Source organism: Mastigoproctus giganteus, chromosome 3 (assembly GCF_048544385.1).
Source record: "Mastigoproctus giganteus isolate SK-2022 chromosome 3, ASM4854438v1, whole genome shotgun sequence".
In the NCBI taxonomy this organism is placed as follows: Eukaryota; Metazoa; Arthropoda; class Arachnida; order Uropygi; family Thelyphonidae; genus Mastigoproctus; species Mastigoproctus giganteus.
In genome coordinates, this window is record NC_143577.1 from 2,663,687 (window position 1) to 3,111,034 (window position 447,348).

Genomic DNA, 447,348 nt, shown 5'->3' on the forward strand with positions numbered 1-447,348 from the left:
CGTCCAGCAAAGCAAGAAAATCAACTAGAAAACACATGCAGTTTACAGGCACAATACACATGGGTAGTTGAATTAACATACCGAGTGACACTAATATAATAGTTTAGAAACGCATAAGGTATGGAAAAAAACCTATATGTCGGTATTCATTGAAGGACTTAGATAAGCTATCTCAGATCCTGAAAAAAAAAAATTTTTTTTTTAGTTTTATTTTCATTAAATAAAATCAGAACTCTCCTCTTGCCTACTGAAGAACAAGAGATGAAAGGAGACTCATACAATTTAATTATATTTTTATCAATATAATTTAATTATATTTAATTGCTTCTCCTGATTATGCTTTTTTACCTTGCTCCCCCAGTTTCTTTAGGTACCATTCAACAATTAGAGGATATTATAGATGCAGCGATCTTTTTGAAACCTCCGAAAGTAATACTAATTATTGGGGGTGACTTTAATGTCCCAACTGCTTTTGACTCCAATCGTCACCAAATTCACTGGATAAGCAATTTTGCAGCATTTGGCTTAGAAATGCCCTAACTCAAATATGTAACTTTCCCATCCTGAACTCCTCTTACCTTGATTTAGTTTTTAACCATGAATCAATTCTCTTCTCAATTTCCAAGGGTGATAATTTCGTCAGATCACATCACTTCGTTATTGTCGTAGATTTCCTTTCTTTTATTTCTGAACCTTCCTTGGACAGATACTTTTTTAGCTTTAGGCACACAGACTGGACTTCGTTAAATCTATTTCTAATCCATAATTTTGAATCGATGGAGCATTACGTTGATTATCTATATTTAATCCTCCATTCTGCAATTTCTGAGTTCGTTGCCATCAAATTCTCTTCTGCTAATCGTAGTAACTTCCCTCACTGGATGTTGAACAAGCTTCTGTATTTAATTGGACGCAAAAATTATATCCACAAAAGGTATTTAAAACTCAAAACTAACTTTACCTACTTTTCCTTTCTTCACTTAGATGAATATCCCCATTATCTTCACTCAGTTGAACCCGAACTTACTCGGAATTTCAATTCGAAACCTATCTTGTGGTCCTATTATTATTATTAGCTATATTGTGCAAGGAAGCCTGAGGCTTATGCTGCACCAACAAAAAAAAAAAAAAAAAATTCCCGAGTTATTCAAAGAGAGAGAGAGAAAGACAAAAGTAGAAGGGAATCACCAAGAAAGAGAAAAATTATGATATCCAGCTCAGGACCCTGGGTGTGCCAAGCCCATACTCGCCAGATGTGAGCCGCTGGGGGTTAACTCAAACGACTATCCAGATCCTATAGAATTCCTATGCTAATTAATGATTCACATATCCATATCAACTGTCCTCTTGGCATTGCTAACATTATTGCCACGCACTTTTCGAAACTGTTCTTCCGAACAGCGACATTGTATTCCCTGTTATCCGTTTGAATAACATAGTAATGAACAAGACCGCTGCAAGTAGGTAGGCGAGGAAAGCGTCGGTTACGGGCAGCTGTTCAGGAGGGCGCCAAAATTTTTTTTTGGCGCATTCAAGTCGTACCTCTCTTTTTATCGAACTTCTTAAAAGTGAAATTTTCTATTTAGCGATATTTTTTAAATTTCCCCTTAGTAATTATATTTAATAAATATTGACTCTAATATATCATTATCAAGTGAGGTAATTGGCCAGAAAACCTGACAATCAAACAACGCATTAAAAATAGAGAATATCCGTCCGATTAAAGTAAAAAAAAAAATTCAGATGTTTATTATATGAAAATTCTGAAAAAATTGAGAAAAAGGTCGAAGGCTACTTTATTCTTTACGAGAATCCTTGGCAAAAGATGCTAAGAAAAACAGCAAGGATTTCTTTAATTATATAGACTCTAAAAGAAAGGGAATGAATCTGATTGGTCCACTTGATATCGATTGTTCAACTGTTGATGATCCTGCTCAGAGAGCAAACAAACTGAATGAGTAGTTTGCATCTACATTCACATATCAGGAGTTATTAAGGTTTTAAAATGGCAGAAGGTTATCAAATTGTAGCAGGATACTTAATGATTTTGGAATAACTGAAAGCAAAGTGGAAGAGAAATTGTTGAAGTTAAACATAAGAAAAGCATATGGGGTGGATGGGATCTATCCAGTTATACTAAAGAGGCGGCAAAGCAACTAAGCGAACCCTTAGCCATAATTATGAGAGCATCCTTGGACTCAGGGGAGGTTCCCACGGACTGGAGATGTGCAAATGTATCCCCAATTCACAAAGGGGGATCGAAGAGTGACACGAGTAATTACAGACCAGTTAGTTTAACTTCTGTTCCGGGTAAAATAATGGAGTCGCTTGTTAAAGATGCATTACAGGGTCATCTAGACAAGACTGCAGCAATAATTCAGACACAGCATGGGTTTGTTAAGGGAAAGTCTTGTCTGACAAATTTGATAGGATATTATGATGTGGTTACAAAGGAACTGGATGCAAAAAATAATTTTGATACCATATATTTGGATTTCACGAAAGCTTTTGACACTGTTGCGCATGGAAGACTATTGTACAAATTGGAGCAGAATGGTATTAAGGGTAAGTTGCTACAATGGATAAAAGGATGGTTAAGTGGGAGAAGACAGAGGGTGGTAATCAATGGGTGCTGCTCTTCTTGGACTAATGTTATTGGTGGAGTCCCACAGGGTTCGGTGTTGGGCCCATTGTTGTTTTGTATATTTATCAATGATATTGATGAAGGTATATCAGGCTTAGTATCGAAGTTTGCAGATGATACAAAGGTTGGCAGGGTTGTTAATGACAGTAATGGCAGTGTGCTACTGCAACAGGATCTAGATAATTTGGGCAGATGGGCTAAGAAGTGGCAACTGAAGTTTAACCTTGACAAATGCAAAGTACTGCATATGGGTAGTACCCAGAGAAACGTACCAACTGTGTGGTACTACACTTAAGGTGGTAGAAAATGAAAAAGACCTGGGAGTAATTGTGCAGGCAGATATGAAGTTTTCTGAGCAATGCAGACAGGCTGCCAGGGCAGGTCATGGAGTTTTGTCAATATGTATAGGAATTTTGCTAGCAGGGAAAAGGAGGTGATTATCCCTCTGTATAAGGCAATGGTCAGGCCACGCCCTGTGTACTGCGTACAGGTCTGGAGGCCTCATTTTAGGAAGGATGTAGATTTACTTGAGCGTGTACAGAGAAGGGCAACAAGATTGGTGAGGGGAATGAAGGGATCCTCTTATCAAGAGAGGCTTAAGTTCTGCAAATTGCAGTGGATGGAGACTAGGCACCAGCGCTGTGATCTGATTGAGGTCTATAAGGCCCTGAATGGGTTCAGCACGCTGAATTCTGGTGGGATCCTTGCACTTGTTCAGATTACGAACCTAAGGGGGCATAAATTCAAATTAAGAAAAGACAGATGTCGATTAGATGTGCGGAAATCTGCCTTTAGCCAGCGGGTGGTTATTTGCTGGAACAAACTTCGATCTGTCGTTGTGGAAGTTGAAAGGGTGAATAAATTTAAGGAGGAACTGGACAGGCATTTGGAGGGAATGGTGTGATTTTTTTTTTTTTTTTTTTGGCTGATGCTGCATAAGCTCATACATTTGCTTTCTTCCATCACATGCCACTACTACTACTACTACTACTATTACCATTCTCTGTCTTCTGCCACTCAACCATCCCTTTTTCCATAGCAGCAATTTGCCTCCAATGCCACACTGCTCGAATTTGTACAGCAGTCTTCCATGCGCAACAGTATCAAAAGCCTTTCTAAGATCCAAATATATAATATCAAAGTTATTCCCTGCATCCAGTTCTTTTGTGACTACATCATAGTATCCAATCAAATTGGTCAGACAAGACCTGCCCTTAACAAAACTATGCTGTGTCTGAGCTATAACTGAATTCTTGTCCAGATGATCCTGCAGTGCTTCATTAACCAGGCCTCCATTAATTTTCCTGAAACAGAAGTTAAACTAAAAGGTCTATAATTACTTGTGTCAGCCTTTGATCCTCCTTTGTGAATTGGGGTTACATTTGCACATCTCCAGTCTATGGGTACCTCCCCTGAGTCCAAAGAAGCTCTCATAATTATGGCTAGGGGTTTGGTTACTTCCTTTGCTGCCTCCTTTAATATAACTGTATAGATCCCATCCACCCCGGGTGCTTTTTTATGTTTATCCTCAACAATTTCTCCTCCACTTTCCTCTCAGTTATTAGACAATCATGTAGCTCACTGCCAATGTTTACTTCACCTACGACATTCCCCTTCCTGAATAACTCCTCATGTGTGAATGTAGATGCAAAATACTCGTTTAGATTGTTAGCCGCCTGGGCAGGATCATCAACTGTTGATCCATCAACATCCATTGGACCAATCTGATTCATCCCTTTCCTTCTTGAGTTTAAATAGGTACAGAACTCTTTTCTGTTTTTCTTTGCATCCTTTGCCAAGGATTTCTCGTAATGTGCCTTTGCCTGCCTAATCTCCTTTGTGACTTGGTTACAGACCAACTTATATCTATCATAGGCTTCCATGTCACCCATTAATTTGTATGTATCCCATGCATTTTTCTTCTCTGCCATATGTCTCATTAGTTTATCTGACAACCATTTAGGCCTGAACCTTGAACAATATTTCTTGGTTGGTATGTAACGCCTGGTAGCTTCCAAGATTAGTTCCTTGAATGCTTCCCATTTTGAATTTGCTGATGGTAACATCAACAGTTGGTGCCAATGTATAGAATTTAAATACTGTCTCAGCCCATCATAGTCGCCTTTACGAAAGCAAAAACCCTTCCCTTTACCTCTGATGGTAGTTACCTCCTTGAGTAAATCCCACTTCAGCACACTGTGATCACTGCCACCTATTGGTTCCTTTATCTGCAGATTCTTAATGCATGAAGAATCACTACTGATAATCAGATCAAGAGTATTACTCCCTCTAGTTGCCTCCCGAACATGCTGGTGTAGAAAACAATCATCCAATAAATCCACAAAAGCCTTACCAGTGTGTGAGTGAGCAACCCAGGAATTCCAGTCAATATCTGGGAAATTAAAAAATCCCCCATTATAAGACTCTGTGATTTACTGGCCCACTCTATTTCTCTGTACAGTTTCTTATTATACTCATTAGAGTACAACTTGTGTTTACTTCTACCGCAGTGACTCCCAGCAGTCTCTGAAATATCCTGAATCTTGTTTTTCAGGCTTCTGCTCATTCCAATAGAAGCAGTGCAAGAATCACTTTCACCTCTGCCAGTGGCTACTGTCAATCTGTTTGTCTTTGTCTCCCCCCAAGCTAGCAGTTTTCCGACCCACCTAACACTGCATCAGGATGCAGTGTTAGGTGGCATCAGGAAATTAGCATTAGCATTAGCATTAGCAGAGGCATATGATGCAAGAAAGCAAGCTTATTCAGCATCAGCCAAAAAAAACAAAAAAAAAAAAAAAAAACCCACTCCCATTTCACCCCTCCGTTCGTTCGAAATACCTGTCCAGTTGAGCTTTAAATTTGTTTAGGCTATCAACTTCAACAACCAGTGATGGAAGTCGGTTCCACCAACCAACCACCCGCTGGCCAAAGGCAAATTTCCGCACATTTGGCCAGCGGGTGGTTGGTTGGTGGAACCGACTTCCATCACTGGTTGTTGAAATATTCTTACTCCCTTTCTATTTAAGTGTATCCCATCCCTGTAGAAGCAATCTCTCCTGTTAAAAGGCTTCAGCTTAAAACCTCCAGAGATATTGGCAATAGGCTTTATTCAGAGATATTCATGCAGCAGAGATATTCCGTAGGCTTATGTCCAGGTAAACTAGGCTCATCCTTAATGATGAACGTTCTCCTAGCCATTCGCTTCCAGGAGACGCCGGTTTCTTGTAATTAACAAAAATACACTCTGCTTACACACTAGACAAGCGCATTAAAGAAATTGTTCGAAGTACTGTAACACGCGGGAATGTTGTATTGACAAATAACAAAGACGCTATTTGGTTGCGAATAATCGTACGAATGATGTTCCGTGCGCCACGGGTATGAAAATTTCTACCAATGCATCTTTCCAGCAATATGGGAAAGCCATCACACTGGTTCTTGCAAATATCAACGGTCTTTAAAAATAAAAGATGAAATGGAAGGTAAATCGGTTCCTGAGAACATCGTATGTCGATGTCATTGAAGGTCGAGTCCCCACTGTAATTTAACACTTAAATCTTTGTCTGACACCCGATGGAAAAGTAGAATAGGGGTCAAAACCGTAACTAGAAGAAATTTACGGTGCTTTACTTGAATTAACTGAAGACGAAAATAGATATAGATACAAGGAATCATGCTAAATCAATAGCCTTAAAAATAACATCTTATGTTTCTTTATTCAATTAAAATTTGGTATGATATTTTAAGTGAAATTAATCCGGGTAGTAAAATGCTCCAAAAATGGAATTTTGATATACATGAAGCTTTTTAATGTCCACAAAATATTACGGAGTATTTTAAAGAAAATAGAACAGCCGAAGCATTCCGCTGTTATATTTTCTTTATACAGTTGCATTAAGAATTTTTCTAACTTTGCCAGTTTCAATTGTCTCAGGTGAAAGGAGTTTTTAAAAATTAAAATTAATCAAAACTTATTTCGAATTTGGGGAGTACAATGTGTAGGGAAAGGATAGGAAGGATGGAGGTATTCTGCTGTTAATTAAGAAAAACAAAAAATCAAAAGAAGTGCACCCAGTTGTTATAGATGAACAGTGCACTGTTGAGTCAGTTTGGTGTGACTTATGCACTGCGAAAGCAAAGATAACACTAGGAATGTGTTATAGGCCTAATGACTCGAATGAGACGATGAACAATTCTACAGAGAAATAGAGAGGGCTAGTAAATCAAAATGTCTTATAATGGGAGATTTTAACTTCCAAGATATTGACTGGAACTTGCGGATTTGGTCACTCACACACTAGTAAGATTTTGTGGATTTATTGGATGATTGTTTTCTGCAGCAGCATGTTCGAGAGGAAACCAGAGAGGATAATACTCTTGATCTGGTTATCAGTAGTGATTCTTCGTGCATTAAGAATTTGCAGATAAAGGAACCACTAGGTGGCAGTGATCACAGTGTACCGATGTTTGATTTACTTAAAAGATATAATTACCATCAGGCGTAAAGGAGAGGATTTTTGCTCTCAGACAGTTCTTAAATTCTGTACAGTGAGATCACCTGATGATGTTACCAACAGCAAATTCTAAGTGGGAAGCATTCAAGGAATTAATCGTGGAAGCTACTAAAAGTTCCATACCTATTAAGAAATATTGTTCAAAGTTTAGGCTTAATGGTTATCAAATGAACTAATGAGACTCGCGACAGAGAAGAAAAATGCATGGGATGCATATAAATTATCAGACCACACAGAAGCCTATGGCAGATATAAGCTAGTCTGTAATCAGGTCACGAAGGCGCTTAGGTAGGCGAAGGCAGATTACGAGAAATCTTTGTCAAACGATGCTAAGAAAAACAGCAAGGATTTCTTTACTTATATAAACTCTAAAAGGAAGAGGATGAATCTGATTGGTCCACTTGATATCGATGGTTCGACTGTTGATGATCCTGATCAGAGAGCAAACAAACTGAATGAGTATTATGCATTTACATTCACACATGAGGAGTTAATAAGATTTGAAAGTGCCAGAAGGTTCTCAAATTGTAGCAGGGTGCTTGATGATTTTGTAATAACTAAGAGCAAAGTGGAGGAGAAATTGTTGAAGTTAAACATAAGAAAGGCACCTGGGGTGGTGGATCCATCCAGTTATATTAAAGGAGACGGCAAAGGAAGTAACCAAACCCTTAGCCCTAATTATGAGAGCATCATTGGACTCAAAGGAGGTCCCCACGGACTGGAGATGTGCAAATGTATCCCCAATTCACAAGAAGGATTGAAGGGCGACACGAGTAATTACAGACCAGTTAGTTTAACTTCTCTTCAGGGACTTCTTTAACTGCTCTTCGTGGACTAATGTTATTAATGGAGTCCCACAGGGTTCGGTGTTGAGTCCACTGTTGTTTTGTATATTTATCAATGATATTGATGAAGGTGTATCAGGCTTAGTGTCGAAGTTTGCAGATGATACAAAGGTTGGCAGGGTTGTTAATGACAGTAATGGCAGTGTGCTACTGCAACAGGATCTAGATAATTTGGGCAGATGGGCTAAGAAGTGGCAACTGAAGTTTAACCTTGATAAATGCAAAGTACTGCATATGGGTAGAAGTAACCCCAGAGAAACGTACGAAATGTGTGGGACTACACTTAAAGTGGTAGAAAATGAAAAAGACCTGGGAGTAATTGTTCAGTCAGATATGAAGTTTTCTGAGCATTGCAGACAGGTTTACAGGGCAGGTCATGGGGTTTTGTTAACGATATACAGGGTGTCTCAAAAATACACGGCATAACTTCAGGAATGAGTTCCTCATATCTACATAATAAAAATATTTTATATCAACATAGTTCCGGAAATGCTCCTTTCCGAGTTTTGAAGGTCTGTCTATGACACCTATCTGTTCACACCACCTTATAGTAATAGTTAAAAATGTCCATCTTCTCCCTGAATACAGGCCTCACATCGACGTCTCATGGACTAACGAAGACGATGCCAAATTCCTGGCAGGATTCGTATTGTCTCACAACCTGCCACAATTCGATTGCGGAGAATTTCCACATCAGCTACCGGAGTCGAATAAACCAATGACTTTAAATAGCTCCTCAAGAAGAAATCTAGTTGGTTAACATCAGTGAGCGTGGAGGCCAGGTTGTTGGTCCACTTCTACCTATCAACCGACCAGAAAACCTTCGATTCGGGTAATTGCAAGCTAGGTGGCTGAAATGTGCTGCAGCGCCATCGTGCATGAAGTGCCCTTTTTGACGAATGATCAGTGGCGTATTGTCCAAGAAATCAGGCACGTTGTTTTCCAGTAAGTTTCTGTACGCCTGCCCTGTGAGTTTGTTTGGAAGTACACTGGGTCCAAATAACTTATCACCAAAAACACCCTCCCAGATGTTGAGGCTGAACCCGTGTTGGTGATGTGATGGAAGAATTGTATGTGGGTTTTCCTCAGTCCATACATTCTGATTGTTAAAGTTTTGGATTCCGTCTTGTGTGAACTGTGCTTCTTCTGTGAATATCACTAAGGCAGGAAAGTGAGGAGTTGTACCACACTGCTGCAAGAACCACTGGCAGAACATTACTCGCGCATGGTAAGCTGCTGGTGACAAGACCTGTACCCGTTGCTGATGGTAAGGATACAGTTGGTGTTCTCGCAACACTCTCCAAATATTCGAACGTTGAACAGCCAGTTGCATTGCTACGCTACTTGTGCTGATTCCAGGAGTGGCATGCACAATCCAAAATCTCCTCCGCTACTTCAAGAGTCGTAGATCTTTGTCGTCCTCTGTCGGCAGCACGAGATAATAAGGTCCCATATTCACTAAAGCGGCGATGGATACCTTCAAACGTTTTCCTGTTTGGATATCTTCGTTCTGGGAACGTTTCATGGTACAAATGCTGAGCCACCAGAGCATTGCCATCCGCCAAACCGTACATAAAGTGCATATCCGGTTGCTCCTGATTTGAGTACATGGTTGGAATCATCTGCGGGAGATAAGACATTCCGGTTAATAACTCGGGAACCAAACATTTCCGGAACTATGTCGATATAAATTTTTTTTATTGTGTACACATGAGGAACTCATTCCTGAAGCTATGCCATTTATTTTTGAGACACCCTGTATAGGAATTTTGCTAGCAGGGAAAAGGAGGTGATTGTCCCTCTGTATAATGCCACGGTCAGGCCACGCCTCGAGTACTGCGTACAGGTCTAGAGGCCTTATTTTAGGAAGGATGTAAATTTGCTTGAGCGTATACAGAAAAGGGCATCAAGATTGGTGACGGGATGAAGGGATCCCACTTACCAAGAGATGCTTAAGTTCTGCAAATTGCAGCGGCTGGACACTAGGCACCTGTGCGATGATCTGATTGAGGTGTATAAGGCCTTGAATACACGCTGAATTCTGAAGGGATTCTTCCACTTCTTCAGATTACGAACCCCAGGTTGCATAAATTCAAATTAAGGAAAGACAGATGTAGAATAGATGTGCGGAAATTTGCCTTTAGGCAGCGGGTGGTTAATTGCTGGAACAAACTTCCATCTGTCGTTGTGGAAATTGATAAGTTAAATAAATTTAAGGAAGAAATGGATATCATTCTTCTCTTTCTTCGTCTGCGTAGGTAGCACAGTGGTATCGTCACCATCCTCCCCACACCGGGTGGAAAAGGCATGGGTTCGAATCCCGTCGATGACGCGAGGAACTTTAATGGGCTTTTTTCACTCCGTGGCTGAGTTAATTGGTCTCAGGCGTAGATAGCAAGATTTTTCTCCCCAGTAACTGGGGTTTTTTCGTCCAGCAAAACAGGCAAATCAACCATAGAACATACGCAATTTACAGACACAAAATACGGGTTAATGTATTTAATTACGGGCAACCCTAAAATAATAATTAATAATTTTTCTTCTCTTTCTTCCTGGAAAATTAAACTCCACCATTATAAGGCATTTCGATCGATCAACTGGACCAGTCCACCAGCCTGTGTAGTTTTTCGTTATACTCAACAGTCACTTGGCACACGGCACGCTGCTATTCTCATTTTAGTTTTCCCACAGCTTATGTCACAATAAACTGACCCACCATTGCTCTAGACACCCACATCTCTGGTACACTGCCTTAGATGCTAGGTGCTTCTTAACCGAGGTCAAAACCTTGATTACTCTCACACAGTTCCCCTTCAGCAATTCCTGTACAAATTGTACTCACCGTATTCAAGGTCTGCATTTGGTGTAGACGTCAAATTACCACTTGAAATTTCATTATCATGGTTCCGCATTCTTGATGCATCAGAGATAATAAAAGTCACATATCATGAAAAAGAGAAAAGAGGCATTACCAGCCAAGAACTTGAAGGCTGATAAACCGAAGAAACAACATGTATTACATGGGGGCTCACATCTGGTGAGTATGGGCTGGGCACACCCAGGGTGCTAGGCTGGATATCATCATTCTTCTTTTTCTCGGTGATTCCCTTCTCTCTCTCTCTCTCTCTCTCTCTCTCTCTCTCTCTCTCTCTCTCTCTCTCTCTCTCTCTCTCTCTCTCTCGGGGAAATTCAGGAGAATTTTTTTTGGCTGGTGAAGCCTAAGCCTCAGGCTTCCTCGTACCATACGGATAATAATAATAATAATAATAATAATAATTTTATCCTATAATATTTGAAATACTCTTACCACTGAGGAGAGTAGGATCTCCAGAGAAAGACAGTAAGAAAGATAAGTGTTGGCTGAGGCTCTCTCTCTTAAAATTCAGTCTGTATACTGATGCTGATGTAAAACTAATCCACATGTTGAACAAGTTACCACAGGGGCTCGTATCTGGTGAGTATGGGCTTGGCACACCCAGGGTCCTGAGCTGGATATCATCATTCTTCTCTTTCTTGGCGATTCCCTTCTATTTCTGACTTTTCTTCTCCTCTCTCTCTCTCTCTCTCTCTCTCTCTCTCTCTCTCTCTCTCTCTCTCTCTCTCTCTCAGAGTAATTCAGATTTTTTTTTTTTTTTTTTTTTTTTGGGCTGGTGTAGCATAAGCCTCAGGCTTCCTTGCACCATATGGCTAATAATAATAATAATAATAATAAAATAAATAAAAAAAAGTTTTGCAGCTTCCTCGAACGCTAAGTTTTAAATTATATTTGCCGGTTTATTGACTTAATTGTTAGATTAAATTATTTTCTATAAGTAATTTATAGACCTAGTCAAGCTCCGTGGTTTATTTGAATTTAGATAGCGCGATTTTGAAAATGATTAATACCTCGTGTCCGTAGATTTACCGTTCGTAACTTGCCACCATTGTTATATGATACAACTTTAAAAATGACTAAGTGGACAAGACATAATACATTAAAAGTAAGAGTTTAATATCTATATAATAAAAGCCGTGAATTAGGGTTGAATTTGAAAGTGTCTGCAATTCTGTCCAGACACGATAGGAGGGAGTATATGATGAAGGCCCTGTCGATCAATTCGGCCCTGGAAAGATTGTGCAAGGCTCAATGTGTAGAATTTTTTTTCAGCCTGGTCTGTACTTGTTAACAGGAGAGACTGCTTCTACAAGGATGGGATACACTTAAATAGAAAGGGTGCAAGAATGGTTGCTGATGCTATCGAGGCAGTGTTAGGTGGGTCTGAAAACTGCTAGATTGGGGGGGGGATACAAGGACTAATAGATTAGCAGTAGCCACTGGCAGAGGTGAAAGTGATTCTTGCACTGCTTCTATTGGAATGAGCCGCAGCCTGGAAAATAAGATGCAGGATATTTCAGAGACTGCTGGGAATCATTGGGGTACAAGTAAACACATGGGTTGTGTTAGGGCAGCTAAGAAAAAGAACAGGTGCATGTATACTTGCATGTACACCAATGCTAGGAGTTTAGTAAATAAATTTGATGAATTTGAGGTATTGCTCAAAACATTAAAGGCAGATATTGTGGGGATTTCAGATACGAGGTGTCACACAGATATAAGGAATGCAGAACTGGAATTTGGGGAGTACAATTTCTACAGAAGGGATAGACAGGATAGGAAATGAGGAGGGGTTATGCTATTAGTTAAAAAATACATAAAATCCAAGGAAGTGAAGCCAATCAACATTGTTGGACAGTGCAGTGTCGAGTCAGTTTGGTGTGACATAAGCATTGGGAGATCAAAATTGAGAGTACGAGTGTGCTATAGGCCTAATGACTCTGATGAGTATAATAAGAAACTGCACGGTGAAATATAGTGAGTCAGTAAATCAGAGTCTTATAATGGGGGATTTTCATTTGGCAGATATTGACTGGAATTTGGGGGCTGGTCATTCACACACTAGCAAGGCTTTTGTGGATTTATTGGATGATTGTTTCTACGTCAGAATGTTTGGGTGGAACTAGAGGGAGTAATACTCTTGATTTGATTATCAGTAGTGATTCTTCATGCATTAAGAATCTGCAGGTAAATGAACCACTAGGTGGCAGTGATCACAGTGTGCTGAAGTGGGATTTACTCAAAGAGGTAACTACCATTAGGGGTAAAGGGAAGGGTTATTGCTTTTGTAAAGGCGACTACGATGGACTGAGACAGTATTTAACTTCTATACATTGGGACCAACTGATGATGTTACCAACATCATCAGTTACCAACAGCAAATTCAAAATGGGAAGCATTCAAAGAACTTATCTTAGAAGCTACTAGGCTTTACATACCAACTTATAAATATTGTTCAAGGTTTAGGCCCAAGTGGATGTCAGATGAACTAATGAGACATATGGCACAGAAGAAAAATGCATGCCATACATACAAATTAACACGTGACACAGAAGCCTATGATGGATACAAGTTGATCTATAACCAAGTTACAAAGGAGGTTAGGCAGGCGAAGGCAGATTGCAAGAAATCTTTGGCAAGGGATGCGAAGAAAAACAGCAAAGAGTTCTTTACTTATGTAAACTCTAGAAGGAAGGGGATGAATCAGATTGGTCCACTTGATATCGATGGGTCAACTGTTGATGATCCTGCTCAGGAAGGAAGCAAACCCTTAGCCATAATTATGAGAGCTTCCTTGGACTCAGGGGAAGGACCCATGGACTGGAGATGTGCAAATGAGACCCCAATTCACAAAGGAGGATCAAAGGGCGACACAAGTAATTATAGAACTGTTAGTTTAACTTCTGTTGCCGGAAAATTAATGGAGGCACTGGTTAAAGAAGCACTGCAGGATCAGCTAGACAAGACTTCAGTTATAGCTCAGACACAGCATGGTTTTGTTAAGGGGAAATCTGGCCTGACCAATTTGATTGGATACTATGATGCAGTCACAAAAGAACTGGATGCAGGGAACAACTTTGATATTATATACTTGGATATTAGAAAGGCTTTTGATACTGTTGCACGTGGAAGACTGCTGCACAAATTGGAGCAGTGTGGCATTGGAGGCAAATTGCTGCTATGGATAAAGAGGTGGTTGAGAGGGAGAAGACAGAGAGTGGTAATCAATGGACACTGCTCATCGTGACTAATGTTATTAGTGGAGTCCCGCAGGGTTCAATATTGGGTTCATTATTGTTTTCTGTGTTTATAAATGATATTCATGATGGTATATCAAGCTTCATGAGCAAGTTTGCAGATGATACGAAGGTTGGCAGGGTTGTTAAGGATACTACTGACACTACGCTACTGCAACGGATCTAGAAAGGTTGAGCAGATGGGCTGAGAGGTGGCAAATGAAGTTTAACATTGACAAATGTAAAGTACTACATATGGGAAACAGCAACCCCAGAGCAACGTATCAACTCTGTGGTACTACTCTGGCAGTTGTAGAGAATGAAAGCGACTTGGGAGTGGTTGTGCAGGCAGATACGAAGTTTTCTGAGCAGTGCAGACGGGCTTCAAGTGTAGCTCATGGTGTATTGTCGATGATATATAGGACTTTTTCTAGCAGGAATAAGGAGGTGATTATTCCCTTGTATAAGGCAATGGTCAGGCCACACCTAGAGTACTGTATAGAGGTCTGGAGGCCTCATTTCAAGAAGGATGTAGAGATGCTGGAACCAGTACAGAGAAGGGCAACAAGATTAGTGAATGGAACAAAGGGGTACTCTTACGAAGAAAAGCTTAAGTTTTGCAAATTACAGTGTCTGGTGACTGGGCACCAGCGAGGTGATCTGATAGAGGTGTATAAGGCTTTGAATGGTTTGAGCATGCTCAATGCTGATGGGATTCTTCCTCTTGCTCAGAATAATCACCTGGGAGGGTATAAATTGAAATTGAGGAAAGATAGATGTAGGATAGACGTGAGGAAATTTCCCTTTAGCCAGCGGGTAGTTGGTTGGTGGAACAGACTTCCATTCTTTGTCGTGGAAGTTGATAGCCTAAATAAGTTTAAGGCTCAGCTGGACAGGTATTTCGAACGAACAGAGGGGTGAAGTGGAAGTGGTTATTTTTTATTTATATATTTATTTATTATTATTTTTTTTTTTGGCAGATGCTGCATAAGCTTGCTTTCTTGCATCAAATGCCTGTACTAATGCTAATGCTAATATCAGTGTAGATAAACCATAGAGAACTCTTAAGAAACTACGATGGTAGTGTGGGAAGCATCATTTGTTCTGTATCTCATATTGTGCTCTTCCTCCACCATGAGTTGCCAAGGTATTGCACTACCTCGAATAGGTAACGCTTCCTAATAGAGAAGGCTATTGTTACTTATTCTCAGTGACTACCACCACCCAGGCGGCACCGTTTCAAAGCTATTGGCCTATCATCGGTAGTTGGGCGGGCAGGTATTTTGGTATTACAGACCTGACAACCAAGTTGTGAAGATAATCACCTAATATGAGAGAGATGCCAAAAGGTTTATGTGATAATATTAAAAATATTTAATGCCTTGTGCATTTAGTTATGATAATAAATGATATTTAAATGCCTTTTGCATTTAGTTATGATAATAAATGATATTTAAATGTTTTGTGCATTTAGTTATGATAATAAATGATATTTAAATGCCTTGTGCATTTAGTTATTTTTAAATATTATCACATAAACCTTTTGGCATCTCTCATATTGTGTGATTATATTCACAACTGGGTTGTCACATCTGAAATACCAGGGTATCTGCCCACCCACTGATGATAGGCCAATAGCCTTGAAACATGTCTGGGGAGCCTGATATTCACGGAGTTTCCGAGAATGGGTAACAACAGTCTTCTCTACTGGGGAAGCGTTACCTATTCGAGGAGTTTATGAGTTTTTGAGTGGTGTGAGTTGAAGGAGTTAGTCCCTTTCATTCTTCTACATGTTTCTTTTTCCTCTTCCACTCCTACCATTACTCTCCCTCTACCTTTTTTGCTTTCTAAGTCTAATAGGGACAAGTGGATAGTAGAGCTATTATCCCACACATATACAAATAGCATTAAAATGGAGCCGTCTGGGTGGTGGTACTCACTGAGAATAAGTACCAACTATCTTCTCTATTAGCGAAGCGATACTTATTTCAGGTAGTGCAATATCATGGCAACTCATTGTGAAGGAAGAGCACAATATGAGATACAGGGCAAATGATGCTTCCCACACTACAATCGCAGTTTCTTAAGTCATCTATGATGTATCTACACCGATATTATATATATATGATACAACGTATACCCCGAACTAGATAGTGTAAGGTTTAACAGAAAACTAGATAGGGAGTATAGTAGAAGTTAATGAGTAAAATTTACTAATCTTTATAAATTTCATTGTCAATTCAATTGCACTTTTTTAAACTAAATATATATAACGACCTAGTTTTCACAAACGTAACATTTTAAATTAATACATATAACGGACAGAAGATCAAAAAGTCATATAACGAAACTCGGAGATAATATTCGATACTGAAATACATATACATGGCATAAATTCAGGAATGAGTTCCTCATATGTAGACAATAAAAATATTTTATATCAATACAGTTCCGGAAATGCTTAGTTTCCGAGTTTTGGAGGTCTGTATTTAAAAACATTACTGTATTTAGTTTAAAAAAGTACAATTTAATTTACAATGAAATTTATTAAGATTAGTAAATTTTACTGATTAACTGATATACTATACTCCCTATGACACTTAACTGTTCACATCACCTTATAGTAATTGTTCAAAATGTTCATCTTCTGCCTGAATACACTCCTCATATCGACGTCTCATGGACTCGCGAAGACGATGCCAAATTGGTGACAAGGCCTGTACCCATTGCAGATGGTAAGGATACAGTTGGTGTTCTCGCAACACTCTCCAAACAGTCAAACTTTGTACAGCCAGTTGCATTGCTGTCCTGCATGTGCTGATTCCAGGAGTGGCGTGCACAACAACCAAAATCTCTTCCTCTACTTCAGAAGTCGTAGATCTCGGTCGTCCTCTGTCGACAGCACGAGGTGTAAAGGTCCCATGTTCACAAAGGCGGCGACGGGTATCTTCAACCGTTTTCCTGTCAACGACGAGTTTCCAGATCATTGCCGTCCGCCAAACCGTACATAAAGTGCATATCCGGTTGCTCCTGATTTGAGTACATGGTTGGAATGGAAAACCACCAGATTCTGTCATTACCTTGTGATGAAGTAAATCACCTGCGGGAGATAAGGCATTCCGATTAATAATTCAGGAACTTTAATATAAAATATTAAACGTTAATATAAAATATTTTTATTGTCTACATATAAGGAACTCATTCCTGAAATTATGCCGTGTATTTTTGAGACCTCTGTATGTAGCGTTATAACTGCATTTGGATATAAGTTTAGGGTTATATTTTTTATTGGAATTTTATTTCAAATAAACTAATGGGAGTGCTGTGGCTCAGGGAGAGCTGTGGCTCTGTTTGTTTGTTGTTTTGGAGCAATCAGGAAAGGGACATGATATTGCCAAGCGGAATGTCTTTGTGCGCGCGCGATGTAAGGAGTGTGAGGAAATCAGCCGCCAACTCATCGCTGTTATGGGCCTGTATCAGAGCATGAAGGACACAGTGCATGTCCTCAAAAGGATTTAAAGCGAGGGGCCCATCAAGCTCTCAGCTGCCCACATCTATGCCAGAGCTTGCACTTGAACATCACACAACACAGCGGCAACCCCCAAGACACAATGCGCTGGTCTCAAACGAACTACAGTACTTATTGTTGGTGACTCTTTTGTCAGGAAGACGGAGAATATACTTTGTAAGAAGAATGTGGAACAGAACCACGGTATGTCTTCCAAGGGCAAAGGTTGATGAATTTGTAGACCATTTACCATATTTTAAGGGCACAAAGGGTGTGTTGTACACATTTGCACTAATGATATTAAGATTAGGCGACCGGCAGAATTATTTAACAAGTACAAGACAATGCTGAAAAAAAGCCGTGAGTTAGGTTTGAATTTGAAAGTGTCTGCAATTCTGCCCAGACAAGATAGGCGGGAGTATATGATGACAGTCTTGGGGATCAATTCGCCCCAGGAGAGATTTTTGCAAGGCTCAAGTGGTAGAATTTTTTTTCAGCCTGGTCTGTGTTTGTTAATAGGAGAGACCAGAAAACTGCTAGCTTGGGGGGGGGGATACACGGACTAATAGATTAACATTAGCCGCAAAGGTTGATGAATTTGTAGACCATTTACCATATTTTAAGGGCAAAAAGAGGGTGATATTGTTGTACACATTTGCACTAATGATATTAAGATTAGGCGACCGGCAGAATTATTTAACAAGTACAAGACAATGCTGAAAAAAAGCCGTGAGTTAGGTTTGAATTTGAAAGTGTCTGCAATTCTGCCCAGACAGGATAGGAGGGAATACATGATGACAGACTTGGGGATCAATTCGCCCCAGGAGAGATTTTGCAAGGCTCAAGTGGTAGAATTTTTTCTCAGCCTGCTCTGTGTTTGTTAATAGAAGAGACCAGAAAACTACTAGCTTGGGGAAGGGGGGGGGGGGAATACACGGACTAATAGATTAACAGTAGCCGCTGGCAGAGGTGAAATTGATTCTTGCACTGCTTCTATTGAAATTCAATTGAGCAGGGCCTGGAAAGCAAGGCAATGGGGATTTCCAGGACTGCTGGGAGTCATAGTGGAACAAGTAAATACATGGGTTTTGAAAGGTTAACTGATTAGAAACAGGTGCATTTAAACTTGCATGTACACAAATGCTAGAGTGTAGTTAATAAATTTTAGCATTAGCATTAGCATTAGTAGAGGCATTTGATGCAAGAAAGCAAGCTTATGCAGCATCAGCCAAAAAAATAAAAAATAAATAAATAAATAAAAATAAAAAATAAATAAATAAAAAAAAAAAGAAACCACTTCCACTTCACCCCTCTGTTCGTTCAAATTATTTGTCCAACTGAGACTTAAACTTATTTAGGCTATCAACTTCCACGACAAGGGGTGGAAGTCGGTTCCACCAACAAACCACCCGCTGGCTAAAGGCAAATTTCCGCACGTCTATCCTACATCTGTCTTTCCTCAATTTGAATTTATGCCCTCTCAGGTGATTATTCTGAACGAGAGGAAGAATCCCATCAGCATTGAGCATGCTCAAACCATTCAAGGCTTTATACACCTCTATCAGATCACCTCGCTGGTGCCTAGTCTCCAGATACTGTAATTTGCAAAACTTAAGCCATTATTCGTAAGAGCACCCCTTTGTTCCATTCACTAATCTTGTTCTCCTTCGTACTCGTTCCAGCATCTCTACATCCTTCTTGAAATGAGGCCTCCAGACCTGTATACAGTACTCTAGGTGTGGCCTGACCTTTGCCTTATACAGGGGAATAATCACCTCCTTATCGCTGCTAGAAAAATTCCTATATATCATTGACAATACACCATGAGCTACTCTTGCAGCCCGTCTGCACTGCTCAGAAAACTTCATATCTGCCTGCACGACCACCCCCAGGTCCCTTTCATTCTCTACCACTGTCAGTGTAGTACCACAGAGTTGATACGTTGCTCTGAGGTTGCTGTTTCCCATGTGTAGTATTTTACATTTGTCAATATTAAACTTCATTTGGCACCTCTCAGCCCATGTGCTCAACCTTTCCAGATCCTGTTGCAGTAGCATAGTGTCAGTAGTGTCCTTGACAACCCTGCCTATCTTTGTATCGTCTGCAAATTTTGACATTAAGCTTGATATACCATCATCAATATCATTTATGAATACAGAAAACAATAATGGACCCAACATTGAGTCCTGAGGGACTCCACCAATAACATTAGTCCACGACGAGCAGTGTCCATTGATTACCACTCTCTGTCTTCTGCCCCTCAGCCACCCCTTTATTCACAGCAGCAATTTGCCTCCAATGCCACACTGCTCCAATTTGTGCAGCAGTCTTCCCTGTGCAATAGTATCAAAAGCCTTTCTAAGATCCAAGTATATAATATCAAAGTTATTCCCTGCATCCAGTTCCTTTGTGACTGCATCATAGTATCCAATCAAATTGGTCAGGCAAGACTTCCCCTTAACAAAACCATGCTGTGTCCGAGCTATAACTGAAGTCTTGTCTAAACGATCCTGCAGTGCTTCTTTAACTAGTGCCTCCATTAATTTTCCTGGAACAGAAGTTAAGCTCACACTTCTATAATTACTTGTGTCATCCTTTGTGAATTGGGATCACACATGCACATCTCCAGTCTGTGGGTACCTCCCCTGAGTCCAAGGAAGCTCTCATAATAATGGCTAAGGGTTTGCTTGCTTCCTCTGCTGCCTCCTTTAATATAACTGGATAGATCCCATCCACCCCGGGTGCCTTTCTTGTGTTTATCTTCAACAATTTCTCCTCCACTTTATTCTCAGTTATTACAAGTTTCTCTAGCTTACTGCCAGAGTTGAATACACCTCTGGCATTCCCCTCGCTGAATAACTCCTCATGTGTGAATGTCGATGCAAAATATTCATTTAGTTTGTTAGCTACCTGAGCAGGATCATCAACAGTTGACCCATCGATATCAAGTGGTCCAATCTGATTCATGCCCTTCCTTCTAGAGTTTACATAAGTAAAGAACTCTTTGCTGTTTTTCTTTGCATCCCTTGCCAAAGATTTCTCGTAATCTGCCTTCGCCTGCCTAACCTCCTTTGTAACTTGGTTACAGATCAATTTGTATCTATCATAGGCTTCTGTGTCATGTGTTAATTTGTATGTATCCCATGCATGTTTCTTCTCTGCCATATGCCTCATCAGTTCATCTGACATCCATTTAGGCCTAAACCTTGAACAATATTTCTTGGTTGGTATGTAAAGCCTAGACGAACCTAAATTTGACGAAATTGAAGTGCTGGTCAAGACATCAAGGCAGATACAGTTCGGATATCAGAGACGTGGCGTCACACAGACATAAGGAGTGCAGAATTGGAATTTGGGGAGTACAATGTGTACAGAAAAGCCTTTCTGTATAGACAGGACAGGAAGGGATGAGGGGTTATGCTGTTATTTAAGAAACACATAAAATCTAACGAAGTGCATTCAATCGATGTTGGGGGACAATGCAATGTTGAATCCGTTTGGTGTGACATAAGCACTGGGAAAGGAAAAATGAGAATAGGTGTGTGCTATAGGCCTAATGAATCTGATGAGTGTAATGAGTTGTGCAGAGAAATAGAGTGGGCAAGTAAATCAGAGTGTCTTATATTGGGGGATTTTAATTTCCCAGAGATTGACTTGAATTTGTCGGTTGGTCACTCACACACACACTAGCAAGGCTTTTGTGGATTTATTGAATGATTGTTTTCTACAGCAGCAGGTTTGTGAGACAACTAGAGGGAGTAATACTCTTGATCTGATTATCAGTAGTGATTCTTCATGCACTAAGAATCTGCAGATAACTGTAACAGGGGTAAAGGGAAGGGTTATTGCTTTCGTGAAGGCGACTACGATGGTCTGAGACAGTATTTAAATTCTATACAGTGGGACCAACTGATGATGTTACCAACAGCAAATTCAAAATGGGAAGCATTCAAAGTATTAATTTTGAAGGCTACTAGGCTTTTCATACCAAGAAATATTTTTCAAGATTTAGGCCTAAATGGAAGTCAGTTGAACTAATTAGACATGTGGCACAGTTAAAAAATGCATAGGATATATATAAATTAAAAGGTGACTTGGAAGTGCCACCTGTTAATTTATATCTATCATGGGTGTCAGAAGGTGACACCTATGATAAATATAAGCTGGTCTGTAACCAAGTCACAAATGAGGTTAAGCAGATTACGAGAAATCTTTGGTAAAGGATGCAAAGAAAAACAGCAAAACGTTTTTTGCTTATATAAACTGTAGAAGGAAGGGGTTGGATCACATTGGTCCCCTTGATATCGATGGTTCAACCGTTGATGATCCTGCTCAGGTAGGATCAGTTATTCTAGGATGGGAATGCCAGAGGTGTATGAAACTCTGGCAGTAATCTAGATAATCTTGTAATAACTGAAAGTAAAGTGGAGGAGAAATTGTTGAAGATATACATAAGAAAGCCACCTGGGGCAGATGGAATCTATACAGATATAATTAATGAGGTATCAAGGGAAGAAAGCAAACCCTTAGCCATAATTATGAGAGCATCCTTAGTGAGGGGATGTCCCCACGGATTGGAGGTGTGCAAATGTATCGCAAATTCACAAAGGGGATTCAAAGGGTGACACAAATAATTATAGACCTGTTAGTTTAACGTGTTCCGAGGAAAATAATGGAGTCGCTGGTTAAAGAGGTGATTCAGGATCACCTAGACAAGACAGCAGTAAAAGTTCAGACACAGTACAACTTTGTAAATGATAAGTCTTGTCCGACAAATTTGATTACATACTAAGATGTGGTCACAAAGGAACTGGATGCAAAAAATAATTTTGATATATATAGTACTTGCATTTCAGGAAAGCTTTTGATACTGTTGCAGATGGAAGACTGCTGCACAAATTAGAGCAGTGTGGCATTGGAGGCAAATTGTTGCTATGGATAAAGGGATGGTTTAGTGGGAGAAGACAGAGTGGTAATCAATGGACACTGCTCTTCGTGGACGAGCATTAGTGGAGTCCCCCAGGGTTCAGTGTAGGTCCCAGTTTTCTGTATTCATCAATGATTTTGATGATGGTCATCTTCATCATCAGCCATTTACAATCCAATGCAGGATGAAGGTCTCTCCAGCAGCTTTCCAGTTCCTTCTGTTTTGTGCAATGGCCATCGATTTACTACCCACAAACTCATGAATTTCATTTGTTCATCTCCACTGTTGTCTTCCAGGTTTTCTTCTCGCTCCTCTTGGATACCATTCTGTTATTCTCTTAGTTTTATCTGTCGTCATGTCTTCGAGCTGTGTCCTGCCCAAGACCATTTTAGTTCTTTAATTTTGATAAGAATGTCCTTACTTAAGTTTGCTCCCAAGTCCAAGTTTCTCTTCTTATCTAACAGTCTGATTCCCAATATTTGTTCCATTCTTCACTGTGTAGTTCTCAGCTTCTCTTGCATTCGTTTGGTGAGTCCCCAAGTTTCATTTCCGTTAAGTCAAGGTACATTGGTTCATTATTTTACATTTCAGAGAAATTGGGATATTGTTCCTCAGTGTATCATTGTATTGATGATGGTATATCAGGCTTAATGTCCAAGTTTGCAGACGATACGAAGGTCGGGAAGGTTATTCTTAGCAAGAGGAAGAATTCTATCAGCATTGAGCATGTTCAAACCATTCAAGACTTTATACACCTCAATCAGATTACCTCGCAGGTGCCTAGTCTCCAGACACTGTAATTTGCAAAATTTAAGCCTTTCTTCATAAGAGCAACCCTTTGTTCCATTCACTAATCTTGTTGCCCTTCTCTGTACTCGTTCCAGCTCTACATCTTTCTTGAAATGAGGTCTCCAGACCTGTATAGAGTACTCAAAGTGTGGCCTGACCATTGCCTTATAGAAGGGGATAATCACCTTATCCCTGCTAGAAAAATTCCTGTATATCATTGACAAGGCACTATGAGCTACTCTTGCAGACTGTCTGCACTGCTCAGACTTCATATCTGCCTGCACAATTACCCCCAGGTCCCTTTCATTCTCTACCACTGTCAGTGTAGTACCACAGAGTTGATACGTTGCTCTGCACTTGCTGTTTCCCATATGTATTACTTTACATTTGTCAATGTTAAACTTCAGTTTTCACCTCTCAGCCCATCTGCTCAACTTTTCTAGATCCTGTTGCAGCAGCGTACTGTCATTATGCCCTTAACAACCCTGCCAACCTCATATCGTCTGCAAACTTGGACATTAAGCTTGATATACCATCACCAATATCATTTATAAATACAAAAAACAACAATGGACCCAATACTGAACATCAGTCCACTAATATCATTAGTTCCCGATGAGCAGTGTCCATTGATTTCCACTCTGTCTTCTCCCACTCAACCATCCCTTTATCCATAGCAGCAATTTGCCTCCAATGTCACATTGCTCCAATTTGTGCAGCAGTTTTCCATGCGCAACAGTATCAAAAGCCTTTCTAAGATCCAAATATATGATATCAAAGTTATTCCCTGCATCCAGTTCCTTTGTGACTACATCATAGTATCCATCAAATTGGTCAGGCAAGACTTTCCCTTAACAAAACCATGCTGTGTTCTATGTTGAGAGTTTTGGTTTCAATATGTTATAACTGCTCGAGTGAAGTACAATTGCTAAAGAGAATTTTTGTAATGTTTTTACAGAAAGAAATGACCCCTTACAAAATTACCTTTATCCCTCCCCTTCACAAAAATTTATAAAAGCTGATATTTTTGTGCAAAAAAAAAAGTTGAATTTCACATGTAAATATTGATAAATAATTCAAACAAAACACCTATAATATAAAATAGATGCTGTGATAAAAATCAGGAATTTTTTTTTATTTACATTTTTATTTCTTCTATTTAAGCACAATACTGTACGTAACATAAAACATCTCCTGAAACTTTATCAGAACAAGGTCCTTAGTTTTCGTTATTCATCCTCCTCATTCATTCCAAACTGCTCATGAACACTTTTTACTGTTACATTTTCTAATACAGCTGAAAAAGTAAGAGAATATAAAAATTTTATTATGTAGAAAAGAAATCAGTAATTTGGAAAATAAAGTGCTTTTTATTACTTTTTTTAAAGATAAACAGCAGACTGAATTGAAATTTAAGTATTAGTTGACAATTTTCATGACAATGATAACTACTGATATATTTAAACTATTCAAATGACATCTACTCCTGGGTGTAAAAAAATATTTTTGTATCTGGATATTAACTGCTATCTGCTCAGAGGAGTTTACATATAAAATATAATTCAAGAAACTTTTCTACATTACAAAATCTGAAATTTTTTCTGTGGAAATTTCCGGATGGCCAGACATCTTAATTTCAAGGCTTTCTACTGTGGCTAATATTATGATTAAAGTATGTGTTGTACTTCAAGATGACAATCAAAACAAAGAACATGCAGTAACATGTTATTGAGCTCCATTTAGTTGTTTTTCCTCATGTAATTTACAGAGAAATGTAAATTCCAGTTCTGATTGAATATATTTACCAAAATACATGATGTACACGAATTGCCTTCTCTGAACTTGTTTCTACCACTTTGATGAATTAGCACACGGAATGGTAACTTTTTCCACCATATGAACTACAGGCACTCCCTGTCTTAAGTAAGAGTTGCGTTCCGCAGAACTCTGCGTAAGTCGAATTTTACATAAATCAATTCCTTCCCTAAAGGCTTATGCAGCACTCGTAACTATGCTTGCTGAATTTGATTGAAGCAAAAAGAGAAATGTTTGATGAACATGTAAATTGAATAGTTTATTCGATTTTTTTTTATCTCATGTGTAGGAAAAATTACAAAAATTTCAAAATTATAAAATTACAAAAAAGGGAGGGGGGCAGGCATAGCACCAGCAAGTTTAACCTTTTGAGCATCGTTGCTAGAATCAACGGCTCCAGCTGATAATTACATTGCTGCAGAGGCTGAGGGCTGTGGAAATTTAGAAGGGGTTTTTTCAAACACATCACAAAATTTCTCTGCTGCTGCAGAAACAGCAATGGTGACTTCACTGCATACCTTAACATTAACATCATGCTGGTTTCTGCAATGTTAACACTGCAGAAACCAGCGAGTTGAACCAGCGAGATGCTTGAACCTATTAAACCACCCATTGCCACGAACCTGCCTTGGGGTTCGTCGTACTTATCCTTAATATCTTCATAAATACTTGTTGGTTTTGCTTGAAAGGCCAGACTCAGGAGCACTCATGTCTGAATCTGATTTTCCATCCATATTATTAATAGCTTTCCCATCTTCTATATAGCACCTGAATGTTGTTTTGTGATCACTGTTGATCCTTTAACATGTTCTTTTATACGCACACTGTCCTTTGAAATAGCATTTACTGTTGAAGCAGCGAGACTTAATTCCCATGCAATAGATGACAAACTTTGTCCTGCTTCTTACATCTTAATCATTTTCATCTTCATTTCTAAATCAATTTTGTTTGGTTTTCTAGCACTGCCACCACTTGCACTTTCTGCTGGTCACTTTCTCTTCATCATTGTAATAAGTAAATAAGTAAGTAGGAATGAAGAGAAGATTCTGAAAAGTTATTTATGTTTCTTATATGATTGAAGATTTTAGTGAAGAGGAATACATTTCACCATAATAAAAGTAAAAACCCACACAATTCCAGTTATCGGGATTATCGCAAATGCAATAAGATCGAGTTTACTACCTGTTTATAACTGATCCCACTAACAGAAAAGCCCAATAAACCAGAAAGTGCAAATTGTTTTTATTGTTTTATGGTCGTGACCTCCAGAAATGTTCTTTAAAAAAATATTAACAAACCCGTTCAAAATTGAGTCTTGTAACAGAACATATGATAATAATGATGACAGGGTTGCAATCCATTATAAAAATGACCTTTTAGAGAGATAAATAGCTTAATTATATAGCAAAAATTTAAACTTTGAAGGTCTTGGAATGAATTATCAAAAACACAATGTGTTACTGGGTTCACATTGCGATGTTTTCACAATGCCTCTATTTATTCCTTCGAGATACAAAATATGTTTCCACGATTTTTTTTAAAGTTTACACTGGCTGGCAAAAACTTACGTAAAGTCAAATTTACAGAAGTTGAGTTTTACAAAAGTCGGGAAGTGCCTGTACTTTGAAAACAAACAAGAATCGAGACTGATTTTTGATGGAATCTTTCGGTTAGGTTTGATGGAACCTTTGGGTTGGTTTTTAATTGTAAATATATTTTTATTTCTATGCACTTGAACAGACAAATTATGCTTTGCGATTGACCATTTTCCAGCCCCAGAATTAGAGCATAGAGATTCTTTTCTATTCTTTGGTATTCATGTTATTCTTTGTTCACATTTAATAATATGGACTACATCACTAATCACCACTGAATTTTTAATACTACTTTTGGTAATTACTTAGCAAGCCGCCATTAATAAGAAAGTCAAAACAATACATCAATCCTATACAACAGTTGAAACAGTATCTTCTAAAGTCAGGATGAAAAAATTGGACCAGCTGTTTTCTTTATAAATATACACATTTTGCTATTTTATAGTTGTAAAAAATCCATCTTCACTTAAGAACATTTTATGGAAAATGATATAATTTTTCAGAACTTTGATTATACAACATATTTTTCCACAGAAAGTAGTCACTAATTAGCAGTATGGGAGGAACTGATTTACATCCAAATTTTGTAAATTTATTAATGGGCAGAGGGCAGTTTATTTTCAAGATGAAGGGCAGACTGCATGCACGTTTTACAAACTAAGTGTACCTGCAATCCATAATTAAATGTTAATTTTAATGACATTGATTAACACTGCCCAACTAATTAAGTGTGACTTATAGAAGTCACACTGAATTTTGTGCTAGTAATTTATCATTGTAACAATGACTTTTTTATTAATACTTCATGGTGGCTTTCTGTGAGATGAAATTAAAATTACCAGTAATAGAAATTTTGGATTCTAATTTTCTGAAAAAAAAAAAAAAAAAAAAAAAAATGCTTTTAACAAACCTTCACTCACTATAGCACTATGTAAATATGCACAAAAGCTAACTCTGCATCCCAACACATCTGATCATTTTATTTATACTGAATGCAAAACTTTTAATATTCTTTTGTAATAATAAATAATAAGCATCAAAATGTTACTTAAATTGCCACTGCTACTTATAACTGTCCTCAGTGGATGGAGAACTTAAACACTAAACACAATCTCATTTTACCTCTCCCATAGGCCATGACAGTGATTTTGGTTTGTGTCGCAAAGTACAGTATCAGTGTGTCAAGGTGAAAATTAACATGGTATGACAAAATAATTTATTTATTAAGTATCAAATTCCATAATCAAGACTTTAAAAGAATCATTTTCCACAGTTTATTTCAATTTGGAGTTAACTACTATTGAAAACACTTAGTACACCATAATGGTTATTAGGGATATTAAGTCATCAACGGCAGTTAACTCTAAATAACAGTGAAAAATTATTAAAAAATAACAAAAAATATTATTTAAAGAAAACTGTTTTACAGAACTAAATTTAGATTATTACACTGGGAAAGAATATTCAATTGATGCATTTCATAACTGTGTGAGGTTAATTACTTTTAATAAAAAAATAACACAATCAGTCATACTGACCTATTCTGCCCATGACAGTTTGAGCAGCATCTTTCACTTCATTATACTCATGCAACTTATCTATATGCCACTTCAGTTCCTTTTCTTGATATCCCCTATAATTGATCCAAAGTTATACATGTGAATTTTACTAATATGTAAATAAAAGTCAATATCTGGTAGAACTGGCATGAGATAATGAAATTTATATACTAAAGATTATTTTTAATACAAGTAACCCCCATCTAACACGCTTTGAGAATTATGGCAATCCTCATTGTTGTACTTCTACAACAAGGTTTCTCTCTAACATAGTTTGAGAATTGCTGGAAATCTTGAATTTTTTTACCTTTTGTGCTGGTAAAACCCTGCTATTATGTTAGATGTAATTTTCAACATTTCCATTCCTTTTTGTGAATCTTTGCTGTTGACTCCCTAGTGGTTATCGCCTTCGTGATATTTTTCTAAGGCACATTTCTGGAGGTCACTACCATCATCATCATCAGCCATTTTCAATCCACTGCAGGATGAAGGCCTCTCCAGCAACTTTCCAGTTCCTTCTGTTTTGAGCACTGGCCATCCATTTACTACCCAAAAACTCATGAATTTCATCTATCCATCTCTGCCTCTGTCTTCCAGGTTTTCTTCTAGCTCCTCTTGGGTACCATTCTGTTATTTTCTTAGTCCATCTGTCATCATGTCTTCGAGCTATGTGTCCTGCCCAAGACCATTTTAGTTCTTTAGTTTTGATAGCAATGTTCTTTACTTGAGTTTGCTGCCTAATCCATGTGTTTCTCTTATTATCTAACAGTTTGATTCCCAATATAATTCATTCCATTTTCGCTGTGTGGTTCTCAGCTTCTCTTCCATTCTTTTGGTGAGTGCCCAAGTTTCACTTCCATAAGTCATGGTGGGGAGTATACATTGGTCCATTATTTTAAGTTTCAGACAAACTGGGATAGTGCTCTTCAGTATGTGACTATATTTCCTGAATGCTATCCATCCAAAATTTATTCTTCTCTTGGCTTCCAGCCATTTATCATTATTACAGCTAATAACTTGTCCCAGATAAGTATATGACTCCACCTTTTCAATTACTGCTCCTTCAATCATTATTTCCCTTTCCGTGGCATACTTGTTCATCATTACTTTTGTTTTAGCCATATTCATCTTTAGTCCAAAATCCTTACTAACTGTACATAACTGATTAAGATTTTCCTCTAATTCTTTGGGATCGTGGCTTATAACCACAAATCGTAAATGGTTTAGGTACTCTCCGTTCACATTGACTCCTTTCTGCGACCAGTCTAATCTTCTGAAAGCTTCCTCAAGGGCAGCAGTAAACAGCTTCGGAGATATTGTGTCTCCTTGTCGAACTCCTTTCTCAATTTTAAATTTGCTACTGTCTTTATCTAGTCTAATAAAGGAGGTAGCACTCTCATATATTTTCTTAAAAATCATAATATATGGGGTATCTATGCCTTGTCTTTCCAGTGCCCGAAACATTGCCTTATGCTGTATGGAGTCAAATGCCTTTTCATAATCCACAAATGCCAGGCATAATGGTGTTTTATATTCATTTGCTTTCTCCATTAGCTGTGATATTACGTGAAGGTGATCCATAGTTGAGAATCCTGTCCTAAAGCCAGCTTGCTCGTTTGGTTGATTCTCATCAAGTATTCTTTATAATCTGTTAGTAATGACCCTTGTGAACAACTTGTAGATGTGGGATAACAAGCTAATTGGTCTATAATTTCCAATTTCTGATTTATCTCCTTTCTTATGCAGCAAAACTATGATTGCATTATTCCACTGCTTAGACGTCACACCTTTTCTAATGCACTTTGTGAAGAGCCTTGCCAGTTTTTGTGTTATGTCTCTTCCTCCCAATTTTAACAACTCTACAGTAACTTCATCTTCCCCCGGGCTTTCCGATTCTTCATTTTCTTCAATGCATGTTCTACCTCATCAGGAAGAATATCGGGTATGTTGTATGTGTTGCTACTTTGCAATCCATCTTCCCCACTGCTGGTATCATTCCCTCGCTCCTTGTATAATTCTCTATAGTAGTCTTCTGCTATTTAAATTATGCCTTCTCTGCTGTTTATAGGTACACCATCGCTATTCTTAGTTTCAGTATCATTTGTCTTTCTGTATTACTGCTCATTTAAATCCTTTGTTTTCCCTTAATGCTTGTTCTACTTTTCGTGTATTAAATCTTCTTATGTCCTCTCTGAGTCTCTTTCTAATGGCTTTGCATAACTTAGTATACTCAATTTTCTCCCTGTCAGTGTTTTTCTTGCTCTTCATTTGTCATCTTCGGTTCATCATGACAAGTGTTTCTTGACTAATTTTTTCTTGTTTGGATTTCTGTTTTCCTATAGGTTTCTTAGGCTTTATCACTTTTAGAAAGTTGTAATATTCCTCGTCGATATCTTGGTCCTGAACAGTCTGCAGAAGCTCAAACTTGTTCTTAAGTTTCAGAACATACTGCTTTTTCTCCTCCTCTGTTATCTCAAAGACCTTTGTATTATTTACTCGAGTCAGTTTTTTCCTTTTTTTTCCTACATCTATATCAAGTGTACATCTTACCGTGATCACTTCCAACATTTACCTTATTCAGGACGGTAACATCATTCACAATATATCTTCTGTTAGTGAGGATGAAGTCGATTTCATTAGTTGTTAATCCATTTGGACTCTTCCATGTCCACTTTCTGTTCACCCTTTTCTTGAAAAAAGTGTTCATTACTGACAGTCCTTGAGATTCTGCAAATTCCACAAGTCTTTCACCTCTTTTATTTCTATCACCAATTCCAAAATTTCCTATAGTTCCTCTTTCTGCACTGTTTTGCCTTTTTCCAAGTTTAGCATTGAAGTCCACCATAATAATAGTGTAGTGGGTTTTCTGGTCATCTAGAAGACTCAATTTCGGTGTACATTTCTTCAACCTCTTCATCATCATGGCTTGATGTTGGTGCATAAATCATTATAATCTTTAGCTTGTACTTCTTAGAAATCTTGAGTATTAGTCTTGACACCCTTGGTGATGTACTTCTGAATTCCAAAATGTTGTTTTTCTACCATAAAACAATGTCACTACCATAAAACAATAAAAACAATTTGCAGTACCGGTTTATTGGACTTTTCAATTATAAATGGGTAGTAAACTTGATCTTTTTGCATTTGCTACAGTACCGATAGCTGAAATTCTGTGGGTTTTCATGTTATTGTGGTGAAATGTGTTTCCCCTTCCATGAAATATTCAATTATATAAAAACATAAATAAATTTTCAGAAACTCATTTCTCCGTATCTGACTTGTGCGTATCGTGTTTGTTGCAACTTGTGCGTGCTGTGTTCTTTGTTATTAATTGCCCATCATTTTTACTGTTTTAAATTTTACAATTAAAAAAAAAAAAAAAGTCAGTGAACAGAACTATCAAATAGTATGTACATATTACAGTGTATATTAATTAAGCTAAATATGTAAGCCTAAATTTATTTTTATTTTGCTAACTGGACAATATTCTTCCGATTTTCACAAATCATTTCAAGTGGGAGTCCACTGTATTTTGTTGGGAGATCCCTGGGTTAGGGATCCTCCAACTTGTGCTTGTTTGAGACCATAAAAAATTGTGACTTTGAAGTATGCAGTTCGTAACTTTTAGAGAGCAGAAGGTACACGAAATCAAGAGATGCTGCAGAATTTTGTGCTAGTAAATGAACGTACATTACCTGACATATAAGTATTGCAGTTTGTAAGGTAAGACGTTCGTTCAGTTATTACTATTTAAGTTACTATTATTATAAAAATAAAGTTAAAATATTAAGTTATTACTACTTTAAAATTACGTTTCCGATAGCTATATAAAAAAAAAAAATGGTGCACTTTTGTTAGCTTTCGGAATGTAACCCCCCTTTTTGTATTGGTACTTAGTCCTGTATAACGCGGTTTCGCATTACATGAGATTGTGTAGGAAGCAAACGACTGTATAAGTTATGAACTGCTAAAAAAAAAAAAAAAAAAAATTAATGAAGTAGCTCCACAAATACACCAGTCATTTTCTGAAATTATTTCATGGGGATATCATTGAAAAGGGGAACATGTATGAAGTTAAATCTGCTTTTAAAAATTTATTAAAAAAAAAAAAAAAAATAGGTGCCTATGATAGCAAGTGGGCAAGGATTACATTCACAAATATAACAAAGCAAAACAGAAATAAATGACTCTTACTCCTCAAATAATTTAATAGTATTGGAGCTGGCAAAACTGAAAGGGTGGGGGAAAAACTGAGAGATACATAATGCTCATGCTTGTTAATCCATTCCTCTAGGTTTAACAAAGGTACAGGTTCTTCTAATCTTTTAAAAATCTCACACAAAAGATCAATTTAGACATACAGTGATAGAAACTTTGAGTTAATGGAGGATAGCAAAGAGACTTTTAAAAAAATAAAAGCTTTTTATGTTAAAAAATTTAGCCAGGTGACTTTAAACAGACACAAGAGGCACAAAACAGACACAAAAAACTGGAATTATGGAATGGGCTTTTCAACAATAAAATCAAGTTGAAGCACTGTGGGGAACGAGAGGCTATGAGAATGCAAGGCTGGATTGGAGATGACTTTTACAACATATCAGTAAATTGAGAAAAGCTAATTTGTAATCCTTGTTCTAACTCATTATGCATGTAAGTCCAGTCAAATCTCCACTCCATGTGATGTCTCAATGGATTGGAGACGTGCAAATGTATCCCCAATTCACAAAGGGGTTCAAAGGGTGACACAAATAATTGTAGATCTGTTAGTTTAACTTCTGTTCCATGGAAAATAATAGAGTCACTGGTTAAAGAAGTGATGCAGGATCATCTAGACAAGACCGCAGTAATAGTTCAGACACAGCATGGGTTTGTTAAGGGGAAGTCTTGTCTGACCAATTTCATTGGATACTACGATGTGGCCACCAAGGAACTGGACGCAAAAAATAACTTTTATATCATATATTTGGATTTCAGTAAAACTTTTGATATTATTGCACATGGAAGACGGCTGTACAAATTGGAGCGATATGGCATTAAGGGCAAGTTGGTGCAATGGATAAAGGGATGGTTGAGTGGGAGACAGCAGAGAGTGGTAATAGATGGACACTGTTCTACGGGACTAATGATATTAGTGAAGTCCCCAGAGTTTGGTGCTGGTCCCATTGTTGTTTTCTGTATTTATTAATGATATCGATGAAGTTATATCAGGCTTAATGTCCAAGTTTGCAGATGATACAAAGGTTGGCAGGGTTATTAATGATAGCAAAGACAGTATGATGCTGCAACAGGATCTAGAAAAGTTAGACAGATGGGCTGAGAAGTGGAAATTGAAGTTTAACATTGACAAATGTAAAGTACTGCATATGGGTAGCAGTAACCCAAGAGAAAGTACCAACTGTGTGGTACTACACTCGGGGAGGGGAGAATGAAAAAGACCTGGGGTTAATTGTGCAGTCGGATATGAAGTTCTCTGAACAGTGTAGACGGGCTGCTAGAGCAGGTCATTGGAGTTTTGTCAATATATAGCAATTTTGCTAGCAGAGAGAGGAGGTGATTATACCTTTGTATAAGGCAACGGTCAGGCCACACCTTGAGTACTGTGAACAGTTCCGGAGGCCTCATTTCAGGAAGGATGTCGAGTTGCTACAATGAATGGAGAGAACAGCAATAAGATTGGTGAGAGGGACAAAGAGGTTCTCTTATCAAGAGAGGCTTAAATACTGCAAGTTGTAGCCTCTGGAGGCTAGGCACCTGTGAGGTGATCTGATTGAGGTGTACAAAGCCTTGAATGGTTTGAGCAGGCTCAATGCTGATGGTATACTTCTGCTTGCTCAGATTAAGAGCCTGAGGGGGCATAGATTCAAATTGAGGAAAGACAGTTGTAGAATAGGTATGTGGAAGTTTTCCTATAGCCAGCAGGTAGTCGATTGCTGGTACTGACTTCCATTCCATCTGTTGTTGTGGAAGTTGACAGCTTAAATAAATTTAAGGTTGAATTAGACAAACATTTGAATTGACCGGATGGGTGAAATTGGAAGGTTTTTTTTTTTTTTTTTTGGCTGATGCTCTATAAGCTAGCTTTCTTGCATCATATGTCTCAACTAATGCTAATGTGTACAAGGACTGGAAAAAGATTTGTAACATGATGCGTATTTATTATAATTATTTATTGTGGTATATAGCCAGGCCTCGCATAATGCGAGTTCGATTAACACAATTTTCAGTTAATGCTATTTGAAAAATTATACCACTTTTCACTTTACACGATGCAAATTTCCAGTTAATGCGATTTTTTTTTTTTATGTGATAGTTGAAAAAGATTTGAATTGTGCATTAAGTTTACCGTGAGTCATACGGTCAATAAACAAACGTTTGCCTGCTTTCCCCCCTCGGTGTGTTCCATCAACCATCGGAAGAAGACATGTTACTTGTTTGTCTCCTGCTAATAAAGTCAATGCACACTTGCATAAAAATTCAAATTTTTAAATGAGCCAGATGAAAATGTTACCACGAAGGAGATAACGGTAAAAGAATTAGATGAAATCTTTCATATCGCAGAGAACCTCAAACAAAAGGTTTGAGGTTTTCTGTGATATTTATTTTGCCAGGGCCCAGAGAAGATTGTTGTCAGCTATAGGAAATTGATTGATGAAAAGAGAAAGGCAACACTGTTCAAATATTTCCGCAACAGTCATTTCTTCATTGTGTATTTTATGCCAGAGGTTCCCAAACTTTCTCGGTTCACGGCGCCCTTAGTGTCTCAGTAATTTTTTCAAGGGGCACCAAGACCAAAAGAAATACCTAACAGTTCCGTTTAGTAGTTAGGTCCAAACACCTTAATAAGAAATGCTCAAACTGTGAACTACCTCAAGCTAGTAGTTCGTGGGGTGTCTGACAGATGTCACGTATCGCTGTGTTTCCCTCGAAAATTTAAAATATTCTGCGGCGCAGTTTGGGAACCGCTGTTTTATGCAATAAACATTTAATTCCATAATTATTTTCATTATCTTTTACATTGTATACAGTTAAGAAGTTATTTAAAAGGTATTTTTTAAATTTTTTATGGTCATTCCAGAAGGTCAAGGACCAATTATAATTCTGCCTATTGATTATTATATTCGATTAACGTGTTTCCGTTTTATGCAATGCGTTTGCGGGACAAATTAATCGAGGCCAGCCTGTATACAGCATTTAAATACTTTATTTCTTAATGGATAACACCCATTAAGAAAATGTCTCATTTAAAGACATGATTAAAGCCAAGGCATAACAATCTCCCAGAATATCTCATTAATGTTTTGAGTAGATTGATGAAGAAACAAATCTACACAAGTGTAACTTGGGTAGATTCTCTTTAAAAACAAATTTTCTGGATGGTGCTGCCCCTCTTTCCAAACGTTCAGGAACCCTCAAGAAGTATAAAACCAGTGCTCCTTGTTTCTATGATAAAAGGTTATAGAAATAAGGAGCCCTGGTACTACCATAGCCAAATTATAAATTAAGATTTAATACCTATTTAGAACAAAACACAAAAAATCCTGCTAATCGTATTCCACATCTCTTTCATTCATCTATACTATAAGATCAAAAGTCATGGGACACTAACCACAGATGGAAGTTTGTTCCAGCAATCAACTACCCGCTGGCTAAAGGAAAGTTTCCACACATCTATTCGACAACTGTCTTTCCTCAATTTCAATTTATGCCACATCAGATTTGCAATCTAAGGAAGAATCAAGAGGAAGAATCCCATCAGTATTGAGCCTGCTCAATCCATTCAAGGCCTTATACACCTCAATCAGATCGCCTCACAGGTGCCTAGTCTTCAGACGCTGCAATTTGGAGAACTTAATGCTTTCTTCGTAAGAGTACCCCTTTGTTCCCCCTCACCAGTCGTTGCCCTTCTTTGTACTCATTCTAGCAACTCTACATCCTTCCTAAAATGAGGCTTCCAGACCTGTACACAGTACTCAAGGTGTGGCCTCACCATTGCCTTATACAAAGGGATAATCACCTCCTGATCCCTGCTCACAAAATTCCTGTATATCACTGACAAGACCCCATGGCACCTGTCTGGACTGCTCAGAAAACTTCATATCTGACTGCACAATTACCCCTAGGTCTCTTTCATTCTCCACTGCCCTGAGTGTAACACCACCCAGTTGGTACATTTCTCTGGGGTTACTGCTACCCACATGGAGTACTTTGCATTTCTGGATGTTCAACTTCAGTTGCCAGTTCTCAGCCATCTGCCCAACTTTTCCAGATCTTGTTGGATATGGAAAAGTTACACCTCATCCTCAACAATGCGCATGCTCACAAGTCTGTCATTGCCATGGCTACACTGCATTTGTGCAGCTTTGAAATCTTGGACCTTCCGATATTCACAGATGTAGCACGATTGCATTTTTTTCTATTTCCTAATTTGAAAAAGATATCTGGCTGGCATTTATTCACTTTGGTATGAAAATAGCAAATTTGCAAAAGAAATGAAAAGAAACTGAAATGAAAGTAGTCTGCTATAGTCAAATGACTATGACGAGAATAATGAACAACTACACAGACAAGCTTGGGCATCCATTTTCCCACCGATGGTGACATCACTGCTGCAGTGGATGCATTTCCGATTGCTCGAAAGAAAACTTTCTTCACAGCTGGAATTAATGCATTGCAGCACTGTGTCACTCCTATACAGCATGTATAGGAGTGACACAGGATAGGTGGGGGAGGAGTTATGCTCTTGTTTAAGAAGCAAATAGAATCTAAGGCAGTGTGCCTAGATGACATGGATAGCAAGTGCAATGTTGAGTCACTTTGGTATGAAATTAGCATTGGGAAAAACTGAAATGAAAGTAGGAGTCTGCTATAAGCCAAATGACTGTGATGAGAATAATGAACAACTACACAGACTGGTGTGAACCAGTAGATCAGAATGTCTTATAAATGGCAAAATTTTAAATTTACACATACTGATTGGAACTCGTGGGTTGGTACATCTTTAAAGCTATAGTCACAGAAACCATTAATGCATATATTATCTTTAAGAAAATATAGAATGAGGAGGAAGATGCGAAGGTGGATGAATTATGAACTAGCCATTTAACAGAGAAAAAAAAAAAAAGATAGCATTGAAAAATTACAGATTGATGAAAAGTACTGAAGCCTATAACAGCTATAACTTTATCTGTAATAGTACCACAGAAAAGGTTAGGCTGACAAAGGAAGATTTTTGCTGCCTGAAAGAGCAAAGAACAGAGAGACTGAGTTGGTTTTTTTTTTTATTAATTAGAATACAAAGAAGTACAGAATGAATTAGTTCAGATATTTGTGTGATGGGTGCAGAAAAGTCTCAGATAATCTAGCTGATATTGTGATTGAATTGAACAGATGAAAAAAAAATCAATGGTGAGGAGAAACTGTGAGAGTGAAGCTGGAAAGGATAAGATTACAGATACTGAAATTTCAAATTATTCATTAGAACAACTTTTGAGCCTAAAGGCTAGTAGGGATGCTGGAGTTGATGGCACATATCCACTAATTCTGACGGAGACAGCAAGAGAGACAAGAGACAACAAACCATTAAGTTTAATTATGAAGGAATCTCTGGATTTAGGAGAAATATCCTTGGATTGGAGAACAGAAAATTAGCATTAGCATTATTAGAGGCATACGATGCAAAAAAGTAAGCTTATGCAGCACAGCCAAAAAAAAAAAAAAAAAACCCCTCCCTCTTCATCCCTCCATTCGTTCCAAATGCCTGTCTAGCTCAGCCTTAAATTTATTTAGGCAATCAACTTCCACAAAAAAAAGATGGAAGTTTGTTCCACCAATCAACTACCTGCTGGCTAAAGGCAAATTTCTGCACATCTATTCTACAACTGTCTTTCCTCAATTTGAAACTGTGCCCCCTCATGTTCTTAATCTGAGAAAGAGGAAGAATCCCATTAGCATTCAGCTTGCTCAACCCATTCAAGGCCTTATACACCTCAATCAGATCACCTCACAGGTGCCTACCCTCCAGGTGTTGCAATTTGCAGAACTTAAGCCTTTCTTGGTAAGAGCACCCTGTTTGTTCCCCTCACCAATCTTGTTGCCCTTCTTTGTACTCGTTCTAGCAACTCTACATCCTACCTAAAATGAGGCCTCCAGACCTGTACACAGTACTCTAGGTGGGGCCTGACCATTGCCTTGTATAACGAGATAATCACATCCCTGTCAGCAAAATTCCTATATATCATTGACAAGACTCCATGACCTGCCCTGTCAGCCCATCTGCACTGATCAGCAAACTTCATATTTGACTGCACAATTACCCCCAGGCCTTTTTCATTTTCCACTTCCCTGAGTGTAGTACTACACAGTTGGTATGTTTCTCTTTGGTTATTGCTACCCATATGCAGTACTTTGCATTTGTCAATGTTAAACTTCATTTGCCACTTCTCAGTCCATTTGCCCAACTTATCTAGATCCAGTTGGAGTAGCATACTGTCTTTACTGTCATTAACAACCCTGCCAACCTTTGTATCATCTGCAAACTTAGATATTAAATCTGATATACCTTCATCAATATCATTGATAAATATACAAAACAATGGGCCCAACACTGAACCCTGGGAAACTCCACTAATAATGTTTGTCCATGAAGAGCAGTGACCATTGATTACCACTCTCTGTCATCTCCCACTCAACCATCCCTTTATCCATTGTAGCAACTTACATGTTAATGCCATACCTCTCCAATTTAATGTGCAACAGTATCAAAAGCTTTCCTGAAATTCAAGTACACGATATCAAAATTATTTTTGGCATTCAGTTCCTTATTTGTTATTTGGTTTTTTTTTTAGGAGCATTAGCAACTAAGGCCATATTGCTCTGGGATATGCGGTGGTCATTCCCTGACCTTTCTGCATCCTCCGTATTTGGTGACGGGCTCGAACCCTGATGTAATCAAGAAGCGCATGCTACACACTGCTGCTCCTTCCCACCTGGCTATGGAAGCGCCTGCATTCAGTTCCTTTGTCACCACATCATAGTATCCAATCAAATTGGTCAGACAAGACCTCCCTTTAACAAATCCATGCTGTGTTTTAACTATTACTGCAGTCTTGTCTAGATGATCCTGCAATGCTTCTTTAACCAGTGATTCCATTATTTTCCCTGGAACACAAGTCAAACTAACAGGTCTATAGTTACTTGTGTCACCTTTTGAACCCCCTTTGTGAATTGGTGATACATTTGCACACTTCCAGTCCTTTGCTTATGTAAACTCTAGAAGGAAAGGGATGAATCAGATTGGACCACTTAATATAGATGGGTTGACTATTGATGATCATGCTCAGGTAGCTGATAAACTGAATGAGTATTTTGCATCTACATTCAAACACGAGGAGTTATTCAATGAGGGGAGTGCCAAATGTATCTACAATACATAAAGGCAGTTCTAAGAGTGAAGTAGGTAACTACTGTTGTTATTATTTGGTTTTTAGAAGCATTAGCAACTAAGGCCATACTGCTCCGGGGATATGCGGTGGACATTTCCTGACCTTTTTGCATCCTCCGTATTTGGTGGTCACAGGTTTGAACCCCGAGATAACTACTGACTGACCAGTCTGACTTCAGTGGTAGGGAAAATAATGGATTCAATGATCAAGAGTGCAGCACAGAAATGAAATTTTGAAGGAAACAGAGCATGGTTTTGTTAAGAGAAAATCACATTTAACCAACCTGGTAACCTATTCTGATAGAGTCACTTGTGAGTTGGATGTTGAAAATCATTTTGACAGTTTTGACTTGGAATTCAGCAAAGCATTACATTCAGTCCCATATAAGAGGTTACTGTATAAGGTGTTATATGCTAGAATCACAGGGAAAATCCTTACATGGATTGCAGGGCGGTCGCAGACCAGGTGGCAGAGGATTGTAATCGATAGCCACTCATCAAAAGGGGTTTACAGAAGAAGTGAGGTTCCCCAAGTACTACTGTTGTTTTTAATTAAAAGATATCAATGAAAGGATAGAGGGCATGATGTCAAGATAGGTAGAGTAGTTAATAATCAGTGTCAAGCAATGTTTCTTTAGTATGACAGGTAGAATTCAGAGATGGTCAGAAAAGTTTTGCTGAATTAAATCAAAGGTAATGATCCTAAATTTCTAGATTTGAGAAATCAGGATTGTCAATTTTTTTTTTTTTTCGAGAAACAGCTTCACACTCTGACCACCAAGGGTGATCAGCTGGTTTAATTTCATGTTTCTGATGTATTTTGTAAGCATAAAGTTTAAGTCATTTTTGTCACACTTAGATAACAGATTTCATACTCCAAATGACTCTCCAGTTACATACGAGTTTCTATGGCTCCATACACATAATTGCCTGATTTGCTCAATCACTTTCTCTGACACGTGCACACTGCATAATGATTTTCTCTTCATAGTGGTGTCAGTTTCTCGAAATTGATTACACCAATGAGAAATGGCTTTGTGGTTAGGAGAATCTTTTTGGGTTCCACACACCATAATATGCACCGAACTTTTTCTCTTCTGAGAATGCTATCTCTGGCACTAGTGCTATACTGGCATAAACAAAGAAACTTCAGGAGTTTATTGATAATTTGTAAACAATAATTACCACTTACCTTAATTATTAATAAACTACGGTTCACTAAATTATTAGTAAACTATGGTCACATTGATCCACTAAATATCAATGGTTTTATCATTCATCATCTTGCTCAGGTTTCTGACAAACTGAATATGTATTTGCATTTATATTCGCACATAAGGAATTCTTTAGGAAAGAGGATGCCAGAAGTTTATCAAACTCTGACAGGGAGCTAAATAATTTTATGATAACTGAAATGAAAGTAGAGAAAAATTGTTGAAGTTAAACGTAAGAAAGGCACCTGGGATGGATTGGATTTTTCCAGTTATATTATGGGAGGCAGCAAAGGAAGTAGGCAAACTCTCAGCCATAATTCTGAGAGCATCCTTGGATACATTTGCACATCTCCAGTCCCCTACAGACTGGAGAAGTGTAAGAGTAACTCCAATTCACAAAGGGGGATCAAAGAGTGACATAAGTAATTAGCATTAGTAGAAGCATACGTTGCAAGAAAGCAAGCTTATGCAGCATCAGAAAAAAAAAAAAAAAAACCCTCCCATGACCTGTCAACTTAACTTCTGTTCTAGGCAAAATAAAGGCATCACTAGTTAAAGAAGTAATGCAAGACCATTTAGACAGGAGTGTGTGGTTATACTGCATTTACAGCATGGATTTGTTAAGGGGCAATCGTTTCTACAATTTGATTGGATAGTATGATGCAGTAAATTTTGATTTGAATGCAGTAAACAAAGGAACTGGATGCAAAAAAATTTTGACATATACTTAGATTTTAGGAAAGCTTTCAATACTGTTATACATAAAAGACTGCTCTACAAATTGGAGTAGTGTGGAATTAATGGCAAATTAATGCTCCAGACAAAGGGATGGTTGAGTGAAAGAAGACAGAGTGGTTATCAATGGGTACTGCTCTTCATGAATTAATGTTATTAGTGGAGTTCTCCAGGTTCAGTGCTGGGCCCATTATTGTTTTCTATATTTATTAATGTTACTGATGAAGGTATATCATGCTTAATGTCTAAATTTTCAAGGTTGGCAGGATGATTAATGACAAAAATCAAAGTATGCTACTGCAATAAAATCTAGAAAAATTAGACAGACGGGCTAAGATGTGGCAATTGAAGTTCAACATTGAAAATTGAAAGGTACTACATATAGGTAGAATATTCACAAAGAAACATACCAACTGTATTCTAATGTACCAACTAGTAACGGAAAATGAAAAAGACCTTGGGGGGGGGTAATCATGCAGTCAGATATGAAGTTCTCTGAGTAGTGCAGAGAAGCTACCAGGACAGCTCATGAGGTTTTTGTCAATAATACACAGATATTTTGCTAGGAGGGTAAGGAGGTGATTATCTCATTGTATAAGGCAATGGTTAGGATGCACCTTGAGTACCACGAGGTCTGGAGGCCTCATTTTAGGAAGGATGTAGAGCTCCTGGAATGGGTGCAGAGAAGGGCAACAAGATTAGTGATGGGTACAAAAGGGTGGTCTTGCCAAGAAAGGCTTCAGTTCTGTAAAACTGCAACATCTGAAGACTAAGCACCTGCAAGATGATCTGACAAAAGTTTTTAATACTAATGAATTAAGCAAGCTCAATTAGCTCAATTAAGCAGAGGAGCACATTTGCAGTTCCCAGTTTATTGGGCTTTTCTGTTAGTGCTGCACGGGTAGCACAGTAGTAATGTCATTGTCCTCCCCACATCGGATGGAAAAGGGCCGGGTTCGAATTTAGTTGGTCTCGGCTCAATGCTGACGACATTATCTCTCTTGCTTAGACTATACACAAGGAGGCATAAATTCAAATTGAGGATGGATGGTTGCAGACAGATGTGTGGAAGTTTCAGCCAGAGGGTAGTTGATCATTGGAACAGACTTCAATTTGTCTTTGTGGAAGTGGACAATTTGAATAAATTCAAGGAAAAACTAGACAAACTACTGGAGGGGATGGATGGGTGATATGGAGGTTTATTTTTGGCTGATGCTGTATAAGCTTGCTTTCATGCATCATTTGCCACTATTAATACTAACACTAACTACAGTGCAAAAAAATATGGATAGACAGTTCTGCTATCACATGCATTTTTGCAACATGAATTTGCTCCAAAGCAACTGAAATATTAGGGAACAATGCGATTTTTGCATTGGCTCATGCGCAATTTTGTCTGCGAGTAACACCAGGTGAATGCAAAACCCAACACCAAGACGAATGTAGCGACCTGTGCAACAATACATACAAGTTTACAAATCTTAAAAAATGTGAAACGCCAAATGTGTGAGAGCTATATTTCTCATCGGTCATATCCACACTGTTGTTATTTGCTGTATTCACAAGATAACAGTGCTGCATGTGTAGCACGTGACATTGTATGCTGACTCATGTTTTCAGGAGCTCACATGTTTCTGTTCAAACAGAAATTTCGTGAGGCGTGATGGTGTGAGCAGAGGAGCACATTTGCAGTTCCCAGTTTATTGGGCTTTTCTGTTACCTTCCCACATCGCATGGAAAAGGGCTGGGTTCGAATTTAGTTGGTCTCAGGCATAGATAGCAAGGTTCTCTCCCCCCCCCCGGAACTCTGGGTTTTTCATCCAGCAAAAACACAATTTACAGACAAAATTCATATGGGTAGTTGAATTAACATTTTAGGTGACCCTAATAAATGGTTTTTTTTTTTTTTTTTTTCCTGTTAGTGCAATCTAATAATAAATGGGCAGTAAACTCGATCTTACTGCATTTGCAATAATACCGATAACTGGAATTGTGTGGGTTTTTACTTTTATTATGGTGAAATGTGTTCCCCTTCACTAAAATCTTCAATTATATAAGAAACATAAATAACTTTTCAGAATCTTCTCTTCACAAACTTGTCTCATTTGTGCAAAAAATCGATCATCGTTATTGATCGATTTTTTTTTTTTTTTTTAATTGTAAAAGTTAAAACATAAAAAAAAAGATAAAGTTAGTTAACAGAAATATCAATACTCAAAAAAAAAGTTCAGTGTGGTAAGTAAAACACTAAAAAAATTATATCTTCATATCTTGTCAAGGTAAAGTGTTATATTTACTGTAATATTTATTTATTTATTAGAAATTTAATGTTTAAACTTTAGTTAAAACATCTGTGTTAGCAATTTTATTGGGTTTCTAATTTTTTTAATGTGTTTTACTTACCACACTGAACTTTTTTTTTTTTTGAGTGCTCTGCCTCTATCCCTATTTTTCCCATAAGCCCTGTTGTTTCTAATGCATGAAATACCATAGTGGAGATTTTTAGGAACATATGTACCACGTTATAGCAGAACTGGCCGTAACCTTTTATCTTTTATGATACTATAATATAAGATTAGCAAGAGCTCAAGTTTTTCAATAGTGTGAAGAAAAGAGAAATACTTGACAAATGCTACAATGAATGGCAATATGTATGTATAAACATATAAAGCAGATAATTCCAGAGAAGGAGTGCATTTCTGATTCAGTGATATATCAAATGCTGTGACAACTGAAAACTTTCTGTTGAAGCTCCCAATTACATTCAGGATTGTCATATGCATATCTCAAAGATTAAGCCGAGCAAGTCTAAGTATATGCCTACATAAAGTGACAACTTTACTTTGTGATTGCTACTTTACACGTAGCAATCACAAAGTAAAGTGCTTGTGCTTTACTACTTTACAAGTAGCAAGCAAAAAGTTATAGAAATATATGCATTTGAGTGACCATGATTCAATTCCATGTGATTACTAAATATGTTGATGTTCTCATGTTCCATCTTGTGAACCCTTCTGACCTTATATGTTCATAAAAGAATATAAACAGAAAGTTTATTTGTTTATTTAAATAGCAATAAATAGGAGGGCTTTCTGACTACACCTGTATACATGAAGCTAAAGTTTCAACAAAAATGTTTGAAAGATTCACTCACTCATTTTTCAATTCAGAAATTTCTTCAACTAGTTTCTTTTCTTTTTCTATAAGAGCTTTGATTTTTACTTTCAATACATCTGGAGTTGCATCAAGAGTTTTGGTGTTGCATACACCGGAGAGGGGTTTTAGCTGAAAGAATATGTAAAAATTCATATTTTACAAGATAATAACAAAGGTTTGAATGCAAATAACTCAACAGTTATTAAAATACACAAGCCAGTTTTGGCCAGGAGCACTTGGTCATCAGCATATAGTAAAATATCAAGGTGATCACCATTTTCTAAAGTAATACTTCCATGAAATGTTTGTCTCCAGTGTCAATGGCATTTATGCATATGTTGAAAACTAGTGGACATAGGGAGCAACCTTGTTGGATGCTATGATTTATTGGTTTTCATTTGATATTAGTTCCCAACTTAATTGCGATTGAATTCTCTCTATATATATTATCGATTACAGCTATTATTTGGTTGGGAGTTTCATCATCAGCTAGTATTTCTGAAAGTTTATTTCTTTCCACATGGTCAAAGGCTTTCTTATAATCAATGAATGCTATGTTTGTTTGTTTGTTTATTAAACTCCTTGTGTTTTTCAATTAATAATTTCAGAATAAAAATCCATCTGCACAAGATCTTCCTTTCCTAAATTCATTTTATTCTTCTCCAATTTTATTACTATAGTACCTCTCTAGTTTGATTTTTGTCATTTTTATAAATATTTTATGGCCACTATTAAGGATATGACTTATTCCTTTATAATTTTCACAGTCTTTGCGATTGCCTTTTTTATATATTGGAATGACTGTGGCTTTCAGCCAGTATCCCGGTGCAGCTTCACCATGCCATATTTGGTTCAGGAGGTTTGTAAGTCTTAATTTTAAAGTATTGTCAGCATATTTGAACAACTTTATGTTGATACCATCTTCTCCTGATGATCTTTTGTTCTTAAAAATTCTTCATACTTCATTTAATTCTTACATAGAAATTTCTTCTTGTAGGTTATTTTTTGATTTTTTCGTTTCTAACTATTTCATGCTGTGTTCAAAGGTTCTGGAAGTATTGCAGCAATATAGATTTATCAATCACATTAATTCTTATGTTTACTGGTCTCCTGATTTAAGTTATTTAAGATTTTATAAGTAACTGGGTTTAGTTTTGTTAGGTCTCTCTCTCTCTCTCTAAGTATGAGACAAAGTTATTCCAGCTGTCTATACTCCTTATCTTGACTTCTCTTTTGGCTATGGCTTTTTTCCTGTTATATTCACTTTTATCATTAGCTGATTTTGTTGGCAAGTATTTCTTAAAGGTGTTTCCTTTATCTTATATAATATTTGAAATTTCTTCATCCCACTGTCATAGACCTCTTCTGCAGTGACATTTTTCTTATTGCCTAAATTTTCAGATGCTGCCTGTTTTAATATTTTACAAATGTGTGTCCATACTTTTTCTTAGACTGATTTGTTAGCTTTATATTGTGCCAATTTTTTAACTCTCTATTGGGAAAGCCATCTAATACTAAGTAATACAAGTGGTGGCTCACTTTGAAACTTAACTTTTTGCTTCTGTTCACATTTTTTTTTTTTTTCAACCATTGTGGTGGGAATCTGATTAGTGGAACTGGTAGAAAGTAGTCAGTTTACAGATCAAAGCTTCTGAATACTCTTGTATCCAAAACAAATTTTGTTACTTTGTTGTTAATCTGTTATCGACCTGTTGCCTTGTGTCGATCAAGTGTATTTGTGGCAGTCCTTCCATGGTAAGAAAGTATACATAATCTAGCATTCATAATATATCCTTCAAGGAGTGAATCGTGGAAAGTACTTAATTATGAAAAGCCAATTAAAAGCCTTAATTGGCTTTTCATACCAATTAAGAAATATTGTTCAAGGTTTAGGCCTAAATGGATGCCAGATGAACAAATGAGACTCGTGGTAGAGACAAAAAATGCATAGGATGCATATAAATTATCAGGCAACAGAGAAGTCAATGGCAGATATAAGCTAGATTGTAATCAAGTCACAAAGGAGATTAGGCAAGCAAAGGCATATTATGAAAAATCTTTGGCAAAGGATGCTAAGAAAAACAGCAAGGATTTCTTCACTTATATAAACTCTAGAAGGAAGGGGATGAATCAGATTGGTCCACTTGATATTGATGGTTCGGCTGTTGCTGATCCTGCTCAGACAGCTGATAATCGGAATGAATATTTTGCATCTACATTCACACACAAGGACTTCCTTCTGACTCCAAGGATGCTTGGAGTCAGAAGGATGTCCCCACAGACTGGAGATGTGCAAATGTATCTCCAATTCACAAAGGAGGATCAAAGGGTAACACGAGTAAAGACATGTTAGTTTGACTTCTGTTCCAGAGAAAATAATCGAGTCACTGGTTAAAGAAGCATTGCAGGATCATTTAAACAAGACAGCAGTAATAATTCAGACAGCGTGGGTTTGTTAAGGCAAAGTCTTGTCTGACATATTTTATTGGATACTATGATGTGGTTACAAAGGAACTGGATGTAAAAAATAATTTTGATATCATATATTTGAATTTCAGGAAAGGTTTTGATACTGTTGCACATGGAAGGCTACTAAAATGAAACTAAATGCTACTAGACCTAATATTTTAAGAGTTTAAGATTATCTATATAATATCGGTGTAGATACACCAAAGATAACTCTTAAAGAAAAAACTATGATAGTAGTGTAAAGGAGTTTTGGCCTTCCATTGGTGGGTGCCGATGAAAGCCCAACAAGCCTTGAAACGGTAGCATCTGGGTGATGCCCCCCCAAGAATAAGTAACAATACATGGTAACTCATTGTGGATGAGAACAATATGAGATACAGATGAAATGATGCCCTTTACACTACTATCAGTTTTTTCTTTAAGAGTTGTCTATGGTGTATCTAACAATTTCATATGGAAGACTACTGTACAAATTGGAGCAGTATGGAATTAAGGGCAAGTTGCTACAATGGATAAAAGGGTGGTTGAGTGGGGGATGACAGAGTGGTAATCAATGGACACTGCTCTTCATGGACTAATGTTATTAGTGGAGTCCCCCAGGGTTCGGTGTTGGGCCTGCTGTAATTTTGTATATTTATCAATTATACCTAAGGCCTGATATACCTATTGATCTTTATCAATTTATATCAATCTTTATATATATCAGGCTTAATATCCAAGTATGCAAATGATACAAAGGTCGGCAGGGTTGTTAATGACAGTAATTGGCAGTATGCTACTGCAACAGGATCAAGAAAAGTTAGGCAGATGGGCTGAGAAATGTCAACTGAAGTTTAATATTGACAAATGCAAAGTACTGCATAAGGATAGAAGTAACCCCAGAGAAACATACCAACTGTGTGGTACTACACTTAGGGTGGTAGAAAATGAAAAAGACCAGGAAGTAATTATGCAGTCAGATATGAAGTTTTATGAGCAATGCAGACAGGCTGCAAGAATAGGTCATGGGATATTGTCAATGATATACTGGAATTTTGCTAGTAGGAAAAAGGAGATGATTATCCCTTCGTATAAGACAATGGTCAGGCCACACCTTGAGTACTGCAGACAGGTCTTGAGGCCTCATTTTAGGATGGATATAGAGTTTCTTGAAGGAGTAGAGAAGGGCAACATTGACAAATGCAAAGTACTTCATATGGGTGGAAGTAACCCCAGAAATGGTGAGGGGGGGGAGAACAAAGCAGTGCTCTTTGAAGAAAGGCTTAAGTGCTGCAGCATTTGGAGACTTGGCACCTGCAAGGTGATCTGATCAAGGTGTATAAGGCCTTGAATGGGTTCAGCATGCTCAATTCTGATGGGATTCTTCCTCTTGCTGAGAATAATTGCCTAGAGGATATAAATTCAAATTGAGGAAAGACAGTTGTAGAATAGATTGTGTGCAAGTTTGCCTTTAGCTAGCGGGTAGTTGATTGCTGGAACAAACTTCCATCTGCAGTTTCGGAAGTTGATAGCTTAAATAAATTCAAGTAGGAACTGCACAAACTTTTAGAGGGAATGGTGTGTGAAATTTTTTTTTTTTTTTATGGCTGATGCTACATAAGCTTGCTTTCTTGCATCACATGCTTCTACTATCTGTAGATTGTTATAGGTTGCAAAATCAATGAAGTTATTAGGAGAGTAATAAATCACAGTTATTGTGATCATCATCACCATCTTTAAATGTTGCTTCATCATCAGTCCACAAAACATTTTCAATATTTGGGTTTGTAATACTCAGCCAAAAACCAATCAGCAAATTTCAAAATTCTATCTGATCTTTCTTATTCAAACTTTATAGCAACATGGGTTTTAGGCCTTGTGTTTAAGTTCCTTAAACAAAGTTCCTGAAGAGCAGCGTCCATTTAAGCTTGTTTTAAATGGACTATTAAGTATTTTAAATTTTGAACTTTGATTTTTTGAGATTTTATTATTTTATTTTTTTGTACTTCTGTCAGCATCTTCTCTTACGGGGAAGTTTATGTCCAAAAAACTTCTTGAACTGGCATGCAATTTCTGCAGCATATTCATAATTTGGAGGCCACTTTAAAATTTCAATCCTATCCTTCATGTGAGGCTCATGAAACTTTTCCTATATTAAATTATTCTGAAACAAAAGAAAAACAAAAAAAACAACACAAACTATTTTTCAAATAACTTATACATATTAACATCAGCAGTTATTCAAAACAGTTTCTTACTTATGGACCAGTCAGTATTTTGAATAGTTTACGAGTATTCAAACATATTTATAATGTAATAAATGATAAAATACTCACCGGACTTTTAAAAGAACCTCTTTTAACACTTCTGGAACTGTAAAAATTAATAGCAGTAAATAGTTGTAATATGATTAGTAGATACTGTAGTTGAATATCTCAGTTACATTAAAAACTGATTTAATATGACATATTTTTTATATTTTCTCTTTATTCTAAGAAAGTATTAAAATAAACAAATCTTAAACATTTTAAAAATAAATTAATAAAACAATTATAGGAAAAGGGAAAAAAGGTACAATGCATCACAAATAAAAACTGATTTTCAAACTTACAGCTACCTATCTAAATAAGATTCCCATAAATAAATAAAGAAACCAAATAAAAAATTTTTCCTTGAAAGGTATTATGAGTACAGCTTTATGAATAGTGGTTTTAAAGCACAATAGAACTTTAAAAAAAAAAAAAATGTGAAGGTTAAAATGAACACCACACAGGTGGTGAATTAAGAAATAAATTTCACTTTTCATTTTTTAAACTGTCTTTGATTTTAAAAAAACTCATAAGCATGTGTTAGTCATTTTAACCTGTTCGGTGGAGAGTTTACAAATTTTGTGATGAGTAACTCACAAGATACTGTTACTAGTAAGTGGGCAGTAACAGTATCTTTTTATTGCCAGTGAGTTTGTAAGTTCACAGCTAAAAAAAAAAAAAATTATGATCAGAATAATCCTCAAACACCTGTTTGAGTTCAAAAGTAATTAGTATTGGTAAATAATGCAAAGAATCAAATTTGATTGCATTTGATAATATATTTCTATCCTTATATATTTTTGCATTTTTTTGAAATTTGTTCAACTACGAAGTATTTCCAGGATATTCTATCTTGATGAAGTACAATATTTTTGAGTTAGATTAGTGTACTTTTTAAATTGATAAAAGGAAAAGTTAATGATAAATGAATATTAAATAAACTCTTCCTTTCAGTGTAGCTTATTGAGAATTACTCAGACAAAAATTATGATCTAAATTTAACAAAAGCTAGAATAAAAATTTTCAGTTTCTCAAAAATTCAACTGTTTTTTTTTTTTTTTTTTTTTTACAGTATTAACAGTCTGCCTTGAGATTTTATTTGGTGTTGTTATGTGTGGGTACTATACAGGGTGTTTCAAAAACAGCTTTAAAACTTTGAAAGAGTATATAAATCTATTTAGAGGACATACATAATATTTTCAATTGTAATAATGTAGCAATACACTTCAAGTGTAATGCATGTCGACTGTAGTACCCAATACTACCATCGCGAGCACGCCCGGGCAGTTACGATCAAGATGGCTACTTTCACAGGTGAGAGCGAGCTCATTGTGTGTTTTGTTTCAAAGGAATGAAGTCTGCTGCACAAGTTCAAAGGAAGTTTCTCACGCAGTATCGCAAGGAACCTCCCAGTAGGACTAAAATGTACATGCTGCACAAGAATTTTGATGAGACCAGATGTTCTGTGCACCATGCCAAGTCACCCGGCCGGCCACGTGTTCCTGAAAATGTTGTGGAAAGGTTTAGGGATAGCTTTGTTCAGAGTCCACAAAAGTAAACATGATGCACATCTCGGGAAAGTGGTATTTAGCATTAGTTGAGGCATATGATGCAAGAAAGCAAGCTTATATAGCATCAGCCAAAAAAAATATAAAAAAAAAAAAAACCTTCCCATTTCACCCATCCACTCACTCCAAATGTTTGTCTAGTTCAGCCTTAAATTTATTTAAGTTATCAACTTCCACAACAACAGATGGAAGTCAGTTCCAGCAATCAACTACCCGCTGGATATAAAAGCAAACTTCCACACATCTATTCTACAACTGTCTTTCCTCAATTTGAATTTATGCCCCCTCAGGTTCTTAATCAGAGCAAGGGGAAGTATCCCGTCAGCACTGAGCCTGCTCAAACCATTCAAGGCTTTATACACCTCGATCAGATCACCTCGCAGGTGCCTAGTATCCAGATGCTGCAACTTGCAGAACTTAAGCCTTTCTTCGTAAGTACATCCCTTTATCCTTTTCAATCTTTTTGCTCTTCTCTGTACTCGTTCTACCAAATCTATATCCGTCCTAAAATGAGGCCTCCAGACATGTATACTACTCAATGTGAGGCCTGACCATTGCCTTATACGAGGGGATAATCACTTCCTTGTCTCTGCTAGCAAAATTCCTATATATCATTGACAAAAATCCATTACCTGCTCTGGTAGCCCGTCTGCACTGTTCAGAGAACTTCATATTTGACTGCACAATTATCCCCCAGGTCTTTTTCATTCTCCACCTCCCTCAGTGTAGCACCACACAGTTGGTACATTTCTCTTGGGTTACTGCTACCCATATGGAGTACTTTGCATTTGTGAACGTTGCCACTTCTCAGCCCATCTGCCTAACTTTTCTAGATCCTGTTGCAGTAGCACACTGTCTTTAGTGTCATTAACAAACCTGCCAGCCTTTGTATCATCTGCAAACTTGGGCATTAAGCCCGATATACAATCATCAATATCACTAATATATACAGAAAACAACAATGGACCCAACAATGAATCCTGGGGGACTCCACTAATAACATTAGTCCATGAAGAGCAGAGTCCATTGATTACCACTCTCTGTCTTCTCCCACTCAACCATCCCTTTATCCATAGCAGCAATTTGCCTCCAATGACAGACAGCTCCAATTTGTACAGCAGTCTTCCATCTGCAACAGTATCAAAAGCTTTCCTGAAATGCAAGTATATGATATCAAAATTATTTTTTGTCCAGTTCCTTTGTGAGCACATCTTAGTATGTAATCGAATTGGTCAGACAAGACTTCTCCTTTATAAACACATGCTGTGTCTGAACTATTACTGCTGTCTTGTCTAGGTGATCCCGAATCACCTCTTTAACCAGCGACTCCATTATTTTCCCCGGAACAGAAGTTAAACTAACAGGACTATAATTATTTCTGTCACCCTTTGAATCCTCTTTGTGAATTCACGATACAATTGCACACCTCCAGTCCATGGGGACCTCCTCTCACTCTAAGGATGCTCTCATAATTATGGCTAAGGGTTTGCTTACTTCCCTTGCTGCCTCATTCATTATATCTGGATAGATTCCATCTGTCCCAGGTGCCTTTTTTAGGTTTAACTTCAACAATTTCTCCTCCACTTGGCTCTCAGTTATTACAAAATTACTTATCTTCCTGATAGAGTTTGATAAACTGCTGGCATTCCCATTCTTGAATAACTCCTCACGTGAATGTAGATGCAAAATACTCATTCAGTTTATCAGCTACTTGAGAAGGATCATCAATAGTCGAACCATCTATGTTATGTGGATCAATCTGATTCATCCCTTTCCTTCCAGAGTTTACATAAGTAAAGAATTCTTTGCTGTTTTTCTTTGCATCCTTTGACAAAGATTTCTCTTAATTTGGTCCTTGGGGTTGTCACAGACATTCTCTCAGATATGCCAGATAAGCTGTACTTGCTAACTGGCAGTCTAAAACACTGATGGAACTGATATTTGGGTGGCACTCAAGTCAAGTGGATCCAATTTCGGTGAAGTCCGGCCGGTCTGTGACAGCAAAATTCACTGCTTGCACCTTCATGATGGTGGGACTGTTAGTAATCCTGGGTATAACCTCCATGCACAAGCACACTGTGGGTGACCACTCATGTGTGAACCAACATAAACAGGGGTCGAGGTATGGCACCCACACCACATGGAGGAATGCCGCCCCTCTGTGTTACTAGGTGGTTGATGACTCTCATCAACTGCTGCAATACAATTACCTTTGCTTATTGGAGGCATGAAGTGGTGGAACCCATGTTTAGTCTCCAGAACTAAGTCCCCATATACACACTACTCGGACTGCCTCCAGATAGTGACTGGAGGCAGTCCGAGTAGTGTGTATATGGGGGGGGGGACATTATGGAGGCCACATTATGACAAGGATCTAGCTATATTCTTACCAGGTGTACGCTGTATCGAAAAATTATATTAGTTCATACAGCATTTCCCCCCCTCGCCACACTTTCTCTTACTATTGAATACACCATGAATTGTCAAACTAACAGAGTAAGCTTATCTGCAAAAAGATCTAAACCTCCCAAACACTTCCTAGTTCATTTCACAAATATACGTGGTCTCAGGTCTAATCTCAATGATGTCCATTTCCAATTACAGTCTGCCAAACCCCATGTACTTTTTCTGACAGAATCTGAGTTATCAATTGATTCAACCACTGCTCATCTCAGTTGCCCAAATTATTCACTGTATGATTCCTTTCGCCTCAAAGGTGGTACTTGTGCATATGAATATTCCAATATTCCCGATCTGAGACTAGGTAATTTGGAATCTCCTCTTTTCGATCTTCTCTGGCTTAAAATCTCTCTACCTCATTCTGTTAAATTCATCTGTTGTCTCCCAACTCCACTACCCATTTGGAGCTCTTTGACTTCCTCTCTTTTCAATTTGACTTTCTCCAGTCTAACTTTCCTAACAAGTGAGGTTTTTTTTTTTTTTTTTTTTTTATGTGAACCCCAAACACGAGAGGTATTAGAACCTATAGTACTTAGTACCGTGCTTGGGTTGGAGACTGAGAAGACAAAAGAAGATATTTGTTGACATTGGACTTGAACTTCTGTAGATTGTAAACTAATTTTCAGGAAATACGTAGTTGTTCTTGAAAACGGCAGTTGAATGAATAAATGAGGAAGATGAAAAGTTGGTTTTGTGGGTTTGAAGTTGGACAGTAAATGGATGTTGGCTGGTGGCGGCACATGTTCGGACTGTTTTGAAAGAGAGAGCGGGAATTATAGAAGCTAATTCAGAAGAACAGTGCCCATGGAAGTATCTGTAGAAGAGGCATGCAGCAGAAACAGTGCGTCTATGAGACAGCGAGTGGAGAGACTGTGTTAGAGATGAATCATTAATTAACCTAACTGCCCTCTTCTGAATGGAATCAAGAAGCCTGAGAGAGGTTTTGGGGGCACCACCCCAGATGTGGGAACAATATTCCATGGCAGGGCGGATTTGCGATTTATACAGAGTGAGCAGCTATTTGGAAGAAAAGTAACGCCAAGAGCGAAAGAGAAAACCAAGTTTTTCAGATGCAGAGGAAGCAATATTTGTAATGTGCTTGTACCAAGAGAGATTAGAAGTCAGGGTAATCCCCAAAAGAGATATATCATTTTGCCTAGAAATCGGAGTGTCACTAAAGATAAGCATAGGAGCAGAAGAATCCTTTTTTGCGAGATATAAGACAACACTGAGTTTTAGAAGGGTTGAAAGCAACTAAGTTGTCTTTGCCCCACTGGAGAATTACCTGAAGATCGGCATTTAAGGAATTGGTAGCAGATTTTCGAGAAGTTGAAGCTGATTGAGCAGGACAAGTTTTCTCAAAATGGAAAGTTGAATGCAATGTGCTATCATCGGCAAAACTATGGATAGGATTTCCAGTCAATGGAAGAAGGTCATTGATATACAAGAGGAAAAGAGTGGGGGAAAGAACTGAACCTTGGGGGACCCCGGCATTAGTGGAGAAGTTAGAAGACAGAGAGCCATCAACCATCACCCTCAGTGAGCGATCAGAGAAAAAACTGGATAACCAATTACTAAAAACAGTTGGCAAACCATAAGATGGAAGCTTGTTTAGAAGACCTTTATGCCAAACATGACCAAAAGCCTTTGAGATGTCAAGAGCAACTACTTGTGTTTCACCGAACCATTCCATTGAATTAGTCCATAAATGGGTAACATAAGCCAGAATATCACCAGTGGATCGACACTGACGGAATCCATACTGGCGATCGCTGATCAGACGGAAGGTTTCTAGGTAGTTTAAGAGTTGGCAGTTAATTGATTTCTCCATTACTTTAGAAAGAGTAGAAGTAATTGCAATGGGACGATAATTGGATGGGAGGGATTTGTCACCCTTTTTAGGAACTGGCTGGATATGAGCAAATTTCCAAGCAGAAGGAAAAACACCTTTAGAATAAGAAAGTGAAAAAAGGCGGCAAAGAATAGGAGTAAGTTCAGGAGCACAGGTTTTGAGAACAAGTGGAGAAATACCATCAGGACCTGGAGCTTTCTTAGCATCGAGATTCATCAAAATCCTTCTGATATCCTTTTGACGGAAGACCACAGGAGGCATTGAATGGAGTGTGTTGGAGATGGTGGGAGGTGTTTTACCAAGATCATTAATACATGAGCTCGAAGAAAAATGGGATGCTAGCAGGTCAGCTTTATCCTTGGCTGAAGTGACAACAGAACCATCTGGTTTGGACAGAGGTGGGAGCAGAGATGGGCAAAAGTTGCGGCCAATAGCTTTGGCAAGAGACTAGAATGCTCCGCTACCATTAGGGCAAGAAGCATGGTTTCTACTCTTAGCCTGTTCAAACTCTAGTTTGGACTGATTAATAACTGCTTTACAATTGTTGCGAGCTTTGGTGTAGGCAGAAAATGAAACTGAAGAATTAGAAACAAGCCAATTACGATATGTAACATTCTTCTCTTGGACAGCCTTAGCACATTTATTGGAAAACCAAGGTTTAGATAAAGGACGAGATTTTAAAGTGGAGTGTGGGATAAAGGATTCCATTCCTGCAAGAATAATTTCACTGACAGGATCTGAGCAAATGTTGACATCAGAACTTCTGAAACAGTAATCCGACCAAGGAAAAGAAGAAAAGAAGTCTCGCAGGTCATCCCATTTTGCATTCTTGTAATGCCAAACAACACGAGGTTGGGAATAGCCATGAGATAAAGGTTCCATTGGAGAATAGACAATCACCAAGTTGTGATCTGAAGTGCCTAAAGGAGCTCTCACTTCGACCGTGTACTTAGAAGGGTTGTTTGTGAGAAAAAGATCATGCGTATTGGCTGTATGATTAGGATTGTCCGGTATTCTTGTAGGTAAATGAACAATCTGTGCTAGGTCATTAATAATTGCAAAAGCCTCAGCATCTCGACCTGCTGGGTCGGTGTGACTAGAAAACGGAAGCCAGGCTGGGGTTGTGAACATTAAAATCACCAAGGAAAATTACCTCACTGTTAGGAGAGTTGGACTGGAGAAAGTCAAGTTGCAATGAGAGGAAGTCAAAGAGCTCCAAGTGATTAGTCGAGTTGGGAGAACGGTAGAGACAACAGATGAATTTGACACAATGAGGTAGAGAGATTTTAAGCCAAAGAAGATCAAAGAAAGGAGATTCCAAATTGCCAAGTCTCTGACAGGGAATATCAGAACGGACATATGCACAAGTACCACCTTTGAGGCGACAGGAATCATACAGCAAATAATTTGGGCAACTGAGATGAGCAGTAGTTGAATCAACCGATAACTGAGATTCTGTCAGAAAAAGTACATGGGGTTTGGCAGACTGCAAGTGGAAATGTACATCGTTGAGATTACAATTGAGACCACGTATATTTGTGAAATGAATTAGGAAGTGCTTGGGAGGTTTAGATCTTTTCGCAGATAAGCTTGCTCTATTAGTTTGACAATTTATTGAATACACCATGAATTGTCAAACTAATGCACCATGAATTGTCTATTAGTTTGACAATTCATGGTGTATTCAATAGCCGCACCTAAAGAAAGACATCGAGCTTCTTGAAAGGGTGCAACGAAGGGTAACTCGCCTGGTGAGATCGGCAAAAGGGCGTCCTTATGAAGAAAGACTTCGAATATGTGGGTTGCAGAGTTTGGAAACTATACACCTTAGAGGAGATTTGATTGAGGTGTTTAAGGCTCTGAGAGGCATCAGTAAAATGAATGAGGACGAAATTTTCAAGATTATAAATGATGCTAGAACTAGGGGACATAAATTCAAGTTACGGGGGGAAATGTTTAGATTGGACTGCAGGAAGTTTTATTTTAGCCAGCGAGTTATAAATTATTGGAATAAGTTGCCTTCATGGGTGGTAGAGGGCGACAGTTTGGGGAAATTCAAAGGTCATCTGGATAGTACTTTCGGGTAGGGAAGCGCATAGGATGATAGGATTCATTTCCTTTTTATTTATTTTTTATTTTATTATTATTTTTTTTATTTATTAATTATTATTATTTAGTTATTTATTTATTTTTTGTTTTTATCATTGTTTTGTTCGGATTTTTTTTTTTTTTTTTTTTTGGCTGGTGCAGCATAAGCCATAGGCTTTCTTGCACCATACGGCCGTTACTAATACTAATACTAATAGTAAGAAAAAGTGGGTGGGACATGCTGTATGAAGTAATGAAATTTTTGGATATGGCGTACACGTGGTAAGAATATACCCAGATCCTTGACATAACGTGGCCTCGACAATGCTCCCCGCATACACACTACTCGGACTCCCTCCAGTCACTATCTGGCAGAGTAGAGGTAGCAAGATTATACACTAGCTGATCCGGAAGCCTCCTAGAGAGTTACCAATAGGTCCGGTTTGGTGTACTAACTAGCGGCCGGCCTGCGAAAACCGTTTTAGAGCTGTACCCTCGAAATGTAAGGAATATTGGATCTCACCACGACGTTCATCATAACCTCAAAAGTCATCAATCATACTGCATGATGGAAGAGATAGGGAAGGGTTGACCGGAACTTAGCTCTAGAGACTAAACATGGGTTCCACCACTTCAAGCCTCCAATAAGCAAAGTGGTGGTATTTCACCTGTTGATGAGAGTCATCTTCCACCTAGTACTGCCTGGTAACATAGAGGGGTGGCGTTCCTCCATGTGGTGTGGGCGCCAAACCTCGACCCCTGCTTACGTTGGTTCACCCACCATGTGCATGGGGGTTATGCCCAGGATTACTATTGTGAAGGTGCAAGCAGAGGATTTGGCTGTCACAGACCGTCCGGACTTCGCCGAAACTGGGTCGACTTGAGTGTCACCCGAATATCAGTTCCATCAGCGTTTTAGACTCCCAGGTAGCAAGTACAGCTTGTCTGGCATATCTGAGAGAATGTCTGTGACAACCTCAAGGACCAAGGAGGTAATTTCCCTTTGTGATTTTAATGTTCACAACTCCAGCGGGATTCCGTTTTCTAGTCACACCGACCCAGATGGTCGAGATGTTGAGGCTTTTGCAATTACTAATGACCTTGCACAGATTGTTCATTTACCTAAAATCATACCGGACATTCCTAACCATACAGTCAACATGCTTGATCTTTTTCTCACAAACAACCCTTCTAAGTACATGGTCGAAGTGAGTGGTCCTTTAGGCACCTCGGATCACAACTTGTTGATTGTCTCTTCTCCAATGGAGCCTTTATTCATGGCTATTCCCAACCTCGTATTATTTGGCATTACAAGAATGCAAAATGGGATGACCTGTGAGATTTCTTTTCCTTGATCGGATTACTGTTTCAAAGCTTCTGATGTTAGCATTTGCTCAGATCATGTCAGTGAAATTATTCTTGGAATGGAATCCTTTATTCCACACTCCACTTTAAAATCTCGTCCTTCATCTAGACCTTGGTTTTTCAATAAATTTGTTAAGGCTGTTCAAGAGAAGAACATTGCATATCGTAATTGGCTTGTTTCCAATTCTTCAGTTTGATTTTTCTGCCTACACCAGTGCTCACAATAATTGTAAATCAGTTATTAATCAGTCTAAACTAGATTTTAAACAGGTTAAGATAGAAAACTTGTTTCTTGCCCTAATGGTAGCCGAGCATTCTGGTCTCTTGCCAAAGCTATTGGCCGCAACTTTTGGAAATCTCTGCTCCCACCTCTGTGAAAACCAGATGGTTCTGTTGTCACTTCAGCCAAGGATAAAGCTGACCTGCTAGCATTCCATTTTTCTTCCACCTGTATTAATGAGTTGGAAGAAAAATGGGATGACACCTCCCACCATTCTCCATTCGATGCCCCCTGTGGTCTTCTGTCAAAAGGATGTCAAAAATATTTGACAAATCTTGATGCTAAGAAAGCTCCATGTCCTGATGGTATTTCTCTGCTTGTTCTCAAAACCTGCACTCCTGTTCTCTGCCACCTTTTTTCACTTTCTTATTCCAAAAGTGTTTTTCCTTCTGCTTGGAAATTTGCTTATATCCAGCCAGTTCCTAAAAAGAGTGACAAATCTCTCCCATCCAATTATCGGTCCATTGCAATTACTTCTACTCTTTCTAAAGTAATGGATAAATCAATTAACCGCCAACTCTTAAACTACCTAGAAACCTTCTGTCTGATCAATGATCGCTAGTATGGATTCCGTCAGTGTTAATCCACTGGTGATACTCTGGCTTATGTTACTCATTTATTTACAAATTCAATAGAAAAGTTCGGTGAAACACACTAAACTTTTAACTATTACTATGATTTGGGGCACCGAAAATCCACGTACTTCTCTGGAACATGTTCATTACAGCCCAAAGGTGAACGTGTTTGGTGCCCTCAGCAAAGAAAAGTGAACTGCCTCTTCTTTTTTGTGGAGACAACCATTACCAATATCACATATCTAGACATGCTCCATCAGTTCCTCATTCCACAAATTGATGAAGATGACCAAGAAGGATGCATTCACTTCCAGCAAGACAGCGCATCCTACCCCTCATTACCTTGAAGAAGAGCATGAGCACCTCAACACCCATTTCCCAGGTCGGTGGATTGGTCTAGGGGCACCGATAGCATGCCACCTCGTTCCCCGGATCTTACACTTATAGATTTTTTCTTATGGGGATTTCTTAAAGATCTGATGTATGTACCACCCTTATCTGCAAATGTCACTGAGCTCTGAACTCGAATTACAGCCACAGTTGCAGAAGATGCCAGAGAGGCTACACTGCATGTGGCAAGAAATTGACTACAGGTCTGACGTCTGCTGCATTACAAATGGAAGTCATATTGAACCATAACTGTCCAAGATAAAACTTGAAGTGTTTTGCTACATTCTGACATGACATTTCAAAATATTTTGTATGTCCTTTAAATAAATTTATATACACTTTCAAAGTTGTAAAGCTGTTTTCGAAACACCCTGTACAATTCTCACTCTTATTTCAATCCTGACATAAACATGTGGCTGATGAAGCTCTCATTTATAAGCTGCCAAAGTACCACTGTTTGACTACATGTAATGTTAAAGATGACTGAATTAAAAATCCATACCTTTATGTTATTGCATAAAGGGCAATAGGAATGAACTAAATACATACATCTTTCAAAAAAAAAGAAAGAAAGAAAAAATATTATTGACAACACAGATTATTTTTGAGAAACAATGCATATAATGTATGTATATTATAGATTTCTTGTTTATGAGAACTTTTTTTTTTTTTTTTTTTTTTATGATTTGCTACCATATTGGTGCAGACATACAAGTACACAGCTAGGGTTCCCAAAATTGAGCTCTCCCCACAAAAATTTAGGATCTCAAAACCAGATTTTTACACTAATGCAGTATGGAAGGAAGGAGCACTGAGGATCTATTTCCATAGAGCTAGCACTGTTAGCACAATGCAAATGTACTGAAACCTAAACTCTTAAACATTCAACTTTGATCAATGATAGTCAATCAGTGTTGATCCACTTTATTTTCAATAATTCTTATATTGTTTAAATCTTTTATTTAAAGTAACAAATATTATTAGGTAATAAAGTGGCATAAAGACATATAATGACACAGGTGACAAGTGATCACTTGTAAAAGAGAACTGTGAACTATTTGTTGGCAAATCATAGTGGTTCTCATAATGATTTGTGAACAATGCTACCAATCAAGCAATTGCAGTGTCATTAAAAGTACACCAGAGATGAGACTGTTTTACCAGAATAAGTATAACATACTAGAGCTTTAACCTACTGGCAGTTAAATAGAATGTCAGCAAAATACAAGTACACAGCATTTTGTGCTTGTCAGCAAAATTCTTACAAGCACAAAAGTAGATGACATTGTACAGCATATATCATCTTTTAAGAGCACAAAAAGTGATATTCCTGTATATGGTGGCACTGACATTAAGAGTAGCAAGATCTGGCGATTTACTTAACAAGTATAGGACAATGTTGAGGAAAAGTCACAAGCTAGGGCTGAATTTGAAAGAGTCTACAATTCTACCTAGACAAGATAGGAGGGAGTATATGATGAGAGCCTTGTCAATCAATTCGGCCCTGGATAGACTGTGCAAGGCTCATCGGGTAGACTTTTTCTCGTGGTCTATGCTTGTTAACAGGAGAGATTGCTTTTACAGTTCTCGTATACACTTAAATAGAAAGGGTGCAAAATATTTGCTGATGCTATTGAGGCAACATTAGATGCGTCAGACAATTGCCAGATTGGAGGGATACATGGGCTAATAGAGTGACAACAGGTGCAGTCAGAGGTGAAAGTGATCCTTGCATTGTTTCTGTTGGAAGGTGTGGTAGCCTGGGAAGTAAGGTACTGGAGATTTCAAGGCATGCTGTGAGTCATAACGGAACAAGTAAATACATGGGCTGTGTCAGGGTAATTACTAAGAGAAAGAAGGTAGATATAAGCTAGTCCATAATCAAGTCACAAAGGAGGTTAGGCAAATGAAGGCAGATTACATGAAACCTTTGGCAAAGGATGGAAATAAAAATAGCAAAGACTACTTACGTACCCCTAGAAGGAAGGGAATGAATCAAATTGGTCCACTTGATATGGATGGTTCGACTGTTGATGATCCTGCTCAGGTTGCTGACAAACTGAAGAGTATTCTGCATTTACATTCACACATGAGGAATTCTGTTGGGAAGTGGAGGTCAGAAATTTATCAAATTCTAAGAGGGAGCTAAATGATTTTGTAATAAGTGAGGAGAAATTGAAGAAAAATTGTTGAAGTTAAACATAAAAAGGGCATCTGGGGTGAATAGGATCTATCCAGTTATACAGGTAAACCTTTATACATGTGGTTAAGTCATGCAACGAGTGTACCATATATCTCGAAACTGCATATATCGAAGTTAAAAACCAATGGGAAAAATTCTAATTCATCCACGAGTTTTGGAACATTTGTCAGAAGACTTAATTTAAGGCAATAAATAAGTTTTAACTGTGTACATAGATAGAAATATAAAGAATAATGAAAAGCAAGTAAGCTAAAAAACATTTATTAAAGACATGAGCTACAAAATGAGTAAAAAACGGATACACTACTTTCTAGAAAAATATTTTTCAAGCGTTGTTTGAATAGTTGTAGCCTTCTTTTTCCTCTTCATAAAATTTATGATAGCAGCTAATTCCATTTTCTAGGGTTTGGCAAACTAGCACGCTTCTTTCCACATTTGGATCTAAATCCGTAATTTGTTGTTTAACAGTTTCCAAATTTCGAAAAATCTGCTCGAGTTCCTTTAATTAAATTTCCTTAGAGACCACGCTCCTCTCCTTCAGCCGAAATTTCTTCTTTCTCATCGTTGGCACGCAGTTCTCCAATTCTATAAGATCCATGTCAGTGAATGGCTGTAAATGTGAATCCAGGCACTCTCTAACATTACGGGAATCATATTCAAAGGCAAGATCCTTTCTGATGATGCTAATTTCTTCAATAACAGCATCAACTTTTCAGGCATCTTTTTTTTGCATTGTTAAAAATTTTTTGTTTCATAATCAGCTGCACTATTTGAAATTTTAGAGGGCAAATATAGAGGAATGATATTAATGTTTTTGACCATATTAAACGAAACTCACATTGATTGAAAACGCATTTATTGAGGTTTAACTGTATTAAGGAAGGCAGCAAAGGAAGTAAGAAAACTCTTAGCCATAATTATGAGAGCATCGTTGGACTCAGGGGAGGTCCTCATGGAGCTTTGTGAATTGGGGTCCCAATTCACAAAGGGAATCAAGGAGTGACGTGAGTAATTTTATTATTATTATTAGCCACATGGTGCAAGGAAGCCTGAGGCTTATGCTGCACCAGCCAAAAAAAAAAAAAAAAAAAAAAAAATCCCGCATGACAGAGAGAGTTTTGTTATTTGGTTTTTAGAAGCATTAGCAACTAAGGCCATATTGCTCCAGGATATGCAGTGGTCATTCCCTGACCTTTCTGCATCCTCTGTATTTGGTGGTGATGGGCTCGATCCCCGGTCTAATACAGAGAGAGAGAGAGAGAGAGAGAGAGAGAGAGAGAGTCAGAAGTACAGCATCCCATTTTTCTTCCAACTCATGTATTAATGATCTTGATAAAACACCTCCCACCGTTCCCAACGTGCTCCATTCAATACCTCCTGTGGTCATCCATCAAAAGTCAGAAGGATTTTAACGAATCTTGATGCCAAGAAAGCTCCAGGTCCATGATGGTATTTCTCCACTTGTTCTCAAAACCTGTGTTCCTGAACTTATTCCTGTTCTTTGCCACCTTTTTTCACTTTCTTATTCCAAAGGTGTTTTTCATTCTGCTTGGAAATTGACTCATATCCAGCCAATTCCTAAAGGGGGTGACAAATCCCTCCCATCCAATTATCGTCCCATTGCAATTACTTCTACTGTTTCTAAAGTAATGGAGAAATCAATTAACTGCCAACTCTTAAACTATCTTGAAACCTTCCGTCTGATCAACGATCGCCAGTATGGATTCCGCTAGTGTTGATCCACTGGTGATATTCTGGCTTGTGTTACCCATTTATGGACTAATTCAATGGAAAAGTTTGGTGAAACACAAGCAGTTGCTTTTGACATCTCAAAGGCTTTCGATCCTGTTTGGCCTAAAGGTCTTCTAAACAAGCTTCCATCTTATGGTTTACCAATTGTTTTTTGTAATTGGTTATCCAGTTTTCTTTCTGATCGCTCACTGAGGATGATGGTAGATGGCTCTCTGTCTTCTAAATTCTCCACTAATGCTGGGGTCCCCCAAGGTTCAGTTCTTTCCCCCACTCTTTTCCTCTTGTATATTAATGACCTTCTTCCATTAACTGGAAATCCTATCTACAGTTTTGCCGATGATATCACATTGCATTCCACTTTCCATTTTGAGAAAACTTGCCCTGCTCAATCAGCTTCAACGTCTCGAATATCCACTACCAATTCCTTAAATGCCTATCTCCAGGATATTCTCCAGTGGGGCAAAGCCAACTTAGTTGATTTTATTCCTTCTAAAACTCAGTCTTGTCTTATATCTCGATTAAGACAAGATGCTTATCTTTGGTGACACTCTGATTTCTAGGCAAAATGATATATCTCTTTTGGGGATTACCCTGACTTCTAATCTCTCTTGGCACAAGCACATTACAAATACTGCTTCTTCTGCATCTAAAAAACTTGGTTTTCTCTTTTGCTCTCGACGTTACTTTTCTTCCCAACAGCTGTTCACTCTGTACAAATCGCAAATCCGCCCTACTATGGAATATTGTTCCCACATCTGAGGCGGTGCCCCCAAAACCTCTCTTAGACTTCTAGATTCCATTCAGAAGAGGACAGTTAGGTTAATTAATTACTCCTCTCTAACAGCATCTCTCCACTTGCTGTCTCATAGACGTATTGTTTCTGCTGCATGCCTTTTCTACAGATACTTCTATGGGCACTGTTCTTTTGTATTGGCTTCTATAACGCTGCTCTCTCTTTCAAAACAGTCCGAACACATGCGGCCACCACCAGCCAACATCCATTTACTGTCCAACTTCAAACTCACACAACCAACTTTTCATCATCCTCCTTTATTCATTCAACTGCCGTTTTCTGGAACAACCTTCCCTCATATGTATTTCCTGAAAATTACAGTCTACAGAAGTTCAAGTCTAATGTCAACCAATGTCTTCTTTCGTCTTCTCAACCTCCAACTCATGTATTAAAACTTATAGTACTAGAGTTATTAGAACCTGTAGTACTTACTAAGTGCTATAGGTTCTAATACCTCTTGTGTTTGGGGTTTTCATAAAAAAAAAAAACAAGGGATTCACCAAGAATACAAGAAAGAGAAGAATGATGATATCTAGCTCAGGACCCTGGGTTTGCCATGCCCGTACTCACCAGATGTGAGCACCTGGGGTAATTATCTGTTAGGTCTGTTCCACGGCAAATATTGGAGTCACTGGTTAAGGAAGTGATGCAGGATCATCTAGACAAGACTGCAGTTATAATTCAGAAACAGCATGGGTTCGTTAAAGGGAAATCTTGTCTGTCTAATTTGATTGGATACTACGACTTATTCACAAATTAACTGGATGCAAAAAATAATTTTGATATCACATACTTGTTTTTCAGAAAAGCTTTTGATAATGCTGTTCACAAAAGACTATCTGTAGAAATTGGAGCAGTGTGCATTAAGGGCAAGTTTCTGCCCTTAATGCACATGGATAGCTGAGTGGGAGAAGACAGGAGTGGTAATCAATGGATACTGAAAGACCTCTGATTGAGGTCTTTTTGGACTAATGTTATTAGTGGAGTCCCTCAGGGCTCAGCATTGGGTCCATTGTTGTTTTCAACATTCATCAATGATATTGATGAAGATATATCCAGCTTAATGTTCAAGTTTGAAGACAATACGAAGGTTGGTAGGGTGGTTAATTATAGTATGCTACTGCAATAGTCTCGAGAAAAATTAGGCAGATGGGTTGAGAAACAGCAACTGAAGTTTAACATTGACAAATGCAAAGTACTTTTCAGCCAACAATGCATATGGGTAGCAGTAACCTCGGAGTAACATACCAAGATTTAGTACTATACTCAGGGCAGTGGAAAATGAAAAAGATCTGAGGGAAATTGTGCAGTCAAATATGAAGTTCTCTGAGCATTGCAGACAGGCTCTCAGGCCAGTTCATGGGGTTTTGTCAATGATATACAAGAATTTTGCTAGCAGGGATAAAGAGCTGATGATGCCATTGTATAATGGAATCATCACCTCCAGAGTATTGCATACAGGTCTGGAGGCCTCATTTAAGTAAGGATGATGATGATGCGATTTTTGGTTTTTATGGTGCAAAAAACGTTGAAAGTTATAATGCGACAGGAAGACATTTAAGTAAGGATGTAGAGCTGCTATATTGGGTATAAATAAAGGCTACAAGATTGGTGAGGGAGACAAAGGAGTGCTTTTACTAAGAAAGGCTTCAGTTTTGCAAATTGCAGCATCTAGAGACTAGGCACCTGCGAGGCAATCTGATTGAGGTATTTAAGGCTTTGAACAGATTGAACAAGCTCAATGCTGATAAGATCCTTCCTCTTGACCAGATTACACACACACACACACACACACACACACACACACACACACACACACACACACACACACACACACACACACACACACAGTGAGGTATAAATTCAAATTGACGAAAGATGGTAGCAGAATAGGTGTGTGGAAGTTTGTCTTTAGCCAACAGCTGGTTGATTTTTGGGACAAACTTAAGTCTGATTTTGTGGAAATGGATAGCTTGAATAAATTCAAGGAAGAACTAGACAAACTGTTGGAGGGGATGGATAAGTGAAATGGAAAGATTTTTTTCTCCTTGGCTGATGCTGTATAAGCTTGTTTTCTTGCTTCATTTGCTGCTACTAATAATAATACAAATTCAATAGAGAATTCTTGAATTTTTCATAAACCAAGGAAACTTAATGCAAAAGAAACCATGCACAGTTTTATGACCAAAAAATCATTGATTCAGAATCAATGATTTTTATCATATCCTTTTTGGTAACTTTTACTTCAGATTCTTAATCCCCCCCCACCATTTAATAACATCTAGAAATCTATAAGAGATCTTAATTTCAAGTACTTGTTATAATGTAAAAGTTTTTCTTTTCATAACAAAGTTGAAGATACAAATTTTTCCTCAATGAATAAGAAAAGACCTCGATAGGTTCTTTTCTTATCCATTGCTCAAACTTATTCAGCAGCTCAATATTGATGCAATCCAATCATCTAATTTGTAGGACAATGCACATGTATGGATTTTTTTTTTATTATTATTATTATATTTAATTCATGATGTAAAAATAACATTCACTTATTATTATTCATGCTTCTTTATGATTTCATGTAAACTCTTCTGGTTTTGGCTGTACCAACTATTGTCTCGTCAATTATGTATTTACCTGGCACAACAAATTAGCATTAGCAGAGGCATATGATTCAAGAAAGCAAGCTTATACATCATCAGCCAAAAAAAGAAAAAAAAAATTAATTCCCATTTCACCCATGGAAATGGGGAAATCCCTAATGCTGTTTGGCACTAAACACTGCCCATTTCACCCATCCATTCGCTTCTTCCTTATCCACTTTTTCCTTGAATTTATTTAAGCTATCAACTTCCATAAGACAGTTGGAAATTTGTTCCAGCAATCAACTACCAACTGACTAAAGGCAAATTTCTGCACATCTATTCTACAACTGTCTTTTCTCAATTTGAATTTATGTCCCCCTCAGGAATCTGAGCAAGAGGAAGTATCCCATCAGCATTGAGCCTGCTCAATCCATTCAACATTGTTATATACCTCAATCAGATCACCTTGCAGGTGCCTAGCCTCCAGATGCTGCATTTTGCAGAACTTAAGCCTTTCTTGGTAAAAGGACCCCTTCGTTCCTCTCACCAATCTTGTAGCCCTTCTCTGTACTCGCTCAAGCAACTCTACATTCTTGTTAAAATGAGGCCTCCAGCCCTGTACATAGTACTCGATGCGTGGCCTGACCATTGCCTTATACAAAGGGATAATCACCTCCTTTTCCCTACTACTAGCAAAATTCCTGTATATCATTGACAACATCCCATGGCCTGCTCTGTAAGCCTGTCTGCACTGTTCAAAAAACTTCAATTCTGACTGGACAGTTACCCCAGATCTTTTTCATTCTCCACTACCCTGAGTGTAGTACCACACAGTTGGAGGATTTTTTAAATGGTTTTCAGTTGATCCCACTGAAAACCATTTAAAAACTGTCTAAGACCATTTGTTTCCATTCCATTATAAGATATTGTCACTTTCTGTTGAAGAATAGGGTTATGTTTGTTAATCTAGGAGAGAGCACTTTTTTTTTTTCTTTTTTTTTTTTTTGGAGGCTGTCTTCTGTGGACTAGAAGGAGCTCTGGATGAAGATATTAAGAGTAGGAGACCGGCGGAATTACTTCACAAGTACAGGTCACTGTTTAAAAAAAGCCGTGAATTAGGGTTGAATTTGAGAGTGTCTGCAATTCTGCCCAGACACGAGAGGAGGGAGTATGTGATGAGAGCCCTGTCGATCAATTCGGCCCGGGAAAGACTGTGCAAGGCTCAAGGGGTAGAATTTTTTTCAGCCTGGTCTGTACTTGTTAACAGGGGAGACTGTTTCTACAGGATGGGATACGCTTAAATAGAAAGGGTGCAAGAATGTTTGCTGATGCTATCGAGGCAGTGTTAGGTGGGTCAGAAAACTGCTAGATTGGGGGATACAAGGACTAATAGATTAACAGTAGCCACTGGCAGAGGTGAAAGTGATTCTTGCACTGCTTCTATTGGAATGAGCCACAGCCTGGAAAATAAGATGCAGGATATTTCAGAGACTGTTGGGAATCACTGGGGTACAAGTAAACACATGGGTTGTGTTAGGGTAGCTAAGAAAAAGAACAGGTGCACGTATACTTGCGTGTACACCAATGCTAGGAGATTAGTAAATAAATTTGATGAATTTGAGGTATTGCTCAAAATATCAAAGGCAGATATTGTGGGGATTTCAGAGACGTGGTGTCACACAGATATAAGGAATGCAGAACTGGAATTTGGGGAGTACAATGTCTACAGAAAGGATAGGAAAGGAGGAGGGGTTATGCTATTAGTTAAGAAATACATAAAATCCAAGTGAATCCAGTCGACATCGCAGGACAGTGCAGTGTTGAGTCAGTTTGATGGATATAAGCATTGGGAGTAGGAGTGTGCTATAGGCCTAATGACTCTGATGAGTATAATAAGAAACTGCACAGGGAAATGGAGTGGGCCAGTAAATCAGAGAATCTTATAATGGGGGATTTTAATTTCCCAGATATTGACTGGAATTTGGGGGCTGGTCACTCACACACTAGCAAGCCTTTTGTGGATTTATTGGATGATTTTTTTCTACATCAGCATGTTCGGGAGGCAACTAGAGGGAGTAATACTCTTGATTTGATTATCAGTAGTGATTCTTCATGCATTAAGAATCTGCAGGTAAATGAACCACTAGGTGGCAGTGATCACAGTGTGCTGAAGTGGGATTTACTCACAAGAGGTAACTACCATTAGGGGTAAAGGGAAGGGTTATTGCTTTCGTAAAGGCGACTACGATGGACTGAGTCAGTATTTAAATTCTATACAGTGGGACCAACTCATGATCTTACCAACCGCAAATTCAAAATGGGAAGCATTCAAAGAACTTATCTTGGAAGCTACTAGGCTTTACATACCAACTAAGAAATATTGTTCAAGGTTTAGGCCAAAATGGATGTCAGATGAACTAATGAGGCATATGGCAGAGAAGAAAAATGCATGGGACACATACAAATTAACACATGACACAGAAGCCTATGACAGATACAAGTTTATCTGTAACCAAGTTACAAAGGAGGTTAGGCAGGTGAAGGCAGATTACAAGAAATCTTTGGCAAGGGATGCAAAGAAAAACAGCAAAGAGTTCTTTACTTATGTAAACTCTAGAAGGAAGGGGATGAATCAGATTGGTCGACTTGATATCGATGGGTCAACTATTGATGATCCTGCTCAGGTAGCTAACAAACTAAATAAATATTTTGCATCAACATTCACACATGAGGAGTTATTCAGCGAGGGGAATGCCAGAGGTGTATTCAACTCTGGTAGTAAGCTAGAGAATCTTGTAATAACTGAGAGTAAAGTGGAGGAGAAATTGTTGAAGATAAACACAAGAAAGGCACCTGGGGTGGATGGGATCTATCCGGTTGAGCTTCCTTGGACTTAGGGGAAGTATCCATGGGCTGGAGATGTACAAAAAAAAAAAAAAAAAAAAAAAAGTGACCCCAATTCACAAAGGAGGATCAAAGGGCGACACAAGTAATTATAGACCTGTTAGTTTAACTTCTGTTCCCGGAAAATTAATGGAGGCACCGGTTAAAGAAGCACTGCAGGATCATCTAGACAAGACTTCAGTTATAGCTCGGACACAGCATGGTTTTGTTAAGGGGAAGTCTTGCCTGACCAATTTGATTGGATACTATGATGCAGTCACAAAAGAACTGGATGCAGGGAATAACTTTGATATTATATACTTGGATCTTAGAAAGGCTTTTGATACTGTTGCACATGGAAGACTGCTGCACAAATTGAAGCAGTATGGCATTGGAGGCAAATTGCTGCTATGGATAAAGGGGTGGTTGAGGGGGAGAAGACAGAGAATGGCAATCAATGGACACTGCTCATCGTGAACTAATGTTATTAGTGGAGTCCCTCAGGGTTCAGTGTTGGGTCCATTATTGTTTTCTGTATTTATAAATGATATTTATGACGGTATATCAAGCTTAATATCCAAGTTTGCAGACTATACGAAGGTTGGCAGGGTTGTCAAGGACAGTACTGACGCTATGCTACTGCAACAGGATCTGGAAAGGTTGAGCAGATGGGCTGAGAGGTGGCAAATGAAGTTTAACATTGACAAATGTAAAGTACTACATATGGGAAACAGCAACCGCAGAGCAAAGTATCAACTCTGTGCTACTACACTGACAGTGGTAGATAATGAAAGGAACCTGGGGGTGGCTGTGTGCCATTCCCGTGTATAAGGCAATGGTCAGGCCACACCTAGAGTACTAGGTGTGTATACTAGAGTATACAGGTCTGGAGGCCTCATTTCAAGAAGGATGTAGAGCTGCTGGAACGAGTACAGAGAAGGGCAACAAGATTAGTGAATGGAACAAAGGGGTGCTCTTACGAAGAAAGGCTTAAGTTTTGCGAATTACAGTGTCTGGAGGACTAGGCTCCAGCGAGGTAATCTGATAGAGGTGTATAAAGCCTTGAATGGTTTGAGCATGCTCAATGCTGATGTGATTCTTCCTCTTGCTCAGAATAATCACCTGAGAGGGCATAAATTCAAATTGAGGAAAGACAGATGTAGGATAGACTCACGTCTATCCTATATCTGTCGGACTACAACCAGCAGATGTTTGGTTGGTGGAATAGACTTCTATCCCTTGTCGTGGAAGTTGATAGCCGAAATAAGTTTAAGGCTCAGCTGGACAGGTATTTCGAACAAACAGAGGGGTGAAGTGGAAGTGGTTATTTTTTATTTATTTATTTTTTTTTGGCTGATTCTGCATAAGCTTGCTTTCTTGCATCAAATGCCTCTATTAATGTTAATGCTAACTTCTATTAATGCTAATATGTCCTAATTATCTGTTTTACCATGAAATTTTTAATTGTTTGCCCTGCAATACTTTCAATGACATGTCATCATGAGCCTGGGCCCATGATGATATCCCACTGAGTTGTAGGAAGAGAGTTACATTTACATTTTTAGATGTAACTCTCTCCTTACAACTCTTTTCCTTTTGCATCTTTCTAAGCTCAGTGCCCTGGCAGAGGCCAGCCCTTATAATTCTCTACCCTCTTGTTATAAATATCACTCTATGTATCATAGACTTTTAGTTGCTGAATGTCTATGATACACATGCCATTTCTATTAATACTTCCATGGGCAGTGTTCTGAATTGGCATCTGTGATTCTCCCACCTTTCTTCCAAACCAGTCTGAACACATGCCATAAGCAGTCAGAATCCATTCATTGTCCAATTACAATACAAATTCACAGAATCAACTTTTCCTCTTCCTCATTCATCCCTTCCACTTCTGTTTTCTGGAACAATATTCCATTACAGTCTGTTAAATACTACAATCTAAGAGAATTCAGATCTCATTTCAAGAAGTATTTTGTTTTCTTTGCTTTATGCATGGTACTAAGAATTCTTCCCCATCTGGGATATTATTATTAGCCATATGATGCAAGGACGCTTGAGGCTTATGCTGCACCAGACAAAAAAAATTCCCATGTTACCCTGAGAGAGAGAGAGAGAGAGAGAGAAATCAACAAGAGGATGCTCAGGACCCTGGATTATATACTTTTGGTTCTTAGCATTAGCATTAGTAGAGGCATATGATGCAAGAAAGCAAGCTTATGCAGCATCAACCAAAAAAAAAAAAAAAAAAAAAAAACCACTCCCGTTGTACCCCTCCGTTCGTTCGAAATACCTGTCCAGCTGACCCTTAAATTTATTTAGGCTATCAACTTGCACAACAAGCGATGCAAGTCTGTTCCACCAACCAACTACCCGCTGGCTAGAGGCAAATTTCTGCACATCTATCCTACATCTGTCTTTCCTCAATTTGAATTTATGCCCTCTCAGGTGATTATTCTTAGCAAGAGGAAGAATCCCATCGGCATTGAGCATACTCAAACCATTCAAGGCTTTATACACCTTGCCAGTGCCTAGTCTCCAGACACTGTAATTTGCAAAACTTAAGCCTTTCTTCATAAGAGTAACCCTTTAAGGCACATCCGTAGCCAGGTGGGAAGGAACAGCAGTGCTTAGCACACGCTTCTTGATTAGACCGAGGTTCGAGCCCGTCACCACCAAATACGGAGGATGCGGAAGGTCAGTGAATGACCACCGTATATCCCTGAGCAATATGGCCTTAGTTGCTAATGCTCCTAAACAACCAAATAACAAACAACAAACAAACAGCAACCCTTTGTTCCATTCACTAATCTTGTTGCCCTTCTCTGTACTCGTTCTAGCAGCTCTACATCCTTCTTGAAATGAGGCCTCCAGACCTGTATACAATACTCAAGGTGTGGCCTGACCATTGCCTTATACAAGGGAATAATCATCTCCTTAACCCTGCGAGAAAAATTCCTGTATATCATTGACAAGACACCATGAGCTACTCTTGCAGACTGTCTGCACTGCTTAGAAAACTTCATATCTGCCTGCACTGCTTAGAAAACTTCATATCTGCCTGCACAATTATCCCCAGGTCCTTTTCATTCTCTACCACTGTCAGTGTAGTACCACCGAGTTGATACGTTGCTCTGGGGTTACTGTTTAGCCCATATGTAGTACTTTACATTTGTCAATGTTAGACTTCATTTGTCACCTCTCATCCCATCTGCTCAACCTTTCCAGATCCTGTTGCAGCAGCATAGCGTAAGTAGTGTCCTTAACAACCCTGCCAACCATTATATCGTCTGAAAACTTTGACATTAAGCTTGATATACCATCATCAATATCATTTAGAAAACAACAATGGACCCAACACTGAACCCTGAGAGACTCCACTAATAACATTAGTCCACGATGAGCAGTGTCCATTGATTACCACTCTCTCTTCCTCCTCAACCATCCCTTTATTCATAGCAGCAATTTGCCTGCAATGCCACACTTCTCCAATTTGTGCAGCAGTCTTCCATGTTCAACAGTATCAAAAGCTTTTCTAAGATCCAAATATATAATATCAAAGTATTCCCTACATCCAGTTCTTTTGTGACTGCATCATAGTATCCAATCTGGCTACTGTTAATCTATTAGTCCTTGTATCCCCCCAAGCTAGCAGTTTTCCAATCCACCTAACATTGCCTCGATAGCATCAGCAAATATTCTTGCACCCTTTCTATTTAAGTGTATCCCATCCCTATGTATTGCACCATCATGTCTCTGACATGATGGTGCAATACTTTCAATGACATGTCATCATGAGCCTGGGTCCATGATGATATCCCATTGAGTTTTTTTTTTTTTTTTTTTGGCTGATGCTGCATAAGCTCATACACTTACTTTCTTGCATCACATGCCACTACTACTACATTATCCATTTAAACTTCTCAGGAGCTACACAATAGAAGCTTCATTTTATATTATAAATTACGTGCAAAACTATCAGACATCTATATGCTGTTATTTAAATTTTAGTTTATAGACATTTTATGGCTAGAATGAAAATGTATAGCATGTGATCAACGAATGTTTCGTCCTTATTTCGTACATCAAATAACTTAAAAAAATATATATACTTCCAGATTTTTCGCTTGACAATTCAAAAATTCACAAAACTAATGAGTAAAATCAGCATGTCTTCGTGCTGCTAATTTTATTTCTATTTCTAATTAATTACGATGTTACCTCATTTGCTGCTTGGCTGAAACTAGAAACCTTGAAAAAAGTGAAGTGCAAATATTTAGATCATTTATCTTGTATGCATGATATGTCGTCTTTTCAATATATTCATTTTTCTGTTGCCTGTTTTTGTTCACCCACAAAAACCTTTTACAACCAGCAAAAATCAAACGATACACAGCCTTTTAAATTTGTATCGCGCGCCCAATAAAAATACATGTAGCTCAATGGTTGGAGCACAGAGTATCTTACTTCTCTGTGGGTTGGAGGTGAATACTTCTGGAAAGATGGGTCCAAATGAGCAGATCCGCTTGGGCAATTAGTTCTACTCCTCAAGGCTAGTTGCTCTATTCGAAACTAGGATCTTTAACATTCAAAATTCGATTTAAACTAAATTCTAACTTCCAGAAAATAACTACAGTCACAGAGTACTCTGTGGTTACAATTCTGGGTTGGCTACTGAATACGGCCACGTTGCCGCGTCACCGTATTCCGTAGCCTTCCTCCAAGCGCTTCTTCTGAAATTTCTGATAAAAACGAAGTCTAACTCTGAATTCTTGTGATATTCTTGCTTCACTGTTACTAAACTTAAAACTTCATTTTATATTATTAAGTGTATCAAAACTATCAGAGTTATAGCCGATGCTATTTATTTAATTGCTATTATGTATACTTGCATTCACTGTACACCAATGCTAGGAGCACAGAGTAGTATCGTATACATGTAGTATCTTACTACCCTGGCTAGGAGTATAGTAAATAAATCTGATGAATTTGAAGTGTTGGCCAAGACATCAAAGGCGGATATTTTTGGGATATCAGAGACGTGCTGCCACATGGATATAAGGAATGCAGAATGTGAATTTGGGGAGTACAATGTGAGCACAAAGGACAGACAAGATAGGGAGGGAGGAGGGGGTTATGCTGTTAGTTAGGAAACAAAATCTAAGGCAGTGATCCAGCTGACAATTGGCTCAAAACGGCCAGTGCAGTTTGAGTCAGTTTGATGTGACATAAGCACTGGGCAAGCAAAAATGAGAGTAGGAGTGTGTTATAATCCTAATGACTGATGAGTATAACAAACAACTGTACAGAGTAATAGAGTGGGCCAGTAAATCAGACTGTCTTATAATGAGGGATTTTAACTTTCCAGATATTGACTGGAATTTGTGGATTGGTCACTGGAACACTAGCAAGACTGTTGTGGATTTACCAGATGACTTTTCTATAGAAGCATGTGTGAGAAGCAATCAGAGGGAGTAATATTCTTCATCTCATTATTAGCAGTGATTATTCATTCTTTAAGAATCTGCCGATAAAGGAACCACAGGTGGCAGTGATCACAGTATCTTGATGTGGGATTTACTCAAAGTTGTAACTACCATCAGGGGTAAAGGGAAAAGCATTTGCTTTTGTAAAGTTGACTATGATGGTCTCAGGCAGTTTTTAAATTCTATACAGTGAGTCCAACTGATGATGTTACCCACATCAAATTCTAAATGAGAATCGTTCAAGGAATTAATCTTGGAAGCTACTAGGCTTTTCATACCAACTAAGAAATACTGTTCGAGGTGTAAGCCTAAATGGATGTCACATGAACTAATGAGACTTGTTGCAGAGAAGAAAATTGCACCAGATGCATACACAGTGTGCCAATTAAATAATGAGAATGATGCTACTACAAAAAAAAAGAATAACACTAACGGCAAAGTAAGGTTATATATTTTCAAAGTAATCGCCTCCAATGTGTACACACTTTACATCTTTTATACAAGTTTTGAAAATACTTCTGGAACTCTTCTTTTGGTACCGCTTAACTTCTGCTCTGGGGAAAGTAATGGAGTCACTGGTTGAAGAAGCAATGCAGGATCATTTAGACCAGACTGCAGTTATAGTTCAGACACAGCATGGGTTTATTAAGGAGAAATTTTGCCTGACCAATTTGATTGGATACTATGATGTGGTCACAAAGAAACTGGATGCAAAAAATAATTTCAGGAGAGATTTTGACACTGCTGCACATAAAAGGCTGATGTATAAACTGGAGCAGTATGGCATTAAGGGCACTGATCATTAAAATCATCATATTATCTGCAAATTTTGACAGCACACCTGTTTCCTCATCGATTGTGATAGGCACAATTTGGCCTTAGTTGCTCTTGAGCAATCAACTCCCATTAAAACCAACCCTCATCAATGTCTTTTATGAAAATCAGAAACAACAATGGTTCAAGAACCCAATCCTTTGGAAACCCCACCTGGAATGTTAACCAATCAGAAAAATATCCAATAACAACAACTCTCTGCATCCTGCTCTGCAGTGACCCTGTGATCCATCTTAGAGTCTTGTCCATGATCTGAACATGTTCCAGCTTATACAGTAACCACTTGTGAGGAATTGAGTCAAATGCCTGGCTGAAATCTGAATAGCATTAGCATTAGCAGAGGCATATGATGCAAGAAAGCAAGCTTATTCAGCATCAGCCAAAAAAAACAAAAAAAAAAAAAAAAAAAAAACCCACTCCCATTTCACCCCTCCGTTCGTTCGAAATACTTGTCCAGTTGAGCTTTAAATTTGTTTAGGCTATCAACTTCAACAACCAGTGATGGAAGTCGGTTCCACCAACCAACCACCCGCTGGCCAAAGGCAAATTTCTGCACATCTATCCGACATCCGTCCTTCCTCAATTTGAATTTATGCCCTCTGAGGTGATTATTCTGAGAAAGATGAAGAATCCCATTGGCATTGAGCATGCTCAAACCATTCAAAGCCTTATACACCTCTATCAGATCACCTCGCCGGTGCCTAGTCTCCAGACTCTGTAATTTGCAAAACTTAAGCCTTTCTTCGTAAGAGCAACCCTTTGTTCCATTTACTAATCTTGTTGCCCTTCTCTGTACCCGTTCCAGCAGCTCTACATCCTTCTTGAAATGAGGCCTCCAGACCTGTATACAGTACTCAAGATGTGGCCTTACCATTGCCTTATACAATGGAATAATCACCTCCTTATCCCTGCTAGAAAAATTCCTGTATATCATTGACAAGACACCATGAGCTACTCTTGCAGCTCGTCTGCACTGCTCAGAGAACTTCATATCTGCCTGCACAATTACCCCCAGGTCCTTTTCATTCTCCACCACTGTCAGTGTAGTACCGCAGAGTTGATACGTTGCTCTGGGGTTACTGTTTCCCATATGCAGCACTTTACATTTGTCGATGTTAAACCTCATTTGCCACCTCTCAGCCCATCTGTTCAACCTGTCCAGATCCTGTTGCAGCAGCATAGCGTCAGTATTGTCCTTAACGACCCTGCCAACCTTTGTATCATCTGCAAACTTGGACATTAAACTTGATATCCCATCATCAATATCATTCATAAACACCGAAAACAACAACGGACCCAACACTGAACCTTGAGGAACTCCACTAATAACATTAGTCCACGTTGAGCAGTGTCCATTGATTACCACTCTCTGTCTTCTGCCACTCAACCATCCCCTTATCCATAGCAGCAATTTGCCTCCAATGCCACACTGCTCCAATTTGTGCAGCAGTCTTCCATGTGCAACAGTATCAAAAGCCTTTCTAAGATCCAAATATATAATATCAAAGTTATTCCCTGCATCCAGTTCTTTTGTGACTACATCATAGTATCCAATCAAATTGGTCAGGCAAGACCTGCCCTTAACAAAACCATGCTGCGTCTGAGCTATAACTGAATTCTTGTCTAGATGATCCTGCAGTGCTTCTTTAACCAGTGCCTCCATTAATTTACCTGGAACAGAAGTTAAACTAACAGGTCTATAATTACTTGTGTCAGCCTTTGAACCTCCTTTGTGAATTGGGGTCACATTTGCACATCTCCAGTCCATAGGCACCTCCCCTGAGTCCAAGGAAGCTCTCATAATTATGGCTAAGGGTTTGCTTACTTCCTTTGCTGCCTCCTTTAATATAACTGGATAGATCCCATCCACCCCAGGTGCCTTTTTTATGTTTATCCCCAACAATCTCTCCTCACTTTCCTCTCAGTTATTACAAAATCATCCAGCTCACTGCCAATGTTTACTTTACCTACATCATTCTCCTTCCTGAATAACTCCTCATGCGTGAATGTAGATGCAAAATACTCGTTTAGATTGTTAGCCACCTGAGCAGGATCCTCAACTGTTGAACCATCAATATCCAGTGGACCAATCTGATTCATCCCTTTCCTTTTCGAGTTCAAGTATGTAAAGAACTCTTTTCTGTTTTTCTTTGCATCCTTTGCCAAGGATTTTTCATAGTCTGCCTTTGCCTGCCTAATCTCCTTTGTGACTTGGTTACAGACCAACTTATATCTATCATAGGCTTCCATGTCACCCATTAATTTGTATGTATCCCATGCATTTTTCTTCTCTGCCACATGTCTCATTAGTTCATCTGACAACCATTTAGGCCTAAACCTTGAACAATATTTCTTAGTTGGTATGTAAAGCCTGGTAGCCTCCAAGATTAGTTCCTTGAATGCTTCCCATTTTGAGTTTGCTGTTGGTAACATCATCAGTTGGTCCCACTGTATAGAATTTAAATACTGTCTCAGACCATCATAGTCGCCTTTACGAAAACAAAAACCCTTCCCTTTACCTCTGATGGTAGTTACCTCCTTGAGTAAATCCCACTTCAACACACTGTGATCACTGCCACCTAGTGGTTCATTTATCTGCAGGTTCTTAATGCATGAGGAATCACTACTGATAATCAGATCAAGAGTATTGCTCCCTCTCGTTGCCTCACGAACATGCTGATGTAGAAAACAATCATCCAATAAATCCACAAAAGCCTTGCTAGTGTGCGAGTGACCAACCCACAAATTCCAGTCAATATCTGGGAAATTAAAGTCCCCCATTATAAGACTCTCTGATTTACTGGCCCACTCTATTTTCCTGTACAATATCTTATTATACTCATCAGAGTCATTAGGCCTATAGCACACTCCTACTCTCAATTTTGATTTCCCTATGCTTATGTCACACCAAACTGACTCGACGCTGCCCTGTCCATCGATGTCGACTGGCTTCACTTCCTTGGACTTTATGTGTTTCTTAATTAATAGCATAACCCCTCCTCCCCTCCTGTCCTGTCTATCCTTTCTATACACATTGTATTCCCCAAATTCCAGTTCCGCATTACTTATATCTGTGTGACACCACGTCTCTGATATCCCAACAATATCTGCCTTTGATGTTTTGAGCAATACCTCAAATTCATCAAATTTATTTACCAAACTCCTAGCATTGGTGTACACGCAGGTATACATGCACCTGTTTCTATTCTTAGCTACCCTAACACAACCCATGTGTTTACTTGTACTGCAATGACTCCCAGCAGTCTCTGAAATATCCTGCATCCTGTTTTTCAGATTTCTGCTCATTTCAATAGAAGCAGTGCAAGAATCACTTCCACCTCTGCCACTGGCTACTGTTAATCTATTAGTCCTTGTATCCCCCCCCAACTAGCAGTTTTCCGACCCACCTAACACTGCCTCGACAGCATCAGCAAAAATTCTTGCACCCTTTCTATTTAAGTGTATCCCATCCCTGTAGAAGCAATCTCTCCTGTTAACAAGTACAGTCCAGGCTGAAAAAAATTCTACCCCTTGAGCCTTGCACAATCCCTCCAGGGCCGAATTGATCGACAAGGCTCTCATCATATACTCCCTCCTATCGTGTCTGGGCAGAATTGGAGACACTTTCAAGTTCAACCCTAATTCACGGCTTTTTTTCAACAGTGACCTGTACTTGCTAAGTAATTCCGCCGGTCTCCTACTCTTAATATCATTAGTGCCAACGTGTACAACTATATCACCTTTTGTGCCCTTAAAAGATGATATCCGTTCTACAACGTCATCAACCTTTGCCCCTGGCAGACATACCCTGGTCCTATTCCACCTATACACCGCCAAAATTATTCCCTATATCCAGCCCACGAGTAACTATCTCATAAGCTGCAGTAATATCATGAGTAGGTATATTAATTCAGAAGGAAGCCCAACGTAAATTCAGAACAGCTTTTAACCAATTTGCAGACACTCAGGAAAGTGTATGAGCAAAGGGATGAGGGAAGATTCACTTTTACTCCATTCAATATATTTATTTTTTGAGTCATTAGGGTTAAAAATGTGGGGAAATTATTTCTTATCAAGTCCATTGAAATATTTCTAAATCTACAAAAAAAAATTGTGGGAGATCATAACGAATTCCTTGACATTTTTTATTTTCCCTGTAGTTTTGTTTCTCCTACTCTTTTATTTTTATCTTTAATTTTTATTTCGGTTGATGATGGAATAAGGCTTGCCTTATCCCTTTCCTCATTCTAAGCGTAAATTAGCGTTAGCATTAGTAGAGGCATATGATGCAAGAAAGCAAGCTTATGCAGCATCAGCCAGAAAAAAAAAAAAAAAACTTCCACTTCACCCCTTCGTTCGTTTGAAATACCTGTCCAGCTGAGCCTTAAATTTATTTATGCTATCAACTTTCACAACAAGGGATGGAAGTCTGTTCCACCAACCAACTACCCGCTGGCTAAAGGCAAATTTCCGCACGTCTATCCTACATCTGTCTTTCCTCAATTTGAATTTATGCCCTCTCAGGTGATTATTCTGAGCAAGAGGCAGAATCCCATCAGTATTGAGCATGCTCAAATCATTCAAGGCTTTATACACCTCTATCAGATCACCTCGCCGGCGCCTAGTCTCCAGACTCTGTAATTTGCAAAACTTAAGCCTTTGTTCGTAAGAGCAACCCTTTGTTCCATTCACTAATCTTGTTGCCCTTCTCATTACTCGTTCCAGCACCTCCACATCCTTCTTGAAATGAGGCATCCAGACCTGTAGACAGTACTCAAGGTGTGGCCTGACCATTGCCTTATACAAGGGAATAATCACCTTCTTATCCCTGCTAGAAAAATTCCTGTATATCATTGACAATACACCATGAGCTACTCTTGCAGCCCGTCTTCACTGTCAGAAAACTTCATATCTGCCTGCACAACCACCCCCAGGTCCCTTTCATTCTCTACCACTGCCAGTGTAGTACCACAGAGTTGATACTTTGCTCTGGGGTTGCTGTTTCCCATATGTAGTACTTTACATTTGTCAATGTTAAACTTCATTTGCCACCTCTCAGCCCATCTGCTCAACCTTTCTAGATCCTGTTGCAGTAGCATAGTAGTAGTAGTAGTAGTAGTGGCATGTGATGCAAGAAAGCAAATGTATGAGCTTATGCAGCATCAGCCAACGAAAAAAAAAAAAAAAAAAAATCACACCATTCTCTCCAAATGCCTGTCCAGTTCCTCATTAAATTTATTCAACCTATCAACTTCCACAATGAGAGATGGAAGTTTGTTCCAGCAATTAACCACCCGCTGGCTAAAGGCAAATTTCCGCAGATTACGAACCTATGCCCCCTTAGGTTCGTAATCTGAAGAAGTGGAAGGATCCCATCAGAATTCAGCGTGCTCAACCCATTCAAGGCCTTATATACCTGAATCAGATCGCCGTGCAGGTGCCTAGTCTCCAGCCACTGCAATTTGCAGAACTTAAGCCTCTCTTGGTAAGAGGATCCCTTCATTGCCCTCATCAATCTTGTTGCCCTTCTCTGTACACACTCAAGTAAATCTACATCCTTCCTAAAATGAGTCCTCCAGACCTGTACGCAGTACTCAAGGCGTGGCCTGACCATTGCCTTATACAGAGGGATAATCACCTCCTTTTCCTTGCTAGCAAAATTCCTATATGTCATTGACAAAACCCCATGACCTGCCCTGGCAGCCTGTCTGCATTGCTCAGCAAACTTCATATCTGCCTGCATAATTACTCGCAGGTCTTTTTTCATTTTCTACCACCTTACGTGTAGTACCACATAGTTGGTATGTTTCTCTGGGGTTACTTCTACCCATATGCAGTACTTTGCATTTCTCAAGGTTAAACTTCAGTTGCCACTTCTTAGCCCATCTGCCCAAATTATCTAGTGTCAGTAGTGTCCTTGACAACCCTGCCAACCTTCGTATCATCTGCAGACTTGGACACTAAGCTTGATATACCATCATCAATATCATTTATAAATACAGAAAACAATAATGTACCCAATACTGAACCCTGAGGGACTCCACTAATAACATTAGTCCATGATGAGCAGTGTCCATTGATTACCCCTCTCTGTCTTCTCCCTCTCAACCACCCCTTTATCCATAGCAGCAATTTGCGTCCAATGCCACACTGCTCCAATTTGCGCAGCAGTCTTCCATGTGCAACAGTATCAAAAGCCTTTCTAAGATCCAAGTATATAATATCAAAGTTATTCCCTGCATCCAGTTCTTTTGTGACTGCATCATAGTATCCAATCAAATTTGTCAGGCAAGACTTCCCCTTAACAAAACCGTGCTGTGTCAGAGCTATAACTGAAGTCTTGTCTAGATGATCCCGCAGTGCTTCTTTTAATTTTCCTGGAACAGAAGTTAAACTCACAGGTCTGTAATTACTTATATCAGCCTTTGATCCTCCTTTGTGAATTGGGGTCACATTTGCACATCTCCAGTCTATGGATACCTCCTCTGAGTCCAAGGAAGCTCTCATAATTATGGCTAAGGGTTGGCTTACTTCCTTTGCTGCCTCCTTTAATATAACTGGATAGATCCCATCCACCCCAGGTGCCTTTCTTGTATTTATCTTCAACAATTTCTCCTCCACTTTACTCTCAGTTATTACAAGATTCTCTAGCTTACTGCCAGATTTGAATACACCTCTGGCATTCCCCTCGCTGAATAACTCCTCATGTGTGAATGTCGATGCAAAATATTTATTTAGTTTGTTGGCTACCTGAGCAGGATCATCAAAAGTTGACCCATCGATATCAAGTGGACTAATCTGATTCATCCCCTTCCTTCTAGAGTTTACATAAGTAAAGAACTCTTTGCTGTTTTTCTTTCCATCCCTTGCCAAAGATTTCTCGTAATCTGCCTTCGCCTGCCTAACCTCCTTTGTATCTTGGTTGCAGATCAACTTGTATCTATCATAGGCTTCTGTGTCACGTGTTAATTTGTATGTATCCCATGCATTTTTCTTCTCTGCCATATGTCTCATTAGTTCATCTGACATCCATTTAGGCCTAAACCTTGAACAATATTTCTTAGTTGGTATGTAAAGCCTAGTAGCTTCCAAGATAAGTTCTTTGAATGCTTCCCATTTTGAATTTTCTGTTGGTAACATCATCAGTTGGTCCCACTGTATAGAATTTAAATACTGTCTCAGTCCATTGTAGTCGCCTTTACGAAAGCAATAACCGTTCCCTTTACCCTTAATGGTAGTTACCTCTTTGAGTAAATCCCACTTCAGCACGCTGTGATCACTGCCACCTAGTGGTTCATTTATCTGCAGATTCTTAATGCATGAAGAATCACTACTGATAATCAAATCAAGAGTATTACTCCCTCTAGTTGCCTCCCGAACATGCTGATGTAGAAAACAATCATCCAATAAATCCACAAAAGCCTTGCTAGTGTGTGAGTGACCACCCCCTAAATTCCAGTCAATATCTGGTAAATTAAAATCTCCCATTATAAGACTCTCTGATTTACTGGCCCACTCTGTTTCTCTGTACAGTTTCTTATTATACTCATCAGGGTCATTAGGCCTATAGCACACTCCTACTCTCAATTTTGATCTCCCAATGCTTATGTCACACTAAACTGACTCGACATTGCACTGTCAAGCGATGTCGACTGGCTTCACTTCCTTGGATTTTATGTATTTCTTAACTAATAGCATAATCCCTCCTCCCTTCCTATCCTTTCTGTAGAAAGGATAGGAAGGAGGAGGGGTTACTGCATTCCTTATATCTGTGTGACACCACGTCTCTGAAATCCCCACAATATCTGCCTTTGATGTTTTGAGCAATACCTCAAATTCATCAAATTTATTTACCAAACTCCTAGCATTGGTGTACACGCAAGTATACATGCACCTGTTCTTTTTCTTAGCTACCCTAACACAACCCATGTGTTTACTTGTACCCCAATGATTCCCAGCAGTCTCTGGAATATCCTGCATCTTATTTTCCAGCCTGCGGCTCATTCCAATAGAAGCAGTGCAAGAATCTCTTTCACCTCCGCCAGTGGCTACTGTTAATCTATTAGTCCTTGTATCCCTCCAATCTAGCAGTTTTCTCACCCACCTAACACTGCCTAGATAGCATCAGCAAACATTCTTGCACCCTTTCTATTTAAGTGTATCCCATCCTGTAGAAGCAGTCTCTCCTGTTAACAAGTACAGACCAAGTTGAAAAAAATTCTACCCCTTGAGTCTTGCACAATCTTTCCAGGGCCGAATTGATCGACAGGGCTCTCATCATATACTCCCTCCTATCATGTCTGGGCAGAATTGCAGACACTTTCAAATTGAACCCTAATTCAAGGCTTTCTTTCAACAGTGACCTGTACTTGTTAAGTAATTCCGCCAGTCTCCTACTCTTAATATCATTAGTCCCAACGTGTACAACTATATCACCTTTTGTGCCCTTAAAAGATGATATCCGCTCTACAACGTCATCAACCTTTGCCCCTGGCAGACATACCCTGTTCCAATTCCACTGACATGATCTGAGCAGACATTGGGATCTGAAGATTTAAAACAGCAATCCAACCAAGGAAAAGAGGAAGAGAAGTCATGTAGATTGTTCTTAGCCTCACGTCTTTATCATTTTTCTAATGATAAAGACGTGAGGCTAAGAATGGTCACAAGAGAGAGGTTGTTGGTAAGGAATAGATCAAGAGTGTTGGGTGTGTGGTTAGGAATATCTAGTATTCTGTTAGGTAAACAAACAAGTTGTGTATTGTCATTAGTAATTGCAGAAGCCTCAGCACCTCAACCGGATGGTAAATGTAACTAGAAAAATGAAGTCAACTGGAATTGTGAATGCTAATATCACTAAAAAATTACTTCACTGTTAGAAAAGTTGGACTGGAGAAAGTCAAGTTTCAAAGAAAGGAAGTCAAAAAGTGCTGAATGATTGGTAGAGTTGTAAGAACAATGAATGACAGAATGTGGCAGCAAGGTTTTAAGCCTGAGGAGATCAAAAAGAGGAGAATCCAAATTAAGAAGTCTCCAACAAGGAATACCAAGGTGGACATGCAATAACGAATGTTAAGGCGGGCATATGGAAAAGTACCATCTTTAAACGAAAGGAATCAGTGTGAATAATTTGGGCTGGGGTGGTGACAAATGATTATTGATTACAACTTGAATGATTAGTGGCAGGAGAAACCAATAATTAAGACTCTTTCAGAAAAAGTAAGTGAGGCTTAGCAGATTGTAAGTGTAAATGGCCATCACTGAGATTGTAACTAAGAATACATATATTTGTGAAAGAATGGGGAAGTTTTTGGGAGAGGTTTAGGTCTTTTCACACATAAGTTTGTTGTATTAGTTTGACTATTCGTGATGCATTGAGCAGATAAGGTAAAAATAGGGGATTTTTCCATCCTTGCGATGGCACATTTCTAGTGTTTAATGTAGACTTAAGAGTGTTTGCTTTTTGTTCCCACTCCGATTCTTCTGTAAAATATTTGTCCCCACCCCAGCTCCTATCCTTCTTTTTTTATATAATTTTCCAAGGCAGGTTTAAATTCATTTCTGTTTTCTTTGACCTCTGATATCCAAGAGCAATTAAGTTGAGCAAATGACTGGTAGATTAGTGAACCTAAAACACTTTTATCAATTCTACATAATATGCTTTACAGTTTTCCTAAAAATTTAAGCAGTTTCTGAGGAAGTTTCACACTATAATTTAATGTATTCTAGGTAATAAATAATTAAAAATAATCTTTAATATAAATTTCATTATATCTTGCCAATTCTGTGTTTTATTTACATATTGATAAAATGTACATATATAACTTTGGATCAATTAGAGGGGATACCAGGAAAAGTTATAAGGCAGCATATACATAAGTTTGGTATAATAAGATTGAGTATAATGAAGTGAAGGATGCTGCTCAAACTGTCATCTACATTTAGGTCAGAATATGACTGGTTCTGTTGTTTTTTTGTTAAAATCTAATTAACTTTGCATAATTATGAAATGCTTCAGTTGCACATTCTTTCCCAATGTCTGAATTTAGTTTTGTAAAACAATTTGTTTAAAACTTTTTTTTGGAAAAAAATATTTTCTTATTATTTTTAATAATTTTATACTTTTATCTGGAGAGTACTATTGAAGACAATACATGCAATTGCTATTTTGGTGTACTAAGTGTCTTCAATAGTATAAATGCAAAGAAAATGACTCATTTAAAGTCATGATTAGGTAATTACATACTTATTAAATGAAGCCTTTTATTATACTACATTCACCTTGACAAATTATACTATATTTTGTGACAGTAACTAGATGTCGCTGTCACAGTCCATGGGAGAGGTAAAATAAGGTTGTACCAGTACTCTTCTTAATACAGCTCATATAAATTCTGCATGAACCAAGGCAATTCACATAACATTTTGATAATGAGATTATTATTTATATGAACAAAACAATATTAAAAGTTTTGCATTAATATGAATAAAATTATCAGATATGTTGGGACACAATAACCTTTTGCACATACTAATATATTGACAAGAGTGAGTGGAAGTTAATTCAAACATTTGGTTAAGGCAATAAGCTATCATGGCAAATAAAACAGGTAATTATTACTGGGTATTTCAAACTTAAAGGTGAAAATGCTAGAGTAATATGACTTCAAGCAATGCAAGTGAATTGATCAAAGTTCCTAAATTGCAATTTCCATAATTTTAATTTCATCCCACTAAAAGTCACATTATCACACACATATTGGTAAACAGTCAGTGAAAGTACATAACAAGATCCATTATGATTGTCTTTAATTGTGAACCTAAAAGTGTTTTAGGTTCACTAAAATACCAGTCATTTGCTCAGCTTATTGCTCTTGAATATCAGATGTCAAAGAGAACAGATAACAGAATAATTGTTCAGAATAATCGCCTGAGAGGGCATAAATTCAAATTGAGGAAAGACACTTGTAGGATAGATGTGCAGAGGTTTGCCTTTTGCTAGCAGGTGGTTGATTACTGGAACAAACTTCCATCTGTCATTGTAGAAGTTGATAGCTTAAATAGATTAGCATTAGCATTAGTAGAGGCATTTGATGCAAGAAAGCAAGCTTATGCAGCATCAGCCAAAAAAAATAAAAAAAATAACCACTTCCACTTCACCCCTCTGTTTGTTCGAAATACCTGTCCAGATGAGCCATAAACTTATTTAGGCTATCAACTTCCACGACAAGGAATAGAAGTCTGTTCCACCAACAAACCACCCGCTGGCTAAAGGCAAATTTCCGCACGTCTATCCTACATCTGTCTTTCCTCAATTTGAATTTATGCCCTCTCAGGTGATTATTCTGAGCAAGAGGAAGAATCCCATCAGCATTGAGCATGCTCAAACCATTCAAGGCTTTATACACCTCTATCAGATCACCTCGCTGGTGCCTAGTCTCCAGACACTGTAATTTGCAAAATTTAAGCCTTTCTTTGTAAGAGCACAACTTTGTTCCATTCACTAATCTTGTTGCCCTTCTCTGTATTCGTTCCAGCAGCTCTACATCCTTCTTGAAATGAGGCCTCCAGGCCTGTATACAGTACTCTAGGTTTGGCCTGACCATTGCCTTATACAAGGGAATAATCACCTCCTTATCCCTGCTAGAAAAATTCCTATATATCATTGACAATACACCATGAGCTACTCTTGCAGCCCATCTGCACTGCTCAGAGAACTTCATATCTGCCTGCACGACCATCCCCCCCCAGGTCCCTTTCATTCTCTACCACTGTCAGTGTAGTACCACAGAGTTGATACATTGCTCTGGGTTGCTGTTTCCCATATATAGTACTTTACATTTGTCAATGTAAAACTTCATTTGGCACCTCTCAGCCCATCTGCTCAACCTTTCCAGATCCTGTTGCAGCAGCATAGTGTCAGTAGTGTCCTTGACAACCCTGCCAACTTTCATATCGTCTGCAAACTTGGACATTAAGCTTGATATACCATCATCAATAACATTTATAAATACAGAAAACAATAATGGACCCAATACTGAACCCTGAGGGACTCCACTAATAACATTAGTCCACGATGAGCAGTGTCCATTGATTACCACTCTCTGTCTTCTCCCCCTGAACCACCCCTTTATCCATAGCAGCAATTTGCCTCCAATGCCACACTGCTCCAATTTGTGCAGCAGTCTTCCATGTGCAACAGTATCAAAAGCCTTTCTAAGATCCAAGTATATAATATCAAAGTTATTCCCTACATCCAGTTCTTTTGTGACAGCATCATAGTATCCAATCAAATTGGTCAGGCAAGACTTCCCCTTAACAAAACCATGCTGTGTCCGAGCTATAACTGAAGTCTTGTCTAGATGATCCTGCAGTGCTTCTTTAACCAGTGCCTCCATTAATTTTCCAGGAACAGAAGTTAAACTCACAGGTCTATAATTACTTGTGTCAGCCTTTGATCCTCCTTTGTGAATTGGGGTGACATTTGCACATCTCCAGTCCATGCGTACCTCCCCTGAGTCCAAGGAAGCTCTCATAATTATGGCTAAGCGTTTGCTTACTTCCTTTGCTGCCTCCTTTAATATAACTGGATAGATCCCGTCCACCCCAGGTGCTTTTTTTTGTGTTTATCTTCAACAATTTCTCCTCCACTTTACTCTCAGTTATTACAAGATTCTCTAGCTTACTGCCAGAGTTGGATACACCTCTGGCAGATTCAAGGAAGAACTAGACAAACATTTGGAGTGAGTGGATGGGTGAAATGAGAAGAGTGTGTTTTTTTTTTTTTTGGCTTATGCTATATAAGCTTCCTTTCTTGCATCATGTGTCTTTGCTAATGCTAATTCAATCAGATAGACAGTATTAATTCAATAAGTCAGCCTTTGATCCTAGGATCAAAGGCTGACACAAGTAATTATAGACCTGTGAGCTTAACTTCTGTTCCAGGAAAATTAATGGAGGCACTGGTTAAAGAAGCACTGCAGGATCATTTAGACAGGACATCAAGAGCTCAGACACAGCATGGTTTTGTTAAGGGGAAGTCTTGCCTGATCAACTTGATTGGATACTATGATGCAGTCACAAAAGAACTGGATGCAGGGAATAACTTTGATATTATATACTTGGATCTTAGAAAGGCTTTTGATACTGTTGCACATGGAAGACTGCTACACAAATTGGAGCAGTGTGACATTGGAGGCAAATTGCTGCTATGGATAAAGGGGTGGTTGAGGGGGAGAGACAGAGAGTGGTAATCAATGGACACTGCTCATCGTGGACTGATGTTATTAGTGGAGTCCCTCAGGGCTCAGTGTTGGGTCCATTATTGTTTTCTGTATTTATAAATGATATTGATGATGGTATATCGGGCTTAATGTCCAAGTTTGCAGACGATACAAAGGTTGGCAGGGTTGTCAAGGACACTACTGACACTATGCTGCTGCAACAGGATCTGGAAAGGTTGAGCAGATGGGCTGAGAGGTGGCAAATGAAGTTTAACATTGATAAATGTAAAGTACTACACATGGGAAACAGCAACCCCAGAGCAACGTATCAACTCTGTGGTACTACACTGACAGTGGTAGAGAATGAAAGGGACTTGGGGGTGGTTGTGCAGGCAGATATGAAGTTCTCTGAGCAGTGCAGACAGGCTGCAAGAGTAGCTCATGGAGTATTGTCAATGATATACAGGAATTTTTCCAGCAGGGATAAGGAGGTGATTATTCCATTGTATAAGGCGATGGTCAGGCCACACCTAGAGTACTGTATACAGGTCTGGAGACCTCATTTCAAGAAGGATGTAGAGCTGCTGGAACGAGTACAGAGAAGGGCAACAAGATTAGTGAATGGAACAAAGGGGTGCTCTTACGAAGAAAGGCTTAAGTTTTGCAAATTACAGTGTCTGGAGACTAGGCACCAGCGAGGTGATATGATAGAGGTGTATAAAGCCTTGAATGGTTTAAGCATGCTCAATGCGCATTTAGGGCTGGAGCCTCAAGCTGCGAACAAATTTAGACTATGTATATAAAGTGCTTAGCATCATAATACACAACCATTTCTGAATAAACAGAAAATTTTTAAGGTGGCATCGTTTTAGGTTATATCTCATATTGTGAATACCTTCACAACGAGTTGCCATGATATTGCACTACTTCGAATAAGTAACGCTTCACCTAAGGAGAAGACTAGTGTTACTTATTCTCAGATAGGTACCACCACCCAGACAGCACTGTTTCAGGGCTATTTGGCCCTTCGTCAGTGAGTGGGTAGGTACCCAAGTGATGCAATGATGGCAAAAACAGTTATGAAGTATAACTCCACAATATGAGAGATGCCTGATGGTGTATGATGTATTTAGACTAATGCGCGTTTAGGGCTAGAGCCTCAAGCTGCGAACAAATTTAGACTATGTATATAAAGTGCTTAGCATCATAATACACAGCCATTTCTGAATAAACAGAAAATTTTTAAGGTGGCATCGTTTTAGGTTATATCTCATATTGTGAATACCTTCACAACGAGTTGCCATGATATTGCACTACTTCGAATAAGTAACGCTTCACCTAAGGAGAAGACTAGTGTTACTTATTCTCAGATAGGTACCACCACCCAGACAGCACTGTTTCAGGGCTATTTGGCCCTTCGTCAGTGAGTGGGTAGGTACCCAAGTGATGCAATGATGGCAAAAACAGTTATGAAGTATAACTCCACAATATGAGAGATGCCTGATGGTGTATGATGTATTTAGACTAATGCGCATTTAGGGCTAGAGCCTCAAGCTGCGAACAAATTTAGACTATTTATATAAAGTGCTTAGCATCATAATACACAGCCATTTCTGAATAAACAGAAAATTTTTAAGGTGGCATCGTTTTAGGTTATATCTCATATTGTGAATACCTTCACAACGAGTTGCCATGATATTGCACTACTTCGAATAAGTAACGCTTCACCTAAGGAGAAGACTAGTGTTACTTATTCTCAGATATGAGATTATTCTCAGGTATTCACAATATGAGATATAACCTAAAACGATGCCACCTTAAAAATTTTCTGTTTATTCAGAAATGGCTGTGTATTATGATGCTAAGCACTTTATATACATAGTCTAAATTTGTTCGCAGCTTGAGGCTCTAGCCCTAAATGCGCATTAGTCTAAATACATCATACACCATCAGGAATCTCTCATATTGTGGAGTTATACTTCATAACTGTTTTTGCCATCATTGCATCACTTGGGTACCTACCCACTCACTGACGAAGGGCCAAATAGCCCTGAAACAGTGCTGTCTGGGTGGTGGTACCTATCTGAGAATAAGTAACACTAGTCTTCTCCTTAGGTGAAGCGTTACTTATTCGAAGTAGTGCAATATCATGGCAACTCGTTGTGAAGGTATTCACAATATGAGATATAACCTAAAACGATGCCACCTTAAAAATTTTCTGTTTATTCAGAAATGGCTGTGTATTATGATGCTAAGCACTTTATATACATAGTCTAAATTTGTTCGCAGCTTGAGGCTCTAGCCCTAAATGCGCATTAGTCTAAATACATCATACACCATCAGGCATCTCTCATATTGTGGAGTTATACTTCATAACTGTTTTTGCCATCATTGCATCACTTGGGTACCTACCCACTCACTGACAAAGGGCCAAATAGCCCTGAAACAGTGCTGTCTGGGTGGTGGTACCTATCTGAGAATAAGTAACACTAGTCTTCTCCTTAGGTGAAGCGTTACTTATTCGAAGTAGTGCAATATCATGGCAACTCGTTGTGAAGGTATTCACAATATGAGATATAACCTAAAACGATGCCACCTTAAAAATTTTCTGTTTATTCAGAAATGGCTGTGTATTATGATGCTAAGCACTTTATATACATAGTCTAAATTTGTTCGCAGCTTGAGGCTCTAGCCCTAAATGCGCATTAGTCTAAATACATCATACACCATCAGGCATCTCTCATATTGTGGAGTTATACTTCATAACTGTTTTTGCCATCATTGCATCACTTGGGTACCTACCCACTCACTGACGAAGGGCCAAATAGCCCTGAAACAGTGCTGTCTGGGTGGTGGTACCTATCTGAGAATAAGTAACACTAGTCTTCTCCTTAGGTGAAGCGTTACTTATTCGAAGTAGTGCAATATCATGGCAACTCGTTGTGAAGGTATTCACAATATGAGATATAACCTAAAACGATGCCACCTTAAAAATTTTCTGTTTATTCAGAAATGGCTGTGTATTATGATGCTAAGCACTTTATATACATAGCATGCTCAATGCTGATGGGATTCTTCCTCTAGCTCAGAAAAATCACCTGAGAGGGCATAAATTCAAATTGAGGAAAGACAGATGTAGGATAGACGTGCGGAAATTTGCCTTTAGCCAGCGGGTGGTTGGTTGGTGGAACAGACTTCCATCCCTTGTGGTGGAGGTTGATAGCCTAAATAAGTTTAAGGCTCAGCTGGACAGGTATTTTGAACGAACAGAGGGGTGAAGTGGAAGTGGGGTTTTTTTTTTTCTTTTTTTTTTGGCTGATGCTGCATAAGCTTGCTTTCTTGCATCAAATGCCTCTACTAATGCTAATGCTAAGTCATTAAAAAATAATTACACTATTCTGCATTTTGAAAAAATTCATTGATGTTTTCTCAAAAAAGGGTGTTTCTGAATTATTTTCTAATGCTGACTTCTGTTTGTTTCCATCACATCAGCTCCAAAAATCATGAAAGAAAATTTGATTTTTCACAATTTTTTATTAATTTTGGCAGAATTTGTACACTGAAATTATAAAAGAAACAGACATATTTAAGTACATGTTGAAAACACTATTAAAAAGGGCAATGTGAAAACCGATCTATGATGGGTCAAATTTTTGTTTCTTTGATTTTCTTGCTGATTCTTCTATTTACTGTCCCTCTTCAGCATCCAGCAATAGTCAGCCATCGTGTTGACATTCCACCACCCCCGGTTTTTTGTCTCCATGCCTTTAATGTCCTGGTGAAACCTCTCACCGTGTTCTTCACTAACACTTCCTAGACTTTCTGGGAAGTAGTCGATGTGGGAGTGTAAAAAATGTACCTTGACACTTATGTTGCAGCCCAGCTTCATGAAGTTTATATCTGCAAAAAGGCCTCTAAAGTTGGGGTTATACATACCACAAGTTTAGACAAATACACCAACCATATAAATAAACCGATTTAATGATAAAATAATATGGGATAGTATACTGAAATGATACAATAAAAACTGTAAAATAATAATTTACAAAAATTGCTTCTATTGAAATGAGCAGCAGCCTGGAAAACAAGATGCAGGATATTTCCAAGACTGCTGGGAGTCATCGCGGAACAAGTAAACACATGGGTTGTGTTAGGGCAGCTAAGAATAAGAACGTGCATGTATACTTGCATGTACACCAATTAGTTGTTTGGTAAATAAATTTGATGAATTTGGGGTATTGCTCAAAACATCAAAGGCAGATACTGTTGGGATATCAGAGACGTGGTGTCACACAGATATAAGGAATGCAGAACTGGAATTTGGGGAATACAATGTGTATAGAAAGGATAGACAGGACAGGACAGGAGGGGAGGAGGGACTATGCTATTAGTTAAGAAACTTAAAATCCAAGGAAGTCAAGCCAGTCAACATCGATGGACAGGGCAGTGTCAAGTCTGTTTGGTGTGACATAAGCACAGGAAAATCAAAACTGAGAGTAGGAGTGTGCTATAGGCCTAATCACTCTGAGGAGTGTAATAAGATACTTTACAGGGAAATAGATAAGGGGGGATTTTAATTTCCCAGATATTGACTGGAATTTGTGGGTTGGTCACTCACACACTAGCAATGCTTTTGTGGATTTATTGGATGATTGTTTTCTACATCAGCACGTTCGGCAGGCAACTAGAGGGAGCAATACTCTTGATCTGATTATCAGTAGTGATTCTTCATGCATTAAGAATCTGCAGATAAAGGGACCACTAGGTGGCAGTGATCACAGTGTGCTGAAGTGTGATTTACTCAAGGAGGTAACTACCATCAGAGGTAAAGGGAAGGGTTTTTGCTTTCATAAAGGTGACTATGATGGCCTGAGACAGTATATAAATTCTATACAGTGGGACCAAGTGATGATGTTACCAACAGCAAATTCAAAATGGGAAGCATTCAAAGAATTAATCTTGGAAGCTACCAGGCTTTACATACCAACTAAGAAATATTGTTCAAGATTCAGGCCTAAATGGATGTCAGATGAACTAATGAGACATGTGGCAGAGAAGAAAAATGCATGGGATACATACAAATTAATGGGTGACATGGAAGCCTATGATAGATATAAGTTGGTCTGTAACCAAGTCACAAAGGAGATTAGGCAGGCAAAGGCACATTATAAGAAATCCTTGGCAAAGAATGCAAAGAAAAACAGAAAAGAGTTCTTTACCTATTTAAACTCAAGAAGGAAAGGGATGAATCAGATTGGTCCACTGGATATTGATGGTTCAACAGTTGAGGATCCTGCTCAGGTGGCTAACAATCTAAATGAGTATTTTGCATCTACATTCACACATGAGGAGTTATTCAGGAAGGGGAATGTCGTAGGTGAAGTAAACATTGGCAGTGAGCTAGATGATTTTTTAATAGCTGAGAGGAAATTGGAGGAGAAACATAAAAAAGGCACCCGGGGCGGATGGTATCTATCCAGTTATATTAAAGGAGGCAGCAATGGAAGTAAGCAAACCCCTAGCCATAATTATGAGAGCTTCTTTGGACTCAGGGGAGGTACCCACAGACTAGAGATGTGCAAATGTAACCCCAATTCACAAAGGAGGATCAAAGGCTGACACCAGTAATTATAGACCTGTTAGTTTAACTTCTGTTCCAGGAAAATTAATGGAGGCACTGGTTAAAGAAGCACTGCAGGATCGTCTAGACAAGAATTCAGTTATAGTTCGGACACAGCCTGGTTTTGTTAAGGGAAAGTCTTGAACGACCAGTTTGATTGAATACTATTATGCAGTCACAAAAGAACTGGAAGCGGGGAATAAGTTTGATATTATATATTTGGATCTTAGAAAGGCTTTCGATACTATTGCACATGGAAGACTGCTGCACAAATTGGAGCAGTGTGGCATTGGAGGCAAATTGCTGCTATGGATAAAGGGATGGTTGAGTGGCAGAAGACAGAGAGTGGTAATCAATGGACACTGCTCAGCGTGGACTAATGTTATTAGTGGAGTTCCTCAGGGTTCAGTGTTCGGTCCGTTGTTGTTTTCTGTATTTATAAATGATATTGATGATGGTATATCAAGCTTAATGTCCAAGTTTGCAGACGATACAAAGGTTGGCAGGGTTGTTAGAGACACTACTGATGCTATGCTTCTGCAACAGGATTTGGAAAGGTTGAGCAGATGGGCTGAGAGGTGGCAAATGAAGTTTAACATTGACAAATATAAAGTAGTACATATGGGAAACAGTAACCCCAGAGCAACGTATCAACTCTGCGGTACTACACTGACAGTGGTAGAGAATGAAAAGGACCTGGGGGTAATTGTGCAGGCAGATATGAAGTTCTCTGAGCAGTGCAGACGAGCTGCAAGAGGAGCTCATGGTGTCTTGTCAATGATATACAGGTATTTTTCTAGAAGGGATAGGGAGGTGATTATTCCCTTGTATAAGGCAATGGTTAGGCCACACCTTGAGTACTGTATACAATTCTGGAGGCCTCATTTCAAGAAGGATGTAGAGCTGTTGGAACGAGTACAGAGAAGGGCAAAAAGATTAGTGAATAGAACAAAGGGTTGCTCTTACGAAGAAAGGCTTAAGTTTTGGAAATTACAGAGCCTAGAGACTAGGCACCGGCGAGGTTATCTGATAGAGGTGTATAAGGCCTTGAATAGTTTGAGCATGCTCAATGCTAATGGGATACTTCGTCTTGCTCAGAATAATTACCTCAGAGGGCATAAATTCAAATTGAGGAAAGATAGATGTTCAGAAATTTGCCTTTAGCCAGCGGGTGGTTGGTAGGTGGAACAGACTTCCACCACTTGTTGTTGAAGTTGATAGCCTAAACAAATTTAAGGCTCAGCTGGACAGGTATTTCGAACGAACGGAGGGGTGAAATGGGAGTGGTGTTTTTTTTTTTTTTTTTTTTTGGGTGATGCTGAATAAGCTTGCTTCCTTGCATCATATGCCTCTACTAATGCTAATGCTAAAAACTGATTTACTTTACAACAAATAAATAAAATTGAATTGATGAATTTAAAATGCATTAAAAATATAAATCTAAAAGAGATAAAACACCATTGAAGCTTTCAGGGCCTTCCGCCTCCTTTCTCAACAATAATGAAGTTCAAGCAAGACAACCTTAAATATCAGGCTCACGGCACACATGTCTGACCAGGCACATGTTCAACACTCCCGTGACATGTGCTGGAACCAGAAATGGTCTGGGAGCGTGGCAAATTAAAACGTTTGTCTCTGGCAAGGACCACAGCCTCCAAAAGGGGTGGAGCCAAACTCCCCTATCTCTATTCATACTATTATTAGCAGATAACCCAATCCACAAATTCTCCAGCCGCTTGCGGTCCCAGAATCTATGTGCCTGGTCAGAATCTATGTCCCCGAAAGCTTCAATGGTGTTTTATCGCTTTTAGATTTATATTTTTAATGCATTTTAAATTCATCAATCAAATTTTATTTATTTGTTGTAAAGTAAATCAGTTTTTGTAAATTATTATTTTACACTTTTTATTGTATCATTTCAGTATACTATCCAGTATTCTTCTTCTTCTTCTTGGTCCTTAGCTGGCAGCTGGGGGGGGCAGTTGGCCATGCAACCAGTATGCTGCTGTAGGTGCCGCAAGGTTTCGGACTTGCTCTGTGATGTTCTTCCATACTTTACGATCCATGGCGTCAGTCCTGGCCTGGTTAAGGTCGAGACGTCGGCTCTTCAAGTCATTTCCCACTTGCTTGGCCCACGTTTTCCTAGGCGCGGTCCGTTGGATGCTCCATTGGGTGGGTCGTGGTCTCCAAAGGAGTGTGGATGGTATTCTGTTCGTGCCCATTCTACATACGTGGCCAAACTATCTAAGCCTTCGCTTCTGGATTTGGTCGGCAATGGTTGGTTGCTGTTGGCATCTGGTGCGGATGGTATCATTAGTGATGCGGTCACGAAATGAGATGCCCAAAATCTGCCGCAGGCATCGCATTTGGAATACCTCAAGTTTGTTTAAATCTAGCTTGAGACAAATCCATGTTTCTGATCCGTAAAGGAGAATGGGCAGGATCAAAGTGCGGAAGAGTCGGATTTTAGTCTTTGAGGAAATGTTGGTCCTCTTCCACAGACACCATTTGAGCGAGGCGAACGCAGTGGCCGCCTGTCCAATTCTGCTGTGGATTTCCATGGTGGATGCAACTTTCTTCTGGACCAGTGACCCAAGGTATTTAAAGTCCTGCACTTGCTCGATCTGGACGCCTTCGAGATAGATGGTGGCTTGCGACCCATCTGTTGTCATGGCCTTTGTCTTATCAGCATTGATCTTCAAACCATATAGCCGGGCAATGCGGGCAATGTCGTAGAGGATGTCTGTGGCTTCAGAGTCGTTGCCAGCAAAGATAGCACTATCATCGGCAAACATCAGGTCAGTCACATAGTGATCCTTGTCATATTGTATGCCCCGTCTGTTTCTGAATGCTTGCCTCATAATGGCGTCGACCACGATGTTGAAAAGCAACGGGGAGGCTACATCCCCTTGGCGGACTCCAGTTTGGATGGTAAATTCCTCAGATAAATCGTTCTGGATGCACACCTGGCTGGTTAAACCATTGTATGCAGTTTGGAGGAGTGTGATGACTTTTCGAGGTACATGTTCGACCTCTAGTAGTTTCCATAAGGCAGGCCCATGTACACAGTCGAAAGCAAATTTAAAGTCAATGAAAACAATCGCGGTTCGCTGTCCACACTGGATCCTCTCCTCCATCAGCTGACAGATGGCAAATATTTGATCACAGCATCCTCGTCCAGGTCTAAATCCCGCCTGTTCTTCTCGACTGGTTTGCTCGCGATGTTTTTGCAGCCTTGACTGGATGATCTTCATAAAGACCTTTCCGATGATGGAAAGGAGGCTGATGCCACGGTAGTTCTTGCAATCCCGGTTATCACCTTTCTTGTGGATCGGTACGATAATGGCTTTCCTCCATGTTAGCGGAATTTGTTCAGTGCGAAGCAGTACATCTCCCCCGGCTTTGATCGCTTCTGTGGTGACTTGGTCCACTCCTGGTGCCCTGCCATTCTTTAGGGATTGTACGACTGCTTTCACTTCTTCTACTGTAGGCTCAACATCGACCATGGAGACTTCAGGGGGATCGATCAATAGTGCGGCTTCTGGCGGTCCCTGAGGTGGGTCGTGATTATACAATGCTTTGAAGAATTCACTCCACCGTTGCAGGCGTTCGGACGGTGATCGCACGAAGGTTCCATCAGCATTCTTGATGTCACTAGTCAATTTGGTCTTTCCACTCAGACATCTGAGGGTGCGGTAGAGAGTGCAGTACTCGTTCTTGGATGCCGCCACTTCAAGATCGTCTGCCACTTGGTTCCAGTATGCTTCTCTTTCTGCTGTCATCCTCTGTCGGACTTCTCGGTTTAGCTGCCGGTACCGTTCAAAGTCAACCAACTTTGCCTGTTTCCGTTTGTCCAGAAGGTCGAGGCACTCATCTGATATCCATGGTTGCATTCGACGTCGGGCAGGTGGACATAGGGGCTTGGCACATTCCAGGATGGCATCAGAGATCTGCTTTTCTTCTTCATTTATATCCTCGGGCATGGCTAGCATCTCGAAGCGGTTGGATAGGGCGATCTGATATGCCCCTTTGTTGGCAGCATTCATTAGTTGCCTCCAGTCCAGCTTGGCTGACTGAGATGACCTATTTACATGCCATAATTTGAGCTGCACCTTAGCCCGGATGAGGTAGTGATCAGATCCGCAATCAGGTCCCCTCATGGCACGAATGTCCATGAGTGATGAGCGAAATCGGGTGTTGATCAGAATGTAGTCCAGGATTGCTGAGTCCTTAAACATCAACTTACATGTCAAAAACATCAACTTACATGGTGAAATCCATGTATGGATTTCACCATGTAAGTTGATGTTTTTGAGGGGGCTGGAAATGGCTGTTTCCGATGATCAGGTTGTTAGATGCGGCAAAGGACAACAAACATAGTCCGTTATTTTATCATTAAATCAGTTTATTTAAATGGTTGGTGTATTTGTCTAAACTTGTGGTTCTTGAAGTTTGCCAACATATTTTCAATTATATTCTTGTTTGTTTGTTTGTTATTTGGTTTTTAGGAGCATTAGCAACTAAGGCCATATTGCTCCTTTCCACATCCTCCGTATTTGGTGGTGACGGGTCTAATCAAGAAGCGTGTGCTACGCACTGCTGCTCCTTCCTACCTGGCTACAGAGTTATATTCTTGTAGTCTAGATCCTTGTTGTTCTTAAGAAGTTCTCAACAGTAGATCAAGCAGATCTATGCCTATTTTACTCTTTCATTCAGAGCTACCTCAAAATCTCAGTCCCTCATCAGAATTTGAAGTCCAACAAAAATATCTTGCTTTAGCTTCTCTTGGGTAATTAATGGGAATTTAGTACAAAGGTATCTGAAGCAGGAACCTTCCTCAGGTAAAACTTTCACAAACTGTTTTATCAAACCCAATTTGATGTGCAAGGGAGGGTGGAAGGAGGACAGTTTTGGGGTCTACCAGTATGTTTATGTTCTTTGATCCAGACAAAAAACTGCTTATCTTTGGCCAGATTTCTGCCTATTTTTTACATCCCAGTGCTTACTCCTTGCCCGACTATCCCACTTAAACAAAAAGCAAGCCATTTTTTGTGTTGCCAGATTGGCTTCTTTTTGCCATTTTTTCCCACAATCTCAATGCTTCAACACAGGTTCGGCAAACTTTATATGGAGCCCATAGTATATCTTGGTCACCGAGTTTCACTCCAAAATAAGCACAATACACATTTTTTACAAACTCTGTAATACTGTCTTTGCTTGAGGACTACATAACTTTCACAAATATAACAAAATAAGTCCTGATTGTTCAAATACTTGTGTGAAGACATTTTACTCACTTTTCAGCACAGGTTTTACACAATCACCTCAAAAATAAACTGAGCTCACACTGACACACTGATAAACACTGCTGCATGGTACTCAAGATTAAGAAACAAATGACTGAAGGCCATGTTGGCAACACGTGAAGATTTAGTTCACAAGTTCCCAGCATTAACTCCTTACTTAATTACGTTCAGTAATACCACTCATGACATCACCTTAAACAATTTGTGAAAAAATGGCATGTGATATAAAAAAAAAAAAAAAAAACATTTTTGAAATTAGTGTAAAAACCTGAGCTATTAGTTTATAAACATCGAAAACCATGCAGAGTGTTGTTATTCATTGCAGGAATACTTAGTCTATAAAACTTGAATATTATTTGCTCTTCATCCTGAAAATAGATTGTCCTCTGCACATTGATACTTTTACAAACTGTAAATTGGTTTCTCTGATACCACTAATAGTGACTCTACTTGCTTTCCCAAAGTATAGATTTATAATCAGTAATATTACAGAGATGGGTACATTTTTTCTAAAACATTAAGTGGAGGTGGATATTTCTATAACTATCAAATGGCAAAATATGTATATATATTTATAAAGAAAACAGTTTGTCGAATTCCTTTAGCCCAACTTTGAAAGATATTTGGGCTAAGGTAGAGAAAGCCAACATGAGAACTACGGGAAGCTTCAGTAAACTTACCGGGCAAACTTGTTTCCCGCTACTGGAGTTTCTTCCTGTATTCTCGGTAAACAGATGGTGTGTGTGTTATCAGTAGTCACAGTAGAAGTCGATAACGATGTATTGATTAGATTTTTCCCATTATTAAAAGCAGCTTATTGGAATTCATGAGTGTAATGCCTTTGTGACTGAAATTTACTTATGGATACACCCTATAGACTGTCTCAGTCTTAGGGTATTTATCCCCCCTTCCCACTGTTTTAACCCAATAGGAAAACAACTTCTACTGCAGCTACCAATAACACTCACTGTCTGTAGAAGTCGTCCTATCTTGGGGTGTTTTTCCTAATTAAGTAAATTTCAGCTCACTCATGAAATCTGATAATCTGCCTTTAATAATGAGAAAAAAACTAATCAATACATTGTTATTGACTTCTACTGCCACTACCGATAACACACACCATCTTTTAACGAGAATACAGGGAGAAGCTGCGGTAGCAGGAAACGCATTTGCCCGGTAAGTGTACCGAAGTTTCCTGTACTGGCTTTCTTTACCTTAGCCAGATATTGTTTCAAATGTTTTATAGAATGGGTTTTATTTTGATTTTCTTATTAAGAACTTGAACCATTGTTGAAAGTAATATCACATGCAGAGATTCAGTGGCTGTACACCATATTATTAAGCATAAACATAACAGATCATTGGTTAATTATCCCGTAATGCCAGCATTTACATGGTGGTTTTCTCTATGCTCTAATTCAGGGACCAGCAAGAGCATAGTCCCTGAATTAGAGCATAGAGAAACAGGTAAACTGCAAAGCAGTTTACCTGTTTCTGGTCTATTACACTGTATGAAAATTTTGGTCTATTACACTGTATGCAAATAAATATACAACTACATTAAAAAGCAACCACATACACACTACACGTAAATTCATTGTCAATTGTTTTAAGCATTACAAAATTTGTTTGTATATTAATATTAAATATTATGTTTATTAAATAACTGAATTGTAAACTCATAAAAAAATTGTGATAAGTTGATCTCCAGACTTCGTTTATTTTTAAAGTTATTCATATGATGGTAAAGGTTGGCAGCCCCCCTTTCACTATGCTAATTCACCAAAGAAAAACGCTGGGTAAAAAAAAATGGTAGAAACAGGTGCAGGGGAATCCAATTCATGTATCTTATGTATTTTGATAAATATATTTAATTAGAACCAGAGCGTGTGTGTGTGTGTGTGTGTGTTATTTGGTTTTTTAGGAGCATTAGCAACTAAGGCCATATTGCTTCGGGGATATGGGGTGGTCATTCCCTGACCTCTCCGCATCCTCCGTATTTGGTGGTCAAGGGCTTGAACCCCAGTCTAATGAAGAAACGTGTGCTACTGCTGCTCCTGTCCACCTGGCTACGGAGGCGCCAGAACTGGAGCATTTTTTTGGTAAGATATTGAATATCATGTCATCATCTGATATAGTTTTCTCTTAAAATCTTTACTCTTGAATTGATTTTCTTAAATGACAGTGGCAAAGGAATACAGGGCATGATGTCAATATTTTCACATGTCAAGGCTGGTAGAATAGTTAATCAAGCAGAGCTTCAAGTTGCCCTAGTAGACTTCAGAAATTTCACCTCTCAGACTCGGTTAGTCGGTTGGTATGTTACCCTGGAGTTACTGCTACCCACGGGCAGTACTTTGCATTTTTCAATGTTAAACCTCAATTGCCATTTTTCAGCCCAACTTTTCTAGATCCTGTTGCAGTAGCATACCATCATTGCTGTCATTAACCTTGCTGCCAACCTTTATATCATCTGCAAACTTGGACATTAAGTCTGATATACCTTCATATTCTACTTATGCTTTTAATGTAAACTGCTGCAAATTGCCTTTATCCATAGCAGCAATGCAAATTGCTGCTATGGATAAAGGGATGGTTGAGTGGCAGAAGACAGAGAGTGGTAATCAATGGACACTGCTCAACGTGGACTAATGTTATTAGTGGAGTTCCTCAGGGTTCAGTGTTGGGTCCATTGTTGTTTTCTGTATTTATAAATGATATTGATGATGGTATATCAAGCTTAATGTCCAGGTTTGCAGACGATACAAAGGTTGGCAGGGTTGTTAAGGACACTACTGATGCTATGCTGCTGCAACAGGATTTGGAAAGGTTGAGCAGATGGGCTGAGAGGTGGCAAATGAAGTTTAACATTGACAAATGTAAAGTACTACATATGGGAAACAGTAACCCCAGATCAACGTATCAACTCTGTGGTACTACGCTGACAGTGGTCCAGAATGAAAAGGACCTGGGGGTAATTGTGCAGGCAGATATGAAGTTCTCTGAGCAGTTCAGACGAGCTGCAAGAGTAGCTCATGGTGTCTTGTCAATGATATACAGGAATTTTTCTAGCAGGGATAGGGATGTGATTATTCCCTTGTATAAGGCATTGGTTAGGCCACATCTTGAGTACTGTATACAGGTCTGGAAGCCTCATTTTAAGAAGGATGTAGAGGTGCTGGAACGGGTACAGAGATGGGCAACAAGATTAGTGAATGGAACAAAGGGTTGCTCTTACGAAGAAAGGCTTAAGTTTTGCAAATTACAGAGTCTGGAGACTAGGCATCAGCAGGGTGATCTGATAGAGGTGTATAAGGCTTTGAATGGCTTGAGCATGCTCAATGCCGATGGGATTCTTCCTCTTGCTCAGAATAATCACCTGAGAGGGCATAAATTCAAATTGAGGAAGGACGGATGTCGGATAGATGTGCGGAAATTTGCCTTTAGCCAGCGGGCAGTTGGTTTGTGGAATAGACTTCCATCACTTGTTGTTGAAGTTGATAGCATAAACAAATTTAAGGCTGAGCTGGACAGGTATTTCGAACGAACGGAGGGGTGAAATGGGAGTAGTGGTTGTGTTTTTTTTTTTTTTTTTTTTTGGCTGATGCTGAATAAGCTTGATTTCTTGCATCATATGCCTCTACTAATGCTAATGCTAAACAATTTCGAAATTAGAGGAGGGAGGGGAATAGGTTTTTACTAATAGAAAAATTAAACAAGCTGTATACGTAAGGATATAGATGCATTATGGATGCAATTTTTCAGTGACAGAATATAACTTTATACTGTAAAAAATTTGGGCTTCTTTTTTCTTCATCTTTTGTTGTTGTTTTGTTTATTTTATTTTTTGGGTTTTTCTTTTTTTTTTTTTTTTTGTAAACTCATTCTATCTATAAAACTTGTGTACATAAATATAAGAGAACTGATCTTTAAAGGATATTATAAGTTGGCTTGGTCTCTCTCATTGACAATCAGTCTCACATTAGATTATGAGATTAGATGTCATGGAGTTTTACTCCATGACATCTAACTCCTATAAAGAGCATCATGTTCTGTGACCATCCATAGTTATGTTTTTTAATTGTAGTCATCTCTTATGAACATTGATATATTGCTCATTGAACAAATTCAGCAGAATGTTACCTATTACTGTTACAAACTAAATTTATTTACTGCAATAATTTCTGTCCTAAAAAAATCAACAGAAAAATGAATTAACAAAATTTCCTCTAATACTGTAAAATCCAATTAATTACTTCATTAGTTTTTCAACAGAGTAATGAGGTTATTTAATCATTTAATTGTAGACATAAAACTCAAAAGTCCAATTTAATTGGAATTGAATTTTTATGTTATATACAAACAATTAACTTTTTAATGGACTTGAAAAATTTTTCAAATCTTCTTCCTGTCCAGTGGCCTGTTACGGTCTCTCTTCATCTTTGGTGGGGGGGATCTGCCTCTGTCTCTCCTTCCCTGGTGTTTGTAGTTTAGTTTCTCTTTTGGATAGCATCCATCCTCCATTCTCTCAACATGCTGGATCCATCTGTTTCTGTATGAGTCGATATGATTCAGTACTGAGGTTGTCTGCAGTTCTGACAGGATGTCTTGATTTCTTTTCCTGTCATGTCTGGTATAGCCTGTGGCTCTGCACATGAAATGCATTTCTGTACCAGTCAACCTCCTCCTATCCCCTTTGCTCATTGTCCATGCCTCAGAGCCATAGGTTAGTATAAGTGTGGCAAGAGTGTTATGTATCTGTGTTTTTTTCTTATGCACCAGATTAGATTTGAAAACATGGTTTATAGTTTTAGTAATTCCTATGCAATTATTTATTTTTTGCTCAATATCTTTTTCTTTTTCATATGACAGGTGGTGGTATCCTAGGTATTTGGAAGTTTTTTTTTTTTTTTGTTTTTTTTTGATTTGGTAGTTGTTGGCGCATCGGCTTCTGTGGCCATATTGCACCTCCCAAGGTTTTTTTTGCAGTACTTTGATCCAAGCCCGAGGCGGGAATCGAACCCGTGACCTTTGGGTTGCCGGGCAGGTACTTTCCCCACTCGGCTAGCCCGGTCGGCGTATTTGGAAGTGTTAACTTCTTTGATAATATTATTGTCAATGCAGATCTTGCTTCTTATTAGATCTCTTCCTTTAAATGCCATCACTTTTGTCTTTGAACATGAGATTTCCATATTAATTTTTCAAATAATGATCCTTATTGTATCATTATATGTATTTTTTTTGTTATATTACTACATTTCAATTGACCATTGTTTTTGTATGTTTTAATTTGTTTTTACCTTTACATTTTATTGTATAAGGCTGAAGTATAAATAAATAAAAAATTTATATATATATATATATATATATATATATATTATTCAGAATAAAAAATGTTATATCAACATTAATTTGATTCTAAATAGTTATGGAGATGTGACTGTAATCACATTTCGATAACTATTTATGTAATTATAAAAATGAGTTATAATAGTAGAAAAATAGTAAAATTATAACAAGTAGACATGTATCCAATAAAAATATTATTCATACTGGGTGCAGTCTGCGTATTATTATTATTTTTTTGTATTACCACTATAAATAGTACATACATTTTTAAAATACATTTAGTCATATCTCCATAACCATTTAGACTTGCACCAATGTTAATATAACATTTTTTACTCAGAATGACATGTCAGAAACCACATCCTGAAGCTATGCATATTTCACATGACACATTCTCCGTATTAACTATTTTTAACCATTCCTAACGTCAGCAGAAACACAAAGATTTGCTTTGTGTTAACTTAATCACTCACACTATATCAATTTTTAGAAAACATTTATTACATTTATGTACATGTATTTTCTAATTTTGTTTTCTACATATTTTCATAAAATGACAAAGAATCTTCTTTTTCTGAATCATCACACAAGATGTGAAGTTTTAATGATTTTAAAATTCTTCAGTACTGTAGAAAAATATGTTCACATTTTTAATGTACTTGTGGTGTTTAAATAGCAGCCCCTTTTATTATACTTGATTAATGATTTTAGAAATCCAGTCTTTCAGATTACCGACATGTGTGTAGAATCCATAATTATCCCGAAGTCCACATCCTTCACCCCAGCTGACTATTCCTATTTGAATCCACATGACACCATTTTTACCAAGCTGAGACTGCATTAAAGGTCCTCCACTATCTCCTTCACAACTGTCCACATCACCTGTAACCCATGCAAATGTATCAATTATTTTTGTCAAAAAAGAAAAGAAAAAAAAATTATATCTGTAAAAGCATCTAGGAAGACTGGTGGAATAATTTAAATGCATTGAATTTTATACAGTTATACCCAGACCATAAAATTCCAAGCGTGAAGCATTAAATTAAGTAAGCCTTGTTACAATTTACTTTAACAAGGCTTATAAATAACAGTATTTGAACTATGAGAAAAATAATATATTGGCAATTTTTGTCACATAATTGCTGTAAGACAAAATAAATAAATAAAATTATACCTACAGTACTTAGTACTGTGCTTGGGTTGAAGGTTGAGAACATGAAACAAGATATGTGTTGACATTAGATTTGAATTTCAGGAAATACAGTACATGCGTAAGGAGGCTGTTCCAGAAAAACGGAAGTTAAAGGAATAAATGAGGAAGAAGTAAAGTTAGTTCCATGAGTTTGAAGTTAGGCAGTAAAAGGATGTTGACTAATTGCAGCACGTTTGAACTGGTTGGAAAGAGAGAGGGGTGAATTATAGAAACCAATTTAGAAGAACAATACCCGTGAAAGTATCTGTAGAAAAGGCATGCAGCAGGAACAAAATATTCCTTGATGCTATTGAGGCGGTCTTAGGTGGGTCAGGAAAACTGTTAGCTTGGGGGGAGAGGATACAGAGTCTAATAAATTAACATTAGCCACAGATAGAAGTGAAAGTGATTCTTGCACTGTTTCCATTGGAAAATGCAGCAGCCTGGTAAGCAAGGTAATAGGGATTTCAATTTGATTGTTTTTGTAAGTGGATGATACTGTGCTGTTAAATAGTTGGCTGCAAAATTTCTGAAGAATCTCTAAATAAAAGCAGTAAAGGTTGTAAGGAATCCGACATGAAAATCAGTCGGACAAAAGGGAGAGAGAAAGAATGAAAATGGAGAAACAAAGAAAATAGGGGTCCAGACAAAATAGCAAAAATTGAAACATTTTTAATTTAATGCATCTACAAATAGTCTTTAATTATAATGGGGAATTAGATATGGAAACAGCAGCGACCTAACAAGTACAGGTCACTGTACTTATTAATTACTTAACAAGTACAGTGACCTGTACTTGTTAAGTAATTCTGCTGGTCTCCTACTATTGATATCATTAGTGCCAATGTGTACAACAATATCACCTTTTGTGCCCTTAAAAGATGATATCTGCTTTACAATGTCATCAACCTTTGCCCCTGGAAGACATACCCTGGTCAAGCCTTTGAGATGTCAAGAGCAATTTCTTGTGTTTCACCGAACTTTTCCATTGGATTTGTCCATAAATGGGTAACATAAGCCAGAATATCACCAGCTAAACATAAAAGGCTTCTAGGTGGATGGGATCTATCCAGTTATATTAAAGACAGCAAAGGAAGTAAAGAAACTGCTCAACCATAGTTATGAGAGCATATTTGGAATCAGGGGAGGTTCCCATGGACTACAGATTTTCAAATGTATCCCCAATTCACAAAGGGGATCAAAGAGCAACGTGATTAACTACAGACCTTTTAACCTAACTTCTCTTCCAGAGAATATAATGGAGTCACTGGTTAAAGAAGTTATGCAGGACAGGAGTGCTGTTATACTTCAGTCACAGCATGGGTTTGTTAAGGGGAAATCTTTTCTGACCAACTCGATTGGATATCACAATGTGGTCAAAATGGAACTGGATGCAAAAACTAAATTTTGATATCATATATTTGAGTTTCAGGAAAGGCTTTAATACTGATGCACATAAAAGACTACTGTACAAAGTGGAGCAGTTTAGAATTAAGGGCAAGTTACAGCTATGGATAAAGGGATGCTTGAGTGGGAAAAGGAGGACAGAGATGATGAATGGATACTGCTCTTTGTGGACTAATGTTTTTAGTCTTGTATCCCCTCCCCAGAGTTCAGTGCTAGGACAATTTTGTTTCCTATATTTATTGATGATATTGATGAAAGCATATTATGCTTAATGTCAGAGTTTGCAGCTGATACAAAGGCTAGCAGGGTGGTTAATCAAGAGATAAGCTACTGCAATAAGATCAAGAAAAAACTAGATAAATGGGCTGAGTAACAGAAATTGAATTTAACATTGACAAATGCAAGGTACTGCATTATGGATAGCAGTAATTCCAGATTAATGTACCAACTCTGTAGTACCACACACTTAAAAATGAAAAAGAAAAAGACCTCTGAGGGTAATTGTGCAGTCAGATATGAAGTTCTCTACACAGTGCAGAGAGAGGTGGCCAAGATACCTCATGGGATTTTGTGAATGATATACAAGAATTTTTCTAGCAAGAACAATGAGGTGATTAAACCACTGTTGAATGGTATAATCATCTCTGAAGTATGCAGTACTCAAGATGCAGCAGTTAGGCTGCATACAGGGCTGGAGACCTTGTTTTAGGGAGGACAAGTTCTGCTGGAATGGTTGCACAGAAGGACAATGAGACTGGTGAGGGGAACACAAGGGGGGCTCTTACCAAGAAAGACTGCAGGTCTGGAAACTGCTCCATTTGGAAACTCTTCGCCTGTGAAGCGATATGATTATAGTATTTAAGGCTTTGAATGGATTGAGCACACTCGATGCTGGTGGCATTCTTCCTCTTGCTCAGACTACAAATTGGAGAAGGGTGGTTTATTATTTTTATTAGCCATATGGTGCGAGAAAGCCTGAGGCTTATTCCGCACTAACCAAAAAAAACTTAACCGAGTTACCCCTGAGTGAGTGAGAGAGTGAGTCAGAAGTAGAAAGGAATCACCAGGAAAGAGAAGAATGATGATATCCAGCTGAGGACCATGGGTGTGCCAAGCCCATACTCACCAGATGTGAGTTGTGGAAGGATGGGTGCTCAAATTGACAAGAATGATTGCAAAATAAATGTTCAGAAGTTTATCTTCTGCTAGCGGGTGGTTGATTGTTTGAACAAACTTCCATATGTTGTTGTGGAAGTGGATAGTTAGGATAATTTCAAGGAAGAACTACACAAACTATTGGAGGAGATGGACAGATGATGTATGAAGAAAGTGGGTTTTTTTTTTAGCTGATGCTGTATAAGCTTGCTTTCTTGTATCATTTCCTAATAGTAATACTAATATTAATTTGAAAAATAGGCAGCTTTCAACCAATGAATGTAATGTTTTGCATTAGGACTGAATGCTTGAATTAGTGCAAATATATTTCCATTAATTGATTACATAGCAGTGATTGAAAAAAAAAAAAAAAAAAAAAAAAGTCTTCCATTTTGTAATATGGCTTAAGACAAAGCTAAACACTAAAAAAATACTTATGCATATAAGCAGTAGCTTTAAATAAGGCAAATTAAATCAGTGTTACATAACTCCATTATTCTTAATATAGTATACAGGAAAATTAAGAAAGATGTGAAACCTAACAGAGAAAGAAATATCATGAAGGCTACACAGAATCTATTAGATAAAGGAACAATGGTTAGGCCAGATAATTAGTAAAAGAACATACAATTTCATCAAACCATCGTAAAAAATCCACAAAGAAGGTAACCCCATTAGGTTTGTTGTTAGCAATAAATATATTCCAAGTCAAAATTTAGACAAATGGTTAGTTCCAATTTTAAATTCACTCAAAAATTTAAAAACAAAATTATTATGGAGTTTGGATGTAGAAGACATGTTCACAAACATTCCAGTGAGAGGAACAATAAAGATAATAAAATCAAAATAAGGGGGTGGTAAGTTAGAATTCCACAAACAAATGAGATATACTGTCTAATATGATGATAATTAAATTATTAAAATTGGCTTTGGAAACCTGGGTATTTCACATTCAAAGGAAAATTTACATATCGACATATGGATTAATTATGGGGGAACCTCTCTCACCACTCAGGGCTGACATCTTTATAAAAAATAACTGTCACACAGTAACAGTGGCTTAATTTTTAGTTCTCTCTTAATAGCTTCCTGCACCAGGATAAGGAGGTGCTTATCCCTTTGTATAAGGCCACGGTTAGGCCTCATCTTGAGTACTGTATACAGGTCTGGAGGCCTTTAGGAAGAATGTCGATCTGCTGGAACAGGTGCAGAGAAGGGCAACCACATCGGTGAAAGGAACAAAAGGGTGCTCTTACCTAAAAAATGCTTCAATTCTGCAAATTGCAGTGTCTTGTCACTAGGCACCTGCAAGGAGATCTGAGTGTTTAAAGCTTTGAATGGATTGCGTATGCTGAATGTTAATGGTATTCTTCCACTTGCTGAGACTACACATGATGGGTGCAGGATAGATGTGTGGAAGTTTGCCTTCAGCCAGCAGGTGGTTGACTGTGGGAACAGGCTTCCATCTGTTGTGAAAGTAGAAGGGTTGAATAAATTCAAGGGAGAAGTAGACAAATTCTTGGAGGGTATGGATGGGTGAATTGTGTTTTTTTTTTGGCTAATGTTGTATAAGCTTACTTTCTTGCTTTTATTTGCCATTACTACCTACTACCACCACCACCACCACCTTCTGATTTACTTATTTTGTTTATTCCCTTGTCTAATCTTCCAACTTTATCAAAGAAAATAAATCCTAGGTAACAAAATTATGGTGCCTCCGTAGCCAGGTAGGCAGGAGCAGCAGTGTGTGGCACACGCTTCTTGATTAGACCGGGTTCGAGCCCGTGACCACCAAATATGGAGGAAGGTCAAGAAATGACCATCGTATATCCCCAGAGCAATATGGCCTTAGTTGCTAATGCTCCTAAAAACAAAACAACAACAAAAAAATTATTAAGCTGTTGCAATTTTTGATTACACTAGCCAACAAAAAAAATTTTTTGTCCTACCACCGCAATAAAAATATGTGATGTGCTGATTCTGAAAATCACCATAAAAAGTCTCTATTATGTCTACATCAAAAGATGTACCAACATTTAATGTTAAAATAAAGGGATATATACGTATAATTCAAGTTTGTAATACAAGTGTAAAAAAAATATTATACGTTCTCTATAACTCATTTAACTTCAGAAAATATATCATAAATCATAGTGAAATAGTTATATTTTAATAATGTATAATCAGCACACCTGTAATTGCCCTTAAAAATATTTGCTACTAAGGGATTTCTCTTGCATTCCTGCTCATTCTCCCTCACAAGGAACCAGGAGTAATCTTCCATCATTGCAGGAGCCCAGCAACCTTGGTACCTCTTTTCCATTGTGGAAATATCTTGAGGAAACCACTCCCCCTGTTCATCACTCACACCTCTCAAATTTTCGGGGGAAAATTCGAGATGGGAATGGAGAAAATGAATTTTCAATGTTTTTCTAGCACTCAAGTAAATTAGACACCAACATTTCATAGTTTTCTTCTTTCCTTTTACCCAAAAAACCATGTTGGCTATCATTTAACACCTTAAATGATAGCCAACCTCCTTTAATTGGGTTTCAAACACATTGTCTTTCGGGAGTTACCCTAATTTGGGATCCTACGAAAAATTCCTTAAGTTTGGCATATGTTAAATTAGGAAACACAATTCTTATGTATGCAAATCCGTTACGTTCTTTATCTAGTCCCTTCACAAAATTGATGTGCAGGGGTGGAAGAACCTTGTTTGATTGCATTAAAGCAGGCATTTTTGTGCAGCCCGCGAGCTTTAATTGTATTTTCGAAAAAAGGTTACTTATTTTATGCCTTTTGCGATGCCTTTTTGAAAAATAAATTTGTATGTGTAATACATTATAGAATTTGTTGACTTGTAAATTGTTTTATCATCTCTGTATTGTTCAAATTGAGATAGAATTTGAAATTGTGCACGAACTGGAGCGAGCCAACAGGCGCTTTTATAACTGTATAATTTGCGATTTTAAACTAATCGCGCGAAACTACGGTACAGACACCCAGTGATGGTGACAGCAGCTTTGCTGCGGTGGTGGAGTAATAGGATAGGACTGCTGATCGGCCACAGTTCCAATCTGTTTTCTCTGACAGTAATCCCGCAGTTAGTTATCTTCGGTTATTATATTGGTGCCAGTAGCGATAAAAATAATATTTACGCCCTTTTAAAAATGAATAAAAAACGAAAAATTCAACAAGAGCATCGTGTCTTCAATGAAGAGTGGAACACAAAATATTTTTTTGCTAACATAAATAATGAGACTATATTTGTCTCATCTGCCGGGAGAGTGTGAAAGAGTACAATATTAAAAGAGAGTGTTGAAAGAGTACAATATTAAAAGAGAGTGTTGAAAGAGTACAATATTAAAAGACATTTCACTACTAAACATTCCGAATATGGTGCCAATTTAACTCCAGAAGCAAGAAATAAAACTGCTGATGGATTGATTCAAAATTTATCTAGACAACAAAATGTGTTTACGCGGCTAACTAAGGAACAAGAAGCTACTGTAGAGGCAAGTTTTGTTATTTCTCATATAATTGCAAAAAGCAACAAGCTTTTTTCTGATGGAGACTATATTAAAGAATGTATGACTGAAGCTTGTGGAATTATATGTCCTGACATTAAACACAAATTTGAGAATATTAGTTTATTTCGGCGAACCATAGTAAGAAGAATTGAATGTATCGATACAAATTTGAATGAGCAATTATTATCAGTATTAGAATCCATAACATGGTACTCAATAGCTCTTGGCGAAAGTAACAACCAAAAGAATACTGCGCAGTTATTAATTTTCATACGTGGATGTACCTCTAATTTTGAAACTATTGAAGAGCTTTCAATGGAATCTCTTAAAGACCAAACAACGAGAGCTGATATATTTGAAAAATGCTTAAGAAGATATAATTTAAAATGGAACAAAATGGTAAGCGTAACAACTGACGGAGCACCAAGTTTGACAGGTAAAAATGTTGGAGCGTTAAAGAAAATTCAGGATAAAATTTGTGAAAATTATCCTGATTATAATTTAAATACAATCCATTGTATTATATATCATCAAGTATTATGTAAAATTGTGTTAAAAGTTGAACATGTCACATCTTGTATTATTAAACTAGTAAATTTAATACGATCGAGGGGGCCTGAAACACAGACAATTCCTTAATTTTCTTCAAGATATTGAATCCGAGTACACAGATATTCCTTATCATAGCCAAATTCGATGGCTTAGCTTAGGAAAAGTTCTTCAGTGAGTATGGGATCTTAAAGATGACATCGTTCTATTTTTAAAACAGAAAAATATTCTGGACTTTCCAGAATTAACTGATAATAACTGGATTTGTGATTTTGCGTTTACCCTGGACATCGTAACATACTTAAATACTTTCAACACCGTGTTGCAAGGGAAAAATTTATACGCCCATGATATGGTAAAAAGTTTGAATGGATTTCAATTAAAAGTCCAGTTGTTCCTTCAACATTTATTAACAAGGTAGACCACTTTCCAACCATGAAGTTGCTGAAGATTCCAGAAAATAAATTTGAAAAATATTGTGAAATTATCAACGCTTTGAATGATGACTTTTCACGAAGATTTGGTGACTTCTGAAAAATTGAGACAAGTTTGACAATAGTGCGTGACCCATTTTCAATAGAAATTGATAGTGCACCGAGTGAACTACAGCTTCAGATTATATATCTGCAGTGTGATCCTGTGTGTTATCAGACACTCAGCCTAAAACACTGATGGATCCAATATCTCTCTATTACAGAAGATTTAGGAGAAGTCCGGTTGGCCTGCCTCCCTAAAATCCACTCATGCACACCTTCTCGATGGTAAGCCCTGTTACGTCACTTAGGTGGCAACGAACGTGTAGAGTGGTTCTCTTCAAGATGCCTGGTCAGCATGAAGAGGAAAAGACCAACCCCTCCAGCAATATGAAAGCACGACGAAACAAATGGCCCTCAGTCCCCAGCAGCTTTCACTCTCCCTCTTACGGCAGCGAGAGGATTAGAGTGGAAGCAGAGGGTGCTAAGAATCTCTGGGTACGACCAGGCTGCCATGCACGGAAACTGAACTTGGCCTGTTATAACGTAAGAACACTCATCGGTGAAGACAGGATATTAGAGCTGGAAAAGGAATTAGAAGATGTGAATTGGAATATCATCGGTTTGGCTGAAACAAGAAGAAGAAATGAATCACTTATAAGTTTATCAAGTGGAAATCTGCTGTACACCAATGGAAACAGTGAAAGGAGTGAAGGTGGAATTGGGTTTCTGGTCCATAAAGATTTTAAAAACAACATTTTGGAATTCAAAAGTACATCACCAAGAGTGTCAAGACTAATACTCAAGATTTCTAAGAGATACAAGCTAAAGATTATAATGATTTATGCACCAACATCAAGCCATGATGATGAAGAGGTTGAAGAAATGTACACTGAAATTGAGAGTCTTCTAGATGAGCAGAAAACCCACTACACTATTATTATGGGAGACTTCAATGCTAAGGTTGGAAAAAGACAAAACAGCACAGAAAGGGGAACTATAGGAAATTTTGGAATTGGTGAAAGAAATGAAAGAGGTGAAAGACTTGTGGAATTTGCAGAATCTCAAGGACTGTCAGTAATGAACACTTTTTTCAAGAAAAGGGTGAACAGAAAGTGGACATGGAAGAGTCCAAATGGATTAACTACTAATGAAATCGACTTCATCCTCACTAATAGAAGATATATTGTGAATGATGTCACCGTCCTGAATAAGGTAAATGTTGGAAGTGATCACAGAATGGTAAGATGTACACTTGATATAGATGTAGGAAAGGAAAGGAAAAAACTGACTCGAGTAAATAATACAAAGGTCTTTGAGATAACAGAAGAGGAGAAAAAGCAGTATGTACTGGAACTTAAGAACAAGTATGAGCTTCTGCAGACTGCTGAGGACCAAGATATCGACGAGGAATATTACAACTTTTTGAAAGTGATAAAGCCCAAGAAACCTATAGGGAAAAAGAAATCCAAAGAAGAAAAAATTAGTCAAGAAACACTTGTCATGATGAACCGAAGACGACAAATGAAAAGCAAGAAAAACACTGACAGGGAGAAAATTGAGTATACTGAGTTATGCAAAGCCATTAGAAAGAGACTCAGAGAGGACATAAGAAGATTTAACACAAGAAAAGTAGAACAAGCATTAAGGGAAAACAAAGGATTTAAATCAGCAGCCATGAGCAGTAATACAGAAAGACAAATGATACTGAAACTGAAGAATAGCGATGGTGTACTTATAAACAGCAGAGAAGGCATAATTCAAATAGCAGAAGACTACTATAGAGAATTATACAAGGAGCAGGGGAATGATGCCAGCAGTGGGGAAGATGGATTGCAAAGTAGCAACACATACGACATACCCGATATTCTTCCTGATGAGGTAGAACATGCATTGAAGAAAATGAAGAATCAGAAAGCCCCGGGGGAAGATGAAGTTACTGTAGAGTTGTTAAAATTGGGAGGAAGAGACATAACACAAAAACTGGCAAGGCTCTTCACAAAGTGCATTAGAAAAGGTGTGACGCCTAAGCAGTGAAATAATGCAATCATAGTTTTGCCGCATAAGAAAGGAGATAAATCAGAAATTGAAAATTATAGACCAATTAGCTTGTTATCCCACATCTACAAGTTGTTCACAAGGGTCATTACTAACAGATTAGAAAGAATACTGGATGAGAATCAACCGAAAGAGCAAGCTGGCTTTAGGACAGGATTCTCAACTATGGATCACCTTCATGTAATATCACAGCTAATGGAGAAAGCAAATGAATATAAAACACCATTATGCCTGGCATTTGTGGATTATGAAAAGGCATTTGACTCCATACAGCATAAGGCAATGTTTCGGGCACTGGAAAGACAAGGCATTGATACCCCATATATTATGATTTTGAAGAAAATATACGAGAGTGCTACCTCCTTTATTAGACTAGACAAAGACAGTAGGAAATTTAAAATTGAGAAAGGAGTTCGACAAGGAGACACAATATCTCCTAAGCTGTTTACTGCTGCCCTTGAGGAAGCTTTCAGAAGATTAGACTGGTCGCAGAAAGGAGTCAATGTGAACGGAGAGTACCTAAACCATTTGCGATTTGCAGATGACATTGTGGTCATAAGCCATGATCCCAAAGAATTAGAGGAAAATCTTAATCAGTTATGCACAGCTAGTAAGGATTTTGGACTAAAGATGAATATGTCTAAAACAAAAGTAATGATGAACAAGTATGCCACAGAAAGGGAAATAATGATTGAAGGAGCAGTAATTGAAAATGTGGAATCATATACATATCTGGGACAAGTTATTAGCTGTAATAATCATAAATGGCTGGAAGTCAAGAGAAGAATAAATTTTGGATGGATAGCATTCAGGAAATATAGTCACATACTGAAGAGCAATATCCCAGTTTGTCTGAAACTTAAAATAATGGACCAATGTATACTCCCCACCATGACTTATGGAAGTGAAACTTGGGCACTCACCAAAAGAATGGAAGAGAAGCTGAGAACCACACAGCGAAGAACGGAACGAATCATATTGGGAATCAGACTGTTAGATAAGAAGAGAAACACATGGATTAGGCAGCAAACTCAAGTAAAGGACATTCTTATCAAAACTAAAGAACTAAAATGGTCCTGGGCAGGACACATAGCTCGAAGACATGATGACAGATGGACTAAGAAAATAACAGAATGGTACCCAAGAGGAGCTAGAAGAAAACCTGGAAGACAAAGGCGGAGATGGATAGATGAAATTCATGAGTTTTTGAGTAGTAAATGGATGGCCAGTGCTCAAAACAGAAGGAGCTGGAAAGTTGCTGGAGAGGCCTTCATCCTGCAGTGGATTGAAAATGGCTGATGATGATGATGATGATACCGATTTAAGGGAATTGCACCGTTGTGAGGAAATCTGTTAATTTTACAATACTCTTAATTCGGACAAATTCGATGAAAAAGATTTTGCCCGAAAAATGTTGGTTATTTTTGGATCAACCTATATATGTAAACAAACATTTTCCATCATGAATCTAAATAAAAATTCTTTACGATCAAGCATCACTGATGAACATTTACAAGCAGTTTTAAGAATCTCAACTACAAAATTAACACCCGAAATTTAAAAAAATGTTAAAAGATGTAAAACAGTACCATTCATCTCATTAAATTCTTGGTTGTTAGAGAATAATTGTTTTATGTTATATTTCTTCATGATAACAAATAATGTATATCTAAAAATAGTATTTTACGTGCAGCCCACCTTTTTGAATTCCTAATGTGGCCCTTCAGCCAAAACGTTTGCCCAGGCCTGCACTAAAGGAATATATTTTACATTATATTGTCCTAGTATGAACTCATCCCGCTTGTCCCAGTGTTGCACAATGTAATGTTCTTCTGTCTCAAGGCTATCCCATAAACTCAAAAAACAACAATATTTTGTGAAAGCCCCCTGCAAAGCAATAACCTTAAGATCACTGCATATGTTCCTATGGTATTTTATAATATGTAGAATCCTAGACATGCTTCCATGACTTTCTTTAAGTCCAACTGAATGAAACACAGGAAGCTGTAACTGACAGAAATTCATTGCCATTATGAAGCAAAACTGCTTTTAAACTTAATTTTGAGGCATCTATGAATAAACGACATTCATCTGACTTATGCATGACACCTAGTTCTTTCATCATCATAGGTTCCTTCAGTTTCTACGACTGGTTGGTAGCACTGATGACGTTTTTCCACATGTCTCTGTTGATTGCCAGCTTCTTCAAGTCCTGGTATGATCTTGTTGTTGTATCCCTTTGCAATTGCTTTATAAAATTGTTTCTGGGTTGCCCTCTGGGTCTAGTTCCATTAATCTTTCCTTCTATAATCAGGCTTAACATTTCACTGTGTCTTAGGTTATGTCCGAACCACCTTCCTCTTCGCTCCTTGATTAGGTTTATCATTTTTCGTTTTTCTCCTAGCTCTTCTAAGACTTCTTCATTGGTCTTTTTTTTTCGGTCCAGCTTATTTTCTTGAATTTTCTCCAGCACCACATCTCAAATGCTTCAATTCTCTGTCCGTCTCGTTTGTTTATCATCCAGGTTTCGGATGCACACAGGGCCGTGTTCCAAACATAGGATTTTAGAATTATATTCCTTATATGCTCATTCAATACTTTGTTGTCAGAATTTTTTGTTTTTCCTTGAAAGCTTGTTTTGCTTGCCCAATTCTTGCTTTCGTTTCATCGGTGCATCTTGGCTCAGCATTTGTCCTAAATATTTAAATTTTGTTACTTGTTCAATATTATTGTTTCCTATTTTGATGTTCACAGCTTTGGAGTCCTTTGCAAATGTCATGCACTTCGTTTTGTTCATGTTAATTTTCATATCATAAGCCTTGGCTGTGTGGTTGATCAGCTGTAACATCTCGATCAGGTCACTCCTTCTGGTTGCTACAATTGCTTGATCATCTGCAAATTCTATTGCTTTTATTTGTTTGCCATTTATGGTCACTCCTAAATTGCTGTTTCCAAGGGCTTCTGCCATCATTTCCTCCGCATAGATGTTAAATAGTCCTGAAAGTAGGAAGCCTTGTCGTACTCCTTTTTCTATTTTTGTTGGGTCTGTTTCCAAGTTATCAATGTATTCAGGTAGTTCTCGACTTTACGAGTTAATTCATTCTAGCATGCGCTCATAAAGCGAAAATTCATAAAGTGGGAATTTATTTCCCATAGACATAAGGTTAAAAATAGGGGTTATGTTCTCAACAATGAAATTAGTTAGCTAATTAGTTTATGTTTAAACAATGATTGATTTATTGAAAGAAATGCAAACATAGCCTGTAAAATGAAGCAAATTATAATAATAGAGACATTGTTTACGACTTACAAATGTTAAAGAATGTTTATTCTTCATCATCATCAATTGAATGCACACTCATTGATCACTCATTACTGGCTCGGTATTCGTTGGTTTGTTGCACAAGGAGTCGTCTTTTTCAGAAATGCTTCAAAAGGCGTTTGTTTCAAGATAATCTTTTCTTTTAATTATAAATTTCACGATTGCATGCATAAGCATTTTTTAATGGCGCACACAAATTGCAATTAACACGATTCGCATAGTTAAGAAGTTTACGAAGCTTATAAAAAAAAAAAGGAATGAAGAGAAGATTCTGAAAATTTATTTATGTTTTTTATACGATTGAAGTTCCCAGTACAGGGGAAACACATTTCACCATAATAACGGAAAAAACCACTCAATTCCAGCTATCAGTATTTTCGCAAATGCAAGAAGATCGAATTTACTACCCGTTTATAATTGCTTGCAGAAACAGAAAAGCCCAATAGACCGGAAAGTGCAAATTGTTTTTATTGTTTTATGGCCATGACCTTCAGAAATGTGATTTAGAAAAATATCACAAAGGCGTTTAAAATTGATTCTTCTGACGGAACATATGATAATGATGAAAGTGTAGTGCATTTTAGTGATTTGAATTGGTAACTAATACAATTTACAAACCATGCTCACGACTTTTTATATAGCCTTAAGGTTACGCTCGTGACCTTAAAGATGACATTTTAGAGAGATAAATAGCTTAGTTATAAAGCAAAAATTTCAACTTTCCAGATCTTGAAACGAATTACCAAAAAACAATGTGTTATTGGGTTCACATTATATTTTAATGATACGATAGTGTTTCTGGAACTGATTAATATCGTAAAGCAGGGTACACTGTATTGTATAGCTATGCATGTGGTTTGGAATGTGGTATTTATGAATGTTTAACATTCATTTTTTGAAATTAATGTTCATATTTTCGATTTGGTTGATACTTGATATTTGGGAAAAAAAAAACTCGTAAAGCGAAAACTGCCTGTACTATGGCTTTCTGGTCTTTGTACAACGTTTTTATTAAGTTTAGTATGTTTTCATCTATTCCTATTTTTTCCAGGATTGAGAAGTTTTGGCCATTGTATTCTAATATGAGAGACTGCTTCTACAGGGATGAGATACACTTAAATAGAAAGGGTGCAAGAATGTTTGCTGATGCTATCGAGGCAGTGTTAGGTAGGTCGGAAAACTCCTAGATTGGGGGGATACAAGGACTAATAGACTAACAGTAGCCACTGGAGAGGTGAAAGTAATTCTTGCACTGCTTCTATTGGAATGAGCAGCAGCCTGGAAAATAAGATGCAGGATATTTCAGAGACTGCTGGGAATCATTGGGGTACAAGTAAACACATGGGTTGTGTTAGGGTAGCTAAGAAAAAGAACAGGTGCATGTATACTTGCGTGTACACCAATGCTAGGGGTTTAGTAAATAAATTTGATGAATTTGAGGTATTGCTCAAAACATCAAAGGCAGATATTGTTGGGATTTCAGAGACATGGTGTCACACAGATATAAGGAATGCAGAACTGAATTTGGGGAGTACAATGTCTAGAGAAAGGATAGACAGGATAGGAAGGGAGGAGGGGTTATGCTATTAGTTAAGAAATACATAAAATCCAAGGAAGTGAAGCCAGTCAACATCGCTGGACAGTGCAGTGTCGAGTCAGTTTGGTATGACATAAGCATTGGGAGATCAAAATTGAGAGTAGGAGTGTGCTATAGGCCTAATGACTCTGATGAGTATAATAAGAAACTGTACAGGGAAATAAAGTGGGCCAGTAAATCAGAGAGTCTTATAATGGGGGATTTTAATTTCCCAGATATTGACTGGAATTTGGGGGCTGGTCACACACACACACACTAGCAAGGCTTTTGTGGATTTATTGGATGATTGTTTTCTACATTAGCATGTTGATTATCAGTAGTGATTCTTCATGCATTAAAAATCTGCAGATAAATCAACCAGTAGGTGGCAGTGATCACAGTGTGCTGAAGTGGGATTTACTCAAAGAGGTAACTACCATTAGGGGTAAAGGGAAGGGTTATTGCTTTCGTAAAGGCGACTACGATAGACTGAGACAGTATTTCAATTCTATACAGTGGGACCAACTGATGATGTTACCAATAGCAAATTCAAAATGGGAAGCATTCAAAGAACTTATATACAAATTAACACGTGACATAGAAGCCTATGATAGATACAAGTTGATCTGTAACCAAGTTACAAAAGAGGTTAGGCAGGCGAAGGCAGATTACGATAAATCTTTGGGAAGGGATGCAAAGAAAAACAGCAAAGAGTTCTTTACTTATGTAAACTCTAGAAGGAAGGGGATGAATCAGATTGGTCCACTTGATATCGATGGGTCAACTGTTGATGATCCTGCTCAGGTAGCTAACAAACTAAATGAATATTTTGCATCGACATTCACACATGAGGAGTTATTCAGCGAGGGGAATGCCAGAGGTGTATTCAACTCTGGCAGTAAGCTAGAGAAACTTGTAATAACTGAGAGCAAAGTGGAGGATAAATTGTTGAAGATAAACACAAGAAAGGCACCTGGGGTGGATGGGATCTATCCAGTTATATTAAAGGAAGCAGCAAAGGAAGTAAGCAAACCCTTAGCCATAATTATGAGAGCTTCCTTGGACTCAGGGGAGGTACCCATGGACTGGAGATTTGCAAATGTGAACCTAATTCACAAAAGAGGATCAAAGGCTGACACAAGTAATTATGGACCTGTGAATTTAACTTCTGTTCCCGGAAAATTAATGGAGGCACTGGTTAAAGAAGCACTGCAGGATCATCTAGACAAGACTTCAGTTATAGCTCGGACACAGCATGGTTTTGTTAAGGGGAAGTCTTGCCTGACCAATTTGATTGGATACTATGATGCAGTCACAAAAGAACTGGATGCAGGGAATAACTTTGATATTATATACTTGGATCTTAGAAAGGCTTTTGATACTGTTGCATATGGAAGACTGCTGCACAAATTGGAGCAGTGTGGCATTGGAGGCAAATTGCTGCTATGGATAAAGGGGTGGTTGAGGGGGAGAAGACAGAGAGTGGTAATCAATGGACACTGCTCATTGTGGATTAATGTTATTAGTGGAGTCCCTCAGGGTTCAGTATTGGGTCCATTATTGTTTTCTGTATTTATAAGTGATATTGATGATGGTATATCAAGCTTAATGTCCAAGTTTGGATGATACCAAGGTTGGCAGGGTTGTCAAGGGCATTACTGACACTATGCTGCTGCTGCAACAGGATCTGGAAAGGTTGAGCAGATGAGCTCAGAGGTGGCAAATGAAGTTTAACATTGACAAATGTAAAGTACTACATATGGGAAACAGCAATGCCAGGGCAACTTATCAACTCTGTGGTACTACACTGACAGTGGTAGGGAATGAAAGGGACCTGGGGGTGGTTGTGCAGGCAGATATAAAGTTCTCTGAGCAGTGCAGATGGGCTGCAAGAGTAGCTCATGGTGTATTGTCAATGATATATATGAATTTTTTTAGCAGGGAACAGGAGGTGATTATTCTCTTGTATAAGGCAATGGTCAGGCCACACCTAGAGTACTGTATACAGGCCTGGAGGCCTCATTTCAAGAAGGATGTGGAGCTGCTGGAACGAATACAGAGAAGGGCAACAAGATTAGTGAATGGAACAAAGGAGTGCTCTTACGAAGAAAGGCTTAAGTTTTGCAAATTACAGTGTCTGGAGACTAGGCACCAGCGAGGTGATCTGATAGAGGTGTATAAAGCCTTGAATGGTTTGAGCATGCTCAGTGCTGATGGGATTCTTCCTCTTGCTCAGAATAATCACCTGAGAGGGCACAAATTGAAATTGAGGAAAGACAGATGTAGGATAGACGTGCGGAAATTTGCCTTTAGCCAGCGGGTGGTTGGTTGGTGGAACAAAATTCCATCCCTTGTCATGGAAGTTGATAGCCTAAATAAGTTTAAGGCTCAGCTGGACTGGTATTTCGAACGAACAGAGGGGTGAAGTGTAAGTGGTTATTTTTTATTTATTTATTGTTTTTTTTTTGGCTGATGCTGCATAAGCTTGCTTTCTTGCATCAAATGCCTCTACTAATGCTATCGAAGGCTTTCTCATAATCAATGAAGGAAATGTAAAATTTTTTTCCTAGGTCAATAAATCTCTCTTCCCCTGAGCTTTAGGTCTGTGATGGCATCTCTTGCTCCCCTATCTTCCCTGAAACCAAATTGGTTGCATGCTAAATATCTGTTAATTTTGTCATTGATTCTCTGTTTTATTATTTTTAGTAGTATTTTGGATACATGCGAGATAAGGCTGATAGTCCGGTGTTGACTGCATTCCTTGGTATTGTGCTTTTTGGGGAATGGGATCACGACTGCTGTGCAACGGTCTTCAGGCCACGAACCGTCTTTGTACATCTGGTTTGTTAAGGTGAAAATACGTTCATGTAGCTCATCACCACCCTCTTTAATGAGCTCAATGGGCAAGGATTCAATTCCTGCTGCTTTTCCATTAGGCACTGCTTTTAGTGCCGCTTCAAATTTTTCTTTGGTTATTGGCAGGTCTTCTGTGTTGTCTTCTGTGTTGTCTTCTGAGCCACTCCTTTTGATTTCTATTTCTTGTTAGTGGATTTTTTGGTAGAGTTTGGTGATATATTCTTTCCATCTTGTTTTTATTTCTTCAGATTCTGTCAAAAAGGTTGCCCATGTTTGTTGTTTATAATGCTGGATCTTATTCCCTTCTTCCTTGTGAAATGTCTAATTTCATTGAAAGATAGATCTGATCTGCCTTTTTTATCTAGATCTTCAATGAATCTACACTTCTTGCTCCACCACATTTTCCTTGCTTTCCTACACTCTCTCTTTGTAGTTCAATCCTTAATTTCTTATATTTTGCTACACCTTCAGTATTGTTGGTTTTCCATTTCCTTTTTTTCCTCTACTTTTGCCCATATTTCTTGTGAGATCCAGAGTTTCCTCACTTCTGTTCCTCTGAAGCCTACAATTTCTGTTGTTGTTCTGGTGATGGTTTCTTTAATAAACTTCCATTTTTTCTACTGTTTTGTTTTCGTTAAGGTTTTTTGTACCACTTCGCCTATTGTGTCTTTGAATTTTTACTTTGCTTCTTCTTGTCTTAATAATTCTAAATTCCACTTCTTCCTGTTGCTCCTTTTCTTTAGTGTTTTAAATTGTAGTCTGCTCTTTAACATTACAAGATTGTGATCACTATCTGCATCTGCACCTGGGTAAGCTGTGGACTTTCTGACTTGATTTCGATATCTTTCTTTTACTAGGATATAATCTAGCTGATATCTATTTGAGTCTCCTGGGCACTTCCATGTATACTTTCTTCTTTTGGGAACTTGGTACCATGTATTTGTGATGATGAGTTTCTCTTGTCTGCAGAAATCTACATGGCGCTGCCCTCATTCATTTCGGTTTCCCAGTCCATAATTTCCAGTGATCTTGTCTTTTCTTTCTTCTCCTACCACCGCATTCCAATCTCCCATGATTACCACATTGAGGTTTGATGATGTGTCCTTGAGTACTTCCTCCAGTTGTTTGTAGATGTCTTCTACTTCCTGTTCCTCGTGGTTTGATGTTGGCATGTAAACCTGGACGATCAGCATGTCTGTTGATACTGCTGCTATTCTTGCTGTTATTATTCTCGTACTTATGACTCGTATGTCTTTTTTCTTTCCATAATCAGTGCTACGCCTTCTTGTTCGTTTGTGGCACCAGAGTGAATTACTCTGAATTCATCACTCCAGAAGTCTCCTTCTTCTTTCCATGTGACTTCGCTTAGTCCTAAAATCTTGAATTGGTATCATCTCATTTCTTTTTTAATGCATTCCAACTTTCCTGTCTGGAGCAGAGTTCTGATGTTCCATGTTCGTGTAAGGATTTCGTTGGTTTACGGCCTGAGAAGCCTTACATCTCCTCCTGCCGGACACGACACCTGGCGCTTGATTGACCAAGGTTTCATTGGAGTCACCTGCTGAAGAAATGTGTGGAAAATTCATGAGTGCTAAAACATTGGATAGATAATGTGGTAGTTTCCCCTTGCTCTCCACATTGCAGTAGCAGAATCAAAGTCTTGAGTGTGCCAAGGGTGCTTCTGCAATTGCAAGTTCACCCTGAAACCAAGCCCATTTTCTGCCTTCAGGTGATGATAATATGGTTGGTTGTGCTTTGATTAAGGTGGCAGCACAGGCTCGCCACTGTCCCAGCACTGTCGTAGAGTTTGTGTGGCATTTTGTAGGGACAACTTACCAGGTTTGTCCCACCAGGCTCTGATGGTAGCTGGTGCTGCTTGTCCAGGGCCACCAAAGTAGCTAGTCTCCATATCTAAAGCCATCCCACTATCTGCAACCTGGGGATCCATCCAGTGGCATGCAGCTCTGCCCGAGCATTATGGCCATGTTGCTCTTGCGCCGTAAAACCCACACTCAAAACAAGCAGCTCTGCCACTGGGAATTAACCCAGAACCAGAAGTTCTTTCTGAAATCCAATAATGTCTTTGCAACAAAACACATACTTTCCTCTTTAGCAAAATATTTCAAAAACCTTTTCGTGTCTTTTTCAAAACACTGAAATCTTTGTTCCTGCTGTGAGTATATTCCACTGCTCTAATCTAGAACCTAACAGTTCAGCTTGTTCTTTCGGTAAATTTAAGTCTCAAACCAAATCATTAAACTCATGTTGTTTGATTAAATGTACTTCACTACCTGAGAACTTATTGGCTGATAGTCGACATCTTGTGAAGTGGAGGCTTCCGGGAATCCTCAACTTGAACTTAATCACTATTATCTTCCCCACTACTATTATCCCAAATTTTGGGGGGAACTGGTACTGAAAAATCATCACTGTGTGGAAGATATATTTGGATATATTATAGTGGGTTTGTTTTTTTTTAGACATACCAGATATATTTTTCATACAGAAGTAGCAATCATTAATGTGGTTAGATGGTACTTGCCAACCCATAGGGACTGCAAAAGGTAATGCTTTGAGTTTGCCATGTAACCACTTCCTAAGTTTGTCATACAGGTAATACAACAATACTACATTACAATCAATACAAATCTTGGGCACCTCACAATGCCCAAGATTTGTATTGATCACCAATTTTACATCCGAAATAAAAGGAATATGAAAGTTTTGCAATGTCATATATATTTTTCCTTTGAATCTTTGGGGTAAACTGTCCACAAACATAACAAAAATTGTCTGGATGATTAATACACTTCCTATGGGTCTGGCTATTCATTGTAGCACTAAATTAATTTCTGAAAACGTAAATTCAGTTTTGAACACTACAATATAAAAACAACACAAATTCGATTTTTATCACTACACAGTACATAGACTTGGCAATTTACTAGTTCTACTCATGTGAAAACACTGAAAGGAAAAATATTTTGTGAATCGGCAGGTAGAATCAGAAATTATTTTCCTGCTACCGCAAGAGTTGTGGGCCACACCCTCCTACTCTCAAGGGGCTGTTTATGTTTGGAGGATAGATTTACAACTTGAGAACGTGTCATGATCAGTTAATACTTGGAAAACAGTAGTAGTAGTAGTAGTGGCATGTGATGCAAGAAAGCAAATGTATGAGCTTATGCAGCATCAGCCAAAAAAAAAAAAAAAAAAAAATCACACCATTCCCTCCAAATGCCTGTCCAGTTCCTCCTTAAATTTATTCAACCTATCAACTTCCACAACGACAGATGGAAGTTTGTTCCAGCAATTAACCACCCGCTGGCTAAGGGCAAATTTCCGCACATCTATTCTACATCTGTCTTTTCTTAATTTGAATTTATGCCCCCTTAGGTTCGTAATCTGAACAAGTGGAAGGATCCCATCAGAATTCAGCATGCTCAACCCATTCAAGGCCTTATATACCTCAATTAGATCACCGTGCAGGTGCCTAGTCTCCAGCCACTGCAATTTACAGAACTTAAGCCTCTCTTGGTAAGAGGATCCCTTCATTCCCCTCACCAATCTTGTTGCCCTTCTCTGTACACGCTCAAGTAAATCTACATCCTTCCTAAAATGAGGCCTCCAGACTACGCAGTACTCAAGGCATGGCCTGACCATTGCCTTATACAGAGGGATAATCACCTCCTTTTCCCTGCTAGCAAAATTCCTATATATCATTGACAAAACCCCATGACCTGCCCTGGCAGCCTGTCTACATTGCTCAGAGAACTTCATATCTGACTGCACAATTACTCCCAGGTCTTTTTCATTTTCTACCACCTTAAGTGTAGTGCCACACAGTTGGTACGTTTCTCTGGGGTTACTTCTACCCATATGCAGTACTTTGCATTTGTCAAGGTTAAACTTCAGTTGCCACTTCTTAGCCCATCTGCCCAAATTATCTAGATCCTGTTGCAGTAGCACACTGCCATTACTGTCATTAACAACCCTGCCAACCTTTGTATCATCTGCAAACTTCGACATTAAGCCTGATATACCTTCATCAATATCATTGATAAATATACAAAACAACAGTGGACCTAACACCGAACCCTGTGGGACTCCACTAATAACATTAGTCCAAGAGGAGCAGCACCCATTGATTACCACCCTCTGCCTTCTCCCACTTAACCATCCTTTTATCCATTGTAGCAACTTACCCTTAATACCATTCTGCTCCAATTTGTACAATAGTCTTCCATGCGCAACAGTGTCAAAAGCTTTCCTGAAATCCAAATATATGATATCAAAATTATTTTTTGCATCCAGTTCCTTTGTAACCACATCATAATATCCTATCAAATTTGTCAGACAAGACTTTCCCTTAACAAACCCATGCTGTGTCTGAATTATTGCTGCAGTCTTGTCTAGATGATCCTGCAATGCATCTTTAACCAGCGACTCCATTATTTTACCCGGAACAGAAGTTAAACTAACTGGTCTGTAATTACTCATGTGACCCTTCGATCCCCCTTTGTGAATTGGGGATACATTTGCACATCTCCAGTCCGTGGGAACCTCCCCTGAGTCCAAGGATGCTCTCATAATTATGGCTAAGGGTTTGCTTAGTTGCTTTGCCGCCTCCTTTAATATAACTGGATAGATCCCATCCACCTCAGTTGCTTTTCTTACGTTTAACTTCAACAATTTCTCTTCCACTTTGCTCTCAGTTATTACAACATCATTAAGCACCCTGCTACAATTTGATAACCTTCTGCCATTTTCAAACCTTAATAACTCCTCATGTGTGAATGTAGATGCAAAATACTCATTCAGTTTGTTTGCTATCTGAGCAGGATCATCAACAGTCGAACCATCGATGTCAAGTGGACCAATCAGATTCATCCCCCTCCTTTTAGAGTTTATATAAGTAAAGAAATCCTTGCTGTTTTTCTTAGCATCTTTTGCCAAGGATTTCTCGTAATCTGCCATCGCCTGCCGAACCTCCTTTGTGACCTGATTACATATTACCTTATATCTGCCATAGGCTACTGAGTCGCTTGATAATTTATATGCATCCCATGCATTTTTCTTCTCTGTCACGAGTCTCATGAGTTCATTTGACAACCATTTAGGCCTAAACCTTGAACAATATTTCTTAATAGGTATGAAACTTTTAGTAGCCTCCACGATTAATTTCTTGAATGTTTCCCACTTAGAATTTACTGTTGGTAACATCGTCAGTTGATCCCACTGTACAGAATTTAAAAACTGTCGGAGACCACTGTACTCGCCTTTACGGAAGCAAAAACCCTTTCCTTTACCCCTGATGGTAATTAAATCTTTAAGTAAATCCCACGTCAGTACACTGTGATCACTGCCACCTAGTGGTTCTTTTATCTGCAAATTTCTAATACATGAATGATCACTGCTGATAACCAGATCAAGAGTATTACTTTCTCTGGTTGCCTCTCGAACATGCTGCTCCAGAAAACAATCATCCAATAAATCCACAAAAGTCTGACTAGTGTGTGAGTGCCCAACCCACAAGTTCCAGTCAATATCTGGGAAGTTAAAATCCCCCATTATAAGACATTCCGATTTACTAGCCCAGTCTATTTCTCTGTACAATTGTTCATTGTACTCATTCGAGTGATTAGGCCTATAACACACTCCTACTCTTATTTTTGCTTTCGCAGTGCTTATGTCACACCAAACTGACTCAACAGTGCACTGTTCATCTATATCAACTGGATGCACTTCTTTTGATTTTATGTTTTTCTTTATTAACAGCATAACACCTCCTCCCTTCCTATCCTGTCTATCCTTTCTGTACACATTGTACTCCCCAAATTCCAGTTCGGCATTCCTTATATCTGTGTGACACCACGTCTCTGATATCCCAACAATATCCGCCTTTGATGTCTTGACCAACACTTCAAATTCATCAAATTTATTTACTATACTTCTAGCATTGGTATACATGCAAGTATACATGCACCTATTCCTATTACCAGCCACTCTAACACATCCCATATACCCACCTGTTTCACGATGACTGACATCTGTCCCTGAAACCCCCCACCATCCCTCGCTCCAGGTCACTACTTATTCTAATAGAAGTTGTGCAAGAATCACCTTCACCTCTGCCTACGGCTACTGTTAAACTATTAGTCCTTGTATCGCCCCAAGCTAGCAGTTTTCCGACCCACCTAACACTGCCTCGATAGCATCAGCAAATATTCTTGCACCCTTTCTATTTAAGTGTATCCCATCCCTGTAGAAGCAGTCTCTCCTGTTAACAAGTACAGTCCAGGTTGAAAAAAATTCTACCCCTTGAGCCTTGCACAATCTTTCCAGGGCCGAATTTATCGACAAGGCTCTCATCATATACTCCCTCCTATCGTGTCTGGGCAGAATTGCAGACACTTTCAAATTCAACCCTAATTCACAGCGTTTTTTCATCAATGACCTGTACTTGTTAAGTAATTCTGCCGATCTCCTACTCTTAATATCATTAGTGCCAACGTGTACAACTATATCACCTTTTGTGCCCTTAAAAGATGATATCTGCTCTACAACATCATCAACCTTTGCCCCTGGCAGACATACCCTGGTCCTGTTCCATCTATCCTTTCTACAAAGGATGTTTCCCGTTTCCCTGACAATAGAGTCACCAACAACTACTAGTTCCTTTGGGACCAGCGCAGTCTGCCTTGGGGGTTGCCGCTGTGTTGCGTGATGACCAAGTGCAAGCTCTGGCATTGATGTGGGCAGCTGAGAGCGTGATGGGCCCCTCAATTTAGATCTTTCGAGGGCATCCACCCTGTCCTTCAAACTCTCATATAGGCCCATAACAACGCTGAGTTGTCGCCTAATTTCCTTACACTCCTTACATCGTGCACACACAAAGACATCCCCCATGGCAATATCATGTTCCGTTCCAGAATAGTTCGGCAAACATTTCACAAGTTGCACATTTTTTTAGGCTGTGATGGGTTGGAGAATCGCCCCCTCTCAGTTCTTCCATGAGTCACAGCACTCCTGCCACTTTGTGCCCGTTGCTTTGCTGCTCTAGTTTGGGGCATGATATTTTAAATTAATAAGATCAATAAATTAAATTAAATTAAATGCCAATACTACGCTATCTAATAGAAACAGTGAAGCGTATTACTGTTTCTATAATTATACGTTAGAGCTACCTAACTACCTCAATTAAAAATTTGAATTCCCGATCACTATATACAAAACAATGCCTGCAATATTCGAATGATATAACGGTTTTATAAAGTATTACGTATATCTACAAAAACTATTTATACAAATAAAAATAAAAATAACCAGCGTAATTAGAACTATAAGACAACGTATTAAGTGCAATATAAAATAACAATTATGTAAATAGTAAGCAAAAACTTATTGTTTTTTTCGGAGCCTGTAACTCGCAGCTGTATTTTCTAAAGAGAGTCAAACCTTGGCACAGTCTACAAAAATCCTCACCAAGAACACTAACTATGCTCTCTTCAAATTGTAAATTGTTGCATCAGAATTTGAAACTAAGAACCACAGGTAGAAGTCTGATTATGTTTATCACAAGAAAACCGAGGCCAGAATTGACTGCTAAAATTAAGAGAATTAGCTTATATCTGTTAAAATAAATCAGTATGTCATACATTACTGGCTAGATTATGCGAAACTGGCATATTTTGGTAAAACTTATTAAATATAGTATTTAATAACTGTGACATTATGTGAAACTTTCATGGCGATTTTTGAACTCTACGCATAAAAATTGGTTAAAAACAGCATTTAAGTTCTTGGAGATAAAAATCAGGTTGGCTAGTGTTATTGTAAACTATTGCACAATTGCTTGCTTGTTTTGCATTTGCTTTTGCCCCATCCTTTCACATACTTAACTGATCATCCATGGTCCTGGTCCCTGAAGGCCACAATCATCCTTCAACTATGGGAGTCTGTGATTCAAACCTTTGAGGAAAGTTTCATTGTTTCTCCCAACTTTTTATTTTTGGATAAATAATTTTAATGTTAAGTTCTCTGCAACCTTGAACTAATTTATCGGAGATTCTTGAAGAATTTGCAAGTTAGTGTTTAATGACATAACGTAACATCTACATATAATAATGACAATTTTTGCAATCTTATACTCTCTTCAAGGTTTTGAATGATAAGCTGCTAAGGTTCAAGGCTGAACAGGGACCACAACAGTCACTCATCAATTAAATATGTGAATAAATGTGGCAGAGGCAATGGTGCAACAGGTTTCAGTAAAACCAAGGTGCATTAGGGAAGTAAATAACAAGGAAATACTACATTTAAACTGTTTATATAGATAATGTTAGGAGTGTTGTCAATAAAATTTATGAATATGAGTACTGGTTTGGTGTATGGGAAGGACAGAAAGAATATTAGTATTAGTAATGGCCATATGGTGCAAGGAAGCCTAAGGCTTATGCTGTACCAGCCAAAAAAAAAAATCTGAGTCTCCCTCAGAGAGAGAGAGAGAGAGAGAGAGAGAAGTAGAAGTAAATCACCAAGGAAGAAGAAGAAGAATGATGATATTCATCTCAGGACCCTGGGTGTGCCAAGCCCAATTAATGCAGGGCAGACATTATGATTCTCATTAAAAGCTGCCTAAATGCAATAAGAACATATCCTGATTCAGAATAGTTTTTAGAAGAGCTCTCTTTTTCCCAATTTGCGGAAACTCCTTAGATGATATAAAATGTCAGTTCTGAAATCATTACAGTATATCAAACTTAGGGAAAATAACATAGAATAGAAATCCAATTTTATCATTTCATTTTGCATGTTTATGATATTAATCACAAACATTGGAGATCAGTTTTTATGTGAAGTTGATTTATTTTGGAAATGAGACAGTAACTTACATAATAGAATAGAAATCAAAGTAGGTAATCTATCAAGAAAAATATTTTAAATTGGTACTGAATAAAATTTTAAATTAAAAATTGTGTTAATTTTGGAAATCTTACCTAATCCAGTTCCAGCACAGAACATCTGATCAGTAAATACACCTGATTTTCCAACTAAACTTAATTTACATGTAACCCTAGATTGAAGAGGAATCATCAGCTCTTTCAGGTTCTTCACAGTAGTTTTCTTTTTTCTGTCATTAACATTTACTCTTTTATTGTGACCCCAACCAATCACAAAGGCATTCTCTTTTTGCTTATAAAGATCTGTGTTATTGAGTAACTCTGAAAGCAAAATATTATAAAATAAGTATGTAAATCATGAATATTAGAGCTAACTATACCCTGTTTTATCAACATTAAAGTTAAATTAGAATATATTTGTTGATATAATTAGCCTACTTTCAAAAAAAGTTGCATATCTAAGAAAGCATACAATAGATAAGACACTTTTAAAATCATACACTGTATTCACAGTACTTTAAATGGGCTGATACTACCAGTATATAATTCTGGCACTTTTAATTTAGTTTCTTGCATATAAGAAATTTTATAAGAAAAATATACTGCCAGTTATTTTCTGAGAATTACAAATAATTCTTAAAGGCATGGCAGTTCTTCTGTTCCAGTTCAAACATCGTAAGTTAGCAAAATTAAGTGCAGCCAATTAACCATCATCGTCATCAGCCATTTTTGATCCACTGCAGGATGAAGGCCACTCCAGCAACTTTCCAGTTCCTTCTGTTTTGTGCATTGGCCATCCATTTACTACACACAAACTCATGAATTTCATCTGTCCATCTCTGTCATTATCTTCCAGGTTTTCTTCTAGCTCCTCTTCGGTATCATTCTGTAATTTTCTTAGTCCATCTGTCATCATATCTTCAAGCTATGTGTCCTGCCCAAGACCATTTCAGTTCTTTAGTTTTGATAAGAATGTCCTCTGTTTCAGTTTGCTGCCTAATCCATGAGTTTCTCTACTTATCTAACAGTGTGATTCCCAATATAATTCGTTCCATTCTTCACTATGTCGTTCTCAGCTTCTCTTCCATTCTTTTGGTGAGTACCCAAGTTTCACTTCCATAAGTCATGGTAGAGAGTATTCATTGGTTCATTATTTTACGTTTCAGACAAATTGGGATATTGCTCCTCAGTATGTGACTATATTTCCTGAATACTATCCATCCAAAATTTATTCTTCTCTTGGCTTCCAGCCATTTATCATTATATACAGCCAATGACTTGTCCCAGATAAGCATATGACTCCACCTTTTCAATTACTGCTCCTTCAATCATTATATACCTTTCTGTGGTATACTTGTTCATCATAACTTTTGTTTTAGCCATATTCATCTTTAGTCCAAAATCCTTACTGACTAAGATTTCCCTCTAATTCTTTAGGATCGTGGCTTATGATCAAAATGTCATCTGCAAATCATAAATGGTTTAGGTACTCTCCATTCACAACTGACTCCTTTCTGCGACCAGTCTAATCTTCTGAAAGCTTCCCAAAGAGCAGCTGTAAACAACTTTGAAGATATAGTGTCTCCTTGTCGAACTCCTTTCTCTATTTTAAATTTCCTACTGTCTTTGTCTAGTCTAACCCCAGGAGCTCACATCCGGTGAGTATGGGCTTGGCACATCCAGGGTCCTAAGCTGGATATCATCATCATCATTCTCTTTCTTGGTGATTCCTTCTACTTCTCTCTCTTTCTCAGGGCAAATCAGGCTGGTGCAGCATAAGCCTCAGGCTTCCTTGCACCATATGGCTAATAATAATAATAATAATCAGAGAAAATATCATCAGAGACTCAGAAGCCTGCTGAAATCAAAATTGAACAGAGGGAACACAGTTAAAGCCATAAACACCTATGCAGCTCCAGTACTAACATACACATTCGGGGTCATAGATTGGACTAACAGCAAGCTAGAAGATATCATGCAAAAGACAAGGACAATGATGACGAAGAGTCGCCAACACCACCCGAAGTCAGCGGTGGAGAGATTAACAATATCTCGGAAAGAGGGAGGAAGGGGCTTGTTAGACCTGATAGAGCAGGAGTAGCCAACAAGTCGATTGCGATCTACCTGTCGATCGCGGATTTAATTTCAGTCGATCACGAATTTTAATTATACAGTCATCCCTTGATTTGTGCAATGTAATTTTTGAGATGGTAGATCACGACACATTTTGAAGGGAAAAAAGTAGATCACATCACAAATTAAGTAGGCCACTCCTGTGATAGAGCAACAGAAAACAGCGATAGTTAACCTGAAGGATTACTTTGAGAACAACACAGCACCACTCCACCAGTCCATTAGGAAGATAGATAAGTGGTATACCCCACTCAACCTAAGCGAGGAACCCCCCCTCCTGCCCAGATGGAACAAGAAACAAAGTTAGAAAGATGGGTAAGGAATAAGTAAAGGATGGGTAAGTGTCTCCATGGCAGACACTACAATGACCTCCATCAAGATCACATCGATAACTCTGCTTCCAATGCATGGCTCACAAGCAGAATGCTCTTCCCCGAGACTGAAGGATTCATGCTCACCATCCAAGACAAGGTAATCAACACTAGAAACTATAGAAAATACATTGCAAAAGGAACCCGGAATATCATCATCATTCTCTTTCTTGGTAATTCCTTCTACTTCTCTCTCTTTTTCAGGGCAACTCAGGCTGGTGCAGCATAAGCCTCAGGCTTCCTTGCACCATATAGCTAATAACAACCATATGCCTCGTTTCTTTTCCATTAATCCTGGTAGCCATAGCAGCTACCTGGATTAATGGAAAAGAAATGAGAAACAAGCAACAGAAGAACCAAAAACAGAAGGAACCGCAAGCTTGGGAAAGAAGACTTCAGCAGAAGATAGAAGAATTAACAGTCGAGATAGGTCAGTTGACCCAGTACCAACAGGATAACAGAAGTAAGAAATTGATTGGAACGGTCAAGAGCATCCTGAAGAGAGACAGCGTCCACAATAAACATGAGAACAGAAATCAGAGAATAGGAGAATACTAAGACACACTGAAGCAGAACCACCTTGCACTCAGCAAAAGACTACACCGATACAAAGAGAACTCCCAGAGGAAAATAAACAACTGAATCTGCGATGAGGACCAAAGAGCTTTCTACAGGAAAATTGGTGATGAGAAAGCAGGAAACGGACCACCCAAGAAGAAGACGATCGAGGAGTTCTGGGGAAATATGTGGAGCAGTGAAGTAAGACATAACAGCAGAGCACCCTGGATATAAGTAGAATGGAAGAAAACCAAGGATATACAAGGGATGAGAGAGTGGGAGATTCGAGAAGAAGAAGTAAAACAGTCGATCAGGAACACCCACAACTGGCGAACCCCAGGAACTGATAACATCCACAACTACTGGTACAAGAAACTCACCTGCACAAACAAGCACCTAGCAGAGCAGTTCACTTGAATGATAAGGCACCCAGAGACAATCCCGAAGTTTCTCACCTAAGGAGTCACATATCTGAAGCCTAAATACGAAGATACAAGAAACCTGGCGAAATACAGGTCAATCACCTGCCTCACAACAATGTACAAGATCCTGACCAGCTGCATAACCAAGAAGATATCAGACCACTTAGAGAGTCAGAACATAATGGCCGAAGAGCAGAAAGGATGCAAGTGGAGGAGCAAAGGATGCAAGGAGCAATTAACAATAGATGCCACAGTTATGGAGCAAATGTACAAGAAGCACTGCAACCTATACACAGCCTACATCGATTACCGCAAGGCCCTCGACTCTGTACCTCATAGCTGGCTAATAGAGACTCTGAAGATTTACAAGGTCAAACCGATAGTGACAAACTTCCTAGGAGCAACAATGGTGAAATGGAGTACCACCATTAAGGTCAAGAACATCACAACCAAGCCAATCCCCATTAGAAGAGGAATCTTTCAGGGAGATGCTCTGAGTCCACTGTGGTTCTGTCCAGAACCCGACCTGCTATCCAGCAGGCTTAACGGCAGCATAGATATAACCTCAAAGAAGGAAGAACCTACACACCCTCACCCACCTGATGTACATGGATGACATCAGGCTTTACATGGCAACTGAGAAACAACTCCAGCAACTACTCCGGATAACCAAAGAATTCAGCAAAGATATCAGGATGGAATTTGGTCTAGACAAATGTAAGATCCATACACTGCACCAGGGATAATTAGTTGGCCGAATCTACCAGCTGCTGACTGGTAGATTCGGCCAACTAAAGAGATCGAAGCGATGATGGAAGAAGAGACCTACAAATACCTAGGGATGATGCAAGCTAAGCAGTTAGAGCACAAGGAAATCAAGAAGTGCCTGACCGAAAAATATCAGCAGAGACTCAGAAGCCTGCTGAAAGCAAAATTGAATGGAGGGAAAACAGTTAAAGCCATAAACACCTATGCAGCTCCAGTACTAACATACACCATTGGGGTCATAGATTGGACTAACACCAAGCTAGAAGATATCATGCAAAAGACAAGGACAATGATGACCAAGAGCTGCCAACACCACCCGAAGTCAGCACTGGAGAGACTAACAATAGCTCGGAAAGAGGGAGGAAGGGCCTGATAGACCAGATAGAGCAATAGAAAGCAGCGATAGTTAATCTGAAGGATTACTTCGAGAACAACACAGCACCACTCCACCAGGCCATAAGGAAGATAGATAAGTAGTATACCCTACTCAACTTAAGCGAGGAACCCCCCCTCCCACCGAGACAGTACAAGAAACGAAGTTAGAAAGATGGGCAAAGTAGACATTCCATGGCAGACACTACAATGACCTCCATCAAGGTCACATTGATAACATTGCTTCCAATGCATGGCTCACAAGAGGGACGCTTTTCCCAGAGACTGAAGGATTCATGCTGGCCATCCAACACCAGGTAATCAACACCAGAAACTACAGAAAATACATCGCAAAGGAGCCCGGAATGTCAGATGACATTCCGGGCTTCAAAACAGAAAAACCAAGTGCAAACTATTCTGGTTAAAAAGGACATTGTTTTATTAGGAGACTTGATTGTCAGGGAAACGGGGAATATTTTTTTGTAATAAGGATAGGTGGAGTTATTTTTCTTGTTATTTGGTTTTTAGGAGCATTAGCAATAAGGCCATATTGCTCCGGGCATATGCGGTGGTCATTCCCTGATCTTTCCGCATCCTCCGTATTTGGTGGCTCATTGGCTCGAACCCCGGTCTAATCAAGAAGCATGTGCTACGCACTGCTGCTCCTGCCCACCTGGCTATGGAGGCGCCACCGATAGGTGGAGTAGAACTGGGGTATGTCTGCCAGGAGCAACTATTAATGATGTCACTAACAGATTGTCAGATTTTAAGGGGGATAAAGACAATATTATTATTCATGTGGGGATTAATGACATTAAACGTACATGATCTGACGTTTTGTTGGAAAAATACAGGACCATGCTGAGGAAATGTCGCAAGCTAAGCTACAGTGTCTATGTCTCTGCAATTCTGCCCAGACACGATAGGACGGATTATATGTTAAAAGCCTTGTGGATTAACTCAAGACTTGAAGGACTCTGCAAGGGGGGAAATTTCTATCAGCATGGCCCACACTTGTAGGTAGAAGGAATTTGTTTTGTAGAGACGGATACACTTAAACAAAGGTGGTGCAATAGTTTTTTCCAGTATTATTGAGGATACCTTAAAGGTTCACCTGAACTGCTAGTTAGGGGGGGGATTGTGGGTAATACTGACATGTGTTTATCTGATAATATTGGTCAAAGTAACTCTTGCACATACCTCAAGAGTTCTTATCTGTTACCCAACTGGACATATTATATAGATGTTCTGGGGGCAGAAACGTTTCAAGTGAGTGGGTAGCTAGGCTAATGCCAGGGAAGAGGGCCTAAAAAACTTCAAGGGTTGTGTTAGGGTAGTTAAACATACAAGAACAGTAAGTCTTAATTGTTTATATAGTAATGTTAGAAGTGCCATTAATAAAATGAGCGAATTCGAATTGCTGGTTAAAACAAGTAACGCGGACATAATAGGGCTTACGGAGACGTGGTGCCACCTGAAAATTGGGGATGATGAGTTTCAGTACGGCTTGTATAATGTATTTAGGAAGGATAGGGTAGACAGAAGGGGGGGTGGGATAATGCTTCTTATCAGAAGCAGCCTGAGTGCGATGATAGCTTTCCCGGATTCAGACGTTATACGTGCTAGTATAGAATCTGTATGGTGTGAGGTTGTTGGAAACAAAGGTATAATGCGAGTAGGAGTAATCTACAGACCAGGTTATTGTGAAGATTATGACGAAAGCCTCTACATGCAAATGGAATGGGCAAGTAAGTGTCAAAGTCTTATTATGGGTGATTTCAATTTGCCTCTAATTGATTGGAGTAAATGGGAACAAAAGTCGACATGGGGAACAAAATTTTTAAATCAACTAGATGACTGTTATTTGTATCAACATGTCAGGGAAAGTGCTAGAGAAAAGAATATCCTAGACCTCATTATCTCCAATGAATCACATGACATAACAGGGCTGACAGTAGAGGAACCAGTAGCAGGAAGTGAACATGGAGCTCTATGGTGGAGGATGAAGAGAGAGAGAGGTAGCAGTAGTAAAAGGCAAAGGAATGGGTTATAATTTCAGAAAAGGAAATTACGATGCCTTAAGGTACTACATGGCCTCTATTAACTGGGCAGATATCGTGCAGAAAATGAATACATTTGAACCGGCGGAATTACTTAACAAGTACAGGTCACTGTTGAAAAAAAGCCGTGAATTAGGGTTGAATTTGAAAGTGTCTGCAATTCTGCCCAGACACGATAGGAGGGAGTATATGATGAGAGCCCTATCGATCAATTCGGCCCTGGAAAGACAGTGCAAGGTTCAAGGGGTAGAATTTTTTTCAGCCTGGTCTGTACTTGTTAACAGGAGAGACTGCTTCTACAGGGATGGGATACACTTAAATAGAAAGGGTGCAAGAATGTTTGCTGATGCTATCGAGGCAGTGTTAGGTGGGTTGGAAAACTGCTAGATTGGGGGGGATACAAGGACTAATAGATTAACAGTAGCCACTGGCAGAGGTGAAAGTGATTCTTGCACTGCTTCTATTGGAATGAGCCACAGCCTGGAAAATAAGATGCAGGATATTTCAGAGACTGCTGGGAATCATTGGGGTACAAGTAAACTCATGGGTTGTGTTAGGGCAGCTAAGAAAAAGAACAGGTGAATGTATACTTGCGTGTACACCAATGCTAGGAGTTTAGTAAACAAATTTGATGAATTTGAGGTATTGCTCAAAACATCAAAGGCAGATATTCTGGGTTTCAGAGACGTGGTGTCACACAGATATAAGGAATGCAGAACTGGAATTTGGGGAGTACAATGTCTACAGAAGGGATAGACAGGATAGGAAGGGAGGAGGGGTTATGCTATTAGTTAAGAAATACATAAAATCCAAGGAAGTGAAGCCATTCGACATTGCTGGACAGTGCAGTGTTGAGTCAGTTTGGTGTGACATAAGCATTGGGAGATCAAAATTGAGAGTAGGAGTGTGCCATAAGCCTAATGACTCTGATGAGTATAATAAGAAATTGTACAGGGAAATAGAGTGGGCCAGTAAATCAGAGAGTCTTATAATGGGGGATTTTTATTTCCCAGATATTGACTGGAATTTGGGGGCTGGTCACTCACACACTAGCAAGGCTTTTGTGGATTTATTGGATGATTGTTTTCTACATCAGCATGTTCGGGAGGCAACTAGAGGGAGTAATACTCTTGATTTGATTATCAGCAGTGATTCTTCATGCATTAAGAATCTGCAGGTAAATGAACCACTAGGTGGCAGTGATCAGAGTGTGCTGAAGTGGGATTTACTGAAGGAGGTAACTACCATTAGGGGTAAAGGGAAGGGTTATTGCTTTCGTAAAGGCGACCACGATGGACTGAGACAGTATTTAAATTCTATACAGTGGGACCAACTGATGATGTTACCAACAGCAAATTCAAAATGGGAAGCATTCAAAGAACTTATCTTGGAAGCTACTAGGCTTTACATACCAACTAAGAAATATTGTTCAAGGTTTAGGCCTAAGTGGATGTCAGATGAACATATGTCAGATGAACATAATGAGACATATGGCAGAGAAGAAAAATGCATAGGATACATACAAATTAACACGTGACACAGAAGCCTATGATAGATACAAGTTGATCTGTAACCAAGTTACAAAGGAGGTTAGGCAGGCGAAGGCAGATTACGAGAAATCTTTGGCAATGGATGCAAAGAAAAAGAGCAAAGAGTTCTTTACTTATGTAAACTCTAGAAGGAAGGGGACAAATCAGATGAGTCCACTTGATATCGATCGTTCGACTGTTGATGATCCTGCTCAGGTAGCTAACAAACTAAATGAATATTTTGCATTGACATTCACACATGAGGAGTTATTCAGCCAGGGGAATGCCAGAGGTATATTCAACTCTGCTGTAAGCTATAGAATCTTGTAATAACTGAGAGTAAAGTGGAGGAGAAATTATTGAAGAGAAATACAAGAAAGACACCTGGGGTGGATGGGATCTATCCAGTTATATTAAAGGAGGCAGCAAAGGAAGTAAGCAAACCCTTAGCCATAACTATGAGAGCATCCTTAGAGTGAGGGGAAGTACCCATGGACTGGAGATGTGCAAATGTGACCCCAATTCACGAAGGAGGATCAAAAGGCGACAAAAGTAATTATAGACCTGTTAGTTTAACTTCTATTCCCGGAAAATTAATGGAGGCACTGGTTAAAGAAGTACTGCAGGATCATCTAGACAAGACTTCAGTTATAGCTCAGACACAGCATGGTTTTGTTAAGGGGAAGTCTTGCCTGACCAATTTGATTGGATACTATGATGCAGTCACAAAAGAACTGAATGCAGGGAATAACATTGATATTATATACTTGGATCTTAGAAAGGCTTTTGATACTGTTGCACATGGAAGACTGCTGTACAAATTGGAGCAGTGTGGCATTGGAGGCAAATTGCTGCTATGGATAAAGGGGTGGTTGAGGGGGAGCAGACAGAGAGTGGTAATCAATGGACACTGCTCATTGTGGACTAATGTTATTAGTGGAGTCCCTCAGGGTTCAGTATTGGGTCCATTATTGTTTTCTGTATTTATAAATGATATTGATGATGGTATATCAAACTTAATGTCCAAGTTTGCAGACGATACGAAGGTTGGCAGGGTTGTCAAGGGCACTACTGACACTATGCTACTGCAACAGGATCTGGAAAGTTGAGCAGATGGGCTGAGAGGTGGCAAATGAAGTTTAACATTGACAAATGTAAAAGTACTACATATGGGAAACAGCAACTCCAGAGCAACGTATCAACTCTGTGGTACTACACTGACAGTGGTAGAGAATGAAAGGGATCTGGGTGTGGTTGTGCAGGCAGATATGAAGTTTTCTGAGCAGTGCAGACGGGCTGCAAGAGTAGCTCATGGTGTATTGTCGATGATATATAGGAATTTTTCTAGCAGGGATAAGGAGGTGATTATTCCCTTGTATAAGGCATTGGTCAGGCCACACCTAGAGTACTGTATACAGGTCTGGAGGCCTCATTTCAAGAAGGATGTAGGGATGCTGGAACGAGTAAAGCGAAGTGCAACAAGATTGGTGAATGGAACAAAGGGGTGCTCTTACGAAGAAAGGCTTAAGTTTTGCAAATTACAGTGTCTGGAGAATAGGCACCAGCGAGGTGATCTGATTGATATATAAAGCCTTGTATAAAGCCTTGAACGGTTTGAGCACGCTCAATGCTGATGGGATTCTTCCTCTTGCTCAGAATAATCACCTGAGAGGGCATAAATATAAATTGAGGAAAGGCAGATGTAGGATAGACGTGAGGAAATTTGCCTTTAGCCAGCGGGTGGTTGGTTGGTGGAACAGACTTCCATTCCTTGTCATGGAAGTTGATAGCCTAAATAAGTTTAAGGCTCAGCTGGACAGGTATTTCGAACGAACAGAGGGGTGAAGTGGAAGTGATTATTTTTTTATTTATTTATTTATTTATTTTTTTATTTTTTTTATTTTATTTTATTTTTTGGCTGATGCTGTATAAGCTTGCTTTCTTGCATCAAATGTCTCTACTAATGCTAATGCTAACTTTGGTATGCTTTTAAAACATTAATCACAGATGCCTTGAATGCATATTTACTATTAAAAAAATACTCCATGAGGAGGATTCCAAGTTGGATGAATAGTGAAGTTGCCACATTACTGGCGCAGAAAAAGGTGGCATGGAAAGGTTATAGAGCAATAAAAAGCACTGAAGTCTATAACAGATACAAGATGATCTGTAATAGAGCCACAGAAAAGGTTCAACAGACAAAGGCAGTTTATGAGAAATCACTAGCAAACAGAGCAAAGAGGGGGGGATAAGGATTTTCTTTACATATATAAATGATAAGAAGAACAGGACAAACCAGATCGGACCTTTATGCAAGGGAAAGGGGATAGTATTAAATACACCAGCTGCAGCTGCCTATGAACTCAACAGTTATTTTGCATCGATATTTACAAATGAAAAACCTTTTGTGGCAATGGGAAATTCTGGGAGCGAAGTTAAAAAATATGTAATTAATGATATTGAAATTCCGCAAGATTGTTTAATGAAAAAACGTTTGAGCCTACAGGCCAGGAAGGCTCCTGGAGTTGATAGAATATACCCTATAATCTTAAGGGAGGCAGCAAGTGGATGCATTGAACAATTGAGGCTAATTATGCTAGCATCACTAGACTCTGGGGAGATTCCCTTGGATTGGAAAAGTGCCAATGTATCTCCCACACATAAGGGTGGCTCTAAGTGTGAAGTGGGAAATTATCTACCTGTCAGTCTGACTTCTGTGGTAGGGAAAATCATGGAGGCAATGATCAAGGTGGAATTCAGGCTCATTTGGATCGAATTGAAATTCTCAAGGAAATTCAGCATGGTTTTATAAAGGGAAAATCATGTTTAACAAATCTGGTTCACTATTTCGAAAGGGTCACTCACGAGCTGGATTTAGGGAATAATTTCAACATTGTTTATTTAGATTTCAGCAAAGCTTTTGACTCAGTCCCACATGAGCGGTTGCTTTATAAGCTGGAACAGTTGGAATCACTGGGAAAATCCTTAGATGGATAGAAGGATGGCTTCAGGGCAGGAGGCAGAGGGTTGTGATAAATGGCTATTCCTCAGATTGGGTTGATGTAAGAAGTGGAGTTCCCCAAGGATCAGTATTAGGACCACTGTTGTTTTTAATTTTCATAAACGACATCGATGAAGGGATAGAGGGTGTGATGTCTAAATTTGCAGGTGATGTTAAAATTGGTAGAGTAGTTAATGATTACTGTCAAGCTGAGCTTCTTGAGAGAGACCTAGATAGACTTCACGAATGGTCAGAAAATTGGCAGCTATGCTTTAATCCAACAAAGTGTAAGGTATTACACCTGGGAAACAGTAATCCCAAAATAACTTATTCACTTGGTGGAGTTCAACTAAACCCAGTACTGGAGGAAAGGGACTTGGGTGTTACGATATGGTCAGACACGAAATTCTCTGATCATTGTAAACAGGTTGCAAGGAAGGCCCATGGTGTCCTATCGATGATCTATCGAACCTTTGCAAGTATAGATAGGAACGTGATAATCCCATTATATAAGGCTTATGTTAGACCACACTTGGAATACTGTGTTCAAGTATGGAGACCGCACCTAAAGAAAGACATTGAGCTTCTTGAAAGGGTGCAAAGACGGGTAACTCGCCTTGTGAGATTGGCAAAAGGGCGTCCTGATGAAGAAAGACTTCGAATATGTGGGTTGCAGAGTTTGGAAACTAGACACCTTAGAGGAGATTTGATTGAGGTGTTTAAGGCTCTGAGAGGTATCAGTAAAATGAATGTGGACGAAATTTTCAAGATTATAAATGATGCTAGAACTAGGGGACATAAATTCAAGTTACGATGGGGGGGGGGGAAATGTTTAGATTGGATTGCAGAAAGTTTTATTTTAGCCAGCAAGTTAAAATTACTGGAATAAGTTGCCTACATGGGTGGTAGAGGCTAACAGTTTGGGGAAATTCAAAGGTCATCTGGATAGCACCTTCGGGTGAGGGAAGCACATAGGATGATAGGTTGAATTTCCTTTTGTTTTATTAATTATTATTACTTATTTATATATAAATATATTTTTTTTTATCATTGTTTTATTCGGATTTTTTGATTTTTTTTTTTTTTTTTTTTTTTGGGTTGGTGCAGCATAAGCCATAGGCTTATGCTACACCAACTGCCAACAATAAGCCATAGGCTTATGCTGCACACTCAGACATGACCAGGTAGCCAGGATAATAAATTAGAAGCTAGCGAGGAAATACCAGTTGACCAAGGAAAGTGTACCATACTACAAGTACGAACTGCAGGCAGTACTAGAGACTCGAACCCACAAGATATACTGGGACCACGCCATAATAACGGATAAGACCATCCCGCACAACAGACTGGACATAACCCTTGAGGGCATAACTATGCACTCATACAGTTAGCAGAATATATCAAATACATTGTATGTTTTGCAAGTAAAATTTATTTAACATTTCTTCTAACCATACATTGCTACACTTATTCCAAGGATTTATTCAACAAACTGTGCTACACTTGTCTGTGATTCTACACGGATATAAGCAGAATGGCAGAATTGGAATTGGGGGAGTACAATGCATATGAAAATGTAGACAGAAAAGGAAGAGGGGTTATACTGTTAGTTAAAAACACATAAAATCTAAGGAAGTGCATCCAATTGATGTTGGTGGACAATGCAAGACCTACCTGATTGACATAGCGGTGCCCAACACGAGCAATGTCCAGAAAACCCATGAGGAAAAAATTAGGAAGTACACGAACCTGAGACATGAGGTCAAGGAGATGTGGCATATGCAAGAAGTATCGACCCACCCGATTATCATGTCAACTACTGGTGGTACCAAAGACTCTATATAGCAGTCTAGCAGCAATAGGTCTTCCAGAGAACACCTACAAGGAACTCCAGAAAGTTGCAATCCTGAACACTTGTAGGATAGTCAGAGATTTCCTCGATCAACAGTATTACCAGACATTACACCACTCTGTGTACTTGGTAGCAGTACCCGTCATGGAGAGGAATCCCCCCAATCAGGGAGAAATAATATAATAATAATAATCAGAGAAAATATCATCAGAGACTCAGAAACCTGCTGAAATCAAAATTGAATGGAGGGAACACAGTTAAAGCCATAAACACCTATGCAGCTTCAATACTAACATACACATTTGGAGTCATAGATTGCAATAACACCGAACTAGAAGATATCATGTGAAAGATAAGGACAACGATGACCAAGAGCCGCCAACACAACTCGAAGTCAGCAGTGGAGAGACTAACAATACCTCGAAAGGAGGGAGGAAGGGGCTTGATAGACCTGATAGAGCAACAGAAAACAGCGGCAGTTACCCTGAAGGATTACTTCGAAAACAACAGAGCACCACTCCAACAGGCCATAAGGAAGACAAATAAGTGGTATATCCCACTCAACCTAAGCAATGAACCCCCTCCCACCGAGATGGTACAAGAAATGAAGTTAGAAAGATGGGCAAAGAAGACACTCCATGGCAGACACTACAATGACCTCCATCAAGATCACATCGATAACTTTGCTTCCAATGCATGGCTCACAAGCATGACGCTCTCCCCCGAGACTGAAGGATTCATGTTTACCGTTCAAGGTAATCAACACTAGAAAGTATAGAAAATACATCAAAAAGGAGCTCAGAATGTCAGATGACACATGTCAATGATGCCACCTGGCCTAAAAAATGATCCAACACATCACCGCGGGATGCAAGATGATCATCCAGACTGAGTACACTCGTAGACATGACCAGGTAACCAGGATAATACATCAGAAACTAGTGAGGAAATACCAGTTAACCAAAGAAAGTGTACCATACTACAAGTACGAATGCCAGGCAGTACTAGAGACCCGAACCCACAAGCTGTACTCGGACCGCGCCATAATAACAGATAATACTGTCCCGCACAACAGATCGGACATAACCCTTGTGGGCAAGATGGAAAAAGCTACCTACCTGATTGACATAGCAGTGCCCAACACTAGCAATGTCCAGGAAAACCCATGAGGAAAAAATTAGGAAGTACACGACCCTGAGACACGAGTTCAAGGAGATGTGGCATATGCAAGACGTATCAACCATCCCGATCATTGTGTCAACTACCGGTATGGTACCAAAAACTCTACATAGCAGCCTAGCAGCAATAGGTCTCCCAGAGAACACCTACAAGGAACTCCAGAAAGTCGCAATCCTGAACACCTGTAGGATAGTCACAGAGTTCCTCGACCAACAGTAATACCAGACATTACAACCATCCTGTGTACTTGGTAGCAGTACTGTCATGGAGCGGAATCCCCCAATCAGGGAGAAATAATATAAGAGCAACAATAATAATAATAATAAAGTAGGAAGCATTCTCATATAGTTTCTTCAAAATCATAATATATGGGGTATCTATACCTTGTCTTTTCAGTGCCTGAAATGTCGCCTTATGCTGTATGGAGTCAAATGCTTTTTCATAATCCACAGATGTCAGGCATAATGGTATTTTATATTTATTTGCTTTCTTCATTAGCTATGATATTACACGAAGGCGATCCATAGTTGAGAATCCTCTCCTAAAGTCAGCTTGCTCTTTCGGTTGATTCTCATCAACTATTTTTTCTAATCTGTTAGTAATGACCCTTGTGAACAACTTGTAGATGTGGGATAACAAGATAGTTAGTCTATAATTTCTAATTCCTGATTTATCTCCTATCTTAGGCAGCAAAACTATGATTGCATTATTCCACACCTTGGTCATCACACCTTTTCTAATACATTTTGTGAAGAGTCCAGGTAGTTTTTGTGTCATGTCTCTTCCTCCCAATTTTAACAACTCCAGAGTAACTTCATCTTCCCCTTCACCTTCTTCATTTTATTCAACGCATGTTCTACCTCATCAGGAAGGATATCAGGTTATTATTTGGTTTTTAGGAGCATTAGCAGCTAAGGCCATATTGCTCCAGGGATATGCGGTGGTCATTCCCCGACCTTCTGCATCCTCCGTATTTGGTAGTCACGGGCTCGAACGCCGGTCTAATCAAGAACCGTGTACTATGCACTGCTGCTCCTGCCCACCTGGCTATGGAGGCACCAGGATATCGGGTGTGCCATATGTGTTACTAATTTGAGATTCATCTTCCCCACTACTGGCATCATTCCCTTGCTCCTTGTATAATTCTCTATAGTAGTCTTCTGCTATTTGAATTATGCCTTCTCTGCTGTTTATAAGTACACCATCGCTATTCTTCAGTTTCAGTATCATTTGTCTTTCTGTATTACTGCTCATGGCTGCTGATTTAAGTCCTTTGTTTTCCCTTAATGCTTGTTCTACTTTTCTTGTGTTAAATCTTCTTATGTCCTCTCTGATTCTCTTTCTAATGGCTTTGCATAACTCAGTATACTTACTCTTCTTCTTGTCAGTGTTATCTTGCTCTTCATTTGTCATCTTTGGTTCATCATGACAAGTTTTTCTTGACTAATTTTTTCTTCTTTGGATTTCTTTATCACTTTTAGAAAGTTGTAATATTCTTCGTCGATATCTTGGTCCTGAGCAGTCTGCAGAAGCTAAAACTTGTTCTTAAGTTCCAATACATACTGCTTTTTTCTCCTCTTCTGTTAACTCAAAGATCTTCGTGTTATTTACTGAGTCAGTTTTTTTTTCCTTTCTTTTCTTACATCTATATCAAGTGTGTATCTTACCATTCTCTGATCACTTCCAATGTTTACCTTGTTCAGGATGGTAACATCATTCACAATATATCTTCTGTTAGTGAGGATGAAGTCGATTTCTTTACTTATTAATCCATTTGGGCTCTTCAATATCCACTTTCTGTTCACCCTTTTCTTGAAAAAAGTGTTCATTACTGATATTCCTTGAGATTCTGCAGATTCCACAAGTTTTCACCTCTTTTATTTCTTATTTCTTTCACCAATTCCAAAATTTCCTTTATGCACTGTTTTGTCTCTTTCCAACCTTAGCATTGAAGTCCCCCATAATGATGATGTAGTGGGTTTTCTGTTCTTCTAGAAGACTCTCAATTTCTGTGTACATTTCTTCAACCTCTTCATCATCATGGCTTGATACTGGTGAATAAATCATTATAACTTTTAGCTTGTACCTGTTAGAAATCCTGAGTAGTAGTCTTGACACCCTTGGTGATGTACTTTTGAATTATAAAATGTTGTTTTTTATATCTTTATAGGCCAGAAAGCCAAATCCACCTTTGCTCCTTTCACTGTTTCCATTGGTATGGAAATACCAATGGAAACAGTGAAAACTGAATTGTCATGTTGGAGCCATTTTAACCCATTTCAACGTAGGTCTCAAAATTTTAATAGTATTATTAGTTTTTCTCAATATGCAAGGAAACAAAATTTAAACATTATCAACCAAAAAAAAAATACCCTCATCATCTGCCCACTTTTGTCAATAATTTGTACAAACCTTTTTTAAATTTGTTAATCCACTTCCAAAACACTAGGTTGTGGAAGTGTGTGTGTTGGAATAAACTTCCACCTAGTGGAAGTTTATTCCAAATTTCTGTACATCTACAACAATTACTGCAACTATCTTATTTTATTTTAAATTTATATCCCCTTATGTGAGGAGTGTCATCTGAAAAAGAGTAAAGATATCAGCATTTAGTTTACTTACCCTTTTAAAGGCCTTGATCAATTCGGTTCTAAAGAGATTGTGCAAGGCTCATGGGCTAGTATTTTTCTCAGCGTGGTCTGTGCTTGTTAACAGAAGAGACTGCTTCTTCAGGGTGGGATACACTTAAATAGGAAGCATGCAAGAATATTTGCTGATGATATCAAGGCAGTATTACATGGGTCGGAAAACTGCTAGCTTGGGAGGGGGAAATATAGAAACTAATATATCAATAGCCACAGGCAAAGGTGAAAGTGATTTGCTGCCTTCTCAAAATATGCAGCAGCCTGGAAGCAAGGTATCAGGTGGATTTGAAGGACTGCTGGGATTCATCATGGAACAAGTAAATACATGGGCTGTGTTAGAGTAACTAAGAGTAAGAACAGGTGCATGTATACAATTCACAAAGGAGGATCAAAGGCTGACACAAGTAATTATAGACCTGTGAGTTTAACTTCTGTTCCAGGAAAATTAATGGAAGCACTGGTTAAAGAAGCACTGCAGGATCATCTTGATAAGAATTCAGTTATAGCTCAGACACAGCATGGTTTTGTTAAGGGAAGGTCTTGCCTGACCAATTTGATTGGATTCACAAAAGAACTGGATGCAGGGAATAACTTTGATATTATATATTTGGATCTTAGAAAGGCTTTTGATACTGTTGCACATGGAAGACTGCTGCACAAATTGGTGCAGTGTGGCATTGGTGGCAAATTGTTGCTATGGATAAAGGGATGGTTGAGTGGCAGAAGACAGAGAGTGGTAATTAATGGACGCTGCTCACCGTGGACTAATGTTATTGGTGGAGTCCCTCAGGGTTCAGTGTTGGGTTCATTGTTGTTTTCTGTAGTTATAAATAATATTGATGATGGTATATCAAGCTTAATGTCTAAGTTTGCAGACGATACAAAGGTTAGCAGGGGTGTTAAGGACGCTACTGACGCTATGCTGTTGCAACAGGATCTGGAAAGGTTGAGCAGATGGGCTGAGAGGTGCAAATGAAGTTTAACATTGACAAATGTAAAGTATTACATATGGGAAACAGCAACTCCAGAGCAACGTATCAACTCTGTGGTACTACACTGACAGTGGTAGAGAATGAAAAGGACCTGGGGTTAATTGTGCAGGCAGATATGAAGTTCTCTGAGCAGTGCAGACAGGCTGGAAGAGTAGCTCATGGTGTCTTATCAATGATATACAGGAATTTTTCTAGCAGGGATAGGGAGGTGATTATTCCCTTGTATAAGGCAATGGTCAGGCCACACCTTGAGTACTGTATACAGGCCTGGAGGCCTCATTTCAAGAAGGATGTTGATCTGATAGAATGAGTACAGAGAAGGGCAACAAGATTAGTGAATGGAACAAAGGAGTGCTCTTACGAAGAAAGGCTTAAGTTTTGCAAATTATTGTGTCTGGAGACTAGGCACCAGTGAGGTGATCTGATAGAGGTGTACAAAGCCTTTAATGGTTTGAGCATGCTCAATGCTGATGGGATACTGCCTCTTGTTCAGAATAATCACCTGAGAGGGCATAAATTCAAATTGAGGAAAGACAGATGTAGGATGGATGTGCCGAAATTTGCCTTTAGCCAGCGGGTAGTTGGTTGATGGAACAGACTTCCATCCATTGTTGGGGAAGTTGATAGCCTAAATAAATTTAAGGCTCAGCTGGACAGGTATTTCGAACGAATAGAGGTGTGAAATGGAATAGGTTTTTTTTTGTTTTTTTTTTTGGCTGATGCTGCATAAGCTTGCTTTCTTGCATCATATGCCTCTACTAACGCTAATGCTAATGCTATACTTGCATGTACACCAATGCTATGAGTATAGTAAATAACTTTGATGAATTTGAAGTGCTGCTCAAGACATCAAATGCGGTCATTGTTGGGATATCAGGGATGTGGTGTCACTCAGATATAAGGAATGCAAAATTTGAATATGGGGAGTATAATGTGTCCAGAAAGGATATAGTGTAATTTGACTAGTGGCACCAGGGGTTCCCCGCAATTCTGTGATTGGTACTTTGTGACTTTGTCACACCATCTGGTCTCTACAGAGTTCTGTAGAGACCAGATGGTGTGAGTTAGTGAGTGTTTGTGAAGTGGTAGTGTATGGTTGTGTTGTTATGTTGTTCATCAAGCCACTTAGTCTAGGGATCTGTGGAGGCCACAAACCCTAAGTTACCATCCTTCACCATGGGAAGGAGGGCCAGGTCTGCCAGAAGAAGTAGACTCTTGCCTGAGCTTCCCAGGTAGAGATAGATAAATCCTGATCTCCAGAAAGGACAAAACGTCAAAATGTGCCTTATGTTTCATGGCAGTCTCCAGGGTTTCCTCCATTAGCCTGTCTAGAAAGGATAGGAATGGAGGAAAGGTTGTTAGTTAACAAACACATAAAATCTAAGTGTGCATCCAACTTTGCATTGGCCAGCATGGGTGGCCAATGCAAAGTTGAGTCAGTTTAGTGCGACATAAGCACCAGCAAAGCAAAAATTAGTCTAGGAATGTGTTATAGGTAAAGTGACCAGATCCTTAGAGTTCCGAGCTGGGCACAAAATTTTACATTGGTTTTTTTTTTTTTTTCACATATATTTGTTTTATATCATGGACATAACTATATTATAGTAATAGTAATAGTGGCATGTGATGCAAGAAAGCAAGCGTATTAGCTTATGTAGCATCAGCCAAAAAAAAAAAAAAAATTCAATTCACACAACCATTCCCTCTAAATGTTTGTCCAGTTCCTCCTTAAATTTATTTTACCTATCAACTTCCACAATGACAGATGGAAGTTTGTTCCAACAATTAACCATCCGCTAGCTAAAGGCAAATTTCCGCACATCTACTCTACATCTGTCTTTCCTCAATTTGAATTTATGCCCCCTTAGGTTCGTAATCTGAACAAGTGGAAGGATCGCATCAGAATTCAGAGTGCTCAACCCATTCAAGGCCTTATACAGTTCAATCAGATCACCTCGCAGGTGCCTAAGTCTCCAGCCACTGCAATTTCCAGAAGTTAAGCCTCTTTCGATAAGAGAATCCTTTCATTCCCGTCACCAATCTTCTTGCCCTTCTCTGTACACACTCAAGCAAATCTACATCCTTCCTAAAATGAGGCCTCCAGACCAGTACACAGTACTCAAGGAGTGACCTGACCTGACCATTGCCTTATACAGAGGGACAATCACCTTCTTTTCCCTTCTAGCAAAATTCCTATATATCATTGACAAAACCCTGTGACCTGCCCTGGGAGCCTGTCTGCATTGCTCATAAAACTTCATATCTGACTGCACAATTACCCCCAAGTCCTTTTCAGTCGCTATCACTGTCAGAGCAGTACCACACAGTTGGTACGTTCCTCTGGGGATTACTTCTACCCATATGCCGTACTTTGCATTTGTCAATGTTAAACTTCAGTTGCCACTTCTCAGCCTATCTTGCCAAATTTTCTAGATCCTGTTGCAGTAGCACACTGCCATTACTGTCATTAACAAACCTGCCAACCTTTGTATCATGTGCAAACTTCGACACTAAGCCTGATATACCTTCATCAATATCATTGATAAATATACCAAACAGTGGACCCAACACCAAACCCTGTGGGACTCCACTAATAACATTAGTCCATGAAGAGCAGCCCCCATTGATTACCACCCTCTGTTTTCTCCCACTCAACCATCCTTTTATCCATTGTAGCAACTTACCCTTAATACCATTCTGCTCCAATTTGTACAGTAGTCGTCCATGCACAACAGTGTCAAAAGCTTTCCTGAAATCCAAATATATGATATCAAAATTATTTTTTGCATCCAGTTCCTTTATAACCACATCATAATATCCAAACAAATTTGTCATACAAGACTTTCCCTTAACAAATCCATGCTTTGTCTGAATTATTGCTGCAGTTTTGTCTAGATGATCCTGCAATGCATCTTTAACCATTGACTCCATTATTTTACCTGGAACAGATGTTAAACTAACTGGTCTGTAATTACTCGTGTCACCCTTCGATCTCCCTTTGTGAAGTGGGGACATATTTGCATATCTCCAGTTCGTGGGGACCTTAGTCCAAGGATGCTCTCATAATTATATAGGTATTTCTGTGAAATAATAAAAATACATACTTCAGTTAACAATAAAGACAACAGAAATTAAATATGTTTTTCCGTGGAGTGAAATTTTCTTAATAATTGAAACAACTTAAATCCAGGACTGTCCCGCATAATCCAGGATGTCTGGTCACTTTAGTTATAGGCCTAATGACTTTGATGAGTACACTTTACAAAACATTTTTTGAGACAAACAGAGTATGCCAGTAAATCAAAATGTCTTATAATGGGAGATTTTAAGTTTCCAGATATTGTGGAACTTCCACACTAGCAAGACCTTTGTGGATTTATTGGATGACTGTTTTCTACAGCAGCATGTAGAGGGAGTAATACTCTTAATCTGATTATTAGCATTGATTATTTATGCATTAAGAATTGTCAGATAATCCAGTAGAACCAGTAGGTGGTAGTGATCATAGTGTACTGATATGGGATTTACTTAAAGTTGTAACTACCATTAAGGGTAAAAGGAATGGTTTTTCTTTTGTAAAAGTGACTACAGTGGTCTCAGACAGTTTTTTTAATTCTGTACAGTGGAATCCCTGGTGATGTTACCCACAGCAAATTCTAAATGGAAAGCATGCAAGGAATTAGTCATTGAAACTACTTGGGTTTTCATACCAACTTAGAATTACTGTTCATGGTTTAGGCCTAAATGGATGTCAGATGAACTGAGACTTCTGGCAAAGAGGAAAAATGCATGGGATGCATATAAATTATCAGTTGACACAGAATCCTATGGTAAATATAAGCTAGTCTGTAATCAAGACACAGAGGAGGTTAGGCAAACAAAGGTAGATTATGAGAAATCTTTGGCAAAAGATGCAGAGAAAAACAGCAAAGACTGCTTTACTTATGTAAATTCTAGAAGGAAGGGGATGAATCAGATTGTTCCACCTGATGGGCCCTTCAAGGGGTAGAATTTATAAGCCCATGAATTCTACTCCTTGAGTCTTGCACAGTCTCTCCAGGGCCAAATTGATCAACAAGGCTCTCATCATATACTCCCTACTATCGTGTCTGTGCAGAATTGCAGACACTTTCAAATTTAACCCTAACTCACAGCTTTTTTTCAGCATTGACTTGTACTTGTTAAGTAATTCCGCCGGTCTCCTACTCGTAATATCATTAGTGCCAATTTGTACAACAATATGACCCTTTGTGCCCTTAAAGGATAATATCTGCTCTACAATGTCATCAACCTTTGCCCCTGGCAGACATACCCTGGTCCTGTTCCATCTATCCTTTTTGCACAATATGTTCCCCTTTCCTGACAATACAGTCACCTTCAATAACTAGTTCCTTTGGGACCAGTGCATTCTGCCTTGGGGGGTTGCTGCTGTGTTCTGTGATGTTCAAATGGAAGCTCTGGCATTGTTGTGGGCAACTGAGAGCTTGATGGGCCCCTCAATTTAAATCCTTTGAGGGTACCCCCCCGTCCTTCAAGCTCTCATATAAACCCATAACAATGCTGAGTTAGCACCTGATTTCCTCACACTCCTTACATCGTGCACACACAAAGACATTCCCCTTGGCAATATCATGTCTGATTCCTGATTGCTTCACAAATATCAAACAAGTAAGGTGTATTTAGTGTCAGACAGCACCAGGGGTTTCCCCCATCTCCTTGTTGCTTTCATTGTGGGTGTACCAGTTCACTGGGAAATGCCAGAGATTTAAAAGTGTGTGGGCTTTGTATCTGTGTGATGTCGTGTACCGTTGTTCATCTGGTCGTTTAGCCGCTGGACCCTTTCTGAGGCCCAACGTTGCCCCACCTTCGCCCCGTGGAGGCAGACCAGGAACCCAGTAGTTTTAGTTTCACTCTGGCAGGTCCTGCCACCTAATTTCCTGAGATTTCAGAGGCTAGGACCTAAAAAAAAAAAACGTGTGCGCTCTTTTATATGCATGTACGTACAGACAGATACATATATCTATCATCATCGGCTTGGTGATCGTTAGGTGAGAGGTATAATGCTTGCATAATAAAGGCCGAAAGAATGGGCGAACGGGAATTTTGACATAATTAAGTTTTTGTGTGTGGGACATTCACTAGCATAAAGATAGAGTGTGTGGGAGACTTAAGGCTGGGGGAGTTAAGGCAGAAATATGGGGATGATAGAGTAGGCAACCCCAGAAGTCAGTGAGGCAGGCCCATGCCTCACCAGGAGAAAGTAGGGGGTGGTGGGGGGACCGTCCCACCACCGGCGCAGGGGACGGGGTGGAAAGGCACCAGGCAAGGGAGCCCGGTGCGATCGCCAACAAGTGTCTGCAGGAAAACTATACAATGACCCTGTTGGTGGTGTCCAATCTGGTGTCATGTCCAAGTTGTCATCCTTGGGACCTGGGTCCCATCCATATTAGTCCTTTACCTGGTTTATTTCCTAAGCTTTCCAGTTCTCAGGAGTGTGTCTTGTTTATATAGACCCAGCTGGTGGGGTGTCTTTGGTAGTCATCTCCATTTGTCTTTCATGGGACATGGGTCCCGTCCATGTTAGTCTATTTTGGTATAGTTTGTTTCCTGAGTTTTCTAATTCTTGGGGGGTGGGTCATTTCTGGTGTCCCAGTCCTAGCGAGCTGAAGAACAGATGTTCTTTGGTTATAATGGTAGTGGGTTGTGGGCTGCGGCCATTTGGTTTCTCCTCCTCCTCCTCGCGAACAGTGCCTGTGCGTAATCCGAGAAGGCTTGATACTCCTCCTTCGTGTCCAGGACGTGATGTTCTTATCCCCGCGGTAAGTAGTGGATTCTGGTGAGTAAAACACCACGTAGGTCTTCACAGAGCCTGCAGTCATACATTAGGTGCTGCCAGCTCTCCAGCCCCCCGCAAGTGCAAGTTGGATCAACCTGAATCCCAACTAGAGACAGTTTGGCATTAATCACTCCGTGTCCAGTTAAGAGGTACATTGCTTGTAGACCTGGGGAGAACCAGTTGGGTGAGGTTGAGTAGTTTTGTTCAATATTGGGTAGAAATTTCTTTGTGATCACTCCCTTTTGAGAGTTGCACCACCTTTCCTGCCATGCCTGCTGCAGGTGAGTTTGTATCCTCTTCTTTTCCACATTTCTGTTGCTGGTTAGGTCAATAGTGAACCCCAGAAAAGTCTGTGGGGTGCCTTTGTCTAGATAGTACAGTAGGCCGCGTTGTATGATTTCTAAGTCCAGTGGGAGAGTGCCTGCGAGCACTTGCAGGGTGTGGGTGCTCACCGTGCAGCAAGCGCGAGTGATGGTTAGGCGGATGGATCTGTGAATTTGGTCCGTGATATGTCTGATTACTGCTGTTGTAGTTTTTTGAAACCATGCGCTGGATGTGTAGGTGACGATCGGAGTGAAGATAGCTTTGTAGAACAGTTTGAAGACTCGCTTTTTCAAGCCCCATCTTTACGCGTGACCCTGGCAACCATGGCTGCGTAGCGTCTTATTTTTTTACGGAGATATTTCAGATGGTCCTGAAATGACAGGTTTTGGTCCAATATCACGCCTAGGTATTTCAGTTGGTTGGAGAATTTGATTGTTTCCTGCCCAATTTTTATTTGCGGAGGCCGCCTAACATCAAGGCGTCTCTTTAGTAGGATGGAGTCTGTTTTTGTGGGGGATATTTTGAGTTGATTTTGATTTGCCCATTCTTGGAGAGTGGTCAGGGCCCGATATCAAACAAGTAGTGAATTTCAATAGACTGTGAGTCAGAGGACAACTACCCTCCCCCCTCAGTTCTCCCCTAAGCCACAGTACCTCCATTAGTTTGAGCCTTTTGTTTTGCTGCTCTGGTCTGATTCATGAGTTCTAAATTCAAGTTCAATAAAATTCCAGTACAAAATATAACCCTAAAGTTATATCCCAATGCAGTTATAACACTATATATATGTATTTCAGTATCGAATATTATCTCCAAGTTACGTTATATGACTTTCTTATCCCCTGTAAACTTATATGTATTAATTTATGATGGTATGTATAACATTAATCTTGACATTAATGACATCATGTTATTAATATCAGAAATAATAAGGACCACAGTTGAACTTTGTAGGACCCTGCTCAACACATGATATATTAAAAAAACAATTCATAGAATAATTTATAAAAGCATGTAAATTCAAACTGTCATATAATTTTGTTACCTTCAGTTGGTAAACATATCGGCCGAATGAATGCATTATATTCTACTGGGCGTGAAAGTTTAAGAATGGCAATATCATAGTCTATGGTAGTCTGATTGTACTCTTCATGAATTTCAAAAGACTCAACTTCAAACTCTTGTAAGTTGCTTTCATTTTGAACATGTGTTAAACCTGTAAATATACATTACACATTCACATATATTTCTTTAAAATTTGCAATTCTTAATTGAAATAAATATATTGTATGTGCAATTTAATTTGGCATATCTCAAAGGAACTAAAACATAAGGCACTGATATAATAGCTAATAGCTAACTGACTAATAGCAAACATTTTCAGTAAGAAAAAAAGAGCTCACATACATTATGTTAATATTTCAATCATTTTTTATTATTGATTTATGAGCTATATAAATTGTACCATCCACAAATCTCTCACACAATTGAGTTACTCGAGGAGTCCATGTGAATTGCATTGGTGTGAACCAATAATTGAATTTTTTATGTAATAAATAATAGCATTAGCAGTAGATAAAACTATACAATAGAAAATAAACACAACAATTACAATTTTCAAATAGAACCCGTAGAAATTACAACAATAAAATCCATTTTAAAATATTCAATCTACTAACATAGGCTATTTCCAAGAATCATATCATTCATTCATTCACTGTGCACATATATTAATAATATACAGTATGTGCACAATGAAACCACCCAGCACAGATTCAAAGCAGAAAATGAATGACATAATTTTTCAGAGTTTAAATAAAGTTTGAAAGGAGAGATGTTGAGGTCTGGCTGATGGAAGTTCATTGTTATTAGTAAGACCAAATAATGCAAGGAAGTGAAATTTTTTCTGCATCAGCCAAAAATAAATAAAATAATATTAATAATTAAAATAAAATGAATGTTCATGCCTTTCCTACAAGATTATCATCCAATTCTGCTTTAAACTTAGCCAGACTCATTTTCTTCACCACTTTAGGAGTCATTAGCTTGCCAGTATAAAGTTAATAAAGTTCTATAAAAAGAGAAAGGCACAAAAAAATTACTGCATAATTAGTGACCATACTTGTCCATACTAATACTCAAGGTTCATTGTAAAAATTATTGCTGCTTTAGGGTGACACATTAAATAGTACTAGAATAGATTGAAAGGTCCTAAACCATGACTTTTTCTTCAATATCAACTCAAGACTTTGAACTAAGACCTCAGATTTCCTTTGCTTAATATCATATCAATGGTAGGTGATATCATTAAACTTAGTCCCTGATACATTGTGCCCTGGTTTTTTTCAATCTATACTTTCATCATTTGGGGGGGGGGGAGATCCTCAACTCTAGTAAACCATGTAAAATATATCATTTTTTAATATCTAATGAGTACTGACAGAAAATAAGAATAACTAGATATATTCCATAGAATTGTGAGGCCCATCAAGGCCCCTAAATTGAGGGGCCCATCAAGCTCTCAGCTGTCCACATTAATGCCAGAGCTTGCACTTGGGCATCACGTGACACAGAGACAACCCCCAAGGCAGAATGCGCTGGTCCCGAAGGAACTAGTAGTTGTTGGTGACTATTGTCAGGGAAACGGGGAACATGCTTTGTAAAAAAGATAGGTGGAACAGGACCAAGGTATGTCTGCCAGGGGCAAAGGTTGATGACGTTGCAGACCGAATATTATCTTTTAAGGGCACAAAAGGTGATATAGTTGTACACGTTGGCACTAATAATATAAAGAGTAGGAGACCAGCAGAATTACTTAACAAGTACAGGTCACTGTTGAACAAAAGCCGAGAATTAGGGTTGAACTTGAAAGTGTCTGCAATTCTGCCCAAACACGATAGGAGGGAGTATATGATGAGAGCCTTGTCGATCAGTTCGGCCCTGGAAAGATTGTGCAAGGCTCAAGGGGTAGAATTTTTTTCAGCCTGGACTGTACTTGTTAACAGGAGAGACTGCTTCTACAGGGATGGGATACACTTAAATAGAAAGGGTGCAAGAATATTTGCTGATGCTATCGAGGCAGTGTTAGGTGGGTCGGAAAACTGCTAGCTTGGGGGCAGACAAAGACCAATAGATTGACAGTAGCCACTGGCAGAGGTGAAAGAGATTCTTGCACTGCTTCTATTAGAATGAGCAGAAGCCTGAAAAACAAGATGCATGGTATTTCAGAGACTGCTGGGATCCATTGCGGTACAAGTAAACACATGGGTTGTGTTAGGGTAGCTAAGAATAGAAACAAGTGCAGGTATACTTGCGTGTACACCAATGCTAGGAGTTTAGTAAATAAATTTGATGAATTTCAGGTATTGCTCAAAACATCAAAGGCAGATATTGTTGGGATATCAGAGACGTGGTGTCACACAGATATAAGGGATGCAGAACTGCAATTTGGGAAGTACAACGTCTACAGAAAGGATAGACAGGATAGGAAGGGGGGGTTATGCTATTAGTTAAGAAACACATAAAAACCAAGGAAGTGAAGCCAGTCGACATCGCTGGACAGTGCAGTGTTGAGTCAGTTTGGTGTGACATAAGCATTGGGAGATCAAAATTGAGAGAAGGAGTGTGCTATAGGCCTAATGACTCTGATGAGTATAATAAGAAACTGTACAGGGAAATAGAGTGGGCCAGTAAATCAGAGAGTCTTATAATGGGAGATTTTAATTTCCCAGATATTGACTGGAATTTGGGGACTGGTTACTCACACACTAGCAGGGCTTTTGTGGATTTATTGGATGATTGTTTTCTACATCAGCATGTTTGGGAGGCAACTAGAGGGAGTAATACTCTTGATTTGATTATCAACAGTGATTCTTCATGCATTAAGAATCTGCAGATAAATGAACCACTAGGTGGCGGTGATCACAGTGTGCTGAAGTGGGATTTACTCAAAGAGGTAAGTACAATTAGGGGTAAAGGGAAGGGTTATTGCTTCGGTAAAGGCGACTACGATGGATTGAGACAGTATTTAAATTCTATACAGTGGTACCAACTGATGATGTTACCAACAGCAAATTCAAAATGGGAAGCATTCAAAGAACTTATCTTGGAAGCTACTAGGCTTTACATACCAACTAAGAAATATGGTTCAAGGTTTAGGCCAAAATGGATGTTAGATGAACTAATGAGGCATATGGCAGAGAAGAAAAATGCATGGGATACTTACAAATTAACACATGACACAGAAGCCTATGATAAATACAAGTTGATATGCAACCAAGTTACAAAGGAGGTTAGGCAGGCGAAGGCAGATTACGAGAAATCCTTGGCAAGGGATGCAAAGAAAAACAGCAAAGAGTTCTTTACTTATGTAAACTCTAGAAGGAAGGGGATGAATCAGATTGGTCCACTTGATATTGATGGGTCAACTGTTGATGATCCTGCTCAGGTAGCTAACAAACTAAATGAATATTTTGCATCGACATTCACACACGAGGAGTTATTCAGCGAGGGGAATGCCAGAGGTGTATTCAACTCTAGCAGTAAGCTACAGAATCTTTAAATAACTGGGAGTAAAGTGGAGGAGAAACTGTTGAAGATAAACACAAGAAAGGCACTCGGGGTGGATGGGATCTATCAAGTTATATTAAAGGAGGCAGCAAAGGAAGTAAGCAAACCCGTAGCCATAATTATGAGAGCTTCCTTGGACTCAGGAAAGGTACCCATAGACTGGAAATGTGCAAATGTGTCCCCAATTCACCAAGGAGGATCAAAGGCTGACACAAGTAATTATAGACCTGTGAGCTTAACTTCTGTTCCAGGAAAATTAATGGAGGCACTGGTTAAAGAGCACTGCAGGATCATTTAGACAAGACTTCAGTTATAGCTCAGACACAGCATGGTTTTGTTAAGGGGAAGTCTTGCCTGACCAATTTGATTGGATACTATGATGCAGTCACAAAAGAACTGGATGCAGGGAATAACTTTGATATTATATACTTGGATCTTAGAAAGGCTTTTGACACTGTTGCACATGGAAGACTGCTACACAAATCGGAGCAGTGTGACATTGGAGGCAAATTGCTGCTATGGATAAAGGGGCGGTTGAGGGGGAGAAGACACAGAGTGGTAATCAATGGATACTGCTCATCGTGGACTAATGTTATTAGTGGAGTCCCTCAGGGTTCAGTGTTGGGTCCATTATTGTTTTCTGTATTTATAAATGATATTGATGATGGTATATCAAGCTTAATGTCCAAGTTTGCAGATGATACAAAGGTTGGCAGGGTTGTCAAGGACACTACTGACACTATGCTGCTGCAACAGGATCTGGAAAGGTTGAGCAGATGGGCTGAGAGGTGGCAAATAAAGTTTAACATTGACAAATGTAAAGTACTACACATGGGAAACAGCAACCCCAGAGCAACGTATCAACTCTGTGCTACTACACTGACAGTGGTAGAGAATGAAATGGACTTGGGGGTGGTTGTGCAGGCAGATATGAAGTTCTGTGAGCAGTGCAGACGGGCTGCAAGAGTAGCTCATGGAGTATTGTCAATGATATACAGGAATTTTTCCAGCAGGGATAAGGAGGTGATTATTCCATTGTATAAGGCAATGGTCAGGCCACACCTAGAGTACTGTATACAGGTCTGGAGGCCTCATTTCAAGAAGGATGTAGAACTGCTGGAACGAGTACAGAGAAGGGCAACAAGATTAGTGAATGGAACAAAGGGGTGCTCTTACGAAGAAAGGCTTAAGTTTTGCAAATTACAGTGTCTGGAGACTAGGCACCAGCGAGGTGATCTGATAGAGGTGTATAAAGCCTTGAATGGTTTGAGCATGCTCAATGCTGATGGGATTCTTCCTCTAGCTCAGAATAATCACCTGAGAGGGCATAAATTCAAATTGAGGAAAGACAGATGTAGGATAGACGTGCGGAAATTTGCCTTTAGCCAGCGGGTGGTTGGTTGGTTGGCGGAACAGACTTCCATCCCTTGTAGTGGAGGTTGATAGCCTAAATAAGTTTAAGGCTCAGCTGGACAGGTATTTTGAACGAACAGAGGGGTGAAGTGGAAGTGGGTTTTTTTTTTTTTTTTTTGCTGATGCTGCATAAGCTTGCTTTCTTGCATCAAATGCCTCTACTAATGCTAATGCTAATGCTAATTTTTAGTGGCCCTGGTATGTTATAGGATTTGTTGCTCCCTATATATATGACATATAGGGAACAAGAAATTTAATTTTTTTAACTAAAAGATAGTAAATAAGATAAAATTTCAGCACAGAAGAATAAGTGCATTTTATTAAAAATGTGAATGCAAGTATTAGTGATATATGAACTGTATATTATATACATATACTTTAAACGTGAAAAAACATATCAATAACATACCTAACCACCAATACACCACATACCTAACCACCATATCAAAAACATACCTAACCCACCATATGTGGGTTAGGTATGTTTTGATTGAGTACAATGAATAACTGAACAGAGAAATAGAGTGGGCTAGTAAATCAGAATGTCTTAAAATGGGGGATTTTAACTTCCCAGATATTGACTGGAACTTGTGGGTTGGTCACTCACACACTAATAAGATTTTGTGGATTTATTGGATGATTGTTTTCTGCAGCAGCATGTTCGAGAGGCAACCAGAGAGGGTAATACTCTTGATCTGCTTATCAGCAGTGATCACTCGTGTATTAAGAATGTGCAGATAAAGGAATCACTAGGTGGCAGGATCATAGTGTACTGATGTGGGATTTACTTAAAGGTATAATTACCATCAGGTGTAAAGGAAAGGGTTTTGGCTTCCATAAAGGTGAGTACAGTGGTCTCAGAGAGTTTTTAAATTCTGTACAGTGGGATCAACTGACGATGTTACCAAGAGTAAATTCTAAGTGGGAAGCATTCAAGGAATTAATCATGGAAGATACTAAAAGTTTCTATAAAGTACCTATTAAGAAATTTTGTTCAAGGTTTAGGCCTAAATGGTTATCAAATGAACTAATGAGACTCATGACAGAGAAGAAAAATGCATGGGCTGCATATAAATTATCAAGCGACTCAGAAGCCTATGGCAGATATAAGCTAGTCTGTAATCAGGTCACAAAGGAGGTGAAGCAGGCGAAGGCAGATTACAAGAAATCTTTGGCAAACGATGCTAAGAAAAACAGCAAGGATTTCTTTACTTATATAAACTCTAAAAGGAAGGGGATGAATCTGATTGATCCACTTGATATCGATGGATCGACTGTTGATGATCCTGCTCAGATAGCAAACAAACTGAATGAGTATTTTGCATCGACATTCACACATGAGGAGTTATTAAGGTTTGAAAATGGCAGAAGGTTATCAAATTGTAGCAGGATGCTTATTGATTTTGTAATAACTGAGAGAAAAGTGGAGGAGAAACTGTTGAAGTTAAACATAAGAAAGGCACCTGGGGTGGATGGAATCTATCCAGTTATATTAAAGGAGCCAGCAAAGCAACTAAGCAAACCCTTAGCCATAATTATGAGAGCATCCTTGGGCTCAGCGGAGGTCTGCACGGACTGGAGATGTGCAAGACTGCAGCAATAATTCAGACACAGCATGGGTTTGTTAAGGGAAAGTCTGGTCTGACAAATTTGATAGGATATTATGATGCGGTTACAAAGAAACTGGATGCAAAAAATAATTTTGATATCATATATTTGGATTTCAGGAAAGCTTTTTACGCTGTTGTGCATGGAAGACTATTGTACAAATTGGAGCAGAATGGTATTAAGGGTAAGTTGCTGAAATGGATAAAAGAATGGTTGAGTGGGAGAAGACAGAGGGTGGTAATGAATGGGTGATGCTCTTCGTGGACTAATATTATTAGTGGAGTCCCACAGAGTGCGGTGTTGGGTCCACTGTTGTTTTGTATATTTATCAATGATATTGATGAAAGTATATCAGGCTTAGTGTCGAAGTTTGCAGTTGATACAAAGGTTGGCAGGGTTGTTAATTATAGTAATGGCAGTGTGCTACTGCAACAGGATCTAGAAAATTTGGACAGATGGACTAAGAAGTGGCAACTGAAGTTTAACCTTGACAAATGCAAAGTACTGCATATGGGTAGAAGTAAACCCCAAAGAAACGTACCACCTGTGTGGTACGTTTCTTTGGTGGTTACTTAAGGTAACTACACTTGAGGTGGTACTACACTTAAGGTTGTAGAAAATGAAAAAGACCTGGGAGTAATTGTGCAGTCAGATATGAAGTTTTCTGAGCAATGCAGGCAGGCTGCCAGGCCAGATATTGGGGTTTTGTCAATCATATATAGGAATTTTGCTAGCAGTGAAAAGGAGGTGATTGTCTCTCTGTAGAAGGCAATGGTTGGGCCAGGCCTTGAGTACTGCGTACAGGTCTGAAGGCCTCATTTTAGGAAGGATGTAGATTTTCTTGAGCATGTACAGAGAAGGGCAACAAGATTGGTGAGGGGAATGAAGGGACCCTCTTACCAAGAGAGGCTTAAGTTCTGCAAATTGCAGTGGTTGGAGACTAGGCACTTGCGCGGTGATCTGATTAAGGTGCATAAGGCCTTGAATGGGTTGAGAATGCTGAATTCTAATGGGATCCTTCCACTTGTTCAGATTACGAACCTATGGGGGCATAAATTTAAATTAAGAAAAGACAGATGTAGAATAGATGTACGGAAATTTGTCTTTAGCCAGCGGGTGGTTAATTGCTGGAACAAATTTCCATCTGTCGTGGAAGTTGATAGGTTAAATAAATTTAAGGAGGAACCGGACAGGCATTTGGAGGGAATGGTGTGATTTTTTTTTTGGCTGATGCTGCATAAGCTCATACACTTGCTTTTTTCCATCACATGCCATTGGGTTAGGTTAGCATTAGTTGAGGCATATGATGCAAGAAAGCAAGCTTATACAGCATCAGCCAAAAAAAAAAAAAAAAAACTTCCCATTTCACCCATCTGGTCACTCCAAGTGTTTATCTAGTTCAGCCTTAAATTTATTTAAGCTATCAACTTCCACAACAACAGATGGAAGTCTGTTACAGCAATCTTGCTGGCTCTACTCTGCCATATAGTGACTGGAGGGAGTCCGAGTAGTGTGTATGCGGGGAGCATTGTCGAGGCCACGTTATGTCAAGGATCTGGGTATTCTTACCACGTGTACACCCTATCCAAAAATTTCATTACTTCATACAGCATTTCCCACCCACTTTTTCTTACTATTGAATACACCATGAATTGTCAAACTAATAGAGCAAGCTTATCTGCAAAAAGATCTAAACCTCCCAAGCACTTCCTAATTCATTTCACAAATATACGTGGTCTCAGTTCTAATCTCAACAAGGTCCATTTCCACTTGCAGTCTGCCAAACCCATGTACTTTTTCAGACAGAATCTCAGTTATCGGTTGATTCAACTACTGCTCATCTCCGATGCCCAAATTATTCACTGTATGATTCCTCTCGCCTCAAAGGGGGTACTTGTGCATATGTCCGTTCTGATATTCCCTGTCAGAGACTTGGCAATTTGGAATCTAATCTCTTTGATCTTCTCTGGCTTAAAATCTCTCTACCTCATTGTGTCAAATTCATCTGTTGTCTCTACAGTTCTACCAACTCCACTAATCACTTGGAGTTCTTTGACTACCTCTCTTTGCAACTTGACTTTCTCCAGTCCAACTTTCCTAACAATGAGGTAATTCTCCTTGGTGATTTTAATGTTCACAACTCCAGCTGGCTTCTGTTTTCTAGTCACACTGACCCAGCTGGTCGAGATGCTGAGGCTTTTGCAATTACTAATGACATAGCACAGATTGTTCATTTACCTACAAGGATACCGGACAATCCTAATCATACAGCCAATACGCTTGATACTTTTCTCACAAACAACTCTTCTGAGTACACGGTCGAAGTGAGAGGTCCTTTAGGCACTTCAGATCACAACTTGGTGATTGTCTCTTCTCCAATGGAACCTTTATCTCATGGCTATTCCCAAAATCCTGTTGTTTGGCATTACAAGAATGCAAAATGGGATGACCTGCAAGACTTCTTTTCTTCTTTTCCTTGGTCTGATTACTGTTTCAAAACTTATGATATTAACGTTTGCTCAGATAGTGTCAGTGAAATTATTCTTGCAGGAATGGAATCCTTTATCCCACACTCCTCTTTAAAATCTCGTACTTTATCTAAACCTTGGTTTTCCAACAAATGTGCTAAGGCTGTTCAAGAGAAGAATGTTGCATATCGTAATTGGCTTGTTTCTAATTCTTCAGTTTCATTTTCTGCCTACACCAAAGCTCGCAACAATTGTAAAGCAGTTATTAATCAGTCCAAACTAGAGTTTGAACAGGCTAAGAGTAGAAAACTTGCTTCTTGCCCTAATGGTAGCCGAGCATTCTGGTCTCTTGCCAAAGCTATTGGCCGCAACTTTTGCCCACCTCTACTCCCACCTCTGTCCAAACCAGATGGTTCTGTTGTCACTTAAGCCAAGAATAAAGCTGACCTGCTAGCATCCCATTTTTCTTCCAGCTCATGTATTAATGATCTTGGTAAAACACCTCCCAACATTCCCAACATGCTCCATTCAATGCCTCCTGTGGTCTTCTGTCAAAAGGATATCAGAAGGATTTTGATGAATCTTGATGTTAAAAAACCTCAAAATCCTGATGGTATTTCTCCACTTGTTCTCAAAATTGTGCTCCTGAAGTTACTCCTATTCTTTGCCACCTTTTTAACTTTCTTATTCCAAAGGTATTTTTCCTTCTGCTTGGAAATTTGCTCATATCCAGCCAGTTCCTAAAAAGGGTGACAAATCTCTCCCATCCAATTATTGTCCCATTGCAATTACTTCTACTCTTTCTAAAGTAATGGAGAAATCAATCAACTGCCAACTCTTAAACTACCTAGAAACCTTCCGTCTGATCAGCGATCGCCAGTATGGATTCCGTCAGTATCGATCCACTGGTGATATTCTGGATTATATTACCCATTTATGGACTAATTCAATGGAAAGGTTTGGTGAAACACAAGTAGTTGCTCTTGACATCTCAAAGGCTTTTGATCTTGTTTGGTATAAAGGTCTTCTAAACAAGCTTCCATCTTATGGTTTGCCAACTGTTTTTAGTAATTGGTTATCCAGTTTTCTCTCTGATCGCCCACTGAGGGTGATGGTAGATGGCTCTCTGTCTTCTAACTTCTCCACTAATGCCGGTGTCCCCCAAGGTTCAGTTTTTTCCCCCAACTCTTTTCCTCTTGTATATTAATGACCTTCTTCCATTGACTAGAAATCCTATCCATAGTTTTGCCGATGATAGCACATTGCATTCCCCTTTCCATTTTGAGAAACCTTGTCCTGCTCAATCAGCTTCAACTTCTCGAAAATCTGCTACCAGTTCCTTAAATGCTGATCTTCAGGTAATTCTCCAGTGGGGCAAAGATAACTTAGTTGATTTCAACCCTTCTAAAACTCAGTCTTGTCTTATATCTCGCAAAAAGGATTCTTCTGCTCCTATGCTTATCTTTAGTGACACTTCGATTTCTAGGCAAAATGATATATCTCTTTTGGGGATTACCCTGACTTCTAATCTCTCTTGGCACAAGCACATTACAAATATTGCTTCCTCTGCATCTAAAAAACTTGGTTTTCTCTTTCGCTCTCGGCATTACTTTTCTTCCAAACAGCTGCTCACTCTGTATAAATTGCAAATCTGCCCTGCCTTGGAATATTGTTCCCACATCTGGGTGGTGCCCCCAAAACCTCTCTCAGGCTTCTTGATTCCATTCAGAAGAGGGCAGTTAGGTTAATTAATGATTCATCTCTAACAGAGTCTCTCCACTCGCTTTCTCATAGACGTACTGTTTCTGCTGCATGCCTTTTCTACAGATACTTCCATGGGCACTGTTCTTCTGAATTGGCTTCTATAATTCCCACTCTCTCTTTCAAAACAGTCCGAACACGTGCCGCTACCAGCCAACATCCATGTACTGTCCAACGTCAAACCCACAGAACCAACTTTTCATCTTCCTCATTTATTCATTCAACTGCCGTTTTCTGGAACAACCTTCCTTCATATGTATTTCCTGAAAATTACAATCTACAGAAGTTCAAGTCCAATGTCAACAAATATCTTCTTTCGTCTTCTCAACCTCCAACCCAAGCACGGTACTAAGTACTATAGGTTCTAATACCTCTCGTGTTTGGGGTTCACATAAAAAAAAAAAAAAAAAAAATCAACTACCTGTTGGCTAAAGGAAACTTCCACACATCTATTCTACAACTGTCTTTCCTAAATTTAAATCTATGCTCCCTTGGGTTCTTAATCCGTGCAAGTGGAAGTATCCCATCAGCATTGAGCCTGCTCAAACCATTCAAGGCCTTATATACCTCATCTGGTCACCACAGAGGTGCCTAGTCTCCAGATGCTGCAACTTGCAGAACTTGAGCCTTTCTTCATAAGGGCACCCTTTTGTCTTTCTCTCTCTCACCAATCTCATTGCCCTTCTCTGTGATTAGCAACTCTACATCTTTCGTAAATTGAGGCCTCCAGAGATGTGCACAGTACTCAAGGTGTGGACTGACCGTTGCCTTATACAAAGTGACAACCACCTCCTTGTCGCTGCTAGCAAAATTCCTATATATCATTGACAAAAATCTATGACCTGCTCTGGCAGCCCATCTGCACTGCTCAGAGAACTTTATATCTGACTGCACAATTACCACCAGGTCTTTTTCATTCTCCACCTCTCTGAGTGTAGTACCACACAGTTGGTATGTTTCTTTTGGGTTACTGCTACCTATATGTACTTTGCATTTGTCAATGTTAAACTTTAGTTGCCACTTGTCAGCCCATCTGCCTAGCTTTTCTAGATCCTGTTGCAGTAGCACACTGTCTTTAGTGTCATTAACAAACCTGCCAGCCTTTGTATCATCTGCAAACTTGGGCATTAAGCCTGATAATCTTCATCAATATCGTTGATAAATACACAAAACAACAATGGGCCCAGCACTGAACCCTGGGGGAGTCTTCTAATAACATTATTCCACATAGAGCAGTGTCCATTTATTACCACTCTCTGCCATCTCCCACTCAACCATCCCGTTATCCATTGCAGTAACTTTCCCTTAATGCCATTTTTGTTTTTACTTTTTTCATTTTACTTTTTTGTTTTTACTTTTTTCATTTTACTTTTTTGTTTTTACTTTTTTCATTTTACTTTTTTGTTTTTTAATTTCATTCATTATAAACTAAATTACATGTTCTCTATTTCTTATTTTTGTATTACCAAAAAGTTGATTTTCATTACAATCTTTTCAATTCACTAGTACAGTAGAACTGTTACTTATCTGGAATAATTTGAAAGGCTAATTTTAATTCTTTTTTTTATTAATGGTAGTATTTGAGACACATGTTTATTATGCTATGAGAGTATTTCTGTCTGTTTTATTACATCGTATATCTGGTGAAATGTTGGATTAGGACTAGTGGATTTTCCCGGACATCATGAATAATAGAGTTTAGTCATTTGCTTCCATGAACCCAATTTTTTATGACATATTTTGTTCTCTTCATTTCATTTCATTTCATATTATGTTTAGTTTACCTCCAGATTTCATAAGAATAATATCAGTCCAAAATTGTGCGATTTATTATTTTTCTTTTTTTTTACGGTAAAATGGCAATGAAAAGAAATTGCACTGGAATGGGCAGAAAACCAAGAAGAATGTGATATAATCACTTGAGATATTTTGCAGCAAAAAAAAAAAAAAAGTCACAACAAGCGAAACAAAAAATGATCGTACATTATTTTAAAAAATTACTTTAAATATTTTCCGCATAAAATTTGCAGTAAAATGCCTATCCAAATATTGGGTGGACAGAAATCATGAGATACTTATATAGTAACGGATAGCCCACCTTCTGCCCAGATAAGGGCAGTCACACGGTGAGGCATTGAGTCCACTAGCTCGTGAAAGTGTTCCACAGGTATTTCCAACTATGCTTGCTGCACCGCTGTCCATAATTCTGTCGCATTCCTGGGTGAAGGATTCAAAGTTCGAATGGACCTTTCCACAGCATCCCCAAGATGCTCTACATGGTTCATGCCCAGTGGATGGGGAGGCCATTCCATGGTGGTAAAATCTGCAGAATGCTCTTCGAACCATGTTCTAGTCACCACGGCTCTGTGGCAAGGTGCATTGTCCTGCTGGAAAAGTCCATTGCCCTGTGGGTGCACAATGACTATGATAGAATGCAGATGGTCTGCAAGGATAGATGTGTAACCTGGACAGTTCAAACAGGATAGTGCAATTTCTGTACCACCTCCATGACAGAGTCCATGTGTCGGGCACCTTCTATCATCCCACTTTCAAAGTCAGTTAACTCACTTTTCGCCATACTGACATCAAATTATCATCTACATGAATGCAGTGAGGCAGTGGAGCTATATACCTGCCAAGCAGTGGGTTTGTACACTAGTGAGAGGGGTAACAGCGTTGCATTGCCCAGGAACCAGGTATCCCATGAATTCTGCCCTTTCGGTGTACATACATATATAAATGTGCAAATTTTTATGAATAAGTTATTATTATTATTTTTAATTAAATAAACTGGTTTCTTTTCACACTATCTAAAGTCTTTTTCTTTTACCTTAATACATTATAACAGAATTTATTTAATTTTACCTTATGCTCGATTATCGGGAAAATTTTGTTAAGAAGTTTGACATTAATTATTTCTGGATAACTGACACACTACTATATTTTTATTTTCAAGAATATATTGAACTCTATTGTTTCTATGTAACTCTGTTTCTCACATTATAAAATGAATTAAATTATCTCTATTTAAATTTGTATATCCTATAAATTTGTAGTATTTACAAATATCTTTTGTTTCTACCAGTCATTTGACTTAATACAGAGTTCATTTTCTCGCTCATTTATTAAAAAAAATTTTTTTAAATAAAAATCACTTAAAAATAAATTAATTAACACTGATTTTTTCAACTTTTTATGGGTAAAAAGAGTAAAAAAATTTAGTGATTGTCTTATATGTTTGAAATTAATTCACTTTTTCTCACATTTTTTTTTTTTTATAGAAGATTTATTCTATGAAAGAATGAATCTTCTGATTTTCAGGTTACTGTTCTGATATTCAAATTTTTCTGATTTTCTATTATTATATATATTTAATTCACGAACTTTCATTCAACATTCAAAATCTATGGCATAATGATATTTGTTAATGAGATAATTTTTTGCGCATTCTTTACATCATCCTCATCATCATCAGCCATTTTCAATCCACTGCAGGATGAAGGCCTCTCCAGCAACTTTCCAGTTCCTTCTGTTTTGAGCACTGGCGATCCATTTACTACCCACAAACTCAAGGATTTCATCTATCCATCTCCACTTTGTCTTCCAGGTTTTCTTCTAGCTCCTCTTGGATACCATTCTGTTATTTTCTTAGTCCATCTGTCATCATATCTTCGAGCTATGTGTCCTGCCCAAGACCATTTTAGTTCTTTAGTTTTGATAGCAATGTTCTTTACTTGAGTTTGTTGCCTAATCCATGTGTTTCTCTTCTTATCTAACAGTCTGATTCCCAATATGATTCGTTCCATTCTTCGCTGTGTAGTTCTCAGCTTCTCTTCCATTCTTTTGGCGAGTGCCCAAGTTTCACTTCCATAAGTCATGGTGGGGAGTATACATTGGTTCATTATTTTACATTTCAGACAAACTGGGATATTGCTCTTCAGTATGTGACTATATTTCCTGAATGCTATCCATCCAAAATTTATTCTTCTCTTGACTTCCAGCCATTTATCATTATTACAGCTAATGACTTGTCCCAGATAAGTATATGACTCCACATTTTCAATTACTGCTCCTTCAATCATTATTTCCCCTTCTGTGGCATACTTGTTCATCATTACTTTTGTTTTAGCCATATTCACCTTTAGTCCAAAATCCTTACTAACTGTGCATAACTGATTAAGATTTTCCTCTAATTCGTTGGGATCATGGCTAATGACCACAATGTCATCTTCAAATCGTAAATGGTTTAGGTACTCTCCGTTCACATTGACTCCTTTCTGCGACCAGTCTAATCTTCTGAAAGCTTCCTCAAGGGCAGCAGTAAACAGCTTCGGAGATATTGTGTCTCCTTCTCGAACTCCTTTCTCAATTTTAAATTTCCTACTGTCTTTGTCTAGTCTAATAAAGGAGGTAGCACTCTCATATATTTTCTTCAAAATCATAATATATGGGGTATCAATCCTTGTCTTTCCAGTGCCCGAAACATTGCCTTATGCTGTATGGAGTCAAATGCCTTTTCATAATCCACAAATGCCAGGCATAATGGTGTTATATATTCATTTGCTTTCTCCATTAGCTGTGATATTACATGAAGGTGATCCATAGTTGAGAATCCTGTCCTAAAGCCAGCTTGCTCTTTTGGTTGATTCTCATCAAGTATTCTTTCTAATCTGTTAGTAATGACCCCTGTGAACAACTTGTAGATGTGGGATAGCAAGCTAATTGGTCTATAATTTCCAATTTCTGATTTATCTCCTTTCTTATGCAGCAAAACTATGATTGCATTATTCCACTGCTTAGGTGTCACACCTTTTCTAATGCACTTTGTGAAGAGCCTTGCCAGTTTTTGTGTTATGTCTCTTCCTCCCAATTTTAACAACTCTACAGTAACTTCATCTACCCCCGGGGCTTTCTGATTCTTCATTTTCTTCAATGCATGTTCTACCTCATCAGGAAGAATATTGGGTATGTTGTATGTGTTGCTACTTTGCAATCCATCTTCCCCACTGCTGGCATCATTCCCCTGCTCCTTGTATAATTCTCTATAGTAGTCTTCTGCTATTTGAATTATCCCTTTTTGAATTATGCCTTTTGAATTATGCACTGCTATTCTTCAGTTTCAGGCGCCTCCGTAGCCAGGTGGGAAGGAGCAGCAGTGCATAGCACACGCTTCTTGATTAGACCGGGGTTCGAGCCTGTCACCTCCAAATACGGAGGATGCGGAAAGGTCAAAGAATGACCACCGCATATCCCGGAGCAATATGGCCTTAGTTGCTAATGCTCCTAAAAAAAAAAAAAAAATAAAAAACATAAAAAAAAATAAAATAAAATAAAAAAATAAAAAAAAATAAAATAAAATAAAAAAAAAAACCAAATAACAAATCTTCAGTTTCAGTATCATTTGTCTTTCTGTATTACTGCTCATGGCTGCTGATTTAATTCCTTTGTTTTCCCTTAATGCTTGTTCTACTTTTCTTGTGTTAAATCTTCTTATGTCCTCTCAGAGTCTCTTTCTAATGGCTTTGCATAACTCAGTATACTCAATTTTCTCCCTGTCAGTGTTTTTCTTGCTTTTCATTTGTCGTCTTCGGTTCATCATGACAAGTGTTTCTTGACTAATTTTTTTCTTGTTTGGATTTCTTTTTCCTTATAGGTTTCTTGGGCTTTATTCACTTTCAAAAAGTTGTAATATTAATAAGATGTAGGAAAGATTTGATAAATCTTTCCTACTTTTTGATAAATTTGATAAATTTAAAAAGGTTTGATAAATATCGCACTTTAGATATTTTGAAAATTCTGAAATAAGCTTTTCACATTTTTTGCATATTTTTTTCCATTAAGTTCCATAAGACTTCTTACGTGTAAATCTGTATTTCTATGTTTCTCCAAATAATTTTTTTTCACTGTACTTCTCTTTCACATGAAATAACCTCTCTCTTTTTGAGTGATGTTTTAGATTTATAATATTTTTTTGATATGCTTTATTATTAAAATCTCTACGATATGAAAGAGATGTGTTAAACTCACTTTCATTTTTTTCTTGCTCACATTTCTTGCAGAATTTTATTTCCATTTATAAAAACACAATTTTTTTGAAATATTTTTTAAACTAATTTTAAAATTATTTGAAAAAAAATTGTTTTATAAATGGAACTAATAAAATGACATTGGTAATTCCGATCTATTCCATTCAAAAAATTACAAGACATATCTTAATGTACATTATTCAATTAAAAAAATTTGAAATAATAAAAACAGAAAAAAGGAGATAAGATAAGGTAATTGTTCACATAAATGAATTTAAAGTCTTTTTACCAGTTAGATTCAACCACGAAATAACATATAAAAATATTGAAAATTACAATAAAACAAAAATTAAACTAATTTATAAAGGTATGGAAAAAATAAAGCTCATATAATTGATTTTAAAGCAAAAAATATGAAAAAGAAATAAATTTATTAAAAAGGGAGACTTTTAGTTATCATTTGCTTAAACCTATATCATTTTCTTAAAAAATTTAAATTTTCTGATTTTTGTAGTTTCTCTTAGGAAATTAACAATTTTAAGGAAAAATGGGGGTGTTTTTAGAGTGTTTTTTTTTTTTTTTTTTTTTTTTTTCTGTTTTAAGAAGTGGAAAAATGTCCTATAATGCCTATTTTATATAATTCTCACTCCATCATGACAGGGAAAAGTTGGAATTACGATTCCCTACAAATATGGAAAACATTCTATCTATAAAATTACATTAAATTATAGCTATAGCAAATTGATCTTAAACAATTCTAGGGGAGTCAGAATAACATAACATGTATTACAAGATTGTTTCATTAAGCATTTATAATTGAAATTGAAAACAACTTACCTAATTTAACAATAATCTCATGAGGCTCTCGCAATCTTCTTTCTTTCTTTTCGTGTTTTGAATATAAACAATGTGCTGCTGTTAATATCCACTGTGTCCCAATAAGAGATCCTCCACACCGAAGCTGAATGTAAACAGAGTTGTTACCACTTAAATTAGAAACAGTGTACAGCTACAGCAGCAGATGTAACAATTTAGTGGTTCCAAGCTGAAATACTTTTATGACCAATTGGTAAAAAAAAAAGTGAATAATTATGTGCACCTACCCACAAAACATATGTTGGAAGTATTTTTAATGAATTAATTATCCTTAAAATATATTAGAAACAAATTCTCAATGTCAAGGGTGTTCTTGACATTGTCTTGGAGAGTTAGTTTTGGAAGCTCTCTAAATTTCTTAAGCCATTTATCCATTGCCATTTATTATTATTATTGTTGCTCTTATATTATTTCTCCCTGATTGGGGGATTCTACTCCGTGACGGGTACTGCTACCAAATACACAGGGTGGTTGTAATGTCTGGTGTTACTGTTGGTCGAGGAAATCTCTGACTATCCTACAGGTGTTCAGGATTGCGACTTTCTGGAGTTCCTTGTAGGTGTTCTCTAGGAGACCTATTGCTGCTAGACCGTTATGTAGGGTCTTTGGCACCATACCAGTGGTTGACAAAATGATTGGGATGGTAGATACGTCCTGCATGTGCTACATCTCCTTGACTTCATGTCTCAGGTTCGTGTACTTCCTAATTTTTTCCTCATGGGAAAATCCCTCTTGTCCACAAGGGTTATGTCCGATCTGTTGTGCGGGATGGTCTTATCCGTTAGGTCCCAGTACAGCTTATGGGTTCGGGTCTCTAGTACTTCCTGGGGTTCCTACTTGTAGCATGGTACACTTTCTTTGGTCATCTGGTATTTCCTCACTAGCTTCTGATGTATTATCCTGGCTACCTGGTCATGTCTGAGTGTAATCAGTCTGGGTGATTACCTTGCAACCCACAGTGATGTGTTGGATCATTTCTGAGGCCAGGTGGCATCATCGACATGTGACACTTGACATTCCGGCTCCTTTGCGATGTATTTTATATAGTTTCTGGTGTTGATTACATGGTCTTGGATGGCCAGCACGAATCCTTCAGTCTCGGGGAAGAGCATCCCGCTTGTGAGCCATGCATCGGAAGCAATGTTATCGATATGATCTCGATGGAGGTCATTGTAGTGTCTGCCATGGGGTGTCTTCTTTGCCCATCTTTCTAGCTTCATTTCTTGTGCCATCTGGGTGCGGTTCCTCGCTTAGGTTGAGTGGGGTATACCACTTATCTATCTTCCTTATGGCCTGGTGGATTGGTGCTGTGTTGTTCTCGAAGTAATCCTTCAGGTTAACTATCGCTGCTTTCTGTTGCTCTATCAGGTCTATCAGGCCCCTTCTTCCCTCTTTCCGATCTATTGTTAGTCTCTCCACTGCTGACTTCGGGTGGTGTTGGCGGCTCTTGGTCATCATTGTCCTTGTCTTTTGCATGATATCTTCTAGCTGGGTGTTAGTCCTATCTATGACCCCGAAGGGGTATGTTAGTACTGGAGCTACATAGGTGTTTATGGCTTTGTGTTCCCACCATTCAATTTTGCTTTCAGCAGGCTTCTGAGTCTCTGCTGATATTTTTCGGTCAGGCACTTCTTGATTTCCTTGTGCTCTAACTGCTGAGCCTACATCATCCCTAGGTATTTGCAGGTCTCTTCTTCTGTCATAGCTTTGATCTCTTTACCAGTCAGCAGCTGGTAGTTTAGGCCAACTAATTTTCCCTGGTGCAGTGTGTGGGTCTTGCATTTCTCTAGACCAAATTCCATCCTGATGTCCTTGCTGAATTCTTCGGTGATCCGGAGTAGTTGCTGGAGTTGCTTCTTGGTTACTGCATAGAGCTTGATGTCATCCATGTACATCAGGTGGGTGAGGGTGTACAGGTTCTTTCTTCCTTCTTTGAGGTTATATCCATACTTTCTGTCATTAAGCATGGTGGATAATGGGTTCAGTGTTAGACAGAACCACAGTGGGCTCAGAACATCTCCCTGAAAGATTCCTCTTCTAATGGGGATTGGCCTTGGTGTGATGTTCTCGACCTTAATGGTGGTACTCCATTTCGGCATTGTTGCGCCTAGGAAGTTTGTCACTATCAGATTGACCTTGTAGATCTCCAGGGTCTCTATTAGCCAGCTCTGAGGTACGGAGTCGAGGGCCTTGCGGTAATCGATGTAGTCTATGTATAGGTTGCGGTGCTTCTTGTAGGCTTGTTCCATAACTGCGGCATCTATGGTTAATTGCTCCTTGCATCCTTTGCTCCTCCACTTGCATCCTTTCTACTCTTCAGCCATTATGTTCTGACTCTCTAAGTGGTCTGATATCTTCTTGGTTATGCAGCTGGTCAGGATCTTGTACATCATTGGGAGGCAGGTGATTGACCTGTATTTTGCCAGGTTTCTTGTATCTTCATCTTTAGGCTTCAGATATGCGACTCCTTCGGTGAGAAACTTCGGGATTGCCTCCGGGTGCCTTATCATTCGAGTGAACTGCTCTGCTAGGTGCTTGTGTGTGTAGGTGAGCTTCTTGTACCAGTAGTTTTGGATGTTATCAATTCCTGGGGTTCGCCAGGTATGGGTGTTCCTGATCAACTGTTTTACTTCTTCTCGAATCTCCAACTCTCTCATCTCTTGTAAGTCCTTGGTTTTCTTCTGTTCTACTTCTATCCATGATGTGCTCTGCTGTTATGTCTTACTTCACTGCTCCACATATTTCCCCAGAACTCCTCGATTGTCTTCTTCTTGGTTGGGCCATTTCCTGCTTTCCATCATCACCCAGTTTCCTGCAGAAGGCTCTTTGGTCCTCATCAAAGATTCGATTATTTATTTTCCTCTGGGAGCTCTCTTTGTATCTGCATAGTCTGTTGCTGAGTGCGAGGAGGTTTTGCTTCAGTGCGTCCAAGTATTCTCCTATTCTCTGATTTCTGTTCTCATGTTTATTGTGGACGCTGTCTGTCTTGAGGATGTTCTTCACCTTTCCAATCAATTTCTTACTTCTATTATCCTGTTGGTACTGGGTCAAGTGACCTATCTTGACTCTTAATTCTTCTGCGTCTTTCCCAAGCTGAGCAGTTCCTTCTGTTTTCGGTTCTTCTGCTGCTGGCCTCTCATTTCTTTTCCATTAATCCTAGTAGCTGCTAGTGGCACAGTATATGGCTGTGTGGATAGCCTCCAGCGTTGCACCATTGTTGTCAAGATAATGTGACATTATTTGCTGATTAAGGTGGTCTGTTACTCTCTACAGGATTTTATTTAGCCTCTGCTTAGGTATCATTCCTTCGAATTCTGTTAGGGCCTTCTTCCACTCGTCTTCTATTCTGGATATCATGACTCTTCCGGCTTCAGCTACTCTGAGTTGTATTTCTTCTTGCTGTTCCTCCTCTTGTTCCATGGTATGATGTTCCTCCTATGGTTCCATATTGACCATATTCTTTGTGCTTTGTGGTTGATCACTGACATCCTGCTTGATTTTTTACAAGATGGCAGGAGCTATTAAGTTCTATATGACGATGGTCCTTCTTTGGTCTGCTAATCGCTGTTCCATGACCTGAATATCCAGGTAACGTTCCAACCACGTGGTATGTAGTCGCGACCTGTATATTGTCATATTGGTCTCCAGCCTGGTTATTTCATAGTATGCTCACATGATGTACATATTCATTTCAATGCTCCACTCCATGCATTGGTATTTTCTTCCTTCCTGGGTGGGTCACTAGCACAGTTGCACAGGAAGCACTTCCAGCTGGTGGGGCTGGATGGTCTTGTCCTTCTCTTGTGGTGGCCTTACGGGGGACAGCGCCACTTGCTCCACTGTCTTGCTCGGGAGACTGTCTCCAACTTTTCGAACTGACCCCTCTGCCTAAGGCCTGAACGCGAGTGACTTTATCCTGCACCACACTCGATGCAGTATGAATAATATTTCTCTGCGGCATCATCCATCTATGGAGGTGGACTTGTTTAGCTTTGGCTTATGTCCAGTGGTTCATTTAATTTTTATTTTTAGTTCTCGTGAGTGACACCAGATGGCGCAACTATCTGCATCAACCATCGCTCCGACCTTGGGGAAGGTAAGTCCAATAGGGTAACTTTTGCATTGTTTTTTTTTTTTTTTTTTTTTATTACCATTTAATGTTATTATTATATCGGTCGCCCAGTGTAATGGAGCTATATTTGCTTCCACCAAGGCAGGATTCAAGCCCAGGTCCATCAGACTGGTAGTCCGGTGTCTTAACCACTGGGCCATCATGCCTATTATTATTATTATTATTATTATTATTATTATTATTATTAGCAGCAGCAGCAGCGGCAGCAGCTATATGGTGCAAGGAAGCCCGAGGCTTATACTGCATCAGCCAAAAAAAAAAATTCCCGAGTTACCCTGAGAGAGAGAGAGAGAGAGAGAGAGAGAGAGAGAGAGAGAGAGACAGAGCGCCCCTGGGGCTATCCCACTTATCACAAGATTTTTACATCATGTAAAATAATTATGTCATAATTATTCAGCTAATACCAAATAAATAGTTGTACAATAAAACTGCATTTTTTTTTTAGTGCAAATTTCTTATCACTGAAAATTATTTTAAGGAATCATTATTTGTTCAGATAAATTCTGCTGCATTATTATAATACACACAGATGTAGTAATTTCTGCTTTGTTTCACTTAAATATCTATTTTGAGTGAAATAAATATAAATATAAAATAAAAAATAAACAGAAATATAAAATAAAAAATAAATATATATTAAATGAAATAGCTATCAAATAAATTAAATTAAGAAATATGAATTCTGAAAAGGTAAAAATATTTATCAAAAGAGGAACCAAGAACTTCAACCTACTTCGGACTATGTTTATTTCCATTTGTTAATTACATACAGATGGTTATCAAATATTTCATGGTATATTTTTATCACTTCATCAGTGACTGCAAGGATAGCAAATGAAAGGTTGTACATTACAGTACAATAAAATAACATAGGTTTGACTATGTTAGACTAGCAGGTTTAACTAGTATGACTATCTGGAAAGTCTGTACAGGTATATATGTAATGTTTAATTATTTATTCAGTGACATCAGTCAGTTCTGTTAAGTATAAATTTACTTTACTATACATATTATCATTCTTCATTTATATACCTTTTCTCTATTTTGAACTGTTGGGTCAACATTTGTTTCAATTATATATTTTACACCAGGGGTTCACATTTGGTGAGAATGGCACACCCAGGGTCCTGAGCGGGATATCATTGTTCTTAGCATTAGCATTAGTAGAGGCATATGATGCAAGAAAGCAAGCTTATTCAGCATCAGCCAAAAAAAAAAAAAAAAAACAACCACTACTCCCATTTCACCCCTCCGTTCGTTCGAAATACCTGTCCAGCTGAGCCTTAAATTTATTTAGGCTATCAACTTCAACAACAAGCGATGGGAGTCTATTCCACAAACCAACTGCCCGCTGGCTAAAGGCAAATTTCCGCACATCTATCCGACATCCGTCCTTCCTCAATTTGAATTTATGCCCTCTCAGGTGATTATTCTGAGCAAGAGGAAGAATCCCATCGGCATTGAGCATGCTCAAGCCATTCAAAGCCTTATACACCTCTATCAGATCACCTCGCCGAAGCCTAGTCTCCAGGCTCTATAATTTGCAAAACTGAAGCCTTTCTTCGTAAGAGCAACCCTTTGTTCCATTCACTAATCTTGTTGCCCTTCTCTGTACTCGTTCGAGCAGCTCTACATCCTTCTTGAAATGAGGCCTCCAGACCTGTATACAGTACTCAAGGTGTGGCCTGACCAATGCCTTATACAAGGGAATAATCACATCCTTATCCCTGCTAGAAAAATTCCTGTATATCATTGACAAGACACCATGAGCTACTCTTGCAGCTCGTCTGCACTGCTCAGAGAACTTCATATCTGCCTGCACAATTACCCCCAGGTCCTTTTCATTCTCTGCCACTGTCAGCGTAGTACCACAGAGTTGATACGTTGATTAGCATTAGCATTAGCATTAGCAGAGGCATATGATGCAAGAAAGAAAGCTTATACAGCATCAGCCAAAAAAAAATCCTTCCCATCCATTCAATCCAAATACTTGTCTAGTTCTGCCTTGAATTTATTTAAACTGTGAATGTTCACAATGAGAGATGGATGTTTGTTCCAGCAATCAACCACTTGCTGGCTAAAGTCAAATTTCCACACATCTATTCTACAACTGTCTTTTCTCAATTTATGTTTATGTCCCCTCAGGTGATTAATCTGGACAAGATGAAGAATCCAATTGGCATTGAGTTTGCTCAAACCATTCAAGGGCTTATACATCTCAATCATATCCCCTCGCAGATGCCTGGTCTCCTGACACTGCAAATTGCAGAACTTAAACTGAACTTAAACAGTAACCCCATATGTTTACTGTTTCCCATATGTAGTACTTTACATTTGTCAATGTTAAACTTCATTTGCCACCTCTCAGCCCATCTGCTCAACCTTTCCAGATCCTGTTGCAGCAGCATAGTATCAGTAGTGTCCTTAACAACCCTGCCAACCTTGGTATCGTCTGCAAACTTGGACATTAAGCCTGATACACCATCATCAATATCATTTATAAATACAGAAAACAACAATGGACCCAACACTGAACCCTGAGGAACTCCACTAATAACATTAGTCCACGTTGAGCAGTGTCCATTGATTACCACTCTCTGTCTTCTGCCACTCAACCATCCCTTTATCTATAGCAGCAATTTGCCTCCAATGCCACACTTCTCCAATTTGTGCAGCAGTCTTCCATGCGCAACAGTATCAAAAGCCTTTCTAAGATCCAAATATATAGCATTAGCATTAGCATTAGCATTAGCATTAGTAGAGGCATTTGATGCAAGAAAGCAAGCTTATGCAGCATCAGCCAAAAAAAAAAAAAAAAAAAAAAAAAAAAAAAAAAGTAACATAAATAAATAAAAATAACCACTTCCACTTCACCCCTCTGTTCGTTCGAAATACCTGTCCAGCTGAGCCTTAAACTTATTTAGGCTATCAACTTCCACGACAAGGGATGAAAGTCTGTTCCACCCACCAACCACCCGCTGGCTAAAGGCAAATTTCCGCACATCTATCCTACATCTGTCTTTCCTCAATTTGAATTTATGCCCTCTCAGGTGATTTTTCTGAGCTAGAGGAAGAATCCCATCAGCATTGAGCATGCTCAAACCATTCAAGGCTTTGTACACCTCTATCAGATCACCCCGCTGGTGCCTAGTTTCCAGACACTGTAATTTGCAAAACTTAAGCCTTTCTTCGTAAGAGAACCCCTTTGTCCCATTCACCAATCTAGTTGCCCTTCTCTGTACTCGTTCCAGCAGCTCTACATCCTTCCTGAAATGAGGCCTCCAAGCCTGTATACAGTACTCTAGGTGTGGCCTGACCATTGCCTTATACAAGGGAATAATCACCTCCTTATCCCTGCTAGAAAAATTCCTATATATCATTGACAATACACCATGAGCTACTCTTGCAGCCCGTCTGCACTGCTCAGAGAACTTCATATCTGCCTGCACCACCACCCCCAGGTCCCTTTCATTCTCTACCACTGTCAGTGTAGTACCACAGAGTTGATACGTTGCTCTGGGGTTGCTGTTTCCCATATGTAGTACTTTACATTTGTCAATGTTAAACTTCATTTGCCACCTCGAAGCCCATCTGCTCAACCTTTCCAAATCCTGTTGCAGCAGCATAGTGTCAGTAGTGTCCTTGACAACCCTGCCAACCTTCGTATCGTCTGCAAACTTGGACATTAAGCCTGATATACCATCATCAATATCATTTATAAATACAGAAAACAATAAAGGCCCCAATACTGAACCCTGAGGGACTCCACTAATAACATTAGTCCACGATGAGCAGTGTCCATTGATTACCACTCTCTGTCTTCTCCCCCTCAACCACCCCTTTATCCATAGCAGCAACTTGCCTCCAATGCCACACTGCTCCAATTTGTGCAGCAGTCTTCCATGTGCAACAGTATCAAAAGCCTTTCTAAGATCCAAGTATATAATATCAAAGTTATTCCCTGCATCCAGTTCTTTTGTGACTGCATCATAGTATCCAATCAAATTGGTCAGGCAAGACTTCCCCTTAACAAAACCATGCTGTGTCCTAGCTATAACTGAAGTCTTGTCTAGATGATCCTGCAGTGCTTCTTTCACCAGTGCCTCCATTAATTTTCCGGGAACAGAAGTTAAACTCACAGGTCTATAATTACTTGTGTCAGCCTTTGATCCCCCTTTGTGAATTGGGGTCACATTTGCACATCTCCAGTCAATGGGTACCTCCCCTGAGTCCAAGGAAGCTCTCATAATTATGGCTAAGGGTTTGCTTACCTCCTTTGCTGCCTCCTTTAATATAACTGGATAGATCCCATCCACCCCAGGTGCCTTTCTTGTGTTTATCTTCAACAATTTCTCCTCCACTTTGCTCTCAGTTATTACAAGATTCTCTAGCTTACTGCTAGAGTTGAATACACCTCTGGCATTCCCCTCGCTGAATAACTCCTCATGTGTGAATGTCGATGCAAAATATTCATTTAGTTTGTTAGCTACCCGAGCAGGGTCATCAACAGTTGACCCATCGATCTCAAGTGGACCAATCTGATTCATCCCCTTCCTTCTAGAGTTTACATAAGTAAAGAACTCTTTGCTGTTTTTCTTCGCATCCCTTGCCAAGGATCTCTCGTAATCTGCCTTCGCCTGCCTAACCTCCTTTGTAACTTGGTTACAGATCAACTTGTATCTATCATAGGCATCCGTGTCACGTGTTAATTTGTATGTATCCCATGCATTTTTCTTCTCTGCCATATGCCTCATTAGTTCATCTGACAACCATTTAGGCCTAAACCTTGAACAATATTTCTTAGTTGGTATGTAAAGCCTAGTAGCTTCCACAATAAGTTCTTTGAATGCTTCCCATTTTGAATTTGCTGTTGGCAATATCATCAGTTGATCCCACTGTATAGAATTTAAATATTGTCTCAGTCCATTGTAGTTGCCTTTACGAAAGCAATACCCCTTCCCTTTACCCCTAATGGTAGTTACCTCTTTGAGTAACTCCCACTTCAGCACACTGTGATCACTGCCACCAAGTGGTTCATTTATCTGCAGATTCTTAATGCATGAAGAATCACTACTGATAATCAAATCAAGAGTATTACTCCCTCTAGTTGCCTCCCGAACATGCTGATGTAGAAAACAATCATCCAATAAATCCACAAAAGCCTTGCTACTGTGTGAGTGACCAGCCCCCAAATTCCAGTCAATATCTGGGAAATTAAAATCCCCCATTATAAGACTCTCTGATTTACTGGCCCACTCTATTTCTCCGAACAGTTTCTTATTATACTCATCAGAGTCATTAGGCCTATAGCACACTCCTACTCTCAATTTTGATCTCCCAATGCTTATGTCACACCAAACTGACTCGACACTGCACTGTCCAGCGATGTCGACTGGCTTCACTTCCTTGGATTTTATGTGTTTTTTAACTAATAGCATAACCCCTCCTCCCTTCCTATCCTGTCTATCCTTTCTGTAGACATTGTACTCCCCAAATTCCAGTTCTGCATTTCTTATATCTGTGTGACACCACGTCTCTGAAATCCCCACAATATCTGCCTTTGATGTTTTGAGCAATACCTCAAATTCATCAAATTTATTTACTAAACTCCTAGCATTGGTGTACACACAAGTATACATGCACCTGTTCTTTTTCTTAGCTACCCTAACACAACCCATGTGTTTACTTGTACCCCAATGATTCCCAGCAGTCTCTGAAATATCCTACATCTTATTTTCCAGGCTGCGGCTCATTCCAATAGAAGCAGTGGAAGAATCACTTTCACCTCTGCCAGTGGCTACTGTTAATCTATTAGTCCTTGTATCCCCCCAATCTAGCAGTTTTCCGACCCACCTAACATTGCCTCGATAGCATCAGCAAACATTCTTGCACCCTTTCTATTTAAGTGTATCCCATCCCTGTAGAAGCAGTCTCTCCTGTTAACAAGTACAGACCAGGCTGAAAAAAATTCTACCCCTATATAATATCAAAGTTATTCCCTGCATCCAGTTCTTTTGTGACTACATCATAGTATCCAATCAAATTGGTCAGACAAGACCTGCCCTTAACAAAACCATGCTGTGTCTGAGCTATAACTGAATTCTTGTCCAGATGATCCTGCAGTGCTTCTTTAACCAGTGCCTCCATTAATTTTCCTGGAACAGAAGTTAAACTAACAGGTCTATAATTACTTGTGTCAGCCTTTGATCCTCCTTTGTGAATTGGGGTTACATTTGCACATCTCCAGTCCATGGGTACCTCCCCTGAGTCCAAAGAAGCTCTCATAATTATGGCTAGGGGTTTGCTTACTTCCTTTGCTGCCTCCTTTAATATAACTGGATAGATCCCATCCACCCCTGGTGCCTTTTTTATGTTTATCCTCAGCAATTTCTCCTCCACTTTCCTCTCTGTTATTAGAAAACAATCTAGCTCACTGCCAATGTTTACTTCACCTACGACATTCCCCTTCCTGAATAACTCCTCATGTGTGAATGTAGATGCAAAATACTCATTTAGATTGTTAGCCACCTGAGCAGGATCCTCAACTGTTGAACCATCAACATCCAGTGGACCAATCTGATTCATCCCTTTCCTTCTTGAGTTTAAATAGGTAAAGAACTCTTTTCTGTTTTTCTTTGCGTCCTTTGCCAAGGATTTCTCATAATCTGCCTTTGCCTGCCTAATCTCCTTTGTGACTTGGTTACAGACCAACTTATATCTATCATAGGCTTCCATGTTTCTTCTCTTTCTTGGTGATTTGGTGGCTCTCTCTCTCTCTCTCTCTCTCTCTCTCTCTCTCTCTCTCTCTCTCTCTCTCTCTCTCTCTCAGGGTAACTCAATTTTTTTTTTTTTTTTGGTTGGTGCAGCATACGCCTCAGGCTTTCTTACACCATATGGCTAATAATAATAATAATAATATATATATATATATATACAAGAGTTTTAAAAACTCTCATTACATCATTCTTTGTATACTCTGGTTACCAAAGGCATGTTAACAATTAGACTTGGAATAGTTATTTTTAATCTACTTAGAGGTGGTTACCAAAGATGAGTAATTTTAATCTTGTTACCAGTGGACTAGTAAAGTAGTCACCTTCACTGATATTAGAGGTTTGTCTATAATACTATAGAGAAGTTAATCACTTTTGATCTTTTAACAGAGTTTATCTAAAATACTGCAGAAAAGTTTCCTTTCTAACCTTGTTACCAAGACATCTGTTTGTTAATCTTCTTCTTCAAGAGGAGTGTTTCCATTTACAATGTGTTTCCTCAGCTTACAAGTTATTTCTTGTTAGGAATTTTTTCCCACCATAAAGTGCGGTTCAAGGTGTCTTGGTCGGTTAGGCCTCGGGCTGTCATGCACGCCCATACTCCATCCATCCATGTCCTCTAGGTCTTCCCCTTTTCTCCTTCTTCCAGGAGGTATCCATTCCAGGATAGCCTTTGGATATCTGTTTTCTTGCATCTGTTTTACATGTCCATACCATGTTAGACACTTTTCTTTGAGGGTGTCAATAATAGTCTTTTTCACTTCTATTTTTTCCCTTATGTCTTCATTCCATTTTCTGTCTCTTCTAGAAGTTCCTGCTGAGCGTCTCCAAAAATCCATTTCTGTGGAGAGCAATTTGTTTTCCGCTCGCCTATTCGATGTCCAGATTTCTGCTCCGTACAATAGAAGACTTTCTACAATCATTTGAAATATAAGTTTCTTTGTTTTATTTAGGATATATCTTATTAACAAACATCTGTTTGTTAATAAGACCAAAAAATAAGTTTTATAAATAATTTTTTTTTTTTTAAGAAAACCCCAAACACAAGAGGTATTAGAACCTATACTACTTAGTATTGCGCATTAGTTGAAGGTTAATTAATGAAGGTTAATTAATGAAGGAAGATTCCTATTGACATTAAACTTAAATTGTCCTTGAGGTTGTCACAGACATTCTCTCAGATATGCCACACAAGCTGTACTTGCTACCTGGGAGTCTAAAACGCTGATGGAACTGATATTCGGGTGACACTCAAGTCAAGTGGACCCAATTTCGGCGAAGTCCGGACGGTCTGTGACAGCCAAATCCTCTGCTTGCACCTTCACGATGGTGGGACTGTTAGTAATCCTGGGTATAACCTCCATGCACAAGCACATGGTGGGTGACCACCCAGGTGTGAACCAACGTAAGCAGGGGTCGAGGTGTGGCGCCCACACCACATGGAGGAATGTCGCCCCTCTATGTTACCAGGCAGTACTAGGTGGTAGATGACTCTCATCAACTGGTGAAATACCACCACTTTGCTTATTGGAGGCTTGAAGTGGTGGAACCCATGTTTAGTCTCTAGAGCTAAGTTCTGGTCAACCCTTCCCTATCTCTTCCATCATGCAGTATGATTGATGACTTTTGAGGTTATGATGAACGTCGTGGCGAGATCCAATATTCCTTACATTTCGAGGGTACAGCTCTAAAACGGTTTTCGCAGGCCGGCCGCTAGTTAGTACACCGGACCGAACCTATTGGTAACTCTCTAGGAGGCTTCTGGATCAGCTAGTGTATAATCTTGCTACCTCTACTCTGCCAGATAGTGACTGGAGGGAGTCCGAGTAGTGTGTATGCGGGGAGCATTGTCGAGGCCACGTTATGTCAAGGATCTGGGTATATTCTTACCACATGTACGCCATATCCAAAAATTTCATTACTTCATACAGCATGTCCCACCCACTTTTTCTTACTATTGAATACACCATGAATTGTCAAACTAATAGAAAAAGCTTATCTGCGAAAAGATCTAAACCTCCCAAGGATTTCCTAATTCATTTCACAAATATACGTGGTCTCAATTCTAATCTCAACGATGTCCATTTCCACTTGCAGTCTGCCAAACCTCATGTACTTTTTCTGACAGAATCTCAGTTATCGGTTGATTCAACTACTGCTCATCTCAGATGCCCAAATTATTCGCTGTATGATTCCTTTCGCCTCAAAGGTGGTACTTTGCACATGTTCGTTCCGATATTCCCTGTCAGAGACTTGGTAGTTTGGAATCTCCTCTTTTCAATCATCTCTGGCTTAAAATCTCTCTACCTCATTGTGTCAAATTCATCTGTTGTCTCTACCGTTCTCCAAACTCCACTAATCACTTGGAGCTCTTTGACTTCCTCTCATTGCAACTTGACTTTCTCCAGTCCAACTTTCCTAACAGTGAGGTAATTTTCCTTGGTGATTTTAATGTTCACAACTCCAGCTGGCTTCCGTTTTCTAGTCACACCGACCCAGCAGGTCGAGATGCTGAGGCTTTTGCAATTACTAATGACCTAGCACAGATTGTTCATTTACCTACAAGAATACCGGACAATCCGAATCATACAGCCAATACGCTTGATCTTTTTCTCACAAACAACCCTTCTAAGTACACGGTTGAAGTGAGAGGTCCTTTAGGCACTTCAGATCACAACTTGGTGATTGTCTCTTCTCCAATGGAACCTTTATCTCATGGCTATTCCCAACCTCGTGTTGTTTGGCATTACAAGAATGCAAAATGGGATGACCTGCGAGACTTCTTTTCTTCTTTTCCTTGGTCGGATTACTGTTTCAAAACTCCTGATGTCAACGTTTGCTCAGATCGTGTCAGTGAAATTATTCTTGCAGGAATGGAATCCTTTATCCCACACTCCACTTTAAAATCTTGTCCTTTATCTAAACCTTGGTTTTCCAATAAATGTGCTAAGGCTGTCCAAGAGAAGAATGTTGCATATCGTAATTGGCTTGTTTCTAATTCTTCAGTTTCATTTTCTGCCTACACCAAAGCTCGCAACAATTGTAAAGCAGTTATTAATCAGTCCAAACTAGAGTTTAAACAGGCTAAGAGTAGAAAACTTGCTTCTTGCCCTAATGGTAGCCGAGCATTCTGGTCTCTTGCCAAAGCTATTGGCCGCAACTTTTGCCCATCTCTGCTTTCACCTCTGTCCAAACCAGATGGTTCTGTTGTCACTTCAGCCAATGATAAAGCTGACCTGCTAGCATCCCATTTTTCTTCCAGCTCATGTATTAACGAACTTGGTAAAACACCTCCCACCATTCCCAACACGGTCCATTCAATGCCTCCTGTGGTCTTCTGTCAAAAGGATATCAGAAGGATTTTGATGAATCTTGATGCTAAGAAAGCTCCAGGTCCTGATGGTATTTCTCCACTTGTTCTCAAAATCTGTGCTCCTGAACTTACTCCTATTCTTTGCCGCCTTTTTTCACTTTCTTATTCCAAAGGTGTTTTTCCTTCTGCTTGGAAATTTGCTCATATCCAGCCAGTTCCTAAAAAGGTTGACAAATCCCTCCCATCCAATTATCGTCCCATTGCAATTACTTCTACTCTTTCTAAAGTAATGGAGAAATCAATTAACCGCCATCTCTTAAACTACCTAGAAACCTTCCGTCTGATCAACGATCGCCAGTATGGATTCCGTCAGTGTCGATCCACTGGTGATATTCTGGCTTATGTTACCCATTTATGGACTACTTCAATGGAAAGGTTCGGTGAAACACAAGTAGTTTCTCTTGACATCTCAAAGGCTTTCGATCGTGTTTGGCATAAAGGTCTTCTAAACAAGCTTCCATCTTATGGTTTGCCAACTGTTTTTAGTAATTGGTTATCCAGTTTTCTCTCTGATCGCTCACTGAGGGTGATGGTAGATGGCTCTCTGTCTTCTAACTTCTCCACTAATGCCGGTGTCCCCCAAGGTTCAGTTCTTTCCCCCACTCTTTTCCTCTTGTATATCAATGACCTTCTTCCATTGACTAGAAATCCTATCCATAGTTTTGCCGATGATAGCACATTGCATTCAACTTTCTATTTTGAGAAACCTTGCCCTGCTCAATCAGCTTCAACTTCTCGAAAATCTGCTACCAATTCCTTAAATGCCGATCTTCAGGTAATTCTCCAGTGGGGCAAAGACAACTTAGTTGATTTCAACCCTTCTAAAACTCAGTCTTGTCTTATATCTCGCAAAAAAGGATTCTTCTGCTCCCATGCTTATTTTTAGTGACACTCCAATTTCTAGGCAAAAGGATATATCTCTTTTGGGGATTACCCTGACTTCTAATCTCTCTTGGCACAAGCACATTACAAATATTGCTTCCTCTGCATCTAAAAAACTTGGTTTTCTCTTTCGCTCTCGGCGTTACTTTTCTTCCAAACAGCTGCTCACTCTGTATAAATCGCAAATCCGCCCTGCCATGGAATATTGTTCCCACATTTGGGGTGGTGCCCCCAAAACCTCTCTCAGGCTTCTTGATTCCATTCAGAAGAGGGCAGTTAGGTTAATTAATGATTCATCTCTAACAGAGTCTCTCCACTCGCTTTCTCATAGACGTACTGTTTCTGCTGCATGCCTCTTCTACAGATATTTCCATGGGCACTGTTCTTCTGAATTGGCTTCTATAATTCCCGCTCTCTCTTTCAAAACAGTGCCGCCACCAGCCAACATCCATTTACTGTTCAACTTCAAACCCACAGAACCAACTTTTCATCTTCCTCATTTATTCATTCAACTGCCGTTTTCTTGAACAACCTTCCTTCATACGTATTTTCTGAAAATTACAATCTACAGAAGTTCAAGTCCAATGTCAACAAATATCTTCTTTCTCTTCTCAACCTCCAACCCAAGCACGGTACTAAGTACTATAGGTTCCAATACCTCTCGTGTTTGAGGTTCACATAAAAAAAAAAAAAAAAAAATTTCTGTATATTATAATTTTTGGAAAGTATTTTTGATGGAGGTTGTTCCAGAAAATGAAAGTTGAAGGAATAAATGGGGAAGAAGAAAGATTGTTCTGTATGTTCTGACTGATTTATTATCATTATTAGTCATATGGTGCATGGAAGCCTGAGGCATTTGCTTCACCAGGCAAAAAAAAAAAATTCTGAGTTGCCCTGAGAGAGAGAGAGAGAGAGAGAGAGAGAGAGAGAGAGAGAGAGAGAGAGAGAGAGAGAGAGAGAGAGAGAGAGAGAGAGAGAGAGAGTCAGAAGAAAGAAAGAGAAGAATGATGATATCCAGCTCAAGCCCATTGTGAGCCCAGAGCAAGAATTATAGAAGCCAAATCACATGAACAGTGCCCATGGAAGTATCTATGGGAAAGGCATGCATTAGAAACAGAACAAAACATCTATGAGACTGAGAGTACAGAGACTTTATTACAGATGGGTCATTAATTAATGTAACTGTGCATTTTTTGAATGGAGTATAAAAGGTTGTGAGACGTTTTGGAGGCCAGATGTGGGAACAATATTCAGTGAGAGGGTGGATTTGAGATTTGTACAGCTGTTTGTAAGCAAAGTAACATTGAGAGCAAAAGAGAAAATCCAGTTTTTTAGATGCAGAGGAACAATATTTGTGAAGTGTTTATGCCAAGAGACTTTAAAAGTCAGGATAATCCCTAATGGAGATATGTGATCCTTGAAGTTTATTTTTGCAGGATAGATGTATAGATGCACAAAATGCCTTTAGCCACTGGAAAATTACGGGAGATTGCCATTTAAGAAATTGGTAGTAGATATACAAGAAGTTACAGTGATTTGTATGGGGCATGGATTCTCAAACTGGAACAGGGGATTAGAAGACACAGAGCCATCTACCATCACCCTCAGTGAGCAGTCAGAGAGAAAACTGCATACCCAATTACAAGAGTTAATACTACAAATGCAGATATCTTCTTTTAAGGACACAAAGGGTAAAATTGTTATACACATTGGCACTAATTACATTAAGAGTAGGAGATCTTTGAACTTACTTAACAAGTACAAGTCATGTCAAAAGTGGAAAAAAAGTTGTGAGTTATTGTTATATGTGAACGTGTCTGCAATTCTGCCCAGGCAAGATAGAAGGGCGTATATGATGAGAGCCATGTCAATCAATTCAACCTGGAGGGCGCCTCCGTAGCCAGGTGGGAAGGAGCAGCAGTGCGTAGCACACGCTTCTTGATTAGACCGGGGTTCGAGCCCGTCACCACCAAATATGGATGATGCGGAAAGGTCAGGGAATGACCACCGCATATCCGGAGCAATATGGCCTTAGTTGCTAATGCTCCTAAAAACCAAATAACTAACTAACTAACTCAACCTGGAGAGACTGTGCAAGGCTCATGGGGTAGAATTTTTCTTAGCGTGGTCTGTGCTTGTAAAATAGAAAGAGTGCAAGAATATTTGCTGATGCTATCAAGGCAGTGTTAGGTGGGTCAGAAAACTGCTAGCTTGGGGAAGTTTACAAACTAATAGAGTAACAGAAGCTGCAGCCAGACATTAAAGTGATTCTTGCACTGCTTCTATTGAAATGAGCAGCAGATTGGAAAGTCAGATGCTGTGGATTTCAAGGACTGCTGGTAGTCATCATGAAACAAGTAAATACATGTGTTGTTTTAGGGTAACTAATGGCAAGAATAGGTGCACTGTATACTTGCATGTACACAAATGTAGTATAGTAAATAAATTTGAGGAAAATGAGGTGATGGTCAAGATGTCAAATGCAGATATTTATGGGATATCAGAGATGTGGTATCACACAGATACAAGGAATGCAGAATTTGAATTTGTGGAGTACAATGCATACAGAAAGGATAGACAGGATGGAAAGGGAGGAGCAGTTATGCTGTTAAGAAACATAAAATCTAAGGAAGTGCATCCAGTTGACATGAGTGGACAGTGCAGTGCTGAGTCAGTTTGGTGTCACTGTTTCATGAATTGGGAAAGGGAAAATGAGAGTAGGAGTGTGTTATAGGCCTAATGACTTTGATGAGTACAATGAACAACTGTACAGAGAAATAGAATGGGCCAGTAAATCAGATTGTCTTATAATGGCAAATTTTAATTTCCCAGATGTAGACTACAACTTGTGCACTGGTCACTAGCACACTAGGAAGGCTTTTGTGGAATCATTGGATAATTCTTTTCTACATCAACATGTTTGAGAGTCAACCACAGGGAGAAATACTCCTGATCTGATTATCAGCAGTGATTATTCATTAGGTGGCAGTGATCACAGTGTACTGATTTGGGACTGACTCAAAGATGTAATTACCATCACGGGTAAAGGGAAGGGTTTTTGCTTTTGTGACTGTAACTACAGTGGTTTCAGGAAGTTTTAAATTCTATATGGTGGGACCAACTGATGATGTTACCAACAGCAAATTCTACATGGGAAGCATTCAAGGAATTAATCTTGGAAGCTACTAGGATTTTCATACCAACTAAGAAACACTGATCAAAGTTTAGGCACAAAAGGATGTCAGATGTATTAGCATTAGTAGAGGCGTATGATGCAAGAAAGCAAGCTATGCAGCATCAGCCAAAAAAAAAAAAAAAAACCCTCTTCCACTTCACCCCTCCATTCGTTCGAAATACCTGTCCAGCTAAGCCTTCAATTTATTTAGGCTATCAACTTCCATGACAAGGGATGGAAGTCTGTTCCACCAACCAACTACCCACTGGCTAAAGGCAAATTTCCACACGTCTATCCTACATCTGTCTTTCCTCAATTTGAATTTATGCCTTCTCAGGTGATTATTCTGAACAAGAGGAAGAATCCCCTCAGCACTGAGCATGTTCAAACCATTCAAGGCTTTATACACCTCTATCAAATCACCTCGCCAGTGCCTAGTCTCCAGACACTGTAATTTACAAAACTTAAGCCTTTCTTTGTAAGGGTACCCCTTTGTTCCATTCACTAATCTTGTTGCCATTCTCTGTACTCGTTCATGCAGCTCTACATCCTTCTTGAAATGAGGCCTCCAGACCTGTATACAGTACTCAAGGTGTGGCCTGACCATTGTCTTACACAAGGGAATAATCACCTCCTTATCCCTGCTAGAAATATTCCTGTATATCATTGACAAGACACCATGAGCTACTCTTGCAGCCCATCTGCACTGCTCAGAGAACTTCATATCTGCCTGCCCAATTACCCCCATGTCCTTTTCACTCTCTACCACTGTCACTGTAGTAACACAGAGTTGATATGGTGCTCTGGAGTTGCAGTTTCCCATATGTAGTACTTTCATCTGTCAATGTTAAACTTCATTTGCCACCTCTCAGCCCATCTGCTCAACCTTTCCAGATCCTGTTGCAGCAGCATAGTGTCAGTAGTGTCCTTGACAACCCTGCCAACATTTGTATCATCTGCAAACTTGGACTTTAAGCTTGATATACCATCATCAATATCATTTATAAATACAGAAAACAATAATAGACACAACAATGAACCCTGAGGGACTCCACTAATAACATTAGTCCACGATGAGCAGTGTCCATTGATTACCACTCTCTGTCTTCTCCCCTCAACCACCCCCTTTATCCATAGCAGCAATTTGCCTCCAATGCCACACTGCCCCAATTTGTGCAGCAGTCTTCCATGTGCAACAGTATCAAAAGCTTTTCTAAGATCCAAGTATATAATATCAAAGTTATTCCCTGCATCCAGTTCTTTTGTGACTGCATCATAGTATCCAATCAAATTGGTCAGGCAAGACTTCCCCTTAACAAAACCATGCTGTGTCCGAGCTATAACTGAAGTTTTGTCTAGATGATCCTGCAGTGCTTCTTTAACCAGTGCCTCCATTAATTTTCCTGGAACAGAAGTTGCACTCACAGGTCTACAATTACTTGTGTCGGCCTTTGATCCTCCTTAGTGAATTGGGGTCACATTTGCACATCTCCAGTCTGTGGGTACCTCCTCTGAGTCCAAGGAAGCTCTCATAATTATGGCTAAGGGTTTGCTTACTTCCTTTGCTGCCTCCTTTATTATAACTGGATAGATCCCATCCACCCCAGGTGCCTTTCTTGGGTTTATCTTTAACAATTTCTCCTCCACTTTACTCTCAGTTATTACAAGATTCTCTAGTTTACAGCCAGAGTTGAATATACCTCTGGCATTGCTCTCGCTGAATAACTCCTCACGTGTGAATGTCGATGCAAAATATTCATTTAGTTTGTTAGCTACCTGAGCAGGATCATCAACAGTTGACCCATCGATATCAAGTGGACCACTCTGATTCATCCCCTTCCTTCTAGAGATTACATAAGTAAAGAACTCTTTGCTGTTTTTCTTTGAATCCTTTGCCAAAGATTTCTTGTAATCTGCCTTTGCCTGCCTAACATCCTTTGTAACTTGGTTACAGATCAACTTGTATTTATCATAGGCTTCTGTGACATGTGTTAATTTATATGTATCCCATGCATTTTTCTTCTCTGTCACATGTCTCATTAGTTCATCTGACATCCATTTAGGCCTAAACCTTAAACAATATTTATTAGTTGGTATGTAAAGCCTAGTAGCTTCCAAGATAAGTTCTTTGAATTTGCTTTTGGTAACATCTTCAGTTGGTACCACTGTACAGAATTTAAATACTGTCTCAGACCATCGTAGTCGCCTTTACGAAAGCAATAACCCTTCCCTTTACCCCTGATGGTTGTTACCTCTTTGAGTAAATCCCACTTCAGCACACTGTGATCACTGCCACCTAGTGCTTCCTTTATCTGCAGATTCTTAATGCATGACGAATCACTGCTGATAATCAAATCAAGAGTATTACTCCCTCTAGTTGCCTCCTGAACATGCTGATGTAGAAAACACTCATCCAATAAGTCCACAAAAGCATTGCTAGTGTGTGAGTGATCAAACCACAAATTCCAGTCAGTAACTGGGAAATTAAAATCCTCCATTATAAGACTCTCTGATTTACTGGCCCACTCTATTTCCCTGTACAGTTTCTTATTACACTCATCAGAGTCAGTAGGCCTATAACACACTCCAACTCTCAATTTTGATCTCCCAATGCTTATGTCACACCAAACTGACTCGACACTGCACTGTCCAGCGATGTCGACTGGCTTCACTTCCTTGGTTTTTATGTATTTCTTAACTAATAGCATAATCCCTCCACCCTTCCTATCCTGTCTATCCTTTCTGTAGACGTTGTACTCCCCAAATTGCAGTTCTGCATCCCTTATATCTGTGTGACACCACGTCTATGATATCCCAACAATATCTGCCTTTGATGCTTTGAGTAATACCTCAAATTCATCAAATTTATTTACCAAACTCCTAGCATTGGTGTACTCGCAAGTATACATGCACCTTTTCCTATTCTTAGCTACCCTAACACAACCCATGTGTTTACTTTTACCGCAATGACTCCCAGCAGTCTCTGAAATATCCTGCATCTTGTTTTCCATGATTCTGCTCATTCCAATAGAAGCAGTGCAAGAATCACTTTCACCTCTGCCAGTGGCTACTGTTAATCTATTAGTCCTTGTATCCCCCCAAAGCTAGCAGTTTTCCGACCCACCTAACACTGCCTCGATAGCATCAGCAAATATTCTTGCACCCTTTCTATTTAAGTGTATTCGATCCGTATAGAAACAGTCTCTCCTGTTAACAAGTACAGACCAGGCTGAAAAAAATTCTACCCCCTTGATCCTTGCACAATCTTTCCAGGGCCGAATTGATCGACAAGGCTCTCATCAATAGATTCAAGGCTCTCATCAATAGATCAAGACCAATAGATTGACAGTAGCCACTGGCAGAGGTGAAAGAGATTCTTGCACTGCTTCTATTAGAATGAGCAGAAGCCTGGAAAACAAGATGCATCGTATTTCAGAGACTGCTGGGAGCCATTGCGGTACAAGTAAACACATGGGTTGTGTTAGGGTAGCTAAGAATAGAAACAGGTGCAGGTATACTTGCGTGTACACCAATGCTAGGAGTTTAGTAAATAAATTTGATGAATTTGAGGTATTGCTCAAAACATCAAAGGCAGATATTGTTGGGATATCAGAGATGTGGTGTCACACAGATATAAGGGATGCAGAACTGCAATTTGGGGAGTACAATGTCTACAGAAAGGATAGACAGGATAGGAAGGGGGGAGGGGTTATGCTATTAGTTAAGAAACACATAAAAACCAAGGAAGTGAAGCCAGTCGACATCGCCGGACAGTGCAGTGTTGAGTCAGTTTGGTGTGACATAAGCATTGGGAGATCAAAATTGAGAGTAGGAGTGTGCTATAGGCCTAATGACTCTGATGAGTATAATAAGAAACTGTACAGGGAAATAGAGTGGGCCAGTAAATCAGAGAGTCTTATAATGGGAGATTTTAATTTCCCAGATATTGACTGGAATTTGGGGGCTGGTTACTCACACACTAGCAGGGCTTTTGTGGATTTATTGGATGATTGTTTTCTACATCAGCATGTTCGGGAGGCAACTAGAGGGGGTAATACTCTTGATTTGATTATCAGCAGTGATTCTTCATGCATTAAGAATCTGCAGATAAACGAACCACTAGGTGGCAGTGATCACAGTGTGCTGAAGTGGGATTTACTCAAAGAGGTAACTACCATTAGGGGTAAAGGGAAGGGTTATTGCTTCCGTAAAGGCGACTACGATGGACTGAGACAGTATTTAAATTCTATACAGTGGGACCAACTGATGATGTTACCAACAGCAAATTCAAAATGGGAAGCATTCAAAGAACTTATCTTGGAAGCTACTAGGCTTTACATACCAACTAAGAAATATTGTTCAAGGTTTAGGCCAAAATGGATGTCAGATGAACTAATGAGGCATATGGCAGAGAAGAAAAATGCATGGGATACTTACAAATTAACACATGACACAGAAGCCTATGATAGATACAAGTTGATATGCAACCAAGTTACAAAGGAGGTTAGGCAGGCAAAGGCAGATTACGAGAAATCCTTGGCAAGGGATGCAAAGAAAAACAGCAAAGAGTTCTTTACTTATGTTAACTCTAGAAGGAAGAGGATGAATCAGATTGGTCCACTTGATCTTGATGGGTCAACTGTTGATGATCCTGCTCAGGTAGCTAACAAACTAAATGAATATTCTGCATCGACATTCACACATGAGGAGTTATTCAGCAAGGGGAATGCCAGAGGTGTATTCAACTCTAGCAGTAAGCTACAGAATCTTGAAATAACTGGGAGTAAAGTGGAGGAGAAACTGTTGAAGATAAACACAAGAAAGGCACCCAGGGTGGATGGGATCTATCCAGTTATATTAAAGGAGGCAGCAAAGGAAGTAAGCAAACCCTTAGCCATAATTATGAGAGCTTCCCTGGACTCAGAGGAGGTTCCCATAGACTGGAAATGTGCAAATGTGACCCCAATTCACCAAGGAGGATCAAAGGCTGACACAAGTAATTATAGACCTGTGAGCTTAACTTCTGTTCCAGGAAAATTAATGGAGGCATTGGTTAAAGAAGCACTGCAGGATCATTTAGACAAGACTTCAGTTATAGCTCAGACACAGCATGGTTTTGTTAAGGGGAAGTCTTGCCTGACCAACTTGATTGGATATTATGATGCAGTCACAAAAGAACTGGATGCAGGGAATAACTTTGATATTATATACTTGGATCTTAGAAAGGCTTTTGATACTGTTGCACATGGAAGACTGCTACACAAATTGGAGCAGTGTGACATTGGAGGCAAATTGCTGCTATGGATAAAGGGGTGGTTGAGGGGGAGAAGACAGAGAGTGGTAATCAATGGACACTGCTCATCGTGGACTAATGTTATTAGTGGAGTCCCTCAGGGCTCAGTGTTGGGTCCATTATTGTTTTCTGTATTTATAAATGATATTGATGATGGTATATCAAGCTTAATGTCCAAGTTTGCAGATGATACAAAGGTTGGCAGGGTTGTTAAGGACACTACTGACACTATGCTGCTGCAACAGGATCTGGAAAGGTTGAGCAGATGGGCTGAGAGGTGGCAAGTGAAGTTTAACATTGACAAATGTAAAGTACTACACATGGGAAACAGCAACCCCAGAGCAACGTATCAACTCTGTGGTACTACACTGACAGTGGTAGAGAATGAAAGGGACTTGGGGGTGGTTGTGCAGGCAGATATGAAGTTCTCTGAGCAGTGCAGACGGGCTGCAAGAGTAGTTCATGGAGTATTGTCAATGATATACAGGAATTTTTCCAGCAGGGATAAGGAGGTAATTATTCCATTGTATAAGGCAATGGTCAGGCCACACCTAGAGTACTGTATACAGGTCTGGAGGCCTCATTTCAAGAAGGATGTAGAGCTGCTGGAACGAGTACAGAGAAGGGCAACAAGATTAGTGAATGGAACAAAGGGGTGCTCTTACGAAGAAAGGCTTAAGTTTTGCAAATTACAGTGTCTGGAGACTAGGCACCAGCGAGGTGATCTGATAGAGGTGTATAAAGCCTTGAATGGTTTAAGCATGCTCAATCCTCTAGCTCAGAAAAATCACCTGAGAGGGCATAAATTCAAATTGAGGAAAGACAGATGTAGGATAGACGTGAGGAAATTTGCCTTTAGCCAGCGGGTGGTTGGTTGGTGGAACAGACTTCCATCCCTTGTGGTGGAGGTTGATAGCCTAAATAAGTTTAAGGCTCAGCTGGACAGGTATTTGGAACGGACAGAGGGGTGAAGTGGAAGTGGGTTTTTTTTTTTTTTTTTTTGGCTGATGCTGCATAAGCTTGCTTTCTTGCATCAAATGCCTCTACTAATGCTAATGCTAATGCTAATCATATACTCCCTCCTATCGTGTCTGGGCAGAATTGCAGACACTTTCAAATTCAACCCTAATTCATGGCTTTTTTTCAACAGTGACCTTTAATTGTTAAGTAATTCTGCCAGTCTCTTCTTTCTTCTGAACAATTGTTTTAGATGAATTTCTGGCCTTGGATCTGGGTTAGCCTTTGCAGATGATTTTATTCTCCTTGTAAAAGGAAACACAAAAGTGGTTGTAGAGCAAAGATCACATGCCATCATGCAACTGAAGGCACAGATGCAGAGGCTCAGGATATCACCGGAAAAAACTAAATCTATACTTTTGAAAGGAAATGTAAGGAGACCTCCTCAAATTAAAATTAATGAAATAACCATAAAAATGGTATCAGAACTAAAATATCCTAGGGGGATTGTTTTTGACTCAAAATTAACTTTTTATCCCCTTTTGGCATAATTAGAAAAAAATGTGAAATTATGCAGGCATGATTCCCAGGATCAGTCAGGCAGACTGGGGGCTCAAAAGATAGACGCTGGCATCATATACTGCATGGTGTTTTTGCCTGTCATCACCTATGGAGCCGGTGCATGGTTTTTACCCGCACAGCCATAGTCAGAAACAGGAACAAATTTAAGACAATTCAGAGAAGAGTACTTCTCACTATCTCCAGGGCATGTTGCACTGTGAGCAAACTGGTGCTCTCCCAGCTAGTATCTGCATTCCTTTATTTGGAAACAGCCAAAATAGGCTTATATTATAGACTCAGGAAGGGCACACCCACCGAATTTCTGGGGATAGCATCAAGGCTGATAGAAAAATAATAGCCACAAAGCTCCATGAGCAATGGCAATCAAATTGAAAGCAGGAAACCAGAGGTGCTGTTTCCAAAAGGTTTCTACTACAGATGGCAATGGTTAGTCCAAAGCCACCAAATGTGGTACATCCCTGGGCTTTTTATTATTATTATTATTATTATTATTATTAGCCATATAGTGCAAGGAAGCCTAAAGCTTATGCTGCACCAGCCAAAAAAAAAAAATTTCCAAGTTACCCTGAGAGAGAGAGAGAGAGAGAGAGAGAGAGAGAGAGAGAGAGGAATCACCATGAAAGAGAAGAATGATGATATCCAACTCAGGACCCTGGGTGTGCCAAGCTCATACTCTCCAGATGTAAGCCCCTGGGGTTAACAACCTTCATATTGACAGGTCATGGCTCCCTAAAGCAAATCTAACTTCCTTAGGGTTGACTGATGACCCAAATTATACCTGTGGCGAGAGTGAAGACTCGGCACACATTCTTTAAGAACGTACAATCTATGAAATCCAGAGAACACAGTTAATCGCTGAAATTGGCCCGTTCCAAGGAGACAGGAACCTCAATTTAATATAGATGAAAAAAATATATATGAAACATTTACAAACTTTATTCAACAAGTATTAGAAATCAGATTAAACATGCAGAGACATGCCCTACAACCTCCCCCACAGCCAAGCAATAATCCACGGCCAAAGTGCTCATGTCTCCCACCACACCCAGATGATGACATTTTAATCTGCCAGGGTAGCTGTAAACAGCACCTAGATTGGATATAACTGAATTGACGACTGGTCCTCCCCTAAGGTTATCCTGCCACAAGTAGGGAACTGGGCCCCACACTCACTCACTAAGCATTAGCATTAGTAGAGGCATATGATGCAAAAAAGCAAGCTTATACTGCTGTATAAGCTTGTTTTCACTCCAAAAGTTTGTCCTCTTCTTCTTTGAATTTATTTAAGCTATCAACTTCCACAATGAAAGATGGAAGTTTGTTCCAGCGATCAACTACCAACTAGCTAAAGGCAAATTTCCACACATCTCTTTTACAATTGTCTATCCTCGATTTCAGTTTATGCCCCCTCAGGTTTGTAATCTGAGCAAGAGGAAGAATCCCATCAGCATTGAGCCTGCTCAATCCATTCAAGGCCTTCTACATCTCAATCAGATTACCTCGCAGGTGCCTAGTCTCCAGATGCTGCAATTTGCAGAACTTAAGCCTTTCTTCATAAGAGCACTCTTTGCTTCCCTCACCAGTCTTGTTACCCTTCTCTTGTTCTAGAACAAGAGAAGGGCAACAAGTACTGTTGTACTAGTTCTAGCAACTCTACATCCTTCCTAAAATGAGGCTTCCAGACCTGTATGCAGTACTCAAGGTGTGGCCTGACCACTGCCTTATACAAGGGGACAATCACCCCCTTATCTCTGATAACAAAATTGATGTATATCCTTGACAAGACCCCCATGATCTACTCTGACAGCCTGTCTGCACTGTTAGAAAATTTTATAGCTGACTGCAAAATTACCCCCAGGTCTACGTGAATATAAAGGTGAGAGAGATGTATGGGCAGCCAGGGAAACAACTCAGTTGAATAATAGTAGTAAGCTTGCAGGGGATGCAATGTAGAATAAAAGAAGGATGAATGAAATGAATGCATGTGAAAGAATTGAGTGAACGTGCTGGCACTGAATGAATGTGATAGAATGAAATATAAATTATGGTAAAAGGTAAAGAATGTGAAGTTATGGTGAAAGAAAGCAACCGAGCATGGAAGCAAAAGAGAGTGTATGAGAGTTTTGGTAAATGTGATTGAATGAACGCATGAATGTAATTGAGAGTATGGAAACACACACACACACACTTGTTAAATATATAGTTTTAAAGTATACATACTATAGAGCAAGTATACATACTAATAATAGAGCAAGCTTATCTGCGAAAAGATCTAAACCTCCCAAGGACTTCTTAATTCATTTCACAAATATACGTGGTCTCAATTCTAATCTCAACGATGTCCATTTCCACTTGCAGTCTTCAAAACCCCATGTACTTTTTCTGACAGAATCTCAGTTATCGGTTGATTCAACTACTGCTCATCTCAGTTGCCCAAATTATTCACTGTACGATTCCTGTCGCCTCAAAGGTGGTACTTGTGCATATGTCCGTTCTGATATTCCCTGTCAGAGACTTGGCAATTTAGAATCTCCTCTCTTTGATCTTCTCTGGCTTAAAATCTCTCTGTTTCATTGTGTAAAATTCATCTGTTGTCTCTACCGTTCTCCCAACTCCACTAATCACTTGGAGCTCTTTGACTTCCCCTCTTTGCAACTTGACTATCTCCAGTCCAACTTTCCTAACAGAGAAGTTATTTTCCTTGGTGATTTTAACGTTCACAACTCCAGCTGGCTTCAGTTTTCTAGTCACACCGACCCAGCAGGTCGAGATGCTGAGGCTTTTGCAATTACTAATGACCTAGCACAGATTGTTCATTTACCTACAAGAATACCGGACAATCCTAATCATACAGCCAATACGCTTGATCTTTTTCTCACAAACAACCCTTCTAAGTACAAGGTTGAAGTGAGATGTCCTTTAGGCACTTCAGATCACAACTTGGTGATTGTCTCTTCTCCAATGGAACCTTTATCTCATGGCTATTCCCAACCTCGTATTTGTTGTTGTTGTTGTTGTTGGGTTTAACGACACAAAGGCTACTTGGGCCATATTGTGTCTTCTAATAGTGAATATGAAATAATATCTATATTTTATGATATATTTGTATCCGGTTTAGGAAAGTATATAGTTCCTTTTTATTAGAATCATCTCCCAGAATCCCCCCCCCCCAACCTCGTATTGTTTGGCATTACAAGAATGCAAAATGGGATGACCTGCGAGACTTCTTTTCTTCCCCTTGGTCTGATTACTGTTTCAAAACTTCTGATGTCAACGTTTGCTCAGATCGTGTCAGTGAAATTATTCTTGCAGGAATGGAATCCTTTATCCCACACTCCACTTTAAAATCTCGTCCTTTATCTAAACCTTGGTTTTCCAATAAATGTGCTAAGGCTGTTCAAGAGAAGAATGTTGCATATCGTAATTGGCTTGTTTCTAATTCTTCAGTTTCATTTTCTGCCTACACCAAAGCTCGCAACAATTGTAAAGCAGTTATTAATCAGTCCAAACTAGAGTTTGAACAGGCTAAGAGTAGAAAACTTGCTTCTTGCCCTAATGGTAGCCGAGCATTCTGGTCTCTTGCCAAAGCTATTGGCCGCAACTTTTGCCCATCTCTGCTCCCACCTCTGTCCAAACCAGATGGTTCTGTTGTCACTTCAGCCAAGGATAAAGCTGACCTGCTAGCATCCCATTTTTCTTCGAGCCCATGTATTAATGATCTTGGTAAAACACCTCCCACCATTCCTAACACACTCCATTCAATGCCTCCTGTGGTCTTCCGTCAAAAGGTTATCAGAAGGATTTTGATGAATCTTGATGTTAAGAAAGCTCCAGGTCCTGATGGTATTTCTCCACTTGTTCTCAAAACCTGTGCTCCTGAACTTACTCCTATTCTTTGCCGCCTTTTTTCACTTTCTTATTCCAAAGGTGTTTTTCCTTCTGCTTGGAAATTTGCTCATATCCAGCCAGTTCCTAAAAAGGGTGACAAATCCGTCCCATTGCAATTACTTCTACTCTTTCTAAAGTAATGGAGAAATCAATTAACCACCAACTCTTAAACTACCTAGAAACCTTCCGTCTGATCAACGATCACCAGTATGGATTCCGCCAGTGTCGATCCACTGGTGAAATCCTGGCTTATGTTACCCATTTATGGACTACTTCAATGGAAAGGTTTGATGAAACACAAGCAGTTGCTCTTGACATCTCAAAGGCTTTTGATCGTGTTTGGCATAAAGGTCTTCTAAACAAGCTTCCATCTTATGGTTTGCCAACTGTTTTTAGTAATTGGTTATCCAGTTTTCTCTCTGATCGCTCACTGAGGGTGATGGTAGATGGCTCTCTGTCTTCTAACTTCTCCACTAATGCCGGTGTCCCCCAAGGTTCAGTTCTTTCCCCCACTCTTTTCCTCTTGTATATCAATGACCTTCTTCCATTGACTGGAAATCCTATCCATAGTTTTGCCGATGATAGCACATTGCATTCAACTTTCCATTTTGAGAAATCTTGTCCAGCTCAATCAGCTTCAAGTTTTCGAAAATCTGCTGCCAATTCCTTAAATGCCGATCTTCAGTTAATTCTCCAGTGGGGCAAAGACAACTTAGTTGATTTCAACCCTTCTAAAACTCAATCTTGTCTTATATCTCACAAAAAGGATTCTTCTGCTCCTATGCTTATCTTTAGTGACACTCCGATTTCTAGGCAAAATAATATATCTCTTTTGGGGATTACCCTGAATTCTAATCTCTCTCTTGGCACAAGCACATTACAAATATTGCTTCCTCTGCATCTAAAAAACTTGGTTTTCTCTTTCGCTCTCGGCGTTACTTTTCTCCCAAACAGCTGCTCACTCTGTATAAATCACAAATCCGCTCTGCCATGGAATATTGTTCCCACATGTGGGGTGGTGCCCCCAAAACCTCTCTCAGGCTTCTTGATTCCATTCAGAAGAGGGCAGTTAGGTTAATTAATGATTCATCTCTAACAGAGTCTCTCCACTCGCTTTCTCATAGACGCACTGTTTCTGCTGCATGCCTCTTCTACAGATACTTTCATGGGCACTGTTCTTCTGAATTGGCTTCTATAATTCCCGCTCTCTCTTTCAAAACAGTCCGAACACGTGCCGCCACCAGCCAACATCCATTTACTGTCCAACTTTTCATCTTCCTCATTTATTCATTCAACTGCCGTTTTCTGGAACAACCTTCCTTCATACGTATTTCCTGAAAATTACAATCTACAGAAGTTCAAGTCCAATATCAACAAATATCTTCTTTCGTCTTCTCAACCTCCAACCCAAGCACGGTACTAAATAATATAGGTTATAATACCTCTCGTGTTTGGGGTTCTCATAAAAAAAAAAAAAAAAAAAAAAAAACTAACACAAATGAACTTAGTTACCAACAATACACCCACTGCATTGCTCCCTGGCAATCAAGACATGAACCGGGACTGCACCCCAACTGAATAGTAGTACAGTAGTAAGTTGAGAGGCCTGAGGATGCAGTGAAAAGAGAGTGGAATTGAATAACTAAAACAAATGCTTAAAAGAATGAATGGAAGCATGTGATATGTGTGAGTGAGAAAGAACACAAATTTTAATTTTTAGTAAGTTTTATTAATACTAGCCCTTATTTTGGCTGTTCTTTAAATTTAAACTATTTTATTTAAGTAAGTATTAAAGTATTTTGTCTTAAATTTCACTACACACTACTACAATTTCCAAATGGTGTGAGAAAGTGAATGGATGTATGGGAATTAAAAACATAATTTAACTGAAAAAAAAAAAAAAAAAAGGAAGCATAAAAGGCAGAATGGAAGTAGATTGCGAATGAGGGTATCCCCCCCATACCGGATTAGATAATGAGCAGGTGGCCATTTATAGTCTCCTGTCCATCCAACCATGCACTGATTATTTAGCTGGCATGGTGTGGGATTCAGGCACTGGTCAGCAGGATTTGATCCCTGACCAGTGTGGGACAAAGCACCAAACAGGCACTCCAACACAGGGATCCCTTTCCCTATGCACTGTCACTCCTACCACCTGGGCTGGTTGTTCTCTCACACCCCTCTCCCTTCCCTTCCTAGGTCACACCCTCCTTCGCCTCGTGGTTACCCCACTGGCAACTATCACCTCCCACTCCTAGAGCAGGACGCCATCCTGCTCTGGAGGGACTTCTGTCCCCCCCTTTCTTGTGAAAATACAAGGCTAAGAGGCTGGATGAACAACACACACAACCAACACTAAAACTACACGAACAGTCGCTAACATATATAAATATGGCCTTTACAGAGTTTGCATTCACCACATTGTTTCATGCGGAGTTGGGGGAACCCTCGAAGCTGCATTACAATTAACACTATACACTATTTAGTATGTTGTAAACAATTCCGAAATTCATAAATTCAAATTACAGGGCTTGAGGTTTAGATTAGATTGTGGGAAGTTTTCTTTTAGTCAGCGAGTTATTGATGGCTGGAACAAAAAAAAAGTTGCCCTCACAGGTAATTGAGGCTGACAGTTTGAATAAATTCAAAGGTCTACTAGATACTTGTGTGAGCAGGAAAGCATATAATTTGTGTTTCCTTATCTACTTGGTTGTTTTTTTTTTTTTTTTTTTGCTGATGCTGTATAAGCTTGCTTTCTTGCATCATATCCCTCAACTAATGCTAATGCTAAAGGGCAACACAAGTAATTACAGACCTGTTAGTTTAACTTCTGTTCCAGGAAAATTAATGGAAGCACTGGTTAAAGAAGCACTGTAGGATCATCCAGACAAGACTTGAGTTATAGCTCTGGCATAGGATCATTTGTTAAGGGGATGTCTTGTCTGGCCAATTTGATTGGATACTGTGATATGGTCACAAAAGAACTGGATGCAAAGAATATATTGATATCACATATTTGGATCTTAGTAAGGCTTTTGATACTGTTGCACATGGAAGACTGCTGCACAAATTAGTATTAGTAACGGCCATATGGTGCAAGAAAGCCTATGGCTTATGCTGCACCAGCCAAAAAAAAAAAACCCGAACAAAACAATGATAAAAACAAAAATTAAATAAATAAATAAATAATAATAATTAATAAATAAATAAAAATAATAAAATGAAATAAAAAATAAATAAAAAGGAAATTAATCTTATCATCCTATGCGCTTCCCTTACCCGAAAGTACTATCCAGATGACCTTTGAATTTCCCCAAACTGTCGGCCTCTACCACCCATGAAGGCAACTTATTCCAGTTATTTATAACTCGCTGACTAAAATAAAACTTCCTGCAGTTCAATCTAAACATTTCCCCCCGTAACTTGAATTTATGTCCCCTAGTTCTAGCATCATTTATAATCTTGAAAATTTTGTCCTCATTCATTTTACTGATGCCTCTCAGAGCCTTAAACACTTCAATCAAATCTCCTCTAAGGTGTCTAGTTTCCAAACTCTGCAACCCACATATTCGAAGTCTTTCTTCATAAGGACGCCCTTTTGCCGATCTCACCAGGCGAGTTACCCTTCTTTGCACCCTTTCAAGAAGCTTGATGTCTTTCTTTAGGTGCGGTCTCCATACTTGAACACAGTATTCCAAGTGTGGTCTAACATAAGCCTTATATAATGGGATTATCACGTCGCTATCTCTACTTGCAAAAGTTCGATAGGACACCATGGGCCTTCCTTGCAACCTGTTTACAATGCTCAGAGAATTTCATGTCTGACCGTATCGTAACACCCAAGTCCCTTTCCTCCAGTACTGGGTTTAGTTGAACTCCACCAAGTGAATAAGTTATTTTGGGATTACTGTTTCCCAGGTGTAATACCTTACACTTTGTTGGATTAAAGCACAGCTGCCATTTTTCTGACCATTCTTGAAGTCTATCTAGGTCTCTCTGAAGAAGCTCAGCTTGACAGTGATCATTAACTACTCTACCAATTTTAACATCATCTGCAAATTTAGACATCACGCCCTCTATCCCTTCATCAATGTCGTTTATGAAAATTAAAAACAACAGTGGTCCTAATACTGATCCTTGGGGAACCCCACTTCTTATATCAACCCAATCTGAGGAATAGCCATTTATCACAACCCTCTGCCTCCTGCCCTGAAGCCATCCTTCTATCCATCTAAGGATTTTCCCAGTGATTCCAACCTGTTCCAGCTTATAAAGCAACCGCTCATGTGGGACTGAGTCAAAAGCTTTGCTGAAATCTAAATAAACAATGTCGAAATTATTCCCTAAATCCAGCTCGTTAGTGACCCTTTCGAAATAGCGAACCAGATTTGTTAAACATGATTTTCCCTTTACAAAACCATGCTGAGTATCCTTGAGAATTTCAATTCGATCCAAATGATCCTGAATTCCACCCTTGATCATTGCCTCCATGATTTTCCCTACTACTGAAGTCAGACTGACAGGTCGATAATTTCCAACTTCACTTTTAGAGCCACCCTTATGTATGGGAGATACATTTGCACTTTTCCAATCCAAGGGAATCTCCCCAGAGTCTAGTGATGCTCGCATAATTAGCCTCAGTGGTTCAATGTTCAATGATGAGACACCACAAGTGTAGCTTGTGGTGTCTCATCAATGATATATAGGAATTTTTCTAGCAGAGACAAGCAGGTGATTATCCCTTTGTATAAGGCAATGGTCAGGCCATACCTTGAGTACTGTATACAGGTCTGGTGGCCTCATTTTAAGAAGGATGTACAGCTGCTGGAATGAGTAAATAGAAGGGTAACAAGCTTAGTGAATGGAACAAAGGGAATGTTACAGACCTTTAGGAAGGAAGTAGATTTACTTGAGCGTGTACAGAGAAGGGCAACAAGATTGGTGATGGAAATGAACGGAACCTCTTACCAAGAGAGGCTTAAATTGCAGTGGCTGGAGACTAGGCACCAGCGCGGTGATCTGATTGAGGTGTATAAGGCCTTGAATGGGTTGAGCACGCTGAATTCTGATGGGATCCTTCCACTTGTTCAGATTACGAACCTAAGGGGGCATAAATTCAAATTAAGAAAAGACAGATGTAGAATAGATGTGCGGAAATTTGCAATCAAGACATGCAACCGGGACTGCACCCCAACTGAATAGTAGTACAGTAGTAAGTTGAGAGGCCTGAGGATTCAGTGCAAAGAGAGTGGAATTGAATAACTAAAACAAATGCTTAAAAGAATGAATGGAAGCATGTGATATGTGTGAGTGAGAAAGAACACAAATTTTAATTTTTAGTAAGTTTTATTAATACTAGCCCTTATTTTGGCTTTAGCCAGCGGGTGGTTAATTGCTGGAACAAACTTCCATCTGTCGTTGTGGAAGTTGATAGGTTGAATAAATTTAAGGAGGAACCGGACAGGCATTTGGAGGGAATGGTGTGATTTTTTTTTTTTTTTTTTGGCTGATGCTGCATAAGCTCATACATTTGCTTTCTTGCATCACATGCCACTACTACTACTACTACTACCTCATCATTAACAAGTAAACTATAGTCATACAGTGCAAGAAAGCCGACGTTTGCTAGGCTTCCTTGCAGTGTGTGACTATAGTTTGAAAATAAAAAGATTGAAAACTGCTTGGTGTAGGCAATTATTTTTCCATATAGACTTTCCAGATTGGCTCTATTATGTAGTAATATAAGTAATTATTCCTTTAAAAATGAGTTGAAAAGGATGAAAATTTATAATGGCTTACCACTGCATCTTTAGGGTCGGGAAATTTTTTTTTTTTCATATAGAGAGCTGCCATCCATGGCCAAGGTGTGTCTGCTTCCTCTCCACCTATAATTCTTTCACGGACATCCCGTTTAGCCCTTTTACTCTTTTTTGCTATATGATCCAGTCCAAGTCCACATACAGAGTAATCTAAATAAAATAAAATAAAAAGTATAGTAATTTTACACAGTAAAAAGCTAATTACATTACACAGATACCACACAGAATAATCTCAAGGATATCTTAATGTGTATAAAACTCAATTTAATATTAGTATTAATATTGGAGACAGTGAGTATGTATTTAGCAAAAATAGAGAAGATGGAAGGGTTGGTGGTGTCAGGCTTCTTATCAAAAGCAGCCTGAGTGCAAAAGGAGCTTTTCCTGAGTCTTAAGTTAGCATTAGCATTAGTAGAGGCATACAATGCAAGAAAGCAAGCTTATGCAGAATCAGCCAAAAAAAAAATCCCTCCCATTTCACCCCTCCATTCGTTCCAAATGCCTGTCCAGCTCAGTCTTAAATTTATTTAGACTATCAACTTTCACAACAAATGATGGAAGTCTGTCCCAACAATCAACTACCAGCAGGCTAAAGGCAAATTTCTGCACATCTATTCTACAACTGTCTTTCCTCAATTTGCCTCAAGTTACATCTGCCAGCACAGAATCTGTTTGATGTGAGTTAGTTATAAGCAAAGGTATAATGAGAATGGGAGTAATATACTGAACAGAAGATTGTGAAGAATATGACAAGTGTTTTTAGACACAAATGGAATGGGCAAGTAGGTCAAACATTTCTGATTATGGGTGATTTTGATCTACCACAGATTGATTGGAATAAGTGGGAGGAAAACTCACTTAGGGAAAAAATTTTCTAAATAAACTACATTATTATTATTATCATTATTATTTGTATCAGTGTGTCAGAGATAATACTAGGGGTGAGAATATTCTTGACCTCATCATTATTCACAAAGTATATGACATCACTGGACTTAAAATACAAGAACCATTGGGAGGGAGTCATCATGCAATTGTCAGTTGGAAGATGAAGAAAGACATAGTAGTTAAAGGTAAAGGTACGGGTTTTAATTTTCTTTAACAGTTAAGGCACTAAGTAACATCTATTAAATGGGCGGATGCAGAGTGTGGGTGAAAACACTTGAATTACAGAATAGCTTCAAAGCAAAATATCACAGCAGCCATGGATGCATACATACCATTAAGAAAATACTGCAGGAGGAGAATGAGGAGAAGGATGCAGAAATGGATGGATGAATGAGCAGCTCGTCAGACAAACAGAGCAGAAATGATAGCATGGGACAATTACAGAGTGATGAAAAGTACTGAGAGCTACAAGTTGTGTAGGAAGATGTGTAGTCTGATTTGCTCAGACTACACATCTGGTGGGCAGAAGCAGCAGTGCATAGCACACGCTTCTTGATTAGACCGGGGTTCGAGCCCGTGCCCACCAAATACGGAGGATGCGGAAAGGTCAGGGAATGACCACCACATATCCCAGGAGCAATATGGCCTTAGTTGCTAATGTTCCTAAAAACCAAATAACAAACAAACTACACATCTACAAAGAGATGTATAGTCTGAGCAAAAGGAACCAGGTTGGTCAAGATTTTTGCAGCTCTGGCAAATGCAAAGTTTTCATTTATATTTAGTCATTTTATTGACTTAATTGATTGTTATACTAAATTATTTTCTAAGTAGCTTTATAGTTATAGCCAGGCTCCTGGTTTATTTTGAATTTATATAGCGATTTTGAAAGTTAATACTTAGTGTCCATACATTTTACGTTCATAACTTGCTGCCATTGTCATACAATATGGAATACCAAAAGATTTAACTTAAAACTAGATAACAAAATATGTAGCAGTGTATTAGAAACCTGTTAGATTATACTTAATTAAATTATACTTAAATGGAATGATGACCCAGATTGGAGCAGCATTCACAGAATAGCCAGAGCCTGTGGCCCGCGGGAGAACTGAAGGGGGATATTCTCCCAAGCATCACAGTCTAAAACAATACATGAAATGCGAAATGTTTGCACACTATCTAGAACAGGATATGATCTAGCTAAGGAGAATGTCTTTGTGTGTGCTAGGTACAAAGTCTGTGAAGAAATTAGATGCCAACTCAGCATTCTGATGGGCATCTATGAGAATTTCAGATGTAGGGTAAATGCCCTCAAAGAAATAAATATGAGGTGCCCATCAAGCTTTCAGCTGCCCAACTCAATGCCAGCGCTCATTCCTGTGCATAAGGCAACACAGAGGCAATCTTCAAGGCAGAATGCGTTGGTCCCAGAGGAACTAGTTACTGTCAGGGAGACAGAGAATATAGTATGCAAAAAGGATAGCTGAAACAGGACCAGTGTATGTCTGCCAGGGGCAAAAGTTGATGACATTGTAGAGCAGATATCATCTTTTAAGGGCACAAAAGGTGATATTGTTGTACATGTTGGCACTAATGACCTTAAGAGTAAGAGATCTGCAGATTTCCTTAACAATGCTGAAAAAAAGTCACAAGTTATTGTTAAATCTGAAAGTGTCTACAATTCTGCCCAGACACAATAGGAGGGAGTATATGATGAGAGCATTGTCAATTCATTCGGCCCTAGAGAAATTGTGGAAGGCTCACGGGGTAGAACCCACCTGTAGAACCATTCTCTCCTGTGTGTTAACAGGAGAGAATGGTTCTACAGGTGGGTTGGAAAACTGCTGGTTTGGGGGGACTAATAAACTAAAAGATGAATGGTAGCTGCAGACAGAAGTAAAAGACAGAACTGTTTCTATTGTAATGACGAGCAGCCTAGAGAGCAAGTTGCTAGAGATTTCAAGAGTTGCTGGCAGTCATCATGGAACAATACATGAGCTGTGTTAGAATAACTAAGAGTAAAAACAAGTAGTAGTAGTAGTAGCAGTGGCATGTGATGCAAGAAAGCAAGTATATGAGCTTATGCAGCATCAGCCAAAAAAAAAAAATCACACCATTCCCTCCAAATGCCTGTCCATTTCCTCCTTAAATTTATTCAACCTATCAACTTCCACAATGACAGATGGAAGTTTGTTCCAGCAATTAAACACCCAGTGGCTAAAGGCAAATTTCCGCTCATCTTTCAGCCTGGACTGTACTTGTTAACAGGAGAGATTGCTTCTATAGGGATGGGATACACTTAAATAGAAAGGGTGCAAGAATATTTGCTGATGCTATCGAGGCAATGTTAGGTGGGTCGGAAAACTGCTAGCTTGGGGGGAGACAAAGACCAATAGATTGACAGTAGCCACTGGCAGAAGTGAAAGAGATTCTTACACTGCTTCTATTAGAATGAGCAGAAGCCTGAAAAACAAGATGCATGGTATTTCGGAGACTGCTGGGAGCCATTGCGGTACAAGTAAACACATGGGTTGTGTTAGGGTAGCTAAGAATAGAAACAGGTGCAGGTATACTTGCGTGTACACCAATGCTAGGAGTTTGGTAAATAAATTTGATGAATTTGAGGTATTGCTCAAAACATCAAAGGCAGATATTGTTGGGATATCAGAGACGTGGTGTCACACAGAAATAAGGGATGCAGAACTGGAATTTGGGGAGTACAAAGTCTACAGAAAGGATAGACAGGATAGGAAGGGGGGAGGGGTTATATTAGTTAAGAAACACATAAAAACCAAGGAAGTGAAGCCAGTCGACATCGCTGGACAGTGCAGTATTGAGTCAGTTTGGTGTGACATAAGCATTGGGAGATCAAAATTGAGAGTAGGAGTGTGCTATAGGCCTAATGACTCTGATGAGTATAATAAGAAACTGTACAGGGAAATAGAGTGGGCCAGTAAATCAGAGAGTCTTATAATGGGAGATTTTAATTTCCCAGATATTGACTGGAATTTGGGGGCTGGTTACTCACACACTAGCAGGGCTTTTGTGGATTTATTGGATGATTGTTTTCTACATCAGCATGTTTGGGAGGCAACTAGAGGGAGTAATACTCTTGATTTGATTATCAGCAGTGATTCTTCATGCATTAAGAATCTGCAGATAAATGAACCACTAGGTGGCAGTGATCACAGTGTGCTGATGTGGGATCTATTCAAAGAGGTAACTACAATTAGGGGTAAAGGGAAGGGTTATTGCTTCCGTAAAGGCGACTATGATGGACTGAGACAGTATTTAAATTCTATACAGTGGGACCAACTGATGATGTTACCAACAGCAAATTCAAAATGGGAAGCATTCAAAGAACTTATCTTGGAAGCTACTAGGCTTTACATACCAATTAAGAAATATGGTTCAAGGTTTAGGCCAAAATGGATATCAGATGAACTAATGAGGCATATGGCAGAGAAGAAAAATGCATGGGATACTTACAAATTAACACATGACACAGAAGCCTATGATAGATACAAGTTGATATGCAACCAAGTTACAAAGGAGGTTAGGCAGGCGAAGGCAGATTACGAGAAATCCTTGGCAAGGGATGCAAAGAAAAACAGCAAAGAGTTCTTTACTTATGTAAACTCTAGAAGGAAGGGGATGAATCAGATTGGTCCACTTGATATTGATGGGTCAACTGTTGATGATCCTGCTCAGGTAGCTAACAAACTAAATGAATATTTTGCATCGACATTCACACATGAGGAGTTATTCAGCGAGGGGAATGCCAGAGGTGTATTCAATTCTAGCAGTAAGCTACAGAATCTTGAAATAACTGGGAGTAAAGTGGAGGAGAAACTGTTGAATATAAACACAAGAAAGGCACCCGGGGTGGATGGGATCTATCCAGTTATATTAAAGGAGGCAGCAAAGGAAGTAAGCAAACCCTTAGCCATAACTATGAGAGCTTCCTTGGACTCAGGGGAGGTACCCATAGACTGGAAATGTGCAAATGTGACCCCAATTCACAAAGGAGGATCAAAGGCTGACACAAGTAATTATAGACCTGTGAGCTTAACTTCTGTTCCAGGAAAATTAATGGAGGCACTGGCTAAAGAAGCACTGCAGGATCATTTAGACAAGACTTCAGTTATAGCTCAGACACAGCATGGTTTTGTTAAGGGGAAGTCTTGCCTGACCAATTTGATTGGATACTATGATGCAGTCACAAAGCAGCTGGATGCAGGGAATGACTTTGATGTTATATACTTGGATCTTAGAAAGGCTTTTGATACTGTTGCACATGGAAGACTGCTACACAAATTGGAGCAGTGTGACATTGGAGGCAAATTGCTGCTATGGATAAAGGGGGGGTTGAGGGGGGGAGAAGACAGAGAGTGGTAATCAATGGACACTGCTTGTTGTGGACTAATGTTATTAGTGGAGTCCCTCAGGGCTCAGTGTTGGGTCCATTATTGTTTTCTGTATTTATAAATGATATTGATGATGGTATATCAAGCTTAATGTCCAAGTTTGCAGACGATACAAAGGTTGGCAGGGTTGTCAAGGACACTACTGACACTATGCTGCTGCTGCAACAGGATCTGGAAAGGTTGAGCAGATGGGCTGAGAGGTGGCAAATGAAGTTTAACATTGACAAATGTAAAGTACTACACATGGCAAACAGCAACCCCAGAGCAACGTATAAACTCTGGGCTACTACACTGACAGTGGTAGAGAATGAAAGGGACTTGGGAGTGGTTGTGCAGGCAGATATGAAGTTCTCTGAGCAGTGCAGAAGGGCTGCAAGAGTAGCTCATGGAGTATTGTCAATGATATACAGGAATTTTTCCAGCAGGGATAAGGAGGTGATTATTCCATTGTATAAGGCAATGGTCAGGCCACACCTAGAGTACTGTATACAGGTCTGGAGGCCTCATTTCAAGAAGGATGTAGAGCTGCTGGAACGAGTACAGAGAAGGGCAACAAGATTAGTGAATGGAACAAAGGGGTGCTCTTACGAAGAAAGGCTTAAGTTTTGCAAATTACAGTGTCTGGAGACTAGGCAGAGGCGAGGTGATCTGATAGAGGTGTATAAAGCCTTGAATGGTTTAAGCATGCTCAATGCTGATGGGATTCTTCCTCTAGCTCAGAAAAATCACCTGAGAGGGCATAAATTCAAATTGAGGAAAGACAGATGTAGGATAGACGTGCAGAAATTTGCCTTTAGCCAGCGGGTGGTTGGTTGGTGGAACAGACTTCCATCCCTTGTAGTGAAGGTTGATAGCCTAAATAAGTTTAAGGCTCAGCTGGACAGGTATTTTGAACGAACAGAGGGGTGAAGTGGAAGTGGTTTTTTTTTGGCTGATGCTGTATAAGCTTGCTTTCTTGCATCAAATGCCTCTACTAATGCTAATGGTCTGTCCTTTCTTAATTTGAATTTACGCCCCCTTAGGTTCGTAATCTGAACAAGTGGAAGGATCCCATCAGAATTCAGCGTGCTCAACCCATTCAAGGCCTTATACACCTCAATCAGATCACCACGCAGGTGCCTAGTCTCCAGCCACTGCAATTTGCAGAACTTAAGCCTCTCTCTCTCTCTTGGTAAGAGGATCCCTTTATTCCTCTCACCAATCTTGTTGCCCTTCTCTGTACATGCTCAAGCAAATCTACATCCTTCCTAAAATGAGGCCTCCAGACCTGTACGCAGTACTCAAGGCATGGCCTGACCATTGCCTTATACAGAGGGACAATCACCTCCTTTTCTCTACTAGCAAAATTCCTATATATCATTGACAAAACCCCATGACCTGCCCTGGCAGCCTGCCTGTATTGCTCAGAAAACTTCATATCTGCTTGCACAATTACTCCCAGGTCTTTTTCATTTTCTACCACCTTAAGTGTAGTACCACACAGTTGGTAGGTTTCTCTGGGAATACTTCTACCCATAGGCAGTACTTTTCATTTGTCAAGGTTAAACTTCAGTTGGCACTTCTTAGGCCATCTGCCCAAATTATCTAGATCCTGTTGCAGTAGCACGCTGCCATTACTGTCATTAACAACCCTACCCACCTTTGTATCATCTGCAAACTTCGATATTAAGCCTGATATACCTTCATCAATATCATTGATAAATATACAAAATAACAGTGGACCCAACACGGAACCCTGTGGGACTCCACTAATAACATTAGTCCATGAAGAGCAGCACCCATTGATTACCACCCCCTGTCTTCTCCCACTTAACCATCCTTTTATCCATTGTAGCAACTTACCTTTAATACCATTCTGCTCCAATTTGTACAATAATCTTTCTTGTGCAACAGTGTCAAAAGCTTTCCTGAAATCCAAATATATGATATCAAAATTATTTTTTGCATCCAGTTCCTTTGTAACCACATCATAATATCCTATCAAATTTGTCAGACAAGACTTTCCCTTAACAAACCCATGCTGTGTCTGAATTATTGCTGCAGTCTTGTCTAGATGATCCTGTAATGCATCTTTAACCAGTGATTCCATTATTTTACCCGGAACAGAAGTTAAACTAACTGGTCTGTAATTACTCGTGTCACCCTTCGATCCCCCTTTGTGAACTGGGGATACATTTGCACATCTCCAGTCCATGGGAACCTCCCCTGAGTCCAAGGATGCTCTCATAATTATGGCTAAGGGTTTGCTTAGTTGCTTTGCCACCTCCTTTTATATAACTGGGCAGATCCCATCCACCCCAGGTGCTTTTCTTATGTTTAACTTGAACAATTTCTCCTCTATTTGCTCTCAGTTATTACAAAATCATTAAGTATCCTGCTACAATTTGATAGCCTTCTGCCATTTTCAAAACTTAATAATTCCTCATGTGTGAATGTAGAGGCAAAATACTCATTCAGTTTGTTTGCTATCTGAGCAGGATCATCAACAGTCGAACCATCGATGTAAAGAGGACCAATCAGATTCATCCCCTTCCTTTTAGAGTTTATATAAGTAAAGAAATCCTTGCTGTTTTTCTTAGCATCTTTTGCCAAGGTTTCTTGTAATCTGCCTTCGCCTGCCTAACCTGATTTGTGTCCTGATTACAGACTAGCTTATATCTGGCATAGGCTTCTGAGTCGCGTGATAATTTATATGCATCCGATGCATTTTTATTCCCTGTTACGAGTATCATTAGTTCATTAGATAACCATTTAGGCCTAAACCTTGAACAATATTTCTTAATCGGTATAAAACTTTTAGTAGCATCCACAATTAATTCCTTGAATGCTGCCCACTTAGAATTTACCGTTGGTAACATCGTCAGTTGATCCCACAGTACTCACCTTTACGGAAGCAAAAACCCTTTCCTTTACCCCTGATGGTAATTAAATCTTTTAGTAAATCCCACATCAGTACACTGTGATCACTGCCACCTAGTGGTTCCTTTATCTGCAAATTTTTAATACACGAATGATCACTCCTGATAACCAGATCAAGAGTATTACTCTCTCTGGTTGCCTCTCGAACATGCTGCTGCAGAAAACAATCATCCAATAAATCCACAAAAGTCTGACTAGTGTGTGGGTGACCAACCTACAAGTTCTTCAATATCTGGGAAGTTAAAATCCCCCATTATAAGACATTCTGATTTACTGGCCCACTCTATTTCTCTGTACAATTGTTCATTGTACTCATTCGAATCATTAGGCCTATAACACACTCCTACTCTTATTTTTGCTTTCGCAGTGCTTATGTCACACCAAACTGACTCAACAGTGCACTGTTCATCTATATCAACTGGGTGCACTTCTTTTGATTTTATGGTTTTCTTAATTAACAGCATAACACCTCCTCCCTTTCTATCCTGTCTGTTCTTTCTGTACACATTGTACTCCCCAAATTCCAGTTCTGCATTCCTTATATCTGTGTGACACCACGTCTCTGAAATCCCAACAATATCCGCCTTTGATGTCTTAACCAACACTTCAAATTCATCATGGAACAAGTAAATACATGGGCTGTGTTAGGATAACTAAGAGTAAAAACAAGTGCATGTATACTTGCATGTACACTAATGCTAGAAGTATAGTAAATAAAATTGATGAATTTGAAGTGCTGATCTAGACAAACATTTGGGGCGAGTTGTTGGATGAAATGAGAATGTGTTTTTTTTGGCTGATACTGTATAAGCTTGCTTTCTTGCATCATATGCCTTTACTAATGCTAATGCTAACTGTTCCAAGGCAGGAAACAGTTTAAAATAGTGCACTTTACAATTTTATTCTTTATATAATAATAATAACAGATATAATCTATAGTAGCCACAGCCTATAACATATATATATATATATGTGTGTGTGTGTGTGTGCGTGTGTTTGTTATTTATAGGGTTTCAGTATGTGTTTTCTGTATTTGTGTATATCTACTCACTTATCTTGGAACCGGCTGCAAAGATAGAGCTTGTTAGTATAACCTGTATATATTTATATTTTTGTGTACACATTATCCTTTGTTATTATAGATAATTGTATTTTTTTTATTAAATCCTCGAACATGAGAGGTATTAGAAGCTATAGTACTTAGTACTGTGCATGGGTTGGAGATTGAGAAGATGAAAGAAGATATTTGTTGACATTAGACTTGAACTTCTATAGACTGTAATTTTCAGGAAATAAGTATGAAAGAAGGTTGTTCCAGAAAATGGCAGTTGAATGAATAAACGAGAAAACGAAAAGTTGGTTCTTTGAGTTTGAAGTTGGACAGTAAATGGGTGTTGGCAGCATGTGTTTGGACTGTTTTGAAAGAGAGAGCGGGAATTATAGAAGCCAATTCAGAAGAACAGTGCCCATGGAAGAATCTGTAGAAAAGGCATGCAGCAGAAACAGTATGTCTATGAGACAGAGTGGAGAGATGAGTCATTAATTAACCTTTCTGCTCTCTTCTGAATGGAATCCAGAAGCCTGAGTGAGGTTTTGGGAGCACCGTCCCAGATGTGTGAACAACAGTCTGTTGAAGATGGATTTGCGATTTGTACAGGGTGAATAGCTGTTTGGAAGAAAAGTAACGGCAAGAGCAAAAGAGAAAACCAAGTTTTTTAGATGCAGAGGAATCAATTTTTGAATTGTGCTTGTGCCAACAGAGATTAGAAGTCAGGGTAATCCCTAAAAGAGATATATCATCATGCCTAGAAATCGAAGTATGACAAAAGATAAGCATAGAAACAGAAGACTCCTTTTTTTGAGATGTAAGACAGTACTGAGTTTTAGAAAAATTGAAATCAACTAAGCTGGCTTTGCCCCATTGGAGACTTACCTGGAAATCGGCATTTAAGGAATTGGTAGTGGATATTCGAGAAGTTGAAGCTGATTGAGCAGGATGAGTTTTCTCAAACTGCAAAGTGGAATGCAATGTACAATCATCAGCAAAACTATGGGTAGGATTTCCGGTCAATGGAAGAAGGTCATTAATATACAAGAGGAAAAGAGCTGAAAGAACTGTACCTTGGGGGGTTATCCAGTTTTCTCTCTGACTCTCAGTGAGCGGTCAGAGAGAAAACTGGATAACCAAATACAAAAAAACAGTTCGCAAACCATAAGATGGAAGCCTGTTTAGAAAAACTTTATGTCAAACACGATCAAAAGCCTTTGAGATATCAAGAGCAACTGCTTGTGTTTCACCAAACCTTTCCATTGAATTTGATCATAAATGGGTAACATAACCCAGAATATCACCAGTGGATTGACCCTGATGGAATTCAAACTGGCGATCGTTAATCAGATGGAAGGTTTCTAGATAGCTTAAGAGTTGTCGGTTAATTATTTTCTCCATAACTTTAGGAGTAAGTTCAGGAATGCAGGTTTTAAGAACAAGTGGAGAAATACCATCAGGACCTGGAGCTTTCTTAGCAATAAGATTCGTCAAAATCCTTCAGACATTCTTTTGACGGAAAACCACAGGATTCATTGAATGGAGTGTGTTGGGAATAGTGGGAGGTGTTTTATCCAAGATCATTAATACATGATTTGGAAGAAAAATGGAATGCTAGCAGGTCACCTTTATCCAACCTAGATAGTTTAAGCTTTATCCCATCATAATGAACCAGATGGTTCTATATGACAATACAACCATCTGGTTTTGACAGAGGTGGGAGCAGAAATGGGCAAAAGTTGCAACCAATAGTTTTGGCAAGAGACCAGAATCCTTGGCTACCATTAGGGCAAGAAGCAAGTTTTCTACACTTAGCCTGTTCAAAATCTATTTGGACTGATTAATAACTGCTTTACAATTATTGCGAGCTCTCGTTTACATATAAAATGAAACTGAAGAATTGGAAACAAGCAATTACAATATGCAACATTCTTCTCTTGAACAGCCTTAGCACTTTTATTGGAAAACCAAGATTTAGATAAAGGATGAGATTTTAAAGTATAGTGTGCAATAAAGGATTCCCTTCCTACAAGAATAATTTCACTGACCCTCTGAGCAAATGTTAGCATCAGAAGTTTTGAAAAAGTAATCTGACCAAAGGAAAAGAAGAAAAGAAATTTCGCAGACCATCCCATTTTCCATTCTTGTAATGCCAAACAACACAAGGTTGGGGATAGCTATGATATAAAGGCTCCATTGGAGAAGAGACAATCACCAATTTGTGATCTGAGTTGCCTAAACGACCTCTCACTTTGACCATATACTTAGAATGGTTGTTTGTGAGAAAAAGATCAAGCATGTTAGCTGTATGGGTAGGATTGTTGGTATTCTGGTAGGTAAATGAACAATCTGTGCAAGCTCATTAGTGATTGCAAAAGCCTCAGCATCTTCACCAGTCAGGTCTGTGTGACTAGAAAAGGAAGCCAACTGCAGTTGTTAAGATTAAAATCACCAATGAAAATTACTTCACTCTTCACTCTTTGCTGGAGAAAGTCAAGTTGTATAGAGAGGAAGTCAAACAGTTCCAAGCGACTAAGTGGAGTTGGGAGAATGGTAGAGACAACAGATGAATTTGACAGATGATGTAGAGTTTAAACCAGAGAAAATCGAAAAGAGGAGATTCCAAATTACCAAGTTTCTGACAATGAATATCGGAACAGACATATGTACAAGTACCACCTTTTTTGAGGTGAAAGGAATCATACAGCGAATAATTTGGGGCAACTGAGAAGAGCAGTGGTTGAATAAACCGATAACTGAGATTCCGTCAGAAAAAGTACATGGGGTTTAGCAAACTGTAAGTAAAAATAGACATCATTGAGATTAGAATTAAGGCCATGTATATCTGTGAAATGAACTGGAGAGTGTTTTTAGCATTAGCATTAGCATTAGTAGAGGCATATGATGCAAGAAAGCAAGCTTATTCAGCATCAGCAAAAAAAAAAAAAAAAAAACAACCACTACTCCCATTTCACCCCTCAATTCGTTCGAAATACCTGTCCAGCTGAGCCTTAAATTTGTTTAGGCTATCAACTTCAACAACAAGCGATGGAAGTCTATTCCACAAACCAACTGCCCGCTGGCTAAAGGCGAATTTCCGCACATCTATCCGACATCTGTCCTTCCTCAATTTGAATTTATGCCCTCTCAGGTGATTATTCTGAGCAAGAGGAAGAATTCCATCGGCATTGAGCATGCTCAAGCCATTCAAAGCCTTGTACACCTCTATCAGATCACCTCGGCGATGCCTAGTCTCCAGGCTCTGTAATTTGCAAAACTTAAGCCTTTCTTCGTAAGAGCAACCCTTTGTTCCATTCACTAATCTTGTTGCCCTTCTTTGTACTCGTTCCAGCAGCTCTACATCCTTCTTGAAATGAGGCCTCCAGACCTGTATACAGTACTCAAGGTGTGGCCTGACCAATGCCTTATACAAGGGAATAATCACATCCCTGTCCCTGCTAGAAAAATTCCTGTATATCATTGACAAGACACCATGAGCTACTCTTGCAGCTCGTCTGCACTGCTCAGAGAACTTCATATCTGCCTGCACAATTACCCCCAGGTCCTTTTCATTCTCTACCACTGTCAGTGTAGTACCACAGAGTTGATACATTGATCTGGGGTTACTGTTTCCCATATGTAGTACTTTACATTTGTCAATGTTAAACTTCATTTGCCACCTCTCAGCCCATCTGCTCAACCTTTCCAGATCCTGTTGCAGGAGCATAGTATCAGTAGTGTCCTTAACAACCCTGCCAACCTTTGTATCGTCTGCAAACTTGGACATTAAGCCTGATACACCATCATCAATATCATTTATAAATACAGAAAACAACAATGGACCCAACACTGAACCCTGAGGAACTCCACTAATAACATTAGTCCACGTTGAGCAGTGTCCATTGATTACCACTCTCTGTCTTCTGCCACTCAACCATCCCTTTATCCATAGCAGCAATTTGCCTCGAATGCCACACTTCTCCAATTTGTGCAGCAGTCTTCCATGCGCAACAGTATCAAAAGCCTTTCTAAGATCCAAATATATAATATCAAAGTTATTCCCTGCATCCAGTTCTTTTGTGACTACATCATAGTATCCAATCAAATTGGTCAGACAAGACCTGCCCTTAACAAACCCATGCTGTGTCTGAGCTATAACTGAATTCTTGTCCAGATGATCCTGCAGTGCTTCTTTAACCAGTGCCTCCATTAATTTTCCTGGAACAGAAGTTAAACTAACAGGTCTATAATTACTTGTGTCAGCCTTTGATCCTCCTTTGTGAATTGGGGTTACATTTGCACATCTCCAGTCCATGGGTACCTCCCCTGAGTCCAAAGAAGCTCTCATAATTATGGCTAGGGGTTTGCTTACTTCCTTTGCTGCCTCCTTTAATATAACTGGATAGATCCCATCCACCCCGGGTGCCTTTTTTATGTTTATCCTCAACAATTTCTCCTCCACTTTCCTCTCAGTTATTAGAAAATCATCTAGCTCACTGCCAATGTTTGGGAGGTTTAGATCTTTTTGCAGATAAGTTGGCTCTATTAGTTTGACAAGTCATGGTGTATTCAATAGTAAGAAAAAGTGGGGGGACATGCTGTATGAAGGAATGAAATTTTTGGATATGGCATACACATGGTAAGAATATACCTAGATCCTTGACATAATGTGGTCTCAACAATACCCATCCCTCATTCTCACTACTCGGACTCCCTCTAGTCACTATCTGGCAAAGTAGAGACAACAAGATTATACAGTAGCTGATCCAGAAGACTCCTAAAGAGTAACCAATTGGTTTGGTTCAGTGTACTAACTAGCAGCGGGCCTGCGAAAACTGTTTTAGAGCTCTACCCTCGAAATGTAAGGAAGTTTGAATCTTGTCACGATGTTCATCATAACCTCAAAAGACATCAATCATACTGCATGATGGAGGAGATGGGGAAGGCTTGACTGGAACTTAGCTCTGGAGACTAAACATGGGTTCTATCACTTCAAGCCTCCAATAAGCAAAATGGTGGTATTACAAAGTTGATGAGTGTCATCAACCACCTAGTATTGTCTGGTAACACAGAGGGGTGGCATTCCTCCATGTGGTGTTGGCGTCACACATCAACCCCTGCTAGGTGCCTCCGTAGCCAGGTGGGAAGGAGCAGCAGTGCGTAGCACATGCTTCTTGATTAGACCGGGGTTCGAGCCCGTCACCACCAAATACGGAGGATGCGGAAAAGTCAGGGAATGACCACCGCATATCCCGGAGCAATATGGCCTTAGTTGCTAATGCTCCTAAAAATCAAATAACAAACAAACAAACAAACAACCCCTGCTTACACTGGTTCACACCTGTGTGGTCACCTACAGTGTGCTTGTGCTTTTTTTTTTGTTAGTTGTTGGCGCATCGGCTTCTGTGGCCATAATGCACCTCCCAAAGTTTTTGCATTTTACTCTGATCCAAGCCCGAGGTAGGATTTGAACCCGCGATCTTTGTGTTGCAAGGCAGGCACTTTACCCACCTGGCTAGCCCAGTTGGCGCTTTGGGGTTATACCTAGGATTTCTAACAGTCCCACCAAAGTGAAGGTGTAAGCAGAGGATTTGTCTGTCACAGACTGTCTGGACTTTGCCGAAATTGGGTCCACTTGACTTGAGTGTCACCTGGGTATCAGTTCCATCCGCATTTTAAACTCGCAGGTAGCAAGCCCAGCTTGTCTGGCATATCTGAGGGAATGTCTGCGACAACCTCAAGGGTCAATTTTAATAAGAAAATAAATTCACTGGAGAAAAAAATAATAAAAAATTTTTATTATTTTTTGCTCCAGTCATACATAATAAAACATAAAAAAAGAGGATCAAGACACAGGGTATTGTTGAAGGAATGCTTTTATATTATTTAGAAAGCCAAAAATATGATACCAAATAACTAAAATTTAAGAATATGCCAATTAATTCAAATTTAGCAGTGCCCCTCAAGTTAGCAGCAGTTCCAAATTGTATCATCATTCTACTCTTCCATTTAGCACAGGTTGAGTCCCTATTTGGAATCAACCTCCATTGTTGCTGGACTCTTGAATCTCTCATCATTTGTCAATAGCTCTAAAAGCCTGTGTTCTCCTTTAGACTTTGGAGCTACTCTCTTTTGGGTCTTCCTGGTGGTTTATTCTTCTGTACAATTCTTCCTGTTAATACTACTTTAGACAGCCTTTGTTATTTTATCCTGTTCACATGTCCAAACCACTGAAGTTGTTTTTTGTAGATTAGTTCTATTATGCTGCAATCAAAATTTAGATATTTTCTTACTTGTTTATTAGTTTTATGTTCTCTCCAATTTGTTTTATTAATTTTTCTTATGCACATCATTTCAAATGTCATTATTTTTTGCCTTTCTTTCTTATTTGTTCTTTATAGTTTTGTATAGCTTTATTTTTAGACTATTTGAGATATTATTGCTCTTCCAATGCTTGTTTTTGAGTTTGTTCAATGTTCACTCTGTGATTAATTTGGCCAATATTACTTAGGATTCCAGTTATTAAACAGCCCAGGTATACAAATTTTTGTACTTGTTCCATCTGTAAATTTTGGATGTTTATGTCTTCTAAGATTTTTCCAATTTGTATTACTTTGGTTTTATTGATATTAATATTAATTCCATGACTGTTGCTTACTTTATTGATGTTTGTTAATATTTAGCATATAATGTAAGAAAGGAAGCTTATACAGCATCAGCCAAAAAAAAAAAAAAAAAAACAAACAAAAAAGCTTTCCCATTTCCCATTTCACCCATCCATTTGCTCCAAAGTTTGTCCAGTTTCAACTTGAATTTATTTAAGCTCTCAACTTCCACAATGACAGATGTAAGTTTGTTCCCGCAATCAACTACTCGCTGGCTAAAGGCAAATTTCTGTGCATCTATTCTACAACTGTCTTTCCTCAATTTCTTTGAGTTGTTCTTTGGTTTATATGAAAATCACAATATCATCTGCATATACTCTGCACTGTTAGCACGTGTGGTCCGTCGTGACTGAGGACTTAAACGTCGCGTACTCTCCTTATATTATAAAACAACATTCCTACCAGCTATAACACACGCCTCTGCGGTTTGGTATCACAAGGCATCAACCGCCATAAATAGATGCATAATCGACTCAATCCATAGAACTATCCTGTTAACCATTACCAGAGCCTGCAGCACCACTAGCACTGTTGCCCTACAGGTCTTGGCCGGAGCCCTTCCCCTTGACCTGGACATCATACATACTGGAATAGCCTATTATATAAACAAAGGAATGCCTTGCACCCACCTAGACTACTCAGTGGATAACAGTGCAACCCACAAGGCTGAAAAGAACAGGCTGCAGAAATACCTAAAAGAAACCTGGCAATACCGCTGGACAAACACAACAAAAGGAAATATTACCAAAAAGTTCATCCCGGACGTAGACAGAGTATACCCCATTCTTCCAACCTGGCTGCAACCCGGACTTTACATGATCTACCTCCTTACGGGTCACGGGGCTTTCAATGCAAAGCTTACAGCATTGGGAATAGTGGAGGATCCGCGTTGTACTTGCGGGGAACAAGAAAGCTGGGTGCACATTATGTTTGAGTGTGCCCAATATGAAGACCTTAGATGCAGACTAATAACTAGAGTTCACAATCTACCGAGGGATCTTGAGTCACATCTACTAGATACACAAGAGGAATATTTAGCCTTAACTGATTTTGCCCAGGGATTATTTACCAGGCGCCAAACACTAACCGCCATATACAGAAGACCTTAAAGGAATGAGCAGACCTGCAAATAGCAAGATGACACAGAGGAGCCGACTATACAGACCTTGGACTGAGTACAAAATGAACTGGGAAAAGACAAGTGACAATATATTGTCTAACCACAAGAGTCATGATTACCGCCAATGGGAGCGAAAAAAAAAAACACCTTTAAATAGTTGTGACATCAGAACAAAGGGACACTGCCCCCAGACCTTGCAGCATAGACCCACTACATAATGACAAAAGGTAGTGTGAGAACTATCAAACATCACAGAAGGGATAAAACCCCATAATGACAGCCAGTAGACTTGATTATGACCCCAAGATAATGACCAGAAAATAGGACCCAGACCACATGCAGTCTGGAAGGATGACATCCCAGATTTAACTCTCTATTAGTGTCCCACCTAGATGAGACTCAACGGTCAGCTTTTTAGGGCCTGCAAACTGATGGAGACAACATACGGTGGCACTCTCCCACCGGAACAGCCTATTGGAGACCCAAATCCGCACTCTCTTGAGCGGATCTTTCTTTCCAAACTCCTGGGGAGGAGAGGCTTGCCTCTCCTTGCCTCCCCAATTTTCTCACTCTGGTGGGGCACGGGCATGCCTCACTACCTGCAGGGACTATCTACTCTGTCAGCCCCTTATTTCCAATTTCTTCCCCCCAGTCTTCATCCTCCCCCCAAACTTTTGTCTTGCACAGCGTTTAGCCCTACATTTCAAAATCAAAAGAGAACATCAAAATTCTTGCCCGAACCTATTTGGTTTTTAAAACTCACTTTCACTGCACAGCCCCACATCGCATACTATTAATACTAACTTGCTAAGTATCACTAATATCAACCTCGATTTATTTTATTTTATTTTATTTATTTTTTATTTTTTTGGTCCTAGCTACTGAAATCCCAGGAAAGTATGGCAAGACCAGCCAGAGTACAAATATTGGTAACACCTGGCCGGCCTCCCTGTGGCGGTATTGGTAACGTCGGGTCTCACTAGGGGCCCGGCGGCTAACAGGCGGATGAACAATGGGCACAACAAACTACACAGTACATATCCCACACACTTTTAAATCTCTGACTTGTCCGAAACAGAGAACATACGCGGAGATGGGAGAAATCCCAGGTGCCGTCAGACCCCAAACATACCTAATACCTAATATCATCTGCATTGGAGGTTATCCGTCGAGGATTGCACTACTGCCTGTCGCGGGGAATCCCAGCTACCATCTTTGGACATACCATCGACACCCGCACTGACTGTAAGCGAGAAAAGAAAAAACTAGCTGCCATGCTACTACAAATCTGGCAGACAAGATGGGAGGAGACGGACAAGGGCCTGATAACTAAGAAATTCATCCCGGATGTCAAACTAGTTTATCCAAAGTCACTGCCTTGGTTCTCTCCTGGCCTCTACTGTACATATATTATAACTGGACACAGCTCTATAAATCATAAGTTGACTACCTTGGGAATCATCAATAACCCCTACTGTACATGTGGAGAAATTGAAGATTGGGACCATCTTCTTTATAACTGCCCAATTTATAACGATCTTCGAGGAACACTGTACACCAGACTCCAACACATACCTCAAGGACAGGAGCACCTGCTAATTTCTGAAGAACAATATTACAAATCATTAACGGAGTACGCACAGAACCTCTTTTCTAGGCGCAGGACTCCACAACCAACTCAAGCCAGGGATAGAAACCTGTAAAGGACTTACTCGAACTTGAAATAAAAAATCTGTACTTGACTGTTTTACCAGCATCGACTTGCTAACCCTGGAACATCCAGAGTACGATTAATTGCTAACTTTCCATATGGTTGGGTAGGCTCCAGTGGTCTTGACCACTCCACCACAAAATATAAGTCACACTCAGCACTCTCACTGAGTGGTTTTTCTACCCTTCTGGAGTTATCCCCTCCCCCTTTTCTCCTGGTGGGGCATATGCTCCATTGTCAATTTAGGAGATGGCCTTACCTACATCCCCTTACTCTTACTTTCATCCCCCATCTTCTTCCGTACACCCTGTACTGCTGCACTCTACCTTATTTTTTAATATTTTTTTATTTATTTACTTATTTTATTTTATTTTTTATTTATTTTATTTTATTATTATTTTTTTATTTATTTATTATTTTTTTTATTATTTTTTATTATTATTATTTTATTATTATTATTATCGGTTTTTTTATTTATTTATTTTATTTTTTATTTATTTTTATTTTTTTAATTTATTTTTTTATCTTTATTTTATTTATTTATTTTTAATTTTTTTTATTTATTTTTTATTATTATTTTATTATTTTTTATTTTTCTTTATTTTATTTTTTTATTATTTTTTTTTAATTGGTCTCCGTTCAGGAAGCTCAGGCGACCCTGACGGAGACCTGCCAGAGAATAATGGGCAGTCTGGCTACCTCCTAGTGGTGTGTGCGGGCAATGTGGGGTCCCATCTGGGGTCCTGCGGCCAAATGCCAGGACACACAACAGAACCCAACACAATACTACACATTCAACACACTACACTTTTTCTGGTACACAGTGTTCTGTATTTCTTCACGGTGTACATATGGTGCAGATGTGGGAAACCACAGGTGGCGCCCGACCCTAACACTATGCACACTATATCATCTGCATATTTTATGTGGTTTATATTCTTTCCATTTATTATTGTGACTCTTTTTTCTTCAACTGATTTCATTAGTTCCTCTAGGTATATATTAAATAAATATGGGGATAAAGGAAGTCCCTGCATGACTTCTTTCTCTAGCTCTTGTATTTTTGTAGAAACTGTTTGCAAACATGATTATTTCTAGATCAAGTGGAATTTTTTACAGTTGCTTCATTAAATATTCTCTTTTTACAGAGTCAAATGTCTGCTTCAAATCAATGAAGAAAAGATAGAGGTTTCTGCTGATTCCAAAATTTTTCTGCAATGACGTTTAGTGTGAATATTTGGAGTATTGTTGATCTGTCTTGTTTAAATCCTACTTGTTCTCTCTCTATTATTTTTCTTCATATATTTTAAGTATCCTATTTTGTAAGATCCTTATATTTTATATATATGATTTAAAAGGATAATGGGTTATAATTCTCACAATTTTCTTTATCTCTTTTTTTGTGTGCAGGTATTATTATTCCACTTTTCAAGTCTTCTGGTATATTTTGTGATTTGGCCATTCGCACACAGGCAAGACTTTTTTGGATTTATTGGATGATTTTTTTCTACTCCAGCTTGTTTGAGAGGCAACCAGAGGGAGTAACACTGTTGATCTGATTACCAGCAGTGATTATTCATGTATCAATAAACTGCAGATAAAGAAACCACTATGTGGTAGTGATCACAGTGTACCGATGTGGAATTTACTCACAGATGTAACTACCATTACGAGTAAGGGGAAAGGTTTGCTTTCATAAAGGTGACTACAGAGGTCTCAAATATTTTTTAAATTCTATACAGTTGGACCAATTGATGATGTTACCAACAGCAAATTCTAAATGTGAAGTATACAAGGAATTAATCTTGGAAGCTACTAGGCTTTTCATTGCAACTAAGAAATACTGTTCAAGGTTAAGGGCTAAATGGATGTCAGATGAACTAAAGAGACTTGTGGCACAGAATAAAAATACATGAGACGCATATAAATTATCAGGAGACACAGATGCCTATGGTATATATAAGCTAGTCTGTAATCAAGTCACAAAGGAGGTTAGGAAAGTGACTGCAGATTACGAGAAATCTTTGGCAAAGAATGCAATGAAAAACAGTAAGTATAAGCATATCCTCAACAATTGATGGTTCGATTGTTGAGGATTCTGCTCAGGTAGCTAACAAACTGAATGAGCATTTTGCATCTATATTCACACATGAGGAATTCTGTAGGGAAGTGGAGGCCAGAAGCTTATCAAACCCTAAAGTGCAGTTAAATGATTTTGTAATAACTGAGAGCAAAGTGGAGGAGAAATTGCTGAAGTTAAACATAAGAAAGGTACCTGGGGCAAATAGGATCTATCCAGTTATATTAAAGGAGGCGGGAAAGGAAGTAAGCAGGCTATGATTATGAGGGCATCCTCGGACTCAGGGGAGGTCTCCACAGACTGGAGATATGCAAATGTATCCCCAATTCACAAAGGGGGGATCGAAAGGTGACACGAGTAATTACAGACCTATTAGTTTAACTTCTGTTCCGAGAAAAATAATGACATCACTGGTTAAAAAAGCACTGCAGGATCATCTAGACAGGAATGCAGTTATAGTTCAGACATGGCATGGGTTTGTTAAGGGGAATTCTTGTCTGACCAATTTGATTGGATACTATGTTGTGGATACAAAAGAATTGGATGCAAAAAATAATTTTGATATTATACACTTGGATTTTAAATAAAATTAAAGAACTGTGAGAGGTGTTTTAACACTGCATTTCCTCTGAATTTCCACAGTTCTGTTTAGATACCCTCATTTCCAGGTGCTCATTCTTCATTTGCCTAATTGCTTTCTGAACTTCTTTTGTTATAGAGGGTGCTTTTTCTTTCCTATTATCTAAGGCAAGAATGTCTTTTTTTCCCCCTTTGAACAGGGTTTAGTAATATTTTTTTATCTTTTTAATATCTTTCCATATTTTTTTACCTTTTTGCATGTTTCGTGTTTTTATATTGTTTTTATTTTTCATTGTCAGTGTTTAGAGGGTGTATTTTTTAAAGAGTTCCTTTATAACCCAAAGAGACATATCATTTATATGTCTCTTTGCACAGCTTTGCTTTATCTTCAAACTATTTCCTTTTAGCAGCTTTAGCATTAGAATTAGTAGAGGCATTTGATGCAAGAAAGCAAGCTTATGCAGCATTAGCCAAAAAAAAAAATAAAAAATAAAAAAATAAAAATAATAAATAAATAAATAAAAAATAACCACTTCCACTTCACCCCTCTGTTCGTTCGAAATACCTGTCCAGCTGAGCCTTAAACTTATTTAGGCTATCAACTTCCACGACAAGGGATGGAAGTCTATTCCACCAACTAACCACCTGCTGGCTAAAGGCAAATTTCCTCACGTCTATCCTACATCTGTCTTTTCTCAATTTGAATTTATGCCCTCTCAGGTGATTATTCTGAAGGCTTTATTATTTGGGATATGTTAAATAAAAACTCGACACCGATTAATCATACGAAGCTACCTATTAAGGAAATTTTTCACTTAATTAAACTGTTAGTTGAGGCTAACTACATCACCTTTCGAGACAAGGTATACAAACAAATTTTTGGATTACCAATGGGTTTGAGCCTGAGTGGCTTAATGTCAGAGATCTATCTCTCAACGATTGAGCAGATACATTTGACACCTTTTCGAACCCGTATCACATACTATGGGAGGTATTTAGATGATGTTCTAGTTATTACTGATAGTAATACTATCCAAGACATTTTACATTCGTTTAATAATATTCATTCTAGACTTGAATTTACATTGGAAAGGGAGGATACGGATAGTAAGTCATTAAACTTTCTAAATTTCTTGCTTACCCGGGACTCGAATAAAATACAATTTAGCATATATCGAAAACCTACAAACACCGGTATGCTTCTACATTATAATAGCTATCACCCGTTCACCTACAAAAGATCGATTATCTTTAATCAATTTCTTAATGCCTATAAATATTCAACGACGGAATCTGCTTTGGACTCAGAAATACAAATATTAACCAGCAGATTCTTAAACAGGGGTTATTCCATTACCACAATAAACCGTATTAGGGTACAAGCTAAGGATAGGATACAAAATACTACACCAATCAACAATAGTAATATCAAAAAATACTTTATTTCTGTCCCATATGTTGAACAGTGGCACAAACAGATTAACAGATTCTTTAAAGATACCGAATTTAAAATTGTAGCTAGGCCAATACAGAAGTTACACACTATACTGAACAATCGCTCAGTTCTTTCAGTGTTCGCAACACAAATCAATGATCTGGTATACAACATTTCTTGCGGTGATTGCGACTCGTCTTATCAGGGTTCGACCCTATTTTCTCTTAATATTCGTGTAAATCAACATGAAGCCTCAGTTCGTGCTTCTCGTTCAGCTGCATCAGAATTAGCCTTTCATGCCATTAACGAAAAACATACTTTTTTATTTAACGAAGCCAAATTACTTAACGTTCAACGTAATTATACGCGACTGTTGATTGCAGAAACCATTGAAATTAGATTACACCAGAATTCCGTTAATGTTCGGCGGCCATATTTGATCTCCGATGCGTGGACCTTTACGCGTATGCGCGAAGACAAATAATCTCTATTTAAGTATTGGGTTTAACCCGATTCGGTAATTTTCATTCCTGTGATCACGACATACGGTCGAAAAGCGTTGGCAGCTTCAGGAAGGAAAATCGTTTTGAATATTTTCGTTGGATTCTTTTAATTGCGTTAATTTGATTTTTAATTGTTTTAAATTGATTTGAATTGTGTTAAATTGATTATTTAATTATTTTTATTTTACTCTGATGTACCGGTAAGTTTTCGATTTTTTTCGTTTTTTCCGTTTTAATTTCTGGATGGTATCATACGGAAGTGTTCTACGCACTATATTGAGGTAAACTCCTCTTATTATTTTACTAATTATAGAGTTTACATAAGTAAAGAACTCTTTGCTGTTTTTCTTTGCATCCCTTGCCAAAGATTTATCGTAATCTGCCTTCACCTGCCTAACCTCCTTTGTAACTTGGTTACAGATCAACTTGTATCTATCATAGGCTTCTGTGTCACGTGTTAATTTGTATGTACCCCATGCATTTTTCTTCTCTACCATATGTCTCATTAGCTCATCTGACATCCACTTAGGCCTAAACCTTGAACAATATTTCTTTAGTTGGCATGTAAAGTTTAGTAGCTTCCAAGATAAGTTCTTTGAATGCTTCCCATTTTGAATTTGCTGTTGGTAACATCATCAGTTGGTCACACTGTATAGAATTTAAATACTGTCTCAGTCCATCATAGTCGCCTTTACGAAGGCAATAACCCTTCCCTTTACCCCTAATGGTAGTTACCTCTTTGAGTAAATCCCACTTCAGCACACTGCGATCACTGCCACCTAGTGGTTCATTTACCTGCAGATTCTTAATGCATGAAGAATCACTACTGATAATCAAATCAAGAGTATTACTCCCTCTAGTTGCCTCCCGAACATGCTGATGTAGAAAACAATCATCCAATAAATCCACAAAAACCTTGCTAGCGTGTGAGTGACCAGCCCCCAAATTCCAGTCAATATCTGGGAAATTAAAATCCCCCATTATAAGACTCTCTGATTTACTGGCCCACTCTATTTCCCCGTACAGTTTCTTATTATACTCATCAGAGTCATTTGGCCTATAGCACACTCCTACTCTCAATTTAGATCTTCCAATGCTTATGCCACACCAAACAGACTCAACACTGCACTGTCCAGCAATGTCGACTGGCTTCACTTCCTTGGATTTTATGTATTTCTTAACTAATAGCATAACCCCTCCTCCCTTCCTATCCTGTCTATCCTTTCTGTAGACATTGTACTCTCCAAATTCCAGTTCTGCATTCCTTATACCTGTGTGACACCACGTCTCTGAAATCCCAACAATATCTGCCTTTGATGTTTTGAGCAATACCTCAAATTCATCGAATTTATTTACCAAACTCCTAGCATTGCCGTAGACGCAAGTATACACACACCTGTTCTTTTTCTTAGCTACCCTAACACAACTGTGTTTATTTGTACCCCAATGATTCCCAGCAGTCTCTGAAATATCCTGCATCTTATTTTCCAGGCTGCAGCTCATTCCAATAGATGCAGTGCAAGAATCCCTTTCACCTCTGCCAGTGGCTACTGTTAATCTATTAGTCCTTGTATCCCCCCCAATCTAGCAGTTTTCCGACCCACCTAACACTGCCTTGATAGCACCAGCAAACATTAGGTGGTAGATGACTTTCATCAACCATTGAAATACCACCACTTTGCTTATTGGAGGCTTGAAGTGGTGAAACCCATGTTTAGTCTCTAGAGCAAAGTTTCCGGCATCCCCCCCCCATACTTCTCCTTCAACCCATGCACGGTACTAAGTAGAAGCAGTCTCTCCTGTTAACAAGTACAGACCAGGCTGAAAAAAATTCTACCCCTTGAGCCTTGCACAATCTTTCCATGGCCGAATTGATCGACAAGGCTCTCATCATATACTCCCTCCTATCGTGTCTGGGCAGAATTGCAGACACTTTCAAATTCAACCCTAATTCACGGCTTTTTTTCAACAGTGACCTGTACTTGTTAAGTAATTCTGCCGGTCTCCTACTCTTAATATCAATTGTACAACTATATCACCTTTTGGTTTCTATTTGGTTTTTTAAAGTTTTATATTTTTCCCTTTTTTCATCAGTATTTTCTTTGTTTAGGAGGTTTTCATTTGTCTTTTTTCCATCCATACATCTAAAATTTCTCTTTTAATCTAAGGATTATTTGGTTTTGGTTTAGTTTCCAAGGTTTCTAAAGCTGTATCTTTAGTTATTTGTTTAGTTTTCTCCCATTTATTTTCCACAGATGATGTATAGTTTATATCTTTTAATTTTTCTAGTATTTTCCGATAAATTTCCTTTATTTTGTCTTCTTTTAATCTTGATATATTTAGTGTTGCTCTATTGTTGATATATTTAGTGTTACTCATTGGCTTCGTATTTTTAAATTTCCATTCAATTGTTGCTGCTAGCAGTTTGTGGTCAGTGTCAAAATCTGTACTTCTTAGAGTTTTAACATTTTGAATGGATGATTTCTAGTTGTTATTTATTAAAATGTAGTTGATGCCATTTTTTATATATTTATTGTTTAGTGTTGAGAGAGAAACTCTGCTATTGCCGGTCCCAAGCTCAGATGAGAAAGGAGGTGGGGGAGGAGCATACTTCATTTAAAAAACCCTGGGCTCTGCTGGCTCTGGCCGACAGTACCTAAGATGAACCCTTGCCTAGATTACAGGCAAAGATGGAGGATCTATCTTCAGCCACGGTGGAAGACTGTCACTCTTCCAAGGTACTGGTCCCATCTAAATGGTGGATTATGCAGCAGAAGAATGGCAAGCCAGCTGCGTTAGCATCAGCATTAGTAGAGGCATATGATGCAAAAAAGCAAGCTTATGCAGCATCAGCCAAAAAAAAAAAAAAAAACACTCCCATTTCACCCCTCCGTTCGTTCAAAATACCTGTCCAGCTGAGCCTTAAATTTATTTAGGCTATCAACTTTCACAACAAGGGATGGAAGTCTGTTCCACCAACCAACTACCCGCTGGCTAAAGGCAAATTTCCGCACGTCTATCCTACATCTGCCTTTCCTCAATTTGAATTTATGTCCTCTCAGGTGATTATTCTGAGCAAGAGGAAGAATCCCATCAGCAGTGAGCATGCTCAAACCATTCAAGGCTTTATACACCTCTATCAGATCACCTCGCCGGTGCCTAGTCTCCAGACACTGTCATTTGCAAAACTTAAACCTTTATTCGTAAGAGCAACCCTTTGTTCCATTTACTAATCTTGTTGCCTTTCTCTGTACTTGTTCCAGCAGCTCTACATCCTTCTTGAAATGAGGCCTCCAGACCTGCATACAGTACTCAAGGTGTGGCCTGACCATTGCCTTATACAAGTGAATAATCACCTCCTTATCTCTGCTAGAAAAATTCCTGTATATCATTGACAAGACACCATGAGCTACTCTCGTAGCCCATCTGCACTGCTCAGAAAACTTCATATCTGCCTGCACAATTATCCCCAGGTCCTTTTCATTGTCTACTACTGTCAGTGTAGTACCACCCCTGTCCACTTGCTACTCTGAGCTTTACCCTACATTTATGGTTCTTTATTTTTATTTTATTTTTTATCTATATATAATTATATGTGTGTTTCCTCTATTGTGTCAACTTTATTTGCCTGAAGCCCTATGGTCATTGGGTACTTTGTCTATCAGTTGCCTTTGTCCATAAACACTCTTCCTTTTTTCGTACTCCTTCTCCTTTTCATTTAATCTTTATTATGAATCAACAGGGCTTACCTTTATTTTTGATATAGGAAGCTTCTTTTCCAACTCTCCTTGTCCAACTCGCTAATAATTCATGGGGAAGGCAATATCAATTTTGCAAGACATTGTCATAAAGTTAGATTTTGGAGGTCTAAACTGGCTAATAATTAAGGATCGATTTTTTTTCTTTTTGGTACTGTAGCAGGAATTTTGAGTTAAATTTAGGGGTCTAATAATTGGATATGGGGTGGGGGTTATTCCTCTACATTCCTTACATAGAGAATAACATTCTACATCCTACATAGAGAATAACCCCCACCCCATATCCAATTATTAGACCCCTAAATTTAACTCAAAATTCCTGCCACAGCACCAAAAAGAAAAAAAATCGATCCTTAATTATTAGCCAGTTTAGACCTCCAAAATCTAACTTTATGACAATGTCTTGCAAAATTGATATCGCCTTCCCCATGAATTATTAGCGAGTTGGACAAGGAGAGTTGGAAAAGAAGCTTCCTATATCAAAAATAAAGGTAAGCCCTGTTGATTCATAATATAACAGAATATAGGAAATATCGAGCACTTAATAGCTCTCTAGTATCAAATTTAATCTTTATATAAATATAAAAACAAAGGCAACTGGTATATAGAAAGAACCCAATGATCATAATAGTATAATATGTAAGTAAGTAAAAGCTGCAGAGAAAAGAGAAGAAAGTTAAAAAAAAATAATAAAGCTGCAGAAAAATAATAATAAATATTTATGTAGAAATAAACAAATACTAATATATAAAATTATATTGTTGTATATCGCACAATCCTGGCATCACCTTCAAGTGTCAACCACCAGAACTGCATGGCAAGATGAAAATATTTCCACACATCTATTCAACAACTGTCTTTCCTCAAAGAATCCCATCATCTTTGAGCTTGCTCAACCCATTCAAGGCCTTATACACCTCAATCAGATCACTTCGCATGCCTCGTATCTGCACTACTCAGCAAACTTCATACCACACTGCACGATTACCCTCAGGTCTTTTTCACTCTCCACTTTCCTGAGTGTGGTACCAAACAGTTGGTATGTTTCTCTTGAACCTATATGCCATACTTTGCATTTGTCAATGTTAAACTTCAGCTGCCACTTCTCAGCCCATTTGCCCAACTTATCTAGATCCAGTTGCAGTAGCATACTGTCTTTACTGTCATTAACAACCCTGCCAACCTTTGCATCATCTGCAAACTTGGACATTAAGCCTGATATACCTTCATCAATATCATTGATGAATACACAAAACAATCCTGGGGAACTCCACTAATAACATTAGTCCACGAAGAGCAGTGTCCATTGATTGCCACTCTGTCAACTCCCAATCAACCATTCCTTTATCCATTGTAGTAACTTGTCCTTAATCCCATACTGCCTGAATTTGTATGGCAGTCTTCCATGTGCAACAATATCAAAAGCGCTTCTTAAACCATGTATATGATATCAAAATTATTTTTTGCATCCAGTTCCTTTGTGATCACATCATAGTATCCAATCAAACTGGTCAGATCTTTAACAAAAAAAACAAATCCATGCTGTAACTACTATTACAGTCTGGTCTAGATGATCTTGCAATGCTTCATTAACCAGTGACTCCATTATTTTCCCTGGAACACAAGTTAAATTAACAGGTCTATAGTTACTTGTGTCACCTTTTGAACTCCCTTTTGAATTGAGGATACATTTGCAGACGTCCAGTCCATGGGGCACTCCCGGAGTTCAAGGAAGCTCTCATAATTATAGCTAAGGTTTTGCTCACTTCCTCTGCCACCTCCTTTAATATAACTGGATAGCCCATCCACCCAGGTGCCTTTATGTTTAGCTTCAATAATTTCTCCACCACTTTTCTCTTAGTTATTACATAGCTCCCTGTTAGAGTTTGATAAACTTCTGGCATTCCCCTCCTTGAATAACTCGTCATGTGTGAGTGTAGATGCAAAATACTTATTCAGTTTATCAGCTAACTGAGCATGATCATCAATAGTCAAACCATCTATGTTAAGTGGACCAATCTGATTCATCCCTTTCCCTCTAGAATTTACATAAGTAAAGAACTCTTTGCTTTTTTTTCTTTGCATCCTTTGCCAAAGATTTCTCATAATCTGCCTTCGCCTGCCTAATCTTCTTTGTGACTTGATTACAGACTAGCTTATATCTGCCATAGGCTTCATGTCACCTGATAAATTTATATGCATCCCATGCATTTTTCTTCTCTGCCATGGGCCTCATTAATTAATCTGATATCCATTTAGGCCTAAAACTTTAACATTATTTCTTAGTTGGTATGAAAAACCTAGTAGCCTCCAAGATTAAGTCTCTGAAGGCTTCCCATTTAGAATTCACCATTGGTAACATCATCAGTTGATCCCATGGTATAGAATTTAAAACTGTCTGAGACCACTGTAGTCACCTTTACAAAAGCAAAAGCCCTTTCCTTTACCCTTGATGGTAGTTAAATCTTTAAGTAAATCCCACATCAGGACATTGTGAACATGTGCCACAACCAGTCAGTATCCTTTTATTGTCCAACTTCAAACTCACAGAACCAACTTTTTTACTTCTTCTTTTATTTTTTCAGCTTCTGCTTCTGAAACAAACCACCCTTTATGTGTATTTCCTGAAAATTATAATCAACAGAAATTCAAGTCTAAAGGAAAACATTTATAATTCAGTACAGTACTAGAGTATGTTTATTCAACTATATCATTTTCTTCATCTTCTATACTAGGTACCTAATATAAGTTTAAATTTCTTCACATTGTTTACAAAATAAAATTAAAATCTAATACTTTTTTTCAGTTGAAGCATTTGTGATGAGACAAAGGAGAATGATGGTGTATCAGTGTTTTATAATGTTTAGGGGAGGGGATATGTCTAAGCATAAGCCTGGAAAATATACACATGACTATAATAATGTATTTTATATTTGTCAAACAGTTTTACTACCTACCAATGGTTCCATCAGTAATTTCATCAACAAGCCATGAAAGAGTTTTGTAGCTATCTAAGAGAAAGACATGTTCCTCTTTTGAAGAGGCAATTTTATACAGTGCTGCATGTTGTGGATTTCCTGTAATACCAATGCAGTAAATTTCTACCCCTGCATCCTTTAATGCTTCTGCTTCCACCTCTGGATCACCACCCATATTTGCTCTTCCTGAAAATATGAAATATACACACAATATGCTTGAAATAGTTGCTATTATACAGAAAAAATTAAGTATTTTAAAATTGAGAAAAATATAAACTGGTGTTTAATATCTTCTGACAATTAAATTGCAAGTAACTAATATGTCATAAGGTACATACAAGAAGTTTTTATACATGAATAAATTAAAGTTCCCTGCCATATTTTTGAAGCTGTTTACTGCCGCCCTTGAGGAAGCTTTCAGAAGATTAGACTGCTTGCAGAAAGGAGTCAATGTGAGTGGAGAGTACCTTAACCATTTACGATTTGCAGACGACATCGTGGTCATAAGCCATGATCCCAAAGAAATAGAGGAAAATCTTAATTAGTTATGCAGAGTTAGTAAGGATTTTCAACTAAAGATGAATATGGCTAAAACAAAAGTAATGATGAACAAGTATGCCACAGAAAGGGACATAATGATTGAAGAAACAGTAATTGAAAAGGTGGAGTCATATACTTATCTGGGATAAGTTATTAGCTGTAATAGATAAATGGCTGGAAGTCAAGAGAAGAATAAATTTTGGATGGATAGCATTCACAAAATAAAGTCACATACTGTGGAGTAATATCCCAGTTTGTCTGAAGTGTAAAATAATGAACAAATGTATACTCCCCACCATGACTTATGGAAGTGAAACTTGGGCACTCACCAAAAGAATGGAAGAGAAGCTGAGAACTACACAGCGAAGAATGGAATAAATTATATTGGGAATCACACTGTTAGATAAGAAGAGAAACACATGCATTAGGCAGCAAACTCAAGTAAAGGACATTCTTATCAAAACTAAAGAACTAAAATGGTCTTGGGCAGGACAAATAGCTCGAAGACATGATGACAAATGGACTAAGAAAATAACAGAATGGTACCCAAGAGGAGCTAGAAGAAAACCTAGAAGACAACAGTGGAGATGGATAGATGAAATTCATGAGTTGTGGGTAGTAAATGGATGGCCATTGCACAACACAGAAGGAACTGGAAAGTTGCTGGAGAGGCCTTCATCCTGCAGTGGATTGAAAATGGCTAATGATGATGGTGCCATATTTTTTCATGTCCAGTTTAGTACACTTTTATCTTAATTTTTTTTTTTTTTTTTTTGGAACAGTTTATACTTGTTCAATCACAAGTTTAGGAGTCAAAAATGAAAAAAGACATTAAAAGGTTAATGTGGGCTGTCTTCTATTGCTTTACAAAGAAAACAGCCCATATTAACTCTGTACTTGGATAACATCTGTACTTGTACTGTATCTCAATGTTTCTCAACTTGTGGCCTGTGAATAATATCTGGAAGCCTATGAAGTTTATGCTAAAGTAAGTTAAGATTCAAGTAAATTTAGAGCAAAAGCATAGGGCAAACAAGTGCTAAAAAACAGCAGCAGGGAAAATTACAGAGGAATTAATCAAGGTTCATTCAGGCAGAAATGGAATTCTAAATGAAACACAGCATAGTTTTGTAATGAACATCATATTTACTTTTTTGGGATGTATCAGATCTTTCAGACCTGATTCACCTTGCACCCTAGAAGCATTTTAATTGACCCCTCAAGGGAAATGCAGTGTGACCTTGACCCATGACATTAAACAATGATGATGGAAAATGTCTGGTTTTAGCTGATCAACAAAACTATAAAATTAAAATGTAATTTAAATATTACTTTAAATCAATTTAAAATGATGATATTCTAAAAAATTATGACAAATTATGAGTGATACACTATAAAACTCACCATCTGTGAGCATAAATATAACTGATTTCATTCCTTCTTGGCCAAGCCTTTTCTGTGATAAAGGGATCATGTCTTCTCGCACAAGCCTCAATGCAGAAGATGCTGCTGTACCTCCCGCTAAAAAAATATTCAATATTACACATTTTATAAATAACACTTAATAATTATTTTATTAAAATTAGCCCAAATTGAAAATTATGTATATAAGAAAAAAATCTTTAGAGTATTAACATAGATAATTTACACTATTAAAAGCAATCAATATAAGATTCTTACTTTATTCAGTTCAAAATACCACCAAATCAGAATCATTAAAATTTTAGTGATTTAAATTAGAACATTAAAATTAGAAGTTTCATTTACATATTACTTTGTTTAATTGAAATAGTAATGATCACAATTATGCACATGATGGAAACAGCACTTCTGAGTATGGACATAACTTATCATTCAATAAAAAAAAATGGATATCAGATATCATCTTTTATCGTCATTCCATAAGAGAAAACATTAGCATTAGCATTAGTAGAGGCATTTGATGCAAGAGAGCAAGCTTATGCAGCATCAGCCAAAAAAAAAAAAAAAAAAGCCACTTCCACTTCACCCCTCTGTTCGTTCAAAATACCTGTCCAGCTGAGCCTTAAACTTATATAGGCTATCAACCTCCACGACAAGGGATGGAAGTCTGTTCCACCAACCAACCACCCGCTGGCTAAAGGCAAATTTCCGCACGTCTATCCTACATCTGTCTTTCCTCAATTTGAATTTATGCCCTCTCAGGTGATTATTCTGAGCTAGAGGAAGAATCCCATCAGCATTGAGCATGCTCAAACCATTCAAGGCTTTATACACCTCTATCAGATCACCTCGCTGGTGCCTAGTCTCCAGACACTGTAATTTGCAAAACTTAAGCCTTTCTTCATAAGAGACCTCCAGACACATCCTTCTTGAAATGCCTGCAGACCTGTATAGAGTACTCTAGGTGTGGCCTGACCTTGCCTTATACAAGGGAATAATCACCTCCTTATCCCTGCTGGAAAAATTCCTGTATATCATTGACAATACTCCATGAACTACTCTTGCAGCCCGTCTGCACTGCTCAGAGAACTTCATATCTGCCTGCACAACCACCCCCAAGTTCCTTTCATTCTCTACCACTGTCAGTGTAGTACCACAGAGTTGATACGTTGCTCTGGGGTTGCTGTTTCCCATGTGTAGTACTTTACATTTGTCAATGTTAAACTTCATTTGCCACCTCTCATCCCATCTGCTCAACCTTTCCAGATCCTGTTGCAGCAGCATAGTGTCAGTAGTGTCCTTGACAACCCTGCCAACCTTTGTATCGTCTGCAAACTTGGACATTAAGCTTGATATACCATCATCAATATCATTTATAAATACAGTAATACCCCGACTTACGCGAACTCGGAGTTACGCGGTTCTTGATTTTTTCGTTTGGCAACGCTGCCGCCCACTATCTTCAAGGTCGTTTTTCATATGTTATCGATATACGGTGCGACGGTGGAGAATGAGAGCGAAAGATCAACAAAATTCAACTTTGCTGCTTTAATGTTTTTTATATCAGTGAAGGGGAAACACATTTCACCATAATAACGTAAAAACCAACACAATTCCAGCTATCGGTATAATCGCAAATGCAATTAGATCGAGTTTACTACCAGTTCATAACAGATTTCACTAGCAGAAACGCAACTGGATTTTTATTGTTTTATGGTAGTAACCCCTAGAAATGTGAGGTGTTAATAGTGTATCTCTGCCTTTATGGTGTTGTTTATTCAGTTGCTACATGCGCGCAGCTTTGTTTATGCGTATCAAGCGTGCCTCCTCGTTTTGTAATTGCGCTTTATTCCCTAAAAATGAGTAAAATACTTAATTAAAAGGTGTGAAAAGGAAGCGTCCTGGTGAAGACACTGCAGATTCAGAAAGAAAAAGAAAAGCAATTATCGATGAACAGAGGCGGACTGGGTCAAAAATTCTTACCCGGGAAAATTTATAGTGGCCTCATACTATGGTTTATGGCCAAAATCACACTGGCCCACCTGGGTTACACAGGCCCCGGTAAGGCTTATGGCCAGTCCGCCTCTGTCAATAGAGAAAAAATATGAAATTGTGAAACGCTTTGAGCGAAATGAAAGACCATGTGATATTGCACGTGCTACAGGCCTAAATGAAGCAACGGTGAAAAGCACATGACAATTGCAAACTTGACAGGTTGAAAATTGAAAAGGGCTCAATTGTAAAGGGCTTAAAAATTTTAGAAAACATAGACTCCAACGAAGAACGCGTTATAGCTACAAAGCAAGGAATAAAAAAATTATTAGCTTGCTACGAAGAAATTCTGCGTGAAAAAAAGAAGGCGCTGTGTCGTCAGACGAATTTGTTAGATTCGTCTGACGACACACGACAAAGGACCCACCTATCGCGTAACTTCGGGGTATTACTGTACAGAAAACAATAATGGACCCAACACTGATCCCTGAGGGACTCCACTAATAACATTAGTCCACGATGAGCAGTGTCCATTGATTACCACTCTCTGTCTTCTCCCCCTCAACCACCCCTTTATCCATAGCAGCAATTTACCTCCAATGCCACACTGCTCCAATTTGTGTAGCAGTCTTCCATGTGCAACAGTATCAAAAGCCTTTCTAAGATCCAAGTTTGTTTGTTTGTTTGTTATTTGGTTTTTAGGAGCATTAACAACTAAGGCCATATTGCTCCGGGATATGCGGTGGTCATTCCTGACCTTTCCGCATCCTCCGTATTCGGTGGTGACGATTTACTGTATTTACCGTATTTGGTGGTGACGATTTCTCTGATTTACTGGCCCACTCTATTTCCCTGTACAGCTTCTTATTATACTCATCACAGTCATTAGGCCTATAGCACACTCCCACTCTCAATTTTGATCTCCAAATGCTTATCCCCAACATATTGCAGATATCATCTTTTAAGGGCTGAAAAAGGGGAATTGTACAATTCCACTTTACTGCCCTGAAAAGATGATAAGATCCTTGTCAATCAATTCGACCCTGAATAGATTGTGCATGGTTCACAGGGTACAATTTTTCTCAATGTACTTTGTGATTATTAACAAGAAAGGGTGCAAGAATATTTTAATTCCTTACTTAATAAAGAAAAATGCCCAGAAAAACTTTAGAAGAGAAAGAAGAAACAGATAATGCTGAAGGTATCTTGGGCTCAACAATAGAAGAGGTATTGCAGCATTTCTCAAACTGTATTCCGCGAAAAATCGTAATTAATAATTTTTAAAAAAATAATAAAATAAATAAATTTTGCATATTTGTAGTGTACACCACTTTTGTATCATTATAACATTTAACATAATTTTTTTCAGTTATTAATATACTGTCATAGACTAATAACAAATAGACCGAGGAACACTATTTTGGTGTGCTTTTGCATAGAGAAGTATGCCTAGAGAAGTATGAACAGTGCCCATGGAAGTATCTGTAGAAAAGGCATGAAGCAGAAAGAGTACATCTATGAGACAGGAGAAGAGTCATTAATTAACCTAACATCCCTCTTCTGAATGGAATCGAGAAGCCTGAGAGAGAGGTTTTGGGGGCACCACCCCAGATGTGGGAACAATACTTTTCCATGGTAGGGTGGATTTGTGATTTGCGCAGAGTGAACAGCAGTTTGGAATAGAAAACTGATGCAGACAGCGAAAGAGAAAACCAAGTTTTTTAGATGCAGAGGAAGCAATATTTGTAATGTGCTTGTGCAAGAGAGATTAGAAGCCAGGGTAATCCCCAAAAGAGATATATCATCTTGCCTAGAAATCGGAGTGTCAACAAAGATAAGCATAGGAGCACAAAAATCCTTTTTGCGAGATATAAGACAAGACTACGTTATAGAAGGATTGAAATCAACTAAGTTGTCTTTGCTCCACTGGAGAATTACCTGGAGATCAGCATTTCAGGAATTGGTAGCGGATATTCTCAAATTGGAAAGTGAAATGCAATGTACTATCATTGGCAAAACTATGGATAGGATTTCCAGTCAATGGAAGAAAGTCATTAATATACAAGAGGAAAAGAGTGAGGAGAAACGAACTGAACCTTGGGGGAAACTGGCATTAGTGGAGAAGTTAGAAGACAGAGAGCCATCTACCATCACCTTTAGTGAGTGATCAGAGAGAAAATTGGATAACTGATTATAAAAAACAGTTGGCAAACCATAAGATGGAAGCTTGATTAGAAGACCTTTATGCCAAACATGATCAAAAGCCTTTGAGATATCAAGAGCAACTGCTTGTGTTTCACCAAACTTTTTCATTGAATTTGTATAGTATGAATCAGAGCTGTACTACTCAATATGTTCTACGTTGATAATAATATTAGTAAAATAATAAGAGGAGTTTACCTCAATATAGTGCGTAGAACACTTCCGTATGATACCCTCCAGAAATTAAAACGGAAAAAACTAAAAAATTCGACAACTTACCGGTATATTAGAGTAAAATATAAATAATTAAATAATCAATTTAATGCAATTCAAATCAATTTAAAACAATTAAAAGAATCTAACGAAAATATTCAAAACGAATTTCCTTCCTGAAGCTGCCAACGCTTTTCGACCATATATCGTGATCACAGGAATGAAAATTACCGAATCGGGTTAACCTTGTACTAAAATAGGGATTATTTGTCTTCGCGCATGCGCGTAAAGGTCCACGCATCAGAGATCAAATATGGCCGCCAAACATTAACAGAATTCTGGTGTAATCTAATTTCAATGGTTTCTGCAATCAACAGTCGCGTATAATTACGTTGAACGTTAAGTAATTTGGCTTCGTTAAATAAAAAAGTATGTTTTTCGTTAATGGCATGAAAGGCTAATTCTGACACTGCTGATCGAGAAGCACGAACTGAGGCTTCATGTTGAGTTACACGAATATTAAGAGAAAATCGGGTCGAACCCTGATAAGACGAGTCGCAATCACCGCAAGAAATGTTGTATACCAGATCATTAATTTGTGTTGCGAATGCTGAAAGAACCGAGCGATTGTTCAGTATAGTGTGTAACTTCCGTATTGGCCTAGCTACAATTTTAAATTCGGTATCTTTAAAGAATCTGTTAAGCTGTTTGTGCCACTGTTCAACATATGGGACAGAAATAAAGTATTTCTTGATATTACTATTGTTGATTTGTGTAGTATTTTGTATCCTATCCTTAGCTTGTACCCTAATTCGGTTTATTGTGGTAATGGAATAACCCCTGTTTAAGAATCTGCTAGTTAATATTTGTATTTCTGAGTCCAAAGCAGATTCCGTCGTTGAATATTTATAGGCATTAAGAAATTGATTAAAGATAATCGATCTTTCGTAGGTGAACGGGTGATAGCTATTATAATGTAGAAGCATACCGGTGTTTGTAGGTTTTCGATAGATGTTTTAGATTTATATTTTACTCTAATGTACCGGTAAGTTGTCGAATTTTTTCGTTTTTTCCGTTTTAATTTCTGGAGGGTATCATACGGAAGTGTTCTACACACTATATTGAGGTAAACTCCTCTTATTATTTTACTAATTGAATTTGTATATAAATGGGTAACATAAGCCAGAATATCACCAGTGGATCGACACTAATCGAATCGATACTGGTGATCATTGATCAGATGGAAGGTTTCTAGGTAGTTTAAGAGTTGGTGGTTAATTGATTTCTCCATTACTTTAGAAAGAGTAGAAGTAATTGCAATGGACCGATAATTAGATGGGTGGGATTTGTCACCCTTTTTAGGAATTGGCTGGATATGAGCAAATTTCCAAGCAGAAGGAAAAACATCTTTGGAATAAGAAAGTGAAAACAAGGCGCAAAAGAACAGGAGTAAGTTCAGGAGCACAGGTTTTGAGAACAAGTGGAGAAATACCATCATCATAAAGCTTTCTTAGCATCAAGATTCGTCAAAAGCCTTCTGACATCCTTTTGATGGAAGACCACAGGAGACATTGAATGGAGCATGTTGGAAATGGTGTAAGGTGGTTTACCAAGTTCATTAATACATGAGTTGGAAGAAAAATGTGATGCTAGCAGGTCAGCTTTATCCTTGGCTGAAGTGACAACAGAACCATTTGGATTGGATAGAGGTGGGAGCAGAGATGGGCAAAGGTTGTGGCCAATAGCTTTCGCAAAAGGCCAGACTGCTTGGCTACCATTAGGGCAAGAAACTAATTTTGTACTCTTAGCCTGTTCAAAATCTAGTTTGGACTGATTAATAACTGCTTTACAATTGTTGCGAGCTTTGGTGTAGGCAGAAAATGAAACTGAAGAATTGTAAACAAGCCAATTATGATATGAACATTTATTGTAAACCAAGGTTTAGATAAAGGAAGCGATTTTAAAGTTGACTGTGGAATAAAGAATTCCATTCCTACAAGAATAATTTCACTGACACGATCTGAGCAAATATTGACATCAGATGAATTGAAAGTAATCCGACCAAGGAAAAGAAGGAAATAAATCTCGCAGGTCATCCTATTTTGCATTCTTATAATGGCAAACAACACGAGGTTGGGAACAGCCATGAAATAAGGACTCCATTGGAGAAGAATCACAAGGTTGTGATCTGAGGTGCCTAAAAGACCACTCACTTCAACTGTGTACTTAAATAAGGTTTGTTTGTGAGAAAAAGATCAAATGCGTTGGCTGTATGGTTAGGATTGTCCATACTCTTGTAGGTAAATGAACAATCTGTGCAAGGTCATTAGTAATTGCAAAAGCCTCAGCATCTCGACCAGCTTGGTTGGTGTGACTAGAAAACACGAAGATAGCTGGAGTTGTGGACATTAAAATCACCAAGGAAAATTACCTCACTGTTAGGAAAGTTGGATTGGAGAAAGTCAAGTTGCAAAGAGAGGAAGTTAAAGAGCTCCAAGTGATTAGTGAAGTTGGGAGAACGGTAGAGACAACAGATGAATTTGACAGAATGAGGTAGAGAGATTTCAAGCCAGAGAAGACTGAAAAGAGGAGATTCGAAATTACCAATTCTCTGACAGGGAATATTGGAACAGATGTATGCACAAGTACCACCTTTGAGGCGAAAGGAATCATACAATGAATAATTTAGGCAACTGAAATGAGCAGTAGTTGAATTAAACCGATAACTGAGATTCTGTCAGAAAAAGTACAAGGGGTATTGGCAGACTGCAAGTGGAAATGGACATTGTTGAGATTAGAATTGAGACCACATATATTTGTGAAATGAACTAGGAAGTGTTTGGGAGGTTTAGATCTTTTTGCAGCTGATCTTACTCTATTAGTTTGGCAATGCATGGTGTATTCGATAGTAAAAAAAAGTGTGTGGGGGGGGGGGGACATGCTGTATAAAGTAATGACATTTTTGGATAAGGCATACACATGGTAAGAATATACCCAAATCCCTGACATAATGTGGCCTCGACAATGTCTCCTCATACACACTACTCGGACTCCCTCCAGTTACTACCTGGCAGAGTAGAGGTAGCAAGATTATACACTAGTTGATCTGGAAGCCTCCTAAAGAGTTACCAATAGTTAGTACATTACCTGTACTAACTAGCAGCTGGCCTGCGAACACCATTTTAGAGCTGTACTCTCAAAATGTAAGGAAGATTGTATCTCACCATGATGTTCATCGTAAGCTCAAAAGTCATCAGTCGTACTGTATGGTGGAAGAGATGGGGAACGGTTGACTGGAACTTAGCTCTGGAGACTAAAAATGGGTTCCACCACTTCAAGCCTCCAATAAGCAAAGCAGTGGTATTCCATCGGTTGATGAGTCATCTAGTAGAGTCATCATGCTAATGCTAAAGTTGTTATACTATTAATAATATTTCAATTGTTAACTGTTTTGTTGCTTCACCTTCTAATTAAAATGTTCCCAGTCTTACATTATTAATTTATTGTAAAATTATATTTCATTTTGCAATATTTTTAAGAAACTCTTGATCATGCAGAGGAAGAAGTATAATTATTTAATTTTACCAATACTTTCATATTGATTTTTTCATAACCGCAAACAAAAAAAAGGTTATTAGAACCTAAGTAATTCAGTACATCATATAATTTGAGGGTTGAGAAGAAGGAAAATTATACATTTCAGCTCTGAACTCATCATCAAGAAAAATTATGAGTTTGAAGACTAGCTGATCCAAGAATTTAAGCTGGTTTGGAAGAAAGAGAAGAAATTTAGATACCAGTTCTGAAAAACAGTACTAATGGAAATATCCAGAAAAAAAGAGCATGACATACGCATCACAGATACCAATATTAGTAATAGTATTAGTAATGGCCGCATGGTGCAAGAAAGCCTATGGCTTATGCTGCACCAGCCAAAAAAAAAAAAAAAAAAAAAATCCGAACCAAACAATGATAAAAACAAAAAATACAAAAAATAAATAATAATAATTAATAAAAAAAAAAGGAAATTAAACCTATCATCCTATGCGCTTCCCTTACCCAAAAGTACTATCCAGATGACCTTTGAATTTCCCCAAACTCTCGGCTTCTACCACCCATGAAGGCAACTTATTCCAGTAATTATAACTCGCTGGCTAAAATAAAACTTCCTGCAGTCCAATCTAAACATTTCCCCCCGTTACTTGAATTTATGTCCCCTAGTTCTAGCATCTTTATAATCTTGAATATTTCGTCCTCATTCATTTTACTGATGCCTCTCAGAGCCTTAAACACCTCAATCAAATCTCCTCTAAGGCGTCCAAACTCTTCAACCCACATATTCGAAGTCTTTCTTCATAAGGACGCCCTTTCGCCGATCTCACCAGGCGAGTTACCCATCTTTGCACCCTTTCAAGAAGCTCGATGTCTTTCTTTAGGTGCAGTCTCCATACTTGAACACAGTATTCCAAGTGTGATCTAACATAAGCCTTATATAATGGGATTATATAAAAAATCCAAAGAAGAAAAAATTAGTCAAGAAACACTTGTCATGATGAACCAAAGACGACAAATGAAGAGCAAGGAAAACACTGACAGGGAGAAAATTGAGTATACTGAGTTATGCAAAGCCATTAGAAAGAGACTCAGAGAGGACATAAGAAGATTTAACACAAGAAAAGTAGAACAAGCATTAAGGGAAAACAAAGGATTTAAATCAGCAGCCATGAGCAGTAATACAGAAAGACAAATAATACTGAAACTGAAGAATAGCGATGGTGTACTTATAAACAGCAGAGAAGGCATAATTCAAATAGCAGAAGACTACTATAGAGAATTATACAAGGAGCGAGGGAATGATACCAGCAGTGGGGAACATGGATTGCAAAGTAGCAACACATACGACATACCCGATATTCTTCCTGATGAGGTAGAACATGCATTGAAGAAAATGAAGAATCGGAAAGCCCCGGGGGAAGATGAAGTTACTGTAGAGTTATTAAAATTGGGAGGAAGAGACATAACACAAAAACTGGCAAGGCTCTTCACAAAGTGCATTAGAAAAGGTGTGATGCCTAAGCAGTGGAATAATGCAATCATAGTTTTGCTGCATAAGAAAGGAGATAAATCAGAAATTGGAAATTATAGACCAATTAGCTTGTTATCCCATATCTACAAGTTGTTCACAAGGGTCATTACTAACAGATTAGAAAGAATACTTGATGAGAATCAACCGAAAGAGCAAGCTGGCTTTAGGACAGGATTCTCAACTATGGATCACCTTCACGTAATATCACAGCTAATGGAGAAAGAAAATGAATATAAAACACCATTATGCCTGGCATTTGTGGATTATGAAAAGGCATTTGACTCCATACAGCATAAGGCAATGTTTCGGGCACTGGAAAGACAAGGCATAGATACTCCATATATTAAGATTTTGAAGAAAATATATGAGAGTGCTACATCCTTTATTAGACTAGACAAAGACAGTAGCAAATTTAAAATCGAGAAAGGAGTTCGACAAGGAGACACAATATCTCCGAAGCTGTTTACTGCTTCCCTTGAGGAAGCTTTCAGAAGATTAGACTGGTCGCAGAAAGGAGTCAATGTGAACGGAGAGTACCTAAACCATTTACGATTTGCAGATGACATTGTGGTCATAAGCCACGATCCCAAAGAATTAGAGGGAAAATCTTAATCAGTTATGCACAGTTAGTAAGGATTTTGGACTAAAGATGAATATGGATAAAACAAAAGTAATGATGAACAAGTATGCCACGGAAAGGGAAATAATGATTGAAGGAGCAGTAATTGAAAAGGTGGAGTCATATACTTATCTGGGACAAGTTATTAGCTGTAATAATGATAAATGGCTGGAAGTCAAGAGAAGAATAAATTTTGGATGGATAGCATTCAGGAAATATAGCCACATACTGAAGAGCAATATCCCAGTTTGTCTGAAACGTAAAATAATGAATCAATGTATACTCCCCACCATGACTTATGGAAGTGAAACTTGGGCACTCACCAAAAGAATGGAAGAGAAGCTAAGAACTACACAGCGAAGAATGGAACGAATTATATTGGGAATCAGACTGTTAGATAAGAAGAGAAACACGTGGATTAGGCAGCAAACTCAAGTAAAGGACATTCTTATCAAAACTAAAGAACTAAAATGGTCTTGGGCAGGACACATAGCTCGAAGACATGATGACAGATGGACTAAGAAAATAACAGAATGGTACCCAAGAGGGGCTAGAAGAAAACCTGGAAGACAAAGGCGGAGATGGATAGATGAAATTCATGAGTTTTTGAGTAGTAAATGGATGGCCAGTGCTCAAAACAGAAGGAACTGGAAAGTTGCTGGAGAGGCCTTCATCCTGCAGTGTATTGAAAATGGCTGATGATGATGATGAATGGGATTATCACATCCCTATCTCTACTTGCAAAAGTTCGATAGATCATCGATAGGACACCATGGGCCTTCCTTGCAACCTGTTAACAATGCTCAGAGAATTTCATGTCTGACAGTATCACAACACCCAAGTCCCTTTCCTCTAGTACTGGGTTTAGTTGAACTCCACCAAGTGAGTAAGTTATTTTGGGATTACTGTTTCTCCGGTGTAATACCTTACACTTTGTTGGATTAAAGCACAGCTGCCATTTTTCTGACCATTTCTGAAGTCTATCTAGGTCTCTCTGAAGAAGCTCAGCTTGACAGTGATCATTAACTACTCTACCAATTTTAACATCATCTGCAAATTTAGACATCATGCCCTCTATCCCTTCATCGATGTCGTTTATGAAAATTAAAAACAACAGTGGTGTTAATCTTATACTGATCCTTGGGGAACCCCACTTCTTACATCAACCCAATCTGAGGAATAGCCATTTATCACAACCCTCTGCCTCCTGCCCTGAAGCCATCCTTCTATCCATCTAAGGATTTTCCCAGTGATTCCAACCTGTTCCAGCTTATAAAGCAACCACTCATGTGGGACTGAGTCAAAAGCTTTGCTGAAATGTAAATAAACAATGTCGAAATTATTCCCTAAATCCAGTTCGTGAGTGAACCTTTCGAAATAGCAAACCAGATTTGTTAAACATGATTTTCCCTTTACAAAACATGCTGAGTATGCTTGAGAATTTCAATTCGATCCAAATGATCCTGAATTCCACCCCTGATCATTGCCTCCATGATTTTCCATACTACTGAAGTCAGACTGACAGGTTAATAATTTCCAACTTCGCTTTTAGAGCCACCCTTATGTATGGGAGATACATTTGCACTTTTCCAATCCAAGGGAATGTCCCCAGAGTCTAGTGATGTTCGCATAATTAGCCTCAATGGTTCAATGCACTTGTTGCCGCCTCCCTTAAGATTATAGGGTATATTCCATCAACTCCAGGAGCCTTACTGATCTGTAGGCTCGAAAGTTTTTTCATTAAATAATCTTGCAAAATTTCAATATCATTAATTACATATTTTTTAACTTCGCTCCCACAATTTCCCATTGTCACAAAAGGCTTTTCATTTGTAAATATCGATGCAAAATAACTGTTGAGTTCATCTGCAACAGCAGCTGGTGTATTTAATACTATCCCCTTTCCCTTACATAAAGGTCTGATCTGGTTTGTCCTGCTCTTCTTGGCATTTATATATGTGAAGAATTCTTTATCCCCCCCCTCTTTGCTCTGTTTGCTAGTGATATCTCGTAAACTGCCTTTGCCTGTTGAACTTTTCTGTGGCTCTATTACACATCACCTTGTAGCTGTTATAGGCTTCAGTACTTTTTATTGCTCTGTAACCTTTCCATGCCACCTTTTTCTGCTCAAGTGATGTGGCAACTTCACTATTCATCCAACTTGGAAGCCTCCTCGTGGAGTATTTGTTTAATAGTAAATGCGCATTCAAGGCATCTGTGATTAATGTTTTAAAAGCGTACCACAGTTCAAATGTATTCATTTTCTGCACGATATCTACCCAGTTAATAGAGGCCATGTAGTACCTTAAGGCATTGTAATTTCCTTTTCCAAAATTAAAACCCATTCCTTTGCCTTTTACTTCTGCTACCTCTCTCGTCATCATCCACCGTAGAACTCCGTGATCACTTCCTGCTACTGGTTCCTCTACTGTCAGCCCTGTTATGTCATCTGATTCATGTGTGATGATGAGGTCTAGGATATTCTTTTCTCTAGTACTTTCCCTGACAATATGATACAAATAACAGTCATCTAGTTGATTTAAAAATTTTGTTCCCCATGTCGACTTTTGTTCCCATTTACTCCAATCAATTAGAGGCAAATTGAAATCACCCATAATAAGGCATTGACGCTTACTTGCCCATTCCATTTGCATGTAGAGGCTTTTGTCATAATCTTCACAATCACCTGGTCTGTAGATTACTCCTACTCACATTATACCTTTGTTTCCAACTATCTCACACCATACAGACTCTATACTAGCATGTAAAACGTCTGAATCCGGGAAAGCCATCATCGCACTCAGGCTGCTTCTGACAAGAAGCATTACCCCACCACCCCTTCTATCTACCCTATCCTTTCTAAATACATTATACAAGCCATATTTAAACTCATCATCCCTTATCTCCGGGTGACACCACGTTTCCGTAAGCCCTATTATGTCCGCGTTACTTGTTTTAACCAGCAGTCCGAATTCGCTCATTTTATTGACGACACTTCTAACGTTACTGTATAAACAATTAAGATTTACTGTTCTTGTATATTTAACAACCCTTGAAGTTTTTTAGGCTCTCTTCCCTGATATTAGCGGCTCACGTGAAACATTTCTGCCCCCAAAACATCTAGATAATACGTCCAGTTGGGGGTAACAGATAAGAACTCTTAAGGTATGTGCAAGAGTTACTTTGACCAATATTATCAGATAAACGCGTGTCAGTATTACCCACATCCCCCCTAACTAGCAGTTTCCCTGAACCTTTAAGGTATCCTCAATAAACCAATATGCCAACATACTACACCTATATCCAATGCAATGGCTTCTACAACATCATATCTGGCTACCTATTAGAAATCAAAAATATCATTCATATAAAGAAAACATAGGAATTTAATATTTTTTGATTCCTTTCCTATTTCTATATTTTTCCTTTTTCTATATTCTTTCTCCAAAACAAACAAATGCATCATTGCATTAACTTTACATGAGTCTGTGCTACAAATAAGTTAACAAACAAACAAATAAATCAATATTACAAAAACCACACTTTTCATTACCTGAAAATTCAATTCTATCTAAAGCATCTAATACTTCTTCAGTAGTGCTGTATTCAACTGGATAAAATTCTATGCTTGCTTTAGAACTAAATTTGATTGCTCCAACTCTTGCACCATCTTCAGACACACCCATCTGGAATTTTGATTACAAAAATATAAATAAAAATTGTGATTAATTATTCATGTGGAGACTAATGAAATTAAGTACACACACACACACACACACACACACACACACACACACACACACACACACACACACACACACACACACACACACACACACACACACACACACACACACACACACACACTTTTATCAGCACAATCCATACTTGTAGGTAAAAGAAATCCATTTTATAGAGATAGGGTACATTTGAACAAATGTATTGCAAGGCTTTTGCCAGTATCATTGAGGATACCTTAAAAGTTTGGGGGTACTGCTAGTTGGAGGGGAGGCAGAGGAATATAACATTTATCTGATGATATAGGTCAAAGTAGCATTTGCATGCATCTCAAGAATTCTTGTTTGTTGTTGTTGCAACAATTGATATTCTGATGAGCAGAAAGCTAATGCTAGGGGAAACAAGCATAAAGAATTTTAAGGAATGTGTCAGGATAGTAAATTATGTAAGAACACTTAATCTTAACTGTGTATACAGTAATTTCAGGATTGTCATCAATAAGATAAGTAAATTCGAACTCTGGTTACAACAATACTGGAAACAGGGAATGGTAAATTTCACTATGGTATGTTTGAAGAAGTTTGGGGAAAATAAAAAGGGTAGTGGGGTCGTGCTTATTATCAAAAGCATCCTGAATGTGACAAAAGCTTTCTCAGATTTAGAGGATTAGATTCTTAGATTCTGTGTGGTGTGTGAGTTAGTTGGAAGAAAACATATAAGAGTGGAAATATATATTGTAAAGATTGTGAGAATTATGATGAGAGCTTCTAGATGCAAAAGGAATGAGTGAGGTAAGTATGAATATCTTATTATGGAGACACCTCATTGCCTGACCCCCGAGTGCCAAACAGTAGTGCCCAAGTGATCTTTTGTGCGATATATAGAGTAAGAGTGCTCTTTCTCAGCAGATTCATTATATTTATTTTCCACTATCTTTTCTTCCTGTTTTTTCTCAAGTGATTCTTTTAAAAGGTTCCAAGTAGGAATCCAGAAAGGAAATTCACTTTTCTTTCCTTGTATATATATTTATATAAACTGTACTAACTCAACTAACTTTCTCAACCACTTTGTCACTGATGGCACCACTCCTGCCTACATGTGGTAGGGCCGGTAACCTAGGAGAAGAAAATCACTCTCTTGGACATAAATAGACATATTACTTATGGATCTCATGATCCAGATCCTCAAACAGATGACATAAATGCATCTAAGGCAAAAAGGCAGAAAAAAGAAGAGGAACTGAAAACCTGCTTATATTTCATGATAATGAAATAGATAAAAATATAGTTGCTAAAAACAACTAGCATTCTTGGTAAAAGGAAGAGATCATTCAGGAACTAAGTGATAAAATAAACAAATAAATTCTAAAAGGATAGTCATTAAGAAAGAGTGAATACTTGGATAGTCATTCTTACATTTAAAACACCAATTCTATCAACTGTTAAAGCTGGATATTTAAAGTGTAAAATTCAACCTTATATTTCAAAACCCAGTCTGGTACTTAAATGGCAAAAATTTGCAATTTAAGTACCAACTGCAATATGAGCTGCCACAGATTCTAGGGTAGTTCATAATTGGATGGACCTCAACAAAATGTTAGAATTAATAAGAACAGTTATTCCTCAAAGTGCAGGAGACTCTGCCTCCTGCACTTGGAACTCCCACCTCTACGGTACATGATATAATTTGAAAATTTTGGCAAGACTTGTGGTGACAACTGCAAGGTGATAGGCAACAGGTGTATGCCTACAGAATGTCTTTTTTCTGTAGGCACACCTATGGGATTCAATTGAGCAAGTAAATCCTTTAAGTCATCATAATGACTGCTTAGTCCTATGTAGCTCCATTGTAAAATGTTATGCATTATTTAGTTTTAGCTGAAGATGATTCATCTGACTGTTTTTTGTATGAGGAGCATTTTTTCTGGTCTTATTTAGGGAAGATGGGGCATCCCATATCCATAGTGTCATTTGCATGAAGTTCTAGTATGGGGTGCCTCATAATCTGAATGTACATCCACTTCCAAACTGTTGGTGGGTGATTCGGTTTTCTCCCTGTATTTTAGTAATGTTCGATACTTTTGTGTCTTGTGAGACCATTGGAATATCAGTTGGGATGCTAATTGGAGTGTAGGTTGCTTCGCTGGTTTTAGTTTAAAATGTGTCTTTCCCAGAGTCTGGTAGCATAGCTTTAATCCATTTAGCTAGAGGGGTGCTGGGGGGGGGTATTGATACAGCTGTTTGAGCTGCTGTTGAATGATAGCCTCAAGATGCATAAGAGCAATTGGGCATAGTCAACATAATTTGTCTGCATGCCTTAGGGTATGTGACTTTATGTTCTGTTTTGTATTATTGAATTTTCTTTCCTGTTTTCTATGGGTGGCTTCCTTTGCAGTTGAGGTTAAACAATCTGCTTGTGTATGCCCCTTGGAACCACAAAGAGGAAAAATGGCATCACCCCTACATGCCTGCTGGGAATGGTCATATTTCTGGCATTTAAAACAATGGTATTCAGGATGTAAAGCCAAATTCAGCAGTTTAAATAGCCAACTTTTACTGAGGATGGCAAATCTGGAGTGCTGAAATTAAAATGATGGATCAAGATGGAATGAGATTTTCATCTTTTTTAGTCATTCATTTGGTACTGATTATTCTTTGATTGCTGCATTCCTGAACTAATTCTTCTTCAGATAGTGTAAGTAGGTCCCACTCTGTGATAATAGCTTTCAGTGAATCAGGAGGTCTCTGGATTGAAGTCATTTCAACATTTTTGGTGATCCAGCAATGGATTCCAGATATCTTTGGATAAGCATGGTGATAACTTGCCCACAGTCTGGGTGGATAGAGAGTGTATCACCAGAAAGTTTGGCATGTTGCACTTTGCTTCCCTTCAAATGCTTTTAGGTTGGTTAGAGTCATTTTAATTTTAGATAACCAACGCACAGGTCCTGCAGGACATGCACACGGAACGGGACCTGCTCAAAACCATCATCAGCAGGAAATGCAAATACCTAGGTCACATAGCTAGGAACCAACAAAAATATCACCTACTACCACTCATCCTGGAGGGAAAGATAGAAGGCAAGAAACGCCCAGGCAGACCGAAAATGGCATGGCTAGATAACATCAACACCTGGCTTCACATGACAACAGCACAAATTCAACATGCAGCGCTAGACAGAGAACAATATCAAAACGAAGTCGCAAACGCCATTTGGCAACATTAAAGAAGAAGAAGAAGAGTCATTTTCATCAGACATTTAAACCCATGATTGCTTCTTTTTAACCCTGGGAGAGGAACTTCTTCCAGGTTACCGGCAACACCATATGGAGGCAGGAGTGGTACCAACCAGTGTCCAAGTGATCAGGAGCATAGGAGAGCAGTAAGTTGTAAGTGGGGGTTAGCAGTAATATTGCTAGCAGCTATAGCAGTGACATTGCTAATGAGGGAGGTAGTCAACGCTGTGAGAAGTCAGCAGTAACATTGTAAACGAAGCAGAATTTATGAAAAAAGTTAGTACTCATCCCTAGAGAAACACCAAAAATTGTACTAGAAATCGCTTGGAAACTACTGCTTGGCACCAATCATATGCAAATGTCAAAAACTGAATGGCTGAAAACATGGCAGAACCAGCTTCAATGATGAACAGCTCAATGAATATTTATCAACAGCAACCTTGCTATGAAACTATTAATAAATTTCAAGACAGTGATGAAATATCAATGATAATGAATAGTATCTGAAGAAGAATTAGTTCAGAAACACAGCAATCAGAAGGTAATCAGTACCTTCTGATTGCTGTGTTTCTGATGTTACCAAGAGAAAATTCTAAATGGGAAACACTCAAGGAATTAATCTTGGAAGCTACTAGGCTTTTCAAACCAACTAAGAAATACTGTTCAAGGTTTAGGCCTAAATGGATGCCAGACGAACTAATGTGACTCATGGCAGAGAAGAAAAATGCATGGGATGCATATAATCAGGCAACACAGAAGCCTATGGTATGCATAAGTTAGTCTGTAATCAAGTCACAAAGGAGGTTAGACAAGCAAAGGCAGATTAAAAGAAATATTTAGCAAAGGATGCAAAGAAAAACAGCAAAGACTTTACTTATACAAACTCAAGAAGGAAGGGGATCAATCAGGTTTGTCCACTTGATATCGATGGTTCGACTGTTGATTTTGCTCAGACAGCTGATAAACTGAACAATTATTTTGCATCTACATTCACACATGAGTAATTCTGTAGGGAAGTGGAGGACAGAAACTTATTAAACTCTAACAGGGAGCTTAATGATTTTTAATAATTCAGAGCAAAGTGGAGGAGAAATTGTTGAAGTTAAACATAACAAAGGTGCCTAGGGTGGATCTATCCAGTTATATTAAAGGAGATGGCAAAGTAAGTAACCAAACCCTTAGCCATAATTATGAGAGCAACCTTGGACTCAGGGGAAGGTCCCACGGGCTAGATGTGTGCAAATGTATCTCCAATTCACAAAAGGGGATCAAAGGATGACTTGAATAATTACAGACCTGTTAGTTTGACTTCTGTTCCAGGGAAAATAATGGAGTCACTGGTTAAAGAAGCATTGCAGGATCATCTAGACAAGACAGCAGTAATAATTCAGATACAGCATGGGTTTGTTAAGGAGAAGACTTTTGTATCATTATACAAAATTATATATTTGTCTTACCAATTTGATTGGATACTATGGCATGGTCACACAGGAACTGGATGCAAAAATTAATTTTGATATCATATACTTTGATTTCAGGAAAACTTTTGATACTGTTGCACATGGAGAAATACTGCAAATTGGAGCGTTATGGCATTAAGGGCAAGTTGCTACAATGGATAAAAGGATGGTTGAGTGGGAGAAGACAGAGAGTGGTAATCAATGGATACTGCTCTACGTCAACTAATGTTATTAGTAGTGTCCCTAAGGGTTCGATGTTGGGCCCATTGTCCTTTTGTATATTTATCAATGATATTGATGAAGATATATCAAGCTTGATGTCAGATGATACAAAGGTTGGCAGGGTTGTTAATGACAGTAATGATAGTATGCAACTGCAAAAGGATCCAGAAAAGTTGGATAGATAGATTGAGAAGTGGCAACTGAAATTTAACATTCACAAATGCAAAGTACTGCATATGGGTAGAAGTAACCCCCGTAGAAATGTACCAACTGTGTGGTACTACACTCAGGGAGGTAGAGAATGAAAAAGATCTAGGGATAATTGTGATGCGGGATATGAAGTTTTTTGAGCAGTGTATACTGGCTACCAGAGCAGGTCATGGGGTCTTGTTAATGATATACAGGAATTTCGATAGTAGTGATAAGTTGATTATCCCCCAAAAATTCTACCCCTTGTGCAAGGCTCAAGGGGTAGAATTTTTTTCAGCCTGGTCTGTACTTGTTAGCAGGAGAGACTGCTTCTACAGGGGCAGGATACACTTAAATAGAAAGGGTGCAAGAATGTTTGTTGATGCTATCGAGGCAGTGTTAGGTGGGTCGGAAAACTGCTAGATTGGGGGGATACAAGGACTAATAGATTAATAGTAGCCACTGGCAGAGGTGAAACAATTCTTGCACTGCTTCTGTTGGAATGAGTAGCAGCTTGGAAGATAACATGCAGGATATTTCAGACTGTTGGAAGTCATTGGGGTACAAGTAAACACATGGGTTGTGTTAGGGTAGCTAAGAAAAAGAACAGGTGCATGTATACTTGCGTGTACATCAGTGCTAGGAGTTTGGTAAATAAATTTGATGAATTTGAGGTATTACTCAAAGCATCAAAGGCGGATAATGTTGCGATAGCAGACACGTGGTGTCACACAGATATAAGGAATGCAGAACTGGAATTTGGGGAGTACAATGTCTACAGAAAGGATAGACAGGATAGGAAGGGAGGAGGGGTTATGCTATTAGTTAAGAAACACATAAAATCCAAGGAAGTGAAGCCAGTCGACATCGCTGGACAGGGCAGTGTCGAGTCAGTTTCGTCTGACATAAGCATTGGGAGATCAAAATTGAGAGTAGGAGTGTGCTATAGCCTTAATGACTCTGATGAGTATAATAAGAAACTGTACAGGGAAATAGAGTGGGCCAGTAAATCAAAGAGTCTTATAATAGGAGATTTTAATTTCCCAGATATTGAATGGAATTTGTGGGTTGGTCACTCACACACTAGCAAGGCTTTTATGGATTTATTGGATGATTGTTTTCTAAATCAGCATGTTCGGGAGGCAACTAGAGGGAGCAATACTCTTGATTTGATTATCAGTAGTGATTCTTCATGCATTAAGAATCTGCAGGTAAATGAACCACTAGGTGGCAGTGATCACAGTGTGCTGAAGTGAAATTTACTCAAAGAGGTAACTACCATTAGGGGTAAAGGGAAGGGTTATTGCTTTCGTAAAGGCGACTACGATGGTCTGAGACAGTATTTAAATCCTATACAGTGGGACCAACTGATGATGTTACCAACAGCAAACTCAAAATGGGAAGCATTCAAAGAACTTAACTTGGAAGCTACTAGGCTTTACATATCAACTAAGAAATATTGTTCAAGGTTCAGGCCTAAATGGATGTCAGATGATCTAATGAGACATATAGCAGAGAAGAAAAATGCATGGGATACATATAAATTAACATGTGACACAGAAGCTTATGATAGATATAAGTTGATCTGTAACCAAGTTACAAAGGAGGTTAGCCAGGCGAAGGCAGATTACGAGAAATTTTGGCAAGGGATGCAAAGAAAAACAGCAAGGAGTTCTTTACTTATGTAAATTCTAGAAGGAAGGGGATGAATCAGATTGGTCCACTTGATATCGATGGTTCAACTGTTCATGATCCTGCTCAGGTAGCTAACAAACTAAATCAATATTTTGAATCTACATTCGCACATGAGGAGTTATTTAGGAAGGGGAATGCCATAGATGAAGTAAACACTGGCAGTGAGCTAGACAATCTTGTGTTAATTGAGTGTAAAGTGGAGGAAAAATTGTTGAAGATAAATACAAGAAAGGCACCTGGGGTGGATGGGATCTATCCAGTTATATTAAAAGAGGCAGCAAAGGAAGTAAGCAATCCGTTAGCCGTAATTATGAGAGCTTCCTTGGACTCAGGGGAGGTACCCACAGACTGGAGATGTGCAAATGTGACCCCAATTCACAAAGGAGGATCAAAGGTTGACACAAGTAATTATAGACCTGTGAGTTTAACTTCTGTTCCCAGAAAATTAATGGAGGCACTGGTTAAAGAAGCACTGCAGGATCATCTAGACAAGACTTCAGTTATAGCTCGGACACAGCATGGTTTTGTTAAGGGTAAGTCTTGCCTGACCAATTTGATTGGATACTATGATGCAGTCACAAAAGAACTGGATGCAGGGAATAACTTTGATATTATATACTTCGATCTTAGAAAGGCTTTTGATACTGCTGCACATGGAAGACTGCTGCACAAATTGGAGCAGCGTGGAATTGGAGGCAAATTGCTGCTATGGATATAGGGATGGTTGAGGGGGAGAAGACAGAAAGTGGTAATCAATGGACACTGCTCATCGTGGACTAATGTTATCAGTGGAGTCCCTCAGGGTTCAGTATTGGGTGCATTATTGTTTTCTGTATTTATAAATGACATTGATCATGTACATCAAGCTTAATGTCCAAGTTTGCAGTCGATACGAAGGTTGGCAGGGTTGACAAGGACACTACTGACACTATGCTGCTGCAACAGGATCTGGAAAGGTTGAGCAGATGGGCTGAGAGGTGGCAAATGAAGTTTAACATTGACAAATGTAAAATACTACATATGGGAAACAGCAAACCCAGAGCAACGTATCAACTCTGGTGGTACTACACTGACAGTGGTAGAGAATGAAAGGGACCTGGAGGTGGTTGTACAGGCAGATATGAAGTTCTCTGATTAATGCAGATGGGCTCCAAGAGTAGCTCAAGGTGTATTGTCAATGATATATAGGAATTTTTCTAGCAGGGATAAGGAGGTGATTATTCCCTTGTATAAGGCAATGATCAGGCCACACCTAGAGTACTGTATACAGGCCTGGAGGCGTTTTTCAAGAAGAATGTAGAGCTGCTGGAACGAATACAGAGAAGGGCAACAAGATTAATGAATGGAACAAAGGGGTGCTCTTACGAAGAAAGGCTTACGTTTTGCAAATTACAGTTTCTGGAGACTAGGCACCAGTGAGGGTGATTGATGGATTGATTTGGTAGTTGTTGGCGCATCGGCTTCTGTGGCCATATTGCACCTCCCAAGGTTTTTGCAGTACTTTGATCCAAGCCCGAGGCGGGAATCGAATCCACGACCTTTGGGTTGCCGAGCAGGTACTTTACCCACTCGGCTAGCCCGGTCGGCATCCAATGTTGTGAAAGTTTAGCATTAGCATTAGCATTAGTAGAGGCATTTGATGCAAGAAAGCAAGCTTATGCAGCATCAGCCAAAAAAAAAAAAAAAAAAAAAAAAAACCCACTTCACCCCTCTGTTCTTTCAAAATACCTGTCCAGCTGAGCCTTAAACTTATTTAGGCTATCAACCTCCACTACAAGGGATGGAAGTCTGTTCCACCAACCAACCACCCGCTGACTAAAGGCAAATTTCCGCACGTCTATCTTACATCTGTCTTTCCTCAATTTGAATTTATGCCCTCTCAGGTGATTAATCTGAGCTAGAGGAAGAATCACATCAGCATTGAGCATGCTCAAACCATTCAAGGCTTTATACACCTCTATCAGATCACCTCGCTGATGCCTAGTCTCCAGATAATGTAATTTGCAAAACTTAAGCCTTTCTTCGTAAGAGCACCCCTTTGTTCCATTCACTAATCTTGTTGCCTTTCTCTGTACTCATTCCAGCAGCTCTATATCCTTCTTGAAATGAGGCCTCCAGACCTGTATACAGTACTCTAGGTGTGGCCTGACTATTGCCTTATACAAGGGAATAATCACCTCCTTATCCCTGCTGGAAAAATTCCTGTATATCATTGACAATACTCCATGAGCTACTCTTGCAGCCCATCTGCACTGCTCAGAGAACTTCATATCTGCCTGCACAATCACCCCGAAGTCCCTTTCATTCTCTACCACTATCAGTGTAGTACCACAGAGTTGATATGTTGCTCTGGGGTTGCTGTTTCCCATGTGTAGTACTTTACATTTGTCAATGTTAAACTTCATTTGTCACCTCTCAGCCCATCTGCTCAACCTTTCCAGATCCTGTTGCAGCAGCATAGTGTCAGTAGTGTCCTTGACAACCCTGCCAACCTTTGTATCGTCTGCAAACTTGGACATTAAGCTTGATATACCATCATCAATATCATTTATAAATACAGAAAACAATAATGGACCCAACACTGAGCCCTGAGGGACTCCACTAATAACATTAGTATACGATGAGCAGTGTCCGTTGATTACCACTCTCTGTCTTCTCCCCCTCAACCACCCCTTTATCCATAGCAGCAATTTGCCTCCAATGTCACACTGCTCCAATTTGTGTAGCAGTCTTCCATGTGCAACAGTATCAAAAGCCTTTCTAAGATCCAAGTATATAATATCAAAGCTATTCCCTGCATCCAGTTCTTTTGTGACTGCATCATAGTATCCAATCAAACTGGCCAGGCAAGACTTCCCCTTAACAAAGCCATGCTGTGTCCGAGCTATAACTGAAGTCTTGTCTAAATGATCCTGCAGTGCTTCTTTAACCAGTGCCTCCATTAATTTTCCGGGAACAGAAGTTAAGCTCACAGGTCTATAATTACTTGTGTCAGCCTTTGAACCTCCTTTGTGAATTGGGGTCACATTTGCACATTTCCAGACTATGGGTACCTCCCCTGAGTCCAAGGAAGCTCTCATAATTATGGCTAAGGGTTTGCTTACTTCCTTTGCTGCCTCCTTTAATATAACTGGATAGATCCCATCCACCCGGGTGCCTTTCTTGTGTTTATCTTCAACAGTTTCTCCTCCACTTTACTCCCAGTTATTTCAAGATTCTGTAGCTTATTGCTAGAGTTGAATACACCTCTGGCATTCCCTTCGCTGAATAACTCCTCATGTGTGAATGTCGATGCAAAATATTCATTTAGTTTGTTAGCTACCTGAGCAGGATCATCAACAGTTAACCCATCAATATCAAGTGGACCAATCTGATTCATCCCCTTCCTTCTAGAATTTACATAAGTAAAAACTCTTTGCTGTTTTTCTTTGCATCCCTTGCCAAGGATTTCTCGTAATCTGCCTTCGCCTGCCTAACCTCCTTTGTAACTTGGTTGCATATCAACTTGTATCTATCATAGGCTTCTGTGTCATGTGTTAATTTGTAAGTATCCCATGCATTTTTCTTCTCTGCCATTTGCCTCATTAATTCATCTGACATCCATTTTGGCCTAAACCTTGAACAATATTTCTTAGTTGGTATGTAAAGCCTAGTAGCTTCCAAGATAAGTTCTTTGAATGCTTCCCATTTTGAATTTGCTGTTGGTAACATCATCAGTTGGTCCCACTGTATAGAATTTAAATACTGTCTCAGTCCATCGTAGTCGCCTTTACGGAAGCAATAACCCTTCCCTTTACCCCTAATGGTAGTTACCTCAGCATGGTTTTGTTAAGGGGAAGTCTTGCCGGACCAATTTAATTGGATACTATGATGCAGTCACAAAAGAACTGGATGCAGGGAATAACTTTGATATTATATACTTGGATCTTAGAAAGGCTTTTGATACTGTTGCACATGGAAGACTGCTACACAAATTGGAGCAGTGTGACATTGGAGACAAATTGCTGCTATGGATAAAGGGGTGGTTGAGGGGGAGAAGACAGAGAGTGGTAATCAATGGACACTGCTCATCATGGACTGATGTTATTAGTGGAGTCCCTCAGGGCTCAGTGTTGGGTCCATTATTGTTTTCTGTATTTATAAATGATATTGATGATGGTATATCGGGCTTAATGTCCAAGTTTGCAGACGATACAAAGGTTGGCAGGGTTGTCAAGGACACTACTGACACTATGCTGCTGCAGCAGGATCTGGATAGGTTGAGCAGATGGGCTGAGAGGTGGCAAGTGAAGTTTAACATTGACAAATGTAAAGTACTACACATGGGAAACAGCAACCCCAGAGCAACGTATCAACTCTGTGGTACTACACTGACAGTGGTAGAGAATGAAAGGGACTTGGGGGTGGTTGTGCAGGCAGATATGAAGTTCTCTGAGCAGTGCAGACGGGCTGCAAGAGTAGCTCATGGAGTATTGTCAATGATATACAGGAATTTTTCCAGCAGGGATAAGGAGGTGATTATTCCATTGTATAAGGCGATGGTCAGGCCACACCTAGAGTACTGTGTACAGGTCTGGAGGCCTCATTTCAAGAAGGATGTAGAGCTGCTGGAACGAGTACAGAGAAGGGCAACAGGATTAGTGAATGGAACAAAGGGGTGCTCTTACGAAGAAAGGCTTAAGTTTTGCAAATTACAATGTATGGAGACCAGGCACCAGCGAGGTGATCTGATATAGGTGTATAAAGCCTTGAATGGTTGAAGCATGCTCAATGCTGATGGGATTCTTCCTCTAGCTCAGAAAAATCACCTGAGAGGGCATAAATTCAAATTGAGGAAAGACAGATGTAGGATAGACGTGCGGAAATTTGCCTTTAGCCAGCGGGTGGTTGGTTAGTGGAACAGACTTCCATCCCTTGTGGTGGAGGTTGATAGCCTAAATAAGTTTAAGGCTCAGCTAGACAGGTATTTTGAAAGAACAGAGGGGTGAAGTGGAAGTAGGTTTTTTTTTTTTTTTTTTGGCTGATGCTGCATAAGCTCGCTTTCTTGCATCAAATGCCTCTACTAATGCTAATGCTAATGCTAAAATGTAGATGCAAAATACTCATTTAGTTTGTTAACCACCTGAGCAGGATGATCAACAGTTGAACCATCAATATCCAGTGGACCAATCAGATTCATCCCTTTGCTTCTAGAGTTTACATAGGTAAAGAACTCTTTTCTGTTTTTCTTTGCATCCTTTGCCAAGGATTTCTCATAATCTGCCTTGGCTGCCTAATCTCCTTTGTGACTTCGTACAGACCAGCTTATATTTATCATAGGTTTCCATGTCACCCATTAATTTATATGTATCCTGTGCATTTTTCTTCTCTGCCACATGCCTCATTAGTTGATCTGACATCCATTTAGGCCTAAACCTTGAACAATATTTCTTAATTGGTATGTAAAGCCTAGTAGCTTCCAAGATAAATTCTTTGAATGCTTCCCATTTTCAATTTGCTGTTGGTAACATCATCAGTTGTTCCCACCGTATAGAATTTAAATACTGTCTCAGACCACCATAGTCACCTTTAAGAAAGCAAAAACCCTTCCCTTAACCCCTGATGGTAGTTACCTCTTTGAGTAAATCCCACTTTAGCACACTGTGACCACTGCCACCTAGTGGTTCCTTTATCTGCAGATTCTTAATGCATGAAGAATCACTACTGATAATCATATCAAGAGTATTACTCCCTCTAATTGCCTCCCGAACATGTTGATGTAGAAAATAATCATCCAATAAATCCCCAAAAGCTTTGCTAATGTGTGAGTTACCAACCCACAATTTCCAGTCAATATCTGGGAAATTAAAATCCCCCATTATAAGACTCTCTGATTTACTGGCCCACTTTATTTCCCTTTACAGTTTCTTATACTCAGAGTCATTAGGCCTATAACACACTCCTACTCTTAATTTTGATCTCCCAATGCTTATGTCACACCAAACTGACTCGATACTGCACTGTCCCGCGATGTTGACTGGCTTCACTTCCTTGGATTTTATGTGTTTCTTAACTAATAGCGTAACCCCTCCTCCTTTCTGTCCTGTCTATCCTTCCTGTACACATTGTACTCCCCAAATTCCAGTTCTGCATTCTTTATATGTGTGTGACACCACATCTCTGATATCCCAACAATATCTGCCTTTGATTTTCTGAGCAATACCTCAAATTCGTCAAATTTATTTACCAAACTCCTAGCACTGGTGCACATGCAAGTATACATACACCTGTTCCTATTCTTAACTACCCTAACACAACCCATGTGTTCACTTGTACCGCAATGACTCCCAGCAGTCTCTAAAATTCCCTGCATCTTGTTTTCCAGGCTGCTACTCATTCCAATAGAAGCAGTGCAAGAATCACTTTCACCTCTCTTAATGGCTACTGGTAATCTATTAGTCCTTGTATCCCTCCAAGCTAGCTGTTTTCCAACCCACTTAACACTGCCTCGATAGCACCAGCAAATATTCTTGCACCCTTTCTATTTAAGTGTATCCCATTCCTGTAGAAGCAGTCTCTCCTGTTAACAAGTACAGACCAGTCTTGTTATACCCTGAAGTTATACCCAGATTTAGTCTTGTTATACACTGAAGGGGGTCATAAGAATTTCATCCATGCTGCCTCCAGTCTCTATCTCTGCATTAAAGCCCTATTTTCACTTCCATATTTTAAGGGTTGCTTTTCATGTGCTTATTACTATATTACTTTTAATATTAGTGAAGGTTAAAACTCACATAATTTATAAAATTATAAAGTCAAAAAATAGGATCAAAATTACAGTGTCAAAAATTATATAATTTATAATTAAACTTTTGTTGCAGCAGGAAAAAAATTGTTCATGCAACCTCTATTACTCATACTCCTCCCACCGTTGGAATGTACATAACAGCTGCCTCAGATTTTCACCAGAGTATCAACTTCAACCATCCAGGAAGGCAGTTTATTTGCATTTGATAACACACTGAGTAAAGATAAGCTTTCTTAGATTCAGTTTATTAGTGTTTAACTGCAATTATGCAGTGTACAGACACAGTTCATATTGTTCATATTGTGTTCATACATTAGGAATTTTGAATATGATATATTCCTTTACATATATTCAAACATTTCTCACTTGTCAGATTACTGTAATCTATTTTGTGGAAAAAAAATAAATTTCCTTTATGAAAATTATACTCCTTCTCTTTATGTCTGAGGAAAGATCTTTAGGTATGGCCCACATTAATACACTTTGATCACTACCTGCTAATAGTGCCATAATGAACAATTCTCAATTTTGCCCCAGTTGAATACTTACTAAATATAAAATGAAGAATATTGTTCCTCCCATGTTGCATGTAACTTTCTTATATAAAAGCGGTCAGCTAAAACAATCCAGAAATATATTGCTTGCATGTAAGTGACCCAAAGGTAATTTCCAGTCTATCTGTCCCAGTCCAGAAATAAAATCCTCATGATAATATTCATGTGTGCTTTCCCACTCCATTTGCCTGCATAATTTTTCATCGTATTCAAAACACTCATTTTGTTTTTAACACACCTTCAATCTCCTTCTTGCTTTCCCATCATTAATATCACATCAGATTGACTAATAAAATCATAACAGTTCTCATTTATTGGATATGCTCTTCTTGAATATGTCTGCTTTACAATTAAAAGTAGGTTCCCCTTCCTCTTTCTATCGTGTATTTTTACACATCATATTTTCACATATATTTATGAATGGGTTGTTTGTATTCAAAATGTAACTAAAAAGTACTCTAGAATAGTCAAAATACTTACTTTTTTAACCAAAGCTTTAGAAAAACTAATGCCAATGTCAAAGTTCTGTTTCCCTACACTGCCAGATGCATCATATATGAAATACAGAACTATTCTTCCTGGGTAATGCAAGTCTAATGCTCTTTCTCTATTAGAGAATGGAACACCATTCCGTGCCATCATTGTGCCATTCTCTGTTATAAAAAACTCACCAGTAAGATGAAGTTCTTCAAGATATGTCTTGAACTTAGTTGCCTGTTCTTCCTGTTTTTCTTCCAGGGCCAATTTCAAAAGAAGACTAACATCTTGTTTATTATCAAAATCATATTGTCCTGTATAGAATAAAATATATATTAATACATCTATCATAATAATTTGCTTGAGGTTTCCATTTCAGAGGATCTAGATATATCATTACACTATGTTTAAAACTCATACCCAACCTAATAGTGTTTCTAAAGAAATTGGCAATAAACACTATTTCAAGAATGAAATACTATTTTTTTTAACATTCTAAATAATATTAAACAAAACCAACATTTTTTCAGAGAGAGAGCTTGGATTGCTTGGATTGGATATTTTACTGGCGCATCAGCTTCTATGGCTATAATGCGCCAAACTTATGATTTATGGCTTATTCAATGATGTCTTTTGTTATGAATTTTATATCAAATTATAGTAGTTAATCCGTTTGAGAAACTGGAAGACTTCGGATATATATTAGATTTATCTGACAATATTGTTCTTAATGAAAATGTGTCCATTCCTTTTAAGGATTTAAAGGTAATCTGACGCTGTCGTGTGAAGTTAGGGCAGTCAAGTAGGATATGTTGGATCGTTTGCACTGTTTGACAGTCGGAGCACTGCGGCGGAGATTCGGCTCGGAGTAGATAGGAGTGGGTAACATTGGTGTGTCCTATTCTTAATCTGCTCAGTATAACTTCTTCTTGTCTGTTGGTTCTTCTACTGGTTTTCCATTGTTGTAACAGCGGTTTTATCTGTAATAATTTGTTACCAGCCTGTTCCTGCCATTTTTGTTGCCACTGCTTTTCGCCACTATTTCGAATTGTAGTCAGAGAGAGAGAGAGAGAGAGAGAGAGAGAGAGAGAGAGAGAGAGAGAGAGAGTGAGTAATTATTGGATGATAGAGAGAACATACATGTGCCACACATTAAATATTAACATTAGCACTAGTAGAGGCATATGATGCAAGAAAGCAAGCTTATGCAGAATCAGCCAAAAAAAAAAAAAAACCCTTCCACTTCAACCCCTCTGTTCGTTCGAAATACCTGTCCAGCTGAGCCTTAAATTTATTTAGGCTATCAACTTCCACAACAAGGGATGGAAGTCTGTTCCACCAACCAACTACCCACTGGCTAAAGGCAAATTTCCGCACATCTATCCTACATCTGTCTTTCCTCAATTTGAATTTATGCCCTCTCAGGTGATTATTCTGAGCAAGAGGCAGTATCCCATCAGCATTGAGCATGCTCAAACCATTCAAGGCTTTGTACACCTCTATCAGATCATCTCGTCGATGCCTAGTCTCCAGACACTGTAATTTGCAAAACTTAAGCCTTTCTTCGTAAGAGCAACCCTTCGTTCCGTTCACTAACCTTGTTGCCCTCCTCTGTACTCGTTCCAGCAGCTCTACATTCCTTCTTGAAATGAGGTTTCCAGACCCTGAGTACTGTATACAGTACTCAAGGTGCGGCCTGACCATTGCCTTATACAAGGGAATAATCACCTCCCTATCCCTGCTAGAAAAATTCCTGTATATCATTGATAAGACACCATGGGTTACTCTTGCAGCCCGTCTGCACTGCTCAAAGAACTTCATATCTGCCTGCACAATTACCCCCAGGTCATTTTCATTCTCTACCACTGTCAGTGTAGTACCACAGAGTTGATATGCTGCTCTGTTGCTGTTTCCCATATGTAGTATTTTACATTTGTCAATGTTAAACATCATTTGCCACATCTCAGCCCATCTGCTCAACCTTTCCAGATCCTGTTGCAGCAGCATAGCGTCAGTAGCGTCCTTAACAACCCTGCCAACCTTTGTATACCATCATCAATATTATTTATAAATACAGAAAACAACAATGGACCCAACACAGAGCCCTGAGGGACTCCACTAATAACATTAGTCCACGAAAAGCAGTGTCCATTAATTACCACTCTCTGTCTTCTGCCAGTCAACCATCCCTTTATCCATAGCAACAATTTGCCACTAATGCCACAATGCTCCAATTTGTGCAGCAGTCTTCCATGTGCAACAATATCAAAAGCCTTTCTAAGATCCAAATATATAATATCAAAGTTATTCCCTGCATCCAATTCTTTTGTGACTGCATCATAGTATCCAATCAAATTGGTCAGGCAAGACCTTCCCTTAACAAAACCATGCTGTGTCTGAGCTATAACTGAATTCTTGTCAAGATAATCCTGCAGTGCTTCTTTAACCAGTGCTTCCATTAATTTTCCTGGAACAGAAGTTAAACTCAAAGGTCTATAATTACTTGTGTCAGCCTTTGATCCTCCTTTGTGAATTGGGGTTACATTTGAACATCTCCAGTCTGTGGGTACCTCCCCTGAGTCCAAGGAAGCTCTCATAATTACGGCTAACGGATGGCTTACTTCCTTTGCTGCCTCCTTTAATATAACTGGATAGATCCCATACATCCCAGGTGCCTTTGTTGTATTTATCTTCAACAATTTCTCCTCCACTTTACTCTCAATTATTACAAGATCATCTAGCTCACTGCCAGTGTTTACTTCATCTATGGCATTCCCCTTCCTGAATGACTCCTGATGTGGGAATGTAGGTGCAAAATATTGATTTAGTTTGTTAGCTACCTGAGTAGGATCATGAACAGTTGAACCATAGATATCAAGTGGACCAATCTGGTTCATTCCCTTCCTTCTAGAGTTTACATAAGTAAAGAACTCCTTGCTGTTTTTTTTTTGCATCCCTTGCCAAAGATTTCTCGTAATCTACCTTCGACTACCTAACCTCCTTTGTAACTTGGTTACAGATCAACTTATATCTATCATAGGCCTCTGTGTCACATGTTAATTTATATGTATCCCATGCATTTTTCTTCTCTGCCATATGTGTCATTAGTTCATCTAACATTCATTTAGGCCTAAACCTTGAACAATATTTCTTAGTTGGTATGTAAAGCCTAGTAGCTTCCAAGATAAGTTCTTTGAAAGCTTCCCATTTTGAGTTTGCTGTTGGTAACATCATCATCAGTTGGTCCCACTGTATAGAATTTAAATACTGTCTCAGACCATCATAGTTGCCTTTACGAAAGCAATAACCCTTCCCTTTACGGTAGTTACCTCCTTGAGTAAATCCCACTTCAGCACACTGTGATCACTGCCACTAGTGGTTCCTGTATCTGCAGATTCTTAATGCATGAAGAATCACTACTGATAATCAAATCAAGAGTATTGCTCCCTCTAGTTGCCTCCCGAAAATGCTGATTTAGAAAACAGTCATCCAATAAATCAACAAAATACCTTGCTAGTGTATGAGTGACCAACCCACAAATTCCAGTCAATATCTGGAAAATTAAAATCCCCCATTATAAGACTGATTTACTGGCCTACTCTATTTCCCTGTACAGTTTCTTATTATACTCATCAGAGTGATTAGGTCTATAGCACACTCCTACTCTCAATTTTGATCTCCCAATGCTTATGTCACACCAAACTGACTCAGCACTGCACTGTCCTGCGATGTCGACTGGCTTCACTTCCTTGGATTTTATGTGTTTCTTAACTAATAGCATAACCCCTTCTCGTTTCCTATCCTGTCTATCCTTTCTGTAGACGTTGTACTCCTCAAATTACAGTTCTGCATTACTTATATCTGTGTGACACCACGTCTCTGATATCCCAACAATATCCGCCTTTGATGCTTTGAGCAATACCTCAAATTCATCAAATTTATTTACCAAACTCCTAGCATTAGTTTACACGCAAGTATACATGCACCTGTTCTTTTTCTTAGCTGCCCTAACACAACCCATGTGTTTACTTGTACCCCAATGACTCCCAGCAGTCTCTGAAATATCGTGCATCTTATTTTCCAAGCTGCTGCTCATTCCAATAGAAGCAGTGCAAGAGTCACTTTCACCTCTGCCAGTGGCTACTGTTAATCTATTAGTCCTTGTATCCCCCCCAATCTAGCAGTTTTCTGGCCCACCTAACACTGCCTCGATAGCATCAGCAAACATTCTTGCACCCTTTCTATTTAAGTGTATCCCACCCCTGTAGAAGCAGTCTCTCCTGCTAACAAGTACAGACCAGGCTGAAAAAAATTCTACCCCTTGAGCCTTGCACAATCTTTCCAGGGCCGAATTGATCGACAGGGCTCTCATCATATACTCCCTCCTATCATGTCTGGGCAGAATTGCAGACACTTTCAAATTCAACCCTAATTCACGGCTTTTTTTCAACATATACTGTAGACTAGCTGTTCCTGAAGTATGGGGCATGCCCCATACTTCTGGTACAGCTAATCTCATTTTTCATTTATTTCTATTATTCATATTTTATTCCTTTGAGATTAAATATATTTGAAGTATATATTAATTTATAAAAGTATGTCTATTCATATCTAAATTTTATGTCAAATTTGTTTATTTGCACTTATTCTGGGTGGGAGGCATGTGAAATTTATGAAAAAAATTAAGGGGACTTAAGGTATAAAAGTCTAGGAACCTGCTGTAGGCCATTTTAGAGGATATGACATCACAGTCACTGGATTTTCATGAACAGAGTGAAAAATTACTCTCAACTAAACCTTACAACGTGACCAGCATGAGCCATTCTCAAGGGCCGCAGGTCTCAGATACAAGAAGCTTCCACGGTTCAAATTAACAAAAGCTTATAAGAAAAAAGGAAAATCTAATTTAAAGGGATACTTCCAAAAACACAGCAGGTAATATGAAAACATTTGAACAATGGTTTAACTAATGTGAAATTATGAAGAAACCTGCATCAACATATATTATATTAGTAATGAAAACAAATAAGAGTTAAAAGTACTTTAAGAATAATTGACTACAAGAATCAGTGGTGGAAAAGTAATTTAATGACACATCTTATGTAAATTTGAACAGGTTTAAAAATTTCAAGAACACATCAATAAGCCATTCGTTTATCATGAAACTAAGAAAGTAAACTAAATTAAATATCTAAATAAATTTATAAATTATGAATTAAACATGTATTTTATGTATTGGATTAAACAACAGTAATAAAAACTTGTAAAAATAGAACACGAATGAAAATAAAATGAAGCAACAAAAGGGCACCTCATACAGGTGCCTTTTTATTGCAGGTCTCACCAAGCTGAGTTGCCTATCTTTGGTCTCTTTAAAAAAAAAAGCCTGATGATAGTGGTCCTAAATTATGAAAATTAGAAAAATCAGTCATCCTAGAATTAATCATTCAGGTCGTTGTGTTTGCTGGAGCAACAGATGCTGTGATGTGGTTTTAATGCACCTTACACAGTTTGCTCTCTAAAGTCATCTTCTATCATACTCTTGTTTACTTTATGAGGTCATATAGCTCGGACACAGCATGGTTTTGTTAAGGGGAAGCCTTGCCTGACCAATTTGATTGGATACTATGATGCAGGGAATAACTTTGATATTATATACTTGGATCTTAGAAAGGCTTTTGATACTGTTGCACATGGAAGACTGCTGCACTAATTGGAGCAGTGTGGAGGTAAGTTGCTGCTATGGATAGAGGGGTGGTTAAGGGGGAGAAGACAGAGAGTGGTAATCAATGGACACTGCTCATCGTGGACTAATGTTATTAGTGGAGTCCCTTAGGATTCAGTATTCGGTCCATTATTGTTTTCTGTATTTATAAATGATACTGATGATGGTATATTAAGCTTGATGGTATATCAAGCTTAATGTCCAAGTTTGCAGACGATACGAAGGTTGGCAGGGTTGTCAAGGACACTACTGACACTATGCTGCTGCAACAGGATCTGGAAAGGTTGAGCAGATGGGCTGAGAGGTGGCAAATGAAGTTTAACATTGACAAATGTAAAGTACTATATATGGGAAACAGCAACCCCAGAGCAACGTATCAACTCTGTGGTACTATACTGACAGTGGTAGAGAATGAAAGGGACCTGCGGGTGGTTGTGCAGGCAGATATAAAGTTCTCTGAGCAGTGCAGATGGGCTGCAAGAGTAGCTCATAGTGTATTGTCAATGATATACAGGAATTTTTCTAGCAGGGATAAGGAGGTGGTTTAACATTGACAAATGTAAAGTACTAATATGGGAAACAGCAACCCCAGAGCAACGTATCAACTCTGTGGTACTATACTGACAGTGGTAGAGAATGAAAGGGACCTGGGGGTGGTTGTGCAGGCAGATATGAAGTTCTCTGACAAGTGCAGATGGGCTGCAAGAGTAGCTCATAGCGTATTGTCAATGATATATAGGAATTTTTCCAGCAGGGATAAGGAGGTGATTATTCCATTGTATAAGGCAATGGTCAGGCCACACCTGGAGTACTGTATACAGGCCTGGAGGCCTCACTTCAAGAAGGATGTAGAGCTGCTGGAATGAGTACAGAGAAGGGCAACAAGATTAGTGAATGGAACAAAAGGGTGCTCTTATGAAGAAAGGCTTAAGTTTTGCAAATTACAGTGTCTGGAGACTAGGCACCGGCGAGGTAATCTGATAGAGGTGTATAAATCCTTGAATGGTTTGAGCATGCTCAATGCTCAATGGGATTCTTCCTCTTGCTCAGAATAATCACCTGAGAGGACATAAATTCAAATTGAGGAAAGACAGATGTAGGATAGATGTGCGGAAATTTGCCTTTAGCCAGCGGGAGGTTGGTTGGTGGAACAGACTTCCATCCCCTGTCATCGAAGTTGATAGCCTAAATAAGTTTAAGGCTCAGCTGGACAGGTATTTTGAACGAACAGAGGGGTGAAGTGTAAGTGGTTATTTTTTATTTATTTTTATTTATATATATATTTTTTTGGCTGATGCTGCATAAGCTTGCTTTCTTGCATCAAATGCCTCTACTAATACTAATGCTAATATTTTGTGAAGAAAAGTTTTTGCTGTCTAACTTTGATGTCCTACAATTAGTTTATTAGCATTCGTATTCGTAGAGGCATATGACGCAAGAAAGTAAGCTTATGCAGCATCAGCCAAAACAAAAAAAAAAAAAAAAACACTTTCCATTTCACCCATCCATTTGCTCCAAAGGTTTGTCCAGTTCTGGAATTTACTTGCCATCAAGTTCCACAATAACAGATGGAAGTTTGTTCCAGCAATCAACCACCCACTGTCTAAAGGAAAATTTCTGCACAGGTAGTAGTAGTAGTAGTGGCATGTGGTGCAAGAAAGCAAGTATATGAGCTTATGCAGCATCAGCCAAAAAAAAAATCACCCGCTGGCTAAAGGCAAATTTCCGCACATCTATTCTACATTTGTCCTTTCTTAATTTGAATTTATGCCCCCTTAGGTTCGTAATTTGAACAAGAGAAAGGATCCCATCAGAATTCAGCGAGCCCAACCCATTCAAGGCCTTATATACCTCAATCAAATCACAGCGCAGGTGCCTAGTCTCCACCCACTGCAATTTGCAGAATTTAAGCCTCCCTTGATAAGAGGATCCCTTCATTCCCCTCACCAATCTTGTTGCCCTTCTCTGAACACGCATGAGCAAATCTACATCCTTCCTAAAATGAGGCCTCCAGACCAGTACGCAGTACTCAAGGCATGGCCTGACCATTGCCTTATACAGAGGGACAATCACCTCCTTTTCCCTGCTAGCAAAATTCCGATATATATCATTGAAAAAACCTCATGACCTGCCCTGGCAGTCTGTCTGCATTGCTCAGAAAACTTCATATCTCACTGCACAATTACTCCAAGGTCTTTTTCATTTTCTACCAGCTTAAGTGTAGTACCACACAGTTGGTATGTTTCTCTCGTGTTACTTCTATCCATATGCAGTTCTTTGCATTTGTCAAGGTTAAACTTCAGTTGCCATTTCTTAGCCCATCTGCCCAAATTATCTAGATCCTGTTGCAGTAGCACACTGCCATTACTGTCATTAACAACCCTGCTAACCTTTGTATCATCTGCAAACTTCGACATTAAGCCTGATATACCTTCATCAATATCATTGATAAATATACAAAACAACAGTGGACCCAACACCGAACCCTGTGGGACTCCACTAATAACATTAATCTAGGAAGAGCAGCACCCATTGAGTCCACGAAGAGTAGCACCCATAGTAGTAATCAATGGCTATTCTTGGCCTAATGTTATTAGTGGAGTCCCCAAGGGTTTGGTGTTGAGCCTTTTGTTGTTTAGTTTATTTATCAATGATATTGATGAATGTATATAAAGCTTAATGTCAAAGTTTACAGATGTACAACTGTTAGAGGCGGCTCCGTAGCCAGGTAGGCAGGAGCAGCAGTGCATAGCACACGCTTCTTGATTAGACCGGGGTTCGAGCCCATCACCACCAAATACGGAGGATGCGGAAAGGTCAGGGAATGACCAGCGCATATTCCCGGAGCAATATGGCAATAACAATTACTTTTATTTTAGCCATATTCACCTTTAGTCCAAAATCCTTACTAACTGTGCATAACTGATTAAGATTTTCCTCTAATTCTTTGGGATCGTGGCTTATGACCACAATGTCATCTGCAAATCGTAAATGGTTTAGGTACTCTTCGTTCACATTGAATCCTTTCTGCGACCAGTCTAATCTTCTGAAAGCTTCCTCAAGGGCAGCAGTAAACAGCTTCGGAGATATTGTGTCTCCTTGTCAAACTCCTTTCTCGATTTTAAATTTCCTACTGTCTTTGTCTAGTCTAATAAAGGAGGTAGCACTCTCATATATTTTCTTCAAAATCATAATATATTGGGTATCTATGCCTTGTCTTTCCAGTGCCCGAAACATTGCCTTAGACTGTATGGAGTCAAATGCCTTTTCATAATCCACAAATGCCAGGCATAATGGTGTTTTATATTCATTTGCTTTCTCCATTAGCTGTGATATTACGTGAAGGTGATCCATAGTTGAGAATCCTGTCCTAAAGCCAGCTTGCTCTTTCGGTTGATTCTCATCAAGTATTCTTTCTAATCTGTTAGTAATGACCCTTGTGAACAACTTGTAGATGTGGGATAACAAGCTAATTGGTCTATAATTTCCAATTTCTGATTTATCTCCTTTCTTATGCAGCAAAACTATGATTGCATTATTCCACTGCTGAGGCGTCACACCTTTTCTAATGCACTTTGTGAAGAGCCTTGCATGTTTTTGTGTTATGTCTCTTCCTCCCAATTTTAACAACTCTACAGTAACTTCATCTTCCCCCGGGGCTTTCTGATTCTTCATTTTCTTCAATGCATGTTCTAGTTCATCAGGAAGAATATCGGGTATGTCATATGTGTTGCTACTTTGCAATCCATCTTCCCCACTGCTGGCATCATTCCCTCGCTTCTTGTATAATTCTCTATAGTAGTCTTCTGCTATTTGAATTATACCTTCTCTGCTGTTTATAAGTACACCATCGCTATTCTTCAGTTTCAGTATCATTTGTCTTTCTGTATTACTGCTCATGGCTGCTGATTTAAATCCTTTGTTTTCCCTTAATGTTTGTTCTACTTTTCTTGTGTTAAATCTTCTTATGTTCTCTCTGAGTCTTTTTCTAATGGCTTTGCATAACTCAGTATACTCAATTTTCTCCCTGTCAGTGTTTTTCTTGCTCTTCATTTGTTGACTTCGGATCATCATGACAAGTGTTTCTTGACTAATTTTTTCTTCTTTGGATTTCTCTTTCCCTATAGGTTTCTTGGGGTTTATCACTTTCAGAAAGTTGTAGTATTCCTGGTCGATATCTTGGTCCCGAGCAGTCTGCAGAAGCTCAAACGTTTTCTTAAGTTCCAGTACATACTGCTTTTTCTCCTCCTCTGTTATCTCAAAGACCTTTGTATTATTTACTCGAGTCAGTTTTTTCCTTTCCTTTCCTACATCTTTATCAAGTGTACATCTTGCCATTCTGTGATCACTTCCAACATTTATCTTATTCAGGACGGTAACATCATTCACAATATATCTTCTGTTAGTGAGGATGAAGTCGATTTCATTAGTTGTTAATCCATTTGGACTCTTCCATGTCCACTTTCTGTTCACCCTTTTCTTGAAAAAAAGTGTTCATTACTGACAGTCCTCGAGATTCTGCAAATTCCACAAGTCTTTCACCTCTTTTATTTCTATCACCAATTCCAAAATTTCCTATAGTTCCTCTTTCTGCACTGTTTTGCCTTTTTCCAAGTTTAGCATTGAAGTCCACCATAATAATAATGTAGTGGGTTTTCTGGTCATCTAGAAGACTCAATTTCGGTGTACATTTCTTCAACCTCTTCATCATCATGGCTCGACGTCGGTGCATAAATCATTATAATCTTTAGCTTGTACCTCTTAGAAATCTTGAGTATTAGTCTTGACACCCTTGGTGATATAATTTTGAATTCGAAAATGTTGTTTTTAAAATCTTTATGGACCAGAAAGCCAACTCCACCTTCACTCCTTTCACTGTTTCCATTGGTGTACAGCAGATTTCCACTTGATAAACTTATAAGTGATTCATTTCTTCTTCTTGTTTCAGCCAAACCAATGATATTCCAATTCACATTTTCTAATTCCTTTTCCAGTTCTAATATCCTGTCTTGGGTTACTGTTATCCAAATGCAAAGTATTGCATATGGGTAGCAGTAACCCCAAAGAGGGTCTCAAGGATTGTCAGTAATGAACACTTTTTTCATGAAAAGGGTGAACAGAAAGTGGACGTGGAAGGGTCCAAATGGATTAACAACTAATGAAATCGACTTCATTATCACTAACAGAATATATATTGTGAATGATGTTACTGTCCTGAATAACGTAAATGTTGGAAGTGATCACAGAATGGTAAGATGTATACTTGATATAGATGTAGGAAAGGAAAGAAAAAAACTGACTCAAGTAAATAATGCAAAAGTCTTTGAGATAACAGAAGAGGAGAAAAAGCAGTATGTACTGGAACATAAGAACAAGCTTGAACTTCTGCAGACTGCTCAGGACCAAGATATCAATGAGGAATACTACAACTTTCTGAAAGTGATAAAGCCCAAGAAAACTATAGGGAAAATTAAATCCAAAGAAGAAAAAATTAGTCAAGAAACACTTGTTATGATAAACCGAAAGTGAAAAATGAAGAGCAAGATAAACACTGACAAGATAAAAATTGAGTATACTGAGTTATGCAAAGCCATTAGAAAGAGACTCAGAGAGGACATAAGAAGATTTAACACAAGAAAAGTAGAACAAACATTAAGGGAAAACAAAGGATTTAAATCAGCAGCCATGAGCAGTAATACAGAAAGACAAATGATGCTGAAACTGAAGAATAGCGATGGTGTACTTATAAACAGCAGAGAAGGAATAATTCAAATAGCAGAAGACTACTATAGAGAATTATACAATGAGCGAGGGAATCATACCAGCAGTGGGGAAGATGGACTGCAAAGTAGCAACACATACAACGTACCCGATACTCTTCCTGATGAGGTAGAACATGCATTGAAAAAAATGAAGAATTAGAAAGCCACGGAGGAAGATGAAGTTTCTGTAGAGTTGTTAAAATTGGGAGGAAGAGACATAATACAAAAACTGTCAAGGCTCTTCACAAAGTGCATTAGAAAAGGTGTGACGCCTAAGCAGTGGAATAATGCAATCACAGTTTTGCTGCATAAGAAAGGAGATAAATCAGGAATTAGAAATTATAGACCAACTATCTTATTATCGCACATCTACAAGTTGTTCACAAGGGTCATTACTAACAGATTAGAAAGAATACTTGATGAGAATCAACCGAAAGAGCAAGCTGGCTTTAGGACAGGATTCTCAACTATGGATCATATTCACATAATATCATAGCTAATGGAGAAAGCAAATGAATATAAAACACCATTATGCCTGGCATTTATGGATTATGAAAAGGCATTTGACTCCCTACAGCATAAGACAATGTTTCGGGGCGCCTCCATAGCCAGGTGGAAAGGAGCAGCAGTGCGTAGCACACTGCTGCTCCTTCGCACTGCTTCTTGATTAGACTGGGGTTCAAGCCCATCACCACCAAATACAGAGGATGCGGAAAGGTCAGGGAATGACCACCACATATCCTGGAGCAATATGGCCTTAGTTGCTAATGCCCCTAAAAACCAAAAAACAAACAAACAAGAAAACAAAACAAGCAATGTTTCAGGCACTGGAAGGACAAGGCATAGATACCCCACATATTATGATTTTGAAGAAAATATATGAGAATGCTACCTCCTTTATTAGACTAGACAAAGACAGTAGGAAATTTAAAATTGAGAAAGGAGTTCGACAAGGAGACACAATATCTCCGAAGCTGTTAACTGCTGCCCTTGAGGAAGCTTTCAGAAGATTAGACTGGTCACAGAAAGGAGTCAATGTGAACGGAGAGTACCTAAACCATTTACGATTTGCAGATGACATTGTGGTCATAAGCCACGATCCCACAGAATTAGAAGAAAATCTTAATCAGTTATGCACAGTTAGTAAGGATTTTGGCCTAAAGGTGAATATGGCTAATGATGAACAAGTATGACACAGAAGGGGAAATAATGATTGAAGGAGCAGTAATTGAAAATGTGGAGTCATATACTTATCTGGGACAAGTTATTAGCTGTAATAATGATAAATGGCTGGAAGTCAAGAGAAGAATAAATTTTTAGTGGATAGCATTCAGGAAATATAGTCACATACTGAAGAGCAATATCCCAGTTTGTCTGAAACATAAAATAATTAACCAATGTATACTCCTCACCATGACTTATGGAAGTGAAACTTGGGCACTCACCAAAAGAATGGAAGAGAAGCTGAGAACTACACAGCGAAGAATGGAACCAATTATATTGGGAATCAGACTGTTAGATAAGAAGAAAAACACATGGATTAGGCAGCAAACTCTAGTAGAGGACATTCTTATAAAAACTAAAGAACTAAAATGGTCTTGGGCACGACACATAGCTCGAAGACACGATGACAGATGGACTAAGAAAATAACAGAATGGTATCCAAGAGGAGTTAGAAGAAAATCTGGGAGACAAAGGCGGAGATGGATAGATGAAATTCATGAGTTTGTGGGTAGTAAATGGATGGCCAGTGCTCAAAACAGAAGGAACTGGAAAGCTGCTGGAGAAGCCTTCATCCTGCAGTGGATTGAAAATGCCTGATGATGATGATGATGAACCCCAGAAAAATGTACCAAATGTATGGTACTACCCTATGGGTAGTGAAGAATGAAAAATACTTGGGGTTAATTTTGCAGTCAGATATGAAATTTTCTGACCAGTGCAGATAATTCCTATATCATTCACAAGAACCCATGACCTGCTCTGGCAAGTCATGGGGTCTTGTGATTGATATAGGAATTTTGCTAGCAGGGGTAATAAGGTGATTATCCCCTTGTATAAGGCAATGGTCAGGCCACACCTTGAGTAATGCATATAGCATTAGCATTAGCATTAGTAGAGGAATTTGATGCAAGAACGCAAGCTTATGCAGCATCAGCCAAAAAAATTAAAGTAAAATAAATAAATAAAAAATAACCACTTCCACTTCACCCCTCTGTTCATTCGAAATACCTGTCCAGCCGAGCCTTAAACTTATTTAGGCTATCAACTTCCACGACAAGGGATGGAAGTCTGTTCCACCTACCAACCGCCCGCTGGCTAAAGGCAAATTTCCGCACATCTATCCTACATCTGTCTTTCCTCAATTTGAATTTATGCCCTCTCAGGTGATTATTCTGAGCAAGAGGAAGAATCCCATCAGCATTGAGCATGCTCAAACCATTCAAGGCTTTGTACACCTCTATCAGAACACTTCACTGCTGCCTAGTCTCCAGACTCGGTAATTCGCAAAACTTAAGCCTTTCTTCGTAAGAGCACCCCTTTGTTCCATTCACTAATCTTGTTGCCCTTCTCTGTACTCGTTCCAGAAGTTCTACATCCTTCTTGAAATGAGGTCTCCAGGCCTGTATACAGTACTCTAGGTGTGGCCTGACCATTGCCTTATACAAGGGAATAATCACCTCCTTATCCCTGCTAGAAAAATTCCTATATATCATTCCTATATATCATATATCAATACACCATGAGCTACTCTTGCAGCCCATCTGCACTGCTCAGAGAACTTCATATCTGCCTGCGCAACCACCCCCAGTTCCCTTTCATTCTCTAGCACTGTCAGTGTAGTACCACAGAGTTGATACATTGCTCTGGGGTTGCTGTTTCCCATATGTAGTACTTTACATTTGTAAATGTTAAACTTCATTTGCCACCTCTCAGCCCATCTGCTCAACCTTTCCAGATCCTGTTGGAGCAGCATAGTGTCAGTAGTGTCCTTGACAACCCTGCCAACCTTTGTATCGTCTGCAAACTTGGACATTAAGCTTGATATACCATCATCAATATCATTTATAAATACAGAAAACAATAAAGGACCCAATACTGAACCCTGAGGGACTCCACTAAGAACATTAGTCCACGATGAGCAGTGTCCATTGATTACCACTCTCTGTCTTCTCCCCCTCAACCACCCCTTTATCCATAGCAGCAATTTGCCTCCAATGCCACACTGCTCCAATTTGTGCAGCAGTCTTCCATGTGCAACAGTATCAAAATCCTTTCTAAGATCCAAGTATATAATATCAAAGTTATTCCCTGCATCCAGTTCTTTTGTGACTGCATCATAGTATCCAATCAAATTGGTCAGGCAAGACTTCCCCTTAACAAAACCATGCTGTGTCTGAGCTAAAACTGAAGTCTTGTCTAGAAGATCCTGCAGTGCTTCTTTAACCAGTGCCTCCATTAATTTTCCGGGAACAGAAGTTAAACTCACAGGTCTATAATTACTTGTGTCAGCCTTTGATCCTCCTTTGTGAATTGGGATCACATTTGCACATCTCCAGTCCATGGGTACCTCCCCCTGAATCCAAGGAAGCTCTCATAATTATGGCTAACAGTTTGCTTACTTCCTTTGCTGCCTCCTTTAATATAACTGGATAGATTCCATCCACCCCAGGTGCCTTTCTTGTGTTTATGGCAGAGAAGAAAAATGCATGGGATACATACAAATTAACACATGACACAGAAGCCTATGATAGATACAAGTTGATATGCAACCAAGTTACAAAGGAGGTTAGGCAGGCGAAGGTAGATTACGAGAAATCCTTGGCAAGGGATGCAAAGAAAAACAGCAAAGAGTTCTTTACTTATGTAAACTCTAGAAGGAAGGGGATGAATCAGATTGGTCCACTTGATATTGATGGGTCAACTGTTGATGATCCTGCTCAGGTAGCTAACAAACTAAATGAATATTTTGCATCGACATTCACACATGAGGAGTTATTCAGCGAGGGGAATGCCAGAGGTGTATTCAACTCTAGCAGTAAGCTACAGAATCTTGAAATAACTGGGAGTAAAGTGGAGGAGAAACTGTTGAAGATAAACACAAGAAAGGCACCCGGGGTGGATGGGATCTATCCAGTTATATTAAAGGAGGCAGCAAAGGAAGTAAGTAAACCCTTAGCCATAATTATGAGAGCTTCCTTGGACTCAGGGGAGGTACCCATAGACTGGAAATGTGCAAATGTGACCCCAATTCACAAAGGAGGATCAAAGGCTGACACAAGTAATTATAGACCTGTGAGCTTAACTTCTGTTCCAGGAAAATTAATGGAGGCACTGGTTAAAGAAGCACTGCAGGATCATTTAGACAAGACTTAAGTTATAGCTCAGACACAGCATGGTTTTGTTAAGGGGAAGTCTTGCCTGACCAACTTGATTGGATACTATGATGCAGTCACAAAAGAACTGGATGCAGGGAATAACTTTGATATTATATACTTGGATCTTAGAAAGGCTTTTGATACTGTTGCACATGGAAGACTGCTACACAAATTGGAGCAGTGTGACATTGGAGGCAAATTGCTGCTATGGATAAAGGGATTGTTGAGGGGGAGAAGACAGAGAGTGGTAATCAATGGACACTGCTCATCGTGGACTGATGTTATTAGTGGAGTCCCTCAGGGCTCAGTGTTGGGTTCATTATTGTTTTCTGTATTTATAAATGATATTGATGATGGTATATCGGGCTTAATGTCCAAGTTAATGTCCAAGTACTACACATGGGAAACAGCAACCCCAGAGCAACGTATCAACTCTGTGGTACTACACTGACAGTGGTAGAGAATGAAAGGGACTTGGGGGTGGTTGTGCAGGCAGATATGAAGTTCTCTGAGCAGTGCAGATGATACAAAGGTTGGCAGGGTTGTCAAGGACACTACTGACACTATGCTGCTGCAACAGGATCTGGAAAGGTTGAGCAGATGGGCTGAGAGGTGGCAAATGAAGTTTAACATTGATAAATGTAAAGTACTACACATGGGAAACAGCAACCCCAGAGCAACGTATCAACTCTGTGGTACTACACTGACAGTGGTAGAGAATGAAAGGGACTTGGGGGTGGTTGTGCAGGCAGATATGAAGTTCTCTGAGCAGTGCAGACGGGCTGCAAGAGTAGCTCATGGAGTATTGTGAATGATATACAGGAATTTTTCCAGCAAGGATAAGGAGGTGATTATTCCATTGTATAAGGCGATGGTCAGGCCACACCTAGAGTACTGTATACAGGTCTGGAGGCCTCATTTCAAGAAGGGTGTAGAGCTGCTGGAACGAGTACAGAGAAGGGCAACAAGACTAGTGAATGGAACAAAGGGGTGCTCTTACGAAGAAAGGCTTAAGTTTTGCAAATTACAGTGTCTGGAGACTAGGCACCAGCGAGGTGATCTGATAGAGGTGTATAAAGCCTTGAATGGTTTAATCGTGCTCAATGCTGATGGGATTCTTCCTCTAGCTCAGAAAAATCACCTGAGAGGGCATAAATTCAAATTGAGGAAAGACAGATGCAGGATAGACGTGCGGAAATTTGCCTTTAGCCAGCGGGTGGTTGGTTGGTGGAACAGACTTCCATCCCTTGTGGTGGAGGTTGATAGCCTAAATAAGTTTAAGGCTCAGCTGGACAGGTATTTTGAACGAACAGAGGGGTGAAGTGGAAGTGGGTTTTTTTTTTTTTTTGGCTGATGCTGCATAAGCTTGCTTTCTTGCATCAAATGCCTCTACTAATGCTAATGCTATCTTCAACAATTTCTCCTCCACTTTACTCTCAGTTATTACAAGATTCTCTAGCTTACTGCCAGAGTTGAATACACCTCTGGCATTCCCCTCGCTGAATAACGAGGTCTAGAGCCCCCTTTGTTCCATGTCTGGAACAAAGAAGCTCTTACCAAGATAGGCTGAAATTCTGCAAATTGCAATGTCTGGAGATTAGACATCTGAGAGGTGATCTGATTTAGGTGTAATAAGGCCTTGAATGGTTTGAGAAGGCCTGATGGGATTCCTCCTCTTGCTGAGATTACAAACCTGAGGGAGCATAAACACAAATTGAGGAAAGACAGTTGTAGAATTAATGAGCAGAAATTTGCCTTTGTCCAGTGAGTAGTTGGAACAAACTTCCATCTGCCATTGTGGAAGTTGATAACTTAAATAAATCCAAGGAAGAAGTGAACAAACGTTTGGAGCAAATGGATTGGTGAAGTGGAAAAGTTTTTTTTTTTGGCTAATGCTGTATAAGCTTGCTTTCTTTCATCAGGTATGACCCTGCTAATGCTAATGCTAAAATCCCATGAGCATTGAGTTTGCTCAAACCACTTAAGGCCTTATACACCTCATTAAATTTAGACAGTCAAAAATTTCTGATACATTATTTCTATCACCCAAAAGGTTTTGCAAAATAAGTATATCTGGGATTTGTGTCACTCAATTTGAAATCATTGCAAATAAATGAACCAATTAAGATGGAGATATGAAACCACTAATATATAATAACCTATGATACAATAGTAGAATCCAACATTTTATAATCCAGAAAATTTTAAAACAATCATTATTTTACAATCCAGAAATATTAAGAAAGCAATCCAGTACTAGTATCAATGATCAAATTTGTCATTAAGAATATACATATAAAAAAGCAGTGACATTTCTGTCTTTTTGTGCTGTTGTTTATTCAGTAAACTTCATAACTTAGCACAAAGTGCTCTTGCTTGCAAATTGCAGTTATGTGGCTGGTCATATAGTGTTCATGTGAACTGATGACCAATTCGAAAGTGAGCAGCTATTGTTGTTGTTGTTTTTAGGTTTGTTAGTGCTGTTGTTGTTATTGTTGGTATTTTGGTTTTTAGGAGCATTAGAAACTAAGACCATATTGCTCCGGGGATATGCAGTGGTCATTCCTTGACCTCTCCGCATCCTCCGTATTTGGTGGTCACAGGCTCGAACTCCAGTCTAATCAAGAAACGTGTGCTACGCACTGCTGCTCCTGCCCACCTGGCTATGGAGGCACCGTTTGTTGGTGCATCAGCAACTATGGCTATAATGTATTTAAGTGGGGAATGAGAGAGAGAGAGAATGCCAGTACATGTCACTGCATGACATTATAATAGCAGCAAAAAAAAAAGCCAGTAATCTTTGTTATTACATGCAAAAAAAAAGTCAACTGAATTTCTCCACAGGTCACGTAAATAGATAAAAATTACATATACCTCATTATAATTATTCTTAAGGGATAATTACAATGAAGTAATTACAATGAGGTAATGAGGTAATGGGGAGTGATTGTATTCTAGAAGTGAATGTGCTTGAAAGAAAAAAGACTTTTATCCTCTAATGTGAGTCTTTTTTCTTTAAAGTACATTCACTGATATTCTCTCTCTCTAATATTAGACATTTTTAAACTGACATTACATTACAGTGTGTGACAGCATGTGCTGTGATCTTGTTTATTGTCATTTTTTTACATTTAACAAGAATGATTAAATTTTTTCAAATTTAATCATTTGAAATTTACATCCGTAAAAATTTATAACACTGTCACTACCTTTTAGTATGTTTATAGATGTAAATAAGTTCCATTTGGTTAATATTTTGAAATAGGCCTCTGGGGTTGGAAAACTCATATCACAATAATAAACTCATACACCAACCGTTTAAATTAAATTAAGAAAATTTTAATACTATAAAATAATACTGTAAAATAAAATATAGTACAAACAATCTATTTACAATAAATATAAAACCTAAACTGGATTAAAATAAATATATAAAACATTTAAAATATATGATAGAATAAAAGCGCTAAAACTGTAGCTTTCGGAAGCATCCGCTTCCTTTCTCAACAGTAAGTTAAAACTTACACAACAAATCCTTAAATAGCAGGCTCAGGCACTTCCACACATGGGTCAACCGGCGCATGGGCGGAACTCCATGCGTATTAGAACCGGAAATGGCTCGGGAGCATGGAAAGCAAAACTGTTCATCCATACTGAGGACCACAGCCTCAAAGAGGGGATGCATACGCATACCCCCTGTCTCTATATAGCATTATTGTCTGATGAACAGATTTGCAAGCTCTCGAGCCATTTGCGGTTCCAGAACCCATGTGCCCGGTCAACAATGACCACATCCTCTGGGGAGATCTGGTGCTGCTTCTCCCAAAAATGTTCAGCCACAGCTGACTTTCCATAATCTGCAGCTTTTATGGCATTCATGTGCTCCCCCCAGACGATCTTTAAATCACCGCCTAGGGAGAAGCCAGCACCAGATCTCCCCAGAGGATGCAGTCATCATTGACCAGGCACATGGGTTCTGGAACCGCAAGTGACTTGAGAGCTTGCGAATCTGTTTATCAGACAATAATACTATTAACAGAGGCAGGAGTATGCGTATGCATCCCCTCGTTGAGGCTGTGATCCTCAGTACGGATGAACGGTTTTGCTTTCCGCGCTCCTGAGCCATTTCCAGTTCTAATACACCATGCACTGGTCGAACCACGTGTGGAAGTGCCGTGAGCCTGCTATTTAAGGATGTGTTGTGTAAGTTTTAACTTACTGTTGAGAAAGGAAGCAGATGCTTCTGAAAGCTACAGTTTTAGCGCTTTTATTCCATCATATATTTTAAATGTTTTATATATTTATTTTAATCCAGTTTAGGTTTTATATTTATTGTAAATAGATTGTTTGTACTATATTTTATTTTACAGTATTAAAATTTTCTTAATTTAATTTAAATGGTTGGTGTATGAGTTTATTATTGTGATATGGTTAAATATTCATTGAAACGTACTTCTCCAAACTACCACACATGCCTCTTTTAAATCCAAAATATTTTAAAAGCTGGAACATCATCTAAGGATGCCTAATCTTGAAAAGCTAACTTTAAAATAAAAATATTGGCAAGAATTACTGAAGGCTAGGGAGAGGGACTAGAATTTGTGTGTCAATAAAAAATAAATTTGTGTATTTCTCAATACAGTTAAGACCAGCAGAGTTTATATATTTATTTGACAACAATTCATAATGGGCCATGCAATTTTCATGGCAATAGTGTTCTCAACCTTCAACCTATGCATGGTACGAAGGTTCTAATGCCTTTCATGTTTGGGGTTTACATAAAAATAAAAAAAAAATGCATATGGGTTTGAATTTGCAATCTTATTTCTTGTGGCAGTGCCCACTAACCACTGGACCACAGCCTGCCTAAAGCAAGATGAAATTCATCATCATCATCATCAGCCATTTTCAATCCACTGCAGGATGAAGGCCTCTCCAGCAACTTTCCAGTTCCTTCTGTTTTGAGCACTGGCCATCCATTTACTACTCAAAAACTCATGAATTTCATCTATCCATCTCCGCCTTTGTCTTCCAGGTTTTCTTCTAGCTCCTCTTGGGTACCATTCTGTTATTTTCTTAGTCCATCTGTCATCATGTCTTCGAGCTATGTGTCCTGCCCAAGACCATTTTAGTTCTTTAGTTTTGATAAGAATGTCCTTTACTTGAGTTTGCTGCCTAATCCATGTGTTTCTCTTCTTATCTAACAGTCTGATTCCCAATATAATTCGTTCCATTCTTCGCTGTGTAGTTCTTAGCTTCTCTTCCATTCTTTTGGTGAGTGCCCAAGTTTCACTTCCATAAGTCATGGTGGGGAGTATACATTGATTCATTATTTTACGTTTCAGACAAACTGGGATATTGCTCTTCAGTATGTGGCTATATTTCCTGAATGCTATCCATCCAAAATTTATTCTTCTCTTGACTTCCAGCCATTTATCATTATTACAGCTAATAACTTGTCCCAGATAAGTATATGACTCCACCTTTTCAATTACTGCTCCTTCAATCATTATTTCCCTTTCCGTGGCATACTTGTTCATCATTACTTTTGTTTTAGCCATATTCATCTTTAGTCCAAAATCCTTACTAACTGTGCATAACTGATTAAGATTTTCCTCTAATTCTTTGGGATCGTGGCTTATGACCACAATGTCATCTGCAAATCGTAAATGGTTTAGGTACTCTCCGTTCACATTGACTCCTTTCTGCGACCAGTCTAATCTTCTGAAAGCTTCCTCAAGGGCAGCAGTAAACAGCTTCGGAGATATTGTGTCTCCTTGTCGAACTCCTTTCTCGATTTTAAATTTCCTACTGTCTTTGTCTAGTCTAATAAAGGATGTAGCACTCTCATATATTTTCTTCAAAATCATAATATATGGAGTATCTATGCCTTGTCTTTCCAGTGCCCCAAACATTGCCTTATGCTGTATGGAGTCAAATGCCTTTTCATAATCCACAAATGCCAGGCATAATGGTGTTTTATATTCATTTGCTTTCTCCATTAGCTGTGATATTACGTGAAGGTGATCCATAGTTGAGAATCCTGTCCTAAAGCCAGCTTGCTCTTTCGGTTGATTCTCATCAAGTATTCTTTCTAATCTGTTAGTAATGACCCTTGTGAACAACTTGTAGATATGGGATAACAAGCTAATTGGTCTATAATTTCCAATTTCTGATTTATCTCCTTTCTTATGCAACAAAACTATGATTGCATTATTCCACTGCTTAGGCATCACACCTTTTCTAATGCACTTTGTGAAGAGCCTTGCCAGTTTTTGTGTTATGTCTCTTCCTCCCAATTTTAACAACTCTACAGTAACTTCATCTTCTCCCGGGGCTTTCCGATTCTTCATTTTCTTCAATGCATGTTCTACCTCATCAGGAAGAATATCGGGTATGTCGTATGTGTTGCTACTTTGCAATCCATCTTCCCCACTGCTGGTATCATTCCCTCGCTCCTTGTATAATTCTCTATAGTAGTCTTCTGCTATTTGAATTATGCCTTCTCTGCTGTTTATAAGTACACCATTGCTATTCTTCAGTTTCAGTATCATTTGTCTTTCTGTATTACTGCTCATGGCTGCTGATTTAAATCCTTTGTTTTCCCTTAATGCTTGTTCTACTTTTCTTGTGTTAATTCTTCTTATGTCCTCTCTGAGTCTCTTTCTAATGGCTTTGCATAACTCAGTATACTCAATTTTCTCCCTACCAGTGTTTTTCTTGCTCTTCATTTGTCGTCTTTGGTTCATCATGACAAGTGTTTCTTGACTAATTTTTTCTTCTTTGGATTTCTGTTTCCCTATAGGTTTCTTGGGCTTTATCACTTTCAGAAAGTTGTAATATTCCTCGTCGATATCTTGGTCCTGAGCAGTCTGCAGAAGCTCAAACTTGTTCTTCAGTTCCAGTACATACTGCTTTTTCTCCTTCTCTGGTATTTCAAAGACCTTTGTGTTATTTACTCGAGTCAGTTTTTTCCTTTCCTTTCCTACATCTATATCAAGTGTACATCTTACCATAATTTCATTAGTTGTTAATCCATTTGGATTAACAACTAATGAAATCAACTAATGAAGATGAAATTACATATAGCTAAGCTTTAATAAGATATAAAAGCTGTAAAAAATTCCAAAAAACTGTTAAAAGGATATTTAATGTGATTTATTACAAATAAGAGCAGAGGGGGAAAAAAATAAATAACAGAAAACAGAAGACAGTATTTCATCTATTTCTTGAAGCAAAATGAACTGCTTCGAAAAGCCACAGTCCCTAAGCTAACTGATTGTGTTCTAGAAATGAGATGAAGGAAAACTGAAATATACATATGAGAAATAAATACAGTAATAATATTGGGCCACCAAATTTGAAAAAAGAATATTATTTGTTAATTTAGGAAATAGCAAGTATGACACACTATAGCTCCAGCTTGTATATCAACCAGCAACCTTTGTGCCCAACTAGCATCAATTACAATCCAGAACCATTGCATATGATGATGAGTAGTAGTGACTGGAAAGTTACCAGAAACCTCATAATCTCTGTGTTATATTTTGCTTCCAATTGTTACAGCAATCTAACAGCATCCATTTAGAAATCTTGTAGTGTCCGTGCCTTGCATGGATGCTACAAGCTCTCTAAATGTGTCTTGTGGTATCTGGTAGCAACGCGTAACCAGCAGATCCTTTAACTCCTATAAGATCCATGGTTGAGATGCCGTAGATAGGAGTTGCTGTTCCAACACAAACCACAGATGCTTGATGGAATTGATGTTTGGGGAATTTGGAGGCTAGGGCAATACCTGGAAGGCTTCCTCATGTTCCACAAACCAGTCTCAAAAAATCTGGACAGTGTGGCATGGTGCATTATCCTGCTGAAAGACGGCATCTTCAGAGGGGAAGACCATTGCCATGAAAGGGTGTACCTGGTCAGCAATGATGTTTAGGTAGGTGGTAGACATCAGAGTGCCCAGCACATGGATGACTGGACCCAGGGTATCCCAACAGAACATCACCCAAAGCATGACACCACCACCACCACCACCGGCTTGTTTTCATCTCACGGTGTATCCAGGCACCATCACTTTCCCAGGTAAACAACACACACAAGTACACAGGCGTCCAAAAAGTGCAACAGGAAACACAATTCATTGGACCAGATGACCTTCTTCCAATAACTTAAACTCCAGTTTTAATACTCGCGTGCCCATTACAGACACTGTCACTGGTGAACTGCGGTTAGCATGGGTACTCAGAGTGGCCTGTGGCTACGCAGCCCCATTTTCAGCAGGGTTCGATGTACTGTGTGTTGTGACCCATTACTCCTGTCACCAGCATTCCAATTACCGGTTAGTTGCACCACAGTCACCCTTCTGTAGCCATGTACTATCCAGGAGAGCCTTCGCTCACCTCAAGCATCGAGTCGTGATCATACAACACCTTGCCGACAGTTTGTGGGTTTCCCCTCCTCAAACCACTTTTGGTAGGTACAAACCACAGCTGACTGTGAGCACGCAACCAGCATGCCATTTCGGATATGCTCTGGCCCAGTCATCTGGCCATTACAATTTGGCTTTTGTCAAACCCGCTTAAGTCCGCTGCCTTTCCCATCTGAAGAATAAGAATAACACTGATTAACGAAGCTCAGTAGCAGGTGTTTTTTATACTGTGTCCTGACCCGCACGTGCTGTAGTTCACCCACAATTGCTTTGATTTGCATAACAACATTTGGTCCTTGAGGTTGTCACAGACATTCTCTCAGATATGCCAGACAAGCTGAACTTGCTACCTGGGGGTCTCAAACGCTGATGGAACTGATATTCGGGTGACACTCAAGTCAAGTGGACCCAATTTCAGTGAAGTCCGGATGGTCTGTGACAGACAAATCCTCTGCTTACACCTTCACGATTGTGGGACCGTTAGTAATCCTGGGTATAACCTCCATACACAAGTACATGGTGGGTGACCACCCAGGTGTGAACCAATGTAAGCAAGGGTCGAGGTGTGGTGCCCACACCTCATGGAGGAACGCCGCCCCTCTATGTTACCAGGCAGTACTAGGTGGTAGATGACTCTCTCAACCGGCGAAATACCACCACTTTGAATATTGGAGGCTTGAAGTAGTGGAACCCATGTTTAATCTCTAGAGCTAAGTTTCGGTCAACCCTTCCCTATCTCTTCCATCATGCAGTATGATTGATGACTTTTGAGGTTATGATGAACGTTGTGGTGAGATCCAATATTAATTACATTTCGAGAGTACAGCTCTAAAACGGTGTTCGCAGGCCAGCCGCTAGTTAGTACACCGGACTGAACCTATTGGTAACTCTCTAGGAGGCTTCCGGATCAGCTAGTGTATAATCTTGCTACCTCTACTCTGCCAGATAGTGACTGGAGGGAGTCCAAGTAGTGTGTATGAGGAGAGCATTTTCGAGGCCACGTTATTTCAAGGATCTGGGTATATTCTTACCACGTGTACGCCATATACAAAAATTTCAATACTTCATACAGCATGTCCCACCCATTTTTCTTACTATTGAATACACCACGAATTGTCAAACTAATAGAGCAAGCTTATCTGCGAAAAGATCTAAACCTCCCAAGCACTTCCTAATTCATTTCACAAATATACGTGGTCTCAATTCTAATCTCAATGATGTCCATTTCCACTTGCAGTCTGCCAAACCCCATTACTTTTTCTGATCTCAGTTATCGGTTGATTCAACTACTGCTCATCTCCGATGCCCAAATTTTTCGCTGTATGATTCCTTTCGCCTCAAAGGTGGTACTTGTGCATATGTCCATTCTGATATTCTCTGTCAGAGACTTGGCAATTTGGAATCTCCTCTCTTTGATCTTCTCTGGCTTAAAATCTCTCTACCTCATTGTGTCAAATTCATCTATTGTCTCTACCGTTCTCCTAACTCCACTAATCACTTGGAGCTCTTTGACTTCCTCTCTTTACAACTTGACTTTCTCCAGTCCAACTTTCCTAACAGTGAAGTTATTTTCCTTGGTGATTTTAATGTTCACAACTACAGCTGGCTTCCGTTTTCTAGTCACACCACCCAGCAGGTCGAGATGCTGAGGCTTTTGCAATTATTAATGACCTAGCGCAGATTGTTCATTTACCTACAAGAATTTCGGACAATCCTAATCATACAGTCAATACGCTTGATCTTTTTCTCACAAACAACTCTTCTAAGTACACGGTCGAAGTGAGAGGTCCTTTAGGCACTTCAGATCACAACTTGGTGATCGTCTCTTCTCCAATGGAATCTTTATCTCATGGCTATTCCCAACCTCGTGTTGTTTGGCATTACAAGAATGCAAAATGGAATGACCTGCGAGACTTCTTTTCTTCTTTTTCATGGTCGGATTACTGTTTCAAAACTTCTGATGTCAACGTTTGCTCAGATCGTGTCAGTGAAATTATTCTTGCAGGAATGGAATCCTTTATCCCACACTCCACTTTAAAATCTTGTCCTTTATCCAAATCTTGGTTTTCCAATAAATGTGCTAAGGCTGTTCAAGAGAAGAATGTTGCATATCGTAATTGGCTTGTTTCTAATTCTTCAGTTTCATTTTCTGCCTACACCAAAGCTCGCAACAATTGTAAAGCAGTTATTAATCAGTCCAAACTAGAGTTTGAACAGGCTAAGAGTAGAAAACTTGCTTCTTGCCCTAATGGTAGCCGAGCATTCTGGTCTCTTGCCAAAGCTATTGGCTGCAACTTTTGCCCATCTCTGCTCCCACCTCTGTCCAAACCAGATGGTTCTGTTGTCACTTCAGCCAAGGATAAAGCTGACCTGCTAGCATCCCATTTTTCTTCCAAGTCATCTATTAATGATCTTGGTAAAACACCTCCCTCCGTTCCCAACACGCTCCATTCAATGCCTCCTTTGGTCTTCCATCAAAAGGATATCAGAAGGATTTTGAGGAATCTTGATGCTAAGAAAGCTCCAGGTCCTGATGATATTTCTCCACTTGTTCTCAAAACCTGTGCTCCTGAACTTACTCCTATTCTTTGCCACCTTTTTTCACTTTCTTATTCCAAAGGCGTTTTTCCTTCTGCTTGGAAATTTGCTCATGTCCAGCCAGTTCCTAAAAAGGGTGACAAATCCCTCCCATCCAATTATCGTCCCATTGCAATATACTTCTACTCTTTCTAAAGTAATGGAGAAATCAATTAACTGCCAACTCTTAAACTACCTAGAAACCTTCTGTCTGATCAACGATCATCAGCATGGATTCCGTCAGTATCGATCCACTGGTGATATTCTGGCTTATGTTACCCATTTATGGACTAGTTCAATGGAAAGGTTCGGTGAAACACAAGTAGTTGCTCTTGACATCTCAAAGGTTTTTGATCGTGTTTGGCATAAAGGTCTTCTAAACAAGCTTCCATCTTATAGTTTGCCAACTGTTTTTAGTAATTGGTTATCCAGTTTTCTTTCTGATCGCTCACTGAGAGTGATGGTAGATGGCTCTCTGCCTTCTAACTCCTACACTAATGCCGATGTCCCCAAGGTTCAGTTCTTTTCCCCACTATTTTCCTCTTGTATATTAATGACCTTCTTCCATTGACTGGAAATCCTATCCATAGTTTTGCCGATGATAGCACATTGCATTCCACTTTCCATTTTGAGAAACCTTGTCCTGCTCAATCAGCTTCAACTTCTCGAAAATCTGCTACCAATTCCTTAAATGCCGGTCTTCAGGTAATTCTCCAGTAGGGCAAAGACAACTTAGTTGATTTCAACCCTTCTAAAACTCAGTATTGTCTTATATCTCGCAAAAAGGATTCTTCTGCTCCTATGCTTATCTTTAGTGACATTCCGATTTCTAGGCAAAATGATATATCTCTTTTGGGGATTACCCTGACTTCTAATCTCTCTTGGCACAAGCACATTACAAATATTGCTTCCTCTGCATCTAAAAAACTTGGTTTTCTCTTTCGCTCTTGACGTTACTTTTCTTCCAAACAGCTGCTCACTCTGTATAAATCACAAATCCGCCCTGCCATGGAATATTGTTCCCACATCTGTGGTGGTGCCCCCAAAACCTCTCTCAGGCTTCTTGATTCCATTCAGAAGAGGCCAGTTAGGTTAATTAATAATTCATCTCTAACAGTGTCTCTCCACTTGCTTTCTCATAGATGTACTGTTTTTGCTGCATACCTCTTCTACAGATACTTCCATGGGCACTGTTCTTCTGAATTGGCTTCTATAATTCCCGCTCTCTCTTTCAAAACAGTCCGAACACGTGCCGCCACCAGCCAACATCCATTTACTGTCCAACTTCAAACCCACAGAACCAACTTTTCATCTTCCTCATTTATTCATTCAACTGCCGTTTTCTGGAACAACCTTCTTTCATACGTATTTCCTGAAAATTACAATCTACAGTAGTTCAAGTCCAATGTCAACAAATATCTTCTTTCATCTTCTCAACCTCCAACCCAAGCACGGCACTAAGTACTATAAGTTCTAATACCTCTCGTGTTTGGGGTTCACATAAAAAAAAAAAAAAAACTCGCTGGTCATAATGTTTTTGCTCATAGGTGTGTATAATAAGCAATATATATTAAAGTATTTCATAATATGGATACTGTGAAAAAGATATCATATTTTATCTCACCTACACATGATGCTTCTGAACCTGACCATGTTCTATCTTCTTGACAGACCCGTTCTTCAGAACCAGTAAGTGTAAATTCTGGAGCACACTTAAACATAACCTTATCACCTTCATTATATCTTCCACCAACTTTAGCACCATTAATTGGGATACCAGGATGAGGACAATAATTATCTAAAATATCAAATAAGTAAATTTTATTGTTTCCTAAACAATAAAATGCAAATGTATAGATATAAATTTGTTCTATAATACACTCTAAATCTACCATCTGCTAGAGCCTCTTTACATTTAAATTTTAAAAAATTTGAAATGTAGTACACGCCAAAAAATAAAATAAAATTAAAATAATAAATATATAAAAATAAAATGTCTCTTAGTTTTATATTTTATCTACTTCTTACATATATTAATCTACTCCCTCTTTAAATCTACATTACCTCTCTGACTCCACAAGGCTAATTTGGTTCAACAGGGTGAACCAAGTTATCAATTAGCTTTGTTATTAGCGTTAGTAGTGGCAAATGGTGAAGGGAAGCAAGCTTATACAATAACAGACAAAAATAAAATTTCCACTTCATCTGTCCATCCCTCTAATAATTTGAAGGATGAATAGATGGACCTTAAATTTATTGAAAATACCGACTTCCACGCAATACTAGATGGTAGTTTTTCCAAAAATCAATTATTTTCTGGAATCACAAATAAAAGCAGATGAGAAAAAAAAGAAATAACAGAAAACAGAAGTTGTTGTTTGGTTTTTAGGAGCATTAGCAACTAAGGCCATATTGCTCCGGGAATATGCGGTGGTCATTCCCTGACCTTTCTGCACCCTCCGGATTTGGTGGTGATGGGCTCGAACCGCGGTTTAATCAAGAAGCGTGTGCTACGCACTGCTGCTCCTTCCCACCTGGCTACGGAGGCACCTAGAAAACAGAAGACAGTATTTCAATTATTTCTTGAAGAAAAATTAACTGCCAATTTTAAACACACCACCAACCGTTTATGACTGATTGAATAAAATAAAATAAAATAAAATGATAGAAAAGACTGTAAAATAATATTTACAAAAAACTTTTAATAATTTACAAAAAACTAAACTATAACAAAAGTAAAATAAGTAAATAAGTTAAAATGCATTAAAATATAAATATAAAAGCGATAAAAAGACGATAAAAAACACTAGAGCTTTCGGAGGTGTCTTCCTCCTTCCTCAGTAATAGTGAGACTTAAATGACACATCCTTAAATACCAGGTTCACGGCACACGTGGATGACCAGGCGCATACTCAGCATCCCTTTCACTTGTACCAGAACCGGAAGTGGTCTGGACCCGTGGAAAATTAAAACGTTTGTCTCTTGTCAAAACCACCGCCTCAAAAAGGGGGTGAAGCCTAACTCCCCTGTCTCTATTTATACTATTGTTACCAGAGGACCCAATCCACAGACTTTCCAGCCACTTTCGGTCCCAGAATCTATGTGCCCGGTCATTAAAATGTCAGTTCCAGAACTATAATAACTTATTTACTTATTTTACTTTTGTTATAGTTTAGTTTTTTGTAAATTATTAAAAGTTTTTTGTAAATATTATTTTACAGTCTTTTCTATCATTTTATTTTATTTTATTTTATTCAATCAGTCATAAACGGTTGGTGGTGTGTTTAAAATTGGTAGTATGGATTATCCCAACCTCAGAGGCCTTATTGCAGATAAAAATTAACTGCTTCAAAAAGCCACAGTCCCTAAGCTAACTGATTGTGTTCTAGAAATGGCTGAAAGCAAATTTTTGCACATCTATCCTGCAGCCATCCTTTTTCAATTTATGTCCCCTTAGGTGTGTTGTCCAAGAAAGAATAGGGATGTCATCATTATTTAGTTCACTCAATCGATTTAAAGCCTTCATCCACGTCTCCTCACAGTATACTTAGTTTCCAAGCACTGCAATTTGCAGAAGTGAAGTCTTTCATGGTAAGCGTACCCTCCTTTTTGTGCCCTTGACTAATCATCTTGCCTTCTCTGCACCGATTCGAAAAGAGCCACATCAGAATTAAAATGTCAGTTCCAGAACTATATGTAATATTGAAGATGGGGTCTAACCACTGTCTTATACAATGGCAGTGATTAGGCCTTATCATCAGTTTAGCCAGCAAGGACAAGGAGAATAATCACTTCCTTGTCCCTGCTGGCAAATTCCAGCATATCATTGACAGAACTATGTGAGCTGTCCTAGCAGCCTGTCTGAACTACTCAGATAATTAACTTCATGTCAACAGCACAGTTACCTCTAGGTCTCTCTGTTCTCTACTTCCTTGAGTGTCATACCTAATTGGTATTTTATTGTGGGATTACTGCGGGCCATATGCAGTACCTTGCATTAATCAATGTTAACATAAACTGACACTTCTTGGTCTATCTACCTAACTTTTTCTAGGTATTGTTTCATTAGTATGTTTTGATTCCTGTCATTAGCACCTTGTCAAAATTTGTAATGTTGAATGTGATAGATAAAAAGATTCCAAATCTACGCATTGAACTTAATGAATGAACATTAAATTTGGTGTTTGTAATACTAGGGAATAATTTAATGTGGAAAATATGGGGAATCAAACTTGTTCAATGCAATACAATACAATGCTTTGTTGTATTGTATTGTATTGTAATGCAACACAATACAACAAAGCATTGCATTGAATAAGAATGACCAAGCAAAGACAGGGAAACATGTCTTTGCTTGATCATTTGCTTGAAAACTAATGAGACTCGTGACAGAAAAGAAAAATGCATGGGATGCATATAAATTATCAAGCGGCTCAGAAGCCTAAGGCAGATATAAGCTAGTCTGTAATCAGGCCACAAAGGAGGTTAGGCAGGCAAAGGCAGATTACGAGAAATCTTTGGCAAAGGATGCTAAGAAAAACAGCAAGGATTTCTTTACTTATATAAACTCTAAAAGGAAGGGGATGAATCTGATTGGTCCACTCAATATCGATGGTTCGACTGTTGATGATCCTGCTCAGAGAGCAAACAAACAAACTGAATGGGTATTTTGCATCTACATTCACACATCAGGAGTTATTAAGGTTTAAAATGGCAAAAAGTTATCAAATTGCAGCAGGGTGCTTAATGATTTTGTAATAACTGAGAGCAAAGTGGAGGAGAAATTGTTGAAGTTAAACATAAGAAAGGCATCTGGGGTGGATGGGATCTATCCAGTTATATTAAAGGAGGCTGCAAAGAAACTAAGCAAACCCTTAGACATAATTATGAGAGCATCCTTGGACTCAGGGGAGGTCACTATGGACTGTTGATGTGCAAATATATCCCCCAATTCACAGAGGGGGATCGAAGGGTGACACGAGTAATTACAGACCAGTTAGTTTAACTTCTGTTCAGGGTAAAATAATGGAGTCACTGGTTAAAGATGCATTACAGGATTATCTAGGCAAGACTGCAGCAATAATTCAGACACAGCATGGGTTTGTTAAGGGGAAGTCTTGTCTGACAAATTTGATAGGATATTATGATATGGTTACAAAGGAACTGGATGCAAAAAATAATTTTGATATATATTTGGATTTCAGGAAAGCTTTTGACACTGTTGAGCATGGAAGACTATTGTACAAATTGGAGCAGAATGGTATTAAGGGTAAGTTGCTGCAATGGATAAAAGGATGGTTGAGTGGGAGAAGACAGAGGGTGGTAATCAACGGGTGCTGCTCTTCGTGGACTAATATTATTAGTGGAGGCCACAGGGTTTGGTGTTGGGTCCACTGTTGTTTTGTATATTTATCAATGATATTGATGAAGGTATATCAGTCTTATTGTTGAAGTTTGCATATGATACAAAGGTTGGCAGGGTTGTTAAGGATAGTAATGGCAGTGTGCTACTGCAACAGGATCTAGAAAATTTGGGCAGATGGGCTAAGAAGTGGCAACTGAAGTTTAACCTTGACAAATGCAAAGTACTGCATATGGATTGAAGTAACCCCAGAGTAACATACCAACTGTGTGGTACTACACTTAAAGGTAGAAAATGAAAAAGACCTGGGAGTAATTGTCCAGTAAGATATGAAGTTTTCTGAGCAATGCAGACAGGCTGCCAGGGCAGGTCATGGGTTTTGTCAATTTTGCTAGCAGGGAAAAGGAGGTGATGGTCCCTCTGTATAAGGCAATGGTCAGGCCATGCCTTGAGTACTGTGTACAGGTCTGGACATGATGAGAGCCTTGTCAAACAATTCAGCCATGGAGAGATTGTGCAAGGCTCGAGGGAAATAATTTTTCTCGGCCTGGTCTGTGCTTGTTAACAGGAGAGACTGCTTCTACAGGGATGGGATACACTTAAATAGAAAGGGTGCAAGAATATTTGCTGATGCTATCATGGCAGAGTTTGGTGGGTTGGAAAACTGCTAGCTTAGGGAGGGATACACAGCCTAATAGATTAACAGTAGCTGCTGGCAGAGGTAAAAGTGATTCTTGCACTGCTTCTATTGGAATGAGCGGAAGCCTGAAAAACAAGATGCAGGATATTTCAGAGACTGCTGGGAGTCATTGCAGAACAAGTAATTAGATGGGCTGTGTTAGGGTAGCTAAGAATAGAAACACGTGTATGTATACTTGTGTATATATATACACAAGTATACATACAACTCCAATGCTAGGAGTTTGCTAAATAAATTTGATGAATTTGACGTATTGGTCAAAATTCCAAAGGCAGATATTGTTGGGATAAAAGAGACATGGTGTCACACAGATATTAGGAATGCAGAACTGGAATTTGGGGAGTACAATGTGTACAGGAAAGATAGACAGGACAGGAAGTGAGGAGGAGTTATGCTATTGGTTAAGAAACATATAAAATCCAAGTAAGTACAGCCAGTTGACATGGCTGGACAGTGCAGTGTGGAGTCAGTTTGGTGTGACATAAGCACTGAGAAAGCAAAATTGAGAGTAGGAATGAGTTATAGGCCTAATGACTCTGATGAGTATAATAAGAAACTGTACAGGGAAATAGAGTGGGCCAGTAAATCAGAGAGTCTTATAATGGGAGATTTTAATTTCCCAGATATTGACTGGAAATTGTGGGTTGGTAACTCACACATTAGCAAAGCTTTTGGGGATTTATTGGATGATTATTTTCTACATCAACATGTTCGGGAGGCAATTAGAGGGAGTAATACTCTTGATATGATTATCAGTAGTGATTCTTCATGCATTAAGAATCTGCAGATAAAGGAACCACTAGGTGGCAGTGATCACAGTGTGCTGAAGTGGAATTTACTCAAAGAAGCAACTACCATTAGGGGTAAAGGGAAAGGTTTTTGCTTTTGTAAAGGTGACTAGAGTGGTCTGAGACAGTATTTAAATTCTATTCGATGGGACCAACTGATGATCTTACCAACAGAAAATTCAAAAAGAATTCAAAGAATTAATCTTGGCAGCTACTAGGCTTTTTATACCAACTAAGTTATTTGTTATTTGATTTTTAGGAGCATTAGCAACAAAGGCCATATTGCTCTGAGGATATGCGGTGGTCATTCCCTGAACTTTCTGCATCCTCCGTATTTGGTGGTCAAGGGCTCGAACCCTGGTCTAATCAAGAAGCGTGTGCTATGCACTGCTGCTCCTGCCGACCTGGACAGAGGTGCCATATACCAACTAAGAAATATTGTTCAAGATTTATGCCTAAATTGATGTCGGATGAACTAATTGGACATGTGGCAGAGAAGAAAAATACATGAGATTCATATAAAATAAAAGGTGACACAGAAGCCTATTATAGATATAAGCTGGTCTGTAACCAAGTTACAAAGGAGGTTAGGCTGGCAAAGGCAAATTACAAGAAATCTTTGGCAAAGGATGCAAAGAAAAATGGCAAAGAGTTCTTTATCTATGTAAACTCTAGAAGGAAGGGGATGAATCAGATTGGTCCACTTGATATCGATGGTTCAACTGTTGATGATCCTACTCAGATAGCTAACAAACTAAATGAATATTTTGCATCGACATTCACACATGAGGAGTTATTCAGCGAGGGGAATGCCAGAGGTGTATTCACCTCTGGCAGTAAGCTAGATAATCTTGTACTAACTGATAGTAAAGTGGAGGAAAATTGTTGAAGATAAACATAAGAAAGGCACCTAGTGTGGATGGGCTCTATCCAGTTATATTAAAGGAGGCAGCAGAGGAAGTAAGCAAACCCTTAGTCATAATTATGAGAGCTTCCTCGGACTCAAGGAAGGTACTCATGGACTGGAGATGTGCAAATATGATCCCAATCCACAAAGGAGAATCAAAGGGAGACACAGGGTAATTACATTGTTAGTTTAACTTCTGTTAGGGAAATTAATGGAGACACTGGTTAAAGAAGCACTGCAGGATCATCTAGACAAGACTTCAATTATAGCTCAGACATAGCATAGGTTTGTTAAAGGGAAAGTCTTGTCTGATCAATTTGATTGGATACTATGATGTGGTCACAAAAAGAGGTGGATGCAAAGAATAATTTTGATATCATATATTTAGATCTTAGAAAGTAGTAGTAGTAGTAGTAGTAGTGGCATGTGATGCAAGAAAGCAAATGTATGAGCTTATGCAACATCAGCCAAAAAAAAAAAAAAAAAAAAAATCACACCATTCCCTCCAAATGCCTGTCCAGTTCCTCCTTAAATTTATTCAACCTATCAACTTCCACAACGACAGATGGAAGTTTGTTCCAGCAATTAACCACCCGCTGGCTAAAGGAAAATTTCCGCACATCTATTCTACATCTGTCTTTTCTTAATTTGAATTTATGCCCCCTTAGATTCGTAATCTGAACAAGTGGAAGGATCCCATCAGAATTCAGTGGGCTCAACCCATTCAAGGCCTTATATACCTCAATCAGATCACCACGCAGGTGCCTAGTCTCCAGCCACTGCAATTTGCAGAACTTAAGCCTCTCTTGGTAAGAGGATCCCTTCATTCCCCTCACCCATCTTGTTGCCCTTCTCTGTACATGCTCAAGTAAATCTACATCCTTCCTAAAATGAGGCCTCCAGACCTGTATGCAGTACTCAAGCCGTGGCCTGACCATTGCCTTATACAGAGGAATAATCACCTCCTTTTCCCTGCTAGCAAAATTCCTATATATCATTGACAAAACCCAATGACCTGCCCTGGCAGCCTGTCTGCATTGCTCTGAAAACTTCATATCTGCCTGCACAATTACTCCCAGGTCTTTTTCATTTTCTACCACCTTAAGTGTAGTACCACACAGATGGCACGTTTCTCTGGGGTTACTTTTACCCATATGTAGTACTTTGCATTTGTCAAGGTTAAACTTCAGTTGCCACTTCTTAGCCCATCTGCCCAAATTATCTAGATCCTGTTGCAGTAGCACACTGCCATTACTGTCATTAACAACCCTGCCAACCTTTGTATCATCTGCAAACTTCGACATTAAGCCTGATATACCTTCATCAATATCATTGATAAATATACAAAACAACAGTGGACCTAACACCGAACCCTGTGGGACTCCACTAATAATATTAGTCCAAGAAGAGCAGCACCCATTGATTACAACCCTCTGTCTTCTAGCACTTAACCATCCTTTTATCCATTGTAGCAACTTACCCTTAATACCATTCTGCTCCAATTTGTACAATAGTCTTCCATGCGCAACAGTGTCAAAAGCTTTCCTGAAATCCAAATATATGATATCAAAATTATTTTTCGCATCCAGTTCCTTTGTAACCACATCATAATATCCTATCAAATTTGTCAGACAAGACTTTCCCTTAACAATCCCATGCTGTGTCTGAATTATTGCTGCAGTCTTGTGTAGATGATCCTGCAATGCATCCTTAACCAGCGACTCCATTATTTTACCCAGAACAGAAGTTAAACTACCTGGTCTGTAATTACTCGTGTCACCCTTCGATCCCCCTTTGTGAATTGGGGATACATTTGCACATCTCCAGTCCGTGGGAACCTCTCCTGAGTCCAAGGATGCTCTCATAATTATGGCTAAGGGTTTGCTTAGTTGCTTTGCCGTCTCCTTTAATATAACTGGATAGATCCCATCCACCCCAGGTGCTTTTCTTACGTTTAACTTCAACAATTTCTCTACCACTTTGCTCTCGGTTATTACAAAATCATTAAGTATCTTGCTACAATTTGATAACCTTCTGCCATTTTCAAACCTTAATAATTCCTCACGTGTGAATGTAGATGCAAAATATTCATTCAATTTGTTTGCTATCTGAGCAGGATCATCAACAGTCGAACCATCGATGTCAAGTGGACCGATCAGATTCATCCCCTTCCTTTTAGAGTTTATATAAGTAAAGAAATCCTTGCTGTTTTTCTTAGCATCTTTTGCCATGGATTTCTCGTAATCTGCCTTCGCCTGCCGAACCTCTTTTGTGACCTGATTACAGATTAACTTATATCTGCCATATGCTTCTGAGTTGCTTGATAATTTATATGCATCCCATGCATTTTTCTTCTCTGTTACGAGTCTCATTAGTTCATTTGACAACCATTTAGGCCTAAACCTTGAACAATATTCCTTAATAGGTATGAACCTTTTAGTAGCTTTCACGATTAATTCCTTGAATGCTTCCCACTTAGAATTTACTGTTGGTAACATCGTCAGTTGATCCTACTGTACAGAAATTAAAAACTGTCAGAGACCACTGTACTCGCCTTTACGGAAGCAAAAACCCTTTCCTTTACCCCTGATAGTAGTTAAATCTTTAAGTAAATCCCACGTCAGTACACTGTGATCACTGCCACCTAGTGGTTCTTTTATCTGCAAATTCCTAATACACGAATGATCACTCCTGATAACCAGATCAAGAGTATTACTCTCTCTGGTTGCCTCTTGAACATGCTGCTGCAGAAAACAATCATCCAATAAATATACAAAAGTCTGACTAGTGTGTGAGTGCCCAACCCACAAGTTCCAGTCAATATCTGGGAAGTTAAAATCCCCCATTATAAGACATTCCGATTTACTAGCCCACTCTATTTCTCTGTACAATTGTTCATTGTACTCATTCAAGTCATTAGGCCTATAACACACTCCTACTCTCATTTTTGCTTTCGCAGTGCTTATGTCACACCAAACTGACTCAACAGTGCACTGTTCATCTATATCAACTGGATGCACTTCTTTTGATTTTATCTTTTTCTTTATTAACAGCATAACACCTCCTCCCTTCCTATCCTGTCTATCCTTTCTGTACACATTGTACTCCCCAAATTCCAGTTCGGCATTCCTTATATCTGTGTGACACCACGTCTCTGATATCCCAACAATATCCGCCTTTGATGTCTTGACCAACACTTCAAATTCATCAAATTTATTTACTGTACTTCTAGCATTGGTATACATGCAAGTATACATGCACCTATTCTTATTCTTAATTACTCTAACACATCCCATATACCCACATGTTTCACGATGACTGCCATCCGTCCCTGAAACCCCCAACACCCCTCGCTCCAGGTCGCTACTTATTCTAATAGAAGTTGTGCAAGAATCACCTTCACCTCTGCCTACGGCTACTGTTAAACTATTAGTCCTTGTATCCCCCCAAGCTATCAGTTTTCCGACCCACCTAACACTGCCTCGATAGCATCAGCAAATATTCTTGCACCCTTTCTATTTAAGTGTATCCCATCCCTGTAGAAGCAGTCTCTCCTGTTAACAAGTACAGTCCAGATTGAAAAAAAATTCTATCCCTTGAGCCTTGCACAATCTTTCCAGGGCCGAATTGATCGACAAGGCTCTCATCATATACTCCCTCCTATCGTGTCTGGGCAGAATTGCAGACACTTTCAAATTCAACCCTATTTCACGGCTTTTTTTCAACAGTGACCTGTACTTGTTAAGTAATTCTGCCGGTCTCGTACTCTTAATATCATTAGTGCCAACATGTACAACTATATCACCTTTTGTGCCCCTAAAAGATGATATCTGCTCTACAACGTCATCAACCTTTGCCCCTGGCAGACATACCCTGGTCCTGTTCCAACTATCCTTTTTACAAAGGATGTTCCCCGTTTCCCTGACAATAGAGTCACCAACAACTACTAGTTCCTTTGGGACCAGCGCAATCTGCCTTGGGGATTGCCGCTGTGTTGCGTGATGACCAAGTGCAAGCTCTGGCGTTGATGTGGGCAGCTGAGAGCCTGATGGGCCCCTCAATTTAGATCTTTCGAGGGCATCCACCCTGTCCTTCAAACTTTCATATAGGCCCATAACAACGCTGAGTTGTCGCCTGATTTCCTTACACTCCTTACATCGCGCACACACAAAGACATCCCCCATGGCAATATCATGTTCCGTTCCAGATAGTTCCATTCCAAAGGCTTTTGATACTGTTGCAGATGGAAGACTGCTAAACAAATTGGAGCAATGTGGCTTTGGAGGCAAATTGCTGCTAGGGATAAAGGGATGGTTGAGTAGGAGAAGGCAGAGAGTGGTAATTAATGTACATTGCTCTTCAATGGACTAATGTTATTAGTTATAACTAATGTTCAATGGACAACATGGACTAATGTTATTACTGGAGTCCCCCAGTGTTCAGTGTTGGGTCCATTGTTATTTTCTGTATTTATTAATGATACTGCTGATGGTATACCAGGCTTAATGTCCAAGTTTGCAGGCGATATGAAGGTCGGCAGGGTTGTTAATGACACTAATGACAGTACACTGTTGCAACAGGATCTAGAAAGGTTGAGCAGGTAGGCTGAGGGGTGGCAACTCAAGTTTAACATTGACAAATATAAAGTACCGCATGTGAGAAGCAGTAACCCCAGAGTAACATATCAACTCTGTGGTACTACACTGACAGTGGTGGAGAGTGAAAACGACCTAGGGGTAATTGTGCAGGCAGATATGAAGTTTTCTGAGCAGTGCAGATGGTCTGCAAGAGTAGCTCGTGGTGTCTTGTCAATGATATACAGGAATTTTTCTAGCAGGGATTATCCACTTTTATAAGGCAATGGTCAGGCCATACCATAAGTACTGTATACAGGACTGGAGGCCTCATTTTAAGAAGGATGTAGAGCAGTTGGAATGAGTATAGAGAAGGGCAACAAGATTAGTGAATGGAGCAAAGGGTTGCTTTTATGAAGAAAGGCTTAAATTTTGCAAATTAATGTCTGGAGACTACGCACCTACAAGGTAATATGATTGATGTGCATAAAGCCTTGAATGGTTTGAGCATGCTCAATGCTGATGGGATTCTTCCTCTTGCTCAGAATAATCGTCTGAGAGGGCATAAAATCAAATTGATTAAAGACAGTTAAAGGATAGACGTGCAGATGTTTGCCTTTAGCCAGTGGGTGGTTGATTACTGGAACAAACTTCCATCTGTCTTGTAGAAGTTGATAGTTTAAATAGATTCAAGGCAGAACTAGACAAAGATTTGGAACTAGTGGATGGGTGAAATGAGAAGGGTGTGTGTGTGTTTTTTTTTTTTTTTGGCTGATGCTATATAAGCTTAGAGGGGAACAGGTATCCTGTGTGTTATCAGACACTCAGCCTAAAACACTGATGGATCCAATATCTCTCTATTACAGAAGATTTAGGGGAAGACCGGTTGGCCTGCCTCCCTAAAATTCACTCATGCACACCTTCTCAATGGTAAGCCCTATTATGTCACTTAGGTAGCAACGAACTTGTAGAGTTGTTCTCTTCAAGACGCCTGGTCAGCGTGAAGAGGAAAAGATCAAACCCTCCAGCATATGACAGCACATCAAAACAAATGGCCCTCAGTCCCCAGCAGCTTTCACTCTCCCTCTTACGGCAGCAAGAGGATCAGAGTGGAAGCAGAGGGTGCTAAGAATCTCAGGGTACGACCAGGCTGCCATGCACGGAAATTAAACATGGCCCGTTATAACGTACGATCACTCATCAGTGAAGACAGAATATTAGAGCTGGAAAAGGAATTAGAAAATGTGAATTGGAATATCATCGGTTTGCCTGAAACAAGAAGAAGAAATGAATCACTTATAAGTTTATCAAGTGGAAATCTGCTGTACACCAATGGAACCAGTGAAAGGAGTGAAGGTAGAGTTGGCTTTCTGGTCCGTAAAGATTTTAAAAACAACATTTTCGAATTCAAAAGTACATCACCAAGGGTGTCAAGACTAATACTCAAGATTTCTAAGAGGTACAAGCTAAAGATTATAATGATTTATGCACCAACATCGAGCCAAGATGATGAAGAGGTTGAAGAAATGTACACCAAAATTGAGAGTCTTCTAGATGAGCAGAAAACCCACTACACTATTATTATGGGGGACTTCAATGCTAAGGTTGGAAAAAGGCAAAACAGCGCAGAAAGAGGAACTATAGGAAATTTTGGAATTGGTGAAAGAAATAAAAGAGGTGAAAGACTTGTGGAATTTGCAGAATCTCAAGGACTGTCAGTAATGAACACTTTTTTCAAGAAAAGGGTGAACAGAAAGTGGACATGGAAGAGTCCAAATGGATTAACAACTAATGAAATCGACTTCATCCTCACTAACAGAAGATATATTGTGAATGATGTTACCATTCTGAATAAGGTAAATGTTGGAAGTGATCACAGAATGGTAAGATGTACACTTGATATAGATGTAGGAAAGGAAAGAAAAAAACTGACTCGAGTAAATAATACAAAGGTCTTTGAGATAACAGAAGAGGAGAAAAAGCAGTATGTACTGGAACTTAAGAACAAGTTTGAGCTTCTGCAGACTACTCAGGGCCAAGATATCGACAAGGAATATTACAACTTTTTGAAAGTGATAAACCCCAAGAAACCTATAGGGAAAGAGAAATCCAAAGAAGAAAAAATTAGTCAAGAAACACTTGTCATGATGAACCGAAGACGACAAAAGAAGAGCAAGAAAAACACTGACAGGGAGAAAATTGAGTATACTGAGTTATGCAAAGCCATTAGGAAGAGACTCAGAGAGAACATAAGAAGATTTAACACAAGAAAAGTATAACAAGCATTAAGAGAAAACAAAGGATTTAAATCAGCAGCCATGAGCAGTAATACAGAAAGACAAATGATACTGAAACTGAAGAATAGCGATGGTGTACTTATAAACAGCAGAGAAGGCATAATTCAAATAGCAGAAGACTACTATAGAGAATTATACAATGAGCGAGGGAATGATGCCAGCAGTGGGAAAGATGGATTGCAAAGTAGCCACACATACGACATACCCAATATTCTTCCTGATGAGGTAGAACATGCATTGAAGAAAATGAAGAATTGGAAAGCCCCGGGAAAGGATGAAGTTACTGTAGAGTTGTTAAAATTGGGAGGAAGAGACATAACACAAAAACTGGCAAGGCTCTTCACAAAGTGCATTAGAAAAGGTGTGATGCCTAAGCAGTGGAATAATGCAATCATAGTTTTGCTGCATAAGAAAGGAGATAAATCAGAAATTGGAAATTATAGACCAATTAGCTTGTTATCCCACATCTACAAGTTCTTCACAAGGGTTATTACTAACAGATTAGAAAGAATACTTGATGAGAATCAACTGAAAGAGCAAGCTGGCTTTAGGACAGGATTCTCAACTATGGATCACCTTCACGTAATATCACAGCTAATGGAGAAAGCAAATGAATATAAAACACCATTATGCCTGACATTTGTGGATTATGAAAAGCATTTGACTCCATACAGCATAAGGCAATGTTTCGGGCACTGGAAAGACAAGGCATAGATACCCCATATATTATGGTTTTGAAGAAAATATAGGAGAGTGCTACCTCCTTTATTAGACTAGACAAAGACAGTAGCAAATTTAAAATCGAGAAAGGAGTTCGACAAGGAGACACAATATCTCCGAAGCTGTTTACTGCTGCCCTTGAGGAAGCTTTCAGAAGATTAGACTGGTCACAGAAAGGAGTCAATGTGAATGGAGAATACCTAAACCATTTAAGATTTGCAGATGACTGTGGTCATAAGCCATGATCCCAAAGAATTAGAGAAAAATCTTAATCAGTTATGCACAGTTAGTAAAGATTTTGGAATGAAGATGAATATGGCTAAAACAAAAGTAATGATGAACAAGTATGCCACGGAAATGGAAATAATGATTGAAGGAGAAGTAATTAGAAAGGTGGAGTCATATACTTATCTGGGACAAGTTATTAGCTGGAATGTATTAGCTGTACAGGGATGGAACACACTTAAATAGAAAGGGTGCAAGTCTGTTTGCTGATGCTATCGAGGCAGTGTTAGGTGGGTCGGAAAACTGCTAGATTGGTGGGATTCAAGGACTAATAGATTAACAGCAGCCACTGGCAGAGGTGAAAGTGATTCTTGCACTGCTTCTATTAGAATGAGCCGCAGCCTGGAAGATAAGATGCAGGATATTTCAGAGACTGCTGGGAATCATTGGGGTACAAGTAAACACATGGGTTGTGTTAGGGTAGCTAAGAAAAAGAACAGGTGCATGTATACTTGCGTGTACGGCAATGCTAGGAGTTTAGTAAATAAATTTGATGAATTTGAGGTATTGCTCAAAACATCAAAGGCAGATATTGTTGGGATTTCAGAGACGTTGTGTCACACAGATATAAGGAATGCAGAACTGGAATTTGGGGAGTACAATGTCTACAGAAAGGATAGACAGGATAGGAAGGGAGGAGGAGGAGTTATGCTATTAGTTAAGAAATACATAAAATCCAAGATAGTGAAGCCAGTTGACATTGCTGGACAGTGCAGTGTCGAGTCAGTTTGGTGTGACATAAGCATTGGGAGATCAAAATTGAGAGTAGGAGTGTGCTATAGACCTAATGACTCTGATGAGTATAATAAGAAATTGTAAAGTGAAATAGAGTGGGCCAGTAAATCAGAGAGTCTTATAATGGGGGATTTTAATTTCCCAGATATTAACTGGAATTTGGGGGCTGGTCACTCACACACTAGCAAGGCTTTTGTGGATTTATTGGATGATTGTTTTCTACATCAGCATGTTCGGGAGGCAACTAGAGGGAGTAATACTCTTGATTTGATTAGCAGTAGTGATTCTTCATGCATTAAGAATCTGCAGGTAAATGAACGACTAGGTGGCAGTGATCATAGTGTTCGATAGTGGGATTTACTCAAAGAGGTAACTACCATTAGGGGTAAAGGGAAGCGTTATTGCTTTCGTAAGGGTGACTACGATGGACTGAGAGTATTTAAATTCTATACAGTGGGACCAACTGATGATGTTACCAACAGCAAATTCAAAATGGGAAGCATTCAAAGAACTTATCTTGGAAGCTACTAAGCTTTACATACCAACTAAGAAATATTGTCAGTAGTGATTCTTCATGCATTAAGAATCTGCAGATAAATGAACCACTAGGTGGCAGTGATCACAGTGTTATGTAGTGGAATTTACTCAAAGAGGTAACTACCATTAGGGGTAAAGGGAAGGGGTATTGCTTTCGTAAAGGTGACTACGATGGACTGAGACAGTATTTAAATTCTATACAGTGGGATCAACTGATGATGTTACCACCAGCAAATTCAAAATGGGAAGCATTCAAAGAACTTATCTTGGAAGCTACTAGGCTTTACAAACCAACTAAGAAATATTGTTCAAGGTTTAGGCCTAAATGGATGTCAGATGAACTAATGAGGCATATGGCAGAGAAGAAAAATGCATGGGATACATACAAATTAACACGTGACACAGAAGCCTATGATAGGTACAAGTTGATCTGCAACCAAGTTACAAAGGAGGTTAGGCAGGCAAAGGCAGATTACGAGAAATCCTTGGCAAAGGATGCGAAGAAAAACAGCAAAGAGTTCTTTACTTATGTAAACTCTAGAAGGAAGGGGATGAATCAGATTGGTCCACTTCATATCGATGGGTCAACTGTTGATGATCCTGCTCAGGTAGATAACAAACTAAATGAATATTTTGCATCGACATTCACACATGAGGAGTTATTCAGCGAGGGGAATGCCAGAGGTGTATTCAACTCTGGCAGTAAGCTAGAGAATCTTGTAATAACTGAGAGTAAAGTGGAGGAGAAATTGTTGAAGATAAACACAAGAAAGGCACCTGGGGTGGATGGAATCTATCCAGTTATATTAAAGGAGGCAGCAATGGAAGTAAGCAAACACTTAGCCATAATTACGAGAGCTTCTTTGGACTAAGGGGAGGTACCCATGGACTGGAGATGTGCAAATGCGACCCCAATTCACAAAGGAGGATCAAAGGCTGACACAAGTAATTATAGACCTGTGAGTTTAACTTCTGTTTTCGGAAAATTAATGGAGGCACTGGTTAAAGAAGCACTGCAGGATCACCTAGACAAGACTTCAGTTATAGCTCAGACACAGCATGGTTTTGTTAAGGGGAAGTCTTGCCTGACCAATTTGATTGTATACTATGATGCAGTCACAAAAGAACTGGATGCAGGGAATAACTTTGATATTATATACTTGGATCTTAGAAAGGCTTTTGATACTGTTGCACATGGAAGACTGCTGCACAAGTTGGAGCAGTGTGGCATTGGAGGCAAATTGCTGCTATGGATAAAGGGGTGGTTGAGGGGGAGAAGACAGAGAGTGGTAATCAATGGACACTGCTCAACGTGGACTAATGTTATTAGTGGAGTTCCTCAGGGTTCAGTGTTAGGTCCGTTGTTGTTTTCGGTGTTTATGAATGATATTGATGATGGTATATCAAGCTTAATGTCCAAGTTTTCAGACGATACGAAGGTTGGCAGGGTTGTCATGGACACTACTGACACTATGCTGCTGCAACAGGATCTGGAAAGGTTGAGCAGATGGGCTGAGAGGTGGCAAATGAAGTTTAACATTGACAAATGTAAAGTACTACATATGGGAAACAGCAACCCCAGAGCAACGTATCAACTCTGTGGTACTACACTGACAGTGGTAGAGAATGAAAGGGACCTGGGGGTGGTTGTGCAGGCAGATATGATATTCTCTGAGCAGTGCAGACGGGCTGCAAGAGTAGCTCATGGTGTATTGTCAATGATATATAGGAATTTTTCTAGCAGGGATAAGGAGGTGATTATTCCCTTGTATAAGGCAATGGTCAGGCCACACCTAGAGTACTGTATACAGGCCTGGAGACCTCATTTCAAGAAGGATGTAGAGCTGCTGGAACGAGTACAGAGAAGGGCAACAAGATTAGTGAATGGAACAAAGGGGTACTCTTGTGAAGAAAGGCTTAAGTTTTGCGAATTACAGTGTCTGGAGACTAGACACCAGCGAGGTGATCTGATAGAGGTGTACAAAGCCTTGAATGGTTTGAGCATGCTCAAAGCTGATGGGATTCTTCCTCTTGCTCAGAATAATCACCTGAGAGTGCATAAATTCAAATTGAGGAAAGACAGATGTAGGATAGATGTGCGGAAATTTGCCTTTAGCCAGCGGGTGGTTGGTAGGTGGAACAGACTTCCATCCCTTGTCGTGGAAGTTGATAGCCTAAATAAGTTTAAGGCTCGGCTGGACAGGTATTTCAAACGAACAGAGGGGTGAAGTGGAAGTGGTTATTTTTTATTTATTTATTTTACTTTAATTTTTTTGGCTGATGCTGCATAAGCTTGCTTTCTTGCATCAAATGCCTCTACTAATGCTAATGCTAATGCTAATGGTTCAAGGTTTAGGCCTAAGTGGATGTCAGCTGATGAGACATATGGCAGAGAAGAAAAATGCATGGGATACATACAAATTAACACATGACACAGAAGCCTATGATAGATACAAGTTGATCTGTAACCAAGTTACAAAGGAGGTTAGGCAGGTGAAGGCAGATTACGAGAAATCTTTGGCAAGGGATGCAAAGAAAAAACAAAGAGTTCTTTACTTATGTAAACTCTAGAAGGATGGGGATGAATCAGATTGGTCCACTTGATATCGATGGGTCAACTGTTGATGATCCTGCTCAGGTAGCTAACAAACTAAATGAATATTTTGCATTGACATTCACACATGAGGAGTTATTCAGCGAGGGGAATGCCAGAGGTGTATTCAACTTTGGCAGGAAGCTAGAGAATCCTGTAATAACTGAGAGTAAAGTGGAGGAGAAATTGTTGAAGATAAATACAAGAAAGGCACCTGGGGTGGATGGGATCTATTCAGTTATATTAAAGGAGGCAGCAAAGGAAGTAAGCAAACTGTTAGCCATAATTATGAGAGCTTCCTTGGATTCAGGGGGAAGTACCCATGGACTGGAGATGTGCAAATGTGACCCCAATTCACAAAGGAGGATGAAAGGGTGACACAAGTAATTATAGACCTGTTAGTTTAACTTCCGTTCCCAGAAAATTAATGGAGGCAATGGTTAAAGAAGCACTGCGGGATCATCTAGACAAGACTTCAGTTACAGCTCAGACACAGCATGGTTTTGTTAAGGGGAAGTCTTGCCTGACCAATTTGATTGGATACTATGATGCAGTCACAAAAGAACTGGATGCAAGGAATAACTTTGATATTATATACTTGGATCTTAGAAAGGCTTTTGATACTGTTGCACATGGAAGACTGCTGCGCAAATTGGAGCAGTGTGGCATTGGAGGCAAATTGCTGCTATGGATAAAGGGGTGGTTGAGGGGGAGAAGACAGAGAGTGGTAATCAGTGAACACTGCTCATTGTGGACTAATGTTATTAGTGGAGTCCCTCAGGGTTCAGTATTGGGTCCATTATTGTTTTCTGTATTTATAAATGATATTGATGATGGTATATCAAGCTTAATGTTCAAGTTTGCAGATGATACGAAGGTTGGCAGGGTTGTCAAGGACAATACTGACACTATGCTACTGCAACAGGATCTGGAAAGGTTGAGCAGACTGGCTGAGAGGTGGCAAATGAAGTTTAACATTGACAAATGTAAAGTACTACATATGGGAAACAGCAACCCCAGAGCAATGTATCAACTCTGTGTTACTACACTGACAGTGGTAGAGAATGAAAGGGACCTGGGGGTGGTTGTGCAGGCAGATATGAAGTTTCTGAGCAGTGCAGACGGGCTGCAAGAGTAGCTCATGGTTTATTTTCAATGATATATAGGAATTTTTCTAGGGATAAGGAGGTGATTATTCCCTTTTATAAGACAATGGTCAGGCCACACCTAGAGTACTGTATACAGGCTGGAGGACTCATTTCAAGAAGGATGTAGAGATGCTGGAACGAGTACAGAGAAGGGCAACAAGATTAGTGAATGGAACAAAGGGGTGCTCTTACGAAGAAAGGCTTAAGTTTTGCAAATTACAGTGTCTGGAGACTAGGCACCAGCGAGGTGATCTGATAGAGGTGTATAAAGCCTTGAATGGTTTGAGCATGCTCAATGCTGATGGGATTCTTCCTCTTGCTCAGAATAATCACCTGAGAGGGCATAAATTCAAATTGAGGAAAGACGGATGTAGGATAGACGTGAGGAAATTTGTCTTTCGCCAGCGGGTGGTTGGTTAGTGGAACAGACTTCCATCCCTTGTCGTGGAAGTTGATAGCCTAAATAAATTTAAGGCTCAGCTGGACAGGTATTTCGAAGGAACAGAGGGGTGAAGTGGAAGTGGTTATTTTTTATTTATTTATTTTACTTTATTTTTTTGCTGCATAAGCTTGCTTTCTTGCATCAAATGCCTCTACTAATGCTAATGCTAATAATGATAAATGGCTGGAAGTCAAGAGAAGAATAAATTTTGGATGAATAGCATTCAGGAAATATAGTCACATACTGAAGAGCAATATCCCAGTTTGTCTGAAACGTAAAATAATGAATCAATGTATACTCCCCACCATGACTTATGGAAGTGAAACTTGGGCACTCACCAAAAGAATGGAAGAGAAGCTGATAAGAAGAGAAACACATGGATTAGGCAGCAAACTCAAGTAAAGGACATTCTTGTCAAAACTAAAGAACTAAAATGGTCTTGGGCAGGACACATAGCTCGAAGACATGACGACAGATGGACTAAAAAAATAACAGAATGGTACCCAAGAGGAGCTAGAAGAAAACCTGGAAGACAAAGGTGGAGATGGATAGATGAAATTCATGAGTTTTTGGGTAGTAAATGGATGGGCAGTGCTCAAAACAGAAGGAACTGGAAAGTTGCTGGAGAGGCCTTCATCCTGCAGTGGATTGAAAATGGCTGATGATGATGATTATGATGATATAAGCTTGCTTTCTTGTCGTACCTTTGCTAATTCTGATGCTAATGAAGTCCAATTCAAGACTTTGTGTGTGCTAGACTGGGTGCATATAGCCACCCCCAATCTAAAGGTGGGACAAAGAAAGGCGTTAGGTGAACTGAGGCAGGATAGTAGTATTGTGGTGCTACCTGCGGATAAGGGTAGATCTAAAATGGTTTTGAACAAGGAGCATTATCAGGAAAAGGCTCTTAATTTTCGCAATGATAGGACCACCTACAAGGTTGTTCAAAAGAACCACTTATTTGGACTGGAATGCCAAGTTCATAAGTTGGTGCAAGGTTTGCAGAAAGCCAGAAAAATATCTGAGGAAATAGCCTGGAATTTGCGTGCATCATACTGTCATTTATCTAGGTTTTATGGGCTACCAAAAGTCCATAAGGCAGGGTTTCCTTTAAGGCCCATTGTATCTTTCGTAGGCAGTCCGACACATGCTCTATCCGAGTTTTTGGCTGAGCGTATATCCCCCATAGTGGGACATTCGGACTTTACCATTAAGAATAGTAGTGATCTCTTTCCTTGTTCACCTGTATACCCATTGAACATGGTTAGGATTGTGTTCAGGTAGCTTTGGAAAGAGATGATACTTTGAAAGATAGGACAGTGTTGAGTTGTGAAAAGCTTTGTAAAAAGAGGAATTAGTTTGTGTAGTACCACTCTGTTGTTTAGAAATATTATGTATCAGCAGGTCCACAGAATGGCCATGGGTTCGCCCATTAGTATGGTTATAGCCAACCTGGCTATGGAGGAGTTTGAGAGTAGGATGTTGGTGAGCACTCTTCCACCCCCCTTTTGGGTGTGGAAGAGATATGTCGATGACACTTTTACGATAATACAGAAGGGTCGAGATAATGAAGTGCTGAGGTGGTTGAATGACGTTTCACCCTATATTCATTTTACCTCGGAGGTGAAGGTGGTGGGGACCCTTCCTTTCCTTGATGTGTGTGTGTGTGTGTACAGGGTAGGCTGACATTTGAGAACTAAGGTTTACAGAAAACCTATGTGTTGTGGCCAGTACACGCACTTTAAATCAGCTCAGCTCAGGCCAGTGGCCACAAGAAAAGTGTGGTCAAGGCTTTGATGGGAAGGGTGGGGTCACATTGTTTCTCCTCTCAGGAGAGGGATGACAAGGGTTACGGTTGACCTCAAGATGTGTGGCTACACCAAGAGCATTATTGACGGTTGTCGAAAGTATATGAATATTGGGCATAGGGATGTTTTTATGCCTAGGGCTACTGCATACATTCCCTACTATCTAGGTATCTCGGAACCCATCACACATATTTTACGCTCGTGTCAGATGTGCTGTGTACAGCTTCCTGGTCGGAGACTTCACACAGTGGTGTCCATGGTTAAAGATTCCATTGATGCTGGTGATGCTAGCCGGGTCATTTACAAGATTGAATGCCTGGAACGTGGGGAGTGTTATGTGGGAGAAACAAAGTGTAGATTGAAATATCGCCTAGGTGAACCTGATAGAGCCATCAAGACGGCTGATTATGGAAGCTCAGCCATAGCTGAACATGCTTGGGAAACGGGGCATGATATTTCAGCCAAAGGAGAATTGGTGATCGACAGCACTAGTGGTTTCTGGAACCGGAAGTGGCTAGAGAGCTTACGAATATGTTAGTCCAGATGCTATAGTATTAATAGGGATAAGGGCTGCCCAATTCATCCGTTTTTTTTAGAGTTCCTCATTTTAGGAAGGGACGAGCAATTTGGAATAATGCATACCCAAGTCATTTCTGGTTCCAATGTATGGGAAGTTAGTAGTGCTCATGTGTTGTAGTAGATATCGCAGACCTGCTGGGTTATATGTAGGTATATATTGTGGATAACCCATAACCATCTCAGCTGATGAAGGCAGCTGTTGCTGCCGAGGGCTATTGTATAGTGGTTTTAAGTGATTTCAATCTTTAAATTTAAAATTTTTAATCAGTGATTTTATATTATCGTAATATACAACTTTTATTTTATTTTACTTTATTTTGGTTTTTGATTTAATTATAGTATAATGCAGTTTGAAGATTTTATTTTATATTATTTTATAGTATGTTTTATTGTAAATAAAGTTACATATGCAGGCTTGAGTCAGTGGTTAGTGACATTAAAAATGAATTATCATTGCAGTTAAATAGACAGAAGGATATTTCTGCAAATTCATCACTGACTTGACATTGCAATTGGTTAAAAAAAAAACAATTTACTTCCTTAGGAGTATTGAGTAGATTGAATCTTTCTCAAAGACTTTATGTCGATGTTTCACATAAATATATTAATTTGCTTGCAGTTGTGTCCAACATTGTTCTACCAATGCGCATCAAGTATTCTATGGCACTTTGAAATAAACAACCATTAGCTTTCAACTTAATTCTGATACCTGGCTTTCATTATCTAATGATTATATAAGGTGTGCCTATTAAATAATGAGACTGTTGCAATAAAACAAATATAATGAAATATTTTGTAACCTTACAAGTTATCCCCTTCAAAATAATTGTCTTCAGCTTGCACACATTGTTCCATACATTACTTCCAAGCACAGAAACATTTCTGGAAGTCATCTTCTGTAAGTCCTTTTAACACTTCTGCCATTTTTTTCTGAATGTCTTCAATGGACTGAAAATGGGCTCCCTTACGTACACTTTTCAATTTAGGGAAGAGAAAAATGTCACGAGGAACTAGTTCTGGCGATAGGGTACATGTTCACACAGGAATTTGTTTATAGGCCAGAAACTGGCAAACAGTAAGTGCACCATATGCTGGAACATTGTCTTGATGGAGCATACAGCCATCCTTTCACAATTCAAGTGTCTTCCTTCAAATTTTTTCACACAGCCCTGTCAGAACTTCAATGTAGTATGTTTGATCAACAGTCTGATTTGATGGAATATATTCAGCCATAATAATTCTTTACTCCAGGGGCCCACATCTGGTGAGTATGGACTTGGCATACCCAAGGTCCTGAGCTGGATATCATCATTCTTCTCTTTCTTGGTGATTCCCTTCTACTTTTGACTTTCTTTCTCTCTCTGTCTCTCTCGTGGTAACTCGGGAATTTGATTTTTGGCTGGTGCAGCATAAGCCTCAGGCTTCCTTGCACCATATAGCTAATAATAATAATAATAAGAAGAAGAACCTGAGAGCCGACCGAGCTGGCTGGGTGGGTAAAGTGCCTGCCTGGCAACCCAAAGGTCGCGGGTTCGAATCCCGTCTTGTGCTTGGATCAAAAAAAAAAAAAACCTAAGACAAGAGATCAAAGAGATGTGGCATATGCAACAAGGAATGACCATCCTGATCATTGTGTCAACCACAGGTATGGTGCCAAAGACCTTGCATAACAGCTTAGTAGCAATAGGTCTCCCAGCGAACACCTACAAGGAACTCCAGAAAGTTGCAATCCTGAACACCTGTAGGATAGTCAGAGAGTTCCTCAACCAACAGTAACACCAGACATAACAACAGTCACCCTGTGTACTTGGTAGCAATACCTGTTACGAGATGGAAGCCCCAATCAGAGAGAAATAATATGAGAGCCATAATAATAATAAAACAAGAAGCACAGCTTTCATTTTTGATTTTGACATTCTTGCTTCTTTTGACCTAGGGGGACTGTCTTGTCTTCCATTGCATTGACTGTCTTTTGGTTTCTGGATTAAACTGGAACAGCCAACTTTCATTGCAAGTAATTACAGTACTCAAGAAAGTCTGGATCTTCTTTAATAGTTTTCAAAACATCTTCACAAACTTGAAATCTTCCCATTCTTTGACCTTCATTCAAAAATTTTAACATCATCTTGGCACATACTTTTCTTATGCCTAAATTTTCAGTTAAAATTTGTCAAAATGTTTTTTTTTTGTTTTGTCCATATTGAGTTCTGATGCAACCATTCTAATGCCTAAACAATGATCACTTCTAATCAATGTCCTTATCCAGTCCACAAGTTCATCAGTTTTCATGGATAATGGACAGTCTGGATGTCCATCATTTTCCACATTCTCTATTCCTTCTTAAAATATTTTATTCCATTCAAACATGCAAGCTCTTGACATAAATCTTCCACATAAACTTGACATAACAACTCATAATTTTATTTGGTGATTTATTTAGTTTTGTTAAAAATGTAAGGTAGATTCTTTGTTCAATTCTTTTGTGTGTCATTTTTCCAGCAAATTGCAAAAATACAGGGTAATGAAAATCTGTCTCACTACAAAGTGAATGGGTGTGTTGGAATATGACTTTGCAGACAATTATGGAAAGGTTCTAGGTCAACTGCTCTGCCTTTGTTTCACAGGTGGTGCTTGGCGAGTAATGGTTATGCATGCAGTCTCTCTATTTAATAGCAACACCTTGTATTTTTACATTGGCAAAAATACCTTAACTTCACAGAAGTAAATTGCATTAATCTTATAACAACAGAATTCAACCATTCAACAATATTTGTATGCCCACTCTCAGTTATGTTAAATTTCCACTCATTTATTTTTAGCTCTTTGGCTTCTACTCCTACTATTAGCACCATATGATAGCAAGCATTAAGTTCATGTCAGTCACTGTTAAATATCTCTGAACAAGACATTGTTGCCTGTCTCGTACACTTGTGTACGACAGGCAAATAAAAAGTCTATATCTTCTTTGTCACCTTTTTTCTTTCTCCTTTTTTTTTTGTTGAAGAACTGTACATATACGATAGTTCTTTCTCTGACAAACAGATACAATGAAAATAACGTAATTAAAAAATAATTGAACTTTTAATCTATTATCATAGATTAAAAATATATGTTGAGTTTAAATCTTATTACACTTACATTCACTGTTACATTTTGTTAGTGTGCCACTCCATCTGCCATTTGGAAGACAAATTCTTTCTTCTGAGCCAAGAACTGTATAACCAGAAAAGCATCCAAGTGTTATTTTACTTCCAATATTAAATGAATTTCCTCTTCTCCAGCCATTTTCTGGAGCACCAGGATTTGGACATGTAATTTCTAAAATAATTTAAAAGAATAAAATCAGAAGATGACAGCTGTTTTTAAAAATTTACATACCAACACTCACAAAAAATATCTCTGTACTTCCACAAATGATAACAATAATAAACAAAGGTTACTGAGTTTATAATTCAATACAATTTGATACATTAAAATTTATTCAGAGATTTCAATAGATAACCTAACAGTAAATAGAATAATGTATTAACCTGGACGGATTTTGCTATTGAGTAATAGTATTTAGAATTAGTAGTGGCAAATGAAGAAAGTAAACAAGCTTATTATTATTATTATTATTATTATTATTATTATTATTAGCATATGGTGCAAGGAAGCCCGCGGCTTATGTCGCACCAGCCAAAAAAAAAATTTCTGAATTACCCCGAGAGAGAGAGAGAGAGAGAGAGAGAGAGAGAGAGAGAGAGAGAGAGAGAGAGAGAGAGAGAGAGAAGTAGAAGGGAGTCACCAAGAAAAGGAAGAATGATGATATCCAGCTCAGGACCCTGGGTGTGCCAAGCCCATACTCACCAGATGTGAGCCCCTGGGGTGATTAACGTATCATCCAAACAAAAATTTCCCACAACGCCTGGCCATCCCCTGCAGTAATTTGTCTAATTCTTCTTGAAATTATTTAAACTACCCACTTCCATATCAAAAAATGACAATTTGTTCTAACTGGCTGAAGGAAAACTTCCGCACATCTATTTTGCAAACAAGCAAGAAGATGGATACCATCAGCATTGAGTTTGCTCAATCCATTAAAAGCCACAGTCACCTCAATTGGATCATCTTGCAGGTGCCTAGTCTCCAGATGCTGCAATTTGCAAAAGTTAAGCCTTTCTTGGTAATACCACCCTTTTGTTCCCTACCCTTCCCTTATCTCATTGCCCTTCTCTGCCCCCATTCCAGCAGATCTATACCATTCTGAAAATGAAGCCTCAAACCTGTATGCAGTACTCAAGATGTCGATTACCCATTAGCTTATAAAATTATTAATCACTTCTTTCCTTATCCTAGCCAAGTTCTTGCATATCATTAACAAAACCCCATGAGCTGTCCTGGAAACATTTCTGCACTGCTCAGAGAATTTTGCATCTGTCTGCACAATTACCCACAGCTGTTTTTCATTTTCCACTACTCTGAGTGTAGTACAACACAGTTAGTATGTTAATCTGGGATTACTGCTACCCATACACAGTACCTTGCATTTGTGAATGTTAGACTTGAAGTGCCATTTCTCAGCCCATCTGCCTAATTTTTCTAGATTTTACTGCAGTAGCTTACATTGATTACTCTCATTAATCATCCTGCCAACCTTCATATCATCTGCAAATTTAGACATTAATGATATACTATCAGCATATCATTAAAAAATATAGAAAACAATGGATCCAGCACCGAACCGTGAGGTCTCCACTAATAACATTAGTCCAAGAACAACGTCTTGGAAAAATGTTAGATCAGAATGTGAATTAGATCAGGATGCTTATGTGTCTGCAATTCTGCACAGGCACAACAGAAGGATGTATACGTTAAAAGAATTGTGGATTAACTCAAGCCTTAATGGCTTTTTTTGGGGGTGATTCTGGAAAAGCTTTTGTCAAGAAGCATGGCACCCACCATACCCCTTATATCCTTCCTAAATTCTTACAAGTTAGTGCAAATGCATCAGATCTGCTTTCAGCTAACTACTAAATACTTATAAGATTGGCATCATTATGTATATCTCATATTGTGAATACCTTCACGAGTTGCCATAATATTGCCCTACCTCAAATAAGTAACTCTTCAACCATATTGTTACTTATTCTCAGTTACTTATACTTACTCTATTGTTACTTATACTTATTCTGAATTAAGTTGCATTTTAGGGCAAAAGCCTCAAGTTGCATTTTAGGGCAAAAGCCTCAAGTTGCATAGTGGATTAACATGCTTACAATTTAGAGCAAATGCATCAGATCTGCACGCAGCTAACTACTAGCCAATCAGCTCCGAAACAGTGCAATCTGGGGGGGGGGGGTGGCATTGTTACTGATCTTCTGAGGATCAGTAACAATAGTCTTCTCCTATGGTGAAGAGTTACTTATTTGAGATAGTGCAATATCATGGCAACTCGTTGTGAAGGTATTGACAATATAAGGTACTACATGGTCTCTATTAACGGGATAGATATCGCACAGAGAATGAATACAATTGAACTGTGGTATGCTTTTAAAACATTAATTACAGATGCTTTGAATGCATATTTACCATTAAAAAAATACTCCACGAGGAGGCTTCCAAGTTGGATGAATAGTAGAGTTGCCACATTACTTGAGCAGAAAAGGTGGCTGGAAAGGTTACAGAGCAATAAAAAGTACTGAAGCCTATAACAGCTACAAGATGATCTGTAATAGAGCCACAGAAAAGGTTCGACAGGCAAAGGCAGTTTATGAGAAATCACTAGCAAACAGAGCATAGAGGGGAGGATAAGGAATTCTTCGCATATATAAATGCCAAGAACAGCAGGACAAACCAAATTGGACCTTTATGTAAGGGAAAGGGGATTATTAAATACACCAGTTGCCGTTGCAGATGAACTCAATAGTTATTTTGCATCGATATTTACAAATGAAAAACCTTTTGTGGGAATGGGAAATTGTGGGAGCGAAGTTGAAAAATATATAATTAATGATATTGAAATTTCGCAATATTATTTAATGTAAAAACTTTCGAGCCTACAGGCTAGTAAGGTTCCTACAGTTGATGGAATATACCCTATAATCTTAAGGGAGGCGGCAAGTGAGTGCACTGAACCATTGAGGCTAATTACTAATGATATTAAGAGTAGGAGACCAGCAGAATTACTTAACAAGTACAGGTCACTGTTGAACAAAAGCCGAGAATTAGGGTTAAATTTGAAAGTGTCTGCAATTCTGCCCAGACACGATAGGAGGGAGTATATGAGAGCCTTGTCGATCAATTCGGCCCTGGAAAGATTGTGCAAGGCTCAAGGGGTAGAATTTTTTTCAGCCTGGACTGTACATGTTAACAGGAGAAATTGCTTCTACAGGGATGGGATACACTTAAATAGAAAGGGTGCAAGAATATTTGCTGATGCTATCGAGGCAGTGTTAGGTGGGTCGGAAAACTGCTAGCTTGGGGGGAGACAAAGACCAATAGATTGACAGTAGCCACTGGCAGAGGTGAAAGAGATTCTTGCACTGCTTCTATTAGAATGAGCAGAAGCCTGAAAAACAAGATGCTTGATATTTCAGAGACTGCTGGGAGCCATTGTGGTACAAGTAAACACACGGGTTGTGTTAGGGTAGCTAAGAATAGAAACAGGTGCAGGTATACTTGCGTGTACACCAATGCTAGGAGTTTAGTAAACAAATTTGATGAATTTGAGGTATTGCTCAAAACATCAAAGGCAGATATTGTTGGGATATCAGAGACGTGGTGTCACACAGATATAAGGGATGCAGAACTGGAATTTGGGGAGTACAACGTCTACAGAAAGGATAGACAGGATAGGAAGGGGGGGAGGGGTTATGCTATTAGTTAAGAAACACATAAAAACCAAGGAAGTGAAGCCAGTCGACATCCCTGGACAGTGCAGTGTTGAGTCAGTTTGGTGTGACATAAGCATTGGGAGATCAAAATTGAGAGTAGGAGTGTGCTATAGGCCTAATGACTCTGATGAGTATAATAAGAAACTATACAGGGAAATAGAGTGGGCCAGTAAATCAGAGAGTCTTATAATGGGAGATTTTAATTTCCCAGATATTGACTGGAATTTGGGGGCTGGTCACTCACACACTAGCAGGGCTTTTGTGGATTTATTGGATGATTGTTTTCTACATCAGCATGTTCGGGAGGCAACTGGAGGGAGTAATACTCTTGATTTTATTATCAGCAGTGATTCTTCATGCATTAAGAATCTGCAGACAAATGAACCACTAGGTGGCAGTGATCACAGTGTGCTGAAGTGGGATTTACACAAAGAGGTAACTACCATTAGGGGTAAAGGGAAGGGTAGGCGACTACGATGGACTGAGACAGTACTTAAATTCTATACAGTGGGACCAACTGATGATGTTACCAACAGCAAATTCAAAATGGGAAGCATTCAAAGAACTTATCTTGGAAGCTACTAGGCTTTACATACCAACAAAGAAATATTGTTCAAGGTTTAGGCCAAAATGGATGTCAGATGAACTAATGAGGCGTATGGCAGAGAAGAAAAATGCATGGGATACTTACAAATTAACACATGACACAGAAGCCTATGATAGATACAAGTTGATATGCAACCAAGTTACAAAGGAGGTTAGGCAGGCAAAGGCAGATTACGAGAAATTCTTGGCAAGGGATGCAAAGAAAAACAGCAAAGAGTTCTTTACTTATGTAAACTCTAGAAGGAAGGGGATGAATCAGATTGGTCCACTTGATATCGATGGGTCAACTGTTGATGATCCTGCTCAGGTAGATAACAAACTAAATGAATATTTTGCATCGACATTCACACATGAGGAGTTATTCAGCGAGGGGAATGCCAGAGGTGTTCAACTCTAGCAGTAAGCTACAGAATCTTGAAATAACTGGGAGTAAAATGGAGGAGAAATTGTTGAAGATAAACACAAGAAAGGCACCCGGGGTGGATGGGATCTATCCAGTTATATTAAAGGAGGCAGCAAAGGAAGTGAGAAACCCTTAGCCATAATTATGAGAGCTTCCTTGGACTCAGGGGAGGTACCCATAGACTGGAAATGTGCAAATGTGACCCCAATTCACAAAGGAGGATCAAAGGCTGACACAAGTAATTATAGACCTGTGAGCTTAACTTCTGTTCCAGGAAAATTAATGGAGGCACTGGTTAAAGAAGCACTGCAGGATCATTTAGACAAGACTTCAGTTATAGCTCGGACACAGCATGGTTTTGTTAAGGGGAAGTCTTGCCTGACCAACTTGATTGGATACTATGATGCAGTCACAAAAGAACTGGATGCAGGGAATAGCTTTGATATTATATACTTGGATCTTAGAAAAGCTTTTGATACTGTTGCACACGGAAGACTGCTACACAAATTGGAGCAGTGTGACATTGGAGGCAAATTGCTGCTATGGATACAGGGGTGGTTGAGGGGGAGAAGACAGAGAGTGGTAATCAATGGACACTGCTCATCGTGGCCTAATGTTATTAGTGGAGTCCCTCAGGGCTCAGTGTTGGGTCCATTATTGTTTTCTGTATTTATAAATGATATTGATGATGGTATATCAAGCTTAATGTCCAAGTTTGCAGACGATACAAAGGTTGGCAGGGTTGTCAAGGACACTACTGACACTATGCTGCTGCAACAGGATCTGGAAAGGTTGAGCAGATGGGCTGAGAGGTGGCAAGTGAAGTTTAACATTGACAAATGTAAAGTACTACACATGGGAAACAGCAACCCCAGAGCAACGTATCAACTCTGTGGTACTACACTGACAGTGGTAGAGAATGAAAGGGACTTGGGGGTGGTTGTGCAGGCGGATATGAAGTTCTCTGAGCAGTGCAGATGGGCTGCAAGAGTAGCTCATGGAGTATTGTCAATGATATACAGGAATTTTTCCAGCAGGGATAAGGAGTTGATTATTCCCTTGTATAAGGCAATGGTCAGGCCACACCTAGAGTACTGTATACAGGTCTGGAGGCCTCATTTCAAGAAGGATGTAGAGCTGCTGGAACGAGTACAGAGAAGGGCAACAAGATTAGTGAATGGAACAAAGGGGTGCTCTTACGAAGAAAGGCTTAAGTTTTGCAAATTACAGTGTCTGGAGACTAGGCACCAGCGAGGTGATCTGATAGAGGTGTATAAAGCCTTGAATGGTTTAAGCATGCTCAATGCTGATGGGATTCTTCCTCTAGCTCAGAAAAATCACCTGAGAGGGCATAAATTCAAATTGAGGAAAGACAGATGTAGGATAGACGTGCGGAAATTTGCCTTTAGCCAGCGGGTGGTTGGTTGGTGGAACAGACTTCCATCCCTTGTTGTGGAAGTTGATAGCTTAAATAAGTTTAAGGCTCAGCTGGACAGGTATTTTGAACGAACAGAGGGGTGAAGTGGAAGTGGTTTTTTTTTTTTTTTTTTTTGCCTGATGCTGCATAAGCTTGCTTTCTTGCATCAAATGCCTGTACTAATGCTAATGCTAATGCTAATTATGCGAGCATCACTAGACTCTGGGGAGATTCCCTTGGATTGGAAAAGTGCCAATGTATTTCCCATACATCAGGGTGGCTCTAAGAGTGAAGTGGAAAATTATTGACCTGTCAGTCTGACTTCGGTGGTAGGGAAAATCATGGAGGCAATGATCAAGGGTGGAATTCAGGATCATTTGGATCAAATTGAAATTCTCAAGGATACTCAGCATGGTTTTGTAAAGGGAAAATCATGTTTAACAAATCTGGTTCACTATTTTGAATGGGTCACTCACGAGCTGGATTTAGGGAATAATTTCGACATTGTTTATTTAGATTTCAGCAAAGCTTTTGACTCAGTCCCACATGAGCGGTCGCTTTATAAGCTGGAACAGGTTGGAATCATAGGGAAAATTCATAGATATGGCTTTAGGGCAGGAGGCAGAGGGTTGTGATAAATGGCTATTCCTCAGATTGGGTTGATGTAAGAAGTGGAGTTCCCCAAGGATCAGTATTAGGACCACTGTTCTTTTTAATTTTCATAAACGACATCGATGAAGGGAAAGAGGGCATGATGTCTAAATTTGCAGATGATGTTAAAATTGGTAGAGTAGTTAATGATCACTGTCAAGCTGAGCTTCTTCAGAGAGACCTAGATAGACTTCAGAAATGGTCAGAAAAATGGCAGCTATGCTTTAATCCAACAAAGTGTAAGGTACACCTGGGAAACAGTAATCCCAAAATAACTCATTCACTTGGTGGAGTTCAACTAAACCCAGTACTGGAGGAAAGGGACTTGGGTGTTACAATACGGTCAGACATGAAATTCTCTGAGCATTGTAAGGTTGCAAGGTGTCCTATCGATGATCTATCGAATTTGCAAGTAGAGATAGGGACATGATAATCCCATTATATAAGGCTTTTGTTAGACCACACTTGGAATACTGTGTTCAAGTAGTGTTCAAGTATGGAGACCGCACCTAAAGAAAGACATCGAGCTTCTTGAAAGGGTGCAAAGATGGGTAACTCGCCTTGTGAGATCGGCAAAAGGGCGTCCTTATGAAGAAAGACTTTGAATATGTGGGTTGCAGAGTTTGAAAACTAGACACCTTAGAGGAGATTTGATTGAGGTGTTTAAGGCTCTGAAAGGCATCAGTAAAATGAATGAGGATGAAATTTTCAAGATTATAAATGATGCTAGAACTAGGGGACATAAATTCAAGTTACGGGGGGGGGGGGGGGAATGTTTAGATTGGACTGCAGGAAATTTTATTTTAGCCAGCGAGTTATAAATTATTGGAATAAGTTGCCTACTTGGGTGGTAGAGGCTGACAGTTTGGGGAAATTCAAAGGTCAACTCGATAGTACCTTCGGGTGAGGGAAGCACATAGGATGATAGGTTTAACTTCATTTTCTTTTATTAACTATTATTATTTATTTATTATTTTTTTTTTTATCATTGTTTTATTCTGGTGGTTTTTTTTTTTTTTTTTTTTGGCTGGTGCAGCATAAGCCATAGGCTTTCGCGGCCATTACTAATACTAATACTAATATGAGATATACATAATGATGCCAATCTTATAACTATTTAGCATATGATATTTAGTAAAACCATTAGCTGCGAGCAGTTGTGATGCATCTGCACTAACTTGTAAGCATGTTAACTCACTATGCAACTTGAGGATTTTGCCCTAAAATGTGACTTAATCCTTCCTAAATACATTAAAAACAGCTTAATGAAACTCTTCATCCCCTATTTCTGGGAATGAAAGTTTCATTTCCATCAGCATTCAAACTCCTGGTTAGTTATCCTAACCAGGAGTTTGAATTGACTCATTTCATTGACAACACTCCCAGCGTTACTGTAGACACAGTTAAGATAAAGTGTTCGTTCATGTACAGTATACTACACAGGCACATTCCTTGAAGATAATGAAGCTTGCTTCCTAAGTCAATTTCCATTCATCTGAACAGTTGCTCCCCTCGGTACATCATGCTAATATAACTGTTATGGCAACAGACAAGAACTGTTTAGATGTGTGCAAGCAATACACTGACCTATATATCATCAGACAGATATGCATATCTGTCTGATGATATATAGAGAAACTCATCATCCCCCTATTTGCGATTAGCATCATGTTTCCATATGGAAATTTATTAATGTTCTGTATAAAACCTTTTGAGGCTGTTCTTTCAAATAAAATAAACCATTTCTCTTTATCTGGTGCTAGTTTATTTGGTTATTTTTTTGACAGTTGATTAGTGTGGTGAATAATGCATAGAATTATCTTTTGATAAATATCAAATTTAGGAATTATTAATTCTTGTTAGTTTTTTATTTGCACAAATACAGAATGTAAATTTATTTACACACCTTATTATATGATATATATATATATATATATATTACTATAAATAGATCAAAAGATTCATCCTAGTTTCCATGTTATTTCCTTCATACACAAAAATTACAAAAAGTTAAAAAATATACATAGCTCTACATTACCTTCACATTTTGGACTTGTTCCAGACCATCCATAGCGAGTGCATTCACGGAGAAGGGAACCTACCAAGCGAAAGCCATCATCACAATAATAGTTTATGACATGTTTAAATGGATAAATTAACTCCTGGTTGATTTCCATATCCAAAATATTGCCATATTCTGGAATTTCTGGTGCAATACAAAAAATTACTGAAAGCAAAAGAGAAATTCATTAAAGTTACTGAAAATTTAATAGCTTATGCATTAGAAATGCCCTGAAATTCTTTAAAAACCTCTGATTTAATTTACATGGAATTTTTATTATGCTACTCTGTGTTCCATATTATACATTCATTTTCACTCTGCTTATGCCTAAAAAAAAAAAAAATACTAATCATAATCAATAAAATAATGTTTAGAACACTGTTGCCCAAACATTTTGTTAAAAAATTAGCATTCATCAGTGAAATCTAAAAATTTGATGCTGCTATTACATGCTTCAGCAACAAAGTTTTCTCAATATACAGTAGTAGTAGTAATGGCAGTACAGTAGTATTGTTTAGTCTCTAGAGCTAAGTTCCGGTCAACCCTTCCCCATCTCTTTCATCATGCAGTATGACTGATGACTTTTGAGGTTATGATGAACATCATGGCGAGTTACAATCTTCCTTAAATTAGAGGTAACAGCTCTAAAACGGTGTTTGTAGGCTGGCCGCTACTTAGTACACCATACCGAACCTATTGGTAACTCTCTAGGAGGCTTCCAGATCAGCTACTGTATAATCGTGTTGCTTCTTCTCTGCCAGATAGTAATTGTATGCGGGAGCACTGTCAAATCCACGTTATGTCAAGGATCTGGCTATATTCTTACCATGTGTATGCCATATCCAAAAATTTCATTCCTTCATACAGCATGTTCCCCCTCCCAACACTTTTTCTTACTTTGAACACACCATAAATTGTCAAACTAATAGAGCAAACTTGTCTGTGAAAAGATCTAAACCTCCCAAACACTTCCTAGTTCATTTCAACTTATTATATGGTGAGTCTCAATTACGTGGTCTCAATTCTAATCTCAATGATGTCCATTCCACTTGCAGTTGCCAAACCCATGTACTTTTTCTGACAGAATCTCAGTTATCGGTTGATTCAACTACTGCTCATCTCAGTTGCCCAAATTATTTGCTGTACGATTCCTTTCGCCTCAAAGGTGGTACTTGTGCATATGTCCATTCCGATATTCCCTGTCAGAGACTTGGTAATTTGGAATCTCTTTTCAAACTTCTCTGGCTTAAAATCTCTCTACCTCATTGTGTCAAATTCATCTGTTGTCTCTACCATTTTCCCAGCTCCAATAATCACTTGGAGCTCTTTGACGTCCTCTCTCTGAACTTGACTTTCTCCAGTCCAACTTTCCTAATAGTGAGATAACTTTCCTTGGTGATTTTAATGTTCACAACTCCAACTGGCTTCAGTTTTCTAGTCACACCAACCCAGCTGGTTGAGATGCTGAGGCTTTTGCAATTACTAATGACCTTGCACAGATTGTTCATTTACATACAAGAACACCGGACAGTCCTAAACATACAGCCAACACTTGATCTTTTTCTCACAAACAACCAATCTAAGTACACGGTTGAAGTGAGTGGTCCTTTAAGCACCTCAGATCACTTGGTGATTGTCTCTTCTACAATGGAGCCTTTATCTCATGGCTATTCCCAATCTCATATTCTTTGGCATTACAAGAATGCAAAATGGGATGACCTGCGAGATTTCTTTTCCTTGGTCGGATTACTGTTTCAAAACTTGATGTCGAAGTTTGCTCAGATCATGTCAGTGAAATTATTCTTGTAGGAATGGAATCCTTTATTCTAAACTCCACTTTAAAATCTTGTCCTTTATCTAAACCTTGGTTTTACAATAAATGTGCTAAGGCTGTTCAAGAGAAGAATGTTGCATATTGTAATTGGCTTGTTTTCAATTCTTCAGTTTCATTTTCTACCTATACCAAAGCTCGCAACAATTGTAAAGCAGTCATTAATTATTCCAAACTAGATTTTGAAGAGGCTAAGAGTAGTAAACTTGCTTCTTGCCCTAATGGTAGCCGAGCATCCTGGTCTCTTACCAAAACCATTGGCCCAACTTTTATCCATCTCTGCTCCCACATCTGTCAAAACCAGATGGTTCTGTTGTCACTTCAGCCAAGGATAAAGCTGACCTGCTAGCATCCCATTTTTCTTCCAACTCATGTATTAATGATCTTGGGTAAACACCTCCCACAATTCCCAACACGCTCCATTCAATGCCTCCTGTAGTCTTCCGTCAAAAGGATGTCAGAAGGATTTTGATGAATCTTGATGCTAAGAAAGCTCCAGGTCCGAATGGTATTTCTCCACTTGTTCTCAAAATCTGTGCTCCTGAACTTACTCCTATTCTCTGCCATCTTTTTTCACTTTCTTATTCCAAAGGTGTTTTTCCTTCTGCTTGGAAATTTGCTCATATCCAGCCAGTTCTTAAAAAGCTGACAAATCCCTCCCATCCAATTATCGTCCCACTGCAATTACTTCTATTCTTTCTAAAATAATGGAGAAATCAATTAACCACCAGTATGAATTCCATCAGTGTCAATCCACTAGTGATATTCTAGCTTATGTTACCCATTTATGGACAAATTCAATGTAAAAGTTCGGTGAAACACAAGCAGTTGCTCTTGACATCTCAAAGGCTTTCGATCGTGTTTAGCATAAAGGTCTTCTAAACAAGCTTCCATCTTATGGTTTGCCAACTGTTTTTTGTAATTGGTTATCCAGTTTTCTCTCTGATCACTCACTGAGGGTGATGGTAGATGGTTCTTTGTTAACTTCTCCACTAATGCTGGTGTCCCCCAAGGTTCAATTCCTTCCCGCACTCTTTTCCTCTTGTATATTAATGACCTTCCATTGACTAGAAAACCTATCCATAGTTTTGCTGATGATAGCACATTGCATTCCACTTTCCATTTTGAGAAACCTTGCCCTGCTCAATCAGCTTAAACTTCTCGAATATCCACTACCAATTGTTACAGAGCAATAAAAAGTACTGAAGCCTATAACAGCTACAAGGTGATCTGTAATAGAGCCACAGAAAAGGTTCGACAGGCAAAGGCAGTTTATGAGAAATCACTAGCAAACAGAGCAAAGAGGGGGGGATAAAGAATTCTTCACATATATAAATGCCAAGAAGAGCAGGACAAACCAGATCGGACCTTTACGTAAGGGAAAGGGGATAGTAATAAATACACCAGCTGCCGTCGCAGATGAACTCAACAGTTATTTTGCATCGATATTTACAAATGAAAAGCCTTTTGTGGCAATGGGAAATTGTGGGAGCGAAGTTAAAAAATATGTAATTAATGATATTGAAATTTTGCAAGATTATTTAACGAAAAAACTTTCGAGCCTACAGACCAGTAAGGCTCCTGGAGTTGATGGAATATACCCTATAATCTTAAGAGAGGCGGCAAGCGAGTGCATTGAACCATTGAGGCTAATTATGCGAGCATCACTAGACTCTGGGGAGATTCCCTTGGATTGGAAAAGTGCAAATGTATTAAATGATTTTGTAATAACTGACAGCAAAGTGGAGTAGAAATAGTTAACATTAAAGTTAATAAAGGTACTTGGGGAGAATGGGATCTTTCCAATTATAATAAAGGAGGCAGCAAAAGAAGTAAGCAAACCCTTACCATAATTATGACAGCATCCTTGGACACAGGGGAAGGTCCCCACTGACTGGAGATGTGCAAATGTATCCCCAATTCACAAAGATGGATCAAAGGGTGGCATGAGTAATTACAGACCCATTGGTTTAACTTCTGTTCCTGGGGAAAATAATGGAGTCACTAGTTAAAGAAGCATTGCAGAATCATCTAGACAAGACTATAGTTCAGACACAGCAAGGGTTTGTTAAGGAGATGTCTTGTCTGACCAATTTGATTGAATACTATGGTGTGGTCACAAAGGAATTGGATGCAAAAAATAATTTTGATATCATATACAGTACTTGGAATTTAGGAAAGCTTTTGATACTGTTTCACGTGGAAGATTACTATACAAATTGGAGCAGTATGACTTTAAAGGCTAGTTGCTGCTATGGATAAAGGGATGGTTTATTGGGAGAAGATAGAGAGTGGTAATCAATGGACACAGCTCTTTGCAGACTAATGTTATTAGTGCAGTCCCCCAGGGTTCATTGTTGGACCCATTGTTGTTTTGTACATTTATCAATGATATTGATGAAGGTATATCAAGCTTCATCCAAGTTTACAAATGATATGAAGATTTGCAGGATTGTTAATGATAGGAATGACAGTAAGCTACTGCAACAGGATCTAGAAAAGTTGGGCAAATGGGCTGAGAGGGCAACTGAAGTTAAAAATTGACAAATGCAAAGTACTGCATATGGGTAGCAGCAACCCCAGAGTAATGTACCAATTGTGCAGTATTACACTCAGAATAGTAGTGAATGAAAGAGACTTGAGGTAATTGAAGTTTTCAGATATGAAGTTTTCAGAGCAGTGCAGACAGGATGCAAGAGCAGCTCATGGGCTCTTCTCAATAATATACAGGAATTTTGCTAGCAGGGAAAAGAGGTCATTATCCCTTTGCACAAGGCAATGATCAGGCCACACCTTTAGTACTGCATACCAGTCTGGAGGCAATATTTTAGGAAGGATGTAGAGCTGCTGAGAAGTGTACAGAGAACAATGAGATTGGCAAGAGGAACAAAGGGTGGTTGTTCTGCAAATTGCAACATCTGGAGACTAGGCAACTGCAAAGTGATCTGATTGAGATGTATAAGGCCTTGAATGGTTTGAGCAAGCTCAATGCAGATGGGATCCTTCCTCTTGGTCATTTTACGCACTTGAGGGAGTGTAATTCCAATTGAGGAAAGACAGTTGTAGAATAGATGTGTGGAAATTTGCCTTTAGCCAGTGGATGGTTGATTGTTGGAAAACACTTCTCTGTTGTGAAAGTTGATAGCTTAAATAAATTCAAGGCAAAACTATACAAACATGCTTGTTGACAAGAGAGACAGCTTCTACAGGATTGGGGTACACTTAAATAGAAAGGGTGCAAGAATATTTGCTGATGCTATCAAGGCAGTATTAGGTGGGTCAGAAAACTGCTAGCTTGGGGGGGATACACAGACCAAAAGGTTAAAAGCAACCGCATGCAGAAGCAAAAATGATTCTTGCACTGCTTCTATTAGAATGAGCAGCAGCCTGGAAAGCAAGGTAATGGAGATTTCCAGGACTGCTGGGATTCATAATGGAACAAGAAAATACATGGGCTATGTTAGGGTAACTAAGAGTAGGAACAGGTGCATGTATACTTGCAAGTACACCAATGCTAGGAGTATAGTTAATAAATTTGATGAGCTTGAAGTGCTAGTCAAGACATCAAAGGCAGATATTGTTGGGATATCCGAGATGTGGTGTCACAGAGATATAAGCAGTGCAGAATTGGAATGTGGGGAGTACAATGTGTACAGGAAGGATAGACAGGACAGGAAGGGAAGAGGGGTTATGCTGTTAGTTAAGAAACACATAAAATCTAAGGAAGTGCATCCAGTTAATGTTGGTGGACAATGCAATGTTGAGTCTGTTTGGTGTGACATAAGCACTGGGAAAGGAAAAATGAGAGTAGGTGTGTGTTATAGGCCTAATGAATCTGATGACTATAATGAGCAATTGTGCAGAGAAAGAGAGTGGGCCAGTAAATCAGATGTCTTATGGGGGATTTTAACTTTCCAGATATTGACTGAAACTTGTGGGTTAGTCACTCGCACACTAGCGAGACTTTTGTGGATTTATTGGATGACTGTTTTCTACAGCAACACATTCGAGAGGCAACAAGATGGAGTAATACTCGATCTGATTATCAGCAGTGATTATTCATGCATTAAGAATTTGCAGATACAGGAACCACTGGGTGACAATGACCACAATGTACTGATGTGGGAATTACTTAAAGATGTAACTACCATCAAGGCTAAAGGGAAGGGCTTTTGCTTTCGTAAAGGTGTCTACAGAGGTCTCAAACAGTTTTTAAATTCTGTACCGTGTGATCAACTGATGATGTTACCAACATTGAATTCTAAATGGGAAGCCTTCAGGAACTTAATTTTGGAGACTACTAAGCTTTTCATTCCAACTAAGAAATATTGTTCAAGGTTTAGGCCTAAGTGGATGTCAGATGAATTAATGAAGCTTGTGGCAGAGAAGAAGAATGTAAGGGATGCATATAAAGTATCAGGTGACACAGAAGCCTATGGCAGATATAAACTAGTCTGTAATCAAGTCACAAAGGAGGTTAGGCAGGCGAAGACAAATTACGAGAAATCTTTGGCAAAGGATGCAAAGAGTTCTTTACTTATGTAAACTCTAGAAGGAAAGGGATGAATCAGATTGGACCACTTAACATAGATGGGTTGACTGTTGATGATCATGCTCAGGGAGCTGATAAACTCAATGAGTATTTTGCATCTACATTCACACATGAGGAGTTATTCAATGAGGGGAATGCCAGAAGTTTATCAATCGCTAACAGTTAGCTAAGTGATTTTGTAATAACTGAGAGCAAAGTGGAGGAGAAATTGTTGAAGTTAAACATAAGGAAGGCACCTGGGGTGGAAAGGATCTATCCAGTTATATTAAAGGAGGCAGCAAAGGAAGTAAGCAAACTCTTAGCCATTATAACGAGAGCTTCCCTGGACTCAGGGAAGCTCCCCATGAACTGGAGTTGTGCAAATGTATCACCAATTCACAAAGGGGGTTCACAAGTAACTACAGACCTGTTAGATTAACTTGTGTTCCGAGGAAAATAATGTAATCACTGGTTAAAGAAGGATTGCAGGATCATCTAGACAAGACTGCTGTAATAGTTAATACACAGCATGGGTTTGTTAAAGGGAGGCCTTGTACAACCAATTTAATTGGATACTATGATGTGGTCACAAAGGAACTGAATGCCAAATATAATTCTGATATCATATACTTGGATTTCAGGAAAGCTTTTGATACTGTTCCACAGGGAAGACTGCTGTACAAATTTGAGAGGTATGGCATTAAGGGTAAGTTGCTACAATGGATAAAGGGATGGTTGGTTGAGTGGGAGACAACAGAGAGTGGTAATCAATGGACACTGCTCTTTGTAGACAAATGCTATTAGTGGAGTTCCTCAGGGTTCGGTGTTGAGCCCATTGTTGTTTTTGTATTTATCAATGATATTGATGAAGATATATCAGGTTATCAGGTTTAACGTCCAAATTTGCAGATGGTACAAAGGTTGGCAGGTTTCTTAAAGACAGTAAAGACAGTAGGCTACTCTAACTGGATCTAGATAAGTTGGGTAAATAGGCTGAGAAATGGCAACTGAAATTTAACATTCACAAATGCAAAGTACTGCATATGGGTAGCAATAACCGAAGAGAAACCTACCAACTGTGTGGTACTACACTCAGGGAAGTGGAAATTGAAAAAGACCTGGGGGTAATTGTGCAGTCTAATATGAAGTTCGCTGGGCAGTGCAGATGAGCTGTCATGGCAGGTCATGGAGTCTTGTCAATGATATATAGGAATTTTGCTAGCAGGGACAGGGAGGTGATTATTCCGTTATACAAGGCCATGCCTAGAGTACTGTGTACAGGTCTGGAGGCCTCATTTTAGGAAGGATATAGAGTTGCTACAACGAGTACAAAGAAGGGCAGCGAACAAAATTGGTGAGTGGAACAAAGGGGTGCTCTTACCAAGAAAGGCTTAAGTTCTGCAAATTGCAGTGCCAGGAGAGTAGGCACCTGCGAAGTGATCTGATTGAGGTGTATAAGGCCTTGAATGGGTTGAGCAAGCCGAATGCTGATGGAATTCTTCCTCTTGCTCAGACTAAGAAGCTTGGCGGGCACAGTTTTAAATTGAGGAAAGATAGTTGTAGAATAGATCTGTGGAAATTTGCCTTTAGCCAATGGGTAGTTGATTGGTGGAACAGGCTTCCATCTTTTGTTGTGGAGGTTAATAGCCTAAATAAATTTAAGGCTGAGCTGAACAGGCATTTTAAATGAATGTAAGGGTGAAACGGGAGGTTTTTTTTTTTTGGTTTTTTTTTTTGGCTGATGCTGCATCAGCTCACTTTCTTGCATCGTATGCCTCTACTAATGGTAATGCTTGGAGTGAATGGATGGATGGGTGAAAGTGATTTTTTTTTTTTTTTTGTATTTTTTTTTTTGGCTGATGCTGTATAAGCTTGCTTTCTTGCATTACATGCCTCTACACTAATGCTAATATTTTCTTAAAGATATGTATGCATGCATTTGTAGCTTCTTGATTTTTGCTTTAAAAGTATTCCATAATTCAAATGTATTTGCCGTCCATCAGCAATCTGCCCAATTCATATTTGCCATATAGCACCTTAAACTGACAAAGTCCCCTGTTCTGAAGTTAAAACCCATGCCTTAACCTTTATCCACTGCTACATCTTTCTTCTTCTTCCAATTAACCATTGCATGACCACTACCTCATAATGGTTCTTGTATTTAAAGCACTGTGATTAGTATTAGTATTAGTAACGGCCACATGGTGCAAGAAAGCCTATGGCTTATGCTGCACCAGCCAAAAAAAAAAAAAAAAAAATCCGAACAAAATAATGATAAAAACAAAAAATAAATAACTAAATAATAATAATTAATAAATAAAAAAAAATAAAAAATAAATAAAATAAATAAAATAAAATAAAATATAAATAAAAAGGAAATTAAACCTATCATCCTATGCGCTTCCCTTACCCAAAAGTACTATCCAGATGACCTTTGAATTTCCCCAAACTGTCGGCCTCTACCACCCATGAAGGCAACTTATTCCAGAAATTATAACTCGCTGGCTAAAATAAAACTTCCTGCAGTCCAATCTAAACATTTCCCCCTGCAACTTGAATTTATGTCCCCTAGTTCTAGCATCATTTATAATCTTGAAAATTTCATCCTCATTCATTTTACTGATGCCTCTCAGAGCCTTAAACACCTCAATCAAATCTCCTCTAAGGAGTCTAGTTTCCAAACTCTGCAACCCACATATTCGAAGTCTTTCTTCATAAGGACGCCCTTTTGCCGATCTCACCAGGCGAGTTACCCTTCTTTGCACCCTTTCAAGAAGCTCGATGTCTTTCTTTAGGTGCGGTCTCCATACTTGAACACAGTATTCCAAGTGTGGTCTAACATAAGCCTTATATAATGGGATTATCACGTCCCTATCTCTACTTGCAAAGGTTCGATAGATCATCAACAGGACACCATGGGCCTTCCTTGCAACCTGTTTACAATGCTCAGAGAATTTCATGTCTGACCGTATCATAACACCCAAGTCCCTTTCCTCCAGTACTGGGTTTAGTTGAACTCCACCAAGTGAATAAGTTTCTTTGGGATTACTGTTTCCCAGGTGTAATACCTTACACTTTGTTGGATTAAAGCACAGCTGCCATTTTTCTGACCATTGAGGTCAGAAAAATGACATAATGAGGCATATGGCAGAGAAGAAAATGCATGGGATACTTACAAATTAACACATGACACAGAAGCCTATGATAGATACAAGTTGATATGCAACCAAGTTACAAAGGAGGTTAGGCAGGCGAAGGCAGATTACGAGAAATCCTTGGCAAGGGATGCAAAGAAAAACAGCAAAGAGTTCTTTACTTATGTAAATTCTAGAAGGAAGTGGATGAATCAAATTGGTCCACTTGATATTGATGGGTCAACTGTTGATGATCCTGCTCAGGTAGCTAACAAACTAAATGAATATTTTGCATCGACATTCACACATGAGGAGTTATTCAGCGAGGGGAATGCCAGAGGTGTATTCAACTCTAGCAGTAAGCTACAGAATCTTGAAATAACTGGGAGTAAAGTGGAGGAGAAACTGTTGAAGATAAACACAAGAAAGGCACCCGGGGTGGATGGGATCTATCCAGTTATATTAAAGGAGGCAGCAAAGGAAGTAAGCAAACCCTTAGCCCTGGAAATGTGCAAATGTGACCCCAATTCACAAAGGAGGATCAAAGGCTGACACAAGTAATTATAGACCTGTGAGCTTAACTTCTGTTCCAGGAAAATTAATGGAGGCACTGGTTAAAGAAGCACTGCAGGATCATTTAGACAAGACTTCAGTTATAGCTCGGACACAGCATGGTTTTGTTAAGGGGAAGTCTTGCCTGACCAATTTGATTGGATACTATGATGCAGTCACAAAAGAACTGGATGCAGGGAATAGCTTTGATATTATATACTTGGATCTTAGAAAGGCTTTTGATACTGTTGCACATGGAAGACTGCTACACAAATTGGAGCAGTGTGACATTGGAGGCAAATTGCTGCTATGGATAAAGGAGTGGTTGAGGGGGAGAAGACAGAGAGTGGTAATCAATGGACACTGCTCATCGTGGACTAATGTTATTAGTGGAGTCCCTCAGGGCTCAGTGTTGGGTCCATTATTGTTTTCTCTATTTATAAATGATATTGATGATGGTATATCAAGCTTAATGTCCAAGTTTGCAGACGATACAAAGGTTGGCAGGGTTGTCAAGGACATTACTGACACTATGCTGCTGCAACAGGATCTGGAAAGGTTGAGCAGATGGGCTGAGAGGTGGCAAATGAAGTTTAACATTGACAAATGTAAAGTACTACACATGGGAAACAGCAACCCCAGAGCAACGTATCAACTCTGTGGTACTACTGACAGTGGTAGAGAATGAAAGGGACTTGGGGGTTGGTTGTGCAGGCAGATATGAAGTTCTCTGAGCAGTGCAGACGAGCTGCAAGAGTAGCTCATGGAGTATTGTCAATGATATACAGGAATTTTTCCAGCAGGGATAAGGAGGTGATTATTCCCTTGTATAAGGCAATGGTCAGGCCACACCTAGAGTACTGTATACAGGTCTGGAGGCCTCATTTCAAGAAGGATGTAGAGCTGCTGGAACGAGTACAGAGAAGGGCAACAAGATTAGTGAATGGAACAAAGGGGTGCTCTTATGAAGAAAGGCTTAAGTTTTGCAAATTACAGTGTCTGGAGACTAGGCACCAGCGAGGTGATCTGATAGAGGTGTATAAAGCCTTGAATGGTTTGAGCATGCTCAATGCTGATGGGATTCTTCCTCTAGCTCAGAATAATCACCTGAGAGGGCATAAATTCAAATTGAGCAAAGACAGATGTAGGATAGACGTGCGGAAATTTGCCTTTAGCCAGTGGGTGGGTGGTTGGTTGGTGGAACAGACTTCCATCCCTTGTAGTGGAGGTTGATAGCCTAAATAAGTTTAAGGCTCAGCTGGACAGGTATTTTGAACGAACAGAGGGGTGAAGTGGAAGTGGTTTTTTTTTTTTTTTTTTGGCTGATGCTGCATAAGCTTGCTTTCTTGCATCAAATGCCTCTACTAATGCTAATGCTATTTCTTGAAGTCTATCTAGGTCTCTCTGAAGAAGCTCAGCTTGACAGTGATCATTAAATGATATCATCTAATTTGTGAGTAATGATGAAGTCAAGAATAATCTCACCCCCAAGTATTATCTCTGACATGCTGGTACAAATAATAATTATCTAGTTTATTTTAAAAAGCTTTTCTCCATCATGGGTATCCCTCCCACTAATTCCAATCAAAGTCACCCATAATAAGATTTCAATCAATCTGGGACAGATTGAAGTCACCCATAACATTTGCACTTGCTTGCCCATTCCACTTGAATGTAAAGGCTCTTGTCATATTCTTTACAATCTTCTGGTCTGTAGATTACACCCACTCTCCTTACATCTTTGCTTTCAACTAACTCACACCACACAGATTCTATGCTGGCAGATGTAACTTCAGACTCAGTAAAAGCTCTTTTCGTGCTCAGGCTGCTTTTGATAAGAAGCATGATCTCTCCACCCCTCCTATCTTCTCTACTTTTCCAAAATAGATTATACATACCATAGTGACAGATGTATTGTCTTGTTCATTATCTGAAGGTTTTTACTTCTGAATGTTCTCCAGTCAGTTATGTAATTTATTTAGAATATATTTATATTTGAAAGGGCATGAATCTATCCTAAATAAATAACTCCCTAGAAGAGAATATTCAGAAGTGAAAAACTCCAGAGAAAATCGCACTAACATTTCATAGTTATTGCTCTTCCTTCAACCACTTAATCTGCTTTATACAAGAGCAAACTTTATTTATCTTCTTAATTCATTAAATTTTCACATTTCCATTCACATTGCCCCCCCCCTTTCATTCAGTCAATGGCTACTACAATATTATATGTGACATATCTTTACCAGAAAATTATGATTTCTAACCTTTTTTATCATATTCATATCACAAACATGAAAAAAAAATTAAGTTTTCTCTTTCACTTTCAGCGTTACTTTTCTTCTCAACAGCTACTAAATGTACAATTCAGAAATCCACCCTAACATGGAATACTCTCACGTGTGACATGGTGCCCTCAAAACCTCCATTAAACTCCTAGATGATGCTAGAATCATTAATTAATGATTTGTCACAAAATGACTCCACTCACTATCATATAGACCAAGAGTGGCCAACGAGTCGGTCACGGATTTAATTTCAGTCTATCACAACGGATTTTAAATATACAGTCATCCCTCGATTTGTGCACCTTGTGCAATGTAATTTTTGAGATGGTAGATCGCGGCACATTTTGAAGGAAAAAAGTAGATCACATCACAAATTAAGTAGGCCACTCATGATATAGACAATCAGTTTCTGCTGCATGCCATTTCAACAGATATTTCCACATGCAGCTATTACAAATTATGGATGCCAATGTGTAATTACACCTCTTTTTTCAAACACATGCATCAACTAGTTAACATGTACTCAGAGTTCAAATCAAAAGTTACCAAACAAATTTTTCATTTTCATCATTTATCCATTCTTCTTCTTCTTCTTCTGTTCTTTGGAACAACATTCTTTGATATGTGTTTCCTGAAAATTAAAAGGTAAAGAAGTTCAAGTACAACATAAACATTTGTCTTCTCTAACTTCAATCTACAGATGGTACTAAGCATTGGTTCTAATACTGTTCATGTTTGGGGTCACCATGGAAGAAAAAAAAAAAAAAAAAGGCAGGCCACCAATAAACTTACCAAAGAGGTCCCACTCAAAAGCTTGCCCAAATCAGTTCAATAACATCCTATAGCTCTGAATAAAATAAATCAGTACCACCACTTCACAGTAATCAAGTCAACACCCTTCAATCAGCTCCAGAGGAATGTTAGGCTGGCTGGCTGCTAAAGACACACACATTCCTTTCTAACAAAATGTGACCTGGACACCAAATCAGACTGCAGAACCATGGCTATTCTTATGGAAGTGACTTTCCAATAAAAACGTTTTCTTAGTTATACCATTTTTCCAAGTCTATTAATTTTTGAGTGATGATAATGTTTTTATAATCTATACTACAGAAGGTTGATGTAATGTTTGCTGAAATATAATATGAATTTATTTTTATGTAAATTAACACATAATGTTTTTGGTAAATTTTGTGCAATTTATACCTCAAAATGCAATAAAAGCAATAAAAATAAAAATGAAAACTAAAAATTCAACCTTCACATCTGCCAAACTCAGAATCCCATTTTCCATTGTCTTCACACATGAGTATGTCACTACCATTGGAAGGAGAATATCCATCATCACACTCAATTTCCACTTCTTCAAAAGGAATGTAATAGTCCCCAGCTTTCTTCCCACTAACAACTCCATTGGAAAGTTGTGGTGGATCAGGGCAGTATATCTCAGCTATGCAAAAACATAATGAGAAACATTATCATATACACTTAAATAACATGTTGCATAGAATACTTATGAAAAATGTAAGAAGAAAACAACATGTTTAATACAAAAACATATTTTTTTCTTGAAGATTTAAGAAGAAAACAACATGTTTAATCTAAAAACATGTTTTTTTCTTGAAGATTTAAGAAGAAAAGAGCATGCTTTTTTCTTAATTCTGCAAAATGACTGATGTGGCAAATTAGTTTGCCACATCAGGTAAAATCTACAAAGATTTAAAATTAGTTTTTGTTGCCTACAGAATAAATCTGCAAAACATCTAGCATAGTGCATCAGTTTATGCTATATAACTCATACATGAAATAAAATTAGATTCACAGCCTACTAAAGGAAAATTACTTGTGAATTCCTCTGACCATATGTGGTTGTCCCAGAGTATAAACAGAAAATTTATTTATTTACTTTTACTTTTTTTCTTCTTAAAATAACTATTATCATATCAAAACTTCATACATAATTGTAGGTGATTGTTACTTTTGATTATTGGTGTACTGAATGCTTAGATCATATTGTGCTGTTCCTATGCACACAAAAATTCTATTATAACAAATGCTTTTTAATGAAAATGTCACTATAACAAAAACATTTCTAGGTCCCAGCCAACTACCTGTATTCTTGGTGCTTTGTAGGTCCTCCCATTTAAAAAAAAAACAATTAATAAAAAATTCAGAATGAAATGCTTTTGAAGTTCATCTATGTCTAAAGAAAAAGTTTATTATAAATAAAGCAATGGAAGTTTCCTTGAAGTACAAAATGTAAATTTTAAAAGATGTGCAAAAAAATTCATTATCACAGTCTTCACTATGTTTTCTCTTATTTTTGATGGAAGCAACAGCAGCTGTTTTTATATTTAAGTAGTTTGAAAAATCAGTATAGGTGTGCTTAGCATCATTATGATCCAGAAATTAGTGAAACTGAATCAAATAATAAATGTATAAATGTACAGGATAATTACGTTAAAGAAAAATTAATTAATGACAAGTTTTTTTTGATTTTGAAAACATTGTAATATTTTTACAATGTTTTCAAACTTTTTCAATTTTTTTTAGGAGCAGCTCATGAGGTTTTGTCAATTCATTTTAGGAAGAATGTAGTGCAGCTGGAACGAGTACAGAAAAGGGCAATGAGTTTGGTGAGAGGAACAAAGGTTTGTGCTTACCAAGAAAGGCTAAAGTTCTGCAAACTGCAGCATCTGGAGGCTAAGCACATGCAAGGTGATCTGATTGAGGTTTATATGGTATTGATTGGTTTGAGCAAGCTCAATGCTGATGGGATTCTTCTTCTTGCTTAGATTACATGCCTGAGGGGGCATAAATTCAAATTGAGGAAAGACAGTTGTAGAACAGATGTGCAGAAATAAGCCTTTAGTCAGTAGGCGGTTTATGGCTGGAACAGACTTCCATCTCTTGTTGTGGAAGTTGATAGCTTAAATAAATTCATGGAAGAACTGGACTAACTTTTGGAGTGAATGGATGAGTGAAATGGGAAGTGTTTTTTTTTTTGGCTGATGCTGTATAAGCTTGCTTTCTTGCATCATATGCCTCTAATAATACTAATGCACCTATATAACCACCCATCCATTTTCTCCTAGTGGACAGATTTCCATACACTGCATCCAGAGAAATCTGGCACAATTATTATTTCTTTCTCCTTTCCATATCTAAAAACTCAATTCCCAGTGGATGAGTTTTCATGAAAATTTAGATTTCACTGTTTTAGAATGATTTGTCAAGCCTTCCCAGATTCCATTAAAATTGGATCAATATAAATTAGGCATTATTATTATTCTCCCCACACATATCACATAGGCTATCTGTATATCATATACTGTAACTGGAGAAGTGGATATTATGTTTGTTGTTTGCTCATTTTCTTGTCGGAGTAATGAATGGGCAATGTACTGGATGTGCAGAAATGAAATGTTCTGGGTTCACACAGAAAATAAATGTTCTGAGTTCACACAGAATAATCTTTGCTTTTTTTTTTTTTTTTTTTTCATTATAAATCATGAATTATTAACAATTATTAACATAAGATAACACATCACATACTTTAACTAACTGTTTTTAAGGAAATTTTGATTTCCTTAAAAACAGTTCACATACACATCACATACTTTAACTAACTGATTTTAAGGAAATTTTGATTTGATGATAATTCTACAGTAATGTTGCTCTTACCAAGAAAAGCTTAAGTTCTACAAAAATTGCAGCATCTGGAGCAGAGAAAGATTGAAACTTGTATTTTTGTGACCCTAAACTATAACATGTATGAGGCCCTTCACTGCTTCACTGTGACAATATTAAAAAAGAATTTTTAAGATGGAGTGAGGGCCCCTGTAATATGAGGCCCTAAGCTTGTTTAGCTTATGTGTAAATTTGGCCCTGATCTGGACTAGCAACTGCGAGGTGATCTGATTGAGGTGTATAAAGTCTTGAATAATTTGAGCAAGCTCAATGCTAATGGGATTTTCCTCTTGTTCAGATTACACACCTAAGGATGCATAAATTCAAATTGAGGAAAGACAATTGTAGAATAGATGTATGGAAATTTGCCTTTGGCTAGTGTGTGGTTGATTGCTGGAACACACTTCCATCTGTTGTTGTTGTTGTGGAAGTTGATAGCTTAAATAAATTTAAGTCAGAACTGAACAAACTTGTAGTGAATAGATAGATGAAATGGGATGCTAATTCTAATTCTAATGCTAATTTATGCTGTATATTTATGAAATATTTAAAACAAAAAAAGGATATATTAGCATTAGCATAGGCATTTAATGCAAGAAAGCAAGCTTATGCAGCATCAGCCAAAAAAAATAAATAAATAAAATAAAATAAAATAAATAATAAAATAAATAAATAAATAAAAAATAGCCACTTCCACTTCACCCCTCTGTTCGTTCGAAATACCTGTCCAGCTGAGCCTTAAACTTATTTAGGCTATCAACTTCCACGACAAGGAATGGTAGTATATTCCATCAACCAACCACCCACTAGTTAAAGGCAAATATCCTCACGTCTATCCTACATCTGTCTTTCCTCAATTTGAATTTATGCCCTCTCAGGTGATTATTATGAGCGAGAGGAAGAATCCCATCAGCATTGAGCATGCTCAAACCATTCAAGGCTTTATACACCTCTATCAGATCACCTCGCTGGTGCCTAGTCTCCAGACACTGTAATTTGCAAAACTTAAGCCTTTCTTCGTAAGAGCACCCCTTTGTTCCATTCACTAATCTTGTTGCCCTTCTCTGTACTCGTTCCAGCAGCTCTACATCCTTCTTGAAATGAGGCCTCCACACCTGTATACAGTACTCTAGGTGTGGCCTGACCATTGCCTTATACAAGGGAATAATCACGTCCTTATCCCTGCTAGAAAAATTCCTATATATCATCGACAATACACCATGAGCTACTCTTGCAGCCCATCTGCACTGCTCAGAAAACTTCATATCTGCCTGCACAACCACCCCTAGATCCCTTTCATTCTCTACCACTGTCAGTGTAGTACCACAGAGTTGATACGTTGCTCTGAGGTTGCTGTTTCCCATATGTAGTTCTTTACGTTTGTCAATGTTAAACTTCATTTGCCACCTCTCAGCCCATCTGTTCAACCTTTCCAGATCCTGTTGCAGTAGCATAGTGTCAGCAGTGTCCTTGAAAACCCTGCCAACCTTCGTATCGTCTGAAAACTTGGACATTAAGCTTGATATACCATCATCAATATCATTTATAAATACAGAAAATAATAATGGATCCAATACTGAACCCTGAGGGACTCCACTAATAACATTAGTCCACGATGAGCAGTATCCATTGATTACCACTCTCTGTCTTCTCCCCCCTCAACCACCCATAGTAGCAATTTGCCTCCAATGCCACACTGCTCCAATTTGTGCAGCAGTCTTCCATGTGCAACAGTATCAAAAGCCTTTCTAAGATCCAAGTATATAATATCAAAGTTATTCCCTGCATCCAGTTCTTTTGTGACTGCATCATAGTATCCAATCAAAACTAGTCAGGCAAGACTTCCCCTTAACAAAACCATGCTGTGTCTGAGCTATAACTGAAGTCTTGTCTATATGATCCTGCAGTGCCTCTTTAACCAGTGCCTCCGTTAATTTTCTGGGAACAGAAGTTAAACTAACAGGTCTATAATTACTTGTGTCGCTCTTTGATCCTCCTTTGTGAATTGGGGTCACATTTGCACATCTCCAGTCCATGGGTACTTCCCCTGAGTCCAAGGAAGCTCTCATAATTATGGCTAAGCATTTGCTTACTTTCTTTGCTGCCTCTTTTAATATAACTGAATAGATCACATCCACCCCAGGTGCCTTTCTTGCATTTATCTTCAACAATTTGTCCTCCATTTTACTCTCAGTTATTACAAGATTCTCTAGCTTACTGCCAGAGTTGAATACAACTCTGGCATTTCCCTAGCTGAATAACTCCTCATGTGTGAATGTCGATGCAAAATATTCATTTAGTTTGTTAGGTACCTGAGCAGGATCATCAACAGTTGACCCATCGATATCAAGTGGACCAATCTGATTCATCCCCTTCCTTCTAGAATTTACATAAGTAAAGCACTCTTTGCTGTTTTTCTTTGCATCCCTTGTCAAAGATTTCTCGTAATCTGCCTCCGCCTGCCTAACCTCCTTTGTAACTTGGTTACAGATCAACTTGTATCTATCATAGGCTTCTGTGTCACGTGTTAATTTGTATGTATCCCATGCATTTTTCTTCTCTGCCATGTTTCATTAGTTCATCTGACATCCACTTAGGCCTAAACCTTGAACAATATTTCTTAGTTGGTATGTAAAGCCTAGTAGCTTCCAAGATAAGTTCTTTGAATGCTTCCCATTTTGAATTTGCTGTTGGTAACAGCATCAGTTGGTCCCTCTATACAGTGGGACCATCATCAGTTGGTCCCACCGTATAGAATTTAAATACTGTCTCAGACTATTGTAGCCGCCTTTACGAAAGCAATAACCCTTCCCCTTACCCCCAATGGTAGTTACCTCTTTGAGTAAATCCCACGTCAGCACACTGTGATCACTGCCACCTAGTGGTTCCTTTATCTGCAGATTCTTAACGCCTGAAGAATCACTACTGGTAATCAAATCAAGAATATTACTCCCTCTAGTTGCTTCCCGAACATGCAGATGTAGAAAACAATCATTAGCATTAGCATTAGTAGAGGCATTTGATGCAAGAAAGCAAGCTTATGCAGCATCAGCCAAAAAAAAAAAAAAAAAAAAAACCCACTTCCACTTCACCCCTCTGTTCGTTCAAAATATCTGTCCAGCTGAGCCTTAAACTTATCCCTTGTGGTGGAGGTTGCTATCAACCTCCACCACAAGGGATGGCAGTCTGTTCCACCAACCAACCACCCGCTGGCTAAAGGCAAATTTCCGCACGTCTATCCTACATCTGTCTTTCCTCAATTTGAATTTATGCCCTCTCAGGTGATTTTTCTGAGCTAGAGGAAGAATCCCATCAGCATTGAGCATGCTTAAACCATTCAAGGCTTTATACACCTCTATCAGATCACCTCACTGGTGCCTAGTCTCCAGACACTGTAATTTGCAAAACTTAAGCCTTTCTTCGTAAGAGCACCCCTTTGTTCCATTCACTAATCTTGTTGCCCTTCTCTGTACTCGTTCCAGCAGTTCTACATCCTTCTTGAAATGAGGCCTCCAGACCTGTATACTGTACTCTAGGTGTGGCCTGACCATTGCCTTGTACAATGGAATAATCACCTCCTTATCCCTGCTGGAAAAATTCCTGTATATCATTGACAATACTCCATGAGCTACTCTTGCAGCCCGTCTGCACTGCTCACAGAACTTCATATCTGCCTGCACAATCACCCCCAAGTCCCTTTCATTCTCTACCACTGTCAGTGTAGTACCACAGAGTTGATACGTTGCTCTGGGGTTGCTGTTTCCCATGTGTAGTACTTTACATTTGTCAATGTTAAACTTCATTTGCCACCTCTCAGCCCATCTGCTCAACCTTTCCAGATCCTGTTGCAGCAGTGTAGTGTCAGTAGTGTCCTTGACAACCCTGCCAACCTTTGTATCATCTGCAAACTTGGACATTAAGCTTGATATACCATCATCAATATCATTTATAAATACAGAAAACAATAATGGACCCAACACTGAGCCCTGAGGGACTCCACTAATAACATTAGTCCACGATGAGCAGTGTCCATTGATTACCACTCTCTGTCTTCTCCCACTCAACCACCCCTTTATCCATAGCAGCAATTTGCCTCCAATGTCACACTGCTCCAATTTGTGTAGCAGTCTTCCATGTGCAACAGTATCAAAAGCCTTTCTAAGATCCAAGTATATAATATCAAAGTTATTCCTTGCATCCAGTTCTTTTGTGACTGCATCATAGTATCCAATCAAGTTGGTCAGGCAAGACTTCCCCTTAACAAAACCATGCTGTGTCTGAGCTATAACTGAAGTCTTGTCTAAATGATCCTGCAGTGCTTCTTTAACCAGTGCCTCCATTAATTTTCCTGGAACAGAAGTTAAGCTCGCAGGTCTATAGTTACTTGTGTCAGCCTTTGATCCTCCTTTGTGAATTGGGGTCACATTTGCACATTTCCAGTCTATGGATTAGTCTGTGGATTTATCAGTCTGTGGATTTCCAGTCTGTGGATTTATCATTCAATAAATCCACAAAAGCCCTGCTAGTGTGTGAGTAACCAGTCCCCAAATTCCAGTCAATATCTGGGAAATTAAAATCCCCCATTATAAGACTCTCTGATTTACTGGCCCACTCTATTTCCCTGTACAATTTCTTATTATACTCATCAGAGTCATTAGGCCTATAGCACACTCCTACTCTCAATTTTGATCTCCCAATGCTTATGTCACACCAAACTGACTCGACACTGCACTGTCCAGCAATGTCGACTGGCTTCACTTCCTTGGATTTTATGTATTTCTTAACTAATAGCATAACCCCTCCTCCCTTCCTATCCTGTCTATCCCTTCTGTACACATTGTACTCCCCAAATTCCAGTTCTGCATTCCTTATATCTGTGTGACACCACATCTCTGAAATCCCCATAATATCTGCCCTTGATGTTTTGAGCAATACCTCAAATTCATCAAATTTATTTACTAAACTCCTAGCATTGGTGTACACGCAAGTATACATGCACCTGTTGCTATTCTTAGCTACCCTAACACAACCCATGTGTTTACTTGTACCCCAATGATTCCCAGCAGTCTCTGAAATATCCTGCATCTTATTTTCCAGGCTGCGGCTCATTCCAATAGAAGCAGTGCAAGAAACACTTTCACCTCTGCCAGTGGCTACTGTTAATCTATTAGTCCTTGTATCCCCCCCAATCTGGCAGTTTTCCGACCCACCTAACACTGCCTCGATAGCATCAGCAAACATTCTTGCACCCTTTCTATTTAAGTGTATCCCATCCCTGTAGAAGCAGTCTCTCCTGTTAACAAGTACAGACCAGGCTGAAAAAAATTCTACCCCTTGAGCCCTGCACAATCTTTCCAGGGCCGAATTGATCAACAGGGCTCTCATCATATACTCCCTCCTATCGTGTCTGGGCAGAATTGCAGACACTTTCAAATTCAACCCTAATTCACGCCTTTTTTTCAACAGTGACCTGTACTTTTTAAGTAGTTCCGCCGGTCTCCTACTCTTAATATCATTAGTGCCAACGTGTACAACTATATCACCTTTTGTGCCCTTAAAAGATGATATCCGCTCTACAACATCATCAACCTTTGCCCCTGTCTGACATACCCTGGTCCTGTTCCACCTATCCTTTTTACAAAGCATGTTTCCCGTTTCCCTGACAATAGAGTTACCAACAACTACTAGTTCCTTTGGGACCAGTGCATTCTGCCTTGGGGGCTGCTGCCATGTTGCGTGATGACCAAGTGCAAGCTCTGGCATTGGTGTGAGCAGCTGAGAGCTTGATGGGCCCCTCACTTTTAATCCTTTGAGGGCATCCACCCTGTCCTTCAAGCTCTCATATAGGCCCATAACAACCCTGAGTTGTCGCCTGATTTCCTTACACTCCTTGCATCGCGCACACACACAAAGACATCCCCCATGGCAGTATCATGTCCCATACCCGACTGTCCACAAACATCAAGCAAGTAGTGCATTTTAATAGTCTGTGATTCAGAGGGCAACTGCCCCCCTCAGGTCTCCCCTGAGCCACAGCACTCCCATTAGCTTGAGCCTTTATATATTTGATTTATATTTCAAAATGCATATATCATTCTGAAAATGTCAGCCTTCTCCTTTTTCACAAGACATTTTTACAGTGTCCTAGAGTAGGTGAACAGTAGCAGATGTTAACCTAATATTAAGTAATTACTGTGTTTCTTCAAACAATAATTAGCAATTCAATAATTAGTAATTATAATAATTATACAAGACATTATGAATTCATACTCAAGGTAATGTGCAAAAGTATTTACGTTTGCAACGTGGTCTCGGGTTACTCCATTCTCCCCTTATGCATGTTATTTGTTGAGATCCGCTGAGCTCAAATTCATCATTACAATCAAAATGCAGTGTACTTCCTGATTCACAACATGCACCCTGTCGAGTACCATTTGCAGGAACACCTGGATTTTCACATTCTTTGAGTTCTAGATAATAAAACAAATATATATATATATATATATATTTTTTTTTATTGTTATTAAAATAATAATAAAGAAGGTAAGTAACGTATGCATATTGCATTACATTTCGGCATGTTTGATTACCAAATAAATATCTGAGGGATTAAAAATTTCTAAATGTGCCATATTCAAGGAGTGTTTCCCAAAACATCTTCACTAATTGTGTAATCAAACCACTCCTCATTGCCTGATTGACGAACATTTGAATGGTGAAATTATAAATTCTGGTTTCCTCTCCCCCAAAGCCAAATTGTTCAATGACATCTTTAATGATCATGCTCTGACATGATCTTTAATAGTCATCTCAAATTGGGGCCATTGTCCTCCCTGACTTCCCCATCCCCCATGTTGTGAACTTGCGTTATGTAGTAGATTTTCCACTGGCACATTTTCTAAAAGAAATTGATGATTTCAGGTTTACTTTTCGAGAATCAAAAACTAAACCCAAAAACATAATTACAACGAATTCCATGAATTTCTTGTGTCTAATGAAGATAATGAACAAATTTTTTAGGTATGAAATACAGAGCAACAATGTATTTTTTGTAAAAATACATATGTAAAAAATTGAAATTGCATTGGTATTAATTCATATCTTTCTAACTCTAAGAAACTAACTAGGCACGTGTCTTTAACAGAAGGTTAAAATTTTATACATGGTGTATAAGTCAACCTGAAAATTTTAGGCAGTTTTTTTTAGTGCCTTAAAGGTTGACTTATATGCCGGAATATTTAAGGGAACTTACAAAGATGCAAAATTGAAATAATTCCTTTCTGGACAAATTAGTGACTTAGGTTCAGATCATTCATGGTCTGTGAAAATTTGTTGGCAGTTCAGATGTTTTTGCCAAAAGTTCTTAATCATTCGGCGAGTTTCGGTGTACGCAGTTAGTGATTTTAACAAAACCGGTGATTTTAACAAAACAGTAAATTATATTGCATAAATAAATAAATGTAGAAATTAGTAAACTGTAATATTAATTCAGATCTCAATCAATATATATACTACCTTATAAAAAGTATCTGGACACAGTATGCTTTCATACTGACATTACTGCCATTCCTTTCAATGGAAAGCTGGCTCCCTTTGGCTGCTATGACACACTCGTCCTCCTGACTAGACTTTCCAGATAATTGTCATAAATATTCCTCCTGCAGAACAGTGACGAATTCAGTTACCAATATGAGACATGCTGGACTGGCCCACACATCACATTCCAGGTCATCACATAGGTGCTCAGTACGCATGTGATAAACTGGAATGGTTCAAATCGGGCTCTGCACTATCCATTCCAACTTTTGTATATTCGTGTTCATGAACCATTCCCAAACAGCCCTAGCAGTATGGTGTGGAACATCATCCCACTGACTGAAATATGAGTCCATACAAAAGAACTGCCACATCATGGGGAACTGTCCAAAATGTAAACGGCATGGAACAACACGGAATTGTACAAAATGAATTATTTCAATTCATTTTGAAATAATGAACCTCACAAAGCCATGCATCCAGCCTGTCTCATATCCACCACTCAAGTGGTTGGAGGTGGTATCATGCTATAGAGGTATGGTCTATTACACGTTCATACTGCTAGGTCTTATTGTTTCCAATGAATATCTTTCAGCCGCCCTGAACCAATTTCACCCAACTATGCCTCATTTATACATGGATTACAATGGATTCCTTCGAGATGACAACACAACTTTTCACCATGTAAAAATTATATTAGAATGATTAGAGGAACATTCCCAAGATTTCCAGTATCTCCCTGGCTGCCTAATTGTTCAGATCTAAATCAAACTTAGAATGGGAGGAAACGTTCAAAAGGACGGTTGGGTTTTCAGTTGTTTCCCAAACACAATACAGCAGCTAACAAAAATCCTGATGGAAGAATGGTCATATCCTGAGCTAGACTTCCTGAGACACCTAGTGGAATCCATGTCATTACATGGAATGAATGGATGGGTAGAATGGATTTGGAATGAATGGATGGGTTCAATGGGAAGGTTTTTTTTTTTTTTTTGGCCAATGCTTAATAAGCTTGCTTTCTTGCATCATATGCCTCTCCTAATGCTAATGTACAGGCTGCCAATTTCAGGTGAAAAGTGGCACTCCTTTTTGAAGGATAATGTGTGACATCTAACAACCTGCTCAAATTAAGCATTTGAGCAGGTTGTTAGATGTTGAAATGGTTTTGAAACATGCTCGCACTACCAGTAGTGTGATTAGAGCACGTGACGTATTTTTCGTGACCGGTATGATATCTCGAGTCAGGAGTGGATTTCGGGGAGGGGGTTGGGCAGATGCGGCTTATTATCCCATTAACTATGCGTGTAAGTGAATGAGTAAAATATTTCTGGGTCTATCTAAAAAAAAAAAAAACTTAAAAACCTGGTTCGTCATGCCTCGCCTTACGATGATAACTGGATACGGCAGTGTCTGGAGTTCTAACCTTTTAGAATTTTTGAATAGTGTGACGAAGTCACAATCATGCTTCCTGAAGTTGCTACTGCAGTAAGTACGATTGCAACAATACAAATATTTGTCAACAATTTCTTTTTTGTCTCGCATTTTCGTTACATTCCATTGTTAGGTTCCCCTAACAGCTGCGTATGTGGCTTCAACTACAAGATCGCTACATCAATTGGTACTGTTTTACAGAGATATTTAGATACGCAACTTGCACTCCAAAGTATACATCTTTTACTTTAGTTATCATAAATCCATTGTATCTTGTCTTCCAGAAATTATGAAAATCTGTGAATGATAAATAAAATATTTACAATAAAAAATGCTCTCTTATTTCGCACAACTAGGGAAATATAATGGATACGTTTTTTTTTTTTTCATGATAAAATTTTAATATTGCAAATAAAAAATAACATGAAATATTTCCCATATCACAAATAACATAAAAACTATCACAAAACATTCCACAATATAAAAACAAACTTTCTAGAAAAAGTAAACAAAAAATTACAGATTACATGAAAAAAAAAATTATTTCACAAATATTCAAGAAAAATTTATTCTAAAAATTGCCATATAGAATTTACTTATTAATATTTGTTGTCGATCTTCTGCTTTGCTCAACAGCTGAGCGACGATTTGAGAAATGATTTGACGATCCGGATCAAATTGAAGCAATGGTTTTCCATTTAGATGTATGGTCATCATAATCTGCAACGTGTTTAATTGTCACAATATTATTCATTACGCTGAAAGCTGAACTCAGCTTCGGCACTGCTAATCGCAATAGTTTCAAAGATATTTTCTGGCTTTCTTAATTGAAAAGGTAATTTCACACGATTTTAAAGATAAACTGTCTTCGACAAAATTTCTAAAGTCATTAATTTTCATTTCATATTTTATTAGAAAACTTAAATTTCTTATTCGGTTTTCACCGCCTTGCTACGGAGAGTTGTTGTTGTTTTGGTTTTTAGAAGCATTAGCAACTAAGGCCATATTTCTCCGGGATATGCGGTGGTCATTCCCTGACCTTTCCGCATCCTCCGTATTTGGTAATTTTACTGTTCTTACTTTCGATTTTGATTCTTTCAATTTCAACATGTTCTCAATTTTAGCGTCATAATTTCTTTCGGAATTTTCAAATTAACAATAGCATTGATACTCCGAATAATTACTTTATCTGCTTTTACCAGAGTAATTCTGTAAAGCTTCTGAAAGGTAAGAGAGCTCCTGCAAGATGTCGATCATTAGTGCTGAATGGTTAAGAAATTCCAAATTTAAAAGTCGATTTCATAATCTGGAATATTTTATTTCTGATTCAAAATGTTTGCAAAATGCGGCATAATTCCTCCAACCCTCAATTGCCGTCCGCAAGCTACAAGCTGCTCATCGTGGCCCAAACACACGACCGATCTTTATAGTTTCCACATCAAGTTCTTTAGCAATCATCCTTAATTCGCGCTAGTTTTTTGGAGATCGGTAATGCAGTTTGTTTTTTTAATTATTGCCTATATGCCATTATACAGGGTGTCTCAAAAAGGCACGGCATAATTTCAGGAATGAGTTCCTCATATATAGACAATAAAAATATTTTATATCAACATAGTTCCGGAATTGCTTGGTTCCCGAGTTATTAACCGGAATGTCTTATTTCCCGCAGGTGATTTCCTTCATCACAAGGTACTCCATTTAAGCAACAGAACCTCCAGTGCGCCACCCAGGCAATTTGCCTATATGCGCAAAAGTCTTAATCTTTTGTTTTATTACAGTTTTATTTGTGTGATTTATCATCACTGCAATAGTTATTAGGCCAAAATTATTCTAAACATTTCTGTTGATTAAAAAGACCGTTTTATTGGTCTTTAGCCTGTGGTCACACAGAGATATGCAAATATCCCGTGTGACCACAGTTACCGCCCCTTCCTCGTGGAGGAAGACCTCTACTCGTACGGCGGTTAAAAATTTTAATCATGATAAAAAATTATAGTCTCACACTGAGTCTCTCTCCAAGCATAGCACTATCTCTAATCATAATCTGTTCTTCTTCGATTTAAGGCCATTGCCTTTTCATACTCGGGACAAGTATGGTCTACAGCGTTATGGTCTGCTGTCTGTTTTCTACGTTTGCAGTTTATACAACAAGGTGGCTTTTCCTTGTTCACACAATCTTTATAGGAATGTCCTTCGGTGGAACAATGTCCGCAGAACGCTTTCATTTTACAGGACTTTGCAATATGGCCAAAAGCCATGCATCTGTAACATTGTGTCACCGTGACAATGTCACGGACCCGACAGGCAGACCAGTTGACAAACACTTTTCCTTTTCTGATCAGCTGTTTATGGACCGGACCTGCTATCTGCACTATCCAGTTGTTCAAATTCTTGCTCTTTGCTTTGTTCACAGATATCACGTTAAAACTTTCTTGGAATACTTCTTGGTTTACTCCATAATCTTTCAAGTTCTTAATCCATAATTGTTCTTTCAGTTCATCTTTATTCACATCTAGTTCCACGTCATAAATTAAAACTTTAGGATTTCGCTGCTGTACCTTTTCTACACACAGTTTTAGTTCTTTAAACTTTGGACAATCAGCGAGCATATCTATATCTTTTTCTGACTCTACTTCAAGGACGATCTTCTTATCCAGAACAGTTCTTAGATTTTGGACTTTAACATTCTGTAGTTCAGGTCAGCAGTGTTTCGCGTCGGTACGGTCGCATTTCTACTGTGCTCCGTGTTTTCTTCGCCTCATAGCAGATAAAGATAGTAGCAGTTGTTCCGGTTTTTATGAGGTGGGAGGAGTAGTCTGATTATACATAGTCAGAATTACTGTTTTGTTTGAAAACTATTTATTTTTGGAACTAATATTTATTAATATCAATAGGGATCAGTAGAAAAGAATAGCGTACTGGTTTATTGTTCTGCATGTGTTTTTTTTTTTTTTTTTTTTTTTTTTATAATCTAGCAGTTGATTAGTTTTCACTGCAAAGTAATTAGTTTGAGTTTACTGTTCGAAATTAATAAGAACTAACACATTGTTAGCTGTTTAGTTGGATAATTGAATTTCATAAGAATTATGGAAGGATCAAGTGGAACAGTTAGGAAGCATACAGTGGGATCTGATATAGGGGAGGACGGTTCCCCCCTACTTCCACCTAAAGTGCCACAGTCACGGGAAGAGTTTATAAAATATGGGGAGTTTGTATACTCTAGAAGACACAGTCAGGATCAGTTTAGAGCTTTTGGGAATACGAATATTCAGTTAGCGCATGAAGAGGAAGTTAGTGATCAGGTAGCTGCGAATACTGAGGTGCAACTTATACCAAGTCAGGATGTTGAAACTATGACTGATGAGCTATACAATGTACAAGATGTATCGTCAATGTGTGAGGGGATTTCTAAAATGAGGAAAGACATTAGGAGCTTCCTCTTGGCAGATGTTAATAAGGTTACAAAGAAGGTAGGAGACATAATTATGGACAAATGGGCTAAGTTAGAAACAGCGACTATGGCTGTATTAATAGAAAATGAAAAACTTAGAGCTTTAAATGCCGAGATCAGTAAACGGGCGAATTTACTAGAACATTTAATTCAAACATTTTCGTCTGAGCCTTATAGTAAGACTGAGGCCCACAAAGCAGTAGTGAGTGATAAGGGGGGTGTAATAGGTAGTCAAGATCATGCGCAAGTGCAGGGGGTGGAAGTAAAGCGTACTTATGCGGAGATAGCGAGTGGTACTCGTCCTAAGGAAGGAATACCCAGGTCTGGGGAAAATCTTATGATTCTTCGAGCTTCTGATAGTAGTGAGCTTAAATCGAGTTCTGAAGTGAAAACTGCTGTGGCAAATGCTTTAAAAAATGAATTTAAGTCAGTGAAAGTCCGAGCTCTGCGGTTGGTGCGAAATAAAGGTGTGTTATTAGAAACAGCTATAAAGACGGATTTAGTGAATATAGCTGCATCGGATTCTTTGGCGTCTGTTGGAATAACAACGGGTGTTCCTAAAAAGGGCAACCCATCTGTGATTATATATGATATTCCTAAGGAGTTAAGTCAGGAAGATATCATTGAAGAATTATACTGTAAGAATTTGGAAGAATGCGGGATCACGTTTGAGGAAGTTAAGAAAGACATAAGTTTTAGGTTTACGACCAAGTCTAGAAGTACAGCTTTTGTACACTGGGTTATTACTCTCTCCCCAAGGTTATATAAGTTTATATCCACATTGGATCGTTTATACTTGGCAGTAAGTTCGCATAGGCACCGCCCCTTTACTATAGTTTCCAGATGTTTTCTATGTCTTGGATACGGACACGTTACGAAATATTGTACTCACAGCTCCCCTACTTGTGGTCATTGTGCAAGAGGGGGGCATGTATATGCTGAATGCCCAAACAAAGATCAGGAGCCAAGCTGTGTTAACTGCAAGCGCCGTAAGCGGGATTGTTGCCATTCAGTAAGGGACGTCAGATGTCCAGAATATCAAAGAGCACTGGAAATGGTACGAACTCGGACTGCTAATGAATAGTTGTAATGAACGAAGAGAGAGGGGGTTGGAAGAAGATCCTGAGTTAACTGAAGTTTTTTATTCTACAGGAATTAAAATAATGCAGATTAATGGACAACGATCGAGATTGGTAGCGGACGAGATTAGGAAGATTAGTGAGGATTTTCAAATTGATTTGGTGGCAATACAGGAACCTTATTGGGCTAGAGTTCCAGGTGAGCAAACATCTAGAATATTTGGTTATCCCTTAACGTCACGAATAATACAACCGGTGCAGGAAGAGCCTAAAACTGGAATTGTGGTCAATAATAGAGATCTAGACGTAGTGGTTGTTCATAGGTTATGTAACCAGTTCGCTACATGTGTTATGGTGGCCTCGGCAAATGTTCAATTCTATTTTATATCTCTGTATTGTGCTCCTTCAATGGACTTTAATAATTGCGTGGATTATTTAGAGTATGTGTTGCTCATTTTAAGACCTAAACAAGTGATTATTTCGACAGACGCTAATGCAAAGTCTCCATTGTGGTATAGTGCAACATCTGACATGAGAGGTTTATTGCTGGAAGAGTTTTTATCGAGCCATAATTTATTTGTAATGAACAAGTCAAATCAACTCTCTACTTTCTGTGGACCAATGGGTGAATCTAATATTGATTTAACTATAACAACTTCTGGTATTAGACATTGTATTTGTAACTGGAAGGTAATGCCTGATTGGACATCAAGTGATCATCGAGCCATATTGTTTTATGTGAAGAATGTGCCGGATTTAACTAGTACTCAAGATCGGATACCACACATTGTTCGGTTTTCGTTGAAATCATTTGATTGGTCCATGTATGAAGCTTCTATTCTTCGGGACTTTTCCTCGGATAAACAACAACAGATAGTTCGTGAATCTGCAATATATTTAGCTAATACTATAGAGGATTCAATAGTAAGAGCGGCATATAAGTCAGGTAGGAAGAAGGTTATTAAACTAAAATCCTGCCCATGGTGGACAAACGAACTGACTGTCTTACGACGGGCTGTATATCGAGCTAGGAGACAGTACCAGCGGCATCGGAATTGGGGTCATTCTGAGGTAGTTAGATTGCATGACAATTATGTATCTCTTAAAAATAATTACAAGAGAACCATGGCAACTCGGAAGAGAGAAACCTGGCAATTGTTTGTAAAACAATCGGGGAGAAACGATCCCTGGGGTTTGCTATATAAGTTGTCAAGAGATAAACTGAGAAGTTTGGAGGTATTTAATACAATTCAAGAGGATTCTACTGAGACTATTGGCTGGGAGGATTCAGTAGATGCAATATTAACCAGGCTGTTCCCGGTTGACGATCCCATCTTAGACTCACAGTGCCAATTCGAACTGCGGAGAAAAAATCAATTTTATGTAGCTAGAGGCAATACCATGGCGTTTACAATAGATGAACTAGCAGGGGTGTTAAAGAAACTTAATTTTGCAAAATGTCCAGGAATAGATTTGATTGAGAACGCATTTATAGTGAGGTTTTTTAAGTTAATACCTAACATGTTACTTTTGTTATATAATAAGTGCCTAGAGGAAGGACTGTTTCCATTGAAATGGAAGATTGCTTTATTGAGGCTAATTAGGAAGCCTGGGAAACCTTTAATTGAGCCTAAGTCGTACCGTCCAATTGCTTTGTTGGCTAATCTGGGGAAAGTGTTAGAGAGGTTAATGGCAATACGTTTACAAGAATTGTTAGAACGTCATGACATGATTACACCTAATCAGTATGGTTTTACACCGGGGAAATCGTGCGAGGATGCTCTTCTGGACTTTCATACATACATTTCAAACTCTGATTCAAAATATGAACTCGCTATATATATAGATTTTGAAGGTGCGTTTGACTCAGTATGGTGGGAGGCAGCTCTTTCTCAACTGTGTCGTGCTGAGTGTTCTAAGCAGTTATACAGTCTGTTCAGGAGTTATTTTTCTGAGAGATATGTGACTGTAAGGTCTAAACATTTTCTCCTTCAAAGACAAATCACGCGAGGTTGCCCTCAGGGCTCTGTATTAGGTCCTTCCATTTGGAATTTAGTGTTACAGAACTGGCTGGTTCGACCACAAGTAAATTGTCACGTGATAGCTTTTGCTGATGATGTCACATTAATTGTGGCAGGTCGATCACGACACGATTTGGAGCAAAATGCAAACCGTGTAATAAATGATATTAATACCTGGGCACAAGGATTTAAGCTTACCATTAGCCCCCAAAAGACCAAAATGATGCTTTTTAAAACCAAACTTGATTTGGGACGACCGCCGCAAATAAAATTAAATGGGAGACAGTTGACTATGGTTTCTGAAACTAAATACTTGGGGCTCATTATTGATCACAAGTTGTCTTATTATGCGCATATAACACATCTACATAGCAAGATTAGGAAATTTGCCGGCTATATTATAAGAGTATCAAGAGGAGATTGGGGTGTGTCCAATAAAACTTTATTTTTATATTATAAGGTGGTGTTTCTGCCTATGGTTACATATGCAGCGGGAGTTTGGTCTCACAGAGTGGCTCTTGTTAGATTTCAGGCTAAATTAAACTCACTACAAAGAACGATGCTTCTCAGTATATTAAGGGTATGTAGAACTGTAGCTACGACTGCACTTCAAGTGATGGCTGGGGCAGTCCCTTTGGATTTGTTCGTGGCTTATCGAGGGCTGTGCTATGGCATTAAGAAGAAAATATCTACTAGACTTGTTGGCATAGAAGTTGACATAAATTCTGATATTAAGAGGGAGAAGAGAAGATGTTTAAATGAGATTGTTAACTTGTGGCAAACAAGATGGGACACTGTATCTACTGGTCGAGTGACAAAGAAATTTATTCCGGATGTTACCTTTTTAAGTGACAGAACAGTTCGAAGTTGGTTTACGCCAAGTTTACAAACATCATTTTTACTAACAGGTCACGGCTCGATGAAAGCGAAATTATTTCAGTTGGGTCTTTCGGATACAGATCTCTGTTTTTGTGGTGAGAGTGAAAGTTGGCACCATATATTATATGTGTGTACAATTTACGATAATGTCAGGGAAATAATCAGGGAAATCATTGCTGAAAATGAGTTAGGTCGGGAAGAGGTGTTTGTATCTAATAGGAGTGTATTTCAATTATTCCAGGATTTTGCAAAGGGAGCCTTTGAACTGAGGAAACGCCTGTTAAACAGTTGAACCAGAATAGTGTGTTGAAAAGAATACTGAAGTGGGTCCAGAATGCCCAAGAGACTATTGGTGATGATGAGGAGGATTTATTTATTTATTATTATTATTTTTTTATTATTTTTTTAATTTATTTATTTATTTATTTTATTATTTTTTTTTTATTTATTTTTTATTTATTTTTTTATTATTATTTATTATTATTATTTTTTTATTTTATTTATTTTTTTTTTATTATTATTTTATATATATATATATATACACGTGTGTTATTTATTATTATTATTATTATTTTTTTTTTTTTTTTTTTAAGCTCTGGATTGGGCCCCCAGAGGGTTTTTTTTTTTTTTTTTTTGTTGTCTCATAACCTGAGACCTTATGCGTCCCATCTACTGGAACTGGCCCACCTTCCCGTGGTGTGGACGAGTATCTAGAAGCAGCCTTCCTGGTGATAGCTGCTTCTCGGTAGCTAAGAGGTCAGCATAACACAACAACATAACATGCATTAAACTACACGAACATTGCACTACTACACGCTGGCCTGTTTTGCAGAGTCTGTTCAACGTACAAAGAAACGAGGTGGATTTGAACGGACGTTCTAGGAGCCACCCTACCTATACACACACATGTAGTTCAGGTCTCACATTTCTAATTAAATCTTTTTTAATGTCTTCACTACATTTATGTTTACTGTTCTTGGTAGTAATAATTGCTACCCTGGGTTTTGCAACACACTTTTCTTTTACCACCGTAGCATATTCCTTTTTATTTTGTTCTTGAGTATCTTTCTTATCAGCCCTATTCACTTGTAGGTCTATCTCCAACTTTACGATAACCATTTCTAGATCATCCCATATTTCCATAATCTTGGTTGCTACATTGCCCGTTACTCGATGTTCTCTTTGTAATAGGAGAGCCCTTAGTCTCTCTCGTGCCTCCACTATTTTTTCTAAACTAGTTACCACAGGTCCTTGTCCTGAACTTTTTATCATAGAGTTCAACAACTTCTTCATACTATGTATCATTTCTGATTTCTTTTCTGGTGTCCAAGTCTCCTGCTTTCCCTTTTTAGACGCTGTATCTTGTGGTGTCCCAGTACCTTCAGGAACTATTTCTTCCACTTCTTCCTGAACCTCAGAGTTTCCACTCTCTGAATCTTCTGAATCACTATCTGCTTTCATCTCGATATATGCTTTTTTCTTGGAAAGAGAGCCAGCGCTCGACTTTTTGCCGAACATATTAAAAGGCTGTAATTGCCAACTATTTACAACTTTAACTTTACAATACGAAATAAAATTTTAAACCAAATTCACTCTGCCCCACCAACTGAATACCTGTTTAGCCGGTTAGGGGGATGAACCCCTAACCGCTCACCCCAGACGTCGAGAACGTAGGGCAGCTAATCTATGCACTTCGTGCAACAGAAAACTTGAAACGTAACAAATCAATAAAGAAATTCAATCAAACTTCACTAGTTACACTTCTGATAAGTCACTTAGTCAAGTCCCCAAGATTAGCCCCTGGGGCCATCACAAGGTATTACATTACATTAGAAATACCGGATCCTACCACTACCGGTGCCGTAGCACATCCGTGGCTAGGATCTTATTTTCCTGGCATCAGAATCTTAGGTAACAATTATAATATAAAATTAAATTTTTAAAACTCAATTTTTAACTCAGAAAAAATTGTGACCACTTAGCCTATTCTGAGGAGCAATACATTTGGACCAGGTCTATGTATCCTGATCAGCATAGTTCCCGTCCCTAACCACGGGGAGGTGGGTCGCCACTATCTATCAGGGCTCTTTTATTAAACACATCATTAACAAACTTATTAAAAAGAGCAAAGTTGTTACAATCTGTGAACAGGATTCCCAGATTATCCTCGTCTAACACTCCTACAAGCATTTCTAACCTCCTGCGTATGTCCAAGTATACATTGCATTCGAGCATCAGATGTTTTGAGGTTTCATCTTCTCCACAAGTACACAATCCAGAGTGATGTAATCCAAGCTGTGACAATTTATATTTCAAGCCATGTCCAGTTATCATCACAAGGTACTGACAGAATCTGGTGGTTTTCCATTCCGACCATGTACTCAAAGTAGGAGTAAGCGGATATGCACTTTATGTACGGTTTGGCGGACGGCGATGCTCTGGAGGCTCGTCGTTTGTACCATGAAAGGTTCCCAGAACGAAGATGTCTAGAAAGGAAAACGTGTGAAGGTATCCATCGCCGCCTTTGTGAACGTGGGACCTTTACACCTCGTGCTGACAGAGTACGACCAAGATCTACGACTCCTGAAGTAGAGAGGTGGACCAACTGCCTGGCCTCCACGCTCACTAATTTAAACCCACTAGATTTCTTCTTGGGGGGGGGGGGCATTTAAAGTCATCGGTATATTCGACTCCGGTAGCTGATGTGGAAACTCTCCACAGTCGAATTGTGGCAGGTTGTGAGACAATACGAAACATGCCAGGAATTTGGCATCGTCTTCGCGAGTCCATGAGACATCGATGTAAGGCCTGTATTTTGCCCGACTTCCAGATCTTGTATTTGAAAAACGCCTCGTTTTCATTGTCAAGATGACAACCGGAATGTTCTCGGAGCCAAGCATCTGGGAACTGTGTGGCTGGAGGATCCCTCTACCCGGACTGAGGTAGAGGGATCAATTTGGCCTCCTCATGGGAGGTCAGCTCCCACGCTCACAGCTCACTATAATAGACTAGCGCTCAGTGACCGCTTTCTCCCCAGGGAGATGCTCCCACAATCCTTTCAATTGACGGCGACCTCTGTAGCGTTTGTGAAGGATCGGAGGTACCGAAAACAGATCCTTAAGAACCTGACCTTGGCCAGGCAAAGTGCACATTGATAAGGGCAGAATAATAATGCCCAATATATTGTAAATAATGTTCAAAGCACGATGTCTTTATGAATGTGTTGTAAATAAAGTGAAGAATATCTTTATAAATATTATTAATATAACATAATGTAAATATGAATATCTTTATTATTTCATTGTAAATACTGTCAAAAGCATGAAATGTCCTGTAAATAATCTGATACTGATTCTATTTTATTGTTGGCTCTGGGGGATGAGCTCGAACTTCGATGTGGGCCCCGTCTCCCCAAGGCTATTATTGTCCACTAGCCAATGTAAAACCCCTGGCATTGCTGCTGTGAAGGGTCTATTGTATATACCACGTTTGTATACAATAAAGATTATATATATTTATAATTATTGATAAAAAATAAAGAAAGAAAGTTAAAACGACAATAACTGTAACTAATATGTAAATAATATTTATGAGTCAATGCATAAACAATGCAGTTGCAAGCAATCATGCAATACACACATAATGTCTATAATATTAAGGATAATATAAAGAACCATTAGAATAAGGAAATCAATCCAATAATAATACCATCAGGGATCTAAGAAAACGCAAAAAAAAAAAAAAAAAAAAAAAAAATATATATATATATATATATATATTATCGCTTTTTACCGACAATCTAGATGACTTCAACTGGGGCCAACCACCCAGAATGAAGGCAAAAAACGACAAGAAGTTCTCTGTTTCTGTGATGATCAATATATGCTAAGTAATTTAAATCTAACCAAATATAAACCAGAATAGGCCGGATGTAAATCGAATATAAAAAATCGAAAGAAGATAATAAAAGTTTAAAAAAAAAAAAAATTTAGAAATATTAGAATCAAAGGTAAGAAATATAAGTAAAATATAAATGTAAGCATATATTAATCATCGTTGACCCGACAGAGAACGTAATTTAATGATTACAATAAGATTAAATATATAATACATACTACATATTGACCGTATCTAGGACATAATGTAATAGTCGTCAAAATAATATGTGGTGCCCCCTATGTGATGGATACGGTAAAAATAAATAATTAAATTAACGCATAGAGAAACATGCAGATAGTAAGAAGAAAAACTAAAGGAGTAGGAATAATTGAACCTGAACTCCATAAAGGCGAAAAATAGTGGTATAGATAAGAAATAGTTTCTCCTACGTCCTCGGATTGCCCTAATAATTTCGGAGAAATAAAAGTAAAGAGTGTAGGACAGTTTAAAGACATTATAAGATATAAGTTGTGGCTCGGGTATGCCCGGGATCGCAAACCCGTTCCTATAGTAGGACCCTGAGCTGAATTTGCATGTTATCTCAGCGTGAACTTAAGTAAATTTAAATGAATTTAACTATATATATTAAAACATATATATATATTAAAAAAAAAAAATGATACACTGTAATTTGCAAGCCGGTGGGTACAAGTTATCTACGCAGTAAGACACCAAGAATGCAAAGTGTATCCTATTTACATATATACATGGCACTAAATATAACGATTATATTGAAAATTATATTAAAACAATAGGTTCAGAAAACAAATTTTTGAAATTAATTATGTTTATCGCTTTCCTGAAATGATATTTCAGGTAAGCGATAGGGAAATTATTATTGATCAACCTGCCGTACAACGCTGTTAAGCCCGCTGAACAATTTTTATTACTATTGCAGATATAAGCAATCTTTAGACATTGCGATAAAATTATATTAGCATGCACTGATTTTGATATATTAGATTTCCAGTTTGTAAGGCTGACTACGTTAAAATTAAATGCATCTCTTTTATTATATATGTTTACGTCATTATTATTATTATGGAATATTTCTATATGAAGATCCAGATAATTTGCTATAGTATCGGAATTATTAGTTTTTTCCAATACTAGTTCTACTGGATATAATTTACTGTAATCCTGGACAAAATGTGGACAATTAAAAACACATATATCATCTACGTATCTATATATAAGTAGGTTATCTTGGAATTCTCTTTCTGTATAATGTAGATAAAGGTTTGCGATTATGCTTGATGCTGGACTTCCCATAGGGGTCCCAGTCACTTGTAGGTATAACGATGTTCCGTCATATACATAATTATTAAAGATGCATAATTTTATTAGAGAATCCCAATAGGTTAAATCAACCTTTATAGCATTTTTATTTTCTAAATATAGTTTCTGGAGGACGACTTTTAAGTTATCAAGATTAATGCTAGTAAATAGACTGTTAAAGTCAAATGTTTGTATTTGATGAATATTGTTATTTTTTAGAGCATTTATAATAGGTAAGTTATTATTTATTATAATAGTTTTATTTAAGTTATTTAATATAATTTTAAGTAACTTTTCTAACATTTTTCCGGGAAATTTAGCATAACTATCTCTACATGATGTTATGAATCTAAAAGCAATCGGTGTTTTATGAAATTTGGGTATGCCATATATAAATGGATATTTTAGGTTATTATACTTTAACTTTAATTTTTTATGTAATGCAATTAATTTTTTGATTATTATGTTAGAAGAAGATGTTATCTGTTTATATGTATGGCTAGACTGTAGTTCATTTTTTAAAATTTCTATATAATATGATTTACATATGATTGCATAATTGCAAGCAGCTTTGTCAACGGGAGTAATTACAAAATGTTCATGTATATCTTTGAGCTGCCTATTGATTAATTTGGTATTATATAGATTATCCTGTATGAATTTCAATTGATTATATTTGCTTCTTACTATATGCATGTTTCTCTATGCGTTAATTTAATTATTTATTTTTACCGTATCCATCACATAGGGGGCACCACATATTATTTTGACGACTATTACATTATGTCCTAGATACGGTCAATACGTAGTATGTATTATATATTTAATCTTATTGTAATCATTAAATTACGTTCTCTGTCGGGTCAACGACGATTAATATTTATATTTATATTTTACATTTATATTTTACTTATATTTCTTACCTTTGATTCTAATATTTCTAAATTTTTTTTTTTTTAACTTTTATTATGTTGTTTCGATTTTTTATATTCGATTTACATCCGGCCTATTCTGGTTTATATTTGGTTAGATTTAAATTACTTAGCATATATTGATCATCACAGAAACAGAGAACTTCTTGTCGTTTTTTTGCCTTCATTCTGGGTGGTTGGCCCCAGTTGAAGTCATCTAGATTGTCGGTAAAAAGCGATAATATATATATATATATATTTTTTTTTTTTTTGCGTTTTCTTAGATCCCTGATGGTATTATTATTGGATTGATTTACTTATTCTAATGGTTCTTTATATTATCCTTAATATTATATATATATATATATTTTTTTTTTTTTTTTTTTTTTTTTTTGCGTTTTCTTAGATCCCTGATGGTATTATTATTGGATTGATTTACTTATTCTAATGGTTCTTTATATTATCCTTAATATTATATATATATATATATATATATATATATATAACTGCATTCAGGATTTCATTTGTAAAATAAATGATCGTCTCAACAATGGGCTCGAAAAATTAAAAAAAAAAATAACAGTGGGCTCTCGCGAGCCCACTAGAGCTCACCACTGGTTACATGTTACAGGTTTTACAAAAGGTGTTCAAAATGCTGTCCTTGCAACCATACGCAGCTTTGTAGTCTTCTCTGCACTGAGTTGCAGATCCTCTCAGGTATTCCTGGGTCATTTCTGATTTGATTAAAGGCTCCTTCAACCCGACGCTGCAATTCCTCAACTGTGTTAATGTCACAAGTGTACAACAAGCTTTTTACATGACTTCAGGTACAAAAATCCATAGGATTTAAGTCTGGTGATCTGAGAAGCCACATTACTGGCCCACCTCTACCTATCCACCGTTGACCATACCTTCTAGTTAGATACCTAGTCACAACTCAAACAAAATGTGCCAGTGCACCATCATGTATAAACCACATGTTCTGGCATTTCTGAAGTGAAACATTATCATCATCAAGGAGGTCTGGAAGAACATTCTGCAGGAACTGAAGGTACAGCTCGCCTGTTTGGCAGAAAGTGTGGTTCAATTAGACCGTCTCCTAGTAGTCCTGCCCAGACATTCAACGAAAAACGTTGCTGGTGTCGTGACTCGTGAATGCATTACGATTTTTGTCGGACCAAACGTCAGTGAACAAAATGTTTAAAAATTGGGGGTTCAGGACACATTGTTGTTGCATCCACTGGCAGAAGGTCACTCTGGGAGGGTAGTCTATATTGCTGAGACCTTGTACACGCTGGATATGGTAGGGGTACACTAATTGGCGATGTAAAATTCGCCACACACTGCTATGACTCGGTACACGCTCTTGCAGAGCAACCCTCCTTGTCAAAATTCCTGGATTTTGTTCTATTCTTTCTGGACAGTATCTTCGGTTTATTGTAATTTTGAGTGATTTAACTGTGGATGAGTTTCTTTAGGTGTTATTAATAGTTTCAAGGTGAAAAATTACCTAGCTTTTGTGATATAGCTATTTGGTTTAAGTGAGTGTGGTTTAACCACATCGGCAGAGCCAATATGGCTGCCATGTGGTAACGATCGTCGTCGGCGGATCCGTAGTTTTGGCGGGAAACGTAAAATCAGTTTTCTTTTTTTTGCTGATAGATCAAGAAAGTTACTGTAAGTACAAATAATATTTTTGCTTTGAACCTAAAAGGAACAGTTCAAGAAGACAGGATTTAGAAGTTGGAATTATTGAAAAACTGTACTTATTTTTACTAATACATTTGGAAGTTGCTTATTTAATACAGTACTACTAAAATTAATCTATTTGTGAGTTTTTGATATTAAAGAATTATGGAAGATAGAAATCCTAACGGTAAACGATCTTTAGACAGATCCAGCGGGGAGGGAGAGGATACTTCACCCCTACTCCCACCTAAAATTCCTCAATCTCATGGCGATATACGAAGGCTAGGTGAGTTTGTATATTCTAAAAGTATTGGTCACGAGCAGTTAAGACCCACGACTCAGTTAGTACGAGAGCAGAGCACAGGTGGTGAGTTAATTGAAGCGGAGTGGATTGGGTCTATTCCCACCCCTATTTTGACTACTAATGAATGTGAAAGTTATGCAAGTACAATAACTGATGAGTGTGATAATATTCAAGACGCGTCCTCTGTATATGCGGTCATTTCTAAAATGCGAAAAGATATCACAAATTTTCTTTTCGGAGAGACTAATAAGGTGACTAAAAAAATGGGGATATCATTATGGACAAAATATGTAATTTGGAGACTATAACAACTGCACTATTGATATAAAATGAGAGATTAAAAGCCATTAATGAGGAAATTGATAAAAGAGCCTAATTGCTACAAACAGTGTTACAAACTTTATCTGTGGTCTCTGTTTAACACATTGAACAGGATGAAGGGAAGAACTTACCAAAATCAGGTGTAGATCCAGATGAGTTTCTGACGGATAGGTTACATACACAAGAGCCTGTGCGTACCTATGCTGATACTGTGAAGGGTACTATTGAGAAGGATGTTTCTTCTAGTGATCTTATTAAATTATCTAATAATGTTATTAAATCATCTAATAATGTTCTAATAATTAGAGCTTCAGATACTAATAACTTGAAAACAAGTTCTGATGTGAAAAATGTAGTTACTACAACTCTTAAAAATGATTTGAAGAATGTAAAAGTGAAATCTTTGCGACTTGTTCGTAATCGAGGAATGGTTGCAGAAACAGCTACAAAATCAGATTTGGACTGCTTAACTTCTACGACGGCGTTTTCCGAAGCTGGAGTGATCACTGGCTTTCCACGTAAAGGTAATCCATCAGTCGTAATTTATGATGTCCCACGCGATCTATCAAAGGACGATATTGTGGATAATCTTTATAACAAGAACTTGATAGATTACGGTTTCACATTTGAAGAAGTGAAGCAACAAACAGTTTTTCGTTTTACTACTCAGGCCAGGTCGTCATCGCTAGTTCATTGGGTTGTTAACTTCTCACCTAAAATTTATAAATATGTGTCCTCCCTGGACAGGTTGTTTTTGACTTGAAGTTCTCATAAGCACCGTCGTTATACGATAGTCACTAAATGTTATCTGTGATTTGGGTATGGACATACTACCCAATATTGTTCGCATGAGTCCCCGTCTTGTGGACATTGTGCTCGAAGTGGGCATGTATTTAATGAGTGTCCATTTAAGGAAGAGCCACCTAGTTGTATCAACTGTAAGAAACGTAGGAAGGAATATCAGCACTCGGTAAGGAACGGTATATGTCTGAGTACTTAAGGGAATTACAGACGGCACGATTAAGGACCGCCAATGAATAATAGTTATAATAATATCAATACAAGTTTTATTCGCGGAGATGGAGCTGTTATTGGAGCTAATGATGTTTCTTGCTGATTCTCCTGCGTCTTTGCTTGCTGGTATTAGGATTATGTTTATTACGATTATTAGGATTATGTTTATGACTAGAACGGTCAGCGTTCTAGAGCAGTATTGGACGAAATTCGAGTGTCTGCTGAGCAAAATGCTATTGATATTATTGCAATTCAAGAGCCTTATACTGATAAGGTGCAACCTGGATATACTCCAAAGGTAACGGGAGTTCCACTCACTGCCCATATAATTCAGTCGGTCTCTGAGGAACTTAAAACATGTATTGTGGTGTTAAATAATCAGCTTGATATCACTATAATCCAGCGTTTCCCAAACTTTTTGAGCCCACGCCTCCCTTGACTTGTAAAATTTTCCCGGCGGCTCCCTTGAAGTAAAACATCCATAATTATGCAATTTATAGTTCTTTGGCAAAACTAGAGTTTCTCCTATTGTGTGTGGTTTTTTACATTTCGCGATTCTGTAAGAAACTTGGTACGACGCTAGCAATGCATTTGATGGAACAGAAACTATTTTTTTGAAGGTTTGCTTTTATTTATTAAACTCATGTATATATTTTTTTATTTATATATGTTATGTTATGAAAATAACATTTCTGTTAAACTTTTCGCGCCTCCTTTTGCACTAGTTCGCGCCTCCCAGTTTGGAAATCGCTGGTCTAAAGCACGACTTGGACTTGTGTATGTGCACGCACACTTTGCAACCTTCAATGCAAGGGGCATGAAACAATTTTTCTCAATAAATGATGATGATGATGGAAGCTCCAAGGATTCAACCCCTATAGGATGACATACCCATCCTAGGAGATCAACAATTTCTCTTTCTATGTGTTTAACCTACAATCCTTTATTCTCATATTGGACTTTATATATGAATGCATGCTAATTGTTGGCAACTTTACCTTTCACTTTTACTCTACTTTTTACATTTTCACTAATAGGAGAGATAATAGCGAACCTGAACTAACTCTTGTTCAATAGGGTAAGTTTCTCTTCCTAATATTTCAGCTATGACTCATTGCCCCTGCCTCATCCATACCCTAGTTTATTACTTGAAACTTAACTTGGGGCAAACCATGTTTATTTTGTTTATAATACCAATTAGTTTATTGAACTCAGTATTTAGTGCTCCTTACAATTCTTGTCTATCCCCAAGTTCGTAAACGGTAAACCCTTAATATTGAACTGTAATGAATTAGGTTTTGATTAATTGAAGTATAATGAAATATTCTCTTGATTTGTAAGAGAGGGCCGAACACAGTCGTTGAATCATAAGCTTAATATAACTAAATGGAACTTATTCTATAAGAGTTGTCTAGAGCTCCATTTTAAGATAATAATGATCTAAATGTAATCGATAAATCTGACACCTTGTAAAAGATGAATCACTGCCATACCTCATGTGTATGTAAATCGTTTCTTTTCTTTTTTGTTGTTTATTAAATTTGTATGTTTATTGTTATATATCTTGCCTCTGTCACTTAGTTAATTGTTATACATCAGTGAAACATTATGGATTTGTTATACATCAGTGAAACATTATGGATTTGTTATACATCAGTGAAACATTATGGATTTGTTATACATCAGTGAAACATTATGAATTTGTTATACACCAGTGAAACATTATGGATTTGTTATACATCAGTGAAACATTATGGATTTGTTATACATCAGTGAAACATTATGGATTTGTTATACATCAGTGAAACATTATGGATTTGTTATACACCAGTGAAACATTATGGATTTGTTATACACCAGTGAAACATTATGGATAATCAGAATGAGATTCATAGAGATTAATAAGTAACTTAAGTCATTGGAATAAGTAAATCCTATTCAATACTTTATAACCAGTTGGGTTATTGTAAGCCCTAACTAACGTCTGAACAGGGGAATCCATACCTTTGAACAGGTTAGGGTATCAAAAACACAACACACCTTAGAACTGTCTTCGCAAGGAGTGGGTCCTCCACCCTGATAGAAAGCAGATTCATCCTAGACTCCATTGTGAGTCAAAAACCACTAAGTCCTCCTGTTGCCAGTCCACTTATTCCCCTCAACTCGACCAGATTACGCCACTCAACATAGAAGTACATAAATTAATAATATAGCGTCCCCAGGCTGGCCGACAATACACACAACAGCCTAAACATTTGAAATCACAGCGACAACAGTTCTCGTTAATTTTTTTAAAATTAACTATGACATGTAAGGTTGAATATTAAATATTGAAAACTTTATGACAAAAAATATATTGAAATAATTAATATTAACAAGAGTATAACTATACTGATTTTCCTTCAGATGATCGCCTCGCATAAATTCAAATACGTTTCATAAATCCAAATACATAAATCCAAAAAATTTTCAAATTTGGATTCGTCGGTCCATAGTAAGTTTTTCCAGTCTTCAGTTGTTCAAGGTTGATGGTTCTTAACCCAAGCCAACTGCTTCTTTCAATTTTTCGGTTTTAATAAAGGTTTTCAAACCATTCTAGGGCTTCCATGTTCCCGCTTTAATAAGGCTTTCAGACACTGCAGGACTTCATGTTCTTGTTTAAATAACGGTTTTCGGACTGCTACATGACCATGAAGTCCTGCAACGATTTGAAAACCCTTATTAAAAACCGAAAGAAATGGTTGGCTTGGGTTAAGAGCCATAAACATTGAAATTCTGCTTGTTTAAGATGAAGTTTTATAGTGGATAGACACGGGAGTTTATCTGTTCGTATTGAACCCAGATCGAATTTTAGTTGTAGTAAATCATCAATTGCATTTTTAGAAATCAATGTTATGGTCTTATCTTGTGCTTCCATTGTTACATGAAGTGGTCCTGATCGTGGTTTGTCATTTAAACTGCCGGTGTCCTTGAATCGTCCAACGGTAGTTTGTACTCCTTTAAATGAAACACCTAGTTTTTTTTGCCAATACTTCCCATGGAATAACTTTCTTTATAGAGTGTTATAATAGCACTTCTTTTTTCAAACACTCAATTTCTTATTTCTTGCCATGAATACATAATAGAAAATATTTTAATAAAAGTTAGTCCTTTTTAAATAAAAACTTTGAAAATTAAGAAGAATGAAAGGCGATTCTAAACAATAGGCAGGAGTGTATGTAGATATATAATACTGTGATCTACAGGCTCCTAAAAGTCGGAGAACAGCTTAAGAGAAGAAGGGTAGTAGGAGACAAAAAGAAAGGAAAGGATCCATATTCCTCATTCATTAAGGCCAGTTCTGACCTCTCACTCATCCCTTTGGAAAAACCTCGAGATGGCTATTTCAGGGCATATACACTGTATATATAGGGATGTAATGCTCTTTAAACTACATGCTCCTAAAAGCTGGAGAAAAGCTTAAGAGTTAGCAGAAAGGACAGTAAGAGATCAAAGGAAAATGAAAAAGAGCCTCAAAAAATGAAAAGGAGTCTCATTCCTTGCTCACACTCACTCATTAGTATCAGTCCAGTTCTGGCTGCCCACTCATCGTTGGGAAAATGCAGAGATGGCTGTTTAAGGGGACTAGTTGGTCCTTCATTGGTGAGTGGGTAAGTATTCTGATGGTATAACAGCTAACAACTCAGTTGTGAAAATAATTCAACAATATGAGAGATGTCAAATGGTGTTTAGTAGTTCAATATTTAAGAAAAATTCAGGGCTAAATCCTCAGACTGAAAAAAAATTTATAGACATGAGTTAGTGTAAATGCATCATGTCTGTATGCAATAAATTATCCAAAGTACACCACTCAGCAATATTAACAGAACAAAATGTTTCTCATTAATATTTTATTGTGAACAGTGTCACCAAAGCCAAATATTTGATATAGTAGGCATCCTGGCATGCAAATTCCAAGTATCCAATAGAAATTGATCTATCACCTTAGAGTTGAACATTTATTGATGACTCTATGGTGATCTATCACCTTAGATTTTTTATCTTTAAGCTATTTTATCTTTAAGAAGCATTAAAAATTCGGAAAAGGTCTAAAAGGGTCTTTACACCAATAATTGTGATTTTGACATTACCCAGAATTTTTATGAGGGCCCCGCATTGAGGAATGCGTATCCTTACTGTTGAAGCGCCAATAGTATCAAATGGTGGAGGGAGACAAAAAGGCATCATGTTCCTTCTCCCATCATCAACCTTTCCCTCAAGTTAATAAGTAACCTAATACTTTTATTTGGAGAAATATTACTTATTTGTAATGTAGCATTGAGGCAACTTATGGTGCTAGCATCTGAAGCTATCACCAGATTGCAATATTAGGCAGTCATCATTACTAAAACGAATTATTCAATACTCACTTTCACACAAGGGAAACTGATGAGTCCAATTTCCTTCTATACACGTGCTTGCCGCGTTCCCTTGAAGTTCGTAGCCTTCCTTACAATAAAAATATGCGGTGTAGAAATGCCAGCGGTAGGAACCAACGACTTTTCTAGTTGACTTCAGCTTAAAGATGCCATTTTCAGGTTGTTCGGGCAATTCACACAACAATTCTGAAAAATCAAAAAATATCTGATTTAAGTAATATGATTGGCAACTGCAGATTAATTAAAGACACTTTAGCATAGGCGTACGATGCAAGAAAGCAAGCTTATGCAGCATCAGCCAACAAAAAAAAAACTCCCATTTCAGCACTCTATTCGTTCCAAATGCCTGTCCAGTTCAGCCTTAAATTTATTTAGGCTATCAACTTCCACAACAAAAGATGGAAGTCTGTTCCACCAATCAATCACCTGCTGGCTAAAGGCAATTCCGCACATCTATTCTACAACTATCTTTGCTCAATTTGAATCTATGCCCCCAAAGGTTCTTAATCTCAGCAAGAGAAAGAATCCCATCAGCATTCAGCTTGCTCAACCCATTCAAAGCCTTATACACCTCAATCAGATCACCTAGCAGGTGATCTGATTGAGGTGTGTAAGGCTTTGAATGGGTTGAGCCTGGAAAGTAGGTACCTACTCTCCAGGCGCTGCAATTTGCAGAAGTTAAATCTTTCTTGGTAAGAGCATTCACTTTGTTCCCCTCACCAATCTTGTTGCCCTTCTTTGTACTCGTTCTAGCAACTCTACATCATTTCTAAAATGACGCCTCCAGACCTGTACACAGTACTCAAGGCGTGGCCTGACAATTGCCTTGTACAACGGGATAATCACCTCCCTGTTCCTGCTAGCAAAATTCCTATATATCATTGACAAGACTCCATAACCTGCCCTCGTTGCCCGTCTGCACTGCTCAGCAAACTTCACATTTGACCGCACAATTACCCATAGATCTTTTCCACTTCCCTGGATGTAGTACGACACAGTTGGTATGTTTTTCTTGGGTTATTACTACCTATATGCAGTACTTTGCATTTGTCAATGTTAAACTTCAGTTGCCACTTCTCAGCCCATTTGACTAACTTATCTAGATCCAGTTGGAGTAGCATACTGTCTTTACTGTCGTTAACAACCATGCCAACCTTTGTATCATCTGCAAACTTGGACATTAATCCTGATATACCTTCATCAATATTATTGATGAATACTCAAAACAACAATGAGTTCAGCACCGAACCCTAGAGAACTCCATTAATAACATTTGTGCACGAAGAGCAGTGTCCATTGATTAACACTCTCTGTCGTCTCCCACTCAACCATCCCTTTATCCATTGTAGCAACTACCCTTAATGCCATACATCTCCAATTTGAACAGCAGTCTTCCATAGCAACAGTATCAAAAGCTTTCCTGAAATCCAAGTATATGATATCAAAATTATTTTTTTCATCCAATTCCTTTGTGACCACATCATTGTATCCAATCAAATTGGTCAGACAGGACCTACCTTTAACAAGGCCATGCTGTATCTTAACTATTACTGCCGTCTAGTCTAGACGATCTTGCAGTGTTTCTTTAACCACTGACTCCATTATTTTCCCCGGAACAAAAGTTAAACTAACAGGTGTATAGTTAACTAGTGTCACCTTTTGAATCCCCTTTGTGAATTGGTGACACATTTGCACACATCCAGTCCATGGGGACCTCCCCTGAGTCCAAGGAAGTTCTCATAATTATGGCTCAGAGTTTGTTTACTTTCTTTGCTGTCTTCTTTAATATAACTGGATAGATCCCATCCACCCCAGGTGCCTTCCGTGTGTTTAACTTCAACAATTTCTGCTCCACTTTGCTCTCAGTTATTATGAAATCATTTAGCTCTTTCTTAGAGTTTGATAAACATCTTGCCCTTTCTTCCTTGAAAAACTCATATGTGAATGCTGATGCAAAATGCTCATTTAGTTCGACAGCTATCCGAGAATGATCATGAACAGTGAAACCATTGATATCAAGTGGACCAATCTGATTTATTATCTTCCTTTTAGAGTTTATATAAATAAAGAAGTCTTTAATGTTTTCCTTTGCCAAAGATTTTTCATAATCTGCCTTCGCTTGCCTAACCTCCTTTGAGACTTGATTACAGACTATCTTGTATCTATCATAGGCTTCTGTGTCGCATGACAATTTATGAGCATCCCATGCATTTTTCTTCTCTGCCACGAGTCTCATTAGTTCATCTGACATCCATTTGTGCCTGAACCAAGAGCAGTATTTCTTAGTTGGAATAAAAAGCCTAGTAGATTCCAAGATTACTTCCTTGAATGCTTCCCATTTAGAATTTGCTGTTGGTAACATCATCATTTGGTCCCACTGTATAGAAGTTAAAAAATCTCTGAGACCACTTTATAAAAGCAAAAACCCTTCCCTTTAACCCTGATGGTAGTTACATTATTATTATTATTATTACCCATATGGTGCAAGGAAGCCTGAGGCTTATGCTGCACCAGCCAAAAAAACTTAAAAAAATTTCTGAACTACCAAGAGAGAGAGAGAGAGAGAGAGAGAGAGAGAGAGAGAGAGAGAGAGAGAGAGACAGAAATAAAAGGGAATCACCAAGGAAGAGAAGAATGATGATATCCAGCTCAGGACCCTGGGTGTGCCAAGCCCACACTCACCAGATGTGAGCCCCTGGGGCTGATCTTTAAGTAAATCTCACATTAGCATTAGTAGAGGCATTTGATACAAGAAAGCAAGCTTATGCAGCATCAGCCAAAAAAAAAAACCCACTTCCACTTCACCCCTCTGTTCGTTCAAAATACCTGTCCAGCTGAGCCTTAAACTTATTTAGGCTATCAACTTCCACTACAAGGGATGGAAGTCTGTTCCACCAATCAACCACCCGCTGGCTAAAGGCAAATTTCCGCACGTCTATCCTACATCTGTCTTTCCTCAATTTGAATTTATGCCCTCTCAGGTGATTATTCTGAGCTAGAGGAAGAATCCCATCAGCATTGAGCATGCTCAAACCATTCAAGGCTTTATACACCTCTATCAGATCACCTCGCTGGTGCCTAGTCTCCAGACACTGTAATTTGCAAAACTTAAGCCTTTCTTCGTAAGAGCACCCCTTTGTTCCATTCACTAATCTTGTTGCCCTTCTCTGTACTCGTTCCAGCAGCTCTACATCCTTCTTGAAATGAGGCCTCCAGACCTGTATACAGTACTCTAGGTGTGGCCTGACCATTGCCTTATACAAGGGAATAATCACCTCCTTATCCCTGCTGGAAAAATTCCTGTATATCATTGACAATACTCCATGAGCTACTCTTGCAACCCGTCTGCACTGCTCAGAGCACTTCATATCTGCCTGCACAACCACCCCCAAGTCCCTTTCATTCTCTACCACTGTCAGTGTAGTACCACAGAGTTGATACGTTGCTCTGGGGTTGCTGTTTCCCATGTGTAGTACTTTACATTTGTCAATGTTAAACTTCATTTGCCACCTCTCGGCCCATCTGCTCAACCTTTCCAGATCCTGTTGCAGCAGCATAGTGTCAGTAGTGTCCTTGACAACCCTGCCAACCTTTGTATCGTCTGCAAACTTGGACATTAAGCTTGATATACCATCATCAATATCATTTATAAATACAGAAAACAATAATGGACCCAACACTGAGCCCTGAGGGACTCCACTAATAACATTAGTCCACGATGAGCAGTGTCCATTGATTACCACTCTCTGTCTTCTCCCCCTCAACCACCCCTTTATCCATAGCAGCAACTTGCCTCCAATGTCACACTGCTCCAATTTGTGTAGCAGTCTTCCATGTGCAACAGTATCAAAAGCCTTTCTAAGATCCAAGTATATAATATCAAAGCTATTCCCTGCATCCAGTTCTTTTGTGACTGCATCATAGTACCTAATCAAATTGGTCAGGCAAGACTTCCCCTTAACAAAACCATGCTGTGTCCGAGCTATAACTGAAGTCTTGTCTAAATGATCCTGCAGTGCTTCTTTAACCAGTGCCTCCATTAATTTTCCTGGAACAGAAGTTAAGCTCACAGGTCTATAATTACTTGTGTCAGCCTTTGATCCTCCTTTGTGAATTGGGGTCACATCTGCACATCTCCAGTCTATGGGTACCTCCCCTGAGTCCAAGGAAGCTCTCATAATTATGGCAAAGGGTTTGCTTACTTCCTTTGCTGCCTCCTTTAATATAACTGGATAGATCCCATCCACCCCGGGTGCCTTTCTTGTGTTTATCTTCAACAGTTTCTCCTCCACTTTACTCCCAGTTATTTCAAGATTCTGTAGCTTACTGCTAGAGTTGAATACCCCTCTGGCATTCCCCTCGCTGAATAACTCCTCATGTGTGAATGTCGATGCAAAATATTCATTTAGTTTGTTAGCTACCTGAGCAGGATCATCAACAGTTGACCCATCAATATCAAGTGGACCAATCTGATTCATCCCCTTCCTTCTAGAGTTTACATAAGTAAAGAACTCTTTGCTGTTTTTCTTTGCATCCCTTGCCAAGGATTTCTCGTAACCTGCCTTCGCCTGCCTAACCTCCTTTGTAACTTGGTTGCATATCAACTTGTATCTATCATAGGCTTCTGTGTCATGTGTTAATTTGTAAGTATCCCATGCATTTTTCTTCTCTGCCATATGCCTCATTAGTTCATCTGACATCCATTTTGGCCTAAACCTTGAACAATATTTCTTAGTTGGTATGTAAAGCCTAGTAGCTTCCAAGATAAGTTCTTTGAATGCTTCCCATTTTGAATTTGCTGTTGGTAACATCATCAGTTGGTCCCACTGTATAGAATTTAAATACTGTCTCAGTCCATCGTAGTCGCCTTTACGGAAGCAATAACCCTTCCCTTTACCCCTAATGGTAGTTACCTCTTTGAGTAAATCCCACTTCAGCACACTGTGATCACTGCCACCTAGTGGTTCATTTATCTGCAGATTCTTAATGCATGAAGAATCACTGCTGATAATCAAATCAAGAGTATTACTCCCTCTAGTTGCCTCCCGAACATGCTGATGTAGAAAACAATCATCCAATAAATCCACAAAAGCCCTGCTAGTGTGTGAGTGACCAGCCCCCAAATTGCAGTCAATATCTGTGAAATTAAAATCTCCCATTATAAGACTCTCTGATTTACTGGCCCACTCTGTTTCCCTGTACAGTTTCTTATTATACTCATCAGAGTCATTAGGCCTATAGCACACTCCTACTCTCAATTTTGATCTCCCAATGCTTATGTCACACCAAACTGACTCGACACTGCACTGTCCAGCGATGTCGACTGGCTTCACTTCCTTGGTTTTTATGTGTTTCTTAACTAATAGCATAACCCCTCCCCCCTTCCTATCCTGTCTATCCTTTCTGTAGACGTTGTACTCCCCAAATTCCAGTTCTGCATCCCTTATATCTGTGTGACACCACGTCTCTGATATCCCAACAATATCTGCCTTTGATGTTTTGAGCAATACCTCAAATTCATCAAATTTATTTACTAAACTCCTAGCATTAGTGTACACGCAAGTATACCTGCACCTGTTTCTATTCTTAGCTACCCTAACACAACCCATGTGTTTACTTGTACCGCAATGGCTCCCAGCAGTCTCTGAAATATCATGCATCTTGTTTTTCAGGCTTCTGCTCATTCTAATAGAAGCAGTGCAAGAATCACTTTCTCCTCTGCCAGTCGCTACTTTTAACCTTTTAGTCTGTGAATCCCCCCAAGCTAGCAGTTTTCCTACCCACCTAACACTGCCTCGATAGCATCAGCAAATATTCTTGTACCCTTTCTATTTAAGTGTACCCCATCCCTGTAGAAGCAATCTCTCCTGTTAACAAGCACAGTCCAGGCTGAAAAAAATTCTACCCCTTGAGCCTTGCACAATCTTTCCAGGGCCGAATTGATAGACAAGGCTCTCATCATATACTCCCTCCTATCGTGTCTGGGCAGAATTGCAGACACTTTCAATTTCAACCCTAATTCTCGGCTTTTGCCGAGACACACACACTGTGATGGCTAATACCTAGACATCCGCACACTGTGATGGCTAATACCTAGTGGTTCCTTTATACGTAAATTCTTAATGCTTGAACAATCACTGCTGATAATCAGATCAAGAGTGTTACTCTCTAACATGCTGCCTCTCTAACAATCATCCAATAAATCCACAAAAGCCTTGCTAAGGAGTGAATGACCAACCCACAAGTTTCGGTCTATATCTGGGAAGTTAAAATCCCCAGTAATAAGACACTCTGTTTGCTGGCCCACTCTATTTCTCTGTATAATTGTTCATTGTACTCAACAGAGTCATTAGGCCTATAACAAACTCCTACCCTCATTTTTGCTTTCCCAGTGCTTATGTCACACCAAACTGACTGAACATTGCACAATCCATCTATGTCAACTAGATGCACTTTCTTAGGTTTTATGTGTTTCTCAAGTAACAGCATAACCCCTTCTTCCCCCTGCCTTAGCGGGAGATTACAGATTACTGTCCTGTCCATCCTTTCTATACAAACTGTACTCTCCAAATCCCATCTCTGCATCCCTCATATCTGAGTGGCACGAAGTCTCTGATATAACAAGAACAATCGACTTGGATGTCTCAACAAGCACTTCAAATTCGTCAAATTTGTTTACTATACTCCTAGCTTTGGTGTACATGCACCTGTTCTTAATCTTAGTTACTCTTACACAGCGCATGTATTTTCTTGTTTCAGGACCCCCAGCAATTCCTGAAATCGCCAGCAACTGGCTTTCTGGGCTGCTGCTCATTCCAATAGAAGCAGTGCAAGAATCATTTCCACCTCTGCTTGTGGCTACTGTTAACCTATTAGTCTGTGAATTGTTAAAGTTTAACACAAGAAGGGCACCTAGGGTGGATGAGATCTATCCAGTTATATTAAAGGAGGCAGCAGAGGAAGTAAGCAAACTCTTGGCAATAATTATGAGACCATCTTCGGACTCGGGGAAAGTCCCCACAGACTGGAGATATGCAAATGTATCTCCAATTCACAAAGGGGAATCAAAGGGTGACACAAGTAATTACAGACCTATTAGTTTGACTTCTGTTCAGGGAAAATAATGGAGTCACTTGTTAAAGAAGCATTGCAGGATCATTTATACAAGACTGCAGCAATAATTCAGACACAGCATGGGTTTGTCAAGGCGAAATCCGATCAGATTGATTGGATACTGTGTCACAAAATAACTGGATGCAATAAATAATTTTGATATCATATACAGGAACTCCCTGACTTTACGTAATACTGGTCTTACGGAAATTCAACTTTATGTAATATTTTGCCTGCCGGTGGAAACTTAAAAAAATCGTGGAAACGTATTTTGCATCAAGTAGGAAAAAATGGAGGTATCGTTAAAATATCATAATGTGAACCCAATAACACTTTTTTTTTTTCGTAATTCGTTCCAAGTCCTTGGAGGTTGAAAATTGCGCTATATTACTAAGCTATTTATCTCTCTAAAAGGTCATTTTTATAATGGAAATTGCACTAAACTTTCATGATTATCATGTTTCCGTTATAAAAATCAATTTTGAATGCCTTTGTAATATTTTTCTAAAGCACGTTTCTGGAGATCACGACCATAAAACAACAAAAACAATTTGCACTTTCCGGTTCATTGGGCTTTTCTGTTACTGCAAGCAATTATAAATGGGTAGTAAACTCGATAATACCGATAACTGCAATTATGTGGGTATTTAAGCTATTATGGTGAAATGTGTTCCCCTTCACTAAAATCGTCAATCATATAAAAAACAAATTTTCAGAAACTTCATTCCTATTTACATATTACAATGATGAAGGGAAAGCGACCAACGAAAAGTGCAAATAGTGCCAGGAACCGAAACAAGATTGTTTCGTTTCCTGGCACTACTTGCACACATCTTAGCCAAAAGGCCGAGAAGCGATGCACTACTTGCACAAAACAAACAAAGTATTTTTGTTTACTGCAGCCTCCAGGTTTTCCCCTATTGCCGCAATGATTCTTGTAGGTTTTTTTAAGCCGGCGAGTGTGTGTATGGGGAGGTTTTTGTTTGAGTGTTTGTTTTGTTGAGTGTTGTATGCCGGCACCTGGAGACTTTGCAGCCAGGAGGCAAGAACAGATATATCTTGCGTCCTGACTCCCGTCCCTAGCCACGTGGAGGCGCTCCAGGGAGTCTGGTTATCACAAAAGGAGGTTCTTGACTGCTTGTATATGTTTATACAATAATATTAAAATAGAGATAAATATAGCAATAAAAGAGTAAATCATCAAGTGTGGATAGAGTTGGTTTAGTTGAGTGGGGATCAATTAATGGAGTGAATGTTTCTAGTGTGTTTTACATACAATATGGTAATAATTTAAAATAAGTTAAGTTTCGTCAGGAGATTAAAACATAGCGTGTGGATGAATTTAGATTTAGTTAAGGGGAGCAGAAAAGTAGTGGGTGTTTCTAGTGAGTTTAGCATGTTCAATGTTTAGGTTGTCCAATGATCTATACCAAATATTGGCCCTTGTAGGGGCCCATCCTGCCAGAAGAGGGCACGGCGTAACAATCAATTCCATGCACCTGCGGCAGCCACGACGGAGCCGCGGCGACAGACACAAACCAGTGCACCACAACCGCGGCACCCCCGGAGCCACAGCAAACCTGAACAAAAGTGAACACTTCTAAGTTAGTAATTACTACAATTTTACAGTTGACAATATAAATACTTGGCAAAACAGCCACTGTCGCAACAACACTACGGCCGAAGACACAACCAGTGTCCTTAACCACAGCGCTACCGCAACAGCAACTTAACAGTTCTAAGGTAGTTAAGAATATCTTATAATTATCATAGCTATACAGTTCACAGTATCTTTGCTCGTCCTACAGGGTTTAATTTCATCTTGAGGGGAAGCACCGCATTCAAGACACACATTCTTGCAGGGCTCAATCCTGTCCTAGAGTGTGTGGAGATGAGTTCATTGTGTGTTTTGCGAGTAGAAGGACGGACAAGCCAGTGTGGCAGGGTAGTTAACGGGAAACATGATTATTGCCAGTGGCTTCGACCCAGTCCTGTAGGGCTATAACCAAGTGAAATTCTCGATTGCTCAGCTTCTCGTAGATCTCGGTCCTGTCCTATGAAGGTAGGGTCCTCACTAATAAATAAAAAAAAAAAAAAAAAAAAAACGCACATACTGAAGACACTATGTGGCCTATGACATCGACCCAGTTCTTTAGGGCATGTTCAGTGTTAGTCACTAATTTCAAGGAAGCTACATCACAGTTATGTGTGCTCCGCTGCTCCTAAGCTGTGGGATGTCTTGTTCTTGAGTCCTTACTTTTGCTTCTTATTCAGTTCAGTATAATTGTGCTTCCGTTCTGCGTTACTTCCTATTTTCTTGTTCTGTTGAGTCCCTTCCACTTCATTCCTTCTTTTCATTTTCCCATTTACCTACTGTCTCTCTGTGCTTCCTGCTGGAGGGCCGCCCTTCGCCTGAATAATTTTCCTGCAAAAGCTGAAAGAAGTTTGAGCGATTCTGCCCCAGCTATCAGTTGTGGGAATTCTCCAGCGTTAGTTACGTTAGTCCCCAATAGCAGGGGATGTCTCAGATCTGTGTAGAGGTAACAGTCAAGTATGAGGTGTTTCACTGTTTCTTCTTCGCCGCATTGACAAAGGGGGGAGAGAGTTAGGCCTAATTTGTGGAGTTTGGAGTTGAGACTACCATGTCCTGTGATTAGAAAAGTAGTATGCATGCTTGGTGTCCACCAGTTCCTGGATTTGTCTCGCAGATATATTTGTGGGAAGAAGGTGAAGGTGTCTCTTCCCTTAGTTGTTGTTTGCCAGATATCCTGCCATTTTGTGCCTATGTCCCTATAAATTCTTGCTTTGTTTTCTTTTATACTTTGGTTGGTGTCGTTGGCAATTCCTCCCAGCGTAGCCTGTATGCCTAGCCGTTGGTTGTGTGCCAGGTAGTGGTAGATTACATCAAAGTATACGGGTGGTCTCCCGCACAGTACCTGGAGGGCCTCAGTAGAAATTGTCCTGCATGCTCTGCAGGTTGCCAGGAGAAAGACTCTTTGTGACTGCAATAAGTATTTTTTGCAAGCCGAGTTCAGTGCTCTGTAACCCCAGGGCCCCGGCTCCATAGCAGACAATGGGAATGTACAAGCAGGAGTAGTATAGGCTTAGTGTGGAGGATTTAATTCCCCATATGGCTTTTGTGATGTTAATGAGCCATCCTGCTATTTTCCTGATTGATTTGACGATATGCCTGATGTGTGGCAGAAAGGATAGCTTGTCATCTATCCAGATGCCCAGGTATTTATGCTGACGCACTAGTTCAATTCTTTGACCTTCTAATTTAATATTTGGTGGTCTATTGAGGTCGAGGTGGCCTTTGAGAAGGATTTGCTTGGTCTTTGGTATTGATATTATCAACTTATGAGTATTGCTCCATGTGTAAAGTTCCTGCAGGATTGTGTTTGTTTTATCCTCGAGTTCCTTGCGTGAGTTTCCTGGGATTACCAGGGCGAGATCGTCCGCGTATGCGATGGGTATAATCTCTCCATGTGGTAGATTTAGCCACCCGTCCAGCACCATATTCCAGCACAGGGGTCCCAGGACTGAACCCTGCGGGCATCCTCTTGTTATCTTTCGCATAACTGAGCAACAGCCCGAGGAGACTACTGCGCGCCGGTCTTGAAAGTAACTGTCCATAAGCTTGTGGATTGGAGCTGATACCCCAGCCTCTCGGAACCTCGCAAGGGCACTCGGCCACCATAGTGTATCGAATGCCCCTTTGAAGTCCACGAAGAGGCCGAGGACATATTTGTGGTTATAATTTTTAATTGTTGTTAGCATAAGGTTAATTGCATCTGTGGTGCACTTGTGTGGAGTGAAGCCTAGTTGCCCGTTTGAATTTAGTTCCTTTGAGTTATAGTAGTTTCTGAGTCTTTGGGCCAGGAGTTTTTCCAGCACTTTCCCAAGGAAGGGTAACAGTGCTATTGGTCGATATGACGTGGCCTGGTTTGTCGGTTTTTCTGGGGACTTTAATATAATTTTCAGGTTGGCTGTTTTCCAAGCTGTAGGGAAGGTGCCAGCTACAAGACAGGAGTTATAAAGGTTTCTCAGCATATCTGGGCAGGTTTTCCATACCCTTTTTATTATGGAGACCTCAATCAGGTCTATTCCAGGGCTTTTACCATCCTTTAAAGATGTGATCGCAGCTTCTATTTCCTGTTCTGTAAACGGTGCCTCTTCTGCCACTGCAGTATATGTCAGGTGCTGAATCCTAATGTTTGTCTGTTCCAGGTTTTCTGGTACAGTTATATCTTGGTATATAATTTCATCTAATATGGTGTCCATAGTTGCACTCCAGGAGAGTGTTTCCGTTGTGTCAGGCTTTACTATTGATGCTAATGGGGTTGTTGGATGTAGCTTATTGATAAGTAGTTTGTACGGTAAGCCCCAAGGATCTTTTCCCAGTGTTCTTTGAATTAGTCTGTCCCATGCTAGTTTTTTCTCCTTTTGAATGTTATTGAAATAATTGTTCCTAGCTGTTTTGTACGTTTCATATAGAGTGGCCAGTTCCGCTTGATTGATACTTGCACAAGATTGATTTAAAAATGAAGATAAATTATTAAGAAGTACGAAGCAGGACAAAGTTTGTCATCTTTTACGAGAAAATTAGGTCTCGCTGCTTCAACAGTGAATACTATTTTAAAGGACAGTTCGCGTATAAAAGGCATGTCAAAGGATCAACACACTTAAGAACAACAGTGATCACAAAACAGCGTTCAGGTACTATATCGGAGATGGAACAGCTGTTAATAATATGGATGGAAAACCAGATTCAGAAGAAAGTGCTCCTTAGTCTAATGACCATTCAAGCAAAAGCAACGAGTATTTATAAAGATATTAAGGATAATTATGGCGAACCCCAACCCAAGTTCGTGGCAAGCCACGGGTGGTTTAACAGGTTGAAGCATCGCGCTGGTTTCAACAACGTTAAAGTATGTGGTGAAGTTGCCAGTGCCGATTCTGCAGCTGCAGAGAAATTTTGTAATGTGTTGGACAATTATTGATGAAGGCGGCTAATGAACGCAGCAAATTTTTAACGTTGACGAGACTGCTCTGTATTGGAAAAAAATTCCGGATCGAACATACATTGCCAAAGAGGAAAATACAATGCCAGGTTACAAGGTGTCAAAAGCAAGGGCCACGCTCTTGCTTGGAGCTAATGCAATAGGAGATTACAGATTAATACCACTGCTTGTGTACCATTCTGGAAATGCTTGTGCATTTAAAGGCATCCATCAATAAAGCCACACTACCCGTGCATTTCCGATAGAACCAGAGAGCATGGATAACAATATCTCTCTTTGAGGATTGGTTTAAATGCTGCTTCATTCCCGAGGTTGAAAAATATTGTAAAGACAATGACGTTCCTTTCAAGATTTTGCTTCTATTAGACAATGCTCCTGGACATCCTAAATGCATCTATATGATTTCAATTCGAACATGAGAGTCAATTTTCTACCGCCAAACACGACTTTACTCATCCAGCGTATGGATTAGGGTGTTATTTCGAATTCAAAAGCATACTATTTACGCACAACATTTGCTCGAGCATTGTCTGCAGTGGACGGTGAGAAAAATTTTATGTTAAGAGACTTTTGGAAATCTTACAATATTTACCACGCCATCTTAACAATAATAAGGCCTAGGCGGAAATTACTAAAAGTTGTTTAAAGCCATAGCAGAAAATTCCTGTTGTCGCTTTAAGACTAAAAGGTGCAATTCTGGTCCAATGTACCAAGCCAAAAAGAAAATAAATAATAAAATTAAAATTAGGATTTATTTTCAGTTTTTACAATTTATTTTTATTTTTAGGTTGTCCTGATACATAAGAGTAGAGTCACACCTTACCATGTTTAGCCTTAAGGAACAGAAACGTGGTTGGCAAAATTAGTGTTACCTTTATTTATTTATTTTTATTATTATTTTTTTATTTTCAGAATTCTTAATGAGATTACAACTTTTATCGGCGTCCTGAAATAAGAATTTCCGGTGGAATTTCCGGTGTATAATACCATGGAATACAAAGTGGATTTAAATTCATAACAGAAAAATCTCGCGCGGTCCAATGAAGGAACTCTACCAGGATTTAATTTATTCTATTATTTCTTTTTTGAGTGATAAATATTTAGGGCAGCTCCGCAAAAGTAGAATACATTTAAACACACTTACCTGCAGGAGAGGAATGACAGCTGTTCAAGCAGGCAAAGAGGATAAAAACAATCTCCTTTAGCATCATGGGCGGATTATCGTTATGATGCTATGCTGAAAAGAGACGAGGTAAAGAATTACCATTCCATTAATGCGTACCCACGGGTGGATCCAGGTTTTGTGAGGCCTGAAGCTTATACAGTTTTTGGAGCCCTCTTAAAGAAAAAGAATACAAAATTAGGTACGAAAGTGCATATCTATATAGAATGAAGGAAAAAAAAAAACTATTATATTAGGCCACCGAATATTTAAATTCATCTGCCGTGCTGTGTGTGTCTTATGTCTGTTAATTTCGTGCGTTCTATGGTCGATTTCCCTGTTTTGCTGTAAGAAAACCCACAGTTTCTGGGAGGGGGGGGGGGGAAACAGTGCTATCTACACCTGAGACCGACTAACTCAGCCATGGAGTGAAACAAGCCCATTAAAGTTTCTCGCGTCATCGACGGGATTCGAACTCGGGCCTTTTCAACCCAGTGTGGAGAGGACGGTGACAATACCACTGTACCCGCGCAGACTTTAGAATGAGAAAAGAAATAACAACAAATTATAAATTTAAAAAAGCTGACAAATACCACAAACATCACAAAATCCTTCTCCACTACCCACATACTTTCACCTAGCGCCATAGGATATGTTCATATTGCGATACGACCTCTGGCCCTCCACCTTCGTCTCACGTCGTCGGGTGAGTCAGCACAATGGACAACAGGAGTATTCCTGTAAGCGAGCGTTTCGCAAAGGGGTCCGCCCCTGGAGGTTCCTAGACCAGTTCCAGGGGTTCCCGGCCTCTGGAACTGGTCAAATTATTCGTTCTGTGTATAGCAAATTGATGATAAATAAAGTTATTATTATATATTTATGAAGAATAAGAATATGAATAAAGTTAAGTTGTTTTTAACCTTAAACTTTGAATTTTCTTTTCAGAAAACCCAGTGTTCATAGATATATATACACACGCACAGAAACATATATATGGGTCCGCAAACTTTCGATTTTTAAAAGGGTCCATAGATCTCAGTAAAGGAAACCACTGATATAAGCCGTTCCTACATAGTGTTTTGTGGAAGGCGCCACCGGTGGTTTCCCACATCTGCACCATAGTACTCTGTGAAGGATTTACAGAATCTCTGTAAAAGCCAGAAAAAGTGTAGTGTCTGGTTTGTGACAGAGTTGTGCTGTGCTGTGGTCTGTTGTTCTGTCTCTGGCTGCTTAGCCGCAAGGCCCCTAAGGGAACCCCACGTTGCCCGCCACCACCACTGGGAGGTGAGCCAGGCTGCCCATTATACTCTGGCTGGCCTCCGCCAGGGTTGCCTGAGCTTCCTGACGGAGACCAAGAAAAAAAAAAAAAATAAAAAATATATATATATATATATAAAATAAAAATAAATTAATAAAATAAGTAAAAAAGTAATAGATTAAAAAAAAAAAAAAAAAAAGGGGAGAGAGAGAGGGGCATAGAAGAATAGAGGAATTGAGGGGAATGAATTTGGGTGGGTTGACAGTGGAGAATAAATCCACCCTAATTGGGCGAAGTATAGGAAAGAGTGTGGGTTTAAAAAGTCACAGGGGACAGGTGCCCCTGTGTAATTGTCAATGGCATAGTGCCTGTAGATCCCGCACTGAGGTCAGTGCCAGCAATCCCGCACCTAGAACGGTGCCAGCAGTATATCCTACCCATTTCGGGTTTGCGATGACTTAAATCCCGCACTCCAAGGACTGCCAGCATCCCGCACCTTGGATGGTGCCTGCAATAGATCCTACCCTATTAGGGTTTGCATGATTATGTCTGCGTTTTTCGGGGGAATAGAGAGTTATCCCACGCCGGTCCGGTTTAGTTCTTGGGCTCTGAGTTCCGCAATCTTAGCTCGCCTAAGAGCAAATGTTTCCTGCGCGTAGGTGGTTAATGCCTTATAGGTATGTTCCTCGAGTAGCAGAGTGGATTCTTGATTACGAGGGTTTCTCTGTATCGTGGTGAGGAATTTAAGCCTAATGTTGTCGTAGCTGGGGCACTCATACATGAGGTGCCCCCAGGACTCCTCTTCGCCGCAGTGGCAACGTGGATCATTCTCGATTCCCATGGCGGTCAGTTTTTGTTGGAAGGATCCATGGCCGGTGATGATAAAGGTCACATGGAGGCCAGGCGAAAACCAGGGTGGAGGTTCTGGGTGAGTTGAGCTTATGGATGGAAGGAATCGTTTTGTGATGGCCCCTTTTGTTGTAGTGTCCCAGTCATGTTGCCATATCTCTTGTAGATGTTGGGTTATCCGTTGTCTTTCCTGCCTGGTGCCGTTTGTGGTGTCAAGTTGAAAATTTAGCAGTTGAGTTGGAACTCCCTTCCTTAAGTGATAAAAAAGCCCTCTTCTAACCACTTCTAAGTATAGTGGCTGACATCCAGTTAATACCTGCAGAGCAGGGGTGCTGACGGTGCGGCACGCCCTGCAAATTGAAAGGAGCACTGGATTGAATCCAGCTTACGTTTATTTCTTGCTAGGATGGCTTTTCGGTACCCGAACCAAATATTATATAACAGATAGAGGCACCATAACACACAATTGGCACGTATGCCGCTTGGTATATCAGAGTAAGAGCTTTGTGCTTCAGCCCCCAGTCTGCCCTGCTGACTCACCTTATCATAGCACTGTACCTTTGAATTTTGTTGGCTAGATACTTTAGGTGGTGGTGGAAGGTAAGCCCCGAGTCTAAGAAGATACCTAGGAGCTTGACTTCAGTGTGCAGCCGTATGGGCATAAAGTTTAATTTTATTGTAGGTGGTCTTGTGATTTGTAGCCTGCCTTTAAGGAGTATGGACTTTGTTTTCTCTCCTGAAATGGTAAGGTTGTGCAGGGCTGCCCAGTTCTGAAGTTTTACCAGTGCTCCATTTGCCATTTTCTCCAGGTTCGTCCTGGTGTTAGCACATACCAAAAGGACAAGATCATCCGCAAAGACCAAGGACTCAACACCTCCCAGGTACATGCCCAGGAACTCATCCAGGACAATAGACCAGAGGAAAGGGCCAAGCACAGAGCCCTGCGGACAGCCTCGATCGATGTACCTAGTCACTGTCTGGAATCTGTTGGTAACTTGGACTTTTCTACCAGTTAAATATGACCTTAAACTGTTGTATAGATTGTTGGAAACATTTGTTTGCCGAAGCCTCCGAAAAACACTGGGCCACCATAGTCGATCAAAGGCGCCAGCGAAGTCTACCATGATTGCAAGGGAGTATTTAAAGGCTGTGTGAGTTGCTTGAGTGATTAAACTGTTAATGGCATCTTCTCTGCTACTACCTACTTTGAATCCAAATTGCTTGTCACTTGGAAGTTTTTGTTCTTCATATCTGGCGGTTAAGCGAAATAGGAGTAGGCGTTCTTGTAGCTTGGCCATTACAGAGAGCAAGGCAATCGGGCGGTAGGAGGTTGGAATTTGTGGTGGCTTGTCGGGATTTTTCAATATAAATTTCAGGGTTGCCACCGGGACGGCTAGAAATATTATATACGGAAGTGACTGCGAACCACATAAATGCCGTATATCCCACAAACCCGAACGAAATGTATCGCCAACTCAACTTCCCCTTAGCCGTTTTCCCAAAAATACTCGCGGCTACTCCAATAGCATCCGAGATGAGAGGAAGTCAGAGTGAAAAGCGACAACAGTCTGAACCGATTGTGGTTAAAATATCTCACTTTTGCAAATTTTACAAAAACATATGGCCACGTGAACACATTGCAAGGGCGCCCTCCCAGGGCCTTGCAATGAGGCCTGTGCAAGTGAAGGCCTTGAAGCTTAAGCTTCACGGTAAATTCACCACTGTGCGTACCCTTAATTGTCAATTAAGGATTTTCACTAATTCTGGTCTCGTCAGAAAAAAACATTTTGCCCGAAGTCAAGCGATTCTAAGTGAACACTTCCCCAGTAAACAAAGTGGGTACATTACTATCCGCTCTTCTTATTTCTTCATTGCTCCAACCTTTTTGGCAACACAGACATCATTTTTTGCACAGATGACATGAATGAACTCTTTTAGCCTTGAATGAACTCTTTTACCCCTCTAAGAACCAAATAAATAACTCAGAAATCTGGTTGATGTTCGTTAATTTTGCTCTAAAAGTAAATCCTCAATTATTGATTCACTTGCAATATGGTACTTTCTGACTTCGCATTGCGGAGGAACTGCGATGACCCACTCTGCCCCTGCTCACTGGCTGCTAAGGGGCTTGTCAGAGTAGGAATGATGCCCGGCATTAATACAAGAAATTCTTCTGCTGGTGAAACGGAGAAATATTTTTGTTGAAAGATATGGAAGACTACATGATGTATTACAGGCTACACAAAGTGACATACCGGATTCAAATTTCTTTTGTACATCTGGATGGTAGTCGATTTTTAATTTATTTTAGAATAACTGCTTTCAAGGCTTTGAAAGAACGTTATCCAAAAAAATTATACTAACTACTTATACCCCGTACACCAAAATAAAATTATTTATTATTGAAAATTTTTAAATTATAAGACGACACCTCGTACCTTTTTAGTAGAACTGCAATTCTCTCGACACTCAATTGCGGATGAATGTATTATTATATGAACCCACCCCAAGTGTTCATATGGGGTGGGTTCATATAATAATACATTCATCCGCGATTGAGTGTCAAGAGAATTACAGTCCTACTAAAAAGGTATGAGGTGTCGTCTTATAATTTAAGATGATAATAATAGGAGTTATTGGGCTTCAATGCTCTTTTGATTCTAATTATTGAGAAATACGTTATTGTAGACTATAAAATAATTTTTTATAGTCTACAATTAGTGGTATACGCTGAGAATAAATAACAGTAGTCTTCTCCATTGGTAAAGTGTTATTTATTCGAGGTAGTACAATACCATGTCAACTCGTTGTGAAGGCATCCACAATATGAGAAATAACCAAAACGATGCCAATTTAATTAATTTAACTACTTTGGTAGATGGCTACGTTAAAATGATGCTTTTGCACTAACCTACATGTTAAATTAAATTGTTTATTGTTTGCATGAGTCCCCTAGAATTTCAACAAAAACACACTGAATTCACTGCGTATCTCCCTTCTCCAATGGGAGAAGAGAGCGACCAACCTCGTGCACGTGCTTCCCTGTCTAACATTTGATGTTCCATTGTAACGTTTGTTGTATATTAATGAATATTGTACGTTTGTAAATACAGTAGTTTAGTATTTTGTAAATATTTTAAATATTTGTATAGCTTGTAAATATTTTAGTCCTGCTCTTTCGGATGCAACAATATTCCTCATGCATTATGGGAACCCAAAAAAAAGGTCTTTTCCTAAGTGACCTATGTGAACGCAGGTAAATAATTACATAGTGATATTTATTCGACCTTGAGAATTCCGCCCACTACAAATGCACAGGTAAATAATTACGCAGGTCATTTTCTGATTAGATATCGATCATAGTGATCAGAGGGGGATCGAAGGGTGACACGAGTAATTACAGACCAGTTAGTTTAACTTCTGTTCCGGGTAAAATAATGGAATCACTGGTTAAAGATGCATTGCAGGATCATCTAGACATGATTGCAGCAATAATTCAGACACAGCATGGATTTGTTAAGGGAAAGTCTTGTCTGACAAATTTGATAGGATATTATGATGTGGTTACAAAGGAACTGGATGCAAAAAATGATTTTGATATCATATATTTGGATTTCAGGAAAGCTTTTGACACTGTTGCGCATGGAAGTAAAGTAAAGTGCAGCCATTATCAACCCACTGCAGGATGGAAGCCTCCTCAACAATTCATGCTGGGGTAAAATGGACCATAATCTGCCACGCTGGTCCATTGCGGGTTGGCAGATCGACCGTATTCAGCAGTCTAATAATCGGAGACCAAAACTTCATCAACAATCTTTTTACCAGATTTAATTCACTACATCCCCAGATTAAAATACGTACACCTTAGAACTAGAAACTAATAACGCAATTAATTTTCTTAACTTAACCATATATAATCAAAATAACAGGCTAAAAACGAAAATCTATAGGAAAAAATCAAATACAGGCAAATATCTACATTTTCTTTCACACCATCCACTTAGTCTAAAAAAATCGGTTCGCTACAACCAAGTTTTTAATGCTTTTAAATACTGCCAATCACAGGATGATTTAGTTCTTGAGCTAAAATATCTTACTGAAAAATTCACAGCTAGAAAATATCCCATCAAACTAATCCAACAAATTATTTCAACTGTTAAAGGTAAGATTAGTAATTGAAATGTTTCTAATAACTCAGTTATAAAAATATTCAACACGTCCAACATTCGCGTTGTCCTTCCTTACCATTACCAGATCGCTAGACAATTATGTCAAATCTTTACTAATACTGATATTTCTATATTTTTTTCTACTCCTAATAAATTAGGAACCCGTTTTAACAAATATAAAGATACCCGCATACATGACACTGAGGCCATAGTGTCATAGTTTATTTAATCAAATGTCAACCCAATTGTAATGCATGTTACATCGGGAGCACTACCAATAAATTTGGTTTATCCACCATCAAAAACACACGCGCCTACTACTACGTTAATAGTTTCTGGACACACAAGGAAATACTGAACTGTCTCAGCATGTACACACTCATAACCACAACCTCTCAGTTGATGCCGCAATAACCATAACCAAATTAAATTCAAACTATAAACCCCTCCTATACGAAACCGTCATAATAGAATGGTACCGTCTCAACACCGATCTTGACGTCTTAAACACAAAACTTCCGGCTTCCTTGTCTTCCATTTGGAATCTCATGCAAGTTAAATTACCATGGGTCCAACAAAACATTTCGGGTATTTAAGATCCACAGTAACCTTCTGCCCTTCATTTTAACGCCAACTGAAGATGACTCTAACGAAAGTCCGTCGTCCACGACCATTGGCCTTATTCTTTTTTTAATTTTAAGGTATTTTATTTATACAGAATTGTAATTGCCAACTAGAGGGTGATGCAGTGCACTTCCCCTCCTCTGGGCAAAGTTTTTAAAATTACGCTTTCTTAATCACGATTCTTAACTTCTCATTTTAGTTTCAATCAGAGATTTCCCACACCACTGTTTCATAATTCATGCAACCATAACGGATTATTGAGGTGAGTGGCGTTGACTATAAGTACATATTCTTTGTCACAAACTTCGGCATTTTAAGCTTTTGCTAACTCAAATTACGATCTTCAACATGTGTAAGCAACTTATTAGAATTAGCATTAGTAGAGCCATATGATGCAAGAAAGCAAGCTTATACAGCATCAGCCAAAAAAAAAAAAAAAATCCCTTCCCCTTTCACTGATCCATTCGTTCCAAATGTTTCTCTAGTTCTGCCTTGAATTTATTTTATCTATCAACTTCCACATCCACAGATAGAACTTTGTTCCAGCAATCAACTACCCGCTGGCTAAAGGCAAATTTCCTCAAATCTATTCTACAACTGTCTTTCCTCAGTTTGAATCTATGCCCCCTTATGTGTGTAGTCTCAGCAAGTGGAAGAATGCCATTAACATTTAGCTTACTCAATCCATTCAAGACTTTAAACACCTCAATCAGATCGCCTCGCAGGTGCCTAGTCTCCAGAAGCTGCAATTTGCAGAACTTAAGCCTTTCTTCTTAAGAGCACCCCTTTGTTCTCATCACTAGTCTTGTTGCCCTTCACTGCACTCATTCTAGCAACTCTACATCCTTCCTTAAATTAGGCTTCCATACCTATACACAGTACTCAAGGTGTGGCCTGACCATTGTCTTATACAAGGGGATAATTACCGCCTTATCCCTGCTCGCAAAATTCTTGTATATCATTGACAATACCCCATGACCTACTCTGGCAGCCTGTCTGCACTGCTCAGAAAACTTCATATCTGCCTGCACAATTACCCCCAGGTCTCTTTCATTCTCCACTATTTGAGGGTAACACCACACATAGTTGGTACCTTTCTCTGGGGTTACTGCTACCCATATGCAGTACTTTGCATTTGTCAAGGTTAAACTTCAGTTGCCACTTCTCAGCCCATCTGCCAAACTTTTCCAGATCCTGTTGCAGCAGCATACAGTCAGTACTGTTATTAACAACCCTGCCAACCTTTGTATCAAATACAAACTTTGACACTAAGCCTGATATACCTTCATCAGTATCATTGATAAATATACAAAACAACAGTGGGGACAACACCGATCCCTTGGGGGCTCCACTAATAACATTATTTCACGTAGAGCAGTATCCATTGATTACCACTCTCTGTCCTCTAGCGCTCAACCATCCTTTTATCCATTGTAGCAACTTTCCCTTAATGCCATACCTCTCCAATTTGTACAATAATGTTCCATGCGCAACAGTGTCAAAAGCTTTCCTGAAATCCAAGTAACAAAATTATTTTTTGCATCTAGTTCCTTTGTGACCACGTCACAGTATCCAACCAAATTGGTCAGACAAGTCTTCCCCTTAACAAACGCATGATGTGTCTGAACTGTTACTGCTGTCTTTGTCTAGACATCCTGCAATGCGTCTTTAATCAGTGACTCCATTATTTTTCGTGGAACAGAAGTCAAACTAACAGGTCTGTAATTACTTTTGCCACTCTTTGTAAATTGGAGATACATTATCGTTGAGCTTAATTCGATACATAAGTTCTGGAGCATATGTTCGTGTCATGTCGAGTATCACTCGACAAGAGAGCACAAAAGGTTAACCGCAACATAATATTCTATGTAATGAAACTGTTATCTTTTATAATGTGAAGTTTCTTGTATTTTTTGTTTATTTTGGAATTGTAAATGGAATGATCAGTTGACATATGTAAATATTGTCATTGTGGTTTAGGGAACAGAATAATAAGGATGTACGTTTTTATAATTAGATAAATATATAAATTAAAAAAATAATAAGTTTAAGTAACTGAAACTCAAATTACATGGCACTCCTGGAATGTTATTGCGGCACCCAGGTTGAAAACCACTGGTGTAGGCTGATAATGAAGCTGGAGATCTGAAAACAAGCCAATCAGGATATGCACCATTCTTCTCTTGAACAGCCTTAGCACATTTATTGGAAAACCAAGGTTTGTACAAAGGACGAGATTCTAAGGTGGAGTGGTGAATGATGGATTCCATCCCTACAAGAATAATTTCACTGACACGATGTGAACAAACGTTGACATCAGAAGATTTGAATCAGAAATCCGACCAAGGATAAGATGACAAGAAATCCCATTTGGCATTTTCTTTTATTCCTGTAATGCCACTCGTGATATGAGAATTGTCACGATAAAAACGCTTCATTGGAGAAGAGACCAGCACCAAGTTGTGATCTGAAGTGCTGTTGGAACTGTGGGGTTGTTTTATTTATTATATTTCTTTATTTATATATTTTTATCTCCACCGTTATTTTGGAACCTCAATATGGTAGTTTTAAAATTACAAAAAAAAACAAAAAAAAACTGGTTCCTCACCTCCTCTAAGGTCCCACTTAAGACATCTGACCACAATTTTTTTTTAGAAGACTCTCAGGTAATGAGAATATTCTTAAATTTTCCCCTTCTAGAGTTTAATAATACTCCACGGTAGCAGTGTGTTTCTCTCTCTTCATTAATGACGCAAAGTTCTAAAACAAAACATGACAGTTAACACCACTCATGATGCCACTCAACATTAACGGACTGAAATTTCATTTACGTAGGTCAAAAAATTATTAAATACATCAAAAAAGAATTTCGAATAATACATTCTTTGTCCCACCCATTATATATATATAATAATTGTATCATATATACATAATATTTCCTTTTGTTCCCTTTTTTCTTTTATAAATTTGTAAACGGTATATACACTGGTGTTCAAAGAAAGCGCATCACCTCGGAATTTCACACTTCTAACCATTTATTGCGATGGGATATTACATTAATGACCAACATCACAAATAGAAATATAAACAAAAGATATTTATTAATAGTTAAGGCAAAGCTAAGTAATATTTGACAGGTGCTCTCAAAATATTCCAAAATGAGCATTTTCAACCAACATACAACAGTTTTGATAAAAACACGACGAGAATTATGCTGAACTGTTATCAGAATTTGCTTCAGTTTATCAATTTAAATGGAAAACAAAATGAAAAGGTGCAAAGTAATATTTAGTTGAACCGCCCACCTCTGGCCCTGATGACAGCAGCACACCGTCGAGGCATTGACAACATCAATTTCTGAAAATAATCAACTGACAGTTCGTGGTTCCAAACTCCAATTATGAAGTTCACGAAGGGTCTTTGGTTTCTCTCTGGCAACTGCAGATTCCACACGATACAGTTCTCTATAGGATTCAGGTCCGGGCTGTTTCCTGGCCGGCTAAGAGTTTTAATGGACCGTTCTTCCAACCATTTTTTTTCTTTTTTAAACTGCAGGTGATTGAAATGCACCCCCATATCATTTGGTTGGTAGGGAATTTCACTGTAGACACCATACAGTCTGGATGGCATTCTTCACCACGTCTCGTTTGTCCCTCATCAGAGCCATGCAGGTTGAATTTCTTCTCATCCGAGAAAATAACTGACTTCCACTTCTCGGAAGTGAGTCCATTTGACATACTTCTTACACCAAATTAATCGGGTGTGAGGAGAGGCTTCTTCTTGGGACGACAAGTCCATTTTTGAAGAGAAGTCTTCTGACTGTTACTGCACTTGCTACCACTCCTGTATGTTCTTTCCATTCTCTTTTCAGCTCAGACGAAGAAGCTTTACAGTTTTTAAGGCATAAGCACTTCAAAACGTGGTCCTGTTTTGGCGTAGAGACTCGTTTGCGTCAGGTTCCTTTTTTCCTATCAGCAGAACCAGTATTCTTGAGTTTGGAAAGATATCTACTCACTGTCGACTGATTACAAAACATTCTGTACGCAATATAACGGTAGGAACATCCTTCCTCACATAAAGCAAAAACAAAGCACTCTTTCTTCATGGCGTCAACTGCACGTAAGTCGCCATCCTGACACAAGCAATGAATGACTGCAACTCTCTTGCAGAGAGTGCTTATATAGCTGAAGGTAACAGCTGATGCAATATTACGTCATCACCTACGCGTGTCAATCTTATCTGATGCAATCTGTAAGAAATATTGCCATATACTTACGTTATTCGGACGGCAATTACAATTTTAAGGGGTGATGCACTTTCTTTGAACACCAGTGTATGTATCCTAAGGCAGCTCAGTAATACAACATTCCAAAACAACTCTTTTTATAAAATTATCTCAACATTATTGTATAAAACCCTCAAGCGGAAAACATACATAATCTTACTTCTTTCTTTCACATATCTTTACATCACAGACAAAAACTCATTCTCACTCTCTCGCTCCGTTATATTTCAGTTCCCTGCAAATCATACTATCTTTAGATCCAGCCTTATTCTATCAGTCCTACAAATGTATCAATTCTCAAATGTAATCTATAAAACATACGTTAACTTTCTTTTCTTCTGTGTGTAGGGATTCCCAGCTCCTGACCTTTACTTGCTCCTTCCTCTTTCATACTCTTGCCTGCACCTAAAATGGACTCCCTTGGAAGTTGTTTCCCCCTTTGGAAAGTCTCTGACTGCATAAACGAATACGGTATGCCCTCTCTGATGTCCTCTCTTGGCTTGTAGTCAATCTCGGCCTGGCGCTTGTATTCATATAACCTGATGATATCCACTTTATTGAACAACTCTTCCACTGCCCAGTGCAACCTAGACATTTTCCGACAGAATCTTTGCAGTACTTTTCTTAAATTAAAAAAAAACATAGCTCCAACGTCTCAGAGTTCTGATCTCCCGCATTATTCAGATATTCTTTAGCGCTCCACCTTCCTCGTGATCGGTCCTACTCCTCCAAAAAAAAAAAAAAAAAAAAAAAAATCTTTCAATTCCTACATAACTGTAACTGTCTTTCACGAAGTCTCCCCAAACTCATCTTTTTACTACCCCTACTTTTCTCTTAAGACTTTCCGAATTTCACCAAACCTTTTTTCCAACTGCCCTTTTCCTCTCTCACCCCATTCTCCTCTTTTCTTCTTTCCACCAATCACTTTTTCTTCAAAAATGTTCCTCTTCTCTCTCATTCGCACCTGTCCTTTTTTCTTTGTTTAGGCTATAAACTGTTTGGTCCACACACTGGCCAAACCCTTTGTGGGGGGTGTTATTTAGTAGAGAATAGATGGCTAGATTCTGGGGGGATAATACTTTTTTCTTTTATATTTATTGTTATTTATTTCTTTAATAATAAATCACGTTATCCTTCCAGACCCACCTCTTTTAACTTTGTATTTCTCAATTAAATTTCCCCCTTAATTTACCACCCTCCACGTTAACACCTGACTTGTATACTGCACAGAAGATCACAGATTCTGGGGGAATAATAGTTCATGTATGTCTCCTCTGGACTGGCTGAGTATTCAGAATGACTCAATACTACACATGATAAACATATACAAATTTGTTTATTTCACAGTATATACATAAAAGAATGGTATCATACAACATCAATTGGTATAATGTTAATAACTGGCATTATATGTGTGTTAAGATGTAAAATTAATAGCAAATGATATAATATGTCTCTTCGTGTCTTTCTGCTTTTTCTCCTTCTTGTTTTGGTTACATCTCATAACATTATTTTTACTTTCTAACAGTTAAATTTCCCAACTGGAATTACCTCAGTGGGCTTAACACCTCTATGGATATTGTCCTAGATTTATAAATCCCCGCTATAATCTTTCATTAATTTATCCCTTCCAAAATAATTCAATCTTAATATCTTGTAACGTTTCAAGTACATAGAACACCTTTACTTCTTAACTTAGAACATACCAGTCTCAAGTACATATATCTAAATCTTCCTTGCTTTAACTTATCCTTGAGATGAAGTACATACATCTATGAACCCTTTTCTTCCTTTTATACTAATCAATACCAAATCTACTATCAACTAAATAAACATTTTTCTAAAGTCCTCTTCAAATCTACTATCAACTAAATAAACATTTTTCTAAAGTCCTTCTCTTCAAATCTAGCTTAAAATTATTATCTCGTACTTACATATTAACTTAGGGAATCACTCCTTACACTACCTTTTCTCAGTTCAGGTGCGACTCATCATCGACAGCATAGGGCATCATCAGGCTCCAACTGGAAGTATTCATCGGCAAAGGAACTGCTGCTCTTCTACAGGGATTCTCCTACGTTCAGGAACTCGCTCTTCTTTCCATACGGCTATTAAATAAGTTGCTCCGGCCTGCTTTTTGGGCGTCTGATCAGTTCGACGAAACTGGGAAGCATAATAGGATTATCAGGACTCTTCTTACTGCTTTATTAAGAAGCCTGGCTATGTAGCTCTTCCTTATCGTTCTATGGTGAGGCTTTTCGATCCTTTTTACTCAGCTCCAGCATAGGTGTTTCCATCTTTCAAGGATTATCTCCTTCCTATTTCAACAACTCTTAAACAGCATCTCCCACAACTCATTACTCTGGCCGCTACTTTCTGGCGATTCTCCCGGCACTTCTCGGGATTTCTTTCCAGCCGCACATCACTCAGGCATCTCCACGGGAACTCTCCAAACTTCCACACTGCTAAAAACTCACAACTCTCCCAAGAAAACTCTCCTCTTCCCTCTCTTGCATCTGCCTTTTGTTTCAGCCGCTCATTCTATTTTAATCCAATCGTCGTTCGTTCTCCATCATCTCATTATTCTCATTCGCTCTCTCCCACTTCTTCCGTTTTTTCTTGGCCCTCCCTCTCCTGGGGTAACTTCCTGTTTACGAAATTTTCATCAACTTCGATGAACTACAGGGCGTCTAGAAATTTCTAGATATTTCCTTGTGATCATTCCCGATTCACTTACCGCCATTAGTCCACTCTGTTTCTTCTCTACCGCTCCTTGAAATTAGTAAGTGCTCAAGGAGTCGGTCTGTTTCAAATAGCGGCAGCCATTTCTACATAGTGTATATCGCATCCAGGGTTTTCTTCACCCTCCTAGTTCTTAAAATCTTCCTCTCCACAAGGGGGAGTCGGTTCCCTTGTTCTTTCTTCCAAAGAGCTGCTCACTTTCTGTTTATGCGACCATGAACTGGCCTTGCGGTGCTCCCTTTGTACTAGTGTTCCAGTGCTCCCATTGTCTTGTGTACCGTCCTGCTACCCCCCGTTGTTACGTTAATCCTCCCCTACTTGACTGTATGGTACAGAGCGATCGAAATCTGGTTGAAAATCATCCTATGTAAATAATATTATTTACTATTTACATCTTTTTTTTCTTGTTATGTTATAATATTTATAACATAACATTCGCTAGGATAAGTGTAAGAATTTTGTTCTTACACCTTCTTCCCATGGAGTACGGAAAATTTGTTGTGTTTTGCTAAATAGTGCCAGCTGAGATGTTTCCCTCGGCGGCCACTAGCAAACATTTCCTTTACCTTTTCAGTTCCACTCTTTAGCAGAAGTATCCGCCCTACATTATGGATCATATTAGGGTCAGTCTCTTGATTCCTTTTTCTCCAGTCTGAGCGGTAGCACAGTGGTATGGTCACCGTCTTCCCCACACCGGGTGGAAAAGGCCCGGGTTTGAATCCCGTCGATGACGCGGGGAACTTTAATGGGCTTTTTGTTTTCGCTCAGTGGCTGAGTTAGTCGGTCTCAGGCGTAGTAGCAATGTTTTTTCACCCAGAAACGTGTTTTTCGTAGAAAAACAAGCAAATCGACCAGAGAACACATGCAATTTACAGGAAAAATACATATATGGGTAGATGTAATCAACTACGGGTGGCTCTAATATAATAATAATAATATTTCTTTCCCCAAACTCATATTATCAACCATTACAATAGTTTCGAGCCATCTCATCTTCGGGTAACGCAGCCATCTCTCTCTCTAATTCTCTCTCTCTCTCTCTCTCTCTCTCTCACACACATTATTCTTTAATTATTCTGTTTGCGTTCGTTTCGCATCCTTCCTGTTTTCATATAGACCAGCTTTTCATTACTGCGCTTTAACTACACTTAACTTCAAATAGCAACTCGCCGGAATTGTTGACAAAGAACATATTTGCCTCCCAGCCACTGTTTCATATCTTCAATCTCCCAAAAATTAAATTTGTAAGATTAAGTGCCTAAGCTTACAGTGCCTAGGGAACTCTCACATCGCCTGTACAGTACTTAGAGGGTGGGTGGGGGGGGATTCGTAAGAAAAAGATCAAGTGTGTTGGCTGTGTGGTTGGTAAGGATTGTCTGATATTCTGGTGGGTAAATGAACAATCTGTGCGAGGTCATTAGTAATTGCAAAGGCCTCAACATCTCAACTAACTGGGTCCATATGAATAGAAAGTGGAAGCCAGCTGGAGTTGTGAACATTAAAATCACCAAGGAAAATTATCTCACTGTTAGGAAAGTTGGATGGAGAAAGTAAAGTTTCAAAGAGAGGAAGTGAAACAGTTCCAAGTGATTAGTGGAATCTGAAGTCTTGAAAAGAGTAGGAAAAAAACGTGAATTGTTGAGCTTAGTGAAGAGAAGGAAAACTGAGACACATGCTTAGAAATGTGAAATATAAATTGCCTCAAGTAACAACAGAGGGGAATTAGAGAGAAAGAGAGGAGTGGGGGGGAAGGAAACTTTCTTGGCTGAAAAACATCTGCAACTGGACTGGTAGATCAGCCGAGGATCTCTTTCATAACGCCCAAGATAGAGAGAAGTACAGTGTGGTGATCGCCACGGTGGCAACCTCCAATAAGAGACGGCATCAAAAGAAGAAGAGTAGAAGTGGGAAAATGATAGACGCAAGAGATGAATTTGATAGAATATGGTACAGAGATTTTAAGCCAGAGAAGATTAAAAAGAGGAGATTTCAAATTACTAAGTCTCTAACAGGGAATATCAGAACAGACATATGAGCAATTACCACCTTTGAAGCGAAAGAAATCTTACAGGGGATAATTCGGGAAATTGAGATAATCAGTAGTCGAATCAACCAATAACTGGAAAATATTTTTTTGTAATACGAATAGGTAGACTAGAACGCAGGAAGCTACTATTAATGATGTCACCAACAGACTGTCAGATTTTAAGGGGGGTAAAGAGAATATTATTATTCATATGGGGACTAATGACATTAAGCATATGTTATCTGACGATTTGTTAGACAAATATAGGACCATGCTGAGGAAATGCTGCGAGTTCGGTCATAGTGTCTATGGGTCTGCAATTCTGCCCAGGCACGATAGGAGGGATTATATACAGAAAGCCTTGTGGATGAACTGAAGACCTGAAGGACTCTATAAGGCTTCAGGGGAAAATTTCTATCAGCTTGGACCGCATTTGTAGGTAGAAGAATTGTTTTGTAGAGACGGGATAAACAAAGGTGGTGCAAGGGTTTTTGCCAGTATTACTGAGGATACCTTAAAGGTTCAGGGAAACTGCTAGTTTGAGGGAGACAAGGGTGATATAGATGCGCGTTTATCTGATATTGGTAAAAGTAACAATTGCACATACCTCAAGAGTTCTTGTTTGTTACCGCAACAGAACATATTAGCAAGATGTTCCGAGGGCAGAAACGTTTCAAATGAGTGGGTAGCAAATGCCAGGGAAGAGAGCTTAAATAACTTTGAGGGGTGTGTCAGGGTAGTTAATAGAAGAACACCAGTCTTAATTGTTTATACTGCGGTGTCAGTCAATAAAAGGAGTGAAATCGAACTGCTGGTTAAAGCAAGTAACGCTCACATAGTAGGATTTACAGAAACGTGGTGTCACCTGGAGATTGGGCATCAGGGCCGAACGAAAGTATTGCGCGCCACGGACAGCAAGTTTTTCGGTGCCCTTTACTAAGGATATAGATATTTTTTTGCCTCAATGTTCTTCTGTTTTTTTGCGACCCTTAAAGAATGTTGCCCCGGGCAAGGGCCCTGATAGTCCGTGCCTTAATCCGGCACTGTTGGGAATGATGACTTTCAGTACGATATGTGTAATGTATTTAGGAAGGAGAGACATATAGAAGGATGTTGTTGTTGTTGTGGTATTTTCTGGCGCAAAAGCTACTTAGGCCATATTGAGCCTGCAAAATTCATTGAGCAGATAGGAGTGGTAGGGTCATGCTTCTTATCAAAATCCACGAAAATCCGCACCAACTCGCACCGTCGCACGAAATCCGCGACGAAAGCTTTCCCAGTTCAGACGTTTCGCATGCTAACATAGAATCTGTATGCAAGTAAGAAAATGTGGGGAGGGAGGATATGTTGTATGAAATAATGAAATTTTTGGATATGGCGTACATGGCAAGGATATTTCAGGAATTCTTCAGGCCTTTCATTGATTAGAATCAACGTGGTTTCTGCAGTGGCAAGTCAGTAGCCACAAATTTGCTTCCTTTCTGGAAATACACCTCTGAAGTTTTTGATAACCACCTACAAGTTGATGCAGTCTACACAGATTTCTCTAAGGCATTTGATAAAGTTCCGCACCAACAACTTCTGGAAAAACTTAAGCTATATGGTATCCGTGACTCTTTGCTCTCATGGCTATACAGCTATATTACGCATCGTTCCTTGAGCGTTATCATCAATCAAGTGAACTCAGAGTGTTTTATACTACTAAGTGGAGTACCACAAGGCTCCCCCGTAGGTCCTCTTCTTTTCATTGTTTTCATAAATGATCTTCCTTCTTTCATCTACACCTCCCTCCAATGTTCAAGTTTCTCTCTATGCAGGTGATCTTAAGATCTACTCAGCAGTGAAGGAGATTACCGATTCTCAACAGCTTCAATGTGCTCTCGATAAATTCTCTCTCTGGCTATCTCTGAACGGATTGTCTGCTAACCCCTCGAAGTGCAAAGTAATCTCTTTCTCATCCTACAGATCTCCACAACTACTAAATTCGGAGTACACTATAACTCTGTGATCATCGAAAGATGTGACCAAGTTAGCGACTTGGAGATTCTCTTCTCCAGCAGGGCTAAATTTGATGCGCATGTCCTTAAAATCACCAGCAAAGGATTCAAAACATTGGGATTTATCAAACAGAACGCCTACAAGTTCAAAAACTACAGATATGCTGTCATCCTTTATAAAACTATAGTTCTTCCAATCCTTGAATTCAGTTCACCCATCTGGAACCCTCATACGAAAACTTTAATTAACAAATTGAAGCGGTCCAAAAAATTTTTGTCCGTTACCTTACATACCGCAATCCTCTATTCTATCACTCAGTGTATTATGAATTGCTGTGTGATTACTTTCATATGAGGCCTCCGTGCACTAGAAGAGTTAGTGCTGACATCGCCCTTCTAGCTAAAGTAATCACTGGAACTTATGAAGCATCTGATCTCCTTAGTAAAATAAACTTCAATGCTCCTTGTAGACAAGTTAGGAACCTTACTCTGTTACGCCTTGACTCAGCCACCACGGACTTTATGAAGTTCAGTCCAATGAACAGAATCAGCAAATGACTCTCTCATTGACTTCTTTGACAACTCCCAATAACTGATGAACTCCATCCACAAGTTTGCCTCTTCTCTTAAACTGCAAAGTGACTAGCTCTCATCTAATTATTGTAGTTTATTATTATTATGTGTTTTATTATTTTTCTATTCTCTAACTGATTAATTATTACTTGTTTTTCCGGTAACTTAACTTAACTTAACTTAACTTAATGCAATCCTCTTTTGTACATATGATTTTAATATTTGAATCTATATCAATCTTTATCTTCTTGATATGTGTAATGTATTTAGGAAGGAGAGACATATAGAAGGATGTTGTTGTTGTTGTGGTATTTTCTGGCGCAAAAGCTACTTAGGCCATATTGAGCCATATTAGGCCATATTAGGCCATATTAGGCCAATTTTATAAAACTTATTATTGTTATTGCGTTCATTGTTCTGATCTCAGATACACTCTCAATGGTTACCTGTTGTGTATCTTGTTATTAATAAAAATAAAATAAAATAAAAATATATACCCATCTCCTTGACATAACATGCCCTCGACAATGCCCAACGCATTCCCACTACTCCGACTCCTATCCTTCGGTCCTTTGGGCTATCTAGCGGCTGGCCCACGTACACCGTTTTAGAGCCCTACCCTCGAAATGTAAGAAAGTTTGAATCTTGCCATGATGTCCATCATAATCTCAAAATACATCAATCATACTGCATGGTGGACGAGAGTTTGCTGTAGCTTTCTACAGGAGACTAAACATAGGTTCCAATTAGAGGCTCTTCAAGCCTCTAATTGGAACCTATGAGCAAAGTGGTGGTACTGCACTGCTTGATGAGTGTCATCTACCACCTAGGCATGCTTGGAAACACAGAGGGGCGGCATTTTTTTCGTGTGATGTGGGCGCACGCCCAGTGCTCTAGTCGTACAATTAGCAGAAGGTATATTCTGTGGATGTTACGTATGCAAAGAGTATACTTGCTTATTAATCGAATTCCAGAGGGTATACGGCATATACCCTCTGGTATTCGTATACCCGTGTATATATATAAATTAGAATGATAAATAAATAAAAATAATGCCAGCAGCATGGCAAGACGAAAATAGTCAAAATTAAACATAACGATCAAACCAACAGGGAGGGAAGAGAAGGGTAACAAGAGTAAAAATATTGGAGCAGAAACTCTCCGAGGCAAGGATATACCAGTGGTGCCCTTCAGAGGGGGTGCAGTTAAATTTCTATTTAATTGGCATCCAAAATTTAATTGGTTATTATTTTATTATCTTTGCGTGTAGATTTTCTAAATTATCTTGGAGAGTTTCTGCTACAATATTTTTACTCGTGTTATCCTTCTCTTCTCTCCTTGTTGGTTTGATCGTTGTTTAATTTTGACTAAGTGTCACTCGAATATCAGTTCGATCAACATTTTAGACTACTATAAATATGCCAGGGTAGCAAGCAGAGCTTGGCATATTTGAGAGAATATCTGCGACAGACTCATTTATTCTGGATTGGTTTACTGTATATTGAAACATTTCATTTGAAAAACTGACCTTTCGAGTCCGAGCTCTAACTACTTAAAATAGAATGTTCACCCTTAAGGAAAATCCTAGATCTGACATGTGATACAACTTTGTTAACTAATGAAATCTGATCATATTAGCTAGTTTTAACTAAAATGTGGTGTTTTTTTTTTTTTTTTTTTTTAAATTGTAGCTAATTGCCTCAAGTTTTCTCCAAATATTAAAAGCGTTGGCTGTTTTGCGATATAAACCGTAGTATTGAACGTATTGCTGGAAATTGCGGAGGAACCTGCTAAAGAGTAAACAATACTGTATTATGTTTACCTAAACTGACGCACTGAATAATTTAATTAATGCATTAATTTAACTTTAGGAGGTATTCTTTAATAGAAGTTTTTTAATATTTCGATCACAAATTATGACTACATATCTTCATTTCGTCATTATCCTTTATTTTCATTTTGATTTGTGATATTTTTATTTTATTTCTATTAGTTTTTGATTCTCTATTGGTGTCGCCGAGATTTAACCAAAATTGTAAATATGATACTCTTAGCCTACATAAGAAATAGGACAAGGGCCATGGAATAACCAAACCAATAAAGAATAGATAAATAATCTCGCTTTAAATAAAATTTTATAAAACGAAATCAGTAACTGAGAAAAAACTGACTTCCATATAGGTGAAAGGAAAGTATATAGGGAAAACTTGAAGAACCGTACCTTTCCCAAGTTTGTCGGCTGAAGATTCAATCCAAAACGTAGAAGGAAAAGCAAAACAAGTATGTCTTCCTCATTGCACAGCGAATTGCATTTGTGATTACGAGAAAAAGATGGACATCTGTCATCATTTCACTTACCAAACAGTTCTAAGAAACAGCTTCTCCTTTTTGTAGTTCCCCGAGTTCGTTTGACCTCTTTATCTGTCCAGACGAATGTTTAGGTTAAAGATCATATCAGTTTTAATAGGTCGGATCTCACATGATTAGTAACTTCAGTTCCAAGAACACTTCTTTACGTGATTGATATCTTTGTGAAAAGGTTTTATATATATATATATATAGCACTGTCTTGCCATGCTACTGGCATTATTATTATTTTTTTAAAATTCTTATTCTAATTTATTTTCATTGTTTTTTATATATACACACACATATGCTGCGCATGTAGTAGTAGTAGTAGTAGTGGCGTGTGATGCAAGAAAGCAAGTGTATGAGCTTATGCAGCAACAGCCAAAAAAAAAAAAAAAAAAAATTCACACAACAATTCCCTCTAAATGTTTGTCCAGTTCCTCCTTAAATTTATTCAACCTATCAACTTCCACAACGACAGATGGAAGTCTGTTCCAGCAATCAACTACGCGCTGGCTAAAGGAAAATTTCCGCACATCTATTCTACATCTGTCTTTTCTTAATTTGAATTTATGCCCCCTTCGGTTCGTAATCTGGACAAATGGAAGAATCCCATCAGAATTCAGCGTGCTCAACCCATTCAAGGCCTTATACACCTCAATCAGATCACCGCGCAGGTGCCTAGTCTCCAGCCACTGCAATTTGCAGAATTTAAGTCTCTTTTGGTAAGAAGATCCCTTCATTCCCCTCACCAATCTTGTTGCCCTTTTCTGTACACGCTCAAGCAAATCGACATCCTTCCTAAAATGAGGCCTCCAGACCTGTACGCAGTACTCAAGGCGTGGCCTGACCATTGCCTTATACAGAGGGACAATCACCTCCTTTTCCCTGCTAGCAAACTTCCCATATATCATTAACAAAACCCCATGACCTGCCCTGGCAGCCTGTCTACATTGCTCAGAAAACTTCATATCTGACTGCACAATTACTCCCAGGTCTTTTTCATTTTCTACCACCTTAAGTGTAGTACCACACAGTTGGTACGTTTCTCTGGGGTTACTTTGCATTTGTCAAGGTTAAACTTCAGTTGCCACTTCTCAGCCCATCTGGTGTGACATAAGCCACACCAGATGGGCTGAAGCCACTAACCCCCATTATTTCGCAAGAGAAGAACAAATGGAAATAAAACAAAAAGATCGCTCTTTAACAACTGATTTAATATTGTGGGCGTCTCTTGAATGTCAATTGCAAAGAGTACAAGTTTTGGCAGATATTTGTACAAATTCTTATTCACCAAAATCTAAAGAGTGAATGAAAATTATATAATGGTAGCCCAAGAATATCTAGAAGTACTTACAAGTGAGAAAACAAAAAAAAAAAAATAAATAAAAAGAGAGAAAGAAAGTAAAATAAAATAAAATAGTCAACAGTCACAGAACAAGTGAGGAAAAAAAATAAACCTTTAACCAAAGCAAGTCGGGATAACATTTTAAATTTTCATATGCTTTGTGCAAAGAAGAACCCAATACAGGCAACCCCCGTTTAACACGTTACTTCTACAACACGGTTTCGCTCTAACACGGTTTTTTTTTTTAATTTAAACCCCAAACACGAGAGGTATTAGAACCTATAGTACTTAGTACTGTGCTTGGGTTGGAGGTTGAGAAGACGAAAGAAGATATTTATTGACATTGGACTTTAACTTCTGTAGATTGTAATTTTCAGGAAATACGTATGAAGGAAGGTTGTTCCAGAAAACGGCAGTTGAATGAATAAATGAGGAAGATGAAAAGTTGGTTCTGTGGGTTTGAAGTTGGACAGTAAATGGATGTTGGCTGGTGGCGGCACGTGTTTGGACTGTTTCGAAAGAGAGAGCGAAAATTATAGAAGCTAATTCAGAAGAACAGTGCTGATGACGTATCTGTAGTAGAGGCATGCAGTAGAAACAGTGGGTCTATGAGACAGCGAGTGGAGAGACTCTGTTAGAGATGAATCATTAATTAACCTAACTGCTCTCTTCTGAACAGAATCAAGAAGTCTGAGGGAGGTTTTGGGGCACCACCCCAGATGTGGAAACAATATTCCATGGTAGGGCGGATTTGCGATTTATACAGGGTGAGCAGCTGTTTGGAAGAAAAGTAGAGGCGAGAGCAAAAGAGAAAACCAAGTTTTTTAGATGCAGAGGAAGCAATATTTGTAATGTGCTTGTGCGAAGAGAGATTAGAAGTCAAGGTAATCCCCAAAAAAGATATATCATTTTGCCTAGAAACGGAGTGTCAACAAAGATAAGCATAGGAGCAGAATAATCCTTTTTTGCGAGATATAAGACAACCCTGAGTTTTAGAATGATTGAAATCAACTAAATTGTCTTTGCCTCACTGGAGAATTACCTGGAGATTGGCATTTAAGGAATTGGTAGCAGATTTTCGAGAAGTTGAAGCTGATTGAGCAGGACAAGGTTTCTCAAAATGGAAGTGGAATGCAATATGCTGTCATCGGCAAAACTATGGATAGGATTTCCAGTCAATGGAAGAAGGTCATTAATATACAAGAGGAAAAGAGTGGGGGAAAGAACTGAACCTGAGGGGACACCGACATTAGTGGAGAAGTTAGAAGACAGAGAGCCATCTACCATCACACTCAGTGAGCGATCAGAGAGAGAAAAAACTGGATAACCAATTACTAAAAACAGTCGGCAAACCATAAGAAGGAAGCTTGTTTAGAAGACCTTTAGGCCAAACACGATAGAAAGCCTTTCAGATGTCAAGAGCAACTGCTTGTGTTTCACCAAACTTTTCCATTGAATTTGTCCATAAACGGGTAACATAGGCCAGAGTATCACCAGATGATCAACACTGACGAAATCCATACTGGCGATCGTTGATCAGACGGAAGGTTTCTAGGTAGTTTCAGAGTTGGCGGTTAATTGATTTCTCCATTACTTTAGAAAGAGTAGAAGTAATTGCAATGGGACGATAATTGGATGGGAGGGATATGTCACACTTTTTAGCAACTGGCTGAATATGAGCAAATTTCCAAGCAGAAGGAAAAACACCTTTGGAATAAGAAGGTGAAAAAAGGCGGCAAGGAATAGGAGTAAGTTCAGGAGCACAGGTTTTGAGAACAAGTGGAGAAATACCATCGAGACCTGGAGCTTTCTTAGCATCAAGATTCGGCAAAATCCTTCTGACATCCTTTTGACGAAAGACCACGGGAGGCATTGAATGGAGCGTGTTGGGAATGGTGGGAGGTGTTTTACCAAGATCATTAATACACGAGTTGGAAGAAAAACGGGATGCTAGCTCAGCTTTATCCTTGGCTGAAGTGACAACAGAACCATCTGGTTTGGACAGAGTTGGAAGCAGAGATGGTCAAAAGTTGCGGCCAATAGCTTTGGCAAGAGACCAGAATGCTCGGCTATCATTAGGGCAAGAAGCAAGTTTTCTACTCTTAGCCTGTTCAAACTCTACTTTGGACTGATTAATAACTGCTTTACAATCGTTGCGAGCTTTGGTGTAAGCAGAAAATGAAACTGAAGAATTAGAAACAAGCCAATTACGATATGCAACATTCTTCTCTTGAACAGCCTTAGCACATTTATTGGAAAACCAAGGTTTAAATAAAGGACGAGATTTTAAAGTGGAGTGTGGGATAAAGGATTCTATTCCTGCAAGAATAATTTCACTGACACGATCTGAGCAAACGTTGACATCAGAAGTTTTGAAACAGTAATCCGACCAAGGAAAAAAAGAAAAGAAATCTCGCAGGTCATCCCATTTTGCATTCTTGTAATGCCAAACCACTCGAGATTGGGAATAGCCATTAGATAAAGGCTGCATTGGAGAAGAGACAATCACCAAGTTGTGATCTGAAGTCCCTAAAGGATCTCTCACTTTGACCGTGTACTTAGAAGGGTTGTTTGTGAGAAAAAAAAAGATCAAACGTGTTGGCTGTATGATTAGGATTATTTTGTATTCTTGTAGGTAGATGAACAATCTGTGGAAGGTCATTAGTAATTGCAAAAGCCTCAGCATCTCGACCAGCTGGGTCGGAATGACTAGAAAACGAAAGCCAGTGCCAGTTGGAGTTGTGAACATTAAAATCACCAAGGAAAATTACCTGACTGTTAGGAAAGTTGGACTGGAGAAAGTCAAGTTGCAAAGAGAGGAAATCAAAGAGCTCCAAGTGATTAGTGGAGTTGGGAGAAGCGTAGAGACAACAGATGAATTTGACACAATGAGATAGAGAGATTTTAAGCCAGAGATGATTGAAAAGAGGAGATTCCAAATTACCAAGTCTCTGACAGGGAATATCGGAACGAACATGTGCAAAGTACCACCTTTGAGGCGAAAGGAATCGTATAGCCATTTCTTTACATACAGCGTACTGAGATGAGCAGTATTTGAATCAACCAATAACTGAGATTTTGTCAGAAAAAGTCCATGGGGTTTCGCAGACTGCCAGCGGAAATGGACATCGTTGAGATTAGAATTGAGACCACGTATATTTATGAAATGAATTAGGAAGTGTTTGGGAGATTTAGATCTTTTCGCAGATAAGCTTACTCTATTAGTTTGACAATTCATGGTGTATTCAATAGTAAGAAAAAGTGGGTGAGACATGCTGTATGAAGTAATGAAATTGTTGGGTATGGCGTATACATGGTAAGAATATAGCCAGATCCTTGAAATAACGTGGCCTTGACAATGCCCTCCGCATACACACTACTCGGACTCCCTCCAGTCAGTATCTGGCAGAATAGAGGTAGCAAGATAATACACTAGCTGACCTGGAATCCTCCTAGAGAGTTACCAATAGGTTCGATCCGGTCTACTAACTAGCGGTCGGCCTGCGAACACAGTTTTAGAGGTGTACCCTCGAAATGTAAGGAGGATTTGATCTCGTCATGATGTCCATCATAATCTCAAAAGTCACCAGTCATACTGCATGACGGAAGAGGTAGGGAAGGGTTGATGGGAACTTAGCACTGGAGACTAAATATGGCTTCCACCACTTCAAGCCTCCAATAAGCAAAGTCGTGGTATTGCACCGGTTGATGAGAGTCATCTACCAACTAGTATTGCCTGATAACGCAGAGGGGCAGAATTCCTCCATGTGGTGTGGGCGCCGCACCTCGACCCCTGCTTACGTTGGTTCATATCTGAATGGTCACCCACATGTGCTTTTGCATGGAGGTTATACCCAGGATTACTAACAGTCCCACCATCGTGAAGGTGCTAGCAGAGGATTTCGCTGTCGCAGACCGTCACGACTCCGCCGAAATTGGGTCTACTTTACTTGAATGTTACCCGAATATCAGTACCATCAGCATTTTAGGCTCCCAGGTAGCCAGTGCTTGTCTGGCATATCTGAGAGAATGTCTGTGACATCCTCAAGGACGATTGATAAATTGCAGCAATTCTCGCAGAACACGGTAATTATATAACATGGTTAGAGAAATTCGGTAAATCTCACATAACAAAAAAAATTATTGTTTTAGGTTTGCCCGTAATTGAATACATTAACCCGTGTTTGTGTCTGTAATTGTGCGTGTTCTGTTTTCGATTAGTCTGTTTGTTAGACGAAAAATCCCATTTTCTGGCGGGAAACCTTGGTATCTACACCCGAGACCGACTAACTCATCAACGGAGTGAAAAAAGCTCTTTAAAGTTCCTTGCGTTTCAAACGGAGCAAACGTTGACATCAGAAGTTTTGAAACAGTAGTTCGACCAAGGAAAAGAAGAAAAGAAATCTCGCAGGTCACCTCATTTTACATTCTTGTAATGCCAAGCAATACGAGGTTGGGAATAGCCATGAGATAAATTCTCAATTGGAGAAGAGATAATCACCAAATTGTAATCTGAGGCGCCTACAGGACCATTCACTTCGACCATGTATTTAGAAGGGTTGAGAAAAAGATCAAGCATGTTGGCTGTATGGTTAGGATTGTCCGGTATTCTTGTAGGTAAATGAACAATCTGTGCAAGATCATTAGTAATTGCAAAAGCCTCAGCATCTCGACCAACTGGGTCAGTATGACTGGAAAACAGAAGCCAGCTGGAGTAGTGAACATTGAACACTAAGGAAAATTACCTCACTGTTAGGAAAGTTGGATTGGAGAAAGTCAAGTTGCAAAGAGAGGAAGTCGAAGAGCTCCAAGTGATTAGTGGAGTTGGGAGAACGGTAGCGACAACAGATGAATTTGGCACAATGAGGTAGAGAGATTTTAAGCCAGAGAAGATCGAAAAGAGGAGATTCCAAATTACCAAATCTTTGACAGGGAATATCGGAACGGATATATGCACAAGTACCACCTTTAAGGCGAAAGGAATCATACAGCGAATAATTTGGGCAACTGAGATGACCAGTATTTGAATCAACCGATAACTGAGAAACTGAGATTCTGTCAGAAAAAGTACATGGGGTTTCGCAGACTGCAAGTGGAAATGGACATCGTTGAGATTAGAATTGAGACTACGTATATTTGCGAAATGAATTAGGAAGTGTTTGGGAGGTTTAGATCTTTTCGCAGATAAGCTTGCTCTATTAGTTTGACAATTCATGGCGTATTCAATAGTAAGTGAAAGTGGAGGGGACATGCTGTATGAAGTAATGAAATTTTTGAATATGGCGTACACATGGTAAGAATATAATTATTGAGAAATTCCTGTATTTTATTTTGTTAGGAAATCCACGTGTTACGTTCTGTGCTATTGAACTTGTGCTTGTTGAACTTGTGGAATAATATAGATTTGAAAGTTTTATTACTATTGGATAGCACACCAGGCCATCCAAAAGATTTAAGTCATCCAAATGTTGAAGTTATGTTCCTACCACTGTAGTTGTACCAGGTTAATACTTCTTTCATTCAGCCATTAGATCAAGGCATTATATCCATCTTTAAACCTCATTACTTCAGAAAATCGTTACAATGGATTTTGGTAAAAATTGATTCCGAATCTATTTAAGTAATGGAAGCATGGAAACATTTCTCAAGTGTAGATTGTATCAGAATCATAGCTTTATCACTGAAAGAAGTAAAACCGTCAACATTAAATGCGTGTGGAAAAATATATGGCCAGAGTCAGTTCATTCAGGAAATCGGTGCGATAGTAAAACTTGCTACATTAGTAGGAGGGGAAGCTTTTGATGATACACTGAGTGATCACTCAATTGTGACCACCCCTATGAAAACTGAATGCGACCCGTTGACCACGTGAGGTACGAGGGTGCGCAGTTAGTCGACCTACGTAGCATAGATACGGTGTCAGTGGTTCAATAGGTAGTTGTTATTTGTTATTTGTTGTTATTTGGTTTTGAGGAGCATGAGCAACTAAGGCCATATTGCTCCGGAGATATGCGGTGGTCATTCCTGACCTTTCCGCATCCTCCGTATTTGGTGAGTCACAGGCTCGAACCTCGGTCTAATCAAGAAGCGTGTGCTACGCACTGCTGCTCCTGGCTACAGAGGCGCCACGTCATGGGTAAATGGGTAAAAGGAAGGATTTATTGGACTCAAACTATTATATTAGGGCCACCCATAATTTCTTATATATACTCATTTATGTATTATGTCTGTAAATTGCGTGCGTTCTATGGTCGATTTGCCTGTTTTGCTGGACGAAAAAAACCTCAATTTCTGGTGGAAAAAACCCTGCTATCTACGCCTGAGACCGACTAACTCAGCCATGGAGTGAAAATAGCCCATTAAAGTTCCTCTCGTCATCGACGGGATTCGACCCCGGCCTTTACCCCCGGTGTGGGGAGGACGGTGACAATATCACTATGGTACCCGCGCAGACTAGGATTTATCGGACTTTGATAAAGAACAGGTTGTGGGAGCTCGACGAGCTGGTGCCTCAATTTCCCAAACAGCTGAACTGGTGGGGTGTAGGAGACCCGCTGTTGTTAAAGTGTACAAGGATTGGCGTAAAAATGGTCAAACGACGACTCGACGGCAAACCTGCAAAGGTCAGCGAAAAGTTGACGTTAGAAGTGAGCGCCGGGTCCGACGACTCGTACAGGCGAACAGGCGCAGCACTGTTGAAGAGTTGACTACCCAATACACGCTGGGCCAACCCGGAACAATATCTGGTGTGACCATGCGTCGCACGCATGGGCTATACCAGCAGACGACCTCTACAGCATCTTCTCCTAAACAAGGTTCATCGGCGTGAAAGGCTCGCCTGTGCAAAGAGCATGCCAGTTGGACGTTAGCAGACCAGTGTGCTGGTCAGATGAGTCACGTTATTTACTCCACACCGTGGATGGTTGTGTACGGATTTGGCATCAACAACATGAGGGTATTCATCCATCATGCATGGTATCAGAAATGCAGGCCGGTGGAGGCGGTTGTATGGAGTGGAGCATGTTTTACTGACAGGAACTTGAACCCCTGGGCAGGGTAGGATTACTCATAAAGGCAATGAGGCACGTGCCCGGAGGCCCTAGGCTTTGGGGGCCCCCAAGCCAAGACCTTTTCCTATAGTGTTCTAAAATAGATTAATGTTTTCAGCAAACATCATAAAAATCTTGATTATTTTAAGCGAAATTGTTTCAAAACAATTATTACGTTTTAATACGTATTTTGAACAGCGCAGACTACGCTTTAAATAATGCCGCAATACCAATGGCTGTAATGAGCCAATAGCGATTACATGCCTTATTCCCAATTTCCATTGAACACGAGTTTGCCGAAAAAATAAACTTTGAAGACATAATCAATAAATTCGCGAATTCTAAAATTTGCAAAGTAAATTTGTAAAAACGACATAAAAAATTAGTTTTATTATTTATCATCCTTTAACCCTTTAGCAGGCATAAAAATCCAGAAGTTCCAAAAATTCAAAAGTACAAAATTTCATTTATTTGCCACCTAACTTTTTTTTTTTTTTTTAATTATTATTTTTTGGGGGCTCCAAATATAATTTGCCTAGGGGCCCCACCTATCCTTAATCCACCACTGCCCCTGGTGCGTGTGGAACAACGTATCACTGGTCTCCACTATCGTCACTTGCTGTGTGCATCCCGCTATTACACTTTTTCCAGAATGGCAATAGCGTCTTCCAAGATGACAATGCACCGAGCAGTTGGGCACTTGATGTGCAGCAATGGTTTGAGGAACACAATTCTGACTTCCAGCATATCGATTGGGCTCCGAACTCCCCCGATATCAATTCCATAGAGCACTTGTGGGACACTATGGAAATTCATATCAGGTGTCTAGATAATCACCTCCATACTTGCATTGCCGCATTGCACACAGCTTTGTTGGTGATACCTCCCGAACGCTTCTGACTTGTTGAATCAATGCTATGTCGGATAGCTGTTGTACCGAGGGCAAAAGGAGGACCTACAAAGTATTAGGTAGGTGGTCGTAATTCAGTGATCACTCAGTTTATGACTACTGAAGGCTTCATGTGTAGCACAGTTGATAGAATCACCCTCCGCCCCACACCGCATGGAAAAGACTAGAGTTCAAATCCCGTCGATGACAGGAGGAATTTTTATGGGTCTTTTTCACAATGTGGCTTAGTTACTCATGCTCAGGCGAGGGTAGCATGGTTTTTTCTCCCAGAATCTCGGCTTTTTCGTCCAGTAAAACAGAAAATCAACTTCAGACACACTAAATTTATAGATAATATACACAAAGTAGCATGGCCTTCGTTGCCTATGTCCTAAAAATAAAATGAAGATATGATTCACGAGGTTCCTTCAACATCAAGAATTACGGTAGAAAAGGAGGCTAGCGAAGCGGATTTGGTAGAAATGGCATGGGAGGTAAAACTAAATCAATTCAGAGGATGACAGAGCAGATGAAAATTTTAAACATCCAAATTTTACACTAAAAAGCATATGGAAAGGCATAAAGTTAGCCGAGCAATTAGAATCTTATTTTTTGAATGCAGATTCTTGAATGAAAGGAGCCCAAAGTTCAAGAGGAGCTTCAAAAATACTTAGTTCCATACGATGAAATTCACAAAGATTTAGCATCAGTACAGTGGTGTGCAAAACTGAAGGACCAACACTATTTCTAAAGGTTACAACCACAAAATCTTTACTTAAGGTATTCTTTACTGATGAGAGTAGATTCAGTCTCAGCAGCGATTCTGGACATCAGCTAATCTGGAGAGATTGGCACATGGTACCTCTGTAGCCGAGTGGTCAGGAGCGGAAGTGCAGTAGCACACACTTTTTTAGTAGACCTCACTGCTGAATACGGTCGATCTGTCATCCCGCACTGGACCAGCGTGGCAGATTATGATCCATTTCCCTTAGCATGAATTGTTGAGGAGGCTTCCATCCTGCAGTGCGTTGATAATGGCTGCACCTTTTATCACCCGCAAACATCACTGAAAGGGATCGATATGGCGGTCGATGTATTCTTGTCTGGGAAGGCGTTATCTTGGATGGATGTACACAACTCCAGATACTGGAAAGCGGTACTGTAACTGGTGCATGCTACTGTACTGAAGTAATCCTTCCCCATGTGCGTCTGTTCCAAGGTGCCATTGGCCCCAAGTTCGTGTTTATGTATGATAACGCCACACTCCATCGCATTGCAGCTGTTGATAGGCTTTTGGAAAGCAAGGACATTTTTCGTATGGATTGGCCTGCCCGTTCCCACCGATTTAAATCCCATGGAACACATATGGGATGCTTTGGGGACACACTTAGCGTCACGTCCAGATCCACCAGAAAATGTTCACCAGCTGAAGATGGCGCTGACAGAGGAATGGACGATGTTACTGCAAGAACTTATCAACAACATTGTTCTAAGTATGGACAGGCAGTGCAAAGCCTGTCCATCAACATTAGGGGTTGCCATATCTCCTACTGAGGACCACCTCTTCCCTCTGTTCCATCTTTGGCAGTGATGCATCTGTATCATGGCAGCCAGTGCTAAGTTGCCATTTTTGAATAAAGTCCCTCTGTACCATTTTGTTTGGGTTGCTGTGTCAGTGTTGTTTCCTTCATCATTTCTGTACCTCACGAGGTTCCTTTGATATGCTTTTCCCATATCCAGGCCACTCCTATGAGAAACTACAGGTGAAAACCTGACTGGTCCTTAAATTTTCCAAACATGTGCAGAAGCATATAATGCAATAAAGCACGTTTTTACAGCATGAGCCAAAATAAAAGAAAAATAAAATACTTCCTTTTCACCCCTACATTCGTTCCAAATGCCTGTCCAGCTCAGCCTTAAATTTGTTTAAGCTATCAACTTCCACAACAAAAGATGGAAGTCTGTTCTACCAATCAACTACCCGCTGGCTGAAGGCAAATTTCCACACATCTATTCTACAACTGTCTTTCCTCAATTTGAATCTATGCCCCCTCAAGTTCTTAATCTGAGCAAGAGGAAGAATCCCATCAGCATATAGCTTGCTCATCCCATTCAAGGCCTTATACACCTCAATCATATCTCCTCGCAAGTGTCTGCAGGTGCTGCCATTTGCAGAACTTAAGCCTTTTTTGGTCAGAGCACCCCCTTTGTTTCCCTCACCAATCTTGTTGCCCTTCTTTGTACTTGTTCTAGCAACTTTGCATCCTTCCAAAAATGAGGCCTCCAGACCTGTACACAGTACTCTAGGTGTGGCCTAACCATTGCCTCGTATAACGGGATAATCACCTCCCTGTCTCTGCTAGCAAAATTCCTATATATCATTGACAAGACTCCATGACCTGCCCTGCCAGTCCGTCTGCACTGATCAGCGAACTTCATATTTGACTGCACAATTACCCCCAGGGCTTTTTCACTTTCCACTTCCCTGAGTGTAGTACCACACAGTTGGTATGTTTCTCTTCAGTTATTGCTACCCGTATGCAGTACTTTGCATTTGTCAATGCTAAACTTCAGTTGCCACTTCTCAGCCCATTTGCCCAACTTATCTAGATCCAGTCTGAATAGCATACTGTCTTTTCTGTCGTTAACAACTCTGCCAACCTTTGTATCATCTGCAAACTTGGAAATTAAACCTGATATACGTTCCTCAATATCATTGATAAATATACAAAACAACAATGGGCCCAACACCGAATCCTGTCGAACTCCACTAATAACATTTGACCACAAAGAGCAGTGTCTTCGTGGTCCTCTCTCCCACTCAACCATCCCTTTATCCATTGTAGCAACTTACTCTTAATGCCATACCTCTCATACCTCTCCAATTTGTACAGCAGTCTCCTATGTGCAACAGTATCAAAAGCTTTCCTGAACTCCAAGTATATGATATCAAAATTATTTTTGGCATTCAGTTCCTTTGTGACCACATCATAGTATCCAATCAAATTGGTCAGACAAGACCTCCCTTTAACAAACCCATGCTGTGTCTTAACTATTACTGCAGTCTTGTCTAGATGATCCTGCAATGCTTCTTTAACCAGTGATTCCATTATTTTCCCAGGAACACAAGTTAAACTAACAGGTCTGTAGTTACTTGTGTCACCTTTTGAACTCCCTTTGTGAATTGGTGATACATTTGCACATCTCCAGTCCATAGGGACTCTGCTGGATCCAAGGGAACTCTCATATATATGGCTAAATTATCACGCTATTTATCAGGCTATTTATCAAGAAAAAGTGAACAAACCCAGATTACTGATTTTTTGAAGAGAGTAGAAGATACACAAAATGTAGAATGGTGTATTTTTGTTGTAATTTTGTTAACGAAATAGTGCATTTTTGTTAGCGTTCGAATGTACCCCCCCCTTTTTGTACTTTTTCTTAGTCCCGTGTTACACGGTTTCACACAACACGACATTTTATAGGCACCTAACTAGTGTTATTCGAGCGTTACCTGTATTAGCATTAATAGAGGCCCATGATGATGCAAGAAAGGAAGCTTATATAGCATCAGCTGAAAAAAAAAAAAAAAAAAAAGAGCTTTTGCTGCACGGAGCAGTTCCTGAGTTTGCCGCCCCTCTCAATACACACCATAAATACTACAAAAAGTCAAAACGACGTATAGTGAAATAAATTAAACCACTGTTTATTTTTGAAGAAAAGTTTTTTCAACATTGACCTGTACTTGTAAATTAAATCTGCAGATCTCTTACTCTTAAGTCATTAGTGCTAACGTGTACAACAATATTACCTTTAGTGCCCTTAAAAGATGTCTTATATAATGGGATTGCGAGTCTTATTACTATTAAGAAATGTTCAATAAATCATCAATAGGACACCATAGGCCTTCCTTGCAACCTGTCCTCAATGCTTGGAGAACTTCATGTCTGACCGCATCATGACTTCCAAGACCCTTTCTTTCACTACTGACTTTAGTTCAACTCCACCATGTGTCTATGTATATAAAGTGCTTAGCATCATAATACACAGCCATTTCTGTATAAACAGAAAATTTTTAAGGTGGCATCGTTTTAGGTTATATCTCATATTGTGAATGCCTTCACAACGAGTTGCCATGATATTGCACTACTTCGAATAAGTAACGCTTCACCTAAGGAGAAGACTAGTGTTACTTATTCTCAGATAGGTACCACCACCCAGACAGCACTGTTTCAGGGCTATTTGGCCCTTCGTCAGTGAGTGGGTAGGTACCCAAGTGATGCAATGATGGCAAAAACAGTTATGAAGTATAACTCCACAATATGAGAGATGCCTGATGGTGTATGATGTATTTAGACTAAGGCGCATTTAGGGCTAGAGCCTCAAGCTGCGAACAAATTTAGACTATGTATATAAAGTGCTTAGCATCATAATACACAGCAATTTCTGTATAAACAGAAAATTTTTAAGGTGGCATCGTTTTAGGTTATATCTCATATTGTGAATACCTTCACAACGAGTTGCCATGATATTGCACTACTTCGAATAAGTAACGCTTCACCTAAGGAGAAGACTAGTGTTACTTATTCTCAGATAGGTACCACCACCCAGACAGCACTGTTTCAGGGCTATTTGATGTATGTATGTGAATATCTACTCGAATATCCACTTGTCCCTATTAGACTTAGAAAAGCAAAAAAGGTAGAGGGAAAGTTATAGTAGGAGTGGAAGAGGAAAAGAAACAGTGTAGAAGAATGAAAGGGACAGTAACTCCTTCAACTCACACCACTCAAAAACTCATAAACTCCTCGAATAGGCAACGCTTCCCCAGTGGAGAAGGCTGTTGTTACCTATTCTCGGAAACTCCGGACATCATCAAGCTCCCCCTAGCAGCACTGTTTCAGGGCTATTTGGCCCTTCGTCAGTGAGTGGGTAGGTACCCAAGTGATGCAATGATGGCAAAAACAGTTATGAAGTATAACTCCACAATATGAGAGATGCCTGATGGTGTATGATGTATTTAGACTAAGGCGCATTTAGGGCTAGAGCCTCAAGCTGCGAACAAATTTAGACTATGTATATAAAGTGCTTAGCATCATAATACACAGCCATTTCTGTATAAACAGAAAATTTTTAAGGTGGCATCGTTTTAGGTTATATCTCATATTGTGAATACCTTCACAACGAGTTGCCATGATATTGCACTACTTCGAATAAGTAACGCTTCACCTAAGGAGAAGACTAGTGTTACTTATTCTCAGATAGGTACCACCACCCAGACAGCACTGTTTCAGGGCTATTTGGCCCTTCGTCAGTGAGTGGGTAGGTACCCAAGTGATGCAATGATGGCAAAAACAGTTATGAAGTATAACTCCACAATATGAGAGATGCCTGATGGTGTATGATGTATTTAGATTAAGGCGCATTTAGGGCTAGAGCCTCAAGCTGCGAACAAATTTAGACTATGTATATAAAGTGCTTAGCATCATAATACACAGCCATTTCTGTATAAACAGAAAATTTTTAAGGTGGCATCGTTTTAGGTTATATCTCATATTGTGAATACCTTCACAACGAGTTGCCATGATATTGCACTACTTCGAATAAGTAACGCTTCACCTAAGGAGAAGACTAGTGTTACTTATTCTCAGATAGGTACCACCACCCAGACAGCACTGTTTCAGGGCTATTTGATGTATGTATGTGAATATCTACTCGAATATCCACTTGTCCCTATTAGACTTAGAAAAGCAAAAAAGGTAGAGGGAAAGTTATAGTAGGAGTGGAAGAGGAAAAGAAACAGTGTAGAAGAATGAAAGGGACAGTAACTCCTTCAACTCACACCACTCAAAAACTCATAAACTCCTCGAATAGGCAACGTTTCCCCAGTGGAGAAGGCTGTTGTTACCTATTCTCGGAAACTCCGGACATCATCAAGCTCCCCCTAGCAGCACTGTTTCAGGGCTATTTGGCCCTTCGTCAGTGAGTGGGTAGGTACCCAAGTGATGCAATGATGGCAAAAACAGTTATGAAGTATAACTCCACAATATGAGAGATGCCTGATGGTGTATGATGTATTTAGACTAAGGCGCATTTAGGGCTAGAGCCTCAAGCTGCGAACAAATTTAGACTATGTATATAAAGTGCTTAGCATCATAATACACAGCCATTTCTGTATAAACAGAAAATTTTTAAGGTGGCATCGTTTTAGGTTATATCTCATATTGTGAATACCTTCACAACGAGTTGCCATGATATTGCACTACTTCGAATAAGTAACGCTTCACCTAAGGAGAAGACTAGTGTTACTTATTCTCAGATAGGTACCACCACCCAGACAGCACTGTTTCAGGGCTATTTGGCCCTTCGTCAGTGAGTGGGTAGGTACCCAAGTGATGCAATGATGGCAAAAACAGTTATGAAGTATAACTCCACAATATGAGAGATGCCTGATGGTGTATGATGTATTTAGACTAAGGCGCATTTAGGGCTAGAGCCTCAAGCTGCGAACAAATTTAGACTATGTATATAAAGTGCTTAGCATCATAATACACAGCCATTTCTGTATAAACAGAAAATTTTTAAGGTGGCATCGTTTTAGGTTATATCTCATATTGTGAATACCTTCACAACGAGTTGCCATGATATTGCACTACTTCGAATAAGTAACGCTTCACCTAAGGAGAAGACTAGTGTTACTTATTCTCAGATAGGTACCACCACCCAGACAGCACTGTTTCAGGGCTATTTGGCCCTTCGTCAGTGAGTGGGTAGGTACCCAAGTGATGCAATGATGGCAAAAACAGTTATGAAGTATAACTCCACAATATGAGAGATGCCTGATGGTGTATGATGTATTTAGACTAAGGCGCATTTAGGGCTAGAGCCTCAAGCTGCGAACAAATTTAGACTATGTATATAAAGTGCTTAGCATCATAATACACAGCAATTTCTGTATAAACAGAAAATTTTTAAGGTGGCATCGTTTTAGGTTATATCTCATATTGTGAATATGTGTATAAGTTATTTTGGAGTTGCTGTTCCCTATGTGTAAGACCTTGCATTTTGCTGAATTAAAGCATAGCTGCCACTTTTCTGACCATCCCTGAAGTTTATTTAGGTCACTCTGAAGAAGCTCTACTTGGAGATGATCCCACTCCCACTCTCATTATACCTTTGCTTCCAACTATCTCAGCTACAGATTCTATACTAGCATGCGAAACTTCTGAATCTGGGAAAGATTATGTCGTACTCAGGCTGCTTTTGATAAGAAGCATGACCCCATCACCTTTTCTATGTGTCATAACCTTCTTAAATATATTGTATGTACCGTACTGAAACTCATCATCTCCTATTTCCGAGTGGCACCGTGTTTCCGTGAGCCCTATTATGTTAGCGTTACTTGTCCTAACCAACAGTTTGAATTCACTTATTTTATTAATGACACTTCTGACATTACTGTATAGTCAATTAAGACTAAGTGTTCTTGTATAGTTAACTACCCTGACACACCCCACAAAGTTATTTAAGCTTGCTTCTCTGGCATTAGCTACTCACTCATTTGAAATGTTTCTGCTCTCAGAACATCTTGCTAATATGATCTTTTGCAGTAACAAACAAGAACTCGAGGTATATGCAAGCTTTACTTCAACAAATATCATCAGATAAACGCATATCTATATTACTCTTTTCTCCCAAAACTTAAATATACTTACACTTAAATAGAAAGGGTGCAAGAATTTTTGCTGATGCTGTCGAGGCAGTGTTAGGTGGGTCGGAAAACTGCTAGTTGGGGGGGGATACAAGGACTAATAGATTAACAGTAGCCACTGGCAGAGGTGGAAGTGATTCTTGCACTGCTTCTATTGAAATGAGCAGAAGTCTGAAAAACAAGATGCAGGATATTTCAGAGACTGCTGGTAGTCATTGCGTTACAAGTAAACACATGGGTTGTGTTAGGGTAGCTAAGAATAGAAACAGGTGCATGTATACTCCTAGCATTGGTGCATGTACACCAATGCTAGGAGTTTGGTAAATAAATTTGATGAATTTGAGGTATTGCTCAAAACATCAAAGGCAGATATTGTTGGGATATCAGAGACGTGGTGTCACACAGATATAAGTAATGCGGAACTGGAATTTGGGGAATACAATGTGTATAGAAAGGATAGACAGGACAGGAGGGGAGGAGGGGTTATGCTATTAATGAAGAAACACATAAAGTCCAAGGAAGTGAAGCCAGTCGACATCGATGGACAGGGCAGTGCCGAATCAGTTTGGTGTGACATAAGCATAGGGAAATCAAAATTGAGAGTAGGAGTGTGCTATAGGCCTAATGACTCTGATGAGTATAATAAGATATTGTACAGGGAAATAGAGTGGGCCAGTAAATCAGAGAGTCTTATAATGGGGGATTTTAATTTCCCAGATATTGACTGGAATTTGTGGGTTGGTCACTCGCACACTAGCAAGGCTTTTGTGGATTTATTGGATGATTGTTTTCTACACCAGCATGTTCGTGAGGCAACAAGAGGGAGCAATACTCTTGATCTGATTATCAGTAGTGACTCTTCATGCATTAAGAACCTGCAGATAAATGAACCACTAGGTGGCAGTGATCACAGTGTGTTGAAGTGGGATTTACTCAAGGAGGTAACTACCATCAGAGGTAAAGGGAAGGGTTTTTGTTTTCGTAAAGGCGACTATGATGGTCTGAGACAGTATTTAAATTCTATACAGTGGGACCAACTGATGATGTTACCAACAGCAAACTCAAAATGGGAAGCATTCAAGGAACTAATCTTGGAGGCTACCAGGCTTTACATACCAACTAAGAAATATTGTTCAAGGTTTAGGCCTAAATGGTTGTCAGATGAACTAATGAGACATGTGGCAGAGAAGACAAATGCATGGGATACATATAAATTAATGGGTAACATGGAAGCCTATGATAGATATAAGTTGGTCTGTAACCAAGTCACAAAGGAGATTAGGCAGGCAAAGGCAGACTACGAAAAATCCTTGGCAAAGGATGCAAAGAAAAACAGAAAAGAGTTCTTTACATACTTGAACTCAAGAAGGAAAGGGATGAATCAGATTGGTCCACTGGATATTGATGGTTCAACAGTTGAGGATCCTGCTCAGGTGGCTAACAATCTAAACGAGTATTTTGCATCTACATTCACGCATGAGGAGTTATTCAGGAAGGAGAATGATGTAGGTAAAGTAAACATTGGCAGTGAGCTGGATGATTTTGTAATAACTGAGAGGAAAGTGGAGGAGAGATTGTTGAGGATAAACATAAAAAAGGCACCTGGGGTGGATGGGATCTATCCAGTTATATTAAAGGAGGCAGCAAAGGAAGTATGCAAACCCCTAGCCATAATTATGAGAGCTTCTTTGGACTCAGGGGAGGTACCCATAGACTGTAGATGTGCAAATGTAACCCCAATTCACAAAGGAGGATCAAAGGCTGACACAAGTAATTATAGACCTGTTAGTTTAACTTCTGTTCCAGGTAAATTAATGGAGACACTGGTTAAAGAAGCACTGCAGGATCATCTAGACAAGAATTCAGTTATAGCTCAGACGCAGCATGGTTTTGTTAAGGGCAGGTCTTGCCTGACCAATTTGATTGGATACTATGATGTAGTCACAAAAGAACTGGATGCAGGGAATAACTTTGATATTATATATTTGGATCTTAGAAAGGCTTTTGATACTGTTGCACATGGAAGACTGCTGCACAAATTGGAGCAGTGTGGCATTGGAGGCAAATTGCTGCTATGGATAAGGGGATGGTTGAGTGGCAGAAGACAGAGAGTGGTAATCAATGGACACTGCTCAACGTGGACTAATGTTATTAGTGGAGTTCCTCAAGGTTCAGTGTTGGGTCCGTTGTTGTTTTCGGTGTTTATGAATGATATTGATGATGGGATATCAAGTTTAATGTCCAAGTTTGCAGATGATACAAAGGTTGGCAGGGTCGTCAAGGACACTACTGACGCTATGCTGCTGCAACAGGATCTGGAAAGGTTGAACAGATGGGCTGAGAGGTGGCAAATGAAGTTTAACATTGACAAATGTAAAGTACTGCATATGGGAAACAGTAACCCCAGAGCAACGTATCAACTCTGCGGTACCACACTGACAGTGGTGGAGAATGAAAAGGACCTGGGGGTAATTGTGCAGGGAGATATGAAGTTCTCTGAGCAGTGCAGACGAGCTGCAAGAGTAGCTCATGGTGTCTTGTCAATGATATACAGGAATTTTTCTAGCAGGGATAAGGAGGTGATTATTCCCTTGTATAAGGCAATGGTTAGGCCACATCTTGAGTACTGTATACAGGTCTGGAGGCCTCATTTCAAGAAGGATGTAGAGCTGCTGGAACGGGTACAGAGAAGGGCAACAAGATTAGTAAATGGAACAAAGGGTTGCTCTTACGAAGAAAGGCTTAAGTTTTGCAAATTACAGAGTCTGGAGACTAGGCACCGGCGAGGTGATCTGATAGAGGTGTATAAGGCCTTGAATGGTTTGAGCATGCTCAGTGCCAATGGGATTCTTCATCTTTCTCAGAATAATCACCTCAGAGGGCATAAATTCAAATTGAGGAAGGACGGATGTCGGATAGATGTGCGGAAATTTGCCTTTGGCCAGCGGGTGGTTGGTTGGTGGAACCGACTTCCATCACTTGTTGTTGAAGTTGATAGCCTAAACAAATTTAAAGCTCAACTGGACAGGTATTTCGAACGAACGGAGGGGTGAAATGGGAGAGGGTTTTTTTTTTTTTTTTGGGCTGATGCTGAATAAGCTTGCTTTCTTGCATCGTATGCCTCTACTAATGCTAATGCTAAAAACTAGCAGCTTCTCCGAATCATTAAGGTATCCTCAAAACCCTTGGCGAAAACCCTTGCACCATCTTTGTTTAAATGTATCCTGCCACTACAAAACAGGTTCCTTCTACCTACAAGTGTGGGTCTAGCTGATAAAAATTTCCCCCCAAAAGCCTTGCAGAGTCCTTCAAGTCTTGGGTTAATCCACAATGCTTTCAGTATATAATCCCTCCCACTGTGCCCGGGCAGAATTGCATACGGATACATTCTGACATAACTTGTGGTGTTTCTTCAGCATGGTCCTATATTTGTCCAACAAATAGTCAGATTGTGTATGCTTAATGTCATTAGTCCCCACATGAATAATAATATTCTCTGTTCCCATTGATCCCCCTTAAAATATGACAATCTGTTGGTGACATCATTAATTGTTGCTCCTGGCAGACATACCCTGGTTCTAGTCCACCTATCCTTATTACAAAAAATATTTTCCATTTCCCTGACAATGGAGTCTCCTAATAAAACTAAGCCATTTTGAACCAGAGCAGTATGCACTTGGTTATTCTGTTCTGGGGCCTTTGCTGTTTTTCTTAGCATCCTTTGCCAAAGATTGCTTGTAATTGCAAAGATTGCCTTCGCTTGTTGTTGTTATTTTGGTTTTTAGGAGTATTAGCAACTAAGGCCATATTGCTCCGGGGATATGCGGTTGTCATTCCCTGACCTTTCCGCATCCTCCGTATTTGGTGGTCATGGGTTCGAACCCCGGTCTAATCAAGAAGCGTGTGCTACGCACAGCTGCTCCTGCCCACCAGGCTATGGAGGTGCCACCTTCGCATGCCTAATCAATCTCCTTTTAGACTTTATTACAGACTAGCTTATATCTGCGATAGGCTTCTGTGTCACCTGATTATTTATATGCATCAGTACCAAACAGAGTTTCTTCAGGACGACATAGACTTTAGGGATGGTCAGAGTAGTGGCATCTATGTTTTAAGTGCAAGGTCTTATACTTGGGGAATAGCAACCCCAAAATAACTTGTACATATGGTTCGGTTGAACCTGAAACAGTAAAAGAAGAGAGGGATTTGGAAGTTACAACATGGTCAGACACGAAATACTCTGAGCAATGTAGATAGGTTGCTAAGTAAAATAAAGTAAGATAAGCAAAATGAATGAGGGTGAAATTTTCAGTTATGATTCCACAACTAGGTTATAGGTTCTGGAACCAGAATCTGGAATTGCAGGAAGTTTTCTTTTGGCTAGTAAGTTGTTGATTACTGGAATAAGTTGCCTCCATTTGTTTGAAGTTGGCAGCTTGGAGGAATTCAAAGGTCAGTTTAATAGATACCTATGTGAGTAGCAAATCAAATAGGTGGTTTCTTTTATTTATTTTTATTTTATTTTTTGTGGCTGGTGCAGCAAGAAATGTCAGGCTTCCATGCACCATACGGCTAATACTAATACTTTACACAAGTAAATTTCCATCCCCGCTTATGGCTTGTCACTTGTGTGTTGAATATGCAATCCTGCTCATTTAACTAGTTCTGTTTAAATCAACAGGTCAACATGCTAGTTTATAACTGCTGCTTTCTTTTGTTTTTCCTTTGTTACAGTTGTGCATGCATATTTTTGTTCAGCATTTGAAATAGATAAAAATAGATCAGCACGTAGTGGTTCAATTTTCAACCACCAAATAGTAACAAACAAAAGAATTCATAATAAAATGTGACATTGCAGGGGGTGGTCAAAAAACCTTTGAGAAAAGGACATACTATTTAGTGCGCAGACAGCTCCAACACTTCAAATCCACTGATAATGTAAAATATTTAAAAATTGCAATATAAAAACAGACTCATAACAATTAGAGAGTTTTCACAATTGCTGGACATCAGCATAGGAGATGTTCATTCCATTACATGCTCAGTGGTGTTCAAGGCCATTGAAAGAGCAGAATATGGAAATTAGATTATCATATCATTACTAGTTATGCCACCACCAAGATTCTGGCAGGAGATGAGTCTTGGGATGACTATTTTCAACTGGAATCTAGTTTTCTTCTGTGCAGTGGAATGATAGTATTAGACTCCAAAATCACAGAAATGTCAATCCTAGCTTTCTGCAGGAAAAGTCATGATAGCTATTTTTTCCATTGCCATGGACTTTTGTTATTAGACTAAGTATAGCAGTAGATGTAGGAAGTAGCAACCACAATGTTATAAAATAAGTAGTGTCTAAATAAATTTGTGATTAAAGGAAAGGTGAGGGATTCAATTTCAAAGTACAGCTGATTATATGCTGTTAGACAACTTAATCTTCATCATCATTGTTAGACTCCATGAATAAAATCTTTTGAATCCATAAGCAAACACCAAAAAGAGGTAAAATATTATCTTTAATAAAATTATTTTTGCATTTAAGTAATTTATATTCTAAACAAAAAAATAACTCTTTTTTTTTTTTTTTTTTTTTTTATTACTCTGATAAATATTTTGCATTTTTAATATTTGGAGCTTATGCAGCATCAGCCAAAAAAAAAAAAAAAAAAAACCACTCCCATTTCACCCCTCCATTCGTTCAAAATACCTGTCCAGCTGAGCCTTAAATTTATTTAGGCTATCAACTTCCACAACAAGGGATGGAAGTCTGTTCCACCAAATAACTAGCCGCTGGCTAAAGGAAAATTTCCACACATCTATCCTACATCTGTCTTTCCTCAATTTGAATTTATGCCCTCTCAGGTAATTATTCTGAGCAAGAGGCAAAGTGCCATCGACATTGAGCATGCTCCAACCATTCAAGGCTTTATACACCTCTATCAGATCACCTCACCGGTGCCTAATCTACAGACACTGTAATTTGCAAAACTTAAGCCTTTCTTCGTTGCCCTTCTCTGTACTCGTACCAGCAGCTCTACATCCTTCTTGAAATGAGGCCTGCAGACCTGTATACAGTACTCAAGGTGTGGCCTGACCATTGCCTTATACAAGGGAATAATTACCCCCTTATCCCTGCTGGAAAAATTCCTGTATATCATTGACAAGACACCATGAGCTACTATTGCAGCCCATCTGCACTGCTCAGAGAACTTCATATCTGCCTGCACAATTACCCCCAGGTCCTTTTCGTTTTCTGCCACTGTCAGTGTAGTACCACAGAGTTGATATGTTGCTTGGGGTTACTGTTTCCCACATGTAGTACTTTACATTTGTCAATGTTAAACTTCATTTGCAACCTCTCAGCCCATCTGCTCAACCTTTCCAGATCCTGTTGCAGCAGCATAGCGTCAGTAGTGTCCTTAACAACCCCGCCAACCTTCGTATCATCTGCAAACTTGGACATTAAGCTTGATATACCATCATCAATATCATTTATAAATACAGAAAACAACAATGGACCCAAAACTGAACCCTGAGGGACTCCACTAATAACATTAGTCCACGATGAGCAGTATCCATTGATTACCACTCTCTGTCTTCTCTCCCTCAACCATCCCTTTATTCATAGCAGCAATTTGCCTCCAATGCCACACTGCTCCAATTTGTGCAGCAGACTTCCATGTGCTACAGTACCAAAAGCCTTTCTAAGATCCAAGTGTATAATATCAAAGTTATTCCCTGCATCCAGTTCTTTTGTGACTGCATAATAGTATCCAATCAAATTGGTCGGGCAAGACTTTCCCTTAACAAAACCATGCTGTGTCCGAGCTATAACTGAAGTCCTGCAGTGCTTCTTTAACCAGTGCCTCCATTAATTTTCCTGGAACAGAAGTTAAACTCACATGTCTATAATTACTTGTGTCAGCCTTTGATCCTGCTTTGTGAATTGGGGACATTTGCACATCTCCAGTCTATGGGTACCTTCCATGAGTCCAGAGAAGCTCTCATAATTATGGCTAAGGATTTGCTTGCTTACTTCCTTTGCTGCCTCCTTTAATATAACTGGATAGATCTCATCCACCCCAGGTGCCTTTTTTATGTTTATCCTCAACAATTTCACCTCCACTTTCCTCTCAGTTATTACAAAATCATCTTGCTCACTGCCAGAGTTTACTTCACCTCTGGCATTCCCCTTCCTGAATAACTCCTCATGTGTGAATGTAGATGCAAAATACTCGTTTAATTTGTTAGCCACCTGAGCAGGATCCTCAACTGTTGAACCATCAATATCCAGTGGACCAATCTGATTCATCCCTTTCCTTCTAGTTTACATAGGTAAAGAGCTCTTTTCTGTTTTTCTTTGCATCCTTTGCCAAGGATTTCTCATAATCTGCCTTTGTCTGCCTAATCTCCTTTGTGACAGACCAGCTTATATTTATCATAGGCTTCCATGTCACCCATTAATTCATATCCATGCATTTTTCTTCTCTGCCACATGCCTCATTAGTTCATCTGATATCCATTTAGGCCTAGACCATGAACAATATACTCTGATCCAAGCCCGAGGCGAGATTCGAACCCGGGACCTTTGGGTTACTAGGCAAACACTTTACCCACCTGGCTAGCCGGGTCGGTTAGTTGGTATGTAAAGCCTAGTAGTTTCCAAGATAAGCCCTTTGAATGCTTCCCATTTTGAATTTGCTGTTGGTAACATCATCGGTTGGTCCCACTGTATAGAATTTAAATACTGTCTCAGACCATGATAGTCGCTTCTATGAAAGCAAAAACCCTTCCCTTTACCCCTGATGGTAGTTACCTCTTTGAGTAAATCCCACTTCAGATCACTGCCACCTAGTGGTTCCTTTATCTGCAGATTACAAAAAGACATCTTTATTTTAAAAGTTTAATGTTATCATCGGTTCCAAAAAAGGAAAGGATGAAAGTCGTAAGGATTTAATTTCACTATTTAAAACTTGCCAATACTTTTCTCTATGAATGATTCTCATACTCCCACCCCCCCATTTCTAATCTCATGTTTTGCAATATCAACTTGTTTATTCTAATCATTGCAATTCATCAGTCATGTAAAGCTTCTAAAATGTACATTAGTAAAGTACAGTTAAAGCTTTATAAATGTACATTAGTGTAAAGAGTTATCTTGTAGATGCTAAAAAGAAAATGATGCCCTCTCCCAAACCTTGGAAAGGTCACCATATTTGAGTAATAATGCCACCATTGGTACAACTGCAGGTGGCAGTTCTGGACTTTCTTAGCTGGATAGCATCTTGAGTTGCATCAATAACCTCTTGCTTACTATGGAATTGATTTCATTTTTTGCTTCGCTTTTTGAGGTTAAAAAATTGCATAGTGAGTAAGGAGAGGGGATATGGTAATACAACAGTATTGTGTTTAGGAGACATTGCATGAGAAATGAGTGGATGTTAATCTTTTGCAGCTTACTCTTCTAGACACTTTTGCTGAATTATCTTTCACAGCCAACAAACCAAAGGCATCTTTCCTCATTTACAGTACACATTGAGATAGTTAAAAAGAACTAATATCACTTTGCTTTTTGATGCACCCTAACAAATTTTTTAATCATGGCATATGAGGTAATGTCCAAGTCAGTGGTTCTTGATTTTTGTGGGTCATACAGAAAACAAGTCTCATTTCTAAAATTTAATCATTAGTAAAGTACAGTTAAAGCTTTATAAATGGAGATTAGGGTAAAGAGTTATCTTTTAGATGTATCATTATCATCTATACTGTACTATTATGAGATTGACATCTGCTCATGTTGTCAGTGGTAAGTATCCAAGCTTTTTGGGAATACAGGCAGTTTAAGGTCTTCATGCACAATCATTACCTGCTAAATTTTTTCTTCTCTCTTTCAATCTATGATGCTATGTAAACAAGAGAGGACTTTTTGACAAACTTAACACGTTATTTCTGATGTTTTAGAAGCAGATTTCCGTAAGCATTAGGAAACAAAAGGTCTTGCATCTGGATAGTAATAATGGTAAAGTACTGCTAGGGTCCACCAAAATCAAGACTGTATTAATGAAAAGGATTTGGGAATAACTAAGTAAAGATTTTTCTGAAGTATAGACAGGTTGCTAGGACAGCTCATTGGGTCTGAGCTGTCCTAGCAGCCTATTTATGACTGTTATTTATACTGATTTATGACCTTTATCTATACTGATAAGGAAACTGTACCAGTATGGATAAAGGGGTCTTTATATAAAGCAATAGGCTGCATCTTGAATACTGCAACCCATGCCTGGGCTCAGAATAGACTGAAGTATTAGAAAATTATTTTGCTACGCAAGCATTGGTAAATTTTGGGTACATATTTGATTATTAAAAATAAGATATTTTTATTGAGTCCGTTTTGTAAAATTTTCCATTTTGAACCCCAATAAAGGTGCAAAGATCCAATTTTAGAAAAAGATATGGGCCTGTTGGAAAGAGTACAGAGAAGGGCATTGAGATCAGTTAAAGGCATTAAGGGTATTCCCATCAAGAAAGAGAACTTGACACACTTCTTTAAACAGTTTTACATTATCTTAAAATTCAAATCAAAACACAGTTTGGTATTTTGATCTGTGTCCATTACAATTATTTGTGAATGAGAAAAAATGATTTCTAATACATAAGTGAATTAAATTATAGTTTTAATTCTCATTTAATTCGCTCTTATTTCATTCACTCTTTTTGAATCTACATTGCAAGAGGGTTGCCTTATGTATCTGTAATAAGTACCCTGCAAATGAAAATATATCTATTTTCATGTACTATATACTTGGCGTCTCCGTAGCCAGGTGGGAAGGAGCAGCAGTGCGTACCACACGCTTCTTGATTAGACCGGGGTTCGAGCCCGTCACCACCAAATATGGAGGATGCGGAAAGGTCAAGGAATGACCACCGCATATTCCGGAGCAATATGGCCTTAGTTGCTAATGCTCCTAAAAACCAAACAACAACAACAACAACTATATACTTATTTGCAATGAAAATATACTTATACGTACCTATTTGTTTAGAGTCTGAGTCTATCATTTATAGTTGTTTCTCAGCCAAACCACATTGACACAGTAGCCAATGAATCATTTCTTAGATATACACTAACCTGTAAGTCTCTGCTGTCAGGTTTTAATAAATGCAACTTTTTCTTGCTTCTGGACCTGCCAATTGGGTTCTTTGTAGACTTGTGGCAGATTTAAACACAAGTGGGATAAGCAACAACTTAAGTCTGCACAATGTTTGATTAATTTAGTAAGCCACTAAATACAGATTTCACTGTTAGCAGAGTTGTGAATATTTTGGTCCTTTATTAGCATTAGCATTAACAAAGGCACATGATGCAAGAAAGCAAGCTTATATAGCATCAGCCAAACAAAAAAAAAAAAAAAAAATCCTTATTTCACCAATCCACTCGTTCCAAATGTTTGTCAAGTTCTGCCTTGAATCTATTTAAGCTATCAACTTCTACAATGACAGATGGAAGTTTGTTCCACCAATCAACCACTGGCTAAAGGCAAACTTCTGCACATCTATCCTACAACCGTCTTTCCTCAATTTGAATTTATGCCTTCTCAGGCGATTATTCTGAGCAAGAGGAAGAATCCCATCAGCATTGAGCATGCTCAAACCATTCAAGGCTTTATACACCTCAATCAGATCACCTTGCAGGTGCCTAGTCTTCAGACACTGTAATTTGCAAAACTTAAGCTTCATAAGAGCAACCCTTTATTCCATTCACTAATCTTGTTACCCTTCTCTGTACTCGTTCCAACAGCTCTACATCCTTCTTAAAATCAGGCCTGTATACAGTACTCAAGGTGTGGCCTGACCATTGCCTTATACAAGGGGATAACCACCTCCTTATCCCTGCTAGAAAAATTCCTGTATATCATTGACAAGCCACCATGAGCTACTCTTGCAGACCGTCTGCACTGCTCAGAAAACTTCATATCTGCCTGCACAATTACCCCCAGGTCCTTTTCATTCTCTACCACTGTCAGTGTGGTACCACAGAATTGGTACATTACTCTGGGATTACTGCCTCCCATATCACCTGTCAATTCACTGCCTCCCATATCACCTCCTTTACACCTGTCAATGTTAAACTTCATTTGCCATCTCTCAGCCCATCTGCTCAACTTTTCTGGATCCTGTTGCAGCAACGTACTGTCATTAGTGTCATTAACAACCCTGCCAACCGTCATATCGTCTGCAAACTTGGGCATTAAGCCTGATTTACCATCATCAATATCATTTATAAATAGAGAAAACAATGGATCCAACACTGAACCCTGAGGGACTCCACTAATAACATTAGTCCATGAAGAGTAGTGTCCATTGATTACCACTCTGTCTTCTCCCACTCAACCATTCCTTTATCCATAGCAGCAATTTGCTTCCAATGCCACACTGCTCCAATTTGTGCAGCAGTCTTCCATGTGCAACAGTATCAAAGGCTTTTCTAAGATCCAAATATATGATATCAAGGTTATTCTTTGCATCCAGTTCCTTTGTGACTACATCATAGTATCTAATCAAATTAGTCAGACAAGACTTCCCCTTAACAAACCCATGCTGTGTCCGAGCTATAACTGAAGTCTTGTCTAGATGATCCTGCAATGCTTCTTTAACCAGTGCCTCCATTAATTTCCCTGGAACAGAAGTTAAACTAATAGGTCTGTAATTACCTGTGTCTCCCTTTGATCCTCCTTTGTGGATTGGGGTCACATTTGCACATCTCCACAAAGATTTATGGCAAAAAGGAATTAAAGATTGAAGATTTAATTAATTAAAGATTAAAAAACAGATTAAAACTGGAGTAAAAACAGAAAAAATATTCAGATGCAGAGTAATGGACAACAAAGAAGAGACAAGAATGAAATTAAACTTCTAAAAAGTTTACTTTATCACTTCTTTCATAATTATAACAAGTATACATGTCCAAAGAAATAATTTTTAAAAAACATGGACAGCATAAAACTTTCATTACATACATACTTTGAAGGTTTAACAAAAAATATTAAAGAAAAGAAAAATTATATGATTACAAAATAATTTAGTATTTCAGTTTCAATACAAAGAACGGTACTGCATATATATGTACAGTATACACATGGAATGATCTTACAGCAGTCAGATGTGGAATGGCAATTCTGTATATTATCTAAAACACATGAAAATCTTATACCAACAGCTGATTTGGAAATGAATTTCATTATAATTAGAAATATTTTGATTACAGCACAGTACACTTCACATGTTTTTTACATACTTTGGATCATCGGATTGCCCAACTATGTTTAGCATATCAAAATACTAATCGAAAAATTTATTCATATGTATACAACAACCTGAATAAATTAAAATCATGTTCATACAATAGTTTGTTCAATGATCGACAAAAATAAACAGAAAAAAAACTTAGTATTTCAATAATTACAGATAATATACAACAAGAATTTTTGTTTTCCAGATAAAGTGCATGTGGTGCTGTAGCTTCTATTTTTCTATCATCCACTTTGAAAAAATATATACATAAAAATAGCAATTGTAAATAAATTCAATTATAAATATGCACTGAAGTGATACATACAACCAAAAAAAAAAAAAAAAAAACAATCATTTTCCTGTTGAATCCAGAAATGTCCAAACATGCAGGTTGTTTTAATCAATTCAGTGCCACACTAAAGTGAGTTGTTCACGGGAAGGTTGCCACATTGAAGTATACTAGAGCTAATGACATGAACAATGTATTCTGTGACTGATAATACTCTTCTTTTCTTTTTTTTTTCTTTGACAGTAGTACATTTTTTGACCAAGGAATGGTAATACTCATTCTAACAGTTGGACAAAACAGTTTGTACCTTCTGAAAAGGATTCCATTCTCAAAAACAAGCCTCAGAGAAGTTGTTGCACCTGCTTTTGCTTAAATTCATAAACAAGTTGGGGATAGACCCCCAAATTTCAAAATTGCAAGTAGACTGTAAATGTGACAAAATTATATTTCAGTTATCATTCTGTTATTATTAGTGGAAGGAATCGGTCACATCTAGAGAAGCAGATTGATAATGCTTTATCAAATTTAAATTAGGTCCAAGATATTAAGAAAAGATCAAGTAGTCTTACATGCTGTGTAAAACGAATCAGTTCCACATAAAGTTTCATTATTTTTGCTTATTTATTATTAAAAAATACACAGAAGCATACTAAAATACTAAGCTTTTGTCTATTTTTTAGATTATTACTCTCTTGACTACCTATGATAAAAAAATAAATATATATTACTTTGCAAATAAAATCTTTTTTTTGTTTGTTTTTTTTAAATTTGGTATAAATAATTAAGCTTAACTCTACAAAACTACACACACAGCTCCCATTTGGGGAGGGGGCACTCAGCAATGAATGGGTTGTCACATTTAACTCTGCTCTTCATACAAGTAAAAGATGAAAAACTGAAGAACAAATGCAAAGAAAAATTTTAAAGTAAAACTGAGTAGAAATAATTTAATATATTAATTAATTTCCACTTTTTGCATTCACAAAATCAATTTTAGAAAAAATAAGCAGATTAATGGAATCACTACACATCTAAATATTTGTGATTCAAAACAAAAACTCCAAAAAAATTAAATTTAATGATGATTATAAAATTATGATTTTTGTAACAATGAAATTTAGTCTAAAAATTTACAGGCAAAAATTTACGTCCTAAGTTTCAGAATTTTAGTTTAAAATATATACGGAGTCAAAGTTTTGTAGCTTTTGGAATAGCCACCAAGGGAGAGATGCATCACATGGGCACATCTTCACATCCAGGATTATGAAACAACAATAGCATTTCATTCATTTTACGACTCAGTTTCTAAAAGTAAATACATAAACAAAACAAACACAAGAACTATGTTTACCTACATGCTGTGGTTTACAACAAGATTAACATTAAAATGAAGAAATAGTTTATTTTTCAGAAGTGGCATGTATAACAGAATTCGATGTATTCCTATAAGTGAGGATAGCAATAAATATGGCAAACTGGCACAGTAACTATATGTATGACTAAGAGTGGTTATCCTAACAAAGGAAGAATTATGACAAATAACTACAATTAATTCTATATTATACCTATTTATATATTGCTTATTGATTTTGAGATATATATCAAAGGCAATATATAAATCAGTAAGAAACAATGAATGTTTGATTGACAGAAAAATAGCAATATTTTGCACGGCATAGTGGCAAAATACTGAATACAAAGATGACTTTCAGTCTTTAATATTTTTTGATTTCAGGAAATTTCTAGCCAAAAATTGGTCAACTTAATATATATATATATACATATATATATAATCATATAAATTAGAATAAAGTTAAAAAAATAATAATAATGCCAGCAGTAAGGCAAGACAAGAGCAAAAAAACAAAATCAAACCTAAATTCAAATAAAAGAGGGAGGGAAGAGAGGGATAACAAGAGTAAAAATATTGCAGCAGAAACTCTAAATTAATTTAGAAAATCTAAATATACGAATAATAATTCTTTGAAATTTAAAAGCCAATTAAATAGAAATTTAACGATGCCCCCTCTGATGGGCACCAGGTCCAAATTTATGTGAAATATCACCAAACAGAGATTTAAACCACTACAATAAAACAAAGCCAAAAATAGACAAAAATAGACTGACCATTATGCCCCATCTTTATTCTAATTTATATGATTATATTTCAAGCATCATGTAGAGGAATATGCTTTTTGCTGCCCCTGATGTATGCTGTACCCTCCTTTTTTATTTTTATTATGAAATATTCCATTTTTCAACTAGTTCAACATTATTTAAATATATGTATAATTATATATATATATATATTTTTTTTCTCAAATGCAGTTTATGCCATTTTCAAATAAGTTTTCAGTTTTTTTAATACAATAAACAGTTCCCAAGATGTAGCAAATTGCAAATTCTGTGGAAAAATAGACAAGATGCTATTGAAAAGATGTGAGGGTTGGCAGAATTATAATTTTTTTTTAATATAATCCTACCAGTGGCCATTAATTTTTACTACCAGTAGAGGCGCCTCCGTAGCCAAGTGGGAAGGAGCAGCAGTGCGTAGCACAAGCTTCTTGATTAGACAGGGGGTTTGAGCCCGTCACCACCAAATATGGAGCATGCGGAAAGGTCAGGGAATGACCACCGCACCGGAGCAATATGGCCTTAGTTGCTAATGCTCCTAAAAACCGAAAAAAAAAAAAAAAAAAAAAACTACCAGTAGCCATTAATACTTTTTAAGAAGCACACATGGATTTTTCTAGACAACAATCTTCCTAGAATTGCTGAAAAATTTTATTACCATGTGTACATAAGAATTTTAAAGAATGCTGAATGCGAGATTTTGAAGAGACATTGCATTATATCCTTTTTATAATAAAATTCTATCAAGTTGTCAATGATAAATTAACATTACAATTACAGTTGCATGAATTTTGAATCATCCTGTAAAAACAATGGCGCTGCATTTTGGAGGAACAACTAATCTTATCCTTACTATAAAGAAAAATTGCTATAATTTATTAGATGGTATTAATTCAAGATATTATTCATCCTATATTCATCACTATAAAAAAACACATACTGAAGTTAAATACAAAAATTAGATGACCCATCACAGACAAAAGCTATCACTGTGGAAAACATATTTTATAATGTCCGAAAGATGTTATAAAAACTGTTTTTCATTGCAAAGGAAATTATTTGAAATTGGTTTAGCAATTTATTTACATTTTCAACGTTGTTTCATACTGTATATTCATACAGTAAAGGACAGTCTGGTGCTTTTATGATAACAAAGTAGAATCAGACAGGTAGTGACTCTGGAAACCTTTTTTGTTTGCAGAAAAAAAAAAGGATTCCACAGCCACTAAATAAAAAAGAATAATAAAAAACCACGCTGCTTTGCCCTCCATCACCTGCTTTTTTAGACTACTTGGCTTTTTAAGTGAATCTAGTTCTCTCAAAAGGTTGAAACTTATAAAAAAAAAAAAAAAAAAAAAAACAGATTTTATAATTAATTTCTGACATAA

General features: G+C 38.7%; 2 protein-coding genes across 2 annotated transcripts; both read right to left on the reverse strand.

The window, feature by feature from the left end:
• Positions 1-24,505: 24,505 nt before the first annotated feature.
• On the reverse strand, positions 24,506-74,871 carry LOC150087614 (DNA repair protein SWI5 homolog). Its single transcript, XM_090369887.1, has 5 exons — positions 74,622-74,871; positions 49,637-49,673; positions 44,851-44,981; positions 28,287-28,381; positions 24,506-24,635 (listed from the first exon to the last, which is right to left on the reverse strand). The coding sequence occupies exons 1-5, from the start codon at positions 74,624-74,626 to the stop codon at positions 24,568-24,570; spliced, it is 336 nt and encodes a 111-aa protein (XP_090226013.1). The 5' UTR covers positions 74,627-74,871; the 3' UTR covers positions 24,506-24,567.
• A 32,014-nt stretch (positions 74,872-106,885) lies between these two features.
• LOC150087615 (complement factor B-like) lies at positions 106,886-393,468 on the reverse strand. Its single transcript, XM_090369826.1, has 17 exons — positions 393,364-393,468; positions 380,074-380,268; positions 356,108-356,281; positions 347,380-347,571; positions 347,175-347,253; positions 333,762-333,940; positions 324,910-325,089; positions 299,921-300,094; positions 271,426-271,736; positions 256,618-256,750; positions 242,935-243,051; positions 240,970-241,176; positions 210,857-211,026; positions 175,964-176,087; positions 158,327-158,497; positions 133,339-133,563; positions 106,886-107,100 (listed from the first exon to the last, which is right to left on the reverse strand). The coding sequence occupies exons 1-17, from the start codon at positions 393,428-393,430 to the stop codon at positions 106,907-106,909; spliced, it is 2,892 nt and encodes a 963-aa protein (XP_090225952.1). The 5' UTR covers positions 393,431-393,468; the 3' UTR covers positions 106,886-106,906.
• Between the last annotated feature and the right edge of the window lie 53,880 nt (positions 393,469-447,348).

What these genes read in the sequence shown, in the direction of transcription:
- LOC150087615 (XM_090369826.1), bottom strand. Translation starts at nt 393,430, where the DNA reads ATGATGCTAAAGGAGATTGTTTTTATCCTCTTTGCCTGCTTGAACAGC. An exon ending in TTAATAGACTTGGAAAAATG is followed by an intron (nt 333,941 to 347,174) that starts GTATAACTAAGA and finishes AGTAATTTTTTG; the next exon opens with TATTGCACCAGAAATTCCAG. An exon ending in CCGACCCTAAAGATGCAGTG is followed by an intron (nt 176,088 to 210,856) that starts GTAAGCCATTAT and finishes GTTTACATTCAG; the next exon opens with CTTCGGTGTGGAGGATCTCT.
- LOC150087614 (XM_090369887.1), bottom strand. An exon ending in GAGGTTCTTTTAAAAGTCCG is followed by an intron (nt 44,982 to 49,636) that starts GTGAGTATTTTA and finishes ATATTCTTTCAG; the next exon opens with CTAAAACCCCTCTCCGGTGT. An exon ending in AACTGTCATGGGCAGAATAG is followed by an intron (nt 24,636 to 28,286) that starts GTCAGTATGACT and finishes TTACTTTTTCAG; the next exon opens with CTGTATTAGAAAATGTAACA.